The 431,564-nt window shown below is 38.2% G+C and overlaps 1 protein-coding gene across 9 annotated transcripts; it reads left to right on the top strand.

Annotated features, from left to right (window-relative positions):
• The first annotated feature begins 47,146 nt into the window (after nt 1-47,146).
• Nucleotides 47,147-408,403, top strand: RYR2 (ryanodine receptor 2). Of its 9 annotated transcripts, XM_067464858.1 has the most exons (108): nt 47,147-47,471; nt 158,305-158,424; nt 176,216-176,320; nt 193,597-193,617; nt 197,922-197,936; nt 202,853-202,927; nt 203,808-203,886; nt 204,718-204,830; nt 207,126-207,225; nt 212,008-212,104; nt 222,383-222,457; nt 223,949-224,105; nt 225,837-226,001; nt 237,164-237,285; nt 238,060-238,243; nt 238,394-238,529; nt 240,706-240,801; nt 244,632-244,750; nt 244,919-245,052; nt 245,512-245,753; nt 246,039-246,231; nt 251,293-251,509; nt 252,615-252,719; nt 253,464-253,567; nt 254,229-254,312; nt 256,004-256,163; nt 263,971-264,066; nt 271,924-272,071; nt 276,303-276,511; nt 277,098-277,272; nt 279,001-279,209; nt 280,847-281,193; nt 283,125-283,239; nt 283,893-284,053; nt 285,609-285,768; nt 285,924-286,010; nt 286,452-286,678; nt 289,295-290,078; nt 291,476-291,676; nt 294,425-294,530; nt 297,189-297,332; nt 298,780-299,053; nt 300,176-300,290; nt 301,159-301,291; nt 301,700-301,803; nt 302,655-302,790; nt 304,849-305,035; nt 305,764-305,869; nt 306,532-306,652; nt 307,563-307,732; nt 308,655-308,875; nt 309,510-309,600; nt 310,920-311,060; nt 311,866-312,029; nt 313,767-313,845; nt 315,345-315,434; nt 316,134-316,271; nt 317,868-317,945; nt 319,331-319,406; nt 322,243-322,369; nt 324,043-324,158; nt 325,201-325,265; nt 327,447-327,568; nt 328,482-328,531; nt 332,788-332,848; nt 333,892-334,130; nt 334,618-334,699; nt 336,067-336,197; nt 337,309-337,629; nt 338,571-338,811; nt 339,739-339,826; nt 341,622-341,714; nt 343,064-343,234; nt 344,751-344,810; nt 345,468-345,602; nt 346,720-346,756; nt 347,939-348,050; nt 349,430-349,526; nt 350,688-350,791; nt 352,061-352,112; nt 353,011-353,064; nt 355,909-355,932; nt 363,813-363,912; nt 364,320-364,399; nt 365,199-365,275; nt 366,845-366,918; nt 368,182-368,199; nt 373,254-373,334; nt 374,261-374,349; nt 375,461-375,589; nt 377,021-377,125; nt 378,674-378,755; nt 382,626-383,929; nt 385,362-385,429; nt 386,881-387,028; nt 387,702-387,788; nt 388,640-388,858; nt 389,704-389,834; nt 391,975-392,017; nt 393,738-393,871; nt 394,687-394,747; nt 396,446-396,592; nt 397,974-398,108; nt 399,153-399,309; nt 403,310-403,374; nt 404,851-404,951; nt 405,195-405,246; nt 407,159-408,403. In XM_067464858.1, the coding sequence occupies exons 1-108, from the start codon at nt 47,424-47,426 to the stop codon at nt 407,252-407,254; spliced, it is 15,024 nt and encodes a 5,007-aa protein (XP_067320959.1). In that variant the 5' UTR covers nt 47,147-47,423; the 3' UTR covers nt 407,255-408,403. The 9 variants fall into 9 exon arrangements, with proteins under 9 accessions (XP_067320959.1, XP_067320965.1, XP_067320962.1 ...); XM_067464864.1 differs by lacking the exon at nt 346,720-346,756 and having other exon boundaries at nt 347,938-348,050; XM_067464861.1 differs by lacking the exon at nt 368,182-368,199.
• Nucleotides 408,404-431,564: the final 23,161 nt, after the last annotated feature.

The following is a 431,564-nucleotide window of genomic DNA, read 5'->3' as shown; positions in this document are numbered from 1 at the left end:
CTCTGCTGAATTTTTGTTACTTCCTTGCTTTTTAAATGGAGAAGGAAATAATTGGATTTCTCTTCCTATAGCCTGAATCTGCACTGGTATTTTTAATTTGAGGGATTGGATTAATGGCATTTAAACTTCCACAACAGGATTTTATGAATTGTGTTTTCCTGCTTACTGTTTAAGGGTAGTCTGTTTGCTCTGAGAAATATATCATTTGCAAATGGAATTTATAGGTTCTGCACAGAGCCTCAATAAAGCAAAGTTAAATAGGCATAGATTTATTTTAAAGCAATCAAATATCATTACATTTGGAGAAGTTCTAGTCCCGGGACCCACCAGTGAGATGCTGAAGAAAACAAAGCTAAAAATGCTTTGTAAAAATAAAAACAAGTCATTTCTAGAACAGGCAAAATGTGACAAGCAATTTCTACGTCTTTCCTGGTAAGTAGACACAGAGCCTGGCTGCCCATCAGCCTGTGGTAGATATCTGAATATAGGATGTACTTTGGCACATGGAAGAAACTTGTGTGTGGTTTGTTGCAGTGGTTCCCAACCTTTGGGCCTTCAGGTGATTTGGACTTCAGCTCCCACAATTCCTAACAGCTGGTAAGTTGGCTGGGTTATTTGGGAGTTGAAGTCCAAAACACCTGGAGGACGAAGTTTGGGAACTACTGCCCTAGAGAATTATCCCATTCCAAATTTACAAATGTTCTCTCCCCCTCCCCCCCCCCCCCCCCCGAACCTGTTCCCTTTCTTGAGTCAAGAGATGGCTTTTTTCATGTCAGGAGCGACTTGAGAAACTGCAAGTCACTTCTTTTGTGAGAGAATTGGCCATCTGCAAAGACGTTGCCCAGGGGACTCCCAGATGTTTTGAAGTTTTATCATCCTTCTGGGAGGCTTCTCTCATGTCCCCGCATGGGGAGCCAGAGCTGACAGAGGGAGCTCATCTGTGCTCTCCCCTGGAATCGAATCTCTGACCTGTCGGTCTTCAGTCCTGCTGGCACAAGGGTTTAACCCACTGCACCACAGGGGGCTCCAAGAGGTGGCAATTAAGGCATAGAAAGGAGTTGTATGCAGTTCGCCCATCATATTCACATATTCCACAGCCATGGAGTCAACTATTTACAACTTGAAAATATTCAGCAACAAAAAAATCTAAAAGACAAACCTTGATTTTGCCATTTTGTGTAAGGGACACCATTTTACTACACCATTATATGTAATGAGAATTGAGTGTCCACAAGGGGTCCTGGGACCAAACCCAGAGAATACCAAGAACCCATTGTAGAGACTTCACTTAGCTTTTAATATTATCCAGGGCACTCCTGTAAATACGCAGGAATTCAGAAGTCAATAAGTTTACATTGTGACATTCTAATAAGATTTCAGGAGTCACTGTTCAAATTTGATATCCAGATAAGTTGTAAGACTGAAAGAAAAGAACTTGCACAGGGAAGAAACAGCAGCGCCTTTTGAAGCGAAAGTTCCCCTTTTGGTTGGGTTTATGGGAGAGTCAAAAGACAACATGTCAGCAGTTGCATATAGAACAGAGAATGGAAAATGAGCAGATTGCTTCCCAGAAGTCACATTTTCTGTTTCTGAGTTAACCTGTAGGCTAGGCCAACAAAACTACCTTTTTCCACAGTTCAGTTAATAAAAACAGTAACCTTGATTTTTAAACCGTTCAAATAGACAAAAGAAAAACGTGCTCAGAGCATAAAAGACCTCACAGAAAATGTGGAAATGATTATTTTAATAAACACAGCTTGTAAATGCATTTCTGATTCATTTGCACTCTATGCAATAACATATCTTTCAGCTTTTCAAAATAACTTCTATTGTAAATGTACATTGTGGTTGAGTATTCAAAGCTTATATTTAATGTGTACATTGTGTGTGTGAGAGTGCTTTCAGATTGCTTGTTGACTTGTGGCAATGTCATGAATTTCACAGGGTTGTCTTCAGCAAGAAATGAAGTGATCCCTCTACATCTGCCCTTTCTTTTTTTCTAGTGGCATTAGTACTAGGATTTTCAACAAAAAAAATAGATCAACAATCAGAATTGGAAAAAAGTCACATTGCTTCCCCCTGTCCACCTACTACTGTAGGTCTTTCTCAGGAACCCATGAAGTCTTCTGTAATTTTGTGTCCCCCTGGAAAATTTAATGTGTGGGTTAATCTCCATGTTTCTTTTAAGTATTTTGAGACTACTATTAATGGCATGCCAATGACAAGTGATCCAATGCATTTAGAATGAAATATAGTTTTTAAAAGGTAAAGATTTCCAATTGACATTAAGTCTAGTCATGTTCAACTCTGGGGGGTGGTGCTCATCTCCATTTCTAAGCCAAAGACCCGGCGTTGTCAATAGACACCTCCAAGGTCATGACTGCATGGAGTGCAGTTACATTCCCGCCAAGGTGGTACTTATTGATGTACTCACATTTGCATGTTTTTGAACTGCTAGGTTGGCAGAAACTGGGTCTAATAGTGGGAGCTCACTCTGCTCCCCGGATTCAAACTGCAGACCTTTTGGTCAGCAAGTTCAGCAGCTCAGCACCGCTGCGCCACCAGTGGCTCCAAAATATAATCAAGATTCGTACAATTATAAGAACACAGTATTGTATAAAAACATTGCTTAAGAAGGGGCAGTGTTTGAAATGGTTTTGGGGATATAATAAAGGACTTCACCGTAGGAGGCACAATTAGTCTCATAGCAAGGGCTATGAATTACTCTGAAGTTACCACCATGAAGGCTGCCTCACATCTATTAACCTGATTTATCTTAAAAAGGTATGTGGAATAATCATCTTTCTGCTATTTTTAAGAAACTGGCAAGACTGCACAGGTGAAAATGACCATTGATTTCCCCAAACTCTTCAGCTCTCTAAAGATTAATCCTGGCACCTTGAAGTGCATCTATAAGTGCAACAGAATCAGGGTGACGCAATGCACTTAGTACTGCCCTGCATTTTCAACAGATCTTAAGTTTTTAAACCATCTTCAAAGGCAGCCCTCTACTCCCTGGCAGAGAGTTACAAATGCACAAGTCTGGAAATGCTTTTTGAATGGATGACTATTTTAGTTTGGATATCAGCTGATGTATCAATTTAAGCTATTAAAAGGTATTCATAACTATGCCAGGTGTGCTTTAGCAGACAATAACAAATCCAAGGGCACTCCAAAGCTTCATGTCTATGGCTCACCTACACTGCCTGCTTAAGTCAGTGTGTACCCAGAACAGTTCGTCAGCAGATAAATGCCACATGGGGCTGATCTGGCTTAAGCTGGGCAAAAGGCTGCCTTAATGACTAGACTGCTAAGTTGGGGGAAAGCCTGAATCCTGACCCAGATTCATTGAAGACATTTGGGCACATTCCTAACTGGAATTGGCTGCAGGTGTCTTGAAAGCCACCCTGTGTTTTCCCAATGCAGGTGATCTGAGGACACAAAATGCCAGTTGCCTCTTGCCTCCTCCCCACCCTCTCCGGGTGTTGCGGTTGTTCATCTCTGAATCTATGGTAGGGTTGTGACCCAATTTGATCTCAAACTTCTATCAAATGTATTGTGAATTTATTGCATCCCAAGACATTTTCCTTGCAATTTCCTTTCCCAGTTCACATGATTAAGAATAGGTTTAGTTTATTATAGGTGCAAGTGGCTTGACAAGGTTTAGCAGCCCAGGAGGGATAGCAGCCCGTCTTTATTTGCTATTCTGATCCTTGAAAAAGTTATACAGGCTTCCATCCTTCCACTATTATGTTTCAAGCACTGAGTATGCATGCAGCAACTAGAGTCATATTTAGCATTTCACTACCCACTCTCGCAGGTGTGTTAGCCGATCAAGCTCCTCACTGCTTTGGCTTCCATATTGGGAGAAAGATGAGATATTCAGCCAATCGCTCAATCAATCTGGGATTGCTGAGACACCATAGTGATTGTTTACCTGTAACTGATGTTTTTAGAGGAGTCATCCTCGCGATAACAATCTGTCATGATTCTTGCTCTTAAGAACATTTGTTTCATGGCAGTTACAGAAAACTAAGTGGGAAGCAAGCACAGGCAATTCAAGATGTTCAGGAAAATGGGAAAGAGTTTATGTCAGCTGACACTGAAGCAGAGCTCATATCTATGAAAACCTATAGATTTTTTCCAGATATAGCAGTATAGAGATTTCTAGTGAAAGTCAAAGTTCTCTGGATAAGGAAACGCGTCTGGCTCCACAGAAGACAAAGACATCCTAGATCCCAAGATAAATTATTTCACGGTTGCTGATAAAGTCTACATTTTGCTGTCCTTTATCTCTGTTCCCAAAAAGAAGTGGCCTCTGCCTGCAGTTATATTTCTCCAGACCATCTGTGAACAGCAAAATCAACATTTGATATAAAATGCAGGCATATGACTCCAGCACCATCATATTTTCTCTTGTGTGATTTGTATAAATATTTTGCCTGATGAAGAAGCTTGTGGAGCTCTGAAAGCTCTCTATGAAATGTTTTGTTCACTTTGGTTGGCCAATAAAGGTCTAGCTCTTTTTGGATTTTGTGTCTTCTATAAATCATTCATTGTGAAATTTCCCACTACTAGCTCTTTCTGTTTCTGATCCTGGCTATCCCTGTGCCTTTGATAGTACTATACATGCCTTGTTTACATTCATGTGCTGTTGAGTCCTGTCAAGAGAGAAGGTACTCTTATCTCTGCAAAGCTTATTTTAAGCTGTGAACTAGGAAAAGAAATTGTAAGAAAAATGCCTTGCAATACATTAAAATCACAATATTTTTGGTAGAAGGTTGATATCAAATTGAGTCACAACTTAAACATTGATCTAGAAAAGTTCCGAGTGGAAATACATTGTCACTTAATAAGACAATTATTGCCTAGATACATGACAGGATTTTATTCGGCAACCTCATAGCTTCTAGCTATCTTCCTCTGACTATCTTTGGTTCTCTTGGCTTCTATCATGGTCTCCCCTTTCTTGTTTATTGACAGATAGGTGCATATTTGACACCTTTTAATTTGGATTTGAATATATTTTGCCAGCATTAATTAAGAAAGAATTCTTCATGTATTTTGGATTCAGGAAGTTATTTGTTTAAACAGACACACTTCATGAATAGTGTTACCTACTGGATTCTGGGGCTGAGATCCTGCATCAGAGATGTAGCTGTGATATTATAGCTATATCCTATCTCTGATCCACCTTGGAAACTTTTCTTACAAACTATTCAGTTGGTAAATAGGGTGCTGCAGGATGAGAGGACCAGCTCCCTTTTGCCAATAGAGACAGTGTTAGGGGCTAAAAGATAAATCCCTGCAGAATCCTGTTGCTTCAGGAGCGTTTATGGTTTTGGCAAAGGTACCTCGACTGTAAATGTTAATAGGAAACAGTTTCACACTCAGAAGTCTTAATGTATTATATCCGAAATGATCTATCCTGAATTTCTAATGCTGAAGTTTGTATTTAGCCACTAAGGATGTGTGACTTAATGCTGCTTCTAAGATGTTGAGATGATGTTGATAATTCTGGGCTTCAGATTCCTGACACATTCACTTTACACTCTTTGGCGTCAGTTGTGACCTTGTGAGAAAATCATTCAGTGATTTAAAGGGAGACTGGCTGGCAGAAGCTCAGAGATAGATGTCTCATTGATCAACAAGCTCATTTAATAACAGCTCGTTAGATACATATTGGTACAAATTGTGCTGTAGTTATTATAAATCATGCCATCTTTTATGAGCACTGCTCTAATTATATTGCTTGTGCTAAGCTGGTTGGATTTCAGGATACACTTAACTCAAAATACTGTTTCCCCCCAGAATTAACACTATAATTCAGAATACACCAGTGAGTGGGCTGCACCATCCCAAATTAATCAGTGAAAATTAACATAGTATAGTTCCAAAAAGAACTCCCAATTCTACACATAGAAAATGCCTTGTCAGTGACAGACTTAGGCTATAGTCTAAGTCTTGATGTTTTAAACTTCACATTTTTGGATTGTAAAATTATATGAGCCACACCTGTGCCTGAACTGATAAAGCCTAATTCTGCAGATTTGTATCTCGGTGAAAATGAGCCCAAAATTGCATTTGCAGCTCTAAGAGTATTTGCATATATTATTCTGTTTTAAGTGGTTGATCACCTACTCGATACCATCATGGATCAAGTGGAGGAAGACTATAAGGAAGGCTTTACATTTTGATGGGTTTTTAAAATTGAAGCACACCGTCTTCCCACTTTCCAATTCCAATTTAGTTGTCTAGATACAATTCTTCCTGTATTCAAGTCAATCTAACAATTTATAGACGAGATGGCAGACATGATCTTGCAATTATTGAAAAAATGAGTTTAATATAGTCTCTATTTTTTATCCAATGGGGAATTTATATAAAATGATAACAAAGAACTTCATTGTCCATATTGGGCCATAGAGCATTTGGCTTTCCATATGTTTTGGGCTACAAACTTACATCATTCCCAGCCTGCCTAATAATAAGGGATTGTAATCCAAAACACGTAGAGGTTCTCTCACCTCTTATCAACAATGTTTCATGCATGAATTGAATATGAAAATATATATGTGCAATTATGTGTAAATGCCAGTACTGTGAAAATCAGTGTACTATGGCAGGCAGAGGAATGGCTGAAACCACCTGCATTTAAATTTTAGACTTAAAGCTCACCAAATTCTTTGGAGAGTGAAGATGCTGCTCATCCTAACAGACCTCACAGTGTAGATAGTCAAATTAAATTCTGATACTATGAACTTTGGGATTTAAAATATGTTCTGATATGCCACACCAACCAATCTAAATGGGTTGCCAACCAGAAGTGAAAATTTTGTTGTTGTTCATTCGTTCAGTCGTCTCCGACTCTTCGTGACCTCATGGACCAGCCCACGCCAGAGCTCCCTGTCGGCCGTTACCACCCTCAGCTCCCTCAAGGTCAGTCCAGTCACTTCAAGGATGCCATCCATCCATCTTGCCCTTGGTCGGCCCCTCTTCCTTTTGCCTTCCACTTTCCCCAGCATAATTGTCTTCTCTAGGCTTTCCTGTCTCCTCATGATGTGGCCAAAGTACTTCAACTTTGTCTCTAGTATCTTTCCCTCCAGTGAGCAGTCGGGCTTTATTTCCTGGAGGATGGACTGGTTGAATCTTCTCGCAGTCCAAGGCACTCTCAGTACTTTCCTCCAACACCACAGCTCAAAAGCATCGATCTTCCTTCGCTCAGCCTTCCCTAAGGTCCAGCTCTCACATCCGTAGGTGACTACAGGGAATACCATGGCTTTGACTAGGCGGATCTTTGTTGCCAGTCTGATGTCTCTACTCTTCACTATTTTATCGAGATTGGACATTGCTCTCCTCCCAAGAAGTAAGCGTCTTCTGATTTCCTGGCTACAGTCTGCATCTGCAGTAATCTTTGCACCTAGAAATACAAAGTCTGTCACGGCCTCCACGGTTTCTCCCTCTATTTTCCAGTTGTCTATCATTCTTGTTGCCATAATCTTGGTTTTTTTGACATTTAGCTGCAACCCAGCTTTTGCGCTTTCTTCTTTCACCTTGATTAGAAGGCTCCTCAGCTCCTCCTCGCTTTCAGCCATCAGAGTGGTGTCATCTGCATATCTGAGGTTGTTAATGTTTCTTCCAGCAATTTTCACCCCAGCTTTGCATTCATCCAGCCCCGCACATCGCATGATGTGTTCTGCATACACGTTAAAAAGGTTGGGTGAGAGGATGCAGCCTTGCCGTACGCCTTTCCCAATCTTGAACCAGTCTGTTGTTCCGTGGTCAGTTCTGACTGTTGCTACTTGGTCCTTGTACAGATTCGTCAGGAGAGAGACAAGGTGGCTTGGGATGCCCATCCCACCAAGAACTTGCCACAATTTATTATGATCCACACAGTCAAAGGCTTTAGAATAGTCAATGAAGCAGAAGTAGATGTTTTTCTGAAACTCCCTGCATTTCTCCATTATCCAGCGGATATTGGCAATCTGGTCTCTCGTTCCTCTGCCTTTTCTAAACCCAGCTTGAACATCTGGCAACTCTCGCTCCATGTATTGCTGGAGTCTTCCTTGCAGGATCTTGAGCATTACCTTACTGGCATGAGAAATAAGGGCCACTGTACGGAAGTTTGAGCAGTCTTTCGCATTTCCCTTTTTTGGTATGGGGATATAAGTTGTTTTTTCCAGTCTGATGGCCATTCTTGTGTTTTCCATATTTGCTGGCAAATGGCATGCATCACCTTGACAGCATCATCTTTTAAGATTTTAAACAGTTCAGCTGGGATCCCATCGTCTCCTGCTGCCTTGTTGTTAGCAATGCTTCTTAAGGCCCATTCAACCTCACTCCTCAGGATGTCTGGTTCTAATTCATTCACCACACTGTTAAAACTATCCTCAATATTATTATCCTTTCTATACAGATCTTCTGTATAGTCTCGCCACCTTCTCTTGATCTCTTCAGCTTCTGTTAGGTCCCTGCCATCTTTGTTTCTTATCATACCAATTTTTGCTTGAAATTTACCTCCAATGTTTCTAATTTTCTGGAAGAGGTCTCTTGTCCTTCCTATTCTGTTGTCTTCTTCCACTTCCATGCATTGCTTATTTAAAAATAGTTCCTTATCTCTTCTGGCTAACCTCTGGAATTGCGCATTTAACTGGGCATATCTCCCCTTATCCCTGTTTCCTTTTGCTTTCCTCCTTTCTTGGGCTACTTCCAGTGTCTCAGCAGACAACCATTTTGCCTTCTTGGTTTTCTTTTTCTTTGGAACGTACTTTTTTGCCGTCTCCTGAACAATGTCGCGGACTTCTGTCCATAGTTCTTCTGGGACTCTGTTTACTAAATCTAGTCCTTCAAATCTGTTCTTCACTTCCATTGTATATTCGCTAGGAATGTTAGTGAGATCATATCTAACTGGTCTGTGTATTTTCCCTGATCTCTTTAGTTTTATTCTAAATTGGGCAATAAGAAGTTCGTGATCTGAGCTACAGTCAGCCCCAGGTCTTGTTTTCACCGACTGGATGGATGTCCGCCACCTTTGGCTGCAAAGGATGTAGTCAATCTGATTTCGGTGCTGACCATCTGGTGAGGTCCATGTATAAAGCCGTCTTTTAGGTTGTTGGAAGAGAGTGTTTGTTATACACAGCGAGTTTTCCTGGCAAAATTCTATCAGCCTGCGTCCCGCTTCATTTTGTTCTCCCAGACCATGCTTGCCTGTGATCCCTGTTGTCATTTGACTTCCCACCTTGGCATTCCAGTCTCCTGTAATGAAAATAATGTCTCTTTTTGGTGTATTATCCAGTAGGTCCTGCAGATCCTCATAGAACTGATCCACTTCTGCTTCTTCAGCAGCTGTGGTTGGGGCGTATATTTGGATCACTGTAATGTTGAAAGGCTTTCCTTGCACTCGAATTGAGATCATTCTGTCATTTTTTGGGTTGTATCCAAGCACCGCTTTAGCGAATTTCTTATTAATTATGAAGGCTACTCCATTTCTTCGATGTTCCTCTTGTCCGCAGTAGTAGATCTGGTGGTCATCTGATGTGAAGTGGCCCATTCCAGTCCATTTCAGTTCGCTGACCCCCAGAATGTCTATCTTTAGTCTTGACATCTCACCAATAACAACATCCAACTTGCCCTGGCTCATAGATCTTACATTCCAGGTTCCTATGGTGTGTTGATCTTTAGAGCATCGGATTCGTCGTTCACCTCCAGTACCGTCGGCCGCTAGCCTTCCTTTCGGCTTTGAGCTAGCTGCGTCATCACATCTGGGGCTAGTTGAACTTATCCTCTGCTCCTCCCCAGTACATTTTGGCCATCTTCCGACCTGGGAGTCCCATCTTCCAATGGCATACCGACATATCTCTGGTTGTACTGGTCCATTTAGTTTTCTTGGCAAGGATACTGGAGTGGTTTGCCATTGCCTTCCCCAGGGATCACGCTTGGTCTGACCTCTCTGCCATGACCGTCCCGTCTTGGGTGGCCCTTCACGGTTTCGCTCATGACATCATTGAGGTGCTCAAGCTCCAGCGCCCCGACAAGGCGGTGATCCTTTGCTGGAGAGTGAAAATTTACTTGCTTGAAATTTTTTTTACCTTTGGAGAATTTTCAACTGGAAAAGACCTCACAACCTCTGAAGATGTCTACAGCAGCTGAGACTGGTAAAGATTTTCAGATTCAGAAGGTCTGCTAGGTAGATATTACCATGGACATCAGGCAATAACAAAATGTCCATATGTTGTTGTTGTTGTTGTTGTTGTTGTTTTGCAGCTGGTATTCTTGCCTACTGGTGGAACATGAAGCAAGGACCCACTGCTTTGCAGCTGAACAGTATAAAAAATGAAAGTTACTTCATTGGCCTTCGGTATCAATATGGAAAATAACTCTCCATATTGCACAGAATGTCACCAGCATATCATTCTTCCAAGTCCACTGATTCAAAAATAATAAGGCTCTGGTTTTTGGTCTGAATATATTGTGGACATATGAAGGAGATGTTCACACCACTTTCTTCATGCTATGTCTCCAATTATCTCTTCTATTAGCTCCTGGAAGAAATCTCACATTGATGCTAAGTTGTGAGGACTAATAGTAGTTGTCTTTTTCAGGACCATTAGATGTGGGAGAAAGGAAAGGTTACACCATGCTACAATCCCACTGCTATTCTTCCCTCCCAGTGGCTATTGTGGCTCTTTTGCCAACACATTACCTTTGAACTAATTTGCAATTATGTGTAGAAGCATTCAACACATGCATTTCCCCTATAGTTAAATCCTGTTCTGGCAAAAAAATGATACCCCATCATGTCTGCCATAGCTGGAATCATTTTTTTGCTAATGGCTTGATGCAATCTCATTTTAACTTCAAGGCAAAGATTAAGAATAATCACTCCGGTAAACCCAGCAGCACAGCCATTGATTTGAGTTGCCGCCTGATTGATGGTGGTGCTGAGTTCCTCGATTCAACTCATGACAATTACTTAAACATACAGGAATCTTGTCCTTTCTGAACACAAGCCCTGCAGCCAAAATCTGCATTTCCTTCTAGCTGTGCTCAGTGCAAAAGCAATGTGATCAGAGTAAGTCAAATAATCTCACTCTTAATTTTTTAACATGTCCATTAAATTATTTGAATATTTCTATTACATTTTGCATGCAATAGTTGTCTTTTAATATTGCAGTTTTGCACACTAAAAAAAATCGATTGTGCCTTTTGCTGGAATTATTTTATGCTTCACGCCAGAAAGATAAACTACAAGATTTCAGTTACATGCCAAATCCACTGGGAAATGGGTGATGTGGGCCAGATAGAGATGAGGGAAAATATCCTTAGTAGTCAATCTCCTTCGAGGCACCACGTTTCCTTTGCAAGTTTCCTCCTGATCACAACTATGTTTTCTACCAGATGTAGGTGATAAATCACATCTGATTCCCAATGTCTGGAAAGAATTTCTTTCTCAAGAAAAAAAACCTGCAAAGTTATTTTTCAAATTGCGCAGTCAACTTTACAAATCCATGAATTATGTATGTATGGATTCAAGTATCCATTACTTGAAAATATTTCTTTAAAATCTGAAAAAGCTCCCTTTATTTTTTTATAATATATAATATACCTTAATATAATATAATATAATATAATATAATATACCTTTATAATATATAATAGAACTTGAGCATCCACAGATTTTGGTATCCACAGGGAGTCTTGGAATTAAAACTCCAGTGGACACCAAGGCTCACTGATTCATCACATTAATATACTAATATTGTTCAATATGGGTCTTACCTTGAATTTATGGCAACCTGTCATAGATTTATTCAGAAGAATCTTATTATGGCTTTTCTCTGGGACTGAAAGAATGATTTGCCCAATGTCACTGAATGCTTCTGTATGGCTGAGCAGGGAATTGATTTGTCGTCTCCCAAAGTCCAAGTCAAATACTCAAAGTACTACACCATGAGTTATGCCTGTAGTTTACAGTTATACTCCAGTTAAAAAAGTAGATGCGTTCCTGGGCATCACTTCTTAAACAAAAAATTGATACGTGAGGCAGACGATGGATCTACAATCCCTTATAATGCAATTCGAATCTGCATTATATGGTCAGTGTAAAGGTAGCCCCATGACATGAAGTCTAGTTCGACTCTGGGGGGTGGTTCTCATCTCAATTTCTAAGCTGAAGAGCTGGTGTTGTCCATAGGTAATGTGGCCAGTATGACTGCATGGAGTGCCATTATCTATTGATCTACCCACATTTGCATGTTTTCGAACTGCTAGGTTGGCAAAAGCTGGGGCTAAAAGCAAGAGCTCACCTTGCTTCCCAGATTCGTACTGCTGACCTTTCAGTCAGCAATTTCAGCAGCTCAGCAATTTAATCCACTGCACCACTGGAGGCTTATGGTCAGTGTAGATCCATATAATGGTCAGTGTAGATCCATATAACTTATATATTGTGCATTGAACCACAATATATAAGTCTACTCTGACCACATAATGCAGTTCAAACTGCATTATATAACAGTGTAGATGGGTCCTCAGTCAGATATAACATATAAGGATTGGGATAGATTCCTACGCCACAAAAGGAAAAACATATTTCTACAAACATCATTTATAACTAATAAAATGAACATTAGAAATTAAAACCAGGTTAGGCAAGACTTCTTTCAAAATATATCCTGTAATTATTTTTTTCCTTTCAGCAGCCTCCATTTTTTTTAATGATTTCTAGTTTGGAGGCCAAAGCTAGAAAGATGTGATTTCTTTAAAATGTTAGCATGGCTGGAGAGGCAGGCTAGCCTGCTTTCCTCTTTTATCTCTGTTTTGCACTCTGGTTCGGCTATATATTTTCAGCTGCAGTATAATTGGCTGGAGTAAAATTCTGATTTTTCCCCAGCTTTAGGTGTATTTATAACAGTGTTTACTGTAGACTTGTTGCACTGAAACTTGGTGTTTCTCCATCTACCATCCAATGACAGTCCTACTAAATTTCCAGCTAGACAGAAGACAAAGAAGAAAAGGGATGCACTGAACAGGTGTAAACCCCTAGATTGCATCTTTCTGGATGCTGTTGCATTCCATCCTACACCCACAACTGTGTTAATATATTTTATACCTGAGTATTTATTATCACTTTATATTCTATTCAATGTGAGCCCGGTGGCACAGCAGGTTAAACCACTGCGGAACTTGTTGACCGAAAGGTCAGTGGTTCATATCTGGGGAGGGGGTGAGCTCCCATTTTCAGTTCTAACTCTTGCCAACCTAGCAGTTCAAAAACATGAGTAGATCAATAGGTACTGCCTCGGCGGGAACATAATGAAACACCATGCAGTCATGTTGGCCACATGACCTAGGAGGTGCCTACGGACAACACCAGCTTTTCGGCTTAGAAATGGAGATGAGCACCATCCCCCTGAGTCGGACAGGACTAAATTTAATGTCAGGGGAAACCTTTAATTTTATTCTATTCAAAAATATAAGTTTAGATCTATTGTAACTCATGAGAAAATAAAAACCAGTTAATCTTAAAGGTGCTTCCACATTTCCTTTCTTTTTAAATCTGGAGATTGTTACTGAAGTTTCTTTCACTTATAAATATGTGCAAGTATTTATGTGGCACTGGGCAGCAAATTTCATGCTGCAATTTTTTTTTTTTTGCTTTTGTGTAGAGGACAACATTTGATTTTTAAATCTTACCTCATTTTTCTCATTCCAAACCCATGTGTGACCACTTCAAAATGCTGCTTTTTGACCATGAGATGGGGAAAATAGAATTCTAGCCCCAGGCAAATTTTGACATCTGATGCTCTCCTTAGCTTTGGAAAAGTCATTCTGCTCCGCAGTTTCTATTCCTCCATACTGATCAAACTTTGCCTATTTGTATTTAGTTCAGGCCCAATTTCAGTGAAGCTCAAAAATATTCTGCAAAAATTAATGTATCCATGGATCTTATCATTCCCTTTAACAAACCAAGACATCTATATTTGACAAGGACTAGTATATGCTTAAAATGAGAATATTGCATGATGTTGTTGCAGTCTATCTACTTTATTGCTCTTCCATTTGTGTGAATCTCAACATAAAATTAATAATGTGTCTGATAGCAGACTTCTTACAAAACTTGCAAGTCATGCCATGATAACCAGAGAGGGTTATCCGGAAAGTAAGGTTACAAGATTTTTTTTAAAATAGAAAGAATGAATATATTTTAATAAAACTTACATGGGTATTACATTATATTTCCACATAATCAACATTTAGTTCAATACATTTTGTTATCCGTAGGATTAATTTTTGATGCCTGTGCCATAGAAGTTTCCCTCCACCTATTTCAGCCAGTTCGTCAGTTCGATTTTCACTTTGTGACAATCGTAAAAGTGTTTTCCACCCAGGTGTTCCTTCAATTTAGTGAACAGATGACAGTCATTGGGTGCAAGATTGGGGCTGTGAGAGGAGTGGCTTAAAACATCCCAACCAAATGAAATCAACAACTCTTGTGTTGCATGAGCAGTGCGCGGATGTGCATTGTTATGAAGGAGACAGACTCCTCCCTTAAGCATCCCACATTTCTTTTGGATGGCTCTGCGAAATTTTTTCATGGTCTCACAATATATTCTGTACGCATTTTGTCACATGCTGTCTTGACATTATATCATCTCCATAAACTGAAACAATTTCGCGATGAATCACAGCGACATTCATGCCTTACCATATTACTGCACAAACTTTGCACTTGGAGGGAAATGGAATGAGGATGCTCATCTCTAACTTTCACCACAATGCCAATCGATGAGCTACAGACAACTGGCACTGCTCGCTTGCTTCTGCTGGCTTCTTCCTACACAGCAGTGATACCAACTTTCCCCGAGAAAATTCCCTGTGAAAACGACGTGCCTTGTAACTTTAATTTTCGAATAACCCTCGTATATCAATGTGCAGATTATTTAGCTCTGCATATTTGTGCACTGGTATAAAGGCTGACCTTTCAGTTGTCCTGAGAATGGGAGCTATCTTTCCCTTTGTAGAAGTCTGAAAGATCCAATTAATGCACCTGTTTACATGAACTGGAAATCACCATAGGCAAAAGGGGAGAGGCAGTTTGAATAGTATTCCTTACTCACACAGCTCCTTGTGCCTCCTTCCAAAGGATGTTGCAATTCTTTGAAATACATTTTTCAGCTTTAATAAGCATAATAAAGAAAAAATGATCTCCTTCTACTGAATGTGAATACACAATTCCTAGGAGTTTCCTCTGCACAACTCTGGATTCAACTCATTTCTGGGATGCACATTCAAATGGAAGTGACTAGAGAGCCTCTAAGGCACTTCCAGAGATTGCAGCTGCAACAAACATCAGAATTCTATGAATTAATGTCAACACACATTAATAAGGGTATCATTAGCTCCAATTAACACTCCCACAGACTGTTAAATGCATTACATGCAAAATTAGCATCTGTGAAGCTAAAACACACATTTGTGCTTCTGAAACATTAATGGAAACCGTCTTGGATTTTGACCTCTCATGCAAAAGCCAATGCCTATATTATCTTTATATGAAAGGGGTGAGCAACAGTATGATGAAACCGAGCTCTTGCTGTACAGAAATCAATATAGCTAGACAAATAAAGTTAGCGAACCACATCTGTTGTATATATGGTTTTTCAGATAGAATGTAGTAACAATTCCAGGAGGATAAACCATACATCCCTATCACAAAATGTTTAGTTTTGTTTCTTACTTCATGTCATATCTAGAAACCAAACAGGGTCTTCTAGTTAAAGGGGTTCATTTCAAATAAGTTGCCCCTTTATTACTCTAATGAGATAGGTAACGCCTGTATATCAAATGAGTACAGCATGCCCTTGAGCCTTGCAAATTCACCAGATTTTTCTTGTTCACGCCAGAAAGACGGCAAATTGATTCTTGTGGAAGATAACAGAGCCAAAAATAGTCCCCATACCCACAGTAGTCATCCATCTCTGCTTCTCAACCAGATGTTACATATGTGTGTGTTTGTGTATAGACTTGCATCCTATTTGAATAGTTTAAAGTCAAAGGATGCATTAAAAGTCACCTGAAAAACTAATATCTTATAGATTATATGTTCTGAGCTAATTAAAGATGTCTTATTCTATTGACACAGGTTAGATTTCCTCTCTCACAGTCTTAAACTGTGTCTACCTTTTGATTTTGCAATAATGAGAACATAGAGCTGTGTGTATTTATGGACCATAGTTGTGCTTTGGCCCTACAGTGATCTGTTTTAGGATTAACCCTCCATCCCAACTTCCTTTCTCTGCCTCACATTACACTGCAAATGCATTGTCTGTGCCTACATGTACTGTGCCTTTAAGTGCAATTTTTTTTCAATTATAATTTTTCAATTTATATAACAAAAAAGGAGAAAAGAGAAAAAAAGAAAAGGGGGAGGGGAGGCATTTTTAATAGTAGAGTAAACCATGACAAATATTACATATGTCGTAAAAGAAGAGGGAAGGGGTTAAATAAAAGGAGGACAGACAATTATCAAAGTTTTCTTAATTGCCTTATTATATTTAGACATTCCTCCCCTGCTTCCCCCCTCTTTTCCCCTTTAAAGCATCCCCCTTTTAATACATCTATTTCTTCATATCAATTACAAGGATTATATAAAATACCAAAAATTTCCATGTATCTACTATAGTAAGGGGAGGAGTTATGCCAACAAACACTAAGTCCAGTAACTGTATCCTCTTCCAGTATTATCTCACAATCTTCTAGTCTCTTTTTCCAGTTCCTCTTCATTAAAAGTTTATCTTCATTATTATTATTATTATTATTATTATTATTATTATTAAACATAGTTTTATATTTATTTAAGTAGGGTTCAATAACTATAAATTTAAATAATGATATTATATATATATATATATTAAGTTATTTATTTTAAACCTTTTATCTAATTTCCATAATTACATAGTCAATCTAAAAATTAATTTAATCTGTTAGTAAATTAGTATTGAATAAGGCAAAACATTAATATGTTTAACTATCTTTGTTTTTACTTTTCAAACAGTGCAAAAATTGTATATCTTTGTTTAAAAATCCAAAAATAGTAAAAACAGTAAAGGTTTCCCCTTGACATTGTGTCTGACTCTGGGGGATGGTGCTCATCTCAATTTCTAAGCTGAAGAGCCAGCATTGTCCGTAGACTCCCCTAAGGTCATGTGGCTGGCATGACTGCATGGAATGCTGTTACCTTCCTGCTGGGGCAGTACCTATTGATCTACTCACACTTGCATGTTTTCAAACTGCTAGGATGGCAGATGCTGGGGCTAACAGCGGGAGCTCACTCAGTCAGTGGATTTGAACGACCTACCTTCCGATCAGCAAGTTCTGCAGCTTAGTGGTTTAACCCACTGCACCAACATGACCCCTAGTAAAAACACCCCCCCCCCCCAAAAAAAACCCCCAAACCCCCAAATATCAGGTATCCAAAGTCTTTTGGGTGAAGGAAGGAAGGGGGGGGGGGGGAGAAATAAAATTAAAAAATGAAGAGAGAGCAAAACAATTTCTTTATCCAACAAACACTGATATGGCCATTTTCTTAAATTCCATGAAAGGATTCAATTCTTTCTGAATTTTTTGGGTGTTTGCTTGTAGAGCCAAAGTTAATTTGTCCACTTCAGACATCTTGAAAACCTTTGTAATTCAGTCATTTGATGTTGGTATATTTTACTGTTGCCATAATTTCCATATTCAATTCTAGTTGTTGTCGTCATGTAAAGAAAAATTATTTCCTGTTGTTTTAATATTTGTCTAACAATCCGATTTTTTTAAAGAATTCTGGTTTCAGTGAGATTTTAATCTTTAACATAGTTTCAATATCTCTATGTATATTGATGAAGAATTCCTTTGCTCTTGGGCAAACCTACACAAATGATAGAAAATTTCAGTCTTTTGGTTACACTTCCAACATAGGTCAGATCTTTTATACATCTTTGATAGCTTTTCTGGTCTATATATAATTTATATATTTTTTCTTTGATGGTATAGCTTATTTTAAATTTAATTCATTTTTTTCAGAGTTCTTCCCGTTCTTCCAGATTTATTATTTGGTCCACATCTTTTGCCCATTGGACCATAGGGTCTTTTACTTGTTCATCAACTGTAAAGTCTTTCAGAAGGAATTGAGATAGTTTTCCTAGCTGCTTGTAGTAATAGGTTCCAACGACTCCCAGATTATTGTATACCTTTTTAATTATCTAAGTGATGTCTTTAATGAAGTTGATAATAATGAAACCATGTTGGTGTTGAATCTTCTCTCTGTAGATCCTGTAGTGTTTTTAGTGTCTATGGTGTCCCCTTATCTAATATGCTCTCCTTGGTGCTCTTAAGTGTGGAAACACCTTTTGCAGTTTCGTCCATTCCAATGTTTTATTATTAAAAAGTCTTTTATATTATGCATGTGCTGTCAAGTGAAAACTTTTACGTGCTATTTTAGCACAAACTACAGCTTAAATGACGTGATGTATTATGTCTGCATTAATTAATTAAGATATTTATAGCTTATATATATATTTAAAGGACTTAAATGAGAAATAAAAGATTTCTATAAGCAAAAGAGCCAGCATAGTGAAAACAGAACACTGTCAGCCTGGAATATATCAAAAGGGTAATAGAATTGCTGATACACAGATCCTCCCACCAAAGAGCTATTTTTACACTTTTTTGTAATAGGTCAAAAATAGTAGAGTTAGGTGGGCTTCCAACATCCTATAGAAGATTTCACAATACAGTAGCCTGATGAACAATCCTCATTCCAAGTGCCCACTTGATGCATTTCAGACAGCTGGGGAATGGAACGCGAAACTGACCTAAGTGTTTTGGTAGGTACATGTGGGTGGAGATGATCCTTGGGCTGTCACATCCCTAGATTACTTAGCCTTTATAATTAAAAATAGTACTTGCAATTAGGATTGGCTATAACTTGAAAGCCAGTGTGAATGGAATAATACAAGATGAATATTCTCAGTATATTTGGTTCCAGCTAAGATTTTAGTGGCTTCATTTAAACTAATTTCAACATATTAAGGTTTCCATTTTTTAAAAGGAGTCTGCAATGAAACTCTCAGTTTTCAGAGTACCTATTGAAATCTCAATAATTATTAGATTGCCAGAAAGGGATCATGGAAAGAAAGAGACAACTTGGTTCTGAAACCTGGATGCCCATCTAGCCCTATTACCAGTTGGCCATAGAATCAGAGTTGGAAGAGACCTCGTGGGCCATCCAGTCCAACCCCCTGCCAAGAAACGGGAAAATTGCCTTCAAAGCACCCCCGACAGATGGCCATCCAGCCTCTGTTTAAAAGCTTACAAAGGAGCCTCCATCACACTCCAGGGCAGAGAATTCCACTGCTGAACAGCTCTCACAGTCAGGAAGTTCTTCCTAATGTTCAGATGGAATCTTCTTTCTTGTAGTTTGAAGCCATTGTTTTGTGTCCTATTCTCCAGGGCAGCAGAAAACAAGCTCCTTCCCTCCTTCCTATTACTTCCCCTCATATTTTATACATGGCCATCATGTCTCTTCTCAGTCTTCTCTTTTGCAGGCTAAACATGCCCAGCTCTTTAAGCCACTCCTCATAGGGCTTGTTCTCCAGACCCTTGATCATTTTAGTCACCCTCCTCTGAACACATATTAAGTTTTCCATTTTTTTTTTTTAAAAGTCTACAATGAGGCTGTCAGTTTTCAGAGTACCAATTGAAATTTCAATAATTATTAGATTGCCAGAAAGGGATCATGGAATGAAAGAGACAACTGTGGGTGAGTGGCTATGGAGGAAAGATGCCCTTGAACTTTTAACACACCAAGTTCTCATAAAACGAAAGTCCTTATTATCTTTTTATGCACACTTATTCTATTTCCCAATTCCTAATTGACCCTGTTCATAAAATGCAATATATTCCTACCTGCTCAATTTCTAGTTCTAATCAGCTCTGTCTTATATTTTAATGCACAAGCTTTATGTTTTGTACTCTTTCCTCCATAGCCACCCACCCACAGATTTCCATAGGGTGTGATTGGCAAGCTTCACTTAGGCTAATAGTATAAGCCTTCTTCACAGCCAATAAGCATATAAGCCTTGGATGGGCATTTTATCCTCTTAGATTGGTCTCTGTGTGTATGTGTGTAGATACAAACAAAAGCAGGAAAATCTCTAAACCAATGCTTTTTAGGCTATCAGATGTGGGGGGGACAACCCCAATATATCAGGAACTAGTACTAAGTTTGTGCTATTAGGATACAATCTGCTATTTCTTTCCTGGAAGTGTGCTAGGGACCAACAGCCGAAAGATCAGAGAGCATTACTGGTCCAAGATGACCACTTTGAGTAGTGCTGCTCCAAACAACTCTGTCATGGGGAAGGATAACGGCTGAGGTTGCTTACTTCTGATATTGATGAAAGTGACCCATCCATTTGGACCTCATCTTGTCCTTTCTACATGTATGCATTGCTTTCTTTTTAACCCAGCACTGAAATTTTGACTTTGTTTCCTTAAGTATGGTCTGGCTCTCTTTTTCTTTGTAAATCACCTTGTTTTCAGTGGCATAAGAACATTTATAGTAACAACAGTGTATAGACTATTTCTTCTACACATTAATGCAAAGTAATGCATACATTAATGAAAGGAAATATATTGCAGAGAAGTACTTACCCACTGTGTATATTTCACACAACATTTATTTTACTGTTGGGCATCCAAGAAATGCCAGGACTGTTTCCGATTAGTTTAGTAATCCTAAAGCTGCAATTTTATGAACAGTTTCTTAGGTTTAACTCTAACAGAACCTGGTGGGACTTACTTCTGGAAAATTCTGCACATAATTTTATTGCAAACTAGCTGTCCCCGTTCACGCATTGCTGTGGCCCAGTCTGCTTAACTAGAAAAGAAAGAAAAGAGAAAGAGCAGGTTTCTAATATATTTAATTTGACAATGCTTGTGGATATACAATATTTCTTGTTGTTCCACTGTTTGTGCAGATATAGAGATTGTCTGGTTTGCCAACTCTAGAACACCCATACAATATCCCAGAATACTTGTAGGGTATCAGCACAAACACAAAACAGTCTATGTATAATGTCAAAATATAATGTCAAAAGAGCATATAGTATGCTATTTAACAAAATCCCGAGTATATAGCTCAATTCAGTGGCCCAAAACAAAATCAAAAGGAGCAACCGCTCTCAAATGTAACAGTTCCAGGTCTAAACAAGGGTACCACTGTATATAGGCTTCAGGGATACATACAATGAGATAAATCATACACAAAGTAAGCATAGAGTCATGAGGCTATATGTATACTGAAGTCAATAATGAAGATGGAGCACCACTCTCAAAAATCTTCATGGAATAAATCCAAATTAAGTCCAGTGAAAATGGAGCACTGCTTCTCAAAATAAGTCTCTGTAGGAAAAGTCCGACTGGCATTCAACAGGGGTGCCCGGGTATTTTTGTACCCTGTTTCGGGGAAAGCAGTCCCCTTCCTCAGGAGTTGATAAATTCAGCAACTCTAGACTCTTATATCATGCCAGGTAGCTAATACAAAAAGTGACTCTGATAGAAGTAAATTCACACTTATATTTTGACATTATACATAGACTGTTTTGTGTTTGTGCTGGAACTCTAGAACACCCAACACATAATTGTCCATGTAAGAAGCAATCTGTGTCTAGATCTGAACCACACTATTCTAAAGATTTGCCCTGAACTTTGTTGATGGTGATTGCAAACACCAATTGAATTGGGAATTGCAATCTCTTGAATAGCAATGGCATATCAGTTAAATCACAGGAATGCAAGGAATGAGGACATCTTCAAGCCAGAATATTAAGGCAGATAATCCACAATGTCTACTTTGTAGTGGATTATATGACAGTGTAACGGAGCCCCCAGTGGCGCAATGGGTTACACCCTTGTGCTGGCAGAACTGAAGACCGACAAGTTGCAAGTTCAAATCTGGGGAGAGCGCAAATGAGCTCCCTCTGTCAGCTCCAGCTCCCCATGTGGGGACATGAGAGAAGCCTCCCAGAAGGATGGTAAAACATCAAAACATCCTGGGTGTCCCTGGGCATGTTGCAGTCAGCCAGTTTTCTCACACCAGAAGCAACGAGACAATCGCTCCCGACACGAAAAAAGTCAGTATAGACTTAGGACCCTTCCTTACAGCCATAGAACCCAGAACATCAAGGCAGATCATCCACAATGTCTGCTTTGAACTAGATTATCTGAGTCCAGAGCGCTATTTAACCCAGTTCAATGTGGATCATATACAGCTGCATTGAAGGGGCCTAAATAAAGACACAGGATGCCCAAAGGAGCCCCAGTGAAGTAATACAGTGGCATTCCTGAGGGTGTGGGTGGCATTGGAGGATGGAAAGAGGAAGGAAGGCTCGCACCCCTCAGATGAGACAATGATCGACAGAGAGGGCTTTTTAAAGGGGCGGGGGGCATGGAAGTTAGGGAAACCCAACAGAGAGGGCATGATGTGCATGTCCACCCAGCCAAATAAACACACAAAGCCCAAGAGGCAAGACCAGCCATGCCTTCCGAAAGTGGCATGCTTGAGTGGCCGAGGCACACTTCCTCTCCCTCAGGCACAACTTCAGACTGATGTAGAGAATCAGCGTTGGGGAGGGGGAAGGCGAAGGTGTACCCCCAAAGCCCACCCCCACCACACACACACTGCAATCCTGTGCCTTTCAGGGCAGAGCGAGCAGTGCTGAAATGAAGAAGGACAACCATAATCAATACTCATGAAATGAACACTGTGGCAAACGACACAAATTCCAATGTAAATAAATCAAAATGAAACGAATTTGAAATCTATGAAAATTCAATGTAGCAACACATTTGGAAAGAATGGTAAAATATGTAGTAAAGTGTGTGTTGCTTTGATGTCCAGCAGATGGCTCTTTTTTGAAAAACAGCATATTTTTACCTGTCACGGTGTGACGCCTATATAATAGTAGGTATGTGAAAATATAAAAACATGCACCTATTCAAATGCTAAGTTGTGTCAAAATTCCAAAGCAATTGGTGAAGTATTTTGTAACAAGAACGAAATAGAACATTTAGGCGCCTACCATCTGCTGCTAGATTGCACCAGCACTTACGCCCCTTCCCTGTCCCTCTGTGCCGCACTTTATTATCACCAAGTAGAGCACTTTAGATCTAGCACTTTATTAATTTATGAATGTGTGTTGCTGCTAACTAATTAAGATCATTACGATCACTGATGGACTGCTCCTAATATCTATGCACTTTAAGAACTGTTCCATTGAAGTAGTCGGAACATCGACTACCATTTGTATCGCTGCTACCCATGTGGTCCCCTGCCCCCCTTTGTGTACTGTTCCTGCTGCTTTGGTGTAGCGGAGGGGGCAGAAGAAGAGGTGGTCTGGAGCCTGTGTCTGAAGGTGTAGTGGGGAGGGGGGAGGAGGGGAAGGGGGGATGCTGGCAAGAACCAATAAACCTAACAACAAGCGTAGGAGATAGTAATCTCAAGGCTCGTAACTGCGGCATGGAGGGAGGGAGGTGTTCCACCAGCCGAGGGGCCCCCATAGAGGTCGTGGTGGGAAGGAGGAGATGCGGGAGGAGGAGACCTCTAATTCGGCTTAATTCGGACCGCTTATCTAAATTAACTATTCCCAATCGGTCTCCTAAGGTAAATTGGTGTAACCAGGTGAGCGGGCCCTCTGGCTTGAAGGTGGTGTTGTTGAACGCCAGATCTGTCAACGGAAAAACAACCTGGATCCAGGATTTAATCCTGGAGGAGCGGGCAGATCTGGCGTGCATCACGGAGACCTGGCTGGATGAAGCGGGGGGCGTAAACCTCTCCCAGCTTTGTCCTCCAGGTTTCTCCGTGCAACACCAACCAAGAGCCGGAGGACGGGGAGGCGGTGTCGCAGTGGTCTATAGAGATTCCATCCATCTAACCAGGAGCCCCATCCCGCAGACCACAAATTTTGAATGCGTCCACCTGAGGGTGGGTGACCGGGACAGAATAGGGATTCTGCTAGTGTACCGTCCACCTCGCTGCACTACAGTCTCCCTACCTGAGCTAGCGGGGGTGGTCTCGAGCCTGGCGGTGGAGTCCCAACGGCTTCTTGTGCTGGGGGACTTCAACATCCACGCCGAGGCAACCCTCACAGGTGCGGCTCAGGACTTCATGTCCGCCATGGCAACCATGGGGCTGTCCCAACAAATAACTGGCCCCACCCACTGTGCTGGACACACATTGGACTTGGTTTTCTGCCAGGGATGGGAGCAGGGTGGCGGTGTGGAGGAGCTGTCTATTTCTCCGTTGCCATGGACCGACCACTTCCTGATTAGATTTAGGCTCACTGCGCCCCCTAACCTCCGCAAGGGTGGAGGACCCATTAAGATGGTCCGCCCCAGGAGGTTAATGGATCCGAATGGATTCCTGACGGCTCTTGGGGAGTTTCCCGCCACCGCGGTAGGTGACCATGTCGAAGCCTTGGTCGCTCTCTGGAATGGGGAGATGACCAGGGCTATTGACAAGATCGCTCCGGAACGTCCCCTCTCAAGTAACCGAGCTAAACCAGCCCCTTGGTTCACTGAGGAGCTGGCAGCGATGAAGCGAAGGAAGAGGGTTCTAGAGAGCGTGTGGTGCTCGGACCCAAGCGAGCCAAACCGAACACGGTTTGTGTCCTTTTTAAGGGCATATGCCGCGGCAATAAAGGCCGCAAAGAAAACTTTCTTTGCGGCCACTATTGCGTCTGCAAAAAACCGTCCGGCGGAGTTGTTTCGGGTTGTCAGAGGTCTTTTAACTCCCCCTATTTCAGGTGGGAGCCCTGACAATTCGGCAACGCGCTGTGAAGCATTTGCTCGGTTCTTTGCAGACAAAGTCGCTTTGATCCGCTCTGGGCTGGACGCCACATTAAATGCAGTCTCCGTGGATGTGACACAAACACCGGCTTGTCCGATTTTGTTGGATTCTTTTCAGTTTGTGAAACCCGAGGATGTGGACAAGATACTTGGAGGAATGAGACCCACCACGTCCATCCTAGACCCCTGCCCATCCTGGCTTTTGAAGGAGGCCAGAGGGGGATTGGCCGAGTGGGTAACGGTGGTGGTTAATGCCTCCCTTCGGGAAGGCAAGATTCCAGCGAGCCTAAAACAGGCTGTTATAAAGCCGCTGTTGAAGAAACCATCACTTGACCCCACTAAATTGGACAACTTTCGGCCTGTTTCCAATCTTCCCTTCTGGGCAAAGTCATGGAAAGCGTGGTGGCCTCACAACTCCAGGTATTCTTGAGAGACACGGATTATCTGGATCCGGCACAGTCTGGTTTCAGACCGGGACATGGTACCGAGACGGTCTTGGTCGCCTTAGTGGATGATCTGCGCCGGGAGCTAGACAGGGGGAGTGTGTCCCTGTTGGTGCTCCTGGACCTCTCAGCGGCCTTCGATACCGTCGACCACGGTATTCTTCTGGGGCGCCTTGCAGAGATGGGTCTCGGGGGCACTGCTTTGCAGTGGCTCCGGTCATTTCTGGAGGGTCGTACCCAGAAGGTGTTATTGGGGGACTCCTGTTCAACGCCACGGCCGTTGACCTGTGGCGTTCCTCAGGGCTCCATCTTGTCCCCCTTGCTGTTTAACATCTACATGAAGCCGCTGGGTGAGATCATCCGGAGTTTCGGGGTGCGGTGTCACCTGTACGCAGATGACGTCCAACTCTGTCACTCCTTCCCACCTGCTACTAAGGAGGCCGTCGAAGTCCTGAACCGGTGCCTGGCCGCTGTAATGGTCTGGATGAGGGCGAACAAACTGAAACTAAATCCGGACAAGACGGAGGTACTCCTGGTCAGTCGCAAGGCCGAACAGGGTATAGGGTTACAGCCTGTGCTGGACGGGGTCGCACTCCCCTTGAAGGCGCAGGTTCGCAGCTTGGGTGTGACCCTGGACTCATCGCTGAGCCTGGAGCCTCAGGTTTCAGCGGTGACCAGGGGAGCATTTGCACAGCTTAGGCTCGTGCGCCAGCTGCGCCCGTATCTTGGGAAGTCTGACTTGGCCACGGTGGTACACGCTTTGGTCACATCCCGCCTCGACTACTGCAACGCTCTCTACGTGGGGCTGCCCTTGAAGACGGCCCGGAAGCTTCAGCTAGTACAACGCGCGGCAGCCATGTTGTTAACAGGAGCAGGACGCAGAGAGCATACAACGCCCCTGCTGTCCCAGCTCCACTGGCTGCCGATTTGCTACCGGGCCCAATTCAAGGTGCTGGTGTTATCCTACAAAGCCCTAAACGGTTCCGGCCCAAAATACCTTGCAGACCGCATCTCGGCCTATGAGCCCACGAGGGCCTTGAGATCATCCGGGGAGGCCCTTCTCTCGGTCCCGCCTGCCTCACAGGCACGTCTGGCGGGGACGAGGGAGCGGGCCTTCTCGGTGGTGGCCCCCCGGCTGTGGAACACCCTCCCTACTGAAGTTAGACAGGCGCCCTCCTTGATGGCCTTCCGTAGGGGCCTGAAAACATGGCTCTTTGAGCAGGCCTTCAACTGAGTATCTTGGAACGACACTGGAATGGACTAGGACTATGAAATCGACTATGACCCCAGGTTTTGACGAAGCGGATTTTTAGCATAAGTATATGTTATGTTGTAGTAGTCTGGTTTGTATTGTTGTGATTTACTGTACACTGTCTTTCTATGTTGTTGTTCACCGCCACGAGTCGCCCTAGGGCTGAGAGTGGCGGTCAATAAATGCAAGAAATAAATAAATAAATAAATAATTTTGGAAAATTTAAGGTTTTGAACAAACGGACATTTACATTTTTATTTTTATAGATGACCCATTTCCCTTAAAATGTCATCAATAGTATTTCTATAGTTCCAGTTTTCCTGGAGCCAATTTCTATTGATTTTAATATAATTTATTCACAACTTAATGCTACTCTTATTGCAGAAAAATCTTTTGCATACTTAATTCAAAGTAAGCAAAAATAATTTCAGAAATACTTACTTTCAGGTAAATGGAATTCCTTAAATGATCTATATGCTCTCATGCCCTACATCTGTTATGCAAATTATATTCATAATTTTTGGAAAGTATAAAAAAGCCAACATTTATTATATTGCCAACCCCTTTTTGCTTTATAGAAATATAGAAATGTATGCAGAAATATATTCAGGAAACATGCTGTAACCTGAATACTTTCTTTTGGAAATGTTTGGATTAATTAAATAACAGTTGGAGGAACATCATATAATTAATTTTTCCAAGTCAAGGTTATGAAGCATGGATATTTTTAAAGTGTATAGTGAAAATCAATTTCTCTAAAGTGCATTGCTTTTGCATGCTGCACCCTTAGAGTGCACAGATAATACAATTTAGAAATCTTTTCACGGTCTGCTGGGATTTTGCATCCCCTTTCTGTATTTTCTGAAGTGCTGAAAACTTAAGAGTATACTAACTTTGGCCAGAAATGAAGTCCTGTTAATTAGGGTGATTTGTTTCCCATTGAGGTGTGAACAAAATTCTACTGAAGGTGATCGTCTGAAGGATATTAATTTCATTTAAATTAGAGGTAATCAATGGAAGGTATTATCCAGGACAAGAAAAATATATTTTAGATGATGTGGTAATTATTGAAATTATATAATTTCTATCTTCCATTAAATTGTTTTCCCCCTTGTTTGGTATAATTCTTATAGATTTTTCTCCTTTTCTGCATCAGCGTCTAAGTCCTGAACTTGTTGCAGCTCTCTTCAGTGCTTGTTGTTGTTTATTCATTTAGTCGCTTCCGACTCTTTGTGACCTCACGGACCAGCCCATGCCTGAGCTCCCTATTGGCCGCTGCCATCCCCAGTTCCTTCAGAGTCAAGCCCGTCACTTCAAGGATGCCATCCATCCATCTTGCCCTTGGTTGGTGCCTCTTCTTTTTTCCTTCCATTTCCCCCATGCATCATTGTCTTCTCTAAACTTTCATGTCTTCTCATTATGTGGCCAAAGTTCTTCATCTTTGCCTCTAATATCCTTCCCTCCAATGAGCAGCCAGGCTTTATTTCCTGGAGGATGGACTGGTTGAATATTCTCGTGGTCCAAGGCACTCTCAGAATTTTCCTCTAGCACCACAGTTCAAAAGCATCAATCTTCCTTCTCTCAGCCTTCCTTATGGTCCAGCTCTTGCATCCATAGGTTACTATGGGGGATACCATTGCTTTAACTATGCAGATCTTCGTTTCCAGTGTGATGTCTCTACTCTTCACTATTTTATCGAGAGTGGTCATTGCTCTCCTCCCAAGAAGTAAACGTCTTCTGATTTCCTGGCTGTAGTCTGCATCTGCAGTAATATTTGCACCTAGAAATACACGGCCTCCATGTTTTCTCCCTCTATTTGCCAGTTATCAATCAATCTTGTTGTCAGAACCTTGGTTTTTTGATGTTTAACTGCAATCCAGCTTTTGCACTTTCTTTTTTCTCCTTGATTAGAAGGCTCCTCAGCTCCATGAAGCTTCTTCAGTGCTACATGGTAAATATTCAAGATATTAAAACCAGTGAATTAGAATATGTGATTTTTTTCTGATTTCATTAGTCTAGCTCTGTTACAAATTCTCATTTTGTTTGTGTCTTGTATTGAACTGTCTGGTTGAACTTTACTGTTGGTTTTCTGACTATGCACTTATCATTTTACAGTTATATTAAAAGTATTTGTTTCATCCACATTATATTTATATTGTCCTGACTTATGTCCTTCACTAGACAAAACCCAAAGCACTGTATTGTGGGCTTTTTGGTGTTTTTGACCATTTTAAATTGTTGGACTTAAACACTTGACTTTCCAACTGTCTTTTCCCTATGATCCTCAGAATAGGCTGTGGTTTGGGGGCTGAAGGGGAAGAGGGAATTAATGTGAAGTAAGGCTTTGGCACACACCATTCCTCAGTGTCTCTCGATCCTTGGATGATTTGAAAGAGCTGTAGGACATAGTGATGAGAATGAGAAAGTCAAATTGTGATGGTCTCCTTCTCTGAGATATTTGGATGTAAAACAGTATATTTTAAATGGGTAGTCTTCTCTTTTCTCAGATATATACTGTAGAAGGAATCATGCTGTGTTTATATTGCAATTAATACTACAACAAAATGCTAGTACATATCTGTCACTGAGGGCATTTCAAATGACAACACATACATAAAAGTATCACTATTATCATCATTATGTATGCTTGTATCAATGTACTATAACATGGACTAGTATGGATGGCCCTCCATATCCACGAATTCTGCATCTGTGGATTCAACTTTCTACAACTTGAAAATATTACACTAAAAAAATCCAAAAACCAAACCTTCATTTATATGAGTGACCTCATAATATTACTCCACTGATATCCTGGGATTTTGGCATCCATGGATTTGGATATCCACAAGACATCCTGACATCAAACTGTAGGGGATACCAAGGTGCCACTGTGTTACCATGCATATCTCACCAGTTGGGCACAATCCTGATTGGTTTGGTGCTAATTTTGGAGTGCCCTCATCAATTAATTTTACAAATGGTTTTTGAGGGCTTTATTTTTCACATTGATTGGGGTTGTGAAACAATGGTTGACTGTACCCGAATTATACCAGTTTCTGAGAAGGCTTTCTTATTTACATAATACTCAAAGCTGACTGTTTGAGATACTGACGAGCCAGACATTGTTCACAATGCATTTGAGAAAGAGCTAGTTGCTTTTTTATTGATGGTAGAATTGTTTTAGTACTTGTATACAAAGTAACTTCACAGATATAAATGTGTCTATATATAGGTGGATTTTCATAAAATGGTGCCTGCTCAGTATGCTGCCTAGTTGCTGTCAGTTTGGGTGGTTGGAGGCTACAATCCCATATAATGTCTGGCTTGTACTTCATTATAACTGGCTGAAACATTATCATATTTCTAAATATTAGGAGAAAATGGCCATTTATATTAAAATAAATAATATATATAAAATAATAATAATAATAATAATATTTTAAAATTCTATTTGCTACTAATGCCTTACACACAGCGAGGCCTAGGTCTAAATCAGTGGTTCTCAACCTGTGGATCCCCAGATGTTTTGGTCTTCAACTCCCAGAAATCCTAACAGCTGGTAAACTGACTGGGATTCCTGGGAGTTGTAGGCCAAAACACCTGGGGACCCACAGGTTGAGAACCACTGGCTAAATCTTATTGTTACTTCCAACTACAATAAATGGACTGCAGTAGGAAGTAGCAATGGAGTTTATCTCTGTGTTGCTCTGTCATTGAGCAATTAATTCAGTGGGTCTATTCTTGCTGGAACTAGCCAATAGGATTCCAGTTCAAGAATCCAGAAAATATGATACTGTTAGATCTTATTAACATTGGCCATTGAGTAGCAGTCTTTCCTGTTCCTGTTATTAAAGATCCCCTTGGGATCGAGATAATTGAGACTTATAATTGTGGTAATTGATATTGTGAATATCAAGTGCGTATTCTGTCAATGACTACACCCATTTTAGCTAAGTGGAATGAAAGAGAGAAGAGTTTTACTTTTGAATTTCAAGTAGACCCGGTAAGTAGGGCAGAAACATATTATAAGGTTTATGGGAGAACAACTGGATAACTGCCAGATATTTTCACAGCTTTAAGACCATTATAATGAATTTCATCATGTGAAGGGAAGTCTGAAAATGACATGATAGTCCTTAAAAGGAAAGCATAAATAAATATTCTCTGTATTGAGGATTTGATCATTAAAAGACCAATATATTTCAACATAATATCAACACTGCCATAATGGAAAATAAACATTGATGTAACATTTTGTTGCTATATACTGTTGAAAGATGGTTTTAAAAAATCAGCTAACTCTGTCCTACAGACTGACTGTGAATCTTAAAATGGTAGTGCTAGGCCATTCTAACCTTGTTATTGATTGGATTTGCTGGTGTTTTATGTAGCCAGATACTGTTTAGGATATATGACATTAGCATTTTACAAGAGTGTGAAGTCTTGGCTCTGCCTTCTCCTCTCCTCTGCTTTAGTTTCCCCTGTTTATAGGCTTTCCCAATAGTATAGACTTGTATTAGTTTTTGGTAGGAGTATAAAACCTCCTAGAGACCAGCCTTAGTTGGTCTATTCAATTTCCTGTATAGAGCTTTTTTTGCTGACGCCTCTTTTTTTCTGCAGCAGAGTTACAGAGAACAGTGGCTTGAGACATTGCCTGGTAATTCTAGGACAAGCAATCCAAAACAGGCATTCTTAGCTGTTGCATTTAGCAGTATTATTATACCAACAGTCCAAAGGACAACAGAACCTTTTGGCCAGCCTAAACTTCACAGGAGAGAAGACTAAGACAGTTTGTAAGCAACAATTTATAATCCATCGCTTTACACAAGAGGGAAAAGACTTTCAAAGATTCCAGCAAGATGACTGCAACCAACAAGATCTCCTTTTGTAATGTATTGTTTTATGTTACCTTATGATAGTCCCAGGAGGTGTTAACCCTTTATTCCTCTTGTTTCAGTAAACTCAATTGGTTGTCTTTCCACCTTGTCTCAAGTGTCTAAGGGTTTTAATCTTAACAGAAGGTATACAGACAACCCCCGAGTAAAGCCAGACAAAATAGTTTTCCCAAAGGCTTGGGCGTGCCATCACAAAGAGTTATGTTTTCCTTCTTAAGAAAGCAAATAAATATGTTTTGGTGTATAATTGCTTTGAATGAGTGTTTTAATCTGAGTCTTTTGAAGGACACACCAGTAATAAATACTGTAACATTTCACTTCCAGTGATATACTGCATAATGTCATCTTTTTAAAACATTAACTGATTTTCATGTTATTTGTGAGAGCATCATTTAAAAAAATGTAGTTTTCCTCCAAGTTTTGTTTTTATTTGTTTTGTTAATTTTTGGAGAGTTTTCTTTTTTAGGCACTTGTTATCTCTCATCGCTCTTTATTTATAACTCATCATCAGAAAATGCAGCTTGTCTGACAAATCCATGTATCATCCCCAAAATAACGAAAGGTGTCCACAACTGGCACATGGATTTGGGGTATGAGCCACATTATTTGGAAATCCGTTGCATGGATAAATAAAGAGCAATGAGAAAAATATCATGGCAAGAATATGCAAGATTATATCTTGTGTCTCAGATTTATGAATTCATCTCTAAGCAGTCCTGATCAGAGCTTGGCAATGTTACTTGCTTGGGCAAGAATCTCCAGCTGATTTGTCCAGGTAATTCTGAGAGTTGTAATGAAAAAATTCCAGAAATTCTGATGTTAATGCAGGCTCTCTGTGGAATTGTGATACTTCGAGAAGAAGAGATGAAACAAACATCTTCTAGTATCTCTCATTCTTAGAATTCTGTCCCATCTCCTCTCCTGCCATACATCCTTTCAGTGTGCTTGAAATGTAGTCAGCAGAGTCAGACTTTCTCAACCTCTGAGGATGCTTGCCATAGATGCAGGCGAAACGTCAGGAGAAATGCCTCTAGAACATGGCTCTATAGCCCGAAAAAACCCACAAGAACCTAGAGTCAGTATTATTGCATGAAGAGCCACTGTTGCAACAAAAATAGCAATGAGAACCACCAGAGGCTCAGTCTAGGCTTTGGAAGGTTGAGTTTCAAGTTTCTGCTTAACCTTAACAATCACTAGTGTCCCTGTGTCAGTTAGAATCAATGTGTAGTAGAATTCATCTAATTAAATATGTTCCCAGTGAAGGAATCCATGAAAAATATGACTTTCACCAGCTTGCATTAAACCTTATGAAGTAAACCTACCACTTTATTGTTCTTTTTCTTTGAAAATTTCTGGAAAATTGTTACAACAAAATTTTATAATCTCCTGTATGCTAATTCTCATGACCTCCCTACAAAAGAGATTTGGTCATGCTTCCATGCCAATTTTCAATCTTGGATCAACTCAGGCCCCTTCTACACAGCTGTATAAACTCCAGATTATCTCATTTGAACTGGATTACATAGCAGTATAGACTCAGATAATCAGTGTACCTGTCCAAACATATTTCCTTCTACGTTCCGCCTCAAAATTTAAGATCTTCTGGGAAGGCCCTGCTCTCAGCCCCACCTCTGTCACAAACATGATTGGCAGGGATGAGGGACAGGGCTTTCTCGGTGGTGGCCCCCTGCCTTGGAATCTGCTCCCTGGGGAAATTAGGTCATCTTCATCCCTCCTCTCCTTCAGAAAAAAAGTTGAAAACGTGGAAGTGGGACCAGGCCTTCGGGTGACTATGCTGATAAGGATGACAATTACGACAATTTGCTATGGTAATGGACTATGGGCAAGCTTGATGGAATCTCCGATCTCAGAACTCAGCTAGATAAGACCATAAGGCTGTTATATTTAAGCATATTTTAATTGAATTGATTTAATGTTTTAATTGTATGCAATTATTGGTTTTATTATGTATTTTATAATGTACACATGGGGGCATCGAATCGTGCTGGCTGGAAGCCACCTTGAGTACTCCCCCCCCCCCGAGGGGTGGGGGGTTGAGAAGGGCAGGGTACAAATATTTGAAATAAATAAATAAATAAATAAATAAATAAACCAACTTCAAAATGATAATGTGGATTATCTGCCTTGATAGTCTGGATTATATGGCAGTGTAGAAGGGCCCTCCGATTGCTTCAAGAGCAGGAACTTCATCATTCTAATTTGGTCTTAGGATGTTGGTACAGAAATACAACAAAAAGTAAGTAAATTAATATAGAGAACCCCAAACATACCACATATAATAATAGAATAGTTAAAAATGGATCTTAAGGAATGGAAATGTTCAAGGAAGAAGAGACAGAAAAAATATCAACTCACTTCTGGCTGTTCCAGGGCTCCGCATAGGAATGTGCAAGCTTTTTTTGGTAATGATTTCTTGGGCTTAGCCCAAGTCTGTTGATACCTCTCTCTTTGCATAGCTCATGCCATTTTGGCTACATAAGCAACAGCACTCAAGGGAATCAAATTGGAAATAGACTACAGGATGACGGTTTGTTAGATCACAGCACTGAATGTCAAAGATCAGTGCATTTGAGAGAAAACTGCAGTTTAGATTGAGTGTCAGTTCCTCAGATTACAGAGGAGTGCATGTTACAACACACCTATTCAATCAACCATGATAGAGTCTTTCTTGCATGTTGTCTTTTGAGTGGATGTATCAGCCACCGGGGCAATCAAATACGCTTTTGTTCTCCTGAACATTTGAGGGAAAAGCTGTTTTGTTTATGGATGGTGTTGGCATGCATACAACGATTCTCATTTAGAAATGCAGGCAATCACTGACAATACACAGCTTTCTGAGATTTTGGCAGTCTTGGCAGGAAACAGGAATCGTACTTGATGATTAATCACAATCCATACATAATGAACATTACAAGAGTATGAGGTATAGCTCTAAAGAAATAATCATTACAATGTAACTAAAATATTTTTCCTCTATTGACATTGAACAGTTATGAATGTCAAGTAAGTTAGGAAAATTGTGTAATTTTAATCCCTATTGTTGTGAGTTGGAAAAGTGAGCAAGAGACTTATAATCTGAAAAACAATGGGGCTATATTAGGGATGCCAGCTGCCATTTAAACCTTTTTAGCAATTCAGGTCAGAAGTCTGGGAATTCCCACAAGCCCCGAAGCAAGACGTGTATCAGCAAAACTATGGAAACATTCATGAAATATTCATGGAGTGCTGGAAACATATTCAGGGGTAAGATGGTTAGCTGTGCTGCAAAATACAACAAAACACAAAATCCACAAAAGAGCAATAACTTTATTAACCAACCATATGTACAAAGTACGTACATTACACAAGCTTTTGATGGTCTGCTAGCTTCTTCATTAGGCAAAATGATAAAAAAGAGAAAAGTGATGATATTATTATTATTATTATTATTATTATTATTACTATTATTATTATCTTTATTTGTACCCCGCTAGCATCTCCCGAAGGACTTGATGCGGCTTACAAAGGCCAAGGCCTCAAAACACAACACAACAATACACAACCTAAAGCAAATTAAAAACAGTTAAACAACAAGCAATAAAACAATATACCAGGACACAATAAAACTGGGCCGGGCCAGAGTAATGGGTACAGATTAAAAGTGCTGACGTGACAGGTGGTATGTAAGGATTATGGGGTAAGTGCAGTGTGCCAGCAATCTTAATTTCTAATAAAGTGCTTCTGGGACTTGTTGTTGAGGATTCCTATTCTGGAAAGGCACATCAGAACAGCCAGGTCTTCAAGTTCTTTCTAAAGACTGCCAACATAGGGGCCTGTCTAAGATCTTTGGGGAGGGTGTTCCAGAGTCGGGGGGGGGGGGCCACCACAGAAAAGGCGGAATCGTGAGCAGGGCCTCACTGGATGAACGAAGTGAGCGCATGGGTTCATAAATGGAGATGCAGGTTTGGTAATTTTAAGTCTCAAAGATCATAGTTAACAACATCAAATCAATTTTAGAGGGCCTTCTTGAAACTATGGTAGAACTCCCGTTCATTTAAATGATAGGACTATATTCAAATAGCACTGCTAAATTGTGGGTTTTACATTTGTCTAGCTATGATCTGTGTCAAAGGAAAACAAGTATATAAGATTTTCAATCAGTAGGGACACAAACATGCACCACAATCCATGATAATTGCTTGTAATGGAAAGAGATCCAGCATACATGGATTTTCATGTTCATTTAGATGGACTTTCTCTTTCCCTCTTGCATCTCCAGTACCATCCAAACCTGCTCTGAACAGTTCACAGAATGTGGGCACTGGGGGTCACAGGATATTGGTGGTCATTAGTTGAAAACAACTAATATTGAATAATTCAATGATGGAAGGTTTTTTGTCAGTGAGAGACATTCATTGAACACAACTGAACATGCATTGTAAAGGGACAGGTGCAGGGTTAAATTACCTTCCAGCGTCCTCCAATTTAATGCTACTTGATTCCAGGAGAGGGTTGATAGATCTGTAACCTGCCAGACAGCTCTTCCCTGACATAGTCAATTGTTAAGTAAACTGAAAGTGATGGATTGCCATGTGAATTAAATAGCAGAATGCTGATTCATAATAGCTGGATATGGGTAAAGACAGCAAGTATTTGTCTCCCCACTATCTAAAATAAGAAATATAGTCATTTAGGTGAAGGTATAAAAGTATGTGCCTGTATTATAAAACTGGCAAAACCACTGAGTATTCCTTGCCTAAACAAATTTTATGGGATTCATGGTGTTGTCATAGATTTACAGATGACTTGAAGGCCTAGGTTTGCAGGTGACTTGAAGGCACCTGCCGGACTATAGCACAGATGGTAAATCACCACCAGCAGCAATAAGATCCACCAACCGAAAGGTTGCCAGTTTGAAGCCCGGGTCGGGGTGAGCACTAGACTGTCAGTCCAGCTAATTGTTTACCTAAGTTCGAAAACAACTTAGAGATTTAAGTAGAGAAATTAGGTACAGCTGAAAAAAAGGCAGGGGAGGTATTTTACGACACCATAAAAGAAAAAGACCAGAAAATGTCATTTACCAAAAGGAAGGAGGAAGTCCTGATGGCTCTTCATCTTAGAGGATGGAGCAACAGCACCCCCTGTGGCTGGATTTGCGCACAACCTTCAAAGACACCAATAGCTGGACGTCAACACAACACACCTCCTTTCTGTCTGTTCTGTCCTGTCTGTCCAAATGGCATTGAATATTTGTTGCGTATGTGTACTGTGATCAGCCCTGAGTCCTTTTGGGGAGATTGGGCAGAATATAAATAAAGTGTTATTAAAGCACAAACCCACATACTATAGAATTTGGAATCAAAGAGCAGAGAAAAACTGAATATAAACTGAATAATCTGGGGAACTCATAATACAGGCTGTCTACTTGGAAGACCTTGTGAATGTTTAATATATTTGTAAATACTACAATTGCTTTTAAAATCTGAATATTACAAATGATTTTAAGAACACTTCCAATGACAGAAAAGAACCTGCAGTAGTGCTGCATTCCTGGAAATTCCCATTTGGAGAATTTTGCTTGCATAACATTATTACAGTGCATGATTTCCTACACTAAAGCCCATTTCATCATCTGCATCTTAAAAAATGAACACTCCTTGATGTTGAAAGGATGCAAATGTCCTATGCATGTTTCCTCAGGCAATCATAGAAAACAAATGGAGGCAGTTTTGAAAGTATTAAAGACTGAACTCAAAATGCATCTTTGAATTTAAACCATAGGTTCCATTGATTCAATAGAACCAGGATTTGTATCTTTATACCTTCTCATGGCCAGATTCGGCTTCCAATGTTTTCATTTATTTACTTACTCATTTCCCATGAGGATACAAGAGCCATTCCATCCCAAAAACAAATCTCTCATTTGAGATTAAAAGCAGTTAAATGTGCAAAACAGACATTCACACAGGATGGAAAAGGCACACAAGAGAATTAGGCATATAGTATTATGAGTATCAGCTAGGGATAATTGTTCTAAAGCCTCTAGAGTAGGTCTGCACAACTTGACAGTTGTGAAGGACCATGAAAACAGGTAGGAGAAGGGCCTAGTAGAGCAGGGGTAACCCAGGCCTTTCACTCCTTTGCCCCTTCACCAGGCTGGAACCATTGCCATGGAAATCACATGGACCTGGTGAACAGGCAGGCAGGGGAAGAGGTAGCCCAGCTCCTTCTACGGGCTGAAGGGAATCACCTCAAGGACTGTATCCAGCTTGCGGGATATATGTTGTGCAGGGCTACTCTACAAGGCCATAGGGCCAGCTCTGGTTTAATCTTATTTGCACATGAGCAAGGAATGCCACACATATAAAACAACCACACATGTTTCAAAGGCTACAGAGGATATCTCCAAGCAACATTTACATGGCCACAAATCATGGTTTGTCAATGTATTAGAACAAGAACCCCCCTCCCCCTCTGTGCTCTATTTCCTGTGGTTAAAAATTTCCCCACTTTTTGTTTTTACCAACCCTTGTCCTCTTTCCTATTGAATTTCCTCACATGAACTCTCTGGAAAAAGAGGCAATTTCTATAAGGGGGTAGGGGAAAGAAAGAACATACATATTGATTCAATATAGCCCAAGACTTGCATAAAATCTACTTAATAAGTCCGTTAAAGCTTTTATTCTGAAGGCAGACTTTAAGGATTTAAAAAAACCATAGAGAGAAGTGAAGACTTTGAATATTCAATCTACTTCTGAAGTGCATGTTTCAAAGTAGATCATATTGTTCATAGTTTAATTGTACTTTAATGTTTTAGATATATTGGATGTATTTGAATTTGTAATCTGCTTTGAGTCCCAATCTTGGGAAAAAGGCAGAATATAAAGTTGTTAGTAAATTTTTCTTCATAAAAAAGCTGTTCCATTTAGGGCAATAACTCTGAAGTACCTGAAGTTCTTGGAAGAAGAATAACTAATGTGACATCTGAAATAATAAGGATTTGGAATGCACATTCCTTCCTACACATCTACTCAGAATAAAGTCTTACGAAATCCAAAAGGACTTATCCCAGGTAGGTGTGTATAAAATTACATCTTAAATAGAAGTCTAAACTCTGTAGGTAGTGCTGACATTTTTGCTAAACCAGTCCATTAAAGAAAGAAATATGGCTCTCATAACTTAGAGGCCAACATCTTACATAATACAGGCAAGACATAAATCTCCATCAGTGTAGTGATAGCAGGAGGTGGTGGAGGTGGCACAGCTTTTTCACTCTGTCTGGCTACAATCTCAAAATGAGAATAAAATTTGAAGGGAAAGAAGGGCTGCCAGCTATTGGTGCACCTAGACTTATTTTGGTTCCTCTTGAGTTCAGTCTCTAGAGCAATGGTTCTCAACCTTTTTTTGACCAGGGACCACTTTGACCAGGAACTACTCTCCAACATTAGTACCAAAAAGGTTACAAAACAGTTTTGGTCAACTTTAGATTCAGTTTGGTTATTTGGGGTGCCGATTCAGAAACCTGCTTGGATAGACTACATCAGCTCTAGTTTCTGATACAGAACATATGTCATCCGGTAATCACCATCTGCTTGCCAATAGAAAACCATATGTAATAATCTAGTGCTGATGTGGTAATAGTAATCTTTTGTGGGTAGTAAGCCTCTGCCCTCCCAACTTCACAATTGTCTTGGCACTATAAGAAGGTTTCATGAGACCAGTTGTTCTCATTGCTGTGTGGTTTCGAGGCAATGGTGTAGTAATGGTGAGGACCACATTTAATTTCAACCAATTAAAGAAGACATGTAATAATCTGTTAGTTCAAAGTAACTCATCCAATTGGAAATATTTTCATTTCCTCATATTTCAGTGTAGCAATGTAATGTACATCTTAAACAATTCATGTACCATCAAGTGACTGCAAGGCTGTGCATGGGCCAAGTTTTTGTTCTGTCTTCCAGCTAGACTGTCTTTGTTCTCATTCACATTGCATAATTGTAGCACTGCTATAATTATAATACTCTGAAAGCCATGATTCCAGCCTACAGGATTCTGGGATTTGTAATCTTATGAGATCCTAGAGTATTTTGGTTGAGAATTCACAATGCTTCTCACTAAACTGCAAATCCCAGGATTTCACAAGATAGAACTATGGTCCCTTCCACACAGCCACATAACCCAAAAGATCAAGGCAGATAATCCACATTATCTGCTTTGAACTGGATCATCTGACTCTACACTGCCATATAATCCAGTTCAATGTGGATTTTATACAGCTGTGTGGAAGGGTCTGTGTCAATTAAAATGGACGCATAGTGCTGTAGTTCTATAGTGTGAATAGGCTGGTGTCCCCCCCCCCCCCTAATTTTATCTTATATTTATACTTTGATGGCTTAATATCTAGAACCAGTTTTATTATATATTAATTAATGATATAAAGGTATGTGTCACCCTTAATCTCCATGGTTTCTTCCAATATACAGGGTTCAAGGACTTAAATTTTACAACATACGATGGTGGGTAAAAACGTTTCACCTCCTGTGTCATAAATATGTTATGAATGAACATATAACTGCAGAAGTTGCTACAGATCATAGCCTGAATGATCCTCTACTCAAAACTACCATTAAACATAGTAACCATCAATTTGTACACATCTGCACCATCGTTTAACCCAGGCATCAAAACCATTTTGGAGAAATTCAGAGTTTTGCTTCATGACCCATGGTTTTAAAGCTGTTTTAATGTCATTCAAGTCATTGAATCGGAAACCATGTAGATTGTTTTTCAAAGGTCCAAACAGGTAAAAGTCAGAAGGGCCCAAATCATAAACATTCTACAAGCAATTTTGGATTTCCTTAGGTGCACAACCATCTTTTGCCATTAATCCAATGATTACTTCTTCTTTTAGCTTCGGATTCAGGCTCTAATCAGTCACTTAGAAAACAAAAAGACTATATTAGTAGAGCAGAAGGGAGCAAAAAAAAAAATTAGCCCTCATAGGCAGTGTGAGATGTATGCTCTGTAGGAAACGGAATGAAAGCTGGGTTGTTATAGGTTTTTTCGGGCTATATGGCCATGTTCTAGAGGCATTCTAGAGGAGAGAATGTTTCTAGAACATGGCCATATAGCCTGAAAAAACCTACAACAACCCAGTGATTCTGGGCATGAAAGCCTTCGACAATACATGGAATGAAAGCTAAATGGAGGTATCTACACTAGGCAAGTGCTACTACCAAGAGTGCAAAAAACTGAATAACTTCAGCAGAATTTTCAAAAGCAAAAGAATGCCCACTAGAGATATTGTCAGAATTGCTCAGGAAGAAAAAGGCACTGCAGACAATAGTGACAACATCATTGCTCTCTTTCTCAGTCCACAAAAAAGGCAGATGGAGTAAGAAGCATGATACAAACTGCAGCCTATGCAACAATGCTGGAGGGCTAAGAGCCAACTGTTTCTAACTATTTAGCAGCATTTCCTGACATATTTTTCTGCAAAGCGAATTGGATCCCAATATGCCTGTGAAATAAAGCAGACTGATTAACTGATTACGAGGTAGCCAACAGAAATATAATTGGCCCTTTGTACCCACAGATTCTGCATCCATGGATTCAACCATCCAGAACATGGTCCTAAACCAACTCTCAAATGTATCTGAATGGCTCACTGTATTCAATATTATAGTAACTATTCCAAAAAGTAAGATTCTTCATAACAACAACAACAACAACAAAAACAACAACAAAAATACACAATAAATTAAATACACAATAAATACAATAAAAGACAAAACCACAAGCATATAAAACAATTATAAAACTTCACCAACATTTGTGGATAAAAGAGGAGGCCTATTTAATTCCTGTGGACAATGGAGATAATATTTGAGGTGTTGGTACTTAAAAAATGAACTACAACAGCAGTGGAGCTAGGAAGCTTTCCACAAAGGAAATGCTGACTGGTCCTTTCTATTAAGCAAAAATGTCATGGAAAATGATGAAACGGAAATGTCATAGCACCACTAGAAACGAGGAAATCATGGACACGTGCTACTTATGAAAAAAGCAATCAAGGAAAATACACATTTGCCTTCAACCAAAGTCATCATCATCATCATTTAATAACTTATTAATCGCCCTCCATCCGAGAATGCTCCAGGCAATTTACAGCTAAATTACAAAAGATAAAATACATACATACAAAAATTAAAAATCAACAGAGATCGAATGCTCTAGTAAAAAGCCAGGTCTTAAGTGCGAGAGTAAAAGGCCCTAAGTCACGCATGGCTCTCATGTAGGGCGGCAAGGAATTCCACAAGGCAGTAAACGAAGCACTGTAGATATTTTAATTCTCACCATGCACAAAAGATGATACATTGACAGGATTTTCAAAAGCTTCACATTTTTGCAGTGTGTGAAGAAATGATTTTGATATCTGTGATTAGATGAAGGCTCTAGTATGCTTATATTGTCTGCAGCACCTTTTGGTCAATTCAGAAAGCTTTGTATACCAATAGAAATCAATCAAATGCCAGAGGTGTTTGAGAGACTATTCTGCACAGTGAAGGGTTTCTTGGAATTCAAATAATAGCAGATGATATCTTCACAGTAGGTGAGGGATATGTTGATAGCGAAAATGAACAAAATCTTACTGAATGCAGAAAAGGCAAGATGATACACAAAAAGGTAGCTTAGAATGGGTACTAACAGCAAAGGTATTAAAAACAAATACCAGAAGGACTGAAACAATCCAAGCTGTGCCAACTCCTATTAGACATCACAGAGATGGAACACCTTATGGGAATCACCCATTTCTAGCCAAGTTCTCTTCTTGTTTGACTATAGTGGTATAAGCAAAGCAACTCACTAGGCTAGATGTTGAATAGGAATGTGATATATCAAAGATCTTGTCAATTTGGTAAATGGAATTACCAATCGGTGCTTGGCAGCTGTCTCTGTCTGGATGGGAGCAAACAAATTGAAATTGAATCCAGACAAGACAGAGGTATTCCTGGTCAGTCACAAGGCTATACAGGGTATAGGGTTACAGCCTGTGTTGGACGGGGTTACACTCCCCCTGAAGACTCAGATTCACAGCCAGGGAGTTCTCCTTGACTCATCACTGAGCCTGGAACCTCAGGTCTTGGCAGTGGTCAGGGGAGCATTCGCACAATTAAAACATGTGCACCAGGTGCACCCATATCTTAGAAAGTCAGATTTGGCCATGGTAGTCCACGCTCTGGTTACATCCTGAATAGACTGTTGCAAAGTGCTCTACATAGGGGTGCCTTCAAAAACTGTTTGGAAGCTTCAAATAGTCCAACAGACAGCAGCCAGGTTGTTCACCGGAGCGGCGTACACAGAGCATACAACCCCCTGTTGCATCAGCTCCACTGGCTGCTACCGAGCACAATTCAAAGTGCTGGATTTAGCCTATAAAGCCCTAATGTATCTGAATGTATCACCTTCTATGATCCATCTCAGAATTTAAGATCATCTGGGGAGGCCCTACTATCGGTCCTGCCACCTGCACAGGCATGTCTGGTGGGAACAAGAGACAGGGCCTTCTCAGTGGTGGCCCGTTGGCTGTGGAACTCCCTCCCCAGTAATAGTAGAGCAGCCTCCTCCTTCCTGGCCTTCAGAAGGAAAGTGAAAACCTGGCTCTGGGGTCAAGCTTTTGAATATTAACTACAGTGCACAAATAACTATAAAATATGTGCAATGATTTTTGGAATGGCCCTGGATTACAATTGTGGATGATGTGATTTTAATAGTGACTATAATGTTTTTATGATTGAATGTGCATTTTAATTCTAATTTTAAAATTTAAAATTTTAATGTAAATGTATTTAATTGTTTGTTCTCTAAAAGAATCAAATAGTTGCCATTTGTAAAGCAGGATATAAATAGAGCAAATAAATAAATTATTACCAATGTCTTGTAATATTATCTGCTAAGGAAAAAAATATACAGCAAATCAATCGAATGTATCTGAAAAATAGCCAAATGCAATTCTTTTCTGACAGGAGTGGTAAGGGAGTCCATGGGTTGCATGCATTCCCCCACCTGTTTTTATATTTCCCAAAATAAAAATATTTTTTTCGGGTAAATTAAAATGCTCTTGAGCAGCCTCTACACCACCAGGCGGTTTGGATTTCCACTTTGAACACTTCTCACTCACTCACATAAGCACACATTTACCACCCCCTACCCTGCCAATTTTTTTTTTAAAAAAACTGCAACATTGAATACTGGAAATAGACTCAGTATTTTCCAGGACAGGTTTTTGTTGGGTTTTTTTTTTACTGAAAATCTAGAAATGTAGCCTGGTGCAGGAATGCAGGGGCAGAAACTGGTTCTTGTCATCGTTGTCTATTTTTATTTTATCAAATCACAAAATTTCTTATGCAAGCAGAGTGCTTTCAGGGATTCAAGGGAATTATGCATAGACAAAATGTTAGCAGCACTTTTATTTTTCTATTGATAAGTGATTCCATTAATATACCTTACAGCCAGACACTGGGAGTACTATCAGACCACAAACCTCTTGAGACAAAAACAACATCTCTTCTGAGTACCCCAAAGAGATTACAGTGTAATCTAATGTACAGACTAATGTATCTACAGTGACATGAAGTAGAGATTAATTACTACTCTGGTCAATTACTAGCATTAGCAGATAGCCTTAGTAGTGTGTATACATACACCTAGCAGCAGCAGACCGAGAAAAGGGGACCTAGATAGTGAATTCATCCAGGTTCATTACCTCGTAATCCAATCCCCATGAGTATATGGAGACCGCTACAAAAGACATACAGCCTTGGGCATAGGTTTTGAAACAATGTCCTGAAGTGAGACTCATGTGCCATCCCCAAGAAGTCTTATATCAAATATGAGCTCAATGTGCAGGACTAGATTTTGATATCTTAGAGCAATCTTTCCAGCAGTCTTACCTGAAGGAAGTCATTCACAAAATATGTGCACGGGCACTGTTTCAGGAGGAGAAAGGATGCATTGGACCTCAATGAACCTACAACTTCACTCTGATAGAAAGCTGGGAAAATAAACAAGAGTATTTTGCTAGAATTTACCTAGCAGAAAATAGGAAATGATATGTTTGCTTGCAAGGAGATGAAGTATTTGCTTATAGATTACTGTTACTCCAGTGTTAAGGAGGTTAATACCATCTCTGATAGTAGATATAAAGCGGTCACGACAGCTTATTTTGCAAGATATTTTCAGACAATGGACACTGGCAGGTATGAAGGCTTTTCCTCTTGTTATCACATAATAAAAGATATTTTACTTTTGGGACTACCTTGCAATTAGTTATTTTCTCCAATTTAGCAACATTGCTTTTAGATAGGTTCGTAGTTAGAAATACCGATTTCTCATTGTTAACTTTAAAGCCTGACGCAATACCAAATTCATTGATAATTTCAAATAAGGCATGCATGCTTCTTAAAGGTTCCCTTAAGAAACAGACCAAATCATCTGCATACGCCTTCCCTTTAAATTCATACCCTTTTACTTTAACTTGTTTTATTTCACTACTTCTCTAATTCTACTGTTCAAAGTTTCTAGTATCCAAATGAACAGTCGGGGAGACAAGGGACAACCTTGTCTTGTCCCTTTTTGAATTTCTATATAATTTAACATTTGATCATTTATTTTTAATTTGGCTCTTTGTCTTGAGTAGATAGCTCCTATTGCCTTTCTGAATGTTGACCTATTCCGAAATGGTCTAATACTTTAAACATATAGCCCCACCGCACATTGTCAAATGCTTTCTCTGCATCTAAGAACAGTAACGAGATCTCTCCATTTGGGTCTTGTTCAGCGTACTCTAATATATCTATCACCGTTCTCATGTTCCGGCTCATATGCCTACCTGGGAGGAAGCCTACTTGATCCCCATCAGACGCAGCCCTAGGTAATTTTCAACAGTAAGCAAACAGTATTTTGGCACACCCCACCCCCCAACCAATCATATATATTTTCTGTTTGTTGTGGGAGTTCTGTGTGTCATATTTGGTTCAATTCCATCATTGGTGGAGTCCAGAATGCTCTTTGATTGTAGGTGAACTATACATCCTAGTAACTACAACTCGCATATGTCAAGGTCTATTTTCCCCCAAGAGCACCTCAAGAGTGCCCCTGGGCAAAATCAACTATACTGCAAATGCTTGCTTTGCATAATGGGTTGAGTTGCCCCTGATCCCCATGTACTCTTTTGGTTAAGTTTTTTTCAACCTGTTCGCAAAAATTTCTGCAAATAACTTATTATCATTATTGACCAATGAAATTGGTCGATAATTCTTCACTTGCTCAATATCTCTGTCTTGTTTAGGTAAAAGAACTATTGTAGGGGGAACTAGTCAAGGGAAGGGAAATTGGGGCTCACTCTGCGTCTAAACCGCACCACCGGGTCTCTTGTTTGGATGTAGTTGGAAAGGATGTTCAAAGAGCAGGCTGGTGTCTCCCTGGCTTCCCAATCTGAGGTGGTCAGCCTTAGAAGCCAGGGAGGATGGGCGGGGTGGAGTGGGGGGCTTCAGTCCAGGCAAACTCCTGGTCAAGGGAAGGAGGGAAGGGAAATTGGGGCTCACTCCGCATCTAAACCGCATCACCGGGTCTCTTGTTTGGGTATAGTAGGAAAGGGAAGTTCAAAGAGAGGGGATAGTGTCCCCAAGAGCATCCCTGGCTTCCCACTCGGAGGTGGTCAGCCTTAGAAGCCAGGGAAGGTGGGGTGGGGTGGAGTGAGGGGTTTCAGACCAGGCAAACTCCTGGTCAAGGGAAGGAGGGAAAGGAAATTGAGGCTCACTCCATGTCTAAACTGCATCACCGGTTCTTTTGTTTGGCTATAGTAGGAAAGGGAAGTTGAAAGAATGGGGTTGGTGCCCCCAAGAGCATCCCTGGCTTCCCAATCTGAGGTGGTCATCCTTAGAAGCCAGAGAAGGCGGGGTGGGGTGGAGTGGGTGGCTTCAGACCAGGCAAACTCCCAGGACTCAGGACTCTCTCCTTTTTGGAGCACTTGATTCAATGTAGAAAGGAAGGATATTCATGTTTTTGCTGCAGGATTAGAAAATTGTAGTGCGTATTTCTTAAGAAGATATCATACTATGACCCAGGTGTGGTCTGACCAAGGCAGCATGGAACTGGATGACAGGAACCGACATATCATAACAGCCATATTATGCTGTTCAGTGCAGAGGTTTAAAGACTGAAGTTATCTCCAACTAAAACCCAAACACCCCAGGACCCGGCACTTCTGACTTGCAGGGCAAGCGAGGCTCACAACAGGTCAAGCTTGGCTGTGGGGCTTTCTTTCATCCCACGGCCGTTGGCTGGAGGTGTTTGCGCCCACCTTCTCTGCTCAGAGAGCCCCCTCAGGTCCCACGCAGGCTGCCCACGCGCGCCGCCTGCCTGCGTGGTTCTCCCTAAGGTGGGTCCTTCTTCCTCCTCGGCTGCCTCCTCCTCCTCCTCCTCCTCGGCGCAGGGCGTGGGGAGGGAGAGTCCGCGGGAGCGCGCCCGCCCGCCCGCCTTCCCCAAATCTCCCGCGCGCACCAGCCGCGTCCAGGCAGGGGCGCTGCGCCTCGCGTTGTCCTCGTCCTCGGCTTGGCTTTGCGGGTGCAGCGCAGCTCACCTACCTGCAGAAGCGGGGCGGGCGGGTGGGTGGGTGCGCGCGTGGGGGGAGCTTCTCCTCTCTCCCCTGACCCCCTATTTTCCCTCCCCTTCTCCTTCCACGCTCGCTGCAGAGGGAAGGGCAAGCGCGGCCGGCTCACTTTCCCTTTGGCGGCTCCTCCTCCGCTTTGCCCCCCCCCTCGTCCCCGCCTTGCCTGAGGTGCCCCATTGCCTTCCTCCATCCAGAAAGAGGAGGAGGAGGAGGAGGAAGGAGACGAGGAAGAGCATCGCCCCCAACGAGGCGAGGATCCAGAGCGAGCCATGGCTGAGCTGGGCGAAGGCGAGGACGAGATCCAGTTCCTCCGGACTGTAAGCACCTTGAGGGGGTCTCAAGGGGGTGGGAAGGCTGGGGAAGAAGGAGGGGGCCTGGGGAGCAGCACGGCACGTTTGGGCTCCTCGAGGACCACCCGAGAGGCGTCGCGCGAGACGAGCTCTGCGTGATGGGCATCCCTGATGAGTGGGGAAGCTCCCTTCTCCTTTGGCTTCACCTTTCCTCCATCGAGAAGCCAGGGAGGGCGGGGTGGGGTGGAGTGGGGGGCTTCAGACCAGGCAAACTCCTCGCCACGTCTGTGGCGAGGAGTTTGCCTGGTCTGAAGCCCCCCACTCCACCCCACCCCGCCCTCCCTGGCTTCTAAGGCTGACCACCTCAGCTTGGGAAGCCAGGGATGCTCTTGGAGGCACCAGCCTCTCTCTTTGAACTTCCCTTTCCAACTATACCCAAACAAGAGACCCCGTGATGCGGTTTAGACGCGGAGTGAGCCCCGATTTCCCCTCCCTCCTTCCCTTGACTGGTCCCCCCCCCAACCCGCCTTCTGTGTACTGCAGATAGATTCCGCCAAGCAGCATTGCTCAGCCGAAAAAAAAAGCTGCAACAGTCTCTCTCTCTCCTTCTGGCAAAAGCAATTAAGCGTGTGGGGTTTTCTTTGGAGCGGGAGGAGAAGGAGGAGGAGGAGAGAGATTCCCTCCTGGACCAGGTTTGCCAGGCAATCCGGTGCATTCCGATTCCTGGAGTCCAGAGAGAGATAAGACTTCCACTTCAGGGCAATTGCAGGGAGGTCTTGAAGGCGCTGGAGATGGTTCCAACCCCTCAAGGAGGGCTTTCTTTCTTCAGTGCAGCCCTGTAGTTGCTGCTGTCTATCCAGACACATGGCTCATAAGGGCCCTTCCACACAGTCCTATATCCCACAATATCAAGGCAGGAAATCCCACAATATCTGCTGTGAACTGGGTTATCTGAAGACCAACAGGTCAGAGGTTCAAATCTAGGGAGAGTGTGGATGAGCTCCTTCTGTCAGCTCCAGCTCCTCATACGGGGACATGATAGAAGCCGCCTACAAACATCAAAAAACATCTGGGCATCCCCTGGGAAATATCCTTGCATACGGCCAGTTCTCTCACACCAGAAGCGACTTCCAGTTTCTCAAGTTGCTCCTGACACACACACAAACACACAAAATCCTCAAATAATGTGGGATTTTCTGCTTTGATATTCTGGGACATAGGCTGTGTGGAAGGGCCCTCAAAAGACCATATTTTAATTGTGTTGTCGAACACTTTCATGGTCGGAATGACTGCGTTGCTGTGAATTTTCCGGGCTGTCTGGCCATGTTCCAGAAGTATTCTCTCCTGAGGTTTCTCCCACATCTATGGCAGGCATTCTCAGAGGTTGTGAGGTCTGTTGGAAACTAGGAAAATTGGGTTTATATTCCACACAAGAAATAACAGGATCAGGTTTGTGAGATATGTATTGTCGAGGGCTTTCATGGCTGGAATCATTCGGTTGCTGGTTGCATTGCCATGTTCCAGAAGCATTTATTGTGTTTTCAAACGCTTTTATGGCCAGAATGACTGTGTTGCTGTGAGTTTTCCGGGCTGTCTGGCCATGTTCCAGAAGCATTCTCTCCTGACGTTTCACCTGCATCTATGGCGGGCATTCTCAGAGGTTGTGAGGTCTTTTGGAAACTAGGAAAATTGAGTTTATAGGGCCAGCTAATCACCTCCCAACAAAGGATTACCCTGGGCAATAAGAAGCCAGACCTTAAAATTACTGGGCCATTAAATGCTGATCAAGGTGGTCAACTGAAACATTCACACCTGCCCCAAACAGACAAGAGTTCTTTCTCCCACCCTGAGCATTATTCCACAGATATACAAATCCAATTTTCATAGTTTCCAACAGACCTCACAACCTCTGAGGATGCCTGCCATAGATGCAGGCGAAACGTCAGGAGGGAATGCTTCTGAAACATAGCGATATAGCCCGGAAAACTCACAACAACCCATTGTGAGGTATATTGGAAACTAGGTAAGGGAAGTTTATATATCTGTGGAAGGTCCAGGGTGGGAAAAAGAATTCTTGTCTGTCAGAAGCAAGTGTGAATGCTGAAATTAATCACCTTGATTAGCATGATGAAACCATGAAAATGAACAAAATCTGGTTACCAGTATTAAAAAAAACCCTCTAAAATCAGGACAGTAAATAAAGAACAACACTCTGAAAACAAGGGAGTTCCAGACACGAAACAATCGGGGCCAGCTAACATCCCCTAACAAAAGATTCCCCCAGGCATGAATCAGCCAGGCCTTGAAGCTGCAAGGCTATTCAGTGCTAATCAAGGTGATTAATTGCAACAGTCACACATGCTTCCAACAGACAAAGATTCTTTCTCCCATCTTGGACCTTCCAGAGATATATAAACTTCTCTTGCCTAGTTTCCAACAGACTTCACAACCTCTGAGGATGCCTGCCATAGATGTGGGCAAAGGAGAGAATGCTTCTGGAACATAGCCATACAGCCCGGAAAACTCACAGCAACCCACCTTTTTAGTATTAAGCTGTTCCCATGTTCTTGTTTTCACAAGGAGTGCAATCCTCAGAGAGTTTGAGACAGGACTGTGTTTGGTTTTAGATTTCGTTCCGCACAGATGTTTACAAATCTTGAAAAGTGTGATCTATAACATTTTAAAAAATGTAATGTGGACAGCGCTTTGCAGGGATTGCTTGTGAAATCAGTTGGAAAAAAGGAGCACTAGCCAGTTTGGATGGTGTTTTGCAGAATTTTCTCAGAATTTTGTAGTTGTTGGTGATGCTGGTTTGGATTGTGTTCTGGCATCTTACCTGCTCCGTAAAGGCTTGTTTGCGCCTACAAAGCATAACTTATTGATTAGGATGGAGCTGTTATGTAATTTGGATAGAACCACTACCAAATGAGAAACATTTCCCTTATTGAATCAGTTTGCTTCTGAGGCCCCTGCCACACAGCTGCATAAAATCCCACATTATCTGCTTTGAACTGGAATATATGGCAGTGTGGACTCAGATAACCCAGTTCAAAGCAGATATTGTGCTTTCTGCCTTGATATTCTGGGTTATATGGCTGTGTGGAAGGGCCCTGGATTATATGGTTGTATGGAAGGCCTCTGAGATGCTTGCTGAAATTACAGTAATAGTAAACATATCAAAAGGTTAATGTAGCTGAGGTTTTCTGGTCACCTACTGTTCTGGTTGCCCCAAATATTCTGGAAGGGTTATGCAATGGCAGTCGTACTGCAGGTTAAACATAAGTGAAAATCTTGAAGTGATGTTATCTGAACTCTTGATGGAAAAAAGTGGTAACAAGCATGCGAATGAATGTCTCTGGACATATAAAGTCATGTTTGAGCCACAGCACTCAACAGCAAAAGCACATTACGTAAAGCCACTCTTCTGGTGATGTATTTGGGGCTGGGAGTAAAGATCTGGAAATCCCAGCCGGGGATTATTTTTTTAAAACCCTCAGAATGTCTCATTGGTAGTATTAGCAACCTTGAAGGGGGCAAATTAGAAACAGTGGGGAGATTTTGATGTAGGATTCTCACAGGCCTGGGGAAAAGGCGAGCCCCCTCCCTCCAAGCAGCTTGATTTTCTTGGTTCTTTTCCTTTAATCTTGCCAGTCATTTCAGCATCGCATGGATTTTTTTCTGACCGTATCGCAACAGTATTTTGTGTACCATGGTGGTGAAGTAGAATTTTTGAAAATGGCACGTAGTGAGCACTGCAATGGCATAAACATATTTGTTTATGATGTAGGTGCTGTTGTATAATAGCACTGTTATTTCAAAACAAAACAAAACAGGTACTATCCACTTCACACGTCCTTTTGGTAATCTCCAGGGTAGTTGCAGTAAATGATTCTGGTTTGAAATCCAACCTCATAGGGGGATTTTGGCTGTGGCTTTAATGATTCAGCTCTTTATTTCGTTTTATCCTTATTTTCCTTTGCTATCCCAAATAGCAAAAATGAAAGATTTTTAAATATACTGTTTATTATATTGTTACTAATAAATCATCTCACTATTGGTTTGTGGTTATGATCTGTAAAATAGACATCATGGTTACTGTCTAAGCACCCTTCCACCCAGCCATATAACCCAGAATATTTAGACAGAGAATCCCACAATATTTGCTTTGAACTGGGTTATCTAAGTCCACACTGCCACATGTTCCAGTTCAAAGCAGAAAATGTGGGGTTTTATTCAGCTGTGTGGAAGGGGCCTAAGAGTCAACTAGAAACACCCCATTTCCATAATGCAAGTCTGCAAAGGGACAAGCAAGAGATTCATTTAAAGTGGAATTACATTACCTAGCATTGTGTTTTTTTCCTTCTTTTTAAAGAGAACTGTGCAATATCAATCTGTGTGTGAAACCTAGTAGTGAAGTGTCAGTCCAACAATATAATGTAATGGAATTGGTGGATCCCCACAGTGGCGCAATGGGTTAAACCCTTGTGCCGGCAGGATGGCTGACCGAAAGATCAGTGGTTCAAATTCAGGGAGTGGCATGAGCTCCCATCTGTCAGCTCCAGCTTCTCATGCATGAACATGAGAGAAGCCTCCCATAGGATGGTAAAATATCCAGGTGTCCCCTGGGCAACGTCCTTGCAGACGACCAGTTCTCTCACACCAGAAGCAACTTGCAGTTTCTCAAGTCACTCCTGACACACACACACAAATGGAATTGTTACTGTATTTTAAGAATGGTATGTCTTTTCCAATTCCATGAATAAACACCAGCAGTTCCATTGTCTCGACATCAACATTCACATGGCTGATATATCTTCCTTTATTGCTGAGTAAGAATTGAAAGCATAAGCAATGAGCTTGGCTATATGTAAGTTGTATTTCCACTGGTGTCTACAGAGTGTACCTCACATCATACCCTAATGTTATGAATGTACTGCAAGAAATAAAAACTGTAAATCCAGTTGTGTACAATCTTTTTCATGTCACTGTGGATGGAACTTCCCTTTTACCTAAACTCTGAGGCCCTTCCACTCAGCTGAATAAAATCTCACATTTTCTGCTTTGACCTGGAATGTATGGCAGTGTGGACACAGATGACCCAGTTCAAAACAGATATTGTGGGATTTTCTGCCTTGATATTCTAGGTTATAAGGTTGTGTGGAAGGGCCCTGAGTTTTTAATTCTGCTTGCCTACCCCTCTCTGTTTTGTTTTTACATTGCCTCAATCTTTTCCAGTTATATAAATAATATATAAGAACCACTTAGGTATTTGGTTTGTTGCACATTGTCATAGTTTCATCATCACTTTGGTTTTTGGATCATTGCTTACATTTCTGGGTTTTAAAATTTATTTATCCTTTTAAAAGACAATAGATACCACAAGATCAGACTCCAGTTGTATCTACACAATGTGTTAAACTATGGCTCAGTGCTATGGCATAATGAGGTGATCGTCATATCAGTGACACGAATTTCCAGAAATCATCACCATTCTTTCATTATATCCCACCTGCTCCAAAGCTGTGATGATCATCAGATCAGTAATGTGGATTTCTCAGACATTGTCACCATTTCTTTATATGCCACCCTTTTCCCCAACTCTGGGAAGTTAAAATTAAAACAGATGCAGATAAAAGTTCACAGAGCCCGGGATCATCCATTAAGGGCCTTTCCACACAGCCCTATATCCCAGAATATCAAGGCAGAAAATCTTACATTATCTGAGTGTGGATTCAGATAACCCAGATCAAAACAGATATTATGGGATTTTCTGCCTTGATATAGGGCTGTGTGGAAGAGCCCTGAGAGAACTTTCCCCATCTTTCTATCAGGTGTGTCTATGAGGGTGGACAAATAGAAAGGAAGTCCTTCCCTAAACATTTCATGGGCAGGCTCAGGCCACTTCCACATGGCTGTATAAAATCCACACTGAACTGTATTATATGGCAGTGTGGACTCAAATAACCCAGTTCAAGGCCGATATTGTGGATTCTCTGCCTTGATATTCTGGATTATATGGCTGTGTGAAAGGGCCCTCATATGCTAAAATGAGTTCTTCAGATAACCTAGAGCACTTCCAGGTTTTCTGTTTATCCCAGATTATCTGGCAGTGCAAACTCATATAATTCAGTTTAAAGCAGAAAACCTGGGATCAGATCCTGGTATTTGCAATCATGGCCTGTGCAACCATGAACCGCCTATGAACAAAACTCTTGGAAAAGATGGGGTATAGAGTTTCCAGTTATTACTGTTAGATCCCTTGCCAACAGACAGCCCCTAACCTCAACCATTCACAAAATTGCAATCCTGCAACATAACACCTATTGAAAAATTACCTATTTGCAAAGTAATTTTTAGATTTGTTTCAGGCTCAAAATGATAAGTGAAAACTTGATAATTTGATAACTCATTAAATCATTTGCAGCTGTTTGTGTAATTGGAGCGTGTGTCATTCTGATATATACTGCTTTGAAATTGGGTCCATTGTTTTGAAACACCCTTTATAATTAACATGTTGTAAAATAATGAACAATACATCTTCACCTTTGATATGAGCTGTTAGTATTCTAGATGTCAAAAGTTGCCTACAGACCACATTGCAAGCAAAGCCATGCTCACTGTACTTATTCTCTGAATGTAACTTTCTGCACAATGTTACACAAATCTTTAGAAAGACCCTCAAGCTGCCAATCCAGTGTGCCCTTTATTGTGACACAGCCAAAGGGATGATCTCTATGGCTTATCTGATGACCCCCTAGTGAAACAGTCCTGCAGAAAGCAAAATGTACATACACCCTGAGGTGCATTTTATTACTTTCGTTCTGTCTATGTGAGAGTAAATCCAATTATTTCTTTACAGTTTGATCAGGTTTAACTACCTGAATGTTACTCAAAGATTTGAGGTATGTCCATCACTTAATTGATTTTAAAGCAGGTTCAATTTTTTGTCCCATACACTGAATGGGATGTTTTATTTTGTCATGGAACAGGAAAATAAATATGTTTGCCATATTGGGGGTGACTTCATTCAGTCATAAGGCATTTTGGGGCCCTATCTATACTACCATATAATGCAGTTTGAAATTGGACTCATGTAATGCAGTTTAGCTGCATTGAACTGCATTATATGAGCCTACAGTGAACTGTGGGTGGATCCAGACAGGCCTTTATCACAGGAGAATCTGCATTTTAAAAACACAGATCTTCCTGGGGGCCTGTTCACCCCCCCCCCCAGAAAATGCGCACTTTCTGGGGTGGGTGTCTAGATGCTCTTGAAGGACTGGCCCATGAGAACATCTGGAGGCCCTCCCCCCTCCCCTGAAGCCCCCAGACCCCTTTGAAAAGTAAAATAAACTTACCCAGCCTCCAGTACACTCTTGGAGCAGCTCTCCCAGCACATAAAAATGACGCGCCATCCTCCTGCCCCTGCTCTCCTCATGTATCATTTCTATGCACCGGGAGAGCTGCTCCAAGAGTGTACTGGAGGCCAGGTAAGTTTTCTTTATTTTTCAAAGGGGTTTGAGGGGTTTGGGGGAGAGGTGTGGGTATTCCCACAGTTTTCCAGACTAATTTAGTCCAGAAAACTGTGGAAATGAGTGGGTCTATCTTATTAATTCACTACAAACCAGTTTTTCTTGGTTTGTAGCAAATTAATTTGGGACTGTCCAGAGCATTGTCTGGACAGCCCCTTCTTTATTGTGGGAGTTACCGCAATAAAGGTACTGTCTGGACGGGCCCCGTGTTATATGAGTTAATACTGACCAAACGGCATTACATGGCAGTATAGATGTTGTCTGAAATGGTGGTTTGTAGGTTTGTGTAAAAGAGCCAAGTTTCAAACAACCTAGTTGCATGTATTCTAGAGGTCCTCAAAATGATTGCTGAGAAGTAGATACTGTTATTCAGCAAATCTATGTATGCTTTACTTAATATAGAATAACAAATACCTATTGTCAAATGACAAAGACACGTAACACTGAGTAAGTAGCTGAAAGGCATAGAATTTGAAGGCAGTATTTGTGTGTAATTTGGTCTACTGTGTATTAAGATTTGGCTATTAGAAGACACCATGCTCCTATATGGAAAAGGAAGGTTCTCCACTATCTACAGTCATGTAGACATCACAGCTGAGTCATGCATTCTTTACCAGTAAGGGTAAAATATTCTTAAATGTTTGTCCATACTACTCTATTTTGATTTAAATGTTTTTTTCAATGAGCCTGACCTTGTTTGTATATAGTTTTTTCCTGTTGTTTACCATAATAATTTGTAGCAAATGGGGTTCAGATGGCAGAAATAGAATGTTTTCTGTCCCATGACAAAAGTTCTTTTCCATGCTATAGCTTTAGGTCAAGGGTCAGATGGGGATGGAATTTTAACTGACAGTTGTTCACAGCCTAGTTGTAAGATAACATGGATCCAGTGGGATGCTTTCAGCTTTAGGAGGCTATTTTAGGAAGTGGGGACAGTACAAGCTATCCATCAACAATATCTTAATCTTGTGACAGAGCTCATCATGCTGAGCCAGAAGACAATAACGATGACGATGATGGGTGTCAAAAGTAACAGCAGTTCTGTTTAGTAAGATGTGAACCGAAATATAAAATATGAACTGGACACCATAACCCAGTTTTTAATCTAAATTCCAGCCTTGAAGGTGTTATCTTAAATGTCTGACACGCTTTCATGAGAAATGGAGGAAAATACCAAAAAAGTATTTTAGTCAGTCATTGACTGTGTGAGCTCCAGGCAGTATTTTGTGTCATGATGTCACTATATTTTGTGGCTTGACAGATCTTAGTGAGGAAAGAAATTGCATACACTCCTTTATCATGCCCAGCACTAGGCACATTGCCATGTTACAGTGATGTTACCACAAATGGAGTTATGGGTGATGGCTAGATGTATGTTTGGTGTGACAAACTGGTGTGCCTGCATTTCTAATCTCAAGGCAGGGCAAATTGCAGGACCACCGTTTTACACAGAAGTAGTTCTATTCTCACTTGCTTGTTGGGTAATTTGTATGTCCTGGAGATATAACATTCAGGCATATGGAGCAAATCAGGACGCATCTTTCAAGGAGAATATTTGGCTTTCCTGAATAGCAATAGGGCAATCTTCACTATTCAAGGGAAGACAAGATAGTGCATCTACACTGCAGAATTTATTCAAGTTGACACCACTTTATCTGTTGTATCTGAATGTTAGGGAATCATAGGAACTGAAGCTCTACAAGGTCTCTAGCCTTCTCTTCTAAAGAGTGTAGTTCCCTCACCATACGGTACCTTCCATGATTCTAAATGCTGTAGAATCATGACAGCTAAAGTGATGTTAAATTGTAATAATTGTACAGTGTAGGTGTAACAATTCTAGAGAATAGATTTTACAACCAGAAGTATTTCTAAGTGTTAGTAGTGAGCTGAGAGCTCCTAGAGAGGAAAACTGAAATTGAACAGTCAGTAAGTAGTCTTGCATGGCACATTATGCAATCACCAGGTCTCTCCACAATTTACTAAAATACATAGGAGTTAAAAAATTGTCCTTCAGATGCATTTCTAGAAAGGAAATAGGAAGTGGGAATTCATTCTACTTAGTTTCTTGCCACCATTTGTTATATGAGATATAAAGTACATTGTGTTTGAAGGCAATAGTTTAATGGTCTCAAAAAAACACAGTCCAACAAAAATATCTTAGTGTCTTAGTGTTTAGGTCTGTTCCTGGGGTTATTTGGGTGCTGATTCAGAAAATTGCATTGGGTAGAACTCACCTAGCTTCTTAGATATGGTTATCATAATTTTCTGTGAGCAAGCAGATGAAGACTGGTATATGGCATACATTCTGTATCTCAAAAACCATTGCCATTTTTGGAATCAGCAGGTCAAATATACCCCAAAGCAGGAGTAACATTTGAGGCACCAAAATGTGTGTTGGCCAGTATAATTACTATTTCTTTAAGGCATTATCATCTCCATGTTTTAAAGGGAAAATGAGCAAACAAAGCTACGTTGTGTGATAACCTTTCCATCCAAGCTTACATTGTAAATTTATGACATGACATGGAAGAAGAAATGGGAAGGTCAAATAAAAAGACAATTTGCAGTAGTTTTTGCAGTGACCAGTTGTGTGAAGACAGTGTATGTAGCTTGCTAAAATGACTGTGGAGATGTGACAGCTGGAAGGCCTAAGGCAACTGGTATCAGCAGGGGTCATGGGATATTGGTGCTTCTTTTCCCCCCTACTTCCTACAGTAGCTGCCAGCAGAATGAGTTTTTTCCAGTTAGTATTCCAAATATCTATTCAAATTTATTAACAGTAACCATTGCATTGAGCAGGAATAATGGTTTGACAATATTGAATTATTCACCAAATGATGAACAGATCTTACAGTTAAAATTCATGGGTGCTGCAAAGCTGGAAATGTGGCATAATGAAATGGAGTCAAATGTTTTTTAAGGACTAAATATATATTTGCTTCACAGTACAGCTTATCAGTTGTATTTGAATTATATGTCATATCTTTTAAAATATGCATGGTTTCATTGTGACACATATCTATGGGTGTGAATAAAGTTGTAAGTCGTGATTACACATGTCTTTACACTAATGCACAGAGCATGGGAAATAAACAAGACGAACTCCAACTTCTAGCACTACACCACAAATATGATATCATAGCCATCACTGAAACCTGGTGGGATGACTCCTATCGCTGGAATGTAGATATCGAGGGGTATAACCTCTTTCACAGAAACCGAACAAAGGGGAGAGGAGGCGGAGTAGCCTTATATGTCAAAAACTCTTATGCTGCAGAAGAGATTCAAGACAGCAATCTGGGAAACCAGCTTGAAATCATCTGGATAAGAATCAAGGGAACTGGGACTCAAAAAGATGTCGTTGTAGGCGTCTACTACAGACCCCCAAGCCAGGAGGAAGATCTTGATGAAGTCTTCTGCCAACAGTTGACCAAACAGGCACAGAAAAGAGATGTAGTAGTCATGGGTGATTTCAACTATCCCGATATTTGCTGGAAAACAAACTCGGCCAAGAGTACAAGGTCCAACAAATTCCTCGCTTGCCTTGCAGACAATTTCATGGTCCAGAAGGTAGAAGAGGCAACAAGGGGATTGGCTACTCTTGATCTCATCCTAACAAATGCAGAGGACCTGATCGATGCGGTCGAAGTGGTAGGATCCTTAGGGGCAAGTGACCATGTGCTCCTGCAATTTGAGGTACAAAGGAAGGCTGAAACTAAGACAAGTCAAACCCGCATTTTGGACTTTAGGAGAGCTGATTTCCAAAAATTGAAGGAAACGCTGAGCAGCATTCCGTGGACACAGATACTAAAAGACAAGGGAGCTACGGATGGATGGGAATTTCTCAAGAGTGAAATACTCAAGGCGCAATTGCAAACTGTGCCAACAAAGAGAAAAAATAGGACAAGTGCAAAGAAGCCAGAATGGATGTCCAAAGAACTTCTAACTGTGCTAAGACACAAAAGAGACATGCACAAGAAGTGGAAAAAGGGAGAAATCACCAAAGAAGAATTCGAAACAAATAGCCAACACCTGTAGGGAAAAGGTCCGCAAAGCTAAAGCAAAAAACGAGCTCAGACTTGCCAGGGACATTAAAAACAATAAAAAGGGCTTCTATTCTTATGTCAGTAGAAAAAGGAAAAACAAGGAGGCGATAGGACCTCTTCGAGGAGAAGATGGGGCAGTGCTGACAGGGGACAGGGAAAAGGCAGAACTACTTAATGCCTTCTTTGCCTCGGTCTTCTCACAAAAAGAGAGTCTTCAACCTCAGCAAGATGGAGTGGATGAGGGATTGGAGGACATCCAACCCCAAATTGGGAAAGAAGTCGTCCAGGAATACCTGGCCGCTCTTAATGAGTTCAAGTCCCCAGGGCCAGATCAACTACACCCAAGAGTACTGAAGGAACTAGCGGAAGTCATTTCGGAACCATTGGCAACCATCTTTGAGAGTTCTTGGAGAACGGGAGAAGTTCCAGCAGATTGGAGGAGGGCCAATGTGGTCCCAATCTTCAAGAAGGGAAAAAAGGACGACCCAAACAACTACCGTCCGGTCAGCCTCACGTCGATACCGGGCAAGATTCTGGAAAAGATTGTTAAGGAAGCGGTCTGCAAACACTTAGAAACAAATGCAGTCATCGCTAATAGTCAACATGGATTTATCAAAAACAAGTCATGCCAGACTAATCTGATCTCTTTCTTCGATAGAGCTACAAGCTGGGTAGATGCGGGGAATGCCGTGGATGTAGCGTACCTGGATTTCAGTAAGGCCTTCGACAAGGTCCCCCATGACCTTCTGGCAAGGAAACTAGTCCAATGTGGGCTAGGCAAAACTACGGTGAGGTGGATCTGTAATTGGTTAAGTGGACGAACACAGAGAGTGCTCACTAATGCTTCCTCTTCATCTTGGAAAGAAGTGACGAGCGGAGTGCCGCAGGGTTCCGTCCTGGGCCCGGTCCTGTTCAACATCTTTATTAACGACTTAGATGAAGGGCTAGAAGGCATGATCATCAAGTTTGCAGACGACCCCAAATTGGGAGGGATAGCCAATAGTCCAGAGGACAGGAGCAGAATTCAAAACGATCTTGACAGATTAGAGAGATGGGCCAAAACTAACAAAATGAAGTTCAACAGTGACAAATGCAAGATACTCCACTTTGGCAGAAAAAATGAAATGCAAAGATACAGAATGGGGGACGCCTGGCTCGAGAGCAGTACGTGTGAAAAAGATCTTGGAGTCCTCGTGGACAACAAGTTAAACATGAGCCAACAATGTGATGTGGCGGCAAAAAAAGCCAATGGGATTTTGGCCTGCATCAATAGGAGCATAGTGTCTAGATCTAAGGAAGTAATGCTACCCCTCTATTCTGCTTTGGTTAGACCACATCTGGAATACTGTGTCCAATTCTGGGCACCACAATTCAAGAGAGATATTGACAAGCTGGAATGTGTCCAGAGGAGGGCGACTAAAATGATCAAGGGTCTGGAGAACAATCCCTATGAGGAGCGGCTTAGGGAACTGGGCATGTTTAGCCTGAAGAAGAGAAGGCTGAGAGGAGATATGATAGCCATGTATAAATATGTGAGAGGAAGCCACAGGGAGGAGGGAGCAAGCTTGTTTTCTGCTTCCTTGGAGACTAGGACGCGGAACAATGGCTTCAAACTACAAGAGAGGAGATTCCATCTGAACATTAGGAAGAACTTCCTGACTGTGAGAGCCGTTCAGCAGTGGAACTCTCTGCCCCGGAGTGTGGTGGAGGCTCCTTCTTTGGAAGCTTTTAAGCAGAGGCTGGATGGCCATTTGTCAGGGGTGATTTGAATGCAATATTCCTGCTTCTTGGCAGGGGGTTGGACTGGATGGCCCATGAGGTCTCTTCCAACTCTTTGATTCTATGATTCTATGATTATGATGTTTAAATACAATTCAGCATAATTATTCACTGAAGAGTAAAAGTGCCGAGCCATGTGGCATTTTATGTGACTCAATATATTTAAACAGGAAGTTTTGTTTGTATTTTTTCTGTCTAGTTTCATTTTGCTATGTAACACTGAGACTTTTTAAAAGATTTTTTTGTCATGCGTAGGCACTTTGTGACTTTTTCCCTTGATGAGTAGTGCATCTATATATCTGCAGCCAGTAATATAGTTTGTTTTGCGCTGCCACCACCAGAACCTTGCTTTTACCCTCATGGCTCTTGCAAGGATAGCAATTTGTGCACTTGGTTGGTTTGACTAATGAAAATAATAATGATAATAATAATAATAGTAATAATAATAATTTTAACATACTCTCTCTCCCCGAAGGGACTCAAGTTGGAGATATGTAAATATTAAGGCATTACGGCATTGAATGTTTGCCATTTTTGTTGTTGGAGCCTGTCCTGAGTCCCCTCGGAGAAATAGGGTGGAATACAAATAAAGATGATGATGGTCATGATGATGATGGTGATGATGATCATTTCTTTTTTGCTTTATGCACTTCCATAGCAGCAGATCATATTTAACCACATCTGCTTAAACTTCCATCCTCCTTCTCTGTTGGCTATAAAAAGTTCAAGATTAGAAAGAGACAGGAGCATCTTGGCTTTTCGAATAAGGATTTGTTACAAATAATCAGTGCGTGAACAAATAATTATAAAATGCAAGGATCATGGTCAGAAAATTAATTTATGTAAATACATTTGTAAGGGAACCAAAAGCAGATTCATAAGGAAACAAGGAAACTAATTTTATGAGAGAAGTCACAGAAGAGATTTGTAACAACAACATTCAACCAGTTCTTAGATTCTTACTTTTTTGAGATTGATTAGTTTGCAACATAACCTTGCATTTATTGCTGGAATAGCAAAAGTCACCTGAAAAATGCTGAAAGCAAAAGGCTTGATCCTGTATAATGATGAGTGTAATCTTTAAGGGCCTTCTCGGCAGTGGCCCCCCATCTGTGGAACTCCCTCCCTAAGGACATCAGCTTGGCCACCACCCTCCTGTCCTTTAGAAGACAACTGAAGACCTGGCTCTGTAGCCAGACATTTGATTAGATGATAATGACAATAGGAAAGGATTTTGGGTTGCGACACTGGATTTCCCCATTTGATTTTAGTTTTACTAGCATTTTAATATTATCTGGTAAATTAATGTATTGGCTGATGTGTTTGATGTTTTAAGATGATTTTACTGTTTTACTGTTTTATTGTATTCTTTGATGTATATGTTGTAAGCATTGTTGATGCCTATGTGAGGCCGCTCTGAGTCCCCTTGTGGGGAGAAGGGCGGGATAGAAATGTATGACATAAATAAATAAATAATAAATAAAGCTTTTTTTTTGTCGTGTCAGGAGTAATCGCTCCTGTTGTGATAAATTAAGCTGAAATGCATATATGAGTAGCATATGGCATAAGTACTTGTTTTTTCCCTTCTTCCCCTCCCACACATCAAAGAAAATAGGAGGGCTCTCTTTGCACATCCCAAGAGGGGTAGTTGGGCCATTATGGAACAGCAACCTTCATAATCTCCCACTGACTCTACAGGGTTTGGCTAATGGGAGTTTAGATAAAATACATATGGATAACAACAGTTGCTGATTTTTTCAGTATATATGTAGCATCCTATGCTTGGCCAAGGAACTATGTAATCCTGTTCTCTAAAGAACAATTCACTGTGTTCCCTCCTCTGTGGAGTTGAGGAGTTTAACCTAGCCACAAAAACGGTGTTGTGGTAAGTGAGATTCCCCAATATCTAGGATATTACTAACCGCGGCTAACTATAGGGAGCATACCAAGCCTCTATTAAAGCAGCTCCACTGGCTGCTGACAAGTTTCCGGGCCCAATTCAAAGTATAATTTATTATTTACAAATCCCTATGCGGTTCAGGTCCAACCTATCTTCGAGACCGCATCTCCTTCTATGAACTGGTGCAGGTCCTAAGATTGCCAGGGAGGCCCTCCTCTTGGTCCCACGTCTGTCTCAAGGGCAGTTGGTGGGGATGAGAGAGCGGGCTATCTTGGTGGTGGCTCCTTAGCTTTGTAATGCTCTCCTTAAAGAGCTTAGGCTAGCCCCCACTCTCCAAGTTTTCTGGACACACCTGAAAGCATGGCTTTTTAAACAAGCCTTTAATCATGATTAGTACCATAATTATTAAATTCGGGGACCTAGTGATTTGTTTCATTTCAGCACTTTATGAGGCCAATATTGTATGCAGCCTACTTATATCTATGGCCTTTGCTGCATTTTATTGATTTTTTAAAAAAATTAGTAAGGGTTTTATGTGTTGTTTTATGTAAATTTGTTAAGTAAACCTACATTGTTATTGATTTTATATCTCAATGTACCTTGTTGTATTTTGTATATTGTTGCACTATTGAGTGCTTTTGTAAGCTGCCCCGAGTCCCTCTGGGGAGATGGTGGCAGGATACAAATAAAGTTTTATATATTATTATTTTTATTAGGATAGAACTAGACTAGTGGTTCTCAACCTGTGGGTCCCCAGATGTTTTGGCCTTCAACTCCCACAAATCCTAACAGCTGGTAAACTGGCTGGGATTTCTGGGAGTTGTAGGACAAAACATCTGAAGATTTACAGGTTGAGAACCACTGAATTAGACAAAGACTACATTTTGTATTTTATATTTTATTTTTAATTTTATCCATCTATATATATATAAATGCTCTGTGCATAATGAGTACCTTAAAAACAAAAGAACCAATGAATGAAATCACACCAAATTTGGCAACAAAACGTCTCACAACACAAGGAGTGACCATCACTCAAAAATTATGATTTTGTCATTTGGGAGTTGTAGTTGCTGGGATTTATAGTTAAGTTGCAGTCAAAGAGCATTCTGAACTCCATCAACGATGGAATTGAACCAAACTTGGCACACAGAACTCCCATGACCAACAGAAAATACTGGAAAGGTTTGGTGAGCATTGGCCTTGAGTTTGGGAGTTGTAGTTCACCTAAATCCAGAGAGCACTGTGGACTCAAACAATGATGGATCTGGACTAAACTTGGCACAAGCACTCAATACTCCCAAATATGAACACAAATGAGGCTTGGGGGAAATAGACCTTGACATTTGGGAGTTGTAGTCACTGGGATTCACAGTTCACCTACAACCAGAGAGCGTTCTGAACCCCACAAATGACAGAATTGGGGCAAACTTCCCACACAGAACCCCCATGACCAATGCAAAATACTTAAGGCCATCCAGTCCAACTCCCTTCATCAGGGCAAGAAAACATAATGAAAGTCCTCCTGACAAAGACCCATCCAGCCATAGATATAGATAGATAGATAGATAGATAGATAGCTGTGATTCACACACACAGATATAGTATCATAGATTTGAAAGGAACCCCTAAAGAAGGACAATTATATGTTGCATGTTCCAGAGTAGTAATGAGAACACTGACAAAGAAACAGCAAGAAATACTATTTACCCACAAGCATCAAGACATTACATATATTAGAAACCAACACTTTCTCATCATTTTATTTTCCAGATAAACAGACTGGGCCACAGCAACGCGTGGCAGGGGACAGCTAGTCAGTTTATATTACTCCTTCTTCCCAAGAAGGAGAATAAAGGCAACTATATTCTTTACTACTGTTTATATTTTTCTTCGCCATCCCACTGAAACCCCAAGTCATGAAAAGGCTTGTGGCACTTTAAAAGATAATACATAAACTTTAATAGTTTAGAATTTGAGGGCACTTCATCAAGTAAATCATTTAGCAGCCATTCTTGTGTTGTGAGTATAGATGGGTAGAAAAGAAGCGAAAACAGTGAAATCAAATAAAAGCAAATGCAACCACAAAAAAGAAAACCCCTTGAACTGGTGAGAGCTCCACTGCATTGACATTATTATTGTAAGGTTCAGTCATGTTAACAAGTGTTTTCTTCAGATATGAGTACCTACTGGAGTAACTTTCTCACATACCAGTTCTATGTCTCAGGAGAGTTGTATTCAATACCCAAGAATGAAATTGACACAGTGGTCGGAAAACAGCAGGTGCACTATGCCAATTTAAGTATGCTTCCATAAGGAGTGGTAAGAAGAATGAAGAGCCTCTGAGCCTAGAAGTAGTGAAGGAAATTCTTGTAAAACAACAACAACAACAACAACAACAAGCTACTAAGAACTGGGGCATTTTGTGTGCCTTCCTTTGTCTCAACTGCAAGATTGTGATCAAAGTGCAACTTTGCTAGCACCTACAGGACTATGTCTAAGAACCACTTCTTCAGGAACATTTCAGTTGTGAGACTTCAGTTTCAAAGTTTAGCATTACCACAGCATCTAGTACTTTATGCATTACCTTTGAGTTCTTGTTTTCTCTACTTTTTTTTTTTTTACTGTGAAGCAATCCTAAAGTGTTAGGGCATGAAGAAGAAACGAGTGGGATTACAAAGAGAGTCCTGAGGAGACCCACTGCACTGGTTTGCTGAAGAAAAATCTATACTTTTTATATACTGGGGGTTTTCACCAAGAATGTAGTTCAGAGATAAAATTACTTAGTCATGACAGACTGGAAATCAAATGGAAAAGAGGAAGCCACATGTGTAAAGACGTGAATTCCAAAGACTTGAAATAGCTTTTCCATGGAAGCTGTTGGCTTCTTCCTGAAGATAAAGCTGGGATACTAGAAAATTCTGATTTCAGTCCTGAGGAGATTTAAGGAAGTTCTTTTTGTGTGAAGTTTAGTACTCTGTCTGAGTAGAAACTGGCTAAAGTAGCCAGAACCAATGTTTTGGAGGCATTGGGAAAGCAGTGGCAGTGTGGCCATTGTGTACAGAAGAGAAGTTTAGGATCCCTGAGAACATTATTGTTGATCCTATCCTATTTGTAGTCAATCCACTCCTTTGAGTTTCATGCAAACCTCACACTTGAGAGAATATATGATCCTGTCCCCCCCCCCCCCCCCCCAATTTCTGGCTGAATTCGTTTGTCCCATTGTGTACGAGGTCTGCCCAAGAGCCACTTGTGGTCTCTTGATATCCAGTTCGTAAGTCGACATGTCCATCGGTTGGCTTCTTTTTGCCTCATAGATTTCATCAATGGTTCTTCTCCCTGGTTCTTTGATGCAGCTCTTTATTGTTGAACCATTGGTGCTGAATACATAATACTTTATGGTATTCCATTTAATGCTGCATGCTAGAATTTGTAATTCCCTAGGATTTGATAGGGGAGATTTGTTGCGGCTGGCATGTGTGTGTGCAGAGGTTATTGTGTTATTTGCATAATAAACTTTTTGTTTTTGCTGTAGCACATTCTATGCTGGTAGCATAGAGGAGATTGTTAAGTGGAAAGATGCAAGGAGACAGAGTGACATAATTTATTCATGTTTTACCCTCACCCTTCTGCTTTCTCTCTTTGAGTGGAAAAGGGCACGACACAGAAAGTAACTATTGATATAAATATATGCAGCTTGTTTCTGTCAATGGATTGAGAATGTTTATGCATCAGAATACATTCTTTTTTTGGGGGGGGGGAGGTTTTTGGTTCATATTTACACTACCAATGCAACCTAGTAGTTTATCTCTAAAAAAACTGTTGTCATATTTTGACAATTTTGATAACCAGAAGCCACTTGTTCAGAGAATCATAAAGTTGGAAGAGACCACCAGGGCCATCCAGCTGAACCCCATTCTGCCATGCAGGAACTGCACAAGCAAAGCACCCCTGACATATGGCCATCTAGATTCTGCTCAAAAACCTCCAGAGAAGGAGACCCCACCATGTTCTAAGGTAGCACTTATTGTAGAAGTACTTCTTGCAAGAATCTTGGAGAAACAAATAGAATTAATGACTATACTTAATGGAATAAACCTTTTAAAAAAAATAAAATTTCTCATATTTGCATAAATAATACTCTTTATGCAGGTTTTTTTTTTATTGTCGAAGGCTATCATGGCCGGAATCACTGGCTTGTTGTAAGTTTTTTTGGGCGGTATGGCCATGTTCTAGAAGCATTTTCTCCTGCTTCTAGAACATGGCCATACAGCCCGAGAAACCTACAACAACCCAGGTTCTTATTGTTTCCCAACACCATATACCTTAGTCTACATAGTATAATATTTACAATAGAAATGTCCAAAACAGTAAATTACATTTGGAACTATGAAGCAGCCTGGAGTTTTAAGTGAACAGTTGTATCATATATCGTCTGACAATGAAATTCACGTTTTTAAAGAGCCCACTGATATATTAATTATTGTAATTACTGTTTTTTGTGACTGCAGCTCAGTGAACACCTTGACTCTTTCCAGATAACATATTTTCATAAGCCCAGAACTTGAGATCTCAGTGAAAAAAATCTAATTGGTTTCCTTGAATGTTAATGTGCTCACAACTTGAATCTGTTTATATTAATATTATGTCATTCATATTGCTTTAAAAAAGTAGAACAGTCCCACACATTTTCTTCTCCTCTTTTCTCCTTCACCTTGAGTTTTCACTGGGTCTTAACTTGACATGGTGACTCCTGAACCGGAACTTGACCTACACAATTTGCCTCTTACTCTCCCTTTGCCATTCCATGAACAAGCGCAGTGATTTACCAGCTAAGCCTTGTTAAATGTCATGCCTGTTTTCCCAATAGGTTTGAATCTCACTTTGCTAAAATAAATTAAAAAAACTAAAATGGTTAGCAGTTGTTAGCCTACAAATTAACATTAGCATAATTAATTACTGTAAATGATTTTTCAAACTCTGGATAAGCCAATTCTTGTCTAACATAGTTGTAGGTGAAACCTTAGGTTAAAAGAAGGGTTTTTTATTTAGAAAATAAAAAACAAACAAACCAGAAATCAGGAAAAATAGACAATACATTTAGAAAGTTAAAAAACAAAACAAAACAAAACACAGAAGCCAGACATTTATTTTAGGGGAATGCATTTTAGTATAAATCTACAGCGTCTCTGTCCATGGTGCTGGAAGGCCCTGTGGCAATGTCATTGGTATTTTTTGATCTGAGTTATTTTCATGGCTTTCATAATTCCTATTTTCATTTTCATTCATATATAAAAATGACACCATAGTGGTGCCAAAAACATTTTCCAAAGGGCTCTGCAAGGATTACAAATTCATATGCATGGTCCAGGAAATCATATTTGTTTAAAGAATATATAAGTATTTGAAAATTTTAATTTGCTTTCAACTTTGAAGTTGCTGTTTATGCAAAGGAGGATGCAAAACAGCAAATGTCATTTTCATGTGTGAAGGACACATTGTAGAACTTTTCAAAGTGACTGAATATGGATATAGGAGGAAAATACACATTAATGATTAAGTGTTCTGCAGAATACTTAGGATTTCATTGATGGTAAGGATTTCATTGGTGGACAGTTCATGGTGGCAGAGATGCAGTGATTTCAAATTGGGTCCATCTTTTTGAAATACCCTATATCCAGACTAGGCAATCCCCCCCATCAAAAATAATATCAACTTATAATCACATATACTAATATCAGGCCACCCTGAGTCCCCTTATGGGGATAAGGGCGCGGTAGAAATGTATGAAATAAATAAATAAATAAATATCATATCTACCTTACAAAGTTCTTGTTTTGTCTTGGTCTTACATAGTTTACCCATCCATGTTCTATTATTTTGATACCCCCTAAAATATGGACATCTCATAATGATATACTTATGTATTCTAGTTAATAATTTATTATACCCCCTTCTCACCTCAAAGAGCTCAAAGTGACCTTACAAAGGCAATAGTTCAATGCCACATATACATATTGATAAATTAACAAATGCAATTAAAATCCAAAACAATTAAAACATCATCATTAAAGCATCAATTAAAACCACACAATCTAAATCATACTCCTTGGCCAATCCAATAAGTTGATATTAGCCAATAAGGCTGTTTTATCAACTTCTTAAAATGGAATGAAAAATTGTGTCGGATTGTGAGATGGTATTGGGGACTGCACAATATACTGCTTTTTGAGCTTTTGCCATTTTTGCCATTTCCCTGGTCCTTGTCAATTGCTCTTCAGTGCTTTTTCTTGATTACTAGTCTGCCCTGCAACTAGGAGTTTCTTGTGTTTTGGAAAAATAGCAGAAGAGGTGGGTAGCTTATATCTTTTGTTAAGCAAACAAATTATACTACTACTTTACTTGATTGGTTGGTCTAATATTTCCTTGAGAGTTGATGGTGCCAAAGGCCTGTGATGTGCTTCTCACCATGGAAGGAGTAGATGGAATCACAAATCAATGTGTCCCAAACTTATACATTCAAAGAGTGCTTCAAGATGAGGGGGTGCTTCAAAATATATTATATTTTTTAGAATCTCCCAAGTCTGCATAGATGATATGTTCTGCAGCTGAATATTCAAATATTTAATGTGTTCATGTGTACTTCTCAGTCTAGTGTGTTCAATTACAAATCTATCAGTGCAGTCTTTGGCAGGAGACTAATGGAGGAATTATCACAGTGGCAAAAAGGAACACTATTTGTTTCTGGCTTCTCTTTCTCCCTGTGCCCCAAGGATGATTTACTTCACAGTTCTTGACACATTTTTGTTAACATTGGAACTGCCAGTAGAAACAAGCTTATTCCATGCACACACTTTCAATGTTTTGATTACAGATGTACTGTAGATAGTAATTAAAAAGAAGGAGGAGGACTTCAGAACCAGTTTAAACATACCATTCATTTTGCCTTTTTATAAAAAGCCTTTGTTTACAAGCAAGTAAGTGTTCTCTTTCAAGGCAGTCTTTTAATGATCTGCTTCTACTTTTCATCAAAGTGGTTGTTAATGTTTCAATCAGCACTCAAGTGTTACTCAACTAACATGTTTAACATTTTATACATTCATGTTTGATCGGAAACTACTTTATAGTTTAAAGGAAAGCAAACAGAAGCACTTTCCAAGCATGAAAATGATGGTATTTCTGTGGATTGAGATTCTCTCCATTCTAATTTAAACATTTTTGTTTGGACATAATTTAGAATATGTTGAAAAGCCCTTCCTTGCAAGTCCCACAGATTGTAGGCTCAGGCTGCTTTCATATTTCCTTGGGATAAATGTTGTTTCTGTGGCAGCAGTGACTTTAAAACAGCTACTTATTTATTATTAATAATTTATTTCATTAGTATGCTGCCTTTTTCAGAGTGGGACCCAAGGTGATGCCCAAAGGCAATTAATAAACAGTTCACAATACAATTTAAAAACTTCTATAATCACCACATTAAACCGTATACAATCTTTTAAAAAGAAACTACAAGTTTGAAAAGATAAAGTATTCCAATAGAAAGCTCATCTGTGCTTACACATTAAAGCCTACTTAAACAAGAAAATAGTAAAGAGTAGAGACATCAAACTGGCAACAAAGATCCGCCTAGTCAAAGCCATGGTATTCCCTGTAGTAACCTACGGATGTGAGAGCTGGACCTTAGGGAAGGCTGAGCGAAGGAAGATCGATGCTTTTGAGCTGTGGTGTTGGAGGAAAGTTCTGAGAGTGCCTTGGACTGCGAGAAGATCCAACCAGTCCATCCTCCAGGAAATAAAGCCCGACTGCTCACTGGAGGGAAAGATACTAGAGACAAAGTTGAAGTACTTTGGCCACATTATGAGGAGACAGGAAAGTCTAGAGAAGACAATTATGCTGGGGAAAGTGGAAGGCAAAAGGAAGAGGGGCCGACCAAGGGCAAGATGGATGGATGGCATCCTTGAAGTGACTGGACTGACCTTGAGGGAGCTGGGGGTGGTAACGGCCGACAGGGAGCTCTGGCGTGGGCTGGTCCATGAGGTCACGAAGAGTCGGAGACGACTGAACGAATGAACAACAACAAACAAGAAAAACCTTTGCCTGCTGGCAAGAGGAAGGCAAGGAGAGGGCCAGCTTAGCCTCTCACTTAAGAGAGTTACAGAGGGCGGGAGCAACCACTGATAAGGCTTTTCACTAAGCAATATTGTGGCGATGAAGAGACCAAGAGAAAGTCTTCCCCTGTAAATTTTTAGAACTTAGAAATTTTTAGAATTCATATGGGAAGATTTGATTTTTCAGATAGTCTGTATCTAAGCTGTATAGGTTAGAATTATACTGGAAATGAACTGGTAACCAGTGAAGCTGTCTTAACAAAGGAGTTACAACTGTTCCTAGTTAGGATTGCGACTGCAGCATTTTGAACCTGATGAAGTTTCCAAACAGTTTCCACAGCCAGATCCATATAGGGTGCATAGCAGTGGTTGAAAGGGGATGTCATCAAGGTATGTGTGACTGTGGCCAGATCTGACACCTGAAGGAACAAGTGTAGTAGGCACATTGGTTTAAATTGTGCAAATCCACTTCTGGCCACTGTTTGTTATTCAAGCTCAGAGTTGAGTTTGGAGAATATCCATTTACAAGCCTACCATTTTATGGTGAGCATAATCCTATCCAATATAGGTGAAATCCCTATTTGGAGAGCAGGCATAACAGCACTTTGGACGTGGAATTGGACTGGAATGGCTATATGGTTTGACAATAATGCTTTTAATTTTGCTTTTAATTTAATGTTCTATCTATTGTTTTAAATTGTTTTTATTGTTGTATTTGTTTATGTGTTGCGGCATCAAATTGTTGCTGAGTGTTAGGCATCCTGACCCCACCCCCTCGGGTTTTTTTTTTTAGAAGGACGGGGTAGAAATGCTGGAAATAAATAAATAAATATTCACTGATCTGTCTTTTGACTGACCAAGAAAACTTTTGTCTTGTCTGGATTAAGTTTTGTTTTGTTTACCCTCATCCAATTCATTACTGACATTGATTTAGTATTGACACAGCTTTCTTAGAATCAGGGAAGGAAAAATATATAGAGAAGTTAGATGTCATCAGCATACTGGTGACACTGCCTTCTTACTTGGTTTCGTGTTGATGCTAAACAGCATTAGGGACAAACAGAATCCTAATGGCCAATGACCAGGGCATCAGATAGGAGTCCTCAGGCACCATTTCCTATGTTCATCCCTCCAGGAAGGACCAAAGCACTGCATAACAATGCCCCCAATTCCCATCTCTGAGAGGAATTGCAGAAGAGAGATCCAAATGTGGGTTTCCTATATCATACTCTGGCATTTATTTCATACCTTGGCATCTCCATGTTACTATATATTCTGTCCGTCTTGATTATCGAATTGCATTTATAGGGTTGGCCATCTGCCACTTCCTAAAGTATTATGAGCTTTTGTTCTGTGGGTTCTCATCAATTAATAGTCATTCAGCTCTTCATAACCAGTGTGAATACTGTGTGAATACTTCCCATGTCATAAGCGAGCGCTGTTTCCATGACTGGGGACATGGGTGGGGGGAATAACAGGTGGGGGGGGGGGGAATAACAGGAAAATGGGGAAATGGTTTTACTTCTTAACCCCCCCCCCATAAAGTGGACTATCCTTCTCTGTCTAGCGCCTCCTTGTGGCCTCCACAAATCAGTTTAAATAGTGGGAGAAATTAGTCTCGCCTGTTTTCAGCTAAAGTAATGTAGTAGTAGTAGCAGCAGCAGCAGTAGTAGTTGTTGTTGTAGTGAATGGCATTTGGAGGAAATCAGTTGGCTTTTATTTTTTTGAGGCTTTTTTGACCTGGTCTATTAGCCTTAAAAAACAAACAAATTAGAAATGCCACCATTGTTAACCCTTTCCCATGTTTAGCCACAAAGCACATTCATGTTTGGTCAGAGGCCCAGAATAAGAAATGTTGGGATGTTAACTTTAAAGCTCTAGTACCACTGTAGAATCAATCAGGTAATTTACTACTTAGTTAAATTGCTGTGCAGTATTTTCCCCCAGTATATGTATGTGTGCATGTTTTCAGCTTTGCTCTATGAAAATTGCATGAAATGCATATGGAGAAAGTATTCTCCTCTTTTCACAGCATGCTTTTTCAATACTATTAAATCACAAACCTAGCGAAATTTACAGATGGTTGCATAATGAAAGATTGGTGATATTAGATCTTTCCTACTGAGTAGATTCTGTAATAACTTTTCACATCTTTTCTTGAAATTTTGAGAAACAAAATATATGTGCATTGTTCGGTGTCAATATGATGATTAATAAGCTTCTCTCAAATCAAATCTTATCTCTATTAATAGTATAACAATCTAAGGTTATTTCACATATTCAAGTTGTTGGTTTTATGTATGACTGAATACAGTTCTACTCCTGGAAATTTCTATATTTTCTTCATATGTGTAGAAGGCCTTAAGCTAACTGAATAAAAAATAAAATAAACTTTTTTCAATTTGAGCACCCTTTGAGTCTAGTAAATCACACCCTGAGAACAAGGCATGTTTGTGCTTGTGTTGCTATATTAACAGTATAAATTGGACAGTGCCTGGCTGCCTTTGTAGAGTACATCTTTAGAGAATATTCATATTTCTTCAATGTGAACCGGAAATACATTTGACATTTCCATTATCTAGAACTTGTGACATGAAAACTGAATAGGTACTTTATTTCCATTTCAAAAGCTAAATAAATGTTCATGAGTAACACTGGGATAGTTTTAACAACAATACCCCGTTGTCCACAGAATGACCTCTCAATCAAAAAACAGAGGTATTTTTATTGATTCTATCTGTCAATCAAAAACCACAGGGTTATTGTATATAGTCATTCTGTGGAGACAGGGATCTCATGGCACTTCTGAGTAATTAAGATTAAAAAAAGTAGCATAAGTTTCATAGACTTAAGTCTGTTTCATCCGATACATTGAGTAGACTCACTCAGTTAAATCAGTGCAAGTTGGCTTAATTCTACTAAGACGTATGCTACTAATTTTGTTCTCCAAGGACCTGCAAGATCTCTTTGCATATTGATCTGGATTAACATGTCTGTGCCTTTGAATTTATTGTGTGGGGAAAGAGTTAAATGTCCTTTCTGCTGTTGGTGATATTTGATTTAAAATTTTGAAACCAATTAAGAATTAGGGAGGAATACTGGAGTTTTGTCACATGTTTTTGCATGTAAAGAGGTACATTTTTCATATAGCAGATGTTATCTTCTTTGTTGAGAGTAGTGTAAAATGAAAAAAAATGTTTAATTTTCCTCTGCTAACATAAAACTGTCTGACTTACAAATAAAACATGTATTAGGTGTCAGATAGCTCACAAGAATGTGCCCATGAATAATAAGGTTCTGTTACATCATCAGCATATGAAAAATACAGACTAATTGCTCTTCGTCACTTTTATGGGTTAGAGATTATTTCTGTAATGTCAACTATCAGATTTCACTGTGGAAATCAGTAACAAAATGAACATTATCAATTTTACTTGGATTACACAACATTAGCACAATATGGCTCATCTGCTTTTTTAAAAAGTAACCCAGACTTACGTTACTAAAGCATACCTATAAAGATACAGCATATAGGTTTGAATGTTTTTGACATCTAAAGCCGGATGTCAAAAACAAAACATGGGTGCTCTTACTTGCAGGTCATAAATGCAAAAATGAACTGAATTATATGGCAGTGTAGACTCATATAATCCAGTTCCATGCATTCTGAAACTGCATTAAATGGCAGTATAGATGAAGTCAAAGTCCTAAAAGTTCTATCAAAATAGAAAAGTAAATCCTCCTATTTCTTGATCAGATGACCCCCTGTTTATAACAGCAGGTTTTGTATGATACATATATTATCATTGGTATTTTCTAAATTTGTACCGTACTTTCCCATATGGCTAAAACACTTCATAACATATAACAATAGCAGTTCAGAAGTTACAATTTAAGCAACAGGAACAACCATATCAAGACACTGTAACTTAAAAGTAACTGAAACTAAAATTTTCTTGAAAGAAATAGCTTGTCACTTCCTAATAAACACATGTAGTTTGACAGATCTCACCAAAGTTAGGCACTTTATTCCTGGTTGTCAAAAAATCAAGTGAGGATGTGAAAGCAGGACTGCCGACATTGATCTCAAATCTGTGAACTTTCATGCAGGTGAAGCCAGTACTTCTTTCATATGAAGTATTCTTGGTACTATTTTAAGGCTATAAAAGCCAGCACTAGTAGTTTAAATTGAGCCCAGAAATAAGCAAGCAGTCCATGTAATTGATATCATATTGATGCTGTAGGTCTGATCTTGTCACATTCTGACAGCTGTGTTTTGTTGCTGCTGCACATGTTGAATGGTCTTTTCAAGATAGCGTCATATATAGGACATCAAATATGAATTGTAGCTAGGGTAAGAGTTATTAATGTCAGGCCATATCGCTGTACAAAAAGGCCCAACTTATGAAATCAGCCAAGTTAAGCAAAATAAATTCTAGTCCACACTTGCAATCCAGATTTAAGGGGACATAACACATGTATAACAAATGGAGGCAAATTCTGAGAGTGTTTTGAACCTCAAGGCAATCAAACCAGTCCACCCTCTAGGAAATAAAGCCCAGCTGCTCACTGGAAGGAAGGATATATTAGAGGCAAAGGTGAAGTACTTTGGCCACATAATGAGAAGACAGGAAAGCTTGGAGAAGATAATGATGCTGGGGGAAAAGGAAGAAAAAAAGGAATAGGGGCCGACCAAGGGCAAGATGGATGGATGTTATCCTTGAAGTGACTGGCTTGACCTTGAAGGAGCTGGAGGTAGTGATGACAGACAGGAAGCTCTGGCATGGGCTGGTCCATGAGGTCACAAAGAGTCGGAAGCGACTGAATGAATAAACAACAAATGCAGGAGCACTTCACAAATCCTACTAGATTTTCTCTTAGATAATTTATCTATCTAGAATAGTCTGAACAGCCAATTCCAGGTGGATAAATCCCTTTACAAACTATATATCCAACTGGGCTGAATTGTATTTAAACTTGCTTAGCTTTTATCCTTTTCAGGACAGACAATATACACTATTTTAAGACATCCATTGACTTTCTATGATCAGAAGCTGGAAAAGAGAAGTAGAACTGTGTATTATTAACTTGTGTTGACAGTTCAAGCTTAAATCTCTGGATGAATTCACTTAGCAGTTTATAGACCATAGTTTAGAGGAAAAAATGGGATGATGGGTGAACTAGCAGTCTTTTAGCACCCCATTTCTCAGGAGCAACATTCCAGAAATGATTGGACCAAAAGGAAAAAAAAACAGTATATGACAAGACAAATGCTTGATGCAAACTGAAGTGCAAATTACCATTTTATGTATGAATGAGCTTTCAGATGGAAAGCAAATGTTATATAGCAGGGAAAGGGAGGGAGGGAGAGGGAGAGAGAGAACTCAATTGAGGATTGGCCAAGTGAATTTGTTAAAAACTCTCTTACTTTACACCACAATTGATTTAGTGTAACTGCTGTTACTTTCATTGGTAACTGCTGTGGTGCTTCTTAAAAAGTAGAATGATTGTTGGACGTACCATATAATGGCTTTATTGTTCATTAATATTTATGTTCCATCCAACCTCAAATTGGCCTATTTACCACACTTAGCATTTTACTGCACTAGCTTCAGCACCCGATGTTGCCCATTTTCTAATGGGAAATGTTATAAAACTGTAAGGCTAACAAGGAGCATTTCTAATAAATAGCATTACAAAATGCATATCTAGGTAATTCTGGGTAGTTATTAATAAATTCTTATCTTGACTGAGTCACACTCTCTCAGCCTTAAATCACAATCTCAGCCCCAGAGAAAGGTGCAGATAATTTTGCTCTAAATTAATTCCAAACTTGTTGCCTTGTGCAAGTAACTGTTTTGATCTTGAGTCATACACTCTCAACCTCAGAAGAAGGGACAAAGAAATGTTTTCAGTCATCAGGTGCCTTTTTAAATTATGTTTTAATATTTTCCATTCTGATATTGGTGGCTAGGTCTGAAACCTCCTATCTTTCCTTCTTTCCCCCATACACCTTCCCTTCAGCTTGCTGTCTTACTTTTGTCTTCCTTTATCTTCCATTCTTTTTCTTTATGTCCTCCAGTTTTTCATCCCTCTTTTCCCCTTCCCTTTTCTTCCTTTATTTGTCCTTTCCCCTTCATTTCCCCCATAGCTGACCCGCTTTTTTGTTTTCATTTATCTGGCCTTTTCTTGGGAGTCTTCAGTATTTCAGCCTTAGTACAAGGGACAGGCACACACACACACCCACACACACTTCCAAAATGTAAATCTCTATTAAACTGTTTTATTTTATTGGATAATGAAGGAGCCAAGTTTGATCAAGATGCATAAAGCCATGTAGAAATACTCCTAGTACAGACAAACATATTTTGACTTTTATATATGTAGATGGTAAGGTATGATTGTATGGAAGAGGCTTAAAGAGAGCTGTACTGTTTGATATTTTTATATATTGGTGAGTGGCAGAAAAGGGGCTTTGCATCATTTTGCACCAGAAACAATGTCACCAAAGTTCTTTCTCCCACCCTGGACATTCCACTGCTATATAAACCCCATTTTCCTAGTTTTGAACAGACCTCAAAACCTCTGAGGATGCCTGCCATAGATTCAGGTGAAACATCAGGAGAGAATGCTCCTGGAACATGACCATACAGCCCGAAAAACTTAGAACAACTCAATATCACTAAAATAACCTTCACTTTAGGGCAGTGTTTCTCAACCTGGGGGCTGGAACCTTGAGGGGGTCATGAGGAGGTTGTTAAAGGGGTTGCCAAAGACCATAAGAAAACACATATTTCTGATGATCTTAGGAACCTTTGACAGAGAGAACTTCAGATCCCTTCGTCTAACCTTCTCTTCCTTTTTTGAAACAAACTGTGAATCCTCCCACCAAAAGCCCCCCTTCTGCTGTGATTGGCCAGCCTCTCAGCTGGCCTCTCAGCCAAGGGGAGGTCTGTTTCTGAGATTCCAAGTAGGGAGGGGAGAGCAGGTATGCTCAGCACACGGCAGCCTGGTGTGCTGTTTGCCAAGTTTGGTTCAATTCCATCATTGGTGGAGTACAGAATGCTCTTTGATTGTAGATGAACTATAGATCCCAGCAACTACAACTCCCAAATGACAAAATCCACCCCCCCCCAACCCCACCATTATTCAAATTTGGGAGGATCTGGTATTTGTACCAAATTTGGTCCGGTGAATGAAAATACACCCTTCATATTAGATAGTTACATTACTTTTCATAATAGTAACAAAATTACTGTTATTAAGTATCAACAAATATAATTTATGGTTGGGAGTCATCACAACATGAAAAACTGTATTAAGGGGTTGTGGCATTAAGAAGGTTGAGAAACACTGCTTTAGGGAATCCAAAGGACTGTCCTGCTGTTAACTGTGAAACGTAAGTCTTGCATCAAATTCTGATCAATATTTTCCTCCTGGAACATTAGTTAAATAAGTAATGATCTTGTCACATCAGCTTTGATTTTTGTCTATTATGGTTGTCATAATAATTATTGGAGTAGATAGCAAGCATCTTTGACATGTGCAAAAAGTATTAGTAGGTCACTGTGTATTATATCAAGGCCATATATCTGAAAGGAACACAATGTTTTAAAAGTCATTTTAATCTGGACAAGCTATGGGTGGCACTCTGCCATCCAGTAATTGATTGCAAAGCATGTACTGTTAGTGCTTCAGCTGCAGCTCCAACCAGTAGTTTTCTGTTATGGGAAGAGCTTCATCCTCCACAAACATTAGAAACTTCAGATCCTGAACTGCAGTTATGATGGCTTGGAAACTGATCATACCATGATTTGTAATCTTCATTTGCAGCAAAATTTGTCTTGCTACAAACTATACTTGGAGCCTAGAAAGTATCCATGGCGTGACAAGAGTGAGAAAGTTGTTCCATTCAAACATAATAGGTAAGAAGAAAAGGTCAACTGCATTAGAAAAGTGTCACCTAGCCAAAACAGATTCAGGAAGGAAGTAAACTGAGAAATAACACAAGGCCCGAAAAGAAAGAGAAGAGCAAGAGCGGATAATTGAAAATAAGACACAATTTATGTTGCACAGTGTGTGGAAGAGACAGGGATATAAAAATGTTTCAGTTCCAGTTTCACTGAGTTTCCCCAGATCTCTTTTGTACTTTCCATATTTTTGTTTTGAATCAGATTGTGAGATGTTGTGTATTCTTTCTGTACAAAAATGCATGTGAAAACAAATGTATTCAAAGGGCATCGGTGATTTTTAGTGCTGGATTAGGATTCTGAGAGATCAGCTTTTGAATTCTCACTAAAAGGCATGGAAACCCAGTGCATGTCCACAGAAAAGTCACACTCTTTCATCCTCAATGGATGGCAAACTGGCAAACCTCCCAAAGAATTTTACAGGGAGAGTGACTTGAGAAACTGATGTGAGGGAATTGGCCGTCTGCAAGGACATTGCTCAGGGAACTCCTGGATATTTTGATGTTTTACCATCCTTGTGGGGGGCTTCTCTCATGTCCCTACATGGGAAGCTGGAGCTGACAGATGGGATCTCATCCATGCTCTCCCCGGATTCAAACCTCCAACCTGTTGGTCTTCAGTCCTGCCGTTCAAAGGTTTAACCCATTGCGCTACCGGGAGCTCCTTGCAGGGAGACCGTAAGACTTGTAACAAGTCAGAAACAACTTGAAGGCATGCAATAACAACTATTTCCTCATGTTATTTATTTATTTGCAGATATTTCTAATTCATATAATTTTGTTTGTGGCATGTTTCTGTATATTTCAGTTATGACAAATTCTGCCATGTGTCATTTAAAATATATAGCTATATATTATTTCTGGAATGTATCCTGTAGGCCAGGGGTCCTCAAACTTTTTACACCGCGGGCTGGTTCATGGTCCCTCAGACTGTTGGGGAGCAGGACTATAGTTTGAAAAAACAAACAAACCACGAACAAATTCATATGCACGCTGTACACATCTTATTTCTAGTACAAAAAATGAAAGAAGAATATAGTATTTAAAATAAATAACAATTTTAACCAACAGAAACTTGCTAGTAGTTCAGTTAGAAGTGTGGGCCTGCTTTTGGCTGATGAGATGCTCAAGTTAATAAGTATTCTTGTTGTTATGAACCTTCAAGTCGTTTCAGACTGAGGGTAACCCAAAATCTACTGTTTTGGGCAAGGGCTGGCTAAATAACCTTGGAGGGCCACGTCCAGCCCGCAGCCCTTAGTTTGGCAACCCCTTCCCTAAGACTAGCAAATTCTTGAACATTTAGGATATCCTTAAAGAGGAAGGTAAAATGAAACACTATAGCAAATGCTCATTTTCTTGCAACAGATGGGAAAAATAAGGAAGAGAAGCAATCATGAGCACAAATAAAACCATAAAACCTTAACTGAGGAATGACGTAATGAGAGAACACAATTTAAAATCAGCTAGCAATAGATCAACTAGCAATAGAGTAATGAGAAAAAAGGACTGATCAATATTTATTTCAGTATCTTCCTGCAATGGCTGATATTTTCTCCAAGAAGAACTAAATTTATTATACCATGATGCCCATCCACATTATGTTCTGCTGACAGAATACTAACACTATGATAATAATAAAAGAAATAAAATATTTATAATTAGACATAGAAAGTTTAAGGCACATGGTTGACAAAGACTGACCCCTCTCCCAATTGCTGCTGCACTGTAACTCCCATTAGCTCTGGCCAACGTAGCCAACAAGATATTGCTTATGTTTTTGTGTCTGATGTACACCCCTCTTCTTTTTTCCTTCCTAATATACTACTCATGACAACATGTATCCTGTTATCTCACCCAATAAATAACATGGACTGTTTTTCTGGGTAAGATAAGATAAATAAGGAATTAAAGTGTTAATCCATTTATTAGTCCCAAATAAAGTAGGCTCATAGAAATGGATGGGACTTGGTAAATCAATGTTAATGTATGTCCCATTGATTTGGTAGGAGTGTTCTAATTGGAACCTGCAACTGGGTTTTAAACCTGATGTTTTTATTTTGATTCAGCTATCACTGAATGAATGCAATATGAAATGCTCCGTACTCTGCCAGATATTCACATGCAATGAGATTTGGGTTTTGTGGGGAAGGCTGTAAAATGTCCACTAGCAATCTGAAATCAATATAGCCCTGTAAAAGTATAATCACTGGATTCTTCTGCATGAATGAACTAGACTTCAGGCTGATGAATATCATGCAATGTTACTGGAAGCAACTTGCAGTTTCTTAAGTCACTCCTGACACGACCAAAAAAACAAAAAAACAAAACAAAACCTGGAAGAAATACTTATCAAGCAGATTGATAGAAAATCCCTCAGTATGGCTACTAAAGTTTTGCTGAAGTTGGATCTGGACTACTGTGCCTTGAATTGTTTATTTATTTACTACATTTATTTACCACCCCTCTCAGCCCACAGGTGACTCGGAGCGATTTACAGTCAATATCAAAGATAAATAAATAAATACGTCTAGAATAGATATATTTATTTATGTCTAGAAATAAATATGTCTAGAATCGCTTTGCTCCCCATATTTTAGAGCTTCTGAAATACTAAACTTGGAATCAGGAACAGAACTTGGGTGCAACACCAGTTCTCCATTTCTGGGATGGTGTATCTTTGAGAGCCCCACAGAGTGGCACTGGTGTTATGGATCTGGTATTCGCTCCAGATAATGGGATGTATATCTATGAGTAAAACACATTGGAGCCCTAAATGTATTTTGTGTTTCAATTATAGGCTTTATTATCTGGTGTTGTCATGCCAAATGCTGGTGTAAGTCTCCAGTTTTAATAATCACAATAGGCTGTGTTGGTCAGCAAGACCTGAACCAGGTTCTGATGAATAACTTTTCAGAGCTGCCCTTTTTGTTGCAAAACTCCCATGTCTTCTCAGAAAATAGCATAATTTGATTCTGTTTACAGTTTTTGGTTTTTTATTATTCTAAGCAGCACCCTACTACTAAATCTTAACTTAAGACCAGCATCAATTGAATTTAGCTGCAATGCAGAAGAAAGCATTAGCTTGAATAAATCTAATGCTTTGCTTCTGTTTTTTAGGAAGGGACAACTAGTGAGCTCCTCACCTCAAGGCTTTTATGTACATTAGATTTCATACAAAATGGAAGAATAGAGTGGGCTTTAGATCTGAAAACTCTATTCACAAGTGTTTTCTTTCCCTAGCATCTCTAACTCAACAGAAATCGAGTACAGAAGTTGATATTAGGGATATAAAGACTAGCAATTGGTTTTAAAAAACTCTATTTGGCTTTGAAAGCCTGCTTTTATTGAATATTTGATGAAACAGACTGCAGATCTCTGCAGTACAGTTCCAGCTGAATCACTGCTGGCTGTCTTGAGTAGGCTGTCATTTTGGGGTGTGGGGGGGACGGGACTGCAGCAGTTGAAATTGTTACAGGATCTTAAGAGTAGGAGGGGAAATAAAACCATCAGTAATGAAAGGAGGAAAAACACCCCTAACAAGAAGCCCTGCTATTTCATTAGATGTCTTAAGCAGTGTAGAATTTCAAGAGGATCAAAAGCTGTGTGTATAATAATGGCTTAAATTGGCATATAACAAAACCCTGCTGCAATCTACTAGTGTATATAGGAATAATCCCTGAAGTATAGCACTATCACACAAGGGCCCTGCTGCTTGGGATAATTTGCTGCTAGGATGGATTTGACACCCATTATTTTTTCATTATCTTCAGGACAGGTATGTAGGCAATTTGCTGCCTTTCTTTGATCCAGCTGACAAAGACACATTCAGATATGTGCCTTGGATGTAATGAAAATAATAGAAGTAGAAAATGTATGGTTTCTAAAAAATCATCTTTCATTTTCCTTTTAATATTGGTATCAGGCACAATTAGGGTTGTAATAATTGTAAAAAGCAGAACTTCATTTGTTTCCTGAAATCCAGAATTATTTTGTTTCAGTGTTTTATTTATTAAGCATTTTAATAGATGTGTGCATTTTAGAATTATACTGAAAGCATTTAGGGAAGTAGCTTCCACAGAAGTATGGACAGCTACTCTAGAGGGCTTAATCATGTGTACATATATATTGTATCATGACTCTACCACCACTTGGAAAGAAGCTGTTTGTATGAAATGTGATCATTGTCATTTCAAAGGCAATGCTTTTGTTCATACAGATTGTCCATGCATAGGAAAAATTAGCAAACTATATTATTTTTATATTGTTATATTTTCCAATATGTAGAGAATATTTTGTAAACTAAAATTAAATTTAGCTACAATTTCCCATTTCCCCCATGTATATGACTTTTGGGACACCCTGTATTTTTTCATACATATTATTGAAATAAATGATTTTTCTTCCTTGAGGAATTGGTACAATAGGTATTAGTTAGTTTGAACATGCACAGAACAAGGGGAAGTATGCTCAAATAGAGGACAAGACATAGTTGAAAATTATGTCAACTATGCCCTGTCACATGCAACACCATCTTCTTTCTGTCTTTGAAGGTTTGTATCAGGTACAAACCTTCAGAAGTGATAAAGTGCAATCTTTCTGTTTGGGTAGAAGCTGTACAAGGCAGCTGGGGTGTGTGTGTGTGTGCGTGTGTGCAAAACAGACAGAGCCACTCCATTCAGGAAATCCACCCAGTTCTCTGTTAAGCATAACAGATAGATTCCTTCATTCACAATCAAGTTGTCAATGACAATTGTTTTTATTACAAACCAAACTGGGATCCAAACTGGATCTTGAGGGAGGGGGAAGAGCTGAAACACAAGATAGCTTTCAAGTGTCTATCCCATCTCTCCCTTGCCTAGTGTGTCTACTCCCTAGTGGTATGCCTCTCTGCTCATGACTATATACACACATACAGATGCAAGATCCCAGTACTGGTCAGATATATCACAAATGTTGGCAGGGTAGTTGACATTCATATACCCAACTCTGACTCTAACACTTTCTTCCTTTAATTCCTGCCTCTCGGTCAGAGAGTCTGGAGATGGTTTAACTCAGCAGTTCTCAAATTGTGGTCCTCAGAGCCCTTGGTGCTTTGCAAAGCATACTGAGGGGCTCCGCAGTTCCATCCCTCTCCAAGGTTTCCTTTCTCTTTCCTGATCCTCCCCCTTCCTCTCTCACCACCAAAAGCCTTTTAAATGTTGCTTTTTTGCCCTTGCTTCTGTCACCCCCAAAAACCTTTAACCCTCGCTTTCCTCACTGGCTGAAAAAGTTAGAGAAATCTTGTCTAACTGAACTAAACCACATCTCCCTCAGTCAAGGGAGATGTCCATTCACCAACCATTTGTATTTTCAACAACAGGGAGAGGTATACTCCAGCACCTGTGTCTTCCTCCCTTTTCTTTTTCTCATCTCTGCAGCCTTATATACTTCCCAAAACTGGCTTCAACGTGTTTCCCATCTCCACAGACAGTTTTGGGAAATCAACTGTTCCACTAATCTACTGGAATCTACTGTTCCACTAATCAGACATCCCTCTTTGGATTTTGTCTTTTATTTAATACTTAAAGAAATGTTCTGAACAAAGTAGATCTTATAGTATGGTAAACACCATGACTGTACACCTGAAGCTTTATTTTTTGAATATTGTAAAATTTAAAATGAACAGAATCAAGCAGTTTCTATGACTTGAATGTCTGAGTTCAAGAGCTGGGGATATTATATCATTTAATCTTTTTTGGTCTCTTTTCGTACGAAATACAAAATAATGTCAAAAATATCATGTTTATCGAAAGAAAGAATATAGACACATATTTCTCTTGAATGTGAAAATTACTATATGCAAAGTGATTTTTAAAAAGTGGGAAAATCGTTTAAAAGTATAGGTGAGTATGAGTTTTGGATTTCTATAGATCTGAAAGGATTTGAAATGCATGACGTCCACAACTGCAACAACCTTGATATGACTGCATTTTAGACCTTCCAGGGCAGGTTGTTAAGTTTTTTTTCCTAATGTTTAGGCCACATCCCTGAAAGAACAAAAAGTATTTTTTCCTAAGTATTTTCAGTTTTTTTAAAGATAGCGTCACATCACCTGTTCATTGTCTTCCCTCCATGCTAATCATATGAATCATGCTAATCATTTTAATCTTCTTTCATAAAAATACTTTTGAACCATCACAGCCTTTCTCTAGACGCTGTCATTATCCTCCTTAAATAGCAGTGCTTCGAACTGGAAAAAATATCCCAAATGAGGTCCTGCCAAAGCAGACCAAAAAACAAATTTGCAGATGATTTGGAAAGCTGTATTACGCTACTGTTATCTCTTCTCACCTATCACATAGATATCTTGGGGAAAAAAAGACACAAAACTTATTATCTCCTAGTTAATTCAAGGTACTTTTGCTTACTCTTCCATCATGTTTTTTACAGCATACTGAAACAGTCTGGCTCTTGGAAATATCTTATCAGGGAGATATGAAAGAATTTCTGTAGTGTCTTTTAAATTCAAATGCATACTTCTTTCAAGTCGGGAAAACAAAATCTGGGTAGAATGATGAGCAGAAACTGAAAACATGTGCGGAGAGCTATCTCACATTTAAATCAGAATAGCAAACAAAGCTCTCTCTCTCTTTAGAACATAATGAGATCAGCAAAATAAAGTCTGCTGTTACAAACGAGTGCAGAATATTTGATTCTGCTTCTGTCTCTACAAAGTGCACTTAGTGAATCAGTTGATGACCTCAGGGCATCGTGCTTTGCCATACTTCATGTTTTGTGGTTCCAAAGTGCACTATCTAGTGCATTTATAGTGTATGTACAGAAATAGGTATAAAATTAAGCTATTCTATTTTTTAAAGTTGTACAGAAAATGGATAGAAATAATTTAAATGTGTGACATTAAAAATGAACAAGGATTTTCTTTCCCTCTCATTTAAGCCTAATTATTAATCTCAACTGGAGTAGATTTGTTCAATGAATGGAATGACAACTAATTTACCAAAATTCTATTAATTCAAGGAGTCTACTATAATGGCTTTTCAAAGTTAGGTCTAAGAATTGAATTTAGGCCCAGGTCTACTGAATTACGTAGCTATTGAGTGTTATTTCTTCAGTCCTATATAAGAATGTCAAAGTCATTCTCATATGTTCATATGTCATCAGAGCCTCAAACATGGGTGATCAATTCCAGACTTAATTAAAAGCTTTGATTTCCATATTGATATCTGTTGACAGTTTTTACTTTGGTTCCTGGACAATTTTTGTATTCTGCAAACCAGGAAATCTTCTATCCAGTGAAAGCTGTGTATGTACCATGAAATCACCTGACAAATTATGGTAATCCCATGAATTTTGGTTCCACATTATTAAGGCTGTTTTGAGAGATTTGCTGTCAGGGTTTTCTTAGTGGTCCCCCCTCCTCAATTGTTTGTAGAATATGTCGTCTATATTTGATTGTCACTTTTTGGGGCACATCATGATGGACAGTCTAACCAGTAGTTTTAAAACCAAATGTATCATGATATCAGAAGAAATAATTAAATAAACATTTTTAGTGAGAAATGAAAAAAATATATAGCTGCTAATATAAGTTCTGAGCATTTTCTTTTTACATATCCAGATAATGCATATTGTTTAAGGTAAAGGTTTTCCCCTGACATTAAGTCCAGTCGTGTCCGACTCTAGGGTGTGGTGCTCATCTCCATTTCTAAGCCAAAGAGCCAGCGTTGTCTGTAGACACCACCAAGGCCACGTGACCAGCATGACTGCATGGAGTGCTGTCACCTTTCCGCCGGCTCAGTATCTATTGATCTACTCACATTTGCGTGTTTTTGAACTGCTAGGTTGACAGAAGCTGGGACTGACAGTGGAAGCTCACGCGACCTTTCGGTCAACAATCTCAGTAGCTCAGTGGTTTAACCTACTGCATCACTGGGGGCTCCATGTTTTGTTTAGAACATATAATTTATGAGGAAAAAAAGGACACCAAGCTTCACAAATGAGCAAGATAATGTGGCAGAAGGTATTTCGTTGGTATTGACAGGAGGAGTTTATGCCATAGGTGTAAGGGCAAAAATTGTAACTCAAAGTTTTGCCTTCTTGTGGTAAACTGGATTCAGAATAAAGACTACACTGTCCCCATGTTTTCCAAGTAATTTGTAAGAATAAAGAAAAGTGATCAGAAGATGTCTATGCCTCCTCAACATATTTACACTTATGCCATTCTAGCTAGCAATACGCTGCTGATGAATGATGATGTGAAACAATCGTATGTTCCCTGCCTGAGAGTGTTTTAATAGAAGAAAAAAGGAAGTTTCTGTAAGGTAGAAAAATGGGTCATTTTCGACACCTCATAAGGGTGTTGATGGAGGATTTTTGTTGGGAAGGGAAAAGGTAGAAGAAAAGAAAGATTACATGTATTAAATATCTCTTCTGTTCTATTTAGTAAAAGCATATTAGCTTTTACTCAATTCCTTTTTTCAGCACAAAACATCTATATATCTATATATCTATATCTATATCTTTATATTCTCAGTGCTTAAGGATTTAAAACCAAATTTCTACTACGTTAACTATAGAATTGCCACTACATAGCCTTGCCACTACATACCCTTGCAAAAGTCTCACCATGGGCAATCACTTGTGCTGAGTATTATTGTCTTCCAAAAGTAGGGTCTTGGTGGTGAATCCATAAATGACTGCAAAGACCTATCTGGATCCACATGGTGTTTTTATATTGAGTCAGTCCTGGCAATGTTTGCTTAACATGCCTTTCTCTCAGCTCCTTTCTTCCTTTTGCTCTGTATTCGGGCTTCTTCAATATCATCATTCTTATCTTCTTATTGCCTCAATACCCACAACAACACTTTTAACTAGTTATTCCTAAGCTCCCACTGGGGGAATTGCATGGTTGTCTCCACCCCCTCCCCCTTCAATGCATTGCAAATGCAGCATTTTAAAAAGCAATACCTTGCAGTCTCTACTGAGAATAGTCCAACATAATATTCCAACAGTAGGAGCATTAGGTGGGCAAAATAATTTTGGCTGTTGATCAGCGTTTGAGTAATAACTGTGCATTTCCCCCCCATAAATGAATATCCTGGAAAGACCTCATGAGGCAGCATAATAGTCATGTCGTCTTATTCCAACCATTATTATCTAAATGTACAAAACCATGCGAGTGCTCTACTGGACCTTTTCCAAACTGTCAAGTAGCAGGGACATTGCAGTTTATCTGTGTTTGCTGTGAAATGTTATCACAGTTCTAAACTGAACTTTCCATGATAGTAGAATGTAAGAAGTCAGAATGAGTAATGAAAAAGAATCCTTAAGCAACTTCAAATGTAAGAAAAATACACTTTGGGTTGAAAGTTCCTTAAATGGCTTCTGCAAGGAAAAGGGTTTTTAACAAGGGGCATGTGTGTGTACTGAGACCAAGAAAAAGGGAAGGGAAATTTTTTGATATTTTTGTTGAATCCAAAATAGTGTACATTTATAGATGGTGAGCAGGTTTTCTACAGACGCATATTAGTAATTCAAATAAAACTGGTGAATGTGCTTTCAATTAAATTGTTGCAAGGTTAAAGAAAAGGGATAGAGTGCGGCATAAATTAAAGACATTTTCTATTCATGTTTTTAATGTATTTAACCTTGTATATTTGCTTATGGCGGTTTTGGCTGAAATGTGCTTTGCCCATCTAGCAAAATAATTTATTTAGAAAGTTCAACTAATACTCTAAATCCCAAAGCATTATTGTGTTTTATTGTTTTGTATTTACATATGCAGTTACTATTCTTTTTGTGCAAAAGACAGACTTTGAGAAATAGACTGTGTGGTTAAAAAGATTAATTCAGTTAGTTACACAAATAAAGTCGCACAAACAAATTTCTATAGCTGAATTGATTTTTAAATTCATTTGGGATGCTTCCAGATTAGGGTTTCATAATGTGACCATTATGCCTCATTCACAAAGCTCATGCCAGAATGCTGTGCCAAGCAAAATGCCAACAAGCAAATGGGTCTGCTGTAGAAGAAACGCACTGGCCATTTCCAACTGAGACCAGCACTTCCAGCATCCTGATTGGTTCTATCAGTGATGCCTGCTTTGTCACAGGTTAGTTTGGTAACTTCGATGCATACAGAAAGGAAACATGTAGAGGTTAAACACTTGGAGGAGGGAATGGCAGGTTCTGATTGCTACTCTGCTGTAGTGCTGCATGTGGCTCCCCTCTCTAAGGCTTAGGCTTAGAGACTCTGCAGCCTGTATAACCTCCTTGCAGGCCTGTAGCCCGGGGGGGGGGGGGGTATAGGGGTTCAACCCCCCCCCCCGGAAATTTTTTCAGGTTAAAAGAAAACCTGGTTTACTCATGAATTTTAACTGGTTAACCAAATCCCCATGCTAAGTCTATGAGACGCAAAAAATTAAGAGTCCCTCCAGAACTGCAAGCACTATCTCAAGCAAATATTGACAATTTATTCACATTGTCATTACTTGCAGCAATAGCCGATGTAGTGAAGCAACCAAGTTGGGGGGGGGGGGGTGTTGAATGCTCTCATTAAGGAGGCCAGACTGGGTGGAGTGGGTTGACATGGGCGGAGCTGCAGGCTATTGAAGGCTGCTCTGCCCCCTGCTGTGCTCTTTGCTTCAGCGTGAGCTAGGAGGCAGGTTTCACCCCCCCAAATTTTCACCCCCCCCAACCCAAATTTTCAACCCTCCTCCAAAATTTTTTCTGGCTACAGCCCCGCCACCTTGTGAGGGTTGCATCTGGCCCCTGGGCTGCATGTTGTGCAGACCTGACATAAAGTATTTGCTATGTCAGGAGTTGGACTGTATATACCCATATAATTGTTGAACTCTTTATGAGGCAGAATACATTTAAACTATTACGCAAGAAGCCACTTTGATAAACTTGTCTCTCAGAGTTCTGTGGAAGTTGTCTTCCACAGCAACATCAGAAATTGCTAATGGGTGTGAGTCATCTTATTGTCCTAGTTCTGTCTCCCGAATCCAAGAAACACAGGATCCTTTCTAACAGCAAGCAAAGTGAAAAAAATAATAATTAATTTTTAAACAGCCTTACTGGGAAGGATGGACAGTAAATAGAATACTGCAGGAAAGTAGATTTGTTTTTTAGTTTTCTATGATTTGAAAGACACACATACATCCCAGTATGTCTGAACACTGCAGGTAAACGGCATTTAATAGCCATTAGATCGGTGGTTCTCAACTTGTGGGTTTGCAGGTGTTTTGGCCTACAACTCCCAGAAATCCCAGCCAGTTTACCAGCTGTTAGGATTTCTGGGAGTTGAAGGCCAAAACATCTGGGGACCCACAGGTAGAGAACCATTGCACTAGTAGATCTGAGGTGCCAAAATATGTCAGGTGTCAGTATTTTAGTTACAGATGTGACTGAGAATACTGACACCTGGCAATACTGGTACAGTACAGGTGACCTTTTCCCTTTTGGCATTTCATGCACTAATCCTATATTCTCCATTCCAACTTCCTTGTTGTATGTGTGGAAGACTGATATCCTCCATGAAATGTGGAACATAATATGACTTTACATAATATGACTATCTGGAGATAGCTGTGCTATGATAAGATTGTTTCTCATTTTCATACCACCACCACCACCACCACCCCCAAAAAAAGGAAAAGAAAAAGAAATGAAAAGATTTTGGATGACTGTTCTGCTATTCTCTTTTCCCTCTGTCCCTCTATAATGATTTGAGTTTCTCCATTACAGTATGAAATATATTCCATTTCTCTATTACAGGGTGAAATATACTCTGAGCTATATTGAAATGATGATAATGATTATAATAATTTGTATCCTACTTTCCCTCCAAAATTGGGACTCAATGCAGCCCTCAGTTTAAAAGAACAAAGTAATAAAATATACAAAAAGTTAACATTAAATAGAATTAGAATATTCACAGCATTAAGAGTTCAAACCTTGAGTTTTAAAATGCAATTTAAAAATATAAAAACCAATTAAAACCTTGTTTTAAAAATCAAATTTAAAAAGTGTTAGTCTATCAATCTAAGGGCAACAAGGAAGGAGGGGGGGGGGGATTCTGGCCTCTTTGGAAAAGGACTTCCTGTATCTGGGTTTGCTACCAAGGAAACCCTCCTTTGCATCCCCTTCAGCTATGTTTATGATGGTGGTGATACTGAGAGAAAAAGCTCTCCTGATACTCTGGCAGGGAGTTACAGTCAGCTGGACAAACTGGACCTGAGCCATATAGGGTTTTAGAGGTCATAGCCTGCAGTTTGAATTGTTCCTAGAAACCAGCTAGCAGCCAGTAGAGCTATTTTAACAAGAGGTAAACAGCCCTATTTAACAGTCTGGCTGTAGTCCTTCTACATGGGCACATAATGTTGCTCAGTACTGTCATGAAAAATGCCAGCTCCAAGCCACATGATGGGAAGGATGTCTTGAGCTGCCTTGGAAATGGGAGAGATTCCAATTCCCCCAGAAACCCACCTCCCTAATAAAGAAAATCTTCCTCATAATTCATCATTAAATCAGCCTGGAAGAGGGAGCCCCCCCTTCTTCTAAGCGGCTTTGCTCGCTCAATGAAGACAAAAGAGGGAGTAAAGAACATGGGACTCCTGTAAAGTGGAGATTGCTTTCTTTTGGTGAGGTGAAGTGAGGTGTTGGAGGGCAGGAACAGACTGCTATTTCTGCCCCTGGTACAGGGTTCATGCAATGGCTGTGGGACATAATCCTGGATCCAGCATCCTGTGTGTATTGTGTGGATGCACGTAAGCTAATGTGACTCTACATGGCATTATTTGGCAGTGAAAATGTAGTTAACAGAGGTGCTACAGGATTAATCTCTATTTTCTGATCTACTTTCCAGATAACCAGTAGCACCTCTGTTTTATCTGGATTAATTATACATTTATTTGTACTTATCCAGGCCACTATGGATAGCAGATACTGGTTTGGCACCAAGATATCCTCCTAGGATTGGGATGGAATAGAATAGTACAGTAGAACCTCACTTATCCAATATAAATGGGCCGGCAGAACGTTGGATAAGCCAAAATGTTGGATAATAAGTAGGGATTAAGGAAAAGCCTATTAAACATCAAATTATGTTCCGATTTTACAAATTAGGTAGCCAAACATGTTTTACAACAAATTGACAGAAAAACAGTTCAATACATGGTAGCATTATGTAGTAATTACTGTATTTACGAATTTAGCACCAAGACATCACAATGTGTTGAAACAGCTGTGGATCCAGGGGGAGGCAGACTGCATTGGATAATACAGAATGGTGGATGAGCAAAGGTTGGATAAGCAAGACTCCACTGTAAAAGTACCAGTATCATTTGCATATTAACTCTAGACAGCCTCTGCCACTGGGAACAAAACAGATTCTTGAGGTACTCTATTCACCAACAGCCATGGGATCAAACTTGAGATCATCAGTATTACCTTTTGAGTTTCTTCCTCTAGGAAGGAACACAGCCTTCCTAGAAAGGAAAACAGTGCCACCAAGTTACACCCCAGTGATGCAGCCTGGAAGGAGTTCATAGTTGATGGTATCAAAAACCAATGGCATACTATCCAGTGCTCTGTGTAGATAATCCACTTTAGTGGATTATCTGTCCCATACCTTGGTATGAAACTAGAGTTAAATCTATTCAATCAGTTTCACACAGAAGCCACTGCATCTGGGAGACCACCACATGCTTCAATACTTTGCCCAAAAGTGGTATGATGTACAAACCAAAATCTGAGAGCAAACGTTTTTACTTTTGTTTCCTGATGACACCATTACTGTCCTAGTGTATGCCACTATAGACATATAGCAATGCTTAGGATATCTTACCTTTTTCTGGCAAACTGTATGTTAATCAGATATGATAAACACATTGTTGTGTTCTCTGTGTTTAAATATACTTGGTTTACCCAAAATTCTGGATGAAACAAAACATTCCCCAAAATTTGTTTACTACTATTAAAAAGGGATTCAGGGATGGCTCCTTCAACTAAGGCCTCACAATTGCCTCCTTTAGGCATGTTGAGACTTTGCTTTCTTGTAAGTAGGCATGGGCCATCCCTTTCTGTCAGTCCTTCTCCTAGCTGTTTGATTAGTTAGGAAGGGCAAAAGTTAGCTCTCCTCTCTCCAAAGATCATCAAAATGAGAATGCCACTAGGCAAGCAGGAACCAAGGCTAGATCCATTAGGAACAGTATCAACTGCAGCATTCATGTTGGAGCAGATCAGGCTGATTTTATCTACAGAGTGCCGTGAAAATTTTCCATAATACATTTTAATTTTAAAATTAGATTCATGCTTCAAGAATTCTGTTGTTATCCAACAAAAATTGGTGCTTGAAAATTGAAATTCCAAATCTGAATGGGCTAATGATGAACAGGCCTTTCTCTGTGGCTTTGTTAATGGAAATTGAGGTGATTACTGTGTCTTTTATGACCCTGGATCTTGGATTGATTGTACTGTGTGTATAAGAGAAAGAGAAGGTGGGAACAAATGAATAGTTGACTGCTTGAAATGATAGGAGTTAAATATTATTCTCTTCATTTATACTTGGCATATCCACTTTGACCTTTTTGCCAGTGTAATTTTTTATTGGAAGCCAAAGTAGTTCCTAATCTACACAGGGGGGTGCTTGCAAAATCCATACAATGCTGAAGATGTTGAAGGCATTGCTAATGCAGCTGATTGTGCCAAATCTGGTTGGTTGAAAAACTTTATTAGCATTTACATGGAAGTTGACCTATTTTGGGAAAAAAATTCTAAACTGTGAATCTTTATATTTTGACTTTATGCTAAGAATGATTTTACTGGAGTAACAGGAAACCAGATTATGTTTGTGTTTTGACATCTGTAGGAACCATTAAATATAAGACGTGCTTCCTTTTTTCAATATTGTTCTGAAAAAAAAGGATTATGATGTGCAGAGCCTTGCTTCCAAGTTGCTTTCATAATCTCCAGATTAAAAAGGAGGAGAGGGACAGGAAGGGTGAAAGAAGGAAATACATGAATATGGAAGAGGGTATTAGGCTAAAGCACTGTAGGTGTGATTAAAAGAGCAGATGCTTCAGTCAGTTAAAATGAAAAAGATCAGGATGTTTTTACCAATTTGAGGTCTGGGGTTTACCATGCTTATCTACTATATTTCTCTATGTTACTGTGGATGGCAAATGAAGGCAAAACAATTGTACAGTTAAAAGGTCATTGGTATAGAAAATAAAATAGTTTGAATGCAAACTTGAATATATTCATATGTCTTATTTAACCTCATTCTCAGTCTCCACTTCTTTCTCTCCCTTGACTTTTGCTGGTTTGAAAGCTGGAGGTATCCTTGGATAATGATCACGTTGCCAGCATTAACTATGCTGTGACAACATTAATGTTGTTTTGAGACTGTCCTTGAAATGGTCCAGAAATTTCAGCTTGTGCAGAAATCTGTCAACTTCATCACAATGGAATCACATTATTACTTTTATGAAACTGGCAAAACCAGATTGAACACCATTTTCTTAGATAAGGGGCCATGTACTCAAAGCAGTTCAGTATTGAGCAGGAGCATTCAAGTTCATTCAAGTTCATTTGGCCTTCATCCATCATATTCCAGAGTCCTGTAGTGGTTCAGGAGTCTCCCAATCCTGAAACCATTTCTGCTGTTACTGTTGTGTGCCCTGAATTCTTTTTCAACTATGATGACCAAAGGCGACTTTGTCATCGCAAGATTTGTTCAGAGAGGGTTTCCTTTTGTCATTCCTTGAGGATGAAAAAGTATGACCTGTCCAGGGTTGCCCCAGGAGGTTTCCTGGCTGAGTGGTGATTCAAGCCTTGTTCTCCGGAGTCACAATCTAATAATCAAACCACTAAAACATGCCGGCAAGATAGAACTGCCAGTGGTAGCCAGTAGCAGATCAAGAAAACCAACAGGAGATAGTTCCTTATTTCTTCCTAACAGAAGTCATATATCAAGACAACCAAGGCTGTATCATTGTCAAATTGAGTCCATACTTCTGGACCACCCCTTGCTCTTGACTTGCATTGAGATGGCAAGCAGGGATCTCAAATAAAGATCACAAAAGCGACACTTTGATCAGTGTTAATAGGAGATTCAGTGTGACAGGGCTAGAGAGAAGGGTCAGTGAGGATTGACACACCTAACAAATTGGGTTAAATTTGTGAACTGAAAATTTATTTCCCTTGTCTGATTCAATTGATTCTAAAGGGCTAAGAGCTGAACTACCAACTCCCACGTCTGTACTTGGGATAGGGGATAGTAACCATTTTCTGGGCCAGCTGAGGTTTCCTTAAGAAATTATCTCACAAATAGCTTCTTCCTCTCTCAGTGAGGCATTAATAAACTGCTGGATCCAGCTGGCTTGTCTCTTGCAGCTTGGTGAAAGAAAATTCCAGTTCTAGAGCTAAAAAGAAGTTTTAAAAATCTTCATAAATGAGTTGTTCAAGTGATCTGTTCATTTTTATCACTCTTGTTGCCTTTCTAGATTTAGATTGAGTTCTAGATGTGTACTGTAGTGCAATACAGAAGAGACTGAAATACAGTTATGAGTTTGTACCCTGTGGGTCTTGCTTTATGTCTGGTTTTAATTAATTTTTGGCCAGCATGTAATTACTGAAAAAAAAAACCTATCTGTATTTACTAAGTTATTGGAATAATCAGAAATATTTGCTTAAAAGGGAGTGAAGAGAGCGAAATCTGTTTTAAGTGAGCTGGAAACAGCAGTTTCAGGATACATTTTTGTTGTTTGAATAGATGCGAGTCACCTTGGGTACCTGAAAAAGGAGGACTATAATATTTTTTTAGATACGTAATGGACATTTCAGAGATATAATCACGTGGAACTGCCTCAGTGTTGTTCTGATAATCAGTCATTCCAAATTAACCCCAGGTATTACACCGAAGGCCAGATTATCACTCAGTAATGTACCGTATATACATAGTTTTTCAGCCCCCCTTTTAGGCAGAAAAAGCCCCCCTTGACTTTTACTCATGTGAGGGTCCTGGCGGAAAGGCGTGGGGCTGAAATAAGGGCTTCTTTCAGCCACCGCCTTCCTTGCCAGGATCTTGCCTCTCCGCACAGCAACCCAGCTCTCCTTCCTCTCCTTCTCTCTTGTGCAGTGTGCACCTTCGTCTCCTGGCACAGCATGTGCCTTCCTCTTTTCCTCTCTCAGTGCTAGTCCTTCCCACTTTTCCTTATTCATATACATTTTAACCAAAATGTATAGTTAAAATAAACTACAGTGATTATTGGAAGGATAGATAAACACATTTACATTGAAAAAGTTTAGAATAATGATTTAATCAGAGTTGGACAGTCAGAGTTGGACAGTCTACCGATGCCTGAATTAATACAATTTTATTGGTATCTATTTTTTATTTTGAAATTTATCAGTAGCTACTGCATTTCCCACCCTTGCTTATACTTGAGTCAATATGTTTTACTAGTTTTTTGTGGTAAAATTGGGTGACTCGGCTTATATTTGGGTCAGCTTATACTCAAGTATATATGGTATCTACCAGAGCTGATGCTAAATGAAAAGCTGTCTTAAAGATGCTACAACATTTCTTTCCCCTTTTTTATGCTGCAACAGACTGATAAGGCTGCTTCTTTCAAAAGGAAAAAATTAATCAAGACTTCTATTTTTCTTCAAACAGGTTGCTTCTGATGATGGATCTCATAAAGAGCATGAACATGATCTTGTTTGGAATTATCCTTGTATTTCCATCCTGTGTGTCTTTTACTTGGCATGAATTTGATTTGATCTTCCTGTCATATTCCTATACTGGTCTTAATAATTTTAATTAGGTTTGCATTGACACATTTTTTTTGTCCAAGCTTTTACACTCTTCCATTTTTAAAATTGTAATTTGCCCATCCATGAAAAAAAGGATTTTACTTTTAAAAGGATTTCACATCATCAGGGGACTCAATTCATATTATCAGGGAAAGCTGACTTCTACACTGCCTTATATCCCAGAATCTCTTCCCGATTATGTGCTTTGAACTGGATTATATGAGTCTACACTGCCAGATAATCTGGGATAAACAGATAATCTGGGACCAGATCCTGTGATAGAGGGCGCAGTGTAAAAGGGAGCTATGATCTTTGGGTGAAGGCCTTCTCTCTGTTCAGACACCACCATCACATGTATATTTGGTGAGAATGAAGGAGGGATCCCTCTCAATTTGTGGAGTTGTTTCCCTGTGTCTACTCTTGTTCCACTAACAGGTGGAGAATTTTTGTTTTTAGGTAGGTCTTTGACTTTTGCCTTCTGGTTGTGTAGAAGGGGTTTTTTTTCCAGCAGGTGGTGCTTATTATCTGGTTGCATGATAAGCAACTTCTGTTGATTTATCCTCTTTAACACAAGCATTCAAGGCATAGAAATCCTTTGCAGTTGTCAATAAGGTAACCCTAGCCAGGATGTTGAAGCTTCAATTTGGTCTTGCTGACCTCTAATTAAATTAGTTCATAAAGTAGATACCCACTAAGGGACCACCTACATTTTATTCTGGTACTATAATGTCTGGTTCACTCACAAGGAACACAATTCACTTGTAAGAATGCGATTTCTCCTTCATTCTTCCATTTTTAACGGCAGTTATTTTCAGGAACTGATCAGAGTACATTTAAGTTCCTAGATCTTGTTTTGCAACATTTTCCTCTTTTGACTTATTTTTAGGACTCTGCTTTGAGTTCAGCTGACCTATAGAAAGGAGTGGGCTCAAAGGATTTGCGCAAAGAAAATACGTTATTTTGTTTTTACACTGCTCTGCACTACACAGTTACCTTTTGTGCAGCTACACAACTGCAAAGGTGCATATATACTTACCTTATCAGGCACCATTGCATACATATGTAACCGAGTGTGGCTATTTCCAATTTAACAAGTAATTTCACTGTGGTGTGCTACGACTTTCAATTCTTAAAAAACTTGGGCTCAATGCATTTGGATAGAAATATATGCCTGCCAACATGTTTGGGAAAACAGGTAACATTATTCACAATGGCAATACTTTCTATTTCGACTTTAAAGTGGGGTGAAAAATTCATGTTTTGTAGAAGAGACGGTGGAACTAAACTTTGAAATGGCAACTGACTCCTATACGGCTTGTTTTCACTGGACTTCTTAGTTACTATCTTCTTTTTGTATCACATATTTGTTCCAACCTCTGAGGAGGCATGGGCAATCAAAAAATGAGAAAATATTAAGACGTTAAAACAAAGAAAATAATAATTGTATAGGATATGAGCAAAGTCCAAGCATATGCATTGATATAAACTGTCCATATTTTAAAAATATCATTTTCTTGAAGTCAAGGTCTATTCAGAAAATATGCATAGCTAAAGAAAATTGTATTCTGAACATTGAGCAATAGATGGTGAATTCTTATCTTTCTAACCTTGGAATACAAGGGTTTTTATTTTGGCAAGTGTAACAGCGTACAACATCACGAGGATGTACTTTAAAAGGACATGTGCATCTACAAATGCCAAAGCAGATACGCCAACATTTCACAGATAAAAACTGGGACAAATGTGGTGCAGCAACATCAGTGTGGTAGGACAGCAAAAAGTTATTAATGATGAAGGAAACACAAGCCAGGTCTGCATCTACACTGCAGAGTTAATTGCAATTTGACACCAATTTAATTACCATGAACCAATGCATGGACATTATGAAATGTGTAGTTTGGTGAAGCGGCAGCACCATTTGTCAGACAAGGCTAAAAACCTTGTAAAACTACAAGTCCAGGATTCCATAGCATTGAAGTATGGCAGTTAAAGTGGTGTTAAATTGCATTAATTAGACAGTGTAGCTGCACTTTAGGGAGAGGGTGTAGCAGTTTGATGTGGCTTGAGCCTACTAAGAAGGTCAGGATTCCTCCTACTACTCTCCTTTCTGAGTTAAATGAGGGTAAACTACTTTTGCACTTAGTTTTGAGCAACCAAAGTAAGAGGAAGACAAAGGGGGAAGTGGGGATCATTATTACAAATCACAAAAAATCTTGATTTGGACCAGTGAATCAAACCAAATTATAAATCTTATATTTAAACCACTTTTAAATTGTTGATCTCCAAAAAAACCCAAATCAGAATACTCAAGGTGTTGGTAGAATCAACCAGAAATCTGAGCATGATATATGATGTAATAAAAGACAGTTTGTGCTGCAGAAGAATTAATTGTCTTCCTGTACTGTAGGTACATATAGAATCAGCAAATATACAACCAATACAATCCCCAGTCAGACATTATTCCCACTTGGTGAACTTGAACTAGGCATTGTATCTCAGGTCAGAGAATTGTTACAGGGAAAAATAATCAGAGGGGAGTGACATGCTTTTCCAAGGTGTGTTGGTGGCTAGATGACCTGCCTTGCAAACGTACACAATCTACATTATTTTTTAAATTTTGTATCAAAAACATTGCATACAAAAGTATAAAACTGATAAAAATAGGAGCACAAGCAGCTAAATAACTTTTGACCAAAACTGGGCAACAGCGACCTCATTGTCTGTAGCTATAAACAATTTTTCCTCTGTACAAGAGGAAGGGCATTGTGGACAAGCATACAGGTGGGGAGTTGTTTGTTATGCTCCGTAATCTACATGATGGCATTAGGTTAAAACACAATAAACTATAGCTTTTCCATGCAGCACTTTGGCTAGCAACATCTGCTAAGAAATGGAGCATGATGAAAATCATTAACTCAGATTGCCATGTGATTAGAAATAACCAGGAGCCAGTAGGTTAGGACCAGGTGGAAGCTCCTTTTGTGGAAGCTTTTCAACAGATTCTGGATAGCCATCTGTCGTAGGTGCTTTGATTGTGCTTTTCCTGCATGGCAGGGGGTTGGACTGGATAGCCGATGTGGTTGCTTCCAACTCTATTATTTTATGATTCTATGAGCTTATAAATTCTGAAATAATGATAAGATGGCAAGGTGATATTCTCTCCTCTAACTCTGAGGTGTAGTGAGGTGTACTGGAAGGGAGGGATTTTGCCAGATATCGGAGAGAAGCATCATTTGGGAAGAGGAACACCACTCAAATTAGGTGCCATCTCCTTACTTTTGGAAGCCTCCATCTTCCCAGCCTGCTCATTCATTAGGATCACCCATGTTTTGGAAGACACTTTAGTTGATCCCTCAGTTCTTGTGGGTTTTTTCGGGCTATATGGCCATGTTCTAGAGGCATTTCTCCTGACGTTTCGCCTGCATCTATGGCAAGCATCTTCAGAGGTCAGAGGTTTTAGTTGATGTTTGTGAAAATGGCATCCACCCATGAATTCCATGAGCTGTCAGTCTACATCCATCATGTTGTTTCTTTTTGTAGTACTATCATCACTCTTTAGTTTGCATTATGCAGTGTCTGGTGATTGTACTCAATGCCTGCAGCAAGTGTTTGGAATCTAAATGTATTTGTGTCAAGTGGCTGCATTGATAATAGCCTGCAGATAATGCAACCTGAATCATTGGGTCAGATTCCATGGTGCTTTCGTCAGATTATGAGATTCATTCCACTGTGGCAGCTTAAAGAGCAAAGATAGCAACAACAAAAAGATGCAAATTTATGGCACCTAGAAGAATGTGCTGTTTGTATCCTCTTGGACCCTGTATCCTTGCTTGTATAGTTGTGACCTTCCTACAGTGACAACAGAAAGGCCATTGTTTATGCTAACATTTTCCCTCTCTCTGTTTGTCTTAAGGTAGTTTTCCCCAGCTTGGTAGCCACTATCTATCTCTTCCAGCATTCCTAAGTGATATAGTTAGATGGAGACGTGGCAAAGTTTTGAAGGGTACCAGATAGTGGAGAAGACAGATATAAGGGGTTTAAAACAGATTTCTGCTTTTAAAAAAAGGCTGACAATTTTATTTTTGATTGTTTATTTTGGATTGCAGTGGACATTGTAGTTCTTATTTCACTTTTATTGTTTACTTAATGTTCTGGAAACATTGAGATGACATTGATAATAGTAGTTATACACCAGCAGTTAAAAACCAGTCAGTCAGTACCCATAGGCTGCTTCTTATTGTTTGAATTTAATTAAAATGTGAGATTTCCTAATAAAATTGAGTCAGAAGTAAGGGACTATGAATGAGCCTTGTACTTGCATGCTGCCTACCCTTGTTCTGTTTTGCTTCCTTAGGAACAGCGTGCCCCTCTTCCCCCACATTATGATGTATCACATCTGAATAAGCAAACTTTTAGCAAAAGCCCTGGAAAATAACATCAAATGAGGACGGATGAAACAAGAGTGCTTGAATGCATGCTGAAAAGACGTGGCATTATATCTGAACTGAGTCAATGCCTAGTAATATTAGACTGCTTTAGAATAAAAAAAGCTCAAAGTCATTGGAGAAAAAGAAGAAGAAAAAAGAAAAGACATAGGATGACTGCCTTTTCTTTCTAATCAAAAGAATACCTGTTTATCTCCCTTTTAAAAAATACTACAGTGTGATGATGATTTGGAATAATTTCTGCTAGGAACATGATGTCACCTGTATATCTCAAATTGTTTATATTCTTTCCCTTGGGTTTTTGCATGTTCTTCTTTCAAATATTATGTTGCTTTCTGTATTATATATTCTGCAAATAAATTAAATGGGTAGGATGATAAAATACTGCCTTTTCTGATCTCTTTGGCAATGGAAACCATTAACTTTCTCCATATTGTGACCCAAATAGATGTTATGCTTCTGTACATTATGGATCAGGACAATCATGTTTCGTGGCAAAAAAAATGAAAGAAGAAGAATTTTAACAAACATAAACTTACAAGTATTTCAATGGGACATGTAGGTCTGCTTTCCGCTGATGAAGTTAATTAGGATGGTGGTTGTTGTGTGCCCTCAAGTCATTTCAGGCTTAGGGTGACCCTAACTCTAAAGTTTAAGGTGGAGGCAAAGTAAATGACCTTGGAGGACTGCATCTGGCCAAGGGACCCCAAGTTTACATTTCATTTGAAAGTGTGACTGGACAGTCAAAAGACACATCCGTTTGTATGACAATTTCAATGGAATTGATCAGATTTCATAGAAAACTGCTGGACATTGAACTTCATTGGAAATAGTTCACAATAAATCAGAGATTTAAGGAGAGAGATGGTGAGGCCCTCCTGGGCCTGTTGCTGCTGTGCCTGCCTTGAGGAGGGTGATGGCAAGACCCTCCTAACCTGTTGGTGCAGTGGCAGCCTTGAGGAGCGCAATGCCGAGGTCCTCCTGGGCCTGTTGCTGCTGTGCCCACCTTGAAGAAGGCAATGGCAAGGCCCTCCTGGGCTTGTTGGTGCTGTGGCAGCCTTGAGAAAGGTGATGGTGAGGCCCCCCTGGGCCTGTTGCTGCTGTGCCTGCCTTGAGGAGGGTGATGGCAAGATCCTCCTAACCTGTTGGTGCAGTGGCAGCCTTGAGGAGGGCAATGCTGAGGTGCTCCTGGGCCTGTTGCTGCTGTGCCCACCTTGAAGAAGGCAATGGCAAGGCCTTCTGGGCTTGTTGATGCTGTGGCTGCCTTGAGGAAGGTGATGGTGAGGCCCCCCTGGGCCTGTTGTTGTCGTGCCGTCCTTGATGAGGGTGATGGCAAGTCTCTCCTGTGCCTGTTGGTGCTGTGGCAGCCTTGAGGAGGGTGATATTTCTGATAAATATATCACAAACACTATAATGAATACTTATGAGTTGCTCTGGAAATAGCATGACTCCAGCTACCTTTCTTATCTATGATTGTTACAACTTGCAGGCAGCCCAATCCTGGGTGTGTTGGGTTTCCACCTATAGATCCCAGAACTACTGAGAGTTGTCTATACTGATAAAAGAAATCATGCTCATCTTATAGCTATATTGTCCCTGACACATGATATTCAAACATTTTAGCAGCAAAGGTGCTTTTTAAAGGACTCTAATGTAGTGGGTTTTTGTGAGTTTTTCGGGCTGCATGATCATATTCCAGCAGCATCCTCTCCTAACGTTTTGCCTGCATTTGTGGCTGGCATCTTCAGATGTTCTGTTGGCAATGATATTCAATCTAATGTGATATTTCAACACTTCCTCCTTTCTCTCCAGTTTCCAGGAAAATCAAATATTTTGCTATGTTTTCCTAAGGGTCCTTCTAAACAGCCACATAACCCAGAATATCGAGGCAGAAAACCCCACGATATCTGCTTTGAACTGAATTATCTGAGTCCACACTGCCATGAATTCCAGTTCAAAGCTGGAAAGCCATCATAGTTTTAAATCACTGATTTTAATGGTTGGCTGTTTAATAGCTGATAGTCACCATGAACCTACTGAGCAACAGTATCATATTTTGTAACCTTATATTGAAAAAAAGACAAATGAAATTTTGTCATAGGCAGAGGTGATAGTGGTTTATTTCACTTGTTATTGGTGGCCTCCTGGTTGTTTCAAATGTATGATAACTTTTCGGCACCCCAGTCATGTGGGGGTTTTTTGGCAAAATTTGTCCAAAAGGGTTTGCCTGCAAACACCGTCTTGCATCTCAGAGGATGTTTTCATGCCAGTATTAAAAGAACAGAGCCAATTGTCCAATCGGCTCCTGCAGAATTCTGGGAAATGTAGTTTAGGAAGCCAAGGACCTCTCTAGCTGAGAATTCCAAAGGCTCTGCCCTGAACTACATTCCCCAGTATTCTGCAAGAGCAACTAAGACGATTGGCAGACAATAGCCTCTGTTCTATAATGCTGGTGGGGAAAGGTCCAGATGTGTGCATTTCCATGGCTGAATAGGATTCAAGCCCTGGTCTTCAGCGTTGAAATCTAACATTCAAAGCACGACACCATGCTAGTTGTCTTCACTATGTTATTAGAATATGCTATATGTTTAAAGTAAAATATGCCAAAAATTGCTGCATCAACCTTACATCTTTTAAGCTGCACGTGCTAAAAGCTAGCCTTACCAAAAAGGATTTCTGTCTTTCTATCAATGCATGGTATGAAAATATTTAGCTTGGAAGAAATCATAATTGAAATTAGGCATCACTTGCAAAGTATAGATGCTTGGTTTATCACATTGTCCCAGATGAATCCTAGTTTTTTTTTTTTATTAGAAAGGTTTTTCAAGTTATCCCAAAATTTCCCAAAACATTCAGATTTTATATTTGCATAAACATAAAGATAGAGCAGGATTCATTTTCTTTTGATCTGGTTTGTAGTATGAAATTTAATTTACAATTATACAAAATGAAATTATTGTGGAAAGGTCTATAGGTTGGCAGTGATGTAAAATGCTAATTGTTGGATATTAATGTGTTCTTTTAGTTTCTGAAGAGTCTTTGATGAGGTATATGATCCTCCTAATAGAATGAAGCAATTTTTCATTTTCCCCATCTTTAACACTGGAAGTTTCCACAATCTTTAGGACTAGGTTTGGGGTGTGTGTGTGAGAGAGAGGAATGGGGGATGGCTGAAGATTTCCTTCCCATTGTAAACATGATTTTCCTTAGTACCTGCAGATTTTTCAATCCCTTTCCTAATTTTTGTAGATGACTTTCAACATTGTATTAAGTATTACAGCTTTTTCGCATGTCAAACGTTTTGTATACTTTCAGGAAGACCATGAATCTGTGTGCTTTTTATCCCTGGCTGAGTTTTGTATTCAGTCTGGTTTATACAGTGATACATTTACTCTAAAAGACCAAGGTCAAATGTTGGGGTTGGTCTGATATTGTTGCTGGAGGCGCAGATGTGTTTGGTAATGTGCCACATTTTTATTAACTGATATACCAAACCTGTCAGGACAGAGGTAACCCAGCTGGTTATCTTTGGTAGGGTGGCATGTCATTTAGATTACTGCAATGTGTTATATATGAGGCTGCCTCTGAAAACAACCTAGAGGAGCAAATTACGTTGCCAACAATAACTGTCTTATATGGCGCTTCATGTTAGACTTTAGTGGCCATTCAGATCACTGGCATTAAATAGGTTAAGGCCTGTTTATTTGAAGAATTGTTTTCTCCAGCGTTTACCTCTCTGGATCCCTAAGCTCACCACTCTGGGTATTATCTCAAATGAAAAACATGAACACCAAAGACAGAACTTACTGTATATACTCGAGTATGAGTCAAACCAAATATAAGCCAAGGCACCTAATTTTATCACAAAAATCTGGGAAAATTTATTGACTTGAGTATAAGCCGAAGGTGGGAAATCCAGCAGCTACTGGTAATTTCAAAATAAAAATAGATCGCAATAAAATTACATTAATTGAGGCATCTGAAGGTTGAATGTTTTTGAATATTTATGTAAAAATCTAATTTAAATTAAGACTGTCCAACTCTGATTAAACCATCTTTATAACCCTCTTCAATGTAAATGTGCTTATGTATCCTTTCAATAATAATGAGAGTAAAATAATAAAATAATAACAGTAATAAATAGAGTAAAATAATGTAAATGTAATAATAATAGAGTATTTATTTATTTATCGTGTCATCCGCAACCACAACATTGTATTACATTTCTAACAGAACAAAACAAACAAACAGATTAAAAAAAACCCCACAAATTTTGCAAACTTGGTAGCTGATTAAATGTCCTTTGACCAGTATCTGGCCACTTGGAGTGCCTCTGGTGTTGCCGCAAGAAGGTCCTCCATTGTGCATGTGGCAGGGCTCAGGTTGCATTGCAGCAGGTGGTCAGTGGTTTGCTCTTCTCCACACTCGCATGTCGTGGATTCAGCTTTGTAGCCCCATTTCTTAAGATTGGCTCTGCATCTCATGGTGCCAGAGTGCAGTCTGTCCAGTGCCTTCCAAGTCGCCCAGTCTTCTGTGTGCCCAGGGGGGAGTCTCTCATCTGGTATCACCCACGGATTGAGGTGCTGGGTTTGAACCTGCCACTTTTGAACTCTCGCTTGCTGAGGTGTTCCAGCGAGTGTCTCTGTAGATCTAAGAAAACTATTTCTTGATTTAAGTCGTTGACATGCTGGCTGATATCCAAACAAGGGATGAGCTGGAAATGTCTCTGCCTTGGTCCTTTCACTATTGGCTGCAACTTCCTGGCGGATGTCAGGTGGTGCAATACCGGCTAAGCAGTATAATTTCTCCAGTGGTGTAGGGCGCAGACACCCTGTGATAATGCAGCATGTCTCATTAAGAGCCACATCCACTGTTTTAGTGTGGCGAGATGTGTTCCACACTGGGCATGCGTACTCAGCAGCAGAGTAGCATAGCGCAAGGGCAGATATCTTCACTGTATCTGGTTGTGATCCCCAGGTTGTGCCAGTCAACTTTTGTATGATATTGTTTCTAGCACCCACTTTTTGTTTGATGTTCAGGGTTTGTTTTTGTTTGATGTTCACTTTTTGTCTGAGGTTCAGATAGTAGAGTAAAATAATAATAATAATAATAATAATAATAATAATAATAAAGTAAAATAATAAATAACCTTGACTAAAGTATAAGCCAAGAGGGGCTCTTTCAGCCTAAAAAGAGGGCTAAAAAAATTATCTTATACTCGAGTATATACAATATTCAGTGGTGGGCCAATCTGTTTTCTTTCATTCCAATTATGGTCTTTTCAGTGTCAAGTGAAGACCTTCATATATTCTTCTGGGCTTTTTCATTTCTGATTAAAACAAAATGTATTGCTTCTAGATCTTACCCTTTTATTTATTTATTTCTCAGTTGTTTCAAAACTTTTAAACGTTTTTACAGTTTTTTCATTGTATTGTTTTTTATACTTCTGAGGTTAATTATTTAAACAGATCAGAAAACGTTAGCTATTGTGTGTTAAAAAAATGCAGTAAATGAATTCATGGAACAATTTTCATTTAAACTTGTTGCCTGGCTTTTCTAGATTATTTAACTTAGAGGGGAATAAACATAAAAGATGGCCAAAGAAGTAGATACAAAGACTATGGTTTATTAAGTCATCATCCATAGTTGGTAACATGACTTGAAATATATTTTACTACAACAAAAGTGTCACTTAAGTAAATTAGCCAGCTCCACAGTGTTTGGATGCTTGCTGCTAGCTAATAGGATTAACTTGCCATTCAAATATCCATTTCATGAGGAGAGATGATGGTTTGCAGAAAAAAGGAATGTCGCTTGTAAATGAGGTTTCCTTGCTCTTGGTCACAGTGACATTCAAAAATTACAGTACAATCAATATCCATCCACTAAATAATAATGGCTGCAACACCTTTTTTAAATGAAGTTTAAAATGAAACAAGTGCATTTTGATTATTCAGGCCTGCAGCCTTTTCATTTAGCAGGTATTAGCTAGGCAGTATCCAACCAAGGAACATTCCAACATCCATTTCTGCTTACACTTTTCACTGAATTCAAGCCCTTGAAGACACATAACAGATTCACTCATTAGTTGTGGGATTGCAGAAACCAAATTAAGATAAGAGGGTTGATATTTTAAGCCAATCTGTGGAGTATTTCAAAATGTAGTGGCCATATTTGTTTTTGTTTTTACAAGGATGAATGCAGTAAACTGTATTGCAGTACAACCTATTAAGATCTTTTTTAAAAGGAAAACCACTGTAACTATCAGTTTTGAAAGCTACAGGATTTTAAAAACTCAATAAAAGTACTTACTATACATTGATCTCAGTAGTGAAAGCCAAACTGTAATGGTCTGAGCATTGGATTTTGACTCTGGAGATCAGGATTCAGAATCTCCACTCAGTGATGGAAGCCCACTGGAAGAGAGACACACTTTCTCAACCTCAGAGGAAGACAAAGGTAACACCATCTGAAGAAAGCCCTGTCATATGTTTGTATTGGGATTGCTATAACACAGAAATGACAACAACAAATGTGCTTTTTAAAACTATAAGACTAATATTTCTGTCATGTCCAGTATCAAATCTGAGTTGCAGAAAGGCTAATCTCATTCAGCTGAGGCCCCCAAAGACAGAACTTGGAGTTTGGTTAGGTCCATATGGAAAGATTATGCCCTCTTCCTTGCTGAACAGATGAAAGGTAATTGCACTTTGAAAACTTGGAAAAAGAAGTCTTGTCTTGTGTTAATAAAGGAAGTGGTTTCCATGTTGTAGAAACAGCATTTATTTCATTCAAAATGTTTATGCAGGTTGAGTATACCTTATCTGAAATTCTAAAATTTATAATAGTCTGCATTGGTGGCTGTTATAGTGACACCTTTGCTTCCTGATGGTTTGTTGTGCTTGGTTTCTTGCACAAAATTATGAAAAAAATATTATATTTAATTACCTCCAGGGTGTGTGCATAACATGTATATGAACTATAACTGAAGTTCTTGTTTAGAGTTGGATCCCATCTCCAGCATATCTTATTACAGATGTTTTAAAATCCAAACCCCAAAACACTCCTAGTCCCAAACATTTTACTTAAGCAATGCTCAACCTATAATGAACAGTTGTATCTTTGTTTTATCTGACTTATTAGGTAATTAATTATGTTCTGTCCTGAAAACATTTTATACATTCAGTAGTAGACTTTGTTCATTTGCAAATAAACCCAAAAGGAAGGGGAAGGAAAGAGTGAAACACATATTCTAGAGCAGTGTTTCTCAAACTGTACTCCTCCAGGTGTTTTGGACTTCAGCTCTCAGAAATCCTAGCCAGCTTACCAGCTGTTAGGAATTGTGGGAGCTGAAGTCGAAACATCTGGGGGAGCACAGTTTGAGAAACTGTGTTCTAGAGGTTGCCAACTAACCGAGGCTATTTCCCCAAATCTCTTCACAGTTGTAGCTACAAAGATCAGATATTACTTTGAAACATCTTCCTTTCTCAAAATTTCTTGGGATTTATTCTATTTTCCAAATTGCTTCCTCCATGTCCTCTACATGGGAAAAGCGACCATCTTTGTTACTCTGGATATGGCTGAGTTACCCATGCTTCACCTGGTTTTGCAGTGCATTTTGGGGTTACAGCCTTCTGCTCTTAACAGCTAATCTACTGTACAAAGCAGAAAGTGTGGGAACAATTTGTACAACAGTGTTGGAGAAAGAGTTCATAATTGTCATAGTCTAGGAAGGTTTGTAGTCCTCCTGCTTTTCCTGTTATTTTTCCTGGCTTTTTGCTCCCATTTGAGAATCTTCAACTGGAAAAACTCTGAAGTGTTGTCATTTGTAATTTAGACTGGAGGAATCATGGTATTTTGGCGAACTGTGAGATGAAGCATTTGGCTCAGGAAAATGAATTATATTGATGGTCGACTATCGATGCAAAAATAAGAAATATAAATCTTTCCCCTGTTGTGAATACCATTTTTGGCCAGTATGCTGTATTCGGCCCTGTAGGCAATCCATTCATACCAGCTGTTTTGCTTCTGGCTGAACCTGATCTATAAATAAAACAGCATTGAGATAACAGTGACTGTCTCTATTAAGGCACAGCTTTCTTATTTAAATGTTTTGTCTAAACACCGTTCTTGGGTTGGGTGCAGGGATTCCTTATGTGAGCATAAAAGGCAGTCCCATTCATGCAGGGGTATACCATGCCAAATTTTGCTGATACTCTTTTTGTCCCATAGAATGAGAATATTTTGAGAATATTACGAAGGTGGGTTAGAATACTAGAAAAAGCGAGAAAGATCATTTCTAAATCCAGTTACTTTCATTTGCAAGCAAATTAATAGCAGTGTTTTTTTGAAAGTATACAAAAATTGCTTTAATACTTCACACAAATTAAATACGGTGCCCTAACTTGACATTCTAGTCCACACTTGTTGTGTGTTCTCCACTCATTTCCGACTTACAGTAACTTATAGAATGGTCTGTTGTTGTTGTTCATTCGTTCAGTCGTCTCCGACTCTTCGTGACCTCATGGACCAGCCCACGCCAGAGCTCCCTGTCGGCCGTTACCACCCTCAGCTCTCTCAAGGTCAGTCCAGTCACTTCAAGGATGCCATCCATCCATCTTGCCCTTGGTCGGCCCCTCTTCCTTTTGCCTTCCACTTTCCCCAGCATAATTGTCTTCTCTAGGCTTTCCTGTCTCCTCATGATGTGGCCAAAGTACTTCAACTTTGTCTCTAGTATCTTTCCCTCCAGTGAGCAGTCGGGCTTTATTTCCTGGAGGATGGACTGGTTGGATCTTCTCGCAGTCCAAGGCACTCTCAGAACTTTCCTCCAGCACCACAGTTCAAAAGCATCGATCTTCCTTCGCTCAGCCTTCCCTAAGGTCCAGCTCTCACATCCGTAGGTGACTACAGGGAATACCATGGCTTTGACTAGGCGGATCTTTGTTGCCAGTCTGATGTCTCTACTCTTTACTATTTTATCGAGATTGGACATTGCTCTCCTCCCAAGAAGTAAGCGTCTTCTGATTTCCTGGCCACAGTCTGCATCTGCAGTAATCTTTGCACCTAGAAATACAAAGTCTGTCACGGCCTCCACGGTTTCTCCCTCTATTTCCCAGTTGTCAATCATTCTTGTTGCCATAATCTTGGTTTTTTTGACGTTTAGCTGCAACCCGGCTTTTGCGCTTTCTTCTTTCACCTTGATTAGAAGGTTCCTCAGCTCCTCCTCACTTTCGGCCATCAGAGTGGTGTCATCTGCATATCTGAGGTTGTTAATGTTTCTTCCAGCAATTTTCACCCCAGCTTTGCATTCATCCAGCCCCGCACATCGCATGATGTGTTCTGCATACAAGTTAAAAAGGTTGGGTGAGAGGATGCAGCCTTGCCGTACGCCTTTCCCAATCTTGAACCAGTCTGTTGTTCCGTGGTCAGTTCTGACTGTTGCTACTTGGTCCTTGTACAGATTCCTCAGGAGAGAGACAAGGTGGCTTGGGATGCCCATCCCACTAAGAACTTGCCACAATTTATTATGATCCACACAGTCAAAGGCTTTAGAATAGTCAATGAAGCAGAAGTAGATGTTTTTCTGAAACTCCCTGCTTTTCTCCATTATCCAGCGGATATTGGCAATTTGGTCTCTCGTTCCTCTACCTTTTCTAAACCCAGCCTGAACATCTGGCAACTCTCGCTCCATGTATTGCTGGAGTCTTCCTTGCAGGATCTTGAGCATTACCTTACTGGCATGAGAAATAAGGGCCACTGTACGGAAGTTGGAGCAGTCTTTTGCATTTCCCTTTTTTGGTATGGGGATATAAGTTGATTTTTTCCAGTCTGATGGCCATTCTTGTGTTTTCCATATTTGCTGGCAAATGGCATGCATCACCTTGACAGCATCATCTTTTAAGATTTTAAACAGTTCAGCTGGGATCCCGTCGTCTCCTGCTGCCTTGTTGTTAGCAATGCTTCTTAAGGCCCATTCCACCTCACTCCTCAGGATGTCTGGTTCTAATTCATTCACCACACCGTCAAAACTATCCTCAATATTATTATCCTTCCTATACAGATCTTCTGTATAGTCTCGCCACCTTCTCTTGATCTCTTCAGCTTCTGTTAGGTCCCTGCCATCTTTGTTTCTTATCATACCAATTTTTGTCTGAAATTTACCTCCAATGTTTCTAATTTTCTGGAAGAGGTCTCTTGTCCTTCCTATTCTGTTGTCTTCTTCCACTTCCATGCATTGCTTATTTAAAAATAGTTCCTTATCTCTTCTGGCTAACCTCTGGAATTGCGTATTTAACTGGGCATATCTCCCCTTATCCCTGTTTCCTTTTGCTTTCCTCCTTTCTTGGGCTACTTCCAGTGTCTCAGCAGACAACCATTTTGCCTTCTTGGTTTTCTTTTTCTTTGGAACGTACTTTGTTGCCGCCTCCTGAACAATGTCTCGGACTTCTGTCCATAGTTCTTCTGGGACTCTGTTTACTAAATCTAGTCCTTCAAATCTGTTCTTCACTTCCACTGTATATTCGCTAGGAATGTTAGTGAGATCATATCTAACTGGTCTGTGTATTTTCCCTGATCTCTTTAGTTTTATTCTAAATTGGGCAATAAGAAGTTCGTGATCTGAGCTACAGTCAGCCCCAGGTCTTGTTTTCACCGACTGGATGGATGTCCGCCACCTTTGGCTGCAAAGGATGTAGTCAATCTGATTTCGGTGTTGACCATCTGGCGAGGTCCATGTATAAAGCCGTCTTTTAGGTTGTTGGAAGAGAGTATTCGTTATACACAGCGAGTTTTCCTGGCAAAATTCTATCAGCCTGCGTCCCGCTTCATTTTGTTCTCCCAGACCATGCTTGCCTGTGATCCCAGTTGTCATTTGACTTCCCACCTTGGCATTCCAGTCTCCTGTAATGAAAATAATGTCTCTTTTTGGTGTATTATCCAGTAGGTCCTGCAGATCCTCATAGAACTGATCTACTTCTGCTTCTTCAGCAGCTGTGGTTGGGGCGTATATTTGGATCACTGTAATGTTGAAAGGCTTTCCTTGCACTCGAATTGAGATCATTCTGTCATTTTTTGGGTTGTATCCAAGCACCGCTTTAGCGAATTTCTTATTAATTATGAAGGCTACTCCATTTCTTCGATGTTCCTCTTGTCCGCAGTAGTAGATCTGGTGGTCATCTGATGTGAAGTGGCCCATTCCAGTCCATTTCAGTTCGCTGACCCCCAGAATGTCTATCTTTAGTCTTGACATCTCACCAATAACAACATCCAATTTGCCCTGGCTCATAGATCTTACATTCCAGGTTCCTATGGTGTGTTGATCTTTAGAGCATCGGATTCGTCGTTCACCTCCAGTACCGTCGGCCGCTAGCCTTCCTTTCGGCTTTGAGCTAGCTGCGTCATCACATCTGGGGCTAGTTGAACTTATCCTCTGCTCCTCCCCAGTAGCATTTTGGCCATCTTCCGACCTGGGAGTCCCATCTTCCAATGGCATACCGACATATCTCTGGTTGTACTGGTCCATTTAGTTTTCTTGGCAAGGATACTGGAGTGGTTTGCCATTGCCTTCCCCAGGGATCACGCTTGGTCTGACCTCTCTGCCACAACCGTCCCGTCTTGGGTGTCCCTTCACGGTTTCGCTCATGACATCATTGAGGTGCTCAAGCTCCAGCGCCCCGACAAGGCGGTGATCCTTTGCTGGAGATAGAATGGTCTAGGCAAGAGTTAATCAGAATGCATTTGCCATTGCCTTCTCCTGAGATTGAGATCATGTGGCATGCTCGAGATCCCACAGTGGGTTTCTATAGCAGAGCAGGGATTCTAACCCCAACTCTAACCTGTAACCTTTATATTACTACAGATTTAATAATTTAATTTGTTCCATGGCAGAGCTTTTAACTCAAAATGCTCTTATCTGAAAGCAAATTTTCCCATTGAAATGCATTTTTATTTTTTTTATCGTGTCGTCAGCAGCCATTGTATTACAATTCTAACAGAGCAAAACAAACACACAGATTAAAAAGAAAAAGGAAGAAAAAAACCCCACACAGATTCTGCAAATTTGGTATTTGGTTAAATGTCCTTTGACCAGTATCTGGCCACTTGGAGTGCCTCTGGGGTTGCCGCAAGAAGGCCCTCCATTGTGCATGTGGCAGGGCTCAGGGTGCATTGCAGCAGGTGGTCAGTGGTTTGTTCTTCTCCACACTCGCATGCCGAGGATTCCGAGGATTTGAAATGCATTGAAATGATATTAATCCATTCTGCCCCCCCCCTCCAAAGCACCTCCTAATTCTTTTGTGTTTTAATAAGAAAATGTACTTTATAAGTAACAAATAACGTATAAATGGTAGAAGCACAAAGTTGTAGCAAGGAAGCGCATTTGAGGCAATAAAATGTGTGTTGACCAGTGTAACATGAAGGCAAAACCTGCACATTCACATGAAGCTATATAAGACAGATGTCTAGGCTTATGTAGCTCTTAAACAAGATGAACAGTACACCACAATTCCAAGTTGTCAAAGGGATGGCAACAACCCTTGTACTATGCTCCTTTCCAAGGACCTCTTCACACTTACCTCTTTTCGGTGATGGCGATGGGGTTTTTAGATTTTAGCCACGGAACCCGAGGGCTCCCATCACACCCTGGAGAATTACTTCTGGGGTAGTTCCGTGGCTGAACTGCCACTGCCACTGAAAAATTGCTCTGGTGGACAACTGTGGACTCCCCATCTTTCCCTTTCTTTCCATTAGGAAAGATGGGTTGAGCTGCTGAAAACAAGCTTCCCCTGTGTGATGAGGCATGACAGAGTGAGGTGTGGGGCAACAGGTCCCTACCCCCCCCCCCCCGTTCAAGAGCCACCGGGACATGGCAATACCCATGAATTCTGGCAATGCGTGTGACAAGGTGGTTTGTTATGTGCAGAACAATTACTTTATTTGCAAAATCGCACACAGGGATTCTTTACTCAAAGTTGGGGAACAGGGGAGGTATAAACTTTGATCTACCACACTATTGTGGTTTCCCATTATGTGCTGGGTGTATGTGAGTCCCACTAGGGACCTCTTCACATGGGTCGTTTTTGCCCCACTTTGCCGCTTTTATGCGTGGCAAGGACAGGACCTGCCATGCACCTATACATGAAGGGCTCCACCCACATTGCTCTCAAAGTGGAGGGGAAGCGCCTCCCACTACGGGGAGGAAAGCGTAGTTTGGGTAGCTCTAATGAATCTACCTGCACTTTCCTCCCCTTTTGCCATATGATGGCAGAAAAGGTGGCAAGGCAACATACATTGTAGCTCTTTCTGCCATCTGATGGGGGGAGGGAAAGGGTACCAAAGCACCTTCTCACATCCCCACTATGTGATGAGGGGAGGAGGGAGATTGCATGGGTCACCATGAGCTGCCCACATGCCTTCCCTTTCACAGGCAATTGCCAGCACAATGACATGACCCAAAAGGGCCATGTGAAGAGATCCTAGGTGTGGTATATAAAAACTCACAACATTTGTGGTAGCAAATGATTTTATGTTCCTTTTTGTTTATACAATGTCTTCTCTGTTACTGTGATAGAAACCCTGGAAATAGCACTCCTACAACTTCTAAAAACTACTAAGAATATTTGCAGTTCTGAAATGCAAAACCAAACCCAGCACTTTTCAGCTTGAGTAACAATCCTGTACTCAGCTCAGATATAGGTAATCAAACCTCCGTGTGGAATACTGCAGAGCTGATTTGACTGCATTGTTACATAATCCTTATAACTCACCCCCAAACCAATTATACATTATTTATGGCTGACTGTCAGTGGTCCTTGAATTCACAGAAAAATTGCATCATATTATTTTAGAAGCTGTGACCTGAGGCTTTATTATGCCAAAGGTTTTTTTTTTAAAAAAAGATATGTATTTCTAGCTAAATTCTCCCTCTTTTCTCTGAATTTGGAATATGTCATTCAAAAAACAAAATGTATCAAATCAAAAGACAAAGAACTGATTCTGTCATTCATTGCTTGTTGAAACAGAAAAAAAATTATGCTGAAAAAACTGTTTTCCCAAACTATAATCAATAGGAAACAGTTGTGTTTTATTAAAAATTTCTTAGTGTTCTAAAAAAATTGTTTTGTTAAAAGTGGTAGTGAAATATAATGCTATATTAGACTTTAATTAGGGCATGTTTAATGAATTATGAGACTTATTGATCTTTATTTTTAGGGCATTTTTTATTTCTTAATATTTCTTTGATTGAACATTATGCTATCATATTGATGCAGAACAAGAAAAAAACTCTCCTTGTTTGTTTGCAGTTATTCATGCTGCTGAGGAACTGCTATTACAGAGACAAAAGTAGTATGTTGCTGCCTGCAAAACTCTGTGCGTTCATGCTAAAAAGGCCACGAGTTTGCTTATTGGACAAATTGTGCTTTTTGTGCATGTTGCAGGCGATTGTGCATGTCTAGAATTACATACCACATCACCATTGTTTCTTACATAATAATCTGTGATTGTAGCAATTTGGTTTGTTCTCAGTGCTTACAATGGCTGGTGCTGTTCTAAAGTTTTGAATATCCTATTCCCAGATGTTTTCACATAATAGTTTTTGATAATCTTTTAGAATATCAAGCACCAACTGGTTTTAAGGAAGTCCAATAACATTATTGAACAAGTTTCCCTTGGTTTCTAATGCGATTACTTAAGTCCAGAATTGTCCAGACCGGAGTGGTGATGTGGTTCAGTCTCAAATTGAAAATATTCTCTCCAAAAATAGAAAACTGATAATTGAATAAAAATGGTAATGGGTTCCTGGTCCAGAGACTTCGGGAAAAATACAAATTTGGAATAATTGGGAATATTTATGGGAAAAAAGGATTATTTTTCAGTAGCGGGTTCTATCAGAGAAAACATGTATAAAATGTTCTATAGAAGTTATATAACTCCTGAATTAATGGCTAAAATTGATAAGTCCCAAAGGGGAGAATGTTGGAGATGCAAAACCAGAAAGGCACCATGTTTGGTGGACTTGTAGGGAGGTAAAAAAGTTTTGGAAAATGGTGACTAAAAAAACCCAACAAAATAAGTAATAAGAAGATTAAGAAAAACTCACAAATGTGCTTATTTGATTTGCTTCAGGAGAGAATTGGCAAAGAATATGTAGAAATCTGCCAATATATTTTTGTGGCAGTGAGAATCACAATAACAAAATCTTGGAAGGGGAAAAAGAGTTACTTATTAAGGATTAGACAAGAAAATTTGTAGAGTATATTCAAATGGCCAAGATCTCCAGTGGCATAAGGTGAGGAAACAAAGAAGAATTTGCTAGAAAATGGAGACTAGCCTTTGAGTATTTTAAAAAGAAGATAAAAATAGATTTCAAAATAACCAAACTGGGGGTATATTAGTATACTTGTATTTTGATTGTTGAATTTCAAAGATTGTATGTATCCCCCTCCCCAATATATCACAATAAAAATGTATACAAAAATATAAAACAAAATAGAAAGCTGGCAAAATGCTGAAAGCTTCTGTACTGGCATGCCGCCTGTAAACACAGAAACTCTGTGTATCTATAACAACTAATAAGGGTTAAAGCTGTCTTTCACTAAGTGCAATAAAAGTTAATTTTACACCTGCTTAGCCCTTCCCATTCTTCCTTCTCTCTGTCTAGTTGTCTGAGTATATTTGTTTAACAGCACTGGCATTGGGAGGGTGGAGAAGGCAGGCTAAATAAACACTTTTGTTACTTAGTTGTATCAAAGGTCTGTGGTACACAATGCAATAAAACATGAACTGGGAAGAATAGGATTGCTCTCTAGCCAATCCTATTGCAGCTGTACATACATGCCTGCTTACAACAGGCAAGGTAAATGGCAGTTATATCTAGAATCCTGTACAGAGCTGGTGTAAAAAGTAAAACAGAAAGAATCCCTTAGTGAAGTTATGTGCATCTGGAAAACAGATGAGCTTCCCTCTCCAGTTTCCATTAGCATGCTAAAAACACAAAAACATCAAGAACAAAAAAGAGGTTTGTAAGCTTGGCCACCAAAATGGAAGTCATAAGAAAAGTGGAGGCTAGTGAAAGAAACAAAAAGGCCGCCAATTGATGCATTTTGGAAGACGTTTTCAAGGGGACTCTAGAGGTTTAAAATGTTTACTTATGCAAGGCTTACATGGCATAGTTGTTTAGTTTCACATGTGTATATTATTCGTTTTGAACAAGAATATGGCTGAAACTTGTTGAATTACTCTCTCTCTCTCTCTCTCTCTTTCTTTATGGAACAGTTACTTGTCCATATACCTTATGTGTTATTTCTGCCTCTAGTGCAGTGGTTCTCAACCAGGGGTCCTCAGATGTTTTTGGCCTACAACTCCCAGAAATCCCAGCCAGTTTACCAACAGTTAGGATTTCTGGGAGTTGAAGGAGAAAACATCTGGGGACCCCAGGTTGAGAACCACTGCTCTAGTGCCAAAGCTTCTGTCAAAGAAGGTTTGCCCAGAAACACATCCACAACATTGTATTAACTTAAATACATCTTCAGTAGGACCCTGTACCATCCTATTAATATTTCTCGTGTTGTCACCTCTTTGAGTAAAAACCTCTCCCTCAATATTTTTTGTCTAGTATCCCTTCTGGCAAAATTATTGGTTGCTCCTCTCCTTCTGTAACTCAAGGTCTCTACAGGAAAATACCACCTCCTGGTCTGCAGAATGCAATTGCTTTTCTCTTTACTCAAATTCCCATAAAGTACTTGTATACTCAATGAGCATTTGAAATGTAGGAGAGGTGTTGTGCATCTTTTATTCTGAATGAGCAAGTGGTCAGGGTACAGTGAGCAGAAAGCTGCAAGTATAAGAAAAAAATATTGTCACCCATACAGATTGAGGAGAAGGCATTTTTAGGGTGTATCCTCATTCAATTGCTCTAATGGACTGTAACTTCTTTGGGAAAGTAGTACAGTATCTAAACCCAGGAGTAGCTGTGTTCTGAATTTCTACCAACTATTTAGGTCCTCCTGCCCATTGTTCCTTGCCATTTAGAAGACAGAATTTTGAAGGGTGGTGGTGGCCTGAACTGCAGGTCTGATTCTTTTTGTGGAATCAGACCCGGCATGTATTGTATGCCTGCTGTCATGTAGGTAGCTACACCGGGCTGCTTTTAATTGAATGAGCATTTGGGCTTGAATTCAGCTGAAGGCAATTCAGAGTAGAAGCCAAATATGCATCCAAGTGTGCATTCACTGATAGTAATGTGATGCAAGGCAGGTGCAGCAGCTGTACCATGGTACATTTTCTTTCAGAAATGTCTTTTATGGCTAACACAGGCCATCTGCAGCAAGAAAAGCTGAAGCAGTCCAGCAAATTGCATGCTAGTTCAGGACAAACTGTTCACTCTTTTCAATAAATTTAATAAAGGTGTATTTTTGGCAAAGTATACAAGGCTTGCATATGACATTTCACTCAGCAGACAGATAGCATTCACGGTCTTCTGTTATAAAGAACTACTTCAGAGTTAATGTTGAAGAAAAGCACAATTGCAGGAACAGCTACATTGTTTGGCATTCTTAAGGAAATAAGTGTATAACAAATGGAGGTATGTTTTTTCAGTTGTGTTTTTTTCTTCACCTAACAGAAAGTAAAGTAAAAAAAAATTGCTCATGCTGCATGTATAGTATTTTGTGATTCTGACTGTTCTGTTGAGGTACCCTTGCAATGTGTTACATGTGAAATCAATCTATACATACATTTAATATAATTCATTTATATTTGTACATTGTCAGGTCTGCTGTTCAGGCATATGCTTGGATTATAGTGTTTGTTATTTAAATAATATTTCTATCCCACTTTATCTCTCTACAAAGAGACCCAAGTCAGCTAATGCTAAAAATAGTAGAATATACAATTTAAAACAGTGGTTTTCAACCTTCCTGATGCCACAATCCTTTAATACAGTTCCTCATGTTGTGGTGACCCCTAACCGTAAAATGATTTTCATTGCTACTTCATAACTTCATCCCTAGGACTGTCAACATTGTCCTTCAGACTACAGGCTGTCCTGAGTTATAAATGACTCCTAGTTAAGTATTGGGCTGAGAGAACAAGGAGGGAGAGGAATCTATCCTTTGAAAGGGAAGTTCACTCTGGAAAGGGTTACCAAGGGGAAAAATGTCTCCACTGAAGCTTTATTTCCAATCCTTGTATCCATTTTTTTAAATCCAATTTTCACAGGGGCAGAAAATGAGGTGACATCTCCTGAACAGGGGCACAGACAGCAAAACAAACATCACAGGCATGTTAACCCTTCCCTATGTTATTCAAAGCTCAGTGTGTGTATAGTTGGAGTTACACTTAAGAAATGTACCTATACTGGCTTACATGCAAATTTAACTTAAGGACAAATCTACAGATCCTGTCTTGTTTTTAACATGGGGACTGCCTGTGTGTGCTTAAGAGGAGGGATGAATTTGCAAAGTCTTGAACAGGGTTGTGGATGAGAAGGTCCCTTTTTTAAAGGGACTTGTGAATGGTGGCAGAGGAAAGGGGTACCGATCAGCAGCGTCAGGGGCTGCCCAAGGGCTGGCAGGTGCCTTCAGCAACTGAAGACTCCCTTGGAAGAGGCTGGGGGGAGGAGCAGAGGCTGCATTGCTCCCCTCCTCCTGATTTGAGGGAGCCAGCATGCACACGACTGACTGTGAAAATGTGTGTTTTGCTAGGGATAGAGAGAAGAGACGAGAAGGGAAGGAGAGAAAGGGTAGAAAGAAAGGAAGAGAAAGGAGAGGGGAGGAAGATGGAAAGAAAGGAAAGGGATAAAAAAGAGAATGAGAGAAGCGGATAGAGAAGATATGGAGATAACAAATACACTAGACCCAACCAAAAGGAATAAAGGTGAAAAAAGAGCCAGAGAAACCTCCCCAGAGGATTATGGCAAACAAGGAATGAAGGACATAGTAACTAAGGACTTATCAGATATAAAATTGGATGATGGCGTTTAAAATTATATCGAATAATGTTAACGGGCTGAACAGCCCGAATAAAAGGAAATTAATAAGCAATATGTTTAAGAGTTTAAAGTGCGACGTAGTAGCGATGCAGGAAACGCACATCATGCAAAAACACTCTGCACACCTGCAAAATAAATATCTAGGAAAGCTATTTTATTCATCAGCGCCCCAAAAAAAGAGAGGGGTGGCATTATATATTAAAGAAAATCTGGAACCCGAACTGGCTTTTAAGGATAGTGATGGGAGGATGGTAGGTGTGAAATGCAAAGTAAAGGGGTTAAATGTACTTATATGTAATATATATGCCCCCAACGGAGCTAAGTCCAACTATGTTAAAGCCCTAAAGAAAGAACTAATGGAACATAGGATGGAAAATATCATAATTCTAGGGGATTTTAACGGAGTATTGGATAACAAAATAGACAGATCCGGAAAGAGAACGAGAGGGGGGGACCCGAAAGGAGGGAACCTACCAGCAGCCTTTATACAGATACAAAAAGAGTTCCATCTCCAAGACATATGGCGAACATTGAACCCAGAAGCAAGGGATTACACTTTCTTTTCAAATAGACACGAGACATGGTCTCGTATCGACATGTGCTGGATGTCCAAATCTTTAGTTATAAAAACCAAGAAGATAACAATAATGCCTAGAACGCTCACGGACCACTGTCCACTGAAGCTCGAAATGGTAATTAGTCACAAAGAGAAAAGATGGAGATTAAATGACTGGCTAATACAATCAGAGGAGGACATAAAACATAATAAGAACATATTAAAGGAATATTTCGAGAACAATATGGGCAAAGGAACTAAGTTAGGAATAGTGTGGGACGCTAGCAAGGCGGTTATCCGGGGACATCTAATACAGCAAGGAGCCATCAAAAGCAAAAAAAGAAAAGAGAAACAGGAAAAATTGGTAGAGAAGCTAAAAGCTAAAGAAGACACACTAAAGAAAAGACCAGGAAATAAAAAACTTCAATTAGAAATAGAATTGTTAAGGAAGGAAGTGAACGAGGCACAGATAATTCAAATGGCCAGGAAATTGAAATATTTAAAGGCCCAATTTTTTGCTAAGGCCAATAAGCCGGGCAAATTCCTGGCAAGTAAGTTGGCGAAGAGAAGACAACAAAAGTTCATAACACAAATAATAGAAGAAGGTAAGATCTACACAAAAGAAAGAGAGATTGCAGATCAATTCAGAAAATACTACCAAACATTGTACAAAAAAGATGAAGTTACAAAAGAGGATATAATGAAGTATATTTTAGACCAAAAAGTTTCTAAAATATCAGATATAGAAAGAGAATCATTAAACAAACCAATAGAAGAGGATGAAATAGTAAGAGCAATAAAGAGGATGGCCAACAATAAGGCCCCGGGCCCGGATGGGCTGACAGCAATGTATTATAAAACTTTTAGAGAAGAACTAATTAACTGTTTGAAAGAAATAATGAATGGCATCCTGAGTGGGGAAGAAATGCCGGAGACCTGGCATGAAGGTTATATATCGCTAATACATAAAGAAAACACAGAGGCTACACAACTTAAAAACTACCGGCCCATCACCCTGCTAAATTGCGATTGTAAGTTATTTACAAGCATATTAGCTGAAAGATTTAAGCTACTACTAAATGGGAAAATCAGAGAAGACCAAAGAGGCTTCTTACCGGGCAGACTAATGAGAGACAATGTAAGGACAATACTTAATGTTATAGAGTACTATGAGAAAAACCGCCAAAAGGAAGTAGGATTGCTTTTTCTTGATGCAGAAAAAGCTTTCGATCAAACAAACTGGGACTTCCTATATCTAATGTTAAAGGAGTTGGATATTGGCTACTCTATATTAAGCGCAGTTAAGACAATTTATTCAAGACAGACAGCAAAAGTACTAGTAAATGGCCTGCGCACAGAAAATATTGAGATAGAAAGAGGGGTGCGACAAGGGTGCCCCCTGTCCCCTTTATTGTTTATCTTAGTGCTAGAAGTCCTGTTAGAAGATTTAAGAAATGACAAAGAACTAAAAGGTCTTAAAATTAGAACGGAAGAATACAAAACTTTAGCTTTCGCAGACGATGTGGTCTGTATTATGGAAAATCCAGTAGAATCCATTCAAAGATGGATACTAAAAATCGAAAAATTTGGGAAACTTGCTGGGTTGAAGATAAATAGGAATAAAACAAAAATTATTACAAAAAATGTCAAGATAGAGAGAAAGGAGAAAATCTTTATGAACTCAGGAATAGAAGTGGCAAATAAAGTCAGATATTTGGGCATCATAATCTCATCCTCTAATATACATCTGTTTAGGGACAATTATGACAAGGTATGGAGTAGTATACAAAAGAAGTTTAAAAACTGGAAGTACCTAAATTTGTCCATACTTGGGAAGATTGCAGCCATCAAGATGAGCGTGTTGCCTCAGATGTTACACCTGTTCCAAATGATTCCAATTATCAAGACGAACTCATGCTTTCAAAAATGGAACAAAGATATTAGGAACTTCATATGGGATGGAAGAAAGGCAAGGATAAAATTTAAAAATCTTACGGACGCTAAAAACAGGGGAGGATGGGGACTACCAGATATACAGTTATACTTTGAAGCCTGCGCGTTATCGTGGGTTAAAATATGGGCCACTTTAGAGCAAAAGAAAATGTTGACATTAGAAGGCCACGATATAAGAAGAGGGTGGCACGCCTACCTTTGTTATGGGAAAGCGAAAATAGAATACAACTTTACCAATCACTATGTCAGAGCCGCCCTATTGAAAATCTGGAATAAATATAAAAATGTCATGTACCCTCAAATACCCATGTGGACGTCGCCAGTTGAGGCTCATCACAAAAGAGAAATACCGAAAAACAGATGGCTCAATTACAGACAATTGCTGACAAAAATTAACAACGAATGGCACCTGAGATCAATGGAAGAACTGAAGGGAGAAGACAAAGAAATAAACTGGTTACAATATATGCAAATCAAACAGTGCTTCAAGGAAGATCTAAAGGTTGGGTTCAGTGAAAAAGAAAGCTGCTGGGATATAATCATGAAAAAAGACAAAAAATTGATTAGATTATTATATAAGAACTTGCTTGAATTGAACACTGAGAGGGAGGTGGTAAAAGAGAATATGGTCAAGTGGGCTAGGGACGTAGGTCACTCCATCTTATTAAGTGAATGGGAGCAAGCATGGAAAACCAAACTGAAGTACACCAAATCCATCAATATTGTTGAGAACTGGTTTAAGGTTTTCTATAGGTGGCATCTGACTCCGGTCCAACTAGCCAAGTTTAGCAAAAACCCTAATAACCGATGCTGGAGGTGCGGAAAAGAAGCTGGCACTTATTTTCATATGTATTGGAGCTGCAAAAAAATAAAAGCTTTCTGGAAAATGATACATGAACATACACAAATCATTATAAAAAACGAAATTTGACATAAAACCCGAATACTACCTACTAAATATAATGGAAATCGGGCTAGGGAAAAATGAAGAAAAAATCTTTTTCTATTTATCATCGGCGGCTAGAATACTAATAGCGCAAAAATGGAAAAGTAAAGAGATTCCCTCCAAGGAAGAATGGATAAAGAAGATAATAGACTACAGGAACTGTGATAGCCTATCGTGCTTACTAGAGGAGCAGAATAAGAACAAACAAACAAATTGGAAATACCTTAAAGAATACTTAAAAGGAAAAATCAAACTGGACATATAAATTTCTATGGGGAAAGAAACAAGAATTACGAGAAGAAGGCAAAAGAATAAAGGAGACAAGCAACTACCCTCTGTGGACTGAACGGAAGTTGTATATACATGTGTGTATACCCCTACCCCAACAACCCCTCCCACTATCTTCTCACCCCCCTCCTTTCCCCACCCATACCCACCCACAATTCTGTCCTTCACAATCTGTCTAAATTCTGTGACTTTCTATCACAATGATTGTCCCCCCTCTTTCGTTGTAAAGAAAAAACTGTATAAAAATATCAATAATAAAAAAAAGAGAATGAGAAAGCAAGGGAAAGAGGGAGGAAAGAGAAAGAAAAAGGGAAAAAGAAGGAAAGGAGGAGAGACTGAGTGAGGGCTCACCTTCTCCCCCACATGCTCCTGCCTCCACGTGCCTCCCTGTGACTCTCTCTGCCCCATGCCGTTGGAGTAGGAGGAGGAAAGATAGAAGTAGCGAAAGCAGTGACCCTCTGTGGAACGTCCGTTCGACCCCCATAGGGGTCACGACTCACAGGTTGAGAACCGCTGATTTAAAACCTTAAAAATGTATAAACGTTTAAATAGGATTAAACAATGGAAGTACTGTGTTATAATAAGCAATCAAAAACATTACAACCATTTAAACAATTTAACACTATTAAAAACACAATACAACATGCCTGATTTGGGCTTAAAAAGTTTCTTCTTTAAAAAAATGGCTACCTATATCTTGCTCACAAAATCCAGATTTTCATTAATTAAAGCAGCTTTTATATACATTATTTTTTATCATCACATTTGGAGCATGCCATTTCATTATTATAAACAGCCCCAAGTATTTGTTACAGCCTGATCAAGGTCAGTGTTAGAATTCCCAAGTGCAAGTAATTCTAGTTGACAGTGCCATAGTGGAAAGAAATTCATATGTGAGTCTTGGGAAATCTTTGGCTTCTAGCCTCTTGACCATATATGACCTGAGGAAAAGGGTATAAAAAGCCCATGTGTTTTGTTACATACTGAGAACACATCTGGTTTGCCCCTGTGCTATCTACTACATATAGCTAGTTTAGCTATGTTTTTCTTACTTTCTAGCCAGAAAGAGAAGAGTTAGGTTGATGGGTGCAACTTGAGAATCCTGTTCTTATATCTGCACCCCTCCCTGACAACATTACCAAAATGGAGGAAATGCATTATTAAAAGAAAGTTTTACATACAATTTATATAGGTTTTTATATGTCAGATGTGAGTTTCGAAATAGTGTGTGTGTGTTCCTGTATTGTAGGGAAGACTGTGAATTATGCAGTTGCTTAATCTTTTGCAAACTTTTGGATAATAGTTTTTGTTTCTATTTTAATGTTGTTGATGAGGCCAAAATAAAAATCTCATAATAATATGAGCACAGAAGACAGGAACCTCTAAGCACTCTTAATAAGATTATTCCTTATGTTTTTAATTAATGAATTAATTTATTGATGCAAACATAACCCCTAATTTGGTACGTAGGAAAATGTTAAGGAAGCGTATAGCAATAACCTACATTTAGCTTCCTTTCTTGCAGTTTCATATATCTCAAACATGTCAAAATGTCCTAAGTTCAACACTAAAGTGAAATGAAATGTAAACAGAAAACACTAGGATTTGTAGTATAATTTTTATTCTGTTATTATATCCTAGTATATAAATCGTTAAATATGATATTGCATGTTAGTTGCTGCCTTAGTTTAGTTGTAGTTTGTTTCATAGTTGGACCATACATTTAACTCTCCTGTAATGAATTTCATGTTTTAAAACAAATCTAGTTTCTTTTTTTCTTTATAGCTACAAAGCATGTCAGTTCATGATAACTTTACTGCTTTACTTTCATTACATTTTTGAATATTTCAATCCATAAATGACACCTTTAAGTATTTTCCAATAAGGATGAAAGTCCAAAGTTCAAGGTATGTCTTAGTTCTCAATGAATTTGTAGGCTATGTGATTACTACAAGTCCTTCCCCACTAAATTTACTTTAAAACTCTTTGTGGAGAAAAAAGCAGGGTATAAACATAATAAACAAACAAACAACCAACTGACAACAGTGTAAAAAGTAGAAGGCAAAACTTGAAGAAAGTTTCCCCCTTATTAGTCCTGAATCAAGAAGGTTAGGCACAAGTTTGTCAACTAAACAAGAACAGGCATTAAAACATTTAAAATAAAAGTAAAAGCATAGTTCAGTGCTCCTGAGATCCATTCAAGTGGCTTCCAATGAAATTAGTAAGAATAAATCTGAAATACAGTTTCAATTTCAGAGGGAGGCAATGCCAAACCTCTCCTGAAGAAATCTTGCCAAGAAAACCTTGTGATAGTGTCACCATAGGCCAGAAGTAACTTGAAAAACTGCACCAAAATTGTTCTCTAATGTGTCTGATACCAAGAGAACAACATCTAGACTATTTATGGACTTACAGAATTTAGAAATACAATGAAGTCACAGAGAGAACGGATAATTATAGAGATTGCAGTAAGCTGGCTAGAAGATTTTTGACCATTTCCACCCCTGCTGAGATTATGACAAAAGTAGTCCTTTTAAGGTACCCTTGCACTGTAAGAAGCTCCTTCTTTTCTGTTGGCAAGAAGGGTTTTTTTGCCTCGACAATTCTGTAAGTTATTCAGGAAACAGCGTGACAGTAGTAAAATGATGTATAGGCAAAAGATTGATAGGTCTTTTTGCAGCATGAATGTCATTTAAGGATTTTTTTCCCATTTGTAGGAAACCTCAAGACGTCCCCATTTTAGTGAAGTGGGGACTATTAATAGCATTTAAAAAGCATTAAATTACCTGTTGTATAATACTAGGTGATTTAATTCTCCTTTGGTGTAGTTTAGTAGAATGCAGTTGGGGTGGGTTGGAAGCGTTTATTACATCCGATTCCATCTACTCACCAGTGATGGTTAAATTTCCAACAAAGACAAGTAAATGGAAGGCACATATATTACATTAAACTTGAGTGTTCGTGTGAAGATCGTTTATGTGTAATTCGGCCATCCTAAGATCCTGCCTCATCTTGAAAGCTAAGCAGAGTCAGCTCTGGTTAGTATATAGTTGGGAGACTGCCAGTGAATAGCAGGTGGAATATATTTCAGAGGAAGGAATTAGCCAAAGCACCTCTGATTATTCCTTGCCTCAGAAAACTCTATAAAATTCACGGGTTGACATAAATTGACAAATGACTTGAAGGCACATACGTATGTACAGAGATTACTGTTATAATACAGGTCTTAGGGAAGTTCTGGCAAACATACCTGTTCTATGTAAGTCCTGTTTGGTGCAATTGATGAGAATACACAAAGTAGACATTTTTAAATACAAAAAATTGTATAATTCAAACACATATTTTGCTATGGGTTGAGCAACTGACATTCCACAAATATTTTGGATTACCTTATAGCCCTCTCAATTGGACAGGCTGCCTTGGCGTTCTGTAAATTGAGACCTAAAATGTCTAGAGCAGGGGTTCACAAACTTTTTAAACAGAGGGCCAGGTCACAGTCCCTCAAACTGTTGGAGGGCCGGATTATAATTTAAAAAACACATAAATGAATTCCTATGCACAGTGCACATGTCTTATTTGTAGTGCAAAAAACACTTAAAACAATGCAATAATTAAAATGAAGAACAATTTTAACAAATATAAACTTATTAGTATTTAGTATATAAGTGTGGGCCTGCTTTTGGCTGATGAGATAGGATTGTTGTTGTTGTTGTGTGCTTTCAGACTTAGATTGAACCTGAGCAAGTTTGAGGACCCCTGGTCTAGAGGAACAAATGCTCACTTATCACTTTTCTTAGATTTTCAGTATTTTGTTTCAATATCATCAAGTGCCTGAAAAACCTGAATAATTTTTTCTTATTAACATAGAAAGCACTGTGTCTTCTTAAATAGTAGAATATTAGTAAATATTTATTTATTTTATTTATTTCAATTACTTCTACCCCGCCCTTCTCACCCCCGAGGGGGGGACTCAGGGCGGCTTACAAGCAAAGGCACAATTCGATGCCTATATCACATTATACAAAACATACAAAAACAGTTTAGGCAAATTAACAGATTAAAAACATCAATACATAAACAAACTCATGCTCAGTGTTTGGAGTTTCGAATGTCCATTCCGTTCCATCAATTCCTGCTCATCATCGGGTTTTTCCTTTAGCTGCCAGAATGCCCAAAGGCTTGGTCCCACACCCAGGTCTTCAGTTTTTTCCTGAATGACAAAAGGGAGGATGCCGATCTAATCTCCCCGGGGAGTGAGTTCCACAGGTGAGGGGCCACCACCGAGAAGGCCCTGCTCCTCGTCCCCGCCAATCTCACTTGCGATAGAGGCGGGGTTGAGAGCAGGGCCTCCCCAGAAGATCTTAAGCTCCGAGATGGGACGTAAAGGGAGATATTAAGGGAATTTTTAATGGCTGCTAATAAAAAGAACAAATATTAGAAAAAAATCACAAGTAAATGCTAGCTAATAACCCAATTGTGAAAAATATGAGCATTTTTTCTTCTGAGAATATTAGAAAGTGGTCTTTTTTCATTGCAATTAGCATAACTGGAAAGTGATTCCCTGTTAAGCACTATATTGGTTGTTTATTTGCTTTAAATCATTTGTTTTATCTGTGTTGGTGGAATAAATCAGTTAGTGTACTAAGTGGGGTCTTTTGAGTTCATATTAATATGTAATTTAATTCATATATTATTCTAAGTCAGTGATTCTCAACCTGTGTCCCCCCAGATGTTTTGGCCTTCAACTCCCAGAAACCCTGACAGCTTTTAAACTGTTTGGGATTTCTGGGAGTTGTAGGCTAAAACACTGGGAACCCATAGGTTGAGAACGACTGCTCTAATGTGATCCACTTTCTCCCAAGGAGCTGCATGTGTGCCTGGGGGTCCTAAATGAAATCCCAATAGACACAGCGATTTCATGCTGTTTTTACATGCCACAATATTGCTTAATACAGATATGGGCTCCAAGTGTCAGTGTTGATGGAGCCTCACAAAGCTATTTGTTTTTGTTGTATTTGCTGGCATTTTGGCTTTGATTTATGGTGACCTTGTGCATGAAGGGCCTCATGAACCCCAATTTTCAAGTGTGCTGCTTATGCTGTGAAGACTCAGGGCTCTGATTTCCTTTTTTTGAGTCAGTCCATCTGTAATGTCTTTTTGTTAGCTGCCCCAAGATTATGGAATGACCCAGCAGAAGAGATTGACAGTTAAATGTGTCAAGTGAATATAAAAAGAAATTCTATGTCTTCCAGCAGGCCTACCCAGTTTACCCAGTTCATATATATATATATATATATTTATTTATTTATTTATTTATTTATTTATATTTATATATACTCTTCCTCGAGCCTTGGTGGGGAGCTGGGTATGCCATAAAATGCCTTATTTCACAACAACAACAACAACAATAACAACAGCTCCGTGCTTCTCTTCTAGTGGACTCAGAGCAGCAAACATTCAATGCATTTTACAATAATATAAAATGAGACACACAAACAAAGGCAGAGGCTTCTCCTTTCATTTCTGGCTTCTGGAGGCGGTGCTCATCTCTGGTTCTGGGGAGGTGCTTTCTCCATTTTCAAGCTGAGGAGCCTGCGTTGTCACCACTTCGTTGTTTAGATTTAGGTTGACCCTGAGTGAGGACCGGGTAAATGATCTTGGAGGGCTTTATCCGGCCCCCGGGTCTTATTTAGGGGACCCCTGCTTTAGACATTGTAAATGCACGAATGGATTTTCTATGTGGTAATATTATTTGGTACATGACAGTGAACTCATTCCTAAGCATTTTGATGAATTTGCTTTTAAAACCTTTTCCTGCATAGGGAGTGAGAAAATATTTTACTGTTGTATTGTCGAAGGCTTTCATGGCCGGGATCACTGGGATGTTGTGTCTTTCCCAGGCTGTATGGCCATGTTCCAGAAGCATACTTTCCTGACGTTTTGCCTGCATCTATGGCAGGCATCCTCAGCAGTTATTTTACCATTTCATGAATCAAAGTTAAGAGTGAGAAGAGACTGATTTGTGAGTCAGACTAAGAAGAATAATTGGATATTTGTCAACCTTACAGAAATCTGACCTTTTGGAAATACTTAAAATGTGGCTTGTCTGTGCACTTGCCAGTAAATCTTAATGCACAAATGAATATAACAGTTATGGCTGCTATTACATGGGGGCAATTTCTGCTGTTGCTGGAATGATTCTTTAGGCAGGTCTATGTTTCAGAATCTTCAAACTTTATTGTATGCCAGCATTTTTAAAATAATATTTTAATTCCAGTACATTTTACGTATTTCAAATGCATCATCATGTATGCTACACATTATTTCTATCTACCATACAATATATATGAGCAGTTTTAAACATAAAAATAGTGTCTTATGTCAATCTGTCACATTCAGTTAAATAGTAATATTAACTATACAGAAGTCTGCCTACTTGAACAGATGGAATGTGTTTTTGTAAATTAGGGCAGCTGATCAGGAGGCATGAGTCCTATTACTACTTTGGATTGTTCCAAAAAGTGAAATAATTTCCAACTATTTTGAATAAGTATATTTGGATTTGTGATTGTATTGCATGGTCTACTAGCCATACATATTTTCATATTCTTTTTTTGTCTAGAACTCAGCCTCTATTTAAACAGCATATGGCATGTAACAGCAATATGTTTGTTTATTTAATATCTTAGTGAGCTGAACTATTTCTTCATAGGGTTTCTGTGTATTTTTCCATATTTGTTGGAGTAGAACAAGGGTTGCCTGCTAATTTTAAATTCCTACTTGTATTCCCTTTATCTTTTTATTTCCACCCTTCTACTTTTAACAACACTGTTCTAAATCATAAAGCCAGGAATTGAAGACTGTCCCCATCTTTGCTCTTAAAAAGTAATAAATTAGATTTCCTTAAATTTAGTCAATGATGGAAGGTTTTCCAAAACAATTGTTTGCCTGTAGTCAAATCACCGAGCAATTTAAGTTGAATAAAAACAAAATGTTCAACAGTTAGAGCAGAGGTTGTTGTAGGTTTTTTTGGGCTATGTGGCCATGTTCTAGAGGCATTCTATCCTGACGTTTCGCCTGCATCTATGACAAGCATAGTGAGTTCGACCAGAGTTAAAAAATCTATTGTATTTCAGGATAAACATTTGACTGCAAAGATGTATAAATTGTTGTTAAAATGGAGGAAGAACAAGCAAAAGATTGTATGGTTAAATGGGCTCAAATATAGTACACAAATTCAGGTGAAGTAATAGGATAAGGTTTGGACAAAGAGTTTACTTTGGCGAATGATTTGAAAGGAAAGTGTCCTAAGATAATGTACAGTTGGAACTTCATGCCAGAGATTTTCTAAGGCAGTTGAAGTAAATGCTGGGAAATGTGAAAGAAATGCTGGGTCATGTGATCTGATGTGGTAGTCATGCAAAAAGGCCTTTAAATACTGAACTGAAAGACATACAATGTGGGAAAAGGTTGTTAAGGTCAACATCTTGATGTAACCAGAGCTTTATTTGTTGGGAATGCTGGATGATCATGTAGAAAGAAAAAATTGGAAGATTCCTACATCATATGATCACTGCAGCAAGAATAGTCTATATGCAGGAATGGAAACCATATATTCCAGTTCAAACCAGAATATCTGGATCTTATATGACTGTGCAGAAGAGGCCTCTAGCTCATGTCCTCACTAAATGCATCTGTGATGGTAGTGCAAAGAGAGATAAATCTTTCCCTAGAAGATCTTAAAATCAGGTAGGCTCTTAGATGTGCATGCAGTATTTTGGGTAGACTGTAGATTGGTAGCTAGTTATCTACCATTCTGTGTTCCCTGTAACAAGCTGCAGTCAGCAGTCTGGATGTAGCATGTTGGACTTATTGCAGTTTCCAAAGGTGGCCCCATGCAGTGTGTTACAGTAATAAAAAAAGAATATAATTAGGACAAATGCAGCAAGGGGAGTATAGTGAGTAGACTGAGAGAAGTAATATTCTCACTCAGTTCTGCTTTGGTCAGACCTCTCCTGGAATAATATATACAGTTCTGGGCACCTCAATTTACGAAGGGTATTGACAAACTGGAACTTGTCCAGAAAAGGGCGGCCACAATGTCAAAAGTTTGGAAGCCAAGCTTGTATGAGGAGCAGGTGAAGAAGCTGGATATGTTTAGCTTGTAAAAAAGAAGGCAGAAAGGGGATGTCATAGTAAAGTTTAAATATTTGAAAGGATGCTACATTGAGAAGGGAACACGTTTACAGAAGTCACATATATGATGAATATGTTCTCTTTAGAAATCTCCCCAGGACAAATCAATAGTTAACCTCACTGACCATGATGACTGGAAGACCTAAGGTTTCCTAATCTGTTGTCTCCGGTTTTAAAAAGATAGCTTTCTTTCCCATGGTGGTTCCACTCTTGTGGGTATCCTGCCCCCCATCCCTGTGGAAGTGGACAGCCTTCTGTAAGATAAGACTCATTGTTTCTCAGCACAAATCTTTAGTTTCCTGCATCAGTAACATATATTAGGATTAGCCAAGATTAGTTGTCTTTCATTACAAATCTTCAGATTCCTGAGTTAGTGTTACAAATGGTACAAAATTTCACAAAAAGAAAAAAATTGTGTACAAAGCAAATTTCACCTGAGGTTTTTTTTTTGCAGAATTTGTTGAAAATCCTTTTTGGAGGGCAATGGAGCCATTGGAGTGAAGGAAGAGAGATTTAACTTGACAGAGGAAAATCTGCAATATGAGCTTTTAAGGTTCTATTGGCCATTGTGAGGTGTGCCTTTGCTGACAGAAGCTGTTTCCCACAGTGGGAAAAAGAGAGACCTCTTTACCTGCTTTTGCAATACTCTTCAAACCTGACAGGGAGAACTGGGAAACCTTCAGGAACAGGGTTTTTTTTGTCACAGTGGATTAGGGCTAGAATGGGAATTTGTGAATTTTCTGAGGGGTCAGATATGCAGTTTAGAACCCCTTGAGAAAGTCAGCAGGAAGTAAAATGGCATGTTGAAAGTTCTCAGCACAATATGAACTCCAGAGATTTTGAATGTTGTCAAAAGAACTGAGACCCCTTCCAGACAGCTGTATAAAATCCACATTGAACTGGATTATATGGCACTGAGGACTCTGATAATCCAGTTCAAACCTATGCTTCCTGTCTTTTCACTATGTATAAGAAAACTGTAACTTTCTGACATCCCCCCACCACATCCATTTAGATTGTTGCTTGCTTTGTACATGGAAAAAGTTTAAACATTGTGGTAAAGGGTTCATCATTGTGCCTGAAGTAATTGCTGATTTAGATGTTGCACAAACCAAATGTTATGCAGCAGGAAAAGAAACCAGCATGGACTGAACCTGCAGCCTTTTCCAGTCTGTGTGTTTTCATGCCAAAAGCCATGCAGCTTCTGACTTTGCAGGAAAAATATCCTAGTGTCTCAAAGATATGAGATGAAAAACTATTTCATTTCTTGACACACATTGAAAATTTGAAGAATTGAAATTTACCATCCCTACTGTGGGAGTGAAAATAAGACATCAATAAACAGAATGTAGGATTTAGCTTTCCCTTTTTTCTTTGCCTTTTTGGCTTAATGTCTCAATTAATAGTGATTTTTCCAAAAAATATTTAAACATATGGCAACACATATTTGGATAGGAACATGTTTGCATATATTGATATTTTGAACAGTTATATAATGCTGCATCTAAGAACAGTGCAGTTGTAATGATTGTAATGACAAAATCTCTAATAGGCTGTACTGAACTAGAAAACAATTTCTTGGCCATATCACTATCTTGAAATTAGCTGCTTTGTTTCATCTATATTTCAAGGAGTAAGGCAGAATTATTTTAGGGGGAAAGAGTGTTGCAGTGGTCAGCATTTCCTTTTCCATGTACTGTCCAAGGCAATTTGAAACAGTTATTTCCTTTAGTTACTTATTTAGTTCGTTGTTAAAACTGTTAGCTGTTTAACATTTTTATTAATGACTAGGATCAAGGTTTAGAGGGCATGCTTATCAAGTTTGCAGATGACACTAAATTAGTAGGGATAGCTAATACTCCAGAGGACAGGATCAGAATTCAAATTGACCTTAACAGATTAGGGAGTTGTGTCAAAACTAACAAAATGAATTTCAACAAGGACAAAGGTAAGATACTACATTTAGGCAGAAAAAATTGAAATGCACAGATATAGAATGGGTGATGCCTGACTCGAAAACATTCCATATGAAAATGATTTTGGAGTCTTGGTGAACAATAAGTTGAACATGAGCCAACAGTGTGATGCAGCATCTTAAAAAGCCAATGGGACTTGGGGCTGCATCAAAAGGAATATATTGTCTAGACTGAGGGAAGTCATGGTGCCTCTCTATTCTGCTTTAGTTAGACTTCACCTGGAATACTGTGTCCAATTCTGGGTACCACAATTTAAAAGAGATAATGACAAGCTGGAAGGTGTCTAGAGGAGGATGACTAAAGTGATCAAAAGTCTGGAGACCATGCCCTATGAGGAGAGTCTTAAAGAGCTGGGTATGTTAGTCTGCAGAAGAGAATGTTGAGAGGAGACATAGAATCATAGAATCATAGAATCATAGAATCATAGAGTTGGAAGAGACCTCATGGGCCATCCAGTCCAACCCCCTGCCAAGAAGCAGGAATATTGCATTCAAATCACCCCTGACAAATGGCCATCCAGCCTCTGCTTAAAAGCTTCCAAAGAAGGAGCCTCCACCACACTCCGGGGCAGAGAGTTCCACTGCTGAACGGCTCTCACAGTCAGGAAGTTCTTCCTAATGTTCAGATGGAATCTCCTCTCTTGTAGTTTGAAGCCATTGTTCCGCGTCCTAGTCTCCAAGGAAGCAGAAAACAAGCTTGCTCCCTCCTCCCTGTGGCTTCCTCTCACATATTTATACATGGCTATCATATCTCCTCTCAGCCTTCTCTTCTTCAGGCTAAACATGTCCAGTTCCCTAAGCCGCTCCTCATAGGGCTTGTTCTCCAGACCCTTGATCATTTTAGTCGCCCTCCTCTGGACACTTTCCAGCTTGTCAACATCTCTCTTGAATTGTGGTGCCCAGAATTGGACACAATATTCCAGATGTGGTCTAACCAAAGCAGAATAGAGGGGCAGCATTACTTCCTTAGATCTAGACACTATGCTTCTATTGATGCAGGCCAAAATCCCATTGGCTTTTTTTGCCGCCACATCACATTGTTGGCTCATGTTTAACTTGTTGTCCACGAGGACTCCAAGATCTTTTTCACACGTACTGCTCTCGAGCCAGGCGTCCCCCATTCTGTATCTTTGCATTTCATTTTTTCTGCCAAAGTGGAGTATCTTGCATTTGTCACTGTTGAACTTCATTTTGTTAGTTTTGGCCCATCTCTCTAATCTGTCAAGATCGTTTTGAATTCTGCTCCTGTCCTCTGGACTATTGGCTATCCCTCCCAATTTGGTGTCGTCTGCAAACTTGATGATCATGCCTTCTAGCCCTTCATCTAAGTCATTAATAAAGATGTTGAACAGGACCGGGCCCAGGACGGAACCCTGCGGCACTCCACTTGTCACTTCTTTCCAAGATGAAGAGGAAGCATTAGTGAGCACTCTCTGTGTTCGTCCACTTAACCAATTACAGATCCACCTCACCGTAGTTTTGCCTAGCCCACATTGGACTAGTTTCCTTGCCAGAAGGTCATGGGGGACCTTGTCGAAGGCCTTACTGAAATCCAGGTACGCTACATCCACGGCATTCCCCGCATCTACCCAGCTTGTAGCTCTATCGAAGAAAGAGATCAGATTAGTCTGGCATGACTTGTTTTTGATAAATCCATGTTGACTATTAGCGATGACTGCATTTGTTTCTAAGTGTTTGCAGACCACTTCCTTAACAATCTTTTCCAGAATCTTGCCCGGTATCGACGTGAGGCTGACCGGACGGTAGTTGTTTGGGTCGTCCTTTTTTCCCTTCTTGAAGATTGGGACCACATTGGCCCTCCTCCAATCTGCTGGAACTTCTCCCGTTCTCCAAGAACTCTCAAAGATGGTTGCCAATGGTTCCGAAATGACTTCCGCTAGTTCCTTCAATACTCTGGGGTGTAGTTGATCTGGCCCTGGGGACTTGAACTCATTAAGAGCGGCCAGGTATTCCTGGACGACTTCTTTCCCAATTTGGGGTTGGATGTCCTCCAATCCCTCATCCACTCCATCTTGCTGAGGTTGAAGACTCTCTTTTTGTGAGAAGACCGAGGCAAAGAAGGCATTAAGTAGTTCTGCCTTTTCCCTATCCCCTGTCAGCATTGCCCCATCTTCTCCTCGAAGAGGTCCTATCGCCTCCTTGTTTTTCCTTTTTCTACTGACATAAGAATAGAAGCCCTTTTTATTGTTTTTAATGTCCCTGGCAAGTCTGAGCTCGTTTTTTGCTTTAGCCTTGCGGACCTTTTCCCTACAGGTGTTGGCTATTTGTTTGAATTCTTCTTTGGTGATTTCTCCCTTTTTCCACTTCTTGTGCATGTCTCTTTTGTGTCTCAGCACAGTTAGAAGTTCTTTGGACATCCATTCTGGCTTCTTTGCACTTGTCCTATTTTTTCTCTTTGTTGGCACGGTTTGCAATTGCGCCTTGAGTATTTCACTCTTGAGAAATTCCCATCCATCCGTAGCTCCCTTGTCTTTTAGTATCTGTGTCCACGGAATGCTGCTCAGCGTTTCCTTCATTTTTTGGAAATCAGCTCTCCTAAAGTCCAAAATGCGGGTTTGACTTGTCTTAGTTTCGGCCTTCCTTTGTACCTCAAATTGCAGGAGCACATGGTCACTTGCCCCTAAGGATCCTACCACTTCGACCGCATCGATCAGGTCCTCCGCATTTGTTAGGATGAGATCAAGAGTAGCCAATCCCCTTGTTGCCTCTTCTACCTTCTGGACCATGAAATTGTCTGCAAGGCAAGCGAGGAATTTGTTGGACCTTGTACTCTTGGCCGAGTTTGTTTTCCAGCAAATATCGGGATAGTTGAAATCGCCCATGACTACTACATCTCTTTTCTGTGCCTGTTTGGTCAACTGTTGGCAGAAGACTTCATCACGATCTTCCTCCTGGCTTGGGGGTCTGTAGTAGACGCCTACAACGACATCTTTTTGAGTCCCAGTTCCCTTGATTCTTATCCAGATGATTTCAAGCTGGTTTCCCAGATTGCTGTCTTGAATTTCTTGTGCAGCATAAGAGTTTTTGACATATAAGGCTACTCCGCCTCCTCTCCCCTTTGTTCGGTTTCTGTGAAAGAGGTTATACCCCTCGATATCTACATTCCAGCGATAGGAGTCATCCCACCAGGTTTCAGTGATGGCTATGATATCATATTTGTGGTGTTGTGCTAGAAGTTGGAGTTCGTCTTGTTTATTTCCCATGCTCTGTGCATTAGTGTAAAGACATGTGAGCCCCTGGGATCTTCCCTTGAGCTGTTTAATTGGTATTATTGTGTTTTTGGTACGTGGTCCTTGTTGTGTTTGTGCAGCCCTCCGTTTAGCCTTCTGGCGATTCCCAGACATTATGGGTAAAGTAGTGTTCGCAAGGCTGTTGTCCCCCTCCCCCGGTGGACCTAGTTTAAATGCTACATGCTACCCATGTATAATATGTGAAAGGATGTGAAAGGAAGAGGGGGCAGGCTTGTTTTCTGCTACTCTGGAAACTAGAACTCGGGGCCATGTGTTCAAATTACAAGAAAGGAGATTCCGCTTGAACATTAGGAAGAACTTCCTGATCATAAGAGCTGTTCAGCAGTGGAACTCTCTAGCTTAGAGTGTGGTGGAAGCTCCTTCCTTGGAGTCTTTTAAACAGGAGCTGAATGGCCATCTGTCTGTGAGTCCCTTTGGGGAGATAGGGTGGAATACAAATAAAGTTTATTATTACATTGATTGTGTTTTTCCTGCATGGCAGGGGGGTGGAGGAGATGGCTCCTGTAGTCTCTTCCAACTCTATGATTCTATAAAACCTGAAATACTAAGAAAACACATCGTTTGGATTTCTTTCTTTTTCATAAAATATCATGCAGAACTACTAATGATACTTTATTTGAAAACAGAGCCAAAGGTTTAAAATATGTTCGATGCCAGGCTTACTTACTCCCAAAGAAGCATGTTAAAGAAGTAGCAGACTGATTTAGACATAAGCCCATAGGAGATGCCAGATCATAAAACTGTTTTATTTAATGAAACTTTTTTTTTTGGATTATTGGGTTAATTTCAACATCCCTGCCTCTAATTTCTCTAATACTGTAAGGCTGAAAAGGTGGTCATGCATTGACACGTTACCACAGCCAGATCTACATCAGGCATAACTCAAAGTAATAAGTTCTAGGTAAAATTTAGTGGCTTTTGTTTAAACCTAGTTCTCTCTGTCTGGCTTGTTATTTCAATGTTGGTCATCAAAAGCTATTGGAAAAATAAGCGGATTCCTAGAAGAGAAGTGGCAAAAAGCAAGCCAAGTAACATGGTGGTTTTCCAAGGAAATGATGGAATAATGATTTGGTTGGGACAGAGTGGGTAGTTCCGGTGTCATTGGGACAGTAAATGAGCCCTCTTGGTTTTTGTTAGACTTTTAAGGGAGCTATACAAGATGGTTGGTTAACTATATCACATAATTTATTCAACGCCTTTAAATTTCAGAATAAATCCTGCAGCATCATTACATGGTTTAGTCACCAAACTGAATGGGACTTAGTGGCAGGTAGCACTGTCCAGTCTCCCAAAGAGTTGCAACAAGTTGGATAACTTCCTCAAAGTTCTAAGTAAAACCCAGACAATATTACCAGCTACTTCTCAGCAGTGAGGGAGTATCATAAGGAAGATTCTGAGAGATGTAGAAAAACAAGCCTGTAATTAGCAAGCTTGAAGTGTTGTGTTTGTTGCTATATTACAATCCCGCCTTTCTACCAAGATGTGAATATAATAGTTTGAGTGTTGGACTAAGACTCACGAGTCCAGAGTTTCAAACCCTGCTCATCCATGAAAATCCATTGAGTGAGCTTGGGCAAGTCACATTTTTAGCCTCAGAGAAATGGAGTGTCAACACCCCTTGCAAAATAAATCCTGTGATAGTTTTCCTTAGGGTCAGTGTAGGTCAGAAGTGACTTGGAAATGCAGAACAGCAACAAATACATAGCGGAAAGGGGGAAATGCACATAACCAGGAGCCACACAGTAAAGAAAGCTGACATTTCTGGATTGTTTTACAATAACTGTCAGATCTTTTGTTGCATATCTCCATATTCTCAAGCACCAAGGACACAATGGTAGAGATGAAGCCTTCAGAATGTAATGGCTGCGCAATGTATTATACAAACTGTTAATGAACATCCTGACAGGTATCTGAATGATGAAGAACAGAACATTTGAAAAGAGACAGGCATCTGTGTGGGAGTTGAAAGGAGGGGAAGAAACTCTCCATGGGGCTTAGGGGCAGGAGGAGCTTTGGGGACAATCTGGGAAACTGAGCATTTTAAATCAGAATCAGAAAAGTACCCAGGAGATAGAAAGCTATGGGAGTTAATGCCCAGAGGCTTGTTGAATCTGCCACATCGTCTTATTCAATACTGAAGGAGGCTATGGTAGAGATAGAGGCAATGACAGATAAAGCGTGTGAAAGCTTAATAGCCTTGGCAGAGAGGAAAATGAAGCTGAACTTTATGTACTGAAGAAAAGAGCTGCCAGATAGGCAGTAGATTTGATTAGAAGGAAGGGAAAATGTAGCTTCTGTTCACAGAAACAACATTTTGCTACTGGAAGCTGGAGTAGGTTTTTTAAAAATGCAAAATGTAGACTTACTACATTTGCCAAATTCTATAGGTGTATAGCACATGCAAATGAATGAAAATCAAACAGTTTCTGATGTTGAAATCCCCAAATACTTTATTGTCTATTCAACTGAATTCTTAAAAAAAACCAAAAAACTAAGAAAACAACCATATTTACTCAAATATAGTTCTCCATCAAATGTAATGCACACCTCAATTTTCAAAACCCTGAAACCAAAAACCATATTTGCTGACAAATGTAATGTGCAGCTGCAAAAAGTGCACTCTTTGAAATTCTGCCAGAAAAGATGTTCATTACAGTTGTTGCCTTCTTAGAATTGCTTCTTTAAAAAACAAAGTGTTAGGACACCAAATCTGCCAGCAACTGGAAGAAAAACCAGATAAATAGGTAACCCTCTCAAGAAGCCTCTCCTGTTTACCATACCTCAGTTTCCTTGGGTGAATCTTTGCTATAGAATGAATGCAGCTTGACATCACTTTAATTGCCCTGGCTCAATTCTATGGAATCCTGGGAATTGTAATTCTACAAACTTTTTAGCCTTTTCGGCCAAAGAGGGCTGGTGCCTCCCCAAACTACAAATCCCAGGATTCTATTAATTGAATAATGGTATTCACAGTATTGTCGAAGGCTTTCATGGCTGGAATCACTGGATTGATGTAGGTTGTGGGTTGTTGTATTCACAGTTTTAACAAACAGCATACATGCGTATAATATAGGTGCATCTTAGGTGATTCCAAAGTCCTTGGGTGAATCTAAACTGGAATTAATGGAGTTGGAGACAACTTTCACTGTTATTGTTCAATGCTATGGATTCACAGAGGCAGTAGTTTACAAGGTCTTCAGCTTTATCTGTTAAAGAATGCTGGTGCCTTACCAAACTACAATTCCCAGGATTGCATAGTGGTATCAAACTGCATTAATCCTGGGGCTTCTAGTTTAGGGGGAGGGTTTCCCATTCTCAGCTAGATAAATCCTGGGCTCACTAAATTACAAACCACAAAACTCTGCAGTTTTTAAAGTGGGACAGGAAAGTCCTATCTGATCTTGAAAACTAAGCAAGGTCAGTGCTAGTTAATGTTTGAAAAGAAAATCCTCAATGGTGGGTTATATTTCAGGGGAAGGAGGAGAGAAAAGGGCTTTGTTTTTCCTCTATTTTCCAAGTCGGGAGACCAGTGAGAAATGGTCAGGGAGGGATAGGGGTGCTGTTTTTCCTCTGTTCCCAACTTGAGGGACGAAGGAGAAATGGCCAGGGGGGGGGGAAGGGGTGCCTTTTCTTCTCCATTTTTCAACTGGGAGACGATCAAATGGGAGACTTAATGAGAAAGGCTGGGGGTGGGGGGAGCCCCTGCTCCACCACTAGACAGAGGCTGGTGAGTTTGTTAGTCTTGTCCTGATGAAGGGACAAAGGCACCTTTTGGCATGAAATTATAATACGCCACTGAATTATACAGTTATAATGTATAAAAAAACAATGAACAAAGTTAAAAACTTGGCATTATGCTAAATTTCCTTTGACCAGAAGCTGGCCACTTCAAGTGCCTCTGTAAGAAGGTCCTCCATTGTGCATGTGGCAGGGCTCAGACTGCATTGTAGTAACTGGTGTATGGTTTACTCTTCTCTGTACTTGCATGTTGTGGACTCCATTTTATAGTCCCATTTCTTAAAATAGGCTCTGCATCTTGTGGTACCAGAATGCAGTCTGTTCAGTGCCTTACAAGTGTCCCAGTCTTCTGTGTGCCCAGAAGGGAGTTTCTCATCTGCTATCAGCCACTGATTGAGGCTCTGGGTTTTACCTGTATTTTTGGACTCTCGCTTGCTGAGGTGTTTCTGTGAGTATCTCTGTAGATCTTAGGAAGCTGTTTCTTGATTTGTCATTGGTATGCTAGCTGATATCTGAACAGAGGATGGGCCAGAGATGTCAATGCCTTGGCTCTTTCATTGCTGGCAGCTACTTCCCGGCAGATATCAAGTGATGCAATACCAGCTAAACTGTATAATTTCCACAGTGGTGTAGGGCATAGACATCCTCTGGTAATATGGCATGTCTCATTAAGAACCACATCCACTGTTTTAGTGTGATGAGATATATTCCATACTGGGCATACATACTCAACAGCAGAGTAGCAAAGCGCAAGGGCAGATGTCTTCAGTGTATTTGGTTTTGATCCACAGATTGTGCCAGTCAGTTTTTGTATGATATTATTTCTAGCATCCACTTTTTGCTTGATAGTCGAGCAGCACTTCTTGTAAGTCAGAGTACGGTCCAGAGTGACTCCCAGATATTTGGGTGTGCTGCAGTGCTCCAGTGGGATTTTTTCCCAGATAATCCTCAGAGCTTGAGATCTTGTCTGTTCTTATGATGAAAAGCACACACCTGCATTTTAGATGGATTAGGAATCAACTGATTTTTCCTGTAATAGGCAGTAAGAGTACCTAAAACTTCAGAGAGTTTCTGTTCAACCATTTCAAAGCTCCCCTGCTTGAGTGGTGATGGCATGATTGTCAGAATAGATGAAACTCTCTGTCCCTTATGGCAGTGGCTGATCATTTGTGTAAATTCTAAACAATGATGGAGCAAGCACACTCCCCTGAGGCACACCGTTCTTCTGTTTTTGTCATCTGCTTTTCTGACCCTGGAACTCAACAAAAAGCTCCTGTTTTGTAGCAGATTTACTACAAGGTGAAGTGGTAATCCTTTGTGATATTACGAGCAAGTTAACGTGTTGGAAACATTGCTGGTGTTCTAACTATCCACTACTAAAAAACCAAAACAACATCTAAATTGAGAGTGATGTCACATGCTGTGCTTTTGCTGTGTAGAAAAAAAATGTACATCTGGTAATACTTGAAATCTGCATGTAGATTGCTGTAAGTAATTAAACAACCGAATTCAAAACATGTAGATTGCTGTAAGTGATTAAACAACCAAATTTTAAAAAAACATATTATGATGATAACTTTGGTTTGGTTAATCAAAATATGCAAAATATATCATGCTACCTTTCAAAGCCCATTGGCTGCTCCATCAGGCAAAGATGATGATGATGATAATTACTGTGATAGAAGAGAGATGATGTAAAAGTCACAGGTATGCATCTTGTTTTCTTGTTTTTCTAAGGTGGTGTTTAATAAGGTTAGGAGGGATGATGAGCACAAATAGAGACTGCTAAAAGTACAATACACAGGCTAGATCCCCCCCCCCCTTCAGATATCTGTTGAGTTCAGTGTTTTTAGTCCACATCACATTTATGATAGTTACAGTGGTGGTTTCAACAATGAAGCAAAATAACTCCCCCAAATCTCTAAAACCTTAAATAAACTTTCATCCATCTGGATTCTCTGAAAAGGAGTGTTCATTTTAATCTCTTTTTATAAAGAGTGCTGCCATAATCTTCCACCATTGTCTTATGCTGACTAAGGCTTGGAGTTGAGAAACAATGGCATTGGGAGCACTGCCCTTTTCCTAAGTAGAATTGTTTGCAATAGTAATAGCCATCATAATCTATGTTTTCATAACCAGATCACTATGTTATTAAACTACATGAAGTATAGTTTTCTCAGACTCTAGAGGCCATGCTCAGGCATGGGAAGCCACTGGGGAACCTTGGGCAAGTCACACAGCTTTAGGAGACAAAGAGGCAACCCCGTGAACAAATTCTGACAAGAAATCTTGTCAAGAGGTTTATTAGGCTGTAGGCACCAGTCTGCAGGAGAAAGTGGCAACAGCAAGTGCCAACAAACAAAATCTCAAACATATAAAATTGGAAAAAGGTTGTGAATTGTCTCTTAATTAATTGAATAATATCTATAATGATTTATTGGAAATTAGCTCATTAGAAACTAAATATATGTATTCAAATGGAATATAAATATCTGACCAATGATGCTGTCTCCCAGTACAGTGGTCTGCCAGTCAGTGGCAACGAAATTCTGTGAAGGCAAATCAGACTTAATTGTGATTGCATATTCTGATATAATAAAAATATTACTCAAGCCTAATTTTAGATGGATCAAAACCACAGTGCATTTAAATTCCACTGAAATAATTATAAATGAGTGAAAAACACAGTCATCCAAATCACATTAATTTTACCTCACCAACACCCCAAGTAAAGTTGTTCCTAGTAGGCCAATTTCTCTTAATATTGTAACTAATGGGAGGACATATTTAATAAATAAAAACATACATTGACTTCTGTTTAGAGATGGAAAGGCCTGGAAGAAATATATTGATTTATTGATTCATCTAGGTTCTGAAACAATTTCAGTATTTAATGTAGAATATCTATTTTCCAGAACGATAAGTTTTTTGTTATCTTTGCTTTTTTTTCCCTTTTCATTTTGTCGTTTTAGATTGTTGTTTTAGAGTTTAAAAAATAAAAATTGACCCCTGCATATGCCAGAGTTGCCGATTTCTTTTGTTGATAGAGAACAGGGATGGTCTTTCAAATGCCCTGCCTGATATAATATAAGGAACTGCTCTTTTGCTGTCACCATGTCTATAGCTTAGAGTAGCCCTATGAGAAGAGAAGTAATAATCTCAAATAAAATATTGCAGTGGGAGTGTTGGAAATGAAACCTATTCCTTTTGTTTCTTAAGTATTTTTTAGCTTCCAGACAATTCGGCTGTGGATTGCAGTACATTTTTAATGTGTTTATTTTTTAACACACACACACACACACACACACACACACACACAAACCAGCTTGAACGTCTTTCACACTGAGCATTCTCAGCCAGAATCAGCAGGGTTGCTCTTTGTAATGATGACTTAAGCCAGATATTGTAATTACGATTTGCATCTGACAGGTGAAACTTGACATTTCTGGTGCCTTGATTTCAAATACACATCAGTGAAAATATTAAAATGAGTCATCCCAATGAAAATATAATCAGTTGCAAGGGTGTTTGTATTAAGAATCAATCTTGAACACATACATATTCATGCTGTTGCCCACTAAAACCAATTTAGACACCGACTGATTCCTACTTGACTTGATACAATAGAGAATTTAAGGTGGAAAGTGAAGATGAGATACAATCTCAAAATCCTTTCCCCTCCTTTTCAGTATTGCTGAGGACCATGGTTATTGGAAGTCAATTACCAAATTGATAGTAAACTGTTATTATGGCAGCGAGCTGCTCTTTTACCTTAAATTTATCATTCAAAGGGAAGTGCTCTGCTGACTGTGCAAAAGCAATGTTGTTACTTGGTGCAGCTGAACATATTAGCAATTCCCTTCAAGCTTCATTTCAGTCAAGCCGATCTGCAATTGACAGCAAAGCTGTGATGGGTGTCAAGACTGGGGAGACTTTCTGTAATGTTAATGTACATTGCCTAGATCATTTATGTGCTGCTGCATAAAATTGGTCCCGATCAAAATGATAGCAATGATTTTCTGCCTTAGATTTGTGTCTTGATGTTTCACAGACCCAGTAAGGTTTCAATGTTCTGATAGATACAGAGATTTAATCTATGTGGTTATAAAGCCTTAAATTCTGTCTCTTCAGTACAGTGTTTTCCATTTGTCATAAGATATTAAAATCTCAAAGCTATGGTTGGTCACATTTTTATAGGAAAATGATTCCAGGGTACAGTTTTAAGGCAACTAGAATTTCCATAATTTCTATGTTATTCTAAACAAGTTGTGAACACAGCTAAATGTGATAAAAAACAAGAATGGTATTGCAGACTTTCCCCTTGCTACATTTTCTTGTGCAAATTGTGTCATCATAAGGTTGATAGAGTCCATGCAATTGATGCAAATAATCCACTGTAAGCTATAGTTTGAATTTTCATGGAGTTATCCAAAGTGCTGAATCTACCTCTAAAACAGGCCCAGTTAGCCTGGCTCTCCTTTTTCTAGTTTACACCAAAATTTAGAATAGATTCACTATCTCACTGACATGAAAAGACCAGTGACCACTGGGGTTAGTTATAGATGTACCTTTTGCAGCCAGGATTACAGGGCCTAGAGTTAGTCTGCCACCTAGTTTGCAGATTAGGTGGGTCTGGCGAAGCTGCAGCAGCCATTTTAGATCAGGAAAGGCACCATCTTAGAGAGAGTTTAGAGAGGGGGAGTGTCTTAGGCCTGAGTCAGCAGAGATTGACCAGGATTGGTTTAGAAAAGGGGGCGGAGTTTAGAGAGGCTTGGAGGGAAAAAGAGCCTTTTCAGTCAGAAAAGGGGGAGTTGAAAATTAGAGTCTGAAGAGAAAGGATGTTTTAGAAGTTTGTGGTTTTAAGAGAGAGTTAGGAGAGGGCAAAATTTGCCAGTGGTTTGCCAGCAAGTCAGCTGAAGCAAACTTGACAGCTATTAGGGATATAGCTGGGTTGTAGCTAGATAGGACTAGGTTAGTGTATCTGAGCTACAGAAGAATTCCTGACAGAGATTCAGTTCCTGTTAAGTTTTCTTGTTAGGGAAGAGAAGAAACTCTTTTTATTGTAACAAAGACAGAACTATTATTGTAACCGCTAAGCATTCAAGACAAAAGCAAAAATTCTCTGTAACAGCCAAGATATTGAACTGCACTTACTTTTCCTGTTTCAAATCAATAAACTTTCATTGATTATTTAAATTTTAAAGCCTGACTCAAGTGTGCCTTTGTGGCTAAAGTTTCTTAAACAACTTCAACTGTTTTAAAAGAAGAAATAATAGGGCACAGTGCCTGGTGGTCCCAAAATAGATCTTGATATTTGGTAGCTAGGGAGTTCCTTTACATTTTGGTGGCAGCGGAAGAAACTTAAAAGATACCCCTCAAACATTATGATTGGTTTCCAGTGATGTGGGATTGATTTTCAGCATATCCCCATCTTTATATTTGACCAGACAGCGGTGGGATTGTTTGACCAACCTGTCCAAGCTGTGTGTGGATGCTCGAACACGTTAGTGCCCGGTTCTTTGTAATTGGTGTACAGCGGGGTGGGATCTGATATTGATTGATCCTCGAAGCATATCCGTTATAATATCCATGTGGAATCAGAAATTTCTACCTATAATCTCTCTCTCTCTCTTTCTATCTCATATTTCTATCTATTTTGTTAGAATATCATTTCTTATGTAACAATTAGCAAAAGGTGCAAGGATCAAGGCATCAAGGCAAGGATCAAGTGGGAGCCAAACTATGCGGAAAACATTGTGTGGTCGCAGTCAGGATGGGGCAGCTGCTAGGGCAGTGATGGGCAACCTTTTGAGTGTGGTGTGTCAAAATTCGCCAAAAAACCCGAGCATAATTTGGATGGTGTGTCACTTCAAGAAAAAACCCATAATTTTGCAATATTTAGTTTAAATAACAAAAACATATAATTGTAATATATAACTATATTTAATAAACCAAAAACTAATTATATAACTTACTTGCATAGTGACTTCTTTGTTCATCTGTCAGTTGGTTTGTTTTGTTGGTCTTGATATTATTTAATTTGTGTGGGATGCTGTGAACTAAGATAACTGGGGGAGGGGGAATGCTTTAACTAACCTGCCTATTAGTAACGTTTTTGTTGCTGAATTTCATTGGCTAAATTTTCAATTGAAGGTTGGTATTTTGTACACTTCAAGGCCAAGCAAGGACTATTAACTTCATTTGTCAGTTGGTTTCTTTTGTTGGTTTTGATATTATTTAACGCTGAGAATAAGGCCTCACAAAAGTAAGTAGAGGGAAATTTTTTGAGTAAAGCCATTGCTATATTTTTCAGGGTGCTAAAAGTGTCTGGTAATTGGTTCCAGTCACTCCAAATTTCCTGTTCAGAGTGGCACTCCTTTTGATTCTCCAAGTGGCACCTTTCCAGATTCTTTGACCTCAAGTTGACAAAACCCTGAGCCCAGATGCTCTCTTGAAATTCTTCAAGTTGCATCTCCAAATCATCAATTTGCATCCATTGGAAACCATTTAATTCCAAAAAAACCCTGTAGACTACTACATCAGGATACTTAATTATTTTCATGGTCTGTTCTAGGCTTCTAAATTGAGTAAATCTATCACTGAACTGGTCAAGCAATGAGCCTAAAACATGCTGGTACTTTATATGCAAGGGTTCCATTTCATTTTGTACAGCTGCACTGGCCTTCTCAAAATACTTTTTTACTTGAGGAAAATACTTATAAGTTTTAGTTTCGACATCTCGCTTGAAATTTTTAAGTTTACTTTCAAAAGCTTTTATGTATCCAAACATAACATCAATACTTTTACCAAAACCTTGTAACTTTAAGTTCAGTTCATTAATATGAACAGAGAGATCTGTAAAAAACATCAGGATGTTGACCCATTTATGATCATTGAGCTGAGGAAAGTTTTCCAGATCCTTATCCTCAAGAAATACCTTAATTTCTTCAAAGCACTCTACATAGCATTCAAGAACTTTGCCTCGGTTCAGCCATCTTACATTATTGTACATCAGTAGTCCACTGTAGGTGGAATCAACCTCCAGTAAAAGTGCAAAAAATTCTCACTTGTGAAGGGGGCAAGCAGCAATTAAATTAACTATTTTTGTAACAACTGACATGAAGTCGTTTAAGTCGGTGAATCCTGCCTTGGCACATAAAGCCTCCTGATGGATAATACAATGAAAAGGCACAATCGGATGTCAAATAGCTTCTGTAAACAATTTGACAAATCCGACTTTTCCCCCACCATGTTTGGTGCCCCATCTGTTGTCACTGACACAACTTTAGAGATATCAATGCTTAGGTCACAGAATGTTTGTATAACAACCTTACATATTTCGCTTCCTGATGTACTTGTTGGTACTGGTACTAACTTTATCAACTCTTATCTCATTGTGAGACCATCAGAATACTGACCAATAATGGCCAACTGAGCATGTGATGTGACATCAGTAGTTTCATCAAGAGTGATTAAAAATATTTACAATTACTTATGTCTCTCTTTAATTGATGTTGTAAGCTTGTGTTCAGTCTCATTATTCGGTCTTTTATGATATTTCTACTGAGTGGTAACTCTGATATTCTCTTAATAATTGCATCTTTATTCTGCATATCATGAAATATTTATTTATTTATTTATTTGCTTTATTTTTATACCGCATTTTTCAGCCTAAATCGGCGACTCAATGCGGTTTACAATGCAATTTATATAACAATAACAATTAGTTAAAACACAACATACACGACAGACAGTACAAGACAAAACAACGTGGTCATCAACGCCTCAGTAAAAATCAGATTCCGTTCTCATAATCCTTCTACCATTCCTTTGTTCATTTATACCGTCTTCATGAGTTCAGTTGCCTTGTTGACCGAATGCCTGTTCATAGAGCCATGTCTTGACCTTCCTCCGGAACTCCAGCAACGAAGGGGCCTGCCTGATGTCTACGGGTAGGGCATTCCATAGCCGAGGGGCCACCACCGAGAAGGCCCTGTCTCTCGTCCCCGCCAGCCGCGCCTGCGACGCAGGCGGGACCAAGAGCAGGGCCTCCCCGGACGATCTTAACGTCCTCGTCGGTTCATAGGTGGAGATGCGTTCGGAGAGGTAAGCAGGGCCAGAACCGTTTAGGGCTTTATAGGCTAAAGCCAGCACCTTGAATTGTGCCCGGTAGCGGATTGGCAGCCAGTGGAGCTGGCTCAGCAGAGGAGTGGTGTGCTCCCTGAGTGCCGCTCCCGTTAGTAACCTGGCCGCCGAGCGCTATTGCACATCTTAGGAAAGAACTGTTGCACATCTTAGGAAAGAACAAATAGAACTGTTGCACATCTTAGGAAAGTTTCTTTAATAAATTCTCCTTCACTGGGTGCTTTTCCATGCTGAGCTATGGAGTGAGCAATGCTCAAACTTGCAGATGTTAAATTTGTAGATCCTTTTACAAATTTAAGGATGGAATTAGATTGGCTCTTATAAAGGTGTAGCTGCCTGGAAATGTATTCTTTCCTTTCATTTTCACTTTTTTTCAAGAGCTGGGAATGATTCGTTTCATAATGTTTATTTATATTCCACGTTCTGCTAACTACCGTTTCAGTACATAGAACACAAAATGATCTGCCATTTTTTTCTATAATGCCATACATCTCAGTCTATGTCTCTTGAAAGGGTTGGCTACTGCAACTACCACTTCCTTTACTTAACTTTGTTTTTTTTTTATTTTTTGGGTTCTCCATCAGGGGGGCAGTGACAGAAGATAGAATTATAGATAACCCATTAACTTTGCAGGCAATTAGGGGTTAACTACCCTAATTGACAACAATATGGCACATGTAACTGACTTTTAGGAAAAGGCAGGATTAATAAGCAGAAATAGGGGTCAGTATGGTTGCACAACAGTAATAGTGGTGAAATGGAGTCTGCACTATACTGCAAGATGATGTGTCTTATGAAAATTAAGATGGTTGCCACTATATCTAATGTCAGGAAATGGCACCCATAGCACAGGCCGTCAACTCTCCCAATCTCTCCCTCACTTATCTAAGTAATGATGGTCAATTACAAATCCAGGTGCCTCTCGCTGCTCCCTGCTTTCCCAAATCCTCCTCCTCCCAATTCTTCTTCCTCCCATCCCCAGAGGTGCCTCTCGTTCCTCCCTCCTTTGCTAAATCCTCCTGCTCCTCCTGATTCCTCTTCCTTCTGTCCCCAGAAGTGCCTCTCGTTGCTCCCTGCTTTGCCAAATCCTACTCCTCTTGATTCCTTTTCCTTGCCCCGGTCTCCCCCTCCTCCGCCTTCTCCTCCAGCCGAAGCAGTGGCAGACCTGCAGCGCATGTCAGTAGAAATGACTACGCATGTCAGTACTGACACACACGTCATAGGTTCTCCATCAAGGTGCTAGGGGAATAAAGGAGCAAAAGGGCTACTCCTTATTGTGACAAGTTTTGGTGTTGTTGGAAGGAGTTTGGTGGTGTTGGAAGGTTGGAGGTTTTGCGAAGGTATTGGAAGACTGGACTTCTGAGAGGCTTGTGGCTTAAAGAGAAGAATTGGACTCTGTATGTATATATATGTTTTTGTATAAATTCTGCCACAAGACAAACATGTGAGTTTGCTCCTTGGTCGAAGGGAGAGAGTATCTACACATTAATCTTCATCGTTACATTATCTATCTATCTGTCTATCTATCTATCATCTATCTATCTATCTATCTATCTATCTATCTATCTCTATCTACCTACCTATCTATCTGTTTATCCATTCACCCATTCATCCAGCCATCCATCTATATCACCTATCCATCATGCTTATCTATTTTCTATAAAGAGAAATACCATTCTGCAGTGATAAATCCTGTCTGCTAAACTTGTATAGTTATTTCAAAGAGTCAATGTAGGGATGTAAATTTTCATTGATTTAATTTTGTTGTTGTTGCTGCGTGCCTTTAAATACTTCCAGACTAATGGAAGCCCTAAGGCAAACCCATCACAGAGTTTTCTTGGAAAGATTTTTTAGAGGGGATTTGTCCTTACTTGACATAAATGTATATGGGTCAAAGCTCATTCAGATAAAGATACATAAAATATTCACCCAGTTGGGCAGAGAGATATTCTTTAGTCCAAACCAAAAAGTAGGGGAATGTTCTCAAAAGGTAGAACAAAATGCCATGCAAAGGAAAATACACTAGTAGGTATAAAGCAGCAATAGGAATCCTTACCATGCCAACTAGATTCGATGCGGATGATCGAGATGGTTTAAGCAGTGGATTTTAATGATTGCCATTTGTATGTTGTGCTCCGCACTGAGTCCCCTCCAGGGTGAGAAGGGTGGAATATAAATGCTTTAAATAAATAAATATGACATAGTGCTATGTAAATGGGTAGGGGAGGACTCCAATAAAATGTTGATTGCTTCCAAACTATCATGGAATTCAAGAGTTTGAGTGGCGGTGATAAATGTCAGGACTGTGAATGCAAAGTAAGGGAATGTAAACATTCTGTGAAAAAAGATATCTAACTTAGGTGGATGACACTTGGCAATAGGGATAAATATCACCTGTTCTGCTTGTACATGTGTATTTCTTACAGCAGGAGTCATGATCTGTGAGCCAGAAAGACAGAGCTGTAGTTTCAATCATAATTCTACCCATCTGATCAAATGCCACCTCCCACAGTCTTCCCACGCTCTTCTGGTTTTGACTGGATATCTGAAGCTAAGCTCTCAGGGTATAATTGAGATTCTGCTGGTGAACTGACTAGCCAGATCCAACATTTTCTTTTCCCTTGCTGCTCTTCTAGATAAATCCATTTTTGACAACTGGACAGTTTTCAAATATGTTTTCGCAGCAGGGAGCAAATGAAGCAAATAATCCATTCCTCCCAGGAGGAAAAAATATCAAAGATGGACATCCCTACTTAGGATAAAGTTTTATAGTTGAGATGAGGTTTCACCCCTTTGCACACCTCAATTCAGGATTTCTTCTGGATATGCACTAACAGTAGTAGCTCAAAGTGCTTTTTAACTTGTTACATCACATGTAACTCTATTTGGAGCAGTGTGCCTTTGCCTCAGCTGTCTCTGTGCTAGTGACATCCATGCCAGACAACTGGAAGACAGTTTGTTTAGGGTTGTCTTTAAAGATGTTGCACAGACTTAATCTAGTATAGCATGCAGTTGTTCTAGATCAGCCACAGGCCGATGGTTTAACTGATGATTTAGAGAGGATTGTGGGCTTTCCTGTAGCACAAAGTGAAGGGCCCTCAAAGTCTGGGGACTTCAGATCTGGGAAATGATGTTTCTCTCTGAGAGAAAACTGGCTCAGAAAGTGCAGGGCCTCAAGGCCAGTCCATGTAGTCAGAGGTAGCAACAGCAGATAAGGAATTGAGTGAAGGGCTGAGTGATAAGGAGGGTTCCCAGAAGAAACCACCTGTAGCTATGGAGATCAACAAAAGTCTTTTTTTTTTTTTTACAAATTAGAGCTGAAAATAGATTACGCTGGTCTGAGAGATTACATGGGAAAGTTGGGGTGAAAATTCATGGGAGACATAATACTTTCATGGGTGTCTATTTCACAAGTTGATTACCTTAAGGGCAGTTCAGACAATGCTGTGTTAGAGTGAGAATCTAAGCTTAATTGTCTTGGTTCAAGTCAAACCTTGGTTTTGAATTTTAATATCCTGTAAGTTTTCTATGTTCCTGTTTGTGTACTCCTGTTCAAGTCTTTACTAGCTATACTTTCTTGTTTGTGGACTTCTGCCGTACCTGTGATTTCTGGCTGTTCCTGGATTTTGTCACTTCTGGAACTTTAAGAGACATTTGGTTTATTTTTTGTTATCATCTGTTCCTAAAAAAAATTGGGTTATGTATATCATCTTTTCTTACTCCTCCTTTTTAAATATACTTTTTATATGTTTTACAATAAACTGTTTTCTTCTATTCCTGGACTCTTGTGTGGTCCAGTGATCGTAGGTGTTCCCAGGCCTGGAGTACAACAGCAGTTGCCTGAGTATTGTTAGAGAACTAGAAGTCATACAATTTCTAAATCACAGCAGTTTCACTGTTTTTGCTTGCATCTTTTTTGGTATAGTATCTAGTGATTTAAATATATTTCAGAGTTTTCGGGATGATGAAATCCAAAACCAGAAGAATCAGAGTAGGAGAATCACTGTTCTATAGTATATCATCGTGCCTTCACAAATCAGCAAAAGAGAGGCTCTTCTCTCATGGCCACCACTGAGTGCAACCAGGTTAGGGGACACAAGGGAGGATGCTTTCTCTGTAGTATACGTAATTTGGATAGGCTATTTTAAAATTATGGTTTTAAAGTATGTATTGGTGGATTTTAACATATATTGATTTAATTTTTGTTATTATTTTTTGTTCCTCACCTCAGTCCCCAGCACCAGCAATTATAATTGCTAGTGCAATAATAATAATAATAATAATAATAATAATAATAATAATTGCAAAGACTTTGGCACAAGCCAGTAAAGGTAGTCCCTGTGATGATCGTCACACTGGGTGCAGTGCCTAAAGACCATGGCCTGCACTTAAACGCATTCGGTGCTGACAAAATTACCATCTGTCAGCTTCAAAAGGCCACTCTACTGGGATCTGCACACATTACTTGCCGATACATCACACAGTCCTAAACACTTGAGAAGTGTCTGATGTGTGATCCAATACAACAGCCAGAAGAGTGACCTTGTTTGCTGTGTACTAATCTCTTTGTGTTTCAAATAATAATAATAATAATAATAATAATAATAATAATAATAGAAACTTAGCCATTATCAGGACCTCAAAATTGAACTGCAAAAGCCCTGGCATAAACCAGTACAGGTGGTCTAAGTGTTAATCAACACATTGGGTGCCAAGCCAAAAGATCTCAACTGGCATTTGAAAACAATAAACATTGCAAAACATGGACTATTTGGAAGACCAGAGAAGATGTTAACTTAGAACAACTTCCTCTCAGGTATGCTGTTTTTTTTAAAGTAATTGATTCTTTGAGATTCTTGCTACTTGCTGACAAGCCACCAGAGTTGAGAACATGCCAGAATTTACATGTTTTCACCATCTTTCTAAAGAGAGGGTTTGATTATTATGAAGAGGGAAGAAAGAAGGGAAGAGGCTGAAAGAAAGGAGAAGAAGGTATAGGAGGGAAGTGGCTTCATTGGTCAGAAACATCAATGTTGTTGTTCAGAGGGAAGAAAGGGGTGTTTACTTTTCAGGAAAAAAATGCTTGCTCAGTTTAGGCTGGGAAGGAAGGAATCCCCAGCGAGTAATAGTTAGAGTTCTGACTATCAATATCAATTTTTGAGATCTGGCAGGACTGTTCCCCTGAGATATCACACCAGTTTTGTGGGTTTGTTTTTAAGGAATTCAAGAAAATCGCATTATGATATTTTAGTATTGTCCATTTTGCAACTCTTTTTCAGATTTACCAGTATTTTGTGTACTTTCCTGATGTAATTTAATTATTATTACTCCAGAAAGAGGGTGAAGCTATTCAGATGCATAATATAATGTAGTATACTCCTCAGCAGCTCAAAAATGTCATATTTTATAGAGAGCAGCCATGAAATAAACAATACTTTTGCTTACAGTGTTGGGGATCTGAATAATTTAAGTGGAGTGGAGTTATAAAATGGTGTTTCCAACTAAATGGTCTGAAAAAAATGTATCAAACTGAGGCAGGGACAGTTTTTCAAATCATTCTAGATTAAAAGTGTGAGAGACTAAAACGCCTATAAATGTCAGAATACAGAATTAAAAATTATTTCTGATAACATGAAGGAATATAATACAACATGTTTACTTTAAAAATAATATGCAAATCATACTCTCATAGAGAGATGATAGGCATAGCATGATAAAATATGCATGTATATGGATACATTAAAAAGGCTTAAAATATGTAGCACGAATGAGAAGAACAAATGATAATGTGTAAAATTTCACCCATTCAAGATAGCATTTTTCTTCAAAGCCAAGGATATCTTATCTTTGATTTTATTTTTCAATAAGCTGTTTCAGATTGGTTCATCCTTAAATAAAATTAAAAATACTAAGCAGCCAATTATATTTTCAGATTAGTCTTTTGAGCCCGGGGTGGGGGTGGGGTGGATCTCTTCAAAATTTAGATTGTGTGAACCTTTTGTCCCATCAGTAAGTGCTGGTACTCACTGGAATTGTTGAAGCAGCAGAAGGTTGGATGTATGGTTGGATTCACTGCAGAAGCACTGCATTCTGCGTGGGGGTGCAAGTAATCTAGTTTGTGGGAAATGGGATTTACTTCAGAGCTTCCAGGAAAGGTAGCTTTACAACTCACCATATTGATTGTTTGCAGAATTGGAGCAGCAGTAGAACTAGTCTTCAACTTTAATCCCTGGCTACTTCTTCCCAAAATCTTGCCCTGGGAAAGAAGCATGATTTAAATCATGATTTGAAGCCACTTCTTGGCTGGCCCAACTGAACTGTTCCAGATGTGATTTTCACTCTGATCAAGTGGAATACAGATTTAAGAGATTTGCTATCATGCTCATTAGTCAATTAATTCCAGAGGAGCATTTGCTTACCGACTCTTTAGCCAGACTTAGCTATGTATGCTTTACCATGCAGGTGGTTTCTTTTGCACGTATGTAAGTTACTTGGTCCTTTGACACTGGTTTTGGGGGGAGGCAGTGAGCATGGGTTGTGGATCTGGGACTTCCAAAACAAGTTATCTTTGGCATTGGTCATGGACCAGTCCTTGGGAGACTTAGGGTGTGTGGCAAATTCTCAGGATGATCCAACTTGGGGGCTGATGCATCTCCTGCACCCTCTAGGGGTAGCAGGGCAACTTGTGGGGGGCATCCACTCTGCCATCTGTAAGTTTCAAGCAGTGGACCAGAGTTCATCAGTCAAACGGGTTGGTCAATGCCAGGATCTGGAACCATGTAGTAGAGCCAACTCATTTGCACAGGTGTAACCAATACAAGTTGTGATGTATTTTCCAAATTTATACTGAGTTTCAATGTTATTTTATGGCACTAGTTCCCACCCTTGAGCACGCAAGGTGAGATTTGTTCCAATTATAATTCCAATGTATGTAAGAAATAAGGGAAAGAGTGCAAATACATTTCTTGGTTTGAGCTTTCATTTCTTTATCTGACTGTCTGTGATTTAATCTATGTCCTGTTGCACTGATGTTCTTTCTTGGGTACAGAATAATGCTTGAAGCTCCAGATTACAAGATTACTGGCATTAGGAGATCATCTCTTTGTTGCTTATTTCTAGTCACCAAGAACTTATTGGGTCCGAATGTTATTAATGCCCACCCAGTTTCAGCTGTTCTGAGTCCCCTTTGGGGGAGATAAAGCTGGGTATAAATAAATAGAATAATAATAATTCTTATAGTACAGCATTGAAGAAATACAGCCATGAATAGGAAAAGTTCAAGCTATATATCTTTTTAATTTATATTTTGGTATAGGACCCAAGGCAGTTTATGAGGGTTGAATGAAAAGTAATGCCTCCGTCTTTATAACTCCTCAACAGATGGTAGTACTGGTATGTGGCAGGTACTGGCTTGTTCAGTAGACTCTCCTCTATAGTTCCAAAGGATATTCATCAGGGAATGCAAACTGTTTATGGTGATTGTGTTGATGTGTGTACTGTGTGTCATTGGGTGAGTAAGTTTAAAGATGATGAAGTGACACCTTCGGCTGTCAAGAATTCAATGACTGCACGTTGCTTAAGTCACATTGACTGATGGTCTGCGCATGGTTCCATACTTTGCAATTTAACAACACAACCATTCAATGCTTAGGCTTCCCACCAAAATTGAACTGTAGAGAAGAGTCTACTGAACAAGCCAGTACCTGCTGCATACCAGTACTGCCATCTGTTGAGGAGTTACGAAGATGGAGGCATTACTTTTCATTCAACCCTCGTACAACACAGATAAAATTAAAGTGGTATTAGAGAACTGAACAGTAGTTTACTTCCAGCAATCACCGTACTCCTTTTTCAAGGAGCAGTGATAATCAAAATACCACAGACCATCCAAGATACACTTCCTTTAATTCCTTGGATCAATATAGGTCATATGTCTGTAGAGTTAAAATTATAATATTTATAGACTAATAGAAATACGAATTGAATTTATAGAAATTAATAAATGGGATCTCATCCTAAAATTGTTCAGTACCTTGGACAGCTCTTTTGAAGATCCAAAATCCTAAGCAGGTTAACTTCCTGGCTGGCCTCAGAACTTCTAACTGCTACAGATAGTGGTTAAGAAGACATAGTATCACCTCTGAATATACATTTCTGTGAGGTGCTGTATAGCAAGTAAAATATAACCTGAATTGCAACAGGAGAGCAACAGAAAGGCACAAGAGAATCAGTGTAGTTCAGTCATTGGATTCATGGGTTTTGATGTGAGACTAAATTCAGTTTTTTATTTAGCTATAAAGTTCATGGTTAGCATCTAGAAAAGTCACAACTACTTTATTTATTTTGAGTAGTATAGGCTAGTCTTGAAATACTTCTCTGAGAAAACAGAAAATGAGGCATAGATATAAATTAGTGCAAAGTAATACCTAAGCAAGAGGAAGGGAAATCTCTAATTATAAGTTTGGACGGAATTCTTGTAGAAACTATCTTGAGATTGTGATGGAAAGCTCACTGAGACAGATTTCACTTGCTGCAGGATTGAAAGCAATATGCACAGTATTAAGGAAAGTGAACGGATTTAAACACAGAAAGAATCAATTCACAATGTCATTCTGGGGTGTCCAGACAATTGGTCATAATCTAGGATAATTGTATGCAAATTAAAGCTCCTTTCATTTCAGAAGGATCAGAGGAATATAGCAAATGATCAGGTTGTCATGATGAGGCAATCCCTTTAAAATGCTACCTGAAGCTGTCTCCAAGTACTATTTAGTAATAGCACTAGCTGCATACAAAAAGCTTCCTGCTTTTGTGCCAACTGTCAGCATAAAATGAGGTGCAGAAAAAAGTCACCCCATCTAGCAGATCACACAGAGAATTAGTTTATTATAGGTAACAAATGTGTAGTATTATCTCTACTTCTAATTAATTTTAGTTGCTTTACAGTGAATAAAATCCTGGGAAATTTGGGGAAAATCTTTTTGGTTTAAGCATCAACAGACCTGACAGTGTTGTTACCTATTTTTTCTAAATCACTCAAGCTTGTTTAAAAGTCTTTGTGAAACAATAAAACCAGCTTTGAGATTCACATTGTTGCTTTTCATGTTTATCTTCAGCCATGTATTTGGAAATATTGCCTTAAAGTTTTGCAGTTTCTGAGTCCTACCCTGTTCATTTTGTGTGTTTGTTTCTGTCCTTTGACAGGATGATGAAGTGGTTCTTCAGTGCACTGCTACCGCTCACAAAGAACAACAGAAATTGTGCCTTGCTGCAGAAGGATTTGGCAACAGGCTTTGCTTCTTGGAATCCACTTCAAATTCCAAGGTACCACAAGCTGTCTTGTTCTAATGCTGTTTAAACAGTATTAACCTGCCTGCCCTCCTCCTCCTCTTGGAATGTTTCCCTTTTCAATTCAGATTAAATGTTAGTAGGAGGCAAAGATGAACTGTATGCTAGCACTTCATGTATATCCTTTATGTAATCTATACTAGACTGATATATGCCACAAAATCTCACAAAGGGGAAGATTTATTTTATAAAGGTAAATTCTGAATACTTTGACAGATAAAATAATTATGTATGGATGCCCTGACTAAGATTCATTTATGAATTTGTTTTTTGTTCACTAAATGTTCTGTAACTGGTTTTTAAAATTAAAACTCATATAGAGTACATGTGAATTGTAACATTGTGTGAGAGGGCTTTAGTTTATGTGACAGCATTCGGATTTCTCTTCATTGCCACTAAGGTTTGTGTTCACTTCTAAAATCTGGAGTCTTCCAATATGCCAAAGCATATTTATTTGGAGTACAAGGGGATTCTGCTGGTGGACACCTTTCTCTTGGCAAATGGGTGCCCTTGGATGCAACCCTATCTATATGCATGAAGACTGTGTTCCAGATACTTGGTATTTCATTGATACATGTTTGCAGGAATTTGTCTTGTTTTTTTGAGAGTGTTAAATTAACTCTGCCAGTTGAAAGCACTTGGAAAGGGAGGTTAAGTAAAATAAATCTTATCCCGCTGACATTTTGCCTTCCTGATGTGTCACTGCATCTAATGTGACAGATGCTGCAAGCAAGTGGTACCAGTGTATTAATAGTGAAGATAAAACTGTATTCCATCTATTCAGGCTGCAGTACAGTGCACAGTTAAGACTGCTTAATTTTCATCCAGTTCAGTGGAACTGGTGCAAAGTTAGTATATTTTAGCCTTTTTATATATATCTTACTGAGGTTATTGGTATTTGTATTATGTATTGTGGTCTGCAGAAAGGAAGACTTGGTGAAATGACCTTCAAATTCCTTTGTACTGAGTTCTGTCAATCTCATTATTTGTATCTTGAACTGGCTTTACTGGACAATCCTTAAATACATTACTTGATGGAGAAAAACCAAAAGAAAGATGATTATAATTCTTAAGCAAACCATCAGTTATCAACTTCATCCTGCTGACCGTGAAAAGGGGGTCAGGAAATATAATGGAAATTTGCTACTGGAAATCCATGCATAGGCTTTGGCAGCACCTAAAAATAATGACAGCAATCCTAATTTGCACTTGTAGCTCATATTTAGCACTTCTCCCTCACCCTACATACTTGACCTTCTTATGTTCTGACTCGGTATCCTTCTTCATTATCTTTCATTAGTCAGGGCAGTATGGCAGATGCTATCTGGAGACAGCCAAGTAGACAATGGTTGCAGGAAAATCACGTCATCCTGGATGTTTGGAGAATATCTGAAAGATCCAGGAAGAGGACTTGTTTGTCCTGCAGGTGGCTGGAGGAATGGAGATATGTTTTTTGTTGTTTATTCATTTAGTTGTTTTCGACTCTTCGTGACCTCATGAACCAACCCACACCAGAGTTCCCTGTTGACCATCACTACCCCCAGATCCTTCAAGGTCAAGCCAGTCACTTCTAGGATACCATCCATCTATCTTGTCCTTGGTCAGCCCCTCTTCCTTTTGCCTTCCATTTTCCCCAGCATCATTATCTTCTCCAAGCTTTCCTGTCTTCTCATTATCTGGCCAAAGTACTTAAGCTTTGCCTCTGAGATTTTAAAACTTGAATATGGGACTGCCCAAAAGAATTAGGGTTCAGGTATCAATTTTTCTTCCTTCAAATTCCCTCAGTATACTTTCAGTTAAATATATTATCTCCCTTATGGTGCAGTCTAATGTTTTATTTTCAGTAGATCATCATTTTGAATGTATTATTCATAATCATAAAAATGAACTGGAATATTAATGATTCATTATAATAGCAGTGATCCTGATGAATCCATCATTCCTATTCTCTTGTAACTCAGTAATTCTTAATACTAAAATATGAGAGAATGAAATTATGAACAATATTGGACAATAAAAATAGTATAACAAATAAACTGTAATTGAACAACAACTTTATTTTTCTAATTTCTTCACTGTGATCTATACTTAATATGTCAAAGCATTTTAACCAATTTGGTAATTAGTTTTATAACGTCTTAAGGAGAGAACATTTTTCTGATACAAGATGTTTGTAACTATAGTTATTAAAGCAAAGAAACAATGGCAGATGGGCTATTTGTACATTAAAAACTTACAAGCAGTCCAGTTTCTGTCATCATTCCTCACTGAGTTACTGAAATCTACCAGTTGACCTTATAACTTTCTTCGTCTGGATTTGTCTCTGTAGGGAAAAAATGGGAAGTGAAACTCAATGTAGGAAAGGCAGATACAAATGTAAGTAATGGATCATAAGGAAGGATGCAGGTAGAACGGGGGGTATATGTCAAAAGTGAAATACAGACATTGTTCAGCCATCTGTAAATATTACTATACTGTACTATTGTGTCATAAAGCTTAGTTAATGAAAAAAGAATGAGATAGCAATTTCCCAAATATTCACTTTGTAGTTGCATTGATTTAGGGAAGAGCTTGTCTTCACATAAGTATAACAAGTGACTTCCAATTCCGATAAACAACTTAGGAAGCAACTCAATGGGTCAATTTCAAATAATAAACACATGTTAGTATACAATAAGCATGTTTCAGTGAGCTGCTCCCTCTTTGGACACTTTGAACCAAGGACAAAATGAACAATTAAATAAGATAATGGGCTCTCGTATCTTTTAACAGCTTCATAATGATCTGAAATATGAGCGGTGACTTGCCCAAGTTTATATATTGTTTTTTAAAAAACAAAGAAAAGAAAAAAGAGAGCAGAATAATGTTATCCATGTAACTATTGGTCACTGCAGCCACATACTACTTCCTTAAATTCAAGGGTGGGAGGTAGGGATGGCAAATCCTTTTTTTTTGTCCCTTTCAGTTGCAGATAATTTGGGTTCCTTGGGAGCCACTGAAGTGATTGTCCCTGGACATATCCACACTGACCACTTGGGTCAATGTGCAGCTCAATCAGTTCCATAGTGACCAAACATCACACGGAACTGATCTGGGGTAATGCGGGGCAAGGCCATGCTGGATTGACCTTGAATTACTGGTCTTTGTAGATCTTTCCCCTGTTCTTGATAGTGATTTGTCCCCAGAAGAGTACCTGTACAACCTAGAACAGAGGGAATGGTGGTAAAGCCAGCAGTAGGTTCATAGCCCCTAAAGCAGCAACAGATGGATCAGTTTCCCTGATTGAACCAGGGTTTCCAGGTGAAAAAGTGAACAGGGCTCTTCTAACACTAATAGTTGTGCAGAAGAAAGAGCTTGAGCAGGAGTCCTTTCCAATTACATAATTATAGCACATTGATCATATCTTACCTGCCATGATTCTGCCCAGTGGAATCCTGGTATTAGTAATTTCATGGAGTATTTCGGATTCTTAGTCAGATAGTGATAATGCATCTTCAAACTACATATCCCAGAATTTTGTATGAAGCCATGGAAGTTAAAGTAGAATCAAGTGGTATGGTTGTTTAGTGTGAAAGGGCTCCTAGCTTGAACCTATTTCCCATCCTTAAATCTTTGGATCTTCTTTTTCTTTCCCTCTGTAAAGTTTTCAATTCAACTGTAACTTAATCCTCCATATGATTTCCCTGTGATTTTTTATACATCCACACTTGCATTTTTCTACTTGTCAGTTCCAAAAGCAATATTCCAGTTGTTAAGAGTTATTAAAAAGGCAGCATCACAGGTAACAAAATTAGCCCTCCTTTTCATCTGGTGTGAAGCATATGCAACACCATAAAATATTTTGACAACACAGTTTTTCTGCTGTTGTTAACTCTGTTTATTAAAACCGAGCCCATTCCTCCTTATTAAATTATAAGTTGTTACAGCAAAAATATCTGCTGCTGAATTCAAATGTTAGGAGACAGATAATGCATCACATGGCATGCATTATTTATTTATTTATTTATTTATTGTATTTACTTTATTTCTATACCGCTTTTCTCAGCCCTTAGGCGACTCAAAGCGGTTTACACAACAATGCAAAATATCACAAAACGGTATAATGTAATTAAAACATATTATAACATCAACAGTTAACAACAGTATAACAATCATAACGCCTCAACAATAAAATCAGAATCCACTCTCATTATCCATTGTTCCGTATTCCTATGTTCAATTTCACTGTTTAGTCAAACGCTTCTTCGAATAGCCAGGTCTTCACCTTCCTCCAAAACGCCAACAGTGAGGCGGCCGATCTGATGTCTGCAGGTAGGGCATTCCACAGCTGAGGGGCCACCACTGAGAAGGCCCTGTCTCTCGTCCCTGCCATTTAGTTTTATGTGGATTATATATAATGTATGTGAATATATAAAAAAGGGTTTTGAACAGCGTTGACCTCTTGCATTTAAATTTCAGCAGCATTCATTGGCTGTGACAATGTTATTTTGAAAAATTAACTTGGTGCAAATCCCTTAAATATTTATGGTAGAAAAATCCTAGTTGCATGTTATACAGTACAATGGGCTTCTATTGTTTTCATTCCTTATATAGAAAAAAAACCCTTTGTCTTAATTCCCTCATTGTATGTATGTGTAGGAAAGTACCACAAAATGATTTGTCCCATTAGTTATAATTGATGTTAGTTACACTCACTGATTATATATTGATTGAATGTGCCCTCTTGTGGTAAGAATTGGTGTCTACTACTGGCATATTGAAGCAAACAAATATCTTAAATTTATAATGTTCACCTCTTGGGATTTACAGTATCTTTACCAAGTCAGCAAGGTTTATGCAAATCAAGTTGTTAAACTGAATTAGAATTTAAAAAGAGGATGAAATTGTATGACAAATACAAAATAATTCTGTTGAAGAAAAGGTTTCTTTTAACCATTGCCCGTATTTATGGGCAAGAAAAACCAAGAGTAGAATGTAATCAGCATGCGAAGTGAGGGATATTTTTCATTGGGCTAGAAGAAGACAAACAGAAGAGCATTACTACTGAGGGTAGGGTTGATTATCATGTTTTTAAAATGAGAAAAATGTACTTTGGAAACATTAATAACTAGATAATGACATGATTGAGAAAGTGATAAACAGAAAACTGAGGAAGAATCAGAGGAAGAACAATTGAGAGCCCTTAGAGAAAGTTATTTTAATCAAACATTTTAAAGTTTTTCCAAATGTTTTCTTAGCCTAAGTGGATTGTTGGTATGTGGGAGCTCAGTTCATTCTTGGGAGAAGTGCCTAATACGATTCCAGGGGGTTCTGCCCTGGACCACCTTGATTAATGACTTAGAATCATAGAATCATAGAGTTGGAAGATACCAGATGGGTGATCGAGTCCAACCCCTGCCATGCAGAAAAAGCAAAACAAATCCACACAGATAGCCATCCAGTCTCTGTTTAAAGGCTTTCAAAGTAGGAGCTTCTACCACACTTTGAGGCAGAGAATTCCATTGTTGAACAACTCTTACGGACAGGAAGTTCTTCTTAATGTTCAGGTAGCATCTCCTTTCCTGTAATTTGAACTCATTGCTCTGAGTCATAGCTTCCAATGCAACAGAAAACAACACTGTGGCACTCCACTAATCATTTCTTTCAAGGATGAAGAGGACCATTGCTGAGCACACTTTGGCTTCTGTTGCTTAACCAGTTACAAATCCACCTAGCAGTAGTATTGTCTAGTCCACATTTGACTAGTTTGTTTGCAAGAAGAACATAGGGGACCTTGGGGAGAGGGGGTGGGATATAAAGCTTTATTTTTTATTATTATTGTCAGAGACCTGTTCTCCAAGAATTTTCAAAGATCATTGCTGGTGGTTCTGAAATTACTTCTGCTGGTTCCTTCAATACGCTTGGATATATTTCATCTGGCCTTGGAGACCTGAATTCTTTTAGAGCAGCCCAGCATTCCTTGACAACTTCTTTACCTATTTTGAGTTGTGTTTCCCCTATTGCCTGGTCTGCTTCATATTGCTTAAATTGAACATTGATTTCGTTTTGGGAGAAGACTGAAGCAAAGAAAATATTGAGCACTTCTTCCTTTTCTCTTGGGTGATGGAATAAAAGGCACATTTATCAGATTTGCAGATGACACCAAACAGGACATGTGAAAAGGATCTAGGAGTCTTAATAGGCCACAAGATGAACATGAGTCAGCAGTTTATTGTGGCAGCTAGATTGCAGGCTCAATAGTGTCAAGATTAAGGGAAGTCATAGTCCCTCTCTATTCTGCTTTGGTAGTACCTCATTTCTGGGCACTGCAATTCAAGAGAGATATGGACAAGAAAAAGAAAGAGGGGCAGACCGAGGGCAAGATGGATGGATGGTATCCTTGGGGTGACTAACTTGACTCTGAAGGAGCTGGGGGTGGTGACAGCTGACAGAGAGCTCTGGCATGGGCTGGTCCATGAGGACATGAAGAGTAGGAAGTGACTGAATGAATACACAACAAAATAGACAAGCTGGAATGTGTCCAGAGGAAGTCGACCAAAATGATTGAAGGTTTGGAAACCAAGACCTACAAGGAGTAGCTAGGGGAGCTGGGTATGTTTAGCTTGGAGAAAAGAAAGCTGAGAGGTGACATGGTAATCATGTTTAAATACCTGAAAGAATGTCACATTGAGGAGGGGGCAAGCTTGTTTTTTGCTGCTCTGAAGATTAAGACACAGAGCAAAAGATTCAAATGGCAGGAAAAGCAATTCCAGGTAAACATTATGAACTTTCTGATGGTAAGAACTATTCAGCAGTGATCTATGCTGTCTCGGAGAGTGGTGGGGTATCCTTCATTGGAGGTTTTTAAGCAGAGGCTAGATAGTCATCTGTCAGGAGTGCTTTGATTCTGTGTTTCTGCATGACAGGGGAATGGACTGGATGGTCATTGTGGTCTCTTCTAGTGATTTGATTCTATGATTCTATAATAACTAAATACCAACTAAAACAATTATTTGAGGAACTTAACAATGTGGTACTATAAACATGAGTTTAAAAAGCTATTATTTATTTTATTTGTGTATGTAGAATGTTCTCAACTTTTTCTAGCCTTCTTAGTATAGTGGGATTATGTCCAATATGCACTGGAATTCATGAGAGATGTGCTCTATGGGAATCTCTGCCAAATTAGTGCATGGAATATGGTTTTCATTAATTCAAGATATTTTTATCTACTCTTTATTAAAGCTTACAATATGAGCCCATAAAATTAAACACAGTTAGCAAAACAACAAAGAGACACAATAAAAGGCAACATTACATTGATGTCTAAAGAGCTTTTAAAATTCCAGCATAAATGCAGAAGGCCCATTGAACAGTTTCTATCTGTCATTGAAATTAAAATCAAGGCACCGGGAAAAACCAGAGACCTTTTCTTTTGAGTTGGCCTATGTTGCATTAGTTTGTCAAACAGATCATAATCTCCTTCAGGCATTTGTGTACATACTTAATTGCAGCTTACTTAAACCACTTCACTTTATTGAATGGCCTATTGAATGGTTCATTTGGATTGTTTATCATCTACTGATTGAGGCATCTTCTATAGTCAGTGTAGTGATCGTGAACAAGGTTTAAGCATTTGGTTCTGAATGCTAAACTCATAAAATTAGTTTAGCATTCAGAAATAATTTGCCTATAGTTGAAAAAAGCAGTTTCTATAAGCTGAGGCATGAATGTTGTGTAGAAGTAAAAGACTTAAATTAAATTGATGATAAGAATGATGATTAGGGAGTCTGTTTTGATTCTGACAGTCTGGAGCAAAGTCCTGTTTGGCTCATATGTTTGGTAAAGTCAAATACAGGAAAAAAGCTATTGAATTGGAAGCAGAAGAGTGAATTGGGGTTAATGGAAGAAGCATTGATTTGGGTCAGCATTTGTGTTGCTGAATTTATTGGGAAATGATTTAGAAGTAATCTTCGTAAAACAGTAATTTGTAATAATTACAAGGCATTTATATGGAGGTAACTTGGAGATAGTGATGTGGGTAATTGATGGAAAGAAACTTTATTTGGAGGTACACTAGGGTATGAAAAAGAAAGAAATTAAGGTGATAAAATGAGAGTTTTACTTAAGTATAGGCTATAGATTAATTGAAGAATTTTAATGGAGTGATCTTTATGGGTAATAAGAAGTTAACTTAATCCATTTATTGAAGGGGAAAGTACTACTAATAAATCCAGTTCAGTTGTGGAGGGCTATGCCCTAACAGTAAAACAGTGTGTTTCCCCCCCTGAAGCAGTAAATGTTGGGCCACATATGTAGTCTGGTATATGTGGCTCAGATCCAGATTTTTCCTGGTACTCAGTTGGTGACTTGGGCAATTCATCTAGTCAAACAATCTGTTTGTAATATTGTCCAGCCAAATCACAGTGAAAACCTTACACAGTACACACCCCTCTTTGGCAGAAGTGTAGTGTTGGTGATATGCTCACATTTTGCTAAATACCATAAAAATTAAAATCATATAAAACAACAACACAAAAGACTGGAATTTGACAGTTTCTAAAGCAAAAATTTACATACTGCAGAAAAGGGCATGAACTCATTGCTGCTAGTGACTTTGTAGTGTAGATATCAAAGGTAAGTATATACTCAAGTATAAGTGTAGTTTTTCAGCCCCTTTTTAAGGCAGAAAAAGCCCCCCTCGGCTTATACTCGGGCAAGGGTCCTGACAGGAAGGCATGGGGCTGAAAGTATGGTTTCTTTCAGCCCCACGCCTTTCAGCCAGGACCCTCATCTCTCTGCATAGCAACCCAGCTCTCCTTCTTCTCCTCTCTTGGGCAGCTTGCACCTTCCTCTCCTCCTTTCTTGTGCAGCATGCGCTTTCCTCTCCTCCTCTCTTGGTACAGCGTGCTCCTTCCTTTCCCACTTTTCCTTATTCATATACACACAGCATTTCCCCCCAAATGTATAATTAAAATAAACTATGGTGATTATTGGAAGGATACGTAAGTATATTTACATTGAAGAGGTTTAGAATAATGATTTAATAAGAGTTGGACAGCCTTCCTTAAATTACAGTTTTATGTATATATTCAAAAACATTTAACCTACTGATGCCTCAATTAGCTATCTATTTTTATTTTGAAATTTGCCAGTAGCCGCTGCATTTCCCACCCTTGGCTTATACTCGAGTCAATAAGTTTTCCTAGTTTTTTTGTGATAAAATTAGGTGCCTTGGTTTATATTTGGGTCAGATTATACTTGAGTATATACGGTATATAGGACAACTGTAAGCAATATTCTCTTGTAGTTCTAAAATCAAACCAAATCCTTGCTTAAGAATCTTTTTATACCTCGGTGGGCCCAGGCTATGCTTGGTGAATTTAAGGATTTCCAGTAAAAAGCAGTATAGACCAGAACAACCTGTAGTATTCTTTTTACTGATCTACATGCTTATACTGAGTATGTAAGTAGTCATAGAATTCCTGTCAAGACCCAGAAGCCTCAAGAATGCCAAATACAGTATAAAAGGTCCAAACAAAGGTTTATTAAACACAAAAAAGGCTTAGAGACACTTAACTCAGTGCCTCTAGCACAAACTAAGAGTCTATAGCAACCGCTAAGCAAAAAACCCAACTTAAATATAATCTGGATTATCGGAGTATAATCTGGGATAACAAAAAGTTACAGCAATCTGCTTAAAATTCAAAAGGTCCAAAAAGCACAAGAAAACAAGGTGGGAGCATGCAAAATTGAAGTCCAAAAACAGTCCGAAGTCCAGGCACATCCACAATGAGATGAAGCAGTCCAAAAAGCGAAGTCGTTGTCAAAACATAGTCCAGAGTCAAAAGGGGAGGTTGAAGTCAGCACTTACGGAGTTCCAGCCAGAAGTCACGGAAACACGGAGATCTGTAGTCCAAGGACCCAAACTTGAGAGTAATGGCAGTAACAAATATCCAAACCCGATAAGACACTTTGCCTTCTCCAAAGATCCATTGAATTCAAACCAATTTATATTCTATAACTCCTCATCAGAGGATGAACTGCTCCCCACCCTTTCATCATCACTTTCAGCTGCTCCATTCCCTGCAGCTGAGCAATGACTCTCATCTCTCCACCTTTGCCAGCATCTTTCAAGACTTAGGTCTTCCCAAGTGTTCTCAGATTGCCAGTCCTCTGCAAACCCCTCAAAGCCATCACTGGATGTAGGCTGAGTACAGATGTCCCTAATCTCCTGCACATGAGTCCAGTCTAAAGCATCCTCCTCCCCATTGTTACTCCCAGTCCCATCACTCCTTTCAAAACCCACAAAGTCTTCATCTTCTGTTGGAGCAATAAGTATATCACGGATACGCTTCCTTTGGATCTCCTCATCTGATTCTTGTTCTCGAGTAGCCTGCTTAACTCCCCTGCTTTCGTCTCCTTCCCCCATTTCACAATCTGAGAAACCCTCAAAGGACTCAGAATCAGTTGGAGCCATGAAGATGTCCCTAATCCGCTTTCGCTGCTGCTCCTCCTCCAACACCTGCGCAACCCTCTTCTCCCTTCTACCAGTAGTAGTAACGTTACTATCACGCTGTACTACAACAATTCCAATCTCTAGAAATTGCAAATTGAAGGATTCTATAGGCTAGAGTAATGGCAGTTAAAATAGAATCATGGTGCTATAACTACATGGTGTGAAGGGGTCTCTAGTTTATTGAATTTGGGTAACACTGTAAGGATTAGAAGAATCAATACGGTTTAACGCCATTATAATTGGCATGGCTCAGTGCTGTGGAATTACTGGATTTCTAGTTAGGTGAAGCAACAACACTCTTATGTGGAGAAGGCTAAAAATATTTTAAAACTACAACTGTCATCATTCAATAACATTGATTCATTGCAGTTAAAGTAGCGTTAAAAGTGTAGATGCACCCAAAGTGTGGTTTATCAATGCTTTAAAATTATATTTTCAAAATATTAGTACTTACTATTTATTGATGAAGTGAATGCCGAGTAATTTTTAGTTGAAAAAGAGTGGTAGCATAAGAGTATTCCAATATAGCGAGGTTCTGTGTTACTTTCAAGTTTTGTGAGAAATGAACTGGAGCTCCAAGTTATGATTTGAAACTGATAGGTAAGCTTTCACATCTCAGCATTTGTGAAACAGAATATCCGAGTGGTGAGTAGGTGGACAGAAATTCCTCCCCCAGTTCTAAACATCAGAAGGAAAGCTGCCAGATCTCCTTCAGAACCTGAATTAATCAAGAGAAATGAGCTTTATTTATCACCAGGACTGCGTTGCTAGGTGTGATTTGTCATACAGGGGAAATGACCTTTTTCATAAGAGCATAATGTAATGTATATAAATATACTTTACTTCTAAATATCATGTTTGAGCTTCTCTGGTTGTAGTACCCATCTGCTGAATATAAAGGAATCCATTCTAACAAAATAGGGTATGGCAGGTTCTACTAAAACAAAAGGACTGTGAAACTTTATAAAAGAAATTCTGTAAACTTGTGTATTCAGACTATATTTAAGTCTTGCTTACTCTTCTAAGTCCTGCTTTTACAGTATAAAATCACAGGATCATAGGCTCTGTATACTATTGCGTCAGCAGCTGTGTGTGTTATTGAGACGCAATAGACCACAGTTTGGCATTAAGCACCCTTTACCAGGCAATATAAGAGCTCTTCTAAAAATAATTGGGTTGGAATTCAGTAGACAGGAGAAACCCGTTACTGTGAAAGGATTTTAATGAAGTCTTGTGCGGTCTGGATTTTACAGGTCACTGTGCACATACACACTAGTTAACTGCTTACAATCTCAAGGTCTGGGTGAGGGCAGACTAAAATACGACAAAATGTAAGTTAGACAGAGAATCACAGCTTGCCCATCTAATAGACTTTTAAGTATTGTTTTCCCCAGTGATTTTTTTTCAGTCACAAGAGTAGTTCACACACACGCCACTTGATAGCCTGATGGATGCTAGCCAAAAATGCCTTTTCAGCTTTTTTGTGTCTAACCTGTCTGTTCACAGGTGTGTGTGTGTGTGTGTGTGTGTGTGTGTATATATATATATATATATTACATATATTACAGGGTCCTTATGCATCCTTTTTCCTGCACAAACTAATCAGATCTCAGCCAAAATTTATATGTATTGTCGAAGGCTTTCATGGCTGGAATCACTGGGTTGTTGTAGGTTTTTTCAGGCTATATGGCCATGTTCTAGAGGCATTCTCTCCTGACGTTTCGCCTGCATCTATGGCAAACATCTGCAGAGGTTGTGAGGTCTGTTGGAACTAGGAAAATTGGGTTTTATATCTGTGGAAAGTCCAGGGTGGGAGAAAGAACTCTTGTCTGTTGGAGCTAGGTGTGAATGTTTCAACTGGCCACCTTGATTAGCATTTGATGGCCTGGCAGTTTTTTGGTGTGGCTTGTTAGTGCCTGGAGGAATTTTTTGTTGGGAGGTGATTAGCTGTCCCTGATTGTTTCCTCTCTGGAGTTTCCCTGTGTTTGGGTATTGTTTTGCTGTTATAATTTTAGAGTTTTTTTTCATACTGGTAGCCAGATTGTGTTCATTTTCATGGTTTCCTCCTTTCTGTTGAAACTGTCCACATGCTTATGGATTTCAATGGCTTCTCTGTGTAGTCTGACATGGTGATTGTTAGAGTGGTTTAGCATTTCTATGTTCTCAAATAATATGCTGTGTCCAGGTTGGTTCATTAGGTGCTCTGCTATGGCTGACTTATCTGGTTGAAGTAGTCTGCAGTGCCTTTCATGTTCCTTGATTCGTGTTTGGGCAATGCTGCGTTTGGTGCTCCTTAGACTTGTCCACAGCTGCATGATATACAGCAGACTCCTGCAGAAGTGAGAGGATCCCTCTTGTCTTTTGCTTAATGTAGCATTTGTTGGATTTTCTTAGTGGGTCTGTAGATAGTTTCTATGTTGTGTTTCCTCATCAGCTTCCCTATGCGGTTAGTAGTTTCCTTCATGCATGACAAGAGCACTTTTCCTCTGGGTGGATCTTTGTCTTTACTTTCATGGCTTGTTTTCGGTCTTGCAGCTCTTCTGATGTCTGAGGTGGAGTATCCATTGGCCTGTAAAGCCCAGTTTAGGTGGTTCAGTTCATCTTGGAAGAGGTGGGGTTCGCAGATTCTTTTTGCACGGTCTGCCAAGGCTTTAATGGTGTTTTTTTTTTTTACTTGGATGATGGTTGGAGTTTTTATGTAGATAACTATCTATGTGTGTAGGTTTTCTGTAAACTGTGTGACCCAATTGTTGATCTGGTTTCCGGGTGACTAGGAAATCTAGAAAGGGCAGTTTTCCTTCATTTTCTTTTTCCGTGGTGCTTCTTTTTTGATTTGGGTGATGGTTTTCCAATTCACCATCGAGACCTGGGTTCCAGGCTCAGTGATGAGTCCAGGATCACTTCCAAGCTGTGAACCTGCACCTTTGGGGGAGTGTAACCCCATCCACCACAGGCTGTAACCCTATACCCTGTTTGGTCTTTTGACTGACTGGGAGGACCTCTGTCTTGTCTGGGTTCAATTTCAATTTGTTTGCTCTCATCCAGACTGTCACAGCTGTCCAGGACCTGAACAGCCTCCTTAGTAGCAGGTGGGAAGGAGTTATAGAGCTGAACATAATTTGCGTACAGATGGCATCAAACTCCAAAACTCCAGATGATCTCCCCCAATGACTTCATGTAGATGTTAAACAACACAGGAGACAGTATTAAGCCTTGTGGGACCCCACAGGACAATTGCTGTGGGGCCAAGCAGGAGTTTGCCAACAACACCTTCTGGGAATGACCTTCCAGGAAGCACTGAAGCCACTGCAAAACAGTACCTCCAAGGCCCATCCCCGCGAGGTGTTCCAGAAGGTGTTCCAGAAGGATACCAATGAGAGGTCCAGCAGAACCAACAGGGACACACTCCCCCTGTCCAGTTCCCAGTGTAGATCATCTACTAATGTGACCAAGGCTATTTTGGTTCCATATCTCAGCCTAAAGCCAGACTGTGCTTGATCTGGATGACCTGTGCATTCCAAGAACACCTGGAGTTGTGAAGCCACCACATGTTCTAGACTTTGCCCCAAAAGTCTGGCTAAACTGGCTAAAAGTTGATGAATTGAGTGGGCTCCAGTGTTGGTTTTTTCAACAGTTGTTTTATTACAGCTTGTTTTAAGCTGGCTGGAATTTTGCCTTCCCGTAAGGAGGCATTAACCACCACCTTCACCCACTCTTCCAAATCCCCTCTGGCCTCCTTTACCAGTCAGGATGGGCAGGAGTCTAGGATGCATTTGCTTGCCCTCATCTCTCCAAGTATCTTGTCCACATCATCGAACTGCACCAATTGAAATGAATCTATCAAAACCAGACAAGCAGGTGCTTGTGCTACATCCTTAGAGATTGCCATTAACATGGTGTCCAAATCGGAGCGGATCAGAGCGACTTTGTCCACAAAGAACCAAACAAAAACTTCACAGCGGGCTGCTGAGTTGTTAGGGATCCCGTTTTGATCTCGTGAGATGGGAAGAGCTCCCGTCTGTCAGCTCCAGCTTCCCGTGAGGAGACATGAGAGAAGCCTCCCACAGGCTTCTCCTGGGCAATGTCTCTGCAGATGGCCAATTCTCTCACACCAGAAGTGACTTTCAGTTTCTCAAGTCACTTCTGACACGATAAAAAACCCCATATATAAATGCACTGGCAAATTTTGTCATGCTGGATAGCCAAAATTTTGGCTTCCCTCCAACCTTGTGTCTTCCCAAAAGGGGAATGGAATTTTGTTGCCTTCATATCCAAAGCATTAGTTGCCTCAAGTGTCTTTCACTCACAGAAGCCCCACATTACCTATCTCAGAGCCCTTCCACACAGCGCGCGCACACACACACACACACACACACACACACACACACACAGAATATCAAGGCAGAAAAATCACACAATATCTGCTTTGACCTGAGTTATCAGAGTCCACACTGCCATATATTACAGTTCAAAGCAGAAAATGTGGGATTTTATTCAGCTGTATGGAAGGAGCCCCAGCTATAACCTATGTTGCTATGCTAAGTTTCGGGATTATTTTGGGCAAGGCAGTACTTTGAGAAGCAAAGGGAACTCCTTAATGATAAGACAGCAAAGACATTTTGAGTCCCTGGTAATAGCTGCTTTGAGTGTCCTTGTGGGGAGAAAAAGTGGGGTATAAGTAAACATAATAATAATAATAATAATAATAATAATAATAATTATTATTATTATTATAAGGTATGCTTTTCTTTTTAAGATTGTGACTGCAAAGAAAGACTGGGTTTGTGTCATCAAGCAGTTTGCACAGGAAAGGCACACAATAATACATTTTGTAAAGTGGCAAGATTTCCTTTTATTTCCCAGTGAGTATACTTGCTGCCTGTACTAGCAGCTTGTGTATTAATGTCACCATAGCAGAAGATTAAATAGTAAAAGTATCCTTCCCTTCATTTTCTTTTTACTTTTTTAGTCTTAAATTAAGATTTATTTCCCTGCAATGTTTATGTATTTTGCAAGATTTAAATATTTATAGGTATCTTAGGGCATGCATCTTAAATGCATTTATGGTGACACACAATGTATCACCCCATTAGCAGTGAAAGTTGTTCTTTTAGACTTTAATATGAGATATGAAAAGTCATTTCTTACGCTGCAGTTTCCAGGAAAAAGCTGTTGGTTGCTGTGTTTTCTCCTGTCTGTACTGGGAAGGGGTGTGGTGGTGGTGGCGGCAAATCTCTTCTGAGCAGAACTGGTGAGCTTGAGCGAACCCAAGCAGAAAGGAAAGACCAGGCACCTCTCTCCCACCCCCATTTCCCAGTGCAAAAATAAAGTAAATTGGAAGGCAGTGATTTGCCATTCCTTTTTCTTCTTATTTTTGCCTTTCAAAATGGTGATGGGGAAGAAGGTCTTCTGCCTTGTGCTTGGGTCAGCTGCAGCTGGTGTTTTCCTGGTCAGATAGCTTCCTGTTGCTTGCTCAGGGCAAGATTTGAGCAATGAAATCAATTGGGCTACCTCCTCACCATTGATCACATGGCCGTCCACCTCACTGTAATATCAAAGCAAGGAATTTTCCCAGTGAGGCTCAGACAGCAGGCTTGTGGCTGGGAAGGCAACAGCCGATAAATAATTTTTGTGGGAGAAGATTTAATAAAACCTGTACTTTTATTTGGGGCAGGCACAGCAATAAAAAATGTAATATATTGCAGTTAGTTATTGTGCTAAATGACTAAATAATTGTGCTAAATGACTAAATAATGCAGCTGGAGATTCCATCTGAACATGAGGAAGAACTTCCTGACTGTGAGAGCCATTCAGCAGTGGAACTCTCTGCCCTGGAGTGTGGTGGAGGCTCCTTCTTTGGAAGCTTTTAAACAGAGACCGGATGGCCATCTGTCAGGGGTGATTTGAATGCAATATTCCTGCTTCTTGGCAGGGGGTTGGACTGGATGGCCCATGAGGTCTCTTCCAACTCTGATTCTATGATTCTATGATTCTATGACAGAGGATCGCAGTCGTCTTCCCCCCACCTATGTGCCACAGTGGTCTTTAGCAATGACATTGGAATTAACTGTTCCCCATCACTTGCTATGGCATCACCCATAGAGAGCAGGAAGCACTTAGACGTGAGTAAGGCTAAGAGGAAATCCCCCTCCTCTCCTCTGTCCTTTCATTGCTCTGGCTGATGTCAGGACAGGTGACGAGGAATGGGTAGGACGTGTGTTGCGGCCAAAAATAACAGCAATACAGGGATTGGGGAGGCAGATAGGGTGGCTGACTAGCATTCGTGTTTATGATAGGTGGGGGACTTCTGTCTCCACAGCAGCTGATCCAGTGTCTAAATAGCTGGAATAGCTCCAAAATAAGCATTAGGGTAGATGTGCCTGAAGTTTACTTAAATTCTGGTGTGTCCAAATGGTTTTTAAGAAACATCGGCTGGCATTTTTAAAGTCAGTTAGGAGGTCACAACTATTTCTTATTCATATTTATGATTGTGACATCATTGCCATAGTTGAGAACAACAACAACAACAATTTGCCAATGAAAAATACCACTGAAACCCCACTTTAAAATCCAATCAACTACATCACCTGAAGGGCCTAGAAAATGCTAGAGAGGACATACTTTGTCAGTGACAGGTAACTGAAACTGCAGGTACTGGTCCCATGAATATGAGTGCCATTTTTGTTGCGGTGGGGTTGTACTCACAGTTTCTGCCAATGGAGTCTTATCCAAACAAAATATCTCTGCACTTCTGATTGTCAAGATATTGTTGACAAACTTTCTTTGTTCGTTGTTGTAATTTTGTTATTTGGCTAAGGACATGTTATCCAGTTATCTGTTTATTTTTCTCTCACGCACACCAGAAGACATACTTGATAGCATTTTTTCAGCAGTCTTTTCTTTGTGTTAATCCATTTAATTAATGAGAATTTTCTGAAATTAATGCAGTAGATTAAGTTTTAATGTATCTTTTGTCTTATTTTGTCTTCATGGACTTGCTCAACAATGACTGTCAAAAGGGGATGGTCCCAAATGTTTGTATAATTATACAGATGGATTTGAAAGAAGATATTTGTGATGAAGCATAATTAAGATAGCAATGTAAATAAAGAATGTGTCAACTACTATGAAGATTACAATCTTAAGGACATTCGCCTGCCAGTAAATCTATTGAAGACAATGGAGATTGCTTCTGAGTAGACTTAATACAAATTTCAGTTATATGAAATGCTTAATTCAATGTTTTCTTCCTCTTCTTTTTAAAATTAGAATGTTCCTCCGGATCTCTCAATCTGCAATTTTGTGCTGGAACAGTCTTTGTCAGTGAGAGCTCTCCAGGAAATGTTGGCTAATACGGAGGAAAAAGCAGAAGGGGTGAGTTGTGATGTTTTTACCTATTACTTAAATGGACATTAATGTGTTATTTGAAGCTCTTGATTTTAAAATTTAGTAGAAGGGTTGGAGTATTGAATGAATTTGTTGAAATCTCAGCCTGTGGAGATATAGCATCTCTGTGAATCTTTGTATTTCAGTTTTCATTCCCTGAAATGTAAAATCTACAATAGTGTTTATTAGCATTGACAAAAAATCACATGTAGAGTGAGATCAAGACTGTTTTTCTCTCTCTCATTTCTAACTTTCTGTCTCCTCTTGACCACGATCCCACAAACAATCTCAGTTCTGTTTGTGAATCAACAAAATGATTTGTGAATAATTTGTGTTTAAAATGCTTTTTGCAAGATATTTTCAAAATGCATGACATTTTAAAAACATTGACTTTACAGATTAATTCTGTCTGTTACATAGTTGATTCCTTTCATCATTTATTAATGAAGTTTTCTTTTTGATCTGAATTCTTTCCTTCAATTCTGTATTTTATACGAGTCTGTATGGTCTGTGGTACTGAACTGTACATAATAATTTCCTAAACTGCCATTAATTAATAAACTATATTTTCCCAAACATTGTCTTGATTCCTTAATGGAAGTATTAAGCTTTAACTGTTTGATGGCAGCTGTCATGCTGCATCAGTTTTTCCTTTTTGTGATGAAAGCATTTTGACAGAATTGCCCTATACCATAAAAATAAGAAATAGCTTGCTGTTACAATCTAATTAGGATTTGAATCATATCTAAGGATGAAAATATGATAGAAATAAAATAAATAATAAACAAATGACTGTTTGATTCAGAACTACCATTGTGCTAACATGTTCTCTTTCAGGTCTTTTGTATTGCTAATAGCATCATATAGAAGGCACAATAGTTGAACAAACAAATATGTCTGTATCCTAAATGAATCTGATAATAGATGAGTTTTGCTAATTAAGATTCGGGAAACAAATTTTACAGATATATTAAAATATAATTGCTTTGCTTTACGTTAATTAATGTCTCTTAATTTCGGTGTACTATATAAAACTAGTGAGAAATTAAATGTTGGATTTTCACCTGTCTGAAAAAGTTTCCCGATTCTTGATTCTGTCCTTTTGAGAAAATTTTCCTGTATTTATAATTGTGTCGATGGATTATTATGCAATCTACAAAACATGCACAGAGTTTCAGACAGTGTGAAAGTAATTAACTATCTTGTAACAGAAGTGGAAAGATGCCAGTATTGTGATTACTGTACCTGTTTCTTTGTTTACATATTTTAGCCTCCAGTTGATTCAAATTAGTTTCAGGTAGCTTCACAATGCTTCCTTAGCCTGGGCACAACACACTTTCTCTCATTTGGAAGTCCTTCTCTGGGACCTTCCACACAGCCATTTAACCCAGAATATCATGGCAGAAAACCCCACAATATCTGCTTTAAACTGGGTTAGCTGAGTCCACACTGGCATATATTAGTTCAAAGCAGAAAATGTGAGATTTTATTCAGCTGTGTGGAAAGGGCCTCTGATTCCTGTTGAATTATTCTCTTAAGGAAGAAATATAACAGGTTATATTTAAAGGTTTATTTTTTCTTTTCTTTTCTTTTTAAGAATGGCTACAGCATAGTGCTATAACTGGATTATCCTGTAGCGACAAAAAAAATCCTATAGCAAAACACCATCTTTTCTTTCTTAAGGTTTATTTTTTTCTGGTCAACAAAAAAACATGTAGGGAAACATGGGAGGGTACCGACTGAAAATGTTGTCTGCCTTCCTCCATCATATTAGAGTAAGTAGAAGAAAATAGAATTGGTTATGAACAATCTGGATGTAGTTGTATTAAAAAAATGAAAGAGACAGAAATTATTATGTAGCAACCCATGAATTAGCTGTTGGTAATAATCTTGATGGACGTTGAGCCTACCAAACAGTGGTAGATGATGATTTCCATATCACTGAGGTCATAAATTCACTCTGGGTTGTAGTTTGAGTCATAAAAGTGCTTTTCACTTTTATGTATTTATAGTGATAAATTCTATTTATAAAAGCACAGACCATCTTGGATAGCTCGCAAAGTTTGAACTAAACCCCAGAAGGATGCACCAGTGGTGGATTTTTGGTCATCTGTCTTTTTAAAGCTTGGTGTGAGTTTTAGGAATATAATTAAAGAAAAAAAAGCAAGCTGTCAGTTATTTACCTTGTCTTGACTGACACAATATCTTGAGATATATATAGTGTTCCTAACTAATCCTGCAGGCCTGTGGAATATTGTCTCTTTATGCTTTTAAATATAATTTTTATTAATTGAAAACAGAGTTCTATTTTACAGTATAAAAAGTTGGGATCTATAAGGGTAGTGAGGGAAGGTCTAATGGGGGAACTACTCCACAAGTAAAAATGAAAAGAAGAAAAGAAGAAAAAAAGACAGAAAGAGAGAAACAGTGCACAAGTTGGGGAAGGAAACAAGGGTAATGATGAAAAAGTTGGCTTCCAATCTTCTCCACTGTGGTTTACATTGTCCTTTCTTAATTTCTCATAATTTTGCTAACCTCTCTTCGTTCACTTTCCTCAGGGAACAATTTTTCTTTTAATCTTCATTTTAGTTCTGTCATCAATTTCATTTTTTCTTGTAACATATAGTCTCTTAATGGTCACCAGTGCATTGTTTTTTATTTCCACATGGATGCTGAGAAACTAAATGGTTAGTTTATCCATATTCATTATATCAATTCTTTTCAACAATGTTCTGTTAAAGGTATTTATTTTATCCTCCATTTTTATGCATATATTATTCTGGCTGCCATCACTAAGTAATTAAATAATCTGTCTTTATTATTGTCTAGATCAAAATCTATAATTCCTAATAAAACATATCCTGGTTTCAATTAAAGTTTTATATCTAATATTTTCTAGATATTTTTTCTTGAATTTCTTTCCAATATTTTTTCACAATTTTGAAAGTCCACCACATGTGGAAAAAAGTTCCTACATGGTCCTCACATTTCCAGCATTTTCTCTTGGACTTTTAAATAGCATTCTGCTAATTTTTGTAGTATTATGTACCATTGATACATCATTTTATACCAGTTTTCATTCAAATCATACAAATATGTATACTTTAAATTTTGGTTCCATATTTCCCCCTTTCTTCTAATTTAATTGTGTGTCCAATGTTTGTAGCCAATTTGACAATGCAGTCCTTTACTTGTTCTGTTTCTGTTGATCATTATAATATTTTTGTATATTTTTGTTATTAGTTTCTTATTCGTCATCATTATTTTATCCCAGAAAGTGTTTTTCTCCATAAATCCTTTTGTCTTTGTTATAGCTTTCTCATATCTGTCAGTATTGGAACCAGGAGATGTTCTTGTTTATTTGATTGATTTCTTCTTGTGTTTTTAATATGGTATTTCCATTTTGTTTTTCAATATATCTCTGTATCTGGCAATTTTTCCTGTCCCAATTCTCTTCTGTGTCTTGCTTCTGATGGGGAGATCCATAGTGGGGTTTTTGTATATAGTCTACTTTTGTATTTTTCCCATATTTTTTATCAATGTTGATCTGATAAAGTAGTTGCCAGTTTTTTCTCAACTTTCCTTTTTTCCATACCATAAATAGGCATGCCAGCCAGCTCTTAAATCAAACCCTTCAAATGTTATTGTCTCTTTATACTAATTGTCTCTTTATATGAATTGGATTGGAGCCCACCAATAAATATAGCTGCTGTGGCCTGTATTTCAGAGAAAGGGACTTGCAAAACCGTTTCTGAATATTCCTTACCTAAGAAAACCCTATGAGATTTGTGGGTTTCCATAAGCTGACAAATGTTTGAAGGCACAGAAATAATAACATAGTCTTTCTGCTCTTTGTTCCTTTGTGTCTCAGATGAATTATTACATGACTGTCCCTGCCTCAATTTTCCATTTTCTTTAAATCAACATGTAGACATCTAAACAGTTTCTGCTCAATGTCTTCTATCCAAAATATAACCAGAAAAGACTTGCATGATGACCCTACTAAAAATCTTGTCAAATCCAATTACACAAACATACTTTAATATCAACCACAGTTTGTGCTGTTTTCTTTTGCCTGTGATTTTTCCAGAAACAATAACAGGCTGTTTTAAAAGTATCTTATTAGTTAAATTTATTAGTTAAATCATATTATTGGAAGCACCACACAGCCTGTTTAGTTAAATCCCCTGCCATACAGCAATATACAGCTGAGTCCAGATAGTTGTCCATCCTGTCTTTATAGATTTCCAACGAGAGATGGTCTACCATCTTTAAGAAACAGTCTTCCACTGACAGACAGCCCTACTGTCAAGACTGTCTTCATAAAGTTTAGGTGGAATCTTTTTTCTTGTCATTTGAATCCACTGCTTTGTATCCTAGGCTGTGGAGCAGCTGGAAACACACTTGTTTCATTTTATAGGTCATCTTTTCGGATATTTAATGATTGTTATCATGTCACTTCCCAGACTTCTGTTCTTCATCCTATCCTAAGCCATTCCTCTTGGGACTTGCTTTTCAGGCCATTGATTGCCTATCTGTGAGCATGTTCCATTTTGTCAGTAACCTTGAAATATGGAGCCCAGATATGGACACAATATTCCAGGCATGGCCTGACCAAAGCAGGATAAGTTTATTAACCATATGAACTTTGACTTTTGGCAAACTGTGAATGAGAGACCTGCAAGTAGATTAGCGTAATGCTGTAATTTGCCTTGATCTGGACACTTTATTCTCATTGATGCTACTTAGAATTGTGTTTGGTTTTTTTGGCCACTACCAGCACATCATTGTCTCATATTCAGCTGATGACATACAAATACTCCTAAATTCTTTATGAAAAGAATTTAGGAGTTTTTGTATATCACCAGCTGAATATGAGCCAATGGTGTGTTGGTATTGGCCAAAAAAACAAACACAATTCTAAGTTGCATTGTAAAAAATACAGTGCACAGATATAGAATGGGCACCTTCTAGCCTGACAATAATAAAAAATAATTTTATTACTGTGAAGCTAGAAGGTGCCCATCCTATATCTGTGCATTGTATTTTTTATGTCTAAATATGGTACTGGAAGCAAGATTATTTCTAAACCTGTTTCTATTCTCTGGAGTATTATCTACTCCTCCTAGTCAGTTATAGAATGCTGAACAATACTGCTCATAGGATATAACCTTATGGCATCTTACTAATTGCTTCCCTCCAGGATTAATGTGATCCATTGGTGAGCACTCTCTGGGTCTACCTCAGACTGACAGTTTATTGATGTTCTAGAACCTTTCTCGGTATTAATGTTGAGCAGACTTGTCAGTAGTTGCCTTTTTCTCTTTTGAAAAGTGGAGGCAATGTTTGCACTCGTTCAGTCTGCCTGAACTGCTTCCCTTCACTGATAAGAGATTATGAACAGAGGCTCTGAGATTACACCTGCATGTTCATTTAGAATCCTTGAATGTTGTTCATCCAGCCTCAGAGTCTTGAATTCATTCAGGCTTCCTGAGCTGCCATTCTCTAGTTGCATTATTTGTTCTATTTCCACCAGCTTCAGACCAAGGAAATAGAAGGGCAAGGTTAAGAAAACCGAGAAAATGGTGGGGCCATTATGTAGAGAAAATTATGAAGCACAAAGCATCAAAGAGTGAAGATGAAACTATTCAACACCTACTTTGCTTCTAAATTTTTCACAAAGGAAAAGGTAGAAGCAAAGTAGGTATTGAATAGTTTTGCTTTCATTCTATGCTTGTTAGTGTTCCATCACCTTCTCCATATGTTGTTGTTCATTCGTTCAGTCGTCTCCGACTCTTCGTGACCTCATGGACCAGCCCACGCCAGAGCTCCCTGTCAGCCGTTACCACCCCCAGCTCCCTCAAGGTCAGTCCAGTCACTTCAAGGATGCCATCCATCCATCTTGCCCTTGGTCGGCCCCTCTTCCTTTTGCCTTCCACTTTCCCCAGCATAATTGTCTTCTCTAGGCTTTCCTGTCTCCTCATGATGTGGCCAAAGTACTTCAACTTTGTCTCTAGTATCTTTCCCTCCAGTGAGCAGTCGGGCTTTATTTCCTGGAGGATGGACTGGTTGGATCTTCTCGCAGTCCAAGGCACTCTCAGCACTTTCCTCCAACACCACAGCTCAAAAGCATCGATCTTCCTTCGCTCAGCCTTCCCTAAGGTCCAGCTCTCACATCCGTAGGTTACTACAGGGAATACCATGGCTTTGACTAGGCGGATCTTTGTTGCCAGTCTGATGTCTCTACTCTTCACTATTTTATCGAGACTGGACATTGCTCTCCTCCCAAGAAGTAAGCGTCTTCTGATTTCCTGGCCACAGTCTGCATCTGCAGTCATCTTTGCACCTAGGACTACAAAGTCTGTCACAGCCTCCACGGTTTCTCCCTCTATTTTCCAGTTGTCAATCATTCTTGTTGCCATAATCTTGGTTTTTTTGACGTTTAGCTGCAACCCGGCTTTTGCGCTTTCTTCTTTCACCTTGATTAGAAGGCTCCTCAGCTCCTCCTCGCTTTCGGCCATCAGAGTGGTGTCATCTGCATATCTGAGGTTGTTAATGTTTCTTCCAGCAATTTTCACCCCAGCTTTGCATTCATCCAGCCCCGCACATCGCATGATATGTTCTGCATACAAGTTAAAAAGGTTGGGTGAGAGGATGCAGCCTTGTCGTACGCCTTTCCCAATCTTGAACCAGTCTGTTGTTCCGTGGTCAGTTCTGACTGTTGCTACTTGGTCTTTGTACAGATTCCTCAGGAGAGAGACAAGGTGACTTGGTATCCCCATACCACCAAGAACTTGCCACAATTTATTATGATCCACACAGTCAAAGGCTTTAGAATAGTCAATGAAGCAGAAGTAGATGTTTTTCTGAAACTCCCTGCCTTTCTCCATTATCCAGCGGATATTGGCAATCTGGTCTCTCGTTCCTCTGCCTTTTCTAAACCCAGCTTGAACATCTGGCAACTCTCGCTCCATGTCTTGCTGGAGTCTTCCTTGCAGGATCTTGAGCATTACCTTACTGGCATGAGAAATAAGGGCCACTGTACGGAAGTTGGAGCAGTCTTTCGCATTTCCCTTTTTTGGTATGGGGATATAAGTTGATTTTTTCCAGTCTGATGGCCATTCTTGTGTTTTCCATATTTGCTGGCAAATGGCATGCATCACCTTGACAGCATCATCTTTTAAGATTTTAAACAGTTCAGCTGGGATCCCGTCGTCTCCTGCTGCCTTGTTGTTAGCAATGCTTCTTAAGGCCCATTCAACCTCACTCCTCAGGATGTCTGGTTCTAATTCATTCACCACACCATCATAACTATCCTCAATATTATTATCCTTCCTATACAGATCTTCTGTATAGTCTCGCCACCTTCTCTTGATCTCTTCAGCTTCTGTTAGGTCCCTGCCATCTTTGTTTCTTATCATACCAATTTTTGCCTGAAATTTACCTCCAATGTTTCTAATTTTCTGGAAGAGGTCTCTTGTCCTTCCTATTCTGTTGTCTTCTTCCACTTCCATGCATTGCTTATTTAAAAATAGTTCCTTATCTCTTCTGGCTAACCTCTGGAATTGCGCATTTAACTGGGCATATCTCCCCTTACTATCACTGTTTCCTTTTGCTTTCCTCCTTTCTTGGGCTACTTCCAGTGTCTCAGCAGACAACCATTTTGCCTTCTTGGTTTTCTTTTTCTTTGGAACGTACTTTGTTGCCGTCTCCTGAACAATGTCGCGGACTTCTGTCCATAGTTCTTCTGGGACTCTGTTTACTAAATCTAGTCCTTCAAATCTGTTCTTCACTTCCACTGTATATTCGCTAGGAATGTTAGTGAGATCATATCTAACTGGTCTGTGTATTTTCCCTGATCTCTTTAGTTTTATTCTAAATTGGGCAATAAGAAGTTCGTGATCTGAGCTACAGTCAGCCCCAGGTCTTGTTTTCACCGACTGGATGGATGTCCGCCACCTTTGGCTGCAAAGGATGTAGTCAATCTGATTTCGGTGTTGACCATCTGGTGAGGTCCATGTATAAAGCCGTCTTTTAGGTTGTTGGAAGAGAGTATTCGTTATACACAGCGAGTTTTCCTGGCAGAATTCTATCAGCCTGCGTCCCGCTTCATTTTGTTCTCCCAGACCATGCTTGCCTGTGATCCCAGTTGTCATTTGACTTCCCACCTTGGCATTCCAGTCTCCTGTAATGAAAATAATGTCTCTTTTTGGTGTATTATCCAGTAGGTTCTGCAGATCCTCATAGAACTGATCTACTTCTGCTTCTTCAGCAGCTGTGGTTGGGGCGTATATTTGGATCACTGTGATGTGGAAAGGCTTTCCTTGCACTCGGATTGAGATCATTCTGTCATTTTTTGGGTTGTATCCAAGCACCGCTTTAGCGAATTTCTTATTAATTATGAAGGCTACTCCATTTCTTCGATGTTCTTCTTGTCCGCAGTAGTAGATCTGGTGGTCATCTGATGTGAAGTGGCCCATTCCAGTCCATTTCAGTTCGCTGACCCCCAGAATGTCTATCTTTAGTCTTGACATCTCACCAATAACAACATCCAATTTGCCCTGGCTCATAGATCTTACATTCCAGGTTCCTATGGTGTGTTGATCTTTAGAGCATCGGATTCGTCGTTCACCTCCAGTACCGTCGGCCGCTAGCCTTCCTTTCGGCTTTGAGCTAGCTGCGTCATCACATCTGGGGCTAGTTGAACTTATCCTCTGCTCCTCCCCAGTAGCATTTTGGCCATCTTCCGACCTGGGAGTCCCATCTTCCAATGGCATACCGACATATCTCTGGTTGTACTGGTCCATTTAGTTTTCTTGGCAAGGATACTGGAGTGGTTTGCCATTGCCTTCCCCAGGGATCACGCTTGGTCTGACCTCTCTGCCACGACCGTCCCGTCTTGGGTGGCCCTTCACGGTTTCGCTCATGACATCATTGAGGTGCTCAAGCTCCAGCGCCCCGACAAGGCGGTGATCCTTTGCTGGAGCTTCTCCATATAGTAGCCCTATAATTTTCTTGGTCTTCTTTTTACAGTGAACATAGCTCCCAGTATAGGACACTTTCACAATGTCAGTTACCTTGTGTACATCAAGTGGTAACAATTCCAATTAAAGCCATTTTGAATTCAGTTTATAACCCAACAAAATCTGGAAAAATTAAAAACTGCAAGAAATTGTAAGGTCTTAGGTCATTCTTGATATATCAGATATATCAGATATAGTAGCCCCTGGTGGTGCAGTGGGTTAAACCCTTGTGCTGGCAGGACTGAAGACCGATAGGTTGGAGGTTTGAATCTGGGAAGAGCACGAATGAGCCCCCTCTGTCAGCTCCAGCTCCCCATGTGGGGACATGAGAGGAGCCCCCACAAGGATGGTAAAACATCAAAATATCCGGGCATCCTTTGGGCAACATCCTTGCAGATAGCCAATTCTCTCACACCAGAAGCAACTTGCAGTTTCTTAAGTTGCCCCTCACATGAAAAAAGATAAGAGACAAATGAGTATATGTACATGATCAGTAAAGTTTTTCTGAAGTTTGCTACAGAGCATTTCAAATCAAATCAAATCATTTATTTCAGTCATAGACCAGCACAGGAAATAGAGCATTTGGATGATCCAGAAGAGTATTGGGAGAATGCCATATGGTCAGGTGAAACCAAAGTAGAACTGTTTGGCAGAAACACAACTCGTCGTGTTTGGAGGAGAAAGAATGCTGAGTTGCATCCAAAGAACACCATATCTACTGTGAAGCATGGGGGTGGCAACATCATGCTTTGGGGCTATTTCTCTGCAAAAGTACCAGGGTGACATCTGTATACGTGAAAGAATGAATTGGGCCATGTATCGTGAAATTTGGAGTGCAAACCTCCTTCCATCAGCAAGGGCACTGAAGTTGAAATGTGATCCCAAGCACACCGCCAGGACAATGAAGGAGTGGCTTCATAAGAAGCATTTCAAGGTCCTGGAGTGGCCTAGCCAGTCTCCAGATCTCAATCCTATAGAAAACATTTGGAGGGAGTTGAAAGTCCATGTTGCCTGGCCACAGCCCCAAAACATCACTGCTCTTGAGGAGATCTACATGGAGGAATGGGCCAACATACTAGCAACAGTGTGTGCCAACCTTGTGAGGACTTAGAGAAAATGTTTGACCTCTGTCATTGCCAATAAAGTAGTGAGATGAACTTTTGTTATGGACCAAATACTTATTTTCCACTATAATTTGCAAATAAATTCGTTAAAATCAGACAATGTGATTTTCTGGATGTGTTTTCTCATGTTGTCCCTCATAGTTGAGGTCTACCTATGATGTCAATTACAGGCCTTTCTCATCTTTTAAAGTGGGATAACTTGTACAATTGGTATCTGACTAAATACTTCCCCTGAGGTTAGTACTATTGGCATATGATGAATCTATATGAGTACAGAATCCATGTTGGAGCATACCATAATAAGCCTAGCATTTTCTGAGTCAAATTACACTTGCTGACACTGAATTGCATTTACATTTTAATTTCTGTTTCCTTAAATCCTTTGAAATCTTTCCCTCATCTTCTTTTTGCTTTAGTCACTCTAGATAATTTGATGTCATGATACTGCCACCAACTCAATTCCAGATAATTTATGAAAAAGTTACAACTCAGTGGAAAGGGGAAAATGATTGCTTTCACAATGGAAGGCTGTAAACACTGTGGTTCTCCAAGGATTTGCATCAGGACTTGTGCTTTTTCAGTTTGTTCATAAATGACCTGGAGTTCAGAGTGAATAGTGTAGTGGCAATGCAAATTATATAGAACAAAAACTGGCAGGTTGCAAAAGAATTTAGTTTTGTGTAGGCAAGTGAAGTGAATGCACCCTGGGGAAAAAATCCTGACTTCACATGTATGCTAATGGGGTCATTAGCTCAATACAAATGTCAATCCAGTGTGTGGGTGTTGTGAAAAAGGGCAAATTCCTTGCTAGGGGTTGGTAACATTTACAAAAATGAAAGAAAACTGTCAATATCATACTTTCATACAAATCTATGGTTCGGTGTGATTTTTTTCACATGCTGAGCATTCCAAGTTTAAAAAGGATAGCAATCACGGGAAAAGATGCAGAGAAAAGAAACCTTCTATGGTAAAAGTTTTAATAGAAGTGTTAAAAAATATGCAGCCTAAATACCTAAAGGCACTAAATGCTCTCTGATCTTGAAAACTAAGCAAGGCCGTCCCTAGTTAGTACTTTGGGTGAGACACTGCCAACCAGTACCAGATGTTGTAAGGCTATATTTCAGAAGAAGGGACTAGGCAAATCATACCTGAGCATTCCTTACCTAAGAAAAGTCAACAGAAACCACAGGGTTACGATTTGAATTCCCATCATGAAATAAAAGCTCTAAAGAGCAATTTCCTGACCTTTTTATTAATAAGAACATCTGGAATAACCTGTGAACAAAACGCCATTAAGGGACATGTCTCTTGGTTTTTAATCCAACTAGTGAGAACTGTCTCTGGGCTAGTTGCTGCTTCCTCTGACCACCTCAAAGGACACATGGGCCCCCAAGATCCTGAAGGCCATCGAAAATCCTTTGACTTCACCTCTCAGCCGATCATAACTGGAAGGCCATCCAGAAAGGCGCTTATCGTTCCTCTGTAAAGATTCTCACTGTTGACTCCTATTTCAGCCCTTTGTAGTTAGAGGGAATTAGCATTTAATGTACAGTTTTGTGAAGGGTCAGTCTAAACAGCCTCTTTCCCTTTAAGCTACTTTCTCCCTGCCCCTTTAAGAATCCTGCCAAGGGTGGAGTCCCAGGCAAAACTCTTTTTTGATGAACCAGCCAGAAGTGGAAGGTGAGGAGAGAAGAAGGCCAGAAAGGTTGACAAAATAGCAAATCCAGGTGGAGTTATGTTGTAGCCAAGTCAGAGACTTCAAGTTAAAGTAAAAGTTAGTTCAAGTCAAGCACTACTCTAAAGACAGAAAGATACAAAGAAGAGAAGAAACAGAAGAGAAGTTAAGTAACTCAGAGCCCCTCTCTCAAGGACTTTAATTCTCTTCCAAGGACTGTGTCAGTTAGACCCGGGATGAGAAAGGGGTTGACTCTCTTTTCGGTTATTAAGTGTCCTCCATCTGTTTCCTGCGCAACCAGTTCACCTTCCAAGCAGTAAGCCTGAGGACAGAAGGACGCTCCCGCCTAAACCTCACAGTTTTTGAGTGAGACCCCTCATTCCAGCCCCAAGGGTAGCTCCCTTTTCAGGCTCCCACTTCCAAAAACCTATCCGGAACTGTTATGGAACACCCTAGAAAGGGGGGTGCCATATTGCCTAAAGGACTATTTCACTTTTACCATGCTACCAAAAGGGACAGGCATCCACCTAGTCCCTTTTTCTCCACTAGGCTGGCCAACATGCTCTCTATTATCTTTTAAATCAATCACATAGAGAACATTTCCCTCCTCCAAGAGGTGTATTCCATTGGCCCTATACAACTCTGGGCATTTGAGCACAGTCTCCACATGGAGGATTACCCAGCCCCCAGTTGCCCCATGGCAATTCTCAGCTTGCGGTTGACTTTCTGTCTGGCCAAATCAATACCAGAGGGCTGGTAAAGGAGGACAGTCATACTGTGTATCCTCAGTAAATACAGCTTAATTTTACTGTAGCATCTTTGTAGGCAAATGTAGGACTTCATTGGACAGGCGGGGGGAAAGTGGGAAAGAGCGAAGGAAACTGTTTTACCATGTTTCCTACTGTCTTTCCCCATCTTCTGGAATGACCAGACACCCCAGGTTCTTTCTCTGTCTTTTCCCATCTTTCCCCATCTTTCCCCCGCTTTCTCAGGTTTGGAGTCAGGTAACACTTGGCTCCTGCAAACAGACATGTGCTGGGGAAACTGAGCCCTATGGAGTCCCACTGGAAGTGTCCTTACATAATTGATGTCTTCCATGGGACTGCAAAGTACATGGAAGTGAGCCAGAACTCAGGTTGATGAAGTCCATAGATGGCTAATCCTCCTCAAGGAATCCTGTATTATCATGTCACAGGTAAACATTGATGGTTAATCCTTCTATAGCCATGAATGTTTTCCTACAACAAGGCCCTACAACTGTTTAATGCGGTTAGTAGCTAGCTTCAAACTCTGGTGGCTAGACAACAAAAGCATAAAAAACCCCCCACCCAAAATCGTGTTCTGTGGTTTGTGTAATCATTGTCCAGGCCTCAAACTGGTTCCAGGATTTTCTATGTAATCACCTGCACAGTGAAACCATATGCTTTAATATTGGTTTGAAACTGACTCAAGTGGTCAGTATAGATATATACAAGGTTAATAGCAGCTGCTACTTGAAGCCCTTACTGAACATGTGTACACAGCAAACATAAAAAGGGGCAAGTAGATAAACCTCCCTTGCCAGTTTCTACAGCAAATTGAAAAAACAAAAACAAAACATACATCTATAAATCTGACAACCAAAATAGAATCATAAGAAAAGTGAAGATAAAAGGAAATAAATCATCCTTGGATGCTTTTTCAAAAAAGCTTCAAGTTATCTGTAGATAGTTCCATATATTTTTATTTACTTATACATGGCTCATTAGATCTTGCTGCTTTATTTTGCATGAACATATTTGTCAATTTTGAATACATTTTTTGCTAAATCTTGTTGAACTGTTGTTCTTTTTTTTTTTTTTTAGGGGGGTCTGCCTCTACTAAGCTCTCCTCTTATTTCTGCCTCTGATACCAGAATTTCTCTTAATGCCCAAGAATGCATATTGTGTTAGCTAAAGGATTTCTGTATTACACAATGAATCTGAATTGTGGCAGAGAGAGAAAAAGATGTAATTTTTCACACAGCACAGGCATACCTTAGGAATTTATTAGCACAAGGAAGGTATATCAGGCTGTCTGTTTTCACAGCTTCAGAAGGGATTAAACATACTCCTGTAGGATAAGCTATGAGTGATTGATATATATGATACAGTGTTAGTGACAGAATTCCCCTGTAGCTGAGCAGGGTTATCATATTCATAGCCAACTGGCTGGAAAGCAGTGACAGATTGGTTGGGTAGACTGGTCTTGTTCAAATCCAGCACAACGTTTTTCTCTTTTTTTTCTTTTTCTAAATCTTAAAACATGGTTTATGTGAATGGCCTAGAGACTCATGTTCACTGACTCTTAAAAAGCATGTATTCAGGACTGTATGACACATACCCCAATGTCTTAATGTAACTACTGAAAGAACTGATTTTCTTAGTGGAGTGGGCTCCAGGATACCCCCAAAACATGCCCTGAATGGTTCAAACTCAATAATCTCCCAAAACCAGTGTTGTGTGTGCGTGGGGGGGGGGGGGGGGAGTTAGAAGATTCCATCATACATTGCATCACAAGTTGATGTTGCTGTATTTGTGATGTTGGATCTTGGTCTCATGAAATAAATCTTGTTCCCATTAGACCCTATTTATATGCCATCCTGAACACCAAACCTTGAGCTGTGGCATGAAAATTTCCAAATGTTAGTCTGATGTTTGAATTTCAGAAAGTGAAATAAATGGCAAAGCATCATTTCTAATCATTGAAGAGAGTAAAATAGGATCAAAATCAGAATCATATTACTTTGATTGTTATCATCATGCCTAGAAATGTATCTGAACCATCTCTTAGACCCTGCTAAATATTTAGGTAGGCTGAGATATTAAGGAAAGTAGGGCGTGATTTCCACTGAAGCTTCAATTGTGTTCCATACTTCTCTAGACCTGGGAAACATGGAATTTAAACATTGTACCAACTTTTGTTCTAATCACAGTTTGGAATCCAATATTGGATCCAAATATATACTCAATCACTACTGTATTCTGCATTGGTCTGATCTCACAGGAATACTATGTCCAGTTCTTGGCACCACAAATAAAGGCAGAGACTGACAAGTTGAACATGTCCAGAGGAGGGCAACCAAAATGGTAAATGCCTGCAAATCAAGTTCCATTAAGAGAAGCATAGTGATCTGGGTAGTTTTAGCCTGGAGAAAAAAAGATTAAGAGACACTGATATCATATTGAAGATGGCAAAAGCTTGTTTTCTGTTGCTCCAGAGTCGAGGATAGGCATGCCCAAATTCCAGCCCAGGGGCTAAATGTGGCCCACCATTACATTTCCACCAGCCCTCTCCCTTCAGGCCTCTCTCCCTTGCTTCATTCCTCCCTCTCCTCTCTCCCTTCCTTGATTTCATCCCCCCCTTTCTTGACTTCCTTCCTCTCTTTGTTTGTTCCTTACTTCCTTGTTGGAGATCAGGGCCCTGGAAAAGGTGGGCTCCTCAGGAAGAGAGAAAGAGAGATGGCGGCCTTTTGAGTCCCTTCACCTCAATTAAGCGTTTCCTTTACCTTGGGTGGCTCCAGCCTCAGGCATCCTGCCCCAGTGGCCCCTTGTTTCTCTCTCTCTTCCCCTGCAACCTTTTCTTTATTTCTTTGCAAAGGAAGGCTCCCCAATTGTTCTGCTTGCCTCAGGCACTTGCTCCTGCTACATGGCCAGGAAGGGCACACTCTGGAGGCCGAACACCTGCCTGGCTTCCCTCTCTCGCTTCCTTTTCCACCCAACCTTCGTCCCATGTCGCTGCGCTGCATTTTCCAAAAAGGCTGTCCTTCACTGCGGCTCCTCCCTGGGGAAGAAAAGGGGAGAGCTAGACAGCAACTATAATCCCTCTTACCACAATCAAAGCCTTCCTGACAGAAGGCCATGCCATGTCTGCTATAAATCCTTCAGAAAAGGAGACTGCACCAGATTCTGAAGCAGTATATGCCACTGTATGAAACAACTTGAAGGCACACAACAACAACCCTAATTAACTTGACTCTCTCATCAGCCAAAAGCAAGCCCACACTTCCCATTGAAAAATTGGTACATTTACATTGGTTAAAATAGTTCTTTGTTTTATATATTTTATTGTTCTTTTATGGTTTTTACACTACAAATAAGGCATATGGAGTGTGTTTAGGAATGTATTCACGTTTCTTTTTTCAAACTATAGTCTGCCCCCCCCCCCCGCCCCAAACAGGCTGAGGGACTGTGAACTGGTCATCGGTTTAAAAGGTTTGGACACCCCTGGACAAAGGACTCAAACTACAGGAAAACATTAGAAAGCAATTCCTGACAGCAAGAGCTGTACAGCAATAGAATATGCTGCCTCAAGGTGTGGTGGGGTCTCCTTCTCTCAAGGCAATGTTTCGATTGTGTATTTCTGTGTCACAGTAGTCTCTTCCAATTCTATGATTCTTTGTCTACAGTTGACTATCTGCTTTTGTTTTCTGCTAGTTCAGAACTCATATTATTCTGCAGATACTTTTGTAGGTAAAAGAAGAGTAGCAAGATCTGCTTTTGTTGATTCACATGTCACACTAAATATTATGGTTTGTAAACTGTATTCTCATCCAAAGAAACATAGTGAAGAACTATGACTTCTGGCAATCTTAGTTTCCATGCTGTTTTCTTCTTCCTTCTGAGAGTGAGTGCATATGTGCACACTCAGATTGGCATATGTGGGGACTCCTGTTGTCATCTACGTTTTGGAAGCTGGTAAAAAGAGCAGGAAGTGATAGGTGCTGAAAATCTCACATTGTGCTTTTATATCTATCAAGAAAGCTCTGATGCTTCCATATGTATACAACATTCAAAATAGTCTGCAATATTACTCTGTATCCGCCGTAGCTTCAGTTCACAAAGAACTTGAAAGTGTTGTATAAAAAACAAAATAATCTGTGGGAAATGAGTTTATAATCTATTCCAATATAATATACATTTTTTGTTGAAAATATTGTTTGATTTTATTTTTGCTTCTCCTCACATTTCTTTTTTTTAATCTGTCATATCTATTATATTTGTGAGCCTGTGGGCAGGGATTGTTTTCCCCCCCAGTATATACCCTTTGTTTATAAAATTCCAAATGTTAAATAACACCACCACCAACAACAAGAACAAAATACAATTATGATGTTGGTGGTCATTCAGTTGATGGTAGGTAATTCTACCTACCAAACTTGCAGAGAATTCCTCAGTAGCCCCAATGATGGTAATGATAATGGGACCTTGAATTGACACATATAAAATCACTTCTGAACAGTTCAAATAATAGAGACAAGGGAAAAGGAAGAAAGGAACAGAAGGCAAGAATCCTGTTACATTAGTGAAAATATACTATCACAATATTTGATTTAGCTCAATAATAATTAATGACTTTCTATCAGTGTTTGGATTCCACGTATCATGCTGAATAACAAAATACTCATTTCTTTTCTTTCTACAGCTAGTTGATATGGAAAAATGGGTATGTGTTTTGGAATTGCTTGATCCCAAATAATCCTTGTTTATCACAGAGTTGTAACTGTCTGTCTAAATATTTTTGTGTCTCACTGCACAAATTTGCTAAGCTCAAAGCAAAATTTTAAAGTGATTTTCTGACAGTAGCCATACTATTAGATTTCTAAATCAATGTTCATATCTTTTGATGATAATACACAAGTATTAGTCTTACAATTGTAATTTATCATTGTGTACTGCATTAGCCCTATAAAAAGGGTTCTGCCTTGAAATTTTGAGCCTTGCAATTTCACCTCTAAATGTACATTGTTGACACTTCTTGTTGTTTCATTGTCTCTACTTGTCTTAATAGAGCAATGCATGCAAATACCGTAATCCTTTCTATATGTTTGTATAAGAGACCTATTGCTTTATTCCTCAAATGCAGTGCCTATCAATCTCTTCTGGAGCTTAATATACACTGCTAACTGTGTTAATTGCTTAGAATTATGCTTATTTATTTTAAAGTAATGATTTTTCAAATCTTTCAGTATATTTACTTCTGTATTTAGTATTTGTAACAATATCATGAATTAATGTAAACTGCTTCGTGTTCTTGTGGTCAAAGATAAAGAACTATTATTAGTCAGGAAAAGCCAGTATAGAAGTTTGAAGAAATGGTTTCAACTTTACTCACATGTCTTCCATTTGTCCGTGTGCATGTAATTTTGTCAGTATTTAATTATGTTTAGAAATGTAGGCATGCAAGTAATATTTAGTAGACTGTCTTGAGCATGTATACTTTTTATTGTGAAAGTTAAAGTCTTTGTATTTGAAGTCTGTTGCATTTTTTTTTAAAAAGACAGAAATCTATTCTGGAAGACTCTGTATCTGCTTAATTCGGTGGTTTTGTATGGATTGTTATGTGGTTAAGTTTGTTCTTTCACATTATTTGGTTTCCTGTGCTGTAATGACTTAATCGTCCAGTTTTCTTTTCAGACTCTGCTGTTTTATAATCTTTTCCCAACAATTTGAAAATGAATTAGTTGAATTCTTCATTGATATTTCTATATCTTAGTACTGATATCACCAGTGAAAATTTACTCAAAATATAAACATACATGGTCTGCAACTAAAACAGTTAAACATTTAACCATCTGAAGAGAATGGTAAAATAAAAGATCCTCTCCTAGGGCTAAAACAATAAACACTATTTAGAGTAAATCCATTGAAACTGTGGCTTGAATTACCTGTGAATGAGGTGTTTCTAAATGTAGAATTAATGCAGTTTAATAGCACTTTAACGGCAATGGCACAGTGTTATGGAATCCTTGGAGTTGTAGTTTTGCAGAGTCTTTAGCTTATTCTGTGAAAGAGTGCTTGAGCCTCACCATTCTACAACATTTACAATTCTGTATTATGAGCCATGTCAGTTAAAGTGGTGGCAAACTGTATTAGTTCTATAGTGAGACACCCTAAGAAATTCTATTAATGTAAATGGATCTACTCTAACTTGGAATGATGTTGCATTTAGCCCTTACTCCAGCCTGGAGACCCTGCTCCCTTCAGAGTATGAATTAGGTAGAAGAAGTGCATTTCTTTATACTTTATGGAACTCCCCTGCATTTGAAAACTCATTCTTAGTGGCATTGCCAGCTATTTTAAAAACTTTATTATTTAAATTTTTTTTGTAAGAATTGGAGATGGAGCAGACTTGTTTTCAACTGCTACATAGACTATGATGCGTATACATTTTAGAATTAATGCAGTTGGACATCACTTTTACTTCCATAGCAAGTGCTATGGAATTATGGAAGCTGTGGTTTTGCAAGGTCTTTAACCTTCTCTACCAAAGACTGCTGGTGTCTCACCAACTACAGCTCTCCTTAACAGCAGATGTCACAGGGCCATCGGCTTTTTTCACCTATTTCTTCCAGCGCTTGGCTCCTTATATGACCATGGAGGCTGTCAAATTACTCATATCACCAAGAGTTGCTTGAGTATTTTGCCACTCTGGTGTCCTGGCATTTGCAGTAAACCATTTGACATTGCTGTGCCAGTATTTGTTATTCTTTTTTATTTATTATGAACCTATTAGTTGCAAAATAAAAGTCTGTTTTCCTAGTATGTGAAATAATAATCACAGATCAAGTAAAAGTAAGAGTGGATTGTGAAAACATTACATCTCATTTGTTTTTGTTTTTTGTATATATTTATAGAGCCTTTTAGTGTAAGCAGATTTTTTTTAGAGAAGATGATATCTACAGAATTTTGTGACTAGCAGTACTAAAAGGTAGCTGATATCTGAAAAACAACAAAAAAGCTACAGGAAATGACATAGTAAATGGAGCTGTGCACTAAAATAAGCAAACAAGCAAACATGTAAGCTAACGGGATTCAGGATAGAGGGCATTCTACATGACAGTAAATTTAATATTTGAGAACTTGGAAACAAATAGCAATATCAAATGCCTTATTCCTTATTCATTGCTCTACCATTTGGTTTATTTATAATTAAATACAGTGCTTAGAATTGTAGCCGCAATTCTTTTAAAAAGAGGGTTTCTGTAAAACAGTGATGTAGAATATCTTGATTGACCTAGATGAGCTGATGTAAGAAACCCTGTGATAAAGCTGAGTATGATTGCCTTAGGAAACCAAAACAGTGATCACTAGCAAGATGTCAATATATCTATATTAAAACAATAAGAGAACCATACAGAATCCATCATAAACATGCGGAGGTGGCATGGATCAAAGGGCCAAGACCACTTTGGCCCTGCTGCATCATAACCCTACTTTCCTTGTGGCTGTCACATATCCCTGATGGTCACAGAGCTCAATGAGAACTCCTGGTCATTGTTAGTGTCTGATGCTGACATTAGCAGAGGTACCAATGTGGTCAGGAAGAAGGAGGGAGCCAATCCCCCATCTTCCTGTTGTGTGGGTGCCTCTACTGATATAGGCATGGGGTGCCTGCAGTAGCCAGAAACTCATAGTGCTCTGTATCCACCTCGGAGTGGTGAGGATGGCAACAGGGCCCAATTCATTGCTTTTTCCCCCTGCAGGGAACGAGGGATGGCACAGTGGCCTGTATGGACAGTGGGCCAGTATGAATTAGACTTGGTCTTGCTGTCCACACTGTGCCAAAGCCTTGGTGCATCCCTTGACTTTTCTTATCATGGGGATGTACTGGGTTAACCTGGTTTACCCTGCAATAAGTATCGGGCATGACAAAACTTTATGGAGATCGCCAGGAACTGATACCTAGTGAGGCCGGCTATTAAGTCCACATAGATGAGCCCTAGGAAAGAATATATTGCTTTACGTCAATATAAGTCATCTTTAGATATTTTATCAGCATAGCAGTTTGATGCATAATGTGCCAGATGGGTAATAAAGAAGAAGAAGGCTTATATGATGTCACAGACAATTACAAAATAAACGAATTAGACCTTATTGTAAGTGTTTGCTAGTCTGGAGAAGCTATGGGCATGAATGAATATTAATTACTGTTTTGAAAGAAAATAGTTTATCCACTTGTTATTTTATTATAATTTAGCCCATAGCATTCAGAGGCACCGAAGTCTGTTACAGAACCTTTAAATATCTTTTTACAGATTATGACATTGTTGTTATTTAAAACTCATCTAAACACAGTATTAATAACTTGCTCTTTGAAAACTGCTTGCCTGTTTTGAAGCAATTTTTCAAAATTCTTGCACATAATTTTTAGGATTTCTTATTAAATTTTCTTTACTTCAGGCTGCTTTTTTTGTATTTAAAAACTGTTTAAACCAGTCAGTACCAGGCCCGTAGCCAGGATTTCGTTTCGGGGGGGGGGGTGAATTTTTTTCAGGGGGGGTTGGGGGGGGTTGAGTTTCGGGGGGGGGGGGCTGAGTCTGAGTGAAAGAGGGTCTAGCCTAGCAAACCTTTTGTATCATTACCCCAATACCCCATGCATATGGGATATATTGATTATGGTGATCAGATCATGATATGAATAAACATAACAGTTTAAATAATGCACCAGTAAGGCCTTTTCGCGAACCACCATGAGAATTTCAGGGGGGGGGGGGCTGAAGCCCCCCGAGCCCCCCCCCCCCCCCCCCCGGCTACATGCCTGGTCAGTACTGTTCTGTACATTTCAATATTTGATTTTGGGGAAGATTGGTTTGAAAAAAATGGTTAATATTTCTTTATAGTACTCAGTATAGGAATAAAATTAATGTTACCCTCCACAATAGAAAAAGAAAACAACGGAAAAAAATACAAATGCATGGTAATATATAATGTTTTCATCTTTTCCCCCTCTTCACTATGGCACTGCAGAAATTTATGATGAAGGTAAGCTTTAAAAAGATTGGTTTATTATTTTAGATTTTCCTCATCAAGGAGGTTCTGTTTACAGTTCTCAAAAATATTGTAAAATGACAGTAACATAATGAAGTAAATACAGAGAACTAGTTTCAAAAATCATGGTCAATTACTCTTTCTGTGACTTGAAAGCACTATGGTATCATGAGGCTGTTACATTAAAGTAACCCTTCGACATGGAACAGATCGTCCATGGCACTATGTCCTCTGTTTTATATTCAATGAAATTTTTTTCCTACTCACATTTATTTAGTGAGAAACTGTTGAAAAAATGGAGGCTGCAACACTGAGTGGTACCTTTCAGCGGCAATTGCATCTCCTATGGGAAGGATTTCTTCTGTCTATGTTTCGTCAGTATTTCCTGAAGCAATACTACTTATGTCAACCCCCCCTAACATTGCAAATGATATGTTCTATAAGTGCTGATTATAAGCTTATTACAACTGTTTTGAGACAATTTGTGTTTCTTCTCAGAATGTTTAGTCTTTGTTTATAAAAATTCTATAAGACATTTTACAAATAAATTGCATCAGTTGTCACTCAAATCAGACCTCACAACATTTTTTAAGGATTTGAGGGGCCCAAGTCTGCTATGCTACCCTTTTTTTACCTCAATAATTAAGGCTTATTGTTGATGCCTTTGTAAGTTTAGCCTTTTTACATCTGTTACAAAAAAGTGATACCTTCTTCTATACTGTTCTTCAAGATGATCAGATTGATAGCATTAGATTGGGAAAGGTTTAGCTAAGAAAACATGATATAGGAAGAGAAGAGGAATGCAGATAGAGATAAGGAAGAAATGTGATTATTTTTCTTACATTTGTTGTTAACTGCCATCAGATTGTCTTTGACATGGTGACCCTTGAATGAGAGACCCCCAAGGTCATCCTATCAACAGCCCTGGACACATGTCTTGCAAACTCAGGAGCACAGTTTTCTTGTTTGAACCTATCTATTTGTAATCCAGTCTTCCTCTTTTCCTACTTACCAAGCATTATTGTCTTTTTTCGTAAGTCTTGTATTTCCATTATATGCCCAAAGTATGACGGTCTGTTATTTGTTTGGACATTAAGACATTGGGGGAAAATTCAAGTTTGGCCCATTTTGGTCTAGGACCCATTTATTTCTATTTTTTTTTTTTGCAGTTCGTGGTATCTGTAGAATTCTCCTCCAGTGCTACATTTCAAATGGGTTGATTCCATTAGATTTCATGCTACGTCTTTACACTTGTCATACTTGTCTAGTTCTTTCACACCCATACTCAGTCCTCCAAGTCTTTATATGAGTTTTTGACTTCAGTTTCTATTCTGATTAATGATCTAGTCAAGGTATAGAAAATCTTGATTTATTGCAATATCTTCATTGTTTCTTTAAAGTTAAATAAGTAATCTTTCTTCATTATTTTTATTTTCTTATTGCTCATCTGTAAACCTGCTTTCTCATTTACTTTCTTGACTTTCTTCAATAACTGTTCCCAGTCTTTGCTGTCTTCTGCTAGTTGTTTCATGTCCTAAATTGTTGATGTTCCTTCCTCCATTTTTTCATGCTTTCTTTCTCCAGGTCTAATCTTGCGATCAGTTTCTTTCTGAACTCCACATCGACTCTTTCATTTTATTTTCCTTCTGTGTTTGTAATTGGAGTATAAACTTGGATCATGCTTATATTTGTGGTTTTTCCTGAAGTTCTTTTTTATATCATTCTCTCAGAGTTTGCATTATATCCTTCTTTTGCTGCACCTCTCCTCACTATATTCCACCCACTTCTTTGATTTTCTTTTCTTAAGTAAAACATTGGGTAATTATCCAACTGAATATCCTGTTTTTGTCCATTTGAAATCATGTTCATACATTCAATTTCTTATTTTACTATGTGTAGCTTCTCTTACTCAGGTTTCTTGCATTTCATGTTTCTATAATATGTGTTGGTCAGCTTCTGCTGAATGCCATTAGCTCCAGTGCAATTCCTAATTGTTCTGCGCTGTCCTCCTGACCCTTGGAATATCATCTTCTGGCACCATTTATTATTTCATTTTGGATTGTTTCATCATAGGGTTTTCACAATAAAAGATAAAAAGAGAGTTTATCATGCCTTCTTTGCTAAAGTACTAACCGGAGTTAGCTATTGGGATCCTGCCATTGTCTCTGAACAGTTTTCTGCCATATCATGCCCCCCGTGCCCCACTACTGCTGTTGTCAGTAGCTGTTTGCACATTTAAGTTGCCTCCCCTGCAAAAGCCTGTCTGATATGGAAGCCTAGTCCAGCAGCACTGCATAGCCTCTTACCTCACAGGGGCTTTACCTTTGATGGGTATTACATTAGTGTCATATTAGATGAATTTAATTTTGACAATGGGAAATAATAGTGATATTGTGTTGATTGTTAATAATGGAAACTGAATTCACACATGTGAATTCACATGCCTTTTTATTTGCTTGTTAGCTAAAGGAAATATAAAATCATATCAAAACGAGCATATTTCTGCAAATACTTGAAATGTAATGTTTGTAATAGAAGCACTATTTCTATTTCACAGGCAAAGGGAAAAAATGAATGCAAGGCTGTACAAATAGGATTGATGTGATTACAAATTTATTGAACATTTGGAATATCTTTTAAAAAATCCATACAAACCAAGCTGTTGCTTGGAATATAAACCATATATTCTATTTTAAGTAGAATTGATGCTTTAAATAAATATATGCTTCTAGCTATATATTTGCTTTTGCCATTTCCCAGCAGATCAATTGCTCAAAAATCTAAAAAAAAAGTCAGCCAGATTGCATCATAGTGATGCTTATCAAATTCTTTTGAATAGAGGCAATAACATACCCCTTTTTAATGAAACATATGAAGGAAACTCATTTAGATGATTTATTCAAAGCTTTTCTTTTGCTTATTTGACTTTCATGAGCTACACCTTGAAAGCAAATGTCCCTGGAATTTGTTAGGGGGTTCTATTTTCTTCCATACTATTGTACATATAATACACAGATTATATATTATAAGTGAGGCGCTGTATACTTTTGCTCTGCCCTTTATTCACTGTTGAAAGTTCAATTTGCTATCACAGACTGTGAATTTGTACCTGTCCAACTTACATACAAATTCTACTTATAAACAAACCTACATAACCTATCATGTTTGTAACTTGGGACTGCCTGTATACTAAACAGGAAGCTAGCTTCAAAGAAGAATCCCACCATACCTAAGTTTGAAATAATATAAAACTATCTATATAAATAAAAATGTAATGTTCGTTTGTGGGATTAATATAACTGAAAAACCACTGGACGAATTGACACCAAATTTGGATAGAATACATCTATCAGGCCAACAAGTGACCATCACTCATAAGAACATTGAAAAACACAGCAGAAGAGACTTAAAAAGTAAAAAGAAAACATTACAATGCATATATAGAACCTTATATATACACATATACACATATACACAGACTGGACCACAGCAACGCGTGGCAGGGGATGGCTAGTATATAATAATACAACTTTATTTATATACCATCCTATCTCCCAGAAGAGACTCAGGGTGGTAAACAGCAAAGTCAGCAAACATTCAATGCCATCCAAAAGAAAAAAAAAACATAAACAAATAGCTATCCCACCCAAAACCCTGAGACTTGAGCAGGGTTTTTTGATGATAGAGTACTTGGAGGTCTCTCATTCAAAGGCCCCCCACTTGACTTGACAGCAGGTAACAACAACAATGTTTCAGAGTTCCTTGAAAGTGATGAAGGATTGAGCTGCACTGAGTGGATCATGATGATGTTTACTAGGACTTTCAAAGAGTCTTTGGCAAATACTCGCACTCAAGATTTGTGAGCTAACATGCCAGAAATGAAAAAAGAGAAATTGTATTATGCCTTGTTTGCTGGTTAAAGAACAAAGACAAAACAATCCCAAGAATAAAAGGTTGGTTTTAGCAAGGAAGCAATGTCTCCAGTCCTGACAATCTGCACTGAGTGAAGGGTGATCGGTTACATCAGTACATGGAAAACATCTAGCAAATGACAGCAACTGGCCCACAAAAGGATTGTGAGATGAAGGATACTTCAAGTAAAATGTCAATCTGGTTTCTGGCTGCCTTGGAGAAGGCAAATTCCACAGTGACCATAATTTGAACAGGTATTGAAAATCAAACTGGTGTGACCATGCTTGGAATACTGTATATAGTTCTGACCACAGCACCTGAAAAAAAGTTCTCAAAGAGCTGGAATAACATTATGTAGAGGCAAGACATTTGGAGCTGTTTAACTTAGGAAGAAAAAAAAGAAAGTTAGGGAAGACATAATCATTTTTTTTTAAAAAAACCATGAGTCTAAAATTATGTATCAATTGTTTTTAACATTTGTGCTCTTTTAACTGATATTATGCTGTTCTGATTCATATTATGTATTTGTGACTGATGTTACATGCTTTTAATTGGTGTTGTATGTCATGTTGTATTCTGGTTCTGTTGTTCCCTGCCTTTATCCATAGAAATAGGTGGGTAAGAAAGAAATATTATTTTGCTTGTTTTGTTAACATACTAAGAAAATTGATAGGAGGAATTCCCCACTGCCATAGTATTAGAACTTTAAATTGAGTGGTAGAAGATTCAGAACAGAAAAGGAAATATTGCTTTGTTGAGAAGAATTTCTTCATTTGAGTCTGGGAGGAAGCCTGTGTATAAATTGATATATAGAAGAAAGCAAGCAAGCAAGCAAAGATGCAAGCAAGAAAAGAGAAAAGAGATGTTTCTTATAAGCGTATGCATACCATTGTTTGAACAGAACGCTGGGTTAAATAGGACTTTGATCTTGTCAAACATGGATTTTTAAAATACATTTTATGACATTATTTTGATTAAACTCTTGTTGATTCCTACAGTCTGCTCAAGGTGGCGGTCATCGGACGCTCCTTTATGGGCATGCAATATTGCTGCGCCATTCTTACAGTGGTATGGTATGTATGAAATTAATGTATGATGATGATGATGATGATGATGATGATGATGAGATACTTGGCACATTTTCTTTCTGTGTGTTAGAATTAGGGAGCTGCATCTACAATGTTACAGAACTTATTATCTATTTCTGTGATTGCAAAGAACCCATTCTACTGCGACAATTTATTTTCAGTGCAGCTTCCTTTCATATATACCAATCTAAATGGCATTTTACTGCAGTTTATTAAGGACTGTTAACTTAAATTTTGTGTTACATAAAATTCATGTATGTAGACTGCAGAACAATTTTGGGTTTACCAACTTTTAAACATTTGATTTAATGACTGTTTGTTTATATGTTTGAATATACTAAACCACTGAAATTTAGTTCTGTGAGGGTATATCTTCTTTTTCTGTAATTCCTTGGAGTGGTATTTTATATAAAAGCATTAAATTTGGTTAAAGTTGTAGACTCTTTGATTTATCAAAGTAGTAGTGTTAAAGAAATTATGTACAAAATTTCTCAGAAATAATTAAGTGATACTAAAGTGTTTGTATGCACATATTGCAAACAATGAGGGATGCTATACTTGAAAGTTTAATTATAGTTCAAGTATTTTGTAGACTGTTTTAATTATGAACCTTTAAAAATAGAACGGTTTCTTTAATTTTTTGTACTTTTGGAAATGATTTTAGTTGGCCTTTGTTTTATAAATAAAATGTTGTCATTTATTTTATCATAATAATATGTATAAAGGGTTATAAATGAACTATTATTATCATTATTTGTTTTAAAATTCTGTAAGCTGCTTAGACCCTATTGCCAGATGAAGGCTGTAGTATAAATACATTAATTAATTAAACAACCTAAAAATCTGTTTTTATTGTTGTCATTAGTATCTGTGCTGCCTCTCCACCTCACGAACATCAATGGACAAACTGGCATTTGATGTGGGCTTGCAAGAAAATACTACAGGTTAATAGACTGTTTTAAAAAACATTATACTTATTAAAATAAAAGAAATTAGATGGACTGGCTTTCTGAGTGAAACTAACATCATTACTATGCTACCTCTAAGAATTTAAAATATTTTTATTCCTTAAGTTTTTACATAAATGTCTAGTCTATTTCCCCTAAGAAAATATGAGTATAGACAGACATGCATGCAATACAGATTATTTATTATTTAGAATTAATATATATCTGTAAGTTTTGAATGTCTTTGAATTTTTTGTAGACTTATGATATACTGACCTGTTTTATCCACAATCAAATAGCATTCATATCAGATTTTCACAACTAATTAATTTAGCATTTTCTAATGGTTTGAACAGCAATTTTTAGCATTATTTATGTAACTTTCTCATTTAACAATGAGGCAGTTACTTTTTTGTATTTTCTTTTTTCACAAGAAATTTATGTTTTGGATGCAAATATTAGACTTGTGTCATTTTTTTAGGGAAGTGAACTGTCATCAGATACAGAACAGAGATTTCAAAGTCCTTAGCACTTTTATAAAATCAACTGATACTTCAATTACATTTTTCACGTTATCAGGCTCTAAACAGTGCTCATACTGGGACACAATAAATTGTGACATAGAGGAATTGAGCCATTAGTATGCAATGCCAACATCTATTTTTGTGGAGTTGTTGAAATAATGCTTATTACCATAAAAACAAAATTATATTTTCTTTTGCATTTAAATATGCCACAACAGCTTTAAGTACAAAGAAAGGCTCCCCCCCCCCCCCAAAGAGCATTCCCTTCTCATAGCAATGATTTCTACAATTTTTGATAATGCAGGTGAGGCTTGCTGGTGGACTATCCACCCTGCCTCCAAACAGCGTTCAGAAGGAGAAAAAGTTCGTGTTGGGGATGACCTTATCCTTGTCAGTGTCTCTTCAGAAAGATACTTGGTAAGTGCTGGAGAATATGTACAGCATAATTCCATGGTACTTAATAAAGCTTAATAAGATAGAAATTAAGCCTGGGCATGGCATTAGATTTTAATGTAGGAAGGTTGATTGCTTTAGCTGACCTCTGTACAATCCATATTGGCAAAGTAAGAGAGTTCTTAACAATAATATTAGGATAGTTGAAGCAAGGACCCATATTTGGAAGAGCTGAATCCACTTAATTACTTTTTCAATTTGCCCAAAATTTCCATATTTATCTACTTGCAGAACCTAAAAATAAATATGTTTTAAACCTTTCAATAAAACACATTTAACTAAATCCTGGCAAGTAATTACTAATTAAAAGACTGAATAAAATGGCCTCCACCTGCCAACAAATGGAGAACAGAGAGGTGGCTAGCTAGCCTCCCATGGAAGAGATTTTTGGGAGCAAGCACCACAAAGTAGGCCTCTCCATAAGAAAGTAAGACACTATCAGATTCATATAGATCAGTGGTTCTCAACCTGTGGGTCTCCAGGTGTTTTGGCTTACAACTCCCAGAAATCTGAACCAGTTTACCAGCTGTTAGGATTTCTGGGAGTTGAAGGCCAAAACATCTGGGGACCCACACATTGAGAACCACTGATATAGATAAAGATCTTTCAGATGGTCTGGAACTCAACTGTCTAGAGCTTGATATGTCATAACCAGCACTTTGAATTGTACCTGAAAATGAATTGGTAGCTAGTGAATGTTTCAAAAAGTGGGTTATTTGTTCCTTGTCATTGGCCCCAGTTAATCTTCTGGCTGCAGTATTTTTGGACCCACTGAAATCTCAGAACAATTTCCAAAGTCAGCCCCAGGTAGATTGCTTTCCAATACTCCAAATAAGACATAATCAAGCCATGTATCAGCATAGTCAGGTATGAGTTTGAAAAAAAATGTGTGCAGTTGGTGCCCTAGTATTAAATCTGCAGACACATCCCTGCCTGGGACCAAAATCTGGGCATCCTTGACTGAGTCTAAGGCCCCTTCTACACTGTCATATAATCCAGATTATCTGCTTTTAACTGAATTATATAGCAGTTTAGACTAATATAATCTAGTTTAAAGCAGATAATGTGCCTTATCTGCTTTGATAATTTGGATTATATGGTAGTGTAGAAGGGGTCTAAGAAACAATAAATGAGGGCAGATAGAAATGGTTTGTGGTTTATAAACCACTACATTTTAGTATCTAAATCTGATACTAAAAGGGTTGGTGTTAATTAAATCTTTGGAGACTTTAGCAAGTGTGGGATCATTTTTCAAAATCCCTTCCAGGGAATTAGAACTTTACAGTATAACTGATTTCCTTTTCCTAAATCCCATTGTAGTTATGCCATGCTGGTTCTGGTTTCTCATTTCCCAATTTAAAAAGCAGACACTCGTGCATTAGCAGAGGAATTTGGAGGACTCTTGCCAAATGACTCAGAACAGAATTAACTTGTTTTGAATTAATTCTGTCTCGTTCAGTAGTTATCACTGTCTTTTTGCCGCTGGTTTTATTCTGATCCATGGCCCAGGAGTCAGTGGCTATGACATCTAATACCCAACACAAAGGGCAGTTCTACACAGATAGTATAATCCAGTTTGGAAGTGGGTTAGAAGGTACTGGTTTCTCTGTGCTGTGCCTACACAAACACCACAGGAAATGGTTCAAAGCTGGGATGGTGGCAACAGCATTGCCTAAATGCAGATCAAACTGAACCCAGGAATTGAAGTATTCATTCCCAGTTGGGATAATCTCTGAGCCATGACAGGACACAAGAAGTGAGAACAAAAGGGAGGAAAGTGTGAGGTCCCAAGGTAATGATATGATTTCATCTCCTGGGGGAATCATTGTTTACCTTCCAGAGTGCTCTGTTAAGATTTTTTTAAAAGTATTTCAGCACTAGGGATTTCCTGACAATCACTCTGCCTTTTCCAGTCCTGTTTTGAGTCACACATGAGATATGCTCTGATCTGCTGCAGTGCATTATCTGGCTTGTTTTGGGCCTTCTTTTGTGTTTTATAAATACTCTGTTTCTGATTAGATATGTGTACATTTTGCCATTGAGCCAGCTTCGAACTGCATTATAGTATTTGTGTAGAGATGAGAGAAACACAGATTGTGGGCAAGGCTATGGCCACTAGTTCAAACAGCAGAGTGTTAAATATGAAGGCATCTATTTACTATAGTCCTCAGGAGGACTATTGAAAATGTAAATACATCATGACTGCCTTATGTTATTGTATTTGAATAGATGACCTTTCTCTTTTTCCTATGGTTACAGCACTTATCTTATGGCAATGGCAGCTTACGTGTTGATGCAGCCTTCCAGCAAACACTTTGGAGTGTTGCTCCAATAAGTTCAGGAAGTGAAGTAGCTCAAGGTAACACTGTTAAAAATCATAATTATGTTCTCAAGTAATTATTTTGTTTTCAAAGTGATAGCAACAACTGCTATTACCAAGAAGAATGCTTTATAAATAATTGTGCTGGTAAGACATGCCATACAATTAGTCTTACTCATGGATTCTTATACTTTGCAAAATGAAAAGTGAGGAGAAGAAAGGCAATTTCAGAAGTAGATGCAAAGTACTTTTTGCTTTGTCTGGTTGCAATTGTGTTCTGGGATTTTTAAAAATTCTTTTTAAAAATTCTTAATACTTACATCTACATGAAACTATTTGGAGACGTTATTCAGAGGTGTAGTTAAAATATCAAGAAGAAAACAATGGCATCCAGATCAAAGAGTTGATGTTCTGAAGTAGTGATGGGTGGAACTATGGTCTGAATGAAAATCAATAGATTGTAGGTCAGCCCAGGAAGACAGAGATCTGTCTTGGCGTGGTTTGTCTGTTCAGCTAAGAGACATTCATCGTATTTTGGAAATAGTGACAATATTCCTAAGAGATCAGCTTTCTTGATTGCACTTCGATAGATTATTATTTATCAATGTATTTACTATGAAACTTATACCCTGACTTTCCCCAGTCAAGGGCCCAAGGTGGCTTAAAGCCAGTAAAAACGTAAGCATAAATATTAGTAAATGCTGTGAAATACTAATTAAAACTCTAATAAAATACATTAAAAACTACCTTGTTAATACATTGGCACTGTTAGTTGACTATTTGGTTCTTTGAATCTTTGATTGGGTTTATTTTATATATGAACTATAAATATACCTGCACAAACAAAACTTTATGATAATTACACTGATGAAGGGGCTCGGGTCAGCTAACAAAGCACTCAAGGTGCCACACATAAAATAGAATTACATAACACCAAAACAATACACAGTTCGACTGAATACGAACAATGAACAACATCAATCGATAAACAGTTTTAAGATTCTAAAACAGTCATACCTGTGAGTCATTGGGTTTCTTCAACACAAACTAAAGTGCCAAATAACAATGGTCAACATCATCACATGTCCATAGTACATTACTCCAAGTCAAAGGCTCATGTAAATAGCCATATTTTTTTATGCTCGAATGGAAGGTTTGGAGATTTGGGGCTAATCCAACCTCCTGTCATTAAAGTCCAATGGTACACAAAATAATATTTTTAATTATAAAGTATGCCCTGATAATATACACATTAAAATGTATATTGATATGAGGTTCTATTAAGATACTTCTCGGGACTTCCGGTGTGGACTCGATGGCGGCAGGATGGAGGTTTTGAGAGCTCCTCAAACCTCAAGCCTTTCAGAGCAGTAAAGCTCCCCCTTGCCCAGCAGATTGAGACTGGGAAAGCAGCAAACCCACTGGGGAGTCGAACCGACAGCCCAAACCCCTCCTCCCCTCAAGGTGGGGGCAAGGGGCCCGGATGAGACCCCCACAGGAAAGCGAGTCGCTGAAGCGTGAGCCAGCCCAAAACGGGTTATTGGCACACTGCCAGCCACCACATTTTAATTGAAAGAACAAGATACTTCAGAATTGTGAGTAAGAATACTCTTATCTCTATATGGTAAAGAACAAAATAGACTGGTTGCAGGAGTAACTTGTGGATATTGGTAACATTCATTATAACATAGCAATCTTGACAAAGATGGGAGAGAAGAAAGGGGAAAGAAGAAGGAGAGAAAAGGAAAAGACATGAGGGACAGAAGGGGGGGGGAAGGAAGTGAATACCAACAGGGAAATAAAATAACAAAACAAACCTGAGAAGGCAACCTATAGGCTCCATAAACTCTATAAACTCTATAAACTTGTATAAGTGAACTATAAAAACTAGAGGAACCGACGACTGAACCAACTAACCAACAAACTATAACAAAGGGAGAAGCAAGGACTTGGTAAAGAAATAATGCGAGGGACGAAGATGCCAGACCTGAAATACTAAATATCAAAGTCACTTTAAAGTATCCCACCCTTGAGACAATAATAATAATAAACTTATAAGATAGAAGCACCTCAAGAGTAAAATAAAACTCCCCTCTCCCCATCCCTCCCGCCCTCTTATCCCCAGAACAAAAGAGGCAATTAACTATAATTAACGTATAGGGAGGAACGATTTTGGCTGACATCCGAAGAGGAAGCACAGGACTTCTACAGAAAATTATTAAAGGATATGGAGGAACAAAACCCATCAGGAAAGAAATTCAGCACTAAGCATGCCAGAACGATATCACCTGAAAAAACACCCATAGCAAATAAACTGACCAGAACGGATTTGGACAATGTGGAGGAGGAAGGAGAAGAAGAAATAGAAGAACTAGATGATGGAGTGGATTCTTAAATGCTTCTCTAACAACATCAACGGATTAAATTCACCCAACAAGAGAAAGAAAATATTTAACCATCTTAAGAAAGGGAAATATGACATAATAGCGCTACAAGAAACTCAGATTAATCAAAAACATGTGGCTCGTTGCACTCAAAAGGGTCTTGGTAAGGAATTCTACTAATCAGTGCCAGAAAAAAAAGAGGCATAGTGATTTATACAAGAGATAATATTGTAGCAAGACTGGCATTTAAAGACACAGATGGGAGACTGGTGGCAATCATAATGGATAGAGGTGGGGCAAAACTCCTGATTTGTAACATGTATGTGCCTAATGGGCCTAAAAATAAATTTATAAATAAACTCAAAGGTTTACTTATGGAACAAGAGTATGATGATTTGATTTTACTGGGGGATTTCAACAGAGTAATGGACACCAAATTGGATAAAAATCTAAATAAGAACAAGATGAGGGAGGAAAGGACTGGGAGGCTACCTGAAAACTTTTTTAAACTCCAAAAAGAATTGGGGCTGCAGGATGTCTGGAGGGTTCACCATGGAAATGAGAAGGGACTATACGTTTTATTCTGATAGACACAAAAGGTGGACCAAGATAGATATGGGTTGAACCACAGAAACGCTCACAGGAAAAATTTATAAGATAAAAGTTCTCCCAAGATGCCACTCAGATCACTGCCTGATTGAGACAATTATAAACCAGAAAACCAAAATTAAGAAATGGAGACTAAATAAAAGCCTTCTGAGAACAGATGAAGACCTCCAAAAGAACAAAGAAATCCTTAAAGATTTTTTCAAACTGAACTGCACTCAAGGCATGGATAATTCTATTATTTGGGAGGCCAGTAAAGCCTTCAAGAGAGGTAATTTTATTCAACAAAGCTCCATTAAAAACAATGCAGAAAGAGAGAGAAATTAATGGCAAAACAGAGGAGACAGAGAAACAACTGAAAAAAATCCTAAGAATGAGAAAATCAAATTAGAACTACATCTTCGAAATAAACAAAGACAATTCTTGGAATTAGAGCAAATGGCGAAAAAAATGAAATTTGCAAGGCAAGAACATTGTCAAAATGTGAACAAAGCCAGTAAGTGGTTATCGAGGAAAATTAAAATAAAGAAATGTGAACAAAGTATTACACAAATTATAGATGAAGATAAAATATATGCAAAGAACAAGGAAATAGCAGATCAGTTCTATAATTTTTATAGGAAACTATATAAGAAAGACCCAATAAAGAGAGAGGAAATTAATGAGTACCTAGGTAAACAAAACATACCAAGACTCTCAGAAATACAAAGAAAAGAACTAAACAAAGATATTACAGTAGAAGGAATAGAGAAAGCAATAAAGAAGTTAAACCCCAGAAAAACCGCAGGCCCAGATGGATTGACCATGATCTATTATAGGAAACTGAAGGATGTACTACTACCACACTTAAAAACAGTTATGAATGAGATTCTACAGCATGGAAAGATACCAAAATCCTGGAAAGAGGCAAGTATAGTAATGACCTATAAGGAAGGCACAGACCCCCTAAGAGTTAGACCACCTGACATATATACTAGCAAGATCATGAAATATGCATATTAAAGTAACCAACTGACCCTGTCAAGGAATGGATAAAAGAAAAAAAATCAAGATATTAATATGAACAGATCAAAAAGGAAGAAGAAAAAAGAATAATAATTTAATTGAATAATTTAAAAATCCAGAAAACTACCGACAATAGAAAATAGGAAAAGGAACATCCTGGCAAAATTTTCTTAATTTCTCTCTTGAATACCATTATAGAGAAGAGTGGAAGTTCAAAAACCCATTCACCCCCCTCTTCCCCTCTCTTTTTTTGTATTTTTTTCTTTTGTTTTCCTTGCATTTTGAAACTCTCAATTTTATAAACTCACTTTGTAAAACTCAATAAAGATTACTTAAAAAAATACTTCTCCATTCTTATCTAACCAGGTCATCATCTAGAACTGTCTATACAATGCCACCAAATTAGTTGTAATAGGGCCTTTTCAGCAGTGACAATCTCTGAAATAACATATTTTTATTCTTTCAGGCATTTAAAAATATTTTTTGTAGTTCTCAGTCTTATAACTATTTTACTTTGCTGCTGGTTTGACCTTTGGCTTCATGTCATGCAAACTCTTTCTTGCTTCTTTAGTATTATGTTTGTTTATTATGTTGCAGTGGCATAGAAAGATATCTGTTCTTTGAAAAAGGTGGCTTCTTGAACAATAACAGATAGAAATGGTTTTCATGGCTATCCTCGCCCTATTGTTGTAACACCATTTTACCTTTGTTACCCCAGTGCCAATTCCAGCCTTGAAGCTGTTTCAGATTAAGCTATTTCCAGATAGTGCATAGAATTTGGATTATTTCTAAAATATAGGCCATTTACCTTCCCATTTTATTATAGGTTATCTGATAGGAGGCGATGTGCTGAGATTATTACATGGCCATATGGACGAATGCCTCACTGTTCCTTCAGGAGAACACGGAGAAGACCAAAGAAGGTAACATTTGTCAGAAATAGTTGGGAAGACAGAGTCAAACAGACAAGTTACTGGTTAAAAAAAAACCCATTCCTGGCTGGATGGGCTTTTTACAAATCTTTGAATGTTAAGGAAAGAGTGTTGAGTTATAGTAACATCAATGAATTTTTCACATGCATTTAGAAACACGGTTGACATTGTAGTTTATGTATTTTTCTGGTAATCAAGGCTATAAGAATATAGATAGGTTTGTTATTGTGCATAATTACTCTTGTTTTTATATTCCAAGTTAGAAAAGAATTCTTTTTGAAGAAATATTTCCTATTCCAATATATTCACACACTGTGTGTTAGTTGGATATTAGGCCTGGGTAACAACGGAAAAATTGTTTCTAAAATCGATTTGTATTTGGGGTTTTTTTTTGTTTCGATATTTAAAATAATTACAAAATTTTCCTTTTAAAAAGTTCGATATTTACGAAATTTCGTAAATGGTAAAAAATTAACGAATCGATTTCCGAAACAATAACGAATCGATTCGTTAATGGCGGACGCGACCGCGAAATACGCTAAAAAACCTCCAAAACCTTCTGAAGCTTCCCTCTCCCTCTCTTGTTGACTGTTGGTGTGATATTATAATTTTTTTTCACTAATTAAACCATAAAACTGGCCCAGACATGTGGAAATAATAACGAAACGACCTCAAAACAATAACGAAACGAATACAATATCGAAATACGAAGCATTTACAAAACGTTTTTGAAAATTCATTTTTTTTAATAATTGCTCCAGAATGGTTCGTTATCGTTTTGTAATTGAAAAAATTAACGAATTATTAACGAATTACGAATTAACGAAACGAAACCGCCCAGCCCTATTGGATATATTTTCTAAATTATGAGCACATTTTAAAAATAAAATCTATAAATAAAATTCTACAACATAGAGTTAACATTCTGGTACCTTTTAAATTCAAATGTGGGGTTGTCCTTGAAGATGGCTAGAAAACTTCAACTAGTCCAATGAGCGGCGGCCAGAATTCTAACTGGAGCAGCATACAGGGAGCACACAACTCCTCTGTTGCATCTGCTCCACTGGCTGCCGATATGCTACCGATCTCAATTGAAAGTGCTGGTCTTGACCTATAAAAGACTAAATGGTTCTGGTCCAACGTATCTGTCCAAACGCATGTCCTCCCATGAGCCTACTAGAACTTTAAGATTGTCCTGATAGGCCCTGCTCTTGGTCCTACCTTCTTCGAAATTGCGATTGGTGGGGACGACAGACAGGGCCTTCTCAGTGGTGGCTCCTCAGCTGTGGAACTCCCTCCCCAATGACATCAGGCAGGCTTCATCCTTTCTGGCTTTTAGAAAAAACCTAAAGACTTGGCTTTGTACACAAGTGTTTGAAGAATAAGTTACTACATTGTTTGACACTGTCTGAATTAAGAATGTGAGCAAAGTTATCAGATGAATGGAATGCACCTTATATGTTTTAATTTGTATACTCTTTTTTGTGTTTTATTGATTAACTGTTAATTGTTTTAACTGTGGGGTATATTTTTATTGTTTATTGTTGGTTTTTATTGGCAATGAATTCTTGCCAGAGCTGAATTCTCTCAGGAGAGAAAGGCGGGATAAAAATGAAATAAATAAAGAGGATGCTTGCCATAGATGCAGGCGAAATGTCAGGAGAGAATGCCTCTAGACCATGGCCATATAGCCCGAAAAAAACTACAACAACCCAGTGATTCTGGCCATGAAAGCCTTCAACAAAACAAATAGGGAATAAATATTTCTAATATGTATTCTCATCTGTCCTAATAGAGAGATTGAATATAACCCTTGGTACACTGAAAGAAAGAAAGAATACCACAAAAGTATAATGCAGTGGACCCTTGAGGTCCATTGGGATTTGGGCCCAGGACCTTTCCTCCCTCCATTGGGATTTTTTAAACATTTTAAAACCATAGATGGTTGGATCCCTGGATGCAGAATCTGTGGATACAGAGGACCAACAGTACTTTCAATGGAAAAATAAAACTGTACAATAAAAACAGATAACAACAAAACCCAACTAGCAAAAAATAAATGTGTAAGCATTGATAGTGTTTCAGGTATGGTGAATAATAATAATAATAATAATAATAATAATAATAATAACTACTTATATTATTATTATTATTTTGAAACAGCATAGGTTGCAGAATCATGGGAAGTGGTCCTGTTGTGGTGGTAAAGCTTTCCTTAGACTATGGCTTGGAAAAGTGGTCTGTTTGATGCTTCTATTTATTGAAGCATTCAGAGAAGATGTTTCCTGTTTCTCCTAGTACCTGGAGCTTGCCTCGGGGATTTATAATAACAGAGGGAGAAATGGAGAATAATCTAAGAAACATTCTGTCAGTTTATATGTCACTTTGTTTTGGCCTGGAGCAGAGTTGTGGGTGTGGGAGATATTTCTTATATGAGCGGTAATATACTGCTTTTGCTTGGCACGTGCTGATAAAATGTTAAGGTTATGATTAAAACTTTTTATTATTATTAACATTGCTTAAAGAATGATGGCCTGAATCATTCAGGCAGATTTGGCATACATTCCAAAACAGGAGCAAGGTTTTTTTTAATAGTGTTGGATTAAATTGACTGAATGTACTGTAATCTCACCTCAGCTAAATTCTTATCTTTGTTACTCTCCATCTGTGTGTCTAAATAACAGTAATTGTTATGTCATTTGGAGGTTGTGAGTATAGAGTGTGATATGAATTGTTGGATTTAAAAAGTTAATGATAACTTAAAGTACCTAGATGAGTGAGTTATATTTCAGGAAATAACCTACCCTCAAACATTATTTTTTATACTGATCACACCCAATTTCAGACCTGACAAAAATCTCCCCAAAACAAAACAAAACAACAAGAAGAGAACATCATCCAGGAAAAAGATGACACAACTATTTTCAAATACGGGAAACATGAAGTGCATAGCTGATTAGATATATAATGATTCCTTTTCCCATTATTGTCCCTGAGTGGTTGTTATATCTAATGAGATCAGCCACTTACCTAGCTAAGGAATGAAAGTTTTTCTCTTATTCTTACTGCCAGGAAGCAAAAAATGCATTTTATTTTGGTGGACTCACAGACTTCCCGTGCGGCATAGTTTTTGGTTTTGTTTTGCCTTCTGTAAGAGGAACTACATTTCCAGTTAAAATAGATCAGTGTTCAAATTCAGATAACTAGACCTTGATGAAATAAACCTAAATTGTAGCAGAAAGCTACTTATATTTCTCTTGTGATGGGACAGGAGATCATCTACAATGACCACTGTGCAAGTGGATCAGCATTGTGGTAGATAAATGTTGCATGAGGCTGATCCAGCTTAACTTGTGGTGAGGCCCACCTTAGCATGCCCATGCTCTAATAACATCCATGTTTACTTGTAAATGTGGTGTAACTATAGGTTTGTAGATAAGTGTTAACATTTAATATATGCGAAATGGTTTCATAATAATCAATCCAGTTGAAAATGTAGATAGTAAAGAAATCAATATTACATGGTGGTTCTAAGGATTTGAAGTCTGCAGATTCTTGGAATGTTCTCACTTTCTCTTCCACAAATTGACTGAACATAACTGCCCATCTGCCACAATATCCACGTATTGTGTTACCTGCCGCAATATCTGCACTAAGTCCATTCTCACTTTCTGTTCATTAAGTGAAAGTGAAAATCAGGCTCTATGTATTTATGAATGCATGAAAGGGAAGGTGTAGATCTAAATTCTAGACAATTTGAACAGTGCTGATAATATCTGAAAAAAGGTTGTTCTCTCAGTGTGAACTTGGATGATATTTCCTTCATTTTATATCTGTACCTGTATTATGGAAGATGGATGACTGCCTTGAGAATATTTATTAAGATACTCCCAGAGCATTACTTCTGCCAAAGTTCACTTCTGTTCCAGTATTAATTTTCAAACACTCACTTCCCATTGAAGTTTTCTTTTTGAGTTCACGAAATTGCATTTTTATGTTCATAAAACCTAAATACACTTCAATACTTTGTGTTTACTGAGAGGGAAAAATGATAATGTAATAAGGTATCCTTATGATCAGATACACAACTACAATAGAAGAACTTTAATAAAAGTTGGGAAAGAACCCAATACAAAATGCTGGCGTGAGACATATTTGGCAGAAGGAACAACACTACAGCACCGTTTCTTAATGAGATGCAGTTTGTATATGAGTGTGTTGTATGAGGAGAAAGCTGGAACATTTTATACCATGAACGAGTCTGAGATACCAGCTGAATTGCATGAATACCAAACTGAATGAAAAATCTCTATGGAATTGACCTCTGTCATGTATTGTAAGGCTTCATTACTTGTTGGTTCACATATATGTGGCTCTGTGGTGCATTGTAGCATGGGGAAAATAGCAAAAGTATAGAGGGAAAATTGGGAAGAGATCTGCAATTTTACTAAAGGCAAAAACTCAAGCAGCATACTACTGACAGGCAATTCTGCAAATTGCCTAATAAAAACAGTAAGTAGATAAGTAGAAACAGATGGCATTTTAGGTCAATAGTATTTGTAACAACTGTAGCTATTCCATTTAAGGCTGCAATCATGAACCCAGTTACACTTTAATCAGTGAATTCAGTGGAACAGCTATACAGAAGAGCAAGGTTCTAGTCTGGGATGCCATTGATTCAGACCGTTTATGTTATGTCCTGATAAATAAGGCAGTTTTTTTGTAATTGTTTTTATTGGTAAATTTTGCAAAGCTTGAGTAAAAGATAAAGTTTTTACATTGAAAGTGGGAGAACATATTTGCTATGAATAGAAAAGTAGTAAGAAAAAAGGATACTATAGGAAAGAGGATAGCTGAGAGCAAAAAATAAAAAAAATAAAAAAATAAAAAATTGTTGACTTCCATCTAGTCTTTGGTGGTCTTTAATGTCTTTTTCTATATTTTGAAAGTTATTGCTTCCCTGCTGCTTCTTTTTAAGTTATGATTTATTCCTTTTAGATAATAATCTCTATTTTATATTGTCTAAGGTAGTCTTTTACCGGGTCCCAATTTGTATGTTTCTTTGGGATCCCTTGGTTTGACGATAGCCAAACCAACTCATACTCATTATCTCCAGAATCTTGTTTTGCCATTCTTCTCTTTTGGGTGTCTCTTTCAGTTGCCAGTTCTTAGCTAATACGATCCTGGCTGCTGTAGTTAAGTAGTTGAACAGTATTTCCTTATTTTTCTCTCCTTCAAAGTCAAGCATTCCTAAAAGGAAATATTCTACCTCTTTTTAATTTGTGTTTTTAGTGTCTTTCCTATGTCTTTTTTGATTGTGTTCCAGAAGTCTTTGGTTTCTGGGTAGATCCAGAACAAACACAAAACAATCTATGTGTAATATCAAAGTGTAATATCAAAACAGCATATAGTATGCAATTTACCAAAATCCCCAGTACATAGCTCAATTCAGTGGCACAAAGCAAAATCAAAAGGAGCAACCGCTCTCAAACTTAACAGTTCTAGGTCTGAATAAGGGTTCCATTGTATATAGGCTTCAGGGATACATTCAGTGAGAAAAATTATATACAAAGTAAGCATTGAGTCATGAGGCTATATGTAGACTGAAGACAATAATGAAGACGGAGCACTACTCTCAAAAAAAATCTTCATGGATGAAATCCAAATCAAGTCCAGTGAAATTGGAGCACTGCTTCTCAAAAAAACTCTCTGAAGGAAAAGTTCAACAGGGGTGCCCGGGTATTTTTGTACCCTGTTTCGGGGAAAGAAATCCCCTTCCTCAGGAGTTGATGTAACTCTAGACTCTTATCTATAACAAAACATAACATAACATAGAGTAACAAGTATTTTCCAGCAAAATACTCTGGGTAGGTCCACCAAGTGTAAAAAAAGGTACCAATTTGTTGGTCGCAATTCCAGCACTTGTTTGATGCATTTTTATAGCATTTTGAATTTTTTGGGATGTTATATACCATCTGTGTATCATTTTTAGTAAATTCTTTTTAATATAAGAATAAGTATATTTGATTTTTTGATTCCAAATTTTCTCCCATTGATTTAATTCTATTTGGTGGTCTATGTTTTGTGCCCATTTGATCATTGATTTCTTTGTTCTGTTTCTGTAGCCCATTCCAGTAGTTTTTTGTAGATTTTTGTAATTACTTTGTTATCTGTCTTCATAATATTTTCCCAGAAACCATCTCTTTCAGCAAAGTCTAGTTCTTTGTCTTTCTTATAGCAGCCTATAATTTGTCTATAATTAAGCCATGATAGATTCGTAAAAGTTTCTTTCACTTCTTTTTCTTCTTTTAATTCGTACTTCCCTTTATGTTTCTTTAAGATATCTCTGTATGTAGGCCAGGTTTGTCATCCTAATTCTCTTCTATGGAAAGCTTCTAGAGGTGACAGCCACAGTGGTGTATTTCTGTATAATCTTTTTTATATCTTTCCTAATTTTTTATTAACCCCACTCTTATGTAATGATTATTGAATTTTTTTCTATTTTAATTTTGTCATACCATATATAGGGATGCCAACCTCTTCTCAGATTGGTGCCTTCTAATGTCAAAATGTTGCTTTTTTAAAGAGTAGTCCAGTCCTTTATCTAGGTAAGACCACAGGCATCATAATAGGTTCTTAAATCAGGGAGGCCAAAGCCACCCCTTCTCTTATCATCAATCAATATAAGTCTCTTTATTCTTGGCTTTTTACCCTGCCAAATGGTTTTTGATAAGTCTTTATTCCAAGTATTAAAACTACTCAAAATTTTGATAGTCGGCAAAGATTGGAAAAGAAATAACATTTTTGGCAAAATATTCATTTTAATCACTAAAATTCAACCTAATAAAGATAATTTCAAGTTTTTCCAATTGTCCAAATCTTTCTTAATTTCTTCCCATTTTGTTCATAATTGTTTTTCATCAATTGAGAATTTTTGGCTGTCAATATTAATCCCAGATATTGCATTTTCTCCATTACTTGGAATTGCATATCTTGAAGCTCTTAGATTCTTGCAAATTTATTATCATTTTAGCTTCTTGAGTATCATATATTGCATTAATAGCGTTTGTAAATTGATATCCGAAATCTAATTCTTTTTAAAAATAATTTAAAAATCCCAATTGAGATTATCAGATGCCTTTTCTGTGTCAAGACTTAGTAAAGCTAATCCTTCTTGATTATTTCTTTCATAATATTCAATTGTATTTAGTATGGTTCTCACATTATCTTTAATTTGTCTGTTAGGAAGGAAACCTGCCTGCTCCTCTTTCACCCATTCTTTCAAAAAGGTATTTAACCTTTCAGCTAATATACTAGCAAAAATCTTGTAATCTCAGTTGAGAAGGGAAATAGGTCTGAATTTTTTTACATTTCTCAGGTCTTGTTTCTCTGTATGCAACATCGTAATATTAGCTAATTTACATTATTCTGGGAGTTTATATTGATCATTCAGAATTCCATTCATTATCTTTAGAAGATGTGGTGTAACTTCTTCTATCATTATTTTATAATATGAAGCGGATAAGTCATCTGGACCCGGGGCTTTGTTCCCGTCTATTCTCCTTATGGCTCTTTTGACTTCCTCTTCTGTTATTTCCTTATTTATACTCAGCCTTAGTTGGTCTATTATTTTTTGTAACTTCTGCTTATTTAAGAAAGACATGATGTCTTCTTTTTAAACTGGTTTTGATAATATTTATAGAAATGTTTTATTATTTCTTGATCATTAGTGAAAGCAGGTTTTATCTTATTCAAAAATCTGTACTGGAGTCTGTGCAAGTCTCTGATATGCCCTTCCCTTGTGGTTCCCAATTAGTGCTAAGAGGAACATAAATTAACTAATAATTCTCTTGGGATATGTTATGTACTGTGTTCTATTTTTAATCCATGCAGCTAATTTGTTATTGTAATTAATTTGAATAGATTTGGGTGTCTGCCTTCCATGTTCAGGACTAGACCTAGACAGATCATTCCAAGTTTTCTATTGCACAAAGAAGGGAGAATACAGCATCATAGCATAAACAAGCAAATTTTTTATTCTTTCTGGATTGTTTCTACACGTCTGTCCTAATAATGTCACTTTATATGTTCAATGAAACAGTCGAAATAGAAAGTCTAAAGCTGGAGAAAATGTTGAATTGCCTCATGGGCTATAATGAATTATGTATTCTAAACAACCATAGTGAGCAAATTAGCAAGATCCATACCTTAGGGAGTGATTCTTATAAGAAAATTAAATAGATGATTTATACGGTTCAGGAGAAACTGGTGCCATTTCTCCTCCTTTTCTGCCACATCAATTATCTTCAAGCAGATTATAATCTTCAAATGTAATATTTCAATCACAGGACTCATTCCACCAGTTCTCCATTAGCCTGTAAAGCACAGTCCAACCATAACTAGCAGTTCCTCTGTCTAAGAAGTGAAGATTTACTGTACTTCTCCCATCTACACCATCTACATAGCCATTTACTTTTGGTATCTTATTGTGCTTTTGTAGTTATCTATAATTCACTGGCAAAATTGATGAAAATATTACATGTGGTTCATACTCTTTCAGCTTTGTTTCCAAATCTTCATAGTCAAAGATGATCAGCTCAAAGACTTTCTTGGCCAATGGCCATGTAATTGATACCCATATAATCCATAAACAAACACTGTGGTACCTACCTATTTTCTTGTAAGAAAATTGTACTGAATATGAATAAAACATGTTTAATAAATATCCATATTTTTGTAGTAGTCAGATTTTATTGAAGTATGATTTTCACTATAAATACCATTGGGGGGTGGTATATATATAATTTATTTATTTACAATATTTCTATCCCACCTTTCTCGAACCCGAAGGTGACTCAAGGCAGCTTACAACCAGGCAGCCATTTGATGCCTTAACAATATACACTTAAAACCACATTTAAGACAGAATTAAAAAGTACATACGTTAAAACCTTTAAAAACCATATAAAACCAATACATAAAACCAGTACCTTCACTGTTAGCCTCATTGTCCAAAACCATGTTTGAGCCGTTCCATTATTCAGTTTCACATAATTCCGTGCTTGTCTATTACACTAGATTTCAAAGGCTTCTTCAAATAGACACATTTTTACTTTTTTATGGAAGGTCAAGAGAGAGGGGGCTGATCTAATATCCCTAGGGAGGGAGTTCTGCAGCCGAGGGGCCACCACTGAGAAGGTCCTATCTCTCATCCCTGCCAGTCATGCCTGTGAAGAAGACAGGACTGAGAGCAGGGCCTCCCCAGATGATCTTAAGCTCCTATTAGTTCTGAAGGTTTAACTGGTTTCATAAACTAAACTAGTTTGTTTACATTTATTCTTTCATTCAGAGATGGAATAAAGAGGCAAAACAATAAACATGGAATTGAACTTGGGTCACTTTATTCAATTTAATAGATTATGATCTGCAAAGGGAAAAAAGTGTGTGGGAGAAGAAAACTTGTGCTTAATTCTGTTTTAATGTTTGTCTGCTCTGGGTTTTAATGTACATATTGTATGTGTTAGTTGCTTTGAGTCTATTTTGGGAGAGGGGAAATGGGATATAAATACTAATAACATACTCAAGATCTCCAGGTTGAATACCAGACCATATGGGGAGAACCCCCCCCCCCCCCCAGAGTTCAGAAAACAATCACAGTCTCTTTCATTCTCAACCACTCCTCAGAAGTAGGAGGAAGTTTAGACCATCTGTCCAGGTCTAGAGGGTGCTTCTCCTGCATAGTGCTACCCTTATCTTGCCCACAGTTCACACAATCCTGAGAGCAGCCTCTATCATCCTTAAATGGTTAATGGTTAAATGAAAGTGTGCCAAATTCCTAGAGAACACCAGTACTGCACATTCTGACTTAATTGGGCAATTCATCTATTTAAACATAGAAACTCTAACACCCATCCTGAAAGATCTGTACAGAATAGGTTTTTTTTTAAAAAAAAGTCTATGGTGGTAGTGGTAAATTCTGCCTCAGCTTCAAAAGGCAATACCTGATTCTGCTGGTGAAAGAGCCCAAATCCTGGAAAAGTGAGTGTTATGAAGGATAAGGATAACCTCCCAGGTGATGAAGGTATGACCACACTGAGTAACTGTCTCCATTCTGTCTGGCCACAAAGGCTCTTCCCTGCCCTGTCTTGTAGAACAGGTGGAGAAGCAGTAATCTAGCTGTTGCTCCCAGTTGATTAGTTTAGTGACCAGGAGAGGACCTGTTTTCATCCTAAAGATCAGGGAAACTCAGAAAATGCCTCTTTGTTGCAGAACTGTCCATTATGAAGGTGGTGCTGTGTCAATTCATGCCCGTTCTCTTTGGCGGCTAGAGACTCTGAGAGTTGCGTAAGTAAAAAACCAAAAGGAATGACTTGAATAATATATTCAATTATAATAAATAATGTCTCTTCTCTGTAAAATGCAAGCACTGTCTTGACAAAAAAATTCTGTCTTTGGGTTCCATTTGAAAATGTAGTTATTTAACCAGGGTCCTGATGTATAATCATGTTTCTTCACATTTCATTTGAAATTTAATGCAAGAGGCAGATATAAAATCAGTTTCCAGTTCTTCAGAATACTGCACCAAAGCCAGTCTTGTGGAAATTATTATTAACTGATAGATTAGTAAATAGCCACGGATACAAAGGTTGCCTAATAATACTATTTTTCTTTATGTGAATAGCTTATAATAAGAGTGGCAATAAACTAGATTGACAGACTACTGGGATATTTCCCCTCTGTTCTGTTGTTTATGAATTCAAATTGACCTTGAAGTTCTAGTGTTCAGGCTTGATTCCCTAGTGTCTCCTTTAGAAGTACATTATCTCCTCCTATAGGAGCTGTTAAACTGAGTTTTGACGAATGACAGGTTACTCTTTGAACTGTCACATCAGCTTGGTTTGAAAGGCAACATCTCTGACTACAGATTTAACAAATGGGATCAGTTGTCTCAATTTTAATTTAATTGTGATATTGAGCTGTCTCCATTCACAGAAGTGGTAATAATATGTATCTTCCTTATCCATTATAATTACTTCCTATCCTGAAAACTGCATTGAGATTTGTATAGTTGTTCTTTTCCTTCCTCCACTCTCCTTCGATCATTCCTGGCTATACACACCCACTTGTTCACCTCTCTTTTCAGAAAACTCCTTCTAAACAAACATACAAATCAATCACTGGGAGAAGATTTTTACTGTCAGTGCATTCATGCCTAATTAATTGATATTATGACAGTGAACTTCACTGACTTAAACATAATTCAACATTCTTCAGCCCCCTCTTAGTAGCATCTGAAAGATGTTCTTCTCTAATGAGGAGCCTATGTCTTGCCTTTTAATTCTGAAGTGATGGAGGCAGCTGGATGTATGGAAAAGATCTGGAAAATTTATATTCAAGACATGAATATAAAACAAAATATGTCAATGTACAACTATCACACCCCATTACTAGTTGTTCTGGTTCTAAGTAGTCCAGTTGACCTTACGTAGAGGTCTGAGAATTTGTGATATCCACATGAAGCCCTTGGAAATGCATGATCAAGATCTGGATTGAGAGATCGATCAATTATCTACCTCCAAAATGTGGTCCAGTTATGTTCCCTCTGTTGAAAATAGCATCTGTCCAACCCCATTAAAGACACTTTTCCTAAGAAGTTAATCACTCCGTAGTTATTCAGTTTTTGTCCTGGAAGAAAAAACGCTAAAGCAATTATAAAAACTTCTACTGCATTAAATTCAATTAGAATTGGCTATTAACCATATTCTAATATTTAATTTTTATTTGTAAGTCTGATATTTCACATTACCTAAGAATGCTGATCTGAATTTTCATTAGGTGGAGTGGAAGTCATATTAGATGGGCACAACCATTCAGATTAAGGCATATAACTACAGGGAAATATTTAAGCCTCATGGATGACAAGAGTCTTCTTCTAACAGAGAAAGAGAAAGCTGATGTGAAATCTACGGCATTTTGTTTTCGGTCTTCCAAGGTAAACAGTCAAACAAATCCTATTTGATTTCCTTTCAAAAAGTGAATGTTCTGTTTCTGGAATAAGAATTCTAATTTTATCCTTTTTGTTTTTAAAATAATATTGTCCAGAGCGTGTTGGTGTTGTTGCAATAATGTTGAATCACATAATTGAATTAAATTTCTGTAGACTAAAAGCAGTATTAGGCTGGAGTATGTGAATGAATGTATTTTATTATTACAGACACAGATCAGGAATGTAAAACTTTAAAACTGTCAGCTTGACAAAAACATTTAAACATTAATGCTGATGGCAATACATTGAATCTGGCCAGGGTGAAGAATCTTCTAAATTTGGAAATGTCTATCTTTGATAATTAAAAAAACTTACTGGAGTGGGCAACATCATGCTGTTTTTAAAGTTTCCTCCAGATGCTCTTGCAACTCCATATCTACTTCCAAAATATGCTCCAGTTCTGTTCCCTCTGTTGAAAATAGCATGTGGTGTTATCTGTCCAGCAACATATCCCAGATATGGTGCTTAATGGTGGATTTGATGTTGCAGTATGTGTTCATAGTGAAATAAGTGATCACACAACTTTAAACCATTGTGAGCAAAGTGCGACCAAAGCAGGCTGTATTTTTTAGCTTCTTTGGCCCATATGTTGTCACTCTTTATAACAAATAGCAAGGCACTGTTGCCTCAAGGGGGAAAGAAGTGTAGATTGCAAATAGGGTGAGTTAGTTGTAGTGACTTGAGCTTTGGATCATGATTCCAAGACCAGTTTTTGGTCATAGAAACGACCGGGTAACAGTGGGCAAGTCATACTCTCTTAGCCTCAATGAAAGGCAAAGGCCACTCCCTCTGGACAAATCTTGCCAAGAAAACCCTGTGAAAAGTTGACCTTAGGGTGTGCATAAATCAGAAATAAAGACACACAACAACTAACAACAAGGAGGCAGATATTAATAAATGTATCAGCAATTGCATGATAGGAAGTCTTTCCTCTAAAGCTGCTTAGTAAACAGTCATACTTGGGTAAATTTAGTTCTATCTTAATCTCCAGCAACTGTTTACTTTTAATATTTTTTTTGTGTGAAATGAACAGTGAACAACAAAAAGAAAAGGTTCTGTAGAATCCACTTTCATATCAGGGTATTTTAGCAGAGAGTTGGATTCAGTTTTTTTGTTCACATTTGTGTAAAATCACCTGAGGCATTCAATCCTTATCCCTGCTTGTCAGAGATAGCATTTCAGCAATATAAAATTTCGATTAAATATATTTTCACATTTTTTTTTCAATATTAGCTTGTCATAAGTAACATTCTGGTCAGATAAAATCTTCTCCTCCTCACAGCAAAGTAAATACTTTATTCTCCCAAATAAATCTAATTTTACAGGAGTGAAGTGTATAATTTAGAGCAGCGATTCTGGAAATAAATTGTATTGAAGTCATTGTGACTTTAGTAAAGGTAAAGGTTCCCCTTGACATTAAGTCTAGTTGAGTCTGACTCTGAGGGGTGGTGTTCATCTCCATTTCTAAGCCAAAGAGCCACCTAGGTCACGTGGCTAGCATAACAGAAGCTGGGGTTAACAGCGGGAGTTCACCCCATCCCGCGGATTTTAACCGCTGACCTTACATATTATTGATTGTAATGAGCTATGCCTACATACCATTTTGTATTAAGAAAATGAATTCTCTCACTTTTCTATGTAGTTTTGTGAATATTATCTTATCTTCTTTTCTTAAAGGAAAAATTGGATATAGGAATAAGGAAAGAGGTGGATGGCATGGGAGCACCTGAGATAAAGTATGGAGATTCAGTCTGCTTCATACAGCATGTCGACACGGGTTTGTGGCTTACGTACCAGTCAGTAGATGCAAAGTCTGTAAGAATGGGATCTGTGCAACGCAAAGTAAGATATTTTATACAAAAGTGCTAAATATAAAATTGGCATGATAAGTATGAAAGAAAAATACCAGTATTACGTCTTATGATTTCAGTATTTCCTAGTACTAAGTGTGAATGTATTTTCTTGTTATTAACAAAATGGAAGTAGGCACTGAATGCTTGGAGCAGGGCTAAAAGGGACTGAATACTTATTAGTACCAGGGCTGTATTACTCTTACTAAGCTTTAACCAAAAAGTTGTTTGAAGGCTGAATTAACAGTGTGTGTGATGTCAGAGTGTGAATAGAAAGATGAAAGATGCAAATCTATGACAAAATATAGTTAAACAAGTTATAAAATGTGACCAAACATTATATGAACATATTACATGATTGTGACAAAAGAAATGGGACATCAGAGATAGTGATAACAATTAGATTATTACACTAAGCTTCCATGTAAGCAGAGCGATGCTTTAGATTTTTTAGCAGTGATATTTCCCATATTGGGAGTGAATGAATTGTTTATTGTACCAGCCATAGGCCATGACATTAAATAATATACAACATTTAAAAGTACAATAAGCACCTTCCAATATAAATACTAAAATTTATTCCATATACTGGCTCTTTAAATGGTCTTTTTAACTTATGATGATGCTTTAATTAATGTTTAACTGTGTTTTTATTATTGTTGTTGGCATCTAATGATTGCTGGTTGTAAGCCACCCTGAGTCCCCCTCCGGGGGTGAGAAGGATTATTTATTTATTTATTTATTTATTTATTACTTGCACTTATTAACCGCCGCTCTCAGCCCTAGGGCGACTCGTGGCGGTGTACAAAAACATAGTAAAGACAATTTACACTGAGTCAGGACAACAAACAACATTCTACTAATACATAACATCTAATTATACTAAAAATCCGCTTCGTCTTATCATGGGGTCATAATCAATCTCATGGTCATAGTCCATTCCGGTCATCATTTCCAATAACATAGCACTCAGTTGAAGGCCATCTCGAAAAGCCATGTTTTCAGGCCCTTACGAAAGGCCATAAGGGAGGGCGCCTGTCTAATTCCAGCAGGGAGGGAGTTCCATAGCCGGGGGGCCACCACCGAGAAGGCCCGCTCTCTCGTCACCGCCAGGCGTGCCTGTGAGGCAGGCGGGACCGAGAGAAGGGCCTCCCCAGATGATCTCAAGGTCCTCGTGGGCTCGTAGGCCGAGATGCGGTCTGCAAGGTATTTTGGGCCGGAACCGTTTAGGGCTTTGTAGGATAACACCAGCACCTTAAATTGGGCCCGGTAGCAAATCGGCAGCCAGTGGAGCTGGGACAACAAGGGCGTGGTACGCTCCCTGCGTCCTGCTCCTGTTAACAACATGGCTGCCGCGCGCTGGACTAGCTGAAGCTTCCGGGCCGTCTTCAAGGGCAGCCCCACGTAGAGAGCGTTGCAGTAGTCGAGGCGGGATGTGACCAAAGCGTGTACCACCGTGGCCAAGTCAGACTTCCCAAGGTACGGGCGCAGCTGGCGCACGAGCCTAAGCTGTGCAAATGCTCCCCTGGTCACCGCTGAAACCTGGGGATCCAGGCTCAGCGATGAGTCCAGGGTCACACCCAAGCTGCGAACCTGCGCCTTCAAGGGGAGTGCGACCCCGTCCAGCACAGGCTGTAACCCTATACCCTGCTCGGCCTTGCGACTGACCAGGAGTACCTCTGTCTTGTCTGGATTTAATTTCAGTTTGTTCGCCCTCATCCAGACCATTACAGCGGCCAGGCACCGGTTCAGGACTTCGACAGCCTCCTTAGTAGCAGGTGGAAAGGAGTGACAGAGTTGGACGTCATCTGCGTACAGATGACACCGCACCCCGAAACTCCGGATGATCTCACCCAGCGGCTTCATGTAGATGTTAAACAGCATGGGGGACAGTATAGAGCCCTGAGGAACCCCACAGGTCAAAGGCTGTGGTGTTGAACAGGAGTCCCCCAATAACACCTTCTGGGTATGGCCCTCCAGAAATGACTGGAGCCACTGCAAAGCAGTGCCCCCAAGACCCATCTCTGCAAGGCGCCCCAGAAGAATACCGTGGTCGACGGTATCGAAGGCCGCTGAGAGGTCCAGGAGCACCAACAGGGACACACTCCCCCTGTCTAGCTCCCGGCGCAGATCATCCACTAAGGCGACCAAGACCGTCTCGGTACCATGTCCCGGTCTGAAACCAGACTGTGCCGAATCCAGATAATCCGTGTCTCTCAAGAATACCTGGAGTTGTGAGGCCACCACGCTTTCCATGACTTTGCCCAAGAAGGGAAGATTGGAAACAGGCCGAAAGTTGTCGAATTTGGTGGGGTCCAATGATGGTTTCTTCAACAGCGGTTTTATAATAGCCTGTTTTAGGCTCACTGGAATCTTGCCTTCCCGAAGGGAGGCATTAACCACCACCGTTACCCACTCAGCCAATCCCCCTCTGGCCTCCTTCAGAAGCCAGGATGGGCAGGGGTCTAGGATGGACGTGGTGGGCCTCATTCCTCCAAGTATCTTGTCCACATCCTCGGGCTTCACAAACTGAAAAGAATCCATCAAAATAGGACAAGCAGGTGCTTGTGTCACATCCACAGAGACTGCATTTAATGTGGTGTCCAGCCCAGAGCGGATCAAAGCGACTTTGTCTGCAAAGAACCGAGCAAATGCTTCACAGCACGTGGCCGAATTGTCAGGGCTCCCGCCTGAAGTAGGGGGAGTTAAAAGACCTCTGACAATCCGAAACAACTCCGCCGGACGGTTTTTTGCAGACGCAATAGTAGCCGCAAAGAAGGTTTTCTTTGCGGCTTTTATTGCCGCGGCATATGCCCTTAGAAAGGACACAAACCGTGCTCGATTTGGCTCGCTTGGGTCCGAGCGCCACACGCTCTCTAGTTCCCTCTTCCTTCGCTTCATCGCTGCCAGCTCCTCAGTAAACCAAGGAGCTGGTTTAGCTCGGTTACTTGAGAGGGGACGTTCCGGAGCAATCCTGTCAATTGCCCTGGTCATCTCCCCATTCCAGAGAGCGACCAAGGCCTCGACATGGTCACCTACCGAGGTGGCGGGAAAATCCCCAAGAGCCGTCAGGAATCCATTCGGATCCATAAGCCTCCTGGGGCGGACCATCTTAATAGGCCCTCCACCTTTGCGGAGGTTAGGGGGCGCAGTGAGCCTAAATCTGATCAGGAAGTGGTCGGTCCATGGCAACGGAGAGATAGACAACTCCTCCACACCGCCACCCTGCTCCCATCCCTGGCAGAAAACCAAGTCCAATGTGTGTCCAGCGCAGTGGGTGGGGCCAGTTATTAGTTGGGACAGCCCCATGGTTGCCATGGCAGACATGAAGTCCTGAGCCGCTCCTGTGAGGGTCGCCTCGGCATGGATGTTGAAGTCCCCCAGCACAAGAAGCTGTTGGGACTCCACCGCCAGGCTCGAGACCACCCCCGCTAGCTCATGTAGGGAGACTGTAGTGCAGCGAGGTGGACGGTACACTAACAGAATCCCTATTCTGTCCCGGTCACCCACCCTCAGGTGGACGCATTCAAAATTTGTGGTCTGCGGGATGGGGCTCCTGGTCAGATGGATGGAATCTCTATAGACCACTGCGACCCCGCCTCCCCGTCCTCCGGCTCTAGGTTGGTGTTGCACGGAGAAGCCTGGAGGACAAAGCTGGGAGAGGTTTACGCCCCCAGCTTCATCCAACCAGGTCTCCGTGATGCACGCCAGATCTGCCCGCTCCTCCAGGATTAGATCCTGGATCCAGGTCGTTTTTCCGTTGACAGATCTGGCGTTCAACAACACCACCTTCAAACCAGAGGGCCCGCTCACCTGGTTACACCAATTTACCTTAGGAGACCGATTGGGGGTTGTTAATATGGGTAAGCGGTCCAAATTAGGCCAAATTTGAGGTCTCCTTTTTCCGCATCTCCTCCTTCCCACCACGACCTCTATGGGGGCCCCTCGGCCAGTGGAACACCTCCCCCCCTCCATGCCGCAATCAAGAGCCAAGATCTTGCTTTCTGCTTTGCTCGTTGTTAAATTTTTAGGTCCTTGCCAACATCTTCTCTCTCCCTCCCCCCCCCTCCCCACCCCATTTTTATTCACAGGCTCCAGCCCACCTCCTCTCCTGCCCCTTCCGCTACACAGTAGTAACAGGGGCAGTACATAAAGGGGGATGGGGAACCACATGGATAGCAACAATACAGGTGGTGGTAGGAGTTCCGGCCACACCAGTAGGATAGTTCTTAAAGTGCACAAGTTTTAAGTGCAACACCGTCAGTAATAATATTCAATCAACAACAAACACTACGTGCCGTTGGGGACATTCATAAAGTGCTAGATCTAAAGTGCAATAAGTACCCGACACTGTTCAACGGTAACTAAAGTGCGGCATAGAGGGACAGGAAAGGTGCGAAAGTGCTGGTGCAATTTAGCAGCAGACGGCAGGCGCCCTAAAGAGCTCTATTGCGTTCTTATCACATTAACAGCAGAAGACAACCAGGAATGTACTGAGTTGGTAATATATAATCACCCTCTTATGGGGATGGAGATGATGGCAAATTAGCTAAGTGCTGTTATGATCCCCGTTGAGATCTCTAGACGGTTGGTATGAAAGCAGATGGGGCTTCCGGAGATGACAACTCAGCGGTGGGGCAGCACGGTTGGTCAATCACACTCTTACACAATATGTATTAACGCAAAGAAGGCCAGCAAAAGGTCTACACAGAGGTCTACACAAAAAGGCCAGCAAAAAGGTCTACACAGAGATCTACACAAAGAAGGCCAGCCCAAGGGTCTACACAGTGGTCCCCACAAAGAAGGCCAGCACAAAGGTCTACACAGAGGTCTACACAAAAGAAGGCCAGCACAACAGGTCTCCACATAGGTCTATACAGAGTCAGTCAGACTCTCCGCAGCCTCGTCGTTTCGCCCTGATGGAGGATGGGGCGGCGATGGCGGCCGCGGCTCAGCAGCGGCCTGATGGTGATGGCGGCCAGATGGTGCTGCGGCCTGGTGGAGGCGGCGGCGGCGGCCCCCGACGGCGGCGGCGGCGGCCCGGTGGCTCAGCCCCTGTGGCTCGGCCCGGCGGTTGCTCGGCCCCGGTGGCTCGGCCCCTGCAGTGGGGCGGCGGTGGTCTCGTCCGGGCGGCGGCCTAACAGCGATGGCGGCCGCGGCTCAGCAGCGGCCTAGTGGCGGCTGCGGCCTGGCGGCGGCTGCTGCCTGGTGGAAGTGGCGGCCTGGCGGGGCAGAGGCCCGGAGGAGACGGCGGCAGCGGCGGCCTGGTGGCCCTGGCGATGGTCCGGCCGGCTAACAGTCTCAGCGGCGATGTCCAGGTTGGCGGCTGGTGGCTCGGTTAGAGAGCTAGCGGCCTGTTTGAGAGATTGCAGAGGATGCAGTGGTTGCAAGGTTGCGAGGTAGTCGGCCGCGCTGTAATGGCGGCGATCGCTTCTCCTTCTCTGCTTTCCTCTTCCTTTCCCCTGTTTTCTTTCTGCCTTCCTGGCTCTTTCTCCCGGCCCTACGACCTTCTATAGGGAGCCTAAGGCTCGGGGTCTCTCTCCCCTCAGTTTGTAGGTGGATTGGTGAGGGGGAGGCTCAGGATTCCTTCGGATTTTAGGTTTAGGTGAAGCAGCTCTGCGTTTTCAGCTGCTTGCCACCATGCCGGAACCGGTGTTATAAATGGGATATAAATGTTTGAAATAAATAAATAAATAAAATAGTAGCAGTGACATGATAATAATAACATATGTCTGATTTGTATCACCCCAAACTATCTCCATTTCTATTTCTAGCCTCCGTTCTGGACTTTACTAGTTTAGATCAGTTTTTTTGGGCTGTGACTGCAAATGTGGCAACCTTTAATGTTGTATTTTTGGAACAATCTGCTAACAAGTCACAGATAACTCCATATATGGAGTGAGGAATACCAGATGTCCAATTTGGATTCAGAAAAGGAGGATGCATTAGAAATGAATTACACCCAACTAGAAAATTAACTTGTGCTTTGTACTATGTAGGAAAGTCTTTCACTGCATAAATCATGAATTACTCTAGAAGAAATTAATGTAACAAACATTTGCTTCTCCCAGTGTATTCTTAATACTCTGGACAGAAGGGCATTATGAGAACAGCATATGGAGGGGCATAATGCTTACTATTAAATGAGATAATCAGACAAAGCAATTTGTTTTATATTCAGAACATATGTGCAAACTTATTTGTTTTATATGCAGAACATGTAGTATGAAAATTGAGCTTATATATAGAGGAAGGAAGTTTGAAAACTGAAGGAAGAAACATCAATAATTTAAGATATACAAATAACACTATATTACTAGCAGACACTATCAAAGACATGGAACAGAGAGAGGTCAACTCTCCTGTTCAAGGAGCTCTACTGGCTGACGTTTATTTTCCGAGCCCAATTTAAGGTGCAGGTGCTTACCTACAAAGCCGTAAATGGTTTGGGACCATCCTACCTGCGTGACCGTATCTCCGTTTATGAACCCACGTGCTCACTTCGTTCATCCGGAGAGGCCCTGCTCGTGATTCCGCCTGCATCGCAGGAGCATCTGGTGGGGATGCGAGACAGGGCCTTTTCTGTGGTGGCCCCCCGACTCTGGAACACCCTCTCCAAAGATCTTAGACAGGCCCCTACGTTGGCAGTCTTTAGAAAGAACTTTAAGACCTGGCTGTTCCGATGTGCCTTTCCAGAATAGGAAAACTCCAACAACAAGTCCCAGAAGCACTTTATTAGAAATTAAGATGGCTGGCACACTGCACTTACCCTATAATCCTTACATATCACCTGTCACATCAGCACTTTTGATCTGTACCCATTACTCTGGCCCGGCCCAGTTTTATTGTGTCCTGGTGTATTGTTTATTGCTTGTTGTTTAACATTGCTTTAATTGTTTTTTTGCTTTAGGTTGTGTATTGTTATGTTGTGTTTTGAGGCCTTGGCCTTTGTAAGCCACATCAAGTCCTTCGGGAGATGATAAAGGAGTACAAATAAAGATAATAATAATAATAATAATAATAATAATAATAATAATAATAACAACAGCTACTAAGTTAAGGAAAATAGGGCAAAGCAATATAGGAGTTGGGGATTAAGGAAAAATATTAATATTAAAAAGCACAGTTGCTTTAAATATCATTAAAGTAGATGGTGGATACTAGCATGGTTACAGATTTCCTATACTTCTGCTTACTTGTGAGTTAAAATGGAGACCAGAGGCAAGAAGTCAAAAGAAGACTAAAGACCTGTCTACAGTATCAAACAAACAAACCCAGACTCATCTCAAATGGAATGTAGACTGTCTTCATGACATTTACTTCCATTCAATATCTCAGTGTTTTTGGTTTAAACTGACCTACCTTGGCTCACTTTTGACAAAAATCAGGAAATACTCCATTTACTGGAAACTCTGGAGTATCCCACAATCTGGACAGCTAGTTTAATTCCACTTTGGCCTGATCTGCTGTCCAGAGTGGACAGTGGCATCATTACCCTTTGACTGGACCATGCAGGGAAAGGAAGCTAGCCATAGAACTCTGTGTGGAGCTCTGTGCCTCTGCCATAGGCAGAACAGAATGTCAACACAACAAAACAAAAAGAGGGCAAAACCCCTCATCTTTATGCTAGTAGTGTGGGCAGTCCATTGTGATGTCAACAGTCATACTTGCAATGGCCAGGAACTCACATGAAACAGTGGCTGACCAGGTTTGGTGATGGCAATGACATGGAGGAGGTGGGATGGATGCCACCTTAGCAGAGTGTATGGGCTCCCTGGCCAAGTGATCAAATGGATTTGGCATGAATGTGCTGGATCTGGGGCTTCTCCATGAAATATTTACAACAGATGAACCCTAAAATCTGGAGGTGCAGCTATGAATGAACTAGAAAAGATCCTAAATTGATTACAAAAGTCAGGACTGTCTGTGTCTTTGTGTTTCTGAGTTCTAATATGGCTCTCAAAATTGGACAAACTGACATGCAGAATTTCAATGTAATTGAAATGTGGTATAGAAGGAGAATTGTAGGAATGTTATGTATTGCAAAAACCCAAACACTAACAAATTCTAAAACTATGGAGCCTGAACTTTCCCTAGAATCCAAAAGCACTTAAATGAAGCTATCATACTTCAAATATATCATGATGCAACTTGACTTAATGGAATAGACAATAATGCTATGTAAAGTTGAAAGAAGTAGTAAAAGACAGCCACAACACAGGAGGGATTGACTCAGTTACACAGGTCACATCCCTGAGTTTTCAAGGACTGAGGAAGACTGATGATAAAGGAGATTCAGTGAAAGAAAACATGTGGGTAGTTGTGGGTTAGTTATGTGATCCACACGGAGTGGTGTCGGAAGTCATGGGGGCTGGGTTCACGGGTGTGGGGTTAGAGGGACAATAAATGTTAATGTATTATAACTGTACAGTCAAAGTTGATTTTTCATATGTTTAACGAGTGCTGACTGTATACTATTCTGTAAACTTGCACACTCTTTTGTATATCCCTTTTGTTCTGTTTTTTTCTGTTTGTTTGTTTGTTTTTTATTTATTTCTGTTTTCCTCTGGTGTCGGTTTTGTTTTCTGTATGCACCGTAAACCAATAAAAATTAATTTTTTAAAAAAGGAAGACTGATGATAACAGAGAGATTTGAAGGTAGCCCGTACATACGATTGTCATAAACAGATTTTACCGCATAGGACAAAGCAAATGTGAGATCTCATTTTTAGGACTATTTTTTCTAATCTGAGAATTTCCAGATATGATGAAGTTCCATTAGTGACAAACAGCAATTGTATAATTGTCATTATCCAGCTGGAAAAAAGTCCTGATTAAGGCCTTTTTTGAGAAGTAAGCCTCAAACATCTCTGTGTGGTTATTGCATGAGCCCATACAATTCTCTAGAAATCTTAACTATATTCTTTGGAAGATATTATTCCATGCAATGAATTAGTAAACATTATTCAGTTAATAAAATTTCAGTTGTTTATTACTATGGAACCAGATTAATATGTTTAATAAAAATATATTCATCTTCAAACATCATGACCCAAGCTGTGAGAATTTTACATTCCCCTGACTGGAGGATTTGCATCATAATAACTATATAGATATCAGACAAGCTGGACCAGAAGTTTTAGAGAGGGAAGGAAGGAATCATTTTGCAGCATTTTGTAACAAAAGTATATAAAAATAAAAATATAAAGAATACTTTTACAGCAGTACATTTATTATTTAGAATTCTTGCCATATCTTGTAAGGGTTGCCTTGGGCAGATTTTGTCCAATGTTTTATTCTGCAATAATGTGGCAAGGCTTCTTTTTACTCATGTCATGAAAAACCTAAGGGAAAAAACCTCTACTTATAAATCTCTTCAGCCAAGCCTCTGCTGGATCATTGTAGTTGTCTATTTTCCTTGTTATTCTGTCCTCACTATTTTTGTCACGTTCTTTGCTGTGAACTCTTTATCCATCAACTTCTTCTTTTTCAACTTTGTCACTTCTGTGTTCTTAGTATCTCCTATAATATTCATAACCTCATTTTTAGCATTAGAATACCAACAAAATTATATGATAGGTAAAAAATAAAAGTCTGATTTGATGCAACATGATATAAACCCCTTCTATGCTGCTATATAATCCAGATTATCAAAGCAGATAATCCACATTATCTGCTTTGAACTGGATTATATAAGTTTACACTGCCATATAATCCAGTTCAAATCAGATAATCTAAATTTTATATTGCAGATTAGAAGGAGCCAGACATTCTAGAAAACTGTGTGCTGTTAATATTTTGATATGTCAAGCAGTAAATGCTTGATAATGCTGAATTTTGAAAGTACTGTGTACAGCAATGTTTCTCAACCTGAGGGTTGGGACCCCGGGAGGGGGGACTTGTGAGGGGGTTTCAGAGGGGTCACCAAAGACCATCAGAAAACATATATTTCTGATGGTCTTAGGAACCCCTTTGGGCCTAGGGGGCCCAAAGAAGCGAATTGGGCTGTGCGGCCAAACACCTCAGTAGTTCCAGGACTATTCGGAGGCAAGTCCCCCAAGGCCCATACTCCATTAGACCCGGGTCTTTCAGGAAGACGAGGGTTTAATGGAATATCCAGTTAATTCAGGACAAAGCAAGGTTTTCCTGCTTTGTCTTGAATTAATTTAGTTTTACTGGAGATGACCTTTGGACGCCTCTGGTACAACCGTGGGAACTCCTGCATTATGGGCCCTTGCTCTGATAGTAGTAGTGGCTCTCCTTGGAGAGCTTGAAAATTCATAGTGTAATGTTCCGGTTCAACTACTGGTTGTGATCAAACCCATCAGCTAAATGACTGGACTAGGTTTTTTTTTTTTTTTTGTATAGAGTACCTGCCATCAAAAAAACCCATTCTACATCAGTGGTGTATATATCAGTTTTGCTATCAAATGAAATCTTGGTAAGGCCTAGGATTTTGGCCTGTTCCAGTTGAGAATGTCGAACATACTGCTATTATGTAGAGTTGAAGCTGCCATCTTGTTATGTTTGTTGGAGAAAATATAATTGCCAGTCTGATTAGCTTATCCATGCATATTATATAGAAGGTACTATATAGTCTTTGTTGCAGAGTATAAAATGTTTGGCATAGTCATTGTCCATTTTTAATTAGGCACGTATTTTCACTGAGTTATGAGCTTTGTATTGATTTAACAGTCAAATAAAACATTACGTTGATTTTCTTTTGTACGAAAAACAAAGAATACCTGATTAAAAATTACAGCAATTAAATGTAAATAATCCCTTAATGCTAAAGCTACCTAGAAGTGCAGTGTGTTTGTGTCTGTTTCTGTTCATATGTTATGGCTTATTTCTCTCTAATAAATATTTCATTTTAACTTTGTTATATGCTATTGTGGGAGACTAGCATCATCTGACATTTAAGGGAATGTGGACCATTTGAATTCCTTGTTGTTGCAGATTTTAATTTTAGGGAGTGGTGAATGCCACTGTCTCTTAGCCTCCTTTATCTCTCTCACCCAGGTAAAGTGGGGAGGAAAATATTCAGGTAACTTAATAGTGTGTGTTAAATTCTTTCAGGTGTTCAAAAAGTGGTATACAAAACTAAATATTACAGACTTATTGTAATTACTATTTTTTGTCATTTCATTACAGGCTATCATGCACCATGAAGGCCATATGGATGATGGCCTAACTTTGTCCAGATCGCAGCATGAAGAATCACGTACTGCACGAGTAATTCGTAGTACAGTCTTCCTTTTCAATCGGTTCATAAGGTACAAGAGTTCATAACCTATAACTAAACATAAATATGTATGATGGCAATACGTGGTCAATCTTCCTGTATTGATCCTTCAAGTCATAGAATCATAGAATCATAGAGTTGGAAGAGACCTTGTGGGACATCCAGTACAACCCCCTGCCAAGAAGCAGAAAAATTGCATTCAAATCACTCCCGACAGATGGCCATCCAGCCTCTGTTTAAAAGCCTCCACATAAGGACCATCCACCACACTCGGGGGCAGAGAGTTCCACTGCTGAACAGCTCTCACAGTCAGGAAGTTCTTCCTCATGTTCAGGTGGAAGCTCCTTTCCTGTAGTTTGAAGCCATTGTTCATTTCTTGTTCTGTGTAGCTTCGTTTGTTAATTTTTAAATTGTAAAATCTACATGCCTGACATTGCTACACCAAGGATAATGATCAACCTAAAGCTCTCCTAAGCACCATGTACACATACACTATTTAAATCAGACACGGGCAACTTGATTCAGCCTAATTTTCAAAGCTCTCTGTAAGAGTGGGGGCTGCAAGAGTGTTTTGCTTCTTTCCTAACACTCTAATTTGTGTGTGGGGGGAGGAAAAGAGGAAACAGATGAATTCCCCTAGTTTTGGGTCTAACCTTACCTAACTCTTTCTTCACCCATCACTGTAAACATATGCCTCCCTGCCCTCCCGAGAGGTGAGTAATCCAGGACAATTTAGGGCCTGAGAACAAAAATAAATTGTTGACAATCAACAGTATGTCTTAGACCACTCTTTAATTGATTTTAGGGGCCTTGATGCTCTCAGCAAGAAAGCAAAGTCTTCCACTGTTGACTTACCTATTGAGTCAGTCAGCCTTAGCCTCCAGGACTTGATTGGTTACTTCCATCCACCTGATGAGCATTTAGAGCATGAAGACAAGCAGAACCGACTAAGAGCACTGAAGAATCGGCAGAATCTCTTCCAGGAAGAGGTAACAATATTGGTTTTGCCCTTGATATTTCACATTTAGGACTGGCTAAACAATTCTTCAAATTTGCACAAGGTTAAATAAGATATGGATTTAGCTGTCATTTAAACAAAATGTTACTTCTGCCTCAGATGAGTACCTTTTCCCTTGTAGGGTATGATCAACTTGGTGCTTGAATGTATTGATCGCTTGCATGTCTACAGCAGTGCAGCACATTTTGCTGATGTAGCAGGGAAGGAGGCAGGAGAGACTTGGAAATCTATTCTAAACTCATTATATGAATTGTTAGGTAAGTGATGCACTTTCATAAGAGTGAAAATTTGCACCCAGACATTCACACACATGTGCTTCAAAATCAAAATGCTGATTCTTTTTGTCTAGTCTTTTATATGAAATTTTATTTTTAAATAACTATGTTTGCATTAAACAATAGTGGTTTGTTAGAGTGAAAAGTATGTTCAAAAGAATATATGATAATGAAAAATGGCAGACTTGGAATAGCAATATTTTTTCTTAAAGAATTACTTAATACTCTTTTAAGGAGAATATTTTGTAAATTCACAAGAAATAGACAAGAAGTTTGATCGAATTCAACTTTGTTTGCATGTATAGCACAATTCATTCAAAATTTGAATAAGGAAAATACTCTTAATTCATTTAGATCTGAAATTAGGAATATAGCTCATAGAGAACTGATATCTATACATATAGCTAATTATTGAATGAATGTAATTCAGAAGAGTTGTTGTTGACGTATACTATTATTTCAAAATACTCCTTTCGTTATAAAACTGATGAATGCAAACTTTCCTGTTCCCCTACAGTCTCTCTGTATCTTGTCAACAATGTGCATGAAGCTCAGCTTGCTATGTGTTATCTGTAGATTAGGATAACTGATTCTAGGCTCTTGAGCATAGATGGATTGCTGTTGGGGTTGACTACAAATCTGTGGTGGCATACCTTCAGAGACACTGCATCATACTTTTTCCCAACCTCAATAACTGGCTGATCATTGCACATTTACCAGCCGCCCTCGAGTCCCATGTGAGCATCACTCTCTCACTCCTAGGCTCCCTCACCTCAATGCCAAGAAGTTACACCACACACCAATGATGTCAATAAAGTTTATTGGGATAATGTTTGATTCTATTGCTCAGAAAGCCTTCTTTCCCAAGGAAAGGTTCTTAGAACTCCAAAAAGAAATAACGCTCTGCCAAGGCCATTGCCAAGTCCAAGCCATGATTATCCAAGTTCTCCTTGGACACATGGAATCAACAGTAGCCATCATGCCATTCACCAGACCTCTGGACTCAAGAACTCACTCGGACACTGCATTTGGCAGATCAGTTCTTTCCTCCTCTTTAACCTGATTCACTGTCCCCCCTCCCCACTGATGTCCAGTGCACAACTTAACTCTTCCCAACTAATGATGACACAGTTGGCACTTTTAACTTCATTTATTGTTGACAAAAGTTGATGACCACAAGGGTGTGAAGCATCATGTAGCTGGTCAAAAAAAAAAAAAAAAAAGGATGGAACTCAGTTTTTTTCCTTGTAAAAGAAAGAAGAAGAGGGGAAATTAGAAAAGTATAAAAGTTGTTTGTACTTTCCCTACCTCATTGGCTCCATCATGCACTCTCTCCTACGGGAGACAAGCCTTTCTTGATACATCCATTCTTGCTCCTGCAATAAGCACCGCTGTTGATCTGTTTATTGTCCACTTTCTGTGCAATAAAGTTGATAGTTTTTTGCATCATTGTGATGTTGCCCAGACTTGAACTTGGTAGTCTCCATATGTGTGCATTCACAGAGACCCCAAAGAAAAAGGACAGGTTGCTTACCTGTAACCATGTTTCTTCGGGTAGTCACCTGTGACTTCACAGAAACTCGCTTGTTCCTCCCCTCTTATGCAAACCTCCCCCTTTCTAGCTGCCTTTGCTGCAATGGAATTGGGGAGCGTGAAACCAGGGTACCTTTTATGGCCTGGGAGAAGTGGACAGGGTTACCGCCAAAATTTGAAAGATCACAGCTTGGAAAACTTTCTGTTGGAGCCCGCGGAGGTTCAGTAACTCTATGTGTGTGGATTCACAGAAGACCACACAAAGAAACATGGTTACAGGTAAGCAACTTGTCCTTATCCCCAATCTATATGGTGAAAAATCAAAAGTGAGGGAAGTTGTCATTCAGTAATATCTTGGGGACCCAAATTAGGTAAAAAATAAAGCACATTGATCACTATGTAAATAAATTATAGTTGGCCCTCTACATCCACATATTCTCTGTCTTTGGATTCAATGGCCCTTTGAAGGCAACTGTAAGGTTGATGTGACCCTCGGTGAAAATGAGTTTTACACTCCTGCTCTAAGTTTATTAAACTGTAGAGTTTGCCTGAAATATAGGCCATGATTTAGAAAATAATAATTATTTTCTCTCTCCCTCTCCCTCCCCCCCTCTCTCTCTGGTAGCGGCTTTGATTAGAGGGAATCGTAAAAATTGTGCCCAGTTTTCTGGATCTCTTGATTGGCTCATCAGTAGATTGGAAAGACTGGAAGCATCTTCTGGTATTTATTTATTTACTATTTTTGCATTTTATATAAAAAGCAACATAAAAAGAAATGATGTATTGTAGAATTTCGTTTTTAGGAGATCTCTATGTTTCTTGAGTGTTATTGTCATTTTGGTAATAACATAAGTTACATGGAAATAATTTTAAAAGTTATTTTTTCTATGTCCAGTATATAATGTTTTGCATAGCATCAGATTTATGTGGAACAGATTCATCCAATTAAAATACAATTAAAGACTTTTGTTGTCGGAACACATGCTTTTGGTCACCTATGCTTAATGTGTTTAGTTCTTTAGATCAGTTCTTGGAAAGAAAACAGGTTTCATTTGGAAGTGTCATCTGCACTTTGGTGATACAGCTAGTCTTTTACTGACATCTAAAAGAATGGCTTTCTGGAAAATAATTGCTTTCTGGAAAATAATCAAAAAAGTAAAGCCCCCCCCCCCCCAATTTTGACAGTTCTAACTAGAAAGGTAAAGAGTTCAGAATTTTTATAATCCCCTGATTTAGCTCTATGTTGATTCCAGTGTTGTTTTTGGCGTATCATAAATGTTTTTTCTGTATGAAAGATCTTGGGAAAAGGAGATGCAGGGAGACAATCTGGAGAGGAAGAAAGGGGTCTGGGTTCCTTACTTGCTACGCCGTTTGATTAAACTTGTCTCCTCATACCTTACATTACTGTTTCTATATGTTGGTTTGTGCATTGATTGGAAAAGATTTGTGTGTAAGCTTTGTTTATTTATTAAAATCAATAAGCTGTTGTGATTATTCATGCTAGTATATTTTTATTGAATTCATCTCCAGTCACACGTATTAATTCGCATAAGGAACCATTGAACTTTAGCATAGTATATTTTTGCAGATTTATCACAGATAATCACTTTGCACAGGCCTATTTCTGAGAAGATCTTATTAAATACAAAAGAATAAAAAATACAGACAGGGTTCATGCCAATGACTAATCCCAAACAGGGTATTCCTCTTGAACAAGTTGCTAAATGGCAAACAATTACGCCAATTCCTTTGGTTTATTACATCTATTTTAGTTGGGATGCTGTTGATATTTGCCATCAGGTCACCCCTATGAACAAGAGACTTCCCAAGGATTCTGTTATTAAAAGCCTTGCAAAATTCTTTATTTATAGTGTTTATTTATTGTATCTCAGTCTATCAGAGTCCCATAGGCAATGCACATTAGAAGTGCTTGCAAAATATTAAATAAATAACTAAAAACTAATCAAACCCCTTCTCTTTAAATAAATAATTAAATTTAAAATCTAAAAGAGGCAAGAGCCTACCACCTCATGAGATTAGGGGATGTATAACAGGGCTTTTGTTGATGATCTTAAATTTCAGTCAGTCTCATATGAAAGAAATCAGTCTTTTGCGTGTTCTGACCCTACTAAGGAGACCTATTCAGAGCTGCAGGTTCTTTTGTTGAATCAATCTACTTATACTGAACTCTTCCCCTTTTATTATCATCTTCAGCTTTTCCCAGTGAGTTTAGGCCAATGAGGCTGAGAATCCAGGTTATATTCTGAACCTAGAGTAATTTGGTGCATCAGATTGAATTAATATTTGAAACAAGAATGTAGTGAAATTACACCAAAACATTGTATTGATTGGCTTGGTCTTATATCAGTATTGGAACAATCAGTGATTGATATTACTTGTTGAAATTTTAAATGCATGTGTCATTTGCTACTTTAAAAGACATCTAAGGATACATAACTGAATAACAAAACTTTGGTTCTATACTGACCATAGAATATCATATTGGGATCAGTATGAGTGCATGAGTTAAGGAAACATCAAAATGCCTCCTGCTCACTGGATAGTTATATTTTAACTGATTTACAGGTTTTTTTTTCTCTTACACAGCAATTTATACACATGAGAAAAAAATCGAAGAAAACCTTTCCATCTTAAAGACTCTCAGCTCTTTATATCATTCTGGGTGGCAATGGGCTGTATTTTATAATGATTCTGTCATGGGTTTTCATGCCAAGAACAGTGAAGTATTCTGTAATTCAGTTTTTTTTAAAGTCACCAGAGATTGCTGTTCTGTAAATGATTACTTAATTAAAAATACAATTGGCCTTTGGGCTTTAAGATAGGAATCAAATTAATAGTTTAGATTTTTCTTATAATTCTCTTCTCTCAAATTAAAAAGATGAGCTATTGAAGACCTTTTGAAAAGTACCCTGTTGATTTGTTTGCCCTTGGGGGCAATGGGTATAATTTAGGGGAATATGTAGATAGTAAATGCCTTTTGATTGTAATTCATGTGATCAAAATATTTAATATTTAACTAGTTAAATTATTATTTCTAACTACAATTAGTTTCAGATAATAAGCTCATTGATGAGATAAAGAAAACTTGAATGTGGTTTCGCTATTTTTCCTGATTAGCTTTTTATAGTATGCATAGGGTTCTTCTTGTAGCACCCTTGAGACTGAGAGAAAGACTTTAGTTTATGCCTTCCTAGACTAAATCTGCTTTATTAGATGCAAACATATTAGACGTATGTCTGCTTCATCAGATATAAATCTACTGAAACTTATACTGCCAACTTCTGTCATTTAGTCTTAAGTTCCCTTTGCATACTAACATATCCAGACTAACATATCTGTATCTTTGAGACTTTACCATCCTTCTGCCAATAAGAGGTACTAGTGGAGAAAACCTTTTGGTTGAAGTTGATTCCCTCTGCTATTGCCTCTAGTGAATAGAAAAGCTTGAAATAATGCATTAAAAAGCTCTTTTCTTTTACATACAAAAAGATTATGGGAGGATTTGACCAGAATGAATCATTGAGTTTGGTTAATCTAATAGCTCATGTTGTATGAGTCAATATATAGAAGACAGTTTAGCGTTCTGTTGCATTCTGTGTCATTTTATGTTGAAACTAGCATTTTAACTCATGTTCAACATTAACTGTAACCACAACAGCAGTAATTAATGATGTCCCATAGTTTTGCTGATGCTGAATTCAGAGATCACTTGGAACAACCATGCCTGGACCTAGGGGATTTTTTCTTAATGCAGCATTGCAGAAATCTGATAATATTTAATGAAGCAGCAGTAACTGCTGCTTCATTTGGTTGATAATGTTGGTTAATTGAAGGTCAGAGGTGATGAAGTGCATCTTACTTTTTAATCATTTCAATTCTACGCAGTTATTCAACTTAGAATAATAGAATCATAGAGGTGGAAGAGACCACATGGGGTAATTTTATTTATATGTAAAATCATGTATTTGGCAACCTCCAACATTGAGTTCATTTTAAAACAATCCAGCTCAGACCATGGATACCCACCATAATAAGTGGGAAAATATTATCTTGCCTTCTATAGAATCAAAAATGTGCTAGAGTTTATTTTACTTTAATCTTAACTTTTCACTTAAGACTTTATTCCTGTGTGGAAGTGTAGACTCATTATATCTGTTCAAATATGGTGAAAGCCATTTGAAATTAAATCAAGGGGAACATTTAGCTTTTAGGAGTCAGCTGATGAGATTTAAGTTCTATTAAGCATTTTTATATTAAATTCAAATTTCCATACATATCAAGAGCAGTGATACATCTCCTTATCTGTGCAGTACTGAGAGCCAATATGGTGTTGTGGTATGAACAACAATAACATTTTATATGTCTGGATGCTTTTTTGGTGCTATTTTCTTCTTTCCTCTTCACAAGATGGTAATGGTCATCAAACAGGAAGGACTATTGTAATAGTACTTAGATCTCCTTATTACCTTGTGTGATTCTGAAATGATATTATGGGCGAAAAAGAATCTGTTTTTTTTTTAATAATTTCAGGAATTCTTGAAGTTTTGCATTGTGTGCTGGTGGAAAGTCCTGAAGCATTAAATATTATCAAAGAAGGGCACATTAAATCAATTATATGCCTGTTGGACAAACATGGAAGAAACCATAAGGTATGGGTGAACCACAATAGACAATCTAGAGGCTCAGTGTGATAAGTAGAAAGTTCTATGAGTTATCTTTAAGACAGCAAGGAAGAGGGGTTGGTTTAAGATAGTAAGGTGGTGCATTTTTTGTAGAGGAACCAAATTCTGTATTATCCATTATCATTTCTTTCCCAGGTGTTAGATGTTTTATGCTCTCTGTGTGTATGTCATGGAGTAGCTGTGAGATCTAATCAACATTTGATCTGTGACAATCTTCTGCCAGGAAGGGATCTACTTCTCCAGACACGCCTTGTCAACCATGTGAGCAGGTAAAACTTGAATGCATGCACACATTTCTATATATATTATACACACACGTACTTTAATAAACCCTCAAACAAGTAAAAAGGATTTTCAATAGACATCAAACTATAATGGTTGCAATTATAAAGGAAATGTAGTGTATTCACCAGCTTGTGACAGAAAGGCAACTGCAATGCCATAAAATGTGCAACTGAATAAAATGAAAGTTTAAACATTTTAACTTTTACTTCCACACCCTTTGTATTAATGTACCTTGTTCATTGCTGTTGTCTTGCGTTGTGTCTTCTTTTCTATAAGGTTAATTGTGGGATAAAAATCAGAGAAGATACATAAATAATGTAAAAATAAAAGGCTTACAGAGACCAAGCACCAAAGAGTTAAATAAAAATAATTCCAGCAAATAATTAAACTTTGTACAAATTTGATTGTCTAATGCATATAACTTTGTTTTTGCTTGCATTCAGTATGAGACCCAATATTTTCCTTGGAATCAGTGAAGGGTCTGCTCAGTACAGGAAATGGTATTATGAACTAATGGTTGACCACGTGGAGCCATTTCCAACAGCAGAAGCTACTCACCTTCGTGTGGGCTGGGCGTCAACAGAAGGCTATTCACCATATCCTGTGGGAGGAGAAGAGTGGGGAGGTAATGGTGTTGGTGATGATCTATATTCCTATGGTTTCGATGGACTTCATCTATGGTCAGGTAAGACAAATTAACAATCTTTTAAATACCTTCTTGAACTTGGAACAAAAAGTGCATATATGGAAATAATATTTTCGCAATAGGAAAATGTAAAGGGAAGGCCCTAATTCAGTTGTGAAGCTCATATCTTTCTGAGTTTTTGACATTTAGTGTTGCTAATCAATGGACCAACACATCCAGGGCTCTGTTAATATATTCAATGATTTTGTCTTGAGTTCTCCGAAGCTAATTTTTCTTGCATAAACCTCAGCATTCATTTTTGGTATATCTGTGTTTACTTTGTAGGTTGTGTAGCAAGAGCTGTGAATTCTCCCAACCAGCATTTACTAAGGACTGATGATGTGATCAGCTGCTGCCTTGACCTGAGTACTCCAAGCATTTCATTCCGGATAAATGGGCAGCCAGTCCAAGGGATGTTTGAGAATTTCAACATAGATGGTCTTTTCTTCCCAGTTGTCAGTTTTTCTGCAGGAATAAAGTTAGTGCATGCATCCTAACATTTTAAGAAAATTCGTAAATTTGTTTATTTTTATTTTGGCATTTCTGTTTTATTTGTTGACCCTTCTTCTACTTGTCAATTACCTTGAACTGTCTGAGCTGCAACTGGCTACCTCCCTCTGGGTGATTTCTGCGTCACTTCATTGCCACCCAAACCGGGTGGAGTGACCGCCATTGGGGCCGGTTGCCACAGGGGCTTTTCTCTGTGTTTGCCACCATGCCGCATTGCCGACTGCTGACTCCTGCTTGGTCGTCCCAACTGCGCTTTGCCACCTTTCTGCTGGCACTGCCGCTTTTCCTTTTGGCGTGTTTGTCTGTGCGCCTTGATGCATCCATCTGCGCCCAGCTGGTCGGAGCTGGAGATCTGGGCGGATCGGGCCCTACTGCGGAAGGTTGCTGCTGTTGCTGAGAAGGTCTTCTGCTCCCAGTTGTTGGCACCCTGTCGTTGGCACTCCATTTACACCACGCAGCTCCTGTCCTAGTCCTCATCTAGTGATCCGGCCTGGTATTGGTCGCCATTGTTTGGAGGACCTCGTCCGTCTGGCAGAAAGTTCAGGAGCCGACACTTCCTCTGTCTAGTCCAGGATTGGCTGGTCATTGAAGCTCGCTGGGCTGCGGTAGTGTGGTTGAAGATCTTGTGGCCACATTTTAATTGCATCGTGGTTTGGCTTCTTGGTCTGGCTTGGCCTTATCGGGCTGCACTGATCTCGCCTGTCCATCGGCGCTTCGCCATCTGTATTGCATCAGCTTCCGGAATGCCCAGTGTTTCCAGCTAACTAAAAGAGCCTTGTCCACCATCTTGACTAGTCCTCACTATCAATGTCTCTACCTCATCTTTTTGGATTTTCCATCATCCATTATTGGCCACTGAACTGAACTCCGACTTCCAGAAGGTTTACATGTCTGGTTGTTTGGGGTTCATTTCTTGGGGGGTGGGGGGTGGGGAGGAACTTTTATCATCCTTTTTCAAATAATATTCTGTCCAAAAGACTCAAGACTGAGAACACTGGACAAGAATAGTTACTCTGCACTTTACATAGGATACTGTATTGATAAAGTGCAACACTGGCACTTTAACCTGCTAATTTAACTCCCACCACCGCACCTTATGAACAATTCAGCTGCACTTTAAATACTCATAGCTCCCACCAGCACTTTATTATTGCTCCTGCACTTTATAAATCTAGTACGGACAATTTACCTGTTGGCACTTTATAGACTTTTAGTCAAATTGGCACTTTACAGACTCTCAGTCAAAATTGTATAACAACTATCTCCCATGTTGTCCTTTCACCTTCTTTATATAGCAGTCATATTTGTATTTGCTAAGGGGAGTGAGGGTGGGAGTGGACTGGAGGGGTCCGGAATTGGCAGGGCTATTGTGGGAAGCAAATGGTGGGGAAGGTCAATACAAGACAGAATACCATCAACTCAATCAACTGTCATTGAACCATGGGTTGAAGATATAAGCTGGAGTGTCACAGGGATGGGGGGTGTTCCAATGGTTGGCCCCCCCATAGAAATAATAAAGGGGAGGGGGAGATACGGGAAAGGGAGACCTTTAATTCAGCCTAGGGAACATGAAACAATATTAGTAGTTCCAAATCGGTCTCCTGACAGAATAAATTGGAGTACCCAGGATGGCAGTCCCTCTGGATTAAGGGTGGTGCTGTTGAATGCCATATCTGTCAATGGAAAAACAGCTTTCATCCAAGATCTAATTATGGATGAACGGGCAGATCTGGTGTGCATAACGGAGACCTGGTTGGGTGAGGTTGGAGGTGTAAATCTGACCCAGCTTTGCCCACCAGGTTTCTCTGTGCAGCACCAGCCGAGATTTGGAAGGCAGGGAGGAAGGGTTGCAGTGGTCCATAGGGATTCCATCCCACAGTCAACCAATTTTGAATGTGTCCACCTGAGGGTAGGTGACCGGTACAGAATAGGGAATTCTGTTAGTGTACTGTCCACCCCGCTGCACTACAGTCTCCGTACCTGAGCTAGCCGGGGTGGTATCGAGCCTGGTGTTGGAATCCCAGCGGCTAATTGTGCTGGGGGAGTTCAACGTCCATGCCGAGGCCACCCTATCAGGAGCGGCTCAGGACTTTATGTCTTCCATGGCATCCATGGGACTGTCCCAACTAATAACTGGCCCAACTCACAGTGCTAGACACACATTGGATTTGGTTTTCTGCCTGGGATGGGGGGATGGTGACGGTATAGAGGAGCTAACCACCGCTCCGTTGCCATGGACCAACCACTACCTGATCAGGTTTAGGCTCACTGCACCCACTAACCTCTGCAGGGGTGGAGGACCCCTTAAGATGGTCCGCCCCAGGAGGCTTATGGATCTGGATGGTTTCCTGACAGCTCTTGGGGAGTTCCCTGCCACCTCGGTAGGTGATTCTGTCGATGCTCTGGTCACTTTCTGGAATGGGGAGATGGCTAGGACAATAGACACAATTGCTCCAGAACAGTCCCTCTCAAGTAGCCGAGCTAAACCATCTCCTTGGTTTAACAAGGAGTTGGCAGTGATGAAGCGAAGGAAGAGGAGCCTAGAAGCCATGTGGCGTTCGGATCCGAGCGAGCCATATTGAACATGGCTTGTGGCCTTTTTAAGGGCATATGTCATGGCAATAAAGGCCGCAAAGAAATCTTTCTTTGCAGCCAATATTGCATCTGCAAAGAACCATTTGGCGGAGCTGTTTCAAGTTGTCAGAGGTCTGTTAAATCCCACTGTTCCGGATGGAAACCCTGACAACTTGACAGCCCGCTGTGAAGCACTTGCTCAATTCTTTGCAGACAGTCGCTTTGATCCGTCCTAACCTGGACACCATGTTAACGGCAGTCTCTGAGGATGTAACACGAGCACCTGCTTGTTCAATTTTAATGGATCAATTTCAATTGGTGAAACCCGAGGATGTGGACAAGATACTTGGAGGAATGAGGCCAACCACATGCATTCTAGACCCCTGCCCATCCTGGCTTCTAAAGGAGGCGAGAGGGGGATTGCCGAGTGGGTGAAGGTGGTGGTCAGTGCCTCCCTTCAGGAAGGCAACATTCTAGCAAGCTTAAAACAAGCTATTACAAAACTGCTGTTGAAGAAACCATCACTAGACCCCACTCAATTCATCAACTATCGGCCTATTTTCAATCTCCCCTTTTTGAGCAAAGTCCTGGAACATGTGGTGGCCTCACAACTCCAGGTATTCTTGGAAGACACGGATTATCTGGATCCAGCACAGTCTGGCTTTAGACCAGGACATGGAACCGAGACAGCCTTGGTCGCCTTAGTTGATGATCTGTGCCGGGAGCTAGACAGGGGGAGTGTGTCCCTGTTGGTTCTGCTGGACCTCTCAGCGGCCTTCGATACCATTGACCATGGTATCCTTCTGGGATGCCTCGCTAGAATGGGCCTGGGAGGCACTGTTCTACAGTGGCTCCGGTCCTTTCTGGAGGGTCGTACCCAGATGGTGTTATTGGGGGACACCATTGTCTTGTGGGGTTCTTCAGGGTTTCATACAGTTCCCCATGTTGTTTAACATATACATGAAGCCACTGGGGGAGATCATCCAGAGTTTCGGGGTGTGGTGCCATCTGCACACGGGTGACGTCCAACTCTGTCACTCCTTTCCACCTACTCCTAAGGAGGCTGTTCAGGTCCTGAACCTGTGCTTGGCAACTGTGACGATCTGGATGAGGGCGAACAAATTGAAATTGAATCCAGACAAGACAGAGGGATACTCCTGGTCAGTCGCAAGGCCAAACAGGGCATAGGGATACAGCCTGTGTTGGATGGGGTTACACTCCCCCTGAAGATGCAGGTTTGCAGCTTGGGTGTGATCCTAGACTTATCGCTGAGCCTGGAACCTCAGGTTTCGGCGGTGACCAGGGGAGCATCTTCACAATTAAAGCTTGTGCGCCAGCTGCGCCCATACCTTGGGAAGTCTGACTTGGCCACGGTAGTACACGCTCTGCTTACATCCCGTACAGACTACTGCAACGCACTCTATGTGGGGTTGTCTTTGAAGATGGTCCGGATGCTTCAACTAGTCCAACGAACGGCAGCCAGATTGCTAACAGGAGCGGCTCTCAGGGAGCATACAACCCCCTTGTTGCGTCAGCTCCACTGGCTGCCGGTTTGCTACCGGGCTCAATTCAAAGTGTTGGCTTTGGCCTATAAAGCTCTAAATGGTTTTGGCCCAACTTACCTGTCCGAACGCATCTCCCCTTATGAACAATCAAGGACCTTGAGATCATCCGGGGAGGCCCTGCTCTCGGTCCTGCCTTTGTCACAGGTATGTCTGGCGGGGACGAGAGACAGGGCCTTCTCAGTGGTGGTCTCTCGGCTATGGAATGCCCTCCCTAGAATCATAGAATCATAGAATCAAAGAGTTGGAAGAGACCTCATGGGCCATCCAGTCCAACCCCCTGCCAAGAAGCAGGAATATTGCATTCAAATCACCCCTGACAGATGGCCATCCAGCCTCTGCTTAAAAGCCTCCAAAGAAGGAGCCTCCACCACATCCGGGGCAGAGAGTTCCACTGCTGAACAGCTCTCACAGTCAGGAAGTTCTTCCTCATGTTCAGATGGAATCTCCCTAGAGAGATTAGATCTGCTCCCTCCCTCTTAACGTTTCGAAAGCAAGTTAAAACATGGCTATTTCAGCAAGTGTTCACAAATACAGAGTAACGGATATAAGTAACTGATATAGGAAATTTGACGATTTAACAATGCAACTGGACAATGCTTGATAATGAGACACTAATGATGTTGTTTTTATTGCTTGTTGTGTTTTATGTTGTTTTAATGTTTTAATTTGTACTATGATATTATGTATACTGTTTGGTTGGAAACCGCCTTGAGTCGCTGATAGGCTGAGAAAGGCGGTATACAAATACAGTAAATAATAAATAAATAAATAAATAAATAAATAAAATATCTCCTCACACATTCAACCCATGCAGAGCATAACATTTCCGCATAACATTTGATGAATGAACTTGCAGAAATTGAACTCTTTAAATTGTTGTTGTCTTGTAGGGTACGCTTTTTGCTTGGAGGCCGCCATGGGGAATTTAAATTTCTTCCACCTCCAGGATATGCTCCTTGTTTTGAGGCCATTCTGCCAAAAGAGAAATTGAAAGTAGAACACAGCAGAGAATACAAAAAGGACCACAATGACATGAGGGACCTACTGGGTCCAAATATTTCTTTGTCACAAGCAGCTTTTACGCCAGTACCTGTTGATACCAGTCAGGTAAATGGATTCTACTTTCACTTTTAAACTTTCGAGTAATGGATATTATTATGTAAGATGAATATCATTTGACTCTAACTACGTTATCACACCAGAGCTTTAAAGTGGGCAGCACCACATTTCTGTCATCTGCAGAATTCTGGGAAATGGAGTTTGGGATTCTGTATCTGATAATTCAAATGCCCCACCTTAAACTACAGTTCTCAGAATTCTGCAGGTGGCAGAAATGCGGGGCTGCCTGCTTTAAAGCCCTGGTGTGATGACGTCATTATTTTGTGTCACACTGTATTACTAAAAGTTTAGGTGGTTACTAACATGTTTCATAAAGCACTTTGCAAATACCATATTTGCTGTTTTAATTGTAGCTAGAAGTATTTCGTTGACGTTCCATATTTCAAGCATTTGCCAGATGTACTATGATATACCATAAATGGTTTCTCCAAAGTTAAATTTGAAGAGTAACTGGCAGGCAGAGATGCCGTATACTGGCCAACGTGTAAACTTTATTATTAAAGGAAGAATACTACCACGTGCTTGAAATCATTAGTCAAATAACTCCCATTACTTTATTTAATAATGCAATCTTTCTTTTCTTACATATAATGTACTTCATTTAAGTAAACAAAGACAGGCTGGACTTACACTGAAATATAATGCATCAAAGTTTAAACTAATGAAAGAAATATTGCAATAGTTTGCACAATTCATCCAGTACATGGGCTCCATCTACATCAGTGGTTCTCAACCTATAGGTCTCCAGATGTTTTGGCCTTCAACTTCCAGAAATCCTAACACCTGGTAAACTGGCTGGGATTTTTGGGACTTGTGTGTCCCCAGGTGTTTTGGCCTACAGGTTGAAAACCACTGATCTAGATGCGTTGGATAGTGTGAATGAACATTTACACTATGCAATACAATTTTGTTCCTGGGTTATAAATGGATTTTAAAATTTTATAGGTTCTCCATTTGCTCTGTTGAAGACCACAGGATATTTATTATAATCAATACGCTAGACAAGGAGTTTATTTTATTCTAGAGTATTTTGTTGATTTTTTTTTCTCAGTTGGTTTCTGGGTAATTTCATATGTCACTTTTCCATTTTTAGATTGTATTACCACCACATTTGGAAAGAATTAGAGAAAAACTGGCTGAAAACATTCATGAACTTTGGGTTATGAATAAAATTGAGCTTGGATGGCAATATGGTCCTGTATGTACCTTTTGAATTGTATATTTTCATTTTCCCTTGGTTTAAAATGGATACTTAATTTATTATATATATTTGATACAAAGCAAAGATATTTTTCATATAGTCTGCATATGGTATTAATATGTAATTGCAATTTTATTAAATCTGTTAGTATTGTTTTGGAATCCACATTCTGTTTGACAACAGTATTTGGTTGTTTTTTTGCAAATCATTTTTATTAGTGAATGACATGGACATAACATAAACATAAACAAATAGTGACATTAATATAAGAAATACACACACACACAGACACATACATGTACATACGTATACACATACATATATATACACCCATACATACATATACATATATGTACATATATACATACACACATAAAAAAGAAAAAAAGAAAAAAAGGGCACACATTAATCAAAGATAAAAAGTCATTGACATGACTGCGATAGCTGGTTTCTGTTACAGTGAAAGTAGGTGAACATGGTTTAAAAGAAAAGTAGGAAGAGAAGGATGAGGGTGGAAAAGGGAGGAGAAAATAAAAAGGGAAATCAGTATCAAATATCTATATTTACTGATTCATTTTTGCTGAAAAATTGGTTAGCTGGACATCAATGCACTGAGTATACCATGTTGCATAGATATTACGCTTTTCTTTCCCAAGGATATTCTATTCATTTTTGGTAGAGTTTCTTATATTGAACTATAATCCTAAGTAAAACTGAAGCTGCGAATTTCATTTCTTGCAGGTTAGGGATGACAACAAGCGACAGCATCCTTGTCTGGTTGAGTTTGCAAAGCTTCCAGAACAAGAACGAAATTATAACCTGCAAATGTCTCTAGAAACATTAAAGTAAGTTTATAACGCATTAAGATTAATGACAAGTTCAGAGTTCAGACATATTTGAATGATCCTATTTGTGGCCTGCAGAGCAATGTTTGGAACAGGGAGCTACTATACTTTAGCACTGTCTGGCCAGCCTTCTCTTTGTGAGCTTCATGAAACACAGACAATTAGAGGTGTGCCTGTCATCAGGAGGTCGGACTTTGCCTTGGTGGTAACGTCAGCTCTTTCTATTAGGGCTGAATGAATATAAAGCCCTGCCAACATCCTTCTAATCCCTGCCCTGTTCCTCTCTCCTCTTTTTTGTTTTGTCTTGAGAGTATAGTCTACCCACATGTTACATGACCTCATAATATGACTGACCTACATTACCTCATAATATACATGGCCCTCTCCATGAACAGAGCCCTGCTTCTCTCTCAGTTTGTCTTCTTTTTCCGTCCAGAAAAATGCTGTCTGGCTTACATTGCTTGACAGAGGAAGGAGGTGAACTCCTAGTTCAGATTTTGATTATTAAAGTTTCAGAAGCATGGATAATACCATGTGTATAACCAAATCTCTTTTCAGTCTATTATTGATTTTTCTAAGACATATACACCACAAATAGTTACACCTTTGTCTTGTAAAATATCACTTTATGTTTGTAAAAGTTATTAATCTGTTCCTCTAGAACCTTGCTGGCATTAGGATGTCATGTTGGAATTGCTGATGAGCATGCTGAAGAAAAAGTGAAGAAACTAAAGCTTCCAAAGAAGTAAGTGTGAATAGACAGATGCACAGATGGCAGTAATTACTCTGTGGTGGAAGTCTATATTTTCCTGACTCTTCCCTCGTGTCACAGTACCTTCTCTTTATGGTTAACATAAGACTTAACCAATGTCCTACATTCAGACTGATGTGAGTAGGGGACTGTCATGAATCTAACCTTTTGCCAGGAGGGCCGAAGCCTGGAAAGACAGTAGCTGACATGTTGAGAGATAGGCAGGAGAGCTAAGAGGCAAGAAGGAGGAGTCAGCCGACTCCTGATTGGCTAGAGCAGTCAGGGGAGGAGCTAGCTTTTAGAGGGAAAAAAGGCTGTGTCTTTTTGACAAGTAGGTGAGTTGAGCTTTAAACATCGAAGAGTGTAGTAGTACTTTAGGAAGAGGGAGCTGAGAGGAATTTAGATGGCAAACTTTTGAAGTGAGCCTTGGGATTAGAGCATAGGATAGGCAGAGGTTCCTGAAACACTGTACAGAGTAGGGTCAGTGAAGGAAAGCCTGGTTTGCTCTGTGAGGCAGTCAGTGGGGTTGTTCTCAGGGACACACTGTGTCAGAGTTAGGGAACAGTGTGAAACAAGGAACTCACAGGGAACAAAAGTTAAAGTCTTAAGAGAAGACTGCCTGTCTAACCAGCTAAGCCTCAAGTAACAACAATACGCTTTTGTACCACTCTTGTTAAGAGTTGATTTGTTCACCAAGTTTCAATAAGCCTGTTGCTTATTTCATCTTTAAACTGGTGTCTGCCTCGGTCTGTCACACTAATTAGATCTCAGCTAGCCTAAAGACAACTTAGTTCCAGTCCAGTCAGAGAAAGAAGCAGTCATTAAAGAAGAACTTAGGACTTAAATACACTTTACCTATTTCACATTCACACTTACGTTTTCCTCAGACATTATTTGAGGTGGTGGCGACGCAACTACCAATTACATCAGTAATTAACATCGTTAATACAGTTGGTCACTTGCTAGTAATACTGAGGTGGGATAAGAGAGTCTTTCCCCCTTTGTCACAGTCATTTATCCTTGGTAAAGTAGTGTCCAGCTGAACGTTAACCGCTTTACACTGTTGGGCAGCGGTGGGATCGTCTGTCCCCTCTGCCCAAGATTGTCCTTGATCTTATTACAGGGACTTATTGGTTCCTAAATGGAATAGAAAGCATTTCTAATTAGAAACTCTTGCATGCATTGTAATTGTTCAGGTGTGTATGCCATCAGGGTACCGAGTATCACAATTTTTAACTTTATATTTTGATTTTGTATCGTTGATTTTGTAAAGTAAATTATGAGGGTATATTTAATTTCCTTTAAATTTTAGTGGATAATGGAGTATCTTGTATTTCTTGAACTTCCTTATTTGAGAGGACAATCCATTATTAATTTTATTTACCAACAAAGACTGAGGTGCTGTTTGACATTTATGGAAAATCAGGTACCACTGGTATATTTAGGCATGGGATCTGTGGGACAGGGGGTGATGGCATAAAAGAGGGGTTCTTTTGGCAGATCTTTCAGGATTTTATTTACTTTCCTCCATAAATGTCTTGTTCGTCCTTTGCTCCTTAAAGATAGTGTAAACAACTGCAACTGAAATTTATGTATACTGTGTTCTTGTTTTATTGTTATTTATTTTAAACATGTGTAGAGAAACACCTATAAAAATACTCACAGACTTTTTTTTTGTTTGACAGCTATTTATTGTCTAGTGGCTATAAGCCTGCTCCTATGGATCTGAGCTGTATCAAGCTGACCCCATCTCAGGAATCCATGGTGGATAAACTGGCAGAGAATGCTCACAATGTGTGGGCAAGGGATCGTATCAGACAGGGTTGGACATATGGAATCCAACAGGTAGGTAGGACATGGATGATTGCAGATTAACTCACATTGTTAATCATATGGAATAAATATGAGTCTGGAAAGTCAAATGATCATTTTGAGTATATCCTTAATTCATATATGCCCAATTCTAAATCTGATATAAGTTGTGAGAATCCCAGAGTATATTGTCTTTCTTTCTATTTAATTTAGAATAATCCTACTGTAGTCTGTGAAACTAGTTTTAAATAATTAATGTGAAAATTATGATCTGATTTGAGCAGGTGCAGTAAGCTCCAGATGTTTTGGATGTTAGCTCCCAGAATCCCTGATCATTGGCCAAAGCAGCTGAGGCTTCTGGGAATTGAGGTCCAAAATACCTGGAGAAATCAAGTTTGGGAATCACAGTCATCTACAGGATGCTTGTGTCACTGTCCAATTATAGGAGGCAGCGATACTCCTCTCTCAGCATGCCTCTACCCTCCTACTGGCGACCACATGATTGTGCAGGATGAAGGGAATGGAGGACAGCTGTGTGAGGATTGCCTCTGCTCATCTGTCATTAACAGTGGTGACAGCCAGCCTTGTATAGCTGTAAGGAGGATGAGATGTTGGAAGTGCTCCTCATGCAAAGTACAACGCAAACAAGATTGCTGCTGGTAGGAAGAAACTTCCTCCACACTGTAAGGGCATCTTGTAATACTTCAACATTTAAAGGCACGTTGGGAGAATTTGACTAAAGTTTTCATTCTCCCTTGTGGGAACAAATTATTTTTAAAACATATCCCTAATAAAAACAGTTATGAGAAAGAATTGGACACATTACTTGAAGGTTTAAGTGTCAAGAAGCAGGAGGTTTTTTTAAAAAATTAACACTTGTTTTCAGTCAAAATACAGAGAGCAAAGATCAGAATTACAGTCAGAGTCTTTACAGTTTCTCATTTTGTGTCACTTCTAATTAGGTAAGCCATTTTAAAGATACGTTCCTGCTCACAGAACAGGCCACACATCTGCATTTACCAGGGGATTCTATCAAGCAGTAATTTTCCCAAGTTTTCACACAATAATTTTAAAAACTACCAATGAAGTGTGGTTCAAAGCATAAAAGAAGGTTTGAAAGCAGGTGTTGCCATCTTGTTGTTACCTCCTTAGCCCATCAATGCAAAGTCATTTTTTCCAACAAGGCTCAGAGTAAGAAAATATCCTGCCAGGGTAATGGTTTCCCTGATATTAAGTGCAATGCTGCTGTCAAAGTATTCATGTCATGGGATTTTGTGCGCCTGAGAGTGGGAGAGAATCTGAGTTATAGAGGACAGAATAAGGAATAGTGGGTTATTATGAGTTTAAATCACATTTTTTACACAATGCCCCTGAAGTGACTGGCTTGACCTTGAAGGAGCTGGGGGTGGCCATGGCTGACAGGGAGCTCTGGCGTGGGCTGGTCCATGAGGTCACAAAGAGTTGGAAGCGACTGAACGAATAAACAGCAACAACAACAACAATACCACAATGCCCCACTCCCAATGTGTGGGAAATGTGTTTACTGTAGGAAACCTTTCTGTCCAGTTTTTTTTAGTGTAAAGTAAACATCTTTGCTTCTCCCAGAACATAACAGTAGGGTGAATTTAATTTAGATAAAAGTACACCAATTTTTCAAGAATTTTTTTTCCCAAATATCGTTATTTTTTATTATAGCTCACAGATTTCTGTATCTCAAGCTATGCTTTGCTATGTTTTGTTACAGTACCATAATCATTTTTAAAATTCAAAACTCAAGACATTCATCAAAACTTCAGCTTTGCTTATATAATGTGTCATCACCAGCAGCAATAGTATCATCACCAGTAACAGCAGAAACATTAATCTGCATGCATATTTATGTTTTCATAATATATATTTTTATTGGGCTGAACAATTTGCTTGCGTCATATTTAAGTCAATGCTATGTATTTCTAGATTGCTTTGATCATCTACTTGTACTGTATTATATTTTATTATTGTGCTCCAGTTCAAGGAGCTCTGCAAAAGGAAACTGGTGTACATTTCAATGTAATTCCCATCTAAGTTATAATATTCTTCTGGGTCTCAATGAAATTGCTTCTTCCTCTTTTTGGTGCAGATCCAATGGTTGATGTGTGCTTCTTTATGCTTGTGGCTAGAATTGGATTGGTGTGGCACTCTACTCGTACTCATTTGAAAGACTGTCCGAATGAAGGGAGAGGTGATAGAATTAGCAAGTGTTTCTGTCACTAACAGGTGTTCTTCTTGCTGCTCTCTTTCCCTTTTTGTAGGGATGCTGGTTTAAATAACAATAAATGTTTCAGTATAGTATATGATAATTTTATTGTTTGTTAGATGGCAAATTGATTCAGTACCGAGCGTAGACCAGGGCTAGTCAATTGTGCTTTGGGAAGTGGGAGTTTGTGCCTTGCAGCACCCCAATAGGCCATGCAGTTATGTCTCAAAATAAAAATGATATGATGCCATTGCCACTTTCATTTTTGGCTTGTTCTTTGCTTGTGTGTGTGTGTGTGTGTGTGTAAAATAATGGCAGGATAAAGCAAGATATCATGTTTTGTAATTTAAGACTGAATTGCTATCCAGTCTTAAAAGTCCACTTTAGGAGTTTCCTGAAAGTTGGTGAGCTGTGAAAAAATGGGGGAACTTGTACTTTTCCTGCCCCTGCTATAGAGTTGAGATGGATAGACATAGGGATCACTCTCTTCTTCTACAGTTACAAGTATATATATGAATTTGTGGAACACAACTTCTCATCTCTACAGTTTAGTGATTGCTAAAGTGATGAAAGAAAACCACTCTCCGCACATTTTGTTCACTATTACTTCCTATTCTTCTTGTCAAAGAAAGTTAAAGTGCCTGAAAATAGCTTTATAGTGCTACTTAAGTAAACAACAAGTAAAAAAGCATTGATCAAAATTTGTCTTTGCATGTCATTCAATGTTCTATTTTTATTTCATTTTATATTAAAATGCCACTATAATTAGATATATTTTGGATGAATACTGAGTCTCTGGTCTCTGAAAATAATTAATTTTGATATGATTTATGTGAAATGATATTCATATATTGTTTCAAAATGCGTTTGATAGTAAGCTTCTCGATTCTTGTAGAGTTTATTAACTTTTAAGCCAGTTTATTTATAAACCGAGTTTGAGATTTATTCATTTACCATATTTACTAGAGTCTAGTGCACCGTTGATTGTAATGTGCATTACAAAGACAAAGCCAGGGAGAAGGGGCAGCACCTAAACTCGTCAGTCTTAGCCTGATGGAGGAGTGACAGCTTCCCAACTGGCCTCATTCAGTTCACTAGTCTCAGCCTGATGGCGGGGCACAGGCAGGTTTAGGTGCACAATTCTAATGCACCATCTACTGCACTTTTGGTTAAGTAATTAAGCCAAAAAAGTTGTACCTTACATTTGAGTAAATATCCTTTGCTGTCCCCAGGTAGTTTGTAACAAGAATTAAAACAGAACAAGTTAAAAGACAGACACTACTTAAAATAAAACAAAACAATCTAGTAGATGAGTTAGTATGATAAAACTTTTGCACTGAACAAAACCAATTCAAATACAATACCCACAATTAAAACCTCTGCCCAAAGCCACCAGTAAATGGTTGATCTCAGAGCCAGGGCTGTTAATATTCAAAAGTAATTTGTTTAGTTCTTCATAATCAGTGCTCACTCGTGTCCGAGTACGATTGCCTTCCAAGTGTAGGGTCTTGGCAATGGGTCTGTAGGTGACTGTAGAGACCCTACAGACCCGCATGTTCTTCTGCAGTGAGGACATTGATTTTCAGGTGGAAGGTAGTCCCAGTTAGGGTTGGCTTGATGCACCTTCCTTTTTGACACATTTCTCCCTTCGTTTGTGCATCTTTGAATTCCACAGTACTGATGGTTGCAGCTGACCTCCAGTTAGAACACTCAAGGGCCAGAGCTTCCCAGTTCTCCATATCTTTTTATAGGTTGGCTTTAAGCCCATCTTTAAATCTCTTTTCCTGTCCATTAGATTTCTGTTTTCCATTCTTGAGTTGGAAGTATAGTAATTGCTTTGGGAGACAATGATTGGGCATTTGGACAATGTGGCTAGTCCAGTGAAGTTGATGGCAAAGGATCATTGCTTCAGTGCTGGTGGTCTTTTCTTCTTCCAGAATGCTGACATTTGTCTGCCTGTCTTCTCAAGAGATTTGCAGGGGGAAAAAACTGTTCTTCATAACTTGCCTCAACAATCTTGCCACTACTTACTATAATGCTCTTTGTACTACTATATTTCATTTCATAATAGTTACCGTTGCACAATAGTCATACCCTCCTTTTGGGGAAGGCAAAATTGGTATTTTGCCCAGAAGTGCCAAATGGGAAAGAGAGAAAGCAGATTGGTGAGTGAATTCTTTTCTTGGTGCTGCAGGGCTTAACTTGGCTCTCTCTTCCAAGGTACAGAGGCTTGCCTTGCTCTGTATATCGGTGGACAAACTTGTCTGCATGCCTTGCTGCTCTGTAGCTACGCTTTGAGGGACTATGTGCCTTCTAAGGGACTATGTGCACTCAAAGGGGGCTTTTTTTTCACCATGTAGTCACCGCTGCATAATAGTCACACACACCCTTTTCCTCCAAAAGGAAGGAAAGTGCAACTATTATACAGTGAAATAAAATAGTTTTCAGGGGTCACATTTTTTAAAAAAATGTTCTATTATTGTTTTTCAAAACCCCATTCCAGAGAAATTGAGAAGAATAATAACCCTGTTTTGTATGTGCTACCTCCAAATACTGATGGAAGGTAATTATGTTAGAAATGTCAGCCTGTCTCTCTCTCTCTAACTCCTCCCTTCAAATAGCCCAAGAAAGACATTCTCTCATTGGTGAATTATCTGAATAATTTAGCGATTAGATAATAAACATACCTATTTCCAAGTTGCATTTTATATACTATGCACCTTTTTAAACTGGAGATATATTAGTATGATGAAACAGTATCTATCTGTTATATATCCACTTTTTTAAAGGCCCTAAAACCATTGCTCCATATGTTCCAATCAGCCTTCTGTATTAAATGTTGCACAGATTTTTAATTTTTTTTTTAAAATCCAAAGAATCATGAGCAATCATTTCATTAGGCAATCACTTTCAACACAGACATGCTCTAGTCTAATTGTTTGTTTCCAGCCCTCTGGGATTGTGCCTGTGTTATTGATTTGTGAGAACACTTTGGCTAATATTGGAGCCCACCACTCTGAAAAATGTCTAGTCTAATTGCTCTTTCAGTGTTTATCAGCATACTTTTAATGGATTTCTATGTTAAAATGCATGCATTTTTGTTGAGTCCCATTTAACAATTTTCTACATCCCTTCTACCCCAGTCATTAGCCATGAATTGGTTTCTGCTATTTTCCTAATATGGTTAAGTAGCCTGTGCTTTGCAGTTGCTTCCTATATGCATTTAGTAATGCAAATTACAATAAATTTGGTGGGTTTTGTTCCTGTGTAAATCCACAAAGGAGTGCATCCTTAATATAGGAAAAATAAGTGCAAATAAGTTACCAAAAACATTTTACAGTGTACTTCACAGAAATGCTGTAAGGGTTAAATAATGTATATACAGCAACCCAAAAGTTGCCTTTCATTTACTGGGCGTTCACACTAAAACTTTTAACTATGGTTGAGATATTCCTTTTTCACAACTGAGCAAAAGTGACATTATTGGCTGTGGCAAACATCACAATGACCAAGACTCTCTGATATAATGTTTATTCTCAAGTGAGTTCTCGTTAGTACAAATAATGTTAATGCTAAATGTTTTCAGATTCAGCCAGTTTATTGTTTCCCTTGCCATTTCAGTGTGGCTAGAGGATAATTAGCGAAGGCTTCTTATTTGGTCAGTTTATATTTCCTCTGACTTACAATGAAGTTACTGCCTTCTTTCCAGTATTGTTTTCTTGTACACCTTTTTAAAAAATATCAAAATAGGATTTGTTGTTGTTGTTTGCTAACCATTCAACTTTCATTTATGGTGACACTATGAATGAGAGGCCCCCAAGTGCCCGTCATCCGTGACCTGGCTCAGGTCTTGCAAAATCAGGTTCATTGTTTCCTTGATTGAAGCAATCACCCTGTTGTTCATTGCCCCCTTTTTCATGTTGTCTTCCACTTTACCAAGTATTATTGTTTTCTCCAATGTGTCACATTGTGTTGTGATATGTCCGAAGTATGATAGCCCAGCTGAATCATCTTGGCTTCCAGGGAGAGTTCAAGCTTGATTTCCTATAGGATCCATTTATTGTCTATTTAGCAGGCTACAGCATCCAGGATCCACAGAAATTTTCTCTTACACCACATTCAAATGAGATTATTTTCTTCCTGTCAGCTTTTTTCATTGTCCAGATTCCTTTGCACATATCCAAATACATTTTTGATAGGGAATTAAGGAATTAAAGGCTAGCTATTAATGAGGAATCCAGAACTACTCTCCAGTTTGATGACCCAGATAAAGTATAGTGAGCTGAACATCTAGAGTTGACAGCTTAAATGAAATCAAATATTTATCATTTTAGTGTGCAAATAATAATAATAATAAACTTTATTTATACCTCACTAACATCTCCCGAAGGTCTCGGTGCGGCTTACAAGAGGCCGAGGCCCAACACATCAATAAAACAACAACATAACAAATACAACAATAAATAAACTCATAAAACAAGCAATAAACATTAAAACAATAGCAATAAACATTAGACAATGTTTTGTTTGCAATGAATAAAGAGGATGGTTCTAAAGTTCCATTGTGTAGCCAAATATTTCAACAAATTATATGTGAAAAATGATAGTGAAACATACAAAACTATGCAATATAATGTTCCAGTGACAGTCGCCTGAAACATCTTGATTATTCCCATCTAGATTAGATTCATATAATCTATTGTTGAATGACGAGTTAATGCATAAGCACCATTGACTCAGCAAGATTTCTCTGTTTGGGATTAGCAATAGGATTTTAATCTATGTTGTGAACGTTCTCTGAGAAAAGAGAGTGACCAAAAATTGCAATGCCAGGGCTAGAGGGGCCTATGTGCAAACAAACATGATGCTTATCTAAATATTATATTGCTTCCATTTATTGTATAATTGCTTCTAACTTAGTGTCCTCCCATGACTTCTAGATATTACTGTGAGATGTTACATGTTCTAAAGTACTGCCGTTGCTTGAGATATTTTAATATGTAATCCTTTATATGAGAAAATGGATCACTTTTATTTATTCAGCTTTGATTCAATCAGTTTGCATTGAAGACTTAAAAAAAAGATGTTTAGAATAGAACAAGATGTTATGAGAGACATCGAATTACTGTCGCTCCATTCTTTCTTGTGTAATCATTTAGCAGAACATGTGGCATGATAAGGCATCACTGCAGTGGCAGTTGGTGACGTGAGACAGAGACTGAGCAATGCGGACTGCTTCCTTGTCATGTCCTGCCTGGTGTTAAACAAGATTTGACAAGAATGAGAGGAAAGGAACCACAGAGGAGAGGCATCCCTCTGTCTCCTGTAATGTCTGGCTCTGTTCTCAGCTATCCAAGAGAGTTATTATAAGAAATAAACATGACCAATTCAACTGACTGTCTGGATACTTTCACCATATTTCTTTCTGTGTCTCTAAAATTGCTAAATTTGATGCTTCATTATTCAGCATCTAGTTGGGAAACCCCTTTACATTGTTTCAGTTTTCTCCTCTGGAACCCACTGCTGCTTCCCAGGATACCTTTTAAGGGGAAGAGCCACTGTTTATGCATGATTATACATAGTATTTTTATTCTGCTGCTGCAGAGCCAGCCAGCCAACCAACAGAAGGACCACATGTTACTTAGTATGCCCTCTTCACAGAACTGTGCTGACATCATTGAGGACAGGGATCACAAACAAGTAAGTACTGTTAAGTAAAGCACAGGTTCGTAAAATACATTGGTTTTCCATGGTTAAATGAGAGTCCAAAATAAAGATCCCACACTCCTGTCTCTGGACTTCTACCCATGGAGAGAATACTCCCAGAATGCATTAATGGAGCAATAGTAATGGTGGACAGTTTTCTTCCCCTGCAGCCCCTTAAGCCCTCTGAAATGTGCCCTGGAAAGTTGGGGGTAATTTGCTTCCCAGGAGATGACCGGGGAGGAGGAATAAATGACGATCATCTCTCACCCCAGTAATAGCATTAGTGGGAGCCTCTGCTAGATTCAAGGCTGTTTCAAAAACGGGAATAATCCAATAAAGCAAAAGCTGTATTGGAGCCAATGGACAATGAATCCTGAGGTTCACAAAGTACTTGACAATTTCTCTATGGGAGTGTATTCTTCCTATTGGATCACTTGTAAGAGGATCTTAATAAGACTGGAAAACAGCAAAAAGGACATGTACATACATGTAAAAGCATTAGCATTTTAACTTCCACTGATGTCATTCCTGATGCTTAATAATTACTGTTTTATGTACATTATTTTATTCATACCCTATCTTGCATGGGACCCAAGTTGGCTTGTTTTCTTTGATTTTGCCTGTAGATGCAAGATCTAGCTGTAATTATATTATTAACATAGACAGATTATGTGTGTTAAAGCAAATCCATGCTCAAGAGTACTGTTTGGATGAATATGAAAGCAGTCATGCTTGATTAATTATACCTTGCTGACCAAGAAATATGAATATGGAATCAACCAGTAGATAGTGATTAATAACCTAAAGATATCAGATCCCATCTGATTATGGATGCTAAGTCCTGGTTAGTACTTGGATGGGAGACCACTAAAGAATCCCAGGTATTTTAGGGTACATTTCAGACTAAGAAACTGATGAAACACCTCTGAGTATTCCTTGTCTAAGAAAACCCAATTAAATCATGGGGTTGCTGTACTTTGACAGGTGACTTGAAAGCACATATACATACTGACAGTGATTAACAGTTACTGATCAACTTCTTGTTGAGACATGAACAGTGAAAAGGCATATTAACAAATGAATAAATAAAGATATTTAAACACCATCAAAACCTTCTGTCTTAGTAGCAATTTCAATACTGTATCTTGTGGCAGTGAATTATATCAATCCTATGCTATTTGTAGTCACTAGCTTGTATCCAGTAGCTTCTAAAGAATTGATCACATGCTGGTTCTTTCTTCCCTACGCAAAGGGTGGTCCAAGCCAATTCATAAAGTGCATGTGGAAGAAAGTCCCACAAGTGCCACTCCGCCTCATGGTTCAATAAAAATGAAATTATAATAAATTAAATACCCAACAATGTTCTGCTTTATCATGTCTTCAGAAATCCGCAGCCTTTTGCAAAGCAATATATTCAAAACCTGACAGTATCCTTTCAATGTCTAAGATACATAAAGTTTACATGCACAAAATTAAACTATGTTTTGGATCATATATACATCTTAAAGAAACTCGCTCAAAGATGTATTGTTTACCTGTTACTGGATCATACTGTTTTTGATTCTATTTCCAGGTAGCTTTTATATGTTTCAGATTAGTGATCAGTTCATTCAACAGATCACCAATCTGAATATTCAGTTTTCAAAAGATGTATAGTTGTCTTTCCATCCTATTACTATCTTCGATCTAGCTTCTAAATAGCTTTTATATAAAAGGCTATAATTTGTATCAATGAATAGAGATTATGATGGAGATGCTGTTAAAATACTATAATTTCACTGTCTCAGTAAATATTGTATTCCTAAATCTTTTCACAAGAAGGATCCATCCACCTCATCTGGAAGTACATGATGAACTCCTCACACTTTTTGCTCAGGATGCTAATATTGCTTTGTTTCCTTGACATTCAGTAACAGCTGTGCTTTTAAATATTCAAACTGTGTTCTTTACTGCCGACAGAAATGGATTTCTCAGAGCTTTCCATGTTTCCGAAACCATTCCAGTCCTTTTTATCAGTTGCTATACCTACATTCTCCCACCAATTTAGGAAATGCTCTGTTTTTAAATCACATTTTTAACTAGGGATGTAAATTCTCAATTATTTTGTCCTTGCAAGTAGCTAAAGTACTTTTCGCTGTAGTATTTATCATATTCTTGAATTTTCTGAAGTAACACAGATGAATTATTCTGCATTAAAAAGGTTCACTCTACAGGAAACAATATCCCCCCCCCCCCCAAATACTGAAGGGAAAATCCACAAGATGTTTGCTTGTCGTTTGTTATTCCCAGCTGTCAGGAACTCTGTTTTTTTTTGTCTAGGAATGATTAATTGTGATTAGCACTTTATTAACTCTGACTCAGCCAACCTGGACAGCTTGTCGCAAATTGTATTATACATTTTAAATGTATTAATTGTTTATTATTGTTAGCGTCATTAGAGAAATGTGTCCAAATTGTTCTATTTCAATATTTACATTGTTCATTTGTTATTTCTGAGTTGTTTTGTAAGTATACCTTGATGTTGTTTATTTGATTGTCCATGTTTTGATGTGTTTTGTTTTGTTTTTCTTTGGCATTGAATGTTTGCCAATTTTTGTTGTAAACTGCTATGAGTCCCTTTTGGGAGATAGGGTGGCAGAGAAATAATAATAATAATAATAATAATAATAATAATAATGGGTTAATTCATTACCTTTCAGTGTCAAGGGGAAGTCAAGGGATGCACTGGAGTACAGTACATCCAGAAAAATTTAAAAGAAGTCTGTGTTTGGTTAAGATGGATTTCACACCACTCAGATCTCTCAGGTGTGTCCCTGGTTTCAAGAAGAAATTGCTGGTCATTAGTCCTTTGTCTCCTTGAAACTACAATCTTTATTTTGTAAAACTTGATCTTTTTCAAAGCAGAAGACACTGCTGAAACAATACAGGTTATCTCCTCTTTTAACAAAGGCTAGTTGGAAAAGACTGGATAGAAGTGGAGAATATCTCAGCAAGGGAATCTAATAATTGTTGTTTGAAACAGCAACAACAATAGAAAAAATCTGCAGAGGAGAGAAGGGAGGCAGAGAAATGAATAGAGCAATAGAGTATAAAAGATCTGAACATGAGAGGAGAGAGGGAGGAGGAAGCTTGGACATTTCAGCTTCTTGGAATTAAAAGCGGTACTCTGTGGGAGTTGTGGACCGATAGCAGGACCAGGAAAACAGCTTGTGGGTGGGTGGGAGAGGCAGATGATTTGGCACCATGTACTTGCTCATATTTAAAACAATAAATGTGGCTGCAGCCAGCAAGGATAATAAGATGGTAGATGAAATAGGAGCTCAGATACCATTCTGTTACTTTTTCCATTCTATTGCCATTCTATGGCTCTGGTGCCCATTGTGTAATCTCGCTCCCTGTTATGGAGACTAGCTCAATCATACGGGGTAGATTTATTAAGGTGGGGGACAAAAAGATACTACATGATTTTAAGGAATTGTTGAGTATGGGCTTTGCATTTTCTTTTGATGGGAGTATGTGCTAAGATGCTTTGAACCATTTATTTTAGGAACAATTCACCTGATCAGTTTTAGCAAGATACACAGAGAATTGGAAAGTTCTCAAATTAAACACATGCTCTCACTTCTTTTCAAGTTAATTGGCAAACAATAATTTGTTCCAATTTTATACAAAAATAAAGATAAAGTGAAAAAAAAATCTTATTTTTTCTTTATCCCCACATTCTGACATTATGGTTCAAAGCAGAAAACAGTGCTTGGTCTTAGAAAAGCGAATGAAATACATTTTTATACACAGATAGCAAGAGAGATTTCGTGTTTCTATTATACTGGATTTTGTTATTTTAGTTTCCAGAATAAGCCAACTGTGTTTTACATATCTACTCTATAAGCATGCTCTGAAGTAGCCTTAGCCTAGTACCCTCCATATGAGTTGGACTTACATTTTCCCCTAAATGCTGCTGTCCTGGACAGGAGTTGTAGCCCAAGAAACCTGGATAATGCTGGGTTAGGGAACACTGTTTTAGATACATGCTCAAGAAATGAAAATTTAAAATAACCACTTTAACAGCCCATTCGTTGTCATGTACATACATAACATGGATATACACAACTGCTTTAACAATGCTGGTATGTTGTGGCAGTTTATAAAAGCTTTGTAATAGATGGGTACTTTTCTGAAGCACTTAGTTGTTGACAATTGTGCAGTTTATTTGAATTCCTCTGGATAGATGCCATATTTAGAAAAAATGTACTGCAGCACTGCTGTTCTGAATAGTAATCATCAAATGTTTTGATAAGAGGGACAAATCTTGATTCAGCTATATTTATATTCAGTTTAATGTAGGATAGTTTCTTCAGGGAAAATGAGCAATTTGAAATGTGGAATGAGTTAAATAATGAGTGCGATTTCAAGGGCTACCGTATATACTGATGTATAAGATGACGTCATGTATGTCAAGGGCAGGTTTTGAGGGAAAATGGATTTTGATTTGATCCATTGATAAGTTGAGGGTCATTATATGAAGAGGAGAAAGCATCACTATTGCCTCAGGGGGACAGACATCTCTGATGCCATATCCCCATTCAAACATTCAGAAAGGCTAGAAGTGATGCTGTGGCACAGAGAGTAGAGGAGGTTGGAGTTTCTTTTAGATTTTCCTGGGATAGACTAAGCTCTTGCCAATAATTTGTTTATTTATTTATTTACTAAATTTCTATACCGCTATTCTCAGCTCGAGGGCGACTCATGGCAGTTTACAAGATGGCACAATTCGATGCCCACAATACTATAAAACTTAAAATATTTAACATAGATAAAATTCACTAAATAATAAAACCAATAAAATATAGATCCTCCGCATCTCATTACCAAAATCAGTATCTGATTGCATCGTCCAGTCATTCCAAGATCAGGGTTTGTCTGCTACACTGCATTTGAGAAAGCCTGCTCAAATAGCCAAGTTTGACATTTTTACAAAACATTAAGAGGATGGGGTCCGATCTCATGTCCCTGGGAAGAGCGTTCCACACCCGAGGAGCCACTGCTGGGAAGGCCCTGTCTCTCGTCCCCGATAGCTGAACCTGTGAGGAAGGCGGGACCGAGAGCATGGCTTCCCCAGAAGATCTTAAATTCCTAGATGGTTCATAAGGAGAAATACGTTCAGACAGAAAAATAGGGCCAGAACTGTTTAGGGCTTTATAGGCTAAAGCCAACACTTTGAATTGTGCTTGGTAGCAGACTGGCAGCCAGTGGAGCGGGCACAACAGAGGAGTTGTATACTCACTGAGCACCGCTCCTGTTCTGTATAAATTTTCTAGATTTATACAGAAATATATATGGTAGTTAGAATTCAGGAGGATTCCACCACTATCCTTAATATCAAAATTTCAAAAATGACCTGCAAAACTGAAAGTATTAATAATAATATAATAAAACTTATTTATACCCCGCCACCATCTCCCCAGTGGGAACTCGGAGTGGCTTACATGGGGCCAATTATTTTTTTCCTTGGGGTAACATGAGCAGTACATTATGATTAGCATTAAATTTACTCCAGGAAATGCAGATGCCATGCAGAGATTAATCTAAGTAATTTTCTATGTATTGTAATGCTTATGCATTCAGTTAACAAATAATTCTGAACTAGATGGAAATGTGCATCACCCTCTAGGGTTATCACAGATATACAATGATGTTTTCAAGTGAGAAGACACAGGAAACAATTATCAATTTTTCTTAGTCTAATCAACGCATTGTTTAGAGTGAATGGTACTTCTGACATCTTTTGATGCACCTTTATACTTGCATGTTATGTCACTCTATGATTTGAACTTGTAAGGATGTAATTTCAATTTTTGCTTTGCTGTGTCAAGAAGTTGTCATGACAGAAGAAATGTAAAGGAAGGCATCTTGTATTTATTTTTGTCCTCAGCAGAAAAGAAAACAACATGTTGGATGGCAGAACATGGTGATCTTGGTATTTAACAGTTAGGTTGTTTACAGTGGTGTTCCTCTGCTTCAGCCCAGTAAAAATATATGCCTTTGCATTAATTATAAAAGAAGGTAATTCTTCCCCCCCTTAAATTGTTTAGAATAGAATCGATTGGGTTTTTTTGTTGTACATATTATATTTTGTTGTACATTTGTAATTTAAATATGCACCTTTTCTGCCTGATATTATATACATTTTTAAAATGACTATAACAATATAACAATATGTACAGTAGGCATATGCAAATATACAATCCATGTGCACATACACACACACACACATATATTTAAAAGTAATACATTATAAAAGTAACAACTGTGGCTGTCTATTATGTGCTTTCAAGTTGACTTACCATATGGTATCCAATCATAACTGGGTTCTAACCCTAATCCGACACCCAGATCACTATATTGGGTCATTGGGCAAGCAATACACTTGCATGCTTTTATTAGTATGTTATCAAATAACTGCTCTTTATCTAAGTGATGGCTTTTTAACTTTTGGTCCATGGACACTAAAGGCTCCATAGATGGGTTTCAGGGAGTCATAAAGTGGTGTAAAAATATCTTTCTCTTTGCTTTTATTCCCATTATTGTGAAAATTAGATTTATGTTCATTTGTGTGAAGGCAAATTTTGCCTGAAGTGGAGCTAAGTCAGTTTAACCCACGATAACCCACGAAACTTGCTAGAAATACTTGAATGGAATCAATTCAGAGTGAATCCAGGTTTTTGATGGCTGCATAGACCCGACCTTGGTCAGAAATATTTGGGAGCAATAGATGGTCCAACGCAGTGGTTCTCAACCTGGGGTCCCCAGATGTTTTTGGTCTTCAATTCCCAGAAGTCCTAACAGCTGGTAAACTGGCTGGGATTTCTGGGAATTGTAGGCCAAAACACCTGGGGACCCACAGGTTGAGAACCACTGGTCCAACGGTTTCTGCTCAATGGTCTTCTAAATCCTACTGTTGGTCCTGTATGATTTCTTACTTACTGTTTATTCTGTAGACTTTTATTTTCCATTTGAAAAGTGGATTTTATCTGGAATACATAATACTGTAGTGAAACTCTCCTTCCGTCACACAAATACACAATTTAGTTATAGTCAAAACAATTTTTTTCAAGAAGAAATTTGATTCTTTACTTTTAAAACATCTAAGATGGTCATCTCTTGGCCAAAGGTAACTTGTGAAAATATGTAAAAAATGTATGTTAGCTACTGATTATTCCTGATTTTATGACTGTTATTTGTAGGTCAGGCAACCTCTGCTTTTTCAGCAATTGCTTGGTTTCCCCCCCCCCCCTTTTTAATCTTAATTTACAGCTTTCAAAGCGTTCTCCTTCCCTCTGTGTCATTGTTACTACCCATCTTTGGAATTTCCTATCCTCCAAGTCTTCTTTTTACTCTGAATTCCTGACTCTTCCCTCACTTCTATCATCTCTTTTTTGTTTAATCCTCCTATCCACTCCTTTCATCTATGGTTGTCTCTCAATACACTTTGCCTTCAATCTGTCACTTACTTTGCAGCTTTCTTCATATGTACAGTAGCTGAATTGTGAGGCAGTGCATTTTGGGCCTCTTCTATTCTTTTTTCCATCCTCTTCTTTGTCACCTGTCATGTTTTATGCCACTATCTGCTGCAAATGCCGCCCACCAGAAGTGTGAAACCCCAGTGAAAATAGCTTCGGAGTCTATGAAGGGTGTGCAGAGTACAATGTAAGGATAAAAAATATCATCCCTATATCAATCCTTGGAATATTTTCTAAAACATGGAATTTCTTTTGGGAAAAAGACAACACAAAATCACTAGTAACAATTCATATCAACATATCACATTATTTTATATTTCACTTTTTATAGGACGTGAAGAACCGTCGAAACCCTCGTCTTGTACCCTATACACTCCTTGATGATCGCACTAAGAAATCAAATAAAGATAGCCTACGAGAAGCAGTTCGTACACTTATTGGCTATGGTTATAACCTTGAGGCTCCAGATCAAGATCATGGTATTGAAATTTTATTTTTTAAAGAAGTAGATAAAACCTATTATTTCTTTGAAGTGGCAACATGCCATTATTTCTCATATTGATAAAATGAATGAAAATATGGTACAGACTAGAAGAGGTTGGGAATGATTTGATATAGTGTATTAACTAAAAACATAAGGCATACTATAGCTTGGGCTATTCTATCTGGAGTGTGTCTGTGCTGGAAACTCATATCTGCAGGCCTGTAGCCGGGGAGGGGGAGGGGGGGGTTAGGGGTTCAACCCTCTCCGAAATGTTTCAGGTTTAAAAAAGACCTGGTTTACTCATGAATTTTAACTTGTTAACCAAATCCCCATGCTAAGTCTATGAGATGCAAAAAATTAAGAGTCCCTCCAGAACTGTAAGCACTATCTCAAGCAAATATTGATAATTTATTCACAGTGTCATTACTTGCAGAAATAGCCAATGTAGCCAATGTAGCAAAGCAACCAAGTTGGGGGTGGTGTTGTTGAATGCTCTCATTAAGGAGGCCAGACTTGGTGGAGGTGGTTGACAGCTCCGCCCCTGCAGCTCCGCCCCCTGCCGTGCTCTTTGCTTCAGCATGAGCTAGGAGGCAGGTTTCACCCCCCCCCAAATTTTCAACCCCCTCCCCCCCCCCGAATTTTTTTTCTGGCTATGGCCCTGCATATCTGGCTTCCTATATATGTGGATAAAAGAGCAGAACTACAGTGGCAGAAATCAATTGCGAAACAATATCCAAAGGTAAGGACATGGAGGTGCATGTCATTTGTGGAAATAATCCTTGAGGAATCTTGTATCAGGCTATTTACATTGATTTTACATTGATCCTCCGCTGCAAGAGAGGATATTACCACGAGTCTAAAGATTTTACATTAAAAGTGGGGGTGGGGAAATTCAGTGGGTCTGGAAGTGCTTCTGAGAACCCCAAGGACTATATGGACTGTGAAGAAATGTCAGAAGAAAGACAGAGAGAAGCAAAATTAGAAGTTAGTGGAAACCTTATATCTTTCCAGTATTAAGCTGAGGAAACATTGAAATTATTTGAAAGGTGAATCTCCTCTCTTTGAAGCTCCAAAAAAAATCAATATAGAAAAAGTTAAGAGCTAAACCACTACTCAATATCTATCACTATAAGAAGCTGTTTTTTTCCCCTGTAGCATCAAAATTTCTGTCTATGTAAAAGATTATTATGTTCATCATGATCATCTAAATGTAATATACAATGGCTCAGAGCCCTCTAGTGGTTTTTATAGAAGTTTCTTTTATGAGCTTATGGATTAAATAAAACCATCTGTTAGTCTTTGAGTTGGTTACTATTGTTATTGACTTGTCTAATGGTGGTCCTATGATGGGAGACCTCCAGGTCACCTTTCATCAAAAGCTGTGTTGAGCTCCTGCAGACTCCAGGTTGTAGATTTCTTGACTGAATCTATCCTTTTGTAATGTGGCCTTCTTTATGTCCTGTTACCATGTCTTTTCATGATATATCCAAAGTATAGTAGTCTCGTTTTCACCATCTTGACTTCTAGAGAAAATTTGATTTGCTCCAAATCCATTTATTTGCCGGTTCGGGATATCAATAGCACTCTCTTCCACCACTACATTGCAGATATGTTGATTTTCTTCCTATAAATTTTCTTCACTATTCAGTCTTTAAAGTACAGTAAGGGTTTTTTTTTTTTAAGAGGAGGGTGAGGGTAGGGTGGAAGTTAAGGTAGCAGGCTAACATTGTTACCCTTCTAAAAGAGGGCGTCCTGGCTGCCTCACCCCCACATCAGTAAGAGAAGCAAGAGAAGCAAGAGAAGCAAGCGAGAGAATGAGACTTTAAGGGTTAAGGTGGTGGTTAATGCCTCCTTACAGGAGGGCAAGATTCCAGCTAGCCTAAAACAGGCTGTTATAAAACCGCTGTTGAAAAAACCATCACTGGACCCCATGCAATTAGTCAACTATTGGCTGGTTTCCAATCTCCCCTACTTGGGCAATGTCATGGAACGTGTGGTGGCCTCGCAACTCCAGGGCTTCTTGGTAGACACCGATTAGCTTGATCCGGCACAGTCTGGCTTTAGGCTGGGACATGGAACTGAGACAACCTTGGTCGCCTTAGTAGATGATCTACGCCCGGAGCTAGACAGAGGGAGTGTGTCCCTGTTGGTTCTGCTGGACCTCTCAGCGGCCTTCGATACCATCGACCACGGTATCCTTCTGGGACACCTCGCAGAAATGGAACTGGGAGGTACTGCTCTGCGGTGGCTCCAGTTCTTCCTGGAGTGTCGGTCCCAAAGGGTGTTATTGGGTGACACCTGTTCGACTCCACAACCATTGTCTTGTGGAGTCCCTCAGGGTTCAGTATTGTCCCCGATGTTATTTAACATCTACATGAAGCTGCTGGGGGAGATCATTCGGGGTTTCAGAGTAAGATGTTATCTGTACGCAGATGACGTCCAAATCTGCCACTCCTTCCCACCTGTTACTAAGGAGGTTGTTCAGACTTTGAATCGGTGCTTGGCTGCTGTGTCAGACTGGATGAGGGCTAACAAATTGAAACTGAATCCTGACAAGACAGAGGTCCTTCTGGTCAGTTGAAAGGTCAAACAGGGCGTAGGGTTACAACCTGTGTTGGATGGGGTTACACTCCCCCTGAAGATGCAGGTTCACAGCTTGGGAGTAATCCTGGACTCATCGCTGAGCCTGGTACCTCAGGTTTTGGCGGTGGTCAGGGGAGCTTTTGCACAGTTAAGACTTGTGCGCCAGCTGTGCCTGTACCTCTGATCTGGCCACGGTGGTCCACACTCTGGTCACATCCCGAATAGATTACTGCAATGCACTCTACATGGGGCTGCCTTTGAAGACGGTTCGGAAACTGCAGTTAGTTCAACGGGCGGCAGCCAGATTACTAACAGGAGCTACATACAGGGAGCATACCACCCCCTTGTTGTGTCAGCTCCACTGGCTGCCTGTCCACTTCCGAGTTCAATTCAAAGTGCTGGTTTTGACCTAGAAAGCTCTATATGGTTCTGGCCCAGCTTACTTGTCCGATCGCATCTGCTTCTACGTCCCACCTTGTAACTTAAGATCATCCGGGAAGGCCCTGCTCTCGTTCCCGCCAACCTCGCAAATTTGGCTGATGGGGACGAGAGACAGGGCCTTCTCAGCTGTAGCCCCCTGCCTGTGGAACATGCTTCCAAATGAAATACGATCAACCCCATCCCTCCTGGTGTCCAGGAAGAAATTAAAATCTTGGTTTTGGGACCAGGCTTTCGGACAATAAACATAAAACAGCACTTTGACTGGAAATGGATTGGCAAGACGATATGTATGAGGATACGGTTTTATGGTTCTATCAGTGGGTTTGTGGACTGAGTATTGTTTTAATGACTGTTATGATAATTGGTTATAATTAATTGCTATTGTTTTAACTCTGTATGTATTTACGTTTTTATACTGTGTTATTGATTGTGGCATCAAATTGCTGCCTTTGTTAGGTGCTCTGAGTCCCCCCCCCCCCCCGGGGGGGGGGGGTTGAGAAGGGTGGGGTAAAAATGCTGTAAAATAAAATAAAATAAAATAATAAATAAAATGTCTCACTTGAACAATCTTTTGTTTTAAATTACTTTTAATTTCTTGTTCAACCTTATAATTGCCATGTTGCTGTCAAGGTGCCTTTTAAAATGAAAAGGTTAAATAAAACATGCATTTATTTGGTAAAAAATCAAATTTAAATAGTCAAGTGTTAGAGGCCATACAAATAAAACAAAGCCTTGGAATTAATACATCAAATACAAAATAGAATAAAAGACTTCTAGAATAAAAATACCATCATTTACTGAGAAAACATAACCAGAGAAAAATTCACCTGATTAAACTTTTAAATCCAACTGTCTAGGAGGTGGAGAATACTCTAAATCTTTGGCTCTGTTTTCTGAGAGTGGTTTGGGGCAAAAAAGGAGTAATTTAAGAGTAGAGGATCAATAAATGTTGAGCCACCTGTGATTCTGAAACAAAGAAGCAAGTAGTCAGTAGAATACAGATGCAGGTGAAGCTGGAGTAATTCAAGAGAAATCAATTGCAATGACACATGCTAGTAACTTTATTTTGCTGAGATGCTAGGTAGCACCTTCTTGTTTTTAACAGATCGACAGTCTTTCAAGTCTAAACGATTTCATCATTTTGTTAGGCATATATCTTATTTATCTAAAGTACATATTCCATTGTATTTTAAATTTTGCAGCTGCTAGAACAGACATGTTTTCTGCTATGATGGAAAAGTTTAGGATTTTCCGCACAGAGAAGACATATGCAGTGAAAACTGGGAAATGGTACTTTGAATTTGAAGCAGTGACAGCAGGAGACATGAGAGTTGGCTGGGCCAAGCCAGGCTGTCAACCAGAGCAAGAACTTGGATCAGATGAACAAGCGTTTGTATTTGACGGATTCAAGGTATGAGTTAAACTACCCAAAGTTTGCAAAATCTTAACATTTCTCCCCTATTTTTCTAGGACTTTAGCATTTACAAATAGTGATAATCAGAATTCACAGTACAAAACTGTGACTTGAAGGAAATCTTGGTTCAGGAATGTACCCATTCACCTACTGAGTCCTATGAAGGCTACATTAAAATGTTGAGAAGGGAAGTTCCCCACCTGAAGTGGTTCTCCTTTTCCAGTTCTTTGAGATGTGATAATGTTGATAACAAGAAGGAAGTAGGCTGTTCAATTAACTTTGTTTCAATTAGGATACTGCATAAATCAGCTTTGCGTATGGGTCAAAGGCAGTTTTTGAGCCAAAAATTATGAATTTTCATATGGCCTCTGGATAAATCAAGAGTCATTCTGTAGGAAAGAGAAGGGCCAGTGCCAATTTGGGGGACAATCACCCTAATTTCCCACCCACACTTTAAAAAAACCAGATGTGATCCTGCAGTGGAGAGATTAGAGGTGTTTGGTGCTTCTTTTATCACTTTTTAGTTTTATAATGGACACATGGAATTCTAAACTGTTTTTATTTGACATATTTTATTATCAAGGCTCAACGCTGGCACCAAGGAAATGAGCATTTTGGTCGTTCTTGGCTGACAGGGGATATTGTGGGATGTATGGTTGATTTGAATGAGCGCACTATGATGTTCACTCTCAATGGCGAAATCCTTCTTGATGACTCAGGTTCTGAGCTTGCATTCAAGGATTTTGAGGTTGGTGATGGTAAGTTTATGAGTAATTTTGTTTTCCTAATCAGGCTTTCTGGTAATATGTATAAATGAGAATGCCTATCTTAATGAAGGTATATCTGTTAGTGTATATCTTAATGGATAGATATTGTATTTCTTCAATTCTAAGACGCATGTTTTTGCTATATAAACATATTTAAAATGGAATGCATTTTAGAATCATAGGTGTATCATATGTATTTTTGTTCTTGTTAGTGGTGTCTTACAATTGATAGTGTCTTACAATTGAATAAATATGGTAATAAAATTTAAGTTGGTGAAGTTCTGTCCAGAAAAGGAAAAATTGCACCCATCTTGGAAGTTGAGGATTTTTTAAAAAAATAAAGCGACCCAGGTGAACACAATAAATCCTGTGTCCTCCTTTAAAAGCACCAGATTCTGTTTGCCCTTGGAAGCTACACAGGGTCAGTTTTGGTTAGTACTTGGATAAGAGATTGCCAATGAATACAAGGTGCTGCAAGCTATATTTCAGAGGAAGAAAGTCACAAAAATATTACTTTTATATTTCTTGCCTGAGAAAATCTTATGAAACTTGTGAGTGAGGTTGCCATAAATCAACAGGAGACTCGAAGGCACACCAGCACATACACAAACATAATATCACAGTTGAAATGAGGGAAAGACACAGAGAGAACAACCATCCAAAGATTCTTTTTCCAGTAAAAAAAAAAATTGTTGCCACTAAATTAAGCTTGACTTTTTTTTTTAAAAAAAAGACACTTTATTTACTATTTTGGCTTTAAAGATTTTATCAGCTTTTGAACAAACCTTGCAATTTCCCTTCTTTTAGCATTCCCCTTCTTATCATGTGGATACATTGTCTTCACACATATGATGAAGAAGAGATTTCTGATCAGAGGATCATGGTCAGAAGTGATTGTAAACCACACTGGACTATTTTCCCCCATCTGTTATTGTGTACTTTTTTGTCTGCTCTTTTGGCTATTGCCTACTTTTTTAACATCATCTACTACTTGAGCCATACTTACAATGGGGGAGGCTAGAAATTGATCCTGAGATCATTTTTATGCAAGTCTCTGTTTCAGTGAGGATATACCTCTATGATTCTTTCCCAGTAGGTTGAACTTATTTATATTGAAACCCTGGATTAGGACACTCAGTTGACATGATCACTTTGTGAAGATGCTTGTATCCAACAATAACACTCTATGTCAGGGCGCATATTTTGTGGTTTAGGAACTACTTGTGGATCCCTAGTACTGAAATGAAGTCCCATTTTTTTTCCCAAACTTTTCCCCATTGTTGTAAAATAATGGTTCTTGCAATAGATTCATGCACAGTGTTTTTCCCCTACTGGAGAGCAAGGTGGGACAATCCCTCCATTCCCTCAATAAGGAAGACGGATCATTGGAGTATGAGTAAGTCTGAGTGCACAGTTCCCAACTTGCACATCACCATACATACAATTTCAAGGCTAAAAAATGCATATATCTTTTCTATTTGGTCATCATGTTTTGTAGGACCATCATGTTTTCTAGAACACAGCACTTCCCTCCCAGATATGTTCTGATTCAAATATAATGATTATACTGTGTATTTATTTATTATTTATGTATTTCAAATGTTGTTGCTCATCCTTGGTTGTGTGGGCGATTAGTAGAAAAACATAAGTTGCAGGAAGTAACCAAGACAAATGTATGAATATTTATGATTTATTGATTGCATCTGTCTTTTTTGGCAGGCTTTATACCTGCATGTAGCTTGGGATTGTCACAAGTTGGCAGAATGAACTTTGGCAAAGATGTCAGCACCCTGAAATATTTCACCATTTGTGGTTTACAAGAAGGGTATGAACCTTTTGCAGTGAATACAAACCGGGACATCACCATATGGCTGAGCAAGCGACTACCTCAGTTTCTTCCAGTACCACCAAACCATGAACATATTGAGGTCTGACATATCTCCAGTTCATTTTGTAGTAGTGAATCTAACAATTACCTTCTCTGAAATACTACATTTAATTACATGGAAATAAGCTCCACAGAGTTAAATGGGATTTACTTCTGACCAACTTTGTAGGATTGTACTGTTAATCAGATTCAGTGAGAGATTCATTTCAGAATTTTGTTCCACTGTGCCTCCTTTCATTTAGGCAGATGACCATTTCTCACCACAGTTACAACCTTAAATGGGACTTTGTGGCCATTTGGAATTACTTCCCTTCTCCAATACTCTCCCCATTCCTATGGGTGTGATTTTAGTCTCAGACCTTTATATCTCAGTCTTGACAGATTTATGCAAAAACTAAACAAGTTATAGTCTTGGAAGTCATACTTTGAATTGCCTGTAAATATTTTATGTTCCTATATTTTAAGTATGACATCATTGTTAGGAAATTGTATTTGTGTGTGTGTGTGTGTTTTAAAATACCTATTTATAAATTTTTGGTAAAGGGATTTTTAAACTCAACAAATGTTAGGACCACACCATGTATTATTCTGACTATGTTCCTCAATGAGATACTATCCAGTGCTTTATGTGTGCTGTGTTTCATTTTCTCCCCTCCCATTAGCTGTAATTGAGGTCTAATTGACTTAACAAACTATTTAAATTAACGCACACACCAAGAATGTACAGGGTGTAAGGGGTAAAACACTACAAAACAGTGAGTTTGTTAATATAGTGAAATGTCAAAGTTTGACTGAAAAAAATTATATACAGTGTTCCCTCACTTATCACGGGGGTTCCGTTCCAGGACCCCCTGTGATAAGTGAAAATCCATTAAATAGGGGTATTCAAAGAGAGTTGTAGTTCACCTACATCCAGAGAGCACTGTGGGCTCAAACAATGATGGATCTGCACCAAACCTGTCATGAATACTCAATACAGGGACGGAGGGAGCCCAAGGCCAGCCAAGGAGGAAGTCCCAGGAGACAAAAGCCCTGCGCCCAGCCAAAAAATTGGGCTGAAGGCCCAAAGCAAACCCACTTCCAGCTGCTTCCAACCAGTGCAGCTGTGTCTCCGCTGCTGCCGCCACCGCCAAGTTCACCATGGAGGGAAGGCACGCTGCCTGGCATGGCCTTCTGCAGCCCAGCCAATTGAGGGAGAGCTGGGTCCGCCTCCCATTGGCTCGGCTGCCCACTCCACTGGCGGGAACTTCTCCCGCTGCTGAGGGGGCTGCTTGGAAGAAGAAGCCCCCTCTGGCACAATGGTGGAAAAAGGAAGGTCCCTCTGGCACTATGGCGGAGGAAGGAAGGCAAGAAGGGAGGGAGGGAAGGTGAGGAGGAGGAGGATGGCTATGAGGGCGCAGGGAAACCTGTGAAACACTGAGTCCACAGTAAATGAACCGCAAAGCAGCGAGGGAACACTGTACTTTACATTTTCTTTTTGGATGGTGAAGTATGGTTTTGTGGGCATTTTTTACCAGCAGTAATGTTACTCTGTTAACTTTACAAACTACATTAATGAAATGCTAATATTTTAGTGGTTAATCAATTGTATACTATTAAAAATCTGTAAATATAAATAAAATGCATTTAATTTTACATTTGTCATTAATTTTACATTTTAGTTTTTGCATTTCTTAGGTTACCAGCATAGATGGAACTGCAGACAGCTCACCATGCTTAAAAGTTACTCAGAAGTCATTTGGATCTCAAAATAGCAAAACAGAAATCATGTTCTATCGTCTCAGCATGCCCATAGAGTGTGCAGAAGTCTTTGCTAAAATGCCTGGAGGAGGAGTGCCAAATTCCAATCTTTTTGGCCCAAAGAATGACATGGATGATTTTGATGCAGATTCTGACTTTGAAGTCCTTATGAAGACTGCTCATGGCCATCTTGTATCTGATCGTGTCGAAAAAGAAGTGGCAAAGGCAGAATTCAATAACCATAAAGACTATACGCAAGAAAAACCTTCACGCCTCAAGCAAAGGTGAATTCGTTGGTGGGGGGGGGGGGATTGGGGGTGGTGGTGTAAACCTCTATATCTATTTAGATGTGAATGTTGTATATAGGCAGGAATATCTGATTTGAAAAAAAAATCTGTCCCATTTCTCTATAAACCCTGAAGCCTTGAAGAGAAGAACTGGAAATTTCCAAATTCCCAGATTTACTCTTGTTAGCTCTTTGAATTTCTCATGTCTTTTTAGGTTTCCAATGATGATGACACACTTCATTTATTACCTGCCTCTTCCCAAGGCTTGAGGCAAGGTACAACATGGAAATGAAATACAATGAATAAAATCATTTAAAATTCATAGATTAAAATTCATATACACATAAAAAAGAAATAGGAATGTACAAAATGTATTTAAAAACAATTGAACAATTGAGTTTAAATGAACTCAATAGGCTTTTGGCAAATAGAAATTGAAGTGCAATAGACCCTCACAGACCTGACATAGGAAATAATCAGGATAATGACTTCAGGATTGGTGATTGGGTTGCATGACTTAAATGGATTTAATTGTAATGTATATGTTTAATGATTTTATTGATGTATTGGTTTTTTTTGTATAATGGTGGCATTGAATGTTTGCCAAAAACTGTAAAGTACTCTGAGTCCCCCTTTGGGGTGAGAAGAGCGGGGTAAAAATAAAGTAAAAAAATAATAATTACCATTTATAAAAACAACAATCAATAAAAAGTGCTTTAGGAATAAGATGCATGTTTTTAGGACCTACAAAGGGTACTGCAATAACTGGTAGAACAAGCAATATAACGCCCACAAATCTTCAAATAACATACATTTCACTGTATTTTTCAACTTCAGTAACATGCTATTGTAAATATGACAATGTATTCTAGCATGACTCTATGGCATTCTTGGGTCAGAAGTTCTTCATTTCAACAATAGGGTTCAGTTTTATCTACAATTCCACATATTCACCCAAAGTCCAGAAACATAGTCTCTGATCCAGTAGATCTGCACTTGCTGCCCTTCACAAGATGTGCCATTAGCATCATATTCAAATGTTGCTTTAAGAAGAAACCCATGCTCTTCAACATGCCTCATGGCATCAAGCAAATGATGGCAGATTTAATGAAGATTCTTGACTCTCGGGGTGAATTTTCTGCACTGTAGAATAAATGAGGCCTGGCACCTCTTTAGCTCAATTCTGTGGGATCCCTGGATTTGTAATTTGGTGAGGCAACAGCACTCTTTGGCAGATAAGGTTAAAATCGTGTAAAACTACAACCCTCATATTTGTTTATATCAGGAGCGAACCAAGAGCACAGTTGTAATGTATTAAAAAAAACACAAAGTTTAAAATCTTGACATTATATTAAATGTCCTTTGACCAGTAGCTGGCTACTTGGAGTGCCTCTGGTGTTGCGATAAGGAGGTCCTCCTTATTGTGCATGTGGCAGGGCTCAGACTGCATTGTGATAGGTGGTCTGTGGTTTGCTCTTCTCTACACTCGCATGTCGTGGACTCCACTTTGTGGCCCCATTTCCACAACCCTCACGATTCCAGAGTATTAGGCTATGGTAGTTAATGTGGTGTCAAAATGCATTCATTCTACAGCTAAATGCATCCTATGTATCAGATACTATTTGTTGATTTGCAGCAGTCATGTAGGCATAGAAGTTAGTGCCTACTTTATAAACTGAACTATTAGTGCCTTACTTCAAATGACTCTACTACTCAGATCTTTTTAGTTATCTGGAGAGCAGCCTGAAGTTGTAATAGTACATTATTCTGGGGCTTTATGACAAATGTATAATTAAACCGAGAGCTTGGCTTTTAAATAATTTTGTTTACAAAAAGAGTTTCCCACTTTCCGGTTGAATAACTGCATAAAGAGTTTCTATTACAAAGATTGTGATTTGTTGTGTCTCCTGTATTTTAATATGTTACAGATTTATGCTGAGAAGAACGAAGCCAGACTACAGCACAAGCCACTCCGCAAGGCTCACTGAAGATGTCCTAGCAGATGAAAGAGATGATTATGATTACTTAATGCAAACTTCCACAGTATGCATATTTAGTATTAATATTTATATTCTGTGCATTCTCTGAAAAAAATATCATTTTTTGGCAAAGTACTTGAGTCACAGTTTGAAATTTATAGACATATTCTGAGAACATTATTGTTCAACATTACAGAGCTGGCTCTGTCACTAGACAGCATGAGGCCATTGCCTCAAGCTACAGATATCAAGTTTTAAGGAGTAAATTAAGTGTGCATCTATACTGTAGAATTAATGCTGTTTGGTGTAAAGTTAATTGCTATGACTCCGTGCTATGGAGCTATGGGATTTACAGTTTTACAAGGTCTTTAGTCTTCTTTGCCAAAGACTGTTCGTGCCTTACCAAATTTCAAATCCCATGCTTCCACAGCATTGAGCAGTGGCAGTGTAGATGTACCCTAAGATACAATGAGTGGCACTGTACAACTACTGTAGGTCAAGCAATTAATTAAATTGGGAAAACAATTAAAATTTCAGATTTGTTCTAATAAACCAAACCAGAATTATAAAAATGGAAATGCAACCACAGCTTTGATTGAGTTGTTGATATTTAATTTTATATTCGTTGAGAAGAAGTGTCAAAATTATTTTGGTAAGAATTTTACTTAGAATTATGATAAAACGTTAATATGGATGTTTTTAAAAATCTCTTTACAGTATTATTATTCTGTGCGGATCTTCCCGGGACAAGAACCTGCCAATGTCTGGGTGGGCTGGATTACATCTGATTTCCATCAGTATGACACAAACTTTGATTTGGACAGAGTCCGCACTGTTATGGTAACCCTAGGAGATGATAAAGGAAAAGTTCATGAGAGGTTTGTTTTGTGAAATCCTTGCATATGTCGTTTGAAAACTGTTATGATTAATACCATTACTGATGTTTGGTATTTTAATAATAATGGGTTTTTGTAAGGTTTTTGATGTTTTTAAAATTATTAGTTACTGAAGATCTATATTTTTCATTTGTTCAGCATAGTGTCAACTATGATCAAAATATAAATATCAGTTTACATAGGTGGGTAATGTAATCCCTCCCATGGGAGAAAAGCAGGATAAAAATAAATAAATAATAATATAATACAGCAGAGCACCAATCTAACGGAATGAAAAGGACTGATGTGTAAATCTTTATATACATTCAATTGAATTCACCTGAGACCAACAATTCCCCTGTAGCATTTAGAATCTTTCTCTTTATGTTGTAAAAATGTACATAGAGACCAAAGTCCAAGGTGTCATTGCACAATGGTGTAGCAACAAATGGAGTGTTTTGTGGATATGGAGACTGAGCAGTCCCTTGTATCCATGGGTCATACAATCCCTTAGCAGAGATCAATGTGCGTCTACAAGTGTTATGCATTAGTCTCTGTTAGCCATGTTTATTATGCTATACATGCTCTTCTAATATAGCCAGCTTCCCTGCAGTAATGTTATGGGTTGTCTTGTCCCTATGAATGAGTAAGTTGAGGAAAGCTTGGTGAGTTATGCTTCCCAAGATGGATTCTAGGGCCATAGCAGCTGGGGAGTAGTGTAACCTGGACCTGGGATGGTTTAGACTGCCCCCACCCTGCTCCAGCTACTAAGGAGGCAAAAGGAAGTCAGCCATCCTTTCCATGCCTTCCCATTTTCCTCATTATGGGAATATGGCGCCCCATCACTTCTTCACTTGCCCCATCATTCCAAACAGCATCACTCTATTGACAAGTGAACAACATGACTCATGTTGTTCCTACTGGCCACTGCAACAAGGAGATGAGTGCCTTCATGTATACATCCAATCCCAGGGAAAACAGGATGGCAGAGTGTACAGTTGTTGCTGGTTCTGTCTTGGAATCACTGTTTGCAATTATGGATCCAAAGTCATGCTTTGTTCCAGATTCTGGGGAAGAATTTGGAGCAACCCACAAACTTGGCTAACATGTTCAAACCCACATTAAGAAGCTTTGCCCATGTTAACCTGGATCAGCTCCATTCATTGTTTAGATGCCATGGAGCTGGTTCGCCAGCTTTTTGCACTAAGCAGTCAGTGTAGGTGTGCCTTCCCCGCTCACACAAAGACACTGTCTTTCATTCTTATAGATAAAATGTCTGTTACAAAGCTAAAAAGGAGGAAGGATGTGACTCCTTAGAAATAGGTATGCAAAGTATACCTGACACTGTTCCTTATGGTTATCAATTTGAATGAAGAAACAAAAGTTCTCTCTTTATACATTTCACTGGATGTGTAAAAAACCAAGACACAATTCACTAGTTCTGCAAAGATATCTACTTGTTAGCAATGTCTAGTAGAGTCCAGTAGATCTTTGGATCTTGGTTTGTTGCAATAGTCTACCATTGTATCTCACATACTGTCAATCTTTTGAAATGCAGTATCAAACGAAGCAATTGCTATATGGTATGTGCAGGAGAAAGCATGAGTCCAGGACAAGGACGGAATAACAATGGATTAGAGATTGGTTGCTTGATAGATGCTGCAACTGGCCTTCTCTCCTTCACAACGAACGGCAAAGAGTTAAGCACCTATTATCAGGTATTTATATTTAGGTAATTATTCCTTCATAAGATAGAATTAAAATGATTCATTAACCAAAAATATTCATTTGCACAGATTTCATATTTAAAATTGTTTGTTTCATGCACTTAACATCTTGAATGATTATACATTTCTGTCTGCTCATGATTTAGGTTGAACCAAGCACTAAACTATTTCCTGCGGTATTTGCACAAGCTACAAGCCCTAATGTTTTCCAGTTTGAGTTGGGAAGAATAAAGGTAACATTTTAAACTTTTTCCTGTGCTAGGCTATTAAATTTAGAACAAAAAGTGGAGTTTTTCTTCAAACAAACATTTTTTCAAATCAGTATTAGAAAATGTACATATAATTGTTCCTCTGTTTTTAGTGGAGACCATGGAGATCCCATATATCTCTTCAGCAGCTTGTTCAATGTCAGCCTAATTTATTTGACTTTGTAGATAACCAAGAGAGTGGCAAAAACTGCTTACTAGGAAGTCTCATACGTAAAATATTTGAATTTTTTTCAATCGATGCCACCACTATCAGTTCTTTTTAGTTTGACATAGTTTACAAAGGAAAGTGATCTGTACTTTTCTCAGAATCATTTATGTAATATGTAATGCACAATTTATTTATGCAAATTGGAAATGTATATTGACAACTGCTTAGTTCTGTCTCTGTTTGTTTTGTCTTTCCAGAATGTCATGCCATTGTCAGCTGGCTTATTCAAAAGTGAGCATAAAAACCCCATTCCCCAGTGCCCTCCTCGTCTCCATGTTCAGTTTCTGACGCATGTGCTTTGGAGTAGAGTGCCAAACCATTTCCTGAAGGTTGATATATCCCGTGTCAATGAGCGACAAGGCTGGTCGGTACAGTGCCTGGAGCCTTTACAGTTCATGTCCCTTCATATCCCAGAGGAAAACAGGTATTCCTTAGTTTATATTCACAAATGAAAGTGAAATAAGATCTTGGCATTTAAGTGTCCATATTTATGGAGACAACTTTATTTTTGCTATATTGTCTTACTTAATTTGAAATTTTTATACCCTACTTTTTAACTGCTTGTTAAAGAGCCTCATAACACTTGTAAAAATAACAGCAGCAACAAGAAAAGTAGCAACAGTCATTATTCCTGTGGTAATATATACTCTGAGAGTATTTTTAAGTAGTCTAATGAAATATCTAAGTGAAATGACATAAATAGTAATGACAGCACAGTTATATGGAGTGAAACTACTTGAAATGTACCACATGATCTGATGATACATAACTAATTCCTAGATTTGTGGAAAGAATCAAATTCACTCATAATCATTCAAAAACACCAGTCAGTAACAGTAGTGTGTGAAACCAAGCTAACAATAACAACAAGATTTCTACGTATATATACATCTATAGCCCTTATTCCACTGGCTGATGGATGAGACCAAAGCAAGCCTTTCTTTGGGTCTGCATGACCAGACTATATTTGGTTCTGCATGCTCAATCTAAATGACTCTTGAACTGAGTGCTCTTTTTAGCAAAGAGTGATGAAAAGTATTTTTGTTCAATATAAGACTGGGTTGTTGCAAAGCATTAGCCTGTAGAGCACTGTGAGAGAAAATCATTCCTGGAAGGTATTTTGATCTTCAAAACCTGGAGTTTGCAAAGCATTTCTCCATGTCATAGCTGTTCTTCAAAGTAGAACTGCTAGGAGTCTTAATGAGCTTACTTGAATATTGAGGCATATCTAAAGGTGCTCTCTAGATATCATGTAAAGCTACCAGTTTTCTTAATTTTGCCACAGAATATTAACAGAACTTTTCCTCCAAATGCCTATTCTTTAGTAGGCATGGTTAGGTTTCATCAGAATACTCGTAATTCGGAATAAAGTCAGAAAAGATACCTTTTTGAAAGAGATTTCGAAGTTATTTTTTTAAAGCCCCTTTGAAGCTTCCCTCACCATTTTTGATACGACTCAGGAAGTGAGTCGGAAGTGAGTCAGTATTTGGAGGCAAGCAGCTTGCATGCTGGGAGGCTCCTTGCCTCCCAGCCAATAAGGGGAGAAGTTTTGGGGAGGGGAGGGGTTTAGGCACGGCAGCCATTGCGCTATATAAATGGCAGCACAAGACTTAGAGGCTCATTGTGAGCCCGGGAAGGGAAAAGGGAAAGGGAAAGAGAAAGAGAAAGGGAAGGGAGGTTGTGAAGGGAGATTGGAAGAAGAGCAGCTGGAAGAAGAGCAGGGCAAGCAGAGAAGGGCTGTTGCTTGCCTGGCTGCCTTGCAGCCGCTTGTGTGTTGTAGCTGTTGGGGTGGAGGGAGAGCAGGGCAGCAGAGAACCAGGACAGGAGAAGGGCTGTTGCCTGCCTGGCTACCTGCCTTGTAGCCGCTTGTGTGTTGTTGCTATTGGGGTTTGGGACAGGTGGGCCACACGTGGGTAATATTGGGGTGTGTGTGTGCATGGCATGGCATGGCATGGCATGGCATGAAAGAACAGTACGGAGGAAACAAAGCATTTCAATGTTTGAAAAAGCCCCAGCATTGTAACTTGGGTATTGGGTGTGTGGGTGGAAGAAGCAGCATGGAGGAACCAAAGCCCTCCAACGTTTGTAAAAGCCCCAGCATTGTAGCAGCTCTCTCTTTCCTCTGTGTTTTACCTCACTAGAACTAGATTTTCCATCAATTCAAGCCCTATTTGAACACAAACTCTCCTTCCTAAAGTTGTGAAATCACCTTCCAGGGCCCCTATAGGGCTCTCTCTGCTCTGTTTGTTTTTTTGTTTCCTGTCTGTTGGTTGTCAGAAAAGACACTACAAATCCCATATAGACAAGAATATCCTTCCTAAAGGGTTCCTAAATCTGTTTTTCATGTATTGTGCAATCATGTCCGCCATTAACAAAGTGATTCAGAAGTTTTGAAAATTTCAGAAAGTTCTGATTTTTTTGGGAAAAATTCGGAAATCAATTCTGAATCTAACCAACACTGTCCCCTACATCCAAAGCGAGATTTGAACCTTTGTTTTTGGATCAACCAAGCCTAGTATTTAGGGTAGCATTAGCCATACAGAATAGAGAACATAGTACATGCCTTATAGCAGGTGTAAGAACAATGTGGCCCTCTAGATGTTGGAGTCACTTCCAATATCCCAGATATTGGACACTGAAGCCCAACAACATCTCAGACATTCAATTCCAAGCCCTGGCTTAAAAGGAAACCTATTCAAGACATACAAAAAAGATTTTAGATGCAAAATCTTAGGATCTTCAAACATTCTGGATCTGACTATGTTCTGGGTGTTCAGAGTGCTTGCTCATCAACTGCTGTCTCTGAGTGAAAGGAGAATGAAGCAGAGCAGCTGCAAACCTGAACAGGAGCAATCCGTAGTACAACACTATTGTAGATTACACTTGTGTTAATAGTATCCTTAATATTGCTATATGTCCAAGCACCAGTCTTGATATCTGTGTTAGTTGACGAACACCAAGATATAGTCTCCTCTTCATCATTTTCCTATATATCCTAGATAGCGATTTGTAATATTCTGTTTTGTTTTCTTCTTAACAGGTCTATAGATATTTTAGAGTTGTCAGAACAAGAAGAATTATTGAGGTTTCACTACCACACTCTTCGTTTGTACTCAGCTGTCTGTGCTCTTGGTAATAACCGAGTTGCCCATGCCATGTGCAGCCATGTTGATGAATCTCAGCTTCTGTATGCAATTGAGAACAAGTATATGCCAGGCTTATTACGTACAGGTTTTTATGATCTTCTTATTGATATTCACCTTAATACTTATGCGACGGCAAGGCTTATGATGAACAATGAATTTATTGTTCCAATGACAAATGAAACGAAAAGCATTACTTTGTTTCCTGATGAAAACAAAAAACATGGTCTACCTGGCATTGGACTCAGCACTTCTCTGCGGCCCAGAATGCAGTTTTCCTCTCCTAGTTTTGTAAGAATTAACAATGAATGCTACCAGTATAGTCCTGAATTTCCTTTGGAAATTTTAAAGGCCAAAACAATAGAGATGCTCACAGAGGCAGTTCAAGAGGGAAGCCTTCATGTCCGAGATCCAGTTGGTGGCACCACAGAGTTCCTGTTTGTTCCTTTGATCAAGCTTTTTTACACACTACTTATAATGGGAATTTTCCATAACGGAGACCTGAAGCATATTTTGCAGCTGATTGAACCGAGTGTCTTTAAGGAAGATACAGGCCATGAAAATGAGACTAGAATACTAGTGAAACAACCAATCACAGAAGGATTAAATTCAGAAGGAGGAGAGATGGTCCCAGCAGAAGGACTTCTTCAAATGAAACTTCCTGAGCCTGTGAAACTACAGGTAAATTTATCTAAATAACATTTTCTGATTTTTTTCCTATTTCCATATATTTTTACTATTTTTCAAATTATATGTATATTAAAAAGAATTTACAAGTTACATAGCAATCTCAGATAGATAAGCATTAAATTGGAAGTTGTAGCCATTCTATATGTCGCTTAGTTGTTATTCTTCATGGCTACCAAGCAGTTCCAATGGGGGTGTGACCTACAGAGAACTAGCTTTGGTTCCAGCCTGGAAACATTTTCCATTACAGAATATTAAAAAAAATGTTAGAGGTGGAGACATAGTAAATTTAGGTTGTCAAGATGGATTCGCCTATATTATCTCACCTCTCCAGTTATCTCACAATGGTGTTATATAGCTTAATGTTCTTCCCCATTCAAATTATGCTGTGGCAAGTCATGTGTAAATATATATTATGGCCCCTTTATCCACAGATTTAATTTCCATGGTTTCATTGACCAACACTTCAACCCCCACCCCTTGGAATGTTTGTGGACATCTCTAGGTATGCTTCCAGCCCAAGTAGAGTCAAAATAATAGGGTTTGCTACAATCCATAGTTTCAGGTAACCATTACGGGATCTTGGAATATCTTCATTATGAATATGGGTGACATACTGTATGTGACTACAGCTGTTTAGGGATCCAATTAATCACTTTCTTCTAGCCATTTTTGTCCCACTGCAACCATCCTTTTTAAAGTTTATTTAAAGTTCTGGACTTACTCTGCACAAAAGTCACACATATTTATATCCCACCAAGAGCAAGAAATTCTTTGTAGAATACAGAACTTTCTGTGTAGAGAATAATATTTCTATTAATAGAGATTCTGTTGAAATTCAGTATTACTTTCTGTATTAATCTTAATTTTCAGATTAAAGTCTGAATGTTTATTGCTTTTGAAAACCTAGCTCTGGTGAAAATACCTATGAATATTTGGCATGGCATTTATTTCTTAAGAGAAAAAAATCTTTTGAATAATAAACTTTAAAAATTTAAATGATTTTTTTAAAATTTGAGAGTTAATTTTTTCACTATTAAATATAGGAGACAACAGAATGTTAAGACAGAAAGGTGGCAAGAACAAAAGAGCAAATTTATGTGTGGTTACTAAGAAAAGAATGAGGATTTTCATTCCCTTCCCTGACTGTTACAAGTGCTGGAAATATATTCCAGTCGATTTCCCCACATTTATGTTTATATGTGTGCATGTGGAAATCCAGTACAGGAACTTATTCATTGTAGTCATATATTTTACTAATATTGAAAGGGAAAAATGTTGTTTCTGGTTTTAATTTACATATGTAAATTGTTTTTTTTAAAAAAAGAAATAGTTACATATGGGTTACATTATCTGTGCTATAAACATTTTCTTTATCCATGCCTTTTCAGATGTGTCATTTACTTCAGTACCTTTGTGACTGTCAGATCCGCCACCGGATAGAAGCCATTGTAGCATTTTCAGATGACTTTGTAGCAAAACTTCAGGAGAATCAGCGTTTTCGATACAATGAAGTCATGCAAGCATTAAATATGTCTGCTGCACTGACAGCCAAGAAAACAAAAGAATTCCGTTCTCCACCACAGGAACAGGTATACTTTGACACAGATAACAGTTTTAATTATACACTGTTTATTAAAACTGTTATACACATATTAAGATACTCGTCTTGCCCTTTATGTGTGTTTGAAACTATATTGTTCCTTATTTGAATGTACAAATGCCTACCAGGGTATTTTTGTAAGAGGGAAGCATTTGAAACTCTCTGTTAATATTAGAACTAAGATTTAGTATTAGAGTATTGGAATAAAGAATATCTTTAAAAGGGGGGGGGGGAGGAAAAGAGGAATGAAAAAGGAAAAAACGTATGGTTATGTATAATTTTTTTTCAAATACAAAAAGTACCATTAAAAAATAAAAAGAGGAAAAAGTCTTGGGCACTGCAACAAGTTGTATCCTTTGGTTTGTCTTGCTGGTATTGTAACAAAGCTTATCAAGCTGGAATAATTATAGCACTTGGTAATTTTTGTTACGTTACTCCATGCAGTTTGGAAATTGTATTTTTAAAGGTATTTTTCTCATAAATTTTGGCTTTCTGACTTTTAGTTGAACACACTGCTTTATTTAGATAAATTCTACAAAATATTTATAGATCTCAGTAGTTCTGGATTCATTTCAGATGGAATTCTGGCTTTTACTTTCATTGTGAAAGTCTATATGTATGGTTGGAAATAATTCCTAATAATCAAAGTGTTACACCTATTTTGTTAAAAAATCTTTTAAAATGTGTTATTTTAATAGTTGCAATGGTGCTTTTGAGTAACAATAATTCTTTACTAGATATTTAAAATAATTTTAAATTATATTTCAGAATGATTAGTCTTGTAGTTGTAGTAGTAATAGAAGACTAGGGCCTTCATCAAAGTGAGCTGGGGAAAAGTGGGGAAAAGGGTGGAGTTTCATGGGGTTCTGTATTTAACGAAGATGAAGAATTTACTCCCTCCTATCACACTGAGATCGCCTCCTTCAGCTTCTAACTCAGCCATCCGTTTAATTCCCTTCACATGGGCAGGTGATGACTCCTCCCATTTCAAGAATACCAGCACACTTTTTAAATCAGGCATCCTTTAAGACAGCACTGCTTTCAAAGCCCTTAGACTGAAACAGAAGCACCCTTTTAAAGGTGGCACTAGGGTTATTTGTACCCAAGCCTCTTCCACTTTCTTAAGGTGGCATTGGGATTGTTTACACTCAAGACTCTTGGCTGAAACAGAAGCAGCTTTCTTAAGGAAGCACTTTCCCTGAGGAAGTTTGCACTGAGATTTTCTCCTATTGTCCCTCCAGGGTTTCGATTCTTTCTGTTTTTTGGAAAGCATCACCTCAGATCGTAGGAAGCCATTTCAAACTAACCTTCATATTTCCCAGAGCCTTTGCATTGGCAATCCTAGGAAGTGGTTTTAAATTATCCCTTTCCCCGAGCCACTTATTTCACTTTCAGTCTAGTGCTCCTTTGTTGACTAACATACAGGCAGCTCATTCTGAGAAAATGTTCAATGGAAAATCCTGTGCTAAAAGGATGTGACCTGTGGATAAGTAGAGAATCATTCTGTGGAGTGGGAAAAGCAGTGTGCTGCCAACATTTTCCCACCAGATATTTTAAAAAGTCAGAAGTGCTTCTGCATTAGCAATCTGGGGAAATGAGCATTTTGGCTCCTCCCACACACAACATCAGCATTTTAAGCAGGGAACAAAATCAGGTAACAGTGATTAACATCATTTCAGGAAATTGGCTGTTTTGCATATCTCTATGTGAGTAATTTAAAAATAAGTCACTTGCCAATTGACTCAAGAATCATTGGAAAATTTAAAAAACTGCAAAGGACCTCACCCTCACAGTTGCAGCTTGCATCATTTGAAGGGCACAATGAGTTGCCATTTCTTAAATGTTTAGAAACACTGATTTTATTGTGTGAGATGAAGTCGTAGGAACAACCAATATTAGAGAAGTAGCAAATCTCCTCCAAGCAAAACACTATGGAGCTCTTAAAATCTTCAAACCATAATTCTAAAGCCTCCCAATTATTTGTATAGTTTTATAAGCCACCTTTAATGGCAAGCCTTTTCCAAAATTTCCCCCTCTATTAAGTTCCCAGTCCCATAATTACCTTCCAGGCTGAAGTAGAGAAGAGTCCACAATGCAGAGAAAAAAGGGGAAAGTTGTATCATTGCACCCCTCTCTGGCATCATAGTGGTTACACAGGGAATCAGTATTCCTGTGGGAAAAGGCATTTTCCCCATTGCCATTCTCTATAGAGAATGAGCCTCAATTTCACATACGCTGTAATAGAAAGCCAGCTTGAGAACCATGACCATAAAAAGAAAGAAAGAAAAAAAAAACCCTTCACTTTATCTTTCCCTTCTATGAACCCATCTGGTCCTATCATAGTCTGATCAAATATGTATTTGATGTAATGGTTGAAAAGTTTTAATAGTCTAATTGACAAGGGTAGGATCTAGCTTTACATTTTAAACTGTAGTTACGGTTACTGATAACAATTGTGATCACCTAGTTTTTGCACAGCAAAGCCTGCAGGTGGAGGGCCTGCTTCATTTCTATCCAACAGCATTATTTGAAGACTGCGATAAACATACCCAATTCAGTTCTGCATATATCACCACAACCATCAAAAGTAATTATAAATCCCTTTAAATGGTCAATAACAATTACAGAGTATTCAATAAGAGCATAGTACGATTGTCATGAAATATTTTCTGATAACTTATTAATCAGCCTGTTAACATGATTTAAAATAAATTCATCATTTTTGTTTCTTTTGAAGATTAATATGCTGCTGAATTTTAAAGATGACAAAAATGATTGCCCTTGTCCTGAAGAAATAAGGGATCATCTCCTGGATTTTCACGAAGATTTGATGGCACATTGCGGTAATTTGTCATTGTGTATTATTTTCTCCAATTTCCCACTGAAAGCTAAAAGAAAACAATCTCAACAAATAAATCAAGGCATATTACCCAATAGATATAACACTTTTTATTTGATGAAATAAAATAATTGAGATCATTATTAATAACCACATAGTATGAATTAATTGTAAGGAAACATATATATGCATTAATAACATTTTGAGGTGGCATTATGAGTATTGCAGAGCATCAGATACAACATATGGGCATCTGTATGCCAGTCCTTGGACACTTATTTCAGTTTCAGTCTAGTGCTCCTTTGTTGACAAACATACAGGCAGCTCATTCTAAGTAAATGTTCAGTGGAAAATCCTGTGCTAAAAGGATGTGACCTGTGGATAAGTAGAGAATCATTCTGTGGAGTGGGAAAAGCAGTGTGCTGCCACCATTTTCCCACCAGATACTTTAAAAAGTCAAAAGTGCTGTCACGGTAAATAGTAGAGGGATTTGTTGTGTCTTTTAGTCCTCCAGGAATGGTCTAAGGTGTTGCGTTTTGTTACTCTTGCGCAGAAAACTCCTTTTTACATACAATTTAAAGTTTACCACACAAATGGTCTCATACATAAGGCTTCTTGAGTTGTTTGGGGCGATTCTTTTGATTAAAATGTATATACAGTAACTGGCAGTCATGACAGGATAGCAGCATTTTTTTAAAAAAATCTCCTGGGCTTTGTTTTGGAATAGTTGTTCTGACAGAAAACCATAGCTTGTTTGCTTGAAAAATGAAAAGGCAAATGACAGGATTCATTGTTGTTGCAGCACTTCTTTCCCTCCTTCTCCAGGGTGTGTAAAATATCCCAAAGAGGTTTCATTTATACTGTATATGATGGTATGGAATACCATTTATGCAATGTGATTTCTTCTTTGTGGTCTCTGTGAAAATCATACTGATGGTACTTCCGTGCGCCTGCGCAGTGAGCTTCAGAATCTTATAGAAAGCTTTAAGTCTTCTGGCTGCAGCCCCACCTACCCTCCCCAGGGGGCATATACCCAGTGGGAGGGGCTATAGTCTCCGTTCCTGTGATCCACTGACATCTCTCAGCAACTTACCTTGTGACACAAACTGTGAGATTGCTTTGTGGTGTTTCTTTCTCATAGTTAATTTGACTTGGATTGGTTTTTGACTTTGGTTTTGTCATCTGGGGCTTTGAATTGGATTGGTTGACTATTGCTTGTCCCCTTCCCTCCATAAATTTGATGCAGACTGTGCTTACTATTCTAAATAACTACTCCTTTTAGTTAAACTTTATGCTTATTGAGGGGGGAAGTTGCAGGAGGGAGATGGGCATGATATGTGCTTACTTTGTTTGGGGGAGGGACTTGCTGCCCCCAAAGCTTGTAAGGCATGAGAGAAAACACTAGTTTCCCCTACTCCATCTAGGAAATGTGAGGAGTCTGAGCCAACTGCCTCTGGGCAAACATATTTACCTCGTGGGGCTGCTGTCTCGTAATCTAGCCTGCTCAGATTACCCTCCTCAGCAGAAAAACTGAAGTCCTCTCTAGGCTTCCAGCCCCCAACAAGGGGAAAAAGCATCCCAAACCCCAAAAAGTACCACACAGTCTCCTACTTTGCCATCTGGCACAACAGTGGTGTTCCTCCCACACACCTCTGCTGCTGGTAAGCGAAAGCAGTGAGCAGCATGAGCTGCCTTTGGTGATGCCGCTTGAGGCCTTGGGCATCGCTGTGTTCACTTCCTCTAATGATTTGGCCTCCTCATCATCATTAGGGTGGCGTTTTCCCACACACCAGCTGGGGCAGCCGCCGGAGGGCTAGTGATTTATGCGCTCTACGCATAGATGATTCCTATCTCCGTTTCCACAAGGAAAAGACCATCGTGTGCACGGAAGGTCCTTTTTTTTTTTTTACCCAAGGTGACATCTGCTTTTCATATGTTGCAGGACATAGTTTTTCCAGCCTTCTTTCAGAAACCAAACATCACTAGAATTGTCTTTACACCTTCTTGATGTGCGAAGAGCTCTGGCATTTTACATCCAGAGGACAGCTGTCATAAGAAAATCACCCAGGCTATTTTTGAAATACCGAGAAGCTACTAGGTGCCTTCCTGTCTCTTCCAAAAGACTATCCTCATCGATTGTGTTGGCCATATGCCTGTCTTACTGACTGACTGGCAAGGACTTACCTGTACAACCTAAGAACCATTCCACAAGAGCTGTCACTGCATTGACTGCCTTCTTGAAGGGTGTTCCACTGGAAGGTGTGTTGGGTAGCCATTTGGTCTTTCCCACTTACCTTTGTTATGCATTACAAACTGGACGCTATTTCCAAGAAACATGCGGCCTTTGGCAGAGCAATCCTTCTATCTTTGGTGGCATGACTCTTGCCATCCAATGTCAGTAGCTCGCTAGTCTATCATCAGTGCGATTTTCACAGAGACCATGAAGAAGATGTTGGCAGTTCATCTCATCATATGAAACCATGGCAGTGCTTCACTTACTTTTGGGAATGGCCATTCAGAACAAGACAGTCCAGAAATAGTACCTGACAAGATTTATTCCCCCCAAGAAACTATTTGTAATGATTTCTGGAAGTAAGTATTGGCAAACTCCCTTTGATTTTCTATTTTTTGATTCTAATAAATGTATAATTTTTGTTGCTAGGAATTCAGCTAGATGAAGATGGATACCTGGATGGAAACAGTGATTTAACAATTACAGGTCGACTGCTCTATCTTGTGGAAAGGATCATACATTTGAAAAAGAAACAAGCAGAGAAACAAGTTGATGATGATTCTATGAAACCATGTAAGTAAAATAAAATGAAGAGATTACAATAAAACACACACACATCATCAATACCACTGAAGGTCATATTTTAGTACACAATCTTATACTCATCACAATTTTTTAAAAAAAAGATCATTGTTTTTTCTTTAAAAACTTACATAAATTCAAACAATTAAAAACAGTCACCATCTTTGATTTAAATTTTAAGAGCCAAGAGCTAAGTGAAATAGCACAATCTTTGCTACCTCCCTTGGGATGGAGTCCCATGGTCAAGTTGCTGCTATAGAGAAAGCACTACCATGTAGACCACCATCCTTGCCTCATGGCCTAGTGGGACATGCAACTGGACATCTATAGATGCTCTTAGGTTTCAGACAGGATTACAAGAGAACAGAAGGTTTTTCAGATATTTTTGTCCCAAATTGTTGTAGAGCTTTGTGGGTGAAAACCAGCATCTTGAATTGAACTTGGAAGATAGATTGAAAGCCAATGCAATTCTTGTAAGCCTGCACTCTAAAAGACATATCTGGTAGTAATCTGACCACTACGTTTTATACTAATTGTGAAGTTCACACCCCATAAAGTACATTGCAGTGGTCTAGTTAGGAGATAATTAGATATTATTCGAAAAGATGCAACTGGCTTACCAAAGTGAAATTGGACAAGGGCACATCCAGCCACAGCAGCTACCTGGCCTACCAGGAGTATATTACTGGGTCCAGGAATATCCTCAAATTATGATCCTGATATGTAAGATAGAATGGAAAACTATTCATAAGAATTTGCAGTATGATTCTTTCGTCAGTTTTAAATGAGATTGAATTAGGTATTGTTAGCATACTTTGATGCTTTGAGTCTCCTTTGTGGAGAGGAAAAGTGGGGTATAAATAAACATAATAAACACAACAACAACAACAACAACAACAACAGCATACTGAGCCAATTCCCCAAAACTCCAGATGATCTCCCTGATAAACACAGGGAACAGTGTCATGTCTTTGACACAGTCAACATATATAAAAGCATCTTGTGGCTCGAGCTATTAGCAGGACGATGTTGTTGCAACCACATTGTGCTTAAGGATTTATTTGCGCTTTTTATGGCCACTGTGGGAACAAATGGATAGTTAATTTGATATAGCTAGGGTTTTTTTATTGGTTCATCTTTCTTAAAATAAAATCTATTTGGGGCTTTAGGCATATTTAGCAGATGAAATTTTAACATGTGTACTCAAGAATGTTTTAATAGGGGAGCATGGGAATAACATATACAATCTGCAATTCTTCTTTACCTTCAGGATAATGTTATGTAATTGGAAATATTTTATGTAGTACCTTCCTTAACTAAGAAAAAAACCCACATTTTTCTCAATTTTTAAATTGAACCAGCAGAATAGATTTACTTGATGTTATCACATATTGAAAATAGTTTTGTTTTATATTTTCCTAATGCTTTCTACATTTAGCGACTCTCCAGCAGTTGATATCAGAGACCATGGTACGATGGGCTCAAGAATCAGTAATCGAAGACCCAGAATTGGTGAGGGCCATGTTTGTTTTATTACATCGCCAGTATGATGGAGTTGGTGGCCTAGTCCAAGCCTTGCCAAAGACATACACCATTAATGGAGTATCAGTGGAAGATACTATCAACTTACTAGCATCTCTTGGGCAGATCCGTTCTCTCCTCAGTGTTAGAATGGGCAAGGAGGAAGAGAAACTTATGATTCGTGGATTAGGGTAAAGTATTTCTTAACTACCCATTATACTATTAAATAATTTGACTGTAAACTGACTCTTCTAAAGTAGATATTGAGCTCATGTGACTCATTGCTAAAGTTGAATAATATGAATGTTTAAAAACTAGGGAATGAATGAGTACAATCTGAAGTGAGGCATTCTCTTCAGAATTGCTTTTATCAATCACAACTTCTGTAAAGTGAAGGTTTATAGTGAAGAAAACAGTATGTAGTTTATAGGCAAATTTCATCCAAAATCTTAGCTTCTTATAAATCAAATAATACAACTGTATATCAGAAGTAGCATCGGATGAGTATGCCTTTTTTTTATTTTCTTCCATGTTTGTTTATGTTAAATTTAAATTTGTTCTTGTTCTGATAATGAAGACATTCACAAATTTTAGCATCAGTTATACTGCTAACTGATGCTAACACCTTTCCTTCATTGGCATGATTTGTTCATGCTGTCACTTATGCAGATATTCCTTATCTTGCAGGCTAACATATCTGGCAGCTTCAAATGGCTGCCTGTCTTTAAAGTTGGAAGTGCATGGTTTAGCAGTTCATCTGCTACCTAACAGCACTGCCCATGCTTTCCTTATCCCTGTAGTTTGGCATGAAACTGAAGTGAAATGTTTATAAGTACTACAGGCAGTCCCCAAGTTATGAAAAAGTTACGTCCTGTAGGTTTGTTCTTAAGTTGAATGTGTATGTAAGTCTGAACAGGTACATTTTTTAAGTGTAATTTCATCCAAATCTCCCCCCTTCCTCCCCTCTCTCTATAGTTTTGGATAGCATAGGGAAAGGTTAACACCCATGTGGTGTTTGTTTTGCTGACTGTGCCCCTGTTCAGAATATTTCACCTCACTTCCTGTCCCTTGGATAATTGGATTTGGGGGGGGGGGTGGCTTGTTTTAGAAACAAGGATTGATGAGAAAGCTTCCCCATAATGACTCTTCCAGAAGTGAAATTCCTTCTGAGGGGTAGATTTCTCTCGTTTTCTGTTGTCACACTCCTGTTCTGAACTATACGTCATTTGTAAGTCAGATGTTTGTAACACAGAGACTGCCTGTAGTTCCAAAACAAATGTACAAATACTTTTTTCTTTTTGTTTCAAACATAGGGATATCATGAATAACAAAGTTTTTTACCAACATCCTAATCTTATGAGGGCGCTGGGGATGCACGAAACTGTAATGGAAGTAATGGTGAATGTTCTTGGAGGAGGAGAGTCAAAGGTAATGTGCTAGAAGAAGGCACTTCAGATACTGTTTGCAATGTTCAACATAGCTACTTAACTCTCATTGAATAGGAAAATCCTATTTAGTTCAATGAAAGTTTAAAATTTTGTTATGTAACTTAACATTACATCATCTGTTGTTGTGGGTCCTTTAGTAATTCAAAGGAAGGAAGATTGATCTAAATGTTTATGTGTTTCACTTCATTTTCTTTCATGCCCTTATTGGTAAACAGAATCTCTGACTGTTAGGTTTCTTTGGAGGAACCTTTTCCACAACAAAATGTAATACAGTATTGAGCACATTTTTCTGAAATTTATATTGGAGGGGAATAGTTACATCTCTCCTAGCCCTTTACTCCCTCTGCTATCCTTGGAGGAGTTTCAGGCCCCATCTACACTGACGTGTTTCTGAATGCAGATTATCTGATTTAAACTGAGTCTACACCACTACATAATCCAATTTAATCTGCATTTAGCAACTGGATTATATGGCAGTGTAGACGGGATCTCATCCCGTGATGAGTAATGGCAATTATGAGCAGTATGAACCACGACAGACAAAACTGGAATGGGATACAATGAAAAGCAGGGATAGGAAGTTTGTGGTATTCTGCTTTATGTGAGAAAAGGGGAGTTTCATAAAGAATTACAAATGAGTGGATGGGTAAGAAGAGAAGCCAAGAAAGAGTAATGGGTGTTTCTCCATACCATTGTGAGAAGATGTGCAGGTTACTGGTGGCTTAGGTGTATTTTGGTATTTTTTTTCTGAGTCAATTTTTGTAATGTGTAAAAAAATAGAAAATGATAAAAGTGCAGTGGTTTTATTCATAACCTTACATGTTTCTAACATAGCATTCTTTATATAGGAAATCACCTTTCCTAAGATGGTGGCCAATTGTTGTCGCTTTTTGTGCTACTTTTGCCGCATTAGTAGACAAAATCAAAAGGCTATGTTTGACCATCTTAGTTATCTTTTGGAAAACAGCAGTGTTGGTCTTGGTAAGTCTTAACAGAACTTATTCCACCACTTTGTAGTTTGGAGAACCTTCTCCCTAAGGAAATGCTCAAATAATTAAATTTGTGACAGTGAAACCCATAAAAGTGGAGGGCCAACTATGTAACTGTATCTGACACTTTTGAACATCACCGACCGTATTATTAATCCAATAAAAGTTTAAGTATACTGGGATTTTTGTGTCTCCTGGGACTATCCAAAAATATGTATAGTGTTTTGTTTATAGTGTGATAATATTACTAAATAATATCATTACAGTGTTGGTATAATAGTACTGAATCAGCGAATGTCTAATGAAACATATTTCTGAAAATTAAATTTACTGATCTGTGATGTTATGCATAGAGTCATATTGTGAATAAATTAAACTTTTTGAAATATTGTTTTAACAGCATCCCCTTCTATGCGTGGGTCAACACCTTTAGATGTTGCAGCAGCTTCTGTTATGGACAACAATGAACTTGCACTAGCTTTGAGAGAGCCTGATTTAGAAAAGGTATGTCCTCTTCTGAATGGTTGATGTGGCTTTACACATTTATATCATGCTTACCTTAGTAAGTATAAATACACATATATAAATGTAAAGTAACAGCAGTTTTTATTCTATGTGAAGGATAAGGTCTCTATGTAAGGCAATGTCATTGGATTATCATGTATCACTTCATTGTCATGGTTCAATGCTATGGAGTCATGGGAGTAGTAATTTTACAAGGTCTTTAGCATTCTTTGACTAAATGCTAGTTCTTCACCAAACTACAACTCCCAGGATACTGTTGCGTTGAGCCATGGCAGTTAAAGTAATGTCTAACTAAATTCATTCTACACTCTAGATCAGGCAAAGGAAACTTTTTAAGATGAGGGCTGCACTGCTGACCGGGCTGGGAGGTAGGGGGAGGGGGAAGCCAAGGGTTGGTTGGGGGGGAGGAGGCTAAAAGCAGTTGACATGGGGAAGGTGGGGGAAGGGTTTCATCAAGAGCCCTGGGCTGCCATGTGTGACTGCAGGATCTTCCTCTCAGCAGAACACTGCTGCAAGCATCTGCATCCAGACTGCGGACCTGGATTTGCCTGTACCTGATCTAGATGCACACTAGGTTTCTTTGAGCACATGTCACATCACTGAGGTTATTCTTTTTTAGAGGACATCCATTGTATTGTTTTATTAAACAGTCAAATGCAGATAAGTTTAAAGATGATATTGTGGGACTGACTTTTCACATTGGTCCAGATGGTACTGATTTTTTTTTCACAAGACAGAACAAAAATGAAGAAAATATTCAATTATGAAAGTCTGGTTTGGACTTTTTTTGCAGTAAATTCTTTTCTTTTTAAATTTTACCATGGTCTTAGGTAGTCCGCTACTTGGCTGGATGTGGTTTGCAGAGCTGTCCTTTGCTGATCTCTAAAGGCTACCCAGATATTGGTTGGAATCCTGTTGAAGGAGAACGATATCTGGATTTTCTTCGGTTTGCTGTTTTTTGCAATGGTACTGCATGAGGCAATACATTATACGCATCATTGGTTCTTTCCAAATAATTAGAGCTGTATTTCAAAATTATAGTTAATGAACTACGATTCCTCAGCTTTATTTTGTGTACATGACTATTCATACCATAAATGATGAAAAACTGAAATTTAGGGAAATTTAGCATACGATGGAATTATTTTCATTATAGAGAGAACTTAGGAGTAACACACAGCCATATAACCCAGAATACCAAGGCAGTAAATCTCACAATATCTGCTTTGAATTGGGTTATCTGAGTCTACACTGCCATATATCCCAGTTAAAAGCAGACAGTATGGGATTTTATAGAGCTATGTGGAAGAGGCCTAAGGCAGTTATTTCATTTGCAGCCAATACAATAGCATTGCTTTTTAACTGTCTCCCTAAAGAAATTGAGATATGCTGGGGTAATTACTTCCTGTAGTTTGTCCTAGAATTCTCAAATACACATCCCATGGAGAATAGGGTTGGCCTGAGGCAGGTCCGTAGCCAGGATTTCGATTCGGGGGGGGGGGGGCTGACTTTGTTTGGGGGGGGGGGCTGAGTCCGAGTGAAAGAGGGTCTACCCTAGCAAACCTTTTGTATCGTTACCCCAATACCCCCATGCATATGGGATATATTGAGCATGGTGATCAGATCATGATAATAATAAACATAACAGTTTAAATAGTGCACCAGTAAGGCCTTTTCGTGAACCACTATGAGAATTTCGGGGTGGGGGGGGGGTGGGGTGAAGCCCCCCAAGGCCCCCCCCCCCAGCTACATGCCTGGCCTGAGGAAGCCAAAATGGAACATTATGCTGCTTATAGCAAGCACTTTGGAGAACAAGAAAATCAAGTAAAATTAAAAAGAAGAGAAAAGATGGAAGTATAACACATCACACTTTTATTTTCTTTTATCTGTATGTTGTAATTACCCCGCAGTTTTCTTTATCCCGGTTCATATTTCCCATTTTCATTCATCTACCTGCTATTATTTTAATGGTCACCAAGAGATCAAATATGAGATTCTGGAGTCATGAAAATGATGCATTCGATGTTATGAAGTTAGTCCTTAAACTAGTGGTTGGGTTGGTTATCCACCTTGCAGCTACAGGCATAAGCCCAACCCAAAGTCTCAAGTGCAAAGCCCCAAGCACTGGGGATGGGGGATTTATGACTCCTACACAAAGTTCAGAGTCTAACGGGGAGTGTCTGAATTGTAGCCTTCCCCCCAGTTGCCTATAAAATGGTGGCTGCCCATCAGGCCTGCTTCTTTTGTTTCAACCATGAATAACCCTCCCACCCTCAGGTCAATGTGATTTTAATGCTGGGCTGTGTAGGCATTACCCCATTCCCCATCAAGGAATTTTCTGGCTGGCTGTTGCCTACCCCATAGTGTCATTGTTGTGTTGTAGTAATTGGCATTTGATGGTGTCACTTAAGTAATTTGAAACTGGCATGATAAAAAAGTAGATTCAGTACTCACCGTGGCACTCCCTATGTGGGTGAAGGGTAAATTTCTAGAACAGCTTCTCTGGATTCCATGGCTTGAATAGCTGAAAAGGGGATATAATGGGAGTTTCTCACTTTTGAAAAAGGGAATGCCCCTAGGATGGTCTTTCATAAAAATGGTTGGGATGAGCTCTATGATAATTTGGATTTCTCTTGGGGTTTAGGTGCTGGCCCATTGGGTGGATTTAATTCCCACTTTTTTGCAGGTTGCAGTAGTTACACTAAATAATTACACAAATAGATGAAATATTGCCCCCTTTATACCATACACATGTTGTCTAGCCTCTTTATTTTGTGGTAGGGGTGCAATGAAACATACTATAATTCATCCATACTAGGCTTTTTCTTCCTTTTTTCCCTTCAGCCACCATAGTAGTCAAATCTTGTTTTCAGCTATATCTCAAAATGAGTAAAACCTCAGCCCCACCAGGAATAGCATCATAATTCCTCCAGCCATGGCCTCTCATGCCTCCCATGTAAGTAATTACAAAAATAAACAAATCCTGACTTGTGCCTTTTACAAATGTTTCCTGTATGATTGTAGGAGAAAGTGTTGAAGAGAATGCTAATGTGGTGGTCAGGTTACTCATTCGGCGTCCTGAGTGCTTTGGACCAGCACTGAGAGGAGAAGGTGGAAATGGCTTGCTTGCTGCCATGGAGGAAGCCATTGACATGTCAGAAGACCCTTCAAGAGATGGACCTTCACCAACTAATGGATCCAATAAAACACTGTAGGTAGAATAGAAGTGATGCCTTCTTCAGATCAAATTTTGTAAACTATTTACATATTTAATTGTCCCTTAAACAAGGAGCTTTTTAAGGAACAATTAAACCAGAATCATAGAACTATAGAATCATAGAGTTGGAAGAGACCTCATGGGCCATCCAGTCCAACTCCCTGCCAAGAAGCAGGAGAATTGCATTCAAAGCACCTCCAACAGATGACCATCCAGCCTCTGTTTAAAAGCCTCCATAGAAGGAGCCTCCACCACACTTTGGGGCAGAGAGTTCCACTGCTGAACAGCTCTCACAGTCAGAAAGTTCTTCCTAATATTTAAGTGGAATCTCCTTTCCTGTAGTTTGAAGCCATTGTTCCGTGTCCTAGTTTCCAGAACTGAAACAGAAGTCCATAATATTAGTAATGAAACCTAATGCAGGAGGTAAAGCACAAATTAGTTTTCAAGTAATGCTTCTAAGCTTTGTCTAAAATTATATTGTGCTATGTATAATTTTTTGGAAATTTAGTTTAAATTTGCTAAGCTATGGAAGCATGGAGTGATACTTATTTATAAAGTTGATTAAAAATTCAGTAGTATATTAGTAACCCAAACTATAACTAGCTTCCACTGAAAACTATTTTAACTGAATGTTAGGGACTGAATTAAGTTTTGACAAGTCACATTACCTAACAGATTTTACTCTGATCCTGTATTTTTGTTCTTTTGGAAAAAATAAACAGAAGTGAGGTGGAAGAAGAAGAAGATACTATTCACATGGGAAATGCCATCATGACTTTTTATGCTGCTCTGATTGATCTCCTAGGACGCTGTGCCCCAGAAATGCATGTAGGTTCTGTTGCTTCATCCCTTTTATTATCTTTATTAAAGTCTACTCTCTGCTCATTAATTCTGTAAATCAGGACACCCATGTCATATTCCTGGATTTTTGGCTCAGAGAGGGGAGATATTAGCAGACTAGGAACATTCCTTGTGTTTGAGGTGATACCAAAATATTGATTAAAAACACAAGTGGGAAAATAGCCCAGTGAGGTCTCAGTGACATGGCATGTTGCCTGATTGAGACAATAAATTTGATGACTAGATGAGAAGATTAAAAGAGAGGAATGAATCAGAATAAATGCAAAGAAAACCACAGAAAGATTTTCATTCATTGTGTAGATAGTTTTTGGGTTCATTTCAAAATATCTATGGGAATGAAAATAAGAACTGGCTGTAAAAATGTTTTAGTGTTTCATATTGAAGATTTTTTTATCTGCTAATTATATGTGTGTACATGTGTTCATATATATGTGTGTGTATGAATGATAATTATATATTTATATGAATGTATCATTAGCAAAGAAAACCTAAACAACTGCAGAAAAAATATCTGGACTGCACACCATTAGAGAAAGCTATGCTAGGATATGACTTTTGTGACCACTTTCAGATGTCAGAATTTGAATACTAATGATTAAAAACAAATAATTTCATTGCTTCTTTGTTAGCTAATCCATGCTGGCAAAGGGGAAGCCATTAGAATCCGATCTATTCTGCGATCTTTGATTCCTTTGGAGGATTTGGTGGGTGTAATTAGCATTCCTTTCCATATGCCAACAATAGCAAAAGGTAAGACATTTACTGTTTTTCTTATTTACATTTACATTTTTCTTAAAACCTGACTGATTTAAGACTACTTATTCTCAGTGTAATGAAAGTAGAAATTAAAATGTTAACCTTCCCCCATTGCTCTTGGAATGTACGATATTAAGAGCAGCAGCCATCTTGGAGTACTGCTATGAGAACGCTGTATGCAGGAGTGGGTTGAATTATATTTGGATAGAATTGGGAAATATTCTTCTGTGCCTTCAGCAAATAGCAAAGATGTAGAATAAAATTTAGATTAAAAAATGTTGTCCATTACTTTTGGAATGATCCTCGTAGCCTAGCCTAGCATGGCAGATGATTTTACGTTGATTTATTTTAGTGAGTGACTTTATCTGATATAAAAATGCAGACTGAAGCTTCTAATTTGCAACAAGGTATGAGAACATGACTATCATACAGTGATTCGTTTAAAGTAAGCTGAAAGTGCATATGCAGGATTTTAACACTGTTTTCCACAACAAGGAGATTAAACTTGCATGTTGGGATACTTGGAAATTGGAATTGAGATTGCTTAGTTTCTGTTGCTACAATTCAGTGTTTCTCAAACTGTGGTCCTCCAGATGTTTTGGACTTCAGCTCCCAGAAATCCCAGACAGTTTGCCACCTATTGAGAATTGTGGGAGCTGAAGTCCAAAACATTTGGAGGATCACAGTTTGAGAACCACTGATACAAGCCCTATAGTCATACAGACTTCACACAAAAAATGTCCAATTCACATAATAAAATAAAAAATAAAAAAGTTTACCTTTTTGCATAAAAACAATCTGAAGGCGGCTTGGCTTGTGTGCTCAGTGTTCTTGGTAGGAAGTAGCTCTGTGATGTAATTTTCACCTATGAAGGAACTCTAGCATTGATTTCTCTTTCCTTCAGATGGTACTGTGGTGGAACCTGATATGTCAGAGGGGTTTTGCCCAGACCACAAGGCAGCCATGGTATTATTCCTTGACAGGGTCTATGGGATTGAAGATCAAGATTTTCTTCTACATCTTCTAGAAGTTGGCTTTCTACCAGACCTTCGTGCTGCTGCTTCATTAGATACGGTAAAAAATAATTTCCAATTGGTAGTTTCTCTCTTTTTTATCAGTCTGTGTATATTTTGAATGTATAAAAAGTATGACTATTAAGTCAGATTCTTGATTCAACTTATTTGATAGGAAGACTTAATTTTTTTAAAACAAAAACGAAGACCCCTTTATTCAGTGAAAATTTTCATAACTAAGTAATATGCATTGAGGTAGTATTTTTAAATGTTTTAAATAAGTATTTAAATTAGTAGGTAGTATTTGTATTTGGAGAAAAAATTAAATAAACAAACAAACCTATGTTAGCAGGGGCTTCCTATGCATTTTGGTTCCAGATTTTTTTATAGCTCACATAACTGGTAGGGTTTAGTTTATATGATATATGCATATAAATTTGCATTTTCATTTGAAAAGGATGTGCCTGAAGGCTTGTCATACATATTTGTGAGGTTTTGAAAGAAATAATCGGGTATTCATTTCAAATAGTTGAGGCATCTGGGAGGCAAACTGTTTGTTTTTCCAAAACATTTTTCTAAACTAAAGGTTATATTTTCAGATGTCTTGGGAACCCAATGCTAGTTGTAATACCAGAAAATATATGTTTGTCTTGTAGGGTTTATTGAATGTTTAAAAAGGCATTCCCAATTGGCTAGTAGGCACATACATAACAAGCTTCAGCATAGGAGCTGAGCTTTCTATTACAAGCAATGAAAAACAAAAATGAAGAAACAAAAAGTATTATGTGAATTGAATGAATAATCAGTTACATTTGTGGATTTGAAAAATATACACTGAAGCTATCTATAAATCTCGTATTACTGAATACCCTGATGCCTTTTTATTCTTTACCCTCACTGAAAGCCAATGAAACAATGTAACCATGTTACTGTGTATGCAGTAAAATCTACCTGTCTGAATAGCTTTACAATTTATTTTATAGGTTGCTCTGAGTGCTACAGACATGGCCCTGGCTCTCAATCGGTACCTCTGCACTGCTGTTTTGCCTTTATTAACTAGATGTGCTCCTCTTTTTGCTGGCACAGAACACCATGCTTCTCTTATAGATTCCTTGCTACACACTGTATACCGACTTTCCAAGGGCTGTTCTCTTACCAAAGCTCAGCGGGACTCTATTGAAGAGTGCCTACTCTCCATTTGTGGGTAAGAATAAAGCCATCATTAGGAAAATGTGCAAAAATCATTGCGGATGATGATAGTTATAAACCTCAAGATTACTTGTATCCTGCCTATGTGCTAATGTATTTTGAAATCATAATAGAAGATCAGAACAGTGTACAAAATATCTTCTTGGGAGCAAGCTCCATTGAATTAACAAAGTTGGTTTGATGGTTTATATACCACTGTTATCTCTTGATTCATTCATGCTTAGACTGCATTTCATAAACTGCAGTCCATGACTGAAATATTGGGAGAAGCAGTAATGAATGATATAGGCAGCTATAGATGAAGTTATTTGCTTTATGCCTTGCACCTTCTAAAGGAAGGTGCTGCAAAACTTTTAAGTATTATTGTTTGGCTATTTTCTAGATATAGAACACATTTCAGCTTGGGTGTGGTGGTTGTTATGGCATCAATGAGGGACATGCTTTACACACACAACTTGTATTTATTAGACTTGCCAAAGAGTTGCTTTGTGTAAGGATTGTGTGGTTTTACATTACAAGGAAATGTAGTACAAATCCAGAGCTTCCAGTTTCCTGCTTTGTGTGGCTACAATTTGGACATCCAGATTTATATTGTTCTTTATTCACCTTTCCTTTTTTGTAACCTGTAGTCAAATGAGACCTTCAATGATGCAACATTTATTGAGAAGATTAGTATTTGATATTCCCTTGCTAAATGAGCATGCAAAGATGCCTCTTAAGGTAATTGCCATCTTTCATTTTCACTTCCATAATATTTTACCAGTCCCTCTTGCCCTCATGCGCCAGAAGAAAGCATGTTTTTGATATTAGAATCAGCACTGTCAAGTGAAGGAAATTTTTCAAAATGTGGTCAGTAGCATCTTGTATAATCTTCAGAACACTCAATTTAGAATAGTTGGGGTAATTCAATGAAAATTATTTTAGTTCCAGCCTAACAGCTCACTATTACACTAAAATGAAAGCCACCTAAGCTTCAGTGCTGTTGTGCTGTTTGTCTATTCACATTCTTGTCATTTTTAGGGTTTTAATGACTGGTCTGTGAGCTGGTAATAATTTGGATTTGCAGACAATAGCTGATTGAATGCTCTTTGATGCAGAGCAGAGGCTTTCATCTGCAGCAATTTTACATTTTACAATTCGTCTTCAGACTTGAACTCCTTGTGCCAACTCCCATGCTTTTTCAATTGCTTCTATTCTAGCTTTTCAGTTAGTTACGAAACCTCCAGAGTATAAAAAGGAAGTGCCTGGAAAGAGGAAGTATTATTCTGGGGCAGGCCTGCACAACCTGTGGCCCTTGAGGCATGTGTGCCTCCAACTCCGATAAGCCCTTGCCAGCTTGTGCAATGGTCAGGAATTTTGGGGGTTGAAGTCCAAAAACCTGGAGGACAACTGGTTGTGCAGCCCTGGTCTAGAGGCATCATTGAATGGTAAATGAGCTTTCCAATCCATGGGTCGCAACCCCAAATGGTTTTTCTGTGAAATCACTTGGCAGTGGTCAGCTATGAAAATTTTAAAAAGGGGAAACAAAAAAATCATGTCATCCAAATGCCATCATGCTTTCGTTTTGGGTTTTATTTCCTTTTTTTCTACATAACTCTGTGAGCAGATTTCCAATGCTTTTTCAATTGAAAACCAAAACATGAAATAGATTAAATGTTGAGAATGACATGAGGTTAGTATTAATGAAAATTCAACTGCTAATGTTTAAGCTTGTTAATGAGTTATAATTTCAAACATTGCATTAAATATGTTGTAAGGTAACATGTTGAATTTTATTATACTGCAAAATGTACTTTCATGTGTTTTCATTAACCCTATTAAAAAGCCTATTTTTAATGTATTTGAAGTCATGAGTCACTTTGCCTCTATAAAATGGGATCATGACTCGAAAAAAGGTTCAAAACGGCTGATGTATAGAAAAGTAAAAGCAGCAAAGATCCATGAGGCATCTTGTACTAACAGTCTTATTCTGGCATAGCTGTTGCCCACACAGTTTACACTGCATTGCCAAAATTGAGCTATTGCCTTTTCTTTTGTAGTTGCTGACAAATCATTATGAAAGATGCTGGAAGTATTACTGTTTATCAGGGGGATGGGGTAACTTTGGTGCTGCTTCAGAAGAAGAACTTCATTTGTCCAGAAAGTTGTTCTGGGGTATTTTTGATGCCTTATCTCAAAAGGTAACTTTTAAAGTTTATTTTACAAGTAGTAATTCTCATCCAAAGATCAGGGCATAGGATTATTTACCCTATTTTATGGAAAATTAAATTTACTGCAGATTTTTGCATGATACTGCAGCAAGTCTGAGAAAATAACATTACAATCTAATAGTCACCAAGGCAGTATATTGCACAGATAGGACATTTCATGTGCCCCACAATGAGTACAAAAAGGGACTCTTAGTAAGTGGGGAATCTTTTTATTTAATTCCACCAGTATTGTAGAATTATGACAAAATGTGCATTTCCCCCATATCAGCTAGGTTTTCATTTGTGTTAAATATTTCTCATTTCCTTTTGTCAAAACTAGATAGCCTTTTTTGAATTAAATATTACAAAACCACAGAGCAATGCCTTATTTTTTTCTTTCAATTTTGCTATATCTCATGTTTAATTACTGGAAAAGAGGCAATGGATAAGGAAGGAAAAAGACTGAAGAACTCTCTATGACTGCTGTGATCAGGACAACTTAACATCAACTCCACAAAGTTATTTCCTTTTAATAAACTGACAAGTTAAATGTTAAGACACATCTGATGTCTAGTTTGGCTATAAGCAGCCTAACTTTGAAATGCAAGGTTGCCTGTAAATCCTGTTCTTGTAATGATGAAAGTAGAACATGCTGTCTTGAATATTATAACCTGGATGACCTGAAATGAAGGAGATGATAACATGTTTAGTGAAGTATTAGTTATTTTCTTGCATAAAATAAGATACCTTGAGGTTTTTTTTGCTAGATCCTATGCATTCTGTTTTGTCTCTTCAGAAATATGAACAGGAACTATTCAAACTAGCTTTGCCCTGCCTGAGTGCAGTAGCAGGAGCATTACCTCCTGATTACATGGAATCAAATTATGTTGGTGTGATGGAAAAGCAGGCTTCTATGGATTCAGATGGGAATTTTAATCCACAACCTGTTGATACTTCAAAGTAAGTATTTTTTAACAATTGATTGAAGTAAAAATACTTGATATTGACTGCATCATTTGAAATAATTTTGAAATATATGTAATTTCCCTTCCTTCTGTGGCTTTAAAATATTTGTGTTAGAGTGGAAGCTACTATACTAAATAGTCATCAAATCATCTTTTAATTGTTTGCTAAATGTGTTCTTGGGCTGGAGAGAGAAAGAATCCATGCATGATGAGTTTCATCCAACTGCTGTCTAGAACAGGCAAGGAAATTGCTGCCATCATCAGAGAAAAACAGCCATATATGGAACATAAGAACTTTAAAATGTATTTTGTAGGATTATTTATAAATGAAAAACATTGCTTTCATTAATGCAGTTGCATTCATTAAGACTGAGTTTGTGCCTATTGCCCACCCATCAATGAAATAACAAGACCAAACAACTGTGTTGGGATGAATATGGACAACATTTATTAAATTTTTACCTATTTAAACTTTCTTCATGAGCTGCAGCCAGCTAAAAGTGGTGGTTTGAACTTGATGTTGTGTAAACCGAGGCAGTGGTCATCTCAGACCCACTCCTCAGCTGACTTAGGCAAGACACCTGAGTTCCCCACATAACTCACAATGAATTGTAACCAGGGCAACTGCTTAGGGAAGCTGCATAGAGTATTCAAACCCTAAGTTGAGAGACTTCCCAAGATTAGAATTCCCTCACAGCTCCAAGGCCATTTCTGTTCTCAGTTGAGTGAACTTACTTGTAGGGGTTGCCATTCCTGGTCCACACAAAAATGGGTGCCTTAGGTGCACACTGAGATGTAAATTGTATCCCCTTGTTCTGCATGACAGCCTATTTTAATGGCTCAACCAATTACCCTTTAGCCTCAGCAGTGTAGGATAGGTGAAAAACCTTTGTTAAAGGGGGGAGGAAATTCCTACCTGGCCCTGAAGTGACCCCTTCGTACACTGCTGTAGGGTGAGAGGGTAAACCAACATTTGCTGCTCCAATGCCAGAAACAGAGAGGGGCGGGTGCCTATATGTTGTGCAATGCCTCTAGAACTTGGTCTCCTTCATCGGGGTAGACAAATAGCCCTCTCAGTTTTTTTATATTTAATTATTTACAGCTATAACCATTTCTTGCATGATATTTTTTCTATGTAGACCCAATCAGTTGTTTTGTGCCCTCAAGTTATTTCAGTATATGGTGATCTTAGGTTCAACCTATAATGGGATTTTCTTAGCAAGATTTGTTTTTTTTAAAGGTCACCATTGCCTCCCTCTGAGGCACCTTCCACACTGCCATATAATTATTTATTAATTATTTATTAATCAATTTTATATACTGCCACTCCCCGAAGGCTCACAGTGGATAATGTGGATTATTACAATATACATATGCAATACATTACATTTAAAATCAAAGAAAAGTTTAAATCAACAAGATAATCCAGATTATCAAATCAAATAATCCACATTATCTACTTTGCACTGGATTATATGTGTCTACACTTCCATGCAATCTAGTTCAAAGCAGATAATCTGTATTTGATATGGCAGTGTAGAATGGGCCTGACACTATCATTGAATTAGTGTATGATACAAATCTTTCATGCAATACAAATATTCATGAATGTTAGAATTTGACAAATAAATCCAATGATTACAATATGAAAAAGTGCTTTTTTTTAAAAAAAATTAAAATGTAGAAGGTATTATAATTAAGGCAAATGTTTGTCTCATTTCTTTTTTCCTAGCATTACAATTCCTGAGAAACTAGAGTACTTTATTAACAAATATGCTGAACATTCCCATGACAAATGGTGCATGGAAAAGGTAATCCGTGGGATGTACACATGCCTCTCTTTTGCGTGTATATGCCAAAACATCTTTAAAGTAATCTTAATTGCTTAACAACCCACACATGTTTTTCATTTCAGTATAAATCATGGAATCTTGTTTATGCTGCATTACTAGAATTATTTCATTTCATTAATCAAAACATTTAAAAATGTTTTTACCTTCTATGAATTTCATCAGATGAGAAGTTCAATTTTGTCATTTACTCATGTCTAGTTTATACTTGCATTTCTTCATTACACATATGGATGGCAGCATTTGCATGCTTGTCCTTTAAAATGTTGTTTGTCAGATAGAAAAATGAAAATACATAAACCATGAGGTTGATACCTTCAACCAGCAACCAGGGTGAACCTCCACTGCTTTGGCACCATCAATATATATATTTTCATTAGATGTAGACGGTTTTTTAGATGGGATATCTTGACAACCCTTCCTTAAGTGAGAATAATTTGTACAGAGTAAGCTTAACACATTCATAAGTGGATTCAGAGCCTTTCAGATAAAATATGTTAGAGACCAATATTTACTCTTAAGTTGGGCCAACCATAAAATCATGTAGTATTGCCCCCAGCTCCCACTAGTATTTGAGGGATGAATATCTTCTTAGGGATTTTTCTAATAATTGTATTTTTGCAGATTTCAAAGTTCTTCCAAGCCTTCTTATATCTTCCTTTTTTGTTTGGGTAATGCTATTCTTTATATAATAATGTATATCCAAACTGCAATCATAATTGGATTGTTGTAGGTTTTTCAGGCTATACGGCCATGTTCTAGAAGCATTTTCTCACAACATTTCAACTGCATCTATAGCAGTCATCCTCACCACCTCTGAGAATCCTTGCCATAGATGCAGGCAAAACGTTAGGCAAAAATGCTTCTAGAACATGGATGTACAGCTCGAAAAATCTACAACAACCCAGTGATTTTGGCCATGAAAGCCTTCAACAAGGCAATCATAACATTTTTATATCAGTTAAACTGTCATGGCTCCGTATTATAGAACCTTGGATTTTCTAATTCATTAAAGTACTTAAAATTTTGCAGGGACCTACTTTGAATTTCAGTACAAAAGTTCTCTTGCAGAAGGTTCTCAATACCATATGAAATTGCAAATCACAGTATCCCATTGCATACTATTTAAATGGTATGAAACTGCTGTAATTGTTGTGTGGGTCCATCAAAGAGTAGCAGTATACAGTTGTTATTAATCTATAATAGCATATAAGCTTGCTGTTAGTGTGTAATATTAAAAGTGAAAGATCATACTTGCAGTTACATGTAGTGAAATGTAATGACTAGAATGTAGGATTTCATAACTGCTATAGGAAATATAAAGATTAGAGTATACAAAACACGAATGGTATTTTGCAGGGTGGGTGTAATATACTGACAGCATGCAAAGAAAGCATCCAAAGCACAAATAACATCAAGATTCCTGATCAACTTATCCCTCCTTTTTTTAACTTTGTCAGTTTGCAAATGGGTGGATATATGGTGAAACATACTCTGAATCTTCAAAAGTGCAGCCATTAATGAAACAATATAAACTATTAACAGAAAAGGTAAGAAGTTTGTGTCAAATGTTTCATTTGTAGTAATATTTCTTTTTTCAGTTATTGGAACAAGTAACTAGGTTTGTTTTTCTCAAGAATAGACATGTGAGAGAATGCTTTCAAAGTTTGGAAATCAACATGAACAACCTCTTCCCATGGGATGAGAATTTCCCATCAATTTACATGCTGTCTTTTAGCCTGAGAGAAAGTTTTTCAGGAGCTTCCGAGAAAGTGAGAGAAAACAGAAAACATTAGAAACAACCACATCCCAGACCTTTCTTTTTTTCTCTTGAGTAGAACTAGAAGACAGGGCCTAAGACCCATAAAAAGTGTGTTCCAGAGTAGTCTTCCTGATGGAGATTATCTTCACATATCATGTAGATGATCATAAATCCATCCTTGCACTTTCAATTCTAAATACATATTTTTGTTTTGCTTTACATCAGTGGCATTGATTGCAATTGAAGTTGCTTCAAAAGAGTGCATAAATTAAGCTAGATCTCTTCATTCAGAGATCTACTTCTGCAATATGCACTTGCTGAGTGATGTCTTGTTTTATCATAATCTTGAATGTTAAGTCAGCTGTGATGAAATGTCTGAAAGCTATCCTGGTGAATTACTGGAAGCCACTTGTAAGGCATTTTGAAGGCTGTAGTTTCTCCAGCAGTTGCTGATGACTAATAGGATGATCACATGTGTTTTCCCTAGGAAAAAGAAATTTATAGATGGCCAATCAAAGAGTCTCTGAAAACCATGCTTGCTTGGGGATGGCGGGTTGAAAGAACAAGGGAAGGCGATACTATGGCTTTATACAATAGACCACGTCGGATATCACAGACAAGTCAGGTATATCCTGTGTCCAGTTGCTAGTATTTCTTGTGCTTCTATAAAGAACAGCAATCCCTTATAGCCTCTAGTTATATATATTGATGATAAAGAATTCATTTAGGGCACAGATTTGGCATACCATCTCCATGAGGATTTGTTTGCAGTTATATTTTCACATATTAAAAAGAGTAGTGAGAAACATCAAAGCTGTTTCTGTATGTAATTCTGAGTACAGGTTGAGTATGCCTTATCCAAATGCTCGGGACCAATTGTTTACATAATTTTGTGCATGAAACAAAGTTTGTGGACATTGAACCATGAAAAAACAAATGTGTCATTTGGAAAATTCTAGATTCTTAACTATTTCGGATTTTGAAATTCCAGAGAAGAGATGCTCAACCTGTATTACAAGTAACAATCTGAATTTTGTATTACAGTAATCATATTATCTACATGTATTTCAGATTTCCTATTTGTAACCTGCATGGAGAGAGTTAGTACAAAAACAATGCCTTGTTTGAGTTTTTTCCCCTGATCCCAATGAGAATTTAAATGGTAATCCAAACTGTTTTTAGGTTGAAAACATGACATACATTTCTTACATTTCTGGACCTAAATTTGAATTTTGTGGTTTTTTCCTAATGTAATTTTTTTAAAATCCCTAAATGGGGTTAACTGATTAACAATGTATTACTTTTATTTCTTTTCAATGCCAAAGCTGATGTGATAAAAAAAAGCACGTCAAAAATTTAAAAGTAGTAGCTTTATTGAAATATTTTTTCTTTGCAACATCATGACAGATTTCTGAAATTTGGGGAAAATATTTAAAACTTTTCAGATTACGATGTAGTGGAATGCCTGTATTGTTTGTTTAGATCTGTATGTACTATGCAATAATGATTTCTCTGTGTGAGAGACATAATTTTTGGAACATGAGGTTTAAATAGATTAGAAGAAATGTAACCACTTGTGATAAATTATTATTATTTCAATACTTCATAAAAATAGTTTTGATCACTGACAAAATTTGAATTCTTAATCTTTAGATAGTTGCAAGGGGAGAGTATGAGAAAGACAACTGTGGTATTTATGTTTAAGTATTATGTTTTCCTTTTGTGAAAGGTAAACCCTTTCTTCAAGGGGCATCAGGTATAAATTTTCAGTGAAATATCTTCACTTTAATAATACAGTCACTATGACTGAAATAACTAATGCTGGATGCAGTTAAATCATTAGCATCTATCAAAATATTTGTAAGGTCTTTGTTTTAAGGACCTGCATGTTTTATCTTTTGATTCTAATCCATATGTTTGTCATTTTACTTTGAATCCTTCTACATGTCAATTATTCTTTGGAGTAAATGGAAAATTGACAGAATGGAGTTCAAAGTGTACAAAAACTGATAATTTTGTACTTAAATGCATTCTTTTCAGTATATGGTTTCATTAATCTGTCTCATTATGCAGTTTAATATTAAAATATATGTAAACTGAATACATTGTCAATTGCCCCTTTCCCTACTGGTTCATTAATATAATATTTATCCTCTGTAAGCTAACATTAAACTTCTGTATCATTCATCTTTCCTTTAAACATCTGTTAATATTTATTCAGGTTTCTGTAGATACTGTCCATGGCTATAGTCCCCGTGCAATTGACATGAGTAATGTTACCCTCTCCAGAGAACTGCATGTAAGTTATATCATATGTAATGTATTAGCAACAACGAAGGAAGTGTTTGCTACTTTCCCATTATATAATCTAAATTCTCTCCTTATCTCTTGGTGGCTACCCTTTATATATATTAAAATATTGGAAATTATACAATTACACAATGTATGGAATAAAATATATCAAACTTTACTTTTAAAATATTTTTGTTTAGAAATTTGGTACACTTTTCACACTTGCTTTGTTTTTAAATATATCAGATCAAGTCACTGATTTAAGCATACTGGTTGCAAGCACATCCTGAGTTTTCTGTTTCGCTTTTCTTGTTGCTACAATAATGAAAAGCACCTACTGTATTCAACTCCTGTCTTAGGTAGCAAGAAATGATACTTATATATACAAAGAGATTTCATTCATAACCAATGTTTCAACAAATCTATAGAATTTATCTGTATTCTTTTTCTTTTCTTGTACTGTTTTAGTGCTTTCACAGTATTTTATAGTTTTCTACACAGGGACCAGAATCGAAACATAATTTGTACCAGGAGAACTGAGGGGGAGCCATTCTTACAGCCTCAACAGGCCACTGTACATTTCCGAAATGTGTTCTGAAAAGCTATGAAAGCACCCAAAGCCAATTTTGGAACAGTACAGGTGGGAGGGGAAGGAAGGTTCTTTGTGGTAGTGGCAGAATATCATTGGTCGAATTGGCTTTAGATTCAACATTTGGATCATCTGTACTTCCTTCCTTTTGTGGCATAATCCCATGCTGAGATCATAGAGTTGCAACTTGAAGGCAGCGTGATAGCATGGTGGTTATATTACACATGCTGTGAACGTGCACTGCAGCACACTTTAAAACCTTTAAACGGGAATAAGCAGAGCCAAGTAGTACTCCAAAATAGAGCCCTTAATGCTTACCTGTGTGGTCTAGTATAAGCCATATCTTATGGCAAATCAGCTCTGTAGAAGGTGAATTTCTGCACAGACAATAAGAGTACTTCCCTGACCTGTACATGCATATTCTGGGGTGGAGGATGGGAATGGGAAAAAACCCCCATCTGTGGATACTGTGGATCCTGGAACTGGTCCAAAGCCAACCTCTGCAGTACATGTAAGCACCATCTGTTTCAAAGAACCAGTTCCAGGATTTGCAATGTAATCATCACTGCTTCCTTCTATAGTGGTTTCACTCTGGATTAAGTGGTCAGTGTGAATGTAAACCCTAAGCCAATATATGTTTGAGACCATATCTAAACCTTAGATTTGTAAAATTAATGTATTAAGTGGTTATGTAAAAACAATATAAAAGGACGTTCACTTTTTTCTGGAACAACTTTTGCAGAAATATATAGATTTTAAAAATGTGAAGCATAATTAAGTACTATACCATTTCCTTTCATCAGGCTATGGCTGAGATGATGGCTGAAAACTATCATAACATATGGGCAAAGAAAAAGAAAATGGAACTTGAGGCAAAAGGTAATTTTTTTGTGAAGTAAAGTGTGAAAAGTTTTTAGTAGTCTGATCTGTCCATAGCTTGAGCTGTAGAAAACTACTTTTGATATAGAGGCCTGTGAAGCCTCTGAGGATGAGGACGAGGATTTTCTGGTTAAGCCTGGTGTTTCTGTGGGGGAAGCGCAAGTATTTTTTTTTTGAGACAATGGGAATATTTTGGGTAGATCTGTTATCAGGAAAACAGGCAGTGATTTTCATAAGAATCAGCCAGGGATAGACTGTGAAAGAAATGTGGAGGAGACAGGAAGGTTACAGATAACCCAGTGTTTACAAATCAGAAGAGATAGTGTGAAACAGACAAATCCGGTGTTCTACAGACTGAAAGGTAAACAAAGGGAACTCAGGTGTGATAAAGGTTGATGTCATGGACAAGATGGAGTATTCTTAAGGAATTAGAGTCAATGTTCAGTGGGAAGATAAACATTGGATTTTCATGTGTCAAGTTGGCTGTCCTGGAAGCTCTGAGTTAGGAGTTCCGTTGTTGGATCTGTGTATTGTTTTTCTGTTTAAGTTCTATGCCTACTGGTTGGATTACCTGTCTTGTTTCAAGTTTCAAGACTTTGAGATTATAGTTTAGTTCACGTATGAGTCCTTTGGATTATGGTCATGTTCATGCTTTTAAGATTTTGGATATAATTCTAGTTGAAGTGCAACAAATCTTGGATTAATGTATTGTCGAAGGCTTTCATGGCTGGAATCACTCAGTTCTTGTGGGTTTTTTCGGGCTATATGGCCATGTTCTAGAGGCATTTCTCCTGACGTTTCGCCTGCATCTATGGCAAGCATCCTCAGAGGTGAGGTCACCTCTGAGGATGCTTGCCATAGATGCAGGCGAAACGTCAGGAGAAATGCCTCTAGAACATGGCCATATAGCCCGAAAAAACCCACAAGAACTGAGAAATCTTGGATTAGTTTCTTGCTTTTACCTTAAGTGATTTTTAGAATTCCTGTTCAGAGTTGGTTATTGCTTTTTGTTAAGCTTCTGGAAATCTAGCTCGTTGGTGTATTTTGAAACTGTTTTTATATTAGATACTCTTTTCTTAATTAACTAACTATTTTTGTTCATTTGTGCGGTATTTGGGTGAAAAGGGGATCAAATAGGTGCCTGGGCTGCAACAGTGGGAATGCAAAGGCATTTCCATGTCCATTTTGAAAAATATGGGAAATACCACAATTGACACAGGTTCCCACTTTCAGGTTTTTCTATGGCACCTTTCTTTGGTTTTGATATTTTAAAATGGCCATTTTTCTTATATGACCTACAGCTAAGACATAATATATTAATTATGAAAGCATACTGCATATATTTCAGGTTGAAGGAATCACAATACCTTAAATCAGACTTTTCTAGCTCACAGGCTGAATGTGACCCAGGATACCTGTTAGAATCACAGACACCTTAAAGGGCCAGACTCAAAAGTGGCTTCAAAACAGAGTTTATTAAAACAAAAGAAAAAGGATGCAGAGGTACTTAAATGTAGTGCCACTGGACAAAACTCAAGAAACAACCAGACCTGGTCCAAAAAGGTAAACAGGAATATAATCCAGATTAACTGGATGCAAAAGGAACGAATCAAACAAAGTGCTCTGAGGCAAAACAAAAAGGCACAGTAGCCGCAGGAAGAGAAGCGTCATCAGCCAAAATCCAGGGTTGAAGCGGGAGAAATCCGAAACAGCGCTGCTCCAGTGTTCGCCAAGCCGGTCCAGGTCCAGGAAGGGAGAAGTCCAATTCACAAGAAGCCAATCCGGGTCAATAACACGCAAACGATCAAGAGATCCAAACTGCAGATCCTAAACCAACGGCGAACACGAAACAGGCAGCAACAAGTCTACAAGAATCTTTTCCAATACACAGCACCCAACACTGAACTCACTTTTATTTACAAATCATCATCAGAAGCTAAACTGACCACCACCCCATCATTATCCCCCGCTGCTCCCAGCTCTTCACGTGCATTCCCTTGTCCTTCCCTCCAAGTCCTCCATCTCCTGTCAAGACTTAGGTCCCCCCAAGACTCAGTTGGATCCCCTGATTGCCAGTCTCCTCACAAATAGCTTGCACATCTCTTATCTTAGTCCAATCCATGGTGTCTCCTCCTTCTCCTTTACTCATTGACCCATCATCCCCAGAGAATTCCTCAAATGACTCCATATTTGTAGGTGCTGTAAATATGTCCTGGATCCTCTTTCTCTGCTGCTCATCATCAGATTCCTGCTCCCGAGTAACCCTTTCCCCCTTCTGGCACCCATACTACTGTTTGTAACGTTACTCACAGGCTCTACTACAACAATACCTTTGGATGTAACCCAACACAAAATCATACACTTATTTTAAATACTATGAGATTTATTATGATTATTTTTGCAACTTGATTGTGCAGTTCTTGAGTGCAAATATTGGAGATGACAGTGGATTAGAATGAAATAATCAGAGTATGTTACATCTACAAATATCAGAGTATTATCAGTAATTCATATTGCAGTTGCGAACAGTCCAGATGGAAGATCTGCCTGATTATTTTAAAAGACCCTTCAAACTGGGCAACACATAATTAGGATTATTGTGCAAGGACTTCTTTGTGGTTATCTGTGGTGGCAGATATTACAAAAATTATGCACAGATTTTTTTTTGCTCATCAACTATTGTTAGTGTTAGTGGGTTTTATGTGTGGCCTAATACAATTCTTCTTCTTCCAGTGTGACCCAGGGAGGCCAAAAGGCTGAATACCCATGCCCTAAATGTCTCTTACACAACTGTTACTTACTCTAAGTTTTTTGTTATTTTCTTAATTCACAATAGTGGGAGGAGGAAATCACCCCTTACTTGTTCCCTATGATACACTGACGGCCAAAGAAAAAGCAAAGGATAGAGAGAAAGCTCAAGATATCCTGAAGTTCCTGCAAATAAATGGATATGTGGTCTCTAGGTAAGTAATCCAGTGTTACAGTGTTTTGCGTGTGGAGGGATGGGTCCTAGTAAAATATTCAAGGTGTATTAATGGTGGTTTAATGTAAAACAAACCACTGAAGAAAAATATTTTTTTTCAACAATCCCATAGCAATAGTCTGCTGTGTCACACAGAGTTGCTTTAGTGAATCTAAAACAATGCTGGAATTAATTGATTTTTAGCCTTTATTAAATGCTAGTTTAGGGTCAAAGGATACACATTTATTTTGTCATGAAAAAAGCAGTGCTAATTTCTTTTAGAATTGATGCTGAAAAACAAGTTTAGCAAAAAGGAGAAGTTAACATAACTGTTCTTAACTGTAACACATTTTAAAATAATTGTTTCTTTAGTGTTTGAAATTAAAGATACGATAAAAAAACATAAATTCTGCTACTCCTGAATCTAAACACAAATCAGAATTCTATTTGCCATCAAAATCAGTCAATTTCTGCTATCAGTGAGGCAGTTCACCCTCCATGCACACAAAATATGTATGTTCCAAAAGTATGTATGTATACATTTTGAAGATAATATGCTCAAAATTTACTATTCACTTTGAAAAATCACTTTGAAAATGTGTAAGATTGGAAAAAAAAAGATCACAAACATGTGGTATGTGTTGCCTAACCAGCATCACAGTTGAGATAAAATGGAATAAGGGGTAACCAGGAATTGTTTTATGAAATTCTTATCTTATTTTTAGCAACAATTCAGGTTTTTCCATTATACCTACATTGTGACACTATTGCTTGTGCATGCCCTGCAAACCAAAATCAAAGCCTTTTTTTACAATCCTAAAAACAAGTACCAACAGTTTAGTTTGGATATAACAGCAAACTATGGTTCCCTCAGAAAGGATGGGAAGTTAGCAAAGGGAAAGTGTAGAAAGCCAAGGGTTGTCAACATACTATTTGACAATGGCCTGATCCTGAATCAAAATTTTAAAAAGTGGGTTGATCAAAAGAATATAAGCACATCAAAGACTGCAGTGCCAAAAAACCAAAAATAAGAGAATTGAATGAATAATCAATCTATAACATATTTGAGTACACATGCACACAAACAAAATTTTATATACATTTATACATACACACATACTAATATGGGTGTGTGTGTGTGTATGTATATACACACACGCCTACCTAATACATACATAGATGCAGTTGGCTAGTAATTAGATTACATAGCATGGCTGTGTGCAATACAAAATTTTACAACCCATCAGTTAGATCAGCAAAACATATTCGGGGGCATGGGATGTTGCATTTTGAAAATCTGTACTTTCAAGTAGTTACAACCTTTTTTTCAAACATAAGTAATCAATTCTACACAAATTATGTCTCCCGTCTGTTAAAGCCCAGTCTTCCATGAACAGAATAGCTGTTTGGGGAGAAGGTCATTTGAACCAAAGTAACATGGTACAAAATAGAAAAGAAAAACAGAAATCAAAACAATATGTGGAACACCTTTTTTTAAAAAAAAACTTTGCATGATGTAGTTTTAAAGAAAATCGTTTAAAATTGTATCAGTAGGCCTATAGCTACTGTTTTAGCTAACTTTTGTTGATTTGAATGTGTTAATGATTTCTGCTTTTTAAAATTTCTTCAGTTTCTTCTTAGTTCATTGGAAATGTTAGTATTCTTTTATTCCAGAGGTCTAAAGGAGCTTGAGCTAGATACACCCTCCATTGAGAAGCGATTTGCTTACAGTTTTCTTCAGCAGCTTATACGATATGTAGATGAAGCCCATCAGTATATTCTGGAGTTTGGTAAGCAATATTAAAATAACTTTTCTTATCATACATCGTGTTTCTAGAACATTTTGATATTAATTACTATAACTAATTGGCTATTAGAAAGCTGTGCTATCTGCCCATGCTGAATTTTTAAAGAACCAAAATTACTGTTATTAATACTTTGTAATAGCCATAATTGAACAATTAAGTCTGAACAATTTAAATAAATTCAACATAGTTTAGGGGCCAAAAAGTAAGCACAAGAAAAGAGCATCTGTAAACCAGCAATTAAGAACTGAACCATGACCATTGCGCTCAAAATGCTTGGATGAACTGCTAGAATTTATCTTTGTGTTACAATGTGCTTAAGGCGGTATCATCCCAGTTTATCTGTCTGAACATAGCTCCCCCTATGAACCATCTTGGAGATTAAGATAGTCTGGGGAAGCCCTGCTCTTGGTCCCGCCTCCTTCGCAGGTGCGACTGGTGGGAATGAGAGACAGGGCCTTCTCAGTGGTGGCCCCTCAGCTATGGAGCTCCCTCCCCAGTGACATTAGATGAGCCCTCCCTCTGTCTGAGCCTTCAGAAGAAAGGTAAAAACTTGGCTGTGGGATCAGGCCTTCAGAGAATAGTGCAGTGTGATTAACAGATATGGAATTGTATGTGTTTTAAGACATTGAATAATTTCCTCTATGTAAGCCGCCTTGAGTCCCCTTTGGGGTAGAGAAAGGTGGGGTATAAATAGAGTACATAAATAAATAAACAAACAAATCTCTCAGTGTAATGCATTGCTCTTAATGGTCCTTAGGTAGAAGAGGATTGTTTGGAAAAATAAGTATATTGAACAAAATGAGTTTATTTTGTAGTGCATGACTTGCTAAAATTAAGAATGAAGCTTTCAAAATAATTGAGATATGTATATGGACATGATACAACAGTCAATAGGCACACTAAGTATGCAGTTCAAATGCAATGCTGAATTTTAAAATATGTGGAAACAGTACAAAGACCTACAATTTGACAATAATATTTAATTTAAACATGTGTCATTTATCTTTTTTGCTTTCTCATACAGATGGTGGCAGTAGAGGCAAAGGAGAACAATTTCCTTATGAACAAGAAATCAAGTTCTTTGCTAAAGTAAAGTATATTATTCTGATTCTCAGCTATTAATTGTGTTGTATTCGTCTTGTGGCCTTCAGATTAACTCCAATGTATGGCAACTATAAGGTGAACCTTTCACTAGGCCTTTTTTTTGGTAAGAATTGTTTGGAAAGGCAGCTTGCCTTTGCTTTTCTTTGGATCTGGGAGTGTGTGACTTGCTCAAAGTCAGCAAGTGCACAGTTCCAGGAACCAGACATGACCATCTGGTCACTGGATAGGATAACAATGGAGGCAATGGAGTGGAACCGCTATAGTTTCTTGTTTCTTGTGTTTCTTTCTCTTTGATATTTAATTATTGCAATTATCATTGGTTAAAATACAGAATCAAAAGTAATGCTTAAATATTAAAAATTAGAAAACAAAGACTCATGTCTTTTCCTTATCTTAGTGTTAAAGGGTTTATGACCTAAATTTTGAAGGGGACACGGCTACTATATAAACATATAACATAGACTCACAATGTATCACAACCTTGCATTATTATTAGTTTTAGAACTTAAATTGTCCCTTGTGCCCTCTGTGAGGGTTGGGGTGATTTCACAAGGCTCTATTGTCCTAGGTTACTTTAGGCCAAAAGCAGGACGGGGCTGAAAAAGACCACACTGAAAATAGCACCCCCAAAAGTTTCTCTAGCCTTGACCTCTATAAAGAAAGATCTCTCGCTCCCTTGGGTCCCTTAGCGAAAAAAATGTCATGATATAAAAATTGCACTAAATTAGATGTACATGCAGTCCCCGAGTTATAAACGTACGACTTACAAACAACTCATAGTTACAAACGGGTGAGGCAACAGGAAGTGAGAGAAATCTACCCTTAGGAAGAGAAATTCACTCCTGAAAGAGTTATCGTGGGGAAAAGGTGACTCCACTGAATCTTTATCACCAATCCTTGTTTCCCTAACAAGCCAAATTGTTCAAAATCCAATTTTCACAGGGACAGAAAATGAAGTGAAATCTTCTAAACACAAGCACAAACAGCAAAACAAACAACACAGCGATTTTAATCCTTCCCTATGCTAGCCAAAGCATGCATGCGTGCATATACTGTATATGCTCAAATAAAAGACCAGTTTTTCAGCCCTTTTTTAGGCTGAAAAAGCCACCTTGGCTTATACTTGGGTGAGGGTCCTGGTGGGAAGGCATGGGGCTGAAAGAAGGACTTCTTTCAGCCCTACGCCTTCCTGCCAGGACCCTCACCTCTCTGCACAGCAACCCAGCTCTCCTCCCTCTCTTGGCACAGCATGTGCCTTCTCCTCCTCCTCTCTCAGCGCCAGTCTTTGCCACTTTTCCTTATTCATATACACACAGCATTTTCCCCAAAATGTTTAGTTAAAATAAATTATGGTGATTATTGGAAGGCTACGTAAACACGTTCACATTGAAGAAGGTTAGAATAATGATTTAATCAGCGGTGGACATTCTTATCTTAAATTACAGTTTTATGTAAATAGTCAAAAATATTTAGCCTACTGATAGCTCAATTAATGTAATGTTATTGGTATCTATGCTTATTTTAAATTTACCAGTAACTATGTATTGTCGAAGGCTTTCATAGCTGGAATCACTGGGTTGTTGTAGGTTTTTCAGGCTGTATGGCCATGTTCTAGAAGCATTCTCTCCTAACATTTCACCTGCATCTGTGGCAAGCATCCTCAGAGATTGTGAGGAATCTCGCAGTCTCTGAGGATGCTTGCCACAGATGCAGGCAAAACGTCAGGAGAGAATGCTTCTAGAATATGACCATACAGCCTGAAAAACCTACAACTTACCAGTAACTGTTGCATTTCCAACCCTCGGCTTATACTCGAGTCAATAAGTTTTCCCAGTTTTTTGTGGTAAAATTAGGTGCCTCAGCTTATATTCAGATCAGCATATACTCAAGTATGTATGCATGTATGTATGTATATACGTATGTATTTATATATGTGTGTGTGTGTGTGTGTGTGTGTGTGTGTGTGTGTGTGGCTGTGGCTGGTGTTACACTTTTAAAATGTACCTGTTCCAACTTACAAATAAATTCAACTTAAGAACAAGCCTACAGACCCTATCTTGTTCATAACTTGGAGATTGCTTGTATATTAAGAAATTCACAAGAGAAGTAGCAGAAAAGACCTAATAATCCATATATTTTTCTTTTTGTCCTGTAAATCTATTTCAGGTTGTACTTCCTTTAATTGATCAGTATTTCAAAAACCATCGACTATATTTCCTCTCCTCAGCAAGCAGACCCCTCAGCAGTGGTGGGCATGCCTCTAACAAGGAAAAAGAAATGGTAACAAGGTATTAAATAAATAAATAAATAAATAAATAAAACATTATTATGAAACATGAGTAGATTCATTAAAAAGTGTAAAATCTACACAGCATTGTTTACTTTAGATGTCAATCACCTAAAGACTGTGAGCTAAATTTGTTTTCCCCTTTCTAAATGTCAGGAGTTTGCAATGCAATTGCTACACCTCATATATGTACCAATATTATCCTAAACTAATTTGACTAGTTGCATTGTGAACTTTTTATTTGATATATATGCACATGTTTTTTGAGGCAGAAGAAGTGAAACAACTGCTAAGATTTCAATTAATTGTAAATGTGAGGCCTAGAATTATGTGCTATTCTCTTTGGGTTCTCTCCTGTCTTCTGGATTAATGCACTCTGGATATGTTCTAAACCATATTGTGAACTCTTACTCCTCTGGTACCATGTGCTCCTCTGGTACTGCTAAAGTCATTTTTATGTGACTTTTTAGTATCTGTCTTATCTAGTCATTAAAAAACCTTCTTTGATATAGCTGCTGGTGTAGTGTTTCAAATTATGGTCTGTTCTGTTCAGTCAGACAATCTCTTTCTGACTGTCTCTTGTTCGTGTGTCAAAAATGATTGAGGCTCATAAACTAACATTTTACTCTCTAATATTAAATGACTTCAGAGTTTTATAAAAAATGGTTTTGAAAAATAGTTCTACTACCAGTTTTTCTTTTCCTTTAATCATAAACGTGTGCATACTTAATCATATTTGTTACAGAGCTGCAGTAGAAAACATTGTTACTTGCCATTCTACATTTTAATCAGAGTTAAAACTTTTTCTGCCAAACATCGTGTTTTCTGTTTCTGGCTCATATATCAGCTATTACTTTTCTTTCTTTGTTTTCTTGTCTCCCTCTCTTTCTATCTTTTCTGCCTCTTGTCTTTAGCCTATTCTGCAAACTTGGAGTACTTGTCAGGCATAGGATATCACTGTTTGGTAAGGAGACCCTTGACAAATACTTGTGTGAGCATTCCTTGATTTTCTTTGTCATTCTGTGCCACTGTGTGTGCTGAATCTTTGCATGCTGCATGATTGCATGGCCAGTGGTGTGATCTTGGTGGAACACTAATAATCCTTTACAATAGTCAATTGCTGCGATTTTTTAAAAAATAGCCTAGAAATTCCATCTTCTCCCCAACTTTGTATTGATAGTTTGGTTTTAAAAATAGAGATTCAAAGCAAATATGTATCTATAGATAGTAGGAGAAGGCATTGTATGTGGAGATGTTTATTTTTGCCTCTGTAAATTCCGCAAGGTTTTTTAAGGCAGGAATGCTCAGAGGTAGTTTTGCAAATTACTTCCTCTGAAATATAGCCTACAGCATCTGGAATTCATTGACGGCCTCCTATCCAAATATATCCAAGCTGATCCCACATAACTTTCAAGAACAGAGTATGGTGCCTTTAGGGTATTTAGACAACATTAAGATGTAGCATGTTGCATTCAAAATGGTCATAAGCATTTTACATTGTTCTCTGTGGAGATCCATTTGCTGACAAACCAGATAAATAAAGAGACCATATAACAGTAATGGATTGAACTGAGGGCAACTTTTATTGAATAGTTATGTATGTATGCTGTTTCTTGAGGATAATCAAACTATTTGGGGGAGCGATCTGATACAGCAACGAAATAGTCTGCCATCCTTGACTGGAGCCCCCAACCTCCCCTTGAGCATCACACCAAACCCCTAAGAGCAATCCACAATTTGCATGGTTGCTGAAAAGCCAGTTCTTATCCTGGAAGGTTAATCAAGGGGTATAAGCCCCCAAAGTTGCTTTTGACTTCTAACTAGGATTAAGACCCTAGAGACCAGCCCCAGGGACAGGATATTAATCCCCCATCCCCCAGATTGCTTGACCCACAAAAGGGGGAGGTTCAAAATTCTCATCCAACACCAAATCATGCCAGTAGGTGAACACCAAATCATTGCTCCCCCCAATATTTGCCAGTGTCTACTGAGCTCCCTATTCCCTACCAGAGCCACAAATCACCAAGAAATAGCTGTAAATTCAGAAAGATGAACACCAACCAACCTTAGTAACTCAGGTCATTTTTAAGTAATTTCAGGGTGATAAATGTGAAAACCCAAACCATTCACCATGACCCAAGCCAGTTTGTTCACTCTCCGTGACAATGAAGGGTAGGCAAGAAAAGAAAAAAAACGCTGAAAAGGGTGGGATTTAAAAAACAACAACAATTTAAATATATCAGGGTCAAAAGTACTCTATAATGACCAAAGTATGCTTAGTAGCCACATAATATTAAATAGCAATGGGAGAGGGTATGAGGATACCATGGAGTGTCCTTCTGTTTATTTGGCATTCTATAAACAGGAACTTCCTCATAGGAAAGTGAAGGTGTGATGCATATTTGACACGCCTCCCCCTCCACATACAGACAGTTATTGATTTTGTTAGCATTGTCCTGTTGTAAAGATACACACGCAGTCATTTATTTTTTTAACATATATATTCAATTTCTCCTTTCTTTGGGATTACAAGTCTCTTTTAGAGATACCAACTGTTTCCTGAGCACCTTTCTCATGGAAAGGCACAGATGGATATATACAACAATGTATGTGTGTCATTGATGGATTTCTGACATAGGATTTTTTACCTCAAGTCTATATGGTATATAGTATGGTCACATTGGTATGTATTGTTATAAGGCATAACAACTTATATATTTTCCAAGGCTTTTCTAGAAACACCATATCAATTAGAGGTGAGACTAATAGGGAAAGGACTTTAACCAGTAGTGGCAGCCTCCAAAGGCATGGTTCTCCCCCTCCTTTAATCCCTTTTCCAAGCCAAGTTTAAATGTTCGTCTATTAAGTGGGGATTAAATTTGATGGAATTTATTGCCAGGTAATGGTGTGGAGCACAGAACCTCATTAGTTGTTTGCCTTTGGTTGCTGTTACTGTAGATGTTTTAAACTTATGTAACTTATCTTGTAATATTTTATATTTTGGGTTTTTTCATGATCTCTTTACCCCAAATGAGAAGAAATATATAAAATGTTTTAAAAGGATATGTAGAAATATTTTAAAGAAATCAGTTACAATCATTTATTTTCATCATATGTTAGCTAGGGAAAATATATTTAATTCTGCATCAAATATTCTTTATCCCCAAGACATTTATTTAGATACATTGATTCATACTGTGATCATTTTAAATTGCTTTTTAATTGATTTCATACCCATTAATTACTTTTTATTATTACTAAGTATTTCTGAATTTTTGAGACTTTATCCATATTGTTAGATTTTTTTTGTTTACTTTCATTTTCTTTGGATGATTTATCTGGACATTGTGGACAGAATTCTGCCTGAAACTGAGATCATTCAGCATGCTTTCAGTCATATATCTAAACAAAAATAAAGCTAACTTATTGGTTTAAAATTGTTATAGTTGACAAACTTCATATAAATGGTTTTATGAATAGCAAGTATAATAATAAGAACATAATATAATACTGTTCTTATTATGATGATGCACAAAAACAGTAGTTCTATTTACTTTAAGAGCTGCTAAAGTTTTCCTATACTCCACTTTGATTATAATGTATGTATGTATGTATGTATGTATGTATGTATGTATTTATCATGTTAGAAGCAAATTGAGAATACAGGTATAATGTATAATAAACACATTGTTAAAAACTTGGCATTATGCTTGATTTCCTTTGACCAGAAACTGGCCACTTGGTGTGCCTCTGGTGTCGCTATAAGCAGGTCCTCCATTGTGCATGTGGCGGGGCTCAGACTGCATTGTAATAAGTGGTCTATGGTTTGCTCTTCTCCACACTTGGCATGTCACGGACTCCACTTTGTGGCCCCATTTCTTAAGTTTGGCTCTGCATCTTGTGGTGCCAGAGCACCATCTGTTCAGTGCCTTCCAAGTCTCCCAGTCTTCTCACCCACTATCAGCCACTGAGGTTCTGGATTTTTATCTGCCACTTTTGGACTTGTTTGCTGAGGTGTTTCTGCTAGTACCTCTATAGATCTTAGAAAGTTGTCTCTTGATTTAAGTAATTGGTATGTTGGCTGATATTTGAACAGAGGATAGGGCAGAGATGTCAATGCTTTGGTCCTTTTATTGCTGGCTGCTACTTCCTGGTGGACATCAAGTGGTGTATACCAGCTAAACAGTATAATTTCTCCAGCAATGTTGGGCCTAGACATCATGTGTAGATGATGATCATGTAGAGCACATGCCAATCTTGACAAATTCCTTATGTGAGCTTAAACATGTTGTTGTTGTCATCATCATCGTTGTTGTTGTTATATTTATATCCTGCTTTATCTCTCCTGAAGGAGACTCAAAGCGGTTCTTGATCACAATGTTTTGTGCATTATTACATATAAAAATGGCATAATCTGATTGAGGGTAAGCAACACACTGAAGTCTTGTTCATTTCATAGCAAAACACTATAGTGTATTCTTTACCATCCTATTGAAATCAAGAGCCAATCATATTTACTTCTGGCTAGATTGTATCTTTGACTTTTATAATGTTGTTAGGAATCAAACTTTTTTGTATAAATGTTTTCATAAGCCCACAGAAGACATCTATGGCAAATCTCCAAGAAAATGTATTTCCCTTCGAAGAGAATACATTTGTTTTATTTCTAGAAGTACAGATAAAACATTTTGTACCTTGTTTCTGGCTAGTGCCTTCTGCGAAGTCATTTCAATGAAAATAGATTTGTATAATTGAATGAAAGTTGCAACAAGATATTAGACACTCATGTTTGTGCTATTCTCAATGTACTGGCCATTCCATAGTGGCTCATAGTATCACAGTTCATAATGCTCCAAATTTAATGAACTTGTACAAAAAGTGGGGAAAGAGACTGGATTTTCTGCTTTAGATTAGACTGCAAGGTTGCTCCTATTCTAGACAATACAGAGATTTATTTGTCCTTTAAATCACATAAATATGCTATGAATTGCTCACCATTTTCATTATTGTGTTTTGTCTGCTTCAGCCAGTTGTATAGTGATACAACATTGTTTCTGTTTTTGGCATCTGCTAAAAAAGTTTGAAACAATATGTGAATTAATATTATATGGAACATTTCCTCCTTTAATGTGCATTTTCTACTTCTACATTCACCAGCATTGTTTTAAAAAAGAGAACACTATAATACAAGATCTCTCTCTTATCCTACCATTCTCTTAGGAAATGATGCAACTTCAATTGTCAATTGTCTTCATATCTTGGGTCAAACCTTGGATGCAAGGTAAAATGAAACACAGTTTACTGTGCATTACTGTTTTATTTCCAAATCATGGCAGTCATTACAAAAAAAGTGATGGGGAACACGATGCTCCATAGTTTACTCTGTATTGAAAATTGTTGCAAAACCTGAAGTATTAGTAATGCATATTACAAAGAAAATCTATCCATGCATCTACACCACAAAAAAAAAACACATTTCAAATAAAATGTAAGTTTAAGAATTTCACCCCTATCCAATGCTGGCATGTTGGGAGAATCTTATGTCTTTGGAAAAAAATAACATCATCACACCTAAATTAAGTAATGAACCATGCTTGCATGGTAAAATAAATGTATGCAACATTGCCACAATATGCATATTATCTGACTTTATAGAATGAATATATGGAGCGTTTCCAAAAGGTACCAAATCCATCTAAACAAATTTTACAGTAATAAAAAAAACATGCTGAGGATATGCATTCTTGTGCTATAAAAAGCAATTTTCTCTGTACTTAAGTGCTCAATACATTTTGATAATTTTGATCTGGAGATAATACTCTACTCCTCTCCATCAATATCCTTCTACCTATAAGTTTCCCCCTCAATTTTGGAATTTGGCACCTTTTGGAAACCAACTCCACATATAGATTCTAGGTCTTAAAATGAAGCTTTTGAATTTGAGGGGTACTAATGAAAGCAACATTGTATCAGTGCCAGTTCTACAATCAAAAGGTTTTCCAGCTCCTTGAAAAGTCTCCAACCTTTCTCTTTGGCTTCCCCATTCAATTGGAAGTCTCTTCCATCCCACTGACTGATGCAATGTCCCTTCAAAATCTTTAGGATTTTCTTTTGACACAGACTACAGAAATGCCATAGTTCCATGGGCATCTACTGCCCTCTTGTGAAATTTCTATGACTAGTTATATATCGGTTGTTAGTGTTCCACAGGACTTCAATCCTGAATGTTACATGTGCTAAAAGAAAACAAGGAATTAATTAGTTATCAATTTAATGAATTTAAATTAACCATTTACTATAATTGTATGTGCATCTGACATGCAGGACGGTGATGAAGACAGGTTTGGAGTCTGTTAAAATGGCTTTGAGAACCTTTCTGGATAATGCTGCAGAAGATCTGGAGAAAACAATGGAGAACCTTAAACAAGGGCAATTCACACATACCAGGAGTCAACCAAAAGGAGTGACACAAATAATTAATTACACCACTGTAGCTCTCCTGCCAGTGCTATCTTCCTTGTTTGAACATATTGGACAGCATCAATTTGGAGAAGATCTGATATGTAAGTATTGAAATAAAGACATATGCATTTACATGTTGCTAAAATTCTTATGTTGACATTATGAAAGCCAGTCTTCCAGTAATCCTGATAACCAGATGTAATTGGTTTGTGCTGTGTTACTGGACTATTTCAATCACTATAAAAGAAGAATTCCAGAGTTAATCCCACTGAGTGAAATATTTGGATCATGGTAGTCTCAACAGATGCTGTGGCAACATAATGTTAACTTTAAATAATGATACTATTATGATATAGTGTTTAATTACTCAACTGTATACCAAAATGCATTGTTTTAACTTGAACTAGCTGAAGAGAATGTAATTTTACTTCATCATCTTATGTTTTTGCACATTTATAAAAAATCAATATAAAATGCTTCAATTTCTCATTGTTTAAAATTGTTTTCTGAAAAGTTTATTGTGTTCTATTTTCTTTATATGAGTAACATGCAATGCATTAAAATATTTTGTGCTTTTCTCATTTTTAGTGGAAGATGTTCAAATCTCTTGTTACAGAATATTGGGCAGCTTGTATGCTCTGGGAACCAGCAAGAGTATCTACGTGGAACGGTAAGGGGGCACTATACATCATCCAAAACATGTTGTGAATTTTTGGGATTGGAATCCTGGAGTTGCTACTGTCTGGAAATGTTTATTAATCATTTTAGTTAAACTATTTCTTTAAAAAACATTTTTTTAAAATTCTGCCAAACATGTAATTTTTTTATCATAGCTTTCCTCCATTAAGTTGAAGAAGTACTATTGGGTTTTTAACTCTAGTTTATCCCAAAGCAATCCTGTTAGGTAGAACAGTCTGAGAGACAGTCCTTGTCCCAAGGTCACATGTTTAAATTCATGGCTCAGTGGGAACTTCTGAAGCACAGTTTCAAACTTTGTAGTTGTAATGTTATATTCAATTGTGCTATGTTCAACAGCACTGAGGCAATGAAGGCCACAATTTTATGACAAATAGGAATTGGCAATATAGCAGCAACATGACATTTGCAAGCACTTGTTATAGAAAGTGAAGGGAAGCTTCCTTAAGAGGAAATGGCTTCCTGACTTTAAACTAAGGTTTATCATCCTGGCTGACCATGAATAGAAGCTGAGAATCGCAGTGAAGCCCTTGTGAAACCCACTTGAAGAGGGTTTCACCTGGGATAAGAAACCACTTCACCTCTTCCCTTGCACTGACCAGCAACATGATGCATATGAGTAAATTTCTTTACTTTGAGGTGCCTCAGAAAGCTAAAAAGATATGCATGTAACCAAGTGTCTGCACCCTGACCGAAAACAGAAGGAAACAGCTAAACCTACCATCAATACAACATAAAACTGACAAAGAAGAACAAAGCATGTTCAAAACAATTCAGAGGAAGGTTAGAAATTCTTGGTTGGCAAAGCCTAGTTAGGTCAACCTAGGAAAGTGGCTAAGTGGTTGTAATGAGTAAAGAGGCTGAGATCTGGGGTGTGCCAACTTAAATAGACCAGTGTGGCTATGCCTGATCCAAGCCTTATACATAATGAGAGGGCCAATGTTTCTCTCTAACCAGTAGGCAAAGAAGGGTAAAATCACTCCATCTAAAAGCCAGGCAGCGCAATTCTATCCCAAATCTCTAATCACTGGGTTTTTCCATTGCTTTATTTGGAGTATAGTTAATATGAGAACCAATGTAGAGGTAAGAGTGTTGGAGTGCAACTCTGGAGACCTTGACTCAGTCACATAGTCTCAGCTTCAGAAAACCTTGTGATAGGTTTCCATAAAATGGAAACAAGTATAATTACTATACTCTGGCATTATAATGGAACATTATGAAATAATATCTTTGAAAAGCTTAAAATTCTTAATAAATATAAGCATGATATTATAATAACTATATGTAAGTGAAAGGAAAAGTTTTCAAAAAATAAAATCACAAAAATGTTTCAATTTGTAGGCAGCGTTCTGCTCTAGGTGAATGCTTAGCTGCTTTTGCTGGAGCCTTTCCTGTGGCATTTTTAGAAACTCACCTAAACAATCACAACACGTATTCCATTTATAATACCAAGACTACAAAAGACAGAACAGGTATGTATTCTTTCCAAATGTAAATATTTTTGAAATATTAATTTCATATATTATCCATAGTTTACTGCACGACATGTGTGATTTTTTTAACACGACTTCTCTGTTTCTGTGACTGCTGCTATTGAACATTTTTCTTAGTTTCAAGAGCATAATTCTCAATGTCTGACAGGGCCAGCACTATCATGATATTTGGTGAAACGTTTGTCTCAAGCAACAGAGAAGTGGAAAAGTTGGCCTTCCACAACAGGAAAGCACCTATTGGTTTGGAAAACTATTTCCAAGCACAGCTATTTTCTCATTCCTTCCTCTCGGATGTCCTTAAGCACAAGGCACTGTAAAGGGATGACCAGAATAATAAGCCATGTTACAATACAGGGAATTTTCCAGGCCAGTCCTTGTCAGTGAACCATTCACTTTACTCTATTATACTTGTTTCTGTCAATGGACTTGGAGGTGCATGGAGGAGGAGGAAATATTTATGTCTGCTTTTACAATTTTAGTATTTACTTTTATTTCTTCCCCCATATACTACTGTTTCTTTGGGTCTTATTTTCCCTCTCATGTATGTGGTCCTCTGTTTCCAGTCTCAGGACCTCATGATAGTCTCTGTTACACTTTCTCACACTTAAAAGATAATACTATATTTCAGCTCTACAACTGATCCATCCTACATCCATCCTCAATATGTGTACATGCTCATTCATAGAACATAATAGCTTACTACAAATCAAACCACCTGAAAATAGAAATATGGATATATTGGGCAGATTGTAACACTGAGGATCTTTCAAAGCTAGATATTGAGGAAATAGTGTTCCCTGTGTAGAGTTATCCACTGCTGTTACATCCATTTTTTTTCATTTTTCCCTGGCAGGTGTTCAGGTATTATTTCTACTACTTCTTCCACTGTGAGCATGATGTTTTAAGTTATCAAAAAAGAGCAATGTCAATAGCAGCTGTTTAAAGAATCAGTAAAAGATGTCAAAAATAGCCTCTCCACACCCCCATGGAATGAAAACAAGGGGAGGAGTGTCTGAATAACATCAAAATCCATGTAATATCTGTTTTCATTTTATTGTGGTCTCTTATGTATTTTGTTCTTTTCTTCTAGGTCTCAGCTTACCCAACAGTGTAGAAGAGCTCTGTCCAAACATTCCTTCTTTAGACAAACTGATGGAAGAAATTGTGGAATTAGCTGAGTCTGGCATTCGCTATACACAAATGCCTCATGTCATGGAAGTTGTCTTGCCCATGCTCTGTAGCTACATGTCACATTGGTGGGAACACGGACCAGAAAGCAATCCTGACAAGAGCGAAATGTGCTGCACGGCTTTGACTTCCGAACATATGAATACACTTCTGGGAAACATACTGAAAATCATATATAATAACTTGGGCATAGATGAAGGAGCTTGGATGAAGAGATTAGCAGGTAAATTGAAAGTAAATTAGCATACTTTATTTGGTTGATTTGGCTATTTTTTGTCATATAAGATGTTAAGATGAGAAGGGATATTTTTAAGAGACTGAGCAAAGTAAAATGATTATTTCAGTAAAGTATTCTGAACTGACTTTAAGCAGTAAAATGGAACATAAATATGTCAGGGAGGTAGATACAAAGATATTCTAAATGGTAAAATTATTACTATTACTGTTATTATTTTACTGACACTAAAACACAGTATGTCACAGAAAATGAGCTATATATGCTGGATTTCATTTAACAAAATCACAAGTTGAACACTTCCCAAGTGTCTACGACTATGTGATGTATTTTCGAATGATGCGTGCAGATCCAAGTAAGGTGGCCTTTTGCAGTTGACAGATTGTGATTTTTTCAATGTTTATTGTTTTCAAATGCCGGCTGAGATGTTTTGGCGCAGCACCTAGTGTGCCGTTGACCACTGGGACCACCTGGACTGATTTATGCCAGAACCTTTACAGTTCGATTTTAAGTTCCTGATAATGGCTGAGTTTTTAATGTTGTTTTTCCTCAATGCGACTGTCACCTGATATGGCAACATCAATAATCTAAACCTTTTTCAGTATTATTATTATTATTATTATTATTATTATTTGTATCTTTCTTTATTTCTCTTCAAAGCAGATAACAATAGAATCACTACAATATATTTTTAAATTTTATAGTTTTCATTGAAAGAACAGAGAAAATGGGCAGGTATGAGTGGAGATTATATCAATATGTTAGGTTTTAAAGTTAGAGACAGAAGCAATAATCAGACCTCTGCCATTTATGCAACATAGATGGGTAGCCAAAGAAGAATCTGTAATAAGAGTTATTGTGGAGCATACCATATTTTGCTATTGTTTGGTATATATATATGCTATGATATTAATGGATTCCTTACATAGTGTTTTCTCAGCCTATCATAAGCAAAGTGAAGCCTCAGCTCTTAAAGACACATTTTCTGCCACTGATGGAGAAGCTAAAGAAAAAAGCTGCCCTCGTTATTGCTGATGAAGAGCACTTAAGAGCAGAAGGCAGAGGAGACATGTCTGAGACGGAACTCCTTATCCTAGATGAGTTCACTATATTAACACGTGATCTCTACGCATTCTACCCATTGTTGATCAGATTTGTGGACTACAACAGGTACATGCAGTGCATACTCATGGATTACTTGGGGATTCCTATGACAACATAGCTCAAATTTCTGAAAGTTGCCAACCCACAAAACATAATAATGTTTCTGCCAGAACAATTTAATGGACCAGGCCAGTACCCATATTTAAAAATAAGGGGGGGGGGGGGGGGGGAAGAAATTCTCAAATTTTCATCATTATATACCAAGTGGGATATTTATTATCTCTCCACAAATGGGATAACATGAGGTAGGAACAATTATAATATAATAATCTTTGAATAACTTCAAAGAATTGGCAACAGGACTGAATTACTGATTTGAATTGGAAATTGTGTGTTAATATAACTACCAGCATTCCTCACCATTGCCAATGCTGGCTAGGATTGATGAGAACTGCAGCCCAATGACACTTTTTCTGCCTCTATTTGACATATAGATAGTTACTGGGTTTGTTGTTAGCATAATGTAGTGCATATAAAAAAACCATCACATGTATTTAAAATCTATGGTCACTAAATGAATTTCATGTTTGAGGTGAATTTGAACAGGGTCCTTACTGGTTTCAGTCAACTACTCAAACCACTTTATCTGTGCAGTCTATATGTCTATTTTTCAGTAAATTATGTTTTATAGATATAAAAGTGTAAAATGATCCTGAGTTGTGGAGTTGCATAAGCACTTATGATTGGGTGTTTTTCTTTTTCAAAGTTTTAGCTGGTAAAAAAACAAACATGTTAAGCTTTTTAAAAAGACTCTAAAAAGAAACATTTTTTCAACAACCCAGAAGATTATATATATGTGTGTGTGTGTGTGTGTGTGTGTGTGTATATGACATATATTACCTATAGCTTCTGCTATATGAACATTATTGAAACTACTTTATGTATTATGATAATAACAGAGATAGTGCACAATACTTTTTTAATTGATTTCAGAGCAAAATGGCTGAAAGAACCTAACCCTGAAGCTGAGGACCTGTTCCGTATGGTTGCTGAAGTATTCATTTACTGGTCAAAATCACATGTAAGTTAAAGTTTCAATAATGTTTGTCATTGTGGAGGTCAAGGGATATGCTCAAGGTGTAAATATAGAGACACAATATAATAAGAAAATGTGTGTTTTTCTCTACATAATAATGAGGATTTCATTATTGCCTCTCCTATGATAGTAATAACTTCCTGTGCAGCAGTTTACTTTTCTATCATGGGAGAAAGTAGTATGAAGGGACACTACTGAAGTGGGATTCACCAGTGGAGTTTTATGTTGTTATGTTGTTGTCACTGATTTTGTGTTATGCACTTGTTGTATTTTGTGCTTTGAGTGCTTTGTGAGCCGCCCCTAGTCCCTCAGGAGATGGTGGCAGGGTATAAATAAAGCTTTTATTATTTATTTATTATTACAGTGATGTCTAAGGGATTTTTTGCATTGACCATATAATGCAGTTCAGTTCTGAGTCAATTCTGAGCTGCAGTAGTCTCAAAATTCACACTGGCAATGGACATTGCAGCATTAATAATAATAATAATAATAATAATAATAATAATAATAATAATCTTTATTTATACCCCGCCACCATCTCCCCAAGGTGGACTCGGGGCGGCCAAGCCCAGTAGTGCATTGCAATACAATAACATAAAAAAGCATAAAATAACATCACAATAAAATGAAACAAGCATAAAATATAATAAACAGTGCAAAGTAATACAAAAAAATCAAACACAATCACAATGAGCGGGCCACATGCGCAAGATAATGCATTTAAGGACATTAAAAAAGTCTCAGGAAAGCCAGAGTTCAGCCAAATAATGCACTGCAACAGATGGCAGTATATTACAAGTTCAGGGCGAAATTGGCTGTGCAAAATGTAAACTGTAAACACCTGGCCCTTCTGAAGTGCAATAAAGAATCACAAATGGGAGCTGCCAAAATGCCTCATGGGCTTGATGGCAACAGAGGACTAACTGACCTCCTGGAAGGGTACTTGTTTATATCCACTCCTAACTATCACTTCCCCCCTTTTTCCCACCTTGTATGTCTCTGCTGCACTGCTGTACATCTCTGGGGGAAGAAAGGGGAAAAAGACTACAAAGTGATTTGTGGCTATGCTCAGTGGTAACTGTAATGAGTTTTCTGACCTCAAAGAGGTTTCAGAATAGCAATCTGCTTATGCATTCAGCAAAACCAGTTCCTCCCAAATTAGTTCCAAACTGAATTATAGTGTCAGTGTAGAAGTGCCCTTCACTACTAGCTCCTTATCTACGCAGTTTCAGATTGGTATTGAAGAAGATAGATTTGCTGCGCAGATGATTACATAGGAAATCCTGAAACCATTTTGAGGCCCAAATGGTGATTACAGAAATCACAGGGCACCATTGAACATTAAGGGATTTCTTCCATGCACTCTTGTGGGGATTTATTGTCTGGCTACTGCAGTTTGAAGCTAGCTTTGAATTACATTAAACAATCAACGTAGATGGGGACATAGTCTAATCAGAATCAAAGTTTCAAGGACAAGCCATATTTATCCCATTCCCACCAACTGTTTCTCAAATTAAAGCCCATTTACTTTGTACCATCAATCATGCTAGATGCCACTGAGAATCTGATGTGCTCTCATGTGTGTAGCTCTGAGCTCTTTTTCCTAACCCTGTCCACAAGGGTCACAGGGTTTAATAAATAGTTTACATTAACCTACTGGGCAGAAGTAGGGTGAGGTGAGAATTTCTATGGAACATAAACAATACATTTTAAGTATTTTAATTGCATTTGTTCTTTACTGCTGGTGGTACTGTGAATGTTAATGTTTATGCCATTTCAGAATTTTAAAAGGGAAGAACAGAACTTTGTTGTGCAAAATGAAATCAACAACATGTCTTTCCTTATTACTGACACCAAATCCAAGATGTCCAAGGTACAAAAAACTACAGAGTTCACATGTTTTTTATTGCTAGGTCCTTTGTATTATTTTTCAAGCTTTCATGCCTTCTTTTATTCTTAGGTTTTCTTTTTACCCCTCATTAAATTTTATTTATATTTTCTAAGAATAATCTTTCAGTTAAAGTTCAGTTGAAGAAGGTATATTGGAATTAGCATTCATAAAAATATTTGGAAATGTTTGTAGTCCCAACTCACTTAATCCTCAAAAGAAGATCCTAAACCATTAGTCTCCATTTCATACGATTTTCTGGTGTATTGTCGAAGGCTTTCATAGCTGAAATCACTGGGTTGTTGTAGGTTTTTCGGGCTATATGGCCATGTTCTAGAAGCAGTCTCTCCTGATGTTTCACCTGCATCTGTGGCAAGCATCCTCAGAGGTTGTGAGGACCTCACAATCTCTGAGGATGCTTGCCATAGATGCATGCGAAATGTCAGGAGACAAAGCTTCTAGAACATGGCCATATAGCCCAAAAAATCTACAACAAGTCATTTTCTGGTGGCTTATAAAAATAATTTATTTGATTTAAAAAATAATAATTGAGTATAAACACTGGAAAGAATTTACTAGAGTCTTCAATAATAGAATAATTTAAACAATGTAAAATCAGATATAAGCTGTCAACAACATATGTGCTTCACAATGTTCTGTCTGCAGATTCTGAGTTGCTTTCAATGGTATTCCCAGGCAAAAGCTTTTTCAGTAAGAACCAGAGATATTACCAGTGGATGAACTAATGTTGTCAGGTTACCACATCAAGAAAAACAGTAGGTAGTAGACCACTTGAAACTGACCCCAGGCATTCTGAGTCACAGAATCTACTTCAGTTACAGAAATTGATGTAGGAGTACTCAAAAGGTGTGTGTCTCATATAATGTAGCGTACACTGACTATATTAACAGCTTCCAACTGGGCCTGACTGCTTGAGGCAGCATTGACCCATTTTCCCCTCCACAGAATGATCCTCAACTTATTCATGGGCCACTTCAAAATACATAATCTTGGCCCCAAAGCTATCTTATACACTGCTTCTTAAACACAAAGGGAAGGAGTCATGAAAATGTTTCTCAGATGAAAAGTGTTGATGAGTGGAAAAAGCTTTAAAAGCTGTTACATACATATAAGATAAGCAGCTGAGAATCTATAGTGGGAAGATGAATTGTATTATAGCTATGGAGGTCTTTATTTGTATAATTATTATAGATGTAAAACCCTAATATACAAAGTGATAGATTGTTGGCTTTATTGTGTGCCTCACTCAAGAGATAGATGGCAACTTTTCTTGTTTTACAGTTTAAAACTTGATTATTTCTTACATATTACAGGCAGCTGTTTCAGATCAGGAAAGAAAGAAAATGAAGAGGAAAGGTGATCGTTACTCAACCCAGACTTCCCTTATTGTGGCAGCTTTAAAAAGGTTGTTACCTGTTGGGCTAAATATTTGTGCACCTGGGGACCAAGAATTAATTGCACTGGCGAAGAACAGGTTAAGTATGGTAGGTGAGCTATATGGATCTGTTTATGTGGCAGAAGTTTGATTACTCTCACCCTTAGTAATGGTCAACATATTATTAGGACAGTGATATTAGGGCAAGTCACTGGCAGCCAAATCTGTGACCAGTCCAGAGAAACCCACTGCAGTGCAACATTGGTGTCCACACAGTCCAGCTGTCTGCAATCATATCGGTTTCTCTGGACAATCACCTCATCCTTTGTGTTTCCACTGCTCCAATCCAGCCATAGAGCTCCATTGTAATACTAATCAAACACTTAAATTATTTTGCAACAATGGCTCTGGTTTAGGCAAATATCAAATTATAAATATAATATATTTGCATGGGGATTCTATAGTGCAAGGAAGATAAAAAAAAAACATTTTATGAAAAAATCATTCTTTTGTTTGAATTAAGATGTGGTTTATCTGACTTTTAGACAGCCAATCAATGTTTGCAGGTAATGATCAAGTTGGTGTGTCATTAAGAAGAGCTCAAGTGATGAGATGACAAAAGCTATATATAGCCCGTCTAGCTATGCTAGTGATGCCAACCATGTTAAAATACAGTTTGACATTGATCTGCAGTTTGTCCTGTCCTTTTCTTCTGAGTCAACAAAGCTGGCTTCAGCTTCACAACTACAAGCCATATGGCTCTGTATGCAGCGCAGGTGTATCATTCTACTTAGAGTATAAATAGATCTTCATGATATGGCAGTCCAGTTGGCCCATATTATGGTATTCAAATGTTTGTGTATTTTATCACCAACTGCAGGGCTTTTTAGTGACTCCACACAAGGTGAATTTTTATTTCTAGAATGTACCGCTTGTTGGTTGGCAAGCCAGACCCTTAGTAAGAACAATGTCAAAGAGGGAGCGTTCCTTCTGAGTTTTCAAACCAACCTTTCCAGGTTATCACTCATCAAGGTTCAGTCATGACTTGTATTTGATGTGTTACATCATATTTTGTTGTAACTTCTTAGATGCTTGAAATAAAATAAAAATAATCAATTACAAATGTTCCTCGTTGTATTGTACTTCAGAGATCCTTCTTCTGAGTTTCATCTCCTTTCACCAATACATGAAAACACTCTGTTATTGTCATAATTTAGGCTTAAGTGTGAGATGAACAACATCACACAACAGGTTTCAAACTGTAAAGACAGTTTCATCGTATGAGTAGCATACTACAAAATATGATGAAAAGAGTCATGCTTTGTTTAACAAATACTTGAGAATTTCTCAGATTTTGAGAGAGAACTTCTAATGAAAGTCTTACTGATTTTGAGAGTACTTGTTTTAGGAAATCCTGTGAAGCCATTATTATTTTTGGTGTGAACAAAGAACATTTGTTCATGCCTTATACAGGAATTATTCATGGAGTCGTTTTAAGTTGCAAGGCACATGATATATACAGGGTCAGTTTTTTTATTTATAAAAATCTCTTTATTATTGGCAAATAATGTAACAAATCTACCGAATAAATAAAAATGTTCATGATATTTTATTTTATTTGACAGAAAGACACTGAAGATGAAGTTCGAGATATTGTTCGTAACAACCTTCACTTACAGGGCAAGGTAATTTAGAAGTATTGTAATTATTCTTTCTCTGATTTTTTAAAAGAACTAATCTAGATATTTTGGGCACTGAACATACCAGTTATGTTCTGCCCTCTCCAAAAGATGTTAGCTCTCTTGTCCTTTGTTTTATGTTTTTCTTCAGTTGTTCATTGTTTATGCCCTTTAAGAATATCAGTTTTGTTTTGCTGTAAACAAACATTCTTACAAAATACAATTCTATCACTTGGATTCCACTTTTACTACCATGTCAACATTCTATGGGATCCTGGGGTTGTAGCTTGATGAGTGTGTAGCTAAAAAATGTAAATGACCCAGTCTGAACTGAAAATCGCAAATCTCTATAAGATGGAATAATAGCAGTTAAAATAGCACCATAGGCCTATAAGATTAGTTATTAAGAAGAAAATGGATATAGTGGATATATATTCACTCTTGTACCCTTCCTCATTCCTCACATCTTTGCACTAAAAATATGTAAAGAAAAAAAAGAAGAAAATGAAGAATTTTTTTTCAGGGAGATCTCAGCAATCTACATTGGTTTTTCATTGCCTACTTCTGGGCTGATTATGCATCTGGCATTGTATTTCTAGCAATATATGATTCTTTTTTCTAATGCCTCAATTATATGATTCATAAAATCTATTATCCCTGCAGCTTGAAGATCCTGCCATTAGGTGGCAGGTAGCCCTTTATAAAGATCTACCAAACAGAACTGAGGTTACTTCAGATCCAGAGAAGACAGTAGTTCGGGTTCTCGATATAGCCAATGTGCTTTTCCATCTGGAACAGGTTAGATATTATTTTAATGTTTTATTTATTTATTTTTCATACATATAGCAGCACTATAAGAATTTCCAAGCTCAATATTACAGTGATACAGTATTTTTTGGGTGGGTGGATGGGTGGGGGGGGGGGGGGGAGAGAAATGGCAGATGCATTTGGTAAAAATATCTAATTATGTTCATGTGTGTGGGTGTTTGTGTTTAATGTGCGCGCTCTCTCTCTATATATATATTGATTATGCTCAACTAATGCACTGATCATCTCAAGAATCCTAGCAGCATCTACATGGTTCTGGCATTTTATTTGGTACAGAAGGAAAGCTTGGATACAAAAGATATACAATGAAATTTCAGATCTTTTACATAAGCAATTCTGTTTCTGTCAGTTGTGAATGCATGATTCTCTTATGCTGGTTGAACTTCTGTTGCATTCTATTCCTATATGAAAAAAGTAAAAATTAAATTTTCCAGCAGAAAATGATGAGATAGTGTCAACTATGAGTTCCCTGTGATACATGACAACAGGGAGGCCATGATAGCATACAATTCTGAAAAGTGAGGTGGCCAATCATGATGTGAAAACTGTCAGCTCACTATATCCTCTGTGTCACAACAAAACAGAACACATAAAAATCTAACAGCACTTCAGTCCCAAACGATAGTAGCATACTTCGTAGGCAATGTTTCCAACAGAAAGGAATTCCAGACCTACTGAAGAAGGGAAGGATACTCCACCTTCCCTCTGTGGGCACTGACAGCTTCTTTTGCATGTAATGTGTATGGCTGATTTTTTACGGTTCGTGAATTAGGTAGATAGCATTGGCTATCAGGTAGTCTGGCTGTATGTTGGGAGACTTTTCACTGATTTATGTTTTGGCAGTGGGGATAAGGGGAAGATGTTAGAATACTGTAGTTCTCACAGTGGTGAATTACTTGCAGGTTTACTAATCAAAGTAACATATTTAGCTTAGATATGTAGTTTGTTCCTAAGGCAGAGACTGTCAAGTATTAATCCTTCCAGATATTTTTTTTATCCAAGCACCATTATCTGTAAAATGAAGCACATAATTTGGACTTTATTTTTTTGCTTCATGTATTACTTTTCTTTCTTTTATTACTTCCAGAAATTCTCTAATCGTGGCCGGAAATTTTTCAGAACGGGAAGTATAGTGTTCCTTCTCGTATCACTAATTATGTTAGGATCACATTATTAATTTTGCTTGTTAATACCCCCTTTTACTGATTTTTATGTTTTGATCTCTAATACATATTTCAAACCACACTTTAAAATACTCTTTCTTACCACATTTTTGTTTTCCCCTGTGTTTGAATTTGTAGCACGCAGTTTGTTTTCACCAGGAATCGTGTAGCTTTACACAATTATTTCCTTCACGAGAAGGATACTTTTTGATTTTTCCCCTGTCCAATGAATTATTGTGTTTGATCGGTCTGTGTTTCAGTTATTCTGTGCTCTAATATATACAATATCTATTTAATCAGAATAACAAATAAGTACACCATTTTTTAATTGTATTTTTTCTTTACCCTCACAACCATATATTTTGAAGCTCTAGAATGTGCTTGTTATAAAGAATTTCCTACATAGTGCTAACATCTTAGAGGACAAGCAGAGTTTGTGATTCAGCCAAGTAACTTCAGTGTCAACAGTTCCTGTTCTTCCTTGCAGAAATTACATTTTTGATAAGGATGGTACTAGTATTTTTTTCTTTTTCTACCAAGAGAATGTGCTCCTCCACCAGGCAGCAGAAAGAATTTGTCAGACTGTGCTATGAATATTTCTTTGGTAGAATAAGAACCATACCATTTTTATTGGGAGTGAATTTATTTATGTTTGTTGATTTGTTTAGCACGTGTCTCCTTCCAGCATTTAGTACTGAGAAAGTACTCTCTCAAATCACCCCTAACCATGCCTCTGGATATGACTACATATGTAGGAATGGGCAGCTTAATTTTTAAAGTGTGTAGGTGTGTATGTGTGGTAATTGTTCCAAAACCACAAGTTTAAATATGGGAACAAGAGTGAGTCACACACCTTTGTGGGCTATGGCCACAGTATTTCCAACTACATTTTGACTGTAAATGACTCCAGTATTTGGCTTATAAATTATGGTATACAAGCATAGGAGCAAAAGGTGTTGTTGTTTTTGATTGAAAAAACCACAGAGCAAGTTGCCATAATTTCAAATTATCCTTGCATAATCCATCTGGTAGCATACATTTGTTGGTTTGTATCTTTTATAACTTTAACATTTTAATGTTTTTTTAATTATAATAAATAAGCGTGAGTCTAGAAGGGACATTCTTTTCATTTTCATTTTCAGGTTGAGCATCCTCAGAGATCAAAAAAAGCAGTATGGCATAAACTTTTATCCAAACAAAGGAAAAGAGCAGTGGTCGCTTGTTTCAGAATGGCACCCCTCTATAATCTTCCAAGGTATCTTATTTCAAGAAATGAGTGAGAAGAAGAATGGAGTACCTCCAAATCATATGCATTTTCAGCAGTATTAAAAGGTTTAGAAAATACATGCTAAAACTATGGTGCCGGTGTACATACTTTTACATATTATTGATCTTTCTGCTTTCTTATCAATAATAATAATAATAATAATAATAATAATAATAATAATACTTTATTTTTATCCCACCCTATCTCCTGGAAGGGACTCAAGGCAGCTTACCACAAAAATTGGCTAACATTCAACGGTATTAGTGCATAGTATCTTTTCGTTTTGAAACTATTACACAAATTCAGTGATTCAGTTTGTGAATCAGTAATAGATTTGCGAGTACCAAATAGGCCTAATAGCTTTTAAAATTCTCTTTTGATTCCTTTCAAAGTATTGGTTGCCCACTCAGAGGTTCAGATCTTATCTTTTTGTTTCAATATATTTGAATGTAGTGCACACTTCACTTTTATTATATAGGCTACTACTGGTATTTCTCATGTACTAACTTGACCCAATGTGTATATTCTTTAAATTAACATATATTATTCTTTACAGATTTGAAATCTAAACAATCATTTCCCTTTCTTTTATTACAAAACAGAAAACAGGCAAATACTGTCAGGAATTTCAGGCTTTATAGATTTTTTACCAGTTATATGTCCTTATTTAATCATATACACATATTTTAATGATATATCCACAAGTTGAGACATTGCCAACTAAGATGCATCTTGCCTGTAACAAATGTACAGTACAAGGAAACTTTTTGTCACATAAATCTTTCTATCACAATTAGTTCTATATTTGCTGAAGGGAAACATGCTTTTTCCCTTCAGCAAGCATGACGGGTGGGGATGAGAGCCGGGGCCTTCTCTGTGGTGGCCCCTTGGTTGTGGAACTCCCTCCCCAGTGATATCAGACTGGCCCCATCACTTCTTGTGTTTTGAAAAAAAGTGAAGACATGGTTTTGTAATCAGGCATTTTGGTAGTGCAATACAGAACCAGTACAATGTATCACGTAAATGATGACCTCAGGACTGGGTTTTGTTTTAATAGTTTTATGATATTTATGTTTTAATTGTCGATTGTGTTGATATATTGCATTTTATGTTGTAGAATATGAGGCATTAAAATTCCCAATTTGTGTGCCACTCTGAGTCCCCTGCAAGGGTGAGAAGAGTAAGATAGAAATAAAGTAAATAAATAAATAAAAATAAATGTTTCCTGTGAATTGGTTACTCTAAAATATATGTTATATTCATATGTCTGTACAGAAATATATGGACTAACTTGTGCATCTATATAGACGTAGACTAATATCTATAGCAGTACATGTTCACGAACACTTGTCCATTTTCATTTTTAGGCACCGGGCTGTCAATCTTTTTCTTCAAGGATATGACAAATCCTGGGTGGAAACAGAAGACCACTACTTTGAAGATACTCTTATAGAAGATCTAGCTGTAAGTTTGGACTTCATAGATTTTGAGATATGTAGTTCATTTTGTGTACTTTTTGCATTTTGAATTTTAACAGTGAAAATAGGAAGTTCAAAAGCAGTATGAGAGATTACCAGTTTGGCAGCCCGGACTCTTTCAGGTTAAGGAGGTCTACTGAATCCCCAAGGGTATTCAGATTTTCAAAGCTGGTACTAGTGAGCAGATATTTCTAATAATCTGAAACATTTATTTTGAATATATGTGTGAGAGATGCAAATAACAGACAAAGATTTCCTCATCCTTGATGAACTATCCACAGCAAAGAAATGGTCAACCACTGGAATGTTTTTTTTTTCAATAATTTGGGACATTTTGTTTATGTGCAAAGCATTTATTTGAAAAAAAAAACACCCTTGAGTTTTTATATTAAAAACTTTTGTGCATAAATAATTTTTGTGCAGATAAGTTGTTTTGAACAGAATACACTTCTCTGCACAAATATGGTGTTCTTCCTCATAAAACACCTTTTTGGACATTTTTTGTGTGAAAAAGTATGAAAAATTCCAGCTAAATTCAAGGACAAAATAATAATCAACTAACTTCATTAATACATGTATAATTATGTTAATCCAAATGAAATTGGTAAGATTGTTGTAGCGATGACTTAACATGATATTTCATGATTTATCCTACCATTAATTGTTATATGATGATGACTGGTTTAAAACATTGTATTCTGGGATTATCTACCCTACTGTCCCTCCCTATTACTTATTTATTCAGCGCGCACAGGATGACATATGCCAATTTATATGCCAGTTCTATCTCTTTATTATAGCAGTACTCATTTTTCTTGAAACAGTGCATGAGAAGTTGTATTAAAATGAATACTTCTGTACCAATTCTAAAGTGTATTTTGTCTCCAAATTAAATATTTTGAAATGTAATTTGATGAATACTTGGGTCATTTGACAAGAAATAAAGTCACCATGATGAATTTGTGTATGAATTTCTAATCTGCTGGGCGAGAAAGGTGGGGTTTAAATGAAGTAAGTAAATAAATAAGTAAATTTAAACTCAATTACGTGGGAGTAAATTTGATAGCAGTTAGTGAGAATTTCAATTAAATATGTTTATCAGATTTCAAATCACAGTTTACATTTTTTCCCTATTTCTCCCTCTTAGAAACCTGGAGATGAGCCACCAGAGGAAGATGAATGCATAAAGAGAGTTGATCCTTTGCATCAACTTATTTTACTATTTAGTAGAACAGCATTAACGGAAAAATGGTGAGAATGATGAAGAGGGAACAATAATTGTAATTTTTGGTAAATTGCTTTCTTTCCAGATTTGCATCCTGCTTTTGAAAATAGTTATGATGAGGTAAAACTGGGAACAGTTCCTAATAAATTGTCATGTGTTCATATTTTTTGCTAGAATTTGGGGAGGAGGGGATGTGAGGATACAAATATGCTAGACCGATTTTGAATTCATACCTATATCTCTTCAAATGTTCATCAATGGACAATGGAAATTTATATTCCTTTCCAATAACAGTAGGGTGATGGAGCAGGGCTTTGATGGCCTACATTAGGCAGCTCACCCCTTTCTTCCTGGCTTTGGAAACAACTGACTCACTCTCCCACCTCTTTTCACAGTGGATCGGCTCCTGTTTATCATGTGATATTGCACTTGATTTTTTGTTTGTTTTTGTGGCTGGTTTCTTGGTCTTTGCCCTTACAAGGAGCAATGTGGCTTGGTGGTTTATGCCCTCTGGCTCCCCTTCCAATTTGTAGCTTTTGTGGGAGCAACCATCAGTTTTTGGATTTCTCTCTGGGGCTGTGTTGTTTCACTCAGTGGAGGCTTGGGTGTGTGGTCTGGGTGAGACCTACAACTTCAGCCGATCCCACAATAGGTTGCTTCCTCCTTTAGTTTTGCTCATCACTATAACACAATTAAATAGGTCATGATTAATAATGTTGCCTGTATTTCATAGAATCTCTTGTGTCTGGTCTCATTCCTGTGGTAGGACAGCAATGGTACACAGGAGAATAGGTAGTACTTCATATTTGATCCAAAAAAATTCAACCATGAGACAATGCCAGTCTTGTTTTGGATTTTTGACAACTGATTTAATGCAAACTGTACTGCAAACTGTATAATAGCATACCAGATGAAAGAATGTGAACAGACCTAAAAAGTAATTCTGGCCGTGAATATCTTTGACAATACATTGAAAACCTGACAATATTAATAGTTATTATTCCTATTGGCAGATAGACAGAGATAGTTTTTCTTATTATTTGCATGTGCAAGAGAGCAGTCAATCTCAGATTTTTTAGGAGGAAAAAAATCTGTTTCCCTCATCTTCACTGTTCTTCTGTCAACATTCTTTTTGGGATATATGGTTCTGTAGTCAGGACCAACTGATATATTAATAAACATAATGTTTCTTGTTTAGAAGGCTTTCACCTCCTGTCATCTGTAATTTTAAATAGGTCAAAAAGCAGAAATTTTACAATAATGTTTTCCGTTATTCTTCTATTTCTATAATGCAGTAAACTGGAAGAAGATTACCTTTATATGGCATATGCTGATATTATGGCAAAGGTAATTTCTTTTCACATAAAATAATATATTTCCTCCCATCATTTGTTTTGTGAATTTGCTTTGTTTTGTAATTCCTTATTTTGGTATTCCCAGTGACCCATAATGTTTGTCTTTTAAAGAATAGACAAATATGATTTTTCATATTCTTTTTTGATTCAGGTTTTCATGTGACCCCTTCCTTCTACATTTTAGCTCCATGAAGGCAGGTTCTATCTTATTCACAGACCCCTTCTTCATTTCCTTACTCACTTCCCCTTCCAATGTCTTGGGGTATGTAGTTTTCCCAAGATATATAAAAGTTGCTGCAAGTTGCTGGGGTTTATAAGTCATCAGATTCAATTATTTGCCTTATGACATTATCTTATGAAAATTCATTCATTACTAATTCCAATTAAAATCAGAGTTTAACTGTCACCAGTATTTTGACATAAATGAAAATCATAATAATAATGACAATGATGATAAGGACAATGACATTCTTTTTAGTAATTTTAAAAAAAAATTAAGTGTGGGCCCATAGGCCAGTTTTCTACCAAAAATTTCAAAGAAAGCCTTCCAAATGAAAGCTGCAGTCATTTTTGGTGTTCGTGTGTGTCTGGAGTTGTACATTTTCTAAAAGGTGAATTCCCAATGGGAATTCTAGAACAGCTAAATACAAGAACAGCCTGAGGGTGCCCTTTTCCCCTCTGTCACTAGAGTACAACGTTAAATGATTTATTGAATTGTAAATCAATATTTATCAAGTCAATAGGTTTGCTTTAGCTAGGAATGGCAATTGGATTTAAGACAATGTATAATTTACGAGTATATGATATTTTGAGAGAAGTTTTATTTCTAAAACAAATATATTTGAATTTAAAAGGTTGTTTGTAAATGTAGTATTTTTTGTACATGGTAGAGCTGTCATGATGAAGAAGATGATGATGGTGAAGAGGAGGTGAAGAGTTTTGAAGTAAGATGATATTATTATTATTATTATTATTATTATTATTATTATTATATTTGCTTATTGTATTTCTTTTATACAGTCCATAGTGTCCGAGAAACAGTTATTTGGTCAACAGTAATCATGCATGTTTTATTCCAACAGTGTGACACACAAGTTTAAAATATCCTTGTAGAAATTCCATCTTTATACCGGACTACCTTCAACACTTTTTGTATTTATATTTGCCTTGATAAGCACTGAGATTATGAGCCTATTGCTGGATGTTGAGATCCATACATATATGATAAATAGAATCCAACAGCAAGACAGAATACACTACTTTGGATACCCTCTCATCGGTCTTAGGCCTCATCTACACTGCCATATAATCCTATTTCTGAATCAACATTATCTATTCTGAACTAGATTATATGGCAGTGTAGACTCATATAGTCCGGTTCAAAGCAAATAATCTAGATTCTGAAACTGGGTTATATGGCAGTTTATATTCAGCTTTATATATCTGCAGAATGATTAGTTGCATGTGCATGGGCGATTACCTACTTCCCACCACAGAACCCAAGAACAACAAACACTCAGTGTTGGGATAACAAAAGGCCACAACTTGTTTATTGATTACAAATGAGAAACAGGGTCGGCTGCCATGCATGGGTCCTGGATCAGGAATCAGATATCCAGCTGCTGACTGATACCACTTAACCATGCCAGGGGGTGCAGCTGTTTACCGACTGGCACAGTATCAGAACACTGTTCTTTCCATACCCTGTTAAGCCACCAGACACTCTCCCTCTACAATTGGGGGGGGGGGGGGATTAAGCAAGTCAGATCCAGGACCCATGCCAAATGCCACAAACAGGAGTGGGTGGGTGGGAGCCCCCACTTCCCCCGCCGCCAACCCTGACCCCAATGCAACCAACAACCGCCAAAAAGTCCAAACAGTCCCCAAAATGCCCAGTCCAACAGTTTAAAATGTCCCCATGGCTAACAATTTGCCAACATGGCTAACCTCTATTGGCCATGCCTGCCTTCCTACTTCTCCTTTGCTGGGAGTGAGTGGAATCCTTTAGTAAATTTTTTCCTCTTTTTCATTTGCCAGAATTCCTAGAAGTTACGTTGTCTCATTTATTCCAGTTATTCTATATACTAACCTGCTCACTGACAATGAAAACCAGTGTAAAGCTCACAATAGTACTGAAATTCGTTCATCCAGTACTTCCTGGATACATGACTAAATCTGTTTTTTCAGCATATCTCCTTAATATGCTTCATGGCTGTAACACTGATTTTTTTTAACTGAATGATTTTAATGATCTGACAATTTCAAATGAAATATATAGGAAAGTGTGATACAATTCTAAAATCACAGTTGAATTGGACAAAAATTACAAGCTGAGATAAAAAGTGTAGTAATTTGTACAGTACTCAAGGTCCTTCAATTATGATTAAGTGAGAAAAGGTGTCATTATGTATGTATAGTACTTATATTCTGCCCTTCTCACTCTGAAGGGGACTAAGGGTGGATCACAGAACACATATATTCCAGACATTCAATGCCGATTATACAATGACAAGATAGACAACAGATAGAGGTATATTTAGGCTTTTTTCTCATCATTTGGCATCTTCTGAAGGCTTTCTTTGTTCCTAAACCTTCCTCCAAAATGCCATGCCTAAAATACCTCTCCACTTAATGCAGTTCCTATTCATCTACTCACATTGCTGTTTTCGATCCGCTAGGTGGGTGGGGGAGCTGGGCAAGATTAACTGCAGCTGCAGCTGGTGATTAACCTGCTGTATTCCCCCCCCTCCCCATTTAGTAGTGTTTCCTGTTTGAGAACAATAATTCATATTAATTCTAATTAAAAATAGAGTGATGATGTGAGATATATACTTCACACATGGTCACCTGTTGGGGGTGCTTTGAATGGGATTTTCCTGCTTCTTGGCAGGGGGTTGGACTGGATGGCCCATGAGGTCTCTTCCAACGCTATGATTCTATGATATATTTTTTTCTTGTGTCAGGAGCAACTTGAGAAACTACAAGTTGCTTCTGGTGTGAGAGAATTGGCCATCTGCAAGGACGTTGCCCAGGGGACACCCAGATGTTTTGATGGGAGACTTCTCTCATGTCCCCACATGGAGAGCCAGAGCTGACAGAGGTTTTCAGTCCTGTCAGAACAAGGGTTTAACCCATTGTGCCACCAGGGCCTCCTATATAATATTATTATGGTCATATATTAAAATTAAATATTTGCACTAGAGAGTAAAACCTTAATTATTTAGAATAGAGGAGGATAATGTTCATGTTTAGCTTTCACTTCATTGATAAAGTAATGATAAATCTAATATAGGTCTGTGGCTGTATCTGAAAAATTCAGATAGAGCCACAGACCTGTATCTGAATGCTTTTGATACCACTTTAGTTCTTCTATCCTTCCTCATCATCACAGTTCACTGTTGCTGAAAACCATTGTCCATGATGTATTATGTTCTTTGTTTGATTCAACCAGCTAGTTTATTAGTCTAATGAATATGTCTGTTACAAAGCTTAGTAAAAAGATTTAAAGTCCTTGTTCCAGAATGATTTCAGTAATAGTAAGTAACAGAAAGGAAAAACTGAAATGAGAAATACCTTGTGAGAAGGTGGAGGATATAATTCCATGAGATACCAGCAATTTCAGGGTAACATGTTTTCTAAAAGTATTTTATTCTAGGTTGTTAACAGAATTTATTTGGTAATTGGTGATTATTTCAAAAAGTACTGTTTGGTTATTCAGTTATCATCAGAGTACTTTGGACACATTTTTCTTATTGCTATTTTACTTCTTATCCTCGCCTTTCCTTAAGGTCACAGGATCCCAACGCAGCAAGGTAAACTAACATGTGTGTTTATGTGGGTCTAATTTTGTGAGTTGCTTTTGTTAGACCCAACATCTTGGACATGTTTTGTAAGGAAATTTTGATGCATTTGAGCCTCTTCAGTGGCAAGAGTGATAGGTCTTTTTTTTTCTTTTTTCCTTTTTTACAAATAGACTCATTTTAGTGTAATTCCCAGTATTGGAATTAGAATCATATTCTTAATTTAGTATCTCAAGGGAAATAACTTATTATTTCCAATCATCCTCTGTTATCATCTACGGATGAAGAAAATATTGCTGGCCATGCAATATATTATGATAAAAACAGTGTGAGCAAGAAGGGATTCTTCTTCACACTGTTCATAAATATGGATACTTAATATGCTATTACTTTGATTTGCAGGCTCAAATATGTAAAAAGGACACTGTGGCACATTTGCTAACTTCAGTCCCTAAATTACGAACAAGATAGGTTTTGTAGGTTTGTTCTTAAGTTGAATTTATCTGTAAGTTGGAGCAAGTACATTTTAAGTGTAACTCCAGCCACACACACACACTTTGGGATAGCATAGGGAAGGGTTAACACCTCTATGGTATTCATTTTGCTGTCTGTGCTCCTGTTCAGAAGATTTCACCTCACTTTCTGTCCCTGTGATAATTGGATTTTGAAAAAGTTGGCTAGTTATGGAAAAAAGGATAGGTGATAAAGTTTCAGTGGTATACCTTTTCCGTGTGATAACTCTTCCAGGTATGAATTTTTCTTCAGAGGGTAGATTTCTCTCACTTCCTGTTTTCTTACCTCCATTCTTAACTATGAGCAATTTGTAAGTTGGATGTCAGGGACTGCCTGTACTATGACTAGGGACAGCTAATCACCTCTCAACAAAGGATTCCCCCAGGCAGTAAGAAGCCACACCTTGAAACTGCTAAGCCATCAAATGCTAATCAAGGTGGCCAATTGAAACATTCATACTACTTCCAACGGACAAGACTTCTTTCTCCCACCTTGGACATTCCGCAGATATATAAACCCAGTTTTCCTAGTTTCCAACAGACTTTACAACCTCTGAGGATGCCTGCCATAGATGCAGGTGAAATGCCAGGAGAAAATGCTTCTAGAACATGGCCATATAGCACGGAAAACCTACAACAAACGAGTCCACTTTAGATTTGATCTGTAGTTTTGATTAACAGCAAAGTGAAGGAACAGGAGGAACATTGCTGGGGAATGATTTGGTTTGGTTAACTTAGGAAAAGTTTACCTAATTCTTCATTCCACATATGCATCTTATTAATTTTGGGGAAAAGCTTCATTGAAACACATAGAAGTGTCTGATTCCCTCCCTGTGCATGAACTTGCACCAATAATTTTCCATGTTATTTCTGTCCTGGTACCATATTTTCTGTTAAAAACAATATCCAGAAAGATATATATTTTTGTTAACTCTGGTGTTTCCTGTCGATCTATTTGGCTCATCAGATTTCTGTGTTATGATTATCGCTTTATCTGTTAGATCACTATGTGAAGTGATGTTATATGTTGGTCTACTTTTATACTGTCTATAACAAACAAATCTTTATTGTGATCATAGACCAGTATAAGAAAAGGAGTACAGTATAATAAAAGCATTATACATTAAAATCATTTTAGTCCAGGCTAAAAACTAAAATACAGAGGTGTATTAAAAGGCTAAAACACAAAATACTATTTAAAAAAGAAAGCAAAATTACTAGAAGGAAATGAAAATGGAAGAGAATCTGGAGGCAGAGGGTAGAAGCATTCACGGAATATGAGGGAGCATAAGGAGGGAGGGGTACAGTCAGGCACAGGTCTAGGGGACTGGTGGTGGGAGCACTAAATATAGTTTCAATTTACTGATAAGTTAGAGTGCTAATTTGTGGTACCAGACATCACTTGGTGAATTTTAAGTGCTACCACATAAAATTTGGTAACATTATAGGTTATAATAGTGTTGGTATCTGAAAGCAACAGGGTGGTATAAAATTGTCCTGAGTGGCCCAGGTGTTTATATAGCAATGGCGAGATGAGTCTAGTCCAAATGACTCTGTAAAACTTATAGGAGCACATGTTCAGTTGGTTTTATATGTCCAGAATAACATGATCAGGGTCTCTCTGGTAAGGGTCTTACAATATTGCCTCCCTACCTGTGACATTGTGCCAGGGCATGACATTGTGCTAGGATAAAGGCCCTCTGATAGTTGGGTACCTCTAGATTTGTTAAGTATGCCATATGGGAGGTGAGGTATCTACTGGCTTGATTGACTATGAAGGTTGATGTGCTGGCTAGACCCAGTTTGCACTTCGTGTCTGATATATGTTGATTAATGAATGCTTTGGCTTGATTGTAATCCATACTGAGTAGCAAACCTGGAGAAAAACCCATGGATGAGATGTTGCTACTGCCTATTTCCATGTGGACTGGAAGTCATCCTTCATAGTTACTGGGGCAAGACCAAGTGGAGAAAGGGATATTCTGAGCCAGTAGTTGAGTATGACCACCCACACTCTGGCCTCCACGTTTATGAAGCCTGTCTCTAGTTGCAGGATGGAGATACATTTTGGTACTTGTGGGGCCTATCTTAGAATTTTTGATTCTAAGCTCTAGGGGGGCAAAATTGGAGAAGGAGCCAGGTGGGCTCCATGGTCACAGGCTTAGGAAAAAAAAATCATATTATTTTATCTTACTCTGTCTAGCTCTTATCATATTATAACTTCAGATGCAGATTGTTATTTCCCTGCAATAGGGAAAAACTGTAGTAGGACTCATACATTGATATATCATCGTAATGTACTATTTGTAAAACATTTTAGTTTTTATCCATGGATGGATTCATTTGATAAGGAGATAATTGCAACAAACAGTGCAATACCATTTGTCTGTACTGAAGATTTATTTACTCTTTTTATAAGGGTCAGTCTAGGTTCCCATTCTATTTTAACATGATCCTCAATAATTGTGAATGATATCCTACTGTGGTCTGGGAAATAAACTTATATAGAGATAAGGAATTAATACTATGGAAGTCATAACAATATGTACAATTACTTGAGGATAAGTCTCACTAACATTTCTTCTGTAAACATATAATAATTGAGGATAAACTCTGTTGCTAAAGATAACAATATGCTAATTACATTAATGTGTGCATTTTTATGTTTAATGTAGTAAAGTAAGATTAGTAGCTTTACAACAGTTTTGGTTTTTTCCAGAATTTCGTTTTCCTCCAGCTATAAAGCTGAGAATATGAAAGTGTTATTACCTTAGGTTAACGTTTGTGAAAATTGTGCACACTAATTTATAACTAGATCCCACAAATCCTTTAAGATGTGAGTTTTTTCTTTGTATCATTTCATAAGGATTAGGTTTGATCATAGATTTTCTCTAAGTGGAATAACTTCCAATATATTGGATAGAATATTCTGATTTAATATTTATTTGATTATTCTTTTCTTAGAATAATCAGATGTATCTGTGGGAGCATGAGAACTAGATAATAACTTTCCTATATGGTACAAAGCTAGAAGTCCTTACGATATCCAAGTAGATGCTTTGCAAAAGCTGCTGGAAGATGATTTCCAAGATTATTTTGTGAAAATTTCAAATTAACGAACAGAGAAAGGAAGAAAGAAACAAAAGGCTGGGTCCTTATAAAGAAAGTGAATCGAGAATTTGTGAATTATTAACCTCTTTTATTTATGTAGTCAAAATTCAAAATTTATGTATTCAAAATTCTGTCTGGTATCTGATGTTATCTTATTGAACCGAACTATGCTTTGTTGAGTTCCAGTATTATTTTTTTTACTTTCTGTGTTTCTTCATTGTAGCTTGCTGCTTGTCTATTCTTTCCAACCTCTTCCTCCTCATTTCAGTACTCTCATTTGTAGAAATGTATTGTCTTTATTTTGATTTTTCTGATCTTTACCTCTGATCTTGTACCCCTGTGTATCTCTTATCTAGTGAGCCATCTTCCTTCAGGATGTCCTGTCCCTGATATGCTGATATGCTCTACCCCAATTTGGGACCCAAGGCAACGAGTATAGATAGCATATATTATAGATTATAGGTCTGGACCCTCATTGATTCTTGTTGCCTTCCTGATCCTTCAGTGAATTTAGTAGTATGGATTTAAGTCCTTGAGTATTTCATCTTTATTTGAGAGGGAAAATAATTGCAGTCATTTTGTTCCTACTGCAGGAGAAAATATACCGGTATTCTTCTGCAATATTCTTATGTTCAGACATATTGAAGTGCTGTGCAGCGAATATTACATTTTTTGTGAGCAACCATGGTTTTTGTGGTTGCTCAAAAAGAGGTTTTCTGCACAGGAAGAGGTTTTCTGCACAGGAAATTGCACATAAAACAGGGTGGATAGGTGAATTCAAAACATGCTTTCCTTGGGAGAATGTTTTTTCAACACTTTGAGACACTATCAGAAGAAACATTTCCAAAATTATTACTGAACTATTATTCTTCCTATCAGAGTTCCTCAACTGTTGGAAAACCAATTTTTAAATCAAGGAATGAATAATTATTAATTTAGTAACCCCCAGGTTTGCACTGAAGATGAGTGTTATGCCTCAGAATAGATTCACCTTGCTTTCTCTGACAAAACCAGCCAATCTTGAGAAGTAGGAAGTTTATTGAAACAATCAAAGTAAAAGCAGTAAAAATTCAGTGGTTACAAGATAAAAAGTTCATTATAATCCTTTGGAGTTTAAGCCGCAGACATGAAGCAAAGCAAGAAGCCAAGACCAGGAAGCAGCTTAAGGTTACATGAAGCAGGCCGTTTCTAAATCCCTAGCCCCCGGACTGGAGCTACTGCAAGCCATATTGCAACGTTGAAACTAACACAGGATCCATGTCCAGGCAGATTACTTATACGTTACACATCAAAACAGCAAACATCAAACAAGCCTTAACTAGCAGTTTTCCCACAGATGAGGTCAACACTTCTCTGCCAGCCGCGCACTCCTTCGCACCACCTGTCCTGCGCGGCCTTGCAACCCAGGAACCGTCTGACCTTGCTTCCCAGCAACTGTCTTATCACCCACATTCCAATCTTGTGAAAACATTGAAGACACAGACCTGTCTCTAAATTGCCTGTCTCTAGATTCATGGGAAGAAAACTGAGAGCCCGCATCTGCACTATCATTCCCAGCACTCTCCTCACTCCCATTCCCATCAAGTTGGTGCTGAACCACAACAATGAGTTCCTGCACCAGTTCCTAGAACATGTCACATTATTTTACAAATACTCTGCTTTGTCTGAAATTAACCTGTATCTTATATTATTGTAATAGATCGATTAAAGTACATTCTTAAAGTATACAACTTTCAGTGAATATTGCAGTGCACAGGTAGATGTTTCTGTATTTTTGTTATCCCTTCTTGATTTAAAGATGATTTATGCAAATTAGTATCACATTAGAACATATCAAAAATGTATAATTTATACACTCAGTGACTTATTTCTGAGATGTCAAACATATTTCATTGTTTCATTGTTTGGAGTCCATTCAATATACTTTACTCTTTGCTTATATTCAAGCAGATATTTTTTTGAAGAGCATTTGGATTTGTTTCTTTTCTTACAGCTTTTACTACAATTTTTTTCTTAGTTAAAAAAAATAAATCCCTGGTACTCAATTTCCCTTCATTTTACACATAACTTTAATTCCAAGCCAATGGGGCTGTGAGTAAAATGTCTTCATAATGGTTTTATCAAAATTGTATTTGGAAATAAAATGGTACACATAGATTAATAAAAACCAAAGTGGAATGGAGATAAAAGATTGTTGGGTCTAAAATAATGAAATGCAAAAAAAAAAAATGGGAAAAAGTATGTACTTAAAAATAGTTCAAAAGACAAAATGCTATGTTGTGGCTTCAGTGAAACTGTGTTGTAATTCTGTTTGTGTGTGTATGTTTCTTTTTTTATTTCTTCCCTCACAAAAAGAGGTTTAAACAAGAAGGCAACATTTCTGAATTATTATGACAGTAATATAATGCAGCACTGCCCTATAAAGCCCCCCCCCCCCAATACCTAGTTTATCTAGACCAGGGGTTCTCAAACGATGCTCTGTGGATCCCTTAGGGCTCTGCAGGTGATAGTGATTGTGTTTTTCCTGCATGGCAGAAGGAAGTTGAACTGGATGGTCCCAGGGGTCGTCCACTAAAACTTTCAAGTTCATGTTGATTAAATATTGTATAGTTCTTTCCTTTCCTTTTTCTTTTTTTGCTCTGTGAATTAGTTCACCTAAACCCTCTCCATCCATCTGCCACTGGTCCAGCCAATGCCTGATATATATACACATTATAAATAATATAATATGTAATATATTACATAAAATATAAACATTTATTGGGGCTCCATGAAAAACTTCAAAATGGGCTCAGTGACTGAAAAAGTTTGAGAACCCCTGATCAAGACTGTTTATGCCTGTTTCAAATATTAAATTATGGAAATTCTCATCAATAATGTGTTAGAAGAACATGTTCAACTCAGTTGAGTGTGAATTGAGTAAAAAAGGAGAAAAGACAATCCCTTCTAGCTTTGATAGTAATTGTCTTGTAAGAATAAAATAGACTTGTGGCCTAATTTATTTGGAAATGAATTCTATTGTATTTAATACAGATTATTTCCAGGTAAGTATGTATAGAAAATTTTCATTTTAAATTTATTTAAGGGCATCTCCTTCTCTTTTATTCCCGTAATATTGTTTAAATGATATACTTCCTTAGGTTTTAATTGTTTAAACCTCTTTCATTTTCTACTGTCTACTTTCTTTACTTTGGATGGATTGTTTATGGCAGCAAAATTGTCTATCTGGCTACCTCTGTTGCAACTGCTTTTAGGTCATACCTAATTTGGTCACTGTATTTTTGAATGTTGTATTACAGTGTTGTGCTCCAGTGACCTGGATCATTGGATGGATCTTTTTTGTAATGGAACTCTGTGCAACTCCTAGACTTTTACTATACATTCTTAGTTTTCTGAGTTTGTTGTTTATTGTGTTGAAGCTAAAACACAACTAGGGCAAGATATAATTTCTTCGTATTTGGGATCACGGTCATTTCCAGGTCGTCTTCAGCTGTAGCTTGAAAAATACAAAGCTACAGTTTAGTATTCACTTGTAATGAAATATAATCAGAATATTTTATTTATATCCCATATTTCTCCTGATATGAGCTATGAGTCAAAACTATGTGCATGAATTATAAATTAGTACTAAAAAGTTAAAATATAGTTGTATAAGATATTGTAATAAAACAACAATACTTTAAGATTACATAATTTTTACAAACTTGTGACAAGCCTGTCTCTCAACAAAATTCCTTTATTTCCCACTCTAATTACAATTAATTTGGTGAACAATAAGATTAAAATAACCTAGTGTATCATAAGTATGTATTTAATAAACTTATTTCCCTTAATGTTGCATGTTATTAAATAGTTTTTGAATATATAATACTGTGTACAATAATGTAAAATTCCAGCTCCCAGTTTAGGAGCTCTGAGATAGTCATTAAGTGATTCCCACACTATATAATGTGTTTAATTCTATGTGAAAATAATTGCACAAAACTGGAAGATTAAGCACAGAGACTTTGAAATCAAGCAGTTTAAATTCTGTGCTATTTTATTTTTCCAAAACAATTCCATACAGAAAATCGTCTGGCAATAAAACTGTCTCAAAATGGAGTTAGGAATGTCTAGCTGGAGATCTGGATAACAACTAAGCAATAGTATATTATTCTGTATTTTTTTTATATAACTTAAGTTGCAAGAGAGCCCATACATATGGAAAAAATACAAAATAACAGATATTTATAAATGGCTTTTACTTAAATTATTGGGATTTGTCTCCAGGAAAAAGAAATGGAAAAACAAAAACTTTTGTACCAGCAAGCAAGATTGCATGATCGGGGAGCTGCCGAGATGGTTCTTCAGACAATTAGTGCTAGTAAAGGTAAATAATGTTAAATGTGCATTCTTTTGCATTTTTCATATGTGCCAGCAAAGGTTTTCCTTAAATCACAAATGACAGCTTTAGTCAGGCCACTATTTTATAGGCATTTTATGTAAAAAGATACATATTTACCTCCAGCAATCCTGAGATAGCTCAGATTTCCACAGAGCTGTTTTTCATAAGCAAAGAAAAGTGCAAATGTTAGTGTGACGTGAGGATTACATAGGAATGTAAATCTTCATTCATTTTATTTTTTAAAGCAAGAATGAATAATTCTATAACTTTTCTCCTTGTGCAGCAGTTGTGTGTGGGTTAACATGCTTCCATATATATATATATATATATATATATATATATATATATATATATATATATAAAATGACTATATATATATATTTGCTTTTCAGGTGAGATGGGACCAATGGTTGCAGCTACACTAAAACTTGGGATTGCCATATTGAATGGTGGAAATTCTACTGTTCAACAGGTAATATTGCTTGGATCTTAAATCTATTTCACATACAATCCTGTATCTTTTGAAATGGTGAAATTGGAGTGAGGAAATGGTAGTTTGTTGGGTATATGCTGTTTCCTTAATCTTTTGATCCCTGGCTACCCCAAACACCCTCTAGGACAGTTGAGGAAATTGGGTGGGGGTGGGAAAAGATTTTGCCACATATTTGGGATCTCCGGGACATTTAAAAAAAGGAGAATATATAGAAAATGCCAACTCCTTTGATTAGTTAAGCACTTGAACATTTTAAGTGCTCCTCTGTAGATTATTTAATAATTGACAGATATCTTATGAGCCTGAGTGAACTTTGAAAGGACCTTCAGGTTCTCAGGTCTTTACAGAGAAGGAGAAAAGGTGTATTTTTAGTTGTGGTGAGCTGAGTATAAAACATGATCCTACTTTTTGAGCTCTTTTGGGAAGAACTTAGAAAAGTTACTTTTTGTGGGGGCTACAACCCCAGGGGAGCTATGCTGGCTAGGGACTTTTGTGAATTAAAATAATAATTAAAAAACCCAATTTATCAAATTCTGATTTTGAATGCCAGTCGTTTCCTCCCCATGTTCACTCATGCATCTTACATATTTAAATCTTTCTGCGTTAAGCTTCTTTGTTCGCTGTTGTTTTTTTTCTATATCTCTTTATTATTTTTAGTATTTGCTATCTACTGTTGCAGCCCTTGGGACTACAATTCAATTTAAATGTCTAAAATGAATAAATAAAAGTAAATCACATTTCTATACAAATTTTCAGATTTTGTTTATTTTTCCTTTAGAAAATGCTTGACTACCTCAAAGACAAAAAGGATGTAGGATTCTTTCAGAGCCTTGCTGGTCTTATGCAGTCTTGTAGGTAGGATAACAAATATTATATTATTTAAGTACATGTATTAGCATATCAGCATCATTCCAATAGTGAGCTTGATTTTTCTATGCTTGTAAGCATGAAAATATAACATGAGTATGAAATTGTTTCTATATTCTCATGAGATTTCCTAGATAGGTATTCTGAACTATACTAGATAGCAAGTTTAAAGCAAAAATAAAAGACACAAACTATAAGCCCTGGTTAACCATCTGGCCGCAGCTCTTTAGCTGATGTTTCTGAACACCTTTCTCATTTTAAAAGGGAAAAAACTGATCAGTTGATTGGGATTTCAAAGGAAAGGAAACATGAATGGAGAGCTATTTGAACTCTCTGAAACTCATTATTTAACACTGTAAAAGATGGGGGGAAAATATACAAGATATATATATATATACACTTTGGTTGATGTAATGAATTGAGGATGGAATATAAGATTATTGAAGGTATTGATGTATTGATGTATTCTAAGAAACCAATTAAAATGTTTGAAAAAAAGCTGTAATACTGTAAACAGAGCTTTAATAAATATTATAGGGCTGTACAAATCATTTTCGGATCATAAGTGTGGTTCCTTAAAGCTATTACTACTCTAGAGGAGACAGGAGTCTTGGGTGTGCAGCTCTCTCCCTGCAGGAGGCAGTTTTCCAGGGGCTTCCCAGGGAAGGAAGAGAGATCAATCTGGAGGTTTCCTGGCCTGGCTTCCTTAAAAAAGTCCTCCCTTTTCTCTTGATTTGGAGGTGGAGAGGAGATTGAAGTGGCAGCAAAGAAGGGAAAAGACATTCTAAGCTTCTAATGCTTTGAGTGTCAGCCAGGCACCAGTTCCCCTTTCTGCCATCAAATCAAGAGAGAAGGGAGGGCTTTTTTTAGAGAAAGTCAGAGAAGGATACCTCCAGGTCCATCCCTCTTCCATCCCAAGGAAGCCCCCTTAAAATGCCTTGGAAAACCGCCGCCAGTTTCCTCTAGAGCAGTAACAACTTAACGAACAACATATATGCTCCAAAATATTTATTTAATTCTCTCTGTTTGCACTGATCCATATATGTGCACATCCAAATATGCTTGTATTTATTTGCGCATAACCATATATTGTTATATTAGCACATAACCGTGTATATGTCTGCCTTCCATTTTATCCCAAGATGCAGAAAGGCTGTAAGGATGGTGGGGAAGAAAACCCATGACCAGTAGGTCTGTGTGGGAACCTGCTCTGAGGTCCTGGGTTTTTTTTTTTTGCCCCTCTTTTTTGCCCTTCTTTTTAATCCTGTGTTTTGGCACTGTCTGGAAGTGCACTGAGATAGCTTTTATCATAGCGCTGGAATGATGCTGAACTCCATGGTTTCTCATTGATGTTGCATTGGGGGCTGTGTGGTGGTGGTTGGAGTGTGGAGGGATGGGTTTGTTGCTTTTGTGATGTGTGCTGGGAAAAGCATTTAATTTCGTTGTACAATGTACAATGACAATAACATTAATCTATTCTATTCTATTCAATTCTATGTAAGATAAGAGAATACTGACCATAAAAGCATAACTGTGACTTGCTATTTTTAATTTTAGTGTACTTGACCTAAACGCTTTTGAACGGCAGAACAAAGCAGAAGGCCTTGGCATGGTTACAGAAGAAGGATCAGGTATTATCTTCATAATGGATAAGACTTGTGGTATTCTGCTGTATATGCATTTTTTAAAAATAGTTATATTCAAACATATTCATTGAAGGGCGACAGTAATTTGTTAATACCCATCCTGGATTGGAAAATAATTAATCTTGAACACATGGCCATTTAATTATCTTGAAACAAACAAAGAAAAAACAATTTTCTGAAGTAATCTTTCAATTATTAAAAAATCTATACACAAAAAATGAAATAACACAGAAGGACAATATCTTTAGGATTTTTTTTTTTGCTGAAAGTGTTTTACGTTTTTAAAAAGATGCTTTCATTTAAAATATAAACGTCTGAACTTTTGATTTTGAACCAGGTTACCTCTTCTATCTCTCATCAATTCAATATTGTTTTTCATTTGCTGCCTTTTTGTTTGGTTGGTAATTGTTTCTTCCGATTATCACTGGAATATTTTCTCTATGATTATTTATTCTGCTAAGCTCTCATTCTTTCTCTGTTTTCATACTGGTATTTTTTCCATAATCTGCTCCAAGTAATCCTTTTCATGTCTTGATTCTTGAAAAATAAGAGGGGACACATGGCTGTTTTTTATTGTTGTATTTTGGAATTCCCCATGTTTGATATTGCATGTGTTAATGTGTAGTTTGTCTGCAATCATTTTGCCTGATATATCTTTGATTATTCAAGTTTTTCATCAAGCTGAAGACACATTAACTTGACTGAAAACCTTTACCTCTTCTGTGAAATTATGTTTTTCATCAAATATGCTGCATTTCTTGATGTGGCATTCAAATTTATCTTTACTCATTAGAGTAATTCCTTAAGATCAGCTCAGATGAGTAAATTTTGGTGTTCAGGTCATAGAATCAATGAAAATTATTCTCCAGAATGCATAGATATTGGGGACATAATTTATTTTTATAGATATTCTCCGTAATTATTCATAATAACACTTGATTTTCATTTCAAGAAGTTCATTTTTTTTCTTTTAAAACTCTACATATGTTATTTCGATGGAAGATGCATGTACGTATAAACAAGTGGCATGAATGACTTATCTGATGTTGGGATATTTTTATGCTTCTTCATCAGAAGCTTTTTCAGGTTTTTTTTTTCATGATTTTGAAATTTGGCATTCATAGAAAAAAATAATTGCGAAAAGCAATGCTACATATATTTTAAATCTGCTGAAACAAATTCTCACTTTTGTTCTTTTTCCCCATTTTCTTTTCTTTGAAATAAATGTCCTGTGTTTCCCTTCCTCAGTCATCACTCATGAGCGTGGTAATTATTATACACAAATTGCCTTTCTTTTTCCTGTTGTTAGCTTTGTGTCAGCACTGTACAGCTCCTGAACACCATGTAGTTTGTTTTTGTTCTCAGAATTTTAAAGAGTGGGCACTTTTTTATTTTCATTATTATTATTGTTGTATTCTCCAAAGATTCCATTTGTATGCCAACTTTCCCCACATCTTTGTTTTTTCCTCCCTTTCTCAGGATTTGCACAGTAACTGGCACACTAGATGTAAGAGCAGCAAGCTTTTTTGGTTTTTCTTTTTCTTTTTTGGCTTCATTTGGTGATTTTTATTTTCTTAGTGGGCCAAGTACTTGTGATGGTTGGATGTAAATAAAACGTGTGCGTATGATATTAAAATTCGCCATGTGCTGTAGTCTTCCTGTAGCATTTATGTTGTGTATTTAATGTGGCTTTATGGCTGCATTGGTTTGTGCAATCATAGGAAATCAGTGGAGGATCCAGATGGGGTTTGAGGATGAAATAGAGGGAATGTTTAAAGATGGAAAGCACCTTTATATTGTAAAAGCAAGCAAAATTAATGCATGTTTACAAAGCTGATAATGTTGCTGATTCTAATGTGCAACACTGAATCACATTAAAGGTTATGTCATTTAGTAGAAACAGATTATAATAGACAAGACTAAACTAAAAATATAGTATTAAAAAGAAAAAAAATTAAATTCCAAGTATTGTTTTATTTAAATCAGTGTTGACAGATAATTACATCACTACAATCACCCTTTCTATGATTATTTGTTTTTATAAATGTACTTTCATATGTAAATGATTTGCCAACAAAAGTTAAAAAGGCAGTATTTATGAATGATACACTCATAATTATTCAATTCGTGCATAGAAAATACTTATATTAAGAAAGGAGAAGACTTTCAACTATTTTGCCGTAATGCAGATGGAATTTATGTTTGAGTGAGCTTCCTTATTTTACTGTGGGGAAAACTAGTACCTTATCACATTGGGATAGACTCCATGTATATCAGTACGCACCCCGTATTCTTTTAGGATTGAATGCGCACTGTATGCAGACAGGATGCATTTTCTATCCATCACGCTCAACTATGATGATTCTTACTATTTGAAAATACTGTGCTTTGACTCGTCACTGAAGACTGATTTCTCTCAGTCCATTCAAATGCCTCCCTACATCACTTTTTTCAAAATCTGTAATATTGCGCAGTGGTGTAACCTGGAAGTCTTGAAATATTCTCACGAGATTTTAGCTTACACAATGTATAAATTTTCAGCTCACACATAAAAACAGCACCTCATCAATGTATAAAATCATAGTAAATAAAAAAGATTATTAGAATCCCGTATAAAATTCTGGCATTTTGGCATTGTTAGCAGATGGATTCCAATGGATTATTGACAGAATGGGGCAAATGTCATGTGATAGGATCTGTTCAGAACTGTGTTCAAATACAGAGTGTATCCCAACGTGATAAGGTCCCTAGGAATGCATATGAAGTGAATACAGAGAGCCACTGAAACAGACATCCTTGGTTGTCATTGGGTGTTACCGATCATCAGCTTTCAAAATAGAGCAGCAATGTATACTGTATTTCTAATAATTAGGGATCAAAATGGAATGGAAGCAATTCCTCTTACACAGCCAGAATTTAAATATGGATGATAGTTAACAAATGATTCCATTATTATTGCCTGGCTGAACACTATAACAAACTACTAACGTTCTAAAGACCCAGAACATATATTGTTTTTCAAATAACTAAGCAGAAGGAAATTGTGAATGTATTATGTAATGCAGTAAGATAAAAAAATACACTATTCATTTACTGAAAAGTGTATATTTTGATTATGTAAAATTATGTTATTTTGCTGTAGACAACACTTTTAGAGAATTTTCAGAAATCTTACTGTTGTAATAGGATGCAATGCAGAAATATTACTGGACACAATATAATACAGAGAAGCAATATGGCTAAAACTTCATTGCCAGTTTTTTTCCTTTATACTCTCCTTCCTCCCCACAATATTTGTCCTGATCCTTTACCACTATGATTCATGTAATGGTTGATTTTTTAAAATACTGGACCCCCCACTGGTAAAATATTGTTGATTCTTTACCAGATCTGTACCTAATCTGTCTTCGTGATGTAATCAATGTTGCATTTCCTTTGTTATGTTTTACTTACTGTCATTATTACTGGGGGATGAGGTTCAAAACCAAAGGCATATACTTCACTTTGTGTTACCTTGTGTTAATTTCCATACTCTTACAATCTATACAGATATTCCCATAGTCATTATAAGCTTGAAAGTGCATTTTCTCTCTCCCTTTAGTCTTTTTCTATGGTTAAAAGACAACCATGCTTAAGACATGTTGTTTTTATTATCTTTCTGATGTCTTGCTGCTCTTGATATAACATTTGGTATTGTTTAGTTTTTCTCATAAAAGATACTGAAGGAAATCTTTTAAATGTTGTTATGCAATGAGAAAATGGAATTTTTAAAAACCTGTAATAGTAATATATTTAGCATCATTAATTTGATCAATGATTTTTAAAATAAGTAAATTCCACTTATTAGATATGAATTTGCTTCCCAGATAGCACTGTAGTGTAAGTAAGCAGATGTGAAAAAATGTATTTCATCATTGGCTGAGTCTACACGTAACAAAAAAGGATTGGTCCTATTTTGCACCTCCTGCAAGTTAGAGCTATGCAAACTATTGACCATGGGTTGTTAACTGGAAACTTTGATGACTTCTCTCATGCACCTTGGTTGCTATTTGCAAGTTGGGGATAAGGTATGGACAAAAATCCCTTTGTCTTGCAGCTTTTACTTGCAGAAGGACTGAAATCAGAATGAGTTAGAAAAAATGTTATATAATTCAGAAGAAAACCTAGCGTTACAACACATTTTGTCATAAGTTCTGATTTAAGTGGTGGCACAATAATATATGGCCGCAGTCACTGTTAAATTATAATTCCCACACAACTCTTGATATCATGATTGAGTTAATGATGACTTTATATATAGGTCCAAATTCAGTGCCACTCTGGAGATTGCCATGGAACATTTTAAAGGGACACAATAATAAAACTGGGAGGACAGCAATGACCATTTATTTTAACCCACTGCCATTCAGAAAAACACAACTAGTGCTTTTCCAAAGACTTTCCAAGAAGTGTATGCTTTTCTTTCTCTCTGCATACATTGTTCACTGATCCATGAACACAAGCTCTGGAGGACTTCCTAGCCTTCTAGACCTAGGATCCTGAAATGAGCATCTCTATGTGACTTATTTTGCTAGAATCTGCTGATTTGCAAAATGGAAGTCCGTCATTGGGCATTGCCCATAATGACTTGATAGCCAACCAAAAAAGCATTCTGTTTCATTTTTCTGAGAGAAACTGATGTGTACAGTATTCTACCAGGTGCTGTTTAACAGCTAGGGTGGTTGGCTTGCGATATATGAAGTGTATGTTTACCACAGAAGTGTTGTCAACAATAAGGATATGATAAAGACCAATACAGTTTTAGATACTAGATTTTTAAAAATGTAAGAATGCAATTTCATCACTAATACATCTTTTCTCATCTTATGAGATAGGAAATCTGTTAGCTTGTATATATTTCAATCTACATATTTACAATTATTAATAACAAGAAACATTGTATCAATAATATGGAGAGATAACCAACTATCATTTAAGCACTTTCAAGAGAGTATAACATACACCATTTTTTCTTTCTGTCAGACATTTCTTGGGTTCAGTTGCATCTCAGACTCAAATTTTCCATGAAACCATATATATATACATAAAAGTTCCATTCAAATGCAGCATGGATACTGGCAATATTCTAGCTCTAATTAACATACAGCTGTTGATTCCTTTAATTGTTTTGGTGTGTAACCATTCTTCCAAATATCCAATGCAGAATATGCAAAATTGGTTTTAAAGGCTTCTGGCTTAGACTGCCTCTTTTCTTTTATGTAGTAGGCAAACCTACCATATATAAGTATGTATAGATTAGCTATCAATATGTTGCGGAGCTAAAAAATCCTATCTGCCTTCATGTTGACTAGAAATAATGGGAGTTGGTTAGATATAATGGGAGTAGAAGGCCAAGATTTAGACAGAGTCTCCACATACCTTTAAAAAAAACCCAAAAACTGTTCCTGACAGGAAAAAAACCTTAAACCCCAGGTGAGGGTTTAAAAACTTGAAAGTCAGTCACGCAAAATATGGATGTATTGTTGGTCAGTGAGTTATTAATTTATCAGGGTGATCATTTTTCTACTGACCACCACTCTTTGTAAAGGATCTAATTGTGTATATTATTTAGCTACAATAACTCACGTGACATCAATGATACATATACAAACTGAGGATAATTTATCAGCTATGAGAGTTCCTGGGATAAACACTAAGAGTGTCCTGTGATGCCTTGACTAATGTGAGGAACTTTTCTCTGAATACCTAGAAAGGTCTTCTAGTTCAAAACATAGCCACCAAACAACTCATAGAGACAAATGATTTCCAACATATTTGCATATATTTGTGCCTTCAAGTCACCTGCTGAATTTCATAGGCTTTTCTTAGATAATGAATACTCAGAGGTGGTTTGCCATTGTCTTCTGCTAAAATTAAGACCACAGCATCTGGTATTCCTTGGCCCTGGATTTCTTGTTGGCATTGCTATTCCAGAAGTTCCTTTTAAACAGCCATGAAACACAAACAAAGTTAAATCCCAGCTATTATACATTCACTAATGCATATTTCAAATGGAGGAAACTTTTAAAAATATTGCCAAGCCTATGCTTCCACATTTTAGTGGGTAATACACATCTACATTTTACTTTTTTCCCCTCTTACGGTGAATGATTATAACTATATTTAAGTGAGTATATCATATATTTTATTGTGAACAGATGCTGTAGAGTGTCTTACATCTATGCAGCCATTTTTTAAAAAAGCATAAACCAGTGGTATATATGAAGTGGAGTTATTTGGCAACCTTTCATAATGTTTGCTGATCCCTGGCTTTCCTACAGGAGAGAAGGTGATGCAGGATGATGAATTTACTTGTGACCTCTTCCGGTTCCTTCAGTTACTCTGCGAAGGGCATAACTCAGGTCTGTTAATAGAATGCCACATAACTAATTTAGTGTTGGAGTAACTAGTTATAAAAGTGCATTGCAAAAGGCTTTCCCCCCTAAATTGTAAGACAAATAAAAAGACAATGAAGACCAGTAGTAGTGCAAATTAGAAATACAGTAGTCTCACTTATCCAACATAAATGGGCCAGCAGAACGTTGGATAAGCAAAAATGTTGGATAATAAGGAGGGATTAAGGAAAAGCCTATTAAACATCAAATTATGTTATGATTTTACAAATTTAGCACCAAAACATCATGTTTTACAACAAATCAACAGAAAAAGCAGTTCAATACACGGTAACATTATGTAGTAATTACTGTATTTATGAATTTAGCACCAAAATATTACAATGTATTGAAACAGCAGTGGACCTGGGCAAGAGGCAGACTTAGTTGGATCAGAAAATTGGGTATACCTACCATGTGAAAGTCTTCCATCTCCTACCTCTTGTATAAAAAAAAAACCAAAAAAAAAACCCTGAACATAAATTTCAAGAACTAAAGATATATAAAGGCAGTCCCCAAATTATGAACAAAATAGGTTCTATATGTTTTTTCTTAAGTTGAATATAAGCTTCAGTTGAGACACCCTTTTTCCCATGATAACTCTTTCCGGAGTAAATTTCCCTTCCTAGGAGTAGATTTATCTCACTTCCTGTTGTCTCACCCCTGTTCTTACCTATGAGTTGTTTGCAAGTAGGATGCTTTTTAACAGGGGCTGCCTGTATATCATATATACTTAATTATGGAGCAAAATTCAGTTATTTGAAAAGGGGAAATGCAGATAAACATAAATGCAGTTATGTTCTTTAGAGAACACAAATTGTATAATGCTGGCAATTTTTAAGAAATGTAAATTTGAATGTAGTATTAATGCAGTTGCATTCTGTTTTTCCCTCAAGATTTTCAAAATTACTTGCGGACTCAGACTGGTAACAATACAACTGTCAATATTATCATATCAACTGTGGATTATTTATTGAGAGTTCAGGTAAAAATCATGCATTTGAGCAATTGTAAAAAATATGCCAAATCTTTGTTTATTTAATATAAAAATAATCTAATGCTCAACAATGGGTCACATTCAGAAAATCAGAGGGTACACTGGACTTCCTTTGGGGTCACTCCCTGATACACTTTAAAAGAACTTGGGGGGGGGGGCACCCAATGCCCATTCAATGTTACTTAGAGAGCTTTGGGGTGATTTTCTCATGTTTTATTGTGTCCAACTCATCTTAAACCCAGATGAGATGAACAGGGAGTACCAACAAGCCAATTTCTAGATGATCACATTATTTTTTAAAAGACCTCTCCTGGTTCCCAAGCACAACTGCAAGGGTATGGAAATCATTTTCATCTAAAGAAAATTCCACTAAGGAGTTTGGGATTCTCTCCCCTAAAAAACCTTGGTTTTTTAAAGTGTGTGCGTGCATACTAGAACACAGGGGTTCACAAAAGAGTGGTAGAAATCACATGCCACCCATGAGCTACACTCACCTCAGTCTTGTTTTAGTTGGTATGTTGTGGAATATGGTCATATTTTCCCCATCACTGCATTATTTTTATATGTGATAGGTAAGAGAGGCCCAATTCTTCTCGAGCTTTCTCAAATCTTTAAGAATTAATTGAGTCTTAATTATCTGTAAACAGGAAATAGTCAGTCTACAAAATAAAGATGTTTATTTTGGGTTGTTGTAGGTTTTTTCGGGCTATATTAATATTTTTAATTTTGTTTAATTGTCCTAAGCAAACGTATGTCATCCTTTGCCATTTTTCCAAACTTAAGAAAATCTTAAGAGAGATTATTTGATTTCCCCAGAAATTAGACATAAGAAGACTATTTCCCTCATTTGTGGAGCCTCATTTTTTCTCATGTGTCCCAGGTTGGGAAAAGCAGGAAAAATTTTGACTCAAGGTTTCCGTTTGCTCTGAATGTATTTGGAATTTCTTGGAGCTTCTATTGCTGACAAGCATTCTGGGAATTTTTAATTCTGAATGATGTTAATCTATTCCATAATTTTGAATATAGTTTTCTTTTATAATTTAACAAATGAAAATTTACACAATGTGCTTTGTTGTTTGTTTGTTTCCCCCATGTCTAGGAATCAATTAGTGATTTCTATTGGTATTATTCTGGAAAGGATGTTATCGATGAACAAGGACAACGTAATTTCTCTAAAGCAATTCAAGTTGCAAAGCAGGTCTTCAATACTCTTACAGAATATATCCAGGTAAACTTAAAGGGCTGTTTAGAAAAATATAATGGCTGATTTGAACATGAGAATGGATATCTGACATGGTGTCATTTCCTCCTGCCACATCATTAACCTCTGATGCAGGTTAACATTTCTCCACATATTCAATACAGCACTTACAGAATGGCCTTCCTCGTTTAGATCTATTCATATATACTCAACAGGAGCAGTTTTAGATCTGGATTGTTTTAAGTTTTTTGGGCTGTATGGCCATATTCCAGGTTTAGATCTATTTTGCCCTCTCCTTCACATTCTTGGTTGAACATGCATGAGGCTAATACAATGATTGCAAATGTTTGGAGGTTCTGACCAATGCAAGGAAATCATAAGTCAGAATGAGTGAGCTGGTATAGCTTTACTATTGAGTGATATGAAGCAAATATCTCGGCAAATTCTGGAGGGTGCTAGCAGCAACACCATAGTTATGCCTCTTCAGCAATCCTCCATTGGACAAATGTAGGTGGGCACAAGGACATAGACTTTAATTCTGCTCACCTCTATATGCTGGTCCACCTTGTAAACCATAAGGTTAGGACCTTTATAACAGTTTAACAATTGTTTATATTCTACTATATTATGTTATCACTAATATACATCAATTCAAGACTGTTTAAATTAAACAGCTAGTTTTTATGGCATAAGATTTTTTTTAATCACATTCTTTATTTTTATTTATTTTATTTATTTTAAACATTTACATTCCACCCTTTTAACCCTGAAGGGGAACTCAGGGCGGAGCACAACATACAAATGGCAAACATCCAATGTCGGCACATAAATAGATTATACACATGCCTAAACATTAAAATCATTTATCTCAATATTAAAATCTACTGTTTAAAACTGTCTCAATCATCCACATCAACTTTGGTTGGCACGGTAAGGTATCACTGTGTAACGTGATTTTTGTTTCTGGGTTATAAACGCCATTTCCTAATTGGTTCTGTCATAAAACATGGGGAAAAAACTTTATTATACTGCAAAAAACTTTGTTTTTGCTGGACACCCTGCAGCACATTTTGCTATAGTTTTTCAATGAATATCTCATAGAGCCTCAGCAAATTCAACATAGTTTGTGGCAGTCACAAAAATGAAGTTTCTGGAGTGTAATAACTACTTTCAAAGTAAGTACCACACAATTAAACAGAAAATAACACTTTCAAACCAAATTTTGTTACATAGTGTAATTAGCTGTTTTGTTAGTTTAGAATCCTAAAATGTTTTAATGTTTTGTGTATAACATAGTCAGTCAGTAAAAGCCAATTCTTTGTGTAAGCTTTTAAAAGCCATCCTATCACAGTAGTCAATTACCAATAGATATAAATAATGCTAGATTCATGTTTGTATTGTCCTGATTTTATGACATATTAATCATATGGCTCCTTTTCCCTGTTTTTTTTATTACAGGGACCATGTACAGGGAACCAGCAGAGCCTTGCACATAGCAGACTATGGGATGCAGTGGTTGGGTTTCTTCATGTATTTGCCCATATGCAGATGAAGCTCTCTCAGGTACAGAATGATTTTGTTTAAATGAGATCACTCCTATTTTACTTACTTTACTTAGGCAATCCCTCGTAGCTCGAGGATGATGGTTCTCATAGTATAGTGTTTTGGTGGTGGGTCCATAGGTGGCTGTGGAGCCCTATTCTTTGTCCATGTGTTCTCACACAGTGAGGACATCGGTTTCCAAGTGGAAGGCAGTCCCGGTCAGGGTTGGCTTGACATGCCTACCTCTTGGCACATTTCTCCCTTTTGCCCTTCGTGCCTCTTTGAATTCTGCAGGACTAGTGGTCACAACTGACCTCAAGTTAGAGCGCTCAAGGACTAGGGCTTCCCAGTTCTCGATGTCTATGCCACAGTTTTTAATGTTAGCTTTAAGCCCATCTTTAAATCTCTTTTCCTGTCCATCAACATTACGTTTCCCATTCTTGAGTTGGAAGTATAGTAACTGCTTTGGGAGATGGTGATCGGGCATTTGGACAACATAGCCAGTCCAGTGGAGTTGATGGTGTAGGAGCATCACTTCAATGCTGGTGATCTTTGCTTCTTCCAGCATGCTGACATTTGTCCACCTGTCTTTGCAGGATGTCCTATTTTAACATGTATATCATTACTTCTTCAATTAATTGTCTTGCAAGAATTCCAAAACAAAGTTGGCCCAGTATAAATTAACATAACATATCTGAATAGTTAAACCTATAAATGAGAAACTGCAATATGTCAATTTAATAGTCATTAGAGAAGCAGCAAATTAAGGAACTTGTATATGAGGAAAGACTTGAATCAATTGTGATGCCAAGCCTATTTTCAGAAAGTGTGGCAGCAGCTCTCCCTGATTTTTCCCCAGTAGTTGCCCATCCAAGTATTAATCAGGACTTGTCCCTTTCCAACTTTCAGAATCAGGTAAGATCAGGAGTATTCTGGATTCTTTGGTAGTATTTCAAATTGTTCTAGTTTGTGCAACTGTGTTCCCTAATATACATAATAGGGCCATTAGAGTGTAGGTAACATATTTAAAACTTGCAACAAAAGAACAATATTTAAGAAATACAATAAGATCCAATGTTCACATCTGTGCAGTAAAACAATAATTCCAAAAGGCCATTAAAAGTTTTGATTTAACAGTTAGTGTATTTCAGATATAATACTCTGTGTTCTTCAACTTTTTGTATTGCTTGAGGTATTCTAGCACTAAGTAAACATTATTTAAACTCATGCTGCTCTTTTATCAAACACATAAGCATGTGGTAATGGAGCTGACATTTATCAATTTCATTTTGCTGTCTTCCTCCCATAGTGGCTTTCAGGCTTGCAGTGCCAATTGAGGCTTGCAGTGTGGCGTTTTTTACATAAGCTTAGATGTAAAGAATCACAGACTGGGTGTCATATTCACCTGCTTTCTATTGAGATTCTTTGTTCTCAAGGATTTTGGTAGCTTTCAAAATAGTAGGCATTGGAACCCATCAAAGTTAATAGAAACCAATGTAAATCAGATATATTCTTTTGATAGCCAATATGGATGACAATTGTGATAAAGAGTGTATTTTATGTTGACAGGATTCTAGCCAAATTGAATTACTAAAAGAATTAATGGATCTTCAGAAGGATATGGTGGTCATGCTGCTATCAATGTTAGAAGGTAATTTCAAATTAATATTAAACATCTATATATATAAATCTGTTAGGTTGGTTCAACGGGACAGCAAAACTCCACAACCCCCCAACGAAACTTAACCAAAATTCCCATGCCCATAACACAACCCACAAGGTACAAACATATCTACTCAAAATGAAAAACAACACAACAACACAGTCACAAAACGGCAAAACAACAAAACTCAAAAAACCCCAACGAAACTTAACCAAAATTCCCATGCCCATAACACAACCCACAAGGTACAAACATATCTACTCAAAATGAAAAACAACACAACAACACACTCACAAAACAGCAAAACAACAAAACTCAAAAAAACCCAACGAAACTTAACCAAAATTCCCATGCCCATAACACAACCCACAAGGTACAAACATATCTACTCAAAATGAAAAACAACACAACACACTCACAAAACGGCAAAACAACAAAACTAAAAAAAAAACAACGAAACTTAACCAAAATTCCCATGCCCATAACACAACCCACAAGGTACAAACATATCTACTCAAAATGAAAAACAACACAACACACTCACAAAACGGCAAAACAACATAACTAAAAAAAACCCAACGAAACTTAACCAAAATTCCCATGCCAATAACACAACCCACAAGGTACAAACATATCTACTCAAAATGAAAAACAACACAACAACACACTCACAATATGGCAAAACAACTGAGCATGCGCATTGGCGCCCAGCCGCAAGTTCCCTGAGCGCACACACAGCCTTCCGGCCAACGTTCCCTCTGCGGAAGCCATGCCCACTCCAAGCCCTGCCGCGCCGCTTCCCACACACACACACACCCTGCCGCATGCACACACACAACCCCACGCTCCATCACTCCCCCCACCGCCACACACACACATGCAACCCCACGCTCCATCAGTCCTCCGCCGCCGCACACACACACGCAACCCCACGCTCCATCATTCCCCTGGCTGCCGCACACACACACGCAACCCCACGCTCCATCACTCCCCCCGCCGCCACGCACACACATGCAACCCCACGCTCCATCACTCCCCCCGCCGCCGCACACACACACGCAACCCCACGCTCCATCACTCCCCCCGCCACTGCACACACACACGCAACCCCATGCTCCGTCATTCCCCCCGCTGCCGCACACACACACGCAACCCCACGCTCCATCACTCCCCGCCGCTGCACACACACACGCAACCCCACACTCCATCACTCCCCCGCCGCTGCACACACAACGCAACCCCACTCCCCCTGCTGCCGCACACACACGCAACCCCACACTCCATCACTCCCCCCACCGCCGCACACACACACGCAACCCCACGCTCCATCACTCCCCCCACCGCCGCACACACACACACAACCCCATGCTACATCACTCCCCCCCACGCCGCACACACACACGCAACCCCACGCTCCATCACTCCCCTGCCGCCACACACACACACGCAACCCCACGCTCCATCACTCCCCCCGCTGCCGCACACACATACACAACCCCACGCTCCATCACTCCCCCCACCGCCGCACACACACACACAACCCCACGCTCCATCACTCCCCCCGCCGCCGCACACACACACACAACCCCACGCTCCATCACCCCCCTGCCCCAATCTTATCTCCTTTTACTTCACACCACCTCCAAACCCCGCCCCGCCCCTTCCCGCCCTGTCAAAATCCAGGAAAGACAGGAAGGAAAGAAGAAAGAGAAAGGGAGGTAAAGAAAAAGGGGGAAAGTTAGAGAAAGAAGGAAGAAGAAAAGGAAAGAAAAGGAAAGATGGAAGGAAAGAAAAGAAAGACAGCAGAAGAGAAAGAAAAAGGGGGAAGGAAGGAAAGAGGTAGGGATGGAAGAAATGAGAGACAGAGGGAGGGAAAGAAAAAGGGGGAAGGAAGGAAGGAGAGAAGGAAAGAAAAAAGGGAATGAAGGAAGGAAAGAGGGAGTGAAGGAAGGGCGAAGATGTAGAGAAAGAGGAAGGGAAGGAAAGAAGGAAAGAGAGAAGGAAGAAAAGAGACCAGAAGAGAAAGAAAAAGGGGGAAGGAAGGAAAGAGATAGAGAAGGAAGAGGAGAAGGAAAGATGGGAGGGAAGGAAGGAGGGAAAGAAGGAGAGAAAGAGGGAAGGTTGGCCACAGCAACACGTGGCGGGTAAAGGTTGTTATTTCTATTATTAATATGCTATTATTCCTATTAGACTCTGGGGGAATGGGAGAGGTGTCAGGTCCCAGAGGCAATGTATTGCATTATTGTTATTGTTATGATGGTGGTGAAATAAAAGGAAATAAAAAGTGAAAGAAGGAAGCAAACAGAGAGGGAAGAAAGGCAAAGGAAGAAAGGGCGGGGGGGGGGGGGGGATGAAGGAAAGAGAGAAGGATGAAACCAAGTAGTGAAAGAAGGAAAGAAAGAAAGAGGTAGAGAAGGAAGAACGGAGAGAAAGGGGGAGGAAAAGGGGGAAGGAATAGGTAGGTACCTCTCTTTCATAATAGTCCAGATATCTAACTCAACTTTGATAAGTTTAACTATAGGCCACAGCAACGCGTGGCAGGGTACAGCTAGTAGATTTATAATAACCATTTATTGACTTGATTATTTCAAACGGAAAGGCAATATGAAAAATTCTGAAGGGAAATAACTTTCAAACAGTCAGCCCTACGAAAAGAAAATGAGTTAAATCCTGCCAGCTGAAACCTTAAGAACACTCATCAACTTGTGTGTGTGGTAGAAAATACATTTAGTATCACATCTGATTTAACCAGAGTGCCATCTACCAATATAATGTTGCATTAAGTCTCTTCCTAAAAGCACAATTAAAAATTTAGTTACATTAGTTTTACACAATCATTATCAAGAACATAATATCGACTTGGGTAGGTTGCATATCCTAGTTTTTGTGGGTTTCCTTTTGTGAACAAACAGCCATCTTAAAAACCTCAAAGCAGGGTTTATACAGCTTCATGCCAAAAATTCCACCAAATCCATTCAGTGAAGGCCAACACTTGTAGGCCTTTGGTTTGCATTGCCATGTCCAAACCACTTGCACCAAATTTCTCTCCACAACTTAATCCTCAAAGATGATTTTGACAACCAGAACACAATTTGTTCAGAGAAAAGAACATCATAACTGTTCCTGCATAACTTCCTTCCTATTTCACCTATGTTCCTGCCTATTTGGCAGAACTGGTAAAATGTGATTAAACTTAGGAGGGCAGTGTGGGAATGACTTTCCTTGTGTGTTTACATATTTGTGCTTCTATGAAATTGTTTTGCAGGATAGTCAAGAATGCAATTCCTCTAAGGAAAATGAAGGGATGACTCTCCCTTTATGCTTTCATCTCCATCCCAGTCATGTCCCTACCAATTCTCCACACAATTTTTTGGTAGGCTGGCTGAAGCATGATGTAACTGACAAGAATCACAGGAGTGAAAAGTTAACTCTTCCACTCCTATTTGTTTGTTTCCTGCGTCAATGTATAATTAAAATTGTGTGTATCACTTGGCTATTTGGAACGTGGGTGTGGGAAATGAGGAGAAACATTGGCTCTCTGGCTTTACTTACTATCACAATTGGCCTGTTGGCATGGCCAGTTCTGGTCATAAGGTTTCCTACCCCTGCTATCAGTGAAATCTGCATATAATTCAGCCATATATATATATATATATATATATATAGAGAGAGAGAGAGAGAGAGTTGTCTGATTACTTCCTGTAAGGTTGTGTATATATGTCTAAGTTTTGTGGTGCTCTTCTGTAGTACTTGCCATAACTTGCATATCTTATATCTGTTTCTTCCTTAATCAGTTAATAATATATAGATATATAGATAGATATATATTTGAAATTATCAATTTATTTCTCTGTGTAGGCAATGTTGTGAATGGAACAATCGGCAAGCAGATGGTTGACATGCTAGTGGAATCTTCCAACAATGTTGAAATGATTTTAAAGTTTTTTGATATGTTCCTGAAACTGAAGGATTTAACTTTCTCTGATGCATTTAAAGAATATGATCCCGATGGTAAAGGTATTATTTCCAAAAGAGATTTCCAGAAAGCAATGGAAAGCCATAAGCACTACACTCAGTCTGAAACGGAATTTCTGCTCTCTTGTGCTGAAACAGATGAGAATGAGACTCTGGATTATGAGGAATTTGTGAAACGGTTTCATGAGCCAGCCAAAGACATTGGCTTCAATGTTGCTGTTCTCCTGACAAACCTGTCAGAGCACATGCCTCATGATACTAGATTACAGACTTTCCTTGAACTTGCTGACAGTGTTCTGAACTATTTTCAGCCATTCTTAGGGCGCATAGAAATAATGGGCAGTGCAAAGCGCATTGAAAGAGTATACTTTGAAATAAGCGAATCAAGTAGGACACAGTGGGAAAAGCCTCAAGTCAAAGAATCGAAGAGACAGTTTATCTTTGATGTGGTCAATGAAGGTGGCGAAAAGGAAAAAATGGAACTTTTTGTTAATTTCTGTGAAGATACCATCTTTGAAATGCAATTGGCTGCTCAGATCTCAGAGTCAGATTTGAATGAGAGATCAGTGAATAAAGAAGAGAATGAGAATGAGAAGCCTGAGGATCAAGACCCAAGGATGGGCTTCTTCTCTGTTGTGACTATCAAATCTGCTTTGATAGCTCTCAGGTATAACATAATGACTCTCATGAAAATGTTGAGCATGAAAAGCATAAAGAAACAGATGAAGAAAATGAAAAAAATGACAATGAAAGACATGATAATGGCTTTATTTTCTTCTTACTGGAGCATTTTCATGGGCTTAATGCATTTTATATCAAGTGTCTTCCGAGGCTTCTTTCAAATTATATGCAGTTTGCTCCTTGGAGGAAGCCTGGTTGAAGGAGCTAAGAAAATCAAAGTGGCTGAACTTTTAGCCAATATGCCTGACCCCACTCAGGATGAAGTGCGTGGCGAAGGGGATGAAGTGGAAAGGAAGCCAACAGAAGTTGCATTGCCTGCAGAAGATCTAACAGATCTCAAAGCCTTATCAGAAGATAGTGACCTCCTCTCAGACATATTTGGCTTGGATTTAAAAAGAGAGGGAGGGCAGTATAAACTAATTCCTCACAATCCAAATGCAGGCCTGAGTGATTTGTTGAGCAGTCCTTCTCCACTTCCTTTACCTGAAGTGAAAGAGAAAATACAGGTACCTATTATAATGTTATTATGTTTAAACTCTATCTATCTGTCTGTCTGTCTGTCTGTCTATCTATATTCTATCATCTATCTGTGTACTTTGTATTTGTTCATCCCATTGAACCAACCATCAAAACTTTACTACCTTTAAGGTTTCAAGTTCTTAGTTTTGTTTAAAATTGATTTAAAATTTATAGTAAAAGTATTGTATATATTCATGTATAAGTCAAGAAATTTAAGACAAAAATCAACCTGAAATCATGATGAACTTATCCAAGTAACAATCAAGTATTGCACTGTAACAATTAGCAATTTTTTAAAAACAACATTCTTTTGATGCCTTATATTATATTATATTATATTATATTATATTATATTATATTATAATGTATTGTGTTTTAATGGATCTGACTCCTTGTACTTATTATGTTTATTTAGTTTAATTCTCGGTTTCGGTTGTTTATAAGTTATATTGTGCTTATTTTATTTTTTGTTTTGCCGTGATTGTTGTTATTTGTTGGACATTGAATATTTTCCAATTTTGTTATTTTTGTAAACTGCCCTGAGTCCCTTTGGGGAGAGAGGATGGGTTATAAAATTATTATTATTATTATTATTATTATTATTATTATTAGAAACACAACAAGATGAGTCCACAGCAGACCCTCTGCTGGCTGTTGAATTGGATCATATGTCCGACACTTCCCAAGTGTCTAGGACTGTGTGTTGTATAGGCGAATGATGCATGCAGATCCCAGTAAGGTGGCCTTCTGCAGCTGGTAGCGCCGATTGTATTTAAGTGCAGGCCAAGGTCTTTAGGCTCTGCACCCAGTGTGCTGATCACCACTGGGACCACCTTTACTGGCTTGTGCCAGAGTCTTTGCAGTTTGATCTTTAAACGTCATATCATGTCAACTTTTTCAGTTGTTTCTCTGCAATCCTGCTGTCACCTGGGATTGCAACATCAACGATCCATACTTTGTTTTTTGACTCCTGAAAATGTCATTATGGGGAAAAGGTGTCTCAGCTGAAGCCTTACCACTAATCTTTCTTTCCACAACAAGCCAAATTGTTAAAAATCCAATTATCACAGGGACAGAAAGTGAGGTGAAATCTTCTGAACAAGGGCACAGGCAGCAAAATAAACACCATGGGGATGTTAACCCTTCCCTATGCTATCAAAAGCTAATATTTGGCTGAAGTTACACTTAAAATGTACCTGTTCCAACTTACATACAAATTCAACTTAAGAACAAACCTACAAAACCTATCTTATTCATAACTTGGGGACTGCCTTATACACAAATATATATGGTACTCTGTACAAAAGAAACCAACCACTCTTTTTCTAATCAGTGTAATAATAGAGAAAAAGAATAATGAGTTTTAAAACATTCTGATACTGTTTTCTACCTTTTTGGACATGCCTTTATTCATTCAAGGAGCAGAAGGTGAATGAAGATGAAAAACATGAGAGAGAAGAAACCAAATTTGAACATGAAAAAGGAGAGTATGTATTAACACCTTATTAAATATATCATCTTATTTGTCAATGAAATTGGTGTATTTTCATTTCAAATGGGTGTTTAAAGATTGCAGTTTGCTCCAGAACCTATATTTGCACATGTATTCTTAAGTTTGTTGCACTTGTTATATTGTACAAAATATTACACAGTGATGTCTTTAGCTGTTGTTATTATAAGCAACCTTACACCTTTGTAGTAATGAATATAATGTTTATTTTGTAATACTCTTTTCCTTTGTGACACACTTAGTCTATCTACATAGGCCGCATATGCTGAATTGGGCCAATTTCTCCTGAACATCCAGACAATGTTCAAGGAGTGCCATCCAATGCAATGTAAAACTGGGTGTACTTGATTGTCCCCATTTTAGCAGATGTCAGGGAATACATACCTAGACCCACACTTCAAGCTTTGTGTGAACAGCTGAACCAGTTTTAATTTGAACTGGTCCAGCTGCTCACAAGGGCTATCACTCGTGGCCGAGTATGGTTGTCTGCTAAGGGTAGAGTCTTGGTGGTGGTTGGTCTGTAAGTGCCTGTAGAGACCTGGTTTGGCTATGCATGGTCTTTCACAATGAGGACATAGATTTCCAGATGGAAGGCAGTCATAACAAGGGTTTGCTTGATGTGCCTCCCTCTCAGCCAATTTCTCTCTTTCACCTTCTGTTCTTACCTCTTCAAAATGCGTAGCACTGTTTGTAACAGCTGACTTGCAGTTAGAATGCTTGAATGCTTATTCCACATTTTAAGGTTAGCTTTCAGCCTTACAAATCTTTTTTTTGTTGTTGTTCACTGTCATTCCATTTTCTATTCTTAAGCTGAAAATAAAGTAGCTGCTTTGGGAGACAGCGATTGGGCATTTTGACAATGTGGCCACTCCAGCTAAGTTGATGGTGGAGAATCATCAGTGCTGGTGGCCTTTGCTTCTTCTAGAAATAAGGGCTGGTACTACCATCCCACTTCACAGCATGAGAGGAAAAGATGGCACTTACCATTTGTGTGTTAGTCCAGAGAACTCCTGCCTTTGTCAATATCTAAAGGTAAAGGTGACCATGTAGCCAGGCCAACCTGGGCTCATTCCATTTGGACCATCAGGAGTCCACCTCCACCACTGTCACAAATGCTTCAGATTGGCTCTGGATTCAGGTGCCCATGTAGATGGGCGCGTAGTGATTTATTTTCTTCTCACTGGCAAAATCATTGTTACACTGTTGAATATTAGGAGTTTCTGTATTCTCTTTTCTATACATTGCATGTCTTCTTTTGTTCCAGTGATAATTTCACATATAAAAGTATCTGAATAAGGAACCTACCTTTTGGAAAGTTCTCGTGAAACTTGTGGCTGTAACAGCTTGTTTAGTTTCCTACTGAAATAATAACTTTTCATTAGTAGAGGGTTACTTACAATATTATTTGGGGTAATCTTGGGTTTTCAGAGGAGACGATGGAGAAAAGGAAGATAAAGCAAAAGAAGAGAAAGGAACACAGAAGCCGAAGCAGCATCATAAACATAGGCATGGCGAACTAGAAACACAAGAATCGGCCTTCTGGAAGAAAATAATTGCATATCAACAGAAGCTTCTTGTAATATCTCTCTTTTCAGTGGAATGTGTAATCTGCAAATGAATATATCACATGTATGATGTAGATTGGGTCAGGAGTATTTACTCACTAGCAGGAGCATTTCCTGAGATGATCAACTTGCAGGAAGCAGTGGGAAATGATTTTTATGGATTTCTTTCTTGCCCTTAAACCCTCAATATCATCTCCCATACTGTCCTGGACAGGTCCTATCCTTCCAGAGTATATGTTATTGGAGATGCTGGAGGAAGGGGATTGCAAAAGAGTTAATTTTAGGATGTTACTGTTTTAATAATGTTAATAATATCATTACCGGTTTGTGGTTTTTATTGTTTTACTTTTATTTTGTTATTGCCTTATCTTAAATATATTATTCTGCATTACCTAGGTGCAGAAAGGTAGTATAATTATGTTTAGTCATAATTGAAAATAAAAATAGGATTTTCTGCTTCCTCTGATCTATAAACATGCAAATATGACTGAAAATAGAAATCAGCAAATCAATAATTCAAACTAAAACCAGTATTCAAAAATGATTTAGAAGAAGGACATAAAACACTGTTACACCTTTAACATGATCATCATTTTTTTTATAATGGTAGATTAGCCAAGTTAATTTTTTCAGACACAAGTAATTAGCATATTTAGTCTTTTCTGTGGGTTTTTTCCCCCCCAGAATTATTTTGCTCGGAATTTCTACAATATGAGGATGCTGGCTTTGTTTGTTGCATTTGCCATTAACTTCATTCTACTATTCTACAAGGTAAGACCTCCAAATTCTACATCTATAGATACTAAGATGTAAATTAACATAGCATTGGAGTGTTGTATGGTTTGAATATTTTAATAATGCTTAATAATGTTCTTTTATTTTTTTAAAAAAATAACTGGGCCCATTTCAATACAAAATTGCACATAGTCACTTATGTTATAAATGAACTACCTAAGTTATATTTTGAATGACAAAGAAATTAGTAAATTGATGCAAATGTTTCAACTCACAGAGAAGAAAAGTGACTCTAATTTTCATAGCTCTTTTCCCACTGTAACAGAAGATGAATATTTCTGCATCACATTCTCCTGATATTTACACATCCCAAAATATTTTGGCAAGTTATGTTTTGCAGAAATTCATGAACGTTGTGTGTTTGTGTGTGTGTGTCCAGAAATGATGCAGGTATGCCCAAAACAGATGTCATGGGTTACTTATCTGGCATGATGGAAGCCTGAGTGGCAGGAAAGCATTTTTGTCATAATTAGGCTTTGCATTATTTGACAATATGCTAGGCTAATGCCAACAAAATGCATATATAGAAACCATCTCAATAACAACTGTTTTTGGTGTCATGCAAAAATATTGAGCATCCAGGAACTGAAAATGTATCAGCAAAACAAAAAATAACAATATAGAAAAATACAATACTGGGTAGGAAATTATTCCTTTGCCAAGCTGCAAAAGTTTTGTCACATTCACATTGCAGGCTTAAGGAAGTACCTTTGAAATGGGCTAGTTTATGAATACTACTTCCTAATGTCTGTACAGTATGTGTAATGCATAGAAGCATGACATTTTGTCGAAATGTTTATTCCACTTACTGCAAACTGCCTCAACAGGTCTCAACATCTGCAGTGGTTGAAGAAAAAGATGCCCCTGTGGTTGATATTGCTGAAAACAACAAGCTAAGCAGCCTAGAAAGTCCATCACATCGAATCATTACTGTGCACTATGTTCTTGAAGAAAGCAGTGGTTACATGGAACCTACACTCCGTATTTTAGCCATTCTACATACAGTCATCTCCTTCTTCTGCATCATTGGATACTATTGTTTGAAAGTAAGAGGACAAGGAGGCAACTCAGCCGTATACACTCAACTATAGGTTGAGGAATTTTAGTAAAAACTTTAACCCTCGACACTTGGGTTGACTCATCCACTGGTCAGTGTTGATTCCTCATGAGTGAAGGTTGGCCCACCCAGCTCTGGGCAGAAGGAAATAAGTTGCTGATGGTGCAAATAAAGGCCCTAGAGCCTGTCTTTGTGTGCCTCCGGCTGGGTAGCTTTTCAACAATCCACTTCATAGACCACCCCCACCCCAGTAGCACAGGTATTCTGTATGGCCTTAAAAATGATAGTTCCAGATCTGGCCTCTGGGAGAGGAGGTCAAGGGACTGGATTGGTACACATTCTTTGACCTTACAAAGTAAACAGCTCTCAAGAAGGATATCAAAGAATGCTTGCATACTGTGCACATGGAAGTCAGCACAGAAGTGGGGGATAAAGAAGCACTGAACAAAAATGGTGTTGGCCATATATAAGTCAATAACGTTCCTCTCTGAAAGTGGGTGAACATGAAGAATATTTGCCTTGTAGTGCACTTGGCATCATGGCAATCCCTTCCTGAAACTTGTTGTTTGCATGAGGTTTTTGAACAGAACACACGGGCAACAGAATACCGCTCTTTGTATTGTCCAAAAAAGGACTTTTGCACATAGAAGGCAATAACTTTGTTCTTGGGCATGCTGGTCATAGCATATTCTGTAATTTTGGATCCAAAAACTGTCCTCAACTTATTTGTAAGAATGATTTATAGTCATGTATAAACAGAATGCCCAAAGCTGTAATATTATGTGTGTTGTTAAATTAAAACTACATTTTATTGTATTTTCATTTCTATTTCAGGTTCCACTAGTTATATTTAAACGAGAAAAAGAAGTTGCAAGGAAATTGGAATTTGATGGGCTATATATTACAGAACAGCCTTCAGAAGATGATATTAAAGGGCAGTGGGATAGACTGGTCATCAACACACAGTGAGTTGTTTTTGTATACTCTTGATTTTTTTTCTTGAACCAACACAGTTTATGAAACATTTTCTTAATTTGGACCTGAATAAATATTGCTCAGATATATCTAAAGCATAAGGAAATTCTAAAACCAGAACAAGTTTGTATCTTCCTATTATATACTGTCAAGTTGACTTCGACTTATGGCCCTGTTAATTAGAGACCTCCAAGAGTCCTGGTCATCAATTGTCTTGCTCAGATCTTACAAAGTTCTGTGATTGCAATATGGCCTTTTTCTTTTCTCACTGTCTCCCACTTTACTGAGTATTATTGGCTTTTCCAGTGAGTCATGTTGTCTCAAAATATGTTGAAAGTTTGACAACATAAGTGTGGTCATTTTGGTTTCTAGTTTTATTGATCCTTTTGGTGTCCATAGAACACTTCTCAAGAAAAAAAACATTTAAAATGTTTTCACTTTTCTTCCTGCCAGGTTTTTTCAGCATCCATGGCTATACATAGAAAGTGGAAATAATATGGTATTTGCAATTATCCAGTGTAAACTTCTGTGAGGATTTTTATTTGAAGGTTCCTTTGACTTGCACATAGCAGTTGTTTACAAGCATAACACATTTGATCATGATTATTATGAACTTCTGGTTGGACACTCTGTAACTTCAAATTGTTAAATCTGTAGAGGAAACCTGAGGTTAAAGGCAGAGCTTAAGATACCACTAATTCTGAGTTGTTTTCCTCTGGATCTGCAAAAGAGACTGGAGGTTAAAGACAGGACTTAAGATACCACTCTGCAGAGGAAACCCAAGGTTAAAGGCAGGGCTTAAGATACCACTGATTCTGAGACGTTTTCCTCTGGATCTGCAGAGGAGACCTATAGCCTGGCAACATCACTGTTTTCTTGGGCTCTGATTGGCCCACACACCTTTTCCTCTGATGCATGTGGAAGAACTTCCTGGGCCATGACCCAAAAACAAAACTAAGAAATGGAAACTGTGCAACGTTCTCTTTCGTTTCACCTTTTGTTTAATCTGAAAATGGCTCTTTTATTTTGTGCTCTCTGATGTACACCTTCTGGTGTAATTATGCTTTGGTTTCCATACTTTTCTTAATTATGTGGTACATTTGCAATCTAAAAATATTTTAAAATGCACCTGTTTCAATAAAATGCATTTTGAAGTTGATATATTTAGATAAATACATATTTGCCCAACCATAGATATTTATATATGAAGATATCCTTATCCATAGCCAAGGAGGAGTATTAGAGCTCCCCGAAAGAATGGCCTTTTTACATAAAATGAGCAAAGCTTAAGATGTTAATTTTGCCTCGTAATGCAGATCACCAGGCAGCAACACAGACATCATCTGAGGCAGTATGTTAGGTTGTAGAAGTGCCATTGAAGTATACTCACCTCATTACCATACTTTAGAGCTTGGAAGGGGGCAATTCCATGTAGAGCTTTTATAAAATTAGGAATAATATGCATGTACCAATATAGATAATTGCTTGATGTCTCCATGAGCAAAACAGTACGATAGGCCTTGCACCTGTAATTTGCCTTAATAACTTTATAACTGGTCCAGGATTAGATTATAGCAGGGAAGAGTGCAATTGCAACTATATTCAAGGGGAGGGGGAAGGACGCAAGGAAAGATGTGGAAGAAAAAGTATTGTGGATGTTTTCTCACAGGAAGATGCATCAGGTCCTTAAACTGTGATTTCAGGGGAATACAAAATCCTATTCTAGTTTTAAACTTCCATTTTTTTCAGTAGCCACATGGATGAACAAAAATTGAATTTTGCTCATTTCAGAATACTGTGATATTTTGAGTCCAGGGAACACTAAACATAATAATGACTTTGGGAGCCTAAGGACCTTAGTGATGAAATACCATTTACTAGAAAACCCTGAAGGAATTGCTTTTTCAAAAGTATTCAGATAAACAAGCCATTAACTCTCTAGGAGTCTCACAGATTATTTGAACACCTTTTTGCCAGTAGAAAATCCTTTTATATTAGATTTTTGTGTTACGCTTTTGTGCAGGCAGTTCTAACCACCATTAACAGTGATTTTTTTTCAATGAAAAAAGCATTCAAGAGGAAGGAATGATATCTCAGATTTAAAGAAAATCTTTTTTTTAATACTTCTAGGTCATTTCCTAACAACTATTGGGACAAGTTTGTGAAAAGAAAGGTAATGATTTGTTTTTTTAAGTTGAATTATGTATTTTAGTTTTAAATAGTTTGAGCTGAATTCCGAAGCTCAATCTATTTTGGCTTCACCAGAATCTGTTAGTGGATGTGACCATATGCTTGATCCATATTTATCTTGTTTCAGAAGGGATTGATCACAATAAAATATGATCACTCAATAGTAACAATGAACTTTATTTGTTTCCCACCCCATCTCCCCAGAGAGACTCGAGGCAGCTTACAAAGCAGCAACAATGAAAACAAAAAACATAAAATATATACAGCAAATAACCTAAATCAATAAAAGTAAAGATGAAACATACAAAATTTAACATAAAACACATCAAATCAAAATAAAATAAACAATAAACATAAACAACAAATTATAAATTTTAAAACTGTATTATACAAACTAGTTGAATGTTCCAGCCACAAATCAAATTAAAATATCAGCATCAGGGTAAAAACTTCACACAGTTTAGGTCCTCTGATTATCGGATGTTTGATTAACCATTATCGAAGGCCTGTTTGAAAATCCAAGTCTTCAGTTATCTCTGAAAGGTTTGAATTGTGGGGGCCTGCCTTATCTCCCTGGGGAGGGTGTTCCAGAGCTGGGGGGTGGGGGGCAATATTTTGTTAAGATAAGGATGGAAATTGTGAATAAATTTTGGTGGGCTGTAATTCTCATTATTCTTCACCATTGGTGGTTAGAACTGCAAGGAGTTTTAGTTTGTAAGAACTCATAATTTGCATCCTTTGGTTAAGAAGAGGGGAGATACTCACTTGATAGTATCTTCACTCAGCCCTAGTACTTCTTTTTCTCTCCCATCTTAACACATAACACTATGTAACATGATTTTTGTTCCTGGGTTATAAATGTCATTTCCTAATTGGTTTTATCATAAACACATGGAAAATGTTTATTAGACTGCAAAAACTTTGTTTTTGTGGGACATTCTGCAACACATTTTGCTGTAGTTCTTCAGTGAATATCACATTGAGACTTAACTAATTCAACATAGTTTGTGGCAGCCACAAAAACGAAGTTTCTGGAGTATAACAGCTGCTTTCAAAGTAAGTACCACACAATTAGATAGGACATAACACTTTCAAACCAGGAACAGAAAACCTTTCAAATTTTGTTACATAGTGTAATCAGATGTGTCAGAGATTCAGCCATCCAAACACAGAAATTGGGGTTTTATTAACTTTCTATCTGGATGTAGGAGCCCTCGATGGTGCAATGGGTTAAACCCCTGTGCCGGCAGGACTGACAACTGACAGGTCGATGAGTCTCCTGGGGAATGTCCTTGCAGATGGGCAATTCTCTCACACCAGAAGTGACTTGCAGTTTCTCAAGTCACTCCTGACACACACAAAAAAACCTGAATGTAGTCACCCCATTGCAATCCACTGTAGATGGCTATTGCTAAGTTAGTAACAGATCTCCCATCATTTGCCAAGTAAGGTTTGGCTTGTCAGGACTAGAATTTCTCAAATTCACTTTACTTTGGAAAAAATATGTCTTTTAAGGGAGGCATGCTGGCTCAGAGATTCTGGGAGTTCTTATGCAAAAGAAAAATGATGTTTCTGATCTGAATTGTTATTTTCTTAATGGTATTTGCAATTGGTCAGTTGGAATATCCAATCTTTAAGTAACGAATAATGTTTTATTTGCCTTCAAAATAGAAGGAAAATAACCATCATTCACATTCTTTCAGGTTATGGATAAATATGGAGAGTTCTATGGTAAGGACAGAATCAGCGAGTTGCTCGGAATGGACAAAGCCGCACTGGATTTCAGTGATACACGAGAAAAAAAGAAGCCCAAAAAAGATAGTTCTTTATCAGCTGTGTAAGTTCGGTTTAAAGCTTAATATACATATTATTGAGCTTATAGACATTCTCATTCTTTTAGGGAATGGCTCTGGTTTTGTGACATTCCCAAAATTGCTTTAGCAGTGTAAGGTCTTTTCATATCAAGAGTATTTATCCAAGTTTTGACTAGTCCAGAAGGGTACATTTAAATAAACTCCTGCTGCTGTTGCATTATTCCTGGGAAGAAAGATGGCAATGAAGTGCTGTAAGAGGAGCATCCCCTAACTTAACAGAATCCATGCAGTAAAGTAGCATGAAATCTCAAGCCTGATAAAAGTTGTTTTGCTTGTACAGTAACCTTACATGTGTATAAGACTTATGATTTTGTACTTCTGATTCATTTGCCCCATGACTTTCACTGGAAGAAAATCTTCCTACCTACCTCTCTGGACTACTGCAAATGACAATAAATTGGAATCATCCGAATTCCTTCATTGAATAAACATACAGGAAAAAGTGTACGAGTTTATCATCTCAAAGATTAAAGAGCTTATTATAGAATTCACATTGAGTAAGAGCGGTGGCAGAACTCTGTGCAGATTATAACTCCAAAGTCACATTAATTATACCTGGCTAAAAAACTGCTGCATGATAATATTGAAATGTTCCTTCCAATATTTTTGCCACTCTGTGTGAAGGGTAGTGTAAAGGGGAGAGGAGGAAAACAGAATGGGTGAAGCAATAGGAGAAGGGCACAGTTCATCAGGTTGCAGTACCCTTCCCCAATAATTTCTTTCTACTCAAGCGGAATGACATATTACTTATTTATATATTAACCATGTTTCCCCCCAGGTTGAATTCTATTGATGTAAAGTATCAGATGTGGAAATTAGGAGTTGTTTTCACAGATAATGTAAGTGTAAATCATCAAATATAATTTTGAACATTACAGCTCAGAAATGGTTTAGAGCAGGGCTTCTTAAACTTTTTCCACTTGCGGCCACTTTGTGCCTGAGTAATTTTTTCGCAGCTCCTTTCTGCCATTTTTTTACACAGCCTCATATTAAAATAAGTGTAAAAATCAAACAATTATTAATAATAAATCCGTATTTGCAAGACTTGCTAAATAGGCTGATTTTCCTTTTTATGAAGTGCAGCTGAAGCATATTCTGCAGAGTCTACTGCAAACACTGTGTATTGTTGCTAATATTTTCCCATATTCCCAATATTGAGCTAGAAGGACCCTATTTGGGGTTGGAATCCACAATGTAAGAAGCAGTGGTTTAGAGTATTTGTAAATATTTTAGGCATATACATTATTAGAAGAAGGCAATTTGACTCATTGGCAGTGAGATACTAACTTTAAAAAAAACCCATTCTCAATGACGTTTCTTTTCATTGCAATAACTGTTTTGGGCCAAATTGTACATTTTTTATTAATAGCCACACAAAGTTATGATTGGTGCAGGGCCCCTTTAAAAGTCAGAAGTCTTGTGTCTTGGGGCAGCCTCTTTTGCTGTGAATGAGAACATTTGTGAATATTCTTGACATATCTAGTGTATTTTAGCAGTGAACTTGAAACATTTGTGTTTTGCCATATCAAGATTCTCTAGGCAGATGCAGACAGCCATTCAACCACACATTTTTTTCTGGATTGCTTTTTTACATTACTATTGCTTGACTGGGTGCTGCAGAAAATCAAGATATCCTGTTCTTATTTTACAATGTTGTTTTCATGGGTAAAATTTCAGATAAAGCTAAATTAATTTTTCTCTTGTGTTTTGGAGAGTGTAGGTGTGCATAGTGTCATGGCTTTTATAGTTCGTTTTTGAGTTTCCATCAGCAAAAGTCAACAATTCTGCTTATTTAGGCCCTCCTGAAACTTTGGCCCTAACAGCAACTTTTGCACGAAGAATAGGGAAGAACTGCTTTTTAATGTATATGTGTTGTTTGATAATTTTATGTTTCTATTTCTTTGCTGACTTTGTATGGTTTGGTGTTATATGGAAACCACCCTGAGTCCCTTAGGGGAGATAGAGTGGTATATAAATAAAGTATTACTACTACTACTACTACTACTACTACTATTTGATCTGGACTAGTAGGTGATTTGTGAGGACCAAATGTTTACAGAGAACTAATGATTTTTTTAGAAGTGTGGATTGGTCACAGGTCTTTGGTGAGCAGATTAATATCTCCATAAGAGGGAATGCAAATTTCTACATTGTTTTATTTAGCAGATATTCATAATTTCAAAGCTGATTGCATCACATATCTCAGAGACTGGAGCATGAAATTGTCCAGATGGGACCACTGTCTGATCTTGGTTGATGTAGTGGCTACTTCTGGATCCCAATAGCCAGTGGGGTTGAAAATGCAATTGTGGGGTTTTGATGCCCCCCTGTTGAACTATGTTTTCAATTCAAACTAGGTATTTGAAGCAAACAAAACTAGTAATACTGAACTAAATTGTAAAAACTACTTTAAAATGTTTCAATTTGGGAACTGTTATGATAAGCCTTAAAGCCTTTGTGTTTCATTGTATGAGCTGTCAGATTTACAATGATCATGTCATTTTTATTCTTTCTTTTATTCTTTCTTTCTTAAAAAGTCTTTTCTTTACCTGGCCTGGTATATGACCATGTCAATTCTTGGCCATTACAACAACTTTTTCTTTGCTGCTCACCTTCTTGACATAGCAATGGGATTCAAAACATTGCGAACAATTCTGTCATCTGTGACTCACAATGGGAAACAGGTAATATAACCTTTTCTATCAATAACTGCACAAAAAGATACATGCCACTACTTAAAAACCATTGAACATGGAGGGGCAAATCTATAAACTTATCAACAATAATACATCAAGACTTACCATTCAAACCTATGTATGTCTATTCAGATGATCTGTTATATTTAATTGAAATTTTCCTAAGTGGTAACACAGACAGACATATTTTGATTGTAAACATCAATGCTGGGTATGCCTTCTGGAGATGTTTTTGGACTGTAATCCTTATAATCACTTAACTTTGCACCCTGATTTTGCCTGATACATTTAAGCAGATCTAAAGTAGGAGTGGGAATCTGTAGAGACTGCAGGGTATGGGGAAATGTTTAGTCCTATGTCGATTGGCAGGCTTTGCCATTCCAAAACTAATGATGAGCAACCAAAAACAAAACTACCACAAATTATTTCCAGTTTCTGCTTTCAGGTCTTACTAGCCAGTTTTATTCATGGCTGAGTTTAATGGAAACTGATAAACCTAGAAACTTCCAGAAGTTGCTTTTGACCATTTTGAACCAATTCCCCACTCCCATTGTAGGATGTGTTCACAGGAACTGAAATCTATCTTCCCTTTAAAAAAGAGAAAAGACAAGGCTATGTGAGACCGTGACACAGGCATTGAAATTTGCTGATCTGTAATTCATGGAATGAATGCAATATTGACGTTATTGTACTATTTCTATTTACAGTTTAATATTCCATTATATTAGAATTTTATGTTGGTTGATATTATGTTACTTGATAGAATGCCAGACAGACTGATATAATGCCAGGCTTTTCTGTGCATATAATTTACTGAAGTAGCTATGCACAAAATATGCTAATCTCAAAGAATGTATGGTTCTAAAAGATTCAATATTTGGTAGCTTTGAAATACAAGTATGATTTATTCATATTGGCAAGACAGAATTTCCTATCTTCTAGTACTAAGCAAAGAAACTCCTCTTTACTTTAGAATACTCAGATGTATCCAGTTCTATCTTTGTTGATTTTAATGTTCTCTTTCACCTTCTCATGTCATTCTGCATATTGTTCATGAGAGCTCTCCAGCCTTCTGTGGCAGATTTGGGATAGTACAGAAGTAATGGGAATGAGTGTCTCCTACCCTTCAGTTGATTGTGTGGTTTCATTAGCTCAAAAACTCTTCTGTAAACAGTTCAATTTATACCAACAATACTTTCACACCTACAGCATCTTTCAGTATATTTAAACTTATGCTTCCCTTTTCTGTGCGGAATGAAATTTAAGGATAGTCAGCACCTATCACTGAAAATCAAACATTATTTTAATTATTCTCCCAAATCACATTCCTATGTAGTTCTAATTTATATCTCATGTTCTTTTATTTAAGCTTGTGCTGACAGTGGGCTTACTGGCAGTGGTAGTTTACCTATACACAGTAGTTGCATTCAATTTTTTCCGCAAATTCTACAATAAAAGTGAAGATGGAGATATGCCAGATATGAAATGTGATGACATGCTAACGGTAAACCTTAATTTCCTTCATATTTTCTTTTCCAATATGTCTTAAAGGTGATATTATTCTTAAACTCATATTGTGCTCAGTGTGATTAATGTAAACTCGGTGACTTAAGTCAAAACAGCACAGAAGCTTCCACAGTTTTGCTTCCTCTACAACTACCAAAATTAAAAAGATATATATTTTTAGCTTAAGAAAAGTAACCAGAACCATTTGTCTTTCTTTTTTTAATGGTTAGACTTTTCTAATTGAATTTTTCAATTTTGGTCTGAATGTCCTATCCAAATGTATCTTCCTCTATGAACCATTTCAGAGGTTAAGATTGTCTGGGGAGGCCCTGCTCTCAGTCCCACCTCTTTCACAGGCACAATTGGTGGGGATGAGAGACAGGGCCTTTTCAGTGGTGGCCCCTTATCTATGGAACTCCCTCCCCAATGAAATCAGATCAGCCCCCTCTCTCCTGACCTTCAGGGAAAAAAATAAGACATGGCTTTGGGACCAAGCTTTTCACAAGTAATTGGAGCAGTGTAGTAAGTGACCACAAACCAATGTGTTTGACAAATGAAATGGCCTTGGATTATGTTTTGGATGGCATGATTTTAACTGATGTTTTAATAATTCATGTTTTAATTGTTTGGTTTTAATTATATTTATTTATTTGATATATGTATGTATGGCATCAAATTGCTACCTGTTGTAAGGCTGTCTTGAGACCCCTCCAGGGTGAGAAGGACAGGGTACAAAATATGTCAAATATATAAATAAAAATAAATATGGGAGTGTGGAGATTCTGCATGGGTGAACATGCAACTCTAAAATGTGAGCACAAGGCATTGTAATGAATAATATTAGTTTGGGATCATGTCCAAATCAGAACATAATCTTGTAGAACTTTATATTGAGTGTGATGAATTTACCCTTTCCCTTGAGACAGGTATACATCTACAGTCTTTGCCAATTATTCTATTATTGGTGGTTATCTCACAGTATGTCTGATTATCAAAAACCAAGAAACACTTTTCATTTCAATATCTCTTTGTGTACTTACAGTGCTATATGTTTCACATGTATGTGGGTGTCCGTGCTGGTGGTGGCATTGGGGATGAAATTGAAGACCCAGCAGGCGATGAATATGAAATCTATCGAATCATTTTTGATATTACATTTTTCTTCTTTGTAATTGTTATTCTACTAGCTATCATACAAGGTAAGCATTAATTGTATTGATATTTTGGTGGTTGTTGTTAATGTGGACCAGGTACTTGTTTAATTTTTCTTCTTCGTGGCTTTGACCATACATCAAGGGAACCATGAGAGGCATCTCCCAAACAGGATACCTCCAGGCGACAGGCTATCTCTATGCAGATACCCTCACCAATTGACTTTGCAAAACTTCATAGCTACTCAAATTCAAGCTTGCTAATGACAACATTTACACTTGCTTTAAACAGGCAAGGGTTCTTTCTCCCACTCTGGACATTTTAAAGGTATATATACACTCCACTTGCCTCACTGTCATCAGCACCTCTGGGGATGCCAGCTATAGATGCAGGGGAAACATTAGGAGAGAATGCTGCTGGGCCATGGTCATACGGCCTGAAGAACTCACAGCAACTAAACATTCATTTTTACCTGTTTGTGTTGCACTTTTATTTTTTCATCATAAAAATAATCCTGATGTTAACTGATATCTTATTTTTCCCAGGACTTAAAGAAAAACATATTGTGCTGATCAAATTTTTTAAATGTACATTTTTCATGTGTGATATTTGTGTTTTACTCTCTGGGGTTTTGTTTAATTTTTAAAATAGATTAAGTCTTGATAGGGAAAGGATTAATTTTGCTCTATAGTTCAGCAGAGATGAATGAATTCAATTGTTAATAAATTTGTGGAGAAAATAGTTTTGAAGGCATATATTAAACCCTTAATGGTATCAATCTTTTCTTCTATAATAGGTTCAGAAACCAAAGGGATGTTCAAGAGAAAATTTCTAGATCAGGGTTCTAGAGGTCAGCACTAAAAAGAACTAAAGAACTAAGAGAGCCATGTTACCATTACAGAATACATTTCCAGAGGCATGTTATAAGTCAAATAGCTTTTCAAATGGAATAGAAATATATGGTTAAATCCATAGTGGAGAGTTCAGGTAAAAAGTTGAACTCTTCTTCTACTACTACTATTTATTTATACCTCACTTTATCTCCCCTGAAGGGGACTCAAAGCGGCTTATTCAGTACTTCAGTGCTGCCATAGGCAATTCAGTGGAAAAATATGGGATGCATAGGATGTAGACAAGTGAGTTCACCATAGATTTATTTTATTTCCTTTACTCAAATGCTGCAAGTTTGACTACTGACTTATATGTGCAAGGAAGTAAAATAGAACTCCTCTCCTAAATGTTTCCCAGGGCTAAACATACTAATCAACTGATAAACTAATCTTTGTAGGTAACATTTTGAACATAATAATTCATCAGAAGCTCTAATTTAAGCAATCAAACGCTTATGGTTTCCATGATTTGTTATTTCTTATAGCGACAGCAGTAGTCAAAAATTCTTACGAAGGAAGATTTCCTTATTAGCAACCTGACCTCACCCTGGCTAATACTGGTCTTTTGAGCTAGACTGAAAATATACATCCTCTACTAGAAGTAGGGGGTTTGTTTTGTTTTTTGTATTGTAATTTTGTTTTGGGGTTTTCACCAATTCTGTGGCAGATATGAAATAAAAGAGGGAGAAAAATGATTCACAAATTATTCATATAGTTTCAGGAGTATGGTGATTGTAATAGCCTAAGAGGATGTTCTTTATTTTTCTCTTTGTTTTTTTTAAAGATAATCACAGAGCAACAACTCAGTTGCTTTTCCCTTCCTTCCTAGATGATTCCTGAAAAGCACGCTGGACATGTTAGCATTTCTAGAACTGATTCTTCAGTTTGGAGTAAAATAATTCTTTATCCAGTTGTAGCCTCTAAGGAGCTTAAAATCATGTTGTAATTTTATGGTGAAAATACAGAAAGTTTACAGACCGGATTGAAAGTGATTCTGACACTGATATTGATAAATGTTTTTCCTCAAACTATTCAATCAGAAAAAATATCCCCCTGTTCAGGGTTAAATAGATCAGTAAATATCTTGTTAATCAAATATGTCTACTCAAAAGGAAAAGGTCTGTTTTTCATCTATGAATTGCCAGCAGTTCCTGTAGGCATATGTTTAGTGTCAAGTATAGAAGCTATTCCTGAATGCTTCTATAATTGGCCATGCTTCCTTCTACTTATATACTAACGATCTCTTCACACTGGGCTAAAATCAGTGGCATGCAGTGGTTTAGCCCAGGTCACCCACGGAGCCCACCAGCTCCCATCAGATGATGCTGGTGCGGGTCTGTGGGTGAAGAAAGGTGGATCTGGTGCACGTCACATCCAGGGCAACACGGGAGGCCTCCTGTGTTGCTATTAGACTGCATGGGGGAAGCAGTGTGCTCCACGTGCGCTCCATACTTTCCCCCCATCTGATTTCCCCCAGCTGGAACTGGGCAAAGGGGTGTGGGGCACCAGGTTCCCCATGCTCCCCACACTCCTTGACAAAGTGGAGCACCTCCAGTGGCTGTGTGACAAAGTTGTTAGTCCCTGCATTGCCACTTCCTGCCTTCACAAAGAACTAATTTCAAGCTCAGAATAAATCAGTCTCTTTACTTATAAGGAGGAAGACAGGAGAGCATGCCAACTAAAAATGTCATTGTTAAGTTCTATTTTCTTGGGAGATCCCATAAAAGCCTGAAGTGGAGCTTACTTTTACCCATTGTCCAATTTGATGCAAAGTATGCAAGATGTTGCACAACTGTCCATTGATGACAAATTTCTGACTCCTGAGTTTCTATCAGTGCCAATTGCTCCAGTGTCTCTTTATCCTTTTGGTAGGTCAAATTTTCTGTTCCATTTTATTTAAATTTGTGGCTCTGATGTGATTTATTTCTTTATTTCTCTGTTTCTAAGCCTTGATTTGTTATTTTAGTTTAGCTCTGTTAAACTAAATCTTAATGTAATGTGCATTCAAATCAACTCCAACACATGGCAACCCTTTCTAGGCAACATTTATTCTGAAGAGATTTGTCTTTGCCTATCCTACCTGAGACATTGTGACTTGCCCAAGGCCATCCAGTGGGTTTCCATGACTAAATGGGAATTCAAATCTAGACTCCTGAAGTTCGAGTTCACTGCTCTAGCAGCTTTATCATGCTGGCTTTGGAAATTTGTACTGACTGTAAAAGCTTGATTTAGAAGAAAAATGGTGAAAACAATATAGTCTCTGAATAGTTTCCCATTGACCATATTTAGCCATTAAAATTTGTGTGGAGAAGTCCTGTAGGGTGAAAAAGAAAGCTGAAAATGAACAGAGAAGGATTTATCTTCTATAGTTCGCTAGGCTGCATATAAGGTAGATCTGCTTTAAAAGGCGAGCCTTAACATTTCAGATAAGCAGGCACACTCTGTGATAAACAAAAAGCTTGATAACATATCTGCTGGGCTGAAGAATTTGGCCTAGAAATCTTCACTAGATAGGGAGAAACAGCAATCAGAAGGACAGAGGAAAATTGGCTTCAATATATGTAAATGTATCTGCAGGTAGTTTACCATGGTAGATGATGTAAATAAGTGTTTTGCAGGATCTCTTCTTTTTAAAAAAAACTTTTTGGTACCACTTCACCACTTGCGATTGACTCTGGTCCAATGTTCAGTATCACCAGTAGAATGACTCAGTATGCTATCATGAATCATGAGCAGTGAGTTGAGTGCTTTTCTAAAAAGCAGCAGTAGGTCTAATTTTAACTCTGTGTTCATAGTTGTTGCTCCATTCTGCTAGTAATGAAGATTTCCACTAGGGTGATGCTTATTGCAGTTCTGCCACCTCTTAAAGGAGGGGAAAACTTTTTTAAACAGGAAAACAATTCACTCCTGCTGTTTTAGAGATTTATTCTATCCCCTGACTCTCTGAAAATATCCATTTCAGAAGAGATGTAGCCCTGAAAAGTCTGGCAAACAATTTTCAGCCACAAAATCATATGTGATTTCTGTATGCCACAGAATACACTAAACAGAATTTTGGATTTCAGGCTTAATGATGCATCTTAAGGAACTAAACTGGTAAACTTTGTAATAATTGCATGCTCAAATATTTAACATATCAATTCATATTTATTACTAGGGTTAATTATTGATGCATTTGGTGAATTGAGAGATCAGCAGGAGCAAGTTAAAGAAGACATGGAGGTAATACATCTCATTATTTTCTTTGTACTCTGTAATATATTGTGCATTTGTAGAATTAAAATTTAATTTACTAACTTTATCCTCAGCTAGGGATATTTGTATTGCTATATCGAGCTGTCTTTGAAAATTGTTTAGAAATTTCAGCAGATCCAAAAAAAAACAAAAACAAAACAAAAACAGTTGGAGGGTTTTTTTTTTGTTTTTGTTTTTTTGGAGCACATGATTCATTTGTGACAAAAGCCCCACTGGATGCCAGGCTGTTTCCAAGCCCAATTTAAAATACGGCGTATACCTTATACATCCCTAGATTACTTAGACCAAGACTATCCGAAGGGCTATATTTTCCAATTGAACTTGTTTGTGCTTTTCAAGGGAGGCACCTTTTTTAATCCCACCACCACTTTCACAAGCACATTTAGTGAGACTGTAGGAGAGGATCTTCTTTGTGACTGCTCCCAGGCTTCCTTTTTGAGGAAAGCTGAGCTAGTTTTTCCTTGCTGTCCAGAGGTTCTTATTCTAGAAGACATTGGGGAATTTATAGTTTTACATGCAGGGACTTTTTGTTTTAATGTGCAGAATTATTTTTGCTCTTTTAACATTTAAAATGGTTTTAATTTTATGCATAGTTTAATACCATTTTAACCTTGAGTTTAACTACATGTATTTGTATTTTGTTTAAACTGTAAGCCTCCTTGAGTTCCAGTATATAAAGAGTGATTAGTTAATTGATATTATTGCTATTATGATTAATATTATGTCTTGTGATGTGATGCAACTCTATACTGAGTGGTACTGGTTCTCCAACGTCTTTCCAGTCTTGCTTCCTAAATTCTGTAGTAATGATATATCATGGGGAGTCACCATTCTTTCTTTCTATATTTGATGTATGCAATAGGACTTCTCTGCAGCTTAGGTGCAAACAGTTAGAAATATATGCACTTAGATTTATATTTACTGCTTTGTTTCATTTTTGCATTCAAGTACAATAATTTCAGATGTTATCTGAATCTCACCTGGTTGCCCCCTCTGACACGCTTTACACAGTTCATGATATTTGTGTGTTTGTGAAAACTTGTTTGAGATAGGCCAAACATTTGTGCACAACAAACAGGTTTTTTTTTTTTTTTTGCATAAAATACAGGAATTTGTTTTAACAAAATGTTTTTATTGCATTTTTTTCCACTTAAAAGGCTTTGGAAAAATGTGGCTGTAGACAAAATGTCTCAGTTTGGAGGCACTCTATGTTGACAAAAACTAGAAAATTTATGAGAAAAATTCTGCTTGCTCTTTTTCTTATTCTTTCTCCTGTTGTTCAACAGAGTAATTTTTGCATAAAGAATGAAGCAGTTATGATGACTCAACATTTTCAGCAGACCTTTTCCTTACTGAATTTCAAACTTCTTGTCTGTCATTTAAAATTTCCTGCTGTACTGTTCCTAACTATTGGCATACTGAATATGTTTTCTTTATTTTTAGACCAAATGTTTTATCTGTGGGATAGGTAATGATTACTTCGACACAGTGCCCCATGGTTTTGAAACACACACATTACAGGAGCACAACTTGGCTAATTATTTGTAAGTACTTTAATATCTACAGCATATTATATCAGAAGGAAATCAGACAACATAGTATTTTGATGCGTATACCATTATCCAAATTCATATATAAATAATTACACATGCCTTTTAAACTTATGGGACTTCTTTTGATTTCTACAAAACAAATTATTGTACTTTTCAACTTTGTTCCATATTTTCAATAAAATATTAATTTGTAATTGTCAGTATCACGAACAACCTTTTCTTTCTTTCTCTTAGATTTTTCCTAATGTATCTCATCAATAAAGATGAAACAGAACATACTGGACAGGTACGTCAAAAAGAGAATGTTTCATTGATATGGAACTGTAGCATATATAACACTTGAAATCCATGAGTCTCAACCATAGGTGCTCTAGCTCTTGAACTTTGGGGAAGAGTAGTGACTCTTGTGCCTAACAAACAGTTCAGTAGGTTGCTAAACACATGGACCTGAATGGCTGCAGCCCTGCAGCACAAAACGTTTTCAGTATTTCAGTGGCTGAGTTGTAGATGGGTTTGGAGATGGAGCAGTCATAACTATTTCCAATGCAGCAGTGGAAAAAAAACCACTTCAAAATATTCCTTCCTCAAAGAGGGCTTTAAAAGAATATAAAAATATTCAAGATTATGCTAGACTTCACATGTTTTGTTTAGAAGAGCCATTTCTTCTTTCCTTGACACTCATTTTGAGTTTCCCATTCCCATTATATTTTCAAGCCAAGTGTTCTCCATTCAGTTCAGGTATTTTTTTATAGCTGCTTCAATGTTTTTCTTTCCTTTGTTATAATACTTTTTGCTGGTTTGTTTTTGAAAATTTGGCACTGCAAAAAATGAAATCAGTGATTGTGGAAGAGCTATGGTATTGCTCTCCGATAGGCTCACAAATGTGATGAGGAAACTGGGAATGAAACAGAAACTGAATAAAAAAAAAACAGTCTACTCAGTCAGCTATAGCCAGATGATTTGAATTTAAACTGTAGAAAATAAAATCTAATTTATCAGATATTAGTGAAATTATTCTTTATTTAAATCTACAAAATGTTATAACAACTAGTTAGGATATTTGAAAAATAAGGCAATGTTACATGTTCACCCAAAGTTGATGTGAACAATGTGCCTGCTTCTTGCAATAGAGTTGGTCAGAGTTTAGCGAAGATTTCCTGAACTCTCCCTTCTTGCCATGTATTCTTTTAATGCCAGGAACACTTTCATTATTATTGTTCACCTGGCTAACAAAGGTCCAGCTCAATTTACTTCCAATACTCTTCTCTCTCCTTTTCTCTCTCTTCTGCCTTTCAAACACATTTACTGCCTGGCCGAGTCACTTGGTTTGCTGACTCCTCGTCCCAGCTGTGCTCCTGTGATCTCTGCTGACAGTTTCTGAGCTTGAAGTGATAGGTTTTTCTGTTTTTGCTCATCCTGCATAACAGAGATGGGGAAAGGAGCGGGGGAGAGGAGGAAGAGGAGGGAAGCAGCATGGCACCACCTGGCACGGAGCCCCTCATAATCACCCATGGAGCCCCAAGGGCTCCACAGCGCACACTTTGGGAACCCTTGCTCTAACCTATCTATTCCTTTTTAAAATGAGGTGACCAGAAGTGAACAGAGTATTACTGATGAGGCCTGACCAGGACATAATATACAGGGACTTTTACTTCTCTTGACTTGGAAACTATGCTTCTATTAATGTAGGCTAGGAACTCATTTGCCTTCTTTTTTATGTTCTACTTATCATCAATAACACAGCCCAACCAAAAAATCTTTCCTTGGTGTCTTGGTTTATAGGCCTGTTCCTGGAGTTATTTGATTCAGAAAATTGGATAGACTGCATCAGCTCTAGCATCTTTGATATAGTTATCCTAATTTTCTATTGGTGAGCAGATGGTGATGGCTAGATGGCACATATTTTGTAAAAACTAATAAGAGAAAACTGGTGCAATTTTTGGGAATTATCAGGTCAAATCTACCTAGAAACAGATCTAACATTTGAGGCATCAAAATGTGTCTAGGCCACAGTGATAATCCTAAAGTCTTTTTCACATGTAGTATTGCTGAGCCATCCTATACCTGTGTATTTGGTTTTTGTGGCCAAAGTGAAGGAAACATACTTGCAACTTGCAATAATGATTTAAATTTCCAGGTTAAATGACAAGAAACTTTGGAAGATCTATTCATTTACAGTTGTTTTCTGTGTATTACAGGAATCCTATGTATGGAAAATGTATCAGGAAAGATGTTGGGAATTTTTCCCTGCTGGTGATTGTTTTCGAAAGCAGTATGAAGACCAGCTTAACTAACTATAATCAAGGACCATTTCTTGAGAAACCACCAACACCTCTCCCAACTCCTTTGGGAATGTATAACCAGATTTCTCAGATCTGTTAAGCAGTGTGCTGTTTGGAGCACTAAAGCTTTTTTTGACAACTCAGCTGTCCTTTTTTCCTTCTGTGTTTGTTTTGAGAACAGTAAAAACATGACTCTGGGAAGAGAAGAAGAAAAAACCAAACCCACACAACAAATCCCCATACATAACATGGACACATGCACACAAAAAGAGACTTGAGACAGCTTTGTTTTCCCTCTGAGACTGCCTGATTCCCTTAACTGAGAGAACATATATGGGGTAATGTGATAGCCACATTCATTCAATTTATTTCATCATCCTGGAAGGAACTCTGAAGTTCAGAGTGCTATAAAGGATTGTTGTGGACACTACGTTGTGGGGAAATAGTGCCTTACTATATGTAGGTTGAGCTATGCAGAAGATAGGTGCATGACAACATCTTATATTTTCTTTATTTGTTCTCTTTTTCCTCCCAATTAATATTTATTTTGTCTTCTGGAGGGAATTGGGAGAGATTTGGCTGTGCACACCATTTCATAGGATAATGGTGTGGCTCAGGATTTTAAAAAGGTATTTTTTTCTCATTATGCTAAATTCATAGGTATCTTTCTCTTTATCTCCTACACTTATTTTGGTAATGCTCTGGTGCAGCACTGCAACTTTATGAAATCTTTGTATGAAAACAAAAAGACTGCAGAAAAAACTTTTAAAAGGATTATTTCATTGCATGTTTATTATGCAAGTTTAAACAACAAAAAGCAACCTTCAGAAGCAAGTTGATCAACATGGGAAAATATTCATAGTAATAAAGTGTTGTGGGCTTTATTGTACATTTGGAACCAGTGTCATCAACCCACTATGTATATGTTATGAACTTGCCAGTACTTTATTTTCTATTTCAGTTCACTTTGACATTTGTGATCATTAGTGGAATTAAAATTTTCTTAGGTCAATTTTTAACTCAAAGGTGAAGCAATATCCATTCAGGGATTTCATTAGTTGCATCATGAAACATCAAGTGATGTGTACGTCACTCCATTTTGAATCCTTTTTTGATTGTAATGCCAGTCTTTACAAATAAAAGAAGAGATTTGGAATGGAAGCAAGACTATTTGCTATTAACTTGGCTTCTTAAAGGAGGTTGTGTGCGCTGCAACCATAAACAAAGCCTGTACCATAACCCATTCAACCATCACTGCATTATTAAACTACATTATATGACAGTGTAGACAGAACCCAAGTGTCTTGCCCCCAGTCTGAAATATGTACCTCACCAGGCCGATAAATAATCTCTACCCAGAAATAAACACCTGTGCACTGAATGTGGTGGTGTGTTATCAAAAGAGCCAGAGTGGTCTGTCGATGTCTGCCATTACCTTGTCTCAGGCAGTTAGCAGATGCCCTCAGCTACTTTCCCCACCCATCTGATCTATTTTGGATTTTTCATTACATAGCCACACCTCCCCATCACTCATGCTCACATTCAGTAATTCAAGGGACCCCTCAGTCATGGAGGAAGCTACCTGTTTCCCGACCCACAGATTACTAAAGACTTTCTGGGGACTGACAAACCTTAGTCAGGACCCTGGCTATCAGGCTAAACAGTCTGACAGTTAAAGCCTTCCTGCTGTTTCACCACAAAATATCAACATTCCTCTAACCTTACAATGCCCTATGTGCCAAAAAGGAATCCCATGGATCAGGATAGCCAAGGATCAGCTGACATGTGGATGGTACAAGTTCAGACTTTAAATGGACTGAGAACTATAGTACCATCCACTCCAAAGCATCTCCATTTTATTCTGCTTGTGCAAATAACACTATGAAATCATTAATAATCTCAGTACAGGCTTTAAGGTTTGCTGGGGACAGATAATTGCATGCTCCCTACAAAATCATTATTTAAAAAGTAGCCATAAGTCTTCTGGAAAAGGATTGTGATGAGTACATACACAGGTACAATGGTAGCAACTCTCCTGTTGCTGCCTCTTCCTGGGCCCACAAACACAAAGGAGCCGAAGATGAAGAAGCAAATCCAGGGGAATGAAGATGACGTCTTTGGACAGTGCACTAGTGACATGGCTCACAAAACTCTGCCCAGGTAAGTCTGAGGACTGACAGTTCATTGTCTTTAGACCACCTGATGGTAGACATATTTTTGTTAAAAGCAAAATGTCTCTAGATTCAAAAATGCAGAACAATTATTTTTCCCTAGAATTGGCAGTTCCTTAGTACAGTTTCTAAGTGTACTAAGTGAGTAGAGTATCTCTCTACTCAATATTTACAAGCATATAATCATCACAGTTGCTCTGGCACACTTGGACTTTTCTTACACTCATAAGTACAACTCATAAGTACTTGCTCTAGATAGACTCCTGGAAATATGATTATTTATGAAATGGTTTTTCATTATTATTCTTCTAAACCTGGTCTGTTGCCTCTGTGTTTTTTTAATAAATAAATATAAGCACAAATCAATACACAAGTGGGCACACTAATAATTGAGATTTGATTGAGGCAATTCTAAATTAATGTATGTTCATTAATATATGGAGAAACATAATATGATATGGGGAGAGACTGTTTCTTCTTATTTACAGTCTATAAGAACACAATTTTCAGGTTATGGGCCCAGGAGGGGCCTTGGGGAAGGATCCAAACCAAGCACAATCTGAAGACCTCAACAGCAGAGCATCTGGATGACAACATGGTATATGTTGCAATGGCTGTGAAAGTGGAAGGCTGCAACAGATGAGTAACTACCGTCATCGTGTTAATCATGCCACTGGATGTGCACCTCATTCTGTGAAGACTGTGTGTTTATTGGGTGTGCACTGACCTCCACACATTAAAAAAAGACCCATGCACAGGTGTCTTAAAAGAAAAACCAGCAAAAGTCCTATGGTGATCAGCGAGTGGTGATGAGGGCAGGACTGTGAAATCTGGGAGGCCCTAGTCATACACTGGCACATGGGCAGTGGATATGGATTCAGTTGTTCTACCTCAAGGTCTGAGGCAGTTGTATCCATGACTGAGCAACCCTTTTTAGGATCCACTCTGCTCATCCCACATGGGAAAGGGGCTAGAAAAGGTGCCCTAAACATAGTATCCCTCTCTCATATCTGACTGAACTGCTGAGTCCAGAGCAGTTACCACCATGCAGCCAAAAAGATAAACTTTGGAACATGGTACACTGTTGGACAACACAGACAGTGAACGTCTTGAGCACAGGACTCTTACTATTGCAAAAAAACAAGAAAGCCAGTGGACCTAATGGGATCCCTGCTGAAAGCTTTAAAGAGGGTGGACCTGAGTTGACAGAACAATTCCACCAGCTCATTGAAAAAGCATGGACAACTGAGAAAATCCCAGCAGACTTCCAAGATGCCACTATCACCACCCTTTTCAAAAAAAAAAAAAAAAGAAAGAACAAGCTGTAGAAGCTCTTGAGGTATCTCCACTAGGGAAATCCTCAAAAGAATCCTTGCAAACTGCCTTCTGAAAGACATCCTCCCAGAATCCCAGAATGGCTTCCATCCTGTAGAGGAACAGTGGATATGATCTTCATTGCACGACAGCTCCAAGAAAAATGGAAGTAATAAAATCAACCTCTGTACATGGCATTCATTGACCTTGCAAAGGCATTCAACAAGAGGTAGGCGTATCAAGCCAACCCTTATCAAGGCCACTCTCCACCTGAAAATCAATGCCCTCTCTGCGGAAGAACATGCTGATCAATAATTTGCCTCTACAGTCACCTACAGACCCACCATCAAGACACTACACTTGGAAGACCATCATACTCAGACACAATTGATCGCTGATGGTGACTGTAAAACATGACAAATACCCATCCATGTTGACTGGTACTTTGTGGAATAATTTAAAATGGCAGCTATAGCAATTTTACTGTCAATAAGAATTTCTATTCTACACAGCTTTTAGTAGGATACATTCTACTTGGAAATGATAGCAAATAATCACTACTGGGTTCATCAAACAATGGTATTTGTAATGTGCTCACAATTAGTCTTTTAAACAGCATAAAACTTAACGGTGAATGATGAGATCTACCAAAATAATAATGTAGCTCAATATTTCTTGGTATAATTCCATATTGCTATTGTACTTCATTCCTACAAATGTCATTTGGACTAAGATGAGGTATATGGCCATCTCTGAATTCCTTAGCTCCTGCTGCCTTCTCCAAAACATACTTGGAAATGATATTAAGTTTAATGGTTTTTTCCTAAAACTTGAAATGTTTTTCAAAGAAGCTTTGTCTTGTTCAGTCATTCATTCTAATATCCTATTAAAAAACTTTTTGGTAAATGCCTGTAGTTGCAGTGCATTGCTGACTTCTGCTGCTAAATTACTTTACTTAATAACATTTCCTTCATACCTGAATAAACATTTCCTTATTTAGCTCCAAGCCATCTGGTACACTTCCAACAGACATCTAAGACTAATTATTTTCATTTCCATTATGGCCTTGGAAATACTTATAGTTCGTGATAATCTTCTGGGTCTTTTCAGCATATATTGTACATTAAAATATGTATTTAATGTAAAATAAATACAAAGTTTTGCCACTTGATTGATGTCAGACTATTGTATCTGGTTAAGTCTAAAATTAATACGTAATCTAAGATCTAGCATATGGTAGGACTGATTTCATTGGAAAATGGAATTCTATTGATAATAGTAGTTGAGAATCAGCAACCATCATTCAAACTACTTGAATGTAGTTTCTGTCTCTAAAATCAGCTATGCTTCTAAAATATGAGTGACAAGCAATCTGTATAGTTAAGAAAGCTATAGTAAAGGCAGATGCTAGACACTGAACTTACAATGTCCTCCATTCAAAACACACTCCTTACCCTTCCTTGTGCAACTCCTGTAGAGGGAAGGAGCTGGTTATTTTTTTTTTTAAAAAAAACCCTTTTCCTCATCCTCCTCATCCTCCTGTTACTGGACTGGTTGGGTTTTTGAGTATATATTATCATCTCTAGAAGACTGCTACTTGATTCCCATGCAGTATCAGATGTGTATATGTTAGGAAATGGTTGCATGGTTGGTCATCTCAGATAAAGAACCAAAGGAAATAAATACTGGGATTTATTACTAAAGCCATTAGGAATAATAGGATCATAGAATCATAGAGTTGGAAGAGACCTCGTGGGCTATCAGTCCAACCCCCTGCCAAGAAGCAGGAAAAAGCACCCTGACAGATAGCCATCCAGCCTCTGCTTAAAAGCCTCCACCACACTCCGGGGAAGAGAGTTCCACTGCTGAACAGCTCTCACAGTTAGGAAGTTCTTTCTAATGTACAGATAGAATCTCCTTTCCTGCAATTTGAAGCCATTGATCCGTGTCCTAGTCTCCAGGGCAGCAGAAAACAAGCATGCTCCCTCCTCCCTATGACTTTCCCTCATATATTTATGGCCATCATGTCTCCTTTCAGCCTTCTGAAACATGCCAAGCTCTTTAAGCCACTCCTCATAGGGCTTGTTCTCCAGACCCTTGATAATTTTAGTCACCCTTCTCTGGACAAATTCCAATTTGTCAACATCTCCCTTAAATTGTGGTAGTATCTGTATCAGGTGTTTACTGTCTATTAATACCAAGAAGGTTTCATTAACTACTCCCTGCCACCCACAGCCAATGTCTAGTTTACTATTTCTTAAACAGAAATTTGTCATGTTTTAAACAGCCCTTATTCCCCTTGAAATATATGCAGATTCACTCTTCTGTGAGTGTCGGAGATTAGCTATAAATCTAACACTTAATGAAAAATATTAATGGGTTTGTGCATTGCTCCTCGTGAGCCTATTGCCTCAGCTACCCTGCACTCAGAGAGAGAAACATGAGCCTGATCTATCAGGCGTGAAATCCGCACATTCCAGCTTGACTCCAAATAATCCTTAATGCACTAGAGCATGACTCAAGTGCTTCATTCATATTAATACTCTTGTATTGCTGTCTACCCCACCCTGATTATGAGCATTGTTGAGCAACAAGCACAAAAAGGAAGGCCTGAAATATGTACAAACATGAACTGAAAAACAAAAGGAATGATAAAAATTACATCTTGTGCTTAAAGGAGGTCTAAAAGCAAGTGAGCAAGCAAGGAACAGTAAGATATATCTTATTTCAATATAATCGTAGAATTTCAAGAGACTGCAAAAGCCATCTAATCCAACTCCCACCATGTAGGAATATGCATTAAAGCACTTTTGGGGGTGAGTCCCAACTCTATTTTAAATGCTTCCAAAGAAAGACAGTCCACCACACTATAAGGCACTCGACTCCATTCTTGAACAGTAAAGGTCTTGCTAATATCAATGTGGAATAGTAGTTATCAGCTATCTTTTGGAACCTCAAACACATTTTATTCCTAGAAACAAAAATGGAAATGTCACTGTTTTCCTTAGAGACCTCTTGTCGCCATTGCACTTACATAGCTCTACTGAAGTCAACAGAGAAATTATGCTTTATATTGCATCTTCTAAAATACACAGTCCTCTGTCATCTATCTCATGTAGAGCTGCACACAATGCATAGCATGTGCAATTGTCCACATTTCCACAGTCTTGAACCGAATGTGGACATTTGTCACTCAACAAGGACAATCTGCTTCCAAGAAGTTTCTTGCTGCAATCCCTTATCCCAGTGACACAATTCAGACCGGCTTGAAGTATCCAGAAAAAATCCTCTCATGGGGAGGAAGTTTGTATATTCCCCATTTGATTTTCCTCTGTACTTAATTAAATCTATTAAATTAAATTTGTTAATTAAATGGCTGTCTACAACATGTTTTACTGATTTTAATTAATCTCTGTTATGTAAATACTCACGAGAGCTTCAGCTATGAAGGATAGAGAACATTGGTCCACAACATTACAATCCTATGCATGTGTACTCGGGTATAAATCCCATTGTTTTCTAAGGTGTTTACTCCCAGGCTTAAATTGTTATTATGTAAATAGAGTAAACTACAAAATATGGTTAGACTGAAATCTATTTGAAATTTAAATGAAAAAATATATTAATCTCTTTCACTATATTAAGGAATATAGGAAATGTCATAGCAGCTAAACTTTGACAGATGGGAAACAGTAAGGTCCAAATACATTTGAATTACTTTTTTGTATTTGTATCCTCTACTTTCCACATAAATTTTAAAAATTACATATACTTTATTCTTTTAAATATAAAGCATTTATCATTATAGAGAACAAATGTCCACACAGCCTTCCAGAGCTTATTACATTACAGTGAATTTTTTTTAAAATTAAGGGTTTAGTGCAGTATATCTCAAAGATGTTCCAATGACTATACTGTTGCTAGCTGTATATTCTTAAACATTTGGTTGTAATGCAAACTAGCAAAGTCTAAATGCCACCTGCCACTTTCAATTTCAGTAAAAATACACCTTCCAGTTTTGTCCCCATTTTCTGAACATTTGTAAATAGCTCTATTTTCCACACTCCTTGCTTGGTTACATAAATTGCGACAACTGTGAAGAGCAAACACTTTCTAGGGCAGCACAGAACAGTCAGCACAAAGCAGGTGAGAATCTCAACCATCAAGAAGTCTTGACTAAAGCCATTTTTTTTTTAAAAAAATACAGAAATATATTTTGAGAGGCATGAGCTTGTGAAGTCAGTTCTGATTTGTACAACAGTCCAGTGCTCTTTCATCTTATCCTTTGTCCTACCCGAAAAAGTGATTTTTTCTGTGTAGGCTCAGACAATCTCAGAGTATCTAAAATAAATATATTTCCTAGGGAATGGATATAGAAGGTCTCCATCTCATTTTCCTCTGTACTTGATTAAATATAGTAAATGAAATATGTTAAATAAAGAGCCATGACTATATGGAAAAGATATAATTACACACTACGATATTTGACATGTGAGATGGGAGTACATGGGAGATGACAGAACAGGAATAAAATTTAGCAGCACCAATGAGACCAGCTGATTTATTGTGTTATGTTCCACCCAATTCTTCTAATGTTTGATAATATGATATTAACATCACAAGTATTTGTCGCTTTAACTTCCCCCTGCCACTGTTTCTGAAGAACTAAAACTGGATTGAAATTCACAAAGGCTGTTAAATAAATCTGTTTCAAAGGTGCTGCTGGATTCTTTCCTCACACTCCCATATTTTAGCTCCTTTACATGATGAAACAGATAGTATGGTTATATCTTTGCATGCTATTTGACTGTATGAGTCATCAATATTATCCATAGAACTTTGGTGAGGTTCTAGTAATTGGAAGTCTGTCTGCTTTTCCAGCCAGGTAACTCTATATGTGTGAGTGTCCTTTTGTCATAAATATGATCACTTGAGGAGTATAGAACATTTCTTTTAATCAGGTTCAGTCTAAAATCTCCTGGGATAAGCCAGGAAATAATTGGCTACAATTGAACCTCTAAAGGAATAATTCGTTTTCAACTGAAAAGATAAAAAATGCAAATATTTTCCAGGTTCATGCTCTATTATCCCCATTCATTCTGTGTTTTATTTTTTTACCCTCACCCATACAATTCCTCATCATTCAAAGATGTATATTGCTCTGTATTTTCCCTTGTGCCCTTCCAAATATCAACAATAAAATTAAACCACCTTGAGTCACCCGCGAGCCGAGAATGGCGGTATATAAATATAGTAAATAAATAAACAAAAACTGAAATATTATCAAAATCCCAATACTCTTACTTCAAGGATCAGAAAGTTACTAGCTAAGGTTGTTGTTGTTGTTGTTATTATTATTATTATTATTATTATTATTATTATTATTATTATTACTGGTACTAAAAGTATCTTGAATTTCAGATTCTCCCTACCCCCAAATGTTGGAATAGCTATATTTGGATATCTGTACATAATGCTGTATCTTCAAGACAAGATGCATGTCTCAACATGAAATACATTTATGTTTCATATCTCCATTATACACCTAGCCAGAGAGTAATTTTATATTTAGTCATTTGTTCTATCTTAGTTAATCCTGTAGACAATTTTGGAGTATTTTGCATTTCAGAATTCTAGATAAGGGGTTCTCCACCTGATTTATTAAGTTGCTGTTCATAAAGTACCTACAAGAGGGGTAATGTTATAACACTTGTTCTCATTTAAGGATTTCAGCTCAATAATAGAAAAAGGTTGTCATTTGAGAACTAAAAGGTAGACTTCATTCACTGAGAAATCATAGTATAAAAAGAAATGTTGAAAAATATTGAAAATGGATGCTCCATCTCAGATAAGAGAACATGCATTTTGCTAAAATAGTATAGGACATTATAGAATCTAGGAGTTGGATAATACCAGAAAGACTATTCAGTCCAACCTGACTAATGAAAGCATTCCTGACAGAAGGACACCCACCCTCTGTGGGAAAATCTCCAAAAGGGGAACTTCATCACATGTTTTTGTTGTGTTGTTCAACAGCTGAATTGTTCTGTTTCTATTCTTTGAGACTAACTGATGTGATTGACTATGCTGAATTTAGAAATGAAGCAGGAGCTGCCTTAGACTGCAAAAACTGCACAGCTCAGACCTAATGCATCCATTAACAGGCAACAGATTGCCATGAGCTTGCCCCTCTGAAGTGCACCAATTGAAAATAACTCATCAGATCTAGCATTACCGACAGATTTTAAAAATGCCTTGAAGATCAAAGTATACAATAATCCTTTAAGAATCTGGAGTTCATACCTGAAATCTTCCAACTTGCAATTTTCTGAAGTTGTGGCCACTGGATCAAATATGCAAAGTCTATCCTGCTTGATTTCCTTTTTAAGGTAGGAAGAATGGTCTAAATAGGAGAACTATTTGTTACACTGAATATCATGAAAGAATGGATTTGGATCATAAATTCCAAAAAGGTACTTAATTTCCACAGTTCACTGTTGGATTCAAAGGGTCATCGGGGAATAAGGCATAGATCCATCTTTTTAAAAAGTTTTTTTTAAAAAATAAGAACTAGTTAACAGGAAAAAAAACTTAATGAAAAGCAGTCAGTTCCAAATATGCTGAAAGGCCTGAATAAAGATAAAACAGTGTGAAGAAAATTGAAATGGAAAATTTAAATAACAAAAAAGTGGAAATGTTGGATGGAGGAAAATAACAGAACAGTGAAAAAATTTGAGAGTGATGAAAGACAGGAAAAGCAGAGGAAAAATAAAAAAGGTGTGATCAGAATGAAATCCAAACACAAGATGAGCAGCATATATTTGTCTCATTGTTGTCAATTCAAAGTTAAGCAATCACTACTCATAATCATATTTATTCCCTACATTTAATCATAGAACTCAGGAGCACTCTTTTTGCCCTGGTGCTCATAAACAATTATTTGAAAATATCTAACTAAATTTATACAAGTATGACAAATGTATACATTCCTTATACTTGAAAGAAACCATTAATACAGTATTTAATATTATATTTATAATGATTTCCTTGCTTGAATGTTAAATTTATTTAATTTGATTTGATTTTCTTTAAAAATAGTTATTAACACTTTTACGGAATGCAAGCCTATGCTTTTTTAGTAATACGTACTGGAAAACCACACTTGATGTTAAAGTTTAAGGTATAATAAATTTGTAATAGTTTTAAAAGGAATGTTATTATGTATTGGGTGATCAATCCTACAAAAAAGATTTAGAAACATTTTATTTAGAAAATATAGGCAGTAACCCAGTGTCGGTAGAGTTCAAAAATTCCTCCTTTGAAGTAGCATGAGTTTTCGGGATTTTGAAGGTTTCCCCCTTTTTAAAGAAAAGACTACAGAATGGGCAGGAACAGTGTTTGCCTGCATGATGGTTCTGAACAAAGGACATAATGGGGGAAAGACAGGGGAACATATGCATGTGAGAAGAAGTTTATCAACAAAATAATATGTTTCAGAATGGAAGGCTATGATTTGCAGTGTTAGGAAGATGATTCTCCCTGTTTCCCACAGCTCATGTGATGAGGTCCCTAGATATAGAACTCATCCGGATGTGACATCAAAACTTAGGACTAATTTGATTTTAGAGAATACCTGAACAAGTCTGGCATTGCAGGCCATAAGAGCCAACAGCCTAGATGTTCCATATCCTCCAGGTGACCTTCATGGGCTAAAAAGTAGCCATACAGATTGAAATCGCCTATTATTGCACCATCCATAAAGCAACTGTTCTCTTGACAAGATTTGTTCAGAACAGAGTCACTTGCCAAGTTCATCCAGTGGGTTTCATGGTTCAAACCTAATCTACAGATCCTCCTAGTACTAAGCCTTAGGGCTGCTGTAAGTTGGAAATGAAGACACACAGCAACCATAGTGTTATTACAAATGATACAAAAATAATCACAGTTGCTTTAAAAATGGATAAGTGTTTTATTTGGGGCTGTACTTTTAAAGTTCCGATGGTGGGAGACTACTGAATCTAACATCACACCCTTAATTAAAAAAATTAATGTGTGTCTTACCACTTCATATTGAGACGGTGCCCCTGGTATCTAAAGCTGGCAAATTGAGAAAAGAAGAGAATGGACTATAAACACACTGTAGACATTGCAAAGCAGAAAAGTGTGTGGAGTTACATTGTAGTTACAATTTTATCTGTCAGCAGATGGGGGTATTGCTTTAGCTAATTCTCCAGGTGGGTAAGTGTTCACCCTGCCTTTTAAGAATCTGCTTTGAAGAAAGAAAACTCTCATGTTAAGGTTGCTGAATGTTTTATTCTTGGATTCACCTTGCAGATTCCCCCCACCCCCCAATAAATTGGTAACTGATTAACAATCCCATATACATATTAATAAATACAATTTCTATTAAGGACTTGTCCTCAGTTGTGCAAACTACTACCATTGCAAAACATATACACAGACAATAAATAAATCCATCATCTCCACTCAAATTGATTAGACCCAGCCAGTGATCCTAAGCAAAGCAAAACTTGCACTGTAGGAAGGAAGGTAAAGAGAGCTCTCAGTTAGTTTCATACCTTATCTCTTCCTTGTCTTAGACAAGTTATTGTCTGCACAACAATCACAAAAAAGAGAAAAAGGAGGGTGGAGTAAGAAGACTATAGTCTGTGTGTCCCTCCCCCACATCTCAAATGTCAGCATTATCATAGAATGTACAGATCCAAAGAGCCAGTTTATCTCAATGTAATGGGTTTGTTTTACATATACAAAAAAATCAGTGTGCATCTTATAAGCACCTCTTTGGCTGGGGAAGCAATGAGAGAGGCACCAGAAAAAAACAGAAAGAAAAAATGAGAGGTTTTTCAGCTGATAGAGAAGGGGGTAAAGCGAGGAGGACTTGACAAGCCTCCCCCTGTGTGATGAATTTGAAGGCAGGCAGCAAGGGGTCAAAAACAGTTCAAGAAAACAGTGATGGGAAGTAGTAAAAGTTTCATGAAGCGATTTGTAATAAAAAAGCATTATTGCCATCAATATAAGGACAGACCCCATGCTTCTCTACAAATCTGTAAGTCCATGTGATGAAGTCCTTTGAGATACTCTGACTTTATAAATTTTATGAACAGAAAACGTGTTTAACAAACTGAAGCTGCTTCAAACATTCTGACTATGTGCTTTCCATTTAATTATAGCCTGTTTCTACTCATTTAATGGCATGTTATCTCCAAAAAAGAGAATTCATCATTTTTTCAGTAGTTCTTAGTGTGCCTCTGCTGAATTCCTTTTGCGTGTTCTTTGACATTTAATATGCCATTTTCCAGTCATTTAATTTTTCTTCAGCAGTTTTCAGTGACAAGAGGCATGTGCCTCCATACAAATGAATTCTTGTATGTGTCCATCCACTCTTACATTTACCTCCTAATCTATGGCCCAGAGTTCTCTTGAAGCAACAAAGAGATCCAACTTAAGGAGAGAGAAATTGATTATCATCAGGTTTGGATTCCAGCTGCAACACAATTTGACTTGGCCATACATTTCACATGCTACTTGCTACTCTCAGATTGATTCTAGATGCAGTGAGAATTCAGGAGCACTCCTCTCGTGACCTTGCTGCCTTTCTCCCGATTTTCAATACAGGAATGTCATTCTGCATTAGTTTTCTTTTCAAGCAATTAATAATTCCAGCAAACTTTTTCCAACAGTGGAAAACATCTTCCAAAACAATTTCCAGTGAAAGATTTACTTTACACAAAATTTGCTTGTGTTATTTTTCTGCATGGAAAAATAATTTTCTGCACACAAAAACAATATTTTTGATCAGAAATGTTTGAAAGTTACATCAAATAAAAAGTCCCAAACTATGAAGATTTTTGTCACTGTGAGGTTTTTTTTTTGCCAAGGTTTCTTGACTTAAGGAACATGCTTTTGATCATTTAAAATATTTTACAATATTCTTTCCTGGGACATTTGGAGAAAGGGTGTAGTTAAATACACCAGGGAATTCCAGTGATTACCATAAAATAATGCTGAAAATATGCCCCATTCCTATACCACCCAATTTATTTCCAATAAAGATGAATGAAGATTTAATAAGGTAACAATGAGTAATTTTGGAAATTTACTTTCACATACATTTTTTTCAGAAAAGGTGCAGTTTTCAATTTTGTAATCCTGAACCTATTCTGTACAAAATTCACATGTGAGGCAGGTGGAAGTTCCACTTCCCAACAGGGGTTGCAGATGCAGTGGACTCACCTCTGGACTTTGCAGACCATAAACAACATAAGGAAAGGTCACATAGATGCCACTGTCTATTAAATAGGAAACACCAACTCCCAGCAGCTCCCTGGGGTTTTTGTTGTTAGCATCCATTGCATGTTTGTGGGCTAATGGATTCTCCTCATCTAGCCAGAGCAGCTAAGGGTATAGTCTACATTCCAGAAAAACAAAGGTTAAGAATGTGTGGAGTTCTTCCATTGATTAGGGTCAGCTCAAAATACAAGTTATGAAACCCCAAAGGGATTTCACAAGGTTGACAGCAGAACAAAGAAGTAGACTTCTCAGCTACTCCCATTAACATCCAAGCTCAGAACTGAATTGTATTATGAATAGAATGGGAATGTTTCAATTAGATACATTAGTTGACTATGTTTCATGTTGCCTTGATTGAATAATACGGGTTTTTCTCCTAAAGTGTGCCTTCAGGTATGTAATACCCTTTTTGCTAATGTAGATTGATTATAATAAATAGCTTTCCTTTAAAGATTTCCTTTCATGCTTGTTCCACATTCCTTTTGCTTGGTTCCTCACCTCTCACAGGGAAGGCAGGGAGGAAAAATCTCTGCAGAGTCAGAGGTCAGAAAAGCCAAGTTATGCCCTCAGTGGTTTCCCACTAAGCTACTGAATCAAGGGAGTTAATTCAAAACTAGAGATGGCTGCAGTACCTTTATTAATTGTCCAGGAGGAGGTATTTTTCCCCTCACTCTTGTTGAGTAACAAGAACACCTGCTGAAATACTCTTTACTGATTGTTAGGTCTTCCTTCATGCTTCTGAGCAGGTGTTAGACCCCTTAAGATCATCTAAGGTGCCACTACCCAGTGATTTAGCTGCCTTGATTCAATAACTTAGTAGGATACCACTGAGTACTTAACTTTGACTTAACTCAGTTAACCCCATATGGAAACCTAAAAGCATCCTGATATACTGCCTGCCCAGTACAATCATGTATTCAAAGCTCCAGAATGGGTTTTTCCCACCACTAGTGTTAAAGGAATGAATGCTTTTTCCAGGATGAAAAAGTGAATGGGAGGTAATCTGGGGACATGCACTGACAACCAGTTAGAAATGAGTGAGGGAGAAACATCTCTCTGTGTCCTATTTCTTAATCTGCATTAATAGAGTGATAGAAGTCAAAGCAAGGTTTTTATTTCAGTGCTTGTGTGTCTTATAAAAGGGTGTGTGTGTGTGTGTTTGTTTAATCATGTGTATATGAGAGTTGAGTTTTTGGGAGAGGAAATGTACTTCTGTAGTTTTGTTGGATGATTAGGAATGAGGAGAAGAGGGACAAGGTTGGCAGATGTCAAAGGTGAATATAAGGGACACATTTGGGTTAAAACCCTTTCCACTTTAGGAAGGGAGCCCCCCTTCCCCCACTCACCAGAGACCCTCTCTGGTATGATATGCCCTCGCAGTGAAGAAGATGATGCCAGGGACCTCAACCTCACAAAGATTGAGAGCACCACCAGAGTGGGACAGCAGGAGTGGTTCAGAAAGGGGGCCATGTTGCCATAGCGAAGCCTATCTAGGCAGGCACCCATGCCCCACTACCAACTCAAACAGGAAGGGAGAAAAACTGGTCAGGTCTGGACTCACTTCCACAAGATGCTCAGATTGGTATAGTGGAAATATGGGACAATTGATGTCCCAAGAAAGAACGTAATGGGACATGGGACATTTTTTTCAAATAAAGGACTGTCCCTTAAAATCCAGGAGACCTGGCAACCCTGAAGAGGGAGGATATTAGCACCTACCTCTACAAGGCAATAATTCATTTATGTTAACATATATCTTCACAGAGATAAATCCCTTAAGTTCAGTGTAATACCAAATAAATCTCTACAAGATTGTAGCCGATATGATATTCTAAACTGACATTGGAATGCATCAAATTCTTTATATAGTTATGGTTTTTCAAGTATATGCATTTGAACTAAGGACCTCTTCACATGTGCTGCTGGAATTGCCGAGTATCACTGTGAATTGCAGTAATGTTGGTGGTGTCCGCCCAGGGGGCATGGGAACCTGGAGTCCTGTGCCTCACACCATCCTGGTTTCCCTCCTACCTCATTACATTGGGGGAAGCCACAGTAAGCTGACTAAACTCATCTTTCCCTATGGAAAGATGAGAAGTGTTCCATCATGCGAGGCCAGCAATATTTCAGTGTTGGCAGGTCCCCCCCCCCCCAGTTTCACCATGAAGTCGCCCCGGAAGAACTTATCTGGGGTGTGATGGGGGCTGTTGGGCTCTCTGGAGAGACTACCAAAAACCTGTCACCACCACCAAAAAGCAGTCCGTGTGAAGAGGTCTTATTTGCTTCTTGTAACTTATTTATTTATTGTGTCAGAATTGAATTGAGGGTACAGTTATACAGTATTTAAAAATACAAACAAAGTTAAAAACTTGGCATTATACTAAATGTCATTTGATCAGAACCTGGCCACTTGGAATGCCTCTGATGTTGCTGCAAGAAGGTCCTCCGTTGGCAGGGCTCAGGCTGCATTGTAATAAGTTGTATGTGGTTTGCTTTTCTCCACCCTGCCCTGACTCCTTTCTAAATTTGAGCTTGTCCAGTCCTGACCCTTACAAATCTGATATATCTTGCAGTTGCCTAAAGATTGAAAACATAGCCATAATAAGACTCCCATTTTCTTATCCTATCTTTTTTTTTTATAAAAAAAGGCACTCTAGCATCCATGCTGAGACTATCTTGCCAAAAGTGGTAGGCTGTTGCAGTTAAACAATACCAGGGGAGATGTAGTGTAGTTCCAACTGTGCAATTTTCACGCTATGCTCTGGAATACATTATCTTTGGCATGTTCTTCAATTCACTTGTCTCCATTTTTTCTTTCCTGTGAAAACATGGTCACATCATAAAAGAATACTTGTGTGCTTGTGAACCCCTTCTTTGGCTTTGATCTTGTGATCTTGAAGTCTGCTCATCACACTTTGTCTTATCAGTGCAATGCTTCCAGATTCAAAGGTCTGCTTTGTAGTGTTGCATCATGTTGTTGCTAGATCCAGAAGAGTGAATTTCTGTATTGCTCTGCTGATGTCTCTGCAGAGGCGGCCCTAGGTAATTTTCAACGGTAAGCAAACAGTATTTTGGCGCCCCCCTAACCAATCATTGATATGGAGCAGGAACGAGGGGGGCTAGGCAAGGCTCAAGGGCCCGCTCCCTTCGGGAAGAGGATCGCCCGGCAGTGAGACAAGGAAGCCGAGGTTCCCCCCGGACTGCTAGGGCTGTTGTGAGCCGAGGGGGCACTCCTCAAGTGGTGGTCAAGGGGCATTTACAGAGGCCTCTCTGTGCCCCTGGCAAAAAAAGTGTACCGCGACCGCTTACTTTGCGTAATGGACAAGCTGCCTCATCTCTGTAAGATGAAAAGTTGTGCAGAAGTCTCATTCATGTTTTGTATTAGTTGTATTTTATCCTGTTGTTCCCCATCTCAATCTACAGAGAGGTGGGTAACAGTTGTTGTTTGTCTTGGTTCTTTCTCAACCAGCCCAGTGGACACAAGAGTGACCTACTTTAGATTCCAACCAACTGGTTGAAGACACAAATTAAGAAAGATAATGCAAAACTAATCTAAAACATATTTATTAAGGCAGATATGGTTTGCAACATACATACATCTATCATCATTTAAATGAGGGCAATGTGCTCCAGTATAGATAACTCTGTTTTTTAGTTGTTCATTAAAATTTAGCAAGCATCTCTCCTTCCTCCCATGACAATTGCACATTTTTGAAGAGAGGAACACAGATTAACCTTATTTATATGTTAACATTTTACTACTGTATAATCAGAGTGATTTTGTATCTAATAATTAAAACATATTAAGATTATGAATTAAAGGATGGTTAAGAACATTATATAGTTATTAAATACATCCATTTTCTTCCTTCCCCAAACAGAAATTATAAACCAATATGGTCTATTTGCAAGCTTTTTGCAGTCTTTCTTTCTTTCATTCTTTTTTTAAAAAACCCACTTAGTATTGATAAATAAATGTGAAATTCCAAGGTTATAAAACAAGGAGTTTTTATTTTTAAATTGATACTTGATTTGGGCAGTGGGGTATGTCTCTCTGTGTGTTTTTTTTAAAAAAAACTATTGTTGTTTTATTCTTTTGTAATGACAATGGATATAAACTCCAGAAGAGCCTAAAATGACCTGGATGCATAGCTCCATTCCAACTATGCAGCAAAGACTGGAAAAGCTCCCTGATTGATTTACAACTGCCCCGACCTGCTTTTGAGTGGTCATAGTAAATATGAAGTTAAATAATATTTTATTTTAAGTGTTATTTTATATTATAATTACTACTAGTCACAGCAAATACAATTAAAACAAATCTTGCTGTTCTTATTGGGATTTATTAGAGCTCTTATAAAACAGATCCTCTAGACGTCCTTGAAATTATGAAATTAATAAAACATTGAATCTACATTAAAAAAATAAACCTGCTAGTGTGCAAATACTCACAGTGGATTAAGAATAGCATTAAGCATGTTCTTTCCACTACTGGATACAATGGAGTTACCTGTTCTCAAGCCTTTTAAACAGTGGCTGGGTGGCCATCTGTTGAAGGTGTTTTGATTGTGTGTTTTTGCATGGCCAAATGGGATTGCACTAGATGGCGCTTCAGATCTCTTCCAACTCTATGATTATATGAAGAAGTCATACTGTCATGACTAGTTGTTCCTTCTCATTTTTTCAAGTGTTCTAGTTTTATTTAGAGGAAACAGTAGAAGTTTCCGAGCATTATAGGGGATTGGGGAGTCTTTACTCATAGCTGTGCATTTCCAGGTGAGCAGTCCCCATGAAATCTGGTCATAAGTGTCTCTGAATCTTTGTCCCCTTCAAAGTCTGAACCCAACCACCACTTTATTACTTCTTTCTGTAACTCTGTGCTTCCGTAACTGCGAGACGCCACGTCAATAGACCTTTCTCCTCTGGCTACCATGTTTTGATTGCTCATGTATTTTTTTGTGGTGCAGAATATAAACAAGCACAACAGCTCCATCTGAAATCGGTGAGAGTTACCATGGTGATTGGAAAGCATAGACAGTGAACAAGCGTGTAGCTAAAGCTGGTATGCCAATTATAAACAGTTATTTTAAAAATAAAAGAAGAAATTCAAGAATGATTAGTACAGGTTGAGTATTCCTATTCAAAATGCTTGGGACCAGATTTTTTTTAATTTCAGATTTTTTTGTGTTGACAAAGGACAGCCCAGGTAAGTTGTATTGTCATTTCTCTGTGCCAAAGAGCCCAGTTAAAACAGGGTGGCATCCCTGGGCCAGGTGAGCATCTGAACCAGTTCGAATTAGAGCTGGTTGAGCTGACCATATCAATCTTGAAGCACAGGGCTGCTCCAGACTTTTGGTGAAATGTCAGTTTTACCCCCACATTATGAGTCGGAAGTCCCTCAATGTCACATGGCAATCCAGGAGTTACTTGGGGAGTGATTTGGAGTTTCTGGCCAGTGTAGACAGGCCCCAAGGCATTTAATTGTGAAAGATGTGTTAGCTTTGAATGTGTGAATGTGGTTTTTTTTTCAGGTCTGCATCCTATTGTTAAATCCAACAGCAGTATACCCAATGACTCGATGTGTTGTCTCATTATTAAACAGTTGGTCAATGAATCCACTCTAGTTAGGATTAAGTGGTAGGATTTAGATCCCAAGAGGAAGGTGCATCAAGGCAATCCTGACCAGGACCGCCTTCCACCTGGAAACCAATGTCCTCACTGTGGGAGAACATGCGGATCAAGAATAAGGTTCCACAGCCACCTATGAACCCACCACTACACTTGGAGGACCATCATCCTTGGAATACGAGGGATTGCCCAAGTGAGTAAGTAAGTTTAGACCCCAATGGCCAGTTCAACCTTTGGTAGTTCCCACTGAGAAAGCCTAGGTTGTTTCTCTTCATGTTGTCTTTAAGGCTGCAGGTGAAATTTGTTTTCCCATTCAGATAGGCCTTTGGCAACTGAATGCCACAGTTTTGCTAGATTCAGCAAATGAAGAAAGAAAACACTGTGTGCAAATCTCAAGTTCAACTCTTAAGAGCTTACTATAATGGGCAAGGCTTCTTTAATTCATTGCTGCAACTTGCAAAGACTCTCTAAGGAATCTGCATAGATACTTTGCTGCTTCCTCCCCTTCTTTTGTTGCCAGGGCTCACCCTACTTCCGCTTTGCATCCAACTTCTTGCTAAAAGTGAGCAGGCCAAGAATTGTCCTATCTAACTAAGTAAGTGGAAAAAATAAGCCTGTCATGTTAACTTGGTCTTGGGGATAACCTGTAGGTATTTGTATATTCAAATGGCAAGATGTGAGCATGTGCATTTAATGCATAATGCCCAGCGACATCAACAAAGAATGACCCTAGTTCTCAGGTTTTGGCCTGGAAACACCAGATCTTGGGAGGATCTTGAGTTAGCAGCCCTAGGGTGAGTGCTGCATTTTTTATTGGTGTGTTTTAAAGTTCTTTAATTTTTAAAAATGCTTTCAGTCATTTTTTTTATTAATTGTATTTCTTCTGCTTAATGTTAAGTTGCTTCAAGTCCCACTCATGGGAAAAAGGCAAGATAAAAAAAGGCAAGATAAAAAGATGCATCAGTCATCTTTCCAGTGCCAGAGCACAGACAATGTGGAGCACATTAAGCAACAGTAAAATGAAGCCTATTAAACTTGGATGGAATGTCTTTCCCTGCGCACAGAAACTATTGCATCCAGCCATCAAGTTCTTGTGATGAGCAGAATTGTTTTCAGTCCTATAAATTCTTGTTTTATTCAGTGTTGGACAAAATGCAGCCTATGTGAATGTATGCATCCCTCAGGGGGCCAAGTTACCTCCAGCCATACATTTTCCAGCATTTCACAGTTGAAATCTAGACATACGTGGCTGATCAAAATCAGAGTGTGATAAAGGGTTAAGTGAAGAGAGGGAAAAGAAATAGAAGTTATGTACCTTCTGTACACACTGAAAAATGATTATTTTAAGCAAAAAAACGTTCAGCTCACCTCTAGGTTATGTTGCAACTGTAAGTGGGCTGAAGACAACACCAGATGGAGGCATAGGAGCAGAGTGTTCACTTTCTCCTTGTCCCAGTGAATCGGGAGGATGGGAAGAGAGTTTAACACTTTTTCTCCAGCTTTGCTCTTGTACACAGAGGATGAGACTTTACTATACCATGCCAGTTATATTACGAAGAAACAGGAGTGGAAAGGAGGTTGAAAACTGGGTTGATAACCCAGGAGTGAAATCAAGTTGTGATTTTACACCAGCATAAATGTTATTAAGCAAGTGATTAGCCCATAATCTCCTATACAGAATTACACAAGCTTTATTATATAGGAATAAACCACAAGGCAAAGTATAATTTTAGGGGATTCCTAAATTCCCTAAAATTTTGCAGGAGATTTCAATAAATGTGGTCCATAGCCATGGGTGGGAAATTATAAAGTTCACAATCATACTGCCCAATATTGCATAACTGTACAACTATGAGATCCAGTCCCTGCAATATAGCTGTGCTACTGTGGTTTTATGCAACAATTTCACAAAATGTTGGCCCATATTTCATACTTGGTTTGATATTTGCTATCTTTTGGGGCTGTTCTATGCTTTATTTATTTATTTATTATTTAGGGCATCCTTTCTTAACCTCCACAGAGGGACTCAGGGCGGCTACCAACTGGCACAGCACAGTGCCAAAAACAGAGTAAAAACCAGCATAAATAAACATATTATAATAAAACAGATATAAAAATACATTAAAACGGTTGGCAAGATAGAAAGACAGGAAAAATATCTTTAAGTTATATACTCTAAAATTGTCTTAATCACATGGTTAAAAGAAGCAGATTTCTAAGCTCTAGCCTTACTTTTTATGCTAGAAATCTGAGGACTGAAGGAAAATTTCATGGAGTATTTCTTGAATGGGAACAATGCATTCATTGTTACCGCTGTGATTACAGAGGCCCCTTTTACACTGCCATATAATCCAGATTATCAAAACAGATAATCTACATTATCTACTTTGAACTGGATTATATTGGTCTACACTGCCATATAATCCAGTTCAAAGCAAATAATCTGGATTTTATATTGCAATGTAGAAGGCCTCCCGAATGTATGAAGCATAATTTAAAAACCCCATATAAGCTAAGCAAAAGTAGATTCAATGGTTTTACTTTCATCGGAAGTAACCGGTATAATTCTGGCCAATTTTTAACTTTTCTTTATAAGAACATTTATAAAGATCTTGTATTTTTACTCCATGCAGTCAATAAGAGCTCTAACAGTTACATATTTGATTTGTGATGCAGTCCTATGCATTTAGAACCTGAATATGTGTTGCCTGACCTTTTGACTTTGTTTTAAATTCAAGAGGCATCATTTTGCTATTCATGCTGAATCCCCAACTAATGATTTTTAAAAATTACCATTACAATATTTGTAATGGTTTTAAATGTCATGATTATCTAAAAGGAGTAGCAGCTGACTTAAAATATTTTGGTATTTTTAAGAAATCTGGATAGGGTCACTCTTAAGGAAAGGGATGACTTGCTAATCACATGATTTTGAATAATCTTTTAAAAATAACTGCCCTGATTAAAGACACAGGAGATTAGTGGATGCAGCAAATATTATGAACTTTGGGGGAACCTTTTGAAAGTTGTCATTTGAGAAATTTAAGCAATCGAAGTAACACCGTGAAATAGGAAACCAGACAACAAAAGTATGGAACAAAGGGAAGCTTGTTTATCTACTTAAACAGCAATCCTCTGCAGTAGCAACAAAGACATAGGACATAACAGAGGAAAAGGTGTCACCCAATGACTACCTTCTCGTCTAATGGCTTGCTGATCCAGATGGTCATTACTGGAAAGCCATTCGAAGGGCACTCCCTTCTGAGCCACAAAGTAGGAACCCCCCAGTCTTGCCCCAAGGGGGAAAATCTCAAGATGACCTCAAGCTGCAGATCTTATAAGGGCCATCCCAGATATTCCCCTTCACCCACAAATTGAGGGTGCCAAGGTGAACACCAACAATGTACTCCCCTCAGTTTCTGCCACTGGAAACTTGGTTAGCAGTGCCACCCAAATAAACTCCTTCCTCCAATGAACACAATATGAGGTAGGCAAAAATCCCCCCCTTTGGGAGAGGGAAAAATCTGAACCAGGAAATGGGGGGGGGGGGAAGCAGCTTAACCTCCTGCCCAGGCCTCTCCCACTTGCCAAGACTGGTGTAAAACATCTGACTCCAATATAAACTGGTCTCTCATGGGGGCTTCAATTACTTCCCTCCAGGCAAATCCGTTGGCTGTTGGCAAGGCTATTAATAAATAATAATTATTCCTTGCTACTTAGTGACTGATTCTTCCTATATTCCAATCTCACTCACACAATTACAATGAATTCTGTTTCTGATCATGTTAATTAAAAAAAAACAAAAAAATAGATATGTATTGGAGCTTTTGAGGTTACTGGTAGAGGGCATGCAATGTTTTATCACAAAAAGAAAAATGAAGGTTTTATTTATTTATTTATTTATTTATTTACTGCTCTTATATACCGCAATTCTCAGCCCAAGGGCGACTCATTGCGGTGTACAACATAAAAACAGGTGCAAATTACAAGACATAGTGCAAGATATCCACAATCATCATTATCAAAAACATCTTATCAAACATCAACAATACTACAAATTTTCACTTTTTCTTAGCACTCTCAAGGGAATTATAAGCGGAAACCCCACCTCTGTGCATTAATTATACTTATTTGTCAAAACAGCTAGTAAAGTGACTTTCAGTGACCTTTGCTTTTGAAGGATATTGAAGGCACAATTGCAACTAATCTATGATGAACACTGGATGAATATAGTGGGTTGAAAAATCAGTATATTGATATTAATGAAAAGTCTCTTAGTTCATAATGCAAGTGCATTTACTACAACCAGCATTCCTTGGATGACATTCAAAAAATAGGGATATAGTAATATGGGAAGATTTCAACTACCTTGATATTTGCTGGAAGTCAAACTTTGCCAAGAATTAAGAGCCAACTAATTCTTCACTTGCCTTATAGATAATGTTATTATTTAGAAGGTGAAGGAGGCAGCAAGAAGATTGACTGTTTTGGATCTGATACTAACCAACATAGTCAGGATAGAAATGTGGGATCCTTGGGTGGGAGCGATCATGCCTTTATCAGATTTATTATACAGAGCAACAAAAAAAATCAAACCGAGGGTATATCTAAATTGTAGAATTAATGCATTGGGGAAAAAAAATTAATTGTCATGGCTCAGTGCTGTGGAATCCTGTGAGCTGTAATTTGGTGAGGCACCAGCACTCTTTTGCAAGGAAGGCTCAAGATCCTGTAAAACTGAAATTCCCATGAGGAAACCACACACACACACACAGAGGACCCTTCTACACTGCCATATAAAATCTAGATTATCTGATTTGAATTGGATTATATGGCACTGGAGACTCATATAATCCAGTTCAAAGCAGAAAATGTGGGTTATCTGATTTGATAATCTG

The sequence above is a fragment of the Anolis sagrei genome, chromosome 1 (genome assembly GCF_037176765.1).
Source record: "Anolis sagrei isolate rAnoSag1 chromosome 1, rAnoSag1.mat, whole genome shotgun sequence".
NCBI lineage: Eukaryota > Metazoa > Chordata > Lepidosauria > Squamata > Dactyloidae > Anolis > Anolis sagrei.
This window is presented reverse-complemented; position numbering and strand designations above follow the sequence as displayed.

Bases quoted from the DNA above. Each gene is read 5' to 3' on its own strand.
- RYR2 (XM_067464858.1), top strand. From the start codon at position 47,424: ATGGCTGAGCTGGGCGAAGGCGAGGACGAGATCCAGTTCCTCCGGACT. The intron at 290,079-291,475 runs GTAAATTTATCT...ATGCCTTTTCAG, and splicing joins CTGAGCCTGTGAAACTACAG to ATGTGTCATTTACTTCAGTA. The intron at 392,018-393,737 runs GTAATGATTTGT...ACATTCTTTCAG, and splicing joins ACAAGTTTGTGAAAAGAAAG to GTTATGGATAAATATGGAGA.